Below are 576,716 nucleotides of genomic sequence, written 5' to 3'. Positions count from 1 at the left end.
CTTCTGTTTGTGGTAAGTCCAATGAAGATGTTGCTTGGTGCAAGCAACATCGAGCAATTACTTGGTGAAGCTGATAAAGCTGTTCCTTTTACATCCGTTGATGTAAATTCCACAATTAAAAGAACATCTGAAAATTACCCACAAGAAAGTCAAAGTGTCTTGGTAGAACAGAGTTTAGTGTTACGCTAACTAGTTTTACTGGAAAATAGACCTCTGAAAAGGATGTTCCAGAATTACCAAAATTTACCAAAATTACCAAAGTCTGTTTTACAGTCAAATGTTCAATTCACTAGCAAAAGCCAACCAATATCTTATTTTAAGAATTTCTTCCCTTGTGATCTAATAAAATAAATTTGTGCTCAAACGAATTTATATGCTGTAAAAATTACAGTAAAAATTACAAAAACGGTACATAAGAAGAAATAAGGGCATTACTGGGTGTTTTTATTTTAATAGGACTGCACCCTTTACCAGACAAAGATCTCCAAAGCTTTTACAGTAACCAGGTTCAAAAAATAATTAGGAAAAATCCATTTAAATGACAATTTACCAGCTGCAGAGTTTCATCTAACTTTGACATACTATATAACATAGGACCATTTATGGATAGACTAAATGAAATTTTCCAAGAACAAGCCAATCCTGCAAGTCAATTTTCTATTGATAAATGTATACTGAAATTCAAAGAAAGTAGTTTTATCGAACATTATAGGCCCAAGAAGAACATTAAGCGTGGTTATAAAATTTAGTTATAAAAATATAAAAAAATTTTGATGCTATTACTGGGTATCTGTACCAATTTATTATGTATATTGGAAAAACTGAAGGCATTGAAAATGATGGCTTGGGATACAAGGTTGTATCCCAACAATAAAGAATAGAAATATTTTTAAAAAAGTGATCGGCCAATGAAGACATTAAAATCTTCAATATGGTGGCACTTTACCTGTTTAAAGACCAAGTTAAAATACTTACGCTTTCAAAAGATGTAACAGCTTTTATACAAAATATTGTCGAGTAGCAAAAGTGCACGAGTAGTCCTAATGGGCGTTCTTCGAAACATGGATCTTTTGAACTTAATCTATACATTTTTCTGCTCGTGGCACAAACACTCCTGTGAATTTTAATGTATTTCTATGGATATATGAAGAAAAAAAAGGCTTTTTAAATTTGTTTGGTTGAAATAATTAGTTATATGTATCGCAAACGGTCCATTTACGTGTTAATGAGGTATTTTTCCAAGCATTGCATTATTAAACTGTTTACAGTATAGGATCGTTGTAGTCAAGCTAGAACCATTTGTATTACAAGCTGTACCTGCCTGTCCGTACCCCGACGAAGCGCTGTAGCGTTTTTTTCACAATCGACAAAGTACACGCAACATGGTCATCGTTAGATTATTTCTATTTACCGTCATGATTAATGGTTATTAACAAATACTAATTATTCGATTCTGAATCGCATTGCCACCATCTAGTTAACTCTCTCTCTTTGCGTCGAGACAAGTTTGTGGTGTTGATAATAAATCATGGAGATTTTTCCTTTAAATAATTATAACGCGAGCATGCTGTATAGAAAAGTAACCACGCATTTGATTAATTGTAACAGGTAAATGTGACGTGTGAACGCTAAGTATGCGTCTTGGTCTTTTCTGGAGGGGTTTCTTTATTTAGGATATTGTGCTTTTTTGATTATATGACGGGTTTAATCGTATACGGTGGGAACCATTACCTAGCTGAATGTATAATTATCAATTTGCTTTTAGTCAAGCTAATGATGTTCAAGACAGGACACCGTAAAGACCTAAAGAACCACCTAGTAGATATTGTACGTCATAAAACATGATCAAATAGTTCGTGTTTGTCAACTTTTGATTTACTTTATATACTTTAATTGTATCGGAGAACGTTAGGGCAGAAAAAGAGAGAAAAAGTATTTACAGAGAACTGTAATATGTGATATATACCAACAATTAATTATGGAATTGGCATTCTTGCCGGATTTTAAAAGATATACCATTTTCCTTGTTGTATATTTTCTAAGGAGTTAGGTATTAGGACACTTTTTTTATCTTGTCATTAGTTTTTTTAAAGTTTCGTTGACTAAATCCACTGAACACATTCTAAAAAGGCTAGATAATAATACACAAGCCTGTCTGACACCTCTTTAGTCTTCTGAAAACTCGTTTATTTTATAAAAAACAGCTTTCTGCTCTTAATAATATCTCATATGATTTTTTCCAGAAATTTTATAAGACAGTATCAAAATAAACGTCTAAAAATCATTTAAAATTGTAAAAATCTTGCACATAACAAAAAATAAATTTAATACGCTTTAAACCAAAAAGAAGGTTTTTTGATAACAACATTTCAAGTTTACTATGAAAATAAATCATTAAACAAACATTTAAATTGTATGTTTACCACAATAGTTATAAATCTCATCGGTCTATAAATTAAAATTAAATTTTAGTACCATATACACAAATGATATACACCGGTTGTAAAATTGAAACCGCTTACCTCAAATCTGAAACAACAGGTTGACAAACGACGTGCCGTGGGAGATCCAGAAACAAAACGGTTATTGTGTGGTGTCATCACAACTCCCGCCTTTTCATTTTTACCTTTAATTAACCATTCCGAAGAACTTTACTAAGAATGATATGTTATAGAGACCATAGAAATAAAATAGAATACAATATGAAGGGTACAGGAAAAAAACCAGATATGCCACTTTTAAATGAAAATCTCGGTAGACGCGCCATTACATTCTTCGAATGACGACCTACAGTCCCTGGCCCTTGATGTTTTATTCGAGTTTATATGCAGTTCTTTCACATACAAACATACATGAAATGGATTTTTATTCAGGAAATTTATTATATATTTCGTATTTGTCATAAATGGCAACACTGTCTTAATCAATTCTTGCCGGAACGTAAACAAGTCAAACCTGCTCCCATCGCGTTCGCAGGTGCTTCAGTTGCGAACGTGTCTCTGTGGCTTTATGTGCTGTGTTTATTTATTAAACAGTTTTATATTACGCAGTTATTTGTTTATTTCATGTGCAGAGTTTAAATAACCTGTTTGTACGCTTTCATCATGGGTAAAAAACGCGATCTTTCACCACGTAAAAAAGCTGAGATAAAGGCCCTAGTGAATACTAAAATATTTTTGCATAAAGAAAAAGGTTGAATTAGGTAAAGAATTGAGCTCAACACGAAAGAAAAAATGCGGCAGAAAGCCTATTTTTACTCCAAGGTCAGAAAGATCTTTAAAGAAAATTTGCCTGGAAAACAGATTTGCTACCACAAAATTAATAAAATCGCAACTCAAAGATGTCAGTGTGAATGCTTCTGAACGTACTGTGCGAAGAAAATTAAGAGATTTGGGTTTTATGGTCCTCCTCCTATGGTCACCTGCAATGAAAGCAAAGCATCTGAATTGGGCCAAACAGTTGCGTGATAAAGATGTGGACTTCTGGAGGTCGGTAGGTTCATAATTTCTTGCATAATATTTCATATTTCTTTCACAAATAATGCATTTAACAAACATAAAGACTAGCATATATTTTTTTTCTATTGTTGACAGGTCTGCTTCAGTGATGAAAGCACATTTGAAATTTTGCAAAACAAAGCTCAGTTTGTACGTCGTCGTCATGGAGAAAAGTTTCATCCTGACTGTGTTGTTTAGATTTTGAAGCACCCTACAAAAGTGATGATTTGGTCAGTCATTAGCGGCAAGGGTACTGGACGTCTGTACGTGGTAAAAGGAATGATGTGGCAAGACCAGTACAAAGATGTCTTACAAAGGCGGTTGATTTCGCAGCTCCAAGACTGGTTTCCAAATGGGGAACCATTCATTTTTATGCAAGATGGGACGTATGGTACGTAGGAGGATTTCCTGGTTGCGAAATTTAAGGGAGTGGTATGAGTGCAGTTCAATACAGCTGTTCAGAGCTGCAGCCAACAAAGTGAAGATTGCTGTGATGGTAGCCAACCTCCGATAGGAGACGGTACCGCAAGAAGAAGAAGCTCCCTGCCACGGTCTGTCAAAGCTGTTTTGGCGGAACAAAATATCTCTTTGTTGGATTGGCCGGGTAATAGCCCCGATGTGAACCCCATAAAAAACCTTTGGGAGTTGATGAAAAGAGAAGTGGCTAAAGACATGATTTCAAACAAAACGCAGCTCTTAGAAAGAATAATTTACGTGTGGAATCATCATCCTCCAAGAAAATAGTGACATCATCTAATCATAGCCGCCTTATCTCCTACTGTTCAACATACAATGTACCAGTAGTATCTGGCTTTAAAATATGGAGAATTTTTGCTGCATGTTAATGAGTCTTTTGTGGTTTTGCAGTCCAAAAGCAGTGACATTTTTCCAAAACCTAGCTCATATCTAACAGTAAATTTAAATTATTTATATGTTGATAAATAAGTAATTATTAAAAAAGTACATTAATTTTCTTTTTAGTTCAAAAATAAAAACAATTTTTGTCTGTTTTAGGTGACAGTGCTGCCTTTTGTTCCTGAAAAATCGTGAGTGATGTAGATTTTTTTGCTATAAAGCCGACTTTAGTTTTTGTAAACAAAAAAATACTTTATAAGCAGTGATAGTACTGTAGTTATAATACTTTATACCAATGTTAACTTCTGCTTTATGTAAACTACTGTTTATAATCCCTTTATTATAGAAATAAAAATAATTTGTTTTAAACATTAAAATTAAATTTACTCAGTTGTCAAAAGAAATGACATATCTGATTTTTCTCTGTGCTCTTCATATAATCTAAAGGTGAGATCCCAGAAAAATTGGATACATGCATGAAGTTTAAAATAATTAACGAAGAAGAATTAGTTTTAAAATTGGAACATTTTTCTCTTACTTATCACATTTCGCAAAAGTAATAATGCTGTCAGTTCCAATATTTTACTTCACTGTTGAAGACTTTGAAAAATTTAAAACAAATTTTACTTATATTTAAATGTACTTTTTAAAAACATTTTACCAAAAAATTTAAATTTTTTTTGTATTATTTTTATATTAAAGCAACTACAGATTAAATCAGAAGTCTTTAATAAAACACTGATCAAAGATCTTAGTCTTCTGAGATACAGATCACCTCACTTTTACATTGTCAGAGCATTTAAAAGTTGATTAATTTATTTAAGTATTTATGTTATTTATGTAAATTCTAAGCGCGCTTTTCTAAAATATTAACAGATGTTTTGCTAGTTTTGATGACCCCCGTATAGCTAGATAAGATTTACGCATATTTTTACCGATGTGTTTATGTACGCCAAAAAAGTAATTTATTTTCTTAATAATACAATACCGTTTAGTGTATGGGTGTCTGTAATATCTTGATTATGGCCCGTCCTCCTAAATATAGTATTTATCTTAAATTCGGGCGTATTAGTCCACCTATTACTTCTGTATATCCATCGTGGTTAATATTTCGCCTACCGTTACAATTGGCCTCGCTAAAGTAATTAGATATTAGAATAGAACCAAATTCCCATATGCGTGTTTTCGAAAAATCTACACTGACACATATTCCAAGAAAAAATTATGCTCATTAATTCAATTATTTGAGATTTAACGGCACTTCGTGAAGCACATGTTCCAAATAAGATGGAAGGAAGCAGTTCTCTTAAATTTTGATAAACTCGGATAATAGCTAAATTCTATTGTTCGACTTTAATTACGTACAATTCTCATATTAATTTTAGTGCCTGATTCCCACGAACGTATCGGGCGTATGTTTTGAGTATTTACACATTTGCACATATTATGGTTTTGTGCTTATCATATACATACAGGAGGGATATCAAGAAAATGTACTTGCTGTTATCAAAAATTTTCTCCTAAATAGAAATATCAAGGTAAATGTAAACGGTCTTCTATCTTATATGAGATATCAAAAAAAAAATGACGCACCTGGGTAATCAACTCAACGCTTTTCCTTAGACATATTAACGAAATAATATCAAATCAATGGACAAACTCTTCTTCTTCTTATTCTGCTTTTTATGTAGGCATGACTTTCTCTGTTTTTAAATGTTCCTCCAGTAAGTTGTCTTTCCATCGTTTTCGTAGTCTTTCTACTGATCGTATTTCTATTGGTAAACTCACTCTTGCCATCTTTACTACTCTGTTTGTTGTAATTCGGCTTATATCATCCATCCATTCTACTCTTATATTTCTAACAAAGTTCTTGATGTTCTCCACCCTGCATCTACGCCGTGTATCTGTGCTTCTAGCTTTGTCCCATAGTGTTTAACCATCAATTTTTTCTAAGTATTTCTATCTATGTTACTAACATCCTTTTTGTTCTCTCTCAGCTAGGTCGTGTTTCTGTCGAGTATATGATTAGTGGTCTGGTGACTGTTTAATTTCTTTCCTGATATTTTTATTTCTTCACATTTATTTAGGCAACTTGTGACTATGTTTGCTATATCCATTACTTGTTCTATTATCTGACCTTCTAGCTTTAATTTACATCTTAGTAAATGTGATGTTATAACCACGCATTTTGCCTGTTTTGCTTTGCATGCTTAAATAAACTCATCCAATCAAAATTGTACGCGGATGATCTTATAATTGTATTTTAAAGAGAAACAATATATAGAATATAGCCAAATCCAAGATTAACTTGATAAATTTATAGCATGGTCTAAAAGGAGCGGTTTTTAATTTGCTTTATCTAAAACTGGTTGCATCGTAGTCTCAAAGAGACCAAAGCAGATAAAGAAAATAGATACTTTAAAATTTGAATATATAAAAACAATTAAATTTATACGTTTAATATTTGCTCTAAATCTAACCTGGCAGGACCATATCAAATATATTTCAGAATATGTCAAAAAAGACTAAACCGTCTTTCTGGTACGAACTATGGAGCGGACGGTAGAACTTTACTCACATTATATAAGAATTTGATTCGCTCCAAGATCAATTATGGATGCTATGCTTACTTGTCTACTTCAACAACTCTAAAAGTTTTAGAGTTGTCCACACATAAACTTTCATCTCTTGATAAAACCAAAATGAACAGCTTCAATGCATACTACTGCGAGGAAGGAAGAAATTGGATTCGTGCAAATCAATACGCTCTTACACAATTTGATATAGCTAAATTGTTAGGCAAAATATTTTTAAAAGTCACAGTCGGGAAAAATTGCAGTAAATCGATTCAGGGTAACCAGAATCTATTTCTTTAATAAAATATGAAGCCAAACAAACGTTTAACATAAAACCGCTAAACGTCATTGTATCCGAACATGAAGCGGATTTGGAAAGCTTCAAAGCGAAAAGCAATCATCTTTCTGGAGGGAGCAGCTTCTAGTTTTCTGCAAGAGAAGCTGATGGAACCACAACCTACCTACTTTAAATTTATTAATAGAGTCCGTAGAACTATCGACATCATCCTCCAGAGAAACGTCTCCAAGATTTGTGTCATATTTTGCAATATTTTCTATACTAATTAAAAAAAACATACACTTGTGGACAAAAAGGTTTCTAATCACCAATAATAACCTTCCCTACCTACAAGGGGAGGCGGTCAGAATTGAAGAGAGAGAGAGAGATCATTTGTATTTGAATGTTCTTAAGAACCCCATTTTTTTGACGCATCGAGCAATTTTAAAATATTCATCATATTTAATATTTGTTTACTCTAAAGCTTTTTTAAATAAATAACCATTCAGTAATATTAATTAATGGCCAATCTAAGTATGTGACCAATTTCACATACTTATCTTGAAAGAAAAAAAGTATTTGGAAAAACAAAATGGAAGCCCATATTAGGACCTTCTCCTCCATACTTATTAACATTTATTTATTTAAGAAGCTTACAAGTTTATTTGCCGATAACACTTAATAAAAATTAGCATGATATTACAAGGTGTGTTGGTTTTTATTAAATCAAATAAGCGAAACGTTGTCTTGTGAGAAATATAAACGAAAGTTCAATGAAAGTCCACTTTCCGTTTAAAATTCCTCATGCATTACGTTCATATTTGAGTAGTATTTGCAAATTCATCATATTGAGTAAGCAAACACTGGTTGTGCTTTCGTTCAGTAGTTTTGTAGACAACAAGAAGACAGTGGTGTTTCGGTATGTCTACTTCATCACAGCATAAATATCAAGCTGTACAGGAAATGTATGTCAAAAAATCAGTATAAAGCAATATGTAACTTTTTTTAATAATACACTGAATTGAAATAAAAAATATAAACGTAAAAACATTTTTTTAAATGTTAAGAATTAACTACAATTTCCGTATTTCGTTATTCACAATATAAGAATGATTTTCGTCAATAAAACTAATATTTAATTTGTCGAAATATAAAGTTTTGGATGTTTCGAAATGTGTGATGAACTACAGTTTTAAAAATTGAATTTTTTTAAGTACTACTCTTAAGTATCTTCCTCATTTTATTTTTAAAATGTCATTTGCAAATCTAAAAATCATTTTCATGTCCATATTAATTTTATTAAGAAATATACTTTAAACCATCGATAAATCCGGATCGTTTGGCGCCACCAAGAGTAAGATTATCCAATAACTCGAACAGTCAATATCTTCTAGCAATATTAAGAGAACTGGATAACTTAAAAGCTATTAAGCTACATCTTGCTTTTCTACACAACCAACCTGCTTCAGTATCTTACGAAGGATTCACCAACACAAGCGTTAACCTCTTTTTGGCTTCCGAAGGACTTCTCACTAAGATAAAATTTACGAAAAATCCTTCTAGAATACAACGATGCCTATGGAATCGGTTCAACCAAGGTGAAAGCCGATCTTGCTGTTTTATGGTCCTTTTTCACTTCATTCACCTGCCAAAATTAAGAGAATGTCACCAAAATTACTATTCCATTCTCTCTCCAAAACGAAATTTTTAAATAATACGGCGTGTTCTGGGAGACTAGAAACCTCAAATTATTTTAGTGATGACAACTTTAGCGTGGTTGGCACTATTTGGTCTAAAAATTGTGAGATGCACGTTAATTCTCCTAAAAGAATTACTAAAACAACATCTACCATAGTTGATTATATTGTCTCAGATTTTTCACACCCTTGATGCACGTTCTACAATTATTAATGCAGGACTATCTCATCATGAAGCAGTATATACTAATCTCAATAAACCCTCCTCAAAAACGCAACGTTTAGGTAGGATTTTTTCCACTCAAAAGCTTTTATAATTTTTAAAATTTGTTTTGGTTTGTTGGTTGTGGACTAAAATTTTAGTGATTTTTTAGATAGATCCCTTCGAGTCTCATCTTCGATCTGGTCTTCCTTTTCGGAGTTCTGGTATAGCTGCCCAATCTGATGTTATTTTCGAATTACAAAAAATAGCAAAAGGATATCTGTTTGACCTCAGAAGAACAACACATGGTAGAAACTACTTCAAAAATCACGGAATTTTAATTCTTTTCTCTTTATAAATATATTTTAGAAACTGTTTTCTTCATTCGTAAACACCTACATATTTTTAGCAAGACCTAACAATGGCAACTCCACCAGAAATTCAACCTTTGATATACAACCATCTCCGTGACGACCTGTCTTACGGCTTAAATCTAGTTTGATATTTATCAATAAATTCCTCTAAATGTTCTCTAAATATTTTCTACGCTTAACTTCAAAGGTGACACTTAAAAAAAATCGATTAAAATAAAACCCGAAAAAATATGCACATAATCAAAAATGTTACTCTATATCAATAGTGTTTTGATATAACTGCCAGTAACTGTAATAAAATTCCAATTTGTTAATTTTTATTCGTTATTTAATATCTCAAGCAGATGACTTTCGTTCGTTGACTATTCATTCATCTACTTTTCCTTATGAGCCGTCACTGCGTGGAAGTGTATGTGAATGTGGACATAAGGCGGCGAACTTCAAGGCAATTAAAAACTTCCGTTAGATAAGCTAGGCAAAAGGCAAGCATCCAAGTCCGACTGCAATTCATCATTTCTAATCTAAATATCTCAATAATGCTTTGTCGGAAATCCCTGAAGACGCCTCAGTGCTAAATGTACTCGCGTATTCATGATTATATAAGCGACTATTGTTTTACTATGAGGTAAGTCAGTAAGTATGAGTACTAAAACAACTGAAGAGAATGAAAAGAAACTTAACCGCGGGTTTAAGAAAACTAAAAAAAAATATAATACGAATTAACCTGTTCTCGTAGATATGGTCCACTGGATTAACAATAGATAAACATTTATTTATTTATTTAATAAATATCGCCAAAGGACCGTTAGGTGTACGATTGGTTTAACTATATTTTATAACCTATTACAACACTTACAATATTTACAATACCTCTTTGTAGTTTACTAGATTCATTTTGTTTAATTTATTTATAATATTGTGTTAAATATACTAATATAAAGGGTCTCCCATTTAAAAAAAATTCAGATAATATTCAGTCCGAGTTTTGACCCACCCTGTATATCAAAATTAAATATCTCGCTATAATTTTAGACAAACGTAGACTTTATTAAACATCTTTTGAAGATGAACATATTTTTTGATATTAAATGTCTACAATTCTACAGGGTACTACAGGTTCTACAAAAATAATATAAAAAATGTAATTATCTTTTAAATTACCATGTATAGCACTGCCCAGCCTATATTGAAAAAACAAACACATCGAAAGGATTCTAAAAATGTAAAAATGTACAGGGTGTTTCATTAAAACCACAAGAACATTGTGGATTTGTCCCTGGAAGAGGCACACGAGAACAAATTCTCAATCTCAGACAAATTATAGAAAAATCTAGAGAATTTAATCTAGAAACATATTTGTGCTTCGTCGACTACTCAAAAGCGTTCAATAATGTAAGGTGGTATAAAATGTGGGAAATACTAAAAGAAATGGGTGCCCCCGAACATCTAATATACCTACTGAAACAACTGTAGGTATATCAACAACACAGCAAACGTAAGAGTCAAAAAATACTCCGATAATTTTAAACTAAAAGCCGGTGTTTTTCAAGGATGTATTATCTCTCCCACGTTATTCAATATATAAAGCGAACACATCATGGGCATTGTATTCGACGGATGGCAAGGAGTAATATCAGTCAAAGGCCGAAAAATCAGCAATCTTCGCTATGCTGACGACACTTCAGTACTAGCATCATCAACAAATGACCTTAAATACATCATGAAAAGACTAGCTACTACTAGTCGTGAATATGGACTTAAAATTAGTGTACAGAAGACCAAGGTAATGATAATCGATCGAATTAGAAATAACCAACCGGAAATAAGAAATGTAGCGGGGTTTGAGGTAATAAGCCGTTTCAATTACTTAGGTTTTGTTATCGCAAACAATGGTGGTTGCGAAGAAGATATACGTCGACGCCTTACAATGGCCAGATCAGTAACGGTAAAACTTACTAAAATCTGGAAAGATACGGACATAACCAGGAATACGAAACTGCGCCTAGTACGGACGCTTATCTTTCCTATCGTTACCTATGCGTCAGAAACTTGGACCATTAAAAAGTCCGACTTACGACGTATAATGTGCTTTCAAATGTAGGTATATCGTAGAATAATGCGCATACCCTGGACAGCAGATCGCACAAACGTCTCAATATTGACAGAAATCGACATCAATACTAGGTTTACAATCATCAACCAAAATATATTGAGGCACTTTGGACGCATTACCAGACGAATAAAAGGCATGGAAAGGTTGGTGGTTGAAGGCAAGGTAGATGGTAAAAGAACTCGAGGAAGATCGCCACTCCGATGGTCAGACCAAATTTTGTGCTCTACTGGTTACTCTCTGTCTGAGGCAGCACACCGCGCCCAGAAGATAGAATAATGGAGAGCAACCATCCGTCAAATACCATAACGTCACCACATCCTTACAATAAAGGATAGAGGAGGAGGATCAAGTAATGACATACGTGGTGTTTGGCCGTCTTTCATCTCATCAAAACACTTTTGTTTTCTGGTGCACCATCTATATTATCCAGCTTTGCTTCTACTAATAATTGTTTTATCTTCAAATCCACCATTATCTTTGTCAGCCGAATCTTCATCAGTCAAAACATCTGGATCAGGTGGACTTATATATATCCCGGTGTGATTCAGTCTCATATAAATTTTATGTTAATGGGTAAGGTTGCCTGAAATATTTTTTATGGTATAATCTACTTCCTTAGCTGTATCAATAATTATTTAGATTGGTCGAAAGTCTTAATAGTAAACTAATAAAACTACGTACTTAAATCTCGGTTCCATAATTTGCACATTCGTTAATACGCATGAATTCACAAAGCTGTACTATTTTTTCCTTTCGAACTGTTACATGTAATACAGTGACAAACTGAATACACTGACATCTTGTAACGAAAAGTTGAACTGCGGATAGATTTCTAGCATTAAGTTGAGCTACAATCAACATTAATTGATGGCGTGTTTGCGTAACCAAGTGGTCACACAAGGCGTTGATGGGTTAAGATAGTAGAATAATATACCTTAGAAAGATAGTAGAAATATATGCTCACAAAAACCATCACTATGTTTATATTAGGGAATAATAATTTGTCTTATTAAACAATAAAAACCAGGTATTTATTTAAGACGAAAAATTCTATTTCTTTGGTTAAGCATATTATATATATATCCACCGGATCTAACTGTAAACCTCAAGTTTGTTTTAAAAAGTGTTTGACTTTACCCCATGACGATAATACGTTTTAATAAGTTACATGCAAATCGTGATTTCTTCCCATATTCAATAAGTGCTCGTTCTTAAGATCATTGTCTAATATTTTACTCTGTCTCTCGGCTTTTTTGCCCCAAGTCTTATTGTTTGGAATCAAGACAACGTATCTAGTCGTATAAATTTGATATAATATCCGGAAGACACGGTCCATTGCCGCCATGGACTGCTTTACAAATAAATTAGTAATTATACGGTTATTAGTCGAGACTTTTTATCAATGCAACGAGGAATTGATAGTCACAATGTTGTGATGGTGTTTTGATAATCTTTGTTCTACACGAAGCGTTTCATTTAACAAATTAACATAAAAAAAAACTACTGGAACATCAAAATTAAGAAAAAAATCTTTATACATTTAAGATAAGTTTAATGTGCCAATTATAATTATTTTGTTTTGTTGCTAAATTTTAAAAACATTTTTTTGTGACATTTAGTTAACTATATCGCTAAGAAATGATTTTTAACTAATAAAATTTCACTACAACAAAATATTTTTGAAATGTGAAATAAAACAAATATTACTGTCATTAAAAAAAACTAAAAATAATGAGCTTAACAAACTAGGAAATGAGAAGCGGCAAATAAGGACCTTCATATGATCGAAAAATGTAAATAAAAGAAAAAAAAACTTACTTGAAATACATGTCAACCAAAACACAAGAGGCGTACCATAATTACAAGACAATTAGAAACGAAACACATGTACTTGTAAGAAAAATAAAAAATAATCACTGGGAGCGTTTTTTGCAAAAGCAACATGATTTTTACGATCCACAAAAGAAAATATGGCGCTTCATAAGAAGTTAATGAAGGCAGGTAAAAGAACTAATAGAACCAAAGCACATAGAAAAGGATACTTTAATTAATTACCTGAAAAAGTTCTATGCAGAGGAAGAATAAATAACATTAGAACCGGAAACACCAAAAATTGCCACAAAAAAGAACTCAATATAAATGTACAGGAAGTTTGAAAAATATTTGAAAACCTGAAGAACAAAGAAGTAGCAGGTAAAGAGATACTAAACGAATTACTAAAATATTGTTAAGCTGTCCTGCTTGTGAAGCAGCAATGACAAAACAATTAACAACATTAATTAATAAAATTATAAAACACAATAAAATACCGGAAGAATGGAGAACGAGCGAACTAATTCTACTATACAAAAAAGGAGATAAAAAGCAGCCAGAAAACTACAGAGGTATATATAAACTTGTTAAATAATACGCTAAAACGTACATCTAAAATTTTACAAGTGCTAATAAATCAGAAAATAAGTTTAACAGATAAACAATAGGTTTTACCTAGTGGAAGATCGTATACAGATGTAATATTCGTTATAATGCAAATAACTGAGAAACCACTAGAGTATATTGCATTTCTGTATCTAATTATTGACCTAAAGAAAGAGTTTCACAGAGTAAGATTCAAATATGTAATACATCTTCTGTGTAATAGAGAAGTTCGCCTAAATATTATAAAAACTATCGAAATTATCTACCAAAACAAATAGTAGTTTGACAGTAGGCTAACGTGGAAACAGCATATGAGTGTATTAAAGGGCAATGCAATGAAGAGACTCAATATATATAGAGCATTCACTTAAAGCTACTGAACTCTGTGCATAACACTTCTATTCGTCTTTGCTTAGGAGCTTTCAAATCTAGTCCCATAGATAGCCTTTACTGCGAGGCTAATGAACCACGTCTCTGGATTCGACGAAAGTATCTTCTTCAATCTTACTTTGCTTCCGTATCCACAAACCCATCCAATCCAGTCTACCATTTAATTACTTCAACAACATCACCTCCAGAGACCCCGCAAGGATTCAATCAATAATAGACATCCTAAAATTAACTCTAAGAAAAATCATCCACCTTACTAAAACACATCCCTTCTCAATCCCGGATACTCCGCCTTGGAATAGACGAATTTCACATTTAATCACTTCTCTATTAGAAATATGAAATCTCAAGCCTTCTTATAAGACAACACTTCAAAGAAATCATAAGCAAAAACCAATTCCAAAAAGTTCTGTATAAAGATGCCTCCAAAAGCGAAGCAGGCGTTGGATGTTCCGTTACCACATATGATGAAATAATAAAATCATCTTTTTTACCAAAATTATGCAGCGTATACACTGGAGAACTTTATGCGATACTAGATGCTTTTAAAATACTAATAACAGATGATAAAAACCAAGCAGTATGCACAGACTCCCTGTCGTCACTACAATCGATTAAAAGTCTATACTCTCAGCATCCCTTAGTTCAAGAAATCCATAGAACTTAGAGTGCACTCGCTTTTCAAGGTGAAAATGTCACGATCATCTAGCTACCATCCCATATCGGCATCCCCGGTAATGAAAAAGCAGACCAAACAGCCAAGCAAGCTTCTTGTGTAAACAGTCAACCCTCAAAAGCCCAACATATTCAAATCCATAATGACCTAAAGCAAATTTTTAAGCAACAACAGTATCATACCTGGCAAACCCACTGGAACGCAATCGAGAGTGCATTACATGAGATCCGGCAGACTGTTGAAAAATTTGAACTTCCTCTACTGAAAACTGAACTATCTCTAGAAACGAAAAAGCTGTCATCCGAAGATTAAGAATAGGATATACCCGAATCACACTTCTTCTTTTTCTGGTTGCGCCGTCTCCTTTCGAAGGTTGGCGATCTAAACGGCAATTGTAGTTTTGATGAATACTTAAAGAAGTCCGAGCCGAAGCCTAATTACCAAATCTGCTCAAGTGCATTAGCTGTGAAACACATCCTGATCGAGTGTCCCCGGTACGCAAAACACAGAGTGCAATATAAACTTAAGTCTAATCAAAGATGTTTAAACTCACGCGATCAAGTCTTTAACCTAATTGGTTTCTTGAAAGACATTCAGTTGTTCAACAGAATATGACCCCTTGTTTTCCATATACTTTACTTTTATTATATTATTTAGTCCTAGGTTCAAAGCTTATAGATTAACTGTAGCAATTAGTTACATGTGCTTATTGTAATTTTTGTACGCAATATTGTTTGTGTTAATGGTCATTGCAGCCAATACACATTAATTTAAATAAAAAAAAAATATATATATATATAATATATTGTAATTAGATTTTAGATTATTTATTTAATAATAAAACAAATACACCGCTTAAAAAATATGTACGAATATCTTTTATTCATTTAATTTTTTGTATTTTATTCCAAAAAGTTCTACTGATGCAACTAGGTTGGAGCCGCAATATATTTTCCCACGAAGTATTTATTCTTTATTTGTAAGTGTTTTACACTTCCAACTTTTAGAAGCTCCTATACCTATTAGTAGTAATTGACTCTCTCTAGCAAGTGTCAAAATTTAAAAATTGGACCATTTGGAATTTAGCAACCAATACATATACATTATTATACCATGCTCTGGAATAATTGTTACCACCCCTATTAACTTATTTACTTTTAGCACGTAAGCAAAATTTTCAGGCAGCTTGATTTTTAAAATAACCTTAGGATATTATAGCATCAATGTTTCGAACTTTACAAGATTCCTCTTCAGGTGACAGTCATAAATTTATTTTTTTTAATGGGAAAGTACATCATAAAAGCTTTTAAAATACTGATTTCAAATGTATATTACTTTGGTTCACAAATTTGCAGAATCTAAATTATGCAAGAAAGAGTTTCAATGTACCTACGTACCTCTAGATCTGTTTAAAAAAGTTACCTAATGATTTTCATTCGTTGCATAGGAACTAAATTCTTTTTGACAGCTTTTGTTGTTATTTTAAAAGCAATTTGTTTATTGTGAATTTTAAAAATGGTACAACTTCGTAATTTATAACAAAAATTTGAAATGGTCACAATTTATGATGAAGCTCGTCTGAGCGTTTTACTTACGTGCTAAAAATAGATTAATTAATCGGGGGGGGGGGGGTTAACATTTATCTCAGCGCATGGTATATATATATATATCGGAATTATTTAAAATATTGAATTATTCGGACTTTTTATTTATATTTAGAAAACTAAGTAAAAAAATAAATTGCAGGTATTTGGTAAGGATTAATTTTAAAAGAAAAAGTTAGTTGTAATGGTCAAAGTGCGGGTTGGTATAAGAATTGATTCCAAGAACGATTTCACAGAATAGTTGGACACTGAGTGTAAATAGTAGTTAGGATTTTCCGAAAATTAAATTTTATTTGTGGGCCTTTGTAAATATAACATAGTTAGGAAAAATTAAAAGTAATTTACATAAATTGTTTTAGAAGAATCTAGAAAGTTAGTTTTCGATTGTTGATATAGGGTAATTCCAAATTAGTCGGTATGACGTAGTAATTTTGTTGCTAAGCGGAGTCGGCTAACTTGGAATGGAACTTTTTGATTGGCGAAGGAGAGACTTTTGGAACTGGTGGAAATACGGCAGGTTTGTTAATGGAAGAAATGGAATAGAAGAAAGAAAAAATACGAAAGAGTAGATTACAAGAGTTTGAAATGAAATGTTATTTGAGTTTCTTGATAAAATTATTAACTAAAATTAAATATTCATTTTCTGCGGATTTTTTGATAAGCAGTGTGTAGTGTATGAAGCTGTGGAGTGAGCGATTTTGCAGCCGAGCAGTACAAAAGCAGAGAGCTTTTCAAACAATTATTAGTTTGTGTTTAATACTAGTTATCGGAGGTGAAGCTGGGAAAATCTTTTTGAGAGGCTACCAGATTTTGGAGCGATAGGAAGCAAAACGAGATTGGCAGAGTTTTTTTGGCAATAAAAATACTTCCTTTGGGCAAAGTTCTAACTAGAAGGAGAGGTCATTCAACCAGGAGAAACCAGATTTTAGAAGAATAAGAAGATCTAATTTGCAATTTCATCTTTGATCTTACATTTCTCAAAAAAAAACAATTATAGGGAGATGAGTTTGTTTTTTACTAATAGTTATCGACGTGAATAGAGAAACAACTTTTTTTTGTTCCTACAATTTGTCCAATATGCTAGTGATATGTGATTTGTATGTTTTGATTTTTCCATAATGTACATATATCATAATTTTGAAACTGTTGGAAAATTTTATCCATTTTTTGACAGATATATGAATTTTTGTTGCTGATGTTATATTAAGGAATTTTGCATATGACATTTTTTATTGGTTTTTTTTTTTATTTATACAATATATTGATAACATTTATTTTGGATATTGATGTGTTTTATTATTTCCTTTGCAAATGGTCCTTTTACCTGCAAATACAACAGCAGAGATACTGAACAACGAAAACAGAGCCTGAGTAAGATTAAATTAAGGTAAGCTATTTGAACGATTTTAGTACAATTCAAAAATCTATAAATTTGCTTGTCATAATAATATATACCTTGACAATAAAATCGATGGATTTAAGTGTTTTCCACGAAAATAATTAATTAGTTAATTACCAAAAATTTCTTTTTTGTTTTATAAATATTTATAAATATTAAGGCAGTGAAATGTATTACTAGATATTAAAGTTAATGTGAACTAAAAACCAAAATACAATGTCAATATATTGAGAAATTAGATATTTAAACAAAGAATAATGTCGATCAACTGTAGTGTTTAATGATACCCATTTTCTATTAAGGAAAGCAAATGAATAAATAGCTCATTGGTTTAAATGCCTATATTTTTATAAAACAAAATTCTTTATTATAATTTCTTATCCACCCAAGAAAAGAGTAAACCTTAAAAGGTTCCCTAAACTTGTTATAAAATGTATAAAAAACTGAAAAAATTATTGTATGGAGAAATACATACTTATGAAGGTAAATCAATTATGAGGTTATGATAATTCCAAAGCTAATGTGATCTTTTTTTCTTCTTTTTAAGTGCAATGAGTTTATTGCATTTACTATTAGTTTTTAAGTCAGTTTCGATTTGATGACCTTATACACTTGATGCAGATTCTTTCTTCTTCTAGTTTCATAACCGTTATAGTTTGTTAGATATCATGTTAGCTTTCATATTTGCTATAGAAACTTTATTAGCAGCAGGTCTAAATAGTAATGTACTCGATTTTCCGTACCATTGTCTTAGATTTTTCAGCCATGATGTTCTTCTCCAAGGACCATGTTTATCTTGGATATATCCCTGAATTATGAGATGTAAAAGTTTATATTTTTCAGGGTCTCTCATAATGTGATTGAAGTATTTTAGCTTGTGTCTATGTATTATATTAACCAGTTGTGTTGTTTGGTTTACGCGACTAAGGCCCTTCTTATTTCTAACTTGTCGATCCATCTCAAAGGGTTGCATCGCTTAGGTTTCACGCTTTTACTCCTTACAGTAGCACTGGAAAAATATAACAGTATGAGGATTCTTTGTTTCTACCTTAGGACATACCAATATCAATCCCCTTTACCGACATGAACTGTCGGTAGTGTGATTTACTTCCTCATTTCTCTCACAATCCTTACATACTCACCTGGAACTCCCTCTTCATTGACTAACCACGGCAAAATCTTTTATGTTCTATGCTTTACTAAGATCTACAAATACCACCTTGAATACCTTTTGTACTTCTTACTCATCTTCAAAATGTTGGGTAAGATGTAGTATTTATGATTTAAATAATCTTTTCGCTCTAAAGCCACTCATAAACCTTTGAAGACCGATTTTTATTAAATGTAAAAAAGGGATTTCTGTAAAATTTATTTATTTTAGTATATTCTTAAAGCAGGATATGGTATTCTCAAGATACCAACAGGAACATAGCATAGCAAAAAATTAAATGAGAAATAAAAACCAGGTAGCACTTCTTTCTTCCTCTTCTTTATATTGTTTTTTTATTTGCAATGTTGCAAAACAATTTTTGTCGTGTTTGAGACAAAGTCCGACATTGCAAGATGAATATTTTCACTGTGTTCTGCAAGCATTTGCTGTCGTGCTGCAGTTGACACATCTCAAAGAAGTAGTTCTTTGGGGCATGTGAGAAGACTTTGAATGGCGCAATTCCAAGTGAATATGCTTTTGAATTTAGTCACTGATTTTTCTGCTGATGGTCTTTCCCTTTTTAATTGTTTTGGAGCTCCAATAAGGCTTTTAATCACAGAAAGCCCGAATTCTTTTAAAGACATACTTTTGGATTGGCTTCTAAGTTGAAATATAATGAATGCGTTTACGACGCAAGCATCCACAAAATAAAAATTATTCTATACCGCCACTTGTGTAATTTATGATTCACCTCATAAACACTGTTTAGCATATCAAATTTGTCAACATATCCCATATGTGAATTGTAGAGAACTACAATTTGTGGACATGAAACTTCACTCAGAGTAGCGTCTTTTTGTCTTCTCTTTACAACTTCGTTTGTTGCTAGTTTTTGGTGATTTGCTAGAAGAATCACACTTCTGCGATCCATCCACTTTAACGCAGATAGTCCATCTGTTGAAACACGGTAATCTGAATCTCCTCGATTCATTTGCTTGTTAGTTTTAAACTCGTTTTTTGAACCGTTTCACTTGCGTAAATTCCGTCTTACAATAAAGATCTCTAAACACTAATACAGTTAAAACAGTTTTCAAAGAATACTCGGTGGTGTTTATTTACTAAGACCCTTGTTAGATCCTGAACGACTCGTTCTCCCAAGTTTTTTTGGTGGAGTTTCCCACTTTACCGGTATATATCTGGAACTCGCACATGAATCCGCTTCAATCTGCTCAAAACCATACTTTGTAGCCACGTTTTATAGGTATATTGGTCATGTACTGTCGGATACTGGTTTAACCTTTAATTCGTATTTATAGGCTTGCTTCGAAATTTGGAATGTTTAGGCCCATAGTTTGAATAAATTGACTTGTTTGTGTTATGCACCTTGCATTTTGAATCCAAAATATAGAGTTATCTTGCTTTGCTAGCCGTACTGCTAGCAGTACATCGTGTTCAATATCCGATTCCGATTCTTGATTATTTAGAGTATTGGTTGTTTCATCTTGATTGTTAATTTAATCTTTAGACACGATGTCCATATTTCGAATATCAAACATATACTCATTATTTGGTCGCCGAAATTCATCAACATCGAATTCATCTACCAAGACGCTTCCAATATCAGAAACGATTGACTCCTGGTCACTTGGAATTTCATCCTGGTCAATTTTGATTTTGCATATTGGCAGAATTCATGTAGAAAGTGCCCTGTGATTGTGCCAGAATACCACATAAAAGATGGTGATCTACAAAAAAAATTGAAATGCATTCATGCAAATAACAGTACTTAGTGTGAAACAGACTTTAAAAATATAACTTACCTGTAATTTTTATCTTCGATAGGTTATCTCCGTGACGAAGGTTGGCAATCATCATGGCTATTCTGACCTTCGAGGCAGCTGCTCTGAACAATTGCCTTGAGCTGCAACGAAACCACGATCTCAGGTTCTTCAACCAAGAAGAACCGCGTTTTCTTTCTACGCTTTTCCTACCCTCTACTTTTTCTTGAATTATGAGTCTCAAAATATTGTATTTTTCGCCTCTCATCACATTGTCCGAGATATTGCAATTTTCTTTCTATTATTGTATTTTATATTTCCCCCTCTCTTTCTATTCTCCGTAACACTTTCGTGGCATTCAATTAGCCTTATTCTGAGGGCCAATGTCAGATCTTTGCTGCTCAATTCTGACACTTATTTCTGCAGTATAATCGTTATTTTCTGTGATTAATTATCGTTCCCAAGTAAGTATATCTTTTTACTCTCTCAATCTGCTGGCCGCCTACCGTTAATATTTCGTTTGTATTGTTGTAACTTTTATATTTTATAATAATTTAATAAACAAAAAAACAATTAAAATATGTCACTCTGTCAACACCGAACGTCTGCTTCAAATGTGTGCTCGACTAATTATGTTATCCAGTCAATGTGATTTAATCAAATCGGTTATAAATTGGTTACACACTTGGAATATAATATAGGAAACTAATTTTACATACTGGTATGACTGTAAAACCGCTGGGAAGTTTAAAAGAAATGTTCGTAAAGGTGGTCATCTCAGCATACCGACAGTCGTCAAAGGGTTAAGTATCATACTTTCCAGTATTTTAAATAAATGATAGAGCAGAAGTATTGACCGATAGCTTTTGGAGTCGTTAGGATCTTTGTCAAATTTAAGCAAGGCGACGATTTTGCGTTGTCTTCAGACTTTGGCTCTCTGTATAGCATAATGACAGCTGTTCATCATCTGGAGGAGTCATTCTAGTATTTTTGTGCAAGCAACTACTTTATTGGCTCCATACGAAGATCATCGCAATGCCTGAAGCATTAATATTTTAATTATGTGTATGGCAAATCTAAGCTCAGCATAGTTTAAAGGTTTACTCAACTGATTGGTTTTATGCTTTCTGATTTTAAGTTTTTCTTTACTTCTTTTTCCAGGTACTCTGCTATGCTTAAGAACACTTTGTTTGCTGTGACGTTTGAAAAATTGGTTGCCCTTTTACTAGGATCTTGGCTAAGATTCTTTAGTGGTTTCCAAATAGGTCTACTATTAGATGATATTTTCATAATTTTCCTGATAATGCACCATTTGGATCTTCGTTCGTTTGAGTCGCAGTAAGTAATATTTCTCCAGCTCGATCAGTATCATCACTGGAAGGGTCTTTATCATATATGTTTTTATACCGATTAAACAATGAAACACAGTCTGGAGTTGTTTAAATATAGCGAGTCCAGCATCCTCGCGGAGTGTTTCTTCTAGAAACAGTTTTCACAATGTTAATAAATTTGTCATAGTTTTCGAAGTCGAATTTTGCATTTTTGTGGTCATACTAAAAATTTGTGGATTGTGCTGGTTGCGAGGAATTACATCTTCGATATTCTTTTAGTACGGAGCTGCTATTTGGCTGGATACAAAAATATTATCCGGATTGTTCTTTTTTTTTCGGAGGAGAATGGCTACAGTCTATAACGAAGTGAGAGGTGTAATAAGCGAAACCAGGGCTTAAATTGGGCTATAGAATCATAAGATGGATGGAATCTCTCTTCCATCATCCAGCACTGTTAAAAGAGGACGAAAGTTTGGCGTCATGTATCAATTTTAGTAGTCCATAATACGCTCATAACTCAAACCATCTACCATGTGTTACAGTAATTAAAATTTTCTTGGTAACATTATTCTTTATAAATTTTGTTGTGTGCTTTTTAAATATTTGTTATTTACTTCTAATCAATGGAATAGTAGAACTGTGTAATATTTTGTGATAAACTGATACAAAAAGTACTAAAACTACATAATAGTTTATTTTTAGGTGATCCGTTTTACTGGATGATAAATTGGGGAACAATTCTAGTCCGTAACCCTCTTCAGAGATATACATGCGGTGTGGTCTTTTGGACGCATAATATATGTCTTCTTTTTATGTCAATGTACATTTATTTAGAAAAGCCGCCTGCGATAGATCTCTTAAAATATCTAGGTGTAGGTGCAATGGTGGGGTTTGTTAGTATAGTTTTAATATATAATTATTGTTGAAAACAAAATATAACCTTTCCCTGTGATTAAGTCTATAAAAGACAATTTTTGTGTTGATTTCTAGGTGCTTATGAAACAGCCGTCCATTTTATAAACAGTTTGTGCAACATCGCAAATAACCAATTTTAATGTATGACAATTTACTTTTGTACCCGACAAATATATATACATATACATATATATATATATATATATATATATATATATATATATATATATATATATATATATATATATATAGGTAAATTTCATTTTTAGTTTATAATAATATATGGCTCACTGATGAGAAACTATGAGACATTTTCTGAAATATGTCAATCCATAAATTCGCTCAGCACTTTTTACGCAAGACCAGCTAGTCAGGATGTTACAAATAAAATGTTTAAATATTCTCGAAAATTCAGAAGAGTTGTCTGGTTGTACTTATTGGTGCTTTTATTATATTACTTCTTTGGTTGTTGGATCCTACGATATAATAACAACAATATCGCATTTTCCATTTTGAACCACTTACCACTAAACACATTTTTAAAGATGTTCTTATTTGGTTTTGTGGAACCTCACAGTGGCTGCTTTTCTCTAGGAATGATACTTATAATGAGCTACTGCCTGTTTCATTTTCTATTTAATTTAGAGAATTTAAATACAGTATTATTGGAATTGATAAGCAAGAAGGACTATCACAAAAATGAACCGGAGCAGATAAATTGTATTCATTGTCAAGAGGAGATTTTTGAACAGATGCTTTATTTGTTTCATCAGTTCCTTAGAATTAAAAAGTAAGTACCTTAGAAGTTGAACCTGTAATAGACAATGATTTTTTTTTCTTTACGTGCCATTATTACGATTTAGGTAAACATATTTTAGTTGCTACAATATTATACAAAATTTTTTAATTTTTTAAAATAGCACCAAGAAGAATTATTTTTTAAAAAGATGCAAGTCCAGTTTCATTAGCTACAGTTATGTATATAATTTAGGATCAAACAGGAAATTTTTATAAATGCCGAGCCATACCAGATTGCCGTGCACAAATAAATTTGTGCAGTGGCAATCGTCTTGCATATTTGTGTCATTTTATTGTACAACTTCTTTGCACTTATTTTATTTACAGATAATTACGCAACGGCCACGCGTTCCGCTGTCTCGTTTGTAATGATAATATTTTGCTTACCGTAGGGTAAGAAAATAGGGGTACTTACAAAATTGGGGGCAGAAACTACAGGGGGTAGAGAAGGGCAAGCAAAATAATCGAAACTGATGCTAACGGCACTCAGGTTTTGGTAGGAGAGCTGGGGTCGTGGATAAGTAAAAGACAAGAAGGTTTGGATTGGAGCAACTACAGAAAAATGAAATAAAGGGCCATAAATCTCTTGGGACAAACAGAATGAAAATAAACTGGAAACACCTCAAGAAGTTTAATATAGGGCGCCACTTGAGGTGCCTAATTATACCTATTACAACCAGCTAGTTGCAACTGGAGATATAATTACTAAACATAAAAAACATATCTTTTTCAAATAAAAAGATTAATAAAAAAAAATAAACAAATGTTAAGAAACAAAATTTAACATTTAGTTTTGTGTCGCCACAAACAGTTACAAAATATAGAGACAAGAATGCTCAAAAAAAATACAAAATATTACCACAATAGTCGCAAAATACAAAAAATCTACATGCGTTCTACTGATTTACAAATTCAGGAGATGCTACAAAAACTTACTAATGATACTGACGTATAAACTGTGGTAAATATAAAAATTTTTACAAATAAAAAAATTGTCCTTTTAAACAATGAAAGCAATTATTACTTTATCAAAAACATGTCTGCCTTTAAAATTTAAAACATTAAATGTTACCTTGATCTACATCTCTGGACTGAAACTGCAAGAACGAAACTCTGGAACAAAAGGAAACCATTTCCATAATCTGGAACGAAGATCTGACGTGGATGGAGTTGGATCAAACAGGAAAATGATAACAAAACTGGTGGGCAATCCTATATACTGGTTCAAAATTTCATCAGTGTACTGCACAAATCCCCCAACTATTAGGATACACTGACTACTTAAGGCTTTACTGCTACATACTTCTACACAAAGGGGCCAAAAACAGGAAAACACAAATTTGACGGTGAATTTGCGGATCCATACTTGTGATCCACACAGCGAATCAAGTAAGAATTTGATCTCCACTTGCACCTACAGTGACCAAAGCATGAATGTCGAATTTAAAAATTCGTTCATATAAGTTGAAAATAAACAAACACTTGACAGGAAATAAAACGCAGAAGATTCCATTTCTACGACGTACCAAGATTATAAGGCGACTTCGAATAAAACATTAAAAGAAAATGCTGAGATAGTACACATCTTTAAAATAATAAACAACTCTAAAACGATTTATATCACTTTTCGACGCCAAGAAAGAATTGCAAACATTTGGGTTCCAAAACGTACGATAGGAACAAAATTACATAAAAAAAAATTCTTAGATCTCTCAAACATATATGAGGGGACCTCAATATATCACATATACGAGGGGACTTCAATATAAAATGGTACACGTTTAAAGATGAAGTCTTAATTTTTATTTCTAACTGTTCACATACACAGCAAGGGTCTACCTGTGAACGTCTAAAAGATGGAGAAAAATGTTCCTGGCAAATATTTAAATAAAATTTATACTTTACTGAATTATTATTATTTAGAGGAGATTTGGCACAAAATAGGACATACATAATTTGCTCATTTAATTTTTTGTCTAAGTAATGCTTCCGATTCTCTGTGTAATGTGAAATCTTAGTGAAAAAACTCCCAATATGAGCCTTAATTTGTTCTATTAAATTTTCAGACTTAGCATTCCCTGAAATATTTTTTTCACCTTTATCTAGTTTATCTAGCAAAATTAATAATTTTGCCACCCGAGCCTGTCACGGAGTGACTAATGTTATATCTTTTATTATTTGGACTTTCATTTCGAGGTCGTCTCTTTTTTACTTCATACGTTTCCATAAGCCCTTTTAAGCATGAATCTTGTGCATTCTTGGTAAGCATGCTTTTTTTATCCAATTTTGTTCCAAAATAACTTTTTATTACTTTGAAATTATTCGAAATTATCAGTTTTCAAATATAAAAAAAATATTTCATCTACGAACAAAAGATTAAAAGTTATTCTAATAAGAGCCCTTTCACACGCACACACACACAGGTATACACAGGTTTGGATCTTCTTCATCTAAAGAAACATGGTTACCCATAGTGATATCAGTAACAATGTCGAGTAGGTGTTCATATTTTTAGTATTGATAGAAAAAAACTAATAGCTTTATTGGTTTTGTACAGACGTCGCTTGCGTCGTAGTAAAAAAATGTGTGGGAAAGTATATTCGTACGATGGAAATTAACAACTTAACTTATTCAGTTAAAAACTAAAAAAAAACAGCACACTTGAGAAAGGCACTTTGCAAAAAAATAGTTTTCAGTGTTTTACTTCTTGAAATATTTGTGAAATTTACCTAAAGTAGACATCCCTGAAGATTATCAACTGAAAAAGTGTCGGGAACTGGAATATGTTCAAGCTATGAGTTAATTTTTGTCACAAGACGATCTCATTTTTGACTCCTTATTTAAGCAGGACACATCTCGTGGCGAAAATTTACAATTCGTTGTAAAATTTTCTTTGAAATACTATCCTATTTTACTTAACTTAAAAAAGTTTAAATAATTAGCATCAAAATTTTCTTATTCCTGTTTAAACAAGTAGTTTAATCAGTAATTTTGATTTTAGTCATGAATACATTGATCATTTGATTTGGATAATAATATTAATGATATTAAATCTATATTAAAAATGAATGGGATAATCCCAGTAGTTGGCTGCATACCATCGTTTAAAAAACTTATACAGAAGTAAAACTCAGTTGGTCTGTGTCGTTTTAACTGACAAGAACCATGTGTTCAAGTCGAGTAAAGACCAATGTCATCGACCTTTACCGAGTCACATTAGAATTTAAATTTGAAAAAACCTAAAACCATATATTCATGTAACAATTACAATTTTCGTGTTAGCTTCAATTACAAAAGAAGGCACTGAGGATAATCTGATCTAGATTTTAAATCTATATTATAATAGAACAATACCAGTATGAGTACACATACTGTCTAATAAATTATTGATATAAGGTTGAATGCTGGAATAAATGTACTTTAAAAAATTAAAGGCAAATATCGCAGAATGTATGTTTAATTTCAAGTTTATTACACTCTGCGCTTGCTGGATAGCCCAAATTTGACGAAGTAAGTCTAAAACGTTAATCACAAAAAAATTTTATCATCCATTAACTTCGAGTTTTTTATCGAAGTTAATCAATTTTCTTCATTTAAAAAAACGTTTCTTGGCCTATTTCAGATGCACATGATGATGTTGTAGAAAGCGAAAGTACTTCGGCAAGATTTGATTATTAAAATAATTGTGCTCGATATTTGACTTTAATTTTTAACAATTTATTAATACATTTAAGTTAATAAATTATTTTTATCAATTTAAGGGTTTTGGCAGTTTACAACAACTTTATAAAATGGAGGACACTCGCACTAGTAGCTGCAGCAAGTGCAGTGACTGGATCGTCTCTTGTATTTATAGTGGTATGTACAAGTTAACCCTTACAGTTACATTATACTACATTCATTCCTAAGATAAGCATAAGATCAAACTCTCACAATATTTTACAGTTGAAAGGATTAAACTTAAAATAAAAATAATTTTCACCAAACACCTCCTCTCAATAGAGAATGAATTGCATGAACAAGAGTTATGAGCTGTATTTTACTCTAGCTTTTAACTGTTTAATTCTAGAATGGTTAAAACAAATTAAGCATTATGATAACCGCTTAAATTTTATTTTGTTTTAGGCAGTAAGAAACAAAGAATCATTACTGTATTATGCCTTTTTGTTTACCACACTATTAGGTTGCTATATAGTTGCAGAATCTGGACAAGAAATTAAATCAAAGGTACCAATAGTAGATTTATGTAGACAGTTTTAAAATGATCATAACTTATAATTTTTTTCCCACCTATACTAACTTTCCTAATACCAAGTCAGTTTTCAAACACCTAGTACCCGGTGAAGCGAATTATTGTCCAGTGTTTTTTTTTTGTATAGTGTTATACAAAATTATTGTTAAAGTTATATAAAGGCGATAGTATTTTAACCTTCGGCCGGGCGCGCCGCAGTAATTTGCTTAGTCAACTGAATGTTTCCTGGTAAAGTGTTAACGGGATATGCTATATACGTGATGTTTTTAAAATTCCCTTATCGGTTAATTCTGAGACAGTATCCATAACCAGACGTTCCTGGGATGCAACTCAGCAATATTTTTTTTATTAAAAAAGTTTACCGCATCCACCATAAGGTGATTAGCGGGAATACAGTTTAGGTGTACAATTCTAATAGTTTAAATTTTATAATATAATCCTATACATTTTAAATATTTTCCCAAATCAGCATAATGTAGGTCTATACCTAAGAGTTTATTGATATTGTTTGTAATCTTGAACCTGTTGCGTTCATTTACAAAAAGTGGACAGTCAAATAAAAAATGTTTAACACTGTTTGTTTCGTCACAAATGTCAAATTTAGGGGGATTATCTCTGGTAAAAAGGTACGAATGTCTATATCTTGTATGGTCTAAACGTAGACGAGTAATGATGGTTTGGAGTTTTCTGTTTTGAGTTCTAGGTAGCCATGGATAAACATTGTCTTTAATTTTCCGTAGTGTTTTCTGCGGATAATTCTATTCTTGAGTCCACTTACACGTAATTAAATTTTTTATAGATGTTATTATATCACCCGCGGGATTTCGACACTCCGTTACATCTGTTTCGACACTTTACTCGTGCACTGGCCTGCAGTTTCGTTTCTATCAATACCAATATGAGATGGGATCCATATGAAGGTAGTGCGTCCGGATACGGTTTGTAAAACACCAAGGTAATCACTTATACTCTTGGAATCAAGCATTTTGATATTTTATTATTGTTGATATGTTCAAGAGCTTTGAGTATTGCATAAAGTTCAGCAGAGAAGATGTTAAAATATTTGGGCAGTCTGAATTGAAATTGACTGTTAGACGTAACATATACAGCACCAACTCCTGTGTTACATTTGGATGCATCTGTAAATATCCTGCAGCAATTTTCTCCATGTTTGTTTATGATTTAATTGATGTTATTTTTAATAACAACCGGATTTGTAGAATGCTTATTAAATACAGTAAGATTATAATTTATTTCGGGGATATTGGTACACCAAGGTGGAGGATGGTTCAAATTTATTTGAAATATATCTGGAAAATCTAGGTTTAAATATCTTAGATAGAATCGAATTCTCTCATAAAAAGGTTTGTGTGAATTAGATCTATTTTGAAGTGTGTTTGTTATTGAATGTATTATCAAAAATAGGTCTATTTCGATTGGATGCTGTAGAAGTTGCATGTGTTAATGTTAAATAAATGCGACGGTGTAGTAAAGATGGTTCTCCAGTTTCACTATATAAACTTTCTACCGGTGTTGTTCTAAATGCTCCCAGAGCAATTCTGAATGCAGAATTGTGTATACTATCTAATGGTTTTAGTATTGTGTCGGATGCAGAAATATAAGCAATGGAGCCAAAATCTATTTTAGATCTAATTAATGCTTTACATAGACTAATTAGTGTATCGTAATCAGAGTCACAATCCCTGTTAGATAAAGTTCTTGATATATTTAATCTTTTATTGCACGGTACGACAAGTTGATCTATGTGTTTTTTCCAGGATAGTTTTTTTGTCCAACCACATTCCCATGAATTTTATGTCTGTTTTAAACATGAGCTTTGAATTAAAAAACTTTAATATTCGTTTACTGAAAGCGTGTTTATTAGTGAATACCATTCCCACTGTTTTAGATACAGAAAATTTAAATCCTCTGTTGCAGGACCATTCTTTCAGTTGTTTTAGAAAATTTTGTAAGTATTTCGACATAAATGAAGAATCTTTAAGTTAATTTTGTTTTCAAAAGAAAGACTTTCGTTGAATGTTTTTAATACTCAAAGATGACTATTACCCTTACAATTTCAAATAGTAACGTACGGGTCAATCGCCTTGAAAAGTTACAGAAATAGTTAGAGCTTGCCTGCAGTAAAATTAATAATTGCATGTTTAGTTTGTAATAAAATAATATGTAATTATGCAGCAATTAACTTATTTTTTTTTATTATTTAATTTAACGTGCTTCTGACAGCTTCGGCCATTAGCACGAGGTATCGTGCATACAATTATATATAAGATACAATTCATATTATATACCACTGATATATTATTTAGTAAGTTTTCTAGCTTCAGGAACTGGATCGCTGTGATGAGTTGGCTCTGGTTCGATAATATATCTGTGATGTTGCCCTTCATGCTCGGTTCTTGACGTCGTTTATTATAATGAGGGCAGTCCAGAAGGATGTGTAGAACACTTAGTGAAGATTGGCAATAGTAAAAGATTGGCTTAGATGTAGAATCCATTAGATGACTATGTGTAAACCTGGTGTGACCAATACGCAATCTTCTAACAACAACCATCTAGGTATACCAGGGATAACGAACCACTCAATCGTCTAATCTGTTTGGTGTAAAAGTGTAGTGGATTGGTTCCAATGATTCTACCAGTAATTTCGTAAGAGTTTCTTTATACCAGTTTTTAGGTCACTGGCGATTTGTATATTACATAACTATTGAGAATACTTATTGTAAGACTCATTGAGAATACTTTTAATTTTAGTTCAAAATTTGCATTTAATAAAAATATTGTTTCCCTTTTTTGTGGCGTTTCCATTCCTGTATAATAATTATCTTCGACAAGACAGAGTATCATATTCAGATCGTAAATCCTCCGGGGTGGAGATAATGTACCAAACATCGGCTGAAATCTCTGAAGGATTTTTTCAGCTAACTTTCCTGTCGTGACTGGCAGCTCAGGTCTCTGTGGTGTTCCCACTGACCCATACTTTCTAAAACCTCTCCTAAGAGGTGTTCCTTTGTTGACTTTTAACCCTAAAATAAGCTCTGCTTTTAAAATTGGCTACTCAAATACAATTGACCGAAGATGGGTTAAGCGGCTCTTCGTAGATTCCTCTTTCCCCTTCTTCCTACTCCCTTTCCAAGGTCCCAAGTCTTTGACGTAGGCCGCCACCTGTTTGTAATTACCACTACCGGACAGTGAAGTTTTACCATCACCGGTGATATAACTGATGTTACTGTACAGGGTCTTAAATATTGTGGTTCCAACTTGCTGGGAAAAGCTTCGCTAGCCGAGGATAGATGGTGTTTCTTTTTCATGACGCGATCTTCTAGTCCCTGGTCGGGCGTCAATTTGGGACTGGTAGCTCTATTAGACACTAGACTCAGTAATAAATAAATATTATGTAAATAAATATCAAATTAGATAAAATTTACTTCTCAGAGCATACGATATGTAAAGTAAAAAGACAATATCTCGTAAATGAAACCTATGAGCTGCGATCCGACGTTGATGCAGGGGAACAGAAAATAAATGTCAGAAGTTTTCGGATGGGTAGGATGATCGACGATCTTTAGTCAATACCCAAAATCTGTGCGAACAGCCAATCAATACTTGGCTAACGCGAGTTATCGTACGAATGCGATCGATCAATACTTAATCACAGGATCGGAAAAGGACAGTAAGCTCTGATCAGTACTCAGAGACTGGAGTAACAGTTATTGCCAGATGAAAACTCTGTATCAAACTTAGTTTTCTATCATTTTCGCTGATGTTATATCTCCAGCGCGAATAGATGGTAGTAGTGGGTTGGTGGTGGAAGTGCATGTACACAAAGAGCCTAGCTATTAACAAGCGAAGACGGCGTTATTGTAACAGTGGTAAAACATTTTTCAGAACTGTTTAGCAAGTATAAATCTTCGATAGTATGGGTGTAGAGTATGGGTGCAATTTTTATATTAAAAACTCTTGTGAAATTATTCGATAAAAGTTAAACTTGAAGATGTTATTTTTTCAATATATTTTTTTGTTTCAGTCTGAAATGATTTTTTCTAACGCTCAACGACTAAAATGGTACTACTGGAATAAGAAAAATCGCCAAATGCTTATGATGTTTCTGGTAGCAACCCAAAAACCTCTAGAATTGAATTGTCATGGCTTTCTTGTACAAAGCCGCGAGATGTTGTTTAAGGTTGTAAAAAGTTTCCATATGGATTCAATTTTTTTATTAAAATACTATATATTTATAAGAATATTTTTAAAATTACCGTTTAAAAATTTGTTTTTGCGATGCTGTGGTTGACAATTGGTGCATGCGTTGTTTAATTGATAACCAGTTCCTCACTCGCAAGGGTGCGATTTAATAATGCTCTTTAGGTTTTGATAAGCGTTTGTATATACTTTGTATTTGTATTTATACGAATATATATTGAATGGATGTGTCCACTTCCAAAGCTTCTTGTTATAAATTTTAGTCCTTTCATCCTTATAATATACTATTACTTTTCCTCCAACAGTTCGATGAATCATGACGATGACGTTATTTGGTGTGTGGTGGGCATTTCTGCTACAGGGAGCAATTGCTTACAGAACTGTGTCTGCTGCGGCTTTGTGGGTAATCATCGGCTGTGTCTACTTACATGTGTTAGTGAGAGAGGATGTTACAGAAAAGAAATATAACGGTACAAGAAAAGAACGTCAAAACCGAGAAGAGTTTTACATCTATTGAGCAAGGTGCTATTGATAAAAGAAAATAACGAGCGGGAACTATATGCCGTTCCAACAAGTACCGAAAAGGCAGAACTGATCCAGTGGGGGTAGAAAGAAGAAGAAGTTCATATTACAGCGATAAATGTGAGTACGATCAAAAGAGTACGGGAGTCACAAATGCCGACAGTCATAAGAGAGCCACAGTACCAGTAAATGAGGTGAATGTCGACTAAAGTGCAGACAAACGATGACAAAAAGTTTACCGGGGGCCCTGCTCCACATGAAAGACTAAAACAACGACAGTCGAAAGGTATGTATATATGCGTATAAATAAAAGCGAAGAAGAAAACGTTAGGCAGGGATGGCCTCTGATGTGTGATGGTGAGCGAATGAGAATCGGACTAAAAAAGAACAACGGATCGAAGTTAGGTTCTAATAAACGATTTTATCCCCAATGGTTTAGTATTAAGATTTAGCTGGTGCTGGCCACATCGGAGTTACGGAGGGTGAGGAGGACTGCTTAGGGTCAAGCTGGTCGACGTAAGCCTGAAGAGGTTTTTCTTTTAGTTTTGGAACATGGGATTTCCGTAAACATTTATCATTATCTGTTTCCAGATTCCCCACCTAGTAAAAAAGGAAAAGTGATGAGCTTAAGGTCTTTACAAGTTATATCTGGAACCTGTGCTTGGATTCTTTAAGGTACAGTTGGCGAGAGAAATTAGGAGCTTGTATAAATAGCGGTGCTAAATCAGTGAAAAGATCTAAACCCCAGAATGACAGATGTATGATACCTTCTATTAAATTATATCAATTTTTTGTTCTATTTTTTGACAATGCCCGAATATAAACCATTAATAAACAGTTTCTTAATTGGCCAATTTTTTACTTTTTGTGCGTTTTGTCCCATAGAAATTTTTTAAAACTTTAGTTTTTAACTTTAGATGTGACCCCTTTTTTTGCGACTCTACATGTTTTACCTATTTTTAATTAACTTAGTCTTTACTTTTTCTAGTGTTGTCTTGTAGCATTTCTCTAGTTTTATTGTTTTTAAAACATGTTTCTAGAGCAACATGTGGAGGTAAGGTTGACATGTAAGAAAAAGGGATCTTTAAGATGCTTTCTACTCCACTAAAAGAGTATTTAAAGATACATTTCCTCATGTTTGTTATTCATAGTTATATTTACTTTTTAGGTAGCCAAAATAATACATGGATTTATAACATACTATCAAACAGTAAGTGTTTCAAATTAAAAAGGTTTGGTTTGTATCTTTGATAGATTCAAAATGAAGTATAGGGAATAAGGAACTTGAATAATATAAACCATTTACATATATGTTTCATTAGGATTTAGCAAAATATTTAAGAAGGAAATTTTTTTGCAATAGTTGTTATTGCGTTATAATTAGTACCAAAAATTAAATACAAATAAACAGTGCTTTATATACACATATAGATAAATATATTTGATAAATAAATTTTGTGTTTCACTTTGTTCACTTTCTTTCGACGTTTCATATACCAAAGAAGACAATATTGAAGCAGAAATATATCATCCAGCAGACTACACACATCCAACCCACTAATGCATCATTTCCGAACAACGTAACGCTTAATCAAGATAAGAATAGTTTTAGCCCCTTCTTTTTCTGTAATTTACTATTTTTGTTGTAAATAATCCGCCATTATATATTATTTTAAAATTAAGTTTCCATTGTTTTATCACTGCTTAAGCTAATGGAAGCAGACAATCAGTGTAACCGGAATGAACAGTGCCGAAAACTTTTATAAAAACTGAAAGAATTCCTCATCGATGAGACAGAACGAGTTATTGGATACTTTATTAAAGTCCTCTCCAAAGCCGAAAGAAATTATTGTGTAACACGAATAGAATTAATTGCTATGGTAAAAATATTGGAACACTTCTATAAGTTTTGATATAGACGGAAGTTCTTTATTCGGACGGATCACGCCTCCCTTCAATCTCTAAACGGACCCTCTACTTTGAAAATCCCGAAGAAGGACAGGTTGCTCGATGGCTGAAAAATCTGCAGATATATACAGATAAATACTCAACATCATAATGCCGATACCCTGAGTAGACGACCTTGTTCAGAAGACTGCAATCACTATGGCAAAATTGAAGCAAAAGAACCCTTAGTTATAGCTAATTGTATAAGGACCCAGATTGAAACAGAAAACCATTGGAATCCCACAACCCTTTGTGTTAAACAAATGCAGATAGTGATATAGCACAAATCCTTACCATGATAGAAAAAGGTACAGGTCGACCAACCTGAAATGAGATTTCTGACAAGAGCGTGATCATGAAAAGTTATTGGGCACAATGGTATTCCTTGGAATTATTTGATGGTGTGTTAGACAGAAAATGAGAAAGTCACAACGAAAGTCAGTATAAATTTCAACCTGTCCTACCAAGTATCACAACGGTATATTCGTAGGCAATTTGGAAATAAAAAAGAGTCTAGCAAAAGTCCGAGATCCATTTTACTGAACGAAATATAATACAAAAAATATAACAAACATAGAATATATAAAATAAAAATTATTAAAATCGAAGGTTACAGCCTCGAAGCCAATCTCTTGCCTTGGGAGTGAGTTGGTGGATTTCTTGAAGACTGCCAACGAACTTGGTGGCTGGGCACTTTAAGACGATGTGATTAATTGTTTGTTCAACAGCGCTGCATTTGTCACATCCCGGACTGGCATTTATATCCCACTGGTTCAGAGACTTGTTACAAACTCCATGACCAACTCGTATTCTATTAGGTTACACCATTCACGACGAGGAAGAGAAAAGCCGTCTGGTTTAATTGTAGGGTTTTCTATGAGATTAGCATTTCTGATATCTGGATTCCATTCGCCCATCCACTGCTCCTCAGTAGTAAAATCAGCCAATCTTGTAGCAGTTCTAGTAGGTGGATGTCTGGATTTCAGTTTTAACTCTCTTTGGTCTAGCTCAGTGATGTCTGTATTTATCGATAGAGCTGGGTTTTATTGACATATTTGAATTAGGGTGTTGAGTTCGGCTAGTCGTCTTGTTGCTGGTGAAGCGATGTTGCTTAAAGCTGGAAGCCATTGAGTTGGTGTGGGCTTTATAGTTTCCGTTATGTGCCTCATTGTTTGGTTTAACTGGGTATCTATGACGTTTATCTGATGACTGTTTAGCCAGACAGGAGCGCAATATTCTGCAGTAGGATATACTAAATGCAGCGCGCTCGTTCTGAGAACGTGTTGAGAGGTGGTGCCATGAATGTACATAATATGCGGCTAGTAAAGGTACTGAAACCAGAAACCAGGACCAGATGAGGCAATACTTGGTTAAAACTCCTTTTAAAAGGGTCTTGTGGACATCGCTGGACCGTTTTCCCACACAGTATCTAGTAACCAGTACATTTTAATGGCCATGGATATAATTTAATAATATAGTTAATAATTCGTTCTATTGTTTTGGAGTTTCAAGGAAAATACACTCCGGCCAAGGTCGAAATTTTACATCGCATCTGTTTTAGAAAATGTGTCACATACTGGGAGTTGTGAAAACCAGAACCACACCTTTGCGACCTCAGCTGGATGTAATGTCGAAGAGATTCAACTAAACTTTACTAAAATATCTTTACTGATTCTTTATTTGGAACTCCTAAACTCCGTGAAGAATAAAGCGACAGCTAAACTCAAAACTTAGTTTAATTCAAGCGACAGATATTGACACTGTTAGTAGACAAAAACTTAAAAATAATTGGCATTTATATTACAGAGAACGTAAGACTGTCTTAAACTTCTATCATTGTAACCCTAGGATATCCTCAAGAAGATGGTTTTACACAGAATCTAATCGAGATATAAAGACAATGAATCGGCATCGAATTGGCTTATCAAATACTCCCAATTGTACTTGTGGCCAAATAGGCGATCTAACACATATTATATTAGAATGTGATTTACAAATTAATAATATAAACGAACTTTATAAGGAATTAACAAATTCTAAGTGTTGTTTTTCAATAAACTATAATCGTTTAATATTTTAAAATAATATGGATTTTAAATAGTGTTTAGGCATAATCTGTTAATATGGTTTAACAAAAGATAAACAAAAATGTATACCTACCACGAAAAAAAATAAGTAAGAATATAAAAATAGAAAAGAAAACAAAAAAAATCTATCTAATCACTAAAAATACAAAAAAAAACAAAAAAAGCAAAAAAACATAAAAAAAACCAAAAATTAAAAAAACAAAAGATATTAGGTATATGTAGGACTAACTAACATTCTGATAACAAGAAAATATTGACTATGAATCTGCAATCAAAAATAATTAAAATTCAGTCGACTTTAACAAAAAACACAAAAAAGTCTGGTCAATTGGCTCTGCCAAAGCCATTCTGCAAAGAAACGATGTTCACGTGAAGGTTATGGAATGGAGAGCGATAGGATGAGAACTCGATATGATAGACCAGCTAACTCTACCAGGTTCAAGCAAGGAGATTTGGAGCGGTTATATAATTAAGTACGTTATAAGGGGCGATGTCCAAAGCTACAGAAGTCATGGAAATGGCCATATTTCGTGGTAGCCCGAATTAATGATGTTGTCAACTGAATCAAATGAGTAATAACAAAAATCAGGACAGTTGTTGGAATTTAGAATCACCCTTAAATCAAAAGTGTCATAAGATTACATTTTTTTATAGAATGTACGCAAGGACAGCTGAGGGTCGAGATAGTTTACCAAGTTATTTTATAATTTATTAATTATTTAATAATTATTATTATTATTTAATTAATTTTTAAATTTCAGTTAGTTAGTTCAGTATTTTATGAATTTTTAATAAAGTTTGAGTTCGCTATCCACGTGTTTTAAGAAAACCACGGTATAATATAATATATATATATATATATATATATATATATATATATATATAAGTGAGTTCAAATTTATCACTTACTATAAAGGTTAAGTTTAATAAAAACAAAAATAAAATTTGAGTTAATTGGAAAATTAATAACGGATAATACTTCGGTCAAATTTACTGTCTAATCATCTTCATTTCGTTTTCTATTGGCTAAAGCAAATGACTAAATAGTTCATTAGTTTTAGTGTTTGATATTTTTTAGCAAAATTACCTGCTCGAATTCTTAAGCCATCACTTAATACAATATAGTAGAAATAGAACGTTTTTCTAGATTGGTTACAAAATGTCGAACAAATTGATAAAATTATTGTTTGGAGAAATACAGACCTACGAAGGTAAATCAGTTATATATGGTATAGACTTATATATGTAATCTTACAGGTAGATAATAATTCAAAGGTTAATGCAATCTTCTTTCTCCTTCTTTTTTGTGTGTGTATGTGGAGAGAGAGATGGCATTAGACGAATAATGTTTTTACACAAAAAATTGTTATAAGTATGTTTAAATCTTTATCTAGAATCGTTTGCAAACTTGATGTAGATCTTGATATAAAATATTATATATAGATTTTTCAGATTAAGGTCCTTCTTTATATCATGTTCACTTTGCTTGGATCTTTTTTAATTATATTCAACTAAGACTTTGTACTTGTTATTATGATACGTAAAACGTTAAGTATTTAATTCTTATATGAAAATTCTCGGCTCATACTCAGTCTACCCATGATATTTTAAGCATCTCACTAGTCAGTCTAACTTAAATCAATTTCATTCACGGCATTGACCATTCTTTGCTGGGTCGGGTATACCCTTTTTTTCTAGTTTATTGTTCGTTTGAGGATTATGAAGCGTTCCCTTGAAGATCCACTCCGACCAAGGGCGAAACTTCGAGTCAGCCCTTTTCCAATACGTTTGTAAATTGATTGGTGTCAATAAGACCAGGATGACACCCCAGCATCCTCAATCAGATGGAATGGTCGAGAGAATGAACCGAACGATTGGGTAAACACCTGTCCAAAGTTCTATCAGAACATCAAAGAGATTGGGACCAGCACATTCATTTATTTTTAATGGCCTACCGCTCGGCCGTTAATGAAACTACAGGCCAGACTCCAACTTGCCTTATGTTAGGTCGTGAAGTTTAATTGCGACCTACAGTTTGGCTGCAGACCTTCCAAAGAACATGTTGCAAGCGAAGAATATGTCGACCGCCTAAAGATAAGAATAAACAGCATTCATGAACTTCCCCGACAACACATCCAGTTAGCCAGTGACAGAATAAAAGATCAATATGATTCTCGATACAGAAATGAAAGCTTTGAAGTAAGTGATCTTGTTGGCTTTATAATCCACGACGTCGTCGAGGCTTGTCTCCTAAACTGCAAAGACAATGGGAAGGTCCGTCTAAAATTAAAAAGAGAATACCTGACGTATTATACCGAATTAAGAAGTTGCCGAAAGGTAAACCAAAAGTCGTTCACATAAATCGTCTTGCACCATATGCTGGCTCAAATAAAACAGAAGAAGCACAAACCCTTTAACATAAGATTAAAGATGACCGGCGACCAAGTTTTAATGAATTTATGTCAAATTACACAGAAAAAAAGAGTGCTAGATTCGGCGTGACCACATAAATTCAGCAGGATCTTTTTAGTGTTCCGCATAACGTCTCTCTAGCCAACTGTGTTTCCCAAGATCTTGAGATGACTAAAGGAATCTCATGCGTATTATACAATAAGTTCAGTCGTTTGGAGGAGTTAGAAAATCAGCGGCCTAAAGTTGAAAGAGTACTGAGAATAAAAGATGGTCCTCAATCTGTGCTGTATATGGTGAGCAGGAAGTCGTATACAGACAGGGCAAGCTACGAGGATATATGGTGTGCTCTAACTAATTTAAAGAAAATGGTGTGCAATTATGACATCAAGAATTTGGCCTTACCATAGATAGGCCATGCACTAGAGAATCTGGATTGGAAGATTGTCGGAAGCATGCTTGAAGTGATCTTTCGAGAAACCGGCGTACGAATTACTGTGTGTTACATTAATCCGAAGAGATCGTGACCTTCAATAGGACAATAGACTGTTATTTCTTTCTAAAGAGTTCATGCAGAGCTGGAGAGTCCTGTAGATTCCGCCATCCTGGGCCTACATATAGAGTTGCTGATCGGGACGCTCAGATCTAAGAGGAGAGCAGTGTTACGAACATGCATTCGACGTAGCCCATATAACCCATAAACGACGAGAAGCTTCCAGAGATGTATCGAGCGCGGGAGAGATCAACCCGTCAAACAAACGAATTAGAGGTGGACTACTCCAGACTATTCTAGTACATAATAACTTTTATATATAAGCAGCTCCGATATTAGCAAAGTTAAACATCCCTCTTTGGGGCTCTTTTTGCCTAACCGTTCGTAATACACGTAGAAGTAGTTTCAACGGTTTTAAGATCGTGTATGTTAAACACACTGACTATCAGTTGAATCAGGTAAAATTTATCTTGGATGGGTGTTACTGGTAAAAAAAGATTTTGGATACAGTCAATGCATATTTCCCCTACTGGTGGATCCACTTTGGTAAGGGCCTGTAACTGATTAATTTTAGCAAAAAACTTATTTGATCGACGTACATGCACCATTTTTTCGGCTATTGCTACCCTCTTGGCAGTACCATTCAAATATTGAGACTTTATTTTTTAGACCTAGTTCTTCGCTATAAAATCCATATTTAACTAAGACATTTAGAACTTTTTCAGAAAATAACGAATGCATTATGTTTATATTCACTTTTTTGTTCAAATATTTTAGTTTGCGTCTAGTGTAGTGTACTAGTTTGACAGAAAATGACTCAATATAGACTTTTATACTATTGACTATTTCTTTAGGTTTTGAGTTAGCTGGTTTTGGTTTTTTTCTCATGTCAACAGGTACTAGTCCTTTTTCTGAAATCTCTATCAACCGAACTACTCTGTGTTTTGTTATAATATGCAGACTTAAAAATGCAAATTTACTAACAGAATAAACTCCTGTACTTGGTGTCACTCTTTACAAAAATGAGTGCTCGTGTGGTTTTCTCTTGTTATCTTCAATGTTTGGTCTAGAACGTCGTCGAGCAACTGTCAATATTTCAATAAGGGGCTAAAGATAAGCGTCTTAAGCATTTTTGTTGCCTAATTTATAAAATTTTGTAAAAATGTCTTCTCTACGTTGACGAGATATCGCAAGAAAGCATTTCTTCTTACATCTGTAATGTAATGAGTCTAATAACAATTAAATATTTAACCAAATTTGAGTTTAATAAAACATACCTGCATGGTTCTTAGCTTTTTTACTTTTTAACTCGAGATTATTATCTTATACAAATTCCACAGTGATGAATATCAAATATATATATATATATATATATATATATATATATATATATATATATATATATATATATATATATATATATAAATATATATATATATATATATATATAGATATATATATATATATATATATATATATATATATATATATATATCCAGTTTCCCTAGAAAACTGCGCGTCTACTTACTTATAATGGATTTCTGCCAAAATGTCACCGGGCATTTCCGCTTTCTCTTCTCATCGTTTCAATTAGGGACGGCTTTGTTGAGCACCCTTTCGTCTGGAAATATAAAAATTCCTTGTTTAAAGACCAATAAATAAAGATCTGAAAACAGGAAGACCGACAAAGGATAAAGGAGAAATGAAACGAATTAGTCAAGATAGATAGATGTCAGTATTATTACCAACAATAAAGGAAATTTATTTTACTGTTAAGGCGAACGAGGAAATAATTTTGGTAACAGACGTGCAAAATATATTGTAATCATCAAACGACTCGTCAGTTCGTCTTATCTTAGAAGTAGATTTGAAAAATGATTTTGACTGGGACAAATATTTCAAGATATAAACTAATCATAATAATTATACATAAAAGAATGTATAAAATTGACATTTTAATATAAAATCAAAATCAAATCTAATCTAAGCCTTTTTTATTACTTTTAAAATATTTGTCTCTACATATTTCGGTATCTAATACGAGTATAAGACCTTTTAAATGTGGTAATTCAGCAACCTGCAATCGATAAAATTTTATGTTGCCATACGGTAACGCCAGCCTTAAATTGCTTAAACAAAATCGTTGAGTACACAGACGGTGCCGACTGTCATTGTTTCCAAGGGTTTGCTATGTTGTATGTTTAAAATATTAAAACTGTACCTGTTTTTTTTAGGTGATCCATTTTATTGGATGATAAATTGGGGCACAATTCTATTCCGTAATCCTGTTCAGAGATATACATGTGGTGTTATGTTTTGGGCGCAAAATACCATTCTTCTTTTTATGGCAATATACATTTATTTAGAAAAGCCACCTGCGATAGATCTTTTACAGCATTTAGGTTTAGCAGCATTAGTGTTTTTTGTTAGTATATAATTCTTAAATAATAATAATATATTTATAGTAAATAAATAATAAATTATATATATATATATATATATATATATATATATATGAAGTAACAAGAAGTCCAGAGACCTCTCTCTGACAGTAAATTAGGTGAACTGCAAATTCAAAGCCTCTTACTAGACACTTTTAACGACGCTAGAAATATCCTTTTACTTCAACATGCATCTACGATTCACTTTTGAAAATTACTATCTTTTTCGCTTTTTATGTAGAGAAAGACGTTTAAATGAAAGTAAAAAATTGCATTTCATTTCAATCGGAACTCCACCATTGCTATACACGTGTTTCGAGTTATTCAACTCATCATCAGGAGCACTTGTGGAAGTTCAACTGAAATGAAATGGAGTCTAGTATTTGGTTATTATAACCAAAATAACAGCCAGGTACGCTAGCAGCGACATCTATACGAAGTAACAAGAAGTCCAGAGACCTCTCTCTGATAGTAAATTAGGTGAACTGCAAATTCAAAGCCTCTTACTAGAAACTTTTAACGACGCTAGAAGTATCCTTTTACTTCAACATGCATCTACGATTCACCTTTGAAAATTACTATCTTTTTCGCTCTTTACGTAGAGAAAGACGTTTAAATGAAAGTAAAAGATCGCATTTTATTTCAATCGGAACTCCACCATTGCTCTACACGTGTTTCGAGTTATTCAACTCATCATCAGGAGCACTTGTGGAAGTTCAACTGAAATGAAATGCAGTCTAGTATTTGGTTATTATAACCAAACACGTGTATCGAAACACGTGTAGAGCAATGGTGGAGTTCCGATTGAAATGAAATGCAATCTTTTACTTTCATTTAAACGTCTTTCTCTACGTAAAGAGCGAAAAAGATAGTAATTTTCAAAGGTGAATCGTAGATGCATGTTGAAGTAAAAGGATACTTCTAGCGTCGTTAAAAGTTTCTAGTAAGAGGCTTTGAATTTGCAGTTCACCTAATTTACTATCAGAGAGAGGTCTCTGGACTTCTTGTTACTTCGTATAGATGTCGCTGCTAGCGTACCTGGCTGTTATTTTGGTTATAATAACCAAATACTATACTGCATTTCATTTCAGTTGAACTTCCACAAGTGCTCCTGATGATGAGTTGAATAACTCGAAACACGTGTAGAGCAATGGTGGAGTTTCGATTGAAATGAAATGCAATCTTTTACTTTCATATATATATATACAAACAACACGGTTCATTAGGGCTGCAGTCAGAAAGTTTGACTGGGATGTTACAGAAACACTCTTTTAACTTTTGGTCTAGCTTTCAGAATTGTTTTATTCCTTCTTCAAGACATAGTCGTCGAGATTATTTATATAAAGCTATGACACTCAACATTAATAACACACATATAAAATATAGCATATAAAATAATGAACAGAATACATTTTAAAATTTAGTTATTGATAGTAAAACTTATATGGTGTGTTATAACTGATCCATAGTGAACCAGTTTTCTCTATGGATCAGTTTTCTCTCTCTCTCTCTCTCTCTCTCTCTATATATATATATATATATATATATATATATATATATATATATATATATATATATATATAGGGAGAGAGAGAAAGAGAGAAAGAGAAAAGGAGTACGGCCGTTACTCCAATATGAATTAAGGATCACTTGAAAAGTGGTGGGTTTTTCGGTCAAAAGGTGGCTACTTCATCTATATAAGTTTTTTACATACTTTTTTTTAAATTACATGTATAATAACCACATGATTCTTCTGCTGTTCTAAGTTTGTGTTCAATTGTAAACTGTAGTTAGTTTCAGTTGATTGTTTATACAACCTAACTATTTAATGTCTAATATGTTAAGCTTTTTTACATTTTACATCATTGACTGCTACATGTCTTTTTGAGGTAACTTTTATATTATTCTTTTTAGATGAACCGATGATGCTTTCTGATCAGATAGCCAAACGTCTTCAAATAAATAGATGAAGTAGCCACCTTCTTTGTCTTTTTTTCTCCACCTTTTGACCGATAAACCCACCACTCTTACCCACACCTTAATATATATATATATATATATATATATATATATATATATATATATATATATATATATATATATACTAAATATGTAAATGTTATTTTTAGTTCGCATTGTCATATGGTTCACTGATGAGAAATTATGAAACAATCAGTGAAATAGTTCAAGCCATCAATTCGCTTAGCGTTGTATATGCCAGACCAGCTAGTCATGACGTTACAAATAAAATGTCTACAATAAGTAGAAAATTTAGAAGAGCTTTCTGTCTTTACATCACTATAACATGCATTTACTATACTCTAAATTGTTGGACTCTTTACAATAATAACAATATCGCAACTGCCATTTTGAATCACTTGCCATTAAAGTCATTTTTAAAGATGTTCGTATTTGGTGTCATCCAGCCACATAGTGGTTTCTTTACTTTTTTCATAATACTTATATTGTGTTACTATATGTTTCATTTCGTATTTAATTTAGAGAATTTAAATGAAGTGCTAACAGAATTAATTTACAAAAAGAACAATCACAAGAATAGATCGGAGCAGATAAATTGTGTTCATTGTCAACAGGAGATTTTTGAACAAATGGTTTATTTGTTTAACCAGTTTCTTCGAATTAAAGAGTAAGTGCCTTAAAAGCTTTCTATTGTAGTAGATAAGGCTGTTTTTTTCTTGGAAAACATTTGTTCTAATTTCAAGTCATAATTCAGGTAAAACTGATTTGGTTGATTCTACAACCATTACATTACTACGTTGCACAAACTACCTTATAATTCATTTTCAATAATTTAAGGACTCTGGAGATCTACAATAACTTTATAAAATGGAGGATATTCACATTAATTGTTGGAGCAAGTACAGTCACTGGATCATCGCTGGTATTTATAATGGTATGTATCACTTAAACATAAGATAAAAATAATTCCTAACAGACATCTCCAATAGCGAAGAAATTGCGTATTGAGTCAATAGTCAATTAATCTTATACCGTTATAAACTTTATTTTTTTTTTTTTAGGCAGACAGAACAAGAGAATCAGCACTTTATTGTGCCTTTTTAGTAATCGCATTATTAAGCTGTTATATAGTTGCAGAGACTGGAGAAGAGATTAAATCACAGGTAAAATAATAGATTTAAATTAACAGTTTTAAATAATCACCATTTTAATTCTTTTTTAACACACACTTAACTTACCCCAGAAATGAAGAACACCAAAAATGTTATACCGTCACCTACTGATATTGTAATATAATTTCTTGAGTTTGTTAGCAAAACCAGCTTAATGCCTAACTATAATACGTACGAATTATTAGAATGAACAATGTAAATTAATCATACACAAGGATCAGAGTTGATCATTAACAGAAAGGAATTTAAGGCAACCACAAATCAATGCAGCAGTCAAAATGACAACCTGTTAACAACAAGGAAAGATGTATTGAATAGATAAGTGGAACCCGGCACTTAATATATAGAAAGAAGAAGAAAACCTGTAAGACGAAAAAGTTAATTTAAGGGGGACAGACGAGAGTGTAGAGAAAGCACCAACGATTGAAAATATATTTAAAAAACTAGCCAAAGAAAAATCACCCGAAATAGATAATCTTCCACCTGAACTATATATAAAGAAGGTAGCCACGATACCATAATACCATAACAGCAGCTAAAAAAAGAAATATGAACACGGAAATCCTTCTCCAATGATTGAAATATTGGAATACTTTGCACCATACACAAAAAAGGAAATATGCCTTAAATGCTCTAATCACAGAGAAATTACGTTTCTAAATGCAGCGTATAAAATATTTTCTACAGTACTACATCCCCATATGGTACCATAAGCAGAACGGATAGTAGGACAATACCAAGCTGGTTTCAGAGGTGGTAAATCGACAATTCATCAGATTGCAAACCTGAGACAAAATTAAAAAAAAAAACACTGGCATATATGACAATATGGCATATGTACTCATCACTTATTTACAGACTACAAAACAGCCTACGACTCTGTGAATAGAAGAGAAATGTTCAAAGCAATGAATGAGATAGGAATACCAAAGCGATTGGTAAATTTAACAAAACTAACTCTTGAAACATTTGAATGTAGAGTACGAATTCAAGGGGAATTGTCTGAACTTTTTAAAACAAATAATGGGGTGTGCCAGACAGACCCTCGATTCTGTAAATTATTTAATTTGGCTCTGGAAACAGTAATACGTATGTCACAAACAACAATCATTGGTTCAATATATAATAAATCAGTGCAAATACTTTCCTACGCGGATATTATCAATATTGTTGGGTGAACGATAAACACTGTACGAGAGGCGTATGTAGCATTAAAAGAATCAGCTACAAAAATGAGTTTACCAATAAACAACTACAAAGCCAAAATGTGATGATAACAGTCGACGCTATCTCAATAGCAGTGTGACCAAAGATATAGTTATTATTCATGAAACATATTAAGTTACATGATTGTGAAAGGTGATTGAATGTATGTAATATAAAAAATATGAAAAGAAAAACGAAAATAAAAGGATCCATTAAAAATGGGGGAATTATAATCCCTGAAATTGTGTTCATAATATTGAACAGAAATGCCCATTTGAACTGACGTTCAGATATCTAAATATTAAAAAAAATTAAAAAGAATATAAATAAAAAATTCTTAAAAGAAAATTTAAACAAATTTATATATAAAATGGAAGCCCAATGTTTAATTTTTGAACTGTTTTATAATTGTTTACACAATAAATTCCTTTTAAACTATGTTCAAATTTGATTTTTAAACATCTGATTTAGTTTATATAGGAATAATAATTAAATTTTCTATTAAACTATATTTCTTCTATTTTATTATTAATTTAATAGTTAGTCTGACTTTGACGGGTCTGTCATAAGTAAACAACGTATGCTTTGTTCATACGTTAGCAGGTGGCGTTAGGAGCAAACGTGTCTACATTACCGCGAACTTTAACTTTATAGGTACCTTTTATTGTTTTAGTCTGAAATGATTTTTGTTAACGCTCAACGACTGAAATGGTACTACTGGAATAAGAAAAATCACCAAATGATTATGATGTTTCTGATTATAACGCAAAAACCTCTAGAATTGAACTGTCATGGGTTTTTTGTAGAAAGCCGCGAGATGTTGCTTAAGGTTGTAATAAGTTTCTACAAAGCTTTAACAATTATATTAAAATGTGATATATTACTTACACAATATATAGGCGTATTTTTAAAAGCACCTTTAAAAGATTTGATGTCTGTGACGCTGTAGTTAACAATGTTGTGCATGCGCTGATCAATTTATCACCGGTATCTTTATGTTTATGCTTTGCAATTTTTTATATATTTTTTCTATTTAAAATTTTAAAATTATTTTCTTCACAACAAGATATTGCATCTAATTAGATACAAAATCTTGAGACTTATAATTCAAGAAAAAGTAGAGGGTAGGAGTAGCGTAGGAAGAAGATGCGTTTCCTGGTTGAAGAACCTGAGGCAGTGGTTTGGTTGCAGCTCAGGACAATTGTTCAGAACAGCTGCCTCGAAGGTCAGAATAGCCATGATGATTGCCAATCTTCGTCGCGGAGATGGCACTTATAGAAAAAAAAATTATTTTCTATGGTACACATCTTTTTTACTTCTCCTTTGTTTAAAGTTAGCAACAATTTCGGCGTAATATGTCCCTCAACTATTTAGGGTTTAACGATCTATAACTGGTTTGTCTGCCATTGAAACATATACTTAAAGTAAATTTAAATCTAATGTTTTTATTTCTAATTCTAACATTTGAATCCCTTTAGATGGAAATGCTGCGTTTTTAATGTATTTTATTAACTAGACAATTATAAACATAGCCACTCCATGTTTACGTTAGAGATCTTTTGTGTCATTTTCTGAATAGAAATAGAAACTGTATCCATGGAATTTCTCTAGAAATAGTTGTATTCTTTACAACGTAATTATGTGTTTTGTTGCTGTGATACGTATTTAGTGTTTTTGTCTGCAAAATATTACTACAAAACAATGCTGAAAGCGTTTTTTGTTGAAACTAAGTAAAATCTCTAATAAAACCCATTTTTCCTTCATCACAATTTATGTAATAGGACATGGATGTCCCATGTTCAGGTCATTAATGTCTCATTAATTTTTTATATCGACTCTAAACAGTGAACACAGTTCTACTTTTTGCAGTCTCTAAAATTTGGCCAGACGTTTTTGGAAACAAAAAGAATTGAAAAACATCGCTGAAAATCCAAGTGACTTTTTAGAACTATATCTATCCAGTGACGGATGGTCTCATAAAGGTTCATATCTTCAAGAAATCTCGAAAGGATTGATTTTGAAGCAAAAGAAGATGAGAAAAAGTTAGATTCAGATGACTAATAGTCTGATCATGACATTCCAAATCGAATTTTTTAGTTCATTTGGTAGAGCAAAGTGAAGAAACCAAAACAATTTGTATCACCTGTGTCTGACGTGTTTTTTTCCACATCTTTGTAATTTCTTTCATGTGATTTTATATTTTTTTCAATAAAATTTCTCTCTTCTTAATGTGCCTATCCATTACAAATGTTGACGATCATCATGGCAATCTTTATCTTATTTGCAGCAGCGCGGAAAAGCTGCACAGATGTCGTATTGAACCAGATTCTGAGGTTCTTTAACCAAGATGTTCTTCTTCCTGGACCTCGTTTTTCAAATATTTTTCCTTCAGGATCGCTTAAAGGAGAGCATATCTGTATTTATTTCGCATAATATGTCCGAAGAACTGTAACTTTCGAGATGTGATGGTGGTCAGTATCTCTCGGTTTTTATTCATTCCTCTGAGGACCTCCTTATTTGTGACTCGGTCAGTCCACGGGATCTTAAGCATTCTCCTATATAGCCACATATCAAATCCTTTCAGTTTTCTGCATATATCTTCTTTTAAGGTCCACGATTCAACACCATAAAAAAGGACAGAGAAGACGTAGCATCGCAGCATTCTTACTTTTGTATCAAGAGAGAGGTTGTGACTCTTAAAGAAGGCCCCCATCCGATTGAGGGTGGATTTAGCTTTTCCGATGCGTGCTATAATCTCCTGGTTGTTGGTCCATTCTTCATTTGTTATGCTGCCGAAGTAGTTGTAGTGCGTCACTCTTTCTACAGGGGATTGGTTGACGTAGAGTTGACCTTCTGTTAATAAAATATACCTTCTGTCAATAAAATTACCTTCAAAATATATTCGCGTTTTACTAATGGAACACATTGGTCCCAATATAAAATACTACTGGAGCACAGTTGTCTCATGTCCTACCAAATGCTTTACAGATATTTAAAAATATCCTAATAGTTTAAAATACGCCTGGATCTGAAAATAATTATCCTGAGCAATTATCCAAATTAATTATATTGTTATCGCTGTCGGTTTCCTGTTACTTTTAATAACATGTCCATAACTTTTTTTAATTTTAGTTCTTATTGATTTAAAGATAGATTTTCTCATATTTGGTGTTTACAATAAAATTGATATTTATTTTTAGGTAGCGAAAATAATTCATGGTTTTGTAACATACTATCAAACAGCTAGTGCTTCAAACTAAAAAGAATCGGTAAACCTTTAATGGATTAAAAAATAAACGTGAAGAATTAGGAGCTTAAATGATATAAACCATTTACACAGAAACTCCATTGAGATTTTCACAAAACTTTTAAAGAGCTGATGAGCTATTCTTCTCACAATAGTTATTATTATTATTATTATTATTATATTAACAAAAATTAAATAATATGTAAAAAACCTTTATTTATGTTTTATTCATTCTTTATTTATTCTATTTTATTTTATTCAAACTGTTTCAAAGTTTCATATATCTATAGAGACAGTATTAAACCAGGAACATAGAGCGAACACCAGAACAGACCATATGCTGACGCAGAAATACCAAACAACGTTTGGTATTGCTGCGTCGGCGTATGGTCTGTTCTGGTCTGGTCAGCCAACCAACAGGTATTGTAAAGGGTGAAATGGCAAAAAAATACATATAAATTATAGCAATGTCGTCAAACATTATATCCAAGATGTACAAACTCAATTTGATTGTAGATTAGCAGCTAATACATGTGATTATTAATTTAGGTGACGACGAATCTTCATCCGAGAACACCCATAGTAATTAATTTATTAATTGGAAATATAGGTTACCTCTTTTTTTTGTAATAACGAAAGATCTATTCAGCCGTGAAAAGTTTAAATAGTTTGTGCTCCAATGCCATAATATACAGCTTTTATTTCATCAGAGCAATAGCCCGCATTTACTAAATGCTACTAATATTTGCATATTTCGATAGCCAAGAGAACAGAAAACAATTTATTTAATTGTTTAGTTCTTTGCTATCAAAGCTGGTGGCATCTCTGTGCCCAAACCACTCAAAATGAAAAGTTTTTTTTAGACTATTCGTTGGACATTTTGCTTTGAATCGAAATCAGCTCGAACACCTGACGAATTATAGATTGTAGCATAAATTCTTTGGTATATATTAAAATCCCCTTGTATATGTTCAAACACCGAAATATTCTTTCAATCCTTTTTGCGTCGACGAGTTGATAATAAACACCATTTTAAAGTTTGTTTATATATCACAGACACATATTCTTTGGTATTTTCTTTGATCGTTTTCCGCTTAATATTGAGTTTCAAATAAACATCCATTTAGATCGCTGAGAAAGTATTGCGGGAAAGAGAATTACATCACTCTCCGTAAAGCCGCCGTCAAGCGCAGTTGGTTTGGTTGTAGTCCGAATCTTTCTCCTGATTCGTAAATATCTTCTCGTTTTTCCTTTTGGAAAATATAGTATTAAGTGACAGTAGCATTTAAATGTGTAGTACTGAATAGTTAATAGTTACAGTTTAAGTGAGGTTTGGGGGAATGGTTGAACAGTCAAGACGCTGTGAGTGTCGGCGTCAAAAACCGGCAAATTTGTTGAAAAAAGTGAAATATACTTAATATAATATGTCCATTCTGAACGAGTAATCTCTGTTTTTTATTTTCCTTGCTGTCTCTCATGTGAGGTATTTGTAAAACGGCATTTACAACAACTTTGAAGGATAACCACATGTTTCCATTTTGCCCAGCAGCTTCCATCCTCGTTTGTTTGTCGTAATCAATTGTCGTGTAGTATCGTGTCAAATTGTAATAATTAAGATTGTAGATCTTAGGGTGTCGCTTAGCTGTCATTTTAATTATTCTTAATTTTAAAATTTGATATTGACATCTGACAGCTATCTTTAATTATTTTTGACATTTGGTAAATACCTTATAATAGAGATTTTGTTTTTATTTCTTCATTCGTAATAATTTATTCCTGCTACAAAATGTCATACAATTGTAGTACAATAAATTAAGTTTTGTAGTATCTCTAACTTCAAGAGTTTGTAAACTGATTTACTAGTATCGTTGTTGAAAGTAAACTAATTATTTATGAACTTCGTCTGCAGGTGAATGTTTTCCTAAGTTCTATCGTTCTAAAACTTGTTTAAAATAGCTTATTTCTTCAGTTAATACTCTTCCAGTTTAAATCATAATGTTTTTCTATTAATTTTCCAACATTAACTGCTTTTTCTTGTTTTACTTGTAAAACTGAAGAGCTTTTCCTGAATTTTATAACCACTTACAGGAATTCTTTTTTGAATTAGTTGCTCAATCCAAATTGCGATGGCTCTTTCTGTTCTTCCTAATAATACATCCCTTGAGTAAGCTAAAAATTTGGCGCCTAATTTTGTACCAGAAGTTATAGATTTTCTTATAGCAACTTAATTCTTCTTAATTGCTCTTACAGTTGATCGCCTAAATTAAAATATTTTTCCATTGCCGTAGATCCTTCTTCTTTTCCTAAGTGATCTAAAATTGCAATTTTTATTTTCAACGAAGTTGATCTTTGATGTTTTTTTCTCTCCATTGGGCTAAATAAAATCTTAAAGAAATAAAAAAAATTAGACTTACGATATTGAGATGACAAAAATCTCTTCTAATGAGAAATAAAACTTTACGACACTCACTTGAAATCTTTCAATCCGAAAACCGTGCTGCTTATTATACTGCACCTTGGAATCAGCAAAAATTTTAACAGCTTATTATAAAACGAAGCACTGCTAAGAGAAAAAATATTTTAAAGCAAGGTTATACCTTTCAATGCGAAACTCGCAATGATGTAACAGGGACATCATGTAACAAGGGAATCGCCGAATTGCAAAGGCTCGCTTTATTGACATCTAGATGTGAATAGTTAATATTTAATTATAATAGTTAATAATTTTTGGAATAAAATACAAACGGCACAACTTTAAAATCGTATAAAAATAGTCCGCATAAAAAGAGACCTCACTGTATACATAAATATAGGTATCATATATTTATTTATTTTGGCGTGTTGTACTTTTACAAGAACTTTATATCAAGAATGAAATTTTCAGTAGATTCCTGGATGTTTGTGATTATCATCATGTTTTAGAAATCCGGGAATATTAAATTATTAGCGACTTACACCAGTGCAGCAGTTTAATTCTGACGTATTTATAAGTTATAATATTACTCATACTAAATTTTTCTCTTCGGAGATAACACATGGTGCGTGCTTTTGATGGTTATGATTTCGCATCTACTTGGCAATGGCTGCTACGTTTGGGAAGCGAATTTATAGGCGTTGGTAGAAGAAAACCGCAAAAGTTATCAGATCTTTCTTTTGAGAGAAGTGTACTGCATGTCGTATTTCGTTCGTGTGCTCTACACGCGCTCTTTTTCTAGTTCCAGAGCTATTCGTTTCCGCCATATGGGCACATAGTGCAGTAAAATGTTGCAGTGTGTGGGTGTATGTTAAATTAAAACAAAACTTTGCAAAATTTGCTATTTCAAAAAGTTTACGGGTATCTCATTTTAACATATTTTTATATATGAGCATAGATATAGTAAGAAAATATTAATGCAAAAAATTAAAATAAAAAAAAGCGTCAAAACAAGGTTTTGCTAAAATAAGCTATTTCTGATGAAAATAAAATATGATGATTAAATGTATAATAACTGAAAATTACTGTACCAAAATTTTTATCTATTATTTTTACCAGCGAAAAGTAAAAAAAATGAAATTTTATAAAAAATTAATCCCTCAGGATTACTCTTCCTTTATATCTAACTTCTGTGGTGCATTTATAATCATAGAAGCCAATGAATGTGTAGAGTGAAACCCAAATTTAAAAAAAAAACACACACACTTAAGTGACTTTATAGTAATACTTTGTAAATGCAACAGAATATGTATTCCTAATAATTCCTAATAATTTTCTGATAAGATTTATAAACCAAATTAATGACCATATAATAATAAAATACGTTGTAACACGCGCATGGTCAAATCGACTTGAGGTCTTCCAATCCCACTAGATTATTTCCACTTCTTTACAATGACTGATGCCACATTTCCTGTTGTTTTTAGAACATTGGATCATTATGGGGTTTTAGATCATGCTGGATCTGCAATAATTTCTGCAGCTTTACAAGACATTGGTCTCATTACTTGATTACATAAGGAATACAATTCATCACAAGTTATAGACAGAATTAGTCTAAAGCTAGGGCTACATTGACAGATGAACCTACAATTTTTGATGCAGATCATTGGATTCTGAATCTTCTTCTTCAAGTGCCCCCTCCGCTACGGAGTTTGGCAATCATCATTGCTCTTCGTATCTTTGAAGCTGTTGCTCTAAATAATTGGTTAGATGTGCACTGGAACCAGTCTCTTAAATTGCGCAGCCAAGATATACGTCGTCTCATATATAATCAATATATATATATATATATATATATATATATATATATATATATATATATATATATATATATATGTCAGTAAATTAATAGTGGACATTATAATAACAATTTTGCGAAAAAAAATCTTGGTGAACTAGTTCACTCTAGATGGTTGACAATAGCGAATCGGATATTGATATTATAATGTTGAGTTAGGAAACCTAATTCTACTTAGCACGTTTATTGTAAAGGTCTATGCTTCTATGTGGTTCAGGATCAAGACTGGACCAATTTTTTTATTTTTGGTGCCAAACATTTATACGATACGATAAACCTGTAGCGCTATATGCCAAACCATGTGAAGAATATTATTGACCCAGTCATATACAGAATTGCATTCTTTGGATACTCAGAAAATTTACTACTAAAAATGTTAACGGACAATAGACAGTACGTCAGATAACTAGCACTCTGCAGAATATTGAAGATCGGAAAGACATCAGACATGGCAGCCTTACATATTTTCCGAATACCTACTTTAGATATGGAGGCTAATGAATATATCGATGTAATAGATTAAGTTCCAAGACTTATTATGAATATCAGTATTAAAATAATATCTCAAGCTATTATAGAGTGACATCTTGTGGAAAATGAAATACTGACAAATATTAGAAAAATTCCGTGTCACACACAACCAAAGGTGTGTGAAATTAGTTAAAGAAGCAAGTGCTGCTGACTGTGGGCCATAGAGGGGAGATCACGTTTTTTGGTGCCTAAATTTAATACTAAGAAAAACTGTCGTTCACGGTAATTTTTTATGTTATTCTTCAATTTGTAAGCATAATTTTTCATTTTATATTGACTATTTTCCCTTTTTCTCCAAATTATAATCCCAATATAAATTGTAAATATTATAAATATTTAAAAAGTTAAAACTGACAAAATCCTCAAAATTAAGAATTTCCCTTCATCTTTGAAAGACATTTAAATTTTCGGCGATAGGAAACTGGTCGAATTTTTACAATCGAGCTGATACAAAATTTATTTAAAAAGTTGATTTTGCACGCGTAACACATTTAATATCGCCGGTCGCTTCAAGCGTTGTTTCTAAAAGAACAGTTCATTCTACAGAAGAAGTGCTAATAAATATTTTTGTTTATCATTATCTCAGCTTTAGTTCTTGTAACCTAGAGTTACGATTAATACATTACATATTTAACTTAACAGTATTCTGGGTTGAACCGCTTCGATTATCATTTCGCTGAGCTTTCTACATACTCTTTGATGTCTTCTACAGGGCTTTCGAGGGTTCAGTCTCCCGATCCCCCAGATACTACGACACTGATCACTAACCAAATGCATTGGTTGATGATCAGTGCAGTATCAAGGAACACTTGCGGAAGACTGAAATAAAATGCAGTCTAGTATTTGGCCGGTATAATTAAAATAACAGCTTAGTACGCTAGCAGCGGCATTTATACGAAGTTACCAGAAGTCGCAGACTTCCCTTTGATAGAAAATTAGGTGCACCGCAAATACAAAGCCTCTTACTGGAAGCTTTTAAACGACGCTGGGGATAACCTTTTAATCCAACATGCATCCACAGTTCACCCTTTAAAAAACACTATCCTTTTCATTCTTTACGTAGAGGAAAGACGCCCAAATAAAATGCAATCTTTTACTTTTGAAGAAGTCGTTTGAAAGCACATGCAATAATATAAAATCTTTCTGCGGTTAAAATGACAATATCGCATAAGTTTGGCATAACAACTTTCGGTTCTCTTCGCTTTCTTGCATTCTGTTAGTGGTACTTTTGTAGGGTTTCCTACAAATTCGTTTGATTTTCCACACAGATGGTCTTGGGGTGTTTAGTCAGCTTCTTTTAGGTATCAAAACTTAACTATTTTTATTTGAATTTAATTTTTCATCAACTGCTGTAATAAAAACACTATAAGAAAATTAACAAAACCTATGCAGTATACCCAAAAAAATAATGAATTTTTTACAGGATTTAACGCTCTACATAAGTCAATCGGTAGTTTCATTTGTAGTCGAGTGAATTACATTAAGTCAAGTAACTCAAAAGTTAAAAAACTGACTTAATGTTTCTCTAGTAACTCGACGATATAAGCCGAATGACAACAAAAATATAGGAGTATAGACGGCGAGACACGGTTCTTCAATAGGAAGACGATCAATAAGATAACCACGAAGGCGATGGAACGACAACTTACTAAAGGTAGGTACATTGAAAAATAAACACAAGAAAAAGAAGAACAAATATGGGATAATATGGGAAAGCCTCATCTGAAGAAGTCGAATCGCGAGGATAACGATGGATAAAATGGAAACGTTAAATGATTCCTTAAAGTATACTAACATTTAAGAATATATTCAAGAAATTTAATAAAAAAATAATATTTTGTAGTATTTTCATCTAATAAGATTTATTTTGCTTTTAGTATAAAGAAGCTTGTAAAAAAAGTGTACATTTAACAAAATAAATGTTAAAAACTACAAAATCGCAAAACATTTTTGTGACAATCTATATTCTTGTACGCTTCATATAGCAGATAAATACTTTCATTTTTTCCTTAGTTTTTCATTAACCTAATTAGCTAGTTAATTAACGCCCTGCTATGTTTTTCGAGCAAAAAACGCTACATTCTGCTTTTCTTCAAACTACAAATTAAACTTAATAACAAGGCTCGTAAAAAAATGATATATGATTACTACTGACAGACAACTAATTTTCCAGATTAAATGAACTAGACTATGAATTCCTTCGCTTTTATTCATTTCTAATTCTTAATAAGACTTAGATCTCTCAAGCCATTGTATAGTTTCTGACTTAATATAATGTGTGTATTTTTAAATCGCTCGAAGCTTCCTCATATGGTGAATTAGTCATTAACTGATTCTATATGTAACAATTTATGCTTTAAGAGCACAGAAAGAGAATTAAAAAGGTGCATTACACCGTCGCAAGTTAAATATTACACAAAAGAATATTTCCTAGTCTCTGAGAAAAAAATAATTCTACATAAGATTACCCACGATACTTATCTATTTCATGCCTCTAAGTGATTTTAAATAATTTGCCTATATAAAGATAAGAATAATTTTCAGATTTTACGATTATGGTTTTATGAATTATGACAAGGTCAAATTTTAAAAATTTTTAAAGCAGTTTATAATAGGCTATTGGTAATGTTTACAGAAATAGGGCTAAAAGGAACTACAACGTTAAGGGGGTCTTATTCTCTCATTTACAGGTGTGCGTTTTTGAAAAAGATGTGAATTTTTTCATATTCGCTAGAATGCATTCCAGTGAATTCTATGCAGTTTTCGTACATAAACATCTACAAAAAAATTATTTAGAATTAATTTCGTCCTATCGAGATGTCACTATTTAAAGTCAAAAATAGTTTTTTCACAAAGATATATTCCAAAAACAAAGCAAAAAAAAAACAGGAAAAAACGCGATTATTTTTTGTTTTAGCCCATAACTTATTTCCAGTATGGAGAGGAATAAGTACAGTATGCAGAGACAAACAAATAGTAACATTAATACTACTAACGACGAGATCCGTACTGCGTTAATTAAAATGAAAAACGGGCGATCTCCAGGACCTGGCAATATAGCTGTAAAATTACTTAAGCAGGAGGTCCGCTCCAAACAACTTTTCTAATAAGTCAATGCTGCCAACAAATTAAAGTACCATCTGAATGGAAAACCGCTCACCAAGTGTCGATCTTTAAAAAGGGTAATCGGAAAGATCCTAACTGCTACAGAGGATTAAGTGTCCTACCTACTTTCGGAAGATTGTTTGAAAAGATAATAAAATACAAGATGATGTAGGACATCGAATTAGCGAAGACCAAAGTGGATTTACGATTGGTAGATCTTGGGTACAAAAGGGGTATGATACAATTCTAAGACTTAAATTATGGCAACCTTTACAACAACTCGGCATTAGTACACACCTTTTAGGAATACTGATAACACTACTTACCTAAAAATCGGAAAGAGACTATCAAAGCCAAAAAAAAGTAACTAAAGGACTAAAACAAGGATGCAGTATGTCACTCTTACTGTTTAATTTATATATTGAGGCAGCCCTCCAAAACTGGAAAAACCACTGCCAGGGAATGGGATCCCCATAGGAAATGACGTACTTTTCTCCCTGAACTTTGCGGATGACCAAGTCGTCCTAGCTCAAGATTCTTATGATCTAGAATTTATGATAAAGCATCTATACAGAGAATATGTAAAATGGGGGTTACAAGTCAGCATGAAGAAAACAGAATAGAAAGTTATCAATTCAGATGAAAGGTTTGACGATAGACGAGAACGTGGAAATCAAACAAGTGGAAAAATTTAAATATTTAGGTGCACTCATTGATAAGAACGGCTTGGGAGAAACCGAAATTAAACACCGAATTAATTAGGGACGTAAAATTATAGGAAGTCTGAACTTCTTATGGTGGGATCGCAACAATTCCAAAAGGAACAAAAAAAGAATAGGGCAAACCGTGGTTGAATCAGTTCCTTGTTATGGCTCTGAATTATGGATAATTAATGCAGACCTGAAGAGAAGATTGTTGTCAGTCAAAATGGATTATTTGAGAAATAGTGCTAGAACATCAAGGCTGGAAAAGAAGACCAACGAATCTATAAGAAATAAGATAAATGCTACAGAAACGGTCATTGACCGAATAGAAAGAAGAGGTTTAAAACGGTTTAGACACCTATTGAAAATACCTGACGAACGTTTACCCCAAAAACTTCACAGCTGGAAGCCCCCTGGAAGAAGAAAAAGAGGTTGACATTGCCAGGAATTAGAAGAGCGGTAAAATTAATATTTATTTCTCCTTTCATAAAATTTTCGAATATTTCTTTTAGTAATTTTATAGCCCTTCCCTATTTTCATTCCCTATACTATCACATTGTTTTATTTTCTTTCTTTATCCAACCTTTGAAGGTGTCCTTTTATATATTTTAGGTCGTTTTTAATATGTTCATTTAGCTTTCGAATTTCACTCTTTTTTATATTAATTCTGCCAGTTTCCTCATTTTCCTCAGTTTTTCTTTATATTGTTTTTATTTTTCTTCTGTTTTTCAGTTGTTAATTCTTGTAATTGTTTTGTTAAAGGAACTATACTGGGCATTCAATTTTTTACGTTACATTCGTATTGATCCCTATATTTGATGTGATTTAGACTTACTACGTACCTGATTCTCAGTGTAAGTGCTCTTAAAATTAATATTTTCAATTATTCATAAAAGACAATAATTGTTTTCTTAGTAAAAAGCGTAAAACATAATAACTTATAACAGTACACAACAAACTAAGTATAGTTACGTCGAAAGATAGATCTACACTATTACAGTTGGCCACTATTGCCCATACTATGGAACATATACTGTCAGCAATAAATTCAAAGTAACTAATTTTATGATACTTATATTTTATTAGATTCTGGCTCATAAATCATGGAGCGTTCCATAGAAAAAAAAAACTCGTAATGGCACAAATATAATTATCACTTTAATAACGAACGATAACTTATTGGAAATGATTTATTTATCAATAACTTCTATAGTAGCATCTCGATAGGATTGTTAAATTCCCGGCAGGAGACCTTGTAGTAAAGAATCCAAAATGTAATCACAGAAATATTCCGCTAGTAGTTCATTAATCTCTAATAAATATTGTCAAAGATTTAATTCTGTTTTGAATGAAAACGGAAGTGATCAAAAACAGTAATTATGACACAATATATATGAAGGAATGCTACAAATTAGATGAATTATACACAATTTACATAATGAATTGAAGAAAAAAACGAGTTTGAATTGAAGAAACATACACGCGGATAAAATCGATCATTATGTAGTCATTGGCGTGTTATTTTCTCGTATAATTGCAAACATACTCTATTTTATACTTTTTTGTATTAATGCCTAGTGTGTAGCCAAAAAATAAAACTACATGAAATAGTAAGTACTAAATTTTAATAAATGTATGTCATCAAATGTATACAACAAGTATCTATATAAAGTCTACTTGATGAACTTACTCACGTTTAAGATTAAGTAAATAAGCAACGATTCAACTGACCAACTATAAAACAAGATTTATGTTAATATTTTAAGGGAGTAGCATCAATATTGACAACTTAAAAATCTCATCAAATAGATATTTTTAAATTTAATAACCACGAAATTAATTCATAACACAAAACAATGTTAATTATCTTTAGATTTATATCAAAATCAAAGAATTATAAGCATATTTAAAGTTTAGGAATCGACTAAAATCACAATTAGTCAACAACTACGCCAGTATCACGTACAGGTAAAGGGGTTAAGGTTGAGTAATTTTATTAGTGAAATGAAATTTGTTATCATCCAGTTGAATGCATTGAAATTTTTAGAACCTTATATTGGTAATTTTGAGAAAATCTGTTCGGGCTATTTTACTGAAATGCTAAGACGTATTTTTGATGTAGTATTGTACTGTAATTTGTAACCTAAATAGGTATTTTATTATTAAAAGTCCTATAAAAACGACTGCACTATGCTATAAAAACTACCGAATTAAAATTAAGATTAAAAAAAAAAATGAGGACAATGAAGTGCTGGAAAAAGATCACATATCATCATACCATATATCAAAATAATGAAATAAAATTTATAAACAATTCGTTCCAAGTAAAATCTTATTTGACTGCATGTGTCCTTTTTTAAATATATCTTAACCATATTGTGTAGTATATAAAATATATTTTTATTTTTTTATGATGTGGCATGAAACAATACAACTATTAATTTTCACCCCCATGTTGATAATTTTTTTTAATAGCCATATTAGTAATTTAATCATTTTAACCCTGGTCGATAATTCATCAATTATCACTAGTTCAATTACTTCCGCCAGGCATCGACCAGTGTCACTTCTTACCCAGCAAAGAGCACGGAGTAAGGATGAGAACAAAACCGGTCGCATGTCTCTCTCACGCAATAAGCTTTCTCTCACTTCGAAAACGCTCCACAGTTTTCGGTAGTTATTACTGTTTATGCATCGAGCGTAGTAGTGACAATTACGATTATCATTTTACCTTTTCAGTATAGGTAATTTTCCAGTAAATTCATGAAATTACTAACATTTTCAAAGATCAACTTGAAATCCAGGATTTATACCTATTACACATGCATTGAACAGGCAAGTTTCAGAAATTAAATAAGCTATTATTAAGAATTACAAAATTTATTTATCACTTTAGTTATAGTACAGAATTTAAGAAGAGAACAGATATATTAAATTAAGAAACTAAGAAGAGGACCTTTAGGAACAGTAATAATATGTTAGACAGGAAAAATAGACCGAGAAGACATTCAAAGAATAGAAGTAGAAGATGACATAAAATAAAAAAAATCAAAATAGCCTAAAAGTCAATTCCCTAAGAAATATCTTTATTGTAATATTCTGTTCTGTTAATACTTTTATTCAAGCTATAAATAACATCACATCATAATCAATTGATTTTAAAGTCAACAATTAAAGCTATAAAAAATAAATTAGCCCTTTTCAAAAAGTAAGTACATTTAGTCATTTCCCAAGTTAATTTCCCCCTGTTTTAACTTGGCTGCACCGTACTGATAACGAAATAGTCAGAAATACGTTGATTACGGTTATATATAAGTTCCGAGAGGTTCCGGGGTTAGTACAATTAAACTACAATTAATACTAATCTTAGTCACATCAATAGGAACATCCACAGACATCAATCTTCCACTCAGACTCAACCCAAGCAGTCAGACCCTCATCATATGAAAGCTTTTCTTCCTTACATCAAAGGTGTCACTGACAAAATTGATAAACTTTTAAAATCAAGAGGAATACAGACAATATTTACCTCCCAACAAAAACTTTCATCTTTTGTCCACTCAATCAAAGACAACATTCCAAATGAACAACACAACAAACTATTAGCCATAATTGTACAAAATTTGAGGTACACCTATTTTGAGATACAAGGATTCCATATTTGACATTTGCTCTGTTACCAGATTTGCAGTTTCTCTTATATTGTTAAGTTTAGGTTTTTCAAATTGATCACCCTATATAGTCAGTTATTACTGGAATCTCCTATTCAATACGAGTTCAACAATATGTAACTTTTTTCAACCATATGTAACACAAATTTTTTAATACTAACTATTTTCAACTCCGTTAAAACATAACAATTGTTAGATTACAACATGTTTTAACATAATGATTACTTTATCAAGTATTCATAAATGTGCTCCATTTGTGAGTTGACAGTACCCTAATCGATGGTAGAATGCGTCTACCACATTTCTCCATAATTGTCTAGAAATTATTCGAGATTCATTGATAATTCGTTACCATAACATTTACACCAAAATAAGCTGAAGCTCCATCTTGCTTAAAGCATATCTAATTAAAATTCGCCCCAAACAAGTTTCTCAGTGTAGGTACAATTTCATTTCTAAGTATCATTTCGTAAGTATCTGACGTTAAATTTCCTTCGATAAAAACTGGCCAAGTTAACTGAGTACCTACTATACCTGACCATACATTAAATTTTTGTGGTCTTTGAGTATGGTTTCCACGTATCCAGTGTGGATTTACGTCACTCCAGTACCTTAAATTGTGTCAATTTACACATCCACACAGTGTAAATGTTGCTTTATCCGAAAAACATATTCTGTTAGCGAAATTTTCATCATTTTCAATTTTATCCATTATTACCTCTTTTTCTTCAGGTTCCCTCTCCTATCGGAGGTTGGAAATCATCATCGCTATTCTAATTTTATTGGCCGCGCTTCTGAATAATTCTAATGAGCTGCAACCGAACCCCTCTCTCAAATTTCTTAGCCAGGATATTTTACGTCGTCCTGGGTTTCTCTTCCCTTGAATCTTCCCTTGCATAATTAACCTAAGTAATACGTACTTCTCGCCCCTCATTATATGACCCAGATATTGAATCTTTCTAATTTTAACAGTTTTTATGACTTCACATTCCTTCTTTATTCTTTGTAACACCTCTATATTAGTTACTTTCTTAGTCCACGATATTCTGTGGATTTTCTTGTAGCACCACATCTCAAAGGAGTTTAATTTTTTGATTTCATACTGTTTTATTATCCACGTTTCCATGCCGTTACCTCAGTAACCTCTCAGTAACCCCTCAGTACCTCATCATTACCTGAGTAAACTCTAATCTACGATCGAAGTCATCTTCAATTAGTTCTTGCAATAAGTTAATTTTTTATGGTTTAAATTTATTATTACGTAATACACGTAAGACTGAAGAACGACCTACATCATGTACTTGAGCATATTCTGCGTGAGGATGTATGTGGATCTTCAACAAAACTTTGCATTATATCTAAAGTTTTGTTGTTATTCATAACTCTTTTTGGTCTACCTGATCGGTATATATCTTTTACTTCTCCAGATTTTTTAAATCGCTTTACAGTTTTTTGTACCGTCGCCTTATGAATGGGAGAACGGTTTGGAAAAGTATCATTGTTGACAAGTTGGCTACTTCACAATAATTTTTTTTCTGTCACCGTACCCTCTTATTATTAGAATTGTAATTCGTCCTTTTTCGTTAAGAGACATTTTAAAGAAGTAATTTACCTTGCAGAACTTTTTGAAACACAATTATTGTCAGATTTAGTTAATAATGTAAATGGTGAACAAATGACAAAATCACAGCAATCTACATTTAAATATTTAAATTTATTAAAATCTACATAGTTTGCACTGTTTTATGTATTTAAGACTTTATAGACTACATAAAATCGTAAGTGCTACATATGGTTAAACTCGAATTGACTAGGAATAATAACTGAATATACAGGGTGATGAATTTGAAAAACCAAAGTTATTAATAATATAAGAGAAACGTCAAATCTGGCAGCATTGCAAATATCAAATATATAATCTCCGTACCCCAAAATAGGTGTACCTCAAATTGTATACAATTATGACTCGCAATTTACGAGATATTTGGCCCTTTCCAGACTTTTGGGCCACACCGAATATGCATTATATACATGCCCCAAATTTATGATTTTTCAGGCCCGCCAACAGTTGACCAACATACTGACTGAAAAAACTATAATATTATATTTCATATAATCGACAACTTATTCAAAATGACCTGTCAAGAATTTTTACATAATTCGCTGCAGGATCCGCTACTGTTTTGATTAAAACAGGTTTAATAGCAATATTCCCCATCAAATTCATTCCTAATGCGCAGCTACTGCGGGAGTGTTCAATTTAATCAATCAGATCGACGCTATTATAAAAACAAATAGCGTAAACTTGTAAGAGTAAAAATCAGTATTCCTGCAATAAATAACAGATAACAGTTAGAGCAAGCATTTGTCTGATGTGCCATTATTGTAATTACTAAGTGTGTGATTAAAGCGTACACTTTTATTAATTAAAATAAATATTATTCAGAGATATGTTTGATTTATTTATTTTTATTTGATGTCTATCGAAAAACGATGTTACTCAGTTTACTAACCTTTGGCAATTTTTTTAATTTGGATAACGCATCACTTCAAATAGCTTGTGGGTAGTTGCTAAATCCTCTTTATATTTATTAGTTTATTATTACTCCTTTCTGGCCACAACTATTTTTGTCAAAATATCTCGATGATTTTCTCAAAAATATAATAAAATACCAGTAACGGCATTGAAAAATTACTAATAAAAATTTTTAGAAACTGGTTTTCGAAAAACATGTTGTGTAGTTAACGACACGTTCGCACATAGTGGTATCAATAAAAATAGTAATTTTTATGAAACTACATTTAATTTTTTTTTACAATAAAGCATAGTTTAATTATATTACTTAAGGCCTAAAATAGTTGATAAAATGGTAATCTTTGAGGCATTTATCGTGAAATGGAATTTCACATCTATTGCATACTTTTATAGTTTTATTTAAACATATACGACATCTCTGAGCATCAGTAATAATTAGATGCTGTGTTGATGTAAATGGAGCAAGAATTATTGGGATATTTTGAGGTACAGTAGGTTGGGTTACTTTCATAATTCTAAGTCAATTTTATATCCAAATTGTCGTGCTAGTGTCAAAGCAAAAGTTACACAAATATCCAGCATCTGTAGTAATATCGGAAACTACCATTTTTTCACGTATTTTTATTCTATATTTTGAAAAGTTATTGTTCGTCAAGTGTTAGCTCCGCCCATTTTGAATTATTTCGATTAAGGGTTACTTCCTGATTAAACAAATCCAAACATGCGGCTAAACATTCTGCACCGTTTTTCCGGAAAATCGAAAAAACTGTAGATTTTTTAATTTGATTTTTCCCCTTTTCCAGCAAACTGGGGTTAAGGGATCAGAAAAAAACACATGTTTGGAATTAGCTGGACCAAGTGCATGTACCAAAACATTAAACAAATTTTTTTTTTTTTTTTAAATTTGGAAAAAATTTCCCAAGGGGGTACCCTTGGATTTTTGTCAAATTTGGTTAATAGGCTATATTGGCGTCAATTTTCGTCAGAGATTCAAGCGAATAGACATGTCCTACATAAAATTGGCCGCTTGTTCTTCTGCCATACTCAGAATTTTCCTACATCTAACGGTTCGTGAGAAAAATTTCCACTTGGATGTCTGTATTTCTGAAAATTTCGTAAAAATTAAAAGTGAATATTTTGTTTAAAATTTGAATTACTTCGATTAAGGGTTACTTGCTGATTAAAAAAATCCAAACGCGTTGCCAGAAATTATGCACAGTTTTGCCGGAAAATCGAAAAAACTGTAGATCGTTGGATTTTTATCAAATTTTGTTAATCGGCTACATTGACGTCAATTTTCGTCCGAGAGTCAAGCGAATAGACATTTCCTACATAAAATTGGCCGCTTGTTCTTCTGCCATACTCAGAATTTTCCTATATCTAACGGTTCGTCAGAAAAATTTCCACTTGGATGTCTGTATATGCTGAAACTTTCGTGAAAATTAAAAGTAAATATTTTGTTTGAATTTTAAATTATTTCGATTAACGGTTACTTGCTTATAAAAAAAATCAAAATACGTTGCCAGAAATTATGCACCGTTTTGCCGGAAAATCGAAAAAACTTTATATTTTTTAATTCGATTTTTCTTTTTTCCGGCAAACTGGGGTTAAAGGATCAGAAAAAAACACATGTTTGGAATAAGCTGGACTAAGTGCATGTACCAAAACGATAAACGAAATTTTTTTTTTGGAATATTTGGATTTTTGTCAAATTTGGTTAATCGGCTATATTGGCGTCAATTTTCGTCCGAGATTCAAGCAATTAGACATTTCCTACATAAAATTGGCCGCTTGTTCTTCTGCCATACTCAGAATTTTCCTACATGTAACGGTTCGTGAGAAAAATTTCCACTTGGATGTCTGTATTTGCTGAAAATTTCGTAAAAATTAAAAGTGAATATTTTGTTTAAAATTTGAATTACTTCGATTAAAGGTTACTTGCTGATTAAAAAAATCCAAACACGTTGCCAGAAATTATGCACCGTTTTGCCGGAAAATCGAAAAAACTAGACCGTTGGATTTTTATCAAATTCCGTTAATAAGCTATATTGGCGTCAATTTTCGTCTGAGAGTCAAGCGAATAGACATTTCCTACATAAAATTGGCCGCTCGTTCTTCTGCCATACCCAGAATATTCCTTCATTTAACGGTTCGTGAGAAAAATTTCCACTTGGATGTCTGTATTTGCTGAAAATTTCGTGAAAATTAAAAGTGAATATTTTGTTTGAAATTTGAATTATTTCGATTAAGGGTTACATGCTAATTAAAAAATTTTTAACACGTTGCCAGAAATTATGCACCGTTTTGCCGGAAAATCGAAAAAACTGTAGATCGTTGGATTTTTATCAAATTTCGTTAATCGGTTATATTTTACGAAAATTTTGGACCGAGAGTCAAGTGAATAGACATTTCCTACATAAAATTGGCCGCTCATTCTTCTGCCATATTTAGAATTTTCCTATATCTAACGGTTCGTAAGAAAAATTTCCGCTTGGGTGTCTGTATTTGCTGAAAATTTCGTGAAAATTAAAAGTGAATATTTTGTTTAATTTTTAAATTATTTCGATTAACGGTTACTTGCTGATTAAAAAAATCCAAACACGTTGCAAGAAATTATGCACCATTTTGCCGGAAAATCGAAAAAACTGTGTATTTTTTAATTCGATTTTTCTTTTTTTCCGGCAAACTGGGGTTAAGGGATCAGAAAAAAACACATGTTTGGAATAAGCTGGACTAAGTGCATGTATCAAAACAATAAACGAAATTTTTTTTTTTGGAAAATTTGGAGAAAATTTCCCAAGGGGGTACCCTTGGATTTTTGTCAAATTTGGTTAATCGGCTATATTGGTGTCAATTTTCGTCCGAGATCCAAGCGAATAGACATTTCTTACATAAAATTGGCCGCTTGATCTTCTGCTATACTCAGAATTTTCCTACATCTAACGGTTCGTGAGAAAAATTTCCACTTGGATGTCTGTATTTGCTGAAAATTTGGTAAAAATTAAAAGTGAATATTTTGTTTTAAATTTGAATTACTTCTATTAAAGGTTACTTGCTGATTAAAAAAGTCCAAACACGTTGCCAGAAATTATGCACCGTTTTGCCGGAAAATCGAAAAAACTGTAGACCGTTGGATTTTTATCAAATTTCGTTAATCGTTTATAACATATTGGCCCAATTTTGGTCCAAAAGTCAAGCGAAAGGATATTTCTTACATAAAATTGGCTGCTCGTTCTTTTGTTATACTCAGAATTTTCCTACATCTAACTGTTCGTAAGAAAAATTTCCACTGGGATGTATGTATTCGCTGAAAAGTTCGTGAAAATTAAAGTGAATATTTTGTTTGAAATTTAAATTATTTCGGTTAACGGTTACTTGCTGATTAAAAAAATATAAACACGTTGCCAGAAATTATGCACCGTTTTGCCGGAAAATCGAAAAAACTGTATATTTTTTAATTCGATTTTTCTTCTTTTCCGGCAAACTGGGGTTAAGGGATCAGAAAAAAACACGTGTTTGGAATAAGCTGGACAAAGTGCATGTACCAAAACAATAAACGAAATTTTTTTTTTGGAAAATTTGGAAAAAATTTCTTAAGGGGGTACCCTTGGATTTTTGTCAAATTTGGTTAATCGGCTATATTGGTGTTAATTTTCGTCCGAGATTCAAACGAATAGACATTTCTTACATAAAATTGGCCGCTTGGTCTTCTGCTATACTCAGAATTTTCCTACATCTAACGGTTCGTGAGAAAAATTTCCACTTGAATGTCTGTATTTGCTGAAAATTTCGTAAAAATTAAAAGTGAATATTTTGTTTGAAATTTGAATTACTTCGATTAAGAGTTACTTGCTGATTAAAAAAGTCCAGACACGTTGCCAGAAATTATGCACCGTTTTGCCGGAAAATCGAAAAAACTGTAGACCGTTGGATTTTTATCAAATTTCGTTAATCGTTTATAATAATATTGGCCCAATTTTGATTCAAAAGTCAAGCGAAAGGATATTTCTTACATAAAATTGGCCGCTCGTTCTTCTGTTATACTCAGAATTTTCCTACATCTAACTGTTCGTAAGAAAAATTTCCATTGGGATGTATGTATTCGCTGAAAAGTTCGTGAAAATTAAAAGTGAATATTTTGTTTGAAATTTAAGTTATTTCGATTAACGGTTACTTGCTGAATAAAAAAATACAAACACGTTGCCAGAAATTATGCACCGTTTTGCCGGAAAATCGAAAAAACTGTATATTTTTTAATTCGATTTTTCCTCTTTTCCGGCAAACTGGGGTTAAGGGATCAGAAAAAACACATGTTTGGAATAAGCTGGACCAAGTGCATGTACCAAAACAATAAACAAAATTTTTTCTTTTGGAAAATTTGGAAAAAATTTCCCAAGGGGGTACCCTTGGATTTTTGTCAAATTTGGTTAATCGGCTATATTGGCGTCAATTTTTGTCCGAGTTTCAAGCGAATAGGCATTTCCTACATGAAATTGGCCGCTTGTTCTTCTGCCATACTCAGAATTTTCCTACATCTAACGGTTCGTAAGAAAAATTTCCACTTGAATGTCTGTATTTGCTGAAAATTTCGTAAAAATTAAAAGTGAATATTTTGTTTAAAATTTGATATACTTCGATTAAAGGTTACTTGCTGATTAAAAAAATACAAATACGTTGCCAGAAATTACGCACCGTTTTGCCGGAAAATCGAAAAAACTGTACATTTTTTAATTTGATTTTTCTTTTTTTCCGGCAAACTGGGGTTAAGGGATCAGAAAAAAACACATCTTTGGAATAAGCTGGATTAAGTTCATGTACCAAAACCTTAAACAAAATTTTTTTTTTTGGAAATTTGGAAAAAATTTCCCAAGGGGGTACCCTTGGATTTTTGTCAAATTTGGTTAATCGGCTATATTGGCGTCAACTTTCGTCCGAGATGTAAGCGAATAGGCATTTCTTACATAAAATTGGCCGCTTGTTCTTCTGCCATACTCAGAATTTTCCTATATCTAACGGTTCGTCCGAAAAATTTCCACTTGGATGTCTGTATTTGCTGAAAATTTCGTGAAAATTAAAAGTGAATATTTTGTTTGAATTTTAAATTATTTCGATTAACGGTTACTTGCTAATTAAAAAAATCTAAATACGTTGCCAGAAAATATGCACCGTTTTGCCGGAAAATCGAAAAAACTGTATATTTTTAATTCGATTTTTCTTTTTTTCCGGCAAACTGGGGTTAAGGGATCAGAAAAAAACACATGTTTGGAATAGGCTGGACTTAGTGCATGTACCAAAACGATAAACGAAATTTTTTTTTTGGAAAATTTGGAAAAAATTTCCCAAGGGGGTATCCTTGGATTTTTGTCAAATTTGGTTAATCGGCTATATTGGCGTCAATTTTCGTCCGAGATTCAAGCGAATAGACATTTCTTACATAAAATTGGCCGCTCGTTCTTTTGTTATACTCTGAATTTTCCTACATCTAACTGTTCGAAAGAAAAATTTCCACTGGGATGTATGTATTCGCTGAAAAGTTCGTGAAAATTAAAAGTGAATATTTTGTTTGAAATTTAAATTATTTCGATTAATGGTTACTTGCTAATTAAAAAAATACAAACACGTTGCAAGAAATTATGCACCGTTTTGCCGGAAAATCGAAAAAACTGTATATTTTTTAATTCGATTTTTCCTCTTTTCTGGCAAACTGGGGTTAAGGAATCAGAAAAAAACGCATGTTTGGAATAAGCTGGACTAAGTGCATGTACCAAAACAATAAACGAAATTTTTTTTTTTTGGAAAATTTGGAAAAAATTTCCCAAGGGGGTACCCTTGGATTTTTGTCAAATTTGGTTAATCGGCTATATTGGCGTCAATTTTCGTCCGAGATTCAAGCAAATAGACATTTCCTACATAAAATTGGCCGCTTGTTCTTCTGCCATACTCAGAATTTTCCTACATCTAACGGTTCGTAAGAAAAATTTAAACTTGGATGTCTGTATTTGCTGAAAAGTTCGTGAAAATTAAAAGTAAATATTTTGTTTAAAGTTTGAATTACTTCGATTAAGGGTTACTTGCTGATTAAAAAAATCTAAACACGTTGCCAGAAATTATGCACCGTTTTGCCGGAAAATCGAAAAAACAGTAGACCGTTGGATTTTTATCAAATTTCGTTAATAGGCTATATTGGCGTCAATTTTCGTCCGAGAGTCAAGCGAATAGACATTTCCTACATAAAATTGGCCGCTCGTTCTTTTGCCGTACTCAGAATTTTCCTATATCTAACGGTTCGTGAGAAAAATTTCCACTTGGGTGTCTGTATTTGCTGAAAATTTCGTGAAAATTAAAAGTGAATCTTCTGTTTAAATTTTAAATTATTTCGATTAAAGGTTACTTGCTGATTAAAAAAATCCAAACACGTTGCCAGAATTTATGCACCGTTTTGCCGGAAAATCGAAAAAACTGTATATTTTTTAATTCGATTTTTCTTTTTTTCCGGCAAACTGGGGTTAAGGGATCAGAAAAAAACACATGTTTGGAATAAGCTGGAATAAGTGCATGTACCAAAACAATAAACGAAATTTTTTTTTTTTGGAAAATTTGGAAAAAATTTCCCAAGGGGGTACCCTTGGATTTTTGTCAAATTTGGTTAATCGGCTATATTGGCGTCAATTTTCGTCCGAGAGTCAGGCGAATAGACATTTCCTACATAAAATTGGCCGCTCGTTCTTTTGCCGTACTCAGAATTTTCCTATATCTAACGGTTCGTGAGAAAAATTTCCACTTGGGTGTCTGTATTTGCTGAAAATTTCGTGAAAATTAAAAGTGAATCTTCTGTTTAAATTTTAAATTATTTCGATTAACGGTTACTTGCTGATTAAAAAAATCCAAACACGTTGCCAGAATTTATGCACCGTTTTGCCGGAAAATCGAAAAAACTGTATATTTTTTAATTCGATTTTTCTTTTTTTCCGGCAAACTGGGGTTAAGGGATCAGAAAAAAACACATGTTTGGAATAAGCTGGAATAAGTGCATGTACCAAAACAATAAACGAAATTTTTTTTTTTTTGAAAATTTGGAAAAAATTTCCCAAGGGGGTACCCTTGGATTTTTGTCAAATTTGGTTAATCGGCTATATTGGCGTCAATTTTCGTCCGAGAGTCAAGCGAATAGACATTTCCTACATAAAATTGGCCGCTCGTTCTTTTGCCGTACTCAGAATTTTCCTATATCTAACGGTTCGTGAGAAAAATTTCCACTTGGGTGTCTGTATTTGCTGAAAATTTCGTGAAAATTAAAAGTGAATCTTCTGTTTAAATTTTAAATTATTTCGATTAACGGTTACTTGCTGATTAAAAAAATCCAAACACGTTGCCAGAAATTATGCACCGTTTTGCCGGAAAATCGAAAAAACAGTAGACAGTTGGATTTTTATCAAATTTCGTTAATAGGCTATATTGGCGTCAATTTTCGTCCGAAAGTCAAGCGAATAGACATTTCCTACATAAAATTGGCCGCTCGTTCTTCTGCCATACTCAGAATTTTCCTATATCTAACGGTTCGTGAGAAAAATTTCCACTTGGGTGTCTGTATTTGCTGAAAATTTCGTGAAAATTAAAAGTGAATATTTTGTTTGAAATTTCAATTATTTCGATTAACGGTTACTTGCTGATTAAAAAAATCCAAACACGTTGCCAGAAATTATGCACCGTTTTGCCGGAAAATCGAAAAAACTGTATATTTTTTAATTCGATTTTTCTTTTTTTCCGGCAAACTGGGGTTAAGGGATCAGAAAAAAACACATGTTTGGAATAAGCTGGACTAAGTGCATGTACCAAAACAATAAACGAAATTTTTTTTTTTGGAAAATTTGGAAAAAATTTCCCAAGGGGGTACCCTTGGATTTTTGTCAAATTTGGTTAATCGGCTATATTGGCGTCAATTTTCGTCCGAGATTCAAGCAAATAGACATTTCTTACATAAAATTGGCCGCTTGTTCTTCTGTTATACTCAGAATTTTCCTACATCTAACAGTTCGTGAGAAAAATTTCCACTTGGATGTCTGTATTTGCTGAAAATGTCGTGAAAATTAAAAGTGAATATTTTGTTTGAAATTTAAATTATTTCGATTAACGGTTACCTGCTGATGAAAAAGATCTAAACGCGTTGCCAGAAATTATGCACCGTTTTGCCGGAAAATCGAAAAAACAGTAGACCGTTGGATTTTTATCAAATTTCGTTAATAGGCTATATTGGCGTCAATTTTCGTCCGAGAGTCAAGCGAATAGACATTTCCTACATAAAATTGGCCGCTCGTTCTTTTGCCATACTCAGAATTTTCCTATATCTAACGGTTCGTGAGAAAAATTTCCACTTGGATGTCTGTATTTGCTGAAAATGTCGTGAAAATTAAAAGTGAATATTTTGTTTGAAATTTAAATTATTTCGATTAACGGTTACCTGCTGATGAAAAAGATCTAAACGCGTTGCCAGAAATTATGCACCGTTTTGCCGGAAAATCGAAAAAACAGTAGACCGTTGGATTTTTATCAAATTTCGTTAATAGGCTATATTGGCGTCAATTTTCGTCCGAGAGTCAAGCGAATAGACATTTCCTACATAAAATTGGCCGCTCGTTCTTTTGCCATACTCAGAATTTTCCTATATCTAACGGTTCGTGAGAAAAATTTCCACTTGGATGTCTGTATTTGCTGAAAATGTCGTGAAAATTAAAAGTGAATATTTTGTTTGAAATTTAAATTATTTCGATTAAGGGTTACCTGCTGATTAAAAAAATCCAAACACGTTGCCAGAAATTATGCACCGTTTTGCCGGAAAATCGAAAAAACTGTATATCGTTGGATTTTTATCAAATTTCGTTAATCGTTAATAATATATTGGCCCAATTTTGGTCCAAAAGTCAAGCAAAAGGACATTTCTTACATAAAATTGGCCGCTCGTTCTTCTGTTATACTCAGAATTTTCCTACATCTAACTGTTCGTAAGCAAAAAATTTCCACTGGGATGTATGTATGCGCTGAAAATTTCGAGAAAATTAAAAGTGTATATTTTGTCTGAAATTTGAATTATTTCGATTAAGGGTGACTTGTTGATTAAAAAAATCTAAACACGTGGCCAGAAATTATTCACCGTTTTGCCGGAAAATCGAAAAAACTGTAGACCGTTGGATTTTTATCAAATTTTGTTAATGGGCTATATTGGCGTCAATTTTGGTCCGAGGGTCAAACTAATGGACATTTCCTACATAAAATAGGCGGCTTGTTCTTCTGCCATACTCAGAATTTTCCTACATCTGACTGTTCGTGAGAAAAATTTGCACTTGGATGTATGTATTCGCTGAAAAGTTCGTGAAAATTAAAAGTGTACATTTTGCTTGAAATTTGAATTATTTCGATTAAGGGTGACTTGTTGATTAAAAAAATCTAAACATGTGGCTAAAAATTATGCACCGTTTTCTCGGAAAATCGAAAAAACTGTATATTTTTTAATTCGATTTTTCCTCTTTTTCGGCAAACTGGGGTTAAACAGCTATAACGCACTGAGCTCTTTAGATTTTTGTGTCGTCGTTTATTTGTTTCTTTTACCCCAATTCTTTGTAATTCAAGTCCAAATTCTTTAATCTATTACACAACACAAACAATTCACCGTATATTATTTTTGTGTACGTCTAATCACCAGTATCACGAGAATTTCTCCGCTTATCAAAATTAAAAGACCGTTAGGAAAAAGCGGCAAAAAATGCAGATCTAGATATGAAACAAATCTAGGTTTAATAACAAAACTTTGTAATAACATTCCAATATTACGCTCATATATGACGAGGTGATCGACCGCATCGAATCCACATTAAAGGTATATTTTTCGTCGGTCCATTAGTCACGGGATTTGTCCTTAATTTAGATGCCGTTAATTTAAAAAAAAAAACACTTGCGAAACCCTAATAGTGTTCTGAGCAGGTGGTGAAATTTATTAATATAAACATAGTCTATCTTGTTGCTATAAACACTAACTATATCGTTAACTCGTTAGACTGTACTAGGTTTTGGCGCATTCACCAAATATTAGCTAATATTTTTATTACTATTTTTGTTCTGGACTACCTATATCAATTGTATGTTTCTTACAAAGAGATATTATATTTTGAAGTATACAATGACTCGATATATAGTTGCTGGATTAATCTAATTTGCCCCTGTTTTTTATTTCTAGTAGTGACTGTTACAGTTATTATATCAATTTCTGTTATTTTATAGTCTCACATAAATCAATCAATTCAGCTGTCCAGTAGGACAGGCGTTAGAAAGAATATCGAGGTGAGTTACTCTAATAAAAAAGTAAATGTTATAGTTCTTCGTTTTCTTTTGTTGCGATGCCATTTCATCAAATTGGCGAAGGTTGAATACAATCCTGAATAACTGTTCGTATTGTCTGGGATTTACCTGGCGAAAATTGTTCTGGTTATTTTTTCTATTTAACCTATTTTAGAAACTTTTTAAAACAAATAATATCAAACGCTATTCGAAAAACAAACTGTGTGAGGAAAACACGAAGATTTCTACATTAAAAACGGACCCAATTCCATTTATACAATGTTTCTTGATTGTTCACTCCAATATTTTTTGAAAAAAAGATTGAGAATAAGCTCTGTACAAGCTCAAACTTGATTGACTTATGGGGTTTCTCAAATAAATTGTTTAGCGTCACCTGAAACTAAACTTTATAAAGAATAAATGAAACTAATGAAACAAAATACATATAGTATTGTAATTTATATTAAAAAGTACAAAAATATTAATACAACAAAAAAAAACGAAAATTGTGACCATTCATCTTCTTCAGGTATATTGTTGGCCGTTGTGGGTCAGTTGAACAATTAATTACAATAAACCTGGATATTTTCTACATGCGATATATAACTGTATTTTGTATACCAACAATCTTCTTATAATTAATCGGAATCTTTCCACAGGGATGTGGAAAAGGGTGTGCTACAACCAAGTTTGAGTTCTCGTATGAGTAGTGAAAATGTATGAATTGGCTTATTTTTAGTTGAACCTTCTGATTCGTTGGAATATTTTTGTCGCTGGATTCCGCGAATAGCATGGTTTATTGTAGTACTCTAGCCACCATCTTTTGTAATCAATTACGTCTTCAGCATTGACCAATACCTTATTAAAGCGGTTATTTTTACATAAAGTTTTTATCAACTGTCCATATTCTTCCATGGTGTATATACGATCTACTTTTCCAATTTTCCTTTTAATCACCGCAAAATTCCTATCGCAGCGTAGGAAGGAATGACCCTTAATAGGAAAATAATGGTCAATGGTCTCAAATCTTTCGAGCAAAATCAAAGCTTGAAAAAACCTTAACACAGTATGGTTTTTATTTTGCGCTCCACAACCGTCAGAGAAAAAATGAAGATATTTTGCCAACGGCATGTTCTGTATAAAATACTTCATTAGAAATGAGCAACCCTCATTCGGCCCCTTCGTATCGTTACCCTCATGATTCAGAAAAAACGATGTTTTTCCTGTTTTATTATTGTTAATACAAAAACGTTTACTGTTACCTGGCGAAGATTCTGCAGTTGAACCAGTTAAAGGTTCTGCATAAAATGTATAGAAGTAACCCCAATTTTCTCGTTAAATTTAGATGAATCATTTTCTTGTCGGCTGTGACTCTCTTTGCCTTATCGTTCAAATGCGTACTATTTATTTTCATTGCAATCTCCTCTCACACACACAACATGTGTCTACCTAAAGTATTAAAAATTATAATTCAAAATCTTCTTTAAAAACTTTTCTGTAGTATCAATACTTAACAGTGGCATATTCCGGAAATTTTTCTGTAAACATTTTGTAGATACGAGTGATATCTGGTTTCTCATTTAAATAATATTCTTCCTTGCCAGTATACTGAGCTAAGTTTGTGGGATATGATTTATGTTCAAGAATAGCATCTGTTATAGTACCAGAAATTGCATTGCCTTAGGTACTTCTTTCACTTTTGTCGAATGGTGATTTTCCTGCACTTGAAAAAGAAATATACTCCATGAAGAAAACAGAGGGCCATTTTAAAAACGGTAGTTTTGCTATTAGAGGTTTATATGGAGTATACATAGCTACTACTTCTATTAAGTTTTGAAGACTCAACAAGTTCTTTTCTTTTACGTCGCTGCTTAACTACGTTTGCAAAAATTAGGCTTTGTAAGTAACAATCCTGTCCATTTTTTGTAGTGAAGTCCCTAAATCGTTGAAAAATTTGCATGTTTTCATCTTTACTCATCACCGAAAAGCATTTTTTCGGCAACTAAAAATTAAGTACATATTAACAAATTTAGATTTATCAATCAACAAAAAATTGTTTTCAATGAAATTTTTTTATTGGAAAATAACAAATTATCAATTTACTTGCAATCTTCGGAAAATAGAAAAGGAACTACAGGAACATTCTTCTCCTTTCAATTGATGTATTCGTTTTCTTTGACTCCAGCTCGTTTTATTGTTTTATTTTTATATATGTAGGGTTTGTTTATTCCTTTCTTTTTCTGATTAGGTAACTTAATATCATTATAATCATTGTCACTTTCACTCATTTTAAAATACTTTTGTTAAGATATAATATGCTGCATAGGAGAAACGCCTTTAGTCATGGACTTATGGTGTTGCTCTTATATATTGCCTAATCATGCTGCTGTAGATAGGTTACGAATGCACTGACTAAAGGCGTTTCTTTACAAAAATGTGTATTTACAGTTTAAAAGTCCATTTTAGTGAAAAAACGATTTTGGTAAAATTATGACTTATGGGGTTTATCAAATAAGTGATTGAATTATTTTTTATTTTTTTACCTATCCTGGAGAAGGTGTTACCTATTTTTAAAATAACCTGGCTAGAGCCGTATAAATTATTCAGCCTTTTCAGGCATTTGAAATGCCTCATATTTGTTGATAAAACTCAAAATTAAAATTTATTGTTATAGGTTTTACAGATTAGGCTCTAAAAATGAAAATTCCATAGTGGCTGGCAGTGGAAGCAATAAAATCTATTTTTATAAGAGTTAGAAAAAATGGCAAAAATCGCGCAACTTTTATTTACTTAACAGCTTTATAAAAACTAACTTTACTTACAGCAAACTACAAAAACCGTCTATAAAAGCTGTACTCTTTTTCTTTAAAATGCATTTGACTTTTGTTGATAGGACACTCCGAGCAAAAGATATCGAATTTTTCCTGTAATGTTGATACAAATTTTATTTAAAAAATTGATTTCACGAGCGTAACTGATATTCAAAATCGCGGGTCGCTTCAAGTATTGTTTCTGAGAAAACGGTTCATTCTACAAAAAAATGCCAATAAAGAGTTCAAATGATGGTGTTTTTCAGAGGTAAACTGTAAATATATTGTCGGAATTAAAGATTATTCCTAATCATCCCATAGCTCTTGGTAAATTTGTATTTTTATTTTACGTAATTCGTCATCGAAGCGAAATCTCCTGTCTACATGCACAATAGTCTTTTTTCATTAATTATTGCAGCAAATTTATTTACAACAAAAACAAACTGAAAAATTAAAATATCAATAACTTTAAATAAGTAAGCTTTACTTAATGAAGAAAACAAAAGAATTTATAGCGTATAGCACACAAGTTAATTTAAATACTAAGAGTTAGTTAAGTACTTTGCAAAAAACTTTTCTCATAAATAATAGTAAATCAGTAACTAACAGTAAGGTATATAATGATAAAATACTAGTCTCTGTTTATTTGTTTTTAAAATTGTTACCTGTAGGACAAATAGGAATAATGAAATCGTGCAAGAAGTAGAAAAATATATTAGCTGCTAGAAAAAAAGAGTACCTTGAGGAATAAAAGAGTGGTTGTTTTAAAATGTTGAATATATACAGGGATATTTTTTTATTGGCTTTAGGGTAAATACCAACACAGCCAGACACAAATTTTTAAAAACAGATGCAATACAAGGATTACACATGGATTACACTCTTTTCGTTCAGGGGCCGATCAGGGCATACGATAAAAGGTGGGCCTTGGACAGATAGGTATACGTACATTAAGGAAAGACATCAGGTATCAACAAAGGTGGTTATATTTGTATATTCGTTGTTCTGACGAAAGACAGCAAACAATCGTAAATTTCTTTTCTGTCTAAAGCAAGAAGATGCAGTATATTATATGGGCTTTCAATGTTTAATTTTAAAATTCTTTTGAAAAGCTCATTAGATTGAGCTCAAAAAAACTGGTCCAGGTCACCGATTTTATTACAGGCTTCAACAAAAATTACCCTCAAGTATTTTTATTTTAAATAAATATGCTGGATAACCAGCGTGACCAAACTTCATTCTGCTGATAGTAGGTATACTTTTTCGACTGTAATCGTTCTCATTGTAGCAAGGTTTTCTCCTGAATTTGGTTTCAAGTCTGGTGTAACGGTTGGATTTGTAAAACTGTACTCTTGCCATAAATAGGACCATTTCTTCATTATTCTCTGATTTGCTATGATTATTTGTTCATCTGTGGTTAATTCGTAATTTATTTGTTCCTCCATTAGTATGCTTTCTTTGGCAATTTGATCTGCAATTTCATTGTTTGTTATTCCTGCGTATGCTTTGATTCAGAAGAAATTTGTATATTTATTTTAATCTTGTAAATGTTTAAGTATTGTTTGGATACTAAAAATAATGTCATTAGTTGTGTTTGAGTTTGTTTTTAAAATTTTAAGAACGGAAAGTGAATCGGAAAAGATTATAGCATTCTGATCCTCTTCCCGATGAACATATTCTAGTGCTTTTAGAATTGCTATTGCCTCAGCTGTGAAAATAAATGTGTTTTGTTTAACTTATATTTTTTTGTATACGTTTAGGTATAACGAAAGCGCAACCTGTACCTTCGGTGTTTTTTGATACATCAGTGTATATAGTGACGTAGTTTAAATGTTCCTCTAAAATTTGGTTTATGGCTATAAAAATGATGCTAACTCCAAATAAAGGGGTATATTCACATGACAGAAAATAAAGTGATCAAAATAGTCAGTCGCTACCTTTTTTTGTGGTTTTAAGGTCACGTTTCTTAATCTATTATTAGATTAAGAAACGTGACAGGAGGAGAGTTTTTATGAATCCAAAAAGGCTTAGTTAGGTCGTATTCGCTTACAGGAATATTAGTATACAATTTTTGATAAATGTAGAGGAGAAATTGTGCCAGATTCGATTATGTTATGCCAATTTTTGGATAAGATGATTTATATACACTATACGAGGAAAAACAGAATGTTGCTGTCGTTTAAATTTAAAAGGTAATAGAGTCAGATTTTTTCAGATTCAAAAATGTTTTTTTGCTTTAAAATACAGTGATTGCTTAAAGTAATAGGTTTCCTAATAAAACAAACATTTATTCCCCCACTACCATTGGTCATCTGGGGGGCTGACCAGAATATAAAACAATGTTTTTTCTTCATTATACGTAGCTATAAAATTAACAATAATTAACAAAAAAAAATAAATCTAAAGTTATCAGTAATATAAACATCTCCTAAAGCGATTGTTTAAAACAAATAATTATAATATTCCATCTCTGGAATATGATTACTTTAGACACAAGAACATGTAATGATAAGAGTAATAAGTGTTAATCAATTTTTACTTAATATAAATATATGAAAACTACTTACATAATCATTAAATTCTGGTATCCTGAGTAATATCTTAATCCCACCTACATATAATATAATATTATAAATTTTTTATAAGTATCACTAGACTCTAAGTATCTCTTCCTGCTTCCTATACTAGGACACAACAACCTCCCACACCAACTTTTCAAACCCTTTTTTTGTACCTTGTTTTGTTTATAAATTGTTTAAATTGAAGCAATTTAATTTCGGTTTCTTTAGTGGCTTCTACATATTTCTAGTTGAGAAAATTGTTTTGGTCTAAACATATATCCGTTGAGCAGGAAAATCGAGGTAGTTAAAAAGAAAAAAAGAAAACATGGCTATATCAGATAGAAAACAATAGACCAATATATTACATGCAAATTATGATTTTTTTCGTATTGTTGTTCATCTGCAGTTGATGAGCTAATGTTTTCGTTTTTAGCTGTAGGTTTTAGGGTAGTATCTAGCAATATTATTCCACTTTAGTTTTCTAGTTAATTACGAATAATAAGATTAGCTTGCTTATTAATTAATGTTCTCAGGTAATCCGTTATTGCCGGTTGATTATTATTTAACAATTTATTTGGTATCCCATCTTTATCTGCCGCTTTGCCGTTATTTAGTTTTTCAAGTGTTTTGTGTACTTTCGGCTTGTTTATGTAATCTTCTTAGTTTATGGTAATTTCTGGTTTTCTGGTTTCAAAGTCATTTGTTGCTATTCTATCTACAATATCTTTAGATGGTCAATTCATGCATTCTTTCCAATGTATTTCTATTCAATTAGTTCCTTCATTTCCGCTATTTGATCTCTTATAAAGCGCCATGTGTCTTTTTGTAGACCATAAAAATTATGCTCGATTCTTTTAAGATGGGCTTCCAGTGTTTGTTTTTAATTCTTCTTATACTTTTATGTATTTTATTTTTTATTCTCTTATAATTATTGTCGATTATTTGTGCATTGTTTGACATGTACTTTAAGTAAGCTTTTTACTTTTCGTTGCATTTTTCCCTCTGTACAGAATTACGAAATTTTTCAGTTTGGGGTAGATTTGGTTTATTTTTCTTTTGTTTATAGCTTCTTTAGCTGAGTTTAAGATGTTTGTTTTAATTTTTGTAAAATTTTAAAGAATATAGTCTATGTCTTGTCTAAAAGAATCTTTGTCTCCTAGTATTTTCAAAGGCATATTTGTGTCGTTCTTCGTGAAGAAAGAAAGTATTATCAATACCTAATTCATATGTTCTTTAGAAGTCCGTCAAAAAATTTCCGTTTTTTAGTTTCTGACAACCTTAGTATTACTATGTTGTTACCCACACGAGCGGTAAAATCAAGCGTAATGAATTTATATTCACTTTGTGGTATTATGTTTACTGTGCTCTTGAGGTGTTACCGAACGCTTTTTCTTGTCTTTACATCTCTGTTATTCTCTGGTGCATAAATTATGCTTAAAGCAATGTAAATTTTTAAGCAATGTTGGAACTGCATAACCACGAGGTGTACCACATTACAGACATTCAATAATTGCAAAAAAAATAAGATTACCATTGTCGGCACGTCAACTCTGGATCCTCTTTATGATTTCTTAAGCACTTGTCAGGGCATGGTTATACTCTACATATTATTTGCTTGCTGTCTTCATTGGCTACGATCCTGTGCCAAATGGATCATGTCATAGCATCATGTCGAGAAGACATGATGATGAGCAGACCAAATGAAGTCTCTGGTTTCCACCACAGTCTTTTTTTGGTCTGCCCATCTTATTGGAGATCTTCCTTTTGAACTTATGTCTTCTATATTTGCTTCTACTACAAATAATTCCGTGGTCGCTGTTCTTCTAGCTATGTGGCCGAAGTAAATTAAGTGTGGTTGGTTTACTTCTTTTTAGCCTGTCTTTTATATGAGGTTCTTCCAGAATTAACAGATTGGTTTTCTGTTCTGTTCAGGATAACGTAAACTTTGTCAGAGTAATGGGCCATGAAGGTCACACAGAGTTAAATAGACAGCAGCTAACCCAAAAGGCACCAGTTTTGCTACGAACATCATGGCTTGAAATAGTATACCTCAGTAAAGCGGATTCCAATCGAGTTAAGAGATCTAGGGACGGTATCGAGTGAGCGAAATTTCAGAAACGCCTTGAGCAGACTCCGGTACAAATGACCACGATTACAAAAGAGAAATTGAAATCAGAGAGTATTTTTTACTTACCTACTACTTACTTTTCCTACCCTTAAGTTAAGCGTCTATAGACCTTTCAGACCATTTGCAAAAATGACAGTGTCATCAGCGTGTCTTATGTTGTTAAGTTGCTCTACATTTTCAGTATTTGCTTGTCTATATTAGTTAGCGGTAAGTTCAGAATATGCCTGAATATATATATATTAAATAATAATGGCGCAAGCATACATCTCTATCGTACACCTCGTTTTATATTTATGTCGTTTGTTAAATGACCTCCAACTCTAATAACTACAGTTTGTCACTTGCCTTTCTTAGTAAGTTTGCTTCCTTTCGTGTATTGGATATCAAGTGCGAAAAACAATTCCCTAAGACAACCTATATCTTTCCACTTAGATTCTAGATAGTTTATGCATTACAAGATGCATCAGAATGAGCTCAAGGGGTCCAGAGTCTATTAAAAAATATTACCACATTAGTGGTTTATATATTAAAATGTTAAAATAAGTTTTGAGTCCCTAATATTAGGCTTGGTTTATTTACTATAAACTTTTTTTTATTTATTGTACCGACCCTTCGTTACATTTTATTGCGTGTTTGTAAATTTTGCCAGATTCAAAAACCAAGATTGATATAATGGTTATTGTTGTACTTTATTCATTGTTTGACAATTATTTTATTGCCATAACTTTAGTTTGCTAAGATTTTAAACTATCTGCAAAAAACTTATCGTACCGTATTAAATGCTTTTAGAAAAAAAAGTGGAGCAAAACGATTCAAATTCAATGAGAGTGGTTATATACAATGCGATAAGTTGTTTAAATTTTTTAAAGACATAATGGCTTGTTGAGGCATTTATTTAACAAAACCATTAACAATTATCAATCCACTCTTCGGCCAAAACCATCAAAACTATTAGTTATTCATCTCAACTCTTAACAATTTAAATTTATTTATACACAATATAGTGTGAGAAATATTTGACATAGATACGTTTTCAGATACCTTAAAAAGTATAGATTTCCTTTAGCAATTAAAATATCATTTTAGTGATTATTACTAGAATCGAAAGGACTAAAATGTTTCTACTGCATTCCTCTACTTACCTTCGTTTTATTCATGAATATAAGCTGGTAAAATTTTCTGTGTGGTGAAGAATATTGCAGGAATTATAAATAATTTTAAATATTTGATTTTTTTCTTCTTTCTATTTGATGTATGTCTTTAGCTGGAGGTAAACAAAATGAAAGCAGATAAAACATAATATTTAAACACAAAGCAAAAAAACAATGTAATTGTTAAATAACTAACATACTGTGTAATGAACAACTGGAATGATTTGAACATACAGACTAAGTTTTAAGTACGAATTCACTCAATTATCGTGGAAAATGCGTATATAAATTTCTTATCTTCTGGTAATAGTTTTATTGTTGTCAGATTTTCCGTTTTTCTAAAAATGTAATAAAATTTAATGTTATTTTAAATAGATCCCACTGTTCACTTTTTTCTTGTTAAAATCTTTTAAAAGATATTAAATATTTTCTATAAAATATTTACTATAGCTAATCGACAAACTTTTATCACGATTGGTCTTTTATCTTTGCCAGTGTACTGCCATATCCAAATACCTTTGTAAAGAAAGAATGTAAACTTGTAGTGTGCATCAACGTGTATACTTATGATCTTTTTAATAAGCTGCCCAATAGCTGCCCCATCAAGAAAGTCAACCAGTAAATTTAAATACTAATTTAAACAGTTACTTTTTGAAAACTACATTAAGACCAATCATTTAGATTTATTTTTATGAACTGTTTATGTTAAATTAATAGAAAAAACTTTCGCTACTACTAACACATTTTAATCAAATTTTATAACCGAAATATCTTGCTTAAAGTTATGTGAAACTATTGTTTAAATGTAGTCTTATAAAATCAATAAAGCTGCAGCTATTGATTTGTAAAAATATAGAAGTAGTTAAACATAGTTAAATTAATAAACTGGAAATTCAAAAAAAATCCAAAATAAATAAAATTAAAGTTATATAAAAAAAGTTTTTTAGAGAAAGAAGCTTTTTCACATTCTTTATAAATATCGTTGACAATATTCAATTCTTAACGAGAGTCCGGATTTTCCTGCAGTATAAAATACAGAGATAAAAGTTGTAAATATTAATAAGGCGTACGGTTTGCTGAAATTGCCACAAACATGCCACAATTAGTTACACTAATATAGCCAACAGTACATAATGCGGAAGTTACACTATAATGCAATATATCGATATTATTTAATTGGAGTCTATAAGCGGTGCGATGATAATAATAATAATTATGATAAAAAATTCCGCAATCCGGAATATACCACTCGGAATTTAAAGCGTTCATACGGTTCCCCATCGTAACTGTATAAAAATTGGCTAAAATCCAGTCAGTCAAAGATAGTAGTTAAACATCTGTTCTGCTCCCGTTACTTTTGATAAACAAAGTGGTTATTTTTGATATAAAAACTAGAAAAATAAAACGACGACTGATCTCACCACAAACAAGTTAACGTTAAAATTGGTTTTGTAGTTTTTCTCTTTTTATTGTCGAACTATATCTCACGTTTTTACCGATTTTGAGATGATTTTAATTAAATTATTATGCTACTTCTTTTTTACTATTAGTAAAAAAGGGGCAGTTGAAAATTTGCCAAACAGACACTTTTTTTAAGTCTAAAATCATACTGACGTAACCAAGAATTCAGTACACCTACAATAGGACAAGAAACACACAATACGTTATTGTGATCAGTTATTATCATAAAGTTATGCAGTTTATGTATTCTCTGACCTTCAATGTATATATGAATCTCATTTAAAAAACAACAAAAAAAATTTTTAAGACTTTAATGTACACACAAAAAAGTTATTAAAAATTTTATTAAGGTAAACAGACCTAATAACGGCCCAGTTAAGGAATATTTAACTTAAGACGTAAGTATTAAGGAAACGAAATAATAGAGAAAATGGATTCAAAGTATATTTGATAGCTTTCGGTTTTCTTTATCAAAATAATAATTAAAAAGTGAAAAATTTGTTTTTAATTCCGGCCTATGTTGAAAAATTAGTGGTAGTTCCGGTCTAATGGTGATCTAATTCCGGCCTGCATATCAAAAAATTTAAATATTTTCACAGAAGGTATAAAAAATACAGAAGCATGAACACTCATTTTTATATAGAAGAGACATAGAAAAACTTAATAAAATAAAAATATGTACATGAAATACATTTTGAAGAAAAAAAAAACAACAAAAAATACTAAGCAATAGTCGTATTTTTCAATCATTGCATAAGAGCAAAGAGCTATGAAAGACTTAAAAGTTATTTATGTCAGGTATACAAAAAGGAGCCCTTTTATTGATGTACTTAGGTGGTGCAATTAAACAAACAATTTCGTCTGGATCACACCCAATAATATAATCTGTCTCTTTCCATCTTCAATGATATCTTCTTAAACTACAATGACGTTGTCACCTAGTTCAAAGTCGAACCCACCTCTTAATCCATAGAATTGTTAGCTTTAGGCTTTCTAGTTATTTCACTTCTTTTTCTGCGAGAACCAACATTTTTGTTTAAAATTTTATTTTCTTTTTTATTTTTCCTTCTTCTATCTATTTTCTTTATTGTATTCGATACCCAAACTTATTGGCATAGTTGGAACTAAATGTTTTGGTACCCTGGTATAGGGAAACAAAACAATTGGTGGTGGGATATCTTCATTAGCGGATATTGTTGCTAATAAAGTCAGACATTCTTCTTAATCGTTAGCAGTTTTATTATATACAGTTTTAGATCCTCTTTTAACTAACACTTATTTGTCCAGTGGAGCCATGAAAGAGACTGTCTCGTCACAGTTGAATATTCGGCTTAGATCTTTTAACACATCTGTGTTGCCACTTCGACTGAAATAATAATATACTTTCTTGAACCAATTTCTTATCCTTTTCTTTGTAATGAAGGAAAGGCTAGCTGTCAGATTTTGCGGTACACGAGGTCTTACTTCTGGATGCGGAGTTAGTAAATGTTGATACCATCTATTTCCAGAAATTCCATTCTTAAACAGATTGGCCCTCCTTAGATTTTTAATAACCACTGCTATATTGTTCATAAGCTGATAGCGTGTCACGGGAAAACCTGCGACAGCGGGTGTCACAGGAAAACCCGCGAAGGCCAAAAAAAAATATTCATATAACGATTAGTTTTTCCTTATCACTAGTTAAAACTGGTTGTCTCATTTTCGTGCACATACTTTGGCATTCACATCTTTCAATGTACTTTTTGGTATACAATACATCTTGGATGCTTTATAGGAAGACATGCCACTTTTCATGTCATTTAAGGGCCCGATCCAGTAGCGAATATTTTTTTCTTTGCATTGGCTTAGGATTTTAAGTTCTGAGCATGATTCTAAAAAAAATCAAATGTGAATAATTGACTCTTTTTTTGTAGATACCATATCAGAATAAATTTGGGTTATGTCGAACGTAGAGCAAATGAGAAATATAATAAAATCTAATACCATCCAGAATAAAATAAAATTATTTTAATGTTTTTTGTAATTAATAAATTGTCAGATATATATTTTAACTTAAGTTACAAAAAAAAATTTTTTTGGGAAAATTCGAGATTTTTTTCAATTTTCTACCATTAGAAATAACTACTTGACTTTTATAGTTGTTATGTCCTTTTCATTGATTTATGTATAGTTTTTCTATATATCGTCATCATATTGGATAATCCAGGGTCGTAACTCCGGTACATGTAATTAGGATACAACAGTATAAGATGCTTATATTATTAATGCAGCAAAATATCAAAGCCTGTGAAGAACTTGTTGGAATAAAAATGTTGGATGATGGAGATGCCCTTTTTCCGGTGTTTTTCTTTTATTATTCTCGTTTGTATGTAGGCAAATTTTTATAATTTTTGTACAAAACACGTTGATAGAATATTTGTATTATTAGTAATAAGAATTGATTTATGATTATACAGTACATAATTTCTTGATTACCAATTAGCGTAGTTTACATATCGAGCAGTGTATACTACTCTCGTAGTGGGTGCTAACGAGGTTCACCGACCTGTGCGATCTTCATACGGCCTTGACAATGAACTCCAAGGAAGCATTTTCCTTCGAATGCGAACACCGACTGATGTCGATGAATCGCGTACAAGAACGCGAGCTCTAGGAAGTGGTAGAGAATCATCTGGTGTTCATGCAGACCCTATCGTTGCCTCGTTCATCGAGCGAATGTGGCGAATAAGCGAATGATGGGTCGACTGTTGGTAAAGTGGTAAGAATTGAGTGGTAGGAGAATTTCTTTGCGCGAGAAGTGCAAATATACCGAAAAAAAAAATTGAAAGGAAAAAATTGTAATTTGCATTTAACAATAATAATGTTAATTCGGTACCAATTTGTTTTGTACAAAAATATGAAACAGTCAGGGCATTACAAGACACATTTTACCGAAAAATGAAATCAAAAACTTACAAAAAAAAAGAACTGCATTAATGAAAGGGTAGAACCATTTTACACAGATTTTAGACATTTCAAAGTGCTTTGGTAGTCTCATTCTCCTAATTTCCCAGATCATTCAATTATACACTCTTCACTTTTTGCTGCACTACTATGGCTTGAGATGGGGGGGTGATCCACTTATACCGTTGAGGTAGTTAACTGACGTGGAGTTTGATGGGGAGTTGAGCTGAAAGATTTCGCGGGAGCTGCTTTAGTAGCCAGGGCGGACGATGTTTTATTATGATGGCGGAATAGTATCCATGTTGAATGCAACCGAGCAATATTATCTCTTTTATAGAGAAGCTTTGCATTTGTTTTTATTTCTATGATTTCTCACATACGGATCAGAGGATTGGACCTCTATCGATTTTTAAAGAAAAGGTACCACGCAAAATATTTGCAGTGGTCAAAACGAAATATGGGGCGTAGATATACCTTTGACCTACAGAATGTGTACAAACCTAACTTTGGTGAAAAATATATTTCCACTATAATCAAACAAAACCGACTACAGTGGACAGGATATGTAGACCGGGCCCCGGAATCGAATATGATAAAAAATATAAAATAGTAGAAATAAGAAGACGGGGCAATTCAAAGCCAAAGTGAATAGAACGGGATAAAACAGGATGCTGGGATGATCGGTGTTGCAAACTATAAAATCCAAGCAAGGGACCGAGCAGAATGTACATAGCAACATAGGAAGTCTTTAATGGTTATAGCACTGTGACGATGATTATGGTGGCTTCTCGGTTTCGTTTATAAAAACGAAGGGGGGCTGGAGTTTTCAAAATCAATGTTGATCTAGGGCTGATACTGAATCGGAATTGCGTACGGAAATAGAATATTGGTAGATCCTGTTATGTTATGTATAATCGTGAGCAGTCTGTACAAGGAATTTCTTAATCTCTGTCTTGTTTATTTTGAATATTGTCTTTGACGAATCGGACAAGAGATAAAAGTTTTTGATTACGAAGAAGAAATTACCATATCCATTAAATCGTAAACACACTAAGGATATTGATTGTACAAGAAAGATGAAAAAGGTGTTTTAACAACTCAAGAGGAAACAGGTAGTCTGGGTCTGCGATTAAGAGAAGACGAAAGATAAAAGACTTGCTAGTAACCAAAAATCCAATACCAATAATCAGGCCGAACATCACTATTAATGACCGCAACCTCAAAGTTGTAAAAGAGAATAGTAAGTAATAGGAGACAGTTATCACAAATAACAACCACATAGAAAAAGAGGTCTCAGCAGGGATAACTGCGGGGAATATAGCATTATCCTCCCTATCTTCATTATTAAGATCTAAGCTGCTAAAAAGGAAAGTCAATCATTCGCCCAGTTGTTACAAATGAAAGTGAAACCTGGAGTCTACATCAGCGGGAAATAATAAGCTTCAGGTATTTAAAAAGAAGGTTATCAGAATGATATTTGGACCTCAAAGAGATGAATTGGTAGGAGATTGGAAAAGGCGGGAATATGCTAAATTGGCGATTATATATGGTATTAAAAATATCGTTAGACATATAAAAGCTAACCGAATAACATAGGCAGCTCATGTGTTAAAATCACAGAAAGAAAAAGTACTAAAGATAGTATTTTTTGGGAGACCAAACGGTAGTAGATCGTGCCAGAAAAAGATAGAAGGATGATGTTGAAGCCGATTTATCTATAATCTGAGTACAACAATGAGAAATGATAGCGCAAGATCGTAAAATATTTAGGGCTATAGAGCATACGGCGAAGACTTACATAGAGTTGTAAAGCTACTCAAGAAGAAGAACAATTTGTTTATCTACAAATTTGCAGACCTACAAAAGTTAGTCCTAAAATAATTTTAAAAAATCGTACGTATCCTTATGACGTATTGTATAAAGAACTGTAGGTACCTGATTTAAAACAGAAATATTTTCTTAAAATTACTAACCCAATATTGATGAAATTCCAACAAAATATTTAATCGATTTGAAGAACACTCAGCACGTAAAAAATAGGACAAAAGATCACGCATTGGGGTTATTTTTATTTTTATTTATAATAATATTTATATTATTTATACTCACAATTTGGTCAGTTGTGCAAATAAATATATTTTATTATTAATAATAATTATACCTTCTTCTGTTCTTCAGTTATAAAATCTTATTTATAGGTCAACTTTTCGTACTTTAAACGTAGACAATTATTAATGGAATTTGAAATATTGATATTAAAAATTAATTACAGTTAGCCGATACCGTTTACACCCGGTATACGCCGCAGATTCACTCTTTTTTAGCAATTGGCAGATAATAGCAATAATAAGCAATTACATGCTATAACACGCTTGATGTTAATCATGTTTCAGACGATAGTCAGGTGAAAGAATCCTGTAAATTGTTCTATTAGCAAAAGATAAAAGAACTGAGTTTTTACATAATACGTTCTGCTTCAATTTCTTACCAATGGTGCCGCGCCTTTCTGCTCAAAATACCGCAAGTTGTAAAGTGTTTTTTGTTTTAGTCATCTTCACTTTCTCCCCTCACAACTACGGACATTAAGACTCTTTTATTATGCCGTAATAAATGACCTGTTAAATTAACACGGTTTTTGTTGCATTAACCAAAGCCGTAAATATCTTAAGAATATTATATTGCAGAAATATGAGCATCAAAATTTCTGCTATAAAACTTTGAAATGGTTTATAAAATGTGACACTAAAATTTCCCGTATTATAAAGGACCTAAAACAATTTGGGCAATTATACAATAACATACATTGTGCTATATCAAATTGAGACAGAATATTGCATTATATCTATATTCTTCTTCTTTCAATTTTTAAAATTCAATAAAAAATTCCAATCTAATTAAAAATATAGAAAACTCTTTTAGTCATAAGGATGTAGAAGGCAAGAGAAAAGCACTAAATTAAACACTCAAAGAGTACTCCTAATTATACCATGATCTACTAGAAATTGCAATACATAATACTAACGATTGTGAAGGTTTGAGATCAAGATAAGAAAGAGGAAGAGCTTGACAAAAATTGTTTTTAGTTTTTTAATATTAATAGCATTTTTAATAAAGTATCTGCAAAGGGGATAAAAATACCCTAAATGATATCCATCGCTAATAGAAAGGAAACATAAAGAAGAAGAAATCTGTAGTAAGGTTTTAAACCTTAAACATTAACAGCAAAAAGGCTTACAGTAAAAGAATAATTTAACATACGAATAATTTATAGTTGCTCACTGATGCTGAGAGAGGTTCACTAGTCACTATGGTGTTTTATATGAGCGCAATTTGTGAATTTGTCCCACTAAAGCTAAGTTGTTAGATGGTGCTCCTCCCAGAACCATAGCAGCATGTCATCCATTAGGCTGCATTCAACAACATTTATTCACACAGTGAATTAAATATTTTATTTCGCATGTAAAACCAACTGAAGATGATCCCATAGTTCTTGTTTTGGATGGACACTACAGCAATATAATAAATCTTGAACCGATTGAAACAGCTAGGTCTAATCATTCGACGATTGTCTGCCTTCCTTCTCATAGTTCCCATAAGTTGCAGCTTTTAGATTAAGGATTCATGCCTTCTTTCAAAACATATTACTCTCAGGAAATACATTCATATGTAAGACATAATCCAAATCGCAATATAACATCTTTCCAAAAATGTCGACTTATGTGTGGAGCGTATCTAAAATGCGCATATGCTTCTAGTAGAAAGTAGGGGTTTTTAAATAATTACAAATCATTAACTAGTAAAAAAAATCAAATCTCGTGCAGTATTTATCAAAGTAACAAAAATTTTAGCTTTTTTTGTGGATTATACCCCTTTTTCACCAGAGTGCCCTTAAAAATTATGACAGGAATGTGGATTAGCCCTAGAGTACAATACAGTTAAACAATATCAATCTAAACTTTAATAAAACACAAAGGAACAAGCATACCAAATCTTCCTCGTGAACTTTTCTTTTGAATGTATAGCGGATCTTATTGTTCTAATGCTTGTGTAAAATCCATAATGTATTGGAGGTATAAATGAAAGAAATATCAAAAGATACTTTTTTGCTTCGGTTATTGGACATCCATCGAGATAAAGATGATCTAGCAGAACGTATTTTTTTAGTTGTCGTCTTTTTGATATCTAGTGAGTAAAATTGTTCTCTTTTCGTGGCTCATTCGTGTTGACATTTTTGTCATTTTTTTTATGCATGCACAATCAACCTGCTAGAACGATATATGCTGTAACATACGAAAATGTTAGTAAGTACGGTTTTGCTTTAATACTTTAGGTCGTTAGAACTAATTGCAATCTATAACTCAATTATCAACAATATGTTGCTTGGACCACTTTTGCTCCCAAAGCCACAATTATGGTTAAATGTAAAATGTAAAAAAAGTACTAAAGTATAAAAGAAAATGAAGAAATATGTATTTGCGGAGTACCTAAGACAATGACAGACGAGAAAAAGATAGAAGCACATTGAGGTGAAAAAATAAAGCAAAATATACATTACAGTTGTCAGGAATGTCAAGTAAAAGTACATAAAGGGGAATTAAGAAGTAATCATTAAAATAAACGTAAGAATCAATTAAAATCTTTGAAATAACGTAAATTGTAAATTATAAATTGTAAATGTCATCTAATAAAGTAACTTGTAAATTTTAAACGTCAGTTGAGATCTCTAAAGTAAATATTTAATCTAAGTTTAATTGTAAATGTAGCTAAAAACTGAGCAGTATATTTTAAAGGATAAATACTTATTATTTACATAATGTCACTGTCACTGCTTAATCTTTAAATTTGTCAGATAACTTCTGTTCAACCTCAAAAAATGGCTCCACATGCTAGCAAAGAATTAAAAGCAATAATTATAACGAAATTAGAAGATGGTTGGTCACTATCTGTCGTAACGAACCCTTTTACTGTAAACAGTTTATAATCAGTTTATAATATTAACAAAAGATGGAGAGAACGAAAAATTTTTAAAAGAAAGCAAGGTTCTGGAAGAACAAAAATATATACCGCTCATGAAAATCGTACGCTTTTGGAGAGATTAGAAGAAAATCTTTTTGAAGATACGAAAACTGCAAGAGATGTCACAGTTTCCGGGAAAAATGACAACAACTTAGCGCAGAATTAAAAGATCGCGTCATAGGTACCGAACTGCAGCAAAAAACAAGCTTTTACACCACAACAGAAGCAATCAAGACATATTTGCTTTAAATCATCAGCTACAAAATGAATTTTTCTGGGATAGGGTAATATTTACAGATGAAAAAATTTTTTTTCTTCTAAAAAGGGCAAAATTGGGGTGTATAGACCAGATAATAATGGATTAAATCATCTACATGGTAATAGATATTGAGCAGCTGGTCATTTTAACGTCAATGTATGGGGATGGATTTCATCTAGAGGAATGGGAATGGCATGGCGTATTGATGGCAGGTTTGTAAGGCAGACTTATCTGAATATTCTAGAAAACATCATGTTTTTTAGTGTAGAACAGCTGTATCCAGAAAATAATTTTATCCTCCAACAAGATCATTTTCCTTTTCACACTGCAAATATAATAAACCAGTGACTTCAGAATAACAGCATCGAAACGTTGGTCCAGCTACAGTCCAGATTTAAACCTAATCGAGAATGTGTGGGAGGTTATTATATAGCGATTATTTCGGCCGAATTTTATACCTCAAAATGTTGACGAGCTGTGGCATGGTATACAATAGGATTGGAAAGAGCTCTCTGAAGAAGACAATTTCATAGTTCCTTTCACGCAGATGGACCGAAGACTACAAGATGTTATCAATGCTGATAGAAATATTACAAAATATTAATGTTCTTTTTACATACCTAAATTTAGTATAGTTTTGGTCTGCCAGACCCTCGCTTTCTTTCGAGAGTTTCTTGTTACCCTCCATTTTTTATTAATAGAAAAACTGGTTCTGCTTATGTTAAAATGTTTTGCTGCCTCTGGTAGTGCCCAGTTACCTTTTATTTTGGTTACCGTTCTTGCTTTAATTTATTGTTGAGTAAAGACGTTTGTTTTATTCCTTAATAATAATAAAAATAATAACAACCCTATTTTTTTGGAAAAGCTATCATTTATATACTATTTATAAAATGAAGGAATTCAAAATAATTAATTATAAGATATAATTAAGACCTAAATATTTATTACAATTTATAAATTAACATATGTAGTCAATTGTTTGTTGTTTTTTTTTTGTTTATTTTGTTCGTATTAATATCAGACCAATCACATACACTGCTCAAGGTGATTAGATCTTACTGTTACGATAAATATCACGGCCTAAAATAACTGTAAATATGATGACTAATATTCTATTTTGTTGTAGAAATTTCGGCGGAGGATCTAGATTCAAATTATGGTGAATCATCCAACTAGATGTTCTCGAGTATTCTAGTATATCAGGATTTCGTATATAAATACAAAATTTTTATATGGAGAGTCAGTGAAGATCTGAAGATCGCGCCCGCGATTTTTAATTGTCACGTTCGCCTATATAAATTATGTATTGTTCGTTAAATAAATTAATATAAATTATTGTGCTGTTTAATAAATTAAAATAAGAACCTTTGAATAAAGACAGCAGTTAAATAAATATCATAACATTACTAAGAGTCGTATCAGTTTTTTAGGAACCAGCTGTACATATAAATAGAATATATTCGTACAAGTGAACCTATGTGTAGTAAAAGGCAGACCATAAAGAAAAAAAAACACACTGCATAGAGTTAAGATATTATTAATTTTTGTAAAGTTAGTTTTAGGAAAATATTTCTTTAATTTTTTCTGTAAAGAGGAAAGGGCGGTCCTTTAAATCCCGCAATTATAATTTTTATTTTTAAAAGAGGTAGATGTAGTAAGTTCTTAACCCTTAAACATTAAAAGCAAAAAGGCTTACAGTATAAAAATAAGTCAATATTTGAATTATTTATAATTGAAGCTACAATGAACCAGCGACATTCAAAAACATACAATTTTATTTATAATTACAAGTATAAAAACAAGGATGGTATAAGAATAGAAATCAATCAATAATAATTAGTCATTGTCTATTAATTAGTCGATGTATTGTTATTGTACAGGCTGATATTGTAAACCTATTTGTACAGAAATAAATATAGTATTAAAATACAAGTAGTAACAAATAGTTAACAAACCCCTTACACAAACTCCTATACAAAGCTTTATTTTGCAAGAAGAAGTGACCTAATTTTTATTATGACCTAATGGATAAATTTTCGTTCACAATTTTCATTCTGTCGAAAGCAGTGTATAAACTTCTGATGTTAAAATAAATTAAATACACAACTTGAAAGTTCATATTGAAATATTGTTTCTATCCCCATGGCTATCACGCCTGAACTTAATGATTGGATTGCTATTATCTTTGTTACAATCATCACCATAATTTTTTTCTGTCTCTTCTTTGAGTGAATAGAATGAAAAGCATATTGATTTTTTTTGCGTATAACTACTAAACAAAGAAAGATTTTTTGCTTGTCATTGACAACCAATAGTTGTCGTTTATTGAGGACCTTCAATGTATAATAATAGTTTAAAAAGACAGGTCATCAATAGTTATAAATAAATTTGGATTGATGAAAAAAATATAAAATAAAATTTTTATTGTATTGCCAGTTTTACTTAGTTACAATTAAAACAAAATTGTGGAAAATAATGACAGAGATATTTAAAATATATCTATTGAAATTAAAAGTACTTGAAAATTTATAATTTTCAATCTATTGCCAGAAAGGTATTGGGTAAATAATAATAAACAGTTTAAGGTTCCTAAAATATCTGAACAAGGTGAAAGCTTTTAAAATATTTTGTCTTGAAGGTTACTCAGAATTTCGTGGATAGACCACGTTGTAAAAAAGAGGTGACAAAAACTGCTAATAGTATCCAAATAGAACTACTACATCTCGTTTTACAATAGGAAAAGGTTTCTTACTTTAGTCATTCTAAAAAAATGGCAAATGTCAAGAAGCTGTTTAACCCAGATATTACTGAAACTTTTATTGTTAACATTTTGAATTAATTTCGAATTTTCATGGAAATTATAGCATATGGAACCAAAAAACACAATCATATATTTTTTTATGACGATACCTGTCAAGTTTTGACATGTTCTTTTAAAAGGACGGTAGTAATATACGGTACCAGATATCATATATATTTTATTAGTATCAATTTACAAAGAATGAAAGGATTTAAAACAAAATTTTGGATGTAAAGGTATTTTGCACTTTTCACACAAAAACTGGACTTTTTGTGACAATATCCACATCGCGATTGCTTTTCTTGATAAAGAACCAAGTGGTTAATACCGTCATATCTTGAATTGGCTACCGAATTCGAATTCCGCTTAGAAGGTCCGCGTTTTGTTTCTTTTTTAAAAGTTTCCAAAATATTATTTGCAATAGATCTTCTAAATTCAAGTTGATCCAGTTTACTGTCTTGAGTTTTGTGAATCTGCCACGCATTTTGAATAGCCATATCAACGCAATGAGCAAAAAGGGGAAAATACCATTTCTTTCCTCTTATGGACACTCGATATAAACTGATGTTATGGTCACTGCGATCAACGCCACCCATAAAGTTATTGTATATTCTAACAATATTTGGTTGAGGAACTTGAATATGTTTTTTCTCTGCTTGTGAAAATCTCTTTACAGAGAAGCAAGGCATTACTGGTACAAAATTGGAAGCAATAGAAACGATATTATTATCATGCCAGCGGCAAACCATTATTCCTGTATTTTTATCAGGACGATACTCGTATTTACCACGTTCAGTTTTTTTCATAATAGATGAACAGGGTAAAGGGCATTTCATGGTACGATTTTCCCTTACAGTGCCTGTACCAAATATGCCTCTTTGTTTTAGCTTATGCAGTAAATGGATAGAAGTAAAATAATTATCAAAAATAAGATGGAATTGCCTTTGAGGCCATACTTTATTTAATCTGTCTGCATAGGATAGAACTACTGATGCACCCAATCCAAGGACTTTATATTGTTCAGGTTTTGTAGTGGAATTACCTTGGTAAGGAGAAAACCAAACTATGTATCCCAGACGAAGGGCTCCTACCCACATTTTGTACCCCCAACGGATTGGTTTTCCCCTGATGAATTGTTTTGTGGGATGGCGACCAAAATACGGAACCATTGCCTCATCTATGCTGTGATGTTGTTCTAAAGGGGAAAATTGTATAAATTTTTTGTTTATTACGTCGAACAGGGGTCGCATCTTGGCAAATCTATCAAATTTATCTAATGACAAGGTATTGCAAACATGCAAAACTTTCATTATGTGGGAAAATCTATCCCTAGATATAGCAGCTACCACCATTGCGTTGTGCGAATCGTCACGATTTTCCCAGTACATGTACCTTTTCGGCACAACCACATAACCACTTAATACAAGAACGCCTATAAAACATCGAATCTCATTTTAAGTAATGTCGTTCAAAAGATTGATGACTTCATCATCAAAAAACAAATTGAAAATTTCCATCGGCGACTGAGTCATTTTCGGTCCAAATTGAGTTTTCCAGTAAGTACAATCAGGGTATTGATACAAGTCTCCTTGAATCCAGTGTGCAGATATTCTCTTCTCTAATTTATGGGGCAGCTTTTCCTTGGAAAGACACAAAGCTAATGTTATATTGTCATCATCCAAATCTTCTTCTGGTAGGCTGGAATTCACAGAATCTTTTGGTAATTCAGTCGCGTTGTCAAAAACAAGTTCTACATCGTTTCTCAACTGACTACCCGGTAAATTATTTATTGTAGTTAGTTCTTCATCGCCTGAGTCGCAATCGGTGACATCATCATTGGCATTTTCTGGGGGAAATATGATCAAACCATCTGGAGGGACTGGGATTTCATCAGAATCAAGCTTTTCTAATAGCTCATGCAATTTGAGAGGCCTCCTGAAACAATACGCACGTTGGTAGTACTAATTACTACCGTCCTTTTAAAATAACAAAATGAAATCCCAAGCGGCGAGCCTTTGAAACAACGTGACAACTATTCGAGCCAGGAATATACGTACATAAGTCCCTATTATACAATAATCCACATGCCAATGCCGTGAAATAACAGTTTTTTAATTCTAGACTTACCTCCAATTATAAGCATCCATTTTATAGTCCAAAACCTGGCAATTTACACAGATAACCTCACAATTACAACATGTGCGCGCACTAAAATCGTTAAAACTTGTCGAATGCTGGCTCTTGAAAACACTCCATCTAGAGCCATCTATCAGTTGGTAGCTGTACTAACCTAAATTACGCATAATTTACACTGCCTTTTAAAAGGACGGTAGTAATATCTGGGTTAAAATCATCTTAACCCTTCACTGCATCGTATTGTTTAAAAACAACATACTAAAAATAAACATTTATTTTGGTCACCAATATTGTGTCTTCCCAGTTAGGTAGTGTACAAGATTAGATAATACGTTCTTCAGATTTTTTTGTTAGTTTAAGTTTAAGTAAAATGCGTATTTTTTGCGGTATACAGTACTACGCATATTTTTCACAAATAACATCATGCATATCTAGTAAATTTCGTCTTTTAGATAAAACATCATGGAGTTGGAAAGATAAAATGTCGCTAACTGACAAGAAGGAATTTGCCGATATAATAGATATGCTTTTGGGATAGCGAAGATAGGTTTGATGAGTCTTCTAAATTATATCCTACAATTAAAAAGTTCTATGAATATTTAATTTATTCTTCACAGATAGCCTTTTAGACAAAGTTATGGAAGAGTCTAATATATATGTCAGAAATCTAACAAACCACTAAAATTTATTCTTCACAGATAGCCTTTTAGACAAAGTTATGGAAGAGTCTAATATATATGTCAGAAATCTAACAAACCACTAAATATTACACGAAGTGATATAAAGCAGTTTATTGGAATTACAATATACATGTTTCTTGTTCATTTGCCCAATACAAGGATATATTGGTCAGAAGAAATTGGCTTTGAAAAAATAAAAAAATGCTATGTCAGTTAACAGGTACGAAAAAATCAGACAATTATTACTTTTCGATAATAACGAGAACGCCTTATCCCGTGAAAATCCAAACTACGATACAATTTATAAAATTATACCAATAATAGACCACCTTAATAAAGCATTTTTGGACGAAATTCCTTTGGAACAATATCGGTAGGTCAATGAGCTTTATCAAAGCTAGGCACTACATGAAGCAGTACCTACCAACAAAGTTATTCACAGTTTAAAGGAAGAAATGGGATTTCAAATTGTAAGCTTTTGGATGAAAAGTTGCGTAAGTATTGGCGAAGCTGTTTAAATAAGTAGCTTAGTCTGGAAGGATAACAAATTAATCACGTTTGTATCGATTTTCGCTGGCGAAGTTCATAAAACTACTATCGAGAGATATGACAAGAAAGAAAAGAGAACAAAAGAAGTAAGTTGTCCATATCTTGTACCAGAATACAACCGTCATATGGGCGGTGTTGATTTGTTGCACAGCAATATGGAACGGAATAAAATTATTTTAAGGAGTAAAAAATGGTTTTTTAGAATACTTTACCATCTACTGGATCTAACAGTTGCTAATAGTTGGATTCTTTAGAAGAATTGAGCTGGACATAGAACTGGTGCGAAGTCTAAAGTCACATAGTCTCAGTTTAGAGCACAACTTGCAGGACAGGGGATCGATTCACGATTGCAAAGAGGGGAAGACCTTCAGCAAGTGAAACTGAGGATGCGCTACAATTAACGACGAGAAAGGGCCCATCAAAGGTGATGCCAGTAAAGGATGTTCGAATGTGTGGAATTCACCATTGGCCGTTATGGTCCGAAAGACAAATATTGTGCAAATTTTCACAGTGCAATGGCTATACACATGTGTTCTGCGAAAAGTGTGCTGTAGCAACCAGCTTCACTAAATCGAAGAACTGTTTCAAAAATTTTCATTGTTCCTAAATAATGTTTTGAGTATATTCTTATTTGCATAATGTTGTTTATAACAACACTTTATTTTTCCAAAATAAAAAAACTGTTGCTCAGAATTTTTTTCTAAAAACCAATCTGTATACTTTTTTGTGGCGAAAAATAAATCATGCAGTGAAAGGTTAATGCTCTAGTTTAGTGTTAGCACAAAAGTTAGCAAAACGAGAATTTTATAGTCACATAATCTTGAACCAATTATTGTTCCTTCATGTCTTCAACGTGGGCAATTTTTTTTATTTTTTTTTATTACATTGTTAGCTAAACTTTATCTCCTATTTTGCACAAATAATTGCGTAATAATTTTCATTTTGCACAAAAATGTTTTCCCGTAATTCCTAAAGTGTTTACGAGCTTGCCTGTATATTTCTTTATCTGCGGTATAATATTTATCATAGTTTATACTTCTTGTTTTGAAATGATTTAAAATAGGCAATAATTTTTTTCTGTTAAAATAATTTTCTGCATCGTGTAACGATAGCAAAAAGTTTATTCACCTTCAACGAAGTTGCAAAATGATTTTTTCCTCGTTTTGATATAATCAACATTAATTTTTTCATAATTGTGGCTCAGTCCTCATTAGAAACAACAGCTTCATCTGAAAGAATGCTTCGTTAGTATGAGATTTACGATACTTCGTGGCTAATGAGTTGGCTTAAGATGCTTATCAAAACGATGAAATGAAAATATCCATAACGACTGAAGGAAAAGGAATCTTATTTTACATCGTAACAATTGCTGCACCGTCATTCAAACATCCTTTCAATTTCTTTCTCGACTTTGTTTCTACGACTGTACGAAATTAGTAAACGAAAAGTAAAATTTTTATTCTTTAAAACCGCTAAAAAACGTTTAGTCATTAGAGAATTTAGTTTTCGTATATTATTTTTAACACTTTTGCAACAGCAGTTTATTCAAAGGTCAAAAAGTAATAAATTCAAAAAGTTATTAAAATTTGTTTAAAAAAGATGTGTACAGGGTGATTAAATTTGAAAATTGTTTACGTTTTATTGGCCGTTAATATCTTGTGAAATGCAGCCAAACGTGAACCATTTTACAGCGCTCAATTCTTGCCCTTTCGACAATGTATCATTAGATCTAAAAAACCCGTCCTATCAGTTTGCTTTCACACATATATAAACATTTCACAAAAATTATCAAAAAAAGACTTGACGCTAAATTGGACTTCTATCAGCCTAGAGAACAAGCTGGATTTAGATCGGGATACAGCACTAATGACCACTTACTAGTGATAAAGAACCTGATAAAGAAGTTTGCAGAATACAACAAATCATTGGCACTGATATTTGTCGACTAAGAGAAAGCATTTGATACCATAAGCCATCAGAGAATTTTAAAAACTTTGACAGAATGCCGAATAAATTATCTCTACACTAATATAATCAAATATATCTACCAAAATGCCACAGCTAGTCTAACACCTAGTGTTAGACTTTCAACAAACTGAAAAAAGTACTCTGCAGCAGAGACATTTCAATTTCTTTAAAGATAAGACTTCTGAGATGCTACGTGTTCTCCGTATTATATTATGGGTTAGAGGCTTGGACTTTACAGAAAGATGTTTTGGACAGATTGGAAGCCTTCGAGTTATGGGCCTACAGAAGTGTATTAAGAATAAGTTGGGTGGATAGAGTCATGAATGTCGAGGTGTTGAGAAGAATGGGAAAAGATAAAGAGGTTTTAAATACAATTAAAGTCAGAAAATTTCAATATCTGAGACATATCATGAGGGGCGAGCGTTATAACATGTTGCAAAGAAAACGCATCTCTTGGTTAAATAATTTGAGAGCTTGGTTTAACTGCACTTCTGCTGACCTCTTTAGAGCAGCGGCGTCGAAAGTGCGAATTGCCATGATGATTGCCAACATTCTTAGAGGAGATGGCGCGTGAAGAAGAAGTGTTAGACTATCTGAATAAGAAACAAATAAATTATGTATACAGCGAGAAGTACGGTAGTGAGACATCGTCTCTCCAAAGCTATTCACGACGCTTTTAGATCATACTTGTAAGAAAGCACATTCATAAGGAAGCTCAGTCATTTGAGATTTGCAGATTACATCGTCCTTATAGCCGATCATATGGATGATGCAATAATAATGTTTGAAAAATTATACCACGCTTCCCTGGAGATCGGACTAAAGATTTATATAAACAAGACGCAAATAATGACTAACCTGGTACTAAATCGAAATATTGCTGTTGATGGAAGGAATATTGTGCATACTGCATCGTATAAGTACTTAGGATATGGAATTTGGTTGGGCAGAGATAACCAGACATGGGAGCTCCCACATCGCATAGGATTAGCCTGGGCAGCGTTTGGTAAATTAAACTATATATTTAAATCGGACCTACCCATATGCCTCAAAAGGAAAATCTTTAACCAATGTGTGTTACCTGTACTCACTTTACATTACACAAAAAAACTCACATTAAGACTCACACTCACAAAAAAGGTAGTGAATAAGATTCGCCTGATTCAGAGGGCTATGAAGAGCCAGATATTGGATGTCCCTCTAAGAGACCCAATCCCAAAAGAAGAAATACAACAAAAATTATTGTAGAACAAAAACTACAGACGTCATAAAAAAAATCGCGTCGCTAAAATGAAATTGGGCAGGAGACGTCGCCAGATTACCAGACAACTGATGGACAAAACGTATTGTCGAGTGGAGACCAAGACAAGAATCACTACGGAGCAAAGGACACCCAACAACTATATATATGGACGATCTGAAGCGTGTTAGCAATAACTGAATGCAAGCCGCACAAGACAGAGACAGACGGAAAGAGCTGAGGGAGACCTATGTCCAGCAGTGGACGCATAGAAGTTAATGATGATGATCATTAGAATATCTTCGGTGTGCACAATCTATTATAGACAGAGACTTCTTCTTAACGACTTCTTCTTAACGTCTTTTCTCACTAGTGTTGAACACCATTTTTGTCTGGTAGTACAAACTTTTTATTGCCTTTGTAAGATGTAGAAGGTAGTCATTGTCATTTATTGTTTCGCAGATTATATTTCGGCACACTCGGTCAAAACAATTTTAATTAATGTAATCGGAAAACTGTAACAACATTGTTAGTAATTTGTACTAATTTATTCTTAAATAAATATTTTTTTCAATGTTTTTAATCAAAGTATCAATCCTTTTAAATAAGTAAAAACATATTTTAAATAATCATTAGCCGTTAATGACTAATGTGAGTTTAATGATGCACATCCTATGAAGGAAGCTTTCCAAATTGTTAAACTATTAAAATGGGATGAGAAATTTAGTCGCAGCGTTGAGTATTAATTTTTCGACTACATATTGCCAACACGCATGGCGTGACGTCATTAGAGCATCATCAAGAAACTCTAATGAAGTATAGTTTGACTCGAATTATACGTTGGTACTTTTTACACAAGAGTTATGTGTTACACCGCAGTAAAATAAAGGTTTTTATAGATAAAATATCCTACTCGTTAATGTTAAAATAATAAAAAAAAATCTGTAGTGTGCTAAATTAATAAAATGAGTAAAACAGGAACATAAGGGTAAAAAAGATTTATGTAAAGTAAACTAATAGTAATGTTTTATCGTCATTATCAGCATTCAATTTAGGAACCATGCTCTCCCTTTTGGTTTTCCAAGCATACTTTTCATAGGTGTGGTATACGGTCTGACAAACAATCCTTTGAATGTTTGTTTGTAATTATTTTTTTTTAGCAATGTAAGCAGCAGCTATAGAGACTTTTAGGGATCCTAAGGTATTCTCTAGGCTAGTGTGCGAGTACTGAGAATAACTTAAGAGAGGGGTGGATCTTAACTATTTCACAGTGGTATGGGTGTCAGATCCTAGTAGAATAGGCAGCCACAAAAGAACTAGCTTTTGTCGCTGCCTATTTCACTAGAATCTGACACTCATACCAGTTATGATCTACCCCGTTATTAAGTTATTAAAAAAAGTACTGCAAATAATAAACAGCAATCAGCAGAATTATAATATGCTTCCTTACTGGATATATTTCTGTCAACAAAGTTATTTGTAGAGGCAATGCATAAAATAAGGTAGGTATTCATAAAATAAGGTAGGTATTCAATAGAGACTTAAGTTATAGACTATGTGGCTAAAAGCATAAAACAAGAAATCATATTTTATATGACTGTGAGACAATATGTAAAAGACAGAGTACCTGAGACTATTTGTATCAAAATCGACGGACCTCATTTGATGCATGCATTTGATATTATAATAACTTATAGGAGAAAACGACGGAAAATAAAAAGTGTCCGAAGACCGCGACAACTCTCAGTTGTCGAAGATGAAAATAACGCAATCAATAGATACCAAAAAAATACTATTAATGAAAAGACAATTAAGATTTGATTTCACGTATAGTGCGTCTGTATATTCGTTTTTACGGATTTTATTCTACCAGGATTCATTAGAATCCTAACAGGATTCCTAAGAGAGCGGCGCCAAGACAAACAAAAATCACAGTCGAAGGACTAAATATGGAATCCACGAAATACTTATACAGAAAAAGAATATTAGAAAAGATTGTTGGGAGTGAAATATTAGAAGACGATAACATCGAGGAAAGCTGAAAAAATTTCAAAAATAACATAATTAACGCAGCAACAGAATCACTTGGAGAGAGGAAAGTAACGAACACTAACATACCGAAAAAGAAAACCGCAAGGTTTAGAGATCAAGTGAAGACAAAATGTGAAGAAAAGAAGAAAGCCTTTTTACAATACAGAACACAACAAACACAACAGGCATACAACCACTATAAACGAATTAAAAATGAAACGAATACTTTAGTTATACAAATAAAACGGGAACACTGGTAGAGCTTCTCAAAAGAGATGGAACACGACTTCTATGGAATACAGAAAAAAATGTAGAGAATGATCAGAGGACAATGAAAAGAGAACAACGAACTAATAAAAATAAAAAACATTCAGCAGGAAACATGAGCAGACTACTTTCCATTCCTATTTGCTAAAGGTGACGGTAATTAACCACCAACACCAGAACTGACGGCAAACGAAGACATAAATATTGAGGGTAAACGAAGCATTAAGGAAATTAAAAAACAAAGAAGTGAAACTCGTTAAACTGTTTGCTCGGGCTGTTAGGCCGTTGTCTTCTGACATTAGTTCTCGACGTTTCGCCAACACAAGGGGTTGGCAACTTCTGGAGATGTTACTGCTTCGCTTGTAACCTAAAACTGACGTCATGTTGTACTACGGAGGCAATATTTATATTTCCCACTCGCCTCCCCTCTACTGGTTTCGGCTTGAGGGGGCGTGTCGTCGTTCGTAGTAGCTTTTCTTTCTTCATGTTTGGCGGGAAGAGTGTTTGTGGATTTTAATATTGGTATCCATGTCTTGTTTTTTTAGTCCTTCTTCTAGTCGATTAAAGTTATTTGGGTGCTTATATATTTTCACCGCTTCCCGATACAATCGTGGGTAGTACTGTTTTGTCCAGCATCTGTGTTTCTTCAAATAGCATGCGATGTTCTCCGCTTCCCAAAGCGTGCTCGGCCACGGCAGATTTGTCGATATGTCCCAAACGACAATGGCTTTTATGTTCATTTATCCCTGTGTTTGTGTGTCTTTTCGTGGTTCCCACATATACCATTCCACATGTGCATGGTATTCGGTATACTCCAGCCGTCACTAATGGGTCGCGTTTGTCTTTCACCGATCTTAAGCAGTCTTTGATTTTCTTTGTAGGCTTGAAAATGGTCTTTACGTTGGCTTTCTTAGGTATTCGTCCAATTCTGTCCGTTACGTTAAGTCAGAACAGACGATGGAAAGGAACAACAACAGAATCTAGAATTGCATTTTACACCATATCCATTCATCTAAGCAAGAATTTTATGTGATCTGATGTCTTGTACTTATAAAGAGTAAAAAGAGATAAACAAAAGACAGTTAAGATTTGATTTTAGTATAGTGCCTCTGTATTTTCGCTTATACGTATTTCATCCTACCAAGATTTATTGGAGCGACTGATACTGATTTAAGAGCTTCTGTACGAGTCGCTCTGATGAATCCTGGTAGGATGAAATACAGAAATACAGAAGCACTAAATGTAAAATCAAAGCTTAGCTGTCTTTTCGGAATTGTCTAATTCAAAATATCCATTGGTTCTAAAACTATATAGAATAAATTTGCAGACAACAGATGTAAGATCCACTCATTATTATTGCTTAATGTTCTAGATTGCCGTAACGACTCTTTATCAAGACCTGCAGGAAATTGTGCAACTCTACATGGGACCTTTACACCTGTTTATCAGTATCTGTAAATCTGGCATAGACACTCTCCACTCTTGGTTTTCCCTATTTTTTTTCTAAATTTTTTCTTATTTTCTAAAGTACGGGCCATTACTTTGTTTAGATATTTATATACTAACCTGTGGAACGTTATTCTTGAAGATTTTTCATTAACATTGCTTCTGCTACTGCAACTACGTTGAGAACAAGAAACCATTATGCAATATCACAACATAATATTACAGTTTTTATAAAAGTATTATAAAACTAAAAATATTCGAAAAACAACAAACGTAAACAATCACACACGATCTGTCAAAACGATCATAACAATATGGCCGAAGTGAGGTCGATTTTAGTCACGTGATGCCCTCTTCATAGATTCTCGATGGTTTCCACCAATTCATATATTATACACTTAAAATGTATACCATATAATTACGTGCTTCAGCTTGTTTGTCACTTTGGGCAAGGCTATATACAACGCTTTAAATGAATGGATTTTGACATTTATTACTGACAGCGTTGGTGGTTTACATATAAATGTATGTACTTGTAAAGATGTTAAAAATATCTACAAAAATTACTTGTAAGCAAATCTTTACACACAGTATTTACATCTAGCTCTGTGTAATTATGTGATTTAAAGAACATTCTTTATATACGTCCAATCTGTCGATGTATGTAGTTATATATGTAATTTGCAAGTAAGTTGAGATTTTAAACAGAATTCTAAACATGTATCATTACTTTAATTTTTTGTACCATTGAATAGGTAATAAATATTTTTTATTATATATTATCCGTTAATTCGTTGTTAACAAATCGTCCCTCTTCTATTTTTGATTCTAAGACCATAATGAAGATTAGATAATTTAATATTGATACATTAAGTATTCTGTGTACCACTTATTGGATGCTTGATATTAATAGCCATTGCATTTGGGCTGTTCAAATTAAAAATTTGTAGATTAGTTCCGCTTCTGCTTTTCCCAAATGCAGTTTCCCAGTTGGATCGATCAATTTGTTACTACCATATTTAATTGTCTGAACCAACCCTCTACAAAAGTATATATAGATTTCGGGCAATAATGATACACTTGTCGTTCCATAACATTACTTTTTAATATGCTATTCACACTTGTCTTTTATATCTATAGGACATTTAGTATCAAACATAAGGATGATTCTTCGAAATTAAATTTAAGGTTGTCTTAGTATAATTTCGTGTGTGGACTGCTGAAAAACTTAATTCAAAGCACCTTTTGTACAAAAACTAATACCGGAACGAGTATAATCATTTAAGTTAATATTCAATTCAATTATAGTTTTGCTTGTATACCTGGGAGCGCTGTATAAGACTGAAAATAATACTATCGCAAAGATAAACCGCAGAATTTGCACGTCCAGCAGATGCCATTTTGGGCTCAATTTCCTACTGAAATCCACAATTATATCGAAAAATACAAAAATAAATCTTTACAAAACAATAATAGCCTTAACATAATACTGAACTCTAATAAAAAATAATGAAAACATGTTAGGATGTTTCGAAAGAAAAGTACTATAGAGTAGTGAATGACGAATTGAGTGTGGAAAGGACGATACAACTTCGAAATTTATAGAATCTACCAGAAACCAGACATCGTAAAACATATTAAGGTGGGACGTCTGAGGTGGATAGGGCATGTAATGCGAATGGAACAAAACGACAAGCTAGAAAAACGCTCCTTGATAGATCCATTTGTCAGAGAAGAGGAGGAAGACATGGGAGTACGTGCTTGGCGGAGGAAGACGATGGATAGGGATGACTAGAGAGAAATTCTTAAGGGGGCAAGGACTCACACAGTGTTGTAAAACCAGAATGATGATAATAGTTTTGAAACTATTTTCTTGTAACATATTTTTCATAAAATAGTTTATATTTAATTATTCAATTAGTTTTAGAAGGTACAAAATTTATTTTCCTGTGTGAATCTTGTACTGAACTATTTATATTTTCTTTAATTATAGCACAAAGGACAATATTTGTTTTACACGAAATGCTAATCCTGAAAAACTTCCGTAACCGACACCAATTACACCAACTGTATAGTAAATTATAGTTTTGTGATAGCAGCAAAATGAGTCAATTGTATTATTACCAAAACTTGTCTTTTAAATTATACCTAAATTATATATGACACTAAGTTGATAGACACTATGCCGTTATATAATAAAGTACTTAATGTAATTAACATTTCAGCTTTAATCACAAGCGTTGTCTTAAATTTGTTTCATTATTTTCTGTTTCACATTATTAAGAACCCAAAAGCAACATGAAAATTATTTTTATTACTGTAACACTAACTGTTGATTATATAAAATGAACTGTAATGTTTTACTATGTTCAAAATACGTTTTTTTATTTTTTATGATACAGGTACCTATTTAACAAGTCAGAGTATCGGTCAACTGGAGTAGAGAAGAAAAACAAGGATAATCCTACTTCATCATTTTAATGAAAAACGTTTCGTATATGAATCTATAGACATTATCATTTTCAATCAACAGTAAAAATTGTCAGATAGAGAGAATAAACGGTAAAAAATAAAAATAATTTGTATAAAAGGAAATTGGGTTATAACTACTATTAAAGTATTTAATCAGAAAATAAAAAAAAGTGCCTAGTGGTATATATTTTTTCAATTAGTTTCTGTTTACCACAACACCACTTGTAAACTCTTTGATAATTAAAATCTAATTGAAAATGCCCTAGGGATCGTAAGGATTAATTCTCCTACCTTACAATACATGAAATAAGTTGGGTTAAGAGAAAAATAATATTTTATCTGGCGATTTATGTGAATTTTATTATAAAATTTTTACTTTTGAAGGTCAAAACTATGGATAAATACAAGGGTGGAGATAGAATAGTCTAAAGACTGCTGAGAAAAGTGTAAAAATATCTGAGTTTTTTCGATTCACTCAAATAGTGGGGCATTATACCAAAATCTAATAATTAAATTACACGTTAGGTAAAATCTTGGAGAGAGCAAAGTAACGACCACTAATATATTAAGAAAGAAAACCCCATTGTTAAGAGAGTAAGTAAAGACAAAATGTAAAAAAAAGAAGAAATTCTTTTATAATATGGAACAATGGAACAGGTTTTCAAAACATAAGGAACACGAAGAAATAAACATTGAGGAGGGAGAAGTACTTTTCGGACTTTTGAGACGGCTGCTCTGAAAAGTTCATTTGATGTACATCCGTAACACTCTCTCAAGTTGCGTAGGCATGACATTCTACGCCTCCCTATGCTTCTCTTTACTTAGATCTTTTCCTGCATATTCAGTTGGAGCAAGGTGTATTTCTCTCCACGTGTAATATATCCGAGATATTCCAATTTTCTTGTTTAAATTGAATTTAAAATTTCTATTTCTTTATTCATCCTTCTCAGAACCTCTTTATTTGTGACGTGTTCTGTCCACGATATTTTCAGAATTCTTCCATATACCCACAGCTCGAATGATTCCAGTTTTTTCATTGATGTCGCAAAGAAGCATTAAGGAGGTTAAAAAATGGAAAATTAACAAAAGGGGACAGAATACCCAACGAATGCGTAAGGTCAAGCATCTCCTCCGTCATCCATCTGAATTGCAATTGCTTTATCAGCATTGGCTATTGCCATCTTAATTTTTTCATAGGTTTTCTCCATGTCATTTATTTACATATTTTTAAAGTTCTTGTTGATGTGGTTACTGTAGTTCTAAGCACTTTATCTCTCTCATTACTTCTCTTGTGTTTATGTATTTTTTGTTGAATGTTTTTTTAAGCTTTGTCAGTCGAAGCCTTACATTAAGAGATTTGGATGTTATAGACAGACGAAATATCCGACCAGGGTAAGCGGCCACTCTTTTTATACAGTTGCAGAATCTTGTGTTTATCAAGGTGTAAATAAATTGGATTTTGTTTCATATAACTTGGAAGGTCCCCTGGTACTCGAAATGTATAGAATATTCTTGGTGGGAACTGATACCACGTATTGGACATAACAAAATTAGGTTCTTCACAAAATTCAATTAGTAACTCTCCTTTGGCGTTAAAATCGCCCATTATGATATCCATATCGTTTTTGTTTAAGACTTTTAATGCTTCATTTATATCTTTGTAGAAATCTAAAACTTTAGTTTTGGGTTTATCGACTGTGTGTGTGTGCGTAAACTTGAATTAGATTAATATTAATAGATTGACTTGCTAACTACTAATATTACTCTGTTTTAAAAGAATATGTAATCATAACCGACATCGCAATTCTATTATCAAGCACTATTGCAACCCTATGCTTGTCGTAATTATCTGTGGCGTTGCTATCAGACTATTACACTGTAAGGTTGACATTATGAGAAATACCTAAGCCAGACCACCTCAGTTCACTTACACTAAATGTATGTAAGGTTATGGAAATTTTTTTGGGATGCACAAACTAGTGACGTTCCATGTCTGTTCTTTACAAATAACATCTACAAGTCAAACCCGGGGACTCTTAGCACCCACGGACCATCTGCATGCAAGGAACTGAGGGCATTTGCTTCATTTTTGTGCGACATAACAAATCCACGGATATTCATAGACATCTTTAATATAGTGGTTTCTCCCCTTACCTAAATCTTTATGCCTTTGACCAAGTTTTTGTTCATCCGCCTTCGGCGCCTATTTCTCAACCCCAGAACAAAAAAGTCCACTACCACTTACCAACTTATTTGCTCGAAGACGTTGGACAGCAAGTGGGGAATTGCTTATACCAAACAACACTCGGACGTAAGAGTCTCGTTAGTTGGGCAGGTAACGTTGGTGGGCAGGTGACGAGCAGTGGGCAGGTGACGAGCAGTGGGCAGGTGACGTTGGTATTTGGATAGGAGAGGCTATAGGTTGCGCATCACTATCCCTTACATCTCAATATTCGTACTGAAAACCTGCTAGTAGCAGCTTAGTCACTGGACCGGTTACATCCATAAATACAAAGAGAATAGCTATCATTAGAAACCACAGAGGATACCGGACCAACCATATTCCGGGAAGAAGTCATGTATGCCGTCAATAACATAAAAGAGGGCATAGGTACCGGACCAGATGATGTGCTCATCGAATCACTAAAATTCATAAATATATTAGACTGCCACAATCCCCAAACAATGGCTACAATCGACCTTTGTGGCAATACCCAAAAATTCAAGTGCAGTATCCTCTTTAGATCACAGAGCAATAGCTGTATTGAGTCACACACTTAAAACATTTTTGAAAATAATACTCAGTAGAATTGTTAAAACTCTTGAATATAAAGTTAGTGACATAAAGTTTGGCTATAGAAATGTTAGGGACACAAAAATTGTTTTGTTTGGCTTGAATATGCTAGCCCAGAGATGCATGGATATGAATCAGGACATGTACTTATGTCTTGTAGATTTTGAAAAGGCATTTGATAAGGTTTAACATAAAAAGCTTGTGGATGTATTAAAAAGCAAAAATATTGACAGTCGTGATATGAAAATTATATCTAATCTATATTGGAATCAAACTGCCAAGATAAAATTTGACAACCATACTCGAGATATCAAAATACAGAGAGCAGTTCACCAGGGTTGCGTGATGTCAACCATCAAAGAAGCAGCTTAGTCAACAGAGGCTTGGAAAACTGTAGCAAGCCTGAGAAGAAACCACATAAACAAAGCAGTCATTAATTTAATTGGTTTATCAAAATGAAGAAAAAACATTTTAAAGATCTACAAAGTCAGACCAGAGTAGATAACTGAAGATCCACTACTTAATAACAAATTAGCATATAGAAATATAGTTATTATAAACAATCTTCGTAATCTAGGATAGCATATAGTTAGGTCCCGAAGAGATACCCATCGAATTATTAAAGGCAGAAAGCCCTTGTCTTTGAAACAAAACAGAAATGTTAAAAAAAATATATTTCTATTCTATTCGTCTGCATTTATTGATTCACCTCTGTAAGTTGTTTAAAAAAAATTGAAATTTTAATCGTTTGTGTATTTTGCTACAATTTATAATTTTACAAAATTTTCAAAAATATGATAATTTATAATGGATGTTCAGATTTCTATATTACTTGGTATAATGTTATTGTTTATTTGCATGTAGCTGTACTACTGTCGGCCAAATATGCATAAAGTATTCTTTTTTGTGTATAAAATTGCTGCACTTTTATGACCATCTGTGCTATTCCATTCGAGAAAAAAGATAACCACTTTATTCATAAATTTCTACGAAACAGCAAATATCCTTTTTAAGTCATAAGTAACATATTTAAAATTTATTGATTTTATTAACCATAATTACTATAGTAGCGGAATTAGTACTCACCGTTTTTCATTGATTTTATTACCGAAAAATCGCCTAAACCGCAACGCTTTTATTACCAACCACAAATTTTTAAAGTAACGGTCCATCAGGGCGCTAGAAATATTAGCAAATCCATAAATTTCGACGTCGATCCACCTGCTCAAACTAGCGAGTCGGTGGTGGTACCCCCTCCAAGTCGAAGGTACTTCTTGCAGACGGTACTCGCGAAGAGGAAAAGAAGCAGTTCGTCGCTCCGTCGAGCATTTCTGTTGTGGTAGTGACCGTGAAAGGAAGGCCAAGGACATTCGGGCCCAGTGTCAGTGTCATCTCTTCGATTACTACTACGATCCGCAGGAAGAACACAAGTAGTTGCTGATCCTGCTGCTGTTTTAAGTAAATTACACGCTGTGTCAGCAATTATACGCGGGTGCAGGTAGTCGCCGCTATTACGAAACACGGGCGTTAAGGTAGGTCAGTTTTATGCATGTTCAACAGGTCTTATATTTACAAAAGCTCGATATAAATGATTGCTAGAAAGTTGAGCAACTTTAAATAATTATCTTCTAGGAATGATAAAAAGACATTACATAGGCCTGCGAAATTTCAACTTTTATCCTCTTGTTATGTTGCTAATTATGAATACAACTAAATTTATTGTTATATTTATGAAACGCCAGATTAAAGAAGTTAATGCTGTATAACCCCACATTAAACGTAAAATATTTCCACAGAACATAGCATCCTTGAAATGTTTTGATAAAACATCAGAGATACTTCAGTAGAATAATTTTGGTGTGGTTGCAATCTAAGTTTGATTATTTTCTCTCTGACTAATACATGTTACAGGCAACGGTGACCAACGGTAGCATTCACGAATTTCTGTAATTAAATGGTTGGCATAATTGGTTTTATTATTGGCAGAACTAGAACAGTAATTTATTTTTTACAAGTTCCACTTGTCTGACCTATATAATCTTTTGAGCATATACCGCAAGTGATCTTATATATCCAAGGATTTAATCTTCTGTTTATCTTTATTATTTTTGATGTATTTACCGAACAACTACAAAAAACAACAATTGTGTGAATATTGACATAAAAAAGTGAAGATTACCATAGTTTAGGAGTATATATGATTATTTTGGTATATGATCCTCATAAATATACATAGGCCAAACAGGGAAAAATTTCAAAACACGGATAATGGAGCATAAAGCTAGTTTTGTTACTGGAAAATAATATTTATTTACTAAAATCATCGATTTCACGATTTGTTGGCATTTTAAATAAACAAAATGGTAAAATATTACAGCTACTAAAAATTTTTAGAGATTAATCATTTTAAAGATACTAGTTTTATTTCAAACTGGCAAATAAATATTGAGGAGTCAGCGTTATTATTTATAATAGGTATTTACTTAAGTGAGCATTGATAAAAATTTTATAACCCACTTGTGTAGATAATACTCGTATACATATTGTAAATCCAGAAGAGGTGCTTCAAAACTGGCAATCTTCTGATACTCCAGGGAAGTAAATTTTTCTCAAGATTAAGGAATAATCCAAGTGTCTAGCAACTTTTTTGTTTGTTTCTGTTACATGTGTCCTGAAATTAATTAGGTTTGTTTTTTAGTTTTACTCACAATTAATATAGTAAATATTTTAAATAAAATTCAAAAAAATTTTCTTTTAAAATAAATTTTACAAATAAGTATTTTAATAGTTGTAAAATTAATGTTGTGGCTACTGCAAAATAAGGCAAAATTATTATTTATTTATAAATCTTGTTAAAATCGACCTTCACTGTTGATTCTGCCCTTAAAGTTTAGTTTTGATGTACAAATCCTTAAAGCGGTACAAACCCTTAAAAATTCAGATCGATTCATCAGTTAGGTAAAAACTTATTTAATTTATTTATCCCAGTGATACTTTGATGGTTATTGCAATACCATTAGTCCGTAATTATATTGGTGTTGTTCTGAAGCTATTTTCTTGTGGCATTTTAAATTAATTACTATTTAAATGGGAATAAGCCACAATTAAAGATTAAAATACGTTTATTGACGTTTCAATTTCCACTTCGGAAATCGTTCTCAAAATACGAATTTTGATAATGTTGAGAACGATTTCCGAAGTAGAAATTGAAACGTCAATAAACTTACTTTAATCTTTAATTGTGGCTTATTCCCATTTAAATAGTAATTAATTATATTGGTAGCGTATGGAAAGGAAATAATTTTTATATGTGGATTTAAAATTATTACCAATTTTAAACATTGCTAGCTAATTCCCCCACCACTTTCCAGATTGAAGATCCTTAATTTGACGTGAAAAATTAACGTTTTTAAATCTGCAATATTGATTGGTAAGTTGAAGGGTTCAATGATTTTTTAACAGAGTTTAAAGGGTTAATGTTAATAAATTTTAAAATCTACCAGAACAACAAAATTGGAAAATCGTTTTTTCTTGCGAATTCTTCTATTATCGGAAAACCTTATAAATAAATAAAACAATTTTCAGTTTGAATTATTCGTTGAAAAAAATTAACCCTTATAGAGACCTGACATATAAAGAGAACAACCGCATTATCTAAATTGCCAAAAACAAACTTTTTGAATGTAATGAATTTTAAAAAATATTCTTTCACCAAATTTTTAGGTACCGAAAGCCAATTTGTGAGGCAAAAGTTTTATTTTATAAAGTCGAATAAAGCTTATTTTAAAAAGCTTGGCGACCATGGTGCCAACATTTTTGAGGGATCTAAATTTTGGTAATTTTAATTAAACAGTTTGTTAGAAAAAATTGGAAAAATTAAATTTTTTGTTTTCATAGCTATATCTCGTCGTATACGCATTGTACAAAAATTTTCTAAAGCTATAAAAGTTTGCAATTAAATTTCGTACAAGACAGAATTGATTGCAAATTAAAAAATTTATTATTATTATTATTGCAAAATTATCAAAAATCAATAAAAAAATAAAAAATAAAAAAAACTGACGGGGCAGGGGTGGAAATAACATTTTCAGCCGTAAACAAAAATGAGATCGCTCGTTCAAAATAACGATCTGTAAAATTTTAATTATCTCAGCTTTTAGAGGGCCAATTGTATTTTTTTAAAGTAAAGTTATGTGAGTTAAAACTTTTAAAAGCATATAATTATTTTTTTTATCTTTTTAATTATAAATGAATATTCACTTGCAAATAATAATTTTCGTTCAATAATAATTTATACTTAATATAAATACACACACACACATATATATATATATATATATATATATATATATATATATATATATATATATATATATAATATTCATATAAACAAAAATAAGAAATTAATTAAATAATTATACAAGACAACTACAAAATCTATTTTAATCTAAGCCTTTTAATAATATGTATTATTTCATGAGATTTATCTTCCTCATCATTTTCTTCCAATTCAGCTAAATTAAAAATATATTTCTTTTTCTAGAGTTTCATCATCTTCATCAAAATATGTTTCAATATTAACATTGTTGGGAATCATAGCATTCCTACATGATTGCCTTCGACAGTGCTTTAATTCGAACATTTTATTTCATTTTCAATGGAACTACAAGTTGTAAGACTTAGTATATTTTCCGAAAGAGAAGTTTCCGAAACTAACTGTTCAGTTGTTTGGACCAATTCTAATCTTTTTTTGAACCTCCCAACCCCAATGCAATGGATTGAAATCATTGCCTATCCACTGCAGTACCTGGTAGTAAAAGCTATAGCAATATTATATGGCTACAGTTTGATTAGGTGGTAGCAATTACAAATGGAAATTTTTTTCGGCCCTTTTTTAAAACATATAATACCGTACTGTTTATTAGCTTGAAAATATAGTTGTTTAAAGTATAGTTGTTTAAAAAAATCAGTCGGCTGTCCTGTTCAACGAATTTTAATTATTCTAATTTTGTCTAAAAGCCTTGAGTGCTCTTATATATGTTAAAAAATTTCAAGTATTCAAAACTTTTTTTTGTTGGCTCTGCATAATTTTGAAAATTAATTAACATTTTTTCAAAAATTTAGATGGCAAAATTATTTTGCAAAAACTACTAGATCGATTGTAATAAAATTTTATGTAGCATTTTTTTATATTAAAAATATTTTCTGGGTAAATGTTAAAGGTTCTATGTTGCTTATAAATACCTAAAAAATATTGAATAAACATTGATTTTTGACCGCTTTTATTTTTTCACAAATTGTTTACCTAATAAAAAATTTAGCTTCCTTTTTTTAGGTGTCCGCGTAGTGAAATTATTTGTTTTAATAATATTTCGAAGCAACTGAAGTAAAAAAATTGGATAATACACGATTTGCCCAAATGAGGGTGGTTTAGGTCAAATGTTGCCTAGACTATTTCGAAAAGGTCCCAATTTGGAAAATTATAAAATAATAAAATGCGTTACGTGCATTAAAAACTTATTTAATAAAAATACTGATAAGTTTTTGTAAACACTTATGACAAATCAAAGAATGAAAAGAAAAATATTTTGGTGTGTATGTAAGTGTGTAAACAATTATTTCGTAGCTGAGCGGTTTCGGATTACAAAGCCATCCTTATTTTGGTGAAAAAATTCTCAATTTTGCTTTAAGCTATTTTTAATTTATTATATTTTTAAAAACAAAACATAAAAGACTGTACATTGGAATCCACCAAAAACATATTATAAAAGTTGGGTATAGTACGGGTGTCAGAACCCAACCATTTATTCAAGTTGAAGCGATAGATCTGTTGCTTCAACTTTTTTAATGTATTTTTTGGGGAATCCAGTGTACAGTCCTTTATATTTTTTTTAAGAAATATATTAACTTACAAATAACTTAAAGGAAAATTGTGGATTTTTTCTTTAAAATGGGATATCTCCTAAGTAATGGTACTTTTTAAAACTTAACCGTATCCCTGAAGATGGCTTTGTTAGCCGAATGTGCTCAGCTAGGAAATACATATTTACACATTTCAAAATACTTTCCTTTTTCATTCTTTGGAAAAAAATTTTGACTGAGCTTTAATATTTTATTTGATAGTATATAGTTAAAATATACTCCCTGCTGCAGTCTATATTGCAAGGTAAAGTCAAAGGTAAGCGAGGACCCGGTAGAAGGAGAATATCATGGCTGCGGAATTTAAGAACATGGTTTAAGAAAACCTCAACGGAGCTGTTTCGAGCCGCAGCGAGCAAGGTCATGATTGCCAATATGATTTCCAACATCCGAAACGGATAGGAACCAGAAGAAGAAGAAGAAGTTAAAATATATTTTTCACGTTAAAGTTTCATTTTAATTAAACTTAAAAGGCATAGATCTTTACAATATTAAATCTTTCATTTTTATCATTTTACTATTAAATCTGTTTCTTTCAGTACAATAATTGAATCTTTCGACAGTTTATTTTCCTATGAGCATTTACATAGAAAAACCTATTTTTAAATATATCTACGGGGGTCTTACAACCCATGCGACATCCCGCATTTTGATCTTTAGCTTTTTCGGTCGGTCCATTCTTTCACATTTATGATTGTATCTCCTATTATTTCTCTGATTCCTTCTCTCCATTCTAATGTTGGTCTGCCTTTTCTTGTTTTATTCCATGGACCATAGTTTAAGGCCAGTTTTGCTTATCGTTTGTTTTTCATGCGCATTACATGCCCGTACCATAAAGGTTGTTTGAATTATATTAGTATATCTACAGTATTCTAAATCATTCCTGTTCTTCTTCTTATTTCTTTATTTGAGATATGATCAAGTATGGATATCTGATACGCTTTTCTTAGAAAGTCCATTTCTGCCACTTCCATTTTTTATTCTATTTCATCGTCATCTGCCAACATTTAGATCCATACGTAACAATTGCTTCTACAACCGACTTGTAGGTTGTCAATTTTGTTCGTTAATTAATTTTAAGACACCAAAGTGATTTTGGTGTTAGTACCATAGATCGGCCTGTTGTATTTTCTGTCCTAGGTATTTAAACTGTTTAAACGCCTTTTTTTATATTTCCAATCGAGAGTTGAATGTCTCTTTATTTGACCTTTATTATAAGATATTCCATTTAGTTAATGTGGATAGTGAGTCCTCAGATTTCGTATTCTTCGGTTAAATTTAATACTATCTAGTAGTATTAGTAGTATTATAGCAGGAGTATAATGGTAAATATTGCTAGTGGTAGTATACAACCCTGTCGAACTGTCATAGTCTTAGTTGTGATTTTTTAGTTTTTTTCCGTTTGTTATAGTGCCACAGTATTCGTTAAAATCGAGCTCGTTTTGTTATCCTTAAGTTAGACAATTTAAACACAGAATCTGAATAAAATTGTCAGTTCAAAAAGTAGCTAAAAAAATATTAACGAGATATAAAAGAAGATAAAAGAAAAAGTTTGCTTCTACTATTATTTTAGGTTTTTTTTATACTTTTTCATTTTGGGTAGATTTATAAGCAGCTCCATCTTTCAGTTCCCCTACCGCTTTTCGTTTTTCCGTAACTAATTTTTCGTTTCTCTAGTTACTGAACGATAATTTTTAATTTCTGATCTATAATATTTTCCTTCGTATATTTTTTATATAAAATTATAGTACTTATTATTGTATTGTAACAGCAGGCCTAGGAAACATTTTTTAATACACTGAACCATAAAATTTCCTGGCGGTGGTCAGTCAGGGACGAAACTACTCATTTACAGATTTCTATCTTTTAAATATGGATGTAATGAAAGTCTGGCAAGTGTTTTAGCAGATTATTTAGCGACAGCACTATCTTTAAAAGTTATATAACTGATCCAGAACGGATGCTTACAGTAAATATATAGTTATATGTAATTATCTGTCTAGGAAGAAAAAACTTAGACAGAAAGCAGTAGGGTATTAGTAGTTTTATATAATTAAATAAACTAGATAATTAAAGGCAGCAAAAGTTTGTAAGACAATCACACCGAAAGATTTGGTTATGTTTTCTTCATTTTTTAGTTTATATTAAAAAAAGTAAGCATAAAAGTACTTCATAAAAATATTATCTTCTTGATCACAACATTACCAATGTACCAGAAAATTTTTTGGTTAAATTTGTGTACCGAGTGTGACAATAAAGTGAACGGTCGAATATTTAGCAAAACTTACATTGGATCGAAAAACATAAAAAATCGTTTTTATAATTTGTCAAAAACATATCGAATGACATCAAACATCAGCTTCTAAGTCTACTCCTTAAGGATTTTATCAAAAACAAATTTTCTGTTCGTGATAGATGGCGCTGTCATCATAGAAAAACAAATACAGAGTTAGAAGTCCGTCTCAACGCCAAAATTTCGGTTCTTAGTTCTTTGGTTAGAGAAGAAGGCTGGAAACCGCGCGAGCGACGACAGACATTGAGATTCAAGCAGGGAGAGATATGTTTATTTTCTGATTTTGTGTATTTAAAATTGTTATGTTTGGTCACTTAATAATTACCACCATGTATTGATTTTTTATCGATAATTTGGCTTGATTGACCAATTCTTTATGTTTAATATTAAATGGACTGTATTTTTTTGGATGCTGGTTGACTGAAAAAATCACTATTAAACTATATGATAACTATATTAAATGAAAAATTAATTTTAAATATACAAAATTGCAAAATAAACTTCAGTACCATGAAATTTTAATTCCTTTTGATTTTATAGAAGTAAAAGCTTTTATTCAAAACTTCCCAGGTATGGCTCCCGGAAACGATTTCATTGCGTACTTAATTACATACAATTTTCAATTTTACTAATGAACTGTATTTTTTGTATTTTCCTTTGGTCAAGTTTCCGTTGAGTATATCCACATCACACGTCGTAGCACGAGACCATTTACATGCGCGGATCATTCAAGTCGTAGAGGAACTCATTAATTTTGCAGTAATTACAAGCAGGAACAGAAAAAGTTTGTACTAATATATTTATATGTGTAATATATCTACAATTAGAACCGACAATCTCAAATCATTTCTTGGTTTTTCAATGGATATCCTGTTTGTGTTCCGTTGGCATTTGCAAATCGATTTTATTAGAACTTTACATCACATGATTGGTGTCATACGTGGGTAGGTATGTCGATAAGTTAGATCACCTACATAGAGACATTTCACGCATCTTTATATAGGATATCGGAAATTCTACTTTTTTGATTTGTAATACAGGAAATACGTCGTATTTTATAAAATTCAATTTACTAATAATAATTCCATGGTAATATTCTCCAAAATAGATTCATATATTTAAATTTTATATAAATGAAAGCAGATCTTATATGCAGATGCTTGAGTTATACTTTGCAGACGAAAAAACTAGACAACTATTTATAACAGTATCTAAAAAAGCCATAAATCATATTGCAGAATGGTCATTCACAAGTGAACCTTAGTTTAATACTCCCAAACCTAAACACTAACAAGGAAAGTACATTTAGAATATTTCAAAAAGGCATGTCAGCTAGAAATAAATTTGTTACGATCGCTTGCAAACAAAAAATAGAGTCTTAACTCTTCCATATTATTACATATCTAAAACGCCCTAGTACTTCCCAAACTTGACTACTACTTAATCGTTTACAACTTCTTCAAAAACACGTACTTACTTACCTAGTTGTCATACAAAATATATGTCTTCGAATTCCAAAGTTCCAAATTCCAGTATACTGGAGTTTGGAGAGATCCTACTTACGTTTACAAGACTAAGTCTTTCTTATGGTACTGCATTACCATCTAATCAAGATAATCTAGTTGTAATAAAGTATTTGCTGACTACTTTAAAAATTGTTTCTAAATTTTAAATCAAACTGATCACCATTTCTCTTACCGCCCACAAACTTACTTGTTAAAAATTGTTACTCATTTTACAAACATCAAGGATACTTCCTTAATTCAAACCCTTCCTTCTTGGACAATTCGCCTTACCTCAACCAACACCAGGCTATTGCTCCTAAACAAATCAGAAACGTCAGCCAGTCAAATTAATTAAGAATTTCTTGAACTACTAAGAAATTAGCACATATGGTAGCTGTTGCAAATTGTACATCAATGCCTCTAGAAATAAAGACAAAACTGAGACAGCATTCTACTTTTTGTAAAGCAAGCTTTTGTGTTTATAGACAAATGCTGTTGGCGATGAAAATCAATCGTTTCGGGTGACTTTTGGGATAGCCGTTATTGGAAAAAATTTGATTTAAAAAGTTCCTTTAGAAGGAGCTACCAAAGGAATAGAACGAAGGTCTAAAAATACCAAAGAGAACGGCGATGGTAGATGGTAAAATTAGCAAGCAAAAGCATTGCTAAGTGCCACATCCAAAATAATGTCCACGATCATATTGAACAGACCGATACCAGAGCTAAACAAGAAACCAAGAAGGAACAAAGCTTGTACGCTATTCGACCACATTGGTACTATAATAATTATCTTCGAAGAAGCTAGCGAATGGCAAAGAAATATAACTTTATTGTTTATTGTCTTCGAAAAGTCCTTCGATTTGTCAGAGAGCAAATGTGGAAAATTCTAAAACTACATGGACTACAGATGAAATACATTAACCTTATCAGACTATTCTACAAGGGAAAAAGGGCCAGACTATTACATGCGGGAAGAATGGTAAAAGATATAGCTATACAAAACGGAGTTAAACAAGGATGTTTACTATTACCAATACTATTCCTAATCATAGGGGAAACTTGGCACAACCAGTTGTAGGACTTGGAGTTCGCAGATGATATTTGTCTCCTAACCGAACATAACAATTATATGCAGAAAATGAAAAAGAGCTTGCAGAATTCTCCAATGAATTGTGTGTTACGATAAATATAGAAAAAATGAAACTCGCGAAACGCTTAAAAAATAACAGCCGAAAAGCTAAAATTAAAATAAATAGAAGACAAGTAGAGGAAGTAGATAACTTCACATATCTGGGATCGACTATGGAAAAAAGACGGTAGTAGACCAGATGTAGGTATAATCTGGAACACACGCGATATATCGCGTGTGTTCCAGAATTAACTAAAATCAAAATATTTAATAGCTGTCTTATGAGTATATTATTGGATGGCGAAGAATCTGGAAGATAGGAAAAAACAACTACTAAAATATTACTAACCCTTATAAATAAATCTTTTAGAAAAATCCTAAAAGTATACTGTAAGAATAAAATAACAAACTCCGAAAAACTATATAAACTCTATAAAGAAGAACAAACATGAGAAAATAACAATTATGATTACAAGAAGGAAACAGATATGGATTAGGTGCACTTAAGAGACACCAAAATAATATAACCAGCCTGGCACTCGAATACCAACCAAACGAAAGAAGAAAAAGAGGAAGGGGAAGATAATAGCTGGAGAACAACTGTTAGAATAAGTCATGAAATAAGTGGCCACTTGAGATGGAGAGAGATCAAACAGAAAGCGAGAAATATAGAGGAATGAAAAAGATTGTAGAGGAAATTTCAAAGAAATGCGAAGGAAACACAAGAGCGCTCCTCCATAAGAAGGAAAGGCAGTAGAGAGAGAGAGAGAGAGAAAGGAAGAAAGATAAAGAGAAATAAAGTGATATTCATATAGGTTTTTTTCTGTGAGTCCCTTTTCTCTCTTTTTATGTGAGTTTTCTATTTCTATGTTCTTCGTCATTCCAATGTTTATGCATTTTATGGTTTAAGACCTTCTGGGTGCCTTTGTTGTCCGATTCTGCTAGTATAATATCTAGCAGGTTATTGAGGCAATATTTCCATTCTTTCATTAGTTTTTTATCTTTAAATACCAAATCGTAATTTCCTTAGTATTGAAATAGAATTGATTCCATAATTTTCTTTCTTCGAAGGAAGTGCTTTATAGAATTATCTAAAAGCGAACTTGCATTGATTTACTATAGCCCTATAAAATTTGTAAAAACTAATTAATTAATAACTAGATTATTAAACAATTATTCACATAATTTTCATGAACATCTGCCATGTATTTCTAAATTGAATTTACCGTTGGACTACTAGAATTTCCTTCCATAATGTTTGTCTTTTTTGCGATCATTCCTAATAATTCCTTGAATATTTTTTTAGTAACATTTACAAACTACAACATAATATGTAGATAATATTAGTGACTTTAACTTACACTCAACCTTGTTTAATTTGCAAGTGCTAGGGGTAAGCCAATACGAAGTTTCGTATATAAAATAAAATATATCGTTTTTACAACGACGCAACACGAAGGCTGTACCTAATTGGACAGGGACAAACTCCTAACGTGTTCTAAATTGACTCCATTGCAGTTTTTGTAAGATCTTTGTGAAACAAAACTGGTTCAGCATTCTTGGAGGTTCTGAACAAACTAAAACTGGAAATGTAAGCAGGTGATGTGAGTATTATATTATTTTTAAAATATATTTTTATAATGAGAATATTTCATTGAATATAGAGTTGGCATCGGTATCAACGTTTATTTAGGAACGATCGGCAATAGGGAACGTATCAATTCGCATTTTACAAGAGACACGTTTTTGAAAATAATCTGATTAATAATCCAAAACTGTGAATGACTTTACCAAAACTATTTCGTTCATTTATTTTTTAAATAAAATACACTGCTCATGAGGTATTATGTATGTTTTTTAATTAAATTAAAGATAATATTTTTCTTAATATGAAGATATAAGTTTTCCTGAGCAAAAATGGTCAAAAATTAGAGTTGCCAGATGTTCAAAACGTTTGGTATCAAAGATACCAGAAAAATCGAATTCCACACAATGCGATGATTATCAAATATTAATATTAATGTCTCATGTCCTTAAAACTTTTCTCAGAATTATCCATACACGAATTTACAAGAAGTGCGAGGTCCAGATGAGTGACACTCAATTCGGATTTCGAAACGGATTGGGAATACGAGAGGCTCTTTTTGCTTCAAATATGTTAACGCAACGATGCAGAGACATGAATGTAGATGTATATGCATGTTTTATTGATTATCGGAAAGCATTTGACTGCGTTAACCATAAAAAGATGATCAAAATTCTGAGAACAACTGGAGTTGACGAACAAGACTTGCGAATTATCTCAGACCTATACTGGCACCAAACGGCAACAATTGAAATAGAGTCTACAACATCCGAAGATATACAAATCTGACGAGGAGTGAAACAGGGTTGCGTCTTATCACCGCTACTGTTTAATTGGTATTTGGAGTTTATATTCAGAGAAGCATTAGACGAGGTCCAAGGCGAAATTAAGATTATCGGAATCAGCATAGACAACATCAGATATGCTGATGATACCGTCTTAATAGCAAACAACGCACAAGAACTACAAAATATAATAAATGTCGTAGTTCACCTCAGCGAAATGTTCGGGTTACATTTAAACGTTTCCAAAACTAAAACTTTAGAATTTTCAGACACCAATAAACGTACAGGTGTGTGCCAAGGGTCAAATAATAGAACAGGTAAATTCCATAAAATATTTGGGAGCAAATATCAACAGTCAGTGTATTAAAAAAAACCTATCAAGAATCGAACAAGCAAGGAAAACATTCATGAGCATGCACATTTTTTACAAAATCAGACCTTAGTCTACAGCTTAGAATCCGAATGATCAGATGTTATTTCTGTCTTACTGTATGGCTGTGAAAGTTGGACAATTACCTATGAAATATAAAAGAGAATAGATGCCTTTGAGATGTATATATACAGACGAATGTTGAGAATTCCATGGGTACAAAGAGTTACTAATGTTGAGGTACTTCGTCGCATGTGTAAACAAAAAGAATTACTAAGAATAATCAAAGAGAGGAAAATGCAATACTTGGGTCCTGTGTTGAGAGGCGAAAGATATGAAATACTTCAGGTTATACTGGAAGAAAAAGTACAGGGCAAAAGATCAGTAGGAAGACGCCAGAATTGGTGACTGAAAGACCTGAGGAGATGGTTCGACCGCTCATCTGCAGAAATCTTTCGCGCAGCAGTTTCCAAAACTACAATTGTCATTTGGATCGCCAACTTTCAAAAGGAGACGGCGCCATGAGAAGAAGATCAAAAATAAAATAAAAGACAGCTAGCGAGCAACGCCATTGGTTTGAAGTGTCAACGTTACTGTTTGGTTTATGTGAATTTTTAAAGCGTGCGTCAATAGATATATAATAATATACATAATAGTATCACTTATAAAACCAGTGTTGCTGCGCCCTAACGGTATCTTACTTTATCTTTGACACTTCGCGTTCTTAAATAACAGCTGGCATTCCTCATTTTCGACCATTTTTTTTTTCAGGAAACCTTATAGTATCACATTCAGAAAAAATTAACTTTAATTTGATATAAAAAACATACATGGACGTCATGGGCATCGTATTTTGTTTAACCCCTTTATTACTGATTTTATTCTAGCTAAATAAAACTGTTTACAATGCATTTATTGATATTCGTTGATATCTAAAAACCTAACAAAGCGATTGATTTTTTTTACATTTTTGCGTGTCCTTGTATCCTTAGAAAGGACATGGGACATATATGCCCCATTAGTGTTTAATGGTGGGATAAATAAATCCTATCAGTAAAAAAACAAACTTATATTCAAAATAAAAAAAAGTACATTACACAAAAAAAAGCATTACTTCTTATGAATGATGTAGTAAAGAACAATTTTTGCATAGAGGCACATTGCACACTGTACAAATAGTTCAAGTTGCTGATTTATTTTTTGAACATTTAAAACACCTTCTCCTTGTAGATATTTGTTCTTACTAATGGTCTCCAACGTTAATTCTCTTTGTCTGTCCAGAAATTTCAAGAGTGAAAATTTTGTGTTATCTTGTTGTACACCCTTCTTTTATTCAAATGCTTGTAAATAATCCAAGAATCTACAGTAGCGTACGTAACTAATTTATAAAAAACTTTTGTTCACCATTTCGCAGATTTTCGGTGCTTATCATAATATGTGCTAACGTTTTGATCGGCGAGATTTACTCCTCCCATAAAGTTATTGTAAATAATTGCTTCTGAACAAGTGAACTCAGCTTTTTCTTTAGTTTTCAGCTTTCTGTTGATAATTCCAACAGTTTTCGTTTAGTCGCTAAAATTCCTTCGGATGAAACTAAAAGCTCCACATCACTCCTTAACATTTTGTTATTTTCAAATTTGCCTACCTTTACTCGATTGGCCATATAGGTTCCTAAACATGGAAAATTTAGGATATTTAGTAGGTTGGATTAAGTAAAAAATCTATCAAAGCATAGACACGCATCTGATGACCGTAAGGTGGTGAAGTTTCAAAACCTCGTTCTCCTAGAGTTCCAGTAGTTGGTGTGAATTCTTGTCCTGAGTAAATATTGAATTCGTATATATATCTTGTGAATGCATCATTTCTTTGCCACATTTTTTAGCTCTTTTTACTGGCTTCATAGGAAGATACTGCTTCAGAGTAGATCTAACTTTGAACTTAGTTATTGATTGGGATGGACTGATGGGAACTGATGGGAACTCTCAGTCCTCGCCTTTACAAAAGTTTGTTTCAAACAAGAAACCACTTCATTGATGTAGTATGTTTTTGATGTATTACCATTTCTTTTAGGATGATTATAATAGGACTTAGATAGCAGGAATAAACAGCGATATTTTGAAACAGGGAATTCCAAAGTGATTTGTTTTGTGACCAGTAGTGTGAGATAGATAGTACTTTATTGTAACACATAACCATTGTACAACCAATCACTGTCATCACTTCTGTACATATCTGTTTTTTTCGTGTTTAATTTTATATTTCTGTTTTTGGAAGTAAGGCTATTAATGTTTTTTCTAGAATCTACTTGCATAGAAATTTGACTTGATAAAATCTCTTCCCCAAAACTACAGCTTTTTGACCAGTTCAGTTTCTTTCTTTTCGTGTATTTATTGATTCAGTAAATACAGCGCAGTATTTTCGTACATCTCTATTTAAATGTAACGTATTTTATTAATTGATGTTCGTCTTGTAACCATGGGGTTCATTTCCACACGGGGTTTATTACAGATAAATCTTTTACACATTTTAAATATCAGTATTCACGTGAATTTTGTAGCCTACAGATTTCGATTGAGATATCAAGCTCATGTACCTGCTGGGATCTTCAAGTTAAAAGTGTTGATTTATTGGTTAGAATAGAGTTTATTTAAAAGTAATAAATTTATTCGACAAGAGTAATTGTTTTTGATAGGACTACTCACACATTTCTATATTACATCTTAAAATATTTTGATTAAGGTATATAATTTTGCCAAAAAACGCATATTGTATTTATTTTTTATTTACGGATAGACCATATCTATGAACATTTTTGTGATTATCTTTTTAGCTTAAAAAACTTCTTCTCTTAATTCTTTGTCATTGCAGGGTTAATGCACTGATTACCTGTTTCGGCATCAAGCTATGATCTATATTTTCAAAGGCCGCGTACTGTTCTTTCTTTCGGTTTGTAATCTAAGGTAAACGTAGAGTATATGACAATTCGGGCTTTGCTAAATCTCAAATGGTAATACGGACAAAGATAATGTTTTGTTCTTGTCTAGAAACTGAACAAATAAGTAGTCGTCGACCTTATCACTTTCTACATATTCGAGGAAATCTTTCCCATCGATTTCATCATCGGAGGATTTTTCATCCCACCCGCCCCCAATTCTTCTTTAAGTGAGATCTTTTTTTTTTGCTGGCTTTTGAAGCTTGAATGTCTTCTCCTACTTTGTAGTTTGATTGCTCGTTTGGTCTTCGTGGCTTCTAAATTTTTAGACGTTGTGAAAGTTGAGCTTGCTGTTTGTTTTTCGATACGGTAGGAGCATCACATGTTAGCATTTATGACAGAATTTGTAGGAATTTCCTAGAAGTCACTTCTGTGGATTTATAAAAATGGGGTTTAGTAGGCTTCTTTTTTGGAGTATTAATTAAGAGTAAACCAGATGTGCTAGTTTTGAAGATTCAATGCCGAGCTTTTACTGGCGTCGCCCTTGTTTATAGAGTTAGACTTCGGAGCTTCTTGCAGGTAGGCGTAATCAGGAATAGAAGAGTGCGCGAATGAGAATACCCCACAGGCCCGCCTTTTGAATTCGTAGATAATATTGATGCTTGCATCCAGTCTTTCTGTAAAAGTTTAGTTAGTAGAGGCTATCATATCGGCACTTCTACAAAGAAAGAACAAGAATACTTATTTTTTGTGCCCTACTTGCATAAACAAAAAAAAATACTTAAAAAATTAGGAATTTTACGAACTGCCAATGACTGTCATTTTATATGCCAATGACTATATTTGTATGCCCAATAACTGTGTGGTTTTACAAGTGTGTAAATTTTTGTTAATTTTTAGTAAACATTAATATTTTTGATTAAAATAACCTGTGTTTTTATAAAATTTGATGTTTCATCGCTAAAAACCCTTAAGAATATTTAACTCTAAATGACACCAATTTACAAATTTAATTCAATTCGTAATCCCTTAAGTGGCCATTGATTATACCCATTACCCTATATCGAGTGATTAAAATTAAAAATGTTGTTCGCCCATAAATATGATGTATTTATTTATTTATTGTCATTTAGTATATATGGTTTACTCAATGCTCTTTTATTTTATATTGGAAAAATTTCTGATGTCACCACTAATTCTATACAAAAGTTTTTCAGTTATTTTCAGTTTGACATATAAAACTTGACACAGTTTCTCTAGACAAATTAGGAAAGCACTCATTACTTATCTATCAAATCGTATTTGGAAAGTGCTGAAATTCCTTTTACCAAATTACTTTATAGTGCCATTAATTTATTTTTTAAAAAACGATGGTATACAAAATTACGACATCTAAAAATGGTATCAATTCACGATCTGGTCAAAAAACTATCCATTATTAAGATATAATTCGCTAAAACGTGAGACCTATTATATTATAACTGAAATAATATCTTTTTAAGTTTATAACGGACGTCTTTTTATGGATCCTTAAATTGTTTATAGCTAATATTTTATGCTATTCCATCATGATTTCATCAAAAGCATTTGATTCGGCCGGTAGACAAAAACAGTTTATTTTATGAAATTGATAATAATTTATTAAAAGTAGGTTTTAGCTTCTTGATATAGGCATTAGCTATTCTCTGTGCATTCTGTCGAATAATACATTATATTACTTGTAGTGGTTTTCTATTTTTCTTTTTGATTATTTGGTTTTATGTATATTTGCATTCGAAGTTGCCTTTTAGTTGTTCTTTAGTTGTCCAATATACACTGCGCGTCACGAAAAAGAGGCCACCTAGAATTTTGTAAGAATTTTTCAATAACTTTAAGTTTATACAATTTATTCTATTGTAACTAAATTCCCACAATGCAGAAACACTTTTAGCGTCTTTTAGGTAATGACAAACAGTGCCGACAAGTCAATTAAGGGTAATAAGTTTGCAGAATTGATATCAGCTATACGACTTCGGATAATGTGTTGTTTTTACCTTATTTTTCTTGGAATATCGCTATTCTGTTTTTCAAAAACTTTTCACTAGTTTACAGTTGATCGAAGAGTAAACTTGTGCAATTTTTAAATTTAAAACTATGGCTGAGAGATTTGTTAGATCTGTTTAAATTTTTACTTTGATTAATAATGGAATGAGTCAAAGAGAACGATTCATAGAGACTGGATTTCACGAACGACGACCAGGATCGGCCCAAAAAGAATTACGACGGCCAGAGAAGACCGTTCTTTACAACGCACTTCTTTGCAAAATCGGTTATTTACGGCTAGATCAATCCAAAACCGTTTTCAAAATGCTCACGAGTGGACTTTAAGCACTTCTACCGTGATAAGAAGGTTGAGGGAATTTGGTCTAAGGGCTCGCTATCCAGCAACAGGACCTCTGTTAACAGCAGCACATCGACAACGCCGACTACAGTTTGCTAGAGACCTCGAACATTGGACGATAGAAGATTGGAAAAATGTTTTGTTTAGTGATGAGTCCAGGATGGTTTTTTATGGCTCAGATGGTCGCATCAAAACATACAGAAGACGTGGCGAACGATATGCTACTTGTGTTCGACGAGTACGTGTTGCTTTATTTATTGATAGAGGAGCGTTGAATGTACACCGATACATTACCGAAATTCTAGACAAGCATATAATGCCTTTTCTTGGGTTTGTCGGCGAAAACTTTATTTTTATGCAAGACAACGCGCGGCCACATATAGCCAGGATGGTAACGCAATATCTGGAAACTGTCGGTGTGCCAAAAATGAACTGGCTGGCTCAAAGTCCAGCTTTCTTTAGGTCAATCAGACAGAGAAATACTGGTCTATTATACTCTAGTGATTTAGACGTAGTGATGAGTACACGATCTTCCACTAAGAAAATCCTGTTGTTCATCTGCTAAACTTATCCTCTGATTTATTAACAATTGTAAAAGTTTAGTTATAAGTTTTAGCATAGTATAAGTAACAAGTTATTACTTTAAGTTAAATGGTAGAAATTAGTCAAATATACATTTTAATCTCAAAATTCTGACGATTTTCTTTGTTAAAGTTTGTTTAAAAAGTTATGCTCTTCAAATTTAAAATGATTATAATAATTTGAATGAATAGTTTGTTTTTGAAATTATTTGTGTGGTGTTTGTTAAGAAAATTTCACAAAATATTAACATTTTCATTAAGACCAATCACTTTAATGTTGTTTTAGTTTAAAACATTAGTAGACACATATCAAATGATCATCATTATTTAAAACTTCTTACGATGTTTCTCATAGTAACAATTATTTTTGCTATTTCAGTTTCCTTAGATTTTAATTTTTACATAAAGCTTCCTGGGTTTTTAAATAATCCTCAGTTAATTGGAATTATCGCCAGGAAACAAAAACTTAATTCTACTGGTATTTTCTCATGAGCATACACGAAATAATAAGAGCTGTGGTTTCTGTAAAATGCTCTCACGAGATTGCTGTATTCCAAATTAACAGAGATAAGATTATCTTGCATCGGCGTAAAAAATGACCTTTTGTTAAATTTTTATAAAGTTAAGATAGCTTTGATACAATTAGTGTGTTGGGCAATTAAAATACGGGTTTGTATCACCTTATTATTATTTAGAAATCATTTTTTTTTCTGGCATTTTGGATATTTTGAATTTTCTTTAAATAAATATGAACACCACAATATATTCTATATTTTTGTTTATTGTACTATTAGTTATTTATTATCTATGACCACATATTCGAAGTTGTTCTCTCAACTGTTTTTGAATATAATTCTTTGTATTTTACTTTTTTGTTAGCAAAAGTTTTAGTTTAGCAAACTGCACGATGGCATGTGTGAATAACTGTAAGTATAGCTAACAACCCCACACGGGAATAAACAGAAATTACCATTAGATACGTCTAACACCAAAACTACAGTTATTTCGTCTACCATTCAACCGTCCTAACGAGGTTAAACAACTTTCAATTACCATCCGTCCATATGTTCGTATCGCAGAAAATTCATCGAAATAATGATAATGGTCGATTGTTACATCCTCCTCCCACGCAGTAGGCGTCGCAATTGCGTTAAAGCGGGAAAAATGCCGGAATGCCGACTATCCGCCAGCAATAAATCGATGGTTTATCGGAGGACGACACGACAACTCAGTGTGTAATTATTTAGTAAAAACCAACGGACCTATGTCGGCACTGTACGGTACTCATGCGAGTTGGTGCAGGTCCGTTTCCTGTGGGTATAACACCAGATAGATTGAGAAGATTACAATTTTTTCGAAGAAACCCCTCTAAGAAGAAGTTGGATTCTATTTCTTTGGAAACATGAGAGGAAAGATGATGAGTTTTAACCCAATTAATAAAGAAATTGCAATAAGAAGCCCAGAAATGCAATAATAACCTAAAGAAGAAGATGAAAATGAAGACTTTTACGAATTATTATAGGAAGTACGACATGTTAAAACAGATAACAGAAAAGATTAAATAGCAATTATATAGGCTTCAAATGGTTAACTGGTTAAACAAAAATACCACAAAAACTTAATAGCAAATATAAAATGCACTATAGAAAAACACTAATAATAAAGTTAACAAAACTGAAACATAAAACCCATAAAATAACTTGCATACCTAATCGCCATTTTTTTAACTCTTTTCTCTGTTAGGATTGCCGAATATAGGCCTCTTCCAATTCTCGACATTCATCTCTGGTGTTTGTAAGATGTTTAAACATTGGTCCTGCAGTTCTTTTAATATCGTCGCTCCAGCGCATTTGCGCTCTTCCTCGAGGTCTTTTGGCTTCATATGGCCGCCAATTCCCGATTTCTTTATTCCATCGGTTATCCTTAAAACGTTCGTTATGCCCAGCCCATTTCCATTTCAGTTTAGCTGCCTGGTCGAAATCATCTTTTACTTTTGTTCTATTACGAATGTCTTCATTGGTTTTATGGTCTTTGAGTGAGATATACAGCATCTGTCGTTCCATAGCTCATTGAGTTTTTCTGATCTTCTCCATGTTTATTTTAGTAAATGTCCAGGTTTGACCTCCGTATTTAAGTACAGGTAGGATATAGGAATTAAACACTTTGGTTCACAATCTTTGAGGTATATTTTAAGAATTTATTTCCAGAATATACTTTTTCTTTATATTATTTGAAGACCATACATTTATTTAATTTTGTTAACTTTATTTATAAGGATCTGTAATTTTTTAAATCATTGGCAAGCAGGACTGTGTCATCAACATATTGGATGGTATTGGTAGGATTTCCATTCACTTTTATTCGTGTTTAATGCAGGCTCTTGTGTTCGTCAGATCTTGCGTTTGGCTGACATACAGGTGTTGGTTGATTGTCTACTGAACCAATGAACTAAACATTATCTACCGTACTTTGACAGCCGAATACTCGAATAGTACCGAATAACTGACAGTCATTTTAACAGATAAATCTTCGACAATGTGATTGCTATCAACTGTCAAACTTCAGAGGCTCCTATCGTTTTAAAAAATTGAATAAATTAGGTTAGTTCCTAGTTTAAAATAAATACATCCCAAATATTTGAAATACGACCTTTATAACCACTACGAGTTTTGAAAGGCTTACTGTGGTGATCTTTAACAAAGTACCGGATATCTTTGTTTTTTAAAATCTAAATACATATTTGTTAATATTAATTTGTGGTTGAACACACCTATTTTTAATGTTTGTTATATCTGTTTTTGTTTTATATTTGCGTCCCATAGTTACCTTCACCCCGACATTCAGATATAATGATAGGTGAATATTTATTTCGTACATTTTGACTTTTGTTGCTCTTTAATGCCGATTTTCAAATTTTATCTTTTGACCATGACCTACGATACCAAATACAAAAAGAATACATACGGCCCTGACCAGGTACTTACTGTACGATCTACAGGGTGAAATGTAAAAACTTATTAAGAGGTGATCGTATCATAAATGTTTTGACGACCTTGAGACGTACTGTAATGAAAAGTTATTCTTCGGGCACTTGGTTGGTTTTATGTCTGAATGATGGACGCCTTGCTATTGAAGTGTTTCTGGCTCATTTGTCCCGTCAAAGTAATCTTATCGTATCGCACATCTGAGTGTGCATGTTCTAAAAACAATACTTAAGTAATTTTAGCTAATAGACCTTGAAAGGAAAGATTTTTTTTACGGGTAGGAGTTGAAATAAGTAATGAAAAAATGGGGGACTTCAGAGGAATGGTTTTAACTGTATACATAAATTATAAAAAAGGTTACAAAAAAAGAACAATAAATATAAAGGCTTGTGAAGAAATCTCTTTAGGATACAGTATGGAATGAAAAAATAAAAACTAAACCTCCAAGATGTTGTTAATCAGAATGAGGAGGTAAAAATTAAATAATTGTATTGTAGCATGAATTTACTATTTTTCCGGAATTTTTAAATAAATATGTGTGTTTCTTAGTTGAAGGTTAAAACTCAACTCCCATAAAAACTAACTAACAAATACTGCATCTATTTTATCTAACAAACCACTTCTTGGATCACATAAACATAGAGATTATGATTTGTTGCAGTCTCCCCCTGCCATCGAACTCATTAGAGGAGGGTCCAGCAGAAGATGCAGGTTTCTCTCTGGGGCGTCCTTGTCTTTGTCTTGGCATTACAGGCGTGGGAGCTTCAATATAATTGAGGTTAGCGTGTGTAAAAGCGGATACGTGGAATCCACCAAGAGCAGTAGAGGTGTACACTTCACCAATCTCATAACTCACAGGCGATACCACTCGCTTGATTCTATAGAGTCCATCTCCCTTCGGGTAGAATTTATTTCGGTTTAAACTTTTGACCTGTTACTGGAAGCAGTTGTTTTGGGACTGGGTTCCTTCAAAGGTCGATCAGAATGTTAATATTTCATTTTTTCGCTATTAAACACCCACTTTTTTCGATTTGAGCTACTAAGACTACGGCGAAAATGGTCCACGGGGCTAGTGAACTAGTTGGACGATATCCCAATCGTAAGTCTATGGTAGACATATAAAAGTTCACTTAGTGGCGTATAATAAATCCACCATATGCATTAATAGATAAAAGTCACTAGTAGACACAGTGTTTAAACGTTAATAATCTACATAAAGTCCCGTACCGCCATCTTTTTTCGGCAATAATATAACCGGCGCGGCCAATGCACTTTCACATTCTTCGATGATGCCTTCTTTCAGGAATTTATCTAACTCAGTTTTAAGTACTTCCTTCTTCGCAGATGATATTCAGTATGGTGGCAGTGCGATTGGTGCCCTAATTCCAGTATTAATGCGATGCTCTGCATAGACTGTAGGCTCTCTCCCCATTATAAAGGAATTCTTTCTACTTTTTAATATGTCATTGAGTCGAGTTCGTTCATATTCTGCTAGCATCGTTCCTTCATCCTGTCTTAAATTTTCGTAGCAATAAATTTTAATTCTGTATACTTAGCTTTAAAGAACAATTGCTGTCGTGTGCTTTCATTTGCAAATTATCATTCTTTGTTACGCAAATCTAAGACTTTTTCTGCATTGGTCAAAAATCAATACCAAAAAGAGTAATGCTTACAAAATATTATTAGTGGCAAGCAAAAAGATACCTACATAATCTATGCAGGTATAAACAATTATCATCAAGGACTAACTTAGTCTTTACCTCAGCATCAGTAGAATCATCAGTAATTAATTTAAGTTTCTGTGATAAAATTTTCACTGCTTGCTAATCTTGGGAAGTGCTGTCATTCACCTATGATGGCGATCATCACCTCATAAACATTTGCAATACTAATATCCTACCGAAATCACATTTGTTTTAAAATGGAAAATCGAGAAGGTTGATTGGATGCTTTTCAACATAATATTGATAATTTTTTAGAAAGCTGTAGAATAAACTACTACGTTATAACTTAATACTTAAAAAATACCAAAATACCAAATACTTAATACCAAAAAACAAAACATAAATTCACAATGATCATCCAGTATAATTATGAAATCAAACGCTTAAAATCTAGAGCCCAATTAATTTTAAAAAACGCCTTAAGACTAAAATACGTCTCTAAAATAAACAGTACTACTTCAATGAATGAAGTTAAGAAAAGAATAAATAAACTATTGCTAGAACTCTTGCTTCCACCTTTAAATAACATTCCTCTAGCAAAAACTACAACAAATTTAGGGACTAGGAGCTAGACAAAAAAGCAGCATCTGGACTCTAGAAAAATCTTGTAAAAACTCTCCATCTAAACCTCTTACTATTATAGAACTAAATAACTCTTTACACGATATGAAAAAGTTAAGCCCTGGATCCGATATTGTCTTGTTCGTAAAGCAACTATCAATCTAAACAAAACACTACCTACTGCAAATTTTGATAGAACAGCTAGAAAGCTAGCTTTCCAGAAAGCCAAGACTTGACCCAGAATCATAAAAGCCCATCTCTCTATGTGTCATGGCTAAATCGGATGTAGAAATGCTTTGGATCTTATCGACAGAGCACAGAAAAAATCAGTTAGTCCTCTAAGAGCATAACATTCAGACTCGACTATTCTCTATTTGTCTAGTAGACGTTTCAAAGTTTTTCGGACATATTGCAAGGAGAAGTAATGATAATATTAAGAGACTTTTAATTTCGGGAAACGTTAAGGGACGCGGAGGTAGAGGTTGCTCATCCACTCGATTATATGGCTAGATCAAGCCAGCCAGTGGCAAGAGTTCATAAGAGCAGTCCAGGATATAAACCGATGAAAAAAAGTTGATCATTCGGTAGAAAATCATCACAATCGGTAATGAGGTCACAACTATAGATATATATACGTTGAAAGATAACACAATGCTTAGAGGGTCAGCATAAGTAAAACAGTCTTGATTAACTTACAAATTTAGTTTTTTTGTTTCTATTAATATAAGATATTTTATGAAGAAACGATTGTCAGACTAAAAGTATTTGTCTTCGCTGTAACTTTATTGCCCTGTCACGTATTTGATATTTTTCTAACATAGCAATATAATGATGCTCACAATATGATGATTTATTTCTTTAATAAAATAGTTTCTGCAAGTCTGCAACAAGAACTCGAATGTAAGTTATGTATGGGTACATTGTCTACATGTTTTGCTACATGATTGTGCTTCTTGTTAAATGTTGATGATCACATTGTGTTGATAAATCTCCTGGGTGCGTAGATAAGCCACGTTTGTAAAAAATTTAAAGGTTTAATGCAATCAAAACGTCAAGCAAACATTGCGTTGTTTGTATAATTCAGATATGAGGGAATAATATTGACGTAAACTTGTACCTCTAACGTTTTATATCAAAAGATCTCCAGACAATTTCGCCGAAAGATAAAAATTGTCCACACCTGTAGCGTTATGTCAACATTCTAACCATATTTACATTAACAATTCTCGTCTTGTGAAGAGCGATACTTGCCATTGTAATCCTAGACGTTTTAAAAATGTTATCGAGTGTTTAAACTCTGTAGTAGCGGTGTTAATGATCTCGGGACTGTATTAGCCAAGTATTTGCAGTGACGCGTGACGGAATATTCGGTGAGCAAACAGAACTTATGATGGCACTAAAAAGAAAACGATAGTGGTTTTGCTCTTGGAATTAATACATTCGGAGTTGATTTTATACAAAGATTCGCTTTTTTTGTAGAGTTGGTTCTAGTCGAGTGGTTGATATAGTTGTCATGAGTTGACATATTTTATGCACCAACAATATTTGAATAAGATATAAGTTTACATACAAGTAATCGAAAAGTTTAATAGTATTTTTTAAAATCAACTTCTAGAAGAGCTCGATGTTCTTTGACTAATTGTTAATATAATAATAAATTGTAACATATATCACTGGATTACAATATCGTGGAGTGTGTCATTATGAAATCTACTCTAAGAACGGACAAGTACGCAAGCTGGGTTTTGATTGGACTTTGTATGACATAAAACATGCAGCACTTTCATTCAAAAAAGTTATAGGTATCAGTGGAACCAAAACAATAATCATAACTAGAGGCAAACAAACTGCTGGGGAAAGTAAAATCTTGTATAAAACAGAGGTATTGTATAGAAATGATGACACTTCTAAACAGTTTTAAGTTTGGTTAGATCTAATTTTGAAAGAGCAGTATCGTGAAAATACAATTGAAAAAGACCAGACCTGCGATCAATGTGAAGATGGAGAACAATGTTGCTGTCTTCTGGAGGACGACATACATGTCATATGATTTTTTTTTACTATATTGCCTTTCAAACACGCAGAAATGCATTTTTAGCTCATTTTTTTATTTTAATCATTTAGGGACAATCAAACTACATTTTGTCATTTAAAGAAAACCAAATGGCGTTTTGTACATCAATATTTTTATTTTTTTAAACCAATAAAGCTTGATGCAACTTATAAATAGAATAAACTGATAATAAAAAAATACATTTATTCATATTTTGTGTTTTTGTTAATTGTATTAATAATTGAGCAACAGTTTTTCTCACTTCCTGAAAAATGTTAAAAATGAACAAAGTGCGATATACAGACTACTCACTTACAGTTCGAGCATTAGCACTGCAATTATATCTTCTTCTTCCTATGCCGTCCCCATTAACGGAGGTTGGCGACCACATTTTTAAAAGCTTCTCTGTCTTTTGCAACGTGGAATAATTCCTCTACAGTCATATTTGTCCAGTCTCGAATATTTCGCAGCCATGACTTCCTCTTTCTACCTATTCCCTTTTTGCCATCGACTCTACCCTGCATGATGACCTGCAGAAGACTATATTTATTATTTCTTAGTATGTGTCCAAGGTATGCAGTCTTGCGTACTTTTATCGTTCTCAACAATTTTTTGTCTCGACCCATCCTTCTCAGCACTTCCTCATTGGTGACCCTGGCAGTCCATGGAATTCTCAACATTCTCCGGTATATCCAAAGTTCAAAGGCTTCAATCTTTTTAACTATTTGCAATCTTAACAATCTTTTAGTGTCCATGTTTCTACCCCGTACAATAGTTGCGACCAGACGTAACATTCAACAAACCTCAGTCTCAGCGCAGTATTCAGATTTTTGTCACAGAACAATTGTTTGAATTTTAAGAACGCTGCCCTTGCCATTTCTATTCGTACCCGGATCTCTTGGTCTGGATCTAATTCTGTGTTGATGTAAGCTCCCAGATATTTATATTTTGTCACTCTCTCTATTTGCTGTCCACCAAGAGTTAGTTGTTCATTATTTATTGGACTCCTTGATACTATCATAAATTTGGTCTTATCTGTGTTGATGTCAAGTCCCATTTGAATGCATTCACTATTTATTGCATCTAGTAAAGTTTGTAGTTCTTCTATACTCTCAGCCATAATTATCGTGTCATCTGCAAATCTCATGGTGTTTATGATTTCTCCACCAATTCTTATTCCCTCTTTTCTTTCCCATAAGGCTTTTCTGAATATGACCTGTGAGTACACGTTGAAAAGCGTCGGAGACAAGACGCATCCTTGCCTAACCCCTCTCGCAATCGGTATATTATTTGTTTCTATATCGTTCACCTTTACTACTGCTTTCTGGTTCCAGTATATAACCTTAATAAACTCAATGTCTTTTTTGTCTAAATTGATGTTTTTTAATTCATCTATTAACTTCATATGCTGCACTCGGTCAAAGGCCTGCAATTATATACAGCCGATAAATAAACCTATCAAAAGAAGGTACAGAACCGAAGAAACTCGAAAGTTTCCGATTGGCTTTAGAATTGACCGTCATTGACTCCCACTGATCTCCTAGACAAGCTGCATCTACCGAAAAGTTAAGAATAATTGACTTATTCTGGGAATCTAGTCTAAATATTTACATGGTCAGCAGGTACAATTTTTTAAGACAATTACTTATAAAAATCGAAATCAGAAATATACTTTCCATAAAGCTTAAAAACAGAAAAATATTATTTGGCTCTAGGATCAATAAACGTAATAAACGTAAAACCAAGATTATGTAGAGAAATACAAATAACATAATTAAAATGCAGCCAAAACATAAACTAAAACAAGATTATAGGAACTACCTAACAACTTTTTTTAATATAGTAACATTGATCACAAAATTTCACAGGTATCAGTATATATAGGAAACAGGCGACAGAATATTGACAAACAAAAAAAAAAAGATAATATGATTATAAATCCTTAAAATTTTTTCGAAACACAATTCAGATTTCTGCCTTAATCTGAGCCTTCTAAAAATTGCAAGGCAAAGCAGACGTTGATAAAGATGTCAATAGAGACATGAGGAATCTAAAAATTTTCATTTTATTCGGATCTACTCTGTATGAGTACAAGAAACCAATTCGCTAATGATTTCTGCTTAGTTGAGGAGACATGTCGTGGAATGCAAATTTTAGATTCCCCATGTCTCTATTAACATCTTTATCAACGTCTGCTTTGCCTTGCAATTTTCAGAAGGCTCAGATTAAGGCAGAAATCGGAATTGTGTTTCGAAACTATTTTACGGATTTATTATCAGATGTCGCTATTGCGTCCGCTTCGAAGCCATTTTAGTTTTGCTTCTTAAAGACAGGAAAGATTTATTTTTCACGTTGAGAACGCCTATGAATAGCTGTTCTGATGAGCCTTATTAAGGCGAAATACGTATAAACAGATACATAGACGCTTTGTACGTAAAATCAAATCTTGACTGTCTTTTTCATTTCATTATAATATTATGATTACTTATACCACTTATACCACGTATAAACATTTATAAGACAACGGCAATACCTACTCTTTTTTATAAATTTAGAAGCAGACAAATGGCCCAAAAAGATGTCTCTAGATTTCAAGCTAGCAGAAGGATATTGCCTAAAAGTGTGAGAGGCAGACTTAATGTCAGAAAGGAAGACAAAATTAATAAACACCGACTTACAAGACAATGAAAAAAAAAATCAATTTTTAAAAATTACTTTTATAATATTTATCTTCATAAGTACTTTATTTGCATGGTTAAAACGTTCACAGTTACGAGCTTTACTTCAATTTCCTGAGGCCATTTATTAATTTCGCTGCTGATTCTCGTTCAAACATAACTTACTACATGGAACTAAGTGTTCGAACTACCTATAATGAACATAACATACCCGTGTTGACTGAGTATCTGTTTCGCATAGGCATATGCTAATTTTAAAAATACAGTTTCGATGTCAACGACTGCTGAACTGAAGTTTGTTTATATTGTAGTTAAACTTTAACTGATTAGATTTAACAAGTTTCCCAAATTATGGAGGTAAATATTGTAGTGTTGCAAACAGCAAACGACTTACGGTACGAAAAATACAGGTTAGACTTTCAAAAAATATATATTCTACTAACTATATAGCCAGATTTTTTAATCTATGGTGCATATATGTGTGTAATAATAATGAATTAATTTGTGTGAATCCATGTCTAACCAGAAACGAATTTCAGCAACAATTACAATATTAGTAACGAAAGTCTTGGTGATACATGATATACTGTATTATTTCTACGATTTCTGGTATTCTTGCTTTTTTTGAACGTCCTTGACATGGGTCGTCTTCAAGGCTTGTATAACCACGTTTAATTGTAACAACCCATCTCCCTACTATACTTTTTGGTAAAGAGTCCTTATGCACTTTAAATATTTATTTATAAATTTCCTTTGCCTTTAAATACTTCAAAAATAAAAATTTAGTAACTGCACGATACTTGATTTTTTCCATTGTAAAAAGTACTTTAACCCTTTAAGCCGCAAGTTTATTATGATGAACTTTTTTCAAAGTTTGGAATACTACAGTTTCATTCATATAGAACACTTTCATTAAATTTAGTATAACTCTTTTCTAGAGTATGTTCTATTTCCTTAAGTATGTTCGTTAATCCGTTCAAGTTCTCTACCTTGAGATACCTTAAAATTGATGAAATAACCTGTTTCAGCACATACCATTGCCCAAATATTTATACCCCTCTTTATGGGTTTCATTGGCATGTACTGTTTCAAAGTCGTGCTTCCTTTTGAAGACAACCATACTTTCATCGATTGAAATATCTCTGCTCATAGAAAAAGATTCCATATAGGTTTTTTTTTAATTTTTGAATAAGAGGTCTCACTTTGTACAACTTGTTACATTCCCAAGTTCCTCTGGCTGGCATTTGTTGGTTATCATTCAAATAGATATATCTTAATATTTTTAAAAATCTCTTTAGAAGGAAAATATTACTAATCCTTTCATTATGAAAATTTGGATCTGGAAACCAATATTTTTTTATAGAAGGTAAACTATTAAATCCCATTAAAATTAAAATTCCTAAGAAAGCTTTTAGTTCCTCGAAGGACAAATTTAAATTTTTGTTGCTTGGACAGCATATAAATTTGACTGCTCTACAATGTATTGTAGTAGTGTCATTAAAAAAACATTTTGTGGGTCTTCAGAAGACGGTATCACTTTCAAACCCTTGAATTCTACATAATTATAATTTTTTAATCCAATAGGTATTCTTGGTCCTTTAGACCACCTCTTAAAATCATTGGTAACATCGAAAGCTGCTTTATCTTCACTTGATGATGAAGCATTCATATTTTTGTTTTGATAGGGTTTTTCGGACTGGTAATCTCTGTCTGCTACAGAATCATCTAAATCCTCGTGTTCTAAACTGTCGTAAATTGTAGAATTTAAAGGCTTGTAGTTAGTTGCTATGTCTATTTTGGCTGTACCACTTCCAGATGGAGTAGACGTCAGTATTGTAGACGAATTTCTGCTAAAAGATCTTTCTGATGGTGTGTCAGGTTCTACTACATCCTCAGAATCTGAGTCCCCTTGAATCTCGGAATGTTCAGCTTGATTATCCGTTATTTTATATAATATTTTGGCTAATTGTTGAACTGTAAGGCACCTCTTCCAATACTGTATATCAGAATAGTTTGCGGACATCTGAGAAAAACATGCACGTTGGGATATTTTGGAAAATATTTGCTGAGCGCAAATAGATTGGTTCATTTTTCTAAAATATCATATTCAAAATAATTTTCAATTTTCTTTACATTTGATATATATTTTGTATTCTGAAACTATTGTATAGTATCCTTATATTTGTAATAAAAACCCTTATCTTTTATAGCACTCCTCAATGGTCAAATTTTGAAAAAAAAAACAAAACAAATTCAGCCACGTACTAATTGTAAAAAAAACCACACTAGAATCCACTGGTACAAATATTGTACCACTACAATGTTTACAAGTTGAGCAAATGTTCCGATATCTTATTAAAATACAGGTATAGATGTAAATAGGTAGAAATCTGATTTGTACTACTCTTTTACTCTTGCAAAAATGTGTGGTACAAGGATAATACCAGAGATATCTAAAAAGTTACAAGTCGATACTAAATGGCTTGTAAACAAAGAATGAATTACATACGTTCAAATGAGTACACAACAAAAAATTACGCTAGTAGCAGCGCCCTCTCATATCGAACCGCAAATTTATTGAAAAGTCTAGTATTTAAAAAATGTGTAGACGTAGTCGATAAAGTATGAGCAAAATGCTTCCAAAAATTTTTTCCAAAAAGAGCTTTTGGAAAAAATATCATTAGAATTGGTGCTAGATTCACAAAAAGTTCTGGCAGCTGCGCAATTTACTCTAAAGTAAAAAACTGGTATTTTTTGTGCTTTTCAGAACATTGTTAAACTGTATGCCATGATTGCGTAGCTTTATGTTGTTTCTGGTAAAATAAATAATCTTCATCACATCAGGAATCATAGCCCGGGTGCGGCCGTTGATGGTACAAATAGGGTGCGACCGCTAGACTGTTATATATGTTTCTCTATCACTATATAAGGAAACTTACACAAAACAATATTTTAAATTCACGGTCAAGAAATAACCAAACCTAAAATAAACTTTTTTTATATACTATATGAAAACACTATTGGTTCTTCAACAGAGATTTTGCATCAATAAATTTCCGAATGTTCAATTCCAGTTTCGATTTCATTTATTTTAATCAATCAAAGTTTATTCATTTGTCTCTCTTGTCACTTTAATAAATAGAGTCAGGAGTCACAGATCAACCGCAACGGTTGGGTGGTCTGACGCCCGATAAGTGATGAGTCTTTTTTTGCATCGTAGATTTTTGTTGATACTTATATATTGTATATGAACTATTCAGTGTCAAGATGATTAGCGTGATAAACAGTTTTATAAAGTATTAGTCTTATTTAAATGCAATTAATATGAATGATTCGTGATATCTATTTAATGATTTGTATGTTAGAATATGTGTGGAATTTATTTGAACTCTAATAATAACAATTTATTATATTGAGAAATCTCTTCTTTTTTTGTAGAAGAGCTGTCACCGTATTTATTTAACTCTACCTTTTTTGTTTTAAACAGGCTCTATATTGTGCCTGTAAGAAAAGCAGTCATCTTTCTGCGTCATCCTTTACTTCATTTTTCTTATATTTTCAATTTATTATGAACCTGTCATTACAATACCTGGATATCACCATTTTCGTATGATTTTTTTTATCGTTTGAAATATTTGTTATCAATGAAAATTACTGTTTTTGTGCCACCATTCGCTAAAGTATGTTATCATTGGTTATCTTAATCAGATTCGACACCAATTGTACAACAGAAAATTAATATAGGGAAGTCACTCATTTCCAAGTCCTCTTCTGCGCCATCTCTTTTTGTTTCATGTTTATTTTATTTCTGCGACTTCGGACGAAATACCGCGATCCCTTTGATCCGGTGATGTTTCACCTCGGCATTGCCATAGTCACAATATAAATCTGACCGTTTAATCAGTCAGTTATGGTTCACTGCAATTAATGACAAATCTGTTCTGACATATGTCATGTTCTCAGAAAATTAGCCAATGTTTACTTAGTTTTATATTATTTGCACCTACTCTGTAGTGCTCTATATACACATAACCCTCCTTATCAACCATTGGGATATTCCGTATCGGTGATAAAAACTTCTCAATCCAGTCTGTCAAATGTAAAGTACTAAAGACTGGAGGCCCTTGGCTTCGATAGTCCTAACTAGTTTCTTTCATTTTTTCTGGTCCTTCACTTGTTTTCTCCACTATATTTCAGTCTGGAGGACATCAAACCACTTCCTTGGTGATCTCCCTCTTCTTTTCTTTTATTGTTCTCCGGCGTGCAGAGCTCTTAGGACATTTTTTCCTTCTGGTATTTGTAAAATATGTCTCTACCTTTAAATTTTTTTCACTAATGTTTTGTGTTATTTTGATTCTCGTTTTACATCTCCATTAACTCCTGGTTTGTTTTTCTACGCTATTTTGCGTTGGTCTCCTTTGTAAGCTTTGCCTCTTTAAACCTCGGCTGCATTGATCGCGTTTTTTTTGTCTTCAATAGTGTTTTTAATGATCATACTGCTTTGCTACATTTGTATCAACCGTTTATCTATTTCTCTCTCTTTGCCTCCTCAATTTGTAACTGTTACTCCTAGGTATTTAAATTCTCTTATCTCCTCAAACTTATACTCTTCTCTTAATCTTTGGAGTGATCCAATAATTCTGCATCTTCATCACTTTCTCCTCTCATTGCCAATATTTATTATTTACTTAGCAAGGATTTCTATATAAAAATTAATTTTTACAGGACGTCATGTAAAACTTAAAAAAACATTCATATTATTGGTTTACAAAACGAACCTACATAGCACAACAAATGGCTGCATAAATAATACTTTTCGTACTTTACGCGTTCACACAAGATAAGATTGGGTCTAACCCAATTTTACCGGTGCCTTGATTTGTCAGCTCAATCATTATTTAAATAATCTTTCTTGGGATATATGTGAAAGCGTCTAAATTATGAGATAATAAAAACTTAAAAAGACATTTAATAAAACTCGATTTTTTTGTCGATAAAGTTAATATAGTACAGGGGTGGATTTTGTTTGCCGACAAATAAATATATACAATGTCGAATTACTAAAAAAATATGTTTTGTCAATAAAGAAATATGTGAGAGCCGTATTAAGATATGTTACAAGACTGAAACACTTCTTTATTTAAACAACTTATTATTTCATTGGAAAGATAACGACTACGAAAGCAATGGAAACTAAACAATTATACAGAAACTAGTCGTGGGCTTCAAAATGATCTTATACCTTTGTAGAATTTGTACGAATCCTTTAACAGTTTTCTATTTACATCAGATTTACACCACCATTATAATTTAAAAAAATTTACCTGTATACCCTCTTTTAGCGAACGACCATGATTTCTAAGCAACACCATTAGAAAAAATTTGCAACTTACCGAAGGCAGAGTTAAGCCGTTTTAGCGATATTTTGTTCTTTAATTAGAGGAACATGTAGATACCTAGACGGCAAAGAAGCAGGTAATTACCAACGTAAGAAAGGCATTTGCATGACATACACATCAACCTTCAATAGACATTAAATTAAGAGAGCAAAAAGAGGATTCGAATGATTTATGTTTGGTGTTTTCTCGTCATCGTTTTCCTGCAAGACGAAAGAATCGACGTTAGTTATTTGCTTTTAAACAGTTTTAGTTGATAGTTCTAGTCATCTATAAGGACAACGTTGTAGTTTACTAAAACGAGTATTTATTTGTTGAAAATGGCGTGCCAGTAATAATTATTATGATCTTAAATCATACTGTTGTTTTAAAACTTCTGTGTATCATTATTTGTCTTTTATTATAAACACAGCTGCACATACAAATATACATAAAGAAGAAATTTAATAGTTTGTTTAACCATATATTTATAAGAATATTGACTTCTGAAATTTACTCACATTATATAAAAATCTGATCTGAACCAAGGTCGATTCACAGTTTTTTTTCATAAAAAAGTATTTTACTTTTAATAAGTGTCATATTTAACGGGATGTGCTAATCACAAATCTGTATTTCCTTTTCTTCCAGCACGTCAGGTTTTCAAGAAAAGTGTGTTTAAATTTTTTTCATAGAAACTGCCAAAAATACTAAGAAAATATTCATTGAAACTTTATTTAATACAAAATTACACTGCAAAATTGAGTTGTTCTTAAAAACAAAGAATTCAGTATAATCTACGTTAGACAACATTTGGTTTGTTTACTACTAGTCTTTCTCTGAGTGGTCACTTTTCTTAACGTAATGTAAATTGCTTGCTCGACTGTCCCACTCGCACAAAAAACATCGATACTTTGTGAATCCAGACTGCTGACCCAAAAGCATAGATATTATTTTAAGACCTTCACAGAGTTGCCAAAAATGTTCACTATACTTTATTTTATTTAGCAACAGCTCAAGATTCTCATATGTTTTTTTTTTTGAGATGCACGGAGTGCTCAACAGTCATTGAGGCATAAGTATTACCGTTGTGCAACAAGACACTCTTTAGACTTCCATGATGTGGAATCGTAATTGTCAGCTTCAAGTTTCATCACTACTTCAGGAATATTATGACAATACACCAGTGAACCCTCTTGAGAAAAATATTCCGCTCCTATACTCTTTTTCACCCTGCCTATACCACGAAAATCTAGTACCTGGAGCTAATAGATTTTTATCTTTCAGTCGTGATCCTAAGATTTGTGCAGAATCCTTCGATAGGCCCAAGTCTCTCACTAATTAATTTAGTTCAGCTTGGATAAACTTTTGAGATTAATCTATCTCAGGATTGAATTGGTCTTCATCGGATATTTCGTCTGATCTTTCATCTGATGCTTGCTGTTGTATGGTGTGAAGAAAAGGTGAAGGAATAGGTATTCCTGGTCGTTTATCAGAAGGTAAATCAGGATATTGAATTTTGTGTTTAGTTGTTGAATTGAAACCCTTGATATCGCAGGATTAAAAGTAGCAGTTGTCTCCATAGTTTTTTGTTTCCCTCCATACCATAGGAATGCCGAAGGGTAAAGAGTTACGTATACCTTTTGTCTATTTTGTCCGTATTTCGACACACTGAAAGCACACTTTGTGTGAAGCCCAAGGTTTGTCCTGATCACCAAGCTTTACACCGAAGTAAGCGTGATAAACTTTCTTTATAAAGTCTGTTATGTTTCGTTGATGCTTTCCTATTGCTAAATCACTCCACACGTAACAAAATATATTAGGACTGTATAATGTATATTTTCTTTCGAAATATAAGTATTTTAAAGAAATAATTTTAATGCAATTTACGAAATATCAATAAGGCATTTGTTTGCGCTAGTACATAATATCTCACAAACTTTTTTTAATTTTATGAAAAATTTTGACTAAGTATTTGCTAAGAACACATGTCAAACTTAAAACACTAAAAATTATGTCGGCCTGTGTATGGATACCATGCTTACTCGTCTGTTCAACAACTCTAAAAGTTTTAAATGGCATTCAAAATACCGCTCTTAGAATAATATGCGGTGCATTTAGAACAACTCCCACCCCAGACTCCCCAGACCAATCATGGATGAATTAAACCTTGAAGTCCTCGGTATTTATTTAAGCAAGATGCCAACTTGGCTAATAACTTCCCCTCATATAAATTTGGATCTATTGTCATGAAATAAAAAAGTAACCAATAATCATCTAATTAATTCCAAACATCAAACCTTAATTTCTCAATTTTCCTCCTCCACACGGCCATTTACCGATGGATTTAAGACTGAATATTTTGTATCATTTGCCTTTGTAACAAAGAATAAAATAAAAAATATTATACTATTTAAACAGGGGAATACTTTGCAATATAAAGCCATATGTTATGCTACAAAAAGTCTTAAAATTTACTTTCTAATAATTACAGAATATATGTTTGCCAATATAAACAAATCCAAATCCTTAAATTTTATTATTTTTTGTTTTACAAGATGTAAATACCATTTATATTCATTGAAAAGTCTTTTTTTAATTGGGGTCCAAAATCAATGTGAACAGCCGAGGTTCCCTTAAACCAATTTAGACCGAGGACCATTATTTTTCTAGAATTATTGTTATTATACTGACTATTGATTGGCTTGATTGATTGACTATATTTTTTATTTTAAGATAGCTGACTGCGAGCGAAACTGGGTTAATTATAATAACAATAATTATCAATTTACATTTATTCAATATTTATTTGCTAAAAACAAATTTAGTTTTTAAATTCAATGATTTCAATTTTTTTCTGATTATGTTTTATTATTTTTTTTAATATTTATGGTCAGTCTCTAAAATTCTATTTTTGTCAAGCATACAAATAATATAAAAATAAACTTTAAAAGAACGAGAAATTTGGTGAAATGTAACTACCTGCAGAGAAACTAACCACAATAAACAACTATTTTTACAATAGCAAATAACTGATCATTAAAAATGCTCCAAGCACCTTGTAATAGATCAATCTAAAGGTAAAATAGTTCCGACTTTTCTCATAGACTAGACTAATGTTCAAATATACCACCGCACATAACGTGAATGCAGTGATGCGTGCGTCAGAAAAAACGAAACGTTGTTAACTAACCGTACATTTTTCTACATTTCTTTTCGTGTAAAACTCTTCGTTCTTGCTTTATTTATACAAGCTGCTTGGTAGACTGTGTGCACTCAAGTAAATAGAGCAAGGCATAATTCTCTATGTAGTTGATTTCGGACAATATTACAGTATTTCGAAAAAAAAGTGTGGGATTCATGTTTTAATGTTTTTACTTTTTATTTATAATCATCTTCTTTTTTTCTTTATTTTTAGGGATATTTATAATAATAAAATTTTTATTTGGAATATAAAATTCTCCCTAGGTTTTCATTTTCGTTTTTTGGGGTCTCGTAAACTTCTTTTTTTCTCAGTTTATAATTTAGCATTTGGTTAGTTATACTCGATGCTTAGTATTGGTATCACATGGAATCACTTTTCTCTCATTTGATATAACTTTTGAGTGGAGGACTGCAAGCTCATAAACGTCCAGTCTTAAGCTCGTTGTACATGTCGACATTGGAGATGCGTGGTAGAGAATCCCGCCCACTGCGCAAGCGTTTCTTGCGCAGCGTAGTGTTTAAGGGTCTTAGTTGTCCTGGAAATGCAATACGGGTAGTGATACCGCCTTCCAATAACTGCCGCTATTGTCTTCGAGAAGTTATCGAGAAGATCACATCCGTTTCTCTCTTCTTCTTCTTCGTGCGTCTAGGATTAATCCTGTTTTTCTGCCTCTTATTCTGATTCAGTCGTTGTTGACTGTACATTATCTTTCCACTTTTTTGGCGGCCTTCCAACTGGTCTGCTATACGGCTTGTTGTTTTTACAGATGTTCGCTAATCTATCTGGTCCCATTCGGTTTACATGTTCGTTCCAGTTTTTTTTTTGTTTTTATCCACCTGTTAATATTTTGAATTTTGCATTGTTCGCATATACTTCTGTTGGTTTGTCTGTCTCTTAATGATATGCCCGCTATTGATCCTAATACTTTCATTTCGATATTGTTGATTTGTTGTTTCGTCTTTTTCGTATCGGTCCTTGTCTCCGCTGCATATGTTAGGATTGGTCTTACTGTTGTCTTGTATACTTTCATTTTGCTTTTCGTGACCAGACATTTGTTTCTCCATATGGTACTCGGAGGCAACCACCTACTCTTGCCGCTTTTGATGCTGGCTTTGTGGTCTCTGTTCTTATATCCCTGTTACTAGTGATCTGTACTCATAGGTAATTAAATTTCAGTACTTGTTCTAAAATTTTGCCGTCTATTTCTAGTTTGCATCTACGCGGCTCTTTACTGATCACTGATCAGCATCTTCGCCATAGCATAGTATCGTGATTTTATGCGATCCCATGTGGTATCCGTGTCGTTTTCTTACTTCGTGAATTATTTGATTTATCACCATATTGAATAACATTGGGCTGAGCGAGTCTCCTTGGTGGATTCCTCCTTTTAGTTCTATTTATTATGTTTCTCCTGTTGGCATTATAACTCTGGTCTTGTTGTTCTTGTTAATTTCATTAATTGTCCTTATTATCTGATGGTCTATTTGTTCAGCTTGTAATAAACATCCGTTTTCCAAAAACAGATATTTGTAATTCGCAGACCCCCTGTTGCTTGAAAGGGGCCCCTTACATTGACAAAATTGTATTTGAAGCAAAGAACTATATCAACATATTGAGAGCAAAATGTTGCGTTTGGTGGTGTGCAAATCCCAAAACCCTTATTATGATCTTTAATGCTTTAATTGGGTCTCATATGGATTACGGCTCCTTTCTATTTAGCCCAATTACTCAGAAATGTAGCAATAGACTAAATACAGTATTTGTTGAAGGACTCAGAAGCTGCCTGGGGTGCATGCATGATGTGAAAATAATTAATCATCCAGTAATAGTGACGCTTCTATATATACGTAGAAAAATCATAAATAAACCAATTTTTCTCAAGGCAAGCCTCATACCTCTTCTTGTTGTGGCTTTTAAACTGTTTTTCCTTACCAAAATAGAATACATAAACATCAAAATTTTGCTTGCTATGACTTAGATTTTAACACACTAATCAATCTAATACAGACCTCAATAGTTACCCAAAAATACAATAGGTATATTTCCCTTGTATATACTGATGCTTAAAAAAAGAACGAAAGAATAGGATTTGGAATCAATATTCCCAACATTAATTAAAAGTTTTTGTTTAGGCTTTCTGGTGAGATATCCGTAACAAAAGCTAAAAATGTGGCATTTTACCAAGCAATTAAAATTATACAAAATAGATACAAACTTGAACATTCCGTTAGCTATGTTACTAGACTCCCAAGACATTCTAATCACCATTAAGGAAAAAAATTATTGCTAAATTTAAATTGAATTGGGAAGCCATATTGCGGAAGAAAAACTACCAGTATAAGAGAATGCAAACGTTCTTTTTCTTTAATGCATGGTTTTCAACTTAAAATCAAAATAATAGACAGTACAAATTTATATTTAATTTTTGTTTCAATGAAATTCAAAACTCTAATCTCAATAGACACAATCTTATTATCCCCCAATGAAAGGTCAGTCAATGCAATCTTACAGTTTTTTGATTATAATAAAATAAATTTGTAATTTATGACGCTCAACTTTAATTTAATATTTTTCCCTTTCAGTTTTTTCTTTCTGGCGTCTTGTTTACTGTGTAACGCTTTCTTTATAATCTGTGATCCAACATATAACATCTTAACTCATCTGTGATTGAATATAACATCTTAACCTCAAATTTAAAAATTCAGAACAAGTACTACCACCTTACGCAAATGTCAACGGCCGTCATATGGTAAGAACGCTCGCTATGTAGCGAAGCCATAAAAAAACAGAAGAAGACCCTGTTGCAGTCGTAACTATGATTCTCTTAAACGATGTGATTTGAGAAAGACCAGATGGGAGAAGGTTTGTAAGATGACCTAGAAAAAAGTGAAAAGATGCAATCAGAGAGGATCTGGAGAAGATGCGAGTAAGACAATGGAAAATAATGGCAGAAGTCCGATGAACATAAAAGGCAATAGTTACCGCGGCAAAGACTTACGAATGATTGTAACACCATTGATGATGCTGATGATTATGATGAAGTTTCAAAAGCTTTTAATTCCTATAAGGGTTATACTCGGTAGTCTTTGAAATTTTATGCGTTAACCTGTATTGATATATTCAATCAAAGCACATTAGATTCTTTAAGAGGGTCTAAATTATACAGAGTAGCAGATTAAATGTGTTATGTGAGTGTGGGACTATTAGGTCATTTCTAACATATGGCGTATCAGTTTTAAAATTAAATAAAAGCTTTTTTCTTATGATAAACTAGTATTATCAATAATAACCATAAAACAGTATAATACAGTAACAATTAAAAAAAGTAGATTCTATAGAGTACGTTTAGTTAGGAATTATCTCAGACCAACGTAGAGTATATTCAATGTATATATCATTATTTAGTGTACATTTGTGGATTAGAATAAAAGATTTTGTAAAATTAAAAATTATGATTTTCAGAGAACCGTCCTGTAAAATCCTATAGGATAATAGTAGATTCTATTACGGTCAAAGGTTGCATCTATAGCAGACTGGTAGCCTCAGTGCTTGGAACACGACTCTCTACGGGGTGCATCAACTTTATTTATTGCCCTGTCGCATTACTAAATACTGCAATGGTCGCCGATCTTCGCAACTATCGATGTCTTATTTATGTTTGATGCATGTTGCCAATAGATATTTCCTTATTCTGATACTGAGTGTCCCAAAAATTCAAACCCAGTTAATTGCCCGTGTCTTTCGGAAGTTTATATTTTTACTCTACTACTGTACTACTCTTGGGAAAGCAAAGTCTGGTTTATATTATTTTGGTCCAATGATATCGTCGCCTTAGTGACTTATTTTAATGCCGAAATTACCAGATTAACAGATTAAAGGACAAAACCTAACTATGTACAATGTGAATCATGTCGAAATTAAAGAAAGCAAAAAATCGAAATGCCATTTAAATATATACTATACTATTTAGATATATAGCATAGAAACATTCGTAAATATATATAGTATATTCTGCAATAGCTCTATACAAGGGTTTATAAAATTGTTCTATTGAGCTTAGTTGTAATTTTGCAACTATAACTGATATGGTATTACTTATATGATACTTTCAGCTAATTTTTTATTAGTGGAAAACCTAGTACCCCTATGTCCAAAACATTTTCTCCGGCTTAGCATAATAGAAAATGGTACCAGACTTTAAAGTGTTAAAAATGAGAAGAAGTAGTTTAAAAGTTATCCTTTTCCCTAAACGATCTGACTATATCCAAATTAATCTTGTTCACTTCAGTTTTCACAATTTCTTTTGTGATTAGAAGATTCTTACATCAAAAGTTGCAATTTTGACTGAGTTTATACAATTCCTAAAATCTAGGGTTTTTACATACAATATTCTATTCTGGATAAATTTTTTTTGTTTTTTAATCCAAAATTATTTTGGGCTTTATAATAAATCACAATTTGCTTTTCTACATATTTATTTTGTTCACGCAAAAAACAAAAATATGCTAATACTCCCTAAATTAGGTCTTACAAACAAAAGTTATCAATGATAATAAAAAACTGAACCAAAGAGCCATATTCATTAAAAACTAATGTTTTCTAAAAATTGTAATTGTATGAAACAGGTCATAAAAAGTAAGCTTTAATATGCTTAAACCAAAAAATGACAAAGTTGGGCTAGCACTGCAATGTAGAACACCAAAAAACAATATTTTAAACATCTTTGCACATATGTATATTAAGTTAAAAGTGATATTCTACATCTGCATTACATCAACCCGTTTTTTTTTTAAACATACAAGCTGTTTCTGTTAAATTAAGGAATTCAGGATAGTGCACAATGGCAGTAATAGCACTCACTTCAACTGAAAGTTTATTATGTTCGACCAGTTTGATTGCATGCTTTTTCCTTCTTCCTTCTTTCTCCCAATACCTTTACTAACAGAAAAATTCCTTTTTTGATGGCATCCTTATTATAGACAAAATTTTCAACACCATCATTATTGTAGGACTCATCCAAGTTTGACGTTTCTCTTTCACTTGGTGGCTCTTCTTCACTGTCGCTTTCAGTTTCATCAGGTGCTGAGCTACAACACTTTTTCCTAGATCGACATTTAGTTTAATTCGTTTAATATTTCGCCTGAATGGTGCAGATAAATATCTTTCTTCCTTTAGATAATGTACCAAAATGTTGTCGATTTAGCCCTCTATTTCTTCACCTTCTCTAGGTAACTTATTTAAAACTTTCTTGGGGGAGAAAGAGTAAATTACCGTGGCTGTAAAGGAGAAAACAATCATTCTTTTTATAGCGCTGTTTTTGTTTTTTTTTTGTCCATATTCTAAAGGGTAGTGTTAAACAAGTTTGGAAAATCTTTGTTATCTTTTATATTAATGTTGGGTGACAGTTTTTTTCAATCACTAGGAGTTTTCCTTCAAGCCATCTGAAAGGGATGGAAAAAACCAAGTCATTGGGTCAAATGTGTTGAGTTTTTGACCAAACATATAAAACCAACATTGTTTTGTTCGCACAAAGATATCACCTCATCGGTTAAATGTAAGGAAAGGTTATCTTCTATGATGCTTTTTCTTCCTTCAAGACGTTTTGCCTGTGGTAAAAAGGTCAAAGTATACCAATCCGTAAATGTCTGTGAATTTATCCATTCAAGATGATCCTTTTGGACCATTTTCATTATATTTTAACCACATTTTTTCTGCTTTATAAATTATATATGATGGTAACAACTATCCTGAAGCCAAAGCACCAACACCATTATAGTCGTTGCTGCTTGAGTAAAATTAAAAAGCCGTCCGGGATATTTCGTGCTGCGTTGAAATATCATTTTCTTATTTTAGGGGTAATCTTTCTCGTCGTAAATAAGTATGTTATTAGGTGAAATATTTTCTAATTCTCTACACAAATTCTCGAAGTATGCAACTAAAGTTTCCTTTGAAATATTAGTTCTAAGTCTTTTAATATTGGCCGCCACTTTTTGGGTAATTTTTACTTTATGCCGTCCCAGTAATGAATTTACCCAGTCAGTTTCAGGTAAATTATTTTGATAAAAGGAGGCATTTGTCGACCCTGGGTATCCCAAACACTTTTGGCTAAATATTTTATATCTCGCCATTCAAGGAGAAATCCCCACTCGCCTCATATTGCAGCAGGCTGTATGGTGGTTTTTTTTTCATTCAGGGAAAATTCAATCTACCCACCATTTTTTCTTCCCTGTCGGCCATTATAATGGTTATTAAGTGCTCCATAGGGAATTGTATATTCTTCGGCAGTGCGGCATAAGGACCGTTCTTTCTCAAAAACCTTCTGGAGGGCATTTTCCAGCCTTACATAGTCCTTATATGGACGAGCACGAAGTTTCCTTCTTGGATAATTTCGAACCAGTTTTTCTGAAAAGAAAGCACTAATTTATGATTTCTACAGAAAAAGTGTTGTCGAAGTCGCCTCAGGTGGAGATCAATGTCCTCCACAGACCTTATCAAATTAGGCGTATTGTGAATTTTTAAATTTCCCGCGTAAATTATAATACCCTGAAAAATAGCATGTTTACATAATATGTTGACTCAGAGCATGTAACTATTAAGATAATTAGTTAAAATCGCACATTTTTTTGTAGTTTTTCTCAAGCAACGGAAAGTTAGGAAACTAAAGAAACTTCATCAAAAATATAGCCATATAATTAAAACAAACTTTTTGTCATAAAAAAATATACTTACTTCAATAAACAATCACAGGTTTCACGCTAAAGTTGACTAACTAAAGCGACGTTGTCAACCGTTTTTTAAGCTTCTTAGATTTCAGTGAAGTGTTGAGTGAAAATGGGTGAAGTTAATTATAAAAGGGAAAAATCAACTCAAATGCTTATAGTTATTGAGATATAATATTTATTAGTGCGTGTAATACCATAACCTCATATATGGTTGTTGTTTGTTTGGGTTTATATGACCGCAAACACTTAATTCATTCGCCAATTGTACAATTTTTACTCATGTACTTATTAGTCAATGTTTCGTACACAATCTTATCCTAAAAATATATAAAACACCAGCGGTCAGTGCCCCTTCTTGTATTAAACGAAAATGTATACTCATTCTAATGAAAATGTAAACACTTTTAACACAATTCATGTAAAAAAGCCATAATAATTAATAGAATTTAACCGTAAAATATGAAAACATAGCGTAGCACCGTAAAAAATATGGCAGTCTTTTGTCAAACAGCTCCACGCCGCCTTAACGTTTTTGCGTTGAATCTGTTATTCCTATAAAAATTGTCACTTGGCCTATTCCATTGTATAATATTTAATTTTACGCCAGATTAAAACACTATCATACTACGTGCTTAGACAATTCACATCTCGTTAAGAAAAATCAGGTTCAAGGCTAACAATCGGAATTCATTTCGAAAATCTGTTACGAACTCGATATTTTTGCCGTTTGATCATTTTATTAGAAATTCGCCTTTTAAGAGTTGGTAATTTATTGGTTAATTTTATAGACAATTTGTTTTGACCATATATGTTAAAGAATGAGTTTAGCTAACGGTTGCAATTGTTGATTGCATTGTAACCTAGATATCTATGTATATCTTTGTGTCTAATAACTTTAACGGACAGTGAATATTTTTGGTTCAAAATTAAAAGTTTCCTTTTGGTTTCCCATATTTTTTACAAACTCGCCGGGCATTCTGTTCTTATTAAACGCTCGAGGATCTTTATCATATACTTTCTTAAGATCAATAGATATTAATGGATACTATATTTTTCCATCAGCTACCTTATAATGAAAATCGGTTGTTGATCTGCCTTGCACAAATTCAAATTGATGTTCGCATATTTCTGTGTTTTCACGTAACCATCGGTCAATTACTTCGTCCTGTATTTTTCATAGTTTTTTTTTTCTGTTTATTGACTTTAAGATGCTGTTTACCTTTTGTGTATAGTCCTTACCACTACCAGTTTCTAAGTTTTAAATAGTAGATTTTAATACGAATTTCAACAACGATTTTTGCGACTTTTTTGTGTACTGAAAATTTCATATGAGATAAGCTAAATGAAATGCAAATTTAGAGTTAAACAGGGTTTCTTTTTCTTAAAATCGAATTTTCCATAAATTTTGGTAACTTTTCCAAAGTAAAATTTTTCGCTTTCTCGTCATGCCTTTGTGCGTTTTTTTGCAGGTTCCTTATCGTGAAAACTAACAAACTTTTCAAGTGCATAAAGGAGGAAATCACTAACACTGACCTATTACCATTACATGTTTAGGTCGTAATTAACACCCTTAGGACAACATACTTGTAAGCCTCATTGGACGATGACAGTAGCCCTGGGTCTCCAAGAAACACAATAGATTATATACTTCTAAGAGATCGCTTCCAAAATACCATTAAAAAAGTCACTAAAAAATACAGCAATAATTGAAAAAACAGTGCTGTCAAATACAACTGTAATTGAAACTCACGAATCAGGTAACAAAAGAAAAAGGGAGGTTGCAGAAATTTGACTGTTTGAAGATTCTGAAAATAGAAAAAAATCTATAAAAATAATCGATCGTAAATGGGAAGCCCATACTAAATGAATGGAAACAACAAAATTTGAAGCCAATTGATGTGTCAAAATTATTTTTTGATGACAAATTCATGGATTATCTTTGTAAAGAGACGTTTCACAAAAAGCATGCCCTTTTCTTTATCCTTTGATGATTTATATAAATACGTTGACATCCTCATTCTCTCTAGATACGACCTATTACCTTCTAGAAGAATGTATTGGGAATGTCGAGAAGACTCTCACTCACATCTAGTTAATAATACTATGAGTCCCAACAGATTTAAACAGATTCATAGATTTTTACACTTAAATAATAATATGTTGTACCAACAAACCAATAAAGCTTTTTATGTTCAACTCCTAATTGACCATCTAGATGAACGTTTTCATCATTACCTCCAGCCCGTGAACGGAAGTTTCTCAGTGGACGAAGCCATGGAGCCGTATTATGGGCATCATTCAATGAAGCAGTTTATTCGAGGAAAACCCATCCGTAACGGATACAAATTCTGGTGTGTTGCAAGAAATATAGATTAACTTGCAAAATTGTATTCCTATACTGAAAGTGGATATAAATTACAGGGTAACTCTTACAACTAATTGATAATTTTTTTGCATCTTTACCTTTACTGGCAAGGTTAAGAGATCAAAAGATACACTGTATCGGCACAATTAGAAAAGACAGGATTAAAAGAGTCCCACTCAAAGAAATAAAAATACAAATTCGTAGAACATCCTACGCTCTATATAGCGAAGAACATCAGCTCACTCTTGTTTGCTGGAATGACAATAATGAAGTTACTATGACAATTAATATTTTAACTAACTAAATAATAAAAATATTTACTATAGGAAACTGTAATAGGTTGTCCGGAAAAGACAGAATAATTATCGCTCAACCAAATATTGTGCAAATGTATAACAAGGGTATGGGTGGTGCAGACTTATTTGATAACCTAAGAGGTTTATATAGGATTCCATTTTGATATCAAAAATAGTATTGGGTGATATTTAGATTTTGCTTGAATGGCGCAATAGTCGACATGTGTCTTCTTTACCGCAACGTTAAGGTAATTTCTCTATTACTATTTTTCAGGTGAATTGTATAGACTCTACTGATAGCTCCAGATCAAAATTTTCAAAAGATGTTGCTGACGAAATTCATTTGGATAATGTGGGTCATTTGATGGATAAAATTGAAAAACAACGAAGGTGCGGCAAATGTGGAAAGTCTACCAAATATCGATGCATTAAATGTAATGTAGGACTTCATCCCAAACAATGTTTTGTCAAATATCACACGTTATGAAAATTTTAAAGTAAATATTGTTTTTATGAAATTTTATATCCTTCATTGCCCAGCGTATGATATAATATTCGTCAAAAAAAGACAGTTACTAAGAAAAAACGTAAATTTTGCACATTGCTATTAAAAACAACCTTTTTTGCTTATTTCATTCTGAAGATAGCGACTTAAAAACAAAATTTATTAAGCTTGTGTGTTAGAAGGCTATCAAAAAATTCGTTCCCTTCACTAAATAACAACATACCGCTTACAACGTACGTCCAACTAATGAAAGCATTGAATGATTGCTAAAAAGAAACAGTAAAAAATTTATCGTACATTTAAATACCTGTATTCTTTCATTGTCTTTGTGATATATTGGTCATCTAGCAACTTTAAGAGAAAACGAAATGAAAAGAGATGGATAATCAGAAAGGAAAATATTACCAGACCGCCGGATGGTATGACTGAAAGCCATAGACAACATAGTCGTGCATATTGAACTGCAATATTATTGTTCGGTAACAATAGTAATAAATGCAAATGTCGATAATGGAATTCCATGAAAACTACGGGATGTCCCAGCAAATAAAGTTTGATGTTTTGATAGTTATATCACTAGCAAGAATCTGTTTATAATCTACAAAAAAATATTTGTTATAATTGACGATATGATTTATTTACCTCTTACTTCTTGTTTGTTTTTGATTACTTTCACTTTCAATGTTTCTTTTTTCGTATGTATTGAACTTAATGTAAACAATTTAGCTCAAAAAAAAGTAAATTTCGTATTGATCTAATTATCAGAGAGACAGATTATTTATTAATAAAACTAAGAATGATTTAAATAAGAAATATTACCAAATAATGTATGAAACAATTTTTTTGTAATTGTTACAATTTTTATAATTTTTATTTGGAATTGATTTGTTTAATATTTGTGGCAGTTTTCTTCTTTGTCTTCATTCTCTTGCAAATTAAACTGTCAGTTCTTATAGACCCACATATCCACTTATAGTTAGACCCATAGTATGTTACATACAAGTGTGAGAGACGGGTGATGACAAAAAACATTAAAAGGTTATTGGAAGGTTTCGAAAAAAAAAGTCTAAGAAAGGTCTTTGAACCCATTACCAATAAATGTATATGGAAATCTAGATATAATTATAAACTTTACCAAAGAGTCACGTATCTCAAAATTCGCTAGGTCCCAGAGGTTTTGAAGAGTTGGTCATGTTATTTAAATAGTCGTAAAAGGCGTGTTAAAGTATTTAAAAGTAGCTGGATATAAAACGGTTTATGCGGAGTTTAGGTATGTCCATGAAGAAAGTTTTTTAATCTTTTCCATAAAATTGGATGTGAGTGCACAGACCAATGTCTTAACTTATCAACATTCACAGAAGCAGAATTCACGTTCTTACATAACACAGCAAAATAATTTATAAAATAAATTTCGAAATACCAAATACAAATCACTTTTCTACCTATTACAAACCCCAGAAAGATTATTCTTCTTTAGAATTTAAAATTAAATCAGGTAAAATTTCTACAACTTAAAAAAAAATATGTGAAAAAACTGTGTGATCAATCCAATGCCAAAATTACTCACATAAAATATTAAAAAACATAAATTTAGTTGAGAACAGGTAAAAATAGACTTTTTTTCCTTGGGTTTCACAATGTTGGACATCACTCTCCCCCGCGCAGCCACACTCTTCACTGCTTCAACGCTTGTCTTTTTTGTTAACCGTTCAGAATGATGGCTTCAGTCTTTTCTGTCGCTAATTCCAGTGTGTTATCTGTCATCCAGTGCTTCATGACGTTGCCCGTATGTTTTAACCGAAATCGGAGATCCAGCTCGTTCCGGGCTACTACCAGCACAGAGTCATCCTTCGAAAAGGCGAATGGGGTTATATACTCTCCATATTCGCAATTCATGGCCCCTTCATATGCCAGATACCATAGTGTCGGACCCAAGACCGATCCCTGTGGGACTTCAGCCATTATTTCAACGAGTGTGCTCTTCTTAATCCCTCCTGCTAATAAATCGTGTTGTCGATCCGCCCTTGCTAATAATAATTATAGGTTAAAATATACTAAAAAAAGTCAAAATTAAGTTATTTAAAAAGGTTCTAATGTTAGGTTTTTCTATGAATTTAAGCTATGCTGAACTAGAACACTCTACATGTATATTAAGTTTACATATTTGGAAATAGTTAAGTAAAATTTGACTTATCAGAGGAGAGAATAAATACATTTTTTCGAGGTTTTTGAGATGATGTTTTTTTGTCGGTTTCGGCATACTGTTAACTTGTGGAAATCTGATGAAAACCTCAAGAGACCGCAGTAGAGAAATTCTGAAAGACTCAAGAAATGTTAAAGTTAATGGATGAAAAAAAAAACAGTATAAGTACAAGCACAATAAGAAATATAATGACATATTCAAGCTGATAAAAACAAAATAATTAAAGCAAAAGAAAACTGAATAATAGATATGTGCGACGAACTGGCGTTTGTAAAAAAATATATGATGAGAGAATGACCCATAAAAAAATTTAAGAAAAAGTCGAAATAGAAAGCAAAAGAACTAACAATATACTAGGAAGTGTAGACTGTAAGCAACAAAACAAACTTATATACAGGACTAAGGGATAAGGGCCTATTAAGGGGAATACATAATATAAACTACCGTTTACATTAACAAAATGACTTTCCTATACCAAAATCAAGAAACAAGAAATATAAAAAATAGAAAAGCTCCAAGTCCAGTAATGTTTATACAGAGTTTGTACAAGATCAAAACTTTTTGATAAGGAAAATTTAGTGTTTTTTGATCAAGCTTTTACCGACACATATTTCTGAGGAATGGTTAACGTCAGTTTTTTTCCTCAATCAAACAAGAAATACGGAAAAATTCAGCAATTTCCACCTCATAACACTTATGTCACATGTTCTGAATTTATCTCTAAACATTATTTACAGGGGAATATATGTATAGAAAAGTGCGAAGATTCTACTTTAGAAATATTTTTGAGTCGAGAAACATTGTTTATTTTCTCCTACTAATGCAATAATATCGGGATCAGCAAAAGACATCGTTTTATGTATTGACTATAAGTTTTGATAAAGTTATACATGTCAAATTGATGAAATTTTTAAAAGAAAAAGTTTGAATCCAAGTCTTCTTCTCATTGCGCCGTCTCCTTTCGAAGGTTGGCGATCCAAATGGCAATTGTAGTTTTGGAAACTGCTGCGCGAAAGATCTCTGCGGATGAGCGGTCAAACCATCTCCTCACGTCTTTCAGCCACGAGTTCTGGCGTCTTCCTACTGATCTTTTGCCCTGTACTTTTCCTTCCAGTATAACTTGAAGTAATTCATATCTTTCGCCTCTCAGCACATGACCCAAGTATTGCATTTTTCTTTCTTTGATTATTCTTAGTAATTCTTTTTGTTTACACATGCGACGAAGTACCTCAACATTAGTAACTCTTTGTACCCATGGAATCCTCAACATTCGTCTGTATATATACATCCAAGTCACATCAGAATAATACAAAACCTGAGCTAAAATTAAGATAATTGAGCAGGATGGTAACACGACAAAAGTGCGTTATATACCCCTTTTATTATTTATTTCATATTTAGAGGCAATGAAAGGCCTTTAGAAGATCTAATTGCAGCTACTAAGTTAATACAAATAAGTGTTTTCTTCAAACAAATAAAAAATTCTAAAACAAAAGAAATAGTGAGATATACATGTATTTGTATTGATTAAGGGACATTTAAACCTATTTTTTCATATTAACATCTTCCATAATCGTTTAACCATCAAACCGTTTACTTCCGTCTATCTAAACCGACTCAATAACCTCTACGTTTCGGAGATAAATTATTACATGAAGGTATATCATTAGCAAGATTGGACAAAATGGTAAAGCAAGCTTTCATATTAAATTGCATTAACAATTGCCATTTAATAAGAAAAAATTACATGCATTCAGCGGCTCCTTAACGTACTATCAAAAATCTAATGCTCATTGTTCCTTTCTTACGTGAACGAGACATAACCGTACATTCAGCCTCACATATACTACGTATCTTCCGGATACAGTCCATGTATGTTCGACAATATTGAACGTTGCAAAATACGGACTTTGATCATCATAATACTGGGTTTATAAGTTCGTAGTATTGTTGGAAAACTTTTCGATTAAGGCATCTAAATTGTTTGTATTTATTGAGAAAAAGATTTGTAAAGAAATTTATATATAATATAAAATTCGCAGCAAAATGTCTAAAAGCTTCCTTTGTACAGCTAGCTTTACTGGTACAAACTGACACTTAGAACAACGCTAAAATTTATTAACAGTCTTTTTGATAAAATTTTAAATAAATATTTGTTTATATTTAGTCATTTTTATTTAACCTTTGGGTAGTGGCGGTATAGTAGCGTACCTTTAGTATAGTACATGGCGGTATAGTAGCTTAGCTTAAGTTTAGTTGCGCCTGTGTCATAGACCAGGTGGGTCTTAAAAATATAATAGAGCTTTTTACTTTTTTCATGTGTATCAATTTAGAATAGGTCAATTTATTAAGACGTTTTAGCAAAAAAAAAATAATTTAAACTTTATTAAACTAAACAGAAAAATGATTTGTATAATTATTGAAAAAAAAATTCATGTGTATTAATTTTTCTTTATAAAATAAAAATAAACAAACGTAACACAATAAACGCACTTAAAAAATGTTAAATGAACATAAATGCAACAAATAGCCACAAAAAAAACAAAACTATATACTTTTATTGTAGTTCTCTACAGTTGTGATATACACCTGTGATATGTTCTAAACACATAAATGCATTGCATTTTGTAGCAGAAAAAACGAGTTTTTCTATTGGTTCTTCAGCCGCAGTAGATACAGGTAATGACATTTCTTGATTTTTCGGTGCAACACTTCGAGTTACTTTCATAAGTCTTAACTTTAGCATCCTCGGAAGATTGCTAAGAGCTGCTCTCTTTTTCAAGTGTGAATGTAGAATATCACCATAGGTCCTCTTCTGCTTTTCCGGAAGCAGTTGTAACTAGCGTACAACTTATCTACAACGTCGACACCTTCTTGTGTATTATTATAAGTAGTGACTATTACTGGTTTGGATTTATCACCTCTGTTTATATCAATATCATCATAATGGTGCATGCTGGATATTAAAATCACATTTTTGCGTTGCTTTAAGATATAAAAAACGATTATGATATCCTCTGTAAAGCCAAATATGCTTGTATGGATTGGACGTTTAGTGGGGTTTGAAAACTCGTCTGACAGTGCTGTTTTATTTTTTCTTAGAGTTCCAATTGCAGTTATTTTGTAATTCCAAAGCAACTTTTCCACAAGTGGAACTGATGTACACCAGTTATCCATTGTCAAGTTAACGCGTGAACCAGAAATGTGTTTGCACAATTTTAAAAGCCCAGCAATAAGTTTTTAAACAATTTATGTAGGCCATTTGGTTGGGATCTCGTGTAGACTTCAATTTTTGATTTGTAAAACACTTTTGTGTCCGTATTTCAGGTTGGCTGCCACAATGGTACGTAAAAAAATGATCCCTCTGGCCGTTATGTTTTTTGTGCACAATTCGATATAAACATATAAATACTTTTAAGTTTTGATCATATTATTCAGTAAACCATACGTTTTTTTGCAAATTTTGAAGAGAAGCCACATGTGCTACTCGCGGCCCTAAAACAAAGATGTAGTTCTAATGGCCGCGTGAAGCCAATGCGGCTGCTTGGTACAAGGTCGAATATTCAGACATGTAAACGACACTAAATGGGAGGGATAACTGTATATTTCGATAGTTGCAATAAATTTGTCAGTCAGAGTCAGTAGTAATTATATGCTTATCAGTGCAATATCGTTTGTTTACTGTATCGAGTGAATATGAGCTACGAGAAGGAGCTAAACCGGTTAGAATCTTTATGGCAGGTAATAAATTCACTATATTTTATAAGTGGGAAAAGTATTCTAATATTGTTGTATTTTAGGAGGCCCTCTCTGATGAAGATGAGCAGGAAATAGTTGAGGATAATTGTTCTTCTGATGAATATATTCCTGATAGCAGTGGTGAATCATCAGACGAAGAAATTTCTACAAAAAAACGTCTAAAAGTTGCCACTTCAGAACCTATAAATTTGGACAGAAATGAATTAGAAATCGAAGACGAGAATGTGGGGGACACATTGATGGAAACAATTGAATATGTAATACAAAATAATACTACAGACAGCAACAATGATGACAGCGACCAAAATAAAAATAAGGAGCCTGATGGAGATCTGGTTTGGGATATTGTGACAGGTCGAAATTTGAAACAGTTTGTTTTTAGAGAGCCAACGTGCGGTATTGATATTCAGTTATATGGGGATTATTACAACAGAACCCCATACGATTTTTACACTTTATTCTTCTCGAATGAAATTATAAATTTAATGGTCATCGAAACTAATAGATATGCTTCCCAATGTAAAGAGAAGGAAAACGCACCAAAAGCAAGGATTCAAAATTGGTATAATACAGAAGCCAGTGAGATGAAAAAATTTATTGGTATTCTCTTCTGGATGGGTTTAGTTCAGTGTTCCACACTGGAGTGTTATTGGTCTCAAAACACATTATACCAAAATTCTATACGTTCAATAATTCCAAGAAACCGGTTTCAAATATTGTTGAGGATGTGGCATTTTCACAACAATAAAGAGATAACGGATGAAAGATTGCAAAAAATATCACCTCTCATGAATGAACTTCTGAAAAATTTTCAAAAATATTACACTCCAAAAGAGTCTTTGTGTATCGACGAAACTATAGTTCCTTTTAGAGGACGTTTAAATTTTAAGCAATTTATTAAAAATAAGAGACACAAGTTCGGCATCAAACTGTATAAACTATGTGTTGAAAAGGGTTATACCTACAACTTAACAGTTTATTGTGGACAAGATAAAGTAGAAGGTCAATCGTCTTCTGAAAATATAGTTCTTACACTGGCAAAAGATTTATTGAACAAAGGACGCACTATTTATACCGATAATTACTACACCAGTATTTCTTTAGCTCATTCATTATTAGAAAAAGAAACTCATCTGGTGGGAACACTGAGAGCTAATCGAAAATTTAATCCAAAAGATATTATACAAAAGCAACTCAAAAAAGGTGAGACAGTAGCTGCTGAAAGTAATACTGGAATAGTAATTCAAAAATGGAAGGACAAACGTGATGTTTTGACATTGAGCACAAAACATACTTCAGAGCTTCTACAAGTTTCCTCTGGGCGCAAGCAAACGGAAAAACCGTCCACTGTTGTTGATTACAATAATCATAAAGCTTTTATTGACCTCTCCGATCAGATGAAAGCGTATGCTACTTCTTTAAGACGAGGCGTGAAGTGGTACAGGAAATTAGCTGTCGAACTTCTTATTGGAACATCATTAGTCAATGCTTTTGTACTACATCAACAGGTTACGAACGACAAGATGACCATTACTAAATTTAAGGAACTTGTCACGATGGAATTACTTCAAATACAAAATACGGAGCATTATCGTCGTAATGAACCTCCATTGCCGCAGCATGTGTTAGAAGATGTTGGTCGAAATGGAAGACGCAGATGCGTTGAGTGCTATAAAAATCTGAGTGGAGCTGGTGGCCGAACACAAGCCCAAAAAAATTCGCCATTCACAAAATTTAGATGCAATGTTTGTCAAAAAAGTTATTGCTTATCTTGTTTCATTGCAGTTCATCAGAGTACTAAATAAATGTATTTTTTCGATTCAATTTATTGTATTTTTTAATATTAATATTCTTTTTTATCTTTGTAGTACAATTTCTTAATAAATAAATAATAAAATGTGTGTTTCTTTGCATAAGTTTTTATTTCTATAAATAATAATATTCTTAACAAAGCTGTTTTATTTTTGTATAGTTTTACAGCCATGTGAAGCCACATGTTATTCTCAATTATATAGGCCAAATTCATTTTCTTGTTCTTACAGCCATTGTACACATGTTCCATAAACATTTCACGGCGTTGAATAGCATATGCGGCTTCACACAGCTGTAACGTATCTGCCTGTCCGAGGTGCACGACTGGCTTCACACGGCCAGAAAGTCAAATTTGCTGTGATGCCGCAGTGGCATCTCATGGCAGCGAAGGTGTTATTAGGTTTTGGGGGAATGTACTGACGAAACGAACATTTCCTTCTAAAAGCAGGGAGCATTTCATTAATGGTCAGAAATGCTGAATGATTATATCGATTTTGACAATTGTTTACGATCTGGTCAAACACCATACGAATCGAAAGACGAAATCGGAATCTTTGTAGAGTCGTAGTAAGATAAAAAATTTCTGTAGCATAATCATCTCTCCTCCAAACATCTTCTGCGCTGGCACGATTACAGTGACCTAGCCCAGATAAATATAAGAATTCTATAAAAGCACGCATTTCCATTTTATAAGTGAGATTAGCATTTCGCTCTCGCGAATAGTTTCCTTGAATGAAGTCGTGATTTATAACCTCCTCAATGTCCTGTTCCTCTTTCTCTGATTCATCTTCGCATGCCACTGATTAAATATCACTATGAACTAAAAAGCAATCTTTTATATCTATCGAAATAAATATCTCGATTATCTCGAAACTTTTTAGTTGTTTCATTATTATATCGTCGGAAGGCGATATGTTCGGATTTCTGCCTTTTTTGGTAAAAATCTTTGTATATATCCGAGCTCTTTTGTCGCGATCAAAGATGCATTGGTTTCTACTCCTGTTTTCGTACAATCCAATTTCACTAAACCCTTTACATATGATGATTAATGAAGTAGTTTTATAATTATATGAACTAAGATTGTATTACAAAATACAGTTTATGCAACGTTCTCGGTTTTAGATTGAATAAATGACTGTGTAGTTCACAACAAAATTAACTGCGTCTCCTCCCACTATCAACTACCTAATAAATAAAGCGCCAAGGAAATAATTCATCGTCAAAAACTGCACGCAACGCACTCATCTACAGTCCGCATCTTCCAGAGGTACTAAAATAAATCATCCCATTAAAAATCGAAAGCGCTCTCAGACGTATTTTCACTTAAAATGTGAACTCGCTGAAGACGACAAACTTTAACTGCAAATTATAAACTAACGTAAGGAGATGGACATTTTTATATTTAACGTTACATAGTTTTTAGTTTTTTTAATATTTTTATGATTACAACATGCCACACAGAAGGTTGTGTCGACAAATAAAAAGTTTTGTAGTATTTTATGAAAAAATATGTTTGGAATCAAAAGGAAATCATTTTACATATTAATCTCTATTATTCGAATATTACTTTTTACTGATGATTGAGAGGTAATATGTTGACTTTAAACTAGGAGATATATGGTAGAGGAGACGTAGATTTTCTAAATTTTTAATTTTAGTTCCTGAATACGTCAAAAAGGACACAAAAATGATTTGTAAAATCGTTATTTGAAGTTACGTGAGAATGCACAAAAGTTGAATATATCAGAAAGTAGTGTATTCACCACAGTGGCCAGTAACCACTATCCAAACAATATTCATGTAAAACAAATATATAGTGTGATTGTCTCGATGACCTATCATTAATTGAAATACAAGAAATATGGTAAGAAAAGTTTGCGATTTTGTTCGACAAACTTTGACATATGGAATTTCTTTGGCCCCTAAGTTCTCCAGACCTAACCTATCTTGACTTTTTGCGGGGCTACTCAAAACAGAGACCAGTTCAAAATATTGATTATCTTTAGAGAGAAACAAAAGAATAATTTGAAGTTATTAGATCCTAAGGAACTAGGAATGTCATTAATGAATTTAGTCAAATTTAGTAAAAAATAATCACCTTTTAAGAAAAAAAAAACCTTGGATAAATTGGAGCTGAAGTTAAGTTGTAAATTGTCGTCATCGACATTTATTCTACATTGATCAGATGGCATTTAGTAATTTTATTATTATCTTAATACCTACATAATGTAATAATGCTGACGTATATATGAAATAATCCATATTTTTCATCTCGAAACGCACAAATTTAAACGCTAAATCGAAAAATAGCTCAGGAGGTCAAAAACCGGTAGGAGGTCAGTACTTACAAATATTTTTGTAATTTGGCCCATATAAACTCTGCTATATATGGCCCAAAGAATAAAAATGCTTAAGAACTAAATATAAAATTAATCATAAAATGAATTACAAAATGTATAAAACTCTAACGTATGTTGTCTAAACAAAATATTTACTCACTCACTTAAAAATCAGCCAGTGGTGAATTAAAGTCATTCATCTATTATTGGGGACATAATGTCGTAAAACCTACACGGCAGGTAGACCCCAAAAAGATGAAAATCCCTTGATATCTAGTCGGTAGAAATGAAACGGTAGAGCAAAATATGAGGAAATAATATCAATAACGGCTCGGTATGTAGCCTGGCCACGAAACCCTATTAAGATAAAAATCTTTCTATATTATCAATTCATTATTTAACAGTCGAATCCATCAATTATTTTTTATATTATGTTTTAATTAGAGTGACAAATAATTAGGAAAACAAATTAAATAATAAGAATGAGAGAAACCGGGTCGTTCGATTCTTTTAATAATCTTTTCCAGACTAGAATTTTGAGTTGCGATGTATAGACGTCTTTATTAGGTAATCGAGAGAAAGGGGGTACAGCTGTATTCACAGTAATTACACAGGAAAATACTAATATTTTATTCTAATCACACCCACATACATAAATAGCATGGAAACTTGGGAATCATATTGTGTAGTCAAAGTTTACGAAATTTTATTTGTACAGAACTGATCAAAATTTTAAATTCTGGAAAATTAAATCGCTACAATGCACACATAACAAGTTCAATGGATATTTTGTTCTTCGTTTGAATTTGAATATATTTTATTCTTTACTACGAATATGAAGGCAGCTTTTAAAAGATGCAATTTTTGATTAAACAATATTTGATGATATTTGAAGAATATAAGAGTGTTTTACTTTTTCATCGGCTGTCTTGAGAATACGTTTGAAGGATATTGGTACATTTGAATTAGAAAATAAAAAAAAATACACATAAAGAAGAGAAAAAGATATAAAGTACAAGAAATGCATTTTGGATTCCTTCTAAATCTATTATTTTCTTCGAATCTAATCACCAGCAATTGGAATAATCCAGGAACATTTGTGTTAAATGAGGACATATTGTGCAAACTAATACTTATTTTTAGGTCAAGTACTACAAATCAATGTATTGACTTGTCAGAGCATTGTTTAAATCACTTTATTATTCTTTAACAAAGACCATGTTGATAAGTTAATTTGAAATGCGAATCAAAGCAGTTTTCCAGTACACACGAACAAAAATCATAGTCACCTTTACCTACAAATTAAAAATAACTGTATCATTACATTTTGTAATTTCCTTTCATTGTTCTTGACTATATAAGTAATTAGTTATTAGAGAAAAACCATCTCAATGGCAATCTCAATTTCGTCGTTAATGTAATAATACGAGTATTATGCCTAAAGACCGGAACAATTCATTGACATCATTATTCTAATTCACAAACCGAAAAACCCGGTACAAAACAGAAACGTATTCCTATAAATTATAGTAATAGTTGGTGTTTGTTATTACACGGTTGTTGACGCGCAAATTGTAGACTAGTTTTTGCTTTGTTAAAAAGTCAATTAAGATAAACGTGTCATATAAAAGCGCATAATGAAGTATATAAAATTACATATTATGGTATCGCTAGTATGTTATATATCACAATGAACTATAATAAACTGTAATAATTGTTGATGTGCAATTCAGAAATCGTTTTAAAAAAATTCCTGAACTACAACTGTGAAAAATTTATATTATATTTACATATATTTATTATTTACATATATCATATTTTTTATTAAATCAAACGTTGAGAAAGCTGAAGCAACTTGTGCTCGCCTTAACATTTTACTGTAGAGAAAATAGTAATACGTCAATAGAGAAGTTTCGCTTCAAAAATCGAATAGTGAATGTAAAAATATAAAAAAAGTGGTGCAAAAATACGAAAATTAGAGTTTAATAAGCTTAAACACGTAAGAAAACACTAACAAAATTTGGTGAAATATGAATAAGAATACTAGATATATTGCAGTTCAAATCCTTTATGAATCTTGTTTAAAAATTTATTTTATTAAATAAGTGTTCAGTTAATGTCTTAAATATCTAAACACAAATTAGCAAGACTTTTAAAATTCCCACACATCATGCTTACGGCTATGATACTAACGGTTAAAACAGACGACACAAAGATAGCGAGTCTTTTCATTAGAGGAAAATTGTTCACACGAAGCTTGATCCGTATCTGCGCTCTATTGTTATTCAAAGATGAATGCCTCATTTTGCCAATACAGTACAATTGGATGATAATCAAATTAAGTCATGATAAGGTTGTTTTTTCTTTTGTAATGACATAGATGTATTGGTACAGGAATAACGAGATTAACAATGTAAAATAGCTTTTTTATTTCAAACACATTTATAATTGAACTTTGTATTTTATATTATTTTATTGTATTATTAACTTTAATTCACATCTTTATTGTATCCCTACAACGATCACAATGAATCTCTCATTGTTCTGAATAGTGCGTAAAGAGAAAAAAGTAGAATATTGCGAACTGCTAAATGAAGTAGTTTAAACAAAAACAATAACAAAGGGTTGGCACTGATTTAATAATACAAATGTTTTAAAAACGGAAATTCCAAAAATTGTGATTTATGTTCTTTGCTTTTCGGCACACTCAATAGAACTAAACTCTGATACAGTAAACGACTGTACAACTGACCATTTTTTATTACACAAAAGAAAAAGGTTAGGGATTTCCCAAAAGTTAAGCCTTCACGTCTTAATCAGGTAAAGATATTTCAAACACTCCTGACCATGGAGCTGCGCGAAGGCGGAGTCAAATTCACGTAAAGGCCAGAAAGGTTTTATTATAAATGGAATTATACAGTGCATAGTACAATGCGTTTCGCAAAACTAAATTTCGTTTACTGCTCCGTGGTCGGAGTACTTGCATTATCTCTACATTTTTCTAGAAATCTATTATAAAAAAACCAATGATATATTATTACTAAACCAAAGTTTTTTTATAGAAAGGTAAATTATAGAATTTTGTTATAGAAAGAGAAATAATATTATGGGTAGTCTCATAGAATTTTAAATAAAATGGTACAAATAGACGAAATTTACGAAAAAAGACAAAATCCTTTAACTTTGGGATATATTTTTTTAATGGCATCTCCATTACAAAGATTTGCAAGCAATATAGTCAAAGCAACTGCTCTTCAGTTTTTTGACCTACAACTATACCATTTTCTTACATTTTTCGGAGAAGATATTCGTCTTCTTTCGACACTCTAATGCTCTATATTTTACCTTGGATTATGAGACAGAACATACCGCATTTGTCTCCAAGCCTTATGTCCAAGATATTGCAGTTATCTTCTTTTATTCTACTATCAACTTTTATTACTTCATTTTTCTTATCACTTCTACATTCATCTTTTGATCCACCCAAGAGATCTTCAGAATTCACATTTCAGTAGAGTTTCGTTTTGTTCATTAGTATTGGTGGTTAATGTTGACTAATTTTTACTTCTCAATGATTCTTATTATTTTATTCATCTATTCATCAACAGTGTCTAAATTATAAGCTATTTTTACGGTATTTTCACCATACGTTCAATAAAACCCAAACCCTCAGTTAAATAAAAACCCATTTACTTTTATCCCTGATATTTCTTATTTAATAGCTTCCCCTATGATATCTTAAAATAAGCGATAAAAAATAGAGATTATATATAGCTTTGTAATTAAAAACGTCATTAACTGATGAAATTACAAATAAAGAAGTCCTGGAGAGGGTTGGTAAAGAACCAGAACTAATCATTACTATGCAAACAAGACAATTTTGGAATACCTACACTTAATGAAAGGACCAAAATATGAAATTTTTAAACTTATAATACAGGAAAAGTTTCAAGAAAAAAGATGCCGATGCCAAAATTCCTGGTTGAAGAATCTGGTGTTAAGATTGCATTGCACTGAAGTGATTGGTATCAATGTAGATCGATTTGTTTGGAGCAGCAAGTTAAAATAAGCCTCTAACAAGAAGATATCCTTGTTTTGATTTCTTCGGATGTTTTTTGTCAAATTTTTCCTATTGCTTTGTTAATTCTTATAAAGGTTTGATACAAATTTTATATTATGTTTATTCAATATTATGACCCAAGATAAAGTCTTATGAAATAAAAATAAATAGGGAAGGCGACTTGGCTTAGGTATGAGCAAAGAGCAAAAAGAATGAAAATTATAATACCTGTTATTTTTTTTTAAATATCTTACTAAGAAATCTATTATGTTTATTTGTTTCTTCAAGAATTTATAACAAAAGTGTTAAAACCACCACACTTTTGCAAAAATAAGTCAGCAGAGCAAATCAATTGTTGTATTTGAAGCGTTATCATCTGTAGGCTCGGTTGCGTCCCTTTTTAGTCTCGTATGTGGTCAGTTTACTTAACAAATGTAAATCTTGTTTAAAAAATTTTTTACTAAAATTTTCTTCCTAGGATTTTAGTATTTATAGTTATTTGTTACACTGACAAATTTGACTTTTAATCTAATTTCACACGCATATTTTATGTGCACTCATTTACATATTTCTGTATTAAATCTAGTGTTTTACTAGGTATATTATAAATTTGTACTGTAAACACAAATAATATTAAATAATTCAATAAATTTACTGTACTATAAGGTCATAAAAATATATAAAACTCACTAAACAAAAAATTAAACACGACGCAACTTCCTTAATGGCACCAAAGAAAAAATAAATTCAAAGATTCTTGATTTGTATCCGAAGATTATCGGAAATTATAATTTTGAGATTGTACTGCCGTTATAATTCTTGATTTATTGTGTAACTGGAATTTAAAAATATTTTTTAATACTAGATTAAGATGTTGCACAAAATACGGGATTATATTTCAATATTTTTCAATGGATATTTTTCAAAATATTTTTTATGGAATTAATCCACAATTGACTGTACTTACTAACAAATAGTTTAACAAAAAATTATAATCCATGTCACGACAGTGCCAACACCATAATTAACGATGCAGAAATACTCACAAATGGACATAAGAAGAAACCAAATTCACCATGGATAAGGAAAACAATAATTCACTTTCTGTTCTGAACGTGTTACTCAAAAAGGAGGATACAGGATATGAAACCAAAGGTTACAAAGTTTCAGGAAGAAAAAAACGACTAAAAGGTTTTAATTTATTACAATTGCACAGGACTTTCATAATTCAACTAGAAATCTTTAAAATATAATAAAACAGACCACCAAATTTCACTCAAATCGATTTAATAGATCTCTCATAATAATTTTATTTTTAAATTGAAATTTTTTAAAATCTTGCACAACAAAAACTAAACCATATCCACTAGCTCCCACTAGCACTCCGTACTAAACCAAGCACTCCACCTACATAGAGTCATCATCGTCATTCTGGCTTTACAATCCTAGCCTTCTCAAGAATTTCTCCCCACCAGTCGTCCCTGTCCATCGCCTTCTTCCACCAAGCACGTTATTCCCATATTTCTCATGTCTACATCGATGTTTCCAAGAAACCTTGTTCTGGGTCTTCATCTTTTTCTCTGACCATTGGGTCTATCAAGGAGCATTTTTCTAGCTAGGTCATTTTGTTCCATCCAAATTACACGCCCTATGCACCTCAGACGTCTTATCTTAATATATTTTACGATATCTGGTTCTAACATCCTAATATGTTTCATTACTTTTTGCGGTTTATCTCGGCGATAGTATTATTTTCAGTGTTAATGAGCATTCCCAGGTATACAAATTCGTTCACTGCTTCAATGACGTCGTTTTATATAACAAGAGGTCTTAAGATTTGTGGTTGCGAGCCTATTTTTGTATACTTCGTTTTGTTGGTATTTATAATTAAACCCATTTTAGCTGATTCTTTTAATGCGCCTCCCGTACGGCGTTTTCCGTTCTCCCAACAATATTGGTATCATCAGCATATGCAAGGATTTGCACTGATGTATTATATATTGAACCGATGGTTGCGACTTGTAACACACGTGTTACTATTTCCAGAGCCAAATTAAACAGTATACAGGAGAGGGGGTCTCCCTGGCGTAGCCCGTTATTTGTTTAAAAGGTTCAGACAGTTTCCCTCAATTCGTACTCTACATTAAAATTTTTCAAGTCTTTAAATTACTCTACATTTTTATGTTAAATTTACCAACTGAATTGGTATTTCCAGCTTTTTCATTGCTTTGAACATATTCTTTCTATTCACAGAGTCGTAAGCTGCTTTTTAGTCTATAAATATGTGCTGATGACCTATGTAGCATACTTTATATAATTAAAATTGCATTACTAGGACGGCCTCAGGAATATTTTAAACTGATAAAAAAGCTAAAATACGAGCAATTGTTCCTGAATTACAACCAATCAAAGTTGACGGTGAAGTTATAAACAATAGGATAATAGCCATTACATTTTTCTTTCGAAGCTCTTTCTTGACAAACTTTTCTATATATAACATATTCATAACAAAATAATAAAAACGGTCGGTATTGCAGGTGAAAAATATCAAAATAACTAGGTTAAAGAAAATTGAATTTCAAATTTTAAAATAGAGTGACAAACAGCTCTGAAATATTAATAGTAAAAACCGATAATTAACAAGTTAAAATTATTACTAAAGTAATTATAGTGATTGTTTAAGTGCAGGAAATCATACGTGAGTAAAGAAAACTTTGATTTTGTTTGATTGCATGATAATAAACTGAATAAATTATTGTCCTAAATAACCTAACAATTTGGTTAAAATAAAAAGAGCAATTATCAAAATCTGGTTGCTAGTCAACTTTCAAATAAAACAGATCCGTACTCAGCCGAATTGATGAAACCGAAAAATCGAAAACGACCAAAATGAATAGTAATAACGGCAATGTTATTATTGAGACTGAGAACTCACCAAACACTAAAAAATACTCCACAGCATTGATTCACTCACCAACAACTTTTCCTAGCAAAGATCAGGCAATTATCTTTTCTGCAATAGAGGGCCTCAAATTACAAGATTATTTATTAGAACTGGGACCACTTGTAGATCCAAAAAACATAATTTTTTCATCCAGAATTTCAAACAACCGTGTTTGTGTATACTTATCAAGTAAATCAGCTGTAGACAAATTTTTAAAAGAACATAATTCTATTAAGATTAATAACACAGTAATACCAGTACGAAAGCTAGTTACCCCGTCACAAAGACTTGTTCTATCCAACGTAAGTCCCACAATTCCACATAATTTATTGGAAACCGAGTTAAAAATCATTGGATTACAGCTAATGTCACCCCTTACATTCTTACGAATTGGAGCAACCGATCCAGCGTATAGTCACATACTTAGTTTTCGAAGACAGGTGTACATATCTCCTCCAGAAGATAGTTTCCAAATTCCCGATACACTAGAAATTAATCATGATGACTTAAAATATCGCATATTTCTCACAACAGATTCATTATGCTATAAGTGCAAGCAACCAGGACATTTTGCATCTCAATGTGCCGGCCTTCAACTCCAAACTTCAACTTCTTCATATACTAGATCACAACAAGAAAGTTCCTCTCTAAACCATTCCTTAGACAGCAATAATGTAGGTGAGTTTATATCAAATACTACTAACCCTGAAATGATATGTGAACCAACACCAATTACTCCTACATTTAATGAGCCCAATCCTGACATACCCGCTTCTAATGAATTTCAAACAACTCCGATAACTAAACCTAAGACCTCCAAACGAAATTTATCTGAAATTGCAACATCTAGCTCAGAAGATACACCAGATATTACTAATTCCTCAGAACCAAAATCTTACTTTCCAACACCTGTTCCAAAAGTTCCAAAGAAAAAGTTGAAGTCGAAAGATAAACCCTCATTAGAATTTCCAGAATTGCCCCAAAAGATAACCAATTTTATTGACAATCACAATCCCAAGTTCCCACTCGATAGTCAACAATTCACTAATCTGTTAGAGAACACTCACGGTAGTAATGATGCATTAAGCATTGCTAAAGACTATACCCTACATATTCCATCTCTTATAGAAATGATAAATGAAATACATACCCAGGCTGAAGATCGAAATATGAAAATTAAATGTACTAGACTAAGTAAAAAATTAACCAAACAACTGCTCGAACATGTTGGCTCATCTGACGACAGCGATATATCTCAAAACTAATTATTTAAATAAAAATAAATTCATGTATAATAATATTTTACAGTGGAACTTAAACAGTTTTTACACCCGCCTACCCTTATTTCTGGTCCTTATTAAGAAATGGCGGGTGTTGGGGAAAAGTGATATAAGTCAAAAAATGTAAAAAATGAGTTAAACATAGATACCACTTTCAAATGCATGTATCTTTGATAGGGTGAAGTGATATAAGTCAATTTAATAGGCAAGCAGGTGTTATTTGTTTGCGTTACATGATATAAGTATTTTTAATATCATTTAATATAGTGAAAAATGTTATAAATATTCTAGTACTATTTGTTTTGCCTCTATCTGCCAGACAGGAAAAAAAAAATTATAGAGAAAACTGAAATAAGTCTAGTTATAATAGTCTTCGCTATACAATTTTATGATTAATATTTGTGAATAGTGATACAAGCGCAAATATATCAAAAGTTATTGGTAAAATATGATTGTGAATAAAGGTATATGTAAAAATATATCACTATTCTCATTAAAAAATATAGGGAAAAACATTATATGTTGACATATCACAAATGTTTTAACTCCAAAATTGAAAACTGATGATATATGTTGAGATATACTAGTAGTTACGGCAATAGAAATTCAAAGAGAGAGAAATCTTAAAAAATAAACCTGGACGAAAATCGCTAAAAAATGAAACTAGGCTAATTCGTGAGGAACGAAAGCAGAACAGAAACCTTGGGTTATCGTACACCACGAAAAGTGGGAAGGTTATAAAAGCACGGACATTCAGGATCTATTAAGTTGCTGCTTAAAATGCAAAGACAGGATAACTGAAGAAAAACGACAGAAAATTTTCAAAGAATATTGGTCTTTATCCACAAAAACCACAAAATGTAAATTAGAAAACAAAAAACATAAAAATAGGCTTCCGTCACACAAATATTTTTTACCACTAAATGGTCAACTACTAGTTAACGTTTGTCAAACTTCTTTCCTAAAAACTTTTAAGGAAACAAAACTGTTTCTAACCGATGTGACAAAAAGCAAGATTTGTTCAGCTTCTGCAATGCCACATGATGATTTGCGAGGTCTTGCCTCACCATCTAACAAAAACTCCCGAACAAGATATTCAATTAGTAAGAGTTCACATTGGATCAATCCCAACGTATGAGAGTCACTATTGTCGTCGTGACTCATCAAAGATATATCTTCCTCATTACTATACCTTAACAAGAATGTATGAAGAATACAAAAAATGGCTACCTCACAAGAAAACCCCAGTATCGAAATTCAAATATCAAGAAGTATTCCATTCCTTGGAAATAAAAATCAAACAGCCTAAAAAGGATACCTGCGCTACATGCGATAAATATCATATGCTCCTGAAAACAACTAAAGATGCACAAAAAATGCAAGAAATTTAAAATCTTCTTGATAATCACCAACAAAAAGCATCAAACGCTTATGAGGCTAAGCGTATAGATAAAAATGTTGCGTTAGCAAATGAATCAAAAATCATTTATACGTTTGATTTGCAACAGTGTCTTCCCACACCTGATCTTCAGACTTCAATAGCATTCTATAAAAGGCAGTTGTGGACCTTTAATTTAACATTACATAGATTTAATGATAATCAAGCAATGTGTTTTATGTGGCATGAGGACGTAGCTGGACGGGGTGCAAATCAGATTGCGTTATGCTTATACAAGCAGATTTCACATATTTTACCTGAAATAAAAGAGATCACCTTATATTTTGATACGTGTGCAGGACAAAACAAGAACTTTTTTCTACCTGCAATGTTCATTATGGTTTTAAAAGAGAATCCCAATCTATCATACATTAACCACAAATTTCTTGTTCCTGGTCACACCCACATGGAGTGTGATTCAGATCACGCAATTATAGAGAAAAAAAAAAAAAAGAAAAGATATCCATGTTCGATAGAACACCCAAGAGACTGGATGAATTTGGTAAGACTATGTGGAAATAAGCGAACTTTTTTAGTTACTGAAATGTGCAGATCGGATTTTCTTGAGTTTTCTTCTTTGTATAAGAATATCCTTCAACAAAGAAAAATTAACAACTTAGGAGAAAAAGTCATGTGGAAACAAATGAAATGGTTGAGATTTTCACAGAATCCTGGTGTCCTTGAATACAAAAGTAGCTTGAATGTAGACAAACCATTTAAAAGCGTATGTTTTTTAAGAAAAGGTAATACGTGGCCTAAAAACATAAAAATTCCTCTGTCATATAAAGGTCCCAATCCAATAAACATCGATAAAAAAAAGAACTTGATAGAGCTATTGCCTTATATTTCAGAAATATTTCATGATTTTTATAGAATATTAACTACGAAGGAGGATATACGAAATACGTTACCCGAGGATGAAAATAGTAGTGACGAGGAGAGTGTACACACAGAAATTGAAATTTTTAAAAATGAAATAAACTTTTAAGTTGTATTTGATTATAAATGTATTCCCTTAAGTAAACATAAAACTTTTCAGTTTCACATTTTTTTATTTATAATTAATAATTAGATTTGTTCCTATATCTTCCGGAAGGGCTTTTGTTTTTTAATAAATAATTGTGAAAAGTGATATAAGTCATATATTTTTTAAAAAATTGTACAACTAGGTCCTTTTTACTAGTAGATCTATTTTAATCCAACAAATTCAAAGCCATTTCCAAAAATTGTTTAACGAAAATATCTTATTTGTATCCGTAACAACAATATTAAATTTAAAAAAACTATAATTGCGTTTTTCTCGAAACTTAAAATTTAGACTTATACCACTTTTCTCCAACACCCGCCAAATATTCACCTGATATTATATGTCTTCAAGAAACTAATTTTAAAGGCAACAATGCGTATAACTTGAGGTCATATAATGTTTACTACCAAAATAGACAAACAAATCACGCTAGTGGCGGTGTTGCGATATATGCTAAAACCGATTTACAAGTAAACAGAATAACAATTAAAACAAACTTAGAAGCAATAGCAGTAACAGTAACAATAGGTACTAATCAAAAAATGAACATATGTAACGTTTATATTCCCCCGAGCCAAAATATCCAAGGAAATGAACTTTCCGACTTAACTATGCAAATTCCATCACCAAAATTAATTCTCGGGGACTTTAACAGCCATAATCTTCTATGGGGTTCCGGAAAAACAACTAAAAATGGAAAGGTATTAGCAAACGTAATTAATAGCATGAATTTAACAATAATGAACGACGGAGCTAAAACTCGTTTCGACGCAGCTACTGGAAATTTTTCAGCTATTGACTTGTCTATTTCTGACCCATCGACGTTACTAAATCACACATGGCAAACCGTAGACGATTTATATGGAAGTGATCATTATCCAATAATAGTAACAAAAATTTCCAACCCCACAACAAAAACCAATCCTTTGCAAAAGTGGAAAATTAAGCAAGCCAACTGGAACATTTTTAAAACAAAAATTACTGAAGAAATACCGAATATCCCTATAATTGAAGAAGACATAAACTTAACTTTAAAATTGTTTAATAACTTAATCACTGAAGCGGCCACAATTGCAATGGGAAAAACAAAGTATATAACAAAAAACAAAGTTGTTCCCTGGTGGAATGAAGAGTGTAAATTGGCAATAAAACAAAGTAAAAAAGCTTTAAATACTTTCAAAAGACATAAAACCAATGAGAACTTAATAGAGCTAAAGAAAAAAAGGGCATATGCAAAATTAATTACTACCAGATCTAAAAAAGAGTCCTGAAAAAAATACGTTCAAAGTATTAACAGGAATACAAACATGTCATCAGCATGGAAAAAAGTTAAGAAGATTTCTGGCGTCAGTACACAAAATGGAATAAAATACCTAGAACGAAATGGAAACATAATTAATGAAAACAAGAAAATTGTAGAAGAATTAGCTGAAACATACAGACAAGAATCTACAAATGAAAATTACAGCAATACTTTTTTACGATATCGGGAAGAAGAAGAAGCAAATCCAATAGAAATTATAGCCAATAACGATGATATAAATACTCCAATTAATAAAACAGAACTATTAGAAACAATCCAAATGTTAAAAGACACATCACCAGGTCCAGATGACATACCCGCAATATTCTTAAAACAGTTACCTAACGAAGCTTTAGACTTTCTATTGAATCTTTTTAATACAATCTGGTGTAAACATAAATTTCCTGACTTATGGAGACAAGCTATTGTCATCCCTATACTAAAACCTAACAAACCGGCTACAGCGGCAGAATCATATAGGCCAATATCACTTACATGTTCTACTTGCAAACTGCTAGAGAAAATAATAAATAATAGACTTATGTGGCATTTGGAACATCACAATTTACTTATACCGGAACAAGCTGGATTTCGTCCTTTGAGATCTACTATAGATAATGTTTTATATTTAGAAAGTCAAATTAATGAAGCCTTCTGTAACAAACAGAAATGCATAGCTGTTTACTTTGACATCCACAAAGCATTTGACTTAGCATGGCGACACAGAATATTAACAAAGCTGCAGACTTGGGGAATTCAAGGAAACATGTTGGCATTTTTGAATAACTTTCTACATGAACGCAAATTTTCTGTACGTAGTAATGGAGAAATTTCTAGTATTAAGTCTCAAGACAATGGAACACCACAAGGATCTGTAATTAGCCCTACACTTTTTTTAATTGCAATGAATGATGTTATAAAAAATCTCAAGAGACCTGCACAGGCTAGATTATATGCTGATGATATGATAATGTTTATCAAAGGAAAAAATATTAACTCGATGGTCAAACTTTTACAAGAAGAACTAAATAAAATCGAAAGGTGGTCTAATAGGAGTGGATTCTATTTTTCAGCTGACAAGACACAATATATTATTTTTTCCAAAAAGCCTATTCACACTAACATACCTGCCTTAAAATTCGGCACAAAGTTTTTAAAACGAAGTACAAAGATAAAATATTTAGGCATAACATTCGACGAAACTTTAAGTTGGAAATCACATATTAAACAATTGGCGATATCATGTCAAAATGGTATAAATCTTCTTAAATGTTTAGCCAACACACAATGGGGTGCTAACGGAGATACATTATTACTGTTGTATAGAAGCCTAATTCGATCAAAATTGGATTACGGATGCATTGCATATTCTTCAGCGTCGAAGACAAATTTAAAAATCTTAGACATTATACACAACAATGCATTACGCATAATCTCTGGAGCTTATAGAACAACTCCTGTTGCAAGTCTCGAGTGGGAACTTGGAGAGCCATCATTACATGAACGACGTAAATTACTTAGTCTATTTTACGCTTCAAAACAATCATCACTACAACCTGACAACCATTTTCTTACTCAGCCATCGTTATCAAATATCAATATAAGAACACATTTACCATTTCAATTAAGGATCAAAAACATTTTAAACTCTATTGAAATTTTTAACTTTCCCTCAACACATTCAGCAAACGTAAACACGCCACCTCCTTGGTTAATACCTTTGCCTACTTTAAATTTAGAACTATCATCATATCATAAATCTGAAACTAATCCACAAATATTTATAAGCAATTATAATAGAATACTTTCTTCTTTCCCTGAATATACCCAAGTTTACACAGATGCATCTAAAACAACTTCTGGTGTAGGATCATCATTTGTTATAAGAGACATAATAAAAAGTTTCAAATTGCCCACAGAATCCACTGTGATAACTGGAGAATTGTATGCAATATACAGAGCTCTAATTCACATACAAACAGTCAAACCAGATAAATTCGTTATTATTACTGACTCAATCAATTCCCTTCATATACTGTCAAAAATGTACACTTGCAACCCGATAGCTAAATTAATTAAAAACAAGATGCAGCAGCTGGAAAACAAAACATTAGTCTTCGTGTGGGTACCATCACATATAGGCATTAAAGGAAACGAACTAGCTGATAAAAATGCTCGGGAAATAGCAAATTCCCCAAATATTAGACCGATAATAAAACCATTAGCAAAAGATCTCAATCCGTACTTTAAACAAAAGCTGATATGTAATTGGACTAAATGTTGGGAAGAAAAATCCTCAAAGTTAAAAGAAATTAAACCAAATTTTGGACGATGGACTAACAACGCCCCTAGCCGTTTCCTTCAGGTTGTATTAACCAGGCTCCGATTAGGACACAGCAAACTCACCCATGAATATCTCATGAAGAAGGAACCTCAACCAAAATGTACGAGTTGTGACGTGCCGTTAACAGTGAAACACGTATTAACGGAGTGTCCCAAATATAGTACTGAAAGACTAACTAATAAAATCCCATCAGTTATAAGGGACATTTTTAGTGAGTGTACCAGTGAAAATATTGTGAAATTTTTAAGAGACTGTAACATATTGAACCACATATAAGTATGTTATTTATTTGTTATTTGTAATCATTATTGTTTGTATTAAATTCATCCGCTAATAACCAATATGGTTGATGCGGCTGCCTTTAAATATAAATTTTAAAATCGGGTATACGTAAAAAAATTCTATTGTATGCATTTTCTCTGCTTCAAATGGAGCAATTTTCTTCTTTTTTTTTAATCCATTGTAACTTGAATAGAGAATTTTAATTTAGTTTTGTTATAAATTAATTAATTTATCTATAAAAAAGTAAAACTATATTGTTTCCTATGTTGTAGACGTTTTTCAGAAAAGCTTACCAAACAGATACCTGTTAACGCCCTAAATACAAATATTCTTATTTGAAAGCTGACGTAAACAATATTTGTTTGAACAAATTAAATTTTTTTCTAAAAACAAAATAAACAACAAAAGATATTAATTACTTATAAGTTATTCACAAATAATATTTAATACAGCACTTTAAAGACCGGGGGTTCCAGGCAAAAAATAGCTAATCTTTGGAAGAAAAAAGACAAATATTGCCTCACTGCCCCTCGACTAATTAAGAATATAATTTTTCCCTGTGGATGCCCAGTGTTCAATAAAAAACAATATATTTGAAGGATATATATGACTATTTCACTAGACTATTTTTAGCTGATAAAATGTCATAGCAACGCCACGTTTCTTACTGACTTTCCTGCCCGTGATATCTGCAGCTGGTTTCCAGTTATCACAAGAAGTTGATCGAAAATCTCAGAACAACAAATGAAGCTGGACCTTCGAGTTCCCAAATGCTAAAGGTCAATAATATACAAAATCATGCTTTGGTAGAGAAGAACGAGCATACTACTATAGCTTATAATAATTGTACATTTATTGTTAACAAATAAATAAAGATTATGTTTCGTGGATATGGTGCGTTAATTGTCTCGTGAAATAGTCTTATCCAATATCATTCGAGAGAAAATTATTTACCGGCAAAATTTCTTTCTGGTTTTATATAAGTTTGTTGCCTTTTGGCAATGTTCGCTTATGAAATTTTGACAAAATCACTAGACTGACGTAACCAAAAATTACATTTTAGAATAGCTTTTCTACAATAATTTATAAAGAAGCCTCTTTTTATTTTTTCCAATAAAAACTTATAATTGAGAATAAATTTATTGACTTACGAAAAAGAATAACATTGCCTTAAATTTCAGTATTAAAATCTTGATGATCAGTTCATTTCTTTAAGTCGCAATTTGAATCATTTATTTAGCAATAGCATATCCATATAATTTTGCTTTTTATATAGTACATTTCAAGCAATTAAATTAAACTGACTACCAGAAAACAATAAGAAAACTATAAGAAAATTTAACGGTTTTATTTTCATTGAGTTACAGTCAGCTGCTAATTTCAGTTTACGTATAAAGATAGGATCATAAAAGTTTTTGACATTAATAGAATCTTTCTTATATGGTGTTCTATGTGTGTGGTCATTAGCGCTACTACTGCCACTAAAGTCAGTTTTTGCAGTTTAACGCGCCGGTTTTATAATTTACATAAATTTAAAGAACATAAGGTAATTTAAAACATGTTTAATCCCCAGTAACAGGATATATATATATATATATATATATATATATATATATATATATATATATATATACACGAATATTATATACAGGATAAGTGGTTTATCCTAAACGTCATAAAATATATTATTTATCTATGTGTGGTCTTTGTAAAAGCTCTTCTAAATCTGAGACAATACTGTGAAATGAGTTAATCATAACAAATTAACTACTTAAAAATCGAGAACTCCAGTCATTGGTGAAGCAGTGACTACCTTGGAGAATAAATTTACTTAAATGACCTTTAGTAAGGCCTAGACAAATCCAATATTTAAGTTGTAACATTTACATATAAAAGCATCAATAAGAACAAACCAAACAAATCTATTACAAAATAAATAAGAATTAATGTAGACTATTGATTATATTTCTAATATCTATTGATGTTAATAGCAATAACGCTATAAAATTTCTTCTTCTTCAGGTACCATCTTCGCTGTGAAGGTTCACTATTATCATGGCTATTTTATCTTTAGAAACAGTTGGCCTGAAAAGTTCATCTGAACTGCATCCAAACCACTCTTTCTGACCCAGGATATACGTCTTCTTATGATATTTCTTTTGCCAAATATTTTTCATTTTCATTGCACGATATGATTCGAGGTACTCAAGATACTCAAGATCAAATGCAATGGAATTATTTACGGGAGTGCTATGTTCAGCAGTGAACTATAAACGGCTAATGATGATGATAATAATAGGTTATAGAATGGTGTATTGCAGCTTTGTCTTTACTTATTTTTTTCTTTTTCTATTATTTTCAGCTTCTCCACATTAGCAACTCTGTCGACTTTTAGAGTTTATTCTTGGTATTGATTCTACGTTGCACACATCCCAACTGCTGATAAACTAGACGAAATAAAAAAAAACAGTTGTTCGAAGACCTAGAGCAAACCTAAAGGAGATGTCTCAGGAATGACATTAGGATTGTATTAGGGGACATGAATGCAAAAATAGGACGAGAGCGAGTTTTCATGCCCACGATAGGAAGGCATAGCCTACACAACATCAGTAGCGATAATGGATTACGACTGATAAACTTAGCAGCAGCTCTTAATATGACAGTCGCTAGCACCTATTTTAAATACAAGAACATACACAAGGTAACCTGGACCTCTCCTGATGGAAGAACAATGAGTCAGATTGCTCACATCTTAACAGATTCAAGGCATGAAACAGACGTAATAAACTGCAGAAGTTATAGAGGCGCAAACATAGACTCAGATCATTGCCTAGTGATCTCAACATTGAGAGCTAGAGCTTTAAACACCAGTAAAGAAAATAAAATGGATACAACAAAATGGAATGTGCAAAACATCACCAACAGGCCAAGGAATCAAAATGTAAATGAAAAAGGCCAGACAAATATGGACTTCTACTGGACCAGAATAAAGGAAGATATTAAAGCAGCAGAGAAAGAAGAACAAAAATTTGTGCCCGTAAAAATCATTGGTTTGACGATGAATGCAAAAATGAAACGAAGAAAAAAAAATGAAGCCTACAGAAAGATGCTTACCCGACGAACTAGAACAACTGTAGAGAATTACCAGTCAAAGAGAAGAGAAGAAAAGAGGATATACAAAAGAAAAAACGAAACCACCTAAATACGAAACTTAAATATCTAGAAAACCTCAACACAGAGAAAGAATTCAGAGCATTCTATAAGAAATTTAACATCAACAGAAACAGAATTCAGAGCTGGGAATATTAAATCAGCTCCTTAACACTGAAAATAATACTACCGCAGAGAATAACCACAGAATTTGCAAGGCCAATAGATGCTATTTTGGGCTTAATCTCGTCCTTAAATCCACAATTACATATATCGAGAAATACAAAAATAAAACTCTACAAAACAATAATACGACCAGTCCTAACATTTGATTCACAGACCTGGACTCTAACAAAAAATAATGAAAACAGGATGTTTCGAAAAAAAGTACTAAGGCGAATCTATGGAGCAGTGAATGACAATGGAGTGTGAAGAAGACGATATAACCTCCAACTTTATAGAATATACCAGGAGCCTGATATCGTGAAACATATTCAGATATGACGTCTGAGGTGGATAGGGCATGTAATGCGGATGGAACAAAATAAACCAGCTAGAAAAACGCTCCTGGATATACCCATCATCTTCTTCTTCACAGAAGAGAAGAGATTGTGGAAAATTCAGACTAATATATCCACACCTAATTTATCCTATAACCAGAACAGTATAAAAAATGTATGCGGCTAATATTTTTCCAATTATTTAAAGTCTTCGAAGTGAATTGGTTTGAAAAGACATTATTTTACGTTCAGCAGCAACATTTCGATTATTCCTTAAACCCAATAATTTTAAGTACAAAACTGTAGACAAGTGCCAGAAATTAATAGAAAGTATTAGAATAGTTTGTTTAAAAAATAATTATATCAGACAGATAAATGAGTTTGATATTTATGACACCGTGAAAAAAAGTTAGACGAATAATAACAAAAAGTGTTCTAATAAAGGACATAATTATAATTTTACACTGTGATGGAGAAAATGGATCGATGTTGTCGTAAAAAAAATTAAAGACGCATCTCTAGATTATCATAAGAATATGAAAAGTTCAATTTTTAAATTATGGTTTGAAAAATCTCTTACCTAAATTACCTAAACATAGCGTGATCATAAACGTATCATATCATTCAAGAATAATAAGAAAAATTTCAAATATTACTTGGAGGTTAGTGATGGAGGTTTTAAAATTCAGAATTTATGTTATTAAAATAATCGATATCACTATCACGTCAGTCAATGTGCGGACCAAATTACCAACAAATGGTTGGTTAATTTTGGACCCCCTGTATATATTCTTATGATTTTAAACAACATCTTCAAGACCAGGGTACTGTACTTGTAATCCTTTAAACTAACAGGTGTCTTTTATGTCTTATCTGGACAGTTTGTAATCTCTATACATGAATTATGAACCTGGTTAATTATTCCTAATACCTTTGGCGTAATAAATAATCGACTATTGGTTACTCAGCTACCAATAAATCAACTTCGATGGGTAATTTTTTAAGAACGTCTACATAGATAATTAATATCGACAACTGGTTGTCTGAAAAATTAATTACATTGTCAAATTTGTTGTTTTTTTCTCTATTATATGCTCTGAACTAATTATATTTGATATGTTTATTATAGACTTACCTTAAACAACGTTTTGCTTTAATTAAGTCTGGTTTGTATACAGGATAATTTCTTACAGGGTTTTACCTTTAAACTCTTGTTCTTCTACAAGTAGTCACTATAATTGACTTTGCTGTAATAAAGAGTTATCTGCACTATTTTGTTAAAATGAGTTATGTGTGACTTCTTTTATTTAAAAAGTAGCTTTCTAATATTGACTGCAATGATAATGATTTTAACTGAAAATTAACTGGAAATTTAGATTGTCTTTGGCGCAACACAGATGCATCTTTGACAAATGTATTGTTCTTTCTTCAAACTGCAGAGAAATACTGATGGTACACCTAACCCAAAATATTTCTGTGACACTTGCAACGTATTTGTCTTCAAAATGAGTAAGTTAGGTGATACAGAAAGTGAACTAGAACCATGTGCTGTGATGTGTGTGTGACTGTGATGATAACTCTGAACCATTTTTATGAGAGAGTCAAAACAACGCCAAGAGCAGATAAAAAAAAATGTAAAATATTTAGTGATGAAAACTGAAAACGAAATATTAGAAAGCGGTTGATAATAGATCAAAAGAATACATTTATTCACGAAATACACTTTTTGTGAAAAATAAGATTTTTGAAAGAAAGACAGTAAAGATTTTGTACTTGTTTTCGTAGTGGAATATTATTATACTCTATTAAGAAATTACCGCTTTGAGAAAATTTTGCACAGGTTTTTCGTACCTGGATGCAGTTTTCTACCTTTCGATCGATGCTGTGGTAAAGATGAACAACATGTCCTTGAAGTGGAGAGAATTTATTGACCTTTATAATATATTAAGCACCATGCAAAGAGTAACCCAAAGCTCTTTAAGGTAACTCATAGTATGATTTTTATGTTTATCGATGTCTATGGACTGCTTTTCAAAAAAACTATTAACAGTAAAGAAAAAGACAAATTTACACTGTGGAATTATAAATTTTTGAAGCAAAGTCTTTATACTGGCGTTGTCCTACTTTTTTTCTCTACAGTAAAACACTAACGTGAGCGTTACGGAAATAGCGCCACAAGACGGCGCCGTCACTAGTAGCGTCATAGAATAGCCCTTCTTGACATCGATTAACTATTCTCGATTAATTTGTTTGTAGTCATGATATATTTACTCGAAGCAGGCTTAAATTAAAAACTGATCTCAAACTTGAAGATAGTGTCATGGTTGACAACGCTTCCTATCATTCCCGACAGCTAACTATGATCCCAAATACATCTTCAAAGAATGCTAACTCTCCCTCTCCAAAAACAAATATTTTTAAGAACAGCTAAAAGTATAAGTGCAAAGGATGGACATTAAAAGATAGCTATAGTAATTTTTCTACAAGACATTGTTGGATGCCAACTGAAATTGTGCTCAGATTAACAACGCGTAGAATGTCCTCAGTTAAAAAGATTAGCATCAAATCAGTAAAAATTTTCGACCTACTCAACTAACCAGACTGTGGCAAACAGAATACCGTTGGCCGTTTTACCTCTAAGAATTCCGTGGGGTGTGAAATACAAAAAGAAGAACAGCGTTCAAATCTCCGCGTGGTATCGCGTTTCAAAGGAAAGTCTTCGACGACAGCTGAGTAGTAATGATATTTCGACAAGTCCCACAGTAGGAAAATGTCAGTTTGGTAAAAATTGTAACAATTGTGTCAGTGATAAAACACGACTAGCACAATTAGAGGGGTTTTGATTAGAAGGCACAAAATTCCGAGAAAAGCGTGGTATCAGGTCTTGTATGTTTAATACGATTGGCAATTTATCGTAGAAAAATTAGCTTGAGCGAGCGTAATTGCCGAATTAGACAAAACATGAAAATTGACATTTTGACACGAGTGACTGTATCAACCAGTAACACGGCTGCCAAGTATGAAGATTTGGCGAGATCCTTTGCCAAAAGTGACATTTCGTTGATTTCGGTAATTCCGTTATACAAAATGTGGATAAGATCTTTGAATCTTTTGATCTATTTGTTCTTGCAAAATTTTAAATGTTAGTTTCAAGGTCATATAAAGTCCATTTCTTTGTAGTTTGCTTGTTGTTTTTTATAGCGTTTTTTAAATTGCAGAAACAGTTGATTCTTTCTCTATTCATTTACATATTGTAATTTTTAATTCATTTTTCCCTTCAATATTATTACAATTTCGTATTTTATTTGCTTCTGCTCATCAGGTTGATAAATTTATCTATTCATTGTGATGCACGTTGATATAATTAAATTTGACATCTACATTATAGAGCTATATTTAATGTTGTATGTAATTTAACCAAGAATGTTGCATGTGCCATGATAGCTTCTGATGCAATGCTGTTATTAAGATTATTATAACTTTTAAATAGGTTATTGCTACTTGTATACACTGTTATATATTACCTTCTTTAGTGTACAATGCAAATTGCGTAGAATGTGGATGTATTTTGCTATTTTTCTATTTTTTTTTCGTTTAAAATTAAATAGACATTAGACAGGAAAGACAGAAATTATTATTATAACGATAATATTTTAGTTGTTAATAAATAAAATAATTAATAAAAAACAATTAATATTTGTGTTTTTATTTTTTTATATTTAACCTTTGTACTTATAAATACTGCAAAAATTTATGGAAAAAAGAAAGAATATTATATACCAAATATTTTGTGTTTCTCAATTTTAACACCTAAAATTCAAATTCAAAACGTCGATTTTTATGAATACGATCTTCTCTTTTTAAAAGCTGAGGCTTATATACCGTTCTCATTCTTTAGCTTACACCTATAATCTTGCATATCACTACATACTACTCTGAATCAGTCATATTTCAGTATTATAGTCATCACGAAATCACAACTAAACTGTTCGAAATTTCCAATCTCTAGTCTGAACTAAATTTCTAGTCTCTTTGAAAAACTAAAGGAGATTTGCAAAAATTAATTTTATCTACATTATATTGTATAGATGTCCATTCTGCAACATCCAGTGTTTTAATTACAACTTCCTTTTTTTTGTCTTTATAGAGTCTGAAATCTTCAAAAAACATCTCAGTCCAGGGCACCACCTGACTGATTTTAGTGCAAGAATCGTTCTTCTTACTCCTGGCGATAGTTCTTGAGGTACTTTAAAACCCTCTCTCGTCTCCAAATCTACGCCGAACACCTACCTGCTAAATCAGACTCATCTTTGTCATCCAGTGATCCGGAACAGGTATGGCCGCTGTAAGGACGGCATTACTTCCGAAACACTACGTTCAGTCAGTAAGGAGGCTCCCTGTTCTTTTTTATCGGTCCCAAAAACGGTTTTTTTTAAGTGAAATCTCGTTACAGGTAGCGCGTGAAAGGCCTTCATCGCTCCTAATACCTACGGTGCCACTCCCAGACAAGCATTTCCTCCTTCTCCACAGTCTGAGTGATACAGTCTAACTCATACAGTCTGACTCACTTTCAATTGACCTTTACCTTTCCTGTCTTTTCTCGGCCATAGTGAGGTTTGGTCTCTTCTCTCATACAGCTCTCTTCTTTCCACCGCCAAAACATGCAACAGAACACATCCAGTAATTATTCACAAGGTGATTGCTGCTGCAGACACAGTCCTTTAAGCGCATGCATCTCGCAACAGTAGATTTGTTCTGTCTACTTGTACCATGAGCCTCTTGTAGGCCATTATCTCTAACGGCCTTCAATTACAACACACTAAAGCATTGCCGAAAGATTTAGGTTCAAACTGAAATTTTACCAACAATATAAAGTACTTAAAATACGTTAATAAGTGCTACAAAATTTAATTTAACCTACTAATTTGTCGCTAGTGACCATATGGTCGATGTAATTGCCTAATAAAAAAACAGTAATATCACTAGATAATGTAAAATTTTTTATGTTACATATTTACAAAAATGAAGATAAAATTAAAAAACAAGATTATTATATTAACTGATAATATTCTTATTTTATTTCAGATAATTAATCTTGCTCGCTTCTTCGGTAAGTATTATTATTATACAAGTTATACATAATATCTAAGAATATAAACAGAAAATTAACATTAATAGACACACAAGTTATAACTTTTGCTTAGAAACATCGGACAATATCCACTCTATTCGTAATTAAGCATTGGCGTCAGATTTCTTTTAATTTTTTATTAACCAGTCATCAACAAGATTAATAAAAAACTGAATTTATTAATGTTTATAGTGTCATTTGGTTATTTGCAGAAATTTCATTAAAACGCTATAAATTGAGTAAAAAACCAACAGATGGCCATTATAATAATACCGCTTGTCACATTAATCGGATTTTAATCACAACATCTTGTAAGATAGTTGTAAGATAAATGTCAATTTATTTAGTTTTTAAACAGTTTATTTAAATTTGCATAATAAACATGTGTGTAAACATTATACCAATGAACATTTTGTACTGTTTGTCCGATTGGTTTTGTATCGTCATTATTTCAGTTGTATTTATCGAACATTTTTATGCCTTATGTGTTTTAATTTTAATAATACTCTTTCTATATATTTATACGTACTACATTTAACACCGACAAATAAATTTCAACCATATTACCATCCACAAAAGTAAACAAAAAGATCCCTTGTAAAGACTGCAACAAATCATACATCGGACAGACCAATTGAGGAATACAGATAAGATGAAAAGGACATCTAACTGCCATCGAGAAAAAAAAGACGTTATTCCTATCAGAACATGTCTTAAGTATTGGACATAAAATAAACTTGAACCAAACAATGATGTTAGCTAACATTGAAGTAAAAACATTCAAAATATTTAAATACAAGGTATGACGCCCAAATACCTTAAACTGTATGGAAACTAACTCTACGATAAAAACGTAAAAATCAAACATGTGATGAATAAGACTCCGCACTCTTCATTTAAATACCTATCACAAGAAGTGAAACAAAGTATTTAAGAGAAGCCCACACTTTTTACCGCAACTAGCTAAATAGCTCACTTCGAGCTTTGCCACAGACAGGGAGGGATCGGTTTTCTGTGGTTTCCTGATCCCATTGCACAATTATACTTTTCATTAGGTAGGATACAGCTACATCTGCTCTTATCTCGATATTAAATTCATCTAACAATACATTCATTCATTAAATTCAGTCATTTATAACTCATAATTAATTAACAAGAAAAAAATCTAAAAAGAACCGGTTTAGCACCAAGCTATTTCGCCTCTGACCACCCTCTGAAAACGATCTTCTCCACAGGACAACAACACCCACCAAGCCAATGCTACCAGTAATACACAACGAACCCAGTGTCACGATCCATAAAACCAATCACATCCTAAAGAAATGATAAAAACTTAAAACAGGACACAAATACACATTCACCAAAAATAATCAACCAACCCAGACAACCACGCAATGACAATAAGACGGCCTAGATATCAGTTATCTTCGAACATTTAAAAGAAGCGAAACTAATCTGACTTGACAATGCATTCTTGTTTTCATTGCATCCCACGCATTTGTAACTTACCTAGCAACAATTTTTCTCTTTTGTATCAGTCTCTTGCCAGAAGATTTCTCTCCAAGAACGCTTTTTGAATGCATCTTAACCATATCTATTTTTATCTTCTTCGTTTCTTTCTTCCAACTGGTACCAACCTTAGTATTTGCTTAGACAATCATCTTTCGTCCATTCTTTGTACTCAATCATACTAAACCAGACTTTGCATTTTATTTCGTTTGCTCTAGTTGTTGTCGTTCTAATTATTGTAGTATTTGGTGTTTAGGTATTTTGTTAAAAAATAAATTAAATAAATTTCTGATGACAAAAACGACAATGAGCGACGTTCTAGTAATTTGTTTATCAGTCATGTTTCAAACCTATATAATGAGTTAAAGACAGTGTTAAATAGAAGAAGTTTTTTTATCGAGATATATCTTTAGACCACGGTATTGACACCCTATAAAAATGTTTTCTCTCATAATCCTTTCTTCTATTTCTTGTCCAGTATGGTCATTATAATTTATTGTGATGCCTTAATTTGTGTACTCGCTATAAATTTTGATTGTGTTGTTTTCATCTACGGTAACGTTTCCTGTTGGGATCTTCATATTCTCTCAACAACCATCAGGCATACATTTTAGTTTTTTATTTTCTTGGGATATAACCACTTGTTATAGGTTGGGCTGTAATCATCCTCGTTTAAATGTCCGATTCCAAAGCCACCGTCTTTACCACCGTCTCAAATTTTTATTGAGATATATTTTAAATAGTACTGGAGAAGTAAAGCATACTTATTGTAATCCTTTTATTACTAGGAATTATTATTGTACAATATTTCGTAGTTAAATTTCTGATATGACTTTATAGGAGAGTTTTCCAGAATTTGCCATATTTTTCACGGGCGCTGTGTCGTATGCCATTGTTAGTTCAACAAACAACAATGAATGTCTTAGTTTCGTAATAAATGTGTTTAATTTATTTGAACTATTTTAAAAATAATCTTCCAACTCCATATTATACTTCTTAACTAGTGCTGAAACCTATTAATCATACTCACCAACGAAAACTTTAAAGCATTCTAAATAACTTTAGTGCGGTATGTGAAAAACACATTTTTTCCTTGATTCGGGCTAACTCCGTCACTGTAAACGAAGGTTAAACGGCACAAGAAAACAAAAACGCATTGACAATGTATTGCGTTACTTGTGGGACTTGTCCAAGTGACCTGGAAATCCTCTTTCGGCAACGTCGTGAGCCGTAATGGTCGTAATGTCTTTAAAATGTATTTCGATCCAACCAACGGTACGACACCGTCAACTAAGATGTACCGGTGGTACCACTTCTGGTATTTCATAATGAAGTTATTACGAGGGTTTGTGTGGCAGATGGCGATTTTGTAACAATGAGATTGTTTATAACGGAAACATGGAGTACGGATCCGAGACATCTTTATTAACAGTTCGTAATCTTTAATATGTTTGCTCATAAATATATTGCTTGATTGTCTTTATATCGAATTTTAATCTAAATGAATTTGTTCTGCAATTAATCAGAGTACAAGATGCGGACATATGAAAAAGCAGATATGTTCTATGATGAAATATGAATACTAATAGTAAAACAATATAACAACTTTATGTTGAGTTGTATAATATCGCTACAACATTCTTCCATTAACTCTGCAGGAATGTTATTTATACGGAAAACAGTACTAAAAAGTAAAAAAAAGATAGTGGATAAAAGCATAGGGTAGAAGTGCTACAAGCGTAAAAACAGACAAATTAAGCAGAAACATAAAATTTAACAATCGCCTGAGCCCATTCAACTACATTATACAAAATATATCAAATGGAACAGGAAAAGTCTTCTTTGGTTATATTCCTACTTTTTTTCATCATCAAGACTATAACATACTGGGTATTATTTAGGCTATTCATCTATGTTCGTTTGTGATACAAACAAACTATCCTGTTAATCTTTCATCCATTACATTTTTCTGCAGCCCTGATTCCTTCGCCCTTCTATCTCTCCTCACATTATATTTTGCAGACTTCTGGAAATTTTAACGGTTATTGCCGCATGTCCATTTTAGTTTTTTTAAAAAGCACCTCAAAATATAGAAACAATTGAGCTTGTGCTGCTTGTACCAGGACATTCATTTATACCACCTGAGAGAGTTTTTGGAAATATAGAGAAAAAATCAGAAGTCGTGAAAATATTGTAAATCCAGCTCAGTATAAATAAATTGTAGACGAACATGGAACTATCATAAAACTTGGAAGCGATTGTGCGGTGTTCAATAGCACAACTTCGTTTTACAAAAGGTTTTATAAAGAAAAGTTCCATATCTAACAAGATACTAAAAAAGGGGAACCCGTTTATAGACATGATGAATAATATAGATGAATAAATATAAATCAGCTACAAAAAAGAATAGAAATATGAACCAGTTTGTCCTGGTATAATAACAAAATATAGTTTACAAAACCAGAAAAAGAAAACATCCACCTGCAGACGAAGTTTATAAATAATTAGTTTACTTTCAACAACAATACTAGTAAAATAAACAGGTTTCTCTGTTTTCTTGTTTATCGACACGATATTAATAAACATAAATATTTACAAAAAGGAATAGAAATATGTAAACGTTTTGTCCTGATATAATACCAAAGTATAGTTTACAAGTAAAACAAAGTGTAATTTTATGTTCCAAAAAGTTTCCGCGGTTAGTACAATCAAACCTAGAGCTAAGATTAATATTATTACAGGAATTATTATTAAACTCAATAGTCCTCAGGGTTGAACCGCGTCGATTATGATTGCGCCAAGCTTTCGACATCATCTTCGATATCTTCTTCAGGGCTTCCGAAGTCTCTGTCTGCCGAGCCCCCAGACACTACTATACTGATCACTAATCAATGCAACCAGCTCGTGCAATTAATGAAGAACGGGAACATCGCGAAACTGCCGTATGTAGTCTAGCAGAAACCAATTTGCCTTGTAACAGCACCCAAATTTCAAGAGAATCTGGTATTAGTGCTAGAACTGTACGAAATATTTTAAAAAGAAACAAGTTGTTTCATTTATCATAGCTCCAGAGTATTTGTAATTCTTTACTTTTTCGATAAGGATATTATTTATAGTTATCTATCTATCTTATCGTCTGCCAGTGTGGGTCACTTATTCTCAATACCCAGCAAAACCAGAACTAAATAATCATTATCAACAAACTATCAAACAAAAAAATATATTTGCTCGAATATCAATATGAAATGAAAAGCAAAAATTAACTATAAAACTAATTGACGGTATTGGTGATGATGGATATTATCCAACGATAATATCCATCTTTTTGTTTATGTACCTCATCTTTTAAGGACATTTGCGATAATCTAGGCTCATTTGACTCTGTCTGCAGCAGTCATGGAAGATTTTACTGTTGTTTCTTAGTTAACTTATTTAAATTTATCAACCAGGACGTGCATCGTCTCCCCTACCCTCTTTCACTTACCCTTGTTGAACCAATCGTATCAACTCATATTTTTCATTTTGTAGCATGTGATTAAAATAGCTTTCTTTTCTTAGTAGAATTATTTTTCTTTTTACATCTTTTTTATCGTTTCTGTGTCTGTTACGTGTTCTGTCCAGATATTTTCCACAATCTGCGATAACAAAACATCTCAAAGCTGTCAAGTCTTTTTTCAGTTGTGTTCTTAATTCTTTAGGCTTTAGCTCCATATAAAAGCGCAGAGAATACGTAGTATCTTAGTAATCTAGTTCTAATGTCTATTCCCAGTTTTCCATTGCATAATACTGCTTTTATCTTATTGAAAGCTCTTCTGGCCATCTCAATGCGTCGTTTTATTTCAAGGCTCCGACCCCATTGTTCAGTTAGTTCATATCCCAAGTAATTGTATCTGGGTACATTCTCTAAAACTTCTCCATAACCATAGACTGTTTTGTCTTCAACCTTTTTCTTACTGACAATCATGATCTTTATTTTTTTTTGTTCAGAGCCATTCCTTACCTCTCACAGTACCAGTATCCATCACAAACAATTAATCAATTAAATATTTTATAATTTCTTTTATACAGAGCCTACTACAATTTCAAAGAACAATCTGAGCCAACCATGTATCTTTTATATCTTTCAAAGTCGTTACAATCGAAGGTAGCCATATCGTTAGCTCGATAACTACTCCAAACGCCACGATCCACGATAGTACTGAGATTGACCCCGTGCGAACGGGCTTACAGTTACTACCGATCTAATAACATTCCATTTGTCGCATAATGGGACCTGCATTTGCATTGTGAGAATTGGTATGTGGCACAACGCTTTGATTTACAACACTTGTGACAACGATACCTGAATAACATCACAATTTAATTATGATATAGATAGCAAGTGTTGGTTTTAAATGGAAATAAACTTGTGTAACAATTTGTGTACAACGGTGCAGAATTTATATTTCATTCAACATCATTATAAAAAAATTGTTAGAATGCGTTCACACGAGGAATTTCGGATTCGTATTTAAAAGCAGTTTTTGGTCGAAACATTGTTAAAAATGTTTATTTTTTTATAAAAGCAATTGTTCAGTTTATTCAATAGGGTCTGATAAAAAATTATGTCCTTACTTCCAACATAATATTTAAGCAATGCCCAAACAAGCTCAATTAGATTAAAATCCGAGTCATCAGGTGGTACCCTAACTATTGTGACTATGTTGCTGGAGGATTTTATCAACTTTATATATCTTAAATATACATTTTTAAAATGTTCTACAACTCCACTTTTAACCTATCATCTAAAAAATAAATAAATAGTAGCCACTGTTTTATTTCAGTTTTTGTGCTTTTAGAATATTTCTGTTGCCGAACAAAGTAATGTTATAAGACAGTTTAATAACATTAGCCATGAAAATGAGAGGAGAAAAGTACTCTCTGTTTAGACTCATAATCCAAGGAAAAATCTCGGGAAAGAGAAATGTGGGACGTAGGAGGATTTCCTGGTTGCGAAATTTAAAGGAGTGGTATGGGTGCAGTTCAATACAGTTGTTCAGAGCTGCAGCCAACAAAGTAAAGATTGCTGTGATGGTAGCCAACCTCCGATAGGAGACGGTACTGCAAGAAGAAGCCGTGAAAATGGTAACGATGTCCAAAATAGTTACTTATCTGGACTTATCTCACTACGATCTGTTTTTCGACGATGGCCAAGGAGAAACGAAGAAAATGCTAGATTGAATTAAGCTCCTACAGCTAGAAAGTAAAAGTGATTAGGAATGGTAGTGCAGTAGCGGTACCAGTATGTTTTTTAAATTGAAATGAAAGCCTTACGATTACATACAATCAAAACATTTTTAAGAACAACTAACAAGGCGTCGATCGATGGAAGGGGAAAGCATACTAATAGTCCTCGTGAGATAAATCAACAAACTCGTGAACTCTTATTGTAGTTTTTTGGCTGATTAAAGGGACGTAAGGCAAACTTCAGTCTAAACGGCTCTTACTGAGTATACCAGACGGAAGATATGAATGTTAAAAAGCTTCTTAAATTATTTTTGACGAAACATCCACATATTGAGACGTGGTCTGAAACATGCAAGCAAATATTTCTATCGAAGTTTAACATCGAGTTCGGTTACCCACGAGTTGACACGTGCTTTTGGTGTGTTCTCCCTACTCCTAATATAACTTTTGCTGTGGTGCAAAGCTAGTTCGTGTCGGCAGTAAAATATTGTACATGAACCCTGGGTAATCTAAATGAACTTGCACAACAGGCGCCTGAAAAAATTACAGAATATGATCTACTTGGTGCTACCTACGATAGAGCCTAAGGTGTAGCAACCTATGTACACAAAAACATAAAAAACGCAGCATTAATTTCCACTTCTACCAAGAACAACATCCACGAGGTAACTGTGAAAATATCATAATAGCTAACATTAATTTACTTATATGTTACAAAACTGTGTAAAGCCATACGCTAAATAAATAAAATAAATCAATAACTTTTGCTGAAGTGTACTTCAAAAGACAGCTGTCATTCTATATTTGTAATGTTCATATTTTGTTAAAATCAGTGCTTTAATCATGTACAGCTAGTTCCTAAAAAAACTCATACGATTCTTATTAAGATTTGATCATTTTAAGCAGTGTATTTGATTGGTATGACATTATGTTATATTTATTATGACAGACAAATAATAAAATAAACAAACAAACAACAAACAATTGATTACATATGTTAATATGTCAGTATGTAGTGAGATTGAACAGAATAAGTTATCTGACAAATTTTAAGATTTGGCAGTGACACTGACAGTAATGAAAAAAATAAGTATTATTCTTCAAAATACACTGCTTAGTTTTCTACAAAATACGCTTTAAGTGTTGTATCAGTTTTTTTAGGAATCAGCTCTACACGTATGTATGTATGTATGTCAAAAAAGATGACGATGTCTCAATGCTCTATCATTTTTAAAGATATGCTCAGGATCCAGAACCTACCTGGATCCTGCCGTTTTCGCAAACTCTTTCAGAAGACAATCAAAAATGACACCATCGCATCGACATCATCCCGTTCTTTCACAACGTAATAGCTACACTAAAAAGATTTGACACTGTGACAATTATTTACCCAGTCCGTGTCGTTTATGGTTCAAAAAAAAAGATGAGATTAATCCCAAAAAGTGCAAAGGCTGAAAATCTAGATGGCCAAGGAGAAGTTATAGAATCCGCCCAAACCAAGCCGTATCATTATTGTGAACAAATTAAGTTTAAAGAGTGGGGCACACTCGACTCCAGTGTTGCCAATGTCCGTATAATTATCCGATTTTCGAATAATTTCGTGGACCATCGGATAATTTTCGGATTGAAAATTTTTTAATAATTTCGGATAACCCAAGAGTCTATCAACTTGATGCTATATTTTTTATTTGATGTATAATACATATATTTTATACTTATTTAAAATCAAATAAATATATTTTCTTTATTAAATACGTATTATGAATTCCTTGTGTAAAAGTAACTAATCATTAAAAAAAAGGCCTATTTAAAGGCCTTATTATAATATTTTTCTTTTCTTTCCATGATGAAAACCATGTATATAATATTTATTGTCATAATAAAAAGACATCTTCCAAATGATGGCAATAAGAATAATATTTGTAAGTTTTCAGTCCAAATAACCATAGAAGATACCATTAATTGAGTAAAAACATAAAACAAAGAAGGCAGATAATGGTAATATAGACCAGAAAAAGGTAAAATAGATATAAAATGGATAATCTGGATATGGGAAATACACAAAGAAACGTGGGGGAAGCAACATAACTCTAAAAATTTGACTTGATTTAATATGGGAAATAAACACAGATATTACCCAGTTTGAGGAAATCATTTCCTGATTTCAAAATATAAAAATACAAAAAATTTTTTATAAACCAGGTTAGAAAGAAAACAAATTTACAGAGAGAGTCAGCCCTTCGTATGAATCATATATATATATATATATATATATATATATATATATATATATATATATATATATATATATATATATATATATATATATATATATATATATATATATATATATATATATATATATATATGTATTTGTGTCCTCTTTTTCTCTACTTCGTATAACTTAAAAACAGAGCTTCTGAATCATGTAATGTGTTCACGCGGAACTCGACGATAAATTATTATCCCCTGAGTCGTGTTTGAGGTGTTTGTTGGACGTCACACGAGAACTTTTATTGGACAAGCTGCCATTAGGTACTACTGCAGTGTCATGTTGTCCCGAGAATGCCGCTTCTAGCCCTACGGGGGGTCTCACATTGTTAGCAGTGCGCCAGCTATAACAAAGGAAGCCGAGATGGATGATTAGAAATAGAATATCGCGGACGGACTTTTTTTAAATTCACCGCTCTAGTATTAACCAGAACCAGAAACGGAGAAGACGATCGCGGTAACTGAAGATTTATAATATATATTTTTGAAATGGGAAATATCACGGAATATCGTATCGATGCTGAACGTCTTTATTTATAACAATAACAATAGGCTAAAAAATTGTTATACTTCTATAAAACAGATTATTTATGTTTTAGAATATATTTTACAACGGACAGAATTTTTCTGTTTAAGTGAAAATCCCCATTTTCTTTAAGAATGTAAGTATCAGCATAGATCCAGCATAAACGTCTGGATAAAAGTAGTTGACGATTATCTACTTGGACCTATGGGATTGCCTGTTCGTTTAAATATTGCGGATTTGAATAGTGATATTTGGCAGAACTTATGGTTTCCACATGACGGCTGTCCGACCCACGAATGTACGACAATTTCATGATAATAACTACGAAGACCACTGGATTGAAAGAGACGGTTCAATTGCTTGGCCAGCAATGTCGCCGGGTTTGAATTTTTGCGATTATTGTGTTTGGGGATACATAAAAGCATTTGCTTATTCATCTTTTGTAACTATCTACCTTTGATACTTAAAACCTTTAAATACAATTTTGTTTCAATTTGATTCTTTGCCTCTTTTCCCATTTTCTTTACGAATTTTTCTGCTGCATTTATTAAAATAAAAGATAATTTATAAAATTAATTAAGGTACATATTAATTTAGTTTTCATGAAGAAAAAACGAAAAATTTTCAAATCGATTTTTCTTGAAAACGGTGTATACTACAGACTTAAAGTGAAGTACCTTTTAGTACTAGAATACCTAGAAATTTTATAATCTAGTAACATTAATGCTTAAACGGTAAATATAAAAAAGTTATGCGTTAAAATACGGAAATTAATGGAATCAATTTAGCTCTGGAGGATAAATAATCGTAACAGTTCTCGATTTTCTACATAAGCATTCTGAAGATATTTAAAAAAAACTAATTAAATGGCACCATTTTTAAAGAGTTCTAGTTCCCTTAGGAAGCATTTTCGCACTAGGTGAATTAAGTTAAATTGTCTTAAAATTATCTGAGGAATCTTCGGTCTTCGTTTGTCAGGAGAGCTTCTGAACACCCTGTATTTTTAGTAAGTAATATTTATTTGATTTGAAACTAAAACTAATTAAACAGCATTCAAATTTTAAAAATCTTTAGAAGCATTGCTTATAAAACTCGGTACTTCCTATATATTTGAATCAACTCACCAATGTAAAGACGTGTTATAATTCTAGACCTTAAAAGAAAAAATTAATTTTTATTTTCTATACACATATAATGAGCAAACTATCAAATAATAAAGATAAATTAGCATGATCATATTTTACCAGTCATGTTCACATATTCATAATCTCTTTCTTACCGTTCACATCGTTTATATTACTGAATTTATTATAACGGGTAATTACAACTTGATAATCTCATTACCATAAAGCGACAGTTTCTGGCTAAATCACATTAGGTAATCAATATTGGATGTTTACAAGCGAAAGATAGCGAAATTGTTGACTCCATCGAGCATTTAAAGTGATCGAGCATCGACTTTGTATGCATAAAACGCGAACATAAACGCTAGAATACCGACGTTTAGGTTTTTGTAATATTAGTATTCAGAGTAGTTGCGTGGGAATGTCAAAACGTTAACACAGATCGCATAATTATCACTGATACAGGTAACTGTAATGCCCATCGAGGATATATTTTGTGTTCGACAATCGTGGAAACGCGCGAAGCACATCACACTATTTATTATTCATCGATTCGAAAGAATTTGCAAACGCATAAGAGAAAAATTGTCACCCGAGAAAACAATCTAACGATTTAATGGTATTGAAGAAGATTAGAACAATTTTGAAATCTACACGTCCTTATTTAGAAGTCTAAGAAAGACGTCTAGACAGAGGGACAAGTTGGCTAACAAGTTTATTTAATAGAGTTATAGAAGTAGGACGAATCTCAGACGAATGTAGAAGCAGTGCATTAGTACAGGTCTACAAAAAAAATTTTTTTGCTATCAACACCACGTGTTTGTCATAATTTGTCTAAAGTATATATTAAAAAGAAGAGGGGTTAACATACATCCCTGTTATACACCGCGTTGAATTGATACAGAATCTAACAACTAGCCATATATTCTAATACTGGCTGTTTGATTATAGTATATCTTCTTCTTCTTCTCCTTTTTCCTCTTCTTAATGTTTTTGTGTATACATGACTCGTTTTTCATGTTTGTTTTTCAATGTGCCTCCAGTAAGTTGTCATTCCATCGTTTTCGTGGTCTTACTACTGATCGAATGACAAACCTGATATTATTAGGTCCATTAAAATAAACCGGCTGCGGTGGGTAGGTCACATAGAGAAAATGAATGAGATGGAGCCGTCAAAACATATTTATAACCAAAGAATAGATGGAGTGAGAAGGAGAGGCAGACCCAGAACACGATTTAAGGATCAGGTGGAGGAAGACTTTGAGAATATTGAGAGTACGAAACTGGAAAGCCAAGGCGAAGAATAGGAGAGAAAGGAGACTTATCCTTGAGCAGGCCAAGACCCACCATGGGTTGTGGAGCCAATGATGATGATGACTACTGATCGTCTTTCTATTAGGAAACTCTCTATTTGTTGTATTTTTGCTTATATCATCGATCCATTATACTCTTATGTTTCTTACTGGGTCCTTGTTGTCAACTTCTTGCAGTTCATCATTAGCTTATCCATTGTATACATTGATTGTATTTGTAGTTTAAAATGATATTTCTGACAATATATTTACTTTTAAAAATTGTCTTTCACAACTTGCATTGGAATGAGATAAAGTTAACATAGATAATGGAAAAAAACTTAAATTAACAAATAGATAGGTAATTACCTTCAAAATGTTCATTCTGGCTTTTTAGAATTCTGGCATCTTTGACGACCCTGCGTAGGTCTTAGCCTTCTCCGGAACCGGTGCCATACGGTGATATAGTACTGTGGAAAATATTTTATACGCTGCATTTAGAAACGTAATTCCTCTGTGGTTAGAGCATTCAAAAATATCTCCTTTTTTGTGTATGGTGCAAAGTATTCCAATATGTTTTATTTAATCCACTTTAAAATAGAAATCACTCCGATTTTTTAATTTTATTGAATTATCCTGGTATTGTTGACGTATCCTATAGACTTCATCTATCTTTTGCAATGTTTGTAGTTCTTGAGGGTTACAAATTCGGGTCAATTTTAACATTAGTGGTAACAAATATTTTGGCAATTATAAAAGCTACTTTGATTTTGATAAAGTATCTTGCCCATGACTACTAGATCTGCAAAATTATTTCGCCTGAATCTTTAATAAAAAGACTGTTTCAATTCATTGTCCAAATCATTATTATTATGAGTAGATAAAGTTGTTAAAGTAGACAAATTTTGTAATATCTTAAGGATCAATTGTTTCAACATTGGTTTTTCTCATATATTGTGGGTCCATGTAATTAAGCAATATATCTTTATATACTAAGATTTCGCTGTGCAAATTTGTGATAACTGCTTCATCGCTTTGGAAAAATTTATTTAATTGCCCAAATTTTGATCAAACTCATTCCAAAAATAGATAAAAAATTTATATTTTGCTTACATTGCGTTGATTTTAAAGTTAAGCGTTTGAGAAAAGTTTTTTTTTGTCATTGAAACATTGTATATGTTACACAAAATAAAAACACGTAAGAGCATGATCATAGCATCAACTGAAATTATGGTTACTATTATGGTATTATCATTGTACATTGCAGGTGTTAAAATTATCGTATAAAGCGATAAATGTTGTACAACTGGCAACGCAAGGCGGTGCCTTTTTTTACGATTAGTAGTAATCAGGATTAGTACTAATAATAATTAGATGCCTTAAGCATCACAATATCCTAATTAAGTTTATGACACTTATTCTTCTTATTGTTTCTTATTTTGATACAAAAATTTGCAAAAAATAAATTATTTTGCAGAAAGGCCATTTCCAAATTATCTGTAGATATAAAAAAATGTTTAAATAATATTTATCGGCAGAAATAAATAAAGCACGGAGAGGCAATCGAGTGATCTTAAAGATCATTGAATCTTACTTAACAACAATTTTTTGTTGGGTTTTCTAGAATTTAAAGTGTATGAAACACTATTAAAAAATTTACAGCAGCGAATAATAAAAGCATATACATCAATTACATTTAAAAACCGATATGCTATAAGAGAAAAATAATAAATTAAGTTTTAACTATTAACTGTGGAGCTGTATTTTGTTGTAAAGTAATTTTTTCAGAAAAATCTGGTTTCTAGGAGCATAAAATGCTTATGGTCAAAGAAGCTAACTTGCCTCCATCAACAACGTTTCTAATTTCGCATATAACCACTGGGTGATTGGTTATGTATACATGTGTTTGCATTCTATATTCTTTTTTTTTTAAACAGAAAAATCAGAATCAGAAAAATCATCTCTGCTTTGCATTAGAAAGGTCACCGAAGCCAGTTCTTACCTCTTCACATCTAAGTTTCCGCTACACATTTCGACATGCCAGCGCATCTTCCGTTTTGTACTTCATTAAAGTGTCCGTCAATTCAGCCGCAAAGAGAATCAGCTTCAAATCAAATTCATGATGCCAATTTGTATAAAATCTAAGCAGAAAAGTTAGCCTTATCAAATTTAGCAATCAACGTCTCGGATTGCGCATTCTTCGCTGAGAAATCTACAAGATTCACAGATTTTTGAATAAATTGGCGTACATTTAAGCCAATGCAATAAGATAATCAAAATAAGTGAAGAGTTGTTCTAGATGATGCAAATCTTAATCCTTAAGTAATTCGTTCTACATGTCTGTCAGTAGTGTGGTTTAAAATGGTATGAAATCTAATACGTATCATTTGTAAATAATATTTTTTGCTCATGTAGGACGAACAGTGACTTATTCGTTATTTCTTCTTTTATTTTTGTTCTATGACCGTATTTAAATTAAAAAGTAGTAACTTTATTTTTTTGGTTGGCATTTCATGCAAACAAAAATCGATGTTATCATGGACGATTTTATTTTGACCAATTTTATGGGCTTATAGAAAAATTTTGAACAAATTTCGCGGGCTGCCAATGACGAGCAAATACGTCCTAATTCGCCATATCCTTCTCAGTGACAATCGAAACTACACTGGTTTAACTCTAATAGCTTAACGTAATATTTCTTTGAGTGCGACGTAAATATCTGCCTAATCTAACCTAGTTTTATCCTGCGAAATAAAGTACCATGATAATTTTTGTGTCAACGATTAGAATTTTCTTCTAAAGCCATCGGAGAACCGTTCGGTAAAACTGTTTACATTCCATTGTTTTCATATTTATTGATGTTCTTAAATAGGTAGTTGGACATTTTCGTGACAAAAGACTGGAATGCTTGTGAAATGTGTATTTCAAATAAAAATACCTTTTTGAATTTAATTACGGAATGATATATATGTGCAAGTATATATTTTAATTATAATATATATTTTATTTAAGTTGGATGTGGTATATATTTTTAATACATATTAATACGTGGAATAGCCGAACATATAATACGATGTTATACTAATAAAAATTGATCTCAGAGTTTTTAAGGTTTATTTTATAATGAAAATTACGATGATTTCATAAACATAATAGGGCGTAGGAAATTTCGACACTAAGCAGGTAGCGACTAAAATTTAATGGCAATTTTCGACACCAGCCCCAATTCCCGTTTTTATCTTACAGGTATATTCGACACCAAATAAATATAGCTGCGACATAAATAAAATACCATAATTAATTTATTTATTTATTTTAATAAAAGTAATGTGCATTTTATTTCTCTATAACTGTAATAATATCTAAATACAATACAACTAGTACCTAATTTTTGTAAATTTTACCATTAATATACTTGTATACAATGATTTATTTGCTATTATAGGAATGATAAGATACAGCTTTTATAAAATCTAACCTACGTATTTGTTGGGATCGTAGTTTATCCATCATTTTCTCCAAAAATGCCAATTTAGCCTTAACAGTAGTATCTTTGATTTTTGCTGGTATATGTAAACTATTTATTTTGACATAAGTGTCTACTTGAAATTCTTTTAACTTTTCAATAAAAATAAAAATAGAAGGATGTGTTGAATAAAAAGAAGAATTAAATCTCGAATGAAAGGATTCACAAGCATTTGTGGTCCTCGCAATAGACGGATTCTGATTAGACCATATGTGTGGTGGAAATAGAGCGCTATCGAAAATGTAATTTTCCAGTAAATAATCTGCATATATATCAAGTGTTGCGTTTATAGGTTTATATGACATTAAATCATAAAGAAAGCATTCTTCAACTTCTGCTGGATTTAAATAAGTTAAACCAAACGTATGCCTTAACCATTTTCCAATTTCTGAATTTGTATCCTTATATTCTTGTACCAAACCCAAATATTGAATTTTTGTAAACCAGTTTTGGTGTAAGTGAAAACGGCATCCACTAATTTTTGCATTGGGCCACATATACAATAAAGCACAGTGAATTGCTTTTTCACAAATATTTCAGTTGGTTCTAATGATAATTGAAATGTTTCAAAAATCTTAGACCTTAATAAAGAAAATAAATTTTTGTATGTCATTGACAATTTGTCCTTTAACAAACAGTATGCTAAAGGAACATAATGTCCATTCTCCAAGCCATGTATAGTAAATAATTGAAGAAAATATTTGGTACTGTATGAAAATGTACCATCCATATACAAAGTTTTTAATTTACACAACAAACGAATATTTGTCTCGCATGAAAATACAATTACATTTAATTTAGGATGATTTAAAAACAAAAAACTTTTATTGCGACAGGTTTTACGAGAATAATTACTAACCGCGTTATGGACTTCTGATATGCTTCTTGGTAACGGACCTGGTAACAGTTTACGACGACAGTTGTAAATGTTCTTTTTATCTGGATACTCTAAACCGTCAGCAAATTGGCATCACACTCAGCAACAGCAGTTCTTGTAATTTTGGCAGTCTTTTCCGATATGTCCTCTTGGGCTTTTCTTTTACATGCATTGGTTACCATCTTTACTTTAAGCTTTTTTGGATCGGCTTCATGATTATGTACCAAATCACTTCTTGTGATGGTGAGGTCCTCACAGCCTATTGTAAACACTTTTGCGGAACACTTAGTGTTTCTTTGGATGCAGCGCCAAAATATCTTGCCGCTTTTTAACACTTTCTGTTTCGAGAACGAATGATGCTCCACCACTAATAAATCTCGACCACGGGAACTTTTTATCAAACTCATTTTTTAAATATCCGTATACGTGCACAAGTCAACGTCAAACAAGAAATAAATTACAACTGAAATAATTTAGTCACAAGTACACAAGTGCCACGCCCCCCGCCGTGAAAATAAATATTGGGAAAACCCGCTTATCCTGTTTGGGTGCAAATGTCCATCGCCGCTAATTACCGACCTAACTGCTTTACGCCGCGGTGTCGAAATTTCCTATAATAAAATTTGACCCTTCGATTACCCCAGGTACAAAGACAATTTTGTGTCGAAATTTCGCCCGCCGACATAATATAATCGTGTTTCTTTTACAAAAGCTACTTTAACTCACTAAATATAATTCGAATACTGTCTTTTTGTGTTCTATTACATCTATAAAAGTAAAAATGTATACAAAACGGTCAGACCACTCAGGTCACTGGTCCATCTTGGTCAGGACTCTCGAAATGACACATGTTGGGGTTTGAACATCATATGACGGCTCGCCCTAAAGATGCGCAGCGTCAGGGGTTGGTCTGTTACAATACAAATATATAAATGTAGTGACGTCTGATCCATGTCTAAGACCTAAAAAGAGATGGGAAGATGAAGTCGATGAGGATGCCAGGAACTGCCTGGGAACGCGTTCATGGAAAAGAACAGCGGTAAATAGAGATGGTTGGAGAAGCCTGTTGAAGGAGGCCAAGGCCCGATTTGGGCTGTAGCGCCATTGGATGGATGGATGGACGTCTGATCCATAAGATCTTACAACTGATTTTTATATATTTTAACTCGCTGAATTCGACTCTTCAACATGATAATCCGAATTTTTAGCTAGGAATTTTTTATTAATAAATTAATTGCTTAAATAACTAATCCCCTAATAAAGATATATCCTTTCTATAGTATCTATCGGTTCATTTGAAGCCGAAATGTTGCAAATATTTTATTAAGAAAATAAAATTGTCAACTATATCAGACATTTTTGCTAACAACTTTGCTTTTGTTTAACGTAAAAAAAATTAAAGCACCTACTTTTAAATCTATGATTATAAGCTTTAAAATGAATTTTAACAAATTAAATTTTATTCATTTTTGACGAAATTATATAAGTTTAAATTATACAATTTAGTTGTTAAAATATACGGATTTGTTTATAAGAATAGAATAGAATTATTTAAAGGGTCAAAGTCGGAAGATTTAGTTTTGCCTACAACACAAGATTGTAAATATTTAAGTAACTCTAGTTTTTAATGAACCGCCTTTACCTCTCATAGAGCTAATTCTCCCGATCATTTATCTACTTATGTAGTTTGTAGAAAACAAGTTACTTGGAACTCAATTCATTAAAAAATCATTGGCCACCTTAATTTATTAATTTTTCAAATTTCCATGCAAAAATAATAAATTAGTTTTGAAATTTTTTTAATTGTTTATTGCATTTCCAGTGCCATATAATGCAATATGGTATTATATTAATATAAAAATATAGTATAAGAAGCGATATAGAACATCCCTTTTATAATAAAAAAGAAGATTGTCTTTATCTTGACATAGACTCTTATAGGGTACGATTCTCTTAAAAATATGCCAAAAGAGAAAATCTCTGAACCTTTGCTCGTACTATTTCTTGAACAACAATCTTTTAAGAACTTATATACTGCTTTATACCTGTTTTCTTTTTACTGTTTTAGTAATAAAGATACACAACCAATATTTGCAAATACTTCTGTCTTCCAAATATTCATTACCTCCGCAAAAATCCCTAATTTCTGTCTTTATAACATTTCAGCAATGAATTGGAACTAAGTCACTATTTGGTTGCGCTTCAGTTGCTTTAGGAAGTGTATTTCATAAAAAAATTAGTGAGTTACACAACAATAATCGAAACTGTCAAGTTTGGTAGGTAATTAGCCTCGACCACTCTCATTAAAATTCTTCTAACCATCTAATCTAACGGTTTGGGAGCATTTTTCTTAGTGTACCAAAGTCGCTGCTATCACTAACTAGGTAAAATATGTCTGACACGATAAAGCAGGTATATCCTCTACTAAAATCAGTGTCAGCGATTCAGCAACGGTAGTTGCCGGCATCTTGCTGGAGTTTTATCTTAAACCTTGTGATGATATGCGCGATATCAATCGAGAAGTGATGTTTTATTCTTTACAATGTAAATGTTGTTGTGGACATGAGCGTACAAACAATTTTAAATACTAAAAATCACGATTTTTATAAAAATCGACAACGTTTGACTTTTGTTCAACGTAATTATTCTAAATAAAATTTGGACCCGCCTGTCATAAATAAAAATAAATAAATCAGCAAATCGTAATATTATTTCGCCATATATTTTATTAACATGCCTTAGTCAATTGACACTTTAACAGTGTAACGTAATATTTTGCCTACCACATAGGGTATAATTATGGGGGTTGAAAATTGGGGACAGAAACCATTGGTGGTAGAGATAGGGCAAGCAAAATAAACGAAACTGTGCGAACGGCACTCAGGGTTTGTTTGGAGATCTGGGTCGTGGATAAGTTGATGGCAAGGAGTCGGATTGGGGCAACTACAAAAAAAATGAAACAAATGAATACTTACATAAATCTCCTGGACAAAAGGGCAAATAAAAACAACAAGAAAGACCTCTAGCTACTTGAAAAAGGACGCCGCTTCGAAGAATCCTAATCTTGCTGGATAAAGGAAAAAAGGGTCTTCTTTCCTAAAATAAAGAACACAAACAGGGATTAGGAGACTTTTCTAAAATAAACAAAATGGTTTAGAGAGATAAATTAAACATTTATTACTGTCTCAACACAAACAGTTACAAATACAGATAATACATAAAGACTTTATTAATAGTCACAAAAGTAAATATAAAAATAACTAAGAAAAACTTCCATGTGTCCTATTCATTTACAAGTGGGAATTGCTACCTAACTTACAAATATTACTGGGCTATAAACTGTGGCAAATAAAAAATTATTACAAGTAAAGAATTATCTTTTCAAATAAAACTATTCATAAAGATCAACCTTTTCTAAAAACAAAACAAGCTAATGTCACAAAAATATTAATCTAGCTGTCATATGTCAACATTGAATTTAACAGAGAACAATTAAAATAACAGCATAGCCACACCCTAAGATTTACAATATTAATTATTAAAACCTTTTCTTTTATTATTTAAATTATGAAAGCAATTATTACATTAATGTTTATTTATTTTTTTTTAAGTTTAAAACAAAAAAGTTACCTTGCTTTCACAAAAAAAAACAATGCACTAGCACTTCAACTTGAATCATACTGGAATTATACTGGAATTTCTGCTCTGCATGAACATAAAGGACTGCTTCAAATGGTCTCGAACGGTGATCAGCCGGGGACAAACATAGGTGAGGTAGAAACAAATCAGCGGCACATTTTTACAAAACTGCAACCTTACTGCACAGTTAACTGCAAAGCTACTAATGTTACAAAAAAAATGAAGAGACACAAGAACAATACAAATTTGACGAACAATTTGGACCCACACTGTAGGCCACTGCCTCTGACAGCGACCCAAACGAGAGTGATCCAATAATCTTGCCGGCAAAAATTCTCAGCTATATCAATGAATGTTTATTTAAAACGCAGAATATTTAGCGGTTTCGATCAAAGGAAACGACCAAGGAAAAACGTATCTCTGTAAAATATAAACAAAGTATAAAAATGTGTTTATTCGGTGACGCTAAGAGGAATTTAAAAGATTTCGGTGTTTTAATACGTACGAAAGTAAAGAGAAATACACTAAGATTATTCTTTGATATTTTATCAAAATACGAGCAGATTTCAATACATATCCAAAGAATTTAGAAATGCTACAACAGATAGTCTTTTGAAATTTAGTTACACACGCATTATAATACTACATTAAACTCTTCTTTTACATTATGTTTGTTACTTCATCAACTCGAAACAAGTTAAATTAATTCTTTATTCACATGTTAAAACAGACGCCGCTCATGTTTTCTGGTACATCTAGTTACCCTCTCTTCAAAAGTCTCCATATTTAGCTGCTCCATCGATAGATGAAGTTGTCTCTTACGTACGATGGAACATTGCGACTGCTCTTTAGCATTTTGTTGTCTTAAGATATATTTCCATACGCGCTCATAAATCAGAAGTACCAAACAAATTTTTGTTGGGGATCAACTGTAGAGAATAACTAATCATTTAATGGTAAAGCAAAACCAATACTTAATGTCATTTCTGAATGTGTTAATTACAAAAAAGGATACCTATAATATATGTAACCAAATTCTGTAGAAAACCAAACCCCACCAACAGATATTTGAATGAAGAGTCAAACTACAAACTAAATATTAAAAGAGAAATTATCAATTCACTGTATGATCCCCAAACATATGCTCCAACAAAAATGCACTCCAGTAATAAAACATCTTGCTAAAAACGATTTTGTATAAATCTTTTAAAAAGTTTAAAAATAATAAAAAAATAAATGATAATGAGAACTGCGATATATTGTTTCCAAAGCCTAACCTAATACATGAGAGACCAGAGAACTAGATTAATTTATAAAATATTTTGCGAACATCTCTAAAGGAGCGGAAAAAAAACTCAACAGGATCGCAAGTTAAAACTAGTATATTTACTATAGTTTAGAAGTTTTTTCTTTTAAATATAATACAAGAAAAAGATTTTTTTAATCTTCATCCAATGAAACTGCACGTGAGCACGTATCATTTATTTTTTTTTTAATTATTTTCCAGTTTTCTTCAAATTTTGCCAACAATGGGTATTTAGTAGTGTAGTCTAAAGTAATTCGTGAATATATTACATTTATAGAAAAATTTAAAGATATTAGAAGAAAATCTTAATGTAAAGTTATACTGCCATGAAGTGGCATGGATAAGAGTTGAAATAGAACTATTAAATGAAATAAAAGAGGAGTTAAACAAGGTTATAATTTGTCACCTATCTTTAACTTGTATTCATAACTTAATAGAGACCTCAGATTGCACTGCAGTAAATAAGAAATAAGAAAGTTCTTAGACTGTTAAACCAAAAAATTCAACTAATCAATACAAAAAAAAACTTTTTGCATTTCCTAATACAATGAAAGATCAAAGGAAAAGTTGGCCCTGGCAAAAGAGGAGTATCGAGGTTTAAAAATGTAAGATGAGAAATCGACTACATCGTTACTTGAAGGTTCTGTCGATAAAGCCATAATAGCGAGTAGGGCATCAATGAACTCTATTAAATGTTATTAAGACGTAAACTAGAATGTCTTGGATATGTTATCTGAGGATCGAAGGAAAGAAATGGATAGGATGAATTTGTAACAATAAATAGATTCTACAGAAGACTAATTACTACACGTAGGCCAAGACCAAGATCAATATAAAATTTTAGAAGCATGGCAGTCGCCGACCTTTTATAAGGACATGCACTCTAAGAATTACATATAGTAAAACGAATTACCAGGTAGTAGATGAAGAAAACGAATACACTTTGGCTTACAAAGGCACCATTGCAATGCCGTTGTAGATGATGGACGGAGTCGTTTGAGGAGGTAAGTTAACATGAAAGATATAAACAAAAAAAAAACAATAAAGAAAAGAAAAATAACAATTATTCACACAAAAAATGGGTGCATCTGTTATTAAATATTTAAATACAAAAAGAAAACAGAAAATGAGATGCTCTTAATACAAAAAGGAAGACAAGACCGATAAAATGGTAAAAAGATCATTTTTTAAGACATTTTCTTCTCATCTTTCTTCTACTGTTATCTCATATTAAACTTATCAGAAGTTTTAGCAAATTATTAAAAATAAGTAAAATGCGGATAGGAAATCCCCTCTTGATTACAAACTCTTTATTTGATTACAGTGGTAAAAATAAGCTCCAAGTGATTTTTTGCGTAATTTATATAAAAATAAACTTCGTTAATCTAACCAATATTATGATTATGTACTAAATTGCAATAAGTAAGATAAAATCTTCTAAATTATTAGTTAAGAAGTTGTTTATTATGTGTAGTCCTTTTAAAAAGTGATTAAGTTTTTATAACAGTCCTTTACAAGATTGACCATTTTTTGTCCCGGTATATTGCTGATGCTAAATTACTGCAAAATTGTATTACAACATTGTAGCTAGCTTATAGTACAGTGATTTCGGATTTTATCCGGAATCACTGTCATTTTCTAGTTTTGCCTTGTTGCGAATTTACTTCTTTTTTTACTTTTCTTTGAATTACTTTAACTCGGCACTGTTTTGATATTTAGAGGCAAAAGTACAATTGTTTACAAACAATTCGTTTAAAGCTCTTCGCAATTTTAAATTAGTGTTTTTCTTCTGGTGCATCACCCTCAAATAATATGATTTTGAAATAGGTAGAAAGTCACTAAAACGTTTTATAAACTGTAAAATTGTCTTATTCCGTAGTAATTGCGTTAGAATATATTTAACTAGATAAAGGCATAATCACATACATCTCTAACTAGTAATTTAACTCTTCTTCGGCTAAAATTATATCAAAAACTTTAAAAGATAAAATATTTTAACAGACTATACTGGAGCTAACTGTCGCGGCGGTAAAGTCAGTTATTTATCGAGAATTTTACAACACAGAACTAGTTAATCCCGAGCTACAACTAATGATAACATTGCTAGTACGTAACTACAACTAGTTGATACAAGAATGTGAAATTTCTTCTCTTCTAGCTGTATATAATGCTATACGTTATGCGATTAGGTTTTCAACTGTTTATAGTAAAGTACATGTATAAAAGGAAAAAAAACTCGTCGTTCAGAAATAAGTAATCCATTTCGTAAAAAAATCTTTTTCGAAGATTAAATTTTTTTATAATATTTAAATTACAAGAATTAACTTATTATTAAGAATAACATCAATTACTACAAAGAAGTAAAGTTTATAATATTTGATGTACAAATTAAAATTGTAACGATTAAGGCAGCGAAACAAAAGCTTAAGATGAGTGGGATTAAAAATATTGTCCATTAAGAGACTCTTCTTCTTACGGTGCCTATCCGTTCCTGATGTTGGCGATCAGCATAGCTATCCTAACTTTACTTGCAGCTATTCAGAATAGTCCGATTGTAGACGTATTAAACCACTTCCTTGGGTTTTGAAGCCAAGATATTCTTCTTCTCCCTGGTCCTCTCTTTCCAAATTCCTTTTCCTGAAGAATTAGTTGCAATAAACCATATCTGTGTTCATTTCTCATAACATAGCCAAGATATTCTAATTTGCGCTCTTTGATTGTGTTAGTGATCTCGCATTCCTTGTCCATTTTACGTAGGACGTCAATATTAGTCACATGATCCACCCATGAAATTCGTAAGATGCACCTGTAACACCACATCTCGAAGGTCTCGAGCTTTCAGAAGGTTCAGAGAGTCCCCATGCCTCTACTCCGTTTAATAATGTAGAAAATACATAGAATCTGATGACAGAGATTATGGTACTAAGTGGTAAATCGTGACTTCTGAAAAGAACCTTCATCTTTACGAACGCTGATCTTGCTTTCCCCATGCGTTGTTTTATTTCAGCAAAGTAGTCCAATTGATCCACAGACAACATCTATAAAAAAGAAAATAATAATTGCTTTAATAAAGTTAGTAACCGCTTTGGTATCGACGAAGACTTTAATGGTAAATATACCCATTGAGGCACCTGACTCATTAGACCTAAGAGACGTGAGTTTTATAGAACTGCTACTATATATGGGTGCAAATTTGTATCTACTCGCAAACCAACATATTAGCCTACTGGCCTTAATAAAACTTCAAACTTTAAATTTATCATTGTTAAGAATAACCATTCTCTTTGTCAACCATTTTCCATCCACTCCTGAATGTAGGTCTCTCCCAATTGCTTCCATCTTTATCTGTCTTGCGCCAATCTAATCCACTGTTTGCCTACCACTGCTCTTATGTCATCTACCCATCTTTTTTGAGGTCTTTCCTCTTATCCAATCTATCTAATTATAAGTAACAAAATCATTATGAAATATTAAAACCCAACGCTAATTCATAAACATACGGGAAGGAATTAGTTTTATCAACTATAGGAGAATGAAACCAATCTATCAGTAGTTCACAAAAAAATAAAGCAATGGAATGAAGGTACGGTACAATGTGAAGGGGCGCTTAACCCACTAGACCAACTCTACTTGACCTAAGAGGTCTGACGTAGATAATTTGATTTTTCTTCTTATTGCGCCGTCTCCTTTCGAAGGTTGGCCATCCAAATGGCAATTGTAGCTTTGGAAACTGCTACACGAAAGATTTCTGCGATGAGCGGTCGAACCATCTTCCCAGGTCTTTCAGCCACGGATTTTGGCATCTTCCAACTGATCTTGTGCCCTGCACTTTACCTTCTAATATGATTTGGAGTATTGTATTTTTCTCTCTTTGATTATGCTGAGTAATTCTTTTTGTTTATTCATGCACCGAAGTACCTCACCATTGGTAACTTTTTGTAGCCATGAAATTCTCAGCATCCGTCTGTATATATACGTTTCATAGGCAACTATTCTTTTTTCTGTTTCAGAGTCCATTGTCCAACTTTCATAGCCATACAGCAAAACAGAGAAAACGTAGCATCTGATCATTCGAATTCTGAGCTCTAGACTAAGTGCTGATCTTGTAAAAAATGTTTTCATGCTCATGAGTGTTTTCCTTTCTTGTTCGATTCTTGATAGGATTTTTTTGGGTTACACTGGCTGTTGATATTTGTTACGTTTGTTGGTATCTTTGAAAATACTAGAACTTTAGCTTTTTTTTAGTTTTAGAAGTTTTTTTCAGAAGTTTAGTTTAGTTCGCTATAACGAACTACCTCATTTATTATATTTTGTAGTTCTTGTGCGTTGCTTGCTATTAGTACACTATCATCAGCGTACCTGATGTTGTCTATGCTGGTTCCGTTAATCTTGATTCTACCTTAAACCTCGTCTAACGATTATCTGAATATATACTCTGAATACAGATTAAATAATAGCTGTGATAAGACGAAACCTTGTCGCACTCCTCGTCGAATTCGTATATCTTCGGATATTGTGTGCTGTATTTCAATTGTTGCCGTTTGGTGCCAATATAGTTCTGAGATAATGTCTTGTTCATCAATTCCAGTTGTTCTCAGAATTTCCATTATCTTTTGATGGTTAATGCAGTCAAATGCTTTTCGATAATCAATAAAACATGCATATACATCTACATTCATAAATTAATTGACTAAATTAAAAAAATAAAACTGCATAAAATAGTACACTTGTTATTAGGTATATACTGAAGGGTCTGAACTACTATTGAGCAAAACTCTGCTCAATAGGACTACCAGACAAACTAATTAATGAAACTAAAACTAGAACAACATGTTGGACAGACGATCTTAAACGTTGCCATAGAAATTGGATGCAAGAGGCACAAAATCGAAACAAATGGAAAATTTTAAGGGAGATTTATGTCCAGCAGTGTACAAGCGAAGATGGAATAATGATGGAAATATAGACAATATTCGTGTGATGGAAAAGATGTATCCACTATAATCAAGCAAAACTGTCTGCAGTGAGCAGAACATGTAGTCCAGGCTTTGGAATCGAATATGAAAAAAAGATTTAAACAGCGCAGCCGAAGGAAATAAGACGGGGTAGACAAAAGCTGAGGTAGATAGATAGGGTAACATGGGATACTGAGAAGATCGGTATTGACAAATGGAAAATCTATGCAAGGGACAGAGTAGAATGACACAGAAAGCTTGAGGAGGTAAAGGCACTTTAAGGGTGCACGGTGACGATATTAATTAAACGTAATGGAACTGTAGATAAACTGGGTAAAAATTCACTATGCAATAAGATTAATCTTAAATAAGAAACCAAAAATTAAAAGAAAACACAAGTAATACTGACGCACCTTCACACTAGGCAAACTTAATCAAGATTTGCCCTAAATAATATAAAGCAGCGATATAAATGCAACATTCCCAATAACTTAGAGACTGTTCTAAAAGAAATCAAGGATACCCAAAACTTGTTTGTTTATCTTGGAAGTGTCATATGTTTTATAAATTCTAACTTTGCATATTAAATGTTGTTGTAAAAAAATACTTTCTAAATTTGTTAATATATAAAATATTAACTACCTAATTTAACAAGACGCTAATAATCCTGCATTGATTGGTTATTGGATTTGTTCCATAAAATATTTTTTCTTCTGTAATAATAATTTTAGATTCGAGCTCAAGACGAAATGTTCCTTTCACCAGCTAATCGCAGTCCGTCCATGCCAAACAAAAAATTGGCAGGTCTAAAATAGATCTTTATAGACCTGATAGTAGCATTAATGGGTATTCTTACAGCTGCTCGAGTGTTAAGCGTGTGTGGTCAGCTATCTATCACCGAGATAGCCATTATCTAAGTGTTTTCTATGATAGTTGAACACGCACCAAGGCCGAGTAATGTTTTTAAAGCGTTCGAAAATGCGATCTTAAGTGGTGATCTGCACTCATAATATACATTTAAAGCTACATGACTCATTATAATCAAGCGTACATCATTCAGGGTAGACTGCTGATTTTTACTGATCTTTTAAACTTCTTACCGGTGTAGTTGCCTGCCTAATGAATTTTATGTAATGGGCGGATAATTATTATATCCAACAGGTAATGGACATTTAGCAAATACTAAAAAGGCTTGTGGTACGGAAAACGTTGGAGTAGAGTCGTTCTAAAGTGTAACTTTCAAAATATTTTAAGCACGCTAAAATTTATAACAATTTATTTTTAAATGTAAAATTATTTTTGACGATTACGTCTAACCAGAAGCTATAAAATAATGGATATAGATGTATTATATTCAGTTTGATCTAATTTTTGCTGTTTCTTTTAAAAGTATATTTAACGTCTTTTCTAGCTCTTACATAAAGAACAAGATTTTCAGCTTGGTCTTTAGCAATTTTTAGCATTGTACCGCTCATTCCATTCAATAAGAATCAATTTATTTTGAAACAAAGACGTAGTGAAATAAAATAGCGACAATTAAAATTTCTCTAAGATATGGCTGGTTAATAATGGTTTAATTTATGAAAGAGGGGGAAACAAGTCCCCTTTTCTTATTCAATGTTTCAAGACCTTCATAATTCGTTTGAAAAATTATTACTATAACATAATAGAACAGAAACTTAATAAAATGGATTTAATAGGTTTCGCATTATTAAAAAAAACTTTAATTTGGTTGGAATGAGATTGAAGAGAATTGAATTTTAAATACCAAAATCGGTATCCGTAAAAAAATGTATTTTCTCGGCTTCCAGTAATCTTCCTTATTTTATGCCATAGGCTTTGAAGACTGGGTCTTAACAATAAAAATTTCACAGTGGTTAACGGAAAAATGACACATTTTAATTACCTCATGAGAATGACTTTAATTGCAGCAAAATACCAAAAATTGGCATAAGAAAGCAGCACTCTTTATGAGGGAGTGGGTTTAAGGGGAAGCCTTTAACATTATATTTGTTTATACAGAAAAAGATACAGATACAATATGAGATGACAAACTCATTTCAAAAAGCACATGGATTAAAACAGGGTGATGAGTTGCAACCAACTCTATTTAATTAAGCACTAAAATAAGTTGGAAAATACGGTTATATTATAAGATTATAATTTGTTTTAAGGTAATGTCTCAATCAATAACCAAAGAATATATCAATGAGCTTATTAAGAGGGTAATCACTTAGTTTTAACAGCATAGTAATGATTTCGATAAAAGAACATTCCGAAATCAATGATAATGTGGTAGTTGAGGGTAGGGGAAATAATTTGGTAACTTTAAATCAAATAGGAAACTAAGTAATCCCCGGCGATTACAAAAAATTGGCTTAAGTTTCTCCAACACTTCCTTTAATATTATGTTTATTTATTATTCTATGTATATATAAAGTAAATTATAAATTGTATGAAATTATTAAAAAGAATAGGCATGGAAAGTGATGAAATAACAGTCACTTTAAATATAGAGCCTTAACATAACTAACACCCGACTATTCTATGACAACTATACAACTGTTGCATAAAAAGAAGCATTGAATCTGATTACCACAGAGTACAGTACCAATTAAACAATAAAACACTTGGTAAGCTACTCGACTATCCTTTTAAAGTTTATGATATATACTCAGCTCAAGAAAAACCTGTTGCTCTTATGACGTGACGACGCGTTTGAATTGGGTTAACGGTCGGAACTATTTTTTACCCATTTTGTGGCACCTAGTGTGCAATCTTTTATGGCATCGACTCTTTATCTTTGACGGCATCTAGAGCATACATGAATTTTGATTAGTTCTAGCAGGTGACTATGAATGCCGGAGTGCTTTCGATGGTATCGGTGGACGCTGCTGGCCAAACAGCAGGAAGGATTGTTTGTTCTTGGGTGGGATGACATTCCTGTATATTAATTGTAATATCTTCATTGATGTATAGCTGTTAGTGAAGGAGATCGTATCGGGTATAGCTGTTAAATATTTATCACAGTTGATGGAACTACACAAGGAAGACTATATTTGGTTTTCGCCTATAGAGATGTTAATTTCTATCGTATATTAACAATTGAAGAATATACATACTTTTAATTAAAGAGATTTATTAATTACACTTCCTGGTATCTACTGCTGTCAGAAAATTGTAGCAATAATTCATTTTATGAATGGATTAGATATACACGTATACACATACAATTTATAAAAATATATACATAGCCATACACAAGGTGTTTCAAAAATAGATAAGACCGTCTTTACGGTAGTTAAAAAACTGAAAAATTATTAGGATTTGCCAACAGAAGGGTATATTAGCAAATATACTAACAGAAGGGTTAGGAAAAAAATTCGAAACCTAATTGAACAGGAAAAAGAGTAATTGGAATTTAACATGGTCAAACGGACTTACAACAAAAAAAAATAAACATTTTGATTTCCAATTACTTTTTTGTCTGTTCAATTGGGTTTCGAATTTCCTCTTTTCTTTTCTTTTTTAATTTATGGTATACAGCCAACTTCTGAGATTTTCCCTTTTTCTTTGTAATTCATTTACCTAATATTGCAGTTTTAGAGTTACAAAATATTTTTAAAAATTTTATAACAGGCTGTTTTTAAGGTTTTTTTAATATTTAACTAAAAATGTTTATATTTAAGTTTAAATAGGTCATAAACTTTTTAATGGAAAGCAAAAACGATAACGCAAAAATCTGTGCAGAAAAGATATGAGCTTTTCTATTATAAGTATATTATACTGTTGTGATGTCCTGAGAAAAACTTATATCCCTGGTCTATATGTATTATTAAGGAGTTAGCAATACTAACAAACTAAAACGATAAATTTGAGATAATTTTAGGAAACTGTCCAGCAGCAAAAGCTTGTGAACCAGTTCGACAACACCACTTATCTCTTGTTATGCCATACCAATATGTATATCGGTTCATTGAATCAGGAAGCCCCGTTTTTTCTTTAACGATATTAACATTCTTTTCACGAGGATATTATTCAATGATTGTAAATTAATGATCAAACCAGTTGGGTCTATTTTTAACCTGAGTTATTCATCTCCGAGATGTGATTGATGCAGGCATATATGAAGTGTCTTCGGAAATAAGATTAATGGGAATTTTTTCAAATGTGTATTAAAAAGCTGTTTGTGTTTACGAGGTTATTATGTTTAATAGGATTATTCTTTTGTTGCTGTGACAGGTGTTAAAACTGCTGTTTTTATAGTGTCAATATATACATTTGTGTTACTTAAAAGTGATGTGTTTTTCATAAATTAATCATGAAATAACGTGACTTTTTTTTTTCAGGTGCAGATCTTATTGCTGCTGTTGACAACGGTAAGTGATTTATTTATATTTGGTTTAAGTTAGACATTTATGAAAAACTCGTCTATGTATCGAGTCCCATACATATAAGAAATGGTCTATAGCGTAGATCAAGGGTGTTTATATTTAAAAAATTTGCAATCTACCACAAAATATTTAGAAGGCAATCGAGCAACTACCGACTACTGTAAATAGGCTGGAGACTAGATACTAAAACACACAGACACATACACATTTATATATATTTATGTGCGGAAAATATAAGAAAAAACACCAAAAAAAATGGAATTTTTTTAATTTATAGACTGTTCCGGAGAAAAAATAACCATTTAAACCGACAAAAAAATACACGAAATGTAATTAGAAAGGTTGCCAAAAATTACATACATGATCTAAAATTTTTTCGGTGTACATAAAACAAAAAGTCTAACGCAGCAGTTTAAAATTCTAAATGAATCTGAGGCTTAGACTAGAATATGCTGGTGTCTGATCGGCCTATGGTGGAGCAGTACGGCAAGAGATAAGGGCTTGCGGCTCAGTGATACTCCTCCATAGATCCCTACCGGAAAGGCGAGGCGACTAAAATACCGCGTATATATATCTAAATTTTTTTTTGAAAAATTGAAATATTTTTCCTGTACTCAATTTTGAACCAAAAATCTTAAAAAATTAGAGTATTTTTGAGAAAAAAATATGTATTTATAAATATAAATTTTTCCAAACAAAGGATCAATCGGTAATTTTTTTTTTTTCGAAAAAACATTTTTTTTGCCATAAGGACCCCTGGGGTTACTTGAGAAGCTAAAAATGTTGTTAAAGGTGTTTATAAATATGTACTTTTGAGTGACTACTTCTAAATAAGAATCACGCCGAGTGTAGATTTTACCATCTTATCCAGCAAAAATAGCTTTAACCCTTTAAGCCGCAAGTTTATTGTGATGAACTTTTTTTAAAGTTTTTTTAAATAATAGTTTGAAATGCTCTAGTTAGTACATAAGATACTAGATTTATTTTTGTTTTTTATATGAAAAAAATGCTGGTCAACCGTTGTACCAGACTTCAATCAATAAATAATTTTTATGCTAGTATCTGTGGTACATAGGGTGTACCAAATGATAAAAAGTGTATCAATAATAGGTATAGGACTTCAAATAATACAAAAATACTGCACAATATTGTTATAAACAAACAAAATATAATAATAGAAATAATAATTTAAGCACTTAAATGATATGGTTTAAATCAATCCAAGCACAAAGCCACAGGCAACGCATTCTATCTCATGGCGTTTCTGTAATTCCGTTTTTGAGCATTGCTGGCATCTTCTTCGCGTAGTTTTCTGCGGAAAATGACCAACATTTTGAAAATACTCCATATTCAATGGCCTCCCAATTTTTTTTCTTGTCGAAAAATCTTTTATGATTGATAGCCAATTTGGATCTCTATTCAAGGTAAGATATTGCTTTTTTTCTACTGTTACTTTGCCTAAGGGATTCTTTATAGAGTATGTAAGAATTTACTATGGATACGTCAAAAAGGTAATAAAATTAATTCATCCTCCATCGATGACTTTTTCAAGCTACTGAGTATGTCTGTATTCGTTGGTCAAACTGATCAACACCGGCCATATACATATTGTAGTCTACAATGACTTGAGGACAGTGGATGTTTTCTCGTTCTCCAGATTTTGATGTTCTTAAAACAAAACCAGTTTCTGCATGATTATGCGTATTGCTGCATACATTTACAGATTTTTAGCCACGATCCTTCCACATACTCATGATAATAGCATTGCAAACAACTCTACTAAATGTGCTTTTGGAAAATATTTTCGTGTTTGTCTTACTGTCCCATAACCAAAATGACCCAGTTCTGATAACTTGTTTATAAGAGGAAGTGTGCTAAAAATATTGTCAAAGTACAAGCAGTGTCCCCTATTTACTAACACTATAATTAAATTCAATATAACTATTTCCCATAGAGTATGTTCGTTAGTCCGTTCAAGTTCCCTACCTTGAAATACCTCAAAATTGATGAGGTAACCTGTTTCAGCACATGCCATTGCCCAAATATTTATACCGCTCTTTATGGGTTTATACTGTTTCAAAGTACTCATTCCTTTAAAGGCAACCATACTTTCATTAATTGAAATAATTCTGCTTAGAGAAAAAGATTCCATAAAGATTTTTTTTTAATTTTTGAATAAGATGTACTTTGTACAACTTGTCAAATTCCCGAGTTCCTCTGGCTGGCATTTGTTGGTTATCATTTAAATAGATATTATATCTTAATATTTTAAGAAATCTCTTTAGAGGGAAACTATTAGTAATGCTTTCATTCTGAAAATTAGGATCTGCAGATCAGTATTTTTTGATAGAAGGTAAACTATTAAATCCCATTAGAATTAAAACTTCTTGGAAATGTTTTAATCCTTTAAAGGACAAGCCTGAATTTTTGTTTGCTTAGACAGTATATAAATTTGACTGTTCTACAATATATTGTAGTAAGGTGTCATTGAAAAAAACAATAATGAAACTCACTTGGTATTCAGAAGATGGTATCACTGCGGAACCCTTGAATTCTGCATAATTACAATAATTTTTAAATTTAATAGGTATTCTTGGTCTTTAGACTACCCCTTAAAATCACTGGTAACATCGAAAGTTGCTTCATCTTCATTTAATGATGAAGCATTCATATTTTTGTTTTGAGAGGGTTTCTCGGGTTAGTAATCTCTGTCTGCTACGTAGTAGTTAGTTACTATGTATATTTTGGCTGTACCACTTCTAGATGGAGTAGACTGGAGTATTGTAGACAAACTTATGCTAGAAGATTTTGCTAATGGTGTGTCAAGTTCTACTACATCCTCAGCATCTGAGTCCCCTTCAATCTTGGAATGTTCAGTTTGATCATCCGTTATTTCATATAATATTTTGGCCAACTGTTCAGTTGTAAGGCCCCTCTTCCAATACTGAGGTACAATACAAGAGCAGTACCAGAGGTAATTAAAGGATTAAAGTCGATTTTTTGAAAATTGTTAATATCTTTTTAAAAAAAAAGACAAAAAAACTTTAATATTGTTCTGAAGCTATTTTCTTGTGGAATGTTAAAGTAATTACTATTTAAATTGGAATAAGCCACAATTAAAGGTTAAAGTACGTTTATTGACTTTTTAAATTTCACTTCGGAAATCGTTCTCTAAGAACGATTTCCGAAGTGGAATTTGAAACGTCAATAAACGTTATTTAACCTTTAATTGTGGCTTATTCCCATTTAAACAGTAATTAAAAAAACTTTAATTTTGAGACATAATAGGGACAATATCACTTGTATTCAGCTATTAAACTTTCAAGAAGTTTAACTTAACAGTCCATTGTCCATTGACAATTTTCTATGTATTCTTGGCACTAAAATAATGTCACATATGTCATAGGGTTTGGTTGGTCTTCTGCTTCTAGATTCTATTGTGCTTCTGCGACTATTTTATAGTTAATAGATTGACTGGGTGTTTAGTTTGAGCCTTCGTCCAATTGGTTGTGCCATTATATTATGGACTCTTTTATTGGCGTGGTCAATCGGTAAATCAGATAATTTGATAAAATACGCCTTTTTGTTGTCAAAAGAATTGTTTTAGAGAAGAAAATCATATAAAGGCTTTGAAGCTAAAACTCGGTATGATCTTTTCTTTAATACCTATTGATTGCCAAAGCATTTTTTGCAAATTAAATAGTTTAAAATTTCTGATTGGTAATTTGCAAACAATTCTTAATCATAAGTGTATACTATAAAATTTTTATAACGCAACCACAATCATTATTAAAATACTATCAAAAACATATAACTAGCAAACGTAATTTACAATGATAAACACCTTAAGGCTAGCTCATGGACTTGATAACATCTTCATAATCACATTCTATAGAGGGTCAATTGCATTAATAATTTCCCTCTGGGTAAAATTTTTGCATGCATGTATTGAAGTGTTAGTAGGTAAACTAATGTCGGTATTTGTAGGTATTATATAAAGAAAAACACTGTTATTTCTGCTGTGTGAAGTTGTGTGTGACACACATTGAACAAAAAGTAATTGTAAGTGTTTTGCTGCAATAATTATTGTTCGTTATGATGTTGTATTACTAAAGAAAAACAAAACTGTGTTAATCAAAGCAACTAAAAGATAATTGTAGAAAATAATGTTGATTAAAAATAGCTTTACGAATAAAATAAAAAGAAATACAATAATTTAAATAACGGTAAAATGAGTTTATATTAAACAAAATAAATCTTAAAAATAAAGTTGTTCTTGTTCTTTTTCCTCTATATAAGTTAAGTAAATTATATTCCCTCCTTTATCTTATATTGTGAGTAGAGATAGCTTGTTCAGAAACACGATAAGGATGTTGTTCATAGTAACTAAAGTTCAAATGTACCCACAGGAACAAATCGCTGGCTTAGTTAGGGTTTTGCGTACCGCAACTCATATTTTCAATGTATGCAAAGATGAAACGTAACATGCATCCATCTTTATCATACAGATACATAGAAATCTTGTGCTTTTACAACTTTCTGAAGAATTGTTTAAGGGTCTCTTTTAACTTCAAAGTTTGGATCTCCAAAAGATAGACAAAAATTATAAACGCATTTAAGTAATTGTAGCATCTTTGTTTTTTTTTTACTACTAGCTTATATAGATTGCTTTTTATTTTAGACCTAACAACATAAAATTAGGTAATGGAGTTAATAATATTGCTTTCAAAATGTGGTGCTTCATCGGCGTTTAGAGTAAAGCTCAAGATTGACCAGCGCTTTGACCTTCGTCCATTATTTTATGTACCAAGACAATCTAATATTATTTTTATCTTTGTTTGGGGTATGTTAAATGTAAGAAAGCATATTTTTAAATTTAACGAGTTTCTTTAAGTTAAGGAACTTTATCGATGACTTTTATTAGGGCTTCCATGAATCTTATTTCATTATCTCATATACAAAAAATTTTGTGCCAGGATTTCCATTAGGGCAATTTTATATCCTCCATAATATAATCTTTTAGATACAATAAATTCCTCTTAAATAACTTGCGATATTCTGATAATACAGCTAATATAGCAGACAACATAGCAGTAGAATATGGTCTCAACATTAATATGACAAAAACTAAATTATTGCTACTCAGCAGACAATTCCATATGCAAGCACAGTTGAAAATAAACAATCAACTTATAGACAGAGTCGAAAAATTTAAATATCTGTGATAATGGAAAGTGCGTAAATTAAGTAGGTACTTAGTACAACTCTAACACATTTTACTTTTATTGGAAATTTTTTTATTATGTGCAATTTTACAGACAGCAATATAGAAAACAATCACAATATTAAAATAAGTATAAAGAGAAGTATGTCAAATGGCTGTTATTAATACTTCGAAAAACAAACGAGGAAGTTTTAGGTTGTCGGAAATAGTCCACGTGTTGATTTAATAATGATACCTTCAGGTTAGCTTCATGAATGTTTGTCAAACACTTCGACCTCCCATAGCGCTTTTTCAATTGTAGTTGATTATAGCATTAAAGTCTCTAAAACGGTACTCGTGTCATGAATGCTTCAGACAGTATTCACAATTTTGTTAAAAACCATATTCACAACCATTGTTTTATTGTGCAGGTTATAAAATTTATGAGCTAATACAAAATCTTACGTGATAATATTATGGAAGTACTACGGTATTGATTATACAGTAATTTTAACACAGTGACAATGATAGGTGTAGCTTATGAACTACAGTAAACTGATAAAAAGTAATTACACTTGTTATAATATTTTTAATTCGTCAGATCACATCAATATTAACACCATTACGTTATTATAAGATTCAGACAAAATTATTGATTGTAATGAAAATGGTTTTAAACATAGACAATTTTTATTAAATTTTCCTTCTTTATTCCAGGCTTTAGACAGTTTCACTATATTCATTTCTTTTATTACTTTATTTTTCTTCCATATATATCATTTTCTATATTGGCGTCAATACATTTATAATACGTTGCAATATATAGTACAAAATTGTCTTAAAGATGAAACGAAAATCTAGTCCGTTTAGGTACTATAGTGGAATAACAGAGGAGAGAGGTTGCAGCCCTGTCTCACACCCTTACCTGGTCTATATCTAGACTAATGGACAGCCTTAATTCTGCCTTTTAATTCTAGTGCAGCTGTTGAAACGAACGTTTGTTAATATAAGACTTTAGGATAAGGTACATATCACTAGACACTAAAGATTTTCATTTTTATAGCAAACCGTTGTGCCAGACTTTATCAAAAGCCTGCTGAATATCGAGAAATACTGAGGCACACATAGTCTTTTCTTCCAAACTTTTCCTAATTTTATTTACTATTCTTTGACGGAAGTCAAATGATGTTCGAGTATTATGTTTTCGAATGGCACAGTTTCTCTTATTCTATTTAGCAGGAGTCTTTCAAATATCTTGGACATCAAGGGTAACAAGCTTATCAGACGATAGGAAGAAGATTTTGTAGGCAATTTACCTGGCTTTCCATTCATTATAATATGAGCATATTTCCACTGGATTGGAAATTGGCTTAACTGCAGGGTTCTATTATAGATAAAAGTAAGCATGAGAACTGATACATTTTTTATTTAAAATATTTTGTTCTAAGTCGCACAGATTCATTATTTTTATTTTTTTTTTCCATACGAATCATCCGACTTTATCGTCGTCTTCCTTTTTGATCTGGTTGTTAAAATATCCAATTAGTAAAATAACCTTTTTTTCCTTTTCGTTGTCCAATACATCTTTTAGTACGTGAAAAGAATCTCTCTTTTCGCTTATGATTCATTATCACTTATTGCATATACTCGAACAAAATTATTATTGGTTGTCCAAATATTTTCCACCTAATACCCACCATTCCACCTATTCCACCTACCCTTAGCATCCGTTGGTGATTTAATTCCTACCCGTGATTGAGGTATATTATCTATTGTCATGAATAGGCAAAACTGCCTATTTCGTTTCGTCTATTCATGTAGTCAAATTCCTAACGATCCTTTAACAACTGAAAATAATTGTAATTCTGCCGAAAAGTGTTTAATTAGTTTATTGAAATAAGAAGCCAAACAGCCAAGAAGCGTCAAATATCTTTAAAGGACGCATATTTCTCAACAATGCTAACTGTTAAGCAAAAAAAGTAAAATGTTTATAGTACGGACTTTATTCGTCACTCTTAATAAAAGAGTTTTTATACTCTTTTTCTACTTTAGCCGACTATAAGAATGTACCGTATTATATTTTAATGTATATATAAAACATTTATTACTTAAGAACTTTGCTCGGGTCACTGTCTATAAAAACGAATCGATTGTTTTACTTTTTGCTCAAAAAGTTCTCTTATTTGTCGGCATTTTAATAAGACATTCACATTCTAGATAGCGCTAGGATGGAACATTAATATCTTAAATAATTATATTCCTCACATTAGTTTTATAATCGTTGAAATATGAGCAATTTTAAGAATATAACTTACCAACTAATTAAAAATACTAGAAAAAACTAAAGTACTTTAACAACAACTGTTCTAGGTCATTAATCAAAAGGCCTTTCCAGGAAGCCCGAAGACATAATAATCTCTCTTTAATTTGTAGCGTGAAGAGCATATTGGACCAGCGATTATAGTATGATGATTATTTAAAAAAGCAAGTATTCTAAATAACAGTATCTGACAAATAGAAGAACATTTGTTTTCACAAAAAAGCTATTAGAAATATAATTGTTGTGTTTAATGGATCTTTCCGATGTTGTTAAAGATTATACTAATTGTATTATAAACTAAGCTATTAGGCAAAATGTGTTATAGTGCTTTAAGTCGACTATAATTTGTTTCCATCATGTATGCCAAGATTTTTATTTGTATTTCTTTTTTTTATATTCCTGTATTCACTAAACGTATGTCATCGTATTGGCTATGATCTCTTTATTAACTATTTATGTCCTCTCTTGAACACATCTGTTTGTTTCATACTGGTCGCACTATAGCCATTTGGTTTATTGTACGATGAACTACACACAACGCAAAAGTCGAAGGATATTTTAATAATTTGACAATACCAATGACAGAAATTTCATGACCATATAAATTTGCTTGTACTATAATTGGTGATACGTGTTTTAGAATGTTTTTTATAAGGGATAAAAAAATCGACATTTTTATGTTTTGTTTATTTTTAATTTTAGTCACTTTATACCATTCTTGCTTAATAGGTGAGTTAAAGATATTGTCTTTTTACCATGCAACGACAACATCTAACGTTGGACGAGATAAATAGAGCTGTGGGCCTCCTTCAAGCTGGTATGCGACAAACTTAAGTTGCTGACCAGATGGGTGTCTCCCAAACCGTCGTAAGTCGTTTGTGGCGTCGGTTTAGAGACATTGGAAGTCCAGCCGAGCAACATCCACGTGGGCCACGTGGACGTGGTCGCTCTAAAACCGTCGCTCAAGACCGATATTTATTTTAAATGCCAGAAGGCAGCAAACAATCACAGCACCTGAGCTTTGGAACAAGTGATACAAGTGCAGCTTCCTGTTGAAACCCAAAAATAGATAAAGCTTCTATTCAATTTTTATTGGGTAAAAAATTTTTTGGGATCTTTTTTTATTTTTTTTATTGTTCCAATTATGCAAGTCTTTTTCTTTCAACAGCTTTATTGCTAACTTATAACTGGTATACCAGTTATCACAAGTTAGATATAGTTTTTTCCGTTTCATTTTTCAACCAATCGTTGTGTAATATCCTCTGGCTTATTAAATTTTTTGTAAGGTCCATCTGGTTGTTGCCCATAGTATAACTAGATACCGCTTACATAAAATGTTTGTGATATATTGTAAAAAGCTGCATCTCCCTCGAAAAGGAATAGGTATTTCGTCAATTGTCAGATGTTCACCTAATGAGTATTGCCGGAATGCGGTCCAGCATAAATCGTGTAGGGGCAGCTTTGTCAGTAGCTTTTTTTTGAGCTCGTGTATCTTAATTGTCGAATGTGTTTGATCTTGTTTTTTAAGCCCAGTTAAAGACAAAAGTCCTATCGTTGCCATAATTTCAGATTAGGTTGTATTTCTGGCGTCCCTTTCGCGATTGTAATTCGGGCGCATCTTTTCTATTTGCATATTGGCACATACCACTATATGTTCAATAATGTCATCAGTAAACAGTTTAGCGAAAGCACTTGCCTCATTTGTTATAAATTGTAATCAATGTATCATTAGCGTACCTTTTGGGTTCAGCAAGTACTTTTACAATATTCGTTTTGTTATTTTTACTAAACCTACTTTTCAAAGAATACTTATACCATTTTGTTCCATCCTTGCCTTCATACTGAATAGTAGTTCATTTTCATTTTAGCTAGAAGTTTCACTTGAATATCCATTCAAATCAGAACTGGGTTTTTCGTTAAAAATAACTTCTTCGTCCGAAGTATCAGGATTTCCCCCAATTACTTCTTCTTCTTCTTCTTCTAGAAATAATGCATCAGCGAATGCTTGGAGTTCTTTATCAGTAAGTCGATTGGGATTTCTAACTGGAATCTGATCCCTGAAAGATAAAATTACTAATAAAAATTTTTATCTACATGAGAAAAAGTATTGTTTATAAAGAAAAATATATTTCGTGCCATAATGACTAAAAAACAATTGAAAGATATACTTACATTATTACACGCGAGGCATATTTGGACACTACCGGGAACCACAAATAAACAGCTAATTACGATCTTCTCAAAATGCCGATTCTAACGAAACTAAAACCAGTAGTTGTAAACACGTTTCAGTGATAGGTTAGATAGATAAACAGGGTGAGTCTTTAAATTTTAAAATATATTTACAGTAGAGTTATTATATCTGGCGTACAAAATTTTTAAATGATTTTTTTGTTCCGCTTTCTGTGCGCTTCCTTATCCTTGTTAAGCAAAGTACATTATTTTGGTCCACAGAATTGTTTTGGTCACTACTTTACAGTCACTCTTTCGTATCTATGTTCATTAATGGTGATTTATTGATCCTGTAATTACATGTGGTTCCTTGATATTGTTTTTCTCTAAAAACTTTGAGCCCTACCTGTTTAAAATGGAAACTAGAGCTGTATAGGATTATCCAATTATTGTAACGATCTTTCAAGTTTTCTTATATCATTTATATAAGCTAGGTTTTGGAATAATGAACACGGTTAATCCAGCACTACCCTTGGGTCTTCTGGCCTGGTATCCTATTCGGCTGAAAGATGCCAGATTGTCTTGCTCCATTCTTCTTCTTCAAGTGCCGTCTCCATCAATGGAGGTTAGCGGTTATGGTGGCAAACGTTTGTCTATCTTCAGCTGTTCTTAAGAGTAATAACGTTATATATCTAAAAAAAAATGTCCTTCATCGCTGCCTGCCAGAATTCAATAAATACCTTCTTAGGCTCTTACTGGAATTTGACAATACTGAAATTAAAAAAAAAGTTTTGGATGATTCTCTTAAACAGAGTTCCACTTGGGTTCATTTTCTTATGATTTTTTAAGAGTCTTTGATAACCTTCTTATAATTCTAACAATTGACATGCCAAAACTTTATTATGAACATTATCTGAAATTATCTTTTTATTTGGTTACTTATGTGTCTTAATATTCTAGTTATACTGTATCCAGAAATTTAGTGTCTCATTATAAAAGTTATTTTAATAACAGCTGTAAAACTGAATAATCCCTTGTAAATACTCTATTGTTGTATAATTATCACTACCAAAGCTGCCAGGACCGGCATAATAGCCAAGCATAGCACGACTGTATATAGGTATATATAATCAGATCAAATATTATCATTCAAGCATAATGTCAAAAAACTCTTTTTATAAACATACAAATTTCCCATAATTATTGTTATTAATCATTATTTTAAGTCTCAACGAAGAAAATGTTTTGTGTGTGTTTTGTGTTTTATTGGCACTAGTTTTCACACTGGCCAGTCAATTTCATAATGATTTTTTTGGACTATAACTTATCACTAACTCAGGGGAGTACTGTGTAGTGTCTGTGTTAAGTAAATGTCTTGTTACTTTAGTAAAGTCGACTTCATTGACTTTACAAAGAGACGCTAATTGTATCTGAACGTCTGAGGTCCCTTCGGTGAGTACCGATTTACTCGTTTTAAAAGGTTCATATTTATTTATGTTGACTTGTTATGTTTAAGTTTTCCGTTTCGTGTCTGAAAAAGTTGGCAAAAAATGGGAAATATTTCCCTTCGCAGTTTTATTTCGTTTTGATACGGAACTTTCCAGTTTTATCGATTTAATAGGTATCTGAATTTTTGCCTTAGAACGACACATATTTTGTCTTTTGGGCATTTGTTTAAGTCAAATTTTTAATGTAGATGCTCTTGATAACCGAAATACTTTAGTCAGAGTCTCTATGGACCTAAAGATAATGTTATTGCTTATCCAATCACTTGTACAGATTTATTAAAGTTAGTACAATTTTTGTTAAATTGACAATCTCGAATTACTTTTTCAGGACAAGGTTTAGTAGAAGACACGACAGTTTGTTTTTCTATCTTGATCCATTTTTACAATGAAAGGTCCTTACAATTTTATTCTGGACATTGACTCTGCTATCTCTGCAGCATTGTAATCCACAAATATGTGGTGGGTATCGACATTAGGTTTTTCTAAAGAATTGGCTATCATTGTAAAGATTTGATCAGTTGTTGATTTTTTAGACATACTAGAGAGTCCTATTCAATTATAATAATATATTGAGTACGTCTAAATTGATATTGTTATTGAAGTAGATCAAGTTAAATTATTGGAGGAATTTTGTTCCCAAGTTGAATTTAAAAAACGGATTCCGACTTAGTGGCTAAAATGTTAAAGAAGTAGCTCCAATTTCACAATTGTTGAATGAATCTAACTATAAATAAATATCTACGTTGGAATTTGTAGCGAACATAATATACGTCTTCAATAAACGCACATTAATATGTATTGGAATTATGATTTATAGCAACAATTTATTCTATCGGCAGTATATATGTTAATGTAATAACGCGTGAAAGACGGTATCGGGCACTAGTTTCCCATTTAAATCATTATCAACTGCGATTTATTTATTATGAAAATGAGTCTGTCGGTTAGTAGAACAACTCCACGGGTAGTACTAAGTGAATATACCGTAATATTGTATTTATTATAATAGATAGCAAATCTCAGTGTAACGTAATTAAATTTGTTATAAACGACAAAAAAAATCGGAAATTTATGATAAAAGTATTCGTTATTGTCATTAGCGTTTGAAAGTTTGCTTGCACGATAAAGTTGAAATTCCAGAGATGAGGAAGATGTATAGCATACAAATAATTGGGACAATTAACAGAATACATTTGTTTTTGTAAAAATAGAACAGCAACATGAATATATAGGTAACTAGAGTAAACGAGACCATGTACCCAGTTAACACTCCTTTAGCTCTTGTGCAGAAGCACTACAAAAATACCCCCATAATGGTAAGATATAATAAATCCTTAAACATAAACAACACAATATAAATCAGCTAGTTACATAAGAACTTTCTTGTTTCTTTTAGAAATTTTTTCTATATAAGAGCAAGTCTTTGAATTTCTTTCTAGTTAGGTGCCCTTTCATTATTATTTTATTCTACTGCTACTTTTATCTGGTACATGCATTTTTTGACTTTTTTATGTTTTAATCTTTCTTCAATATAGCTCAATATCTGGTCGAAAAAACAACCTTTTTCCTTCTACATATCTTCTTCGCTTCCTGTCTTCTATGCACGACTTTTATTTTCAAAACGTTCTTTACTTTTACATTCACATTTAATGTATTTGTAATAAAGTTAGGAGCACCTCTTATTACTTTGTTATCCTTAAAATCGTGCCCTTTGCGTATATTATTTGGTTTTCTCATTTATTTATCCATCTTTTCGAGTCTGTTTAACAGAAAAACTACTTTTTTGGTTTTTCCAGATTGCTTTAACTTCGTTTATGAGTTTTTCTATCACTTTTTTTAATTCTTGATTATTACAATGTTTCGTAATAAAAAATATGGTCTTAATTGATATTGTATTTTACATTTATATATAGAAATAGATAAGAGAAATATACAATTATTAGTGCAAAAATAGTAGAGCATTACAAATTCATTTGTTTCTAAATTGTAAGGATAAGTGATAACTGAATAATGATTGCTGATTAAATAAAAACATATTATGTACCTACAATGTTATCAAAAATTAGACACATACTCATACTAAGTGTCGTCGGTATCTTCATTTAGATTATAAATGATGACTAAGTCAATCGCATCGATGAGATTTTTACACCTCCAAAATTCTTCTATTTAATTTTCACGTCATTCCCGCACACGTCTTTTCCAAATTGCAGAAGTAGCTGTATTAAGTGCTTATTGCCATGTTTCCAAAACTGTTGCGTCACTGTAACAACCGTTACGTCCAATATAGTTGAAGCGTGCATTTCCATAACGTTGCTCATTTGGTTGCCAATTAGTGCCAATATGCCTCATTCGTTTCTTTTACGTTAAACAAGTTGTAAGTGGCATGTACCGCTACTTTACTCCACAAAAATGATTAATTGTTTTTCATTTTAACTCTAAATCTTCGCTGGCCCAGGTATAACTGCAATGTTTCAACGAGTTGCATAGGAAATATTTTCTTTACGTTTATTCATAGGCCTTCATGCCATACTCTATGAAATGCTTCTGCGATATCCAGGAATGCTGCTGAACAAATTTTGTCATCTTTCAATGCTTTCTCCATTTCAGTTATTATGCCATGGATCTGGTTAACTGTGGAGTGTTTATCACGAAATCCAAATTGGTATGTGGGAATAATATTTTTTTGTTCAATTATATGTTTTATTCTTCGTAGTAGCAATTTTTTAAACACCTTTGAGATTATGGATAGTAAGAAGATTGGCCTGTATGATGTTAATTCATGGTTATCTTGTCCTACTTTGGACATTATTATGACCTCTGCAGTTTTCCAAAGGATGGAAACATATTTAAGTCTAAAAGATGTAGTTATTAGGGTAGTAAGCTTTGCTATGGCTTTTCTAGGTAATTTTTTTAGTATCTCACCATTTATCAGGTCCAACACAGGCGCTTTTTTGTATTGATGTTCTTGGTTAATTTTTGAACTTCTTTTGAAGTAGTCAATTGTATATTAATAGAATCAGTATCCACTCGTTCATCGTCTACAACATGGCTTTACGTAATACCAGTTTTTTTAAGATTTACTGGGTGATGAGATGAAATATGAGTGATTTTTATGATTTAAACTTGTATTAACTTTCGCAAAAAGGCCTCTTCAGAATGTAAGTCAAACGTATGCATCTTGTTCTTCTTATTTATAAATTTACATCGATTAACACCGTTACAATTAAAAATTGTGTTAAATATTGTAAAATTAGAATTTGTTGACAAGAAAGTTGAAATAAATAATATTGTTGTTGACATAGTTCCACTCTGCCTAATATCCGTCGTGCCAAAGAATTTTTAATTCTCTTAAAACTAAAAGTACTTCGTGTACATTCACACACACACAATAAAAACAGTCGAATAAAAGAATGTAAATAAAATGGTATAAAAAGCCATAATTTGTTTACACGAAACAACTTTATATAAACCATGTAAAACATTTTCCAGTTATAAAAATAAAACTGTCGGTCAGTAGAACATTTCCAGCGGTACCGTAACATTCTTAACAATTAATTTTGGTCTAGCAGGCGATGCAACATTCCCATCACACAGTACATCAACTTTACATACGTACTCATTTTGTACAATAATTCTAATTAAAACTAAAGCCAGACATTACTTTTAGTAATGTAATTTCTAGTGAATAGGTACAATATTGAGGTCAGCGTTGATTTTTCTTAACGACTGTTTAGAACCGATTAGCTGGAACAAATTGAGATAGTTTTGTAAAGTCGAAAAGCTGTTTATTACTCATAAAATTAGCGGTAACACAAAACAATATTGGGAGCTGTCATTGTTTTAAGTGGCTTAATTGTTTTTAGTTTTAACGAGAATAAAAGATTAAGTGGGCCACCATTTTAAAAAGTTAAGTCAAAGTTCATGGATAAAGTTATAGAGCCATCCATTCAGTGGATTTTATAAACTTGTTAATTAAAAAGATTTGTTATTTTTATTACTACTGCCATCAACGGCATAACTCATTTTGCAATATTTCAAAATTTAAATAATATACAAGAGTACACAGCAAACATAGGCCACAAGAGCAAAAAATCTTGATAATTTTAAAAAAACATTTCAAAAATGTCGTTAATATGAGTTTCTGGTGTTTCTCTCCTAGTGCATGACATGAGCACTATCCTAAATTTTTTGAATGGAAAATACATGAAAGTATCTACAGACGAGTGATAGTTTAGATAATTTTGAACTTCAAGTGTCAATAGGTATCAAATAGATGAGTAAAAATAATGCCTCCGGAAACACCCCTGAGAAAAATTGTATACGAAAGAATGCAAGATAAAAGGAGGAGAGCTGCACGAAGAAAGCGATGTCTACAGGAGTTAAAAAAGGATTTAAGAAAGATGCATTACTCAAAGATTAGTTGGTGAAGAAGAGTCCCAAAGAAAAGGGAAGATTAGAAGTGAGCTACACAAGAGGCCAAAAACTGATTGTAATGCCTAGTATTATAATGATTTAATCTTTTGCAAGACTAAGTATTCGTATTCCCATTCATTCATATATTTTTTACATAGTATTGGAAATATGCAATGAGCCTGTAGGAAACTCTTGGTTGTATTAAATTTTTCTTTGTGGCCTCTTGGCATCTTTCTATATAGTAAATTTTAATTTTTTCGTATTTTTTTACAATTGTGATTTAAGTAATCGTAAACTGTTCTGGTTGCATTGCTTAGGTTTATAAATACTATACGAATACGTTTTTAATGCCTTTTCTTCTTATTCTTTATTAGCACCCTCTTCTAGTCTAATCCTTTGGTTTGGGACCAGTTTTTTTTGCCTTCTCTGTAATATCGTGGAATAATATTTTTTGTGGTTATCCTATGCCTCGTTTATGTGCTCTTAATTGAAATTTTGTCCACTTCTCTTCGCTCTATCTTGTCATATGTGCTGGTCATTTCTACTTAGATTTTGCGATAGTTTCAGTAATATCTTCTACTTTAAATTTTCTTCTAAGATCTTTGTTTTTCACTTAATATCTTTTCGACCATAATTGTCTTAAACAGTTAAAGGGAGATTATTTAGTAGGTGACATAGTTTTAATACAATCAGTCGTAACAGTAAGAATATATATGTTAAAAACCTTTTACTTTTTTATTGGATTTTTGGATCTTTTATTGTTAAGCTTAGTTTACCAACTACTACTCAGGTCATTCTCATTCTTCTTGTAATTTCTGCAATTTTCTTTTTTTTCCTTGCTTAATTTTATGTCTTAAGTACACATATTCGTCTACAATCTTAACCTTTCTATCACAAGGAATGATATCCACTTCTTCAGTTAACATTACCTGAGTTTTCTAAATATTCATTTTTACTTCTACTTAATCTACTTTGTTCGCATTCTAGTTTTTTTTTAATATCCTCTAAGGTAAGTGTAAGTATAAGATTGAGCTTTATTAGTAAGTTTTCACTTATTTTAACATTAAATGTTGCTTTCTTGTAAATTTTTTGTAAGAGTCTACGCAGACATTATCCAATGCAGGACACATTGCGTATGAAATAGAAAGCTCTATTATAATCAACAACTGCCTACTGAACTAAAATTTTCTTCCACAAAGAAAATTAATTCCTGTAGTTGGCTGTAAACCATGAATTCCTTTTAAAAAAAAAAACCTTTTATAAAAGGTATATTAATATAAAAAAATCGGTTGCCTGTAAAGTCGGTTTTACGGGCGAAGATTTTATGTGACAACGTCTTTTTCTCGGTAGAATAATATTGATTTAAACTAATAATTTACTTAACACTATCAACATTTGTCAATAGTATGACATAACCTATAAACTCAGTTTCTCAACTTTTGTGTCAATCTAACAATTAATCAATCAATCATAGTTTACGATAATGAAATATTAGTGTACAATTATTACAGACACAGCTGACGATACTTTAACCACACGTGTGAACTTATTGTGTGTGTGTGTGTATTATGACGCTTTCTCGGTTTTCCAACGCCAAGAACGCTCGAGAAAGACAGAGACACAAGCACGCACCGATTCAACGCGCCTAATTCTCTAGTGCTGCGCGCGCAGCGGACCGATCATGTTTGAGTGGGAGAGAGACGCAAGGCATTCGCCGGTCCGGCGGGCCTCTCTCTCGTTCGGTGACTCATCGTAACAGACGTGAGCGGGCGTTACACTTTTTCATGAGTGACTCCGAGCCAAAACCTAATTTAAGACGTTGTCACGTCAAAACCCTATCGGGCTACATCATGCCTCTTAAGTGGTTTGTTTTAATTTATTAATATTTTATTTTATTTTGGCTCAGGTTTCTTTGATTTTTTTTTTATTTTTGAGGTTATTTTTTGCTCAAGTTTATTTAATTCCAGTTACATTGGATTCTCTTGTTTAACACTAACAAGTATTTTTGTGGGGTCTCCCATTAGACTAATTTACATATAATTTTCACCAACCGATTATCGCAATTTAACCGTTGGTGGCAGGATATACCATTCCTATCAACAAATTAACTGACCATAAGGCAAAAAATATTAAAGACTTCCTAATATTCAATAAAAATGTCTTTTTCATTCTGTCATGATTTTCAGATCTGAATTTTCGAACAAAATTTTATTTGGTCCATTACAGAAAATTTTATGTTTTTATATCAATTCCTTTGGGAATTATTATTATACAATGGCAATAAAAATAAAAACAGTATTGTTATATAATATATTTCATTAACAGAAGAAAAAACACGTTGAGATAAATCTAGTCTAGAACAGCTTCAAGCCTCAGAACGTTCCAGCATTCCACTAATGATTTATTTCTCGTAAGAACCAACTGGTCCATATCAGCTTACCTGCTACTGGTAATGGCACTACTTTACCGAACCTTGTAGACGTTATCAAGTGAGTTTAACGTTACTTGCCTCGAATCAGTGTCTCCTTAATTGAACGTTTAGATATTCGAAACGAATGGATAATGTATGTCTATGGCACTGAAAATACCGTGTACCGACAAATCACTAATTATATAAAGAATATGGAATTATTGGGTCATTGTAGAAACAGTTACCGTCTGGGAGAAGATTGAAATTTTAGGAATTCTTTTTATTAGTAGCAATTGGAGCATCGGAAATCGCTAAACAGGTTTTAATTTCTTGCTTATTGGAAAAATCATTATTATACAACACATTTACCGAAAGGAAATTTAATTATAATTGGGAACTAATTAAAAACTTACTAAACCGTAGTTTAAATATTACATAGTGCTCGTAAATTTATACGACACGAGATAATAACCAAAGAAAGTTTACAAAATATATACTTGTTTATGTCTGAACATTATATACAGGATAGTGACAATTTGAAAAGTTCTAGATACTCCATGTTCAATTTTAGTTATTTTATTTTTATAAAAATACCTTAGTTAACCAAAAATAATCAAAACAAAATACTTACTTAGTTTCTATCTTAATAATTGTTTAAAATGTTGTCAATTTTACTATAAGCAATAATAAATTTTTTTCCGAACTTCTCGTCTCTTTTTTGGAACAATTTAGACGTAATTGAATGGAACGCTACTGAAATTCATCTTTAAGTTCATCATCATCGACGGTTTGTGTTTTATAAACAACAGATTTAAGATATCTACTGGAAAACCAACAAAATTTTCCAAATTTGTATTACTTTAAATTAAATTACCGCTACCCTTGTAAATTGCAAGATGTTTGAGTACCTTATTTTGTCAAAGGCCACACCTGCTTAGCATTTAGACAACTTTTGGTTCCTCAAAAAAATCACTTTTGTTTCGTCACCCGAACAGTCTCAATAAAACTCAACAAAACACGTCGCTCTCAGCACACTTTGTCTTGCACACTAAAAGTTTTAGTAGTTATCTCTCTCTCTCTCTCTTTCTCTCTCTCTCTCTCTCTCTCTCTTTCTCTCCAGGTTCCATAGTGTAGTGTTTGTATTCTTAATAAATCGGTAAAGAAAAGTCTTCTTCTCATTTTTATGTAGACATGACTCTGTCTGTTTTTCGATGTTTCTCCAGTAAGTTGTCGTTCCATCGTTTTCGTGGTCTTCCTACCGATCGTCTTCCTATTGGGGAACCGTCCCTTGTCGTCTTTACTACTCTATTTGTTGTCGTTTGGCTTATATGATCGTTCCATTCTATACTTCTATTTCTTACCCAGTTCTTATTCAATACGTGTTTTCATCTTCGATGTTTCTAACATCCTTTTTGTCCTCTCTGTGTCAGGTCGTGTTTCTGCCGCGTATGTCATTATTGGTCTGATGACTGTTTTGTATATTCTGCTTTCATTTCTGTCTCGATATTTTTATTTCTCCATATTGTATCATTTAGGTAAACTGCGTCTCTGTTTGCTCTATTCACTTGATCTTCCACTTCAGTTTCAAGCTTTCCGTAGCTAGATAAAGTGATGTCTAGCCATTTAAACTCCATTACTTGTTCTATTCTCTGACCTTTCAGCTCCAATTTACATCTTAGTAAATTTGCTATTGTCACCATGCATTTTGTTTTTTTTTTATAATCTTCACTTTGAGACTATTGCTACATCTGCATAGCAGAATATTTTAAGATGTTTATCTCCTATTTGGCATCCTTGTTTAGTTCTTACTTTTTATATTATTTTGTCCATCGTCAGGTTAAACAATAGAGGACTCAGAGAATCTACCAGTCTTATCTCATTGCCAGCTTTAATAGGATATTTTAGTTCATAATAAGTGGATAACATCCTTTAATTTGACCCGGTCAAATGCCTTCTTAAGGTCCACGAAACTCAGATATGCCGGTTTGCTATATTGTAATGGTTTCTTTTGCACTTGCCTCATTATAAATATAGCGTCGGTGCATGATCTTTCCGGCCTAAAACCTCGTTGTATTTGTGCTGTTGTTAAAATTTCATTCAGTTTATTTGTTATCACTTTGATTGTTAATGTTAGTGTTGTGTTTAATAAATTAATTCCTCTATAATTTTCTAAGGAATTATGTTTTGATGTATTATTTTTTGGATTAGTTTTAGTATTTGTTTGGTCAGATCTGGTCCTACGTATATTAGGAATTCGTTCGTCGTTCGCTATTCTGTTCTCTCCTGGTGATTTTCTATTTTTAATTTCCTTAATGCTTTGTAACGAAAAGTACAGTGTATAATTTCATCACCACAAGAGAAAACAATAGAAACAGCAAGTTACAGCCAAAATCCTGTCGGTAAATCAATTTTGATAGATCGTCACAAGGGTTTTATGCCCAAAAGAAAATTTGTGGGCGATCACCTGCTTTCATTTATTATCCCTAACAAAATAAGTTTCACAGTTTTAACTTATGTGATTTCAAAGGCCATTCAATGGCTCCGCTTAGCTTACCCACCCATATGAAGATCTCTTGTTTAGTCACTGTCAGACGGGACCCCCGTAAGAACAAATTACCGTCAACCGATTAAGTTTTTATCTTGACTTATCTTTGAGAATGTTGTATAATATGTCGTTGTGCAAATTTTTTTTACTCTTTTTGTTTATTTACATTACTATTTAAACAAATCTTTACATACATTGATATGTAAATATTTATCGTTGAAACAATTATGGTCAGACTCTTACGGATCACGCTGAATGGGACTGCCTGGTGCACTAAATAGCTCAGATTTATAGTATTAGACCGGCACGAAAAGTCATTCATATTTAGATATTGATTTCTTATACAAACTTATCAATTTATCATTCTAGTGCAACAACAATTATACTCTTGTACTCATCAGCATCCGTTTTTCATTCATTCTTCTTTTGAAGAAGAATTAATGAAAAACCTTTATTTTTTACATACCTAACAATGCATTTACTTGTTACATCTAGAACAACCCTCGTACAGATTTTGTATGATCCTTTCGTATATGTTTACACTAATTAATGTAAATCTAAATTTTAACAAGAATACACAATTAGCTAAGACAATGCTCATCACGAAAAGTCTCACATTAATACCACCAAACAATAACAACCGTAATATGCAAATTTGCATACGTAAAAACCTTTAAAATATCCGAAGAAATTATCAAAGAGACCATCAGCAAACAAACACCTTTTGGAGCGAGTTTCTTGACTTTTATTTCGGTTTTTATTATGGCAAATGTACATTACTTAATTCGAGTTGTTTATCTTTTATATCATCGACTCCTTCGCTTGAAAAAGAGAGCACCTCTCGACATTTTTAACTGCTCATTATGTGGGTGGGACCGTTATAAATACAGAGGCGAACGCTCCGGCAGAATGACAAATTAAAAAAAATGTTTGCGAATGTTTTTAGCACAGCTAAGAACATTGATATATCGTGTTGGTGTCAAAGTTATAAATTATCAACTGTGTGAAAGAGCAATAAATTTATTAGATTATCAGACGAATAAACCTAAAAAAACACAAATTGGGACTAAAATTACTTTTTTACTTATGTAGTAAACTTTGTTTTAAATTCAACAGTTAATAGAAATAAGTAATTAAGGCAAAAAAAGTTACAGTACTGCATTATGAACGAGAGCTGTAATTGTGTGATACAATCTTCAATATGAACGGACCATAAACGATGGAAGCAGTGTAGTGTCTATAAATGGCAGTTTTTAAATTAATGTAATAAAAAATTCTTCTTCTGTGTTTCGTCTATAGCAAGTCGCTACCAGTCTCTATAGCTTTCTTTCTTTATGTTAAATTCTACTTTATTTGGATGTTTTATAATTGCCAATAAAACAACCCAAAAGCTCTTCAAAAATTTCTAAAGCTAATTTGAAATTGGAAATCAGAACAATACTCGGCTGATATCTATCACTATCACAGAACTAATTCAATTAAACTTGGATATTTTGAATCTTCTAACTTAATTGATTTTTTCGAGAGCTAGATAACAAGGTCTGTATAAAGTTCACTGTTATCATTAAGCTACATCCATTATTTGCCAATATTCTACTTTGAAAATCTTAAGCCTCGACTTCAAGAAGACAAAGTGGATGCTGATAAGCAAAAAGCAACAACCTGTTCGACAATTATAAATAGGTAACAGACTAATTGACCATGTAGAATCTTATGTGTACCTTGGCACCAACGTAAATGCAAAATGGGAACAGGCCACAGAAATTAAGGCGAGAATAGAACGAACTAGAGCAGCATTTAACAATGTGAAAAAGCTCATCCTAAGCAAAGATTTGTCTCTTACCCTAAAACTACGTCTAGTTAAATGCTACATTTTTCCGATCTCACTATATGGTATGAAGGTCTGGATGCTGACAAAGACGCTCACGAGAAATCTAGAAGCATTCGAAATGTGGGTGTACCGACACATTCTTCGTATATACTGGACCGAACACTTCACCAACATAGAGGTACTTCAAAGAATCGGAAAGGAGAAAGAAATCGTGAGCACAATCAAACAAAGAAAGCTTGAATATCTAGGCCACATATTGAGACACGATAAGTACCGTCCACTGCAATTGATTGTCCAGGGGAAAATAGACAGTAAGCGAGGGCCAGGCAGGAGAAGACACTCGTGGCTCCAAAATCTGCGGAAGTGGTCCGGGCTCACATCGGTCGAACTATTCAGAAGCGCCGCAAACAAGATCAGAATTGCCATGTTGATAGCCAACGTTCGCAACGGACAGGGCACTTGAAGAAGAAGAAGTTTTACTTTTCTGTCAGAGGGACACAGCTGACTACCATACTTTCAAGTGGGCTTTAATATATCAGAAGAGAAACACTTTGTTATATATAGATAAATTCAAATTTTCTTTAAGAGTTCGTTTAGTTCCTAGATACTTGCAATTTTTATTTTCTTTATAAACATCAGATGTCTACTGAAGGAAAATGTTTAGTCCAGGGGGGAAATGAAGATAGAGGAAATGAAATTGTTAGATGGAGGTCAATATTTTTTAGTAATGTAGTAATTAATTGAGTTGTCGGTTATTAGATAAAATTTTGGACATTGTTAGTGGAAGAAGAGATTATTGTGGTAATTATGCAATGAATGAGATTGAAAGGACTTTCGAATGTTGATGCAGCATATGAAAGTAGAAGAGATTGTCGTCTTAACGTGAGAAGTTTCATTGGATTCAAAATCTTCCAAAATAAGCAAAAACCTATACATAGACAGAGATCGCTATTGTGAAAAGACTTTATTAAATCTATATTAGATCTAGAGGTAAGAAAACAAAAAAGCTATTGTAGTTAAACTTAGATAGGCTAGGAGCTCTTTAATTTTCCGTTACTCGCCCACGGTGTGACAGACCGGCCCTGTAAATAGTTTCCAGTAACTCTGATTGTAGTGGGGATTTGGAATTGCTGCTCCATATACCTCTTCATCTTCAGTCTTTGCTCAACTGTGGGTGAAGTATATGTACAGTGTAAAAAAGAGCATTGTAATTTTATTATTAGACAACACGGTCCGGTACGGAGTATTTTGCACACATTTTTGCGCTTTGGATCAGACATCGAAAGTTTTACTCTGTAAGGTGATTCAAGTTCTTTTTATTATATTTAATGTTTATATTATTATATTTGTATATTTATAGGTATACAGATATAGATTATGAGAAGGAGAAACAAAGAATATTAAAATTATTTGAGGAAGTATCGACGGGCGAGGAAATGCATGAAGATAGTGATGAACAAAATGAAATTGACCATGTAGAAGAACGATCTGAATGTGGTGATACTGAAGAAGAATTTAAAGACGATCAAACAGAGGAAGAAAATTTTAGTTTCAGGAGGAAACCGTACTTTATAGGTAAAGATAAATTAACAAAGTGGAAAAATGTTTTCCGCCGAAGAATGTAATAACACGCAGTACCAAGCTGTACAATTGCCAGCTATAAAAGAATTTGTTAAAACTCAATCAACACCTATTGACATCTGGAATTGCATTTTTGACAAAGAAATGCTAAATCTAGGTTTTGACTGTATATATATAAATATTTAAAGTGTTATAAATGATTACAATAGACAAAGAGATGCGAAAACTACCGACATTGCCGAAATCAAACACCTAATTGGTCTTCTTTGTTCTGCTGGTATTAGAAAAGCAAATCACATGAATTTAGGTGATCTCTGGAGAACAGATGGCACTGGAATTGAAACTTTTCTTGTAATAGCTTGTAATGAGTAAGCCTAGATTTTAATTTTTTGGCAGTGTCTGCAATTTAATAACATTCACACAAGAAATGAAAGGGTACAAGTAGATAAGCTAGCTCCAATACGAACATAGCTAGAAACATTTAACAGCAACATTAAAAAATACTATTCTTATTCGGCTTATGTTACCATTGACGCGAAACTAGAAGCTTTTCGAGGAAAATGTAGTTTTGGGCAGTACATTCCTAGCAAGCCGAATAAATATCGCATAAAAATTTGTCCTATTTCCGATGTTAAGCAGTTCCATACCAGCCACTTAGAAGTATATATACTTCACTTTAAAGAAATTGACGTGTGGTGTAATCGGATTTACTATGGCAGTAAATGATTAGATCACCAGCCTATTGCTTAGGTTAATTAAAACATATTTTATGAGAGCAGGAAAGGACTGGTTGATTTCAAGAATAAATAGAGTTGAACTTAATACAGATCTTTAAAGAACACCCTGATTTTAAGGAAGAGATTAAGAAAGTTTACCATTGACAAGTACTTTTAATGTTCTTCTAGTTAGAAAGTTTTTTACAAATAAATTACGGTAGGAAAGTTTGATTTCATTAATGTCAAATATAGTTGCTACGACATAGTAACTGGTTCTTATATATTTCAAGTTCAGTTTAAAGAACTTTTGTCTACACAGATATCTACACTTTATGATTCAAATTTGTAAAGTCCAACTCTGGCCCTTAAATTCATTCAAGAGTCTACACGAAAGTGACGATGAAGGTAAATTTGCATGTATTTAAAGGAGTATTCTTTTAATCGAGTATACTGACCTATAATTTGTCTGACCTACAGTGTTTATGTATGCTTGTCTGAGAGATGGGCCTGGCGGTCCGTTATGTAAGACCAAAACCAGTTCCGCTGACGAATTCTCAATAGTCACCAGTTGATAATTTATGATTCGCGAATTCTCATGGGTTTGGTGGGCGAGTTTCGTGGGTATTTTACAGATGGGATTATCGATTAGAATTTAAGTGATCGTAGGAAAAAATGTTCCAGTGACATTACATTTAGAATATTAGAAACAATCTAAGAAGTCCCGTTGTAACAGCCAGCGGTTTATTTTTGGTAATTAAAAACTTTTAAGAGAACATATTTCACGGCTTTTTTCATTACCTTGAAATTGCAATGTATTTGTATACATCTACGTGTAGAAAACTTAACATGGACATTATGTAACGGATGATCAATGAATGAGAATTTTATTGCAAGGCAGACCTATGAAAAACAAAACACCTTAATGAAGTGCTGAATGAGCGATCTTAAAGGTCATCAGATGATTTAACGCAACTTCCAGAATAATGAACCTTCTCTTAATGAACATGTTTATGGAATGGAGTAAATGTATGCCGCTTATTTTATTCATTAATAACTAGATTAAACGACAGTTTAGTTTGTGCATTAATCTTTAAAATATCTTTATAAATTAAGTGTCTGTTTTTTCTTCAATGATAATTTGTATCTACTATTTAACCTACTTTATTGTCACCACTGTTTTTTTCTTGATGGAAATCAAATCGTTATCAGGATTTTGATCCACGAAACACCCACCGAATTTCTCTATTTAGTCACGAACAAGTCACTGATCATAAATAATTTTCTATTTATACCTAATAGTATATTGAATTAATTTAGCGAGAATAAGGAATTAAATGTTATACTACAATGATACTTTTTCTTTACTATGTTTAAAAATTATTTGTGTAAAGAAAAATTGTGGAAATTCATGTGAAAAACCATTATAATGGAATGTGTTATGCCGGTTTAAATCCGTGCTTATTTAAATTAAACGATTTATTGTATTTGAAGTTTGTTGGGGTGAAACAAAACTGAGGTAATAAGGTCTTGATATTTAGGATAATTTTTCTGCTTTGAATAATGAAAAATCGTTGTAATCTGCTGTCATCAAAACTGTGCTGTAATGTATTTCCAAATAAAGTATAGAAAGTTCCCACGAAAGGCACTTTTCCTAGTATTTTTAAGCCTTTTTCTTTCATACTAAACTTCTCTCTCTTGTATTTTAACTCTTGTTTTTATCTCTTATATTCTCTTTAAATTTCGTATAAAGGCGCCTTCGAATTATAGAGAACGGTTTGAGCACATAATTCGTTAAACTGATTAAGGAGCGAATTTTTATGTGATTCCTATGAATTACAACAAAAGTCGACTTGAATGCGAATTTCCTACAATAATAAAAAATAAAAACAAGCACAATGTATGTACAAAGGGAAAATCCCAATGGTTGGCTGTATACCATATTTAAAAAAAAACTTACAATGACATTAAAATTTCTGATGTATAATGGTATATATTTATCAAAATTTTAAGTTATTTAAAATTACTAAAAGGATTAAATTTTTTTCACAACTTTTTCACTCCTAAAAGATGTTTTTACTGATGAGGGTATAATAGGATTAAAAATGTAGTGCAAAAATGTTTGTTATAAAGACTTGATGATCTTTTAAACTAGTTCATCGTGGATTCTTTGGCGCCATTCAATGATGCAAATTTTCGTTTTGGTAAGCCTGTAAAATACCAACTCCCACTAGATAAACTAACTGTAATATTTTTATTTATTGGTGAGATTATTTGGTCGAATCAATTTAAACATTTATTCAATACCATATGCTCGAAATAAACGGTCTAGGAATACAAATTTTACGACTAATCGCCAACGCTATTTATTACGTGTTTTCCATCTTTCATTTAAATTCGGCTAATACTGCTGTAAAATTTTGTTATTTTAACTGTTTTTACATATAGAGAGATTTGCACATACTTAAATATGTGGCAGGTTGTTGGCCTAATGTAACACTTATTTTGGTTTAAAATAAATTTGAAAAGATTTGACAAAAGATGCAAAGGCCATCACACAAAGTGGATAAAAATCAACGGGAATCAAAGCAAGCTATGAAAAAAATAAGACAAGCCTTAGAACTAAATAACAGTAATATAGAGCAGCATCTGGAAAATTATGAACAGGAAATTAAAAGACGTGTAGAGGGGTTAAAGAGAGAAATGGTACACAATTAAATAATGTAAAACAGGAGACAGTAATTAAAGAAATTTAAAATACTATGGAGGAGATAAAGAATTGCCCGAAAAAGAAACTAAAGAATCAGAAAATTGTGTTGAAAAACGTTATTCAAGAAGACATGGAAGAAGTGGAAAAAGAAATTAAACAAATAGAAAAACAAGTCACAGAAATGTGTGGAAGCATGTAAGCAAAATATCAGAAATCATCTCTAGTTGGATAACTTTGAAAAAAATTTTTTTTAATTGTTTCTGGGGCAAATACAACAACTAGAAATCAACAAAGAACTGTAGAAGGGAAGATACAATGAAATAATGGAAATTCTAGAAAAAACATATGCATTACAGGTCTACAACAACGCCAAACAATTGGAATATAATTATTTATCGGAACAATTTCGGCAGAATTTTTTGCCAGACATTTTGAGGAAACATTAGAAGACTACATCACTTTGAAAGATTACAAAGACATCGATAGTTTAGGCGTTCTGTTTAAAGGAAAATGCTTTAATTTTTAAATTTTTCTGTAAGAAAATCTAGACTACCGAGTATCAAGCAAGTTTTAATGTTTCATATCCATGAGATTATATAAATAAGGTTTTTAGACAGACTGTCTGATTATGACGACACGAGAGTTCGTTGGATTGATTAGTTCTTGGATTCTTGACAAGTTAGAATTCTCAGATACCATTATTAGTTTAAATATTCTGAATGACAGTTTGCTTAATATTAGCAATCCCTAGAAAAGTCTTAACGTGTTGACTCTCAATCGATTATAGATCTAAAACAAAATTTAATGAATCCTTAAAGGTCAAAATTCTGATTAAGCACGAGTTTTTATATCTAAAACTACTTAGTTTCCATAATATATCATCCTTTATTTTGAAAGTCAGCTGTGCTATTTTTTTTTGAGTCACTGAAGTTGAAAATAAGGTAAAAACTCCCAATGTTTTCGTATAGCAATAATTTTCCTGGAAATTAGTATAACTGCTAAACTGTCCAACTACTTATACAAATTATATTGCATCGATATATAATAATTAATGATCAAATATATTAGAAGGTAAAGTTTCTTTCAAGTTTTTTAATATATTTATGAAATTTAGTTACTTTACGACCTTTAAAATCATTGAAAACCACCCAGAACTGATTATCGACATATAAAGTATTTAATATAATATATGGATTTTTAGACCTAAAAAAGACCACTTTTATGTGCCAATATCTCAAACAGTATTTATTATACAAAAAATTAGTATTATCAACATTTTTTTACCAAGATCTTGTGTCTCTATCGAATGTTGAGTTTACTTTTTGTAAAAAATTGTCAAATCAGAAGAAGTGTCATCCACCACTAGAATAAAATAACATATCAGTAATATATAAATTTTGTTTCTTAGACTACTGTCGAACTAAAGTTCAAATTTCGCGCCCATCCATTGGCGTAAAAAATTGGTAGCTAAATGTTTGTACTGTACTACCAGAGTTAAATTAAATAATAAATAAAAATTAATATTTTGTTCCCGATTTTGTAACGTTTTGCCAGTATTATACACACATTACAAATGATAAATGCAAAATAGTGATAAATAAAGTGGAAAACAGAAGAAGAACATAAAATTTGAAAAGCGTTTGTTTCCTAGTGGCTAGTAAAGAGACATAATTGCCCGTCGGGCATTTCTTATACATTCATAACGTCCACTGTTGTGATTCTGACCGTTCCGTTACACAGACTTGAATTTATCTACGCACCAAAGTACATTCGTTGTTGAATCGGAGAATATTCTTTGAAATGCTAGAACCAATTATTCCCTAATTCGTTGCCAACTATGGAAAACGGTAACTAGAAGAGTTGTTGAAGAGACTAAATTGAAGAAAATTGCTAGTGCTTCTGGGTTGAGAAATTATGGGGTCTAGTTTTGAGTTCTCATACAATTTACGAAAAAAAATTGAAAGTGGATGCGGTTTTTACCGGTAGAAACTGTTGTTCTTGGAACCTGTACCTACGACCGGGTAAAAATGCTGCTGACAGGCGGCTTGAAGCGACTTTGACGCTAGTGAATCTGGTAGCCTACATTTTTGCATCGAATTAGATTAGTAGTTTATAAAACCAGAATAAATTAACATAAAAGCTGTTGGTACAGTACTATACAATTAAGTATTAACAAATTGAAGACATTGAAAATAAAATAATTATCTTGACAGCACCGTCGGTGGGATCATTTACAAAATAATACGGAATTAGAAAAAATAATATATATAATATAATAAACCTAAATAATAAATAACAATATAAAACAGTATATTATTTATATTAATTCGAGATAACAACACCGCCCTACGCTGGTTAGAGCAGCTAATTCGGATTCATCATTAAATCTAGGAAACCGTTTTTAAGGTTTCTGTGGTGAGCCAGCATTGAATTTTGAAACATAAAGTTTAAATTCTCTTGTTTTTGCAAAGGGTGAAAGTTAGCTTTTATTTAAAAATTTGTCAGTCTTTAATTAAGAACTAAAAGTATACATTAACAATAAAAACTTCCCTCTGAAAATGTGGAAAATATTTATGTAAAGAAACTGATGATTGCTCCTTAATGAAAGGATCTCTTTAATCACTAAGCTAACCAACAGAATATTAGGCGTTTTGAAAACCTTCGTTACGAAGAGTAGATATGAGAATCAGTATAAAAATAAAGTTATTTATTAACTAATAGAGCTATTATATGACTTAAAAGACTCTTTAAATGAGAAATAGGACATCTTGGACGTGAAATATTGAACTTAGAATAATTGCCTTGTAAAAGACGTTTGTCGTTTAGAGTTCCCTTGGTCTGTGGCTTATCTCACACAGATATTTTTACATACTCACGTTAATTTCTATTTTTTATATGTGTTCAATTTTAATTTAGTTCAATAAGAAAACGTGATATTAGGAGTAATATTGATGAAACATGAGACTAGAGTTGTTATAAAAATATAGTAAGCATTTCCATATACGTGACCTTGTGTAAACAATATGAATTATATATTTAAAGCCACCTGTAAATAGAAAATAAGAATGAATTGGTTAGTCAATGCTGACGTTGAGTAGATATAGAACTTTGCTCAACCCGACCTGGGTTAAATTTGTAATTGTCAAGTTATTCAATAAAAGTACCATCTGTAGTTATTTGGAAAGTGCAACATGGAGAATCAGTTGGGTTAACGTAGAGGGAGTCGCAACACCACAAGTTAGTCATTTTCTATTATTTTATTGATCCACTCGTTCATTGGGAGAATAAAAAGAGTGGAATGAATAAACTGAATGAATGAATGGATAAATTAGTTGCCATCGAGAACCCATTCAGACTTCATCTGAGGGTTAACAGCAACCCCTAGTGGGAGTTTTACGTTGCCAAGCAGGTTATCTGAGAAATATTTTAACATCACAACATAATTTTAAATAAAATGTAAGACATATTAAATTTTGTACTATCTAAAGTGTTTTTATCCAGGTATTTAGTGACTTAACTCATGTGCACCGAGTAACAAAACACTGATGATGGGCTTTTTAGTTCGAAAACGTTCTGTGATGTCACCCGAAATGGATTTTAAATTATATATCTTTTATAAAAGATTTTAAATAAACTTTTGGTTCTACAACCGACTTGCATACTGTCTTTTTTGTTCGTAACCTAATTTTAAGAGATCAAAGTAGTGAGTTTATGTTTGTTGCTCTTTGCTAAATGTCCCGATTTAATGTTCCTTCTTTCGCCATTACTGTCATTTTCTTCGTCCTTTATTCTGAGACGGTAAATCCTCAATTTTCGTGTTCTTCGTTTAACTTTCGAATTGTGTTTCATGTCTTCTTCATCGTTTCCCTATAAAATATTTGTTATGTACTTGTTTTACAGTTGTACTCGCATCCCTGAGTATTTTCTACTTCCATTGTTAAATGATTCCTGAATATAGGAAATTTATTTATATAACCTGTGGCAATAATATTAAAAATGTAATAAATTACAACGTTTTCTCTTTAGATGAATCCAACTCAGTTTTGTTATGATTACGGTAGGAGTGCAGGCGGCTTTGAAAAACCAAATCACAATTAATAATTACTTTTAGATGCATTTTATAAATTTTAAAGCCTCCTAGTAATTTGTGTGGTTTAAAAATCGGCAGAGGAAAGATTACTGATGAAAAAATTGGATCAAATATTGTTAGATTTTTTAATTTCGGAAAATCAAACTGGAAACTTGCAGATTTATTACAATTATCACGATATAGTGTAAGAAATATAGTTAGAAGATAATAAAACTACAGGTTAACTCGCCACAAAACCTCGCAATGTGGAACAGCAAAATTGATGGCACCAATTCAAGAGCATTAAGTATTCTGTAAACTGATGCTGTTGAAAGCAAGCAAGCAATTTGATAAAACCCAGTCAAAGAGACTTGCACAACTCTTAGAATGACGTTTGGATGATACAATTCATTTTATTGGAGCGAGGTGTATTGATTCATGTAATCAGGAACCACTTCACCGCGCTCCATTGCTCCAGATTATCCCTTTCTCCTTATAGCACTCTGATACGTAATAGAGGCTCTTTATCAACCAAATACTTGTCGTGTGATATTCCTTGTTACAAGAACTCCAACACAATATCCTAACCCGATCAAAGCAGGCTAGCATGAGACCCTCTTTTTCTGCTTTCTTTCGTGACGTATCATCGATCTGAAATTGCTTGCTCGGGCATCGAGTTTCTGCTCCGAGCTACGCCTCGTTCGGTGACTTGGTGCCCGAGGATGTGGGCCCTTCGCTTTTATATTTAAGGATTTTGTTAATTTTTTTGGAAGGCCCTCACCTTTTTGTTAGTATTTTTAAATTTTTTTGGTGGCCCAAGCCGTTTCTATTTTGAAGGTTGTCCTGAAATTAAAATTGCCAGTGCTGCGTGCTGGGGCTTCTTCTGTGTGTAGAGCTACGAATTATCTAGACTTAATGCGTTTGCCAGGATTTGCTGGTTTAGTTTGGCAAACTTATAGATCAAGATGTTACAGAGAGGTTCATAAGTTAGGATCTAATACATACAAAATAGGCTATTTTTTTTAATGAATAAAAACCATATTGAGAATTTGCCAATTTGTTGTAGGCTAAAAAAAATCTACGTTTGATATCACTACAAAAAAAATTGGTCAAAATGGGTAAAATAGAATAAGAACTGAACTTTTCAGCAATGGAATACGATACAATGTAAGAAATAGTTGACGTAAGGTTTATGTTATATAAATCTATATAAAATGCTGATGAATTGAAAAGAAGATCTAATACCTAAGTACCTAGGATTGCGTTGTTTTAGTATTGTTCTTTTTAAAAAGTAGTTATAAATCAATACGACAAAAACTCAAACCTCGTTATTAAACCTGACACTTTTTGTTATGGTGCTTAAAACTTTATATTTAAATATTATAGTACTTAAAACTAAGGACTATTAAAAAATAATAAGATCAAGGATGACAAAATGATAATTTATATGTGAAACATGTAAAATTAATGTTAACAGCAAATTGTATTAGCTAAGCTTCTGCAGCCAAAGGGTATACAGACTATTAAACAGCTATACCCTCTTTAATTTACTCGTACCTTAAATTGAGCATAATTCCGATGGTATCCTAAGGCCCAAAAATTACAGTTAGGAACTGAATATGTCATTAATATTACAAATACATGCTTTATTTATGTGCCTTTAGTTAAGAAAAATTTATATATAAAACAACTTTTTACAATAAAAGAAACATCAAAGATGATAAGTGGATGGCTATAGGATTTTGGCACATAGATAATTGATAATCTACGAAAACCATCTAAAGATCGCCGGCAAATACCTGAACCATATGCAAAATAATAAACTGTTCCATGTCGACCAACCAAATCTTATAAAACTATCGGAAACACACATTGCTAATTTAAAAAGAACGAGAACCACGGATCTGGGGATGGGAACCGTTAACCGAACTATCATTTCGCAAGAAATCTCGAGCAACGACTCTTTCAGTACGTGAGCGCGTACCATACACATCCTCGACATCGACTTCGACTACGCTTACCTGACTGAAGAGGACCAACAATAAGGCTTTTAGTTTGTGTTGTGATTGGACTTGGACGCTGAATCGTGCGGTTGTGTTATAAATTAATCTGATGTTCGAGACATAGAAAACAAGACAAATTTTGATCAAAGAGAGTAAGTTTTATTCAGAGAAAACCATATTATTTTAGCCTTTTGTATATAATTTGTTAATATCATTTTTTAACTGTTTTTCTTTCTATAAATATATATTAAGAAGATTTCAATTGCAATAGAACTACTCCATTCATGCAGAAAGAAGTAATCTATTTTTTTCTATTATCTATTCTCTGGGATTTATTTCTGCTGACGTTTTCAGTATTTCTATAAGAGTTTCTTGCTTTCGCTACTTCAAAAGTAAATGTTTGCCTCTGCAACTCATATAGTTGTAAAATACTTAGACACTATCCGCGGAACGGTACTAATCCATCGCAATATTTTCATTTCAGCTACCTCCATCTTTTTTTCCTGAATTCCTTTTACAGGCCACATTTCACCAGCGTACACTAACGCAGACCTCTCCACACTTTTTTAGATCTTTCCTTTCAGCCCCCTTCCCCAATTTTTTAATTACAGAGTACTCCGCTTATTAGCTTACAGCTAATTCACCTAATCTGTATCTTATGGGCAATTTTTAAATAGGCAAGTTATATAAATTTTCCTATATGTCCTAGTTTTTTTTCCAAGCAATTCAATTTCCTTAATCATTCCTGCTCCCACCTCCATATATACTCCGTTTTCGATTTGCTAACCTTAAGTCCCTCTTCAATACCTCCTTTTCCATATCCTCCTTTTCACCTTTCCAACTTCTGCTTCAATATTTCTTTACTGTCCTGCAATAACACGATATCATCTGCAAAGAGCGTCGACCCAGGAACTCGCTTCCTTACCGTATCTGTCGTTATATCCATAAAAATATTAAATAGTTAAGGACTTCAGTTCTTAATTAAGTTAAAAGTCTTGATGCAAACCAACCACCACTGCAAAACTTTTGGTTAATCGGACACAAACTTTTACTTTGGTGTATATTCCCCATACATATCCTTCATGACTCTTACGTATTTCTCAGGAACCCATCTATCTATCATACATCTGGATAGCTCGTGTCTAGGAATTGTGTCGTACGCTTTCTTAAGATCTAAAAAAAAACAAATGCAGTTCTCTTTTCTTCATGCCGCATTTTTTTATCAACTATCTCAAAGTAAACAAGGCATCTGTTGTCCTCCTTCCTGGCATAAACTCAAACCGTTTTTTCCCTATCGATGTATTCTCCATAACCTTCTCTCTACAGTTCTCTCCCTAATTTTTATTGTGTGCGACATTACCTTTATCCATGTATAGTTCTTAAAGTCCTAAATATCTCTGCATTGGGAATCTTTTTTTTTCTCATATATCTTACACGTCATTTGCCACAAATTATCAACCCCTTCCTCTTCTAGAGCCTTTCAATATATAGGATCCTTTTATAGGATCCTACTGCCTTACCGTTCGTTATCTTATATAACGCCCCAACAACCTTATCTCTTGCTATCTTTGGTCTTATATTCTCATTTGGGATCCTTCATCCTCGTCTCTCTTCTGCTGTTCGTTATTTAGCAACTTTCTAAAGAACTTTTACCATCTTTGCTTTATGTTACCATCGATTTTTAACACTATTTTGCTCGCACTCTTAATTTGCCGTACGTAAGTCAAGTCATTTGATGACTGGTTTCTTGCTTTAGCAATGCTTTATAACCTTTTTAATCCATTACGTGTTTCCAGCTCTTCCTACAACCGTGCAGATGATCTTTCTTGGTAGCTTTGTTTTTCTTTGTAGACGTACAGCGCGCTTTACTTTCGTCTTTGCTTCCTTGTATATCTTATATCTTTCTCTTTTTCAGACCTGTCATACCTCTTTCTAGCCTCTTTTTTCTTCCTAACTTTCTGTTGTACTTCATCGTTCCACCATTAAGTTTCTTTGTCCGTAGAAGGTCCTTTACCAAATGTTTTTCCCAGCACTTCCTCTACCAATAGCACCTCAACCTTGTTGTTGCCTTTCCGCCAGACATTTACCATATATTCATAAATATACCATAAATGTTCAAACCGAGTATATGCTACTTGTAATTTAATAAAAAAGTTATATATTTTATTTAAGGAAATTATGTTTTGAATAGTTTCACCGTAAAATTCGTCCAAATGTTTAAAATAGTTCCTACAACACATTGAAACAACATAAATAACATTGGCTTTCAGATAAGCCAATGGACATACGAGTTATTTTTAAGATTTAATAAACTTTTTTCTCTTAAACTCAAAGTTTTTCAGTCCTTCCTTAGATATTTATTTTCAAGGGAATCTAATTAGTTACCGATTTTAATTTTTTTTCCGCAAGAAAGTCCTTATGTAGCTTAGAATAAGAGTCTTCTTCTTATTGCGCCGTCTCCTTTCGAAGGTTGGAGATGCAAATGGTAATTATAGCTTAGGAAAGTGCTGCACGAAAGATTCCTGTGGATTAGCGGTCAAATCATCTCTCAGGTTTTTCAGCCACGAGTTTTGGCGTCTTCCCACTGATCTTTCCTTCCAATGACTGACCTTCCAATATGATTTGGAGTAATTCATATCTTTCACCTCTCAACACATGACCCAAGTATTGCATTTTTTCGCTTTGAATATCCTGAATAATTCTTTTTGTTTACCCATGTGCCGAAATACCTCAGCATTGGTAACTTTTTGTATCCGTGGGATTCTTTCTAGTCGCTTGTGTTGTGTATATAAGTAACTTTTTTGTTGTCTTTCTTATCTCTACTAGTAAGTAATTCCCTCACATATTATAAAAGTAATCTGTTAAAAATGAAAATTCTAAAATGGTTTACCCACTTCAAGCTATCTGCTAATACTGTTACAAATTATATATCACTGTTTTAAAATTGTATTTAAGAATAAAGCTATAAGAAAACTTTTTTTTTGAAATATAAAATATTCTCAAATAGTTACATGATCAATATATATTCATTATTTAGTTCTGCAAAAAAAAAACTAACTTCCATCACGTCAACATTCTGGTCCTGATCTTATTAACGTTTATAAGAATCTACACATGTTTATCGTGGTAGTGTCATTATGCAATTAAGTCTTTATATTAATAGCTAGTAATACTAGTTGTTATACACAAAAGTCAGGAAATATTTATTTCTGTTCTTTTTAAGTTGATTATACTGCGGCATACTAATTGATATTATATTTAGATTAGAAGTATTTTATCTAATTATATAAACATAATAATAAACGTATTCACTTGTTTATCTACGACAAATATAAATAAAGTTCAGGCTCTTTAAATTCCTTGGAAGCTAATGACTATCTTTCACGACAAAATACACACCACAAATAAAATTGTCTACATTTTCAGCCAAGCTGCTTTAAATGCATTGCTTTAAATGCTCTAAAGTCTTTGACCTTTGAGTCAAAGCCATGATGTTACAAAGTATAGTATTATATAAGGAATAAGTTAAATCAAGGTAATGACTAGTACAAAAATAAGGATGCGATTCATCTTCCTTAAGAACACTTTAAAAAATATGCACAGGCATCAGGTTTATTTGGTAACAATTAATGGATGCTTTACATTAAAACAAGGATAAGGCTAGACGGCGAAAATATTTAGTCTTTATTATGTATCAAGGAAATAACATATCGTAATTTAACACTTCGACTACTTGTCAAATTTTTTATTCATTTTCATATAAACTAAGCAGCATTTTCTATCTTTTCTTCACAATCTGTCCGTACCATAATAGGTAAACAATAAGTATTTACTGACAAACATATAGGTATGGGCGCAGAATATGCTCTGATTCTATTTGGTGTTTACATTATATGAACCCAACGACATAAAGTTTAAATGTTTATATCGGTCGGTTCAGTTTGTGATTAAATTCTTCTTCTAAATGTGCCTATCTTCTAGAGATGTTGGCGACCACATTGACCGACATCTTATTCTATTGAATCCCAATTGAACTTCAATCAGGTGTTATTCTAATTTGATGTATATGCGCGAGTGAATGATAGTAAGATGTACTTTAAGTACATGGCTTATTAAACTAATTAATCTATGTACTTTACATTTTCTAGCGTTGGCTTTTTTAGGAAGTGTAATGATTATTGATAGTAGCCAGTCTTTTGGTAAATAACGAGTCTAGTAGATATTGTTGTATAGCTTTGTAAAAGCTGTGACTTGGTGTGTCTCTAATAGCTTTAAAATTTTACCATGTACCTCATCAGGTCCTGGGGATTTCCCATCTTTAATCCGCTTAATGGTCATAGTTATTTCTTCGTTTGTTATTTCTGGGCCGTAGGGATTTTTTATTTCAGTCGTACTTCGTGCTGCATCTTCAAATAATTCTTGCATATATTTTTTCCATCCTCGTAATTTATCTTCAATGGTAGTCAAAATATGGCTTTCAATATCTACAACTATGCCTGTATTTCGTTGTTTTCTGGTGTTTTATACCTCTTTAATTTTTTTGTGCATATGGAAAAATCGTCATGTTTGCGTTGTACTGTTTTAATTTCCTTACATTTCTTCGTCAGCCATGCTTCGTTTGCTTCTTTTATCTCCTTTCATATAGTCTTATGCAACTTTTATATTCGTTGTCATTTCTACCTTTTAGTTTTCTTCGCTCTTCCATCATCTGCAATATTCTATCTGTCATCCATTCTTGCTTCTCCTCATGATATTCATGCGAAATTGTGGTAATAGATGTCTTCATTTCGTTCCATTGTTCTTCTATGTCTCTAGTGTGTCTTCAAATATTTTCGCAAAATTTATTGTTGTTCCAAATGTTTTTACTTTTTTCTGGATGTCATTTTCTTTTAGTAGTCTTATATCCATTTTGGGCCTCATTTTCTTATGAAATATTTTAAGTCGTATGTTGATATTTGTAACCAATAGGTTATGATCTGAGAAGACATCTGCACCTGGATATGTTTTTGTTGAGGTGATAAAATTTCTAAACCTTTTGTTTATGTTAGATTCTGCTAGATTATTCTTGCGGAAGAGATTAGCATTTCGTCAATAGATGGACGCAATTTCGGTACTTTTATAAAAATGTTCGTATGACCATTTTATTCACTGGGAATAATATATTGAATAGTATTGCACTTGTATTTGATTTCATCCATACTCGGCTCTATAGACCAATTTAAGTCCTGGCCTCTCTCAGCAAACCTCTCCATTCGTTACTGTCTATAGCCATTCTCCTCCACGATCGACTGCCAAAGAAATTTCTTGCATGCTCATCCATATCCTCTCATCGTTTTCTCACCGACAAAGAGGTTATTGAAAGGGAAATCAAGGGAAGACAAGAGAAGCATCGACCACCTACACTGGGTGTATTATAAATTATTATTATGTTATTATTATAAATTTATATTATATTATATATAATCATTTATAATAATATATTATATTATATTATTATAAATTTTTAATTCGACATAAATTACCCACTGATATTCTTTTTCAACTTCATAGTTAAATAAAATGTGACGTTTTATAATTTTCTGTAGCAAATAAAATTCTGTTTGGTACCGTTAAACAGATACATACAATAGAAAAAATAATATAATTGTTATAATACGTAGTAAAAATCTATATAAGGTTATTAGGTTATATTTAAAATAATAAATGTACTGAACCATACTATTTTGTTGATTACAGATAAACGATCCAGCTCCCAGTATACCGGTAAGTACCTAAACTAGCCGCGTTTTTGCGTAGTAAGCGACTCCTTATGTAAAAGAATATGAGAGACCTTATGTTGGAGATACTACACGTAATACAATAGACCATTCTTCTTCTTAGACCATTATCTCTAGAAAATTGTTATTTGTTCTAGGCGATGCGCTGGTTCATGGTTCTTTACAGAACAAGTTAGTTACTTGCGGTAATTATAAGAGCAAATAAAACGAACGAGTATATGTATGAGGAATGTTTGCTTTAAATAAATAGGGGCCTAGAGATATATAGCTAACTAGATAGGGATTTACTGTCAGTTTCTTCTTCGAAAGCAGATTTGCTTGAACGTTAAATATTGAAGAAGAAAGTGTACCCACTTTCGGTATTAGAAACTACAAATATTATTTTTGCGTGACAAATGTAAAGGTGAAGAATACTTTATGAATTTGCGACTGTTTTGGATTAAGAATGAAAGCTTTGACTTGATGGTGCTGGGAAAGCCAATAGTAAATTCTTCCAATATTTGAAGCACTGTCAAAGACAAGCAAAATACGGTTTAACTTATAATGTATAGTACATTCATTTGGAGAAATATACAATTATTATTGCAAAACCAGAAAAGAATAACAAAATCTATTGTTTCTAAATTGTAGTGGTAAGTATTTATATATAAAATAATAACAATATTTTTCTTAATAAGAAAATAAAAACATATTACCTTAGAGTGTAATTAAGAATTAGATTCATAGTCATAATCACTGTCTTCGGTATTGTCATTTAGATTTTAAATGACCACTGGGATAATTGCGTCTTTATAAACTCTTTATTAACTCTTTACATTTAAGCACACTTTTTTCCCAAATTGCAAGAACAGCAGTATTCAATACCTCTTGTGATATTTACAAAATTTCATCCTCATTGTAACTGTTACATCCACTATAGTTATCGTAGGTAAGTTTTGCATATTTTCCAGTACAATTTTTACCTGTCGGGAGGTCCAATCAATTGTCATCTACAGTCACCTGTTAAATTTTTAAAATAGTAAACCTCTTGCATCTAAACCAAGTTAAATATAAAGTATGATCTGGTACTCTTCTGACTCTTCTGATAAGTTTTTTACTATATCCTGCATATATATATATATATATATATATATATATATATATATATATATATATATATATATTAAAACAAAAAGAAAAGGTTAATGCGAGTGAATAATAAAAGTAAAATGTAATGGCATGTCTCGCAAAACAGGAAAACAAGAACCAAAATATGTATATCGATGGAAGGCAACCGTATATACGTATTTCTGACTATTGGTCGTCGTCAGTACGGTGTAGCCAAATTACATGTTTAGATCCTTTCTTAAGTTAACATGCTCTTATTCTAACTTGGCTGCATCGTACTGAATACGACCAATAGTCAGAAATACATGTATACGGTTGCCTTCCATCGATATACTTATTTTGCATTTAAATCTTTCCCTGATCTCTGATAAAGCAGGAAATATTCATAAATATCGTAATTAGATCCTCATGATACCGATTCATACACAGAATGTTTGACGAATTATACTGCTACGTCATATATGGCCTTTCAATTCATCGTAGCGATAGAAAAGCTTTTGCTGAAGTGTAAACTTTACATTTTTTGGATAGGTCAAAAGGATAAAAACCGATTTTTTTAAATCGAGTTTCGTTCATCCTCACCACAATAGGTGGCACCTCTTGTACCTTTCACAACTTATGCGAAACAACGAAGCGAAGTACAGATATACGACGTAGATGCAAGGTGTAGAATTTCAAGAACTGGGTAAGAAATAGAAGAGTAGAATGAAACAATCATTTTAGCCGAATGACAACAAATAGAGTAGTAAAGACGGCAAGAGACGGTTCTCTAATAGGAAGACTATCAGTAGGAAGACCACAAAAACGATGGAACGACAACTTACTGGAGGCACATTTAAAAACAGATAGAGTCATGTCTATATAAAAAGAAGAAGAAAAAGAAGAAGAGGAATCTTAGCTGTTGATCGCGCAAAGGGTTGAATTTTTCTATTCAAGCAGATAAATTTTAACTACAGTACTTGGTTACGCCTTTAATAAGTCAATTCAATATGATACAAGTCTCTATTACCAAAACATAGATACGTATAGTGGCGTATCGGTTAAGTTGAGAGAAATAAAAAAAATAAAAAAGTAAACTTAAAAAAATATCACAATACATTTGCAATTTAAGGTAATAAAATCTTAAAATATTAAATTATTATCTAAATTTTTTTGTTCCCTTATGGTTATACTTAAAGATTTATCAAATTTTTAATACAAACTCAGTCCCGAACTGTCGTAGGGCAACTTTTTTTAAATGCTCGTAAAAATATCAGCTTTTGGAATAACACAAAATTGAAACTTTATGTACCAATACAAAAAGATATTTAATTTATTTATTAGCCTGATAGAATTTCTCCAAAAAAAACCAGTAAATTTGTAACATAAATTAACAGTAGCGCGAAACTGAACAAAAACATAAAACGTGTGAATGATAAATTGCGTTAAAGAAAGTAATCGTATACCTATAAGCTCGTAGATACAATTTCCACTTTGTTTAACTCTTTCTACCTACAAGAAACCAGTCCATTCGCCTATGAATTATCAACGAAGGGAAGAGAGAAATTCTAATCTAAATCATAAATATATAATATCGTGGGTAACTTCCTTGTCAGATACGGTCTTGTCTTCGATGCATATTAAATAGCGTTTTATATAATTCTACCATAGTATCGATAATACCCGTATAAGTAGTACGTAAGTGCCGGAAAATGATCAAGTGTGTACATTTTAATCGAACTATCTTCATTTTAACGCGTATGTGTACAAAATGTACTCATTATGATATTGACGGTAATACTATGGAACTAATATCGTCTCATTAGGGCGTTTAGGTGTGCTTTAAAAAAGTTAATTGTACGAAGATTGTCCGACAAACCAAACAACAAAAAATTGAACTGGACAATTTATACTGTTAACGGATCGTCAATTTTGTATTATCTGTTTTTACTGTAAGATGCTGAAACTTATTAATTATTGACTAATGATGCTGATGTTAACAAGTTGTTAAATAAATCTATAAAAATGTTATTAGTTTTTTTTTTATTTTTGAATACATGAAGGGTGACAGTTTAAAAACTACTTCATTAATTGCAATTTTTTTTTACATTACATACATTTTTTCCAAATAACTTTTTTGGATTTTGGATTTTGTACAATAATATTCGCGTTTCCAAGCGACTATGGCAGCACTTGTTTTGAAAGATGTCGGACGAAATAGGGATATCGTTTTTTGACAGTGTAAATTTGATAAGGAATTTTAAAAGACCCATAGTTAAAGGGCAAGCAAGCTCATTATTTTTAAAATTTGATGAAACTGATACCAGTTTTAAACTCTAATTTATTTAAATTTTGCAATATTTGCAGTTGGCAGCACAATCCTTTAAGAAAGCGAATAATGGAGATTACGTTTTATAATTGTTGTGTGACGTTTAGATTGCCACTCCGGAAATCTTTTTCAAAAAATATTATTTTAAGAATATGAGCTGTTATTAAATAAAAGTTGTTTGCAACAAATCAATAATCACCGTTACATTAGATGTAAACTAAACTAATTATAACTAATGATATAGTATCAGTAGAACTATTTACTAATAATATTTTACAGTGATGCCTTACAAATCGAACAAATATTGCCACGGGATACTATGCATGTACATGATCATACTAAGTGGTATTTAAGATAAGCGACTCTGATTTTGTACAGGGCTGACCAGCATCGAGTTAAGTACACATAAGAATCTTTATTTACACAATGATTTAAAATATTATTATATTAGTAGGTAAAAATTTAACAGCTTTGCTTTACTTAGTATGAGTTTTTGACCTTCAAACAATTATCATCTCCTTTTAGTATTCCTTCTTGTCCGACCTAAAGATTGTTTGTTAATAACTTCTAAATGAGCTTAAAAGTAAACATGTAAACAAATAGACAAATGTGAAATGAATTTGGTGTTACGTTAAAAAATACTTTAGCCGTAATTGTTAGTAATCAAAGCTCTACTCAAACTCAATAATACTCTGAACTTCTGAGTTCGTTAGGGGTTTTAGAAAAAACGTACTATGACATGTAGTTTCATTTGCCAGAGATTTCATTTGCCAAAAAAACAAAATACCTTGGGCTGTATTTTAATCATAGGCTTACATGAGAGACTCACATTCTGTAAACCACACAGAAGGCTACTATATCCCTAGCCAGATGTAGAAGAATGTGCGCTAAGAATTAGGTACTTAACCCCAAAATGACTTTATGGTTATACACAAGGGTTATTAGACCAATGATAACCTATGACTCGGTGACGTCGTGGACAAAGACGCAGCAAGTGGGAGCAATAAGGCTAGGTAATACATAAAGGCTAGCGTGCCTGTGTATTAAGAAGGCCATAAAAACAACTCCTACTCCAGCGTTGGAAGTCCTGCTGAATCTACCACCACTTTATATCTTTATACAGGGCGAAGCCAGAGCAGTGATGCACAGATTAATCCATAGTCGGCGACATATATAAGCCAGATGCATGTTGCCGAAAACAGAAAGTTAATCGAAGCGTTAAAGCCGATATTATGATGGGGTAACCTATCGATGCAACAGCTACGAGCTATTACTTTAACAATACGTTCACAATTAAGATACCAGGCTGAGAAGACTGGAATAAAGGTGTACCCATACAAGCTGCTGCTACCTGGTACACGGATGACTCAAAAACGGCGGAGGCTGTGAGAGCCGGCATAGTAGGGACAAATCAAGGGATACATTTCCCAGTAAGTCTATCTAAGAATGTGACAGTTTTTCAGGTGGAAATAACGGCAATCCATCACTACGTGAAAGAAATAGAAAGGCAGGAAAGAACGTTCCGTTCAGTTGCCATCTTCACAGATAGTCAGGCAGCGCTTAAGGCACTCAATTCTATAGAAGTCAATTCTAAGCTAGTATGGGATGGTATATGTGCCCTAAATAAACTAGGAAACCGTAGCAAGGTTACGGTAGCTTGGGTACCGGGGAACAAGGGTCATAAGGACAAGAAAAAATAGATAAAATGGCCAAACAAGGCTCATTAATGCCATTCATTGGACCGGAACCCTTCTGCGGCTTTGCAAAGACAGTAACAAGAACAACTACAAGGAAGTGGGTAGCTCACAAATCTCTGGAATGGTAGAGGAATTCAAGAGGACAAAGACAGGCGAAACAGTTCATTACAGAACATACAAAATTTACGGCAGACCTAATAAGCAAAGACAAGATAACAGTCAAAGCCAAAGTAGGTCTTCTAACAGAGCACTGTAAGCCGAATAGGCACTTGAAGCTGATAAGATTATCAGATGATGGCCTGTGCAGATTCTGTCACCTCGAAGAAGAAACAGCAGAGCACATTCTATGTCAGTGTGACAGTCTGGCAAATGTGCGGTTCTTTGCAATAGGAGAAGAAAATCCACCGACAAATAGCTACATGGAAGGTACAGTCTCGAAGCTATTAGATTTATTTAAAAAGGGTCAAGCTAGAGAATGTTATTTCGGACTAGAGGACTACAATAGATCTGAAAAGATCGCAGAGAAATAGGCCAAAAGGCCACCTCTCTAAATCTATCTTTGACATGTAGTTTTTGGAGGATCAAGAGAAGAGGAAATTTTAATATTTTTAGCAAGCGTACACCCTACATTAGAAAAATATTCATTAAAAATATTGATAATATTCTGACTATCTGTAATCACCTCATTATTTTGATTTAAGATTAATTAATTTCACTTTTTGTGCTATTATTATCCAATTTTTAATAGTATTCCACAGACCGTTAGAACCGTTTTTATATTTTGTAATTTCCTTGTGAAAATAATCTTTTTTACTTCAGTAATTAGCTTATTTAATTTATTTTTGTAAATTGTAATCAATACACAAAGATAAAATTTAAACCAAATATTCACCCTGTACAAATAATAAAGAAGGTATGCAAAAAAATTGCAATATAAGTGTAGATGATTATACGATTCATTTGTATTGAATTATACCGAAGAATATTGATAACTAGTTTCTTACGAGATATACTTTCCTGCTTTTATTTCCTGCTTTTATTAGCTTCTAAAGAATGTATATGTTAGCCATTATGTCTATGCGGGTTAAATCAGTTTCCTGTTGTGCTACGAGTATCAAAGATTTGTTTTAGTATTGCATTAAATAAAATGAAGGCGGAGTGAATTGGAATTGATGATGACGGAAACAAATTTAGTCGATGAAAAATGTTTCGAGATTGAATGAAAATGCAGGACGAATTATCCATAGAGTAAAACATATATTAATACTTTTCAATATATTAATACGGATTAACATATCATATGAACATATAATCGATGTTATACTAATAATAATTAGGCTCAGAGATTTTAGGGTTTATTTTAGAGTGAAAATTACGATGACTTGATAGAGCTGTACAATCGTGTTTCTTTTACAAAAAGCTAAATGTTAAAACTGACTAAATATAATTCGAATACTTTTGTGTTTGATTTATATATGAAAAACTAAAATATATCAAAAATGGTCATACCAAACACACTCAGGTCACTGGTCCATCTAACAAGACTCTCGAAAAGCTATACGTTGGGGTTTGAAAATCATAATATTACGACTCACGCTCCAGAGGTGCAGCATCAGGGGTTGGTTTATTAAAACCTTAAATATGGCAGATAAAAAAGAAGACATTCAATTTTTTTAGTCTACTCCATTTTTATTTAGAACTCGTGAGAGTATTTGACCTTAAGCTAGTTTTGTTTGATATTATTGATTGTCAAAGCGTAATCTGCATCAACAGCAACAATGCTCGATCTTACGTTTCTAGTAGACTTAAATTTATTACAAGAAATACTACTTCTCATATAGCCTTTACAGTCAAAATCATGGTTTGAATCAGTTAAGTTTAAAATTATGTTTTGGCTTCTTCGCAGCCTAATAATCATTCCAACTTTGAGCTACAGATGATGCAATATTAGTTAAAAGAAACTTAAACTCTGTACAAACTCTGTAAAGTACTTTGTTTGTTTTAATAGTTCTGAGCTGCCTTTTATACTTCAACAGACTCTAATTGAGTCCTTTATCTTTAACGACTGTTTAAAGCTATAGATTTAAGTTATTCCGAAAATCATTTTTTTATGTCCTAAAAAACTTTGTAATACGTAGCAAGTACGCAAAGGCCATCCTGCGTTGTATTAAATTTTTGTAACTTATCACTGTGTCATGTGAACCACGATTAAAAGAAGTTGTAAAACATATCCCGCTAGTTTTATTACAAATTATTATATTAACACTAAAACGAGACGAATACTAGAAACAACAGAGATTAAAATACTTCGACGAATATCTGGGAAAAGTCTGTTGGATAGCGAGAAAAGCGAAAACATAAGAAGAGCATGCAATATAGAAGACAGAAATGGATTGGTGACAAAACGGAAATAGGAGTGGAACGAACACATTAGTAGAATGACAGAGGATATGATAGTACGAATAGCACGAGATAAGTCACTAAATGGACGAAGAAGTATTGGCAAACCAAGAAAAACATGGTGCAATAATTTAAACAAATTGGGAGGCTAATATTAAAGAAAAAACAGGCTTTAAAGCCTACATACAAAAACGAAGAGGAAGAAGGAAGAAAAAGACATACAGTTACATTTATTTATCTCGTATTAATATAAAAGAGGAACATATTAAGTGGACAAATACCCTTCAAGTAGTCATCTTGATTCGATATACCTTTTTGTAACTAATCTACAACGCTTTATACTTGCACCGTATAAAATTAGTTCTTAGCAACCAAAACAAAAACGTGGCATTTTAAATTAATAATCCAAAAATAATAACTACTTCCCAACGTAATATAATAGCCAACTAATTTGTGGCAAATTAACGTTTTTAAGCCTTTACGACGCTACTATTATCTTATCTCCACAGTTCCAGCTTAATGACAAAATTTGCCACAATCAAACATGAGTTAAATTAAACTCTGTTTCTAATGTCCATACCGAGTCAGCTTTTTTCCCTCGCGTCGTATATTAAATTATTAAATTTAGCGATTTATTTCTGCCAAGAGTTGCGTGCCAAGTACAACTATAAGACCAGGCGTGTATGTTGTATGTATGAGATTCAGTAGTTTTTAGTTGAACGGAGCTAACGGTACCAACTCATCGGAAAACAAAACCTGTGTTTAAGTACTAGTACGCATGAAAGTTTTTTCGCTTCCTACAAGAAATACTTTCAAGTACAAGACGGTATACGGGGAGACTGCAGAGTGTATGCAGAAAAAAATGCGTATGTAATTGAATGTTTACCCACCGATGACTAATGATTAACTTAATGGGTTCTAAGCAGACGGGACGCTGGATTTCAGGAAGTTTCAATCAATGTTTACACGGGTAATTAAAAAATTTGAAGGTGAATATTAAAGGATGTAGATTATGCATAAAATATTATCATAATCCGGTTTTAAAGAGATTCATCTTGATGGATCTTTTTACTGATGTACACTAATGTATCATACACTATTTAAATAATTATATAAAGCCATAAAACATGGTATCTACGGTTCGTATCCTACCCAACTAAACATAAAAATACGTGTTGTAGGTGCTTCTTTTGTATTAATTTTGTTGGCTACCTTCTTTATTTTATAATAAAATTGATCAGTTTATTCTGGTTGTATAACATTACCATCATCATCAAAGCCTTAAAATATCATGGAAGTATGTCTAATGCTGGGGTGCCTTGAAAATCATATTCTAAGGTGAGGTGTATTTTTTATCATTTATAATAAGTGCAAATTTATAGGCAACAAAAATGGAAGAAATAGGCGCTTGTATAGACAAAGATTTTAATTAAAATAGGCTGTATATATAGGCAATATAGACAAATAACTTATTATTTATTTAAAAATTCTTTCATAAACGGTATAATATTAAAAAAACCCTTTCAGATAGAGCTGCTTTCGGGCTACATACAGGGCTAGAGGGTTTTTTAATATTATACCTTTTATGAAGGAATTTTTTAATAATTATTTTGTGATACAGAGTATAAATCCAGCTACAGAAATTTAGTTTCCTTCACAATGCGTAGGGGTATCCAATCAATTGCATCTCCAATGACTTCACTTAATTTTTTCTGTCTTCTTCTGCTGTACAAGTTTCATAATAAATAAGTCACTTTTAGAGGGTCACTGAACATTTTGCGTAAAACCGTCTTATGAAATCGAGCTACGTGTAAAACCAGCGTAATTCTAGTTTGGCAATTTCTTTGTTGGAAAAGCTCGAGTTCAGTATTATATTTTTTACCGATCACCAAATTCGCAGCCAATTTTTTAGGATCAACAAAAATTTCAAAAGGATTAAAAATTAAATTTTAAAAATAATAAACTTCTTGCATGAAAGGGTCGGTCTTTTTACCTCCATATAAATACGGTCCTATCTGACAGATAATTATCTGAAGGATAGACATTTATTTATAAAATTAAATGTACCCGTTCTTTCACGTCAAATTATGTTGAATTCCTTGAACTCCTTGAATTCCAATGCACAAGTATACATTTTGCATTGTTATTTTTACCAATTTAACTAAGTTAAGTAACATCTTATAATTTACAATCAACCAATTCCACTTTTCCTCTTCCTATTCTCCTTAAATAGAGCTGTTTTTGACGTGCTATCTGAAAGAGTGATTGCCAACACTTACATAGCGTGTTGGTTTTTTTCAAAAAATCTCATAAAAGACCGTATATGCATATGGTGTATGTATATACTGTCGTTAACGTGAACATTTGAGGTTTTGCGGAATGATAAATATTTTATAGGAAGTTCTTCAACACCACGAACATTATTTAGCATCTGTCGTTTTTAAAGAAACGGCAGTTTTGATCATTTTTCTAATAAGTTGCAGTACTATAAAAAGATATACAACATTCCATCATCTAAACATAAAATTATTTATTACTAACACATTAATTTTTTTTCGATATAACATTATCTTTTAGTACCATTTGGTAAAAAACGATGTTTATAGTCCGGTCGGGAGTTGTCTAAGAAGTTTATTGTAGTGACTTGGATCTTAGATCTTTGTAGAAGAACCACCAAAAGGTTATTACTTGCTTAAAGGTTAATATCTTGCAAAATAATATATTTACGACAAAAGTTATTTTTCTTTTAAAAGTTGCTCGTAAAAATTTGGACAAAAAAACTGATAAAATATCGTTTTGAGAGACTGGACATAATAGCTTATGTATATTGTTTTAGAGTCCTTTAAACCTTTAGTTTCAATGATCAGCAGGTAAAAAAAAATAAATTTGTTCTAAACTCCGACAAAAAAATTCAAATAAACCAACACGCCAGAATTGCGGGCACTCAAAATAGGAAAAAAAATTACAAAGTTGCAGGGCGGGAAAGACCCAAAATCGGTATTACAATATTTGGCACTGACGTCAAAACAATTAAATAAACAGGGTGTATTAATGAAGATTTTTATCGAGCTCTGATAGCCTTTAATATACCGCTCTAAAAACTATAACAATAAATTTCGCTCATTTCTTCAGAGATATTGTAAATTAGATATTCCGAGCTATAGGACTTTGCTCCAGTCGTCAGAGACGAAAATGTCACTGAACCTCTAAAAATTATAAAAATAAGAACCTCTGAAAGCTGCACCCTTGATTTTATTTTTGTCGATATGACACTCTGGTCAGAAGATCAGAGTTGATACAAATATTCACTTCAACCGTTGTTTTTGAGAACGGTTTAATCTAAGAACAAAGTTTTAATAAACATATTTGTTTAAATTATCTCAGCTACATTTTTTATTTGTAACATTTTTCCCCCATGCGAGGAAGGTTTTAGGGGGAATCCGGGGGTAGGAAAGGTAAGCTTTATTGCATAAATCTTCTGATCGCACAGTTGACATTCTTAGCAATATTCAGCTTGTTTTTATGATTTTTTAAGGTCAAATCAAACTTAGATCCAAAATAGGAAACAATTATTTAAACATTTGCGTAAAATTCAGTAGGCCGACACATAGTTTATTTACTGATTCAGCAGCTTACCAATGAATAATTATCAAAATACCACTAAATAGCTTTAAGATAAGTCGATAAAACAAATCCTTTAACAATTGCACGTGTATTTCAAAAAGAATTGTCTAACTTTTACCTTTCAATCACTGTTCTTCGGGAATAACTCGCACTTTTTTCTGAACTTGCAAAATGATTTATTTGGCATGTTTAGCCCATGGTATACATAGGGTTGATGAAGAAATTAGAACAAACTTTACTTTTGTCAATGCTCTAATTTTGAGTATAAAAATATTTGTTAAGGCGCCATTAAGTGTTTAACTTATAAAGGCAGACTTTTCTCCACAACTGGTGGTAACAAGATGGGAACCTGATTAGAGTCTGTATTTTTTTTTTGTCGATCATTTGAAAGGCACTAAAAGTTTTATTTTTGAACTTTCTGATGACAATAATCTGGCAATTTATTTTCTCAATTAAGAGCCAGCAATAAAATCGTTAAACAATATATGCATTTTCTAAAAATAAATAATGCTTTTTTAGTTTGATACACTCAATAAATTACAAAAACAACAAATCTAAAAGTAAGGGTTGCTTTGGTGGAAACATTTATTTCTTCTTGTGAAAATGTTATTGGAGCATAAATTTTATAAAAATTAAACAATATCATTAATAAAAATATAGGATTTGTCACGGTTCTTTAAGTAGAAAATATTTTCGGGAGAAAATTTTTGGAAGAAACTAATTTGAACCATCTAAGCCAACCAAATATGATCCTATTATAGGAAACAAGATTTTTTATAGAAACTTTTGGGAAATTGTCAACTGTTTTTATAAGAGATCTTTAGTATAAAATTTTAGAATTTCCTTGGAATAGCGTCAAAATATATTGACACATTTTAATGATTTGGGAAAAAAAACGATCAGGGTACCTATTTAATGAGCTTTATTTCGCCATCCTACCCAAAAAGACGTCTATCAATCCATAATATTCGTATAGATGTAAATGAACAGCATGTATGCCTTATTGTCTTTTGTAATATACATGGTGTTACAAAAGGTCGCATTAGCAGGCGTTAAGATCTCATTTCTTGTAATATTTTAACTCCTAAAGACAAGAGAGGCAGCCACAAGACAAACCGTGACAAACAAGAAAACACCAGAGGAAGTTTGGAAGGTAATCCGCTGTCATATTTAGTCTTATTACAAGACAATTACATTATTCTTTAAAAAAAACCTCAACTGTAGATATTCATATGATTTTTCAGTATATAAAATGTATAAGTCGCTACATAAAATGTATATTCTCCCCAGCTGTGGATGTTTGTAATTGGGATTCATGATATTGGGAAAAATAATGTCGGTTTAAACAGTTATTTAGAAACAAAGGGCAAGAAAGGCCAAAATGATGTTACAACATTATTACTTAGATATTTAGTTTCCAATAAAGTATATTCCAGAAATTTAGTATTGATAAGTGACGAATGCTCAGGAAAAAACAAAAAAATGTTATGGTTTTTTTTTCTGTACTGCTTGGTACATTCTATCGGTCTGTTTGACTACAATAAATGCCTGTTGCCTTAAGGGGTCATACATATTTACCCAATGACTAATATTTTAGTCCAATTGTTACCAAGAAAAGAAAGTGTTCTGCAGAGATTCCAGAAGATTCTAACAATATAATGAAAAATGTTCGGGTATACCCATCTCCATACAAAGTTGACACAATTGACACAATTACACATGATGTCTTTGTAAATATAAAGAAAGCCGTTGAGAAGTAAAACGAGTAAAGAAAAGTAAAATGAGTAAAGAATATACATACGTATTAGTTAGATATACATTTGCAGGTTCATGGTATAGGATCAACATACGAAATAAATGGAAGTTGCCCTAAGAGTTGGAACTGAAACAACTATATCAGTCCTCATTGGCACTAAATCCTTCTTAAGGTAAGGATTTGCAGAAGTTAAAGAAGTATGTATCAAACCCAGTTAGCCCAGTTAGAAATTGTACGATCCTTTGAATTCAAATTCAGCTGCCCAAGAAATAATATCTGTTATTGATATCGATAGCGAGGACAACAGTAATTAGAGCACAGAAGATTAAACATTAATAATTTACTTTACTTACTTTAATTCACTGTACATTTCATGAATGAATATATTTAAAATATATTTATAACGTTTTGTTTGAGATTTATCACAAAAACTACATAATGTAACAAAATTTTACAAAAACTACATAAATGTCAATGTTAGATTTCTGTTTATTTCTCTTTAATATTATAAATACTATTAAAATTTTCAATTCTTTGAAAGAAATTAGGTTTTTTCTATTTTATGTAAAACGATAAAATACAGATATGTTGTTTTTGTAAATAAGTCTTTATTTGATGTTTTAATGAACCATTTGTAAAATGTTTATACTTAAAGAAGCTTTACTAACAATAATAAAGCCCCTTGTCCGGCGGTACTGAGAACCTGTCTAACAGAATTACATAACATTTTTCCCAAGAAGAATATGCTGAGAACAAGCCATAGCGTGTTGTTTAGTGGTATATGTATCATTGGGTCAAATCAGTAATTACGAATGCTATTGCATGACGTCCTGGGTTTTTGCTAGAAGAATATAACTGTAGACCTCTTACGGAACGTCAAAAACTTTAAGCGTTTCTTACTTGTTTAAAAACTATAATTTAATTTGCCGTTTAGTGTGTCAAATTGATTTAGATGATGGATATTTAATGGGAGGAATTATCGATAAATTTAGTCATTTAGCGAAATGTTGTACAGGAAGTTGACCTGGCATTTTTACATAAGTAATTAAAAATTCTATGGGTTTTTTATGACTATTTCATGCAGGTAATTTCGTTTAATATAATGGGGAATTTAAATAATTTTACCGCTTTAAAAATAACTCTTCAGTAATGTAAATTATAGCAAAACTCGTAGTTTAGAATATTACAAATTTTGTCTTAAGTGTAATAATAATTTGTGTAACATGAAATAAGCAAGTATTCTAGCAATACTAATAATTTAGAGTACACCATTTTCAAGCCAATGTTGAGTAGTTTTATTGGGAGCAGAGTCTTATTGGGAAATCCATGGTCTATTTTGAAACATACTTGGTTTGAGGATGCGCTACAATAGTTAAAATGTACCGCTGAAAATTTCTCTCTGCTATTTTAAAGTCATTTTCATAAAAATGTAAAGAAGTGACACCTTTATAGAGCACTTCCCAACAAACCATCATTGAGGCAAAAAAATGGCTCTAAAAATCATACGAACAAGCTGAATTTTGCCGAAAATATTAATTTTGGGACTAAAAAAAAATTCAAACAAGTTTACCACCTTTTCCCCTTAGGCTTCCCACTAAACCCCCTCGTAGGGGGGTAAAAATACAAAAAAATTGATTTAACAAAAAGCTGTACGTCAAACGTTCACTAAAATTTGTATCAGTTCGGCAGTAAAAATTCGATATCTTTTGATCCAATTATCCTATCGACAAAAATCAAAGTGCGTTTTAAAGTAAAAGAGTGCACAATTAACTACAATTCTTGGTAAATCGTTGTTTTTGCGTTTTTACCCCCTACGAGGATGGTTTAAGTGGTAAGCCCGGGGGTAAAAGTGATAAACTTTTTTGCACCTTTTTTGAGGTGCCAAAATTAATATTCCCGACAAAATTCAGCTTGTTCTTATGATATTTAGGGATCAACTCTTTGACGACTGGATTATATTATTAAATAAATACCTGTATTTACTGTATATAAGAACTCTTATTAACACCCCAAGTTTACTAGTTATTGAAACCTATAGTAAATTGCATGAGTTTAAAAATAAACTATGCACATTAAATGAATATCACTCACATTTCAAATATGTCTTAATAACAATTCTATTGGAGCATGTTTCAATAAAACGAGCGTTTCGAATTTATATAAATATATTTATTTATAAGTTTACAGTTCGGTAATATCTTAACAACTAAAACTCACTCATAACATCGTTACATATATATACCAAAAAGTATTATTCTCTAATCTTCTGGGGTAGTCCCACCTCTAATTCGTTCTTTGACAAATGGATTTCTACAGCGCTCGATACATCGCGAAAGTTCTCGATGCCATTTCGAGATGCAACCGTTACATAGGCCATTTCCTAAAGCATGTTCGTAACACTATGATACAGCTAAATTAGCTGAGATATTATTTAGTATTCTGAGTGAATTTAAGGAACTTAATCGAGATATATAAAAAGTATGTTCACAGCAGTGTCAGAATTATACAGACGCCTCAAAATTGTTTCCAAGTATTAATAGCAATATTGAGAGCAATTTAGTGTGTAGCAAACCAAAATAATAATAGAGCAATTTAATATCTTAAGATTGGAAAAACGCTCTAAGTAGTGATTTTGTTTGAACCAAAATCCAAATGTTAAGAAACTTCATTATCTTAGATAAAAACTCATTTTAATATAAAACATCAGGATAAACTGGCAAAAAAATTTTACAGAATTATATATAATTTGTAAATATAAACTAATTTTAACATAAAATGATTCTGATGAAAATAAGAAATTAAAAAAAAATAGTATACTAGTTTCAAAAAGAGACTATTTTTTAAATATTTTTAACGAGAAAATTCATCTAAATAATTATTTATGGAATGTTAAGCCAAAATGGTCAATATATATAATACAGGGTCTTATTATAGAGACTTCTGAATTTTAACAATGGGTACCAGTCATGCTGTTGAAGATACATATATGTCGAATTGGCTGTCTTTATATAGCGTAAAAAAACGTGCAAATGAGGAAGTCGTTTAATCAAATTAAATGTTTAATTCAGGTAACTTTCGGACGCTTCGCACATTTCCTAGGCTCTATAATCGTCCTTCCACGAAGACTCTTCGCAATGTGGTAAATAAATTTGAGTCCACTTGTCCACTAAACAATAAACCATGATCTGTACATCGACAAAATCTTCCAATGCCCGTGACAATTTAAAAAATTTACTTAATTTGTTTGAATATTTCCTCCATAATAATATGAATAAATCCACAAAGTTTCACACAGTTACTTCCTGTTTATGAGAACTCAATCTGTCTCTATTCGTGTAATACACCAACCGTTTAATAGCAGAAATAACCCAAATATATTCCAAATCTAATACGTGAGAACGAAGTTTTGATTAGAAAATCACGAGACCGTAGAGTGAGACGTAAGAAGCATGTCGTCTAATAGTTCACACTCAGAATCATAGTTGTCGTCATTAGTACTAGTTACTGTCAAGAGATATTGTTAAATACGGTATTTTTACGGAGCACGACTCACTAAATACCGAGAAGAGAGTACAGACATAGGCGGAACTGAGAACCTTTAATTATTTCGATGATGATGTTTATTTGCAGATATTTCAGCCAGCCAAAATAATTTATAAATATTGGCTAATATATCAACTCATGTATAAAATTACATTAAAAATTAATGGGAAAATCCAGTAGTTGGTTGTATACCATAGTTAATAAACTCTACAGAAGTCAAACACTTTACATTTGTATGTAGGTATAAAACATCTAATTTAAAACCATTTTAAAAAGTGTCGTCCAAAACTTACAGGTGCATTACGTAACGTCTTCGATCTAGTTCAGATCATCCTCAGTGCCTTCTTTTTATACTTGAAGCTAACACTAAAATAGTAGCGGTGACATCAATATACGGTTTTACATGTTTAAAAATTTATATTCTAATGCGGCCCTAGCTCGATGACAATGAATAAAGATTTTGATACTTAAAGTGCAACATGTTTCTTTTCTCAACTTAAACACGTGGTTCTTGTCAGTTAAAACGACACAGACCAACTCTGAGCAGAATATCGCGAAAACTGCAAACCCTTGTTTAAAAAGTATGGCATTTCTCCTTTACCTTCAATATATACATTTGAAAGTTTGTTAACTGTTGATATTATTATACAAGATATAAAATCACATGCTGATCAACATCAGTGCAATAAAAGAAACAAAAGTCATACCATTATACCATATTCCAGATTGTGTGTTACAAAACTTAATAAAATAGATTATAATCTGTATAATTGTTTTTTAAACCTGAACAAAAATATGGATATTAGGGCAATGAATTCTAAACAATTTTATAAATTAGCAAAACACTTCTTGCTGGCACACTGTTTCTATAGTATACATGAATTTGTTTGTTTGAGCTCCTAGTTGGTCGTTTCTATGAGAACTATTTTACACCTAACTGAATTGTTTTTTTTTTAATTTATTTAAAATCCTTTATAAAAGGTATATAATTAAAATACCCAATCGGGCTATATCACAAATCGTTTTCGGAATCTGTTGCTATCAACAAGTCCTCGTAGACACTTTGTCTCAGGACCAGCAACTCACAGCAGAGTCGTACGTTGCCATGTTATCAATTCCACTGATAACTTTAACATCTTAACATATAAGATCGAATAATGTAATCTAAATTTAAACTAATAACGTTTTTACCCAAATATTTAGTGGCTCAAAACATGTAAACCTAGAAACACTGATGATGGAATACAGATTCCGAAAACGTTTTGTGATATAGTCCGATTGGGTATTTTAATTATATACCTTTTATAAAAGATTTTAAATAATTTTTTTTGATACATGGTATTAAGCTAGCTAGAGGAACTTAGTTTCCTTGTGGATTTTTTTTTATATTTTTATATTTTTATTTTTCACTGTATATGTTATATTGTGTGTCCTTGTATTATTTCTAATTTATTTCCTATGTATACATAAGTGATGTATTTCTATTGTGAGATGACATGTAGTGTATAGTATGTAAAAATTGTAAATAAACGTTTCTATCTATCTATCTTAAGGACTTAAGGAAAAGAACAGGTATCAGTGATGTCGTCGAACGTATAGCCCAGAAATGGCAACAAGAAGCACAGAACCGTGAAAAGTGGCGAAAAATGGGAGAGACCTATGTCCAGCAGTGGACACAAGAGGTTGAATGATGATGATGATGATCTATCTATCATGAAATAAGTCAAATATAATGGCGTTGGAGCAGAACTTTTCACGTCTGAATCGGAATCAATAGAACGATATAAAAAAGTTCAACTATTATCTCTCCAAAACCTTTCCACTTTCAGATGTTCACGCACAGAGGTGCCATCTACGTTGACGGCAAGGTACGAAAACGATTTAGAAAAATAATTCTCCGTTTTTATGGGGCATCGAAATTTTGGAGACATTAGTTGTTAAACTTTTCGGTTTGAATCTGTATTATTTCTAACGACTGGCGAAAAAGAGATACTGAAATAACAGTTATATCGATCTATCGATTCGTTACAAAGAAATCCCCCTTAGAGATAAAAAAAAATCTGAGTGAGACATTGAATAAGCAAAACGATAGAGTTTATGCACGTTTATGCAAGTAAGTCCGCGAACTGGTGTCAAGGATCGAAAGAGACCATTTTCCTGTCTTAGTGACGGTTTGGTGCGGAGTGTGCTATAAGGGTGTCACTTCTTCACATTTTTGTGAAAAGGGCATTAAAATAGCAGAGAGCAATTATCAGCGGTACATTTTAACAAGTATAGGTGAGTCACTAAACCTCATATATGTTCCCACATCGACCAAGGATATCCCTATAAGACTCTGCACCTGTGTATAAGGCCAAAACTACTCAACATTGACTTAAAAATCATGTACCAGAATTTATTAGAAGTGAACATCAGCCGCCAGCTTAGACCTTGATCCACCTGACTATAAAATGGTGGTAATTTTTACAGATCATGGTCCATACAACACTTCATCATATTCAAGAGTCATTGAAGCAGGCTTAAGTAGAATTTTTGCACAATGTGCATGTATGTCGTCTGTACAACGATCTATCAATGACCTAACAGACTTTAGTCATGTTAGGATAGAGTTTCAAGTGCAACCATCCAGGAAAGGCTCCAGTACACACGACTTAGGGAGATAGCTGAGAACAGAACAAGATACTTCTTTCACCAAGCCACAAGAAGACTCCTAAAAACAAGAGACATTAAGGCTTTGGTGCTGTATTTAGGCAAATGGCGCCCATTTTGAATAATTTTTATTTCAGTAATAAATTATATACAAATTTTTTAAATTAAATCAGTATTTTAAATTTTTTTGTTATTTGAGTAAAGAGTTTCATTCAGAAAAAGAAGTGGGACTTATTTAAAAGACAACTGAAGATCTTTTATTATATTGTATCTTATAATTTGAATTCATTTTAGAACGTCAAAGATATTTTTAAATAACTATCAGTCGACAATTTTAATCTTTAAATGTAAGAGAAATTAATATTGTGTGATTTACTTGATCATGAAATAGAAAATTTTATTTACTTAGCTTTTGTATTAGTTACGTTTTAATAAACGATGGTCATTTAGAGAATATAGTACATAAGTTATGTTATAAATCAATCATATAATATTCTATGTTGAGAATTATTTAGTATCAATAATATTACAACATATCCATTATATGTTTAATAATTTTAAAGTCCATTAATATCTTTTGAGTAAAGGAATATGCCAAGTAACCTTTCGCCTATTACCAGAAACGATTGGCCATAATTCACGTGCGTTCAAAGACAAGTAATCCAGAATATGGGTCAGCAATGCCTTGGTCGTGTGTTCCTGAGCCATGATAGATCGTGTAATATAATATTTTCAGAAGAGGTCACTGTGTATAGTGCACACTCGGCACGCGGTAAATCCTAGTATCTTCTTAGTCGTCTTCATGTTCGTTATTTGACCTTTTGTAATAAATATTAATGAATCCATTGGAACACAACATTTTGACGCCCTCAGTGGTCACGATCATGTTTTTCTTCAACTTATTTAATTACAGTAATGTCAGACTTCTCCTGCTTTTTGATGTGACATCGTGCGGGCAGATTTTGAATATTTACCACCGTGATAAGACTATATTTTACACGAAAAGAATCTAGGTGTCAGAAAATATCGTTTGGGTCTATATTTCAAATTATACTTTGGCAAATTTTTGCGCATTTTTTAAATTTTAATATTGTTTTTCTTGGTCTTCTTTTAGTTCTAAACTAATAAAGATGTTAATTTTTCTTTCAGTGTGTCCACCGGATTAAAATTTTCAGCTGGTAAAGGTTGTTGTTTAATTATCATTATCCATCAATTCTGTCTTAACTGTGGAAAATGCCAGTTATTATTCAATATTTACGGAACCAGTGCCGTTTCTACCCGGGAGGCAAAGTGTACAAGGCACCCGGGCGGGAAGTCAAAGGGGCGGTGCAAGCTACCGTAAAAATAGGGAAAAACTAGTTATAAAAAGTATAAAAACATAAATATATGATTAATGTCGTACTATAGTTTGTAAAAGAAAGATTGAATTTAAAAAAACAAATTCTAATTGTATATTTAAGTTTTAATTTTCATATAGGTATGGTATAACTTGATGATAGCAGAATTTACAAACAGTCATCAGACCAATAAAGATATACGAGTTAGAAACACAACCTGACACAGAGAGAACAAAAAGGATGTTAGAAACAGCAGAGATGAAAACACTCAGAAAAATTTATGGCAAGACACTGTGGGACAGAGCTAGAAGTACAGATGCAAGGTGGAGACCATCAAAAACTGGGTAAGAAATAAAAGAGTAGAATGGAACGATCCTGATTGCAACAAAGTTTGGTTCAAGAGACGGTTCTCCAAAAGAAAAACGATCAGTAGAAAGACCAAGAAAACCATGGAACGACAAATTACTGGAGGCATATTCAAAAACAGACAGTCATGTCTACATAAAAAGAAGAAGAAGTATGTAACTTTATGTCGTAAAGTGCAAAATATAAGATTATATTTTGGTGCGGTAATACGATTTAACCTGTTTTTTGTGCTGTGTTGAAGATTTTTTACGAAAATCCTCGTCTGTGGTCAAAGAATATAAATGCATGCTACGGAATAATTTGTGCCATTTTAATATTGTATTTAACATGTAGGTATATATAACAGCGTAATCGTAGCAAACTTGAAAAAATGTTGTTATATATAGTATTGTGTTTACAGATCAGAAGAAATTATGTAGATAAAAAGGTAACTACATACATTCATTTAATTATTTGCTTTTTTTGAGCGAATATAAAATTTATTTAATATTTTCTAACTTTCTACACTGTGATGGTGAATTCATAAGTACCTAATTACTAAAGTTTTTATTGAAAGTTGTTAAGTATTTAACAAAGTATTTGACAAATAAATAATAGAATAGTCAACACATTTATAAAAACTTCTTTGCAAAAATTGACCTTTTTCGGCAAAAATATTGCTTTATACTTCTTTAAATATTTAAATACAGCAATTCTTGGACGCATCATAAATTTAGTTTTTTTTTTTGGTAGATGTCTGATAATCTAAAAAAAACTTTCTAGAGTCGAACATAGAAAAAAGAAGCGAAAGAAAGAAAAACTAGTTAAATTAAAAAGGCTAGAGGTTTACTAGAAACGTTTTTAATCTCAAAAAGATTACATAAAGAAGCTTTAACTCCCTGAACCCATGATGCAAATGTGACAGATATGAAATTGACAGTGGTCAATAGAGATAAACAAAAAAAGGATTTGTCAAATACGAGAACTTTGAATACAAGTTTGAATAGAAATAACTATATACTATATGAACAATATTGAATATTTTATATATAATCATTCCCTTTCTGATGTCTTTATAAATATGGTTTATAAAGGTCATCGTATTTGCAAACAGAGTAGTTTTGATGTCCGATGTGGACAATTGTTGATAAATCTTTTTACGTTTTTTTGAGTACAGTTCAGTAGTAAAAACTCGGGTTTGCGGTAAGTTATATTAATTTTGCCCCCATAAATTCGGAGCCCATGTTAAAACGAAATTAATTTGTAGGTTGTAATATTCAACAAAATGCTAGAAAATCAAATAAGAAAATATTAAATTGACCTCTATTCAAATATTAAGTAAGCTGTTGTTATTTGGTAAATTATGCAAATACCATGGTACAATACCTGTAGATCTCACCTTAATCTTAAACCCATTATTCATGTTTCTAATTAAATTTTCGCCTATACGGTTATAGATTATCATAAAAGTTGTCGAAACCATTATACTATCGAGACAACAAGAACCGTTTTTCGCTCGAAGTCCTTTTCGAATTATGTGGGATCAACTTTATTAATTACGAGTTTAGCTGCCTAAGATTTATTGCTGACGTATAAATTACAGGATTACATGCTAATGTACTTACACTAAAAAACATGTTTCGGAATAAACGAGGATATTAAATTAGCTGTTGCACTTCATTTGCTGTCTGTCAAACGGTTGCTATTGATGTGCTTTAATGAATTAGAAACTGTTCTTGATAGAAATTGTCGGTGTTAAAAAAGAACCATTTTAACAGCGTTAAAAAAATTATTTATACCTTATTCCGTAATTGATGCTTGCAGCTTTTTTATTTTGTGTGGTATATTCTAATATGTTGGAAACCGAATGAACGAAAGACTATTATATGGAAAATTATAGGCAACTTCTAAAACTGCTAAAGGTATATAATGTTACATTGTCAACAGTATTGTCAGTTGTGTATATGGCTAATTATCAGAGGCACTATTATTTGCATATTCTTGCTTGTGAGTGTCTTCTGCCTGAGTAATCTGATCACCACCACTATCGTTATTGTCTATTTGAGACTGTGTTTATCACTTCTGCATCGATGTCATCTAAATTACTGTCGTCTAAATCTTGTACTTCTAAGTTGTCGCTAGTCAAAATCCACACCAAACAGTGACTTTTTTGTGATGTATTGGGCTTTCTTGGGTCTTATCTGGATTAATATTCTGTTTATTGACTTACTCATTCATCCAGAAATGGGCCTTATATATGAAGATCATTTCTCGTTGAACAATAGGGTTAGTTTTTAACTGTTCTATAGTCCATTCAAGAGACACACGTCATTATCTATGGTTATTTACCTGCTGCTTCAGGATTAGTTGAATTTTGTAGGCGTCTGTGAAAGGCTAAGTTCTTGAGAGAGACGTGAAATTGGCTGCTTCGGTTTCTCCTGCATACTCTCATAGATAGGAGCGATGTTTTTAGCAGATCTTGCGTTTCGCCAAAGTCAACTTGTTGGTTGATTGTTTACTGAACCAGTATACTCAACTTTATTCACTACACTGTGACTTATTATGTAGAAAGGACGATTAAGGCGACCGTAAAATATGCAAAGTACGTGGAATTGAACACCCATCCATGGAAAAATAGACTAACGAAATTACATTCAATTTGACACATGTAGGTTTAACAATGTGACTACAATCAACTGTCAACCTTCAAAGTTCCTATTGAAAGACTTCTAAATATTACGACACAAAGTCTTAAAAACCAATCAAATATAAGAAATTGGCTCAACTAACATCACGAACGTCGACTGTACCACTAACTACAAAGCTATTGGGCGTGAAATGTTCTACAGATCTCCGAAGCTTAACGAACATCGGATTCAGATACATACATCTTGCTATATATGTAGGTTTTCTACTTATATTTATGAATAATTAATTTGTCTATTTAATTTACAAAATTAAAAATAAGAAGACGGCTAATATAATCTTTGCCATTCGGCTTGTTTTATTGTTTTTAATGCCTTGTAAGAAATTACTTTAGCAGATTTATTCACACTACTTTTTCATTAGTAGTGAGCACCGTAAATACAAAATTCTTCTTTTTATTTACTTATTCAGGTCGCCGTTTGACCGAAAGCCATTGTAGAATACCAAACGGAGCAGCAGCTACCTTGTCGGCATATAAAGTTACAACCTATTATTTCGGTTCACAGAATTGGTCGTTGGTGCTTCGCGCAAAAGGAGATACTACTCGTAATTGTATAGACGGCCTTTGGTACAATAAATGTCAAGATAAAGTATCAATCTTTTTTTCTACTTTATCTCACTTCTTTCCGAGTAGCATTAGCGTTAAAATTATAGAAAATTCACTTTGGCAGTTTGAGCATAGCGCACGAGGTTTATCGTCCTGTTTTTCGCCGTTAAGGCTTTTGTCAATACTAATAAAAATAATGTTTTATTACTTAATTACGTATTTTCTATATATATAGAAAGAATCGTGGCCGTATATAGAAAGATTATTTCCCTAACAGCTTTTTTTAACTATCATTTTCTTATTTTAGCAGAAACAAAGACAAGAACATAAGAAAGCAGAAAAATATAATCAAGGAAAAAAATGAAAACATAAAGTTTTGGTCTGCTATTGCAGCATAAAGTGTCGCTCCATTTTGACAAGGTTGAGCAGTGGAGTAGATAGAGCTCGAAGTAATAGAGTCGCCAGGAAAAAAAGAAAAGGACTGGTTGGTGGAAATAATGACATTAAGAACATAGGACATAAAATACCATCGATAATATAGTATGCAATAAATAATACGATATTGTCAAAAAGCCACCTCTATATTCAAGCGACACTTGGATTATCAATAAAAGACGCGAAATGAGCAAAAATGCAGTAGAATTTAAGCAATTGAGATAAAAAGCTAGGAAGACGAAGCTGAATATGTACAAAAAACAACTTATCACTATCAATATCAATAGAGAAAAATATAGAAAAAAGAAAGCAGAACTCGTATGGATATATAACTAGAATGGTCGACAAAGACAAAAAAGAAAAGGAAAGGGTAAGTCCAGAAAGCAAAAAAAGGATAAAAGAAATCCAGAATATTAAGAGTACAAGGGTGTTAATATTCTAGTAGATGCAGAACATGACAAGAAACTCAAAGAGGATGTATGCCAGCATCATGCGGGTCTCTTATAGATAAAAAAGTTTTTAGTTGCTTAAATTTTTCACATGCGAAAAAAAAAATATTATATTGTTCGCTGTCTCATTCCTATAAATACAAATATTAATTTCGGAAGAATCATCACTTAATCTAACTTTTAGTAATAATTCCTACTCCAACTCTAAGGCCACCTTCAAGCAGAAAGCAAGAAAAGTATAAAAGAAATCCAGGATATTAAGAGTACAAAAGATCCAATATTACATAGGGAGCCATTCCTATAATTACCAATATTAATTTCAGAAGCATTGCTTAATCTAACCCGTACTAATAATTCCCACTCCAACTCTTAGCCCACCTTCGAGTAACAAAGACATTATTGGATAAGGCAAAAGAAAAATCGCTCTATCTCTCTTGATTTTTGTTTCCGTAGCGAACGGACGTGTTTTTGTTCCTCTGATTGCAATTTCTAATACCTCTCCTAGATATTTTAAACTATACCCATGATACAATTCCAAAACACTCATGATAACATATTATATAAATAATTTCGCATATGTACATGTCTTACAATGTTTTAAAACTACTTCCTTGTGGTATGGTTAAGTTAAATATTTTTTTTTGGGATAAATATTTTATGTAACGTAACTGAACAAAAAAATTAATTTATTTACGTGTGGATTGTGTGTTCCATAAAATATGTGTTGTGTATTAGATTGTAGACGATGTGATGGGGCTCTTATTACTCGGCTATTATTGGTATATTCTTGTTGTTGACTTCTTCGTTTAGTATTGGCAACCAAAGCCATATACATTCTGCTTGGGTTTGCTACCCATTTTTCTTCGTTGGGTAGGATGAGGGCTGCTTCTTGGATTTTTCTCTGATTTATGTCTGTCTTTTATAATTATTGAAATTATTAGTGCATCTTTCCATTATGGTCTCTGCTCGTTGTCCATCCCGTAGGCATATTTGCATATCTGGGATTTCCCTAATGATGTTTTTGTTTTTGATGTATATTTCATCCTCGTTTATTCTGACATCGAGTGGTCTTGCTGTTTCTCCCACTTAAAAATTGTTTCATTCATAGGGTATTTTATAGATGCATTTGTTTTATCTTTCTTATGTGTTGTTGGGTTTGGCTTTGGAGAGGATGTATTGGTTGTTTAGAATGTTTTTGTGAATGTTTTGTGTTTTGAGTGATTTAAATTAAGTACATGTCTTAATCGTACAGATACAGTTTTATCTGTACCACAGTATATACGAAAATTATAGACGTAGTATATATTCTGTATATATTGAAAAGAAACTTGGATATTTTATATTTTATGTAAGGCTTTAATTTGACACGTCCTCAAATAGCTATTAAAGTTTCAGCAGTACATACTTTTGGGTTTGGGAGCAGTACAAGTTTGGAAGTCATAGTAACATAAATTCGTTCTAATCATATTGGTATACTGGTTTATTAAATTTCTCAATGCTCTTAAATTAATAAATTTTAATATAAAATAGTATCTGTTCACAAGAATCTTTACATATTAACGTTGTATTTTGTTGTTTTTCCTAATACATAATTTGGAGTCAAAACCAGTCTGTGGTTAAACTAATACAAGTCTATGTTTTAAATTATTGTTCAGAAATAATTATTAGTAATTATTATTACCTAAAATACCTAACCTAATATTTTATTCTCTTTTTACAGATAAATTTCCTGCTCATCGCTAACTGTAAGTATTTATACAAATTGTTAGTTGGTAAATTCTAATTTTATTACTATTCTATGAAGTATAGCAGGTAAGTATATATGTAATTTTGTTTGACAATATACACTGAGAAACAAGAATAATATATTTAATGGTAAATTGGCGACAATGTGATAAATACAAGTTAAATTGTCAAATACTTATGATCAGAAGCGTGTTTATTATACCTGCATAACTTTATAAGCAAGAGGAGAGACGAATCGGACCCAGAAAATTACAGAGGAATTAATTTATTAAACACAACACTAAAATTAACAACCAAAGTAAAAAAAATAAAATGAATAAAATTATAACAATAACAGAAGAACATCAAGGTTCTAGGTCGAAAAGATCATGCACCGACGTTATATTTATAATGACGCAAGTTACATTAGAATACAACAAATCGGCAAATCTATGTATCGTGGACCTTAAGAAGGCATTTGTACGCACTTTGGACGGTTATCCACTTGTACGCAAAAATCAAAACGAAAGTCGATCCTGTACACCGCTGACATACTCGGGGAATGTTTCTTTGTCCGCCTCCCCGTCTGGTAGTTTGCCATGTAGAGCTTTATCTCTCGATAAGTCTAATTACTAAAGTGTAACCAGCTTTTCCCAGTCTCTTTGGTTTTCATGGACAAACAGAAACAGTTAGTTGTTAATGGTCTGGTTGTATCTTTCGAAGGAACCTGGTCGAAAAGGAGTAGAAGTGGAACCCCATGTCAAAAACGACATTCTCAAAATTCCCAAGCAGGGCGTCACCAACTATGATTGCTTTTTGGTTTGGTAGTGCAACTACTTCTGGCCATTTGAAAAATAGTCTATAGCGACCATCAAATACTTATTTCCTAATATTGCTAAACACTTAGACACAGAAACAGCAGTCTAGACTTGCTACCACTAGAAACACTTAGACTGCACTTAAAGTTTTCAAATGCACTTTCACTATAAAGTTTCCCTAATATTGGTTTGTATCCCTATAATTACAAAACTAATAATTGTTCGGATTGTATCTAAGAGTCTAAACAAAAAGAAATATTAACCGTAACTGAAATTAATTGTTGTCTAAATAATAAAATTGTCAGTGTCTATTCTTTATCTGAACAGATTATGTAGTACGCACATTATTGGTTTATTAAACTTACTGCAACCTTTAAGACAAGACTATTTTAAACAATTTTCAAAGTCTTAATTACTAGTTCATGATAATAAAGTGGGGATTTTTGGCTGCGCTATCAATACTATTTTAAGCTACCGACGTGTAGTTGTCTATAAAATATCCAACTGATTTTTTATTTCCTGTATTCTAGCGTCGTTTTCATAAATAATCGTATAAGTATATCTGCATAATCTTCATAATTTGTTTCACTTTTTACTTACTGCACCCATAAATTTAAGCGTGAAAAATTTTGATATTTTCCGGTTGTGCTTCTAAGATCAAAACCCGCTTGTGAATTATTTATACTTTCAGATTATTAATTATCTCTCGGTAGTCCGTAATTATCAGTTATTAAAAAATCTATCTGTAATTTACCGCTAACTCTGCCATAAATCAGAAATCTTAGCTAAGAGGTATTAGTATTTTAAACGACATAGATCCAAGAAATTATTGCTAAATCCGCCACGAATTTTAATACAGTATGTTGCGTTTAAGTAACTATAATATTGGTCCCTATATAGTGACCCCTAAAAATAATACGAACAAGCTGACAACAATATTAATTTTGGGACCCCAATAAAAATGCAAAAAGTTTGCCATTTTTACCCACGGGCTTCCCCCCTAAAACCCACCTCGTAGGGGGATAAAAACGTAAAAAAGTCGATTTACCAAGAGTTTGTAAGGAAATGGCATTCTACTTAAGAGATTGATCAAATATTTTTATCGAATTCTATAAGCAAATATGTTTAATTGATGCATTTAGTAAATTTAATGCTTTTAATGTTACATAAAATAGCGACATCGCTAAGATTCTTTTACATTAAGCGAGATACATATCAGAACAAGATTTAATGAGATAGACGATTACAAATATTTCCCACACGTCTTAAAACAATTTCTCAATGGAAAATAATAATAATGGCTAAATGATTTGCATCTCTATAGGTATAGAGTACGACATTAATAACCAGAAGCTGATATAATTAGGCCTGGATACATATAATTAAAAGTGATGTATAACTGTGCAGTGCTTGCTGGATGGTGAACTAGTTCTCGCTTATAATGGACTCTTTTTAAGCGTCTGTTACTGACACTAAGTAGTTAAATTCTTTAGGCATGCAAATGGAATATTAAATGATGGTTTATACTAATTTATTATTAGCTATTTTATCGCATTACATTACGAATGTACTCCTTTTTTGTTTTAAGTAACGGGGAACGGTCCACACATGAACTATTTATGACTAACCACAATATATATATATATATATATATATATATATATATATATATATATATATATATATATATACAAAATATATATATACATATATACAGAATATATATATATATATAAATATATACAGGGTGAGATTTTAGTGGGACATCAGTAGATAGTTCCATTATGGTATGGAATATTTGAAAAACTTATTTAAAAAAAATGTATGCAATGATGTTCTTTATCATTGAAAAATATGTGGAATTCTACAGGGTTATTAATAATTACGTGGTATAGCAAACACACAATTTTTTAAATAGGACACCCTATATATTTTTTAAATTTGTATTATTGTCATAATTCGTGATCTTATAGTATTGTGTTCTGCGTTTCTATGAAGAGTATTTAACAAGTTATGACCAGTTTTATTTCAAAATCCCTATGAAATCAAAACTTTGAGTATAAAGAAGTAATATATAAACAATTATTTATTTTATATTGTGAATTAAGCAATATATTAAAGTTTTTATACTATAAATCATTGACAAAAATTTGCATACAGGGTGAACTCCAAAACGAAATTAGGATTTTCCCAATTTTTTTAAGGGATCACCCTATATTTTATTTCTTTTTAAATATTGAATTTATGACACTCTTTTATTTTTATATAGAATTCCCTATACCTAAACTCATTACTTTCATTACAATTCATTTAATTCTTGTAAGTAGAAATAAGTATTGAGTATTGAGTGATAATACAACAAAGTTATTTTTATTCAATAAATAACTAAAAAATATATAAACCACAACAATATGCAGTAAATGGATCAATAAATGTGATATGGAAATATGAAAAATTCCTTAATGAAATACAAGATTTCTAAAATTCCTACAAGATAATATGTTTTGTATAATAATATAACAAGATTATTTTTATTCAATAAATACCTCACACAAAACAGAAAGAAAAACAATATACAATTGATGTAACAATTTTTAAATTGTTATATCAACAGTATTCTAAACCAGAAATTTTTAATAAAACATTCCTAACTGCATTCTGACGCGCAGTTATTAATAAGTAAAATGCCATTTGTGTTAGTTACAAAGATAAAATAGTAAGTTTTAAAAAAATAACAGTTTTCATATTATTAAATCGTAAACGGTAGTCTTCATTGTTAAAAATGAATTTTTCTGTAGAAGATTTAACAGATATGATCTGGATATTAGGAGAAAGTTCGAGAAATTGTTTATTTGCGTCCAGAATATATCACGAGCGATATCCTGAACGGAGGAAGCCAAACGCAAAAACTTAAAAAAAATCAATGGATCGTTTTGTTCACATTGGGTCAGTTGTACCTATATGAAAAAATTGAAAGAACCAAAACTGTTCTAAATGAAGAAATGGAATATGATGTACTGATAGCTACTACTGAAAATCCCCACATCAGCACTCGTGAAATTTCACGTCAACATAACATTAGTCAAACTTCGGCGGCAAAAATCCTTCGTAAACATAAACTGCATCTTTATTGCATACAGGTACATCAAGAATTGACAGGGATCCATTTTAAAAAAATTGAGAAAATAGTAATTTCGTTTTGTAGTTCACCCTGTATACAAATTTTAGTCAATAATTTCAATTAAACTTAATTTAAGAACTACAATACATTGTTTACCTTATTATATAAAATAAATTTTTTATGTATTACCTGTTTATATACATGGTGTTGATTTTATGGGGAGTTCGAAAAAAAAATGGTCATAACTTGTTAAATACTCTATATAGTAATGCAAAGCTAAATAATATAAGAACAAGAATTATGAGAGGAATACAAATATGAAAAAAAATATCGAGTGTCCCATTTAAAAAATTATATGTTTACTTGGTTATTAATCACCCTGTAGAATTTCACCTGTTTTCCAAATATGGAGAAGAGCATTGCCTACATTTTTTCTAAATAAATTTTTTGGATATCTTGTACCACAATAAAATTGTCCGTTGAGTTCACCACTCAAAAGAGGGAAAACCCACCCTGATATTTGGAAACATTTATAGGATTTTGTGAAAATGCTAAAACAGGTCGATTTTTATTCTAAAGGAGTCATAATTTTAACAATACAGATATCTATAATTTGTCACCCCCCTCCCTTCGATACCATAAATCCTTAATTTTAAATATATTATACCATGTGTGGAACATCTAGGCATGTATTTTTACCCCATAGTAAAAAGTCTAGGGAACATGCAACGCGAGATATTTTTGTCAACTTTTAATAGAATGAAAAATTTTTTCTGTAACTGTAGTATCCATATAACGCTTTGTATAAGAATGCTTAGATGGTATATTTTCTCCACCCTTTTGTATGGGGTTGAGGCCTGGACTATGAACTATGAAGGAATATAATGCAGGGCAAAATCAAAGGCAATAAAATGATTATTGTCAGAATGTTTTCCAATCTCCGATAGGAGCGGAACTTAATTAATCTGAGATTAAGTGTCGTAACTTAATTTAACAAGAATAATAATAATTTTATTGTGGTTGTACAACTGTTTTTACAACATTAGCTTCTCTGGTATGCTCGTGTTTTAAATTTTTTATACAGATGCTGTCGACATAATGGCACAAAGTTATTTCAACGACTAAACTATCAGAGTTATTGCTAATCTCGTTAAAACGAATAACTGTTAGGTAACCATAAATGTTTCCTTGTTTGAAATATATTTTGAAGTAATGACAAGAAAAAGTCAATTAATTAAAATAGTTGGCAATAAGTTTAAAACTACCTACACCATTCCAACCACAACTCGGAAGAGGAAAAATTAATATACGCCAATACTGAATTAAACGGTGCAATATTTCAGTCTCTCCATATTTGACTAAAGAGGCAATTATAACCTTTCCCCCGCTAAAATAGATACCATCTTCTCGATATATACGAGCAATTAAATTACTGTCACTTCGTAATGGTTCCGTGACAATATGGAATACAAATATTTCATCGATGGAGATGAGATAATTTCATTAGAATTAAAAGATAGGTAATTTCTTCGTGATAGTATAGTCATTGGGCCGAATACATTTCCTGAAATATGATATGAGAACGACCCATTTTGTGGGTGAATGTCTGGGGTCAAGAAATATTATTTGATACACGATATACCATCGGTAACTGTTCTCGCTGAGAAATTTTATGACTGTATTTTGTCTTTATTGCTAGTGTTTAATACACGCTAACCTAAATTCGATATAATATTATTGTTTATTAACTACGCAAGTCAAAAAAAGATACACCTTACTTATTAATATTCCAGTTACAGTGAAACTTCTCCATAACGGACAACAAAAGGGGAAAATAGTCGGAACTCTCCTCTCCACTCTCCTTGTCGGAAACATTGGACACCCGTTTATTTTCTTTAAAATCACTAACACAACTCGCCAAGTTTACTTCAGGATTTTCCGTCGATAGGGCTTTATCAATCTCTAGGTAGTTTAAAAAATTGTTAACCTCATGAATTTCGCAAAAGGTTGACAATGGCAAATCATCTTACGGTCTTATAGATCCAGATTTTCCACAATTTCTTCTCAATTATTATCGTTTCTTAAAAAATCGCACCTAATAAAAAACTTTTCAGTTGTATTGGTTAAAACGTCTCTCTATGCTGCCACAAGCGTAATTAATCATTAGCAATTGTTATGGTCTTCTCTTGTCCTACCGTTGATAAAAAACATTCTATAGATGATAAAATTCTTCTCATCAAAAACTTTCTATACAGGAATTTAAAGTTTTTAATTATTCCCTGGTCTATGGGTTGACAATGTGCTGTAGTATTAGGTGGCAAGAATATTATCGATATATTGGATAACTGAATATCCGAATGGGATGTTGCGTTGTCTAAGAATAAAAAAACTTCTGTCAAATTTGTGCAGCTAATGTCTCACGATATATCTGGTCATTAAGGCCTTCTTGTTGTACTGCCAGTCAAATAATACCTAACCTAACCTAACCTAACCTAACCTAATCTAACCTAACCTAACCTAACCTAACCTAACCTAACCTAACCTAACCTAACCTAACCTAACCTAACCTAAAGGTCAGCCTTTCCTTAGCAGATTTATCCCCAGTGCACTTTTCATTTTGTAATGTAAAAGTTTTACTTGGTAAAGCTCGATAATACAGACCAGTCTCGTTAGCGTTATAAATGTCTTCAGGTAAATAGCTAATTAATAAATTTGGCAGTTTTCTTTGCCACTCTAAGACGTCGTCAAGGTTAACATTTGCAGCTTCTTCAGAAATTGCTCTAAATTTATTATTATGTATAAAATTACAATAATTTCTTTAAAAAATTGAAGGCAAATTTTGTCCAGAGTCGTTGTAAAGACAGCTGGTTGTCCGGAGGTGTCCTCCTATTTACTTAAATGTGAAATGTTTGATGTTAAGTTGGAAAGCATCAAAATTGGTCTTAAAATTAATAAAGGTAATTCGACAATAATAGTGATCAATAGATTCAACACTATTAAACTGAGTAACCATTTGGAGAAATACCAAATAGTAGACGGCTTCAACTATCTCGAATCGAATCTAGTATAATTAACGATACAAAATAATATAAAGCAGAAGTTCGAAGACGCATTGGTACGGCAAAATTGCCAAAAGTCACCTAACTAAACTTTGGAAAGATTTATCTCTTAAAAAATTAAAATGTGATTGATGAGTGCACTTGTAGGTATAACCATACCAATTTTTTGCAATTGGATGGATCTCATTGAAACTTTTTGCATTTTGTACCAGGACGGTACAAATATCCTGGAGTCCTTGGGAAATTCCATACAAAATCAGTTAAAATTCGATAACCATGGCTTTATGGGTCACTGGACACAAGTATCATGGTGTAAGGTTACGCAGTAAGTAGAATTTATTTATTAAATACTAAAATAAAAGACATAAACTTACAACTTCAGTAATTTTGAAAATTAGTGTAAGAAGACTGTTGGTAATGGAACTTCCTTTATTATCTAAATCATCAAAAAATTTTAATATTATAAAACTGAATCGTCTTCTAACATGTAAACAATAAATAAAATTGTTTCATAAAACTAAATAAAAAACGTACTCAAATTTATACATTACTACTATTGATTTATTTATAATAAATATTAAAAATATTTAGCGAACAGAACGAAAAAAAACGTGTTTTACAACGTGAAAAGTCACATGGTAGCGACTAAAATTTAAAAGGCGGAAGCAGCACGACTGTTGGATAGATAGTAGTACTTTCACAATACTACCAACTGCATTGAAAGCATAAAATTTTAAAAATAATGTTCAGAATAATTTTTTTTATATTTGTTTAAATTTTTTTTAGGCATACAAAATAATTCAAAATATTTCATTAACTTCGATTTTCTTAAAAGGATACTTTTTAAAAAGAAAAAAATAAGTTTTTCCCATGCTTTTCGGCCGCTAGTGTAAACTGTGAGCTCTTAGTGACAAGAAGTAACTCAAAGCGGTAGAACATCGTTTTCAGTCGTTAGATTAGTGCACTGTGAAAAGCAATACTTTTTTTCACATTTTTTTTTCAATACACACAATACTTTATGTAGAACATCGTCTCACTCGTTAGAGGTAACGCCTCAAACAGTGCTCTATTAGAAGCAACTTTGTTGTCGGACTTTTCTGTCAATTAATATAATACTTGTAGAAAGTATATCGTTTCAGTTGATGCAAGCAACACATCAAATAGTGCTCTGTGAGAAGCGAAGTTAACCACTTGGTTAACTGATTTGTTAGAAATATTCTATAAAGCTTATGAAAATAATGTGGGTACTTCGAGAATGATTAACAATAAAATATTATTACGATTACCAATGAATTAGTGTTCAAGACACCCAATTATGAGTTTGGACTGACTTTGTATCTAATTTCCATAAAACTTCAAGAGACGAGGCCCGTCCTGCACACCAGGTGGCTCGAAGACCATAGCGGTTATAATATTCGTATTAAGCTACCCCAAAAATTTCCGAGTTGTAATCTTAAAATCACTTCCTTTAATCATTTTCGAATTACAAATTTATCATTTTTTATCATTTAGAAGCGCAATTTTTAAAATGCATTTTTCTTGTTCAATAATGCAATTTTCATTTCGACATCATCATTTTAGTTCCCACTATTACAAATCGCATGCAACAAGTTTAACTGAGATCCATTCAGCTGCAAAAAATGTTTACTACTTTATTGCCTTGCCTAAAGCCTTTATTATCTGCTGTTAGATAATACAGCAAATATCTGCTTGGATTTAGGAACCGTGGGTGCGGCAAGGTTAAAACTCTGAGTGGGCCAATGTTCTGTCTTTCGATTAAGCTAGCCGTTTTTGTTTTTATTTATGTAGTACAAGGCATTAAATAAATCATTCTTGAATTTAAAAGTCTGATGATGGTATTTAAAACTTATTTTAAAAAGTAAGACACTTATGCATTTTTTATTAATTATGCTTGGAAATAATACAAAATGTATAAGTTGTTTCTAAAATAATTAACAAAAATGTGTGTAACATTCATGAGCGGTTCTAACCTTCGTTAAAATAATGCATACTACCATGGGAATCCACTCCGGATCTGTTACCAACATCATTAATAAACAGAGATCAATAATTAATACCGCGTAACCAGTAGCCGTGTCATCTGTCTGATTGTTACAAATGTAATACCTAGTTCGATTAATGAATGTAATGGTGTCAAATAGATAATTTAAGTGTAACTGTTGCGGAGCAGATAGTACAGAAATACTTATCACAAATCTTACAAAGAAAATTACGGCTGGTATACTTCCTCGTGATATGCCGCTGACACAGTAAGAAAACAATTATTATGCTGGTTTTGTTTTTAGTTTCTACCCTAGTTACATTTGAAATAATAACACTCTTTGATATTAATGGTATCCTTGTTGGTAGTTTTATAGAACTATACGAAGATTATGATGCGAAAATGTGTCTCATAACATAGCTATTTACGATCTACAATTCATTATCAATAATTAGTTATGAATTTTTGAACATAGCAATGCATTAATGCAGCGATAGAAGAATAATGAATTAAATGTGCAAACCACAAGCTTTTAAACCAAAATGATTATGCAATACCAACCTAATATCATTGAAGCAAAAAGTTAAAATCTCAAGATTTCTACTTTTTCGAAACAAAAATTCAAATTTGTTCGTTCATTAGATTGGTCATCAGGAACTGATTTAGGATCTTCACTAGTTGCCTCTTCTTCTCGATTTATTTGTAAATCTATTTAAGTAATAGAAATATCCAGCTCATGATCACACTTTTCTTGAAAACCTGACGTGCTGGAAAAACTTATGTACAGATTCGTAATTAGCACATCCGATTTACTATAGTACACCTATTAAACTTAAAACACTTTTTCATAGAAAAAAAATTTAGGCCTGTGAAATTAATTCGTTTTTCAGTATCAATTATCGTGTCAAAACTACATGTTATTTATGATATTAATAACAATATAAGAAAATATTTTAATGAAATTATGCCTTTGCCTATAATTATTAAGAATTAAAAGCTGGGGTACCAGTTTTATAACCTAGGGACAGAAAAATCCTAGTTGACGATGACATTACCATATTGTGAGGCGTTGCTGGCAAAATTACTCGAATCGATTAGGTCGGCGTTAATGCATTAATAAATAACAGCGATTACTTGGTCATAAAATCATGTCGAAAAGTGATATCCACCTTTTAAGTGACACCGTGCATACTAATATGAGCCTGGAATAAAACACTACCTAAGTGGCGTGGGATTCTACACGCGATTGATTAGTTTTAGGAGAATTGTGTGGGTGTGTGCAGTATGCTAAAAGTAAATTACATGATGCTCATTACACAAATAAGTTACTGCTCTAACGGAACTATGAAACATTTGATAACAGTAAAAACAACAAAATAACTAAAATATGGTCAAGTTGACATATTTACAGAAATTTTAGATTAGCTTGTTCCGCTATTCAGCTATATCACAATTACTAATTACATTAAACACTTTAACATTATCACTTCAATAGAAATGGTTTGTGGAATATTTCGGCGACGAAGGGAGAATTCTGGATAAATTCGCTTAAGCACAGAGCCGCAATCAGGGGTATTTGACACAATAATAATTTTTATCATTGTATAAATAATTGTTTAACTGAGTGGCATTATCCTCTAGTATATAGGAATAACTTAAAATAATTTGTATAAACCAGAAAAATATCCGATATGGTCTACTGTCTGTATCTGGCATATATTTATTATATACCAGGCAAAAAGGTAAGAACATTTTAAAAAGTAACCGATTAGACAATAGTACAAGAATAAAAACCTGACTTAAATTATACAAAATACTAACAGACAATTAGGAAATTAACATGATGTGGAAACAATAACTTAAAAGGATATATCTCGATAATTAAATAACAAATCTAGCAATCCAACAGTTCAGCACTTGTTTAAGGCCAACTGTAATGATATAGGAAGTAAGAAATGACTTTAAAAATTTAATAAAGCCACAACCATACTGGCTATTTAACAAAATACATGATTGAATGCTCTAACCACAGAAGAGTTACGCTTCTAAATGCAGCGTATAAAATATTTTCCACCGTATGGTACCATAAGCAGAACGGATAGTAGAAAAATATCAGGCTGGTTTCAGAGGTGATGAATCGACAATTCATGAGATTGCAACCCTGAAACAAATTTTAGAAAAAACAATGGAATATGGCATTGATACTCATCACATATTTATAGACTACAAAGCAGCCTACGACTCTGTAAATAAAAGAGAAATGTTCAAAGCAAAGAAAGAGCTAGAAATACCAAATCAGTCAGTAAATTTAACAAAACTTACTCTTGAAAAAGTTGAAGGTAGAGTACAAATTCAGTGGGACTTGTCTAAACCTTTTAAAACAAATAACGAGCTTCACCAAGGAGACCCTCTCTCCTGTATACTGTTCAATCTGGCTCTGAAAAAAGTAATACGTAAGTCACATATCACAACTATTGGTTTAATATATATTTTTCCAGTTTACTCAAAATCTATATTGAAGTCAATCGACAAATCTATGGATCAACAACTTAAGAAATATAAATCACAAGATATTTAATACTCCAAGCTTGTGTTTTATCTCCTACATTATTCAATATCTGTATATAGGAGATATAGATAGTGATTTAAAACCAACTATCAGTGTAACTTACAAATACCATACGTTATGTCGACGTTACTTTCATCCTCGAGAATAAGTTGGAGAATTTACAATAACTTCTGACCGATCATCTGCTTCTTCTTAAGTGTCTTATACGTAACCTCCTGTAGATCAACGTCTCGACGGCTTCAATCTTCTTTTCTGTGGCTTGCGTCAGTGTCCAGGCTTCAACTCCATATAGTAACACTGGAATAATGTAGCACCTCACTATCCGCACCTTAGTTCCCAAACTGAGATCATTGCAGCACAGCAAGGATCTCAACTTGATAAATGTAGACCGTGCCATTTCAATTCTGGATCTAATCTCTTGAGCGTAGTCCTATTGTTAGTTGAGATTAATTCCAAGATAAGTAAATCTGTCGACTCTCTGGATCTCTTCGCTACCTGCCATTAGTGCCCCGTGATCTAAATTTGCACAGCTGACAACCATAAATTTAGTTTTCTTAGTATTAACGTCTAGTCCGTATGTTACGCTCACAATTCCTACTCGGTCTAGTAAGGCATATAGATCATTTAGGCTGGTTGCTAGTAACACAGTGTCATCGGCGTAGCGGATATTATTGATTTATTCACCGTTCCTCGGATTCGCATCTCTAGGTGTGTGAGGGCTTCAGTAAAAATTTCCTCAGAGTATATATTGAAAAGAGTCGGCGAGAGTTCACAGCCTTGCCTTACTCCTCGCATGATCTTCACTTGGTCGGTCAGCTTGTCTTCGACCCTGACTTGTGCACGCTGGTTCCAGTATAAATTCATGATGATCCGAATGTCCTTCTTATTAAATCCTACTCTTTGTAGGACGTCGACTATCTTCTGAAGCTGACAACGGTTAAATGTCTTGGCGTAGTCAATAAAACAAATATAAACATCACAACTGACATCGCGGCATCGCTGAAGTAGGACTTGTAAGGTGAAAAGTGCTTCACGTGTACCCATGGAATTGCGGAATCCAAATTGCATTTTCTTCGCATTTCTTGTAAATCCTGACATTACGATTTTAAGAAAAATCTTTAGTGCATGACTCATAAGGTTGATAGTTCGGAAATCTTCGCACATTTTCGCAGGTTCTGACTTATACCAGATAATAATCAATAATAATAACATAAAGTTTATGCTGAAAACAAACACATTGGAAGCATATAAATGACCTAAATAAATGATTATCTACATAGTGATGTAAAAATAAAAATAGGAATATCAATTGTAAGATCAGCAATGGTTAAAGTCCAAAAATACTTATGCCTGAAGGAGATTTCTCTAAGAATGGCAGACAGCGATGACAAACGAGGAAGTGTTATAGAGAGCTAGAACCGAACCGAACGTGAACTTTCACAAATATTGAAACAATGAATAGTTTTCTATTTGGGACATATAATGAGATAGAATTTAAAAAAGCCCAAGAAGAAAGCGATATTTATAGCTGCGAAATATAATAGCTTGGTGCGAAATTCAAGATGCAGTAAAAATTTTTAAACTTACTGGAGAGGTAAAATATCGAATAAATGACAAATTATTGTCCAAATTCTAAAATCGTTTGATACCTAAAAAAAAGAGGAGTTTATTAACACGTAAAGCTCTTATAGGACTATATTAGACTAGATATCCAATGAGTTATTTTCAATAAAATATCCCGTCGATAGTTTTATATTATCTGATTAAAAGAAAGAACAGTGAAGATTTGATTTCGCGTTTAGTGCCTCTGTATCTTCGCTTATACGTATTTCATCCTAGCGGGTATCATCAGAGCGACTAGTACAGAAGCTCTTAACGTGAAAACAAATGTTTTCCATCAAAAAAAGCAACAAAAATTGGCTTCAATTTGGACGCTATAGCGACATCTGATAATAATAAATCACGAAACGAAATCCGAAGATTTCTATTGACGGAACCAAAATTCAGATGTTTTATTTAATCTGTGCCTTTTATAAATTTGCATGGCAAAACAGACGATACTAAAGATGTAAGAGAGATATGGAGGATCCAAAACTTGCATCCCACGTTAGATAGGACGTAATTATTGGTAGATTTTCATTTATTTATTATTTCCTTGCCAATTCCGTAAAATAGGAAATTCTTTTATAAGCAATCTTACCAATTTTACATGTCGCTTTTGAGGTTGCCCCAATATATACTTTCAAAGTTTGATAATTATGTATCACTTCCAAATGATGTGTATTATTTATAAATCGTATAAAATTCTTACCTATATAAAGAGAGTGATTATTTCATATGATACTCAATATTATATCATATCAAAAACGAAAAGAAATTATCTGAAGTACTCCATAAGCGACATTTCTAATGTTTCTTAAATACCTTCCGTAGTTGAATATATTTACATCTGTTAAAACGAATTACCTATTACAAAACTGACACAGGTTGTGACTATTAACCGTAAGAGGTTAATGTTCACTCTCACTTTTTATTATTGCTCTTGATGGAGATGCAAATAATTCTAGGTCATTGCCAAGTTCACTTTCACGCACAAGTGCTAGCTAGCTTATATCATACTCTTCCTTTGTGTCTATTTATATAACAGTTTAGCTGTAAGAGACTGTATATAATAAGATATTACAACTGGATAAAGAAGTCAAATATTGTTATAAAATAAAGATATACAGGAAAAATTAATTTGTACAAAAATATCTAAAATATGGAAAAATCAGTTTAAGTTTATGCAAGGCAGATTTATAATAGATCCAATTTTCATAAATAATAAAGCTTATGTGCTATTCATTGATCTTGAGGAAGCCTGTGATAAGAGTTCTTCCAGAGTATCTATGGCGGGCGCTTGATAATGAAGAAGTTTTCGGTGAATATATAAACATTGTGAGAAACATATATGAGAAAGTAACAATTAGTGTTAGCACAGGTTAAGAAATACCTAAATTAAGAGTGTCCCAGGGCTCGGTGTTTCATAGCAATGGCAATCTATACTTTGCACATGGCTGCTTTGAAAAGAGTTGTGGCTGCTGTGTTGAACTACGTACGTAGATTTTTCAGTCAGGAAATCCTTTGCCTTTCTGGTTCATTCTTCCTCTACTCTTTCCTATAAAATTAGTCCTAGCAATCCATATATTTTCTTGTTCTTCATGAATAAGGTATTCAATTTTAGCTGTTTATTGTAGTTAGCTTGGTTTTCGGCCCTTATTCATCCTCATTAAAGTTTCATCCACAATTATAAAGCAATTATTTATATTTGGAAACTATAAATACAGTGGCGGTGAAGACAACCTCTTGATGTAAGTTTAAAACTTTGTAGGACTAAAACAGAGTGTTAGACTGTGCTACCGAGTGTGCTGATACAGTAAAGTTAGGCCAAGAAAAATTTAATGAAGTAAGGCGACCATAAGACCAGCTGTGATTTATAAAACTGACTGTTAGGTAGCTAAAATAACAGAGAAACGACGAATGGATCTAGCAGAAATAAGAGTGCTGGCGTAATAAACCCATTCGAACATATAAAACTATTAAAAAATATTTCTATAAGTTTAAGTTTACTTAAACAGAATATGACTCTGTAAACAGGAATACACTGTGGAAGGTAATGGTGGAATTGAAATACCCAGAAAGTTGGTAGGATAAGCCAAGATTTCCGTGCAGAATTCATATGCAGATATCAGAATTCGCAGCAGTACATGAGTTGCAAATCGAAACAGGTCTACGACAATATGATCCACGTTCCCCTCTATTAGGCAACTTTGCTTTACAACACGTAGTTAGAAAAGCCCAACTAGAAATAAGAAATATTTTCGCTGTCCATATACTGTTCGTTTTACTGACGATGTAGACACAATTGCACGATCCACCAGAGATACAAAAGAAATTTTTACCGTTTTTAAAAGCGGGGCCAGGAAATATAAGGATAAAGTCAACAAAGATACAACGAAGATTAAGAATTAGACAAAATATTTTGATATATGACTACAATTTTGAAGTTGTCAAAGAATTAAAATACTTGGAAGCAATGATAGCAGCCAGAAACAGTTATGAAAAAGATGTAGTAGCTAGACTCATGTCAGAAAATAGAGAGTAATATTCCGTAGCGAGGCTACTTAAAACAAAATTACTCTCAAAAATAGCTAGAACAAAGGTGTATATAAATATATAAATTGCTCTATAATAACGTATAAAAGTGAGATTTGGACACGAGCCAGCGTAAAGCAACAAAATTAATAATCTTATAACTAAAGATTCATAATATTTTTGGGCCTTCTAGAGACAAGATAGCAGGAGAATAGAGGAGACATAACCAGGAACTCTAAGTACTTTATTGAGACAAAAACACAGTCAGTTGGTAGCTCAAGAAAAAAATGCAAGAATGCAGTAACGATTCAGTGATAATCGTAAGATGGAGGTGTAATAAAGAAGATTACTGTAGAAAAGCAACAGTGAAGGAAAATCGTTAACGCGGCCAAGACTCACTTAGAGTTTTAAAGCGAAGAAACAAGAAGGATAACATCGCAAAACGTCTAAATATGTAAATAACAATAATTTTAATGTCTGAAGTGCATAACAGCTATATATAATACAAAAACAGAACCCTCAAAAACCAGGTAGAGTTGCTTAAGTAGCAGAGCGAGTCAGTTTTGACGCCTTTATAATTCATCAAAAAATTACTTTACTTACCTATATAGCACTCTCCAAATCCGTCAAAAATGTAGCCCGCTTGTAGCATAAGAAAAATTGTAAATAAATAATAAACCACATTTTTGATGTGGATGGCGCAGGGTTTCCCAATGAAAACAAATCTCCTATTAGACCACCAAGGCGCAAAAATAAATCGAAGATGTCTTTTTCATCTGAAGCTTAAACAGAAGAAACAACATCTAACAACAAAATAAACTTTGACCCAAATTCTTTTACTTGTGCAATACAAAACATCTTAAATTTCTCCATAACCGAGAATAATTTTTTAGACGTAGAATCGGAAATGACGTTCCGATTCGGAAATGAGTGAATATGAAGAAGATAACTATGTCAAAGATCAAAATTATAAAAATGCAACAGATAAAAATAAGCTGCAAAATATATGGAAGAAATTGTCCGCGAATTGGGAGGAACGACTATTGAGAAGAAGAACGGAGATAATTGCGAAGATATAGAAAATTTCAAACCGGTTGATATTAACGTTAATGTCTAAAAATACAGTTTAGAGAGTTACAAAAGTCAGTTGGGGAATGCGGGACCATCTAGTAATATGCTGGGACCTATGAGGTTCCATTTTGATCCCAAGGATAACATTACCATGAATTAAAAAAAGAAGTTATAATTCGATTTGGAGAAAAAGACCGTATAATTTTATACCCTTAAATTTTTACAAACAATTGTAAGTTTATAGTACCTAAAACATCCTTGTCTACACCAGCAGTAAAGAAGTTTTGGTTATCACATATTTGTTTGGAACCCTTGAACATCCGGAATTAACACATCTTCATTATCTGGTTGTTTATCACAGTTTTTTATATTGGTATATTCTTTCTCATTAAATAAATTATCATACATTCGGAAAGCCTTTTAAATCGTAAGTGTCTAAGATATTTTTAAATTACAGGAAAGAATTCTCATATTTGTATCCAGCACTCTATGGTTGTATATTCTTTGATGAGACATTCTTCATGTTTATTCTATTGTGTAAGTACTAGTATTATTTACATGTTTCACAGATAAATATTGACGCATAGATAGGTGATTTGTTCCATATGAACTGATTAAGTAAGAGCAAGTACACAAATTTTTATAAGATAAAAACCAATATCTACCAAAGAAATACCAGGGACAATATCAACAAAGTCATATATTTCAATTGATGTTTACTTAAAAGTCAATTCGTGCTGGAAGTGTTATTTTATTTGTTACCTTAATAAGAAGTAGACAGAATTTTACACATTCTCGCCAAAAGATTTCTTTCATGATGTTTTGAATTTCCGTAAATTAAATTACCTTAAAATTGGTAGTAGTATGCCTGATCTAAAGATAGAACACAACTTTTAACTTCTGTTTTTTATATATTCCATTTGGTTGAGCCTAATATTTTGACCGTAACTTTCGGGAGCCGTCTCGGCTACTTAGTGCTGCATCATGCATAAACAACGACGAATCATTGTTCACTTCACCATTCTTCGGTTGTGTATAAGGTGGTTTCAAGCTCTGCAAGTCATTATTTTATATCACGCGTATCGAATGTTACTATTTTGTTTTGTAGAATAAACTTTTACACAGGCAGGAAGTGGCTTTTTTAGACATTAGAAAATAACGCTAATCCTTGGTTCTTGTATGAAAAGTAAAGTGCAGTTGATTGGCGAAGTATGAAAGAATTTTAATTTATATAATTGGATATAAGACTATTCCGTGCTACAACCAGTGTTATCGACGTATTCCACTAAGTAAAAATATATCAGATTATTACGTAGAAAATATTTTCAATATAATTCTTAGATACAATAGCTTTAGTACAGGAAGTTTATATTTTCACAAGTTGTATCCACCGCGCCGTTTTAAGACTATGAGCTTAAGATCTATGCTTTACTTAGGACGGACTGGGTGACAAAGTTCTAATTCCTGTGACGATGCGTCCCAATGGCTAATAGGAAATCTTTTATCGGTAGATTCGTTAGTTGAACATCACTCACAACCTACACCATGCTCGAACAATCGGAAAATGATCAGACAGTTGCACCAAAACTGGCGCATCGTACAGTGAGGTTTGTTCTACTGACTACTTGGCTCACCATTTCTAATGTATATCACCATCATACTCATCTTTTATTTTCAAAATTGTAAAATTTAAATTAATTGTAAAATTTGTATAAGGATTGCCTAAAAACTTAAAAGGTTAGGAAGAAAGTACTATTGCAAGTTTTGTTGCTACAAAACTCATGTACCATAAAGAACCCTACAAAAACAACAGAGACAACTGTTGTGGTTAAGGATAAAATATCTTTTTATGTGAGTGACCAGTACGCAGGGATTTGGTTCTGTTAAGATTTTGTGAGACCAAAGGCCCTAAGAGATACAAGAGCATAAGAAGATTTTCAAATACTAGAACATCTTTGAGTGAAAGCAAACAACGCTACAGGATAATGTGCCCCTCCATCGAACTTTCTATGTAAAACTATGGACTTGCTTATAATTAAGAAACATTTATGACAAAAATATCTTCTGTAAAGGATTTTCAATAATTACTATATAATATATTATATATTAATAAAGTTATAGTTGAGTTATTAATAGCCCAAATAGCTCAAAAGCAAATATTTACAAGACTATTATCCACCAACTGAGACTACGATTCAATCCTGAAGATGTTGTTTGATCAGTTCTTATCATGCCGTAACAAGTGACTTATGTGAAACCGAACTAAGACCGTTTCACTTCTGTATCGTTTACTGTTTGGAACCACATTCTCTTTGGGTGAATCTAATCACATCTAAATGTTGCTGGAATTCTGGATATATATGTTCCTACCAATACTATTGTCGGAACCGTACTTTTTTCCCTATTTGGTTCTCTTCGACAAACACCTAACTATACCCTGATTGGATAGTCAACTAGTCTGAGGTTTTCATTGTATTGTCTGCACTTTTTCTTGGATATTGGATATAACATCATCGCTCTAACGTAGGGCTTGTAAAACTGGCTTTTCTTAGCCTTTTATAAAGAGCTGGTCCTGAAGATATAGGGTTGGATTAATCTCTTCGCCAATGATGCTTTTTTTATTATATTTCTATTTTTTCTATTTTTTTATATTTCTTTTCTGGGTACTGGCGTTTTTTGTGTTAAGATGATGAACGGGGTCTTCTCCGGTTTGATTTTACATTTATTGTTGTATTCTGCTAAGCTCTGCAGATGGTTTTCTAGTCTCTCGATTATTCTTTAATTTTTCTTAGCTACTGTGTAGATTTCTCTGTTGTCTGCGTAGATAGAGCGATGACTTGAAAACCCTCATATTTACACACTGAATGTCTGAATTGTTAGTAGATATTGAAGGCTTTTCAAGTCAATCGGCCAATGGGAGGGTGTCGTCATTAATTGGTCAGCGACTAAGGGCGTGTAATGAAAGCATATAGATTTTTATTAGAATTCAAAGAATTTGAATATTTATATATTTGTTTGTTTTATGAGCTAAATATACTTGTTTTATGCGTTGCAGTACAGATAGCAAATCGGTGATTAGCAAAAGATTGTAATTTTGTATATTTGTGGCAAAATTTTGGTCCATTTTCGGTTCTTGATGTGGCCTTAAAAATCCTAATATGAACAAGATATCTCGATAGCATATTTGATTTATATGAGCCTTCCTTGGCAGTTGACTGTCGAATGCCAACACTAGGAAGTCAGTTAAATCGACTAGTTTTATGTTACTAGTAAAATAATACGGTCTAATAAAGTAGATCTTTTCGGTTAAAAAAAACCCACTTTGTTGGGAACATTTTTTCAGTTGACAAAAAAAACATTTTATTGCGACATTTAAAAGCAGTATCAACAAATCGACGATGGAACAATCTAATAAAATCACCCGGAAGATCCTCACTAGAGGACAAGGCCGTGAGAACTTTCACTGGTACAGTTACAGTAACGTCTTCGTCATTATCCATTCCCGTAGTGAATGGATAAATGTGCAACGTTTATGAATCCTTCCATTGTTTCATAATTATTGCTAAAAGTGCTGTTTATTTGCAGGTACAAAAGGCAGTTCCGTATATTTGAGATCGGATTTCGTGCTTTTGGATTAACACGAATAGTAAAGAATGACTGAAATAATTATTAAGAGCGGTTGATAATAAAAAATGTTAATTGTCAGAGACTTTGTGTAGACTTATACGTAATTTTGTACTAAACGAAAGACTATAAAAAATGTTTAGTTATGTTGGCATATTTTTGTATATTTTTTGTCCTTCTAAAAGATTTCTAAAAGCAATATATTGTCTAGTCTTAATATAAGTAGTTATTGCTATACACAGTAGTTTTTAAACGTTTATCGTGACACAATTGACAACAATGAAGTGTGTTTTTGATGACTTTCTGACAATTATGGAGAGTGACTTATATGAAGGAGTAAGTCAGTGTTTAAATATCCCTCACAATCATAGTAAATTTTTTATTTTATTTCTGGTCTCTCTTATGGGACAAATATCTCTCAAACATTACATCTTTTCTTAGATTTACATAATTATCAAAAGCTTTAACTATAATTCTTTGTATTTTTTTCCTTCTACAAAGAGGCTCAACTCCGGTCTCATCGATCTTCAGCTGTGTCAGCTTTGTTCAAGCAAGGTGTTTCTGAACAAGAGGTAATTAAATTAACGGGTCACTCAAACGCAAGCTCTCTAAAACCATATCTGCAGCTGGATTCCAGTCACCACCAGAAGTTGATCGAAAATCTCAGAACAATAAATGAGGCTGGACCTTCGAGTTCCCAAATGATACAGGTCAATAATACACAAAATCATGCTTTGGTAGAAAAAAAAGGGCAAACTACTATAGCTTATAATAATTGTACACTTGATATTTTTAACAAATAAATAAAGATTATGTTTCGTTGATATGGTGCATTAATTGTCTCGTAAAATAGTCTTGTCAAATATCATTCGAGAGAAAATTATTTACCGACAAAATTTTCTTCTGGTTTTATGCAGATTTGTTGCCTTTTGACAATTTTCGCTTATAAAATTTTGACAAATACACTAGACTGTCGTCTCGTGATTTAACTGTCAAAATAAAATTCCCAGGCAACAAACTTTCATACCAGTCGAAAATATTGCCGGCAAAATGTCTCTCTTAAGATATTATATACGAAAATGAACGAAAGATGACGATTTTCAAGGCTTAAAAACATATTTAAAAAATGTGTAAAGATGTATTTTGGACTTTGGACTTTTTAGTTGTAAATGCAACCCGATCGCCATTTGCTATAAAAATCCTTCCTCATTAATAAATAAAAAAATATATTTTAGAACAAAACATGGCAAAAAGTTTTATCAAAACCGGATAGACGAAGGTTTATTGAATTTATGTATAAAAATATTATTTTTTACTTGTTTTTTTTTTTAAAAATATTCAGTATTCGTTTTTTTTTAGTAAATTAATTACAGTCACGACAAAATTATATCGGGCACCTCTTCTTTTTTATAATTTTTAACATACTAAATTACATATCAAATAATTTTTATGCTTTAAACAGATCAATGCAGGTCGACCTTATATTGGATCCTCCACTATAAGAATACATTTTAAAAACGCACATTTTGATATTTTAGTTGGAAAAAGTATAATAATTACATGTATTAAAAATGTCTGTTACGAAGTCTGCGGATGAAAATGGGCAGCTATTACCACTAAGTCCTCCTAGAAAAAGAGCTAAAAAGTATCACATAAGGAAATATTGGTTAATACATATAAATTTAAATTACAAGATAATCCTACTTTAGCGTTAACGGACATTTAACAGAAGGTTGCAGATACAGTTGGAGTTTGTTCGAAAAGTATTTTTAATGTCTTTAAAAAGTATAAAAGTACCCACAAATGATATGCACCTAAAACAAGTCTAAATCATTCAAAATCAATAGATTCTGTAGATGATTTTGATAAGTAAGCTATAAGAAGAAAGGTTCATCAATATGTCTTCCGTAATGAAGTTTTTTCATTTGACAAAGTCCTAAGAGATGTTAATAATGATAATGACTTACCAGATTTTAAGAGAACCATGTTTCACATACTCTTACGAAAATTAAATTTTAAATTTCAAAAACGTGGAAGAAACAGTTTGCTGTTCGACAAAAGTGAAATTGTGCTATGGCGAAGAGATTATTCGCAAAAAGAGCAATTTGCAAGACAATATAGAGCTGAAAATAGAACAATTAAATACTTGGACTAAACATGGATAAATGCTGGCAGTGCAAAATCAAAAGTTTTTGTGGATGATTCTGTGATTTTTGCAAGACGTGCATTTTTGGATTTGCTGTAGATTAAAAAAGTCTTAAAAAATCCCTCAGGTAATACAAATTAAAATAAACTTTGAATATTTTTATTATTATCTTTAACATCACTTTTAGGAGAACATAAAAGGTTGATAATCTGTCACGTCAGAAGTGAAAATGGTTTTGTTCCACTTTGTTGACATTAAAAATTTATTTCATGAAGTTATATCTGCTGTAACTATGGAAAATTAATAAAGTTGTTTAAGATATGTAGAAGAAGAAGTATAGCTAAAAATGTTGTAGTTGGACAATTTAATTTAAGTCCAGATTAAACCTCTTATTATTAACATTAACTATGACAGCAGTACATCAGATTCTGAAAGTTGTTAACGCAAAGACGGTAATATTATAAACTTTCTTTTTTCTGCATATATACTTTATTTTGTCTTTAATAGCTCTAGATCTTGTAAATCATTTTTATATTAAAAATAATTGTTGTACTATCTGTCAATGTTTGTCTGTTTTATACTGTACCTTTAATTTACTAGTCCGGCCCTGAACAAACGCGTGTTTTCAGCGTGAATGTATTTGCATCGTCCGTAGATTGAATTTACTTTAGGAGCTTACTTTCTTGCGATTGATATTTATTAATGAATACAGGCAGATATTCATATTGCAATATTTGCTTTTATAATATAAAAGGTATGATGTTTATTAAAAAAAATGAGTTCTTTTATTTGGACAGATTTTCCTTAGCAATTTCTGTTGGCTTGACTATTTTCATGAACTACATGGCTATACTACGTTTAATTTTTTTTCTCTCGCAAGCTTTTAAAACTACTCTTTTTATTTTGATTTATTGTCTAAACTAAAACAGGCAAATTCTGATAACCTACATAAACCAACACACAGAACAACAAGTACCTAGGTCAAACGTGGTAACAATCAAAATACTTGCGATGCCATCACAAACGGGTACGTACGGTTAATTTAACTCGTGGTGCTGCCCAACTCATTACCACTAATTACTGTAAAATGCAATTAAGCGTGATGTCAAAAACAATTGAAACATAAAACGGATAAATTTATGAGGCAGGTACCTCTGAAACTAAAAATAAGCACTTCTGACCCAGTTTTTATAGCCATAAAAAGCTGTAGCAATCCATAAATTAAAGGTGTATCTTGGTCTTGGAATGTAGCACTCCGGCAATTCGTTACGGAAGTTACTGTTACATTGGGTAATATTGTTTTTACCAATATAGTATACTCGATGTTTATATAAGGAGAGCACTAAAAAAAGGATAAAAATCAATGTTAACAATGGGAAAAACCTAACGTAAATGCAATCCAATCGTTAAAACATGTATTTCGTTTAACAAACGCTAAATAGCATAAACAATCTATAATTCAAGAGCCATGACCTCCTTGAACATCCAACTAACTTCTTAGGCTTAATTATATTACGAAATAAGTGGCATAAAATTCGTTTCATGTCATTAATTTCTAAAACCATTAATTTATTTTAGCTAGGTATGCCCGTTTCGTTTCAATCACTGTATTTTTTACTTGTTATTTGTACTTTTTATTTATGTTGTTCTTGACTGGAGTTTTATAAGCAATTTTTTTTATACATGCGCTTAAATTCTCTCATTTATTATCCTAATAGTACCAATAATCATTGCTCTAAACGAAGTAATTCCAAACTGAGCCAACTGAGTAGTATCATCCGTAGGACCGTAACGACCTTTTTTCGAGCAATGATCTGAATGTTTCCTTAAAGTGAAATTCTCTAACATCGACCTCGTGTTACATTTTTGAAATTTGGTACTTTTTATATGTAATCTAAGGATTATTAGACCTTGCTATGTGACTAGTTTTAATTACTATTCAGATGTTTCCACTGATCATGGTCTGATAAAACCAAAAACGATCTGTAATCCTTTTGAATAATTTATACTATATAATAAATATATAGCATTATACATCAAAAGTTTTTACCTCATTTTTAGTTATTTATTTTTATATCTATTCTATTTTTAATAAAACTAATTATTCCTATACTAAAATTTTATTATTTTTTTCAGACAGTTTTCCTGGCCATCAACAACTGTAAGTATTAATAGAAATTGTTGGCAAATTACCATTTAATTGTTGGTTTAGTACCGTTTCGTAATAAAATGTATGCTATCCCGTAACCGGTGAGGTGTAATTTTAATTACATTGAGCGTGATGTGGAGTCCCACGAACTCCTTTTTAAAAAATAAAAAAAGAAAATTTAGTTATTTGAAAAAGTTTTACTAAAATAAGTTACAACTGGATGAAGTTTATTCGCTCTTAAGTATATAGGTATTATATAAAAAAAGTTATTAAAATACCTTTATATTACACTAGTACTGAAATGTCTCCTTTTCAATCCTAATCAATAATTTTTATGTAAAAAATAAACAAATTTATTTGTTAAAAAAATTCTGACAACAGGTGAACTACACTAATTTTAAACAACATTTATTTTTGTTACGATTATTTTGAAGCACATTTTTTGCATATTTTCTTACTACATGATAAACATATAGGCCATAGGCTTTTTACAATCAAAGCATAAGTAAAATCTCTTTCAATGAAGTTTAGATGGACACAGTACTTCCGAATCTCTAATTTTGCTTCGGGTGGAAATTTTACTGTTTCTTCTAGTGCAAGTATTCCTCTTATCCAGTTTCTTATATCTAAGCTAATTCTAGGATTTTCAAGTCGTTTCCTCATAAAACTTTCTGTCAGGCCTTTCGCTAGCGCCTTCATGAATTTGATTACAGATGTTATAACTTTTGAAACAATTAGACATGACAAATGCATTGAAACCATTAAAAAAGCAGCCATTGGCTAACGTCGAGTTCTCCTTGATGAGCTGTGAGTGGTGCATTTCTCATATAGTGCAACAACGCCTCCTTTTGTTGAATTATAGAATAATATTATTTCAGGTTTGTTACTCTTAACATTCGTAGCACGACAGTGATGCATAGAGAAAATGAGAAATACTTAATTATGTTTTGAAAATTCATACAATGCAGAACCAACTGTTTTTGTTTTTTGTCTTAAATTCTGGAGGTATTTCTCTTTTTCATTTTCTCATGGTTCCTACATAGGTAAGGCCTCTTTATTGTAGTTCTTTCATTAGCTGAAAAGAAAAAAACCAATTATTTGCAGTAATGTTCCTATTACTACGAAATAGAGGTTTTGATAGACAAATTCCGGATTGTGTGGGTTTGATTAATTTTTTTTTTTAATTAGAAAGACCAATTCCATCCAAACCTTTTCCGGTATATGTATATATAGCCATTAAAGGCAAATTGAGTCTTAGCATCAGTTGTTAACATCAGTTTTATGACACATACATCTTGACAATTTTCAAAAAACATTTCAAAAATGTCGATTATATGAGCCGTTGGTGTTTCTTTAATTTATTCTTTACTAGGTATGGCATCATCAAACCAAATCGTTCTCTGCTCATAACAGTCCTAAAAATCTTTCTTCCGGTTCCATCTGCAGTAAACATAACGTCAATATCTTTATCATGAGACGTGTAGATCGCGGTATATATTAATAGGCTCATCAAAGCTCATATTTCAGTACTATCTGTATCTTTCAAATCTGTTCGTGTCTCTACAGCAATCCTTGTTCGAATTTCTGCAATATTTATATTTGTATACTGTACAAGTAGATGCCTTTATAATTTTCTTACAGATCGTTTTGTCATTTTTTTTATGAATTAACCATATAAGTAAACACTTTCGTTATTCTTAAGTTTATTATTTTTTACCTTATCTGTGGGTATCAAAAGCTTTCGCGAATTAATTCGTTGAAGAATTCCTTATATTTTCTTTAAATAAGTGCATCCTGCTATCGCTGCTTGAAATTCCAATTTATTCCTGGTAACTAAAGACTATATTTACCCAGCTTACCATAAAAAAGAAAAAAAGTCCGCTAAAAATCGAACTTACCACTTAGTAGCAAGTGAAGATGACACCGAGGTATAACGCGCTCGCTAATCACGGCTTACTCGACACTTTTGAGCTTAATTGAAAGTCGCAACCACCTGCGATCTTGACTTGACTCTACAATTAAATTGAATTAAATTTGTGAGAGTGCGTTTTATTAGCTGATGGAAGATATATGCTGAAGGCTCGTTGCGAGGAAATTAAAAAAGGAAAGATACTTCCACACCAAGAGGTGTTGAAAAAGCAATGTTGTACTTAGTTTAATCGTTAGATGGAAGATAAGAGCAGAAATGTACAATATCCTGTTTCCGATAACACAAAAAATTAAATAAATGAAGCAAAGAAAAATGTTGGTATTAGTGAATGAACACATTTTTTCATTCTATCTTCTAAAATCGTTTTTAGAAAACAAACATTAATTGTATTAATTAATGCTATTAATGTTTAAATACCTTCTATATTTTCCAAAATTTTCAGAAAATACTCTGAAAAGTACCCTAAAGATGACGCTGTTTATATTCGAGTAAAATACAGAGGTAAATTACTTCAGTCAACATTGAAATTACATAAGTATGCTTTGACCTCTATACCCATCCACCATGAAATGTTTCACTTTCTGTAATAATTTTTCTACGTTGCATTTCCAACGAGCAAACATCTCTAGAACAAGAATGTCTGTCCACGTGAAACGAGGTATAAAAGAGATGATTTGTTCACGGCTCTTACTTCATGCCGATGAATTATGACGGCAGGAAATCATCTTGATCTCAATGACCTGAGCATCTTTTAAAACAACTCTTTAGTGTTGTGTTAAATAACGAGTGCAAGGGAATCTACGATGGCTTTTAAGTTAAGTGTAAAAAGGTTGTAAAATTGCAGATAAATATGAATATTGACACTGTATTAATTTACGCAACAAGAGCATAAAGTGGTACTTTCTTCACGAACGGATAAAGTACCACGAAGAAAGTGAAAAGAGATAGTTAACACATGTGTTGTCCGCGATATTTGTTCTACAACCTTATGCAACAAAAAAAATTGTAATTAAAAACAGTTTATGAAGAAAATGCTTCTCTTTCCACCTCCTTTTATGTTTTCAGGTGTATCTATTTACCCATTTCTTTCATTATTTTCCAGTTTATGGCATTAATGACATTCCTTTTACAAGTACACAAGTAAACTGGGACAGAGAATAACAAAGAAATATACCGAGGATGTCGGCGAGGGTTTATTAGCCAAATTGAAAATAATAATTTATATCAAGGAAAAACTTTTACTTACAAAATCATGCAACATAGGAATATGCCATAAAAAGATACCTCTCACCATAAATGGATGCAACACTAGGAGAATTTAGTGTTATGATGATAATAGTTTTATAGAAGGGGACTGACTTTAAGAATTTAATTTATATTATTTATATTCTTCTTCTTATAGTGTCGTGCGCCTATAGTGAATTGGCGAATTATCTTAAGGCCAGACGTCTGTCTTTTGCGGCATGCAAAAGATCGCCAGTGTTATTTATGCCTATCCGGTTCTTTATGTTCCGTAGCCACGACATTTGTTTGCGACCTACTCCTCTCTTGCCTTTAATCTTTTCCTGGGTGATTAGTTGAAAAATTGCATATGTTTTCCTCTCAGAATATGGCCGAGGTATCCAATTTTTCATACCTTGATCAAATTGAGTAGTTCTCTCTCAGTATTTGCCTTTCTTAAGAATTCCTCGTTTCTCACCCTATCTGTCCATGGTATGCGGAACATTCTTCGCAACGTCCACATTTCGAAGGCCTCAAACTTATTAATGGAAGGTACTCTTAACGTCCATGTTTTCATGCCGTATAACAATATGTACCATACATAGCATTTAACTATACTGTAGCGGAGATTGAAGGAAAGATTGCGGTTACATAGTAGCGGTTTAAATTTGATAAAAGCTTGTCTTGCTTGTTCGGTACGGCATTTTATTTCTTGTTGAGGATCCTATTGGTCATTCCCAAGTATTTAAAAGTTTTCACTTCTTGATCGATTGGAGCATTATCTACTTGCAGTTGTATTCTTAAAAATGCGTTTTTTCTTATTGCCATGCATTTAGTTTTTCCAGCATTTATCTTCAAGCCATATATTTTTTCTACGGTGATTATTTTATTTAACATCAATTGCATATTGTAATTATGACGTATCGGAGATGGGCTATTTCGTTACAATATCATGTTCGTTGTCTGTTATTATCGCGGTGTCGTCGGCGTAACGAATGTTATTTATCGGGAACCCGTTTACCTTTATTCCACACTCAGAGCCTTTCAGTGTCTCTGCAAAAATGTTCTCCACATAGAGATTAAAAAGCATATGAGACAAAATACACCCCTGTCGCACCCCTCTTAAAATTTCAAATTCTTTTGTGTTGGTTGATTTATTCAGTCTCACACTTTTTGATTCCAATAGAGATTCTGGATAACTCTTATATCTTTCTCGTCAATGTTAGCGTTGTGTAGCATTTTTATCATTGCGTCATGTTTTACGGTCTCAAACGCTTTTTCATAATCGAGGAATGTTATGACTATATCCTTTCGTTGATCCATTCCGTTTTGTACAAGCGTATTCAAGCAGAAAGCTGCTTCACTTGTACCCAGTCCGCTCTTAAAAAAATTGTGTCTCACAGCTTAGATCTTCCAGCTTTCTAAACACTCTTGTGTGAAGAATGCGAAGAAACACCTTAAGCCAAAATTTATATGGAGATGATCATATACCAATGCAAGACCTTATGAAGACTTTTATACCAAATAATACAAAATCAACCAGAACAGACCAGATAAACGTGAAATTTTAAGATAAGTAGGTCTCAGGCTATACTTAAGAATGCTGCAATTGAGAAATCAATGGATCAACAACATGGTTTTTTAAAAGACAGATATCTATTTACGACAATATTTTGAGTAAAAGGCGTACCTAAATTATAAAACGACAGAAGAAATTTACGGCGCCTTATGAAGAGCTGGGGCGAGGGCCGATGCCAAAATAGGCAATAAATGTCTTAATTCCTGGAAGTTTTACACAACTAACGTTAGTATTGTTTTAAAAAAGAAAGGAAGCTTTTATCACAAATGTAATTAAAGGTGAGAAATTATGCCTTAAGTAGTAGAAGATTTAATTTCATATGTACTCATCATTAAAGAACCGAATAAATACTGCTAAATGAATAGGAAAAATAAAAGAATAATACAGGAAGCAAAGGAGAGATGGCTAAAAAAAATGCAGTTAAATAGAAAGCTTAAAGAAAAATATGACATGCATAACGCACTGCTGCAGACAAAATAAAGATTCTCATGATGATCGTCAATATTTTCACTCAAGAACCAGAATTTTCTAGTTCTTGTCAGTGTTTCTCTGTATGTAATAGGTATTAACCGAAATGTGATTTTTAAGTCTATAAAGTGAAAAAATAGTTCCCCTTCCTTCTGAATTTTCCTGTCACGCAATTTTGTCTATCACTCATATGTTCATTTATTTTCATTTTTGTATACAACGGGTTTTTATTTCGGAAATTTAAATAATTTCATTTAGTTTATTATTCCCACAACTCGGATTTTTTGTTCATTTGTAGATTTTTCAACGTTTCATATACTGCGCTTGAATAAACTTCGATTTCAAAAGATTACAGGCTTTAGTTTTGTAATAATAGTATGACGCAAATTACTATTGACAGTGAAATTTATTTAATGCTTCTATTTTGAGAAGTAATATTTGGTAAATAAGAAAAGTCCTAGGAAAAAAAATAAACGTAAAACGAAATTACGAATCTAGTGATCGTGACTTAATCAAGGTTGAGGAGCAGATGCTAAGCCATCATCATATTCAATGCTCTCGAAGTTGTGTAAACGAAAAACGAAGAAACACCCTTTAATGATGTAATGAACGGTCCTTAAAGAAATTGCGAAAAGATTACCTGCTCCTTTGATTGCGCTACATACCGAAGCAGAATACGCCGATGCAAGGGATCGATCTATTTATACCAGTCACAAATAGCAAGAACAAGAAATAGGTAACATTACGGAAATGATCACGGACGCGAACGTTACTGATTTCGAATGGAAATCAAAATAGAATGATGATTATAGGCTGAATCGGTAGGGAGCTGGTGCAGAAAAAGTCAATGGCCCTTGACGAAAAATTATTCTTCTCGGGAATGGTACAGATTGTTAGCATCATGCTGGGTTCTTATATCTGATATAAAAAGCAATTTTAATACGAATGGTAGCACAAACACGATTTGTTTAATTAGATTTGAATGTATACAGAATAAAGAATTTCGATTTGTTTGTTTAATAATAAAGTTTTGTAAAATATTTTTAAAATACGGTATTCGCCAAAATAGTATCAAAATTAAGACGGCTGTCAAACTGCTCATGCAATACTTATTTATTTGATTGGGCTTATGTGTAATTAACTGTCATATTAATAATACTCTATAATTAAAACTGTCGTGAATATGGATTTCAGAACTAAAGAAAAAATGTTTATAGTAGAGAATTATTTCCGCTCATACGGAAATGGACGAAATCTTGGTTCAAGTTTAAATCAAATGTCTGAATAACTTCGACAAGACGCCCGTCAGTAGAAGTGTATTGTTAGCAATCGTTGAAAAATTTCGTATCACTTTATAATGTTTTTATCAGAGTCTAACTCTTCTGGTCGCCTAACAACAGATTTTACCAAAAATAATCAGAGACACGTTAGGGGTGTTATATACAAGGACAATACCACTTTTTATAAATATGTTGAATAATTTGTAAAATGTTATAAAGCAGGTTAACGCCGCAATGTAGCACATTTTGAACCTTTGCCGCAGACTTTTGGATTATCACGGGTTGTGTTCCTCTGCATGTGTTAGCAGTAGAAAGGAGACATCTCTATGAGAGAAGAGAAAAGTGGAAGCAACACGGAAGATGTTGCCTAGTGGACGAAGATGCTAATCCCGAGCTTAAGGGACTTGGTAGATTATCTGTTTAGGGCGCATCTTCAAAGGTTCAGAAAGACAGATACACATAAATACACAATGCTGGAGTGTAATAGATGTACAATGAAAAGAAACAGAATGTATAAAGTAATAGGTATGAACCCTGTGACTGTAAGAGAGATGATCGTGAAGATAACGGGAAGTAAGGAGAAATGGAATAGTGTTCACAATTACACCCAAACAGTAATTAAAAACAAAAAAGAAGAGAAAAACTAACCTGACTGACGACAGAGATAAGATCTAGATAAGAGAAGGGAGTGTTTAAAAAATGTCTTCAGCCTTACAGCTGCCATCCCACTTTCGGAGTACGATACGTGCGAAAGTCAGTTGCGCACAAATTAGAGAGGGTGGTTTTAGTTGGTAGGCAGGATAACAGATACCTGAGTCTCTGACACTGCTGTCTTTAGTACTTTAAATTAAACTAAAACCCAAATTTTAAGCACTTAAACGCGAGGTAGCATAAAAAAAATTTCGGTGCCCAACCAAACCCCTCCAGGCAAATTCTAGGCGCGCCACTGTGGAGTTTACTCAAGTATCTCCTACGTGGCTTTGTAATGTTCCGTTTACTATTATGTGATTCTATTATCGATCTCCATCCTCAACCAAAACCATGTGAAATTAAGGATATCTTTATGTTTAAAGAACGTATTCGTGGGTCGCAGATCTCAATTCACATCCATTGTCATTTAAGTGCCATGTTGCGTTTATTTCCACTACTTATACAATACATATGCTTCCAATTCTAGCAATAAAGTCACCTCCTATAATTATATGCTCTGTTTTACAGGACTTACTAAATATTATTTGAAGTGGATTATATAAATCTATTGGTGCTTCTTTTTTAACTTTCCCTGGAGGATAAACGTCCATACTTGTTATATATTTTATTGATATAGCTACACCGCAGTGAGCTTTATTATTTTGATCTACTTTTGTGAAATCCTTGTGAAATCTACATTAAAAAAAAACATTTTTATGTGTGAACTAATGAACGAATAAAAACTCTTCACTTTTTCAAACTCGACTGATTCTCCACGGTGTTGCCTCAAACTTCACTCAAGAGGAATGCGTACAGCCACCAGCAAATTCCTTCAGTTTCCTTCAGATCGTACGAGCTATCGGCAACGCCGCTTCGCCGAGGACATTTGTCCATCGGGACGTAATCTGCCAACAACAATCGACGAACGGGCGGGCGGCCGGTCAGCCATTGCCGGCATTTAAGCGATCAGCCACTGGCACTGTTGGCACTGCCCATTGTTATTCCTTGTAGACTTCCGATTTTCTGTTCTGGTAAAACCGTTAATGCTGCTCTGCGATCGGTATTTAGCCGCATAAAACGAATCAAATTCTTGGCGATGATAAAAATGTTCTGGTTAAGAAAATTGTTGTTAACCACATTCTTGCTGCATGTGAAATGATTAATACTTATCTGTTAATTAAAATAGGCCTAATTTGGCACATGATGAGGTCTAACAAATGGTTGTAGTTGATAATTGCTACATATCCGGTCTTGATACATTACCAAGAACAAAAAACTATGTGAATAAAATTGAAACTAAAATAAAACGTATTTTGCGTATACAGCATCCTAAAGCTGTTTGTACAGGTGTACAAAATCTATCTATAATTACAAAAACTTGTATTTAAATATACTTCTTCTTCTTGTATTGTCTATCCATTTTAGATGTTGGCGACCATCATGGCAATCTGTATTTTGCAAATTGCCGCTCTGAAAAGATTTGTGGTTGTTGTGTTGAACCGCGTACGTAGATTTTTCAGCCAGAAAATTCTTTGCCTTCCTGGTCTGCTTGTTCTTTCCACTTTTCCTTAAAGAATTAGTTACAGGAACCCATATATTTCGCTGTTTCTCATGATGTGACGATGACGTCCTAAAGAGAGCCGGCGTGGAAAGAGAACTCTTTAAATTAATTAAAAAACGCAAGATTGGTTTCCTTGGGCACATATTAAGAGGAGCAAAATATGAAATACCACAGTTAATCCTACAAGGCAAGATCGAAGGTAGGAGAGGAGCAGGCCGCAAACAATTATCCTGGTTAAGGAATATTAAAGAATGGACAGGAATACACAATACAGACGAGCTGTGTCACGCCGCCAAGAACAGAATTCTAGTAATGAGATAGTCGCCTATGCACTTTGGTGTATGGCATGTTAAGAAGAACATGATGTGACTGAATTAATCGATTTTGGTTGTTTTTTATTGTGGTTAACAACTCTTTTCCTTTTTGAATTCTTAATAAAACGTCCTGGTTAGTAACGTGGTCGGTATATTACATCTTCAGGATTCGACGATAAAGCAACATTTCGAAAGCCTCAATTTTCTCTTGCAGCGTCTGTGATAGTCCACGACTCAACTTCGTACAACAGTGTAGGAAAGATAGAACATTGCAGTATCCTGATTTGTATGGGTACTAATAAATCGTGGCATTTGAATAGCTTAGCCATTTTATAAAATTTAGATCTTGCTCTCTCTATCCTATTGATTGATTCATTCAAGCTGATTCTTTCAATTTACTTTTTCTTCTTAGGGATTCGATTCACATTTTGTTTTCTTAATGTTCAGTGAAAGTTCATATCTCTGACTCACTTCTATTCATTAATTCCTGGAGCGCTTCATAACTGTCAGCGAATACCACCGTGTCATCCGCCTATCTGATGTTATTGATACATTTTTCGGTAATGCGAATTCCGGTTTCAACATCCTCTACTGCTTCTTGAAAGATTTCCTCAGAGTATAATATGTTAAACAGCAAGGGTGATAGTATACATTCCTATCGGACCCCAGGTTTGATTTTTACATCACCAGATTCTCCTGTCACTGTGCGGATAGACGATGTTTGATTTTAGTAAAGATTGCTATTAATTCTTAGATCTCAGATGTTTATTCCAATATTTGTTAATATCTCGATCAGCATGTCGTGTATAACTGTATCTAACGCTTTATGGTAATCAATGAATCATGCATAAATATCGCAATTAACAGCTCTGTATCGTTGAAATAGCACTTGTATGCTAAAGAGAGTCTCTCTCGTGCCCACTGTGTTTCGAAAACTAAACTGGATACGTCTGATTTTGTTTTCACATATTCTATATATCCTTTGATGTATAATTTTTGGTAATCTTTAAAATGTGACTCATTAAGCTGAAGCTCCGGAAATCATTGCAGGATACATATTTTGTTTTCTTTGGTAGAGCAATAAACGTGGACTTTAGCCATGATCTTGATAATTCTCGGTTTAAATATATGTCATTGGATATTTTTGTAAGTCGTTTAGTAATGTCGGTATTAAATAGCTTTATAAGTTTAGCATATGCATTGTTAGGTCCAGGAGCTTTGCCATCTTTTAGTTATGATATTGCTTTTTCCACTTCATCTGATGTGATTGCTAAGTGGTTATTACATATGTAGGACGAAAGTTGTATGCTGTACCTTTTATCATCAAAGGGTTCTTGTATGAATTTGGTTCATAAGCATATTTCTTGATTTTTATCTGTAATGATTTCCACTTTTGGTCTTGCAGTTTGCTAGGTATGTTGGATTTTTGAAGACCAGCTGTTTTTTTTACCTTTTTATGCATATTAAATATATTTAAATATATCCAAATCATGGATGATATTTACATTTAAATAGAAGAGCTAGATGACCAGCTTAATATTTTTAATAAAGCATAACAGACCAACTATTTTTACTGTATTTGTTTGAATCGTCCCTTTCAAGCGTTTCTTATGATTCTTACAACATAATTCGTTCATACATATTTCTTTACAAAAATTTAAATCTTATTTCTATCGATGTCCTGGTAAAATATTTAATTCGAAAGTATCCTCAATAATAAATAATATTTAAAAAATATTGAATATGAGTAAAAAAAATTGGTATTAACTTTGGTGATATCATGATGTGCATTATGCAAAAGAGCTATGCATGAGTTAAAAGAAATGGCCAGAGATACACATCTTTGGAGCCTTACAATATAACCATATCACAATGACCACTGCACTCCATACTTCATTCAAATATACTACATTCAAAAACACTGGAACTTTGCACTGGCAGTGGTGATTTTTTGCACCTATAACCAACAGGAAATATTTAGTTTTGTAATTAAATCTGCTGCGGTAGTATAAAAAAAAGAATAAAGGCTTAAAGTGAATTATTCTTTTACCACAATTAAAAGTGAACCACACTGAACTAACCTAATCTTTATTTCTTGTTTCAACTTTTCTTGCTTATGTTACTACATTCTGTAATATACTGCACACTATTAACAGTGCCGCCACATATTTCTGGTTTCCACTCTCTATAACATGTCGCTTTTACAAACCGCCTAACTCCAGACCGCCAAATTCAGAATTCGACTTAATTCCTTCACGACGGATATGGAAATATCTTTCTTATTTTTTCTCGCGACAATCCAAACTGTCTCAATCTTCGACTCTCTCTCTCTCTCTTTAGGTTGTCATTAACTCACGTTTTAGAGGCATTTGCCACAGGCATATAGCAGCGACATATCCCAAACAAAAATTTGTGATTCTACTAGCGGTATTTTTGAATGTAAATAAATAATTTGATTTTGTTTTTACTACCCGGAAAGACACTAAAGTGTCATATTTTAAGATATAATTCTTTAGTGTTTTTTTTTTTCGAATATTTGTAAGATGCAAATTAAAACCTTTTGCGAAGTAGAAGAAAAAAATTAAACATTATTTTATATTCTGGTCTTCTATTTGATACCAGGTTTTGGTTAGTTTGTTCTTGATTAGTGGTTTTTTAATTGAAATTGCCCCAGTTCTAGTTTGTAATTTGACTCAATATTTGGCGATATTAAAGCTTTTAATGTTATGTAGCCTGTTAACTATTGACCTTATTTGTTCTACAAACTGTCGTTATGTTACGGTTCATCATAGAAAACTTATTTTTATTCTTAAATAAAATCTGTATTCTATTTATCCATTATGATTTATTGTGTCTTTGTTAAATCGTTCTTATATATTGTCTATGCTATTATTTCTTACTTTTATGTAATTATAAGTCATTATTTAATTTTAATTCTAACGGAATTGCGATACTTATTTTCGACCAACAATAATGGCCCAAATGAACAATAAATACCTTCCTCTCGCAAATGGGCAAGAACAAAAGAGAAGAGTCACTGCGAATTTCCTTCTTTGTGGGCGGGAAATAGCCTCAGCCTCAAGTATATATCAATTAGAAGCCTTCAACATGTTATTAGTTATTACGGAATGAATACTCAGCGTGTATAGTTTAGTCTGGGGACCAAGGGGTGCCTTCGGGGTTCAGCTCCCCGTCGAGTAGTAACAGTATTTTTTCATATATACCGGTCGTGGTTAATACGTTTTATTATTAGATTACCGTACTGTTATTAATAATGCTGGTAGTGATTAAAGTAGTAACACCATGAGTGTTAATAGAAAAATGGATGGATACTTCTAAAGGTATACAGGGTGTTTAAATGTAGTATTTCTATTCCAATTCGGTTGTTTTGCAAAGTAAATGTAGCATATTGTGTACAGTTTTTTTTATTTGCCTTAGATGTTATTTAACCTAATGCCAAATACGAGTACACTAAAATAAAATATTGAAAATATTTATTTTTTTTTTTATTAACGTAGACGAAGTTTTTTGTTTTTTCTATGTCACAGAGTGATTAAGTAGATGTGATGCCAAATCATGGTTATTGATTACCAACAACAGTTTCCTAAAACCAGAACTATTGCTGGATGCGAGATAGTCTCCTATGTGATATATCTTGGAGCTCTAGTTATTAACACAGGTAGTTGTAAAATAATGACTGAACTAAACGGGGTCTACCACACTACGGGGTCAGATACTAGTCTGCTTAAAATACAGAAACTTATGGACGACATTGTAGAATGAAGCGAGTGGTATGGCCTATATATAAAAAGAACCAAAACGAAACTTAAACATGTGTCATCGATCAGATACCTGGGTACACAAATATACAATAGTTGCGATTAGACGAAAGAGGTTTAATCAAGAATCAAAAAGGCTAGGAAGACATTTATCAGAATAGAAAACAGCTGCATCAGGCGGAATCTAGACATAAGACTCTCTCTCTCTCTCTCTCTCTCTCTCTCTCTCTCTCTCTCTCTCTCTCTCTCTCTCTCTCTCTCTCTCTCATTCTTCATTGGTCTTTATCTTAAGCTACTCTGAGAGCTTCGCACAATGAGTTTAAAGCTGAATTCTTAATTTGGTCCGACCACCTAGATGGTGATCGTTCTCTTGATCTTCTCCCTGGAACGATTAAAGAAACAATTAATCTCCTCAAAATATCTTCACCTCTGCGAACCACGTTACTAAAAAATTTCATTTCAATATACGTTGCTGACATATTGTGGACAGCCTTTTTTTTTTAATCTCGAGTTGGTTTAGAATGGAAACGTTTGTCCTATGAGCTGTCCAAGGTATGTGCAGCATTCTTCTCCAGTACCACATCTCAAAGGCATCAATTTTTTGGTGCTCGCGTCCGTGAAGAGTCCAAGTCTTTGCCCCGTATAAAAATGTTGAGAATACAAGGGCATTCACCAGTCTTATCTTAATATTTAAGAGATAGATATGTCTTTCCAAATTTTAGTTAGGCGACTCATCCCATTTTTTGCCATACAAATACGTTTCCAAAATTCTGCTTCACAGTTAGCATCGTTGGTTATACTAAACCCGAGATAAAAAAAAATTGTCCACTATCTGGTATTCCTGTAATATGTTAGTCAGTTTAAGTAGCCAGAAGGTTACAGAAACTTAAGTTTACTAGTTGAATAGTGTGGAATCTGTCAACCACCATTATTTTTGTCTTAGCTTTATTAATTTTCAGATCAACTTTATTGCTTTCGTACTCAACTCTTCGCAGTAGATTAAATATGTTTTGCTCATTTTCTGCTAGCATCCGAATGCTTCGCTGTTATGTATGCCTAATTCTTTTTACGGTTGTAATAGTGTGGACTCTTTAGAAAGTCCTCATTAGAAAAATCCATCGAAGCTTTTAAAATATACCTTTGTAGGAGACTACTACGTATTTCCTGGACGAAAACAATAACAAATACCGATAAGGTACCGGAAATACCGATAGTTAAGTAGAGTAAGAGAGTAGTAGTTAAGTAGATAATGCATAAAAATCAGAAAATGCTTCCAACAATTAAAGAGCATTTACTCACCTACATTGGGCATGTAACAACGCAATGGCAGATAAAAAATACTTTGGTTTATCATTGAAAGAAAAATTCAGGGAAAAAGATAAAAAAAAAAGGAAAAAAATTCTTGGCTTAAGGACATGCGACGTTTGCTCAGAAAAACATGGATCGAGATCTTCAAAACTGCTGCTTCATAATCTTCAAAACTAGATGGCGCACTAAGAAAAAGATAAGTTGACATTCGATATACATATATATACATATTAATCATATATGTTAAGTTAAAAATGCCCTGTACACAGTACCCAGAGGCACACCGATTTGAATGAAGTTTTGTGCAGACTTCGCGTATCAGGTAACACTTTTCTGTAAGAAATTTGTATTGAGTGTATGGGAAATTCTTTTTTAACTTAACTTATGCCAAACCATAAAAGCTAAAGTGCAGTATTCCTTGTTTTCATTAATCTATGTACTTGTTTTATTGTATCGTGTTGATTGGAAATTAAAAGTGTCAGTATTAGCCTTAGGTTATTGTATTAGTACTTATATAAAGAATTTTTTTCTTAAAATCTAAAATTTGAATTAGAATAATTTGGCAGTATGACACTTCTTAAAGCTTTAGAGTTAAAGAATACAGTAATTAGTTTACAATGATCGTGATTTAGTTCTCTAACGACAATATACGGTCATTAGACTATTATCTGCTTTTATTTGGTATTAATTAATTGTTATATTTCGGTCATTTTGATTTAGGTAATTGAAAGATTCATTTGGTGTAGTGCTTTAAAAATTAATCAGATTCTCCTTTTCTATAGGAAATACTTTAATAAAAATTTTAAATAGAGATGAGATCAATTCTTCAACTTGACCATTTATTTTCAAGAGTTTTTATAGAAAATATTAAATATTACTTTTTGTAGACCTGTTCTATATAGTTCGGATTCAAAAAAATCTGGAAAAAATTAAATCAAATATGTTAGATTTGTCTAAGGAAGTTCTTGGCGAGATTATGATAAATAAAAAGGAATATTTGTCAAGGTAGAACACTTTATGATTCTGCACAGAAATGAAGGAAAACCGTAAACAAAGGAAAAACGTTTAAAAGATAAAAGGAAAGAGATATTCTTGCGTTAACGTTTTTCAAATCAAATAGAGCCTATTTTTATGGTCTATTCAAGGAAATGTGGCGCTTTATAAGAGATAAAAAGACAGAGGTGAAGATTTAATAGATATTAATTATATAGAAAAGGATAAATAATTGATTGATTATCTTAAGAAGCTCTTTGCAGAGGGACAAAAAATTGACGGTAAAACCAGAAAGTTTAGAAAAAAACTACAAACAAAGGCAGATATTAATTGTAGAAAAAACAAAACAGGAATCAAATTAAATCTAATAGTTTTTAGTACTTATGTTAAATTTTCAATTATCTACAGACACTAAAGTTTAAATAGTTTCTGTAAGTTTCTTATTAAAACGGCGTATTGTTTAAGGGCCCTAAAGTCTGAATAAAAGGCTGTGATAAAATTAACTGCCTTGAATAATTTAAGCAGTCTAAATGGTAATGTTAGTAAGGTCTTGTCAATACGCTCGTTAAATTGATTGATAGGGAAAGCAGTAAAGGTGAGTTATGTAGTATTGTAATTTTTTTGTCAGTCGACAGTCTATAAATACGGGAAAATAAAATAGGTAAGATATAGCAAAAGTAACGGCTTGATTTTGCAGGGTAATTCATAGCGAATAGATTTTATTTGAGCAAGAACGTTTTAAAGATGTTTAAGAATTGCTAATGGCACAAGAAAACTGCAAATTTTGTCATTTATTTTACTTCTATATGATCATTTTTTAAAAAGTGTTTTTAAAAAAGCTATAACTTTTTAATAAATGTCGCCATTTGCATCAAATGGTTTGTGAGCTGTTTCTTGACGTGTTAACTAAAGCAGTAATTTGGATTTTAACGTGCTAACCCAAGCGTTTTCTTTAATGACCAAAAATATTTCTTTTATAAAATAAAATAAAAACTTAATTTTTTTAATTATTGTTCTTTATTATACTAGTTATAGGACTTGTTGCTATTAAAAAGTTTTCACAGACACTTCGTGTGAGGACTAGCAACCCCAGTGAAGTCCTTTGTTAGCATATGACCAGTTCATTTTATAACTTAAACATCACAGTTTTTTAAGATCAAAGATGTAATTCAAAGTTAACCAAACTATATTTAAGGGGTTTTTACCCATATATTAAGTTTTCTTTAAACCCAGATAATACTGACCATGGAATAGTTATTCCGAAAACATTCTATGATGTGGCCCGGTAGGGTTTTTATGTTTTTATGTGAATATACATTTTATAAAGGATTTTATTTTAAATTTATATTATGTTGTTTTCAATATTCTTCATAGGCACTTTTATATTTATACCTTATCAATTTAGTCTTTCACATTATCAGATGTGTTGTCGAGCTTCAGCATCTCGGATAATTTGATTATTGATATTTCTCCAATGGTGGCCTCCAATTTCTCTTAAATGTTACATATACTGTCCTAGTATACTGTTTTCTGAAAAGCTTTTACTGTGGAGATCTGTCTTGACTTTAAGGCCTTCCTTGAAGCTAGCTTCTGGCTATCTCATTGACAAAGCTACACCTAAAATCTAAATCTTCTAAATCTACCGCATTTTTATCGTAAAATGATCGACATTTGTTAAGGTCAGATAAATAAATTTACCGCAATTATTTAGTCTTAACTCACTCCAAAGCTGATACCATATAGGTGTTCTCCCACCTTTGGAAAGGATACCATCCTTTCTAAGGTTGGGGATCCAATTGTTGGCTAGAGCTACGCATAAAACAGTACCTCTGATAATACCGTTTGATATTTTGCCGAGCCAACGTTATAGGCTCGGCAAAAAAATTTTGTCTTGAATTCCATTTGATCTTTTCTGTATTTTACGCTCTTTGACCATTTTTATATAAATTGCTTGTTTTAATGCAGTCTCTTAAGAATGTCAGTCCAGAGAATACATAGTGTTTACCCAAAGGTAAAGCTCTAAAGTTTTTTCTTTATCTTCCTTAGGTTCGATATCGCTAACCCAAACAGTTCAATTGTTGTATGTCCAAAAAACTGTCGCAAATTCTTAAGCTAGAATGTTCTTTTTCTGTCTTTTTTTGAACGCCTCGGCTACGTTTGCCTTTTATTTTTCCCTGTAATATACTCTTCAGAATTACGTTCTTAAGTTTTCTTATGACGCGTCTAAAGTACTCAAAGCTTTTTTGATTTATTTTCTGTAAGTGCTGATTATTTCTTCGTTTTTTTTTTCATTCTCTGAAGAAGCTCATTCCTAACTTTATCCGTCCATGATAATTTTAATATGCGGTAGTAACACGACCTTTCAAAGGCCAAAAAGTATCAAAGCCTCTAATCCTTAAAGGAGAGTTAAAAAAAAAACGAAGCATATCTGCATTCTCATTCAGAGTCTTGAGGCAGTTCTGTTTTGCTTGTCGTTTTGCCAAGAGATTGTCTTGTCCTACTATCACTGTGGTATTTTGATATCGTCCCTTGCTTAATAAATTTTGAACTCGTCTTGACAGTGACAGACGCTGAAGGTTCTCATTTATATTCTGTTGAGCTTCTTGTCGAATATCCAGATTTTTTATTTTTAGTTTCCAATATCTCACATGTGTTTTTTATGTGGCATTTTAGGTTTTTTTAGGAATAATTTGGTACTAGACAGCATCGTATTATGTTCAGTGGTGTTATCAGCTACTGTGTATGTATATCTGCCACTAATTAAAATAAAATCTATTTGGTTTTGAACTACGTTATTCTTATTATCTACTTCGAGATTCACTCTCACATCCAAAGCCTACGTTTTGGTAGTCTACAAGAAGTGTGTGTGATAATAACTGCATAAGACCACTGAAACTTACATATAGTGAATGACCAAAGACTTACATCAGTCAAACTGATAGAACCTTTAACAAAAGTGTAGCAGAACATAAAGAGCTTTAACTAATAGAAAAACAGATTCGTACGTACGTACTCCATCTTTTAGATCAGGAACATTTTTTTAATGACTATTCTACATATTTAAAATAAACGCATCACGCTATATTTATTAGAATCTACAGAAATTAATAAATTAAAAACTACAGATACAATTCTGAATGACCAGCTCGAGACAAAGTGCTCTCCCCTCCTCATTTTATTCAGTTAAAAACTATAAATTGTAGATGAATAGTAAAAATACATTACTTGAGAAAGGTACTGTGCCGTAAAAGCTGTAGTGATAATCAAGTATCATAAATTGTGTGGATGTGTTAAAAACAAAATTTTTCAATACTTAATAGTTAGATAAAATGAACTTTCATCAAGTATTCAAGAATCTTTTTACTTTGACAAAATTCTACCAGCTTGTCACCTCGTTCGTTTCTCAATGCCAAACCGAATTTTCCAGCACATCCTAATACTTCACCTTCAACAAATTTTGCGTTGAAATCATCCATAACGATGCTAATTTTCTGGCGTTTTAAAGTTCTTATTCTGGTGTCTAATTATTCGTTATAAAAATTCTTAATTTTTCAAAAAAAAAGGAATGTTCTGTAAGAGTTTCTTTAGAGGAATTGATTTATTCGACTATACTATACGACTCCCATATAATTTTTTCGTAATGTAATTTCTTCTGGTATGTTTTTTTTTCTTCTAGTCTGTTTAAAAATATTGAAAACATTATGTATTGGGTACTTTTTTCATTGTAATCTTTGTACTCGATAGTATACTCTCAGTTACCAAATTATTAAACGAAAAAGAATCAATTATTTGGGTTAAATTATAACTAAAGTTTTTTAAAGAAAAATTGCTATAAACATTTCTGTATACTCAAAAAGTTCAAATTCTTCATGAATCAACGTTCAATAAAACCAATCTTTAATTTCACGCCATAATTGGGTAGACTTAGGCGGAACGAATTCACTTAGAACACCATTTCTCCATAAAAAAAATCACAATGGTCACGCGTCAGAAATATATTCACCAAATGACCTATAACAAAAGCATGTAGGTAATTACTATAGTGCTCGATTTTTGATAAAGTTTTTATGGGTGCTTAAAGTGATGATTATATAGAGTTTGAACGTCTCATTAAGAGATTACGAAACGAATTTCTCAGCACGCCGAGAAGGTGTTTCGTAAGTTTTTTATGGCGATGTAAGAACTTACAAAAAATAAATTGAGTTGTAAAAAGTGTATAATTTCTCGTTAGATTCTGCCATTGTAAAGTGGTCGTGATTATATTAGCGATGCTGCTGTTAGAGTTTTTTTATTTTTCGTTTTGTTTCAAGGCATTTTGTATTTATTTATTTATCATACTACAAAATCCCTATAGGTAAACATAGTTATGTGTACATAGGATTTGGTTTAGCAATTAAAAGCTTACTACGAACTTAAAAATAACTAAAATTATATTCCTTTGCATTGTTCTTAAGCTTCCATTCGTACTAAGCTTGTTATTTTTTCTATGTATATTTTTTCTTTCCCTTTTTTTGGATCATTCGTTCAGTATTATTTTTATCGGCATTTTAAGATTTATTATTTTGTAGCTTTTGTCTTGTATACCTTTTAGTTTATTATTTGAATGTCAGTAACAAATGCTCATATTATATAGTCACCAACCCCTCCTTGGATTAATATTATTCCAAAAATTTTGTTTAATATTTATCATAAAATGAAACCAACATCCAAATTCTAAGGTAATCTTTCATAGGGCTGGTCAATACAAACTCATATGACGAGATTCTCTACATAAATGCATCTAAAAGTACAGCAAGAGTCGGATATTCTGTATCAACTGCAAATAGGATTATTCAGAAGTTCTGCCTTCCACTATATACCTTTATCCATACAGGGGAGCAATACCCCTCCCTACAAGCCATAAAATGCTTACATAATCAAGCCAAAGCCAACAATTTGATTTTTTAATATAAATTCTGAACATCAATTAGTGCATGCTATTCATGAAGCAACAAACCGTCTTACTTCTTCTGAAACAAACATAACATTAATCTAGATTTCTTTACACGTTGACATTTTAGGTAATGAGATTGTTGATACTGCTGTAAAGAAAGCAATTATAACCAAATCAGACACGAAATCCTTTCATCTAGCATCAGATCCAAAACCACTTCTCGGGTTCCAAATAAAAAAAAAGCATTGGAAGAGATCAATTTCGAAATCATACAAAATACTACTATCGAAGCCTGTCAACTACGGCTAAGAATTGATCACATACGGCTGATACATGGACACCTCATGGTTTCAGAAAATCACCTGTCTGTGAAAACTGTAGTGAATCATAAACCGTAAAGTATATTCTTCGAGTCTATCGATTACGAGCAAGAACAACGAAAAATACTCTTTATAAGATCTAACGAATGTGATCTTCAGTCAATTAGAACTTTTTCAGAATGTACTAGATTTTTTTCGAGAAACGAATTTGTGTTACAAAACTTAACGTTTTTTTCCAAAAAAAAAGCTGTGAAATATTCATAGAAATATGTTTTATAACAGTATGATTTTTATTTACAATTTTTATTGATCGGTTGTGTTAACTTTGTAAAAATGATAACCTGCTATAATATTCTCTATACAATATGTAATGCGTTTTCTAATAAAACTAACTATGGTTTATGTGGTTTATGTATTGAATAAAAATACGAAATTTTGTTTTATTTATAAGTATTGTATTTAAAAATAAATAAAAAAAATTCCACATGAAAGTATAGTACTTTGAGAGGATTCTCACCAAAGTTAAAATAAATTCGGGCAATATTACCGGAGTTATAAAGATTTAAATACCGCTTGATCAGTTTGAAAAATTAAAAGCGTTTTTCTCGAGACTTTGTTTTTCCATACGATAGGCACGATTTCTCGTGAACGAATTAACCGACTTAGCTGAAACTTTGCACAGTTTATATTTATAATATTGTTGCATGATTAGACAAAGGGATTTTTATTCGGTGAACTTGTTCTTTGTTTTATAGGAAAAAAAATATTTTAAAAACGATGAGAATCGAAAAAATGTTAAAAAATGTGAAACGAAGAATCAATTAAACGTTTTTCAAAAGTTTAAATTTACTTTTTTTCTTAAGTTCTTCGTTCAATCATGAGCCAAGGGCATAAACTGGAAGACAATTTTCAAATATTTGAGCTCAAATGAACCTGCACCGAAATATTCTGCCTACTGCTAAAAAGACTGGACGAGAAAAATTGTAGGAAATAATCGACGGTTTTCAATCTTTTTAGCTGAAAATTTTTTGACAACTTTCTCAAATGCTAAACTTTGTGTGTGTGTAAATTTAAAATAAAACAAACTTTTGTTTTTTAACATACAATTATTTGAATTAGTTACATTTTTTAAGACCCATGTAACTCCTTAAATTTTTTTAAAAGAGAGTTTTTGGTTATATCTGGAATATCTTCTTCCACAGTTGTTTTGTCAACTTCTCGTTATTGATAATGTCTTCAATTTCTTGTGGAAAAATTTGTCGAGCCCTTCTAGATTTATTTTCATTATTATTCTCTTTGCCTTTTTCTCCATGCGAGGTCGGCTTCCGCAATTACATTTCTCTCTTGGTTTTATTTTTTTTTATTTTTCTCGTGAGTTTTCCTTCTTAGTAAGTTTCTATTTTTGTTCATAAGAACATCAATATCTTTTATTAACATATTCTGCTTTAAGTTCCCCAGATACTCTTTGGTTTTTGCCCCCTACTTGGTCAGAGATTGGACCTCCAAAAATTATACGAACAAGCTGAATTTTGTCGAGAATATCAATTTTGAAAATCCATAAAATATGCAAAAAAGTTTACTCTTCTACCTCTCGACTTCCTCGCAGAACTCCAGCTGCCACGTAGAGCGAGAAAACGAAAACAATCGATTTATTAAGAATATGTACTTCATAGAGAAAAATACTTCAAATAAAAAATGTAGCTGAGATAATTTTCAACAAAAACGTTTATTAGCACTTTTTGTATAGAGTGAACAACGATCGAAGCGATCGGCGATGTTTGTCAGTTACACGCGCGAAATCAATTTTTTAAATAAAATTTGTATCAACTCGACGGTAAAAATTCTGTACCTCTTAATCAGAGTATCCTTTTGACAAAAATGCTAAAGTGCATGTCTAAAGTGAAAGTTCAAATTCAGTGATTTTTAAGCCTATTTAAAATCCTCATATTTGTTGCCAAAACTCGAAACCGAAATTTCATTCTATGACTTTTGAAGATTAGGCTCTAACAATAGAAATTGCATAGTGACCAGTCAATAAAAATGATAAATTTGATTGACTTCATGAGAATAATAAAAAATGGATTTTGCTGATATTGTCCTATTCACTCTATTTTTGCAGTGAGCCCAACCTATCTAAATTTATATTTAGGTTAGGGAATAAATTAGACTTCTACCATTAATCAATATCTGTCTATATTCTTAGGCATGATCTTTTTTCGTCCATAGTTTTCTTTGTCGTTTTGAATTTAAAGAAAAAAAAAAAACAAAAATAAATCAAATATTTGTAACATTTATCCACAACCGAATTGACTACTACTTGAATAAATTCTTTTTTAGTATAAACATTTATGAAAAACTTGGAGATTTTGAACCAATTACTGTAAACTATGTAATAAATCAAGGAATGACATCCTAAATTGATTTCAAAAAGGTGTTTGAACTGAACTCACGAACGGTTATAAAATTTTATGATTTGTTATTATTAAATTCTTCAAGTAGTTGTTGTTGATGGTAATTTTTAAACAATTTCAGCAGTAAAAATGACACGTAATGATTTTAAAGATGATTAAGTAACTTTTTTATGTTTAAAATATTATGGTCCATTAGACTGACAGGTAATACATTATTTCTACGGAATATTGCCAAATTAATTTAATTTTTAGTAATTTTATTTTTAATTTTAGCAAAAAATGTTAGCCAATTAGTCTAATACAGTGTTCCCCAAACTTCCTTAGATTCGAAGCCCCTTTGATAAATATATTTTTGTTGGCCATCCTTTTGTCTTGTCATACACAGTTCATTCGCCATTTAATAACATTGTAAAATCTAGGGACCTAGATCTAGATCTAATATACCGTCTAAGATTTGGTGCAGGTGTTTTATAGTGAAAAATGGTTTTTCTTGTGCCACCTAGTGAACCAGTTACACAGTTTCTTCTTACGTTTTTTAGAGTTTTGCACAAACAGGAGACGCTACATTATTGCCTACATTTTTCTTGAATCTTTATATAAACAGAAAAACGTGATTAAACAACAAATATTGCATTATCCTGCTGTAGTAAATTGATGTAGTTATTAAGTTTTTTAAAAAGATCGTTAGAACTGACTACGTATAGAAATAAAAATAAATGAACAAACAGATTGTACAGCAGTAAGTTCTGGGGTTATAACCCCCTCAACAACTTTGGCGCTTATACTCTTTTCACATAATACTTTAATAATCTTTTTTGAAATGATTTTCGAAGTGGTAGTCGAAACGTATAATGTTATTTAAAAATGTAATTTTAATTACAATCAACTGTAACTTATCCTCATATAAAGACAATATTTAATTTAAACGTGCCACAAGAAAAGAGTTGCAGAACCTTAAACAAGAAATAAATTATTTCATAAAATGAAAAATCAAGATATACCGGCAAAGCTAATCAGATTATCAAAATAACTATAGATGGATCCCGAGCTAAAGTAACAACAGAATAAGATATTACAAACACAATTGCAATAGAAACAGGAGTGTCACAAGGCAATATTGTGTCAACTACACTATTTAACATAGCAGCAGAAGGAACCGCCAAGGCCAGCGGAATTAAAGAAACTGTAGTCCATTCTACAATATAACATCATATGCACAAGCATATGCAGATGACATAGTTCTTATGGGAAGATATAGTAAAAGATTAAAAGAACGATTAACAATCCTGGCAAAGGAAGCATGTAAAAGAAGACAGACGAGAAGATAACAATACGAAAGAAATCAAGATAACTACATGTTTAAAAGAGTTCAACGAATGCTACCATGCAATAAAACATACTGGAGATACCATAGACTAAAGAAAGACAAAAACTTATCCAGAAATACAAAAATAAATATATACACAGTTGTAATCAGACCAGTAGTTACATTCGCAGCTGACAAAATGTGGCTCACAGATACACATAAAAAAACACTAAAAATATAAGATTAAGATTAATCCATGAAACAAGATAAATAATAAAGGGGGAAGATATAGCTAAATTTATTAAAACGTAGAGACTAAAATGGTTGGGACACGTAAGGAAAAACAATTTACTAATTAAGAAGGTCAAAAGATGGAAGCCAGAAACTAAAAAACCAAGGAGAAGACCTAAAGAGAGATGAGAGGACCAGACCAAGAGATATAAAAATCCTGAAAGTAAGAAATCTTCGGATTTCTACTATGATTGTTATTAGATAGCCTTGTAACGTCCTATATATAATTATTTTTAAAATTATTCTCTTTATGACAAAAGAAATTTATTTTCAGTCCAGAGCTTCTACATAAGCCGCTCTGAGGAGACCTAATAAGGGCGAAACGTATAAGCGAATGGTAAAAGCCCTGCATTGAAATTAAATCTCGAACGTATTTCTACTTTATTTATTTACTGACCTTCGTAAGTACTAGAAACTAATTCGCAAAGGATATCTGCCGTGATGAATGGAAAGGTTGTTAAATGTAAATTGTACTTTGTTAGTTAAGGTTAACCCCTTGTCGGTTAATTTATCAGTATGTCTGCTTTATATATTGTAGAAAGCTCAGTAGACAAATATCTGAATTTTAGTTTCGGTAATTACAAAATCGTAGGAGCTACTATAATTCATACAATAAACTTTGACAATGCACAAGAATAATGTGGAAGGACTCACCACAATGAGAGAATCAACTTCCATCAGGAAAGAAACGTCTTGATGCTGATGAGTTTAGAAAAGAAGTTAAATTTAAAATTGTATCTACTCTAATAATTTTTGACGTGGTGCATGTTCAAAATGTTTAGTATTTTTAATTAAAATTGTTATTTTTTGTAAATATTGTAAATTTTTTAGTTAATATAAATATTTCAGGTAGGACAGAGGCAAAATTCTTTGATTGAGACCATTTTTTATTCAAGTCTTTGTGTTTTCGTAAACCTATATTTGTAGATATTTCAATTGCAACAAAGTTATTTAAAGGTAATTTTTAAGAACGAATCCAAGCGAAGTACCGTTTATAAAACGGCTTTTAAAAACGACAATTTTGCGAACAACATAAGGTAGTTAACGAGATTACTTCATTCAATATCAGTGGCTGTAAACACGTTATATAAATACTAACCACTTCATCATCTGCTGAACTGTTATGTGCAATAATTATCGACCTATCATCAAAATAATTACGATTTTTAAAGTAACTGCAGTTATTCATCGATGCAGTAACTAATTCTATTAATTGGACAAGTAAACAGATTCGGAATTCCGTTGAGGTAGCGATAATTTGTTGCATGCGAACAGAAATAAATCCATATTTTTTTATACATAGGAATTTGTTATTTGTTTGAATAAAACTCTGAGTTAAACACTGAGTTACTTAAATTTCAAATTATTATTGACAACTACTTGTAAATTTTACGTGGAAACTTTCACAGTGTCGATGGAAACATAATCATAGATTTATACTTGACTTAATGTAAAAAAAGCAAAGTTGAGGAAAGCATAATAAAAAGTACGCAGGCTCAAGGCATAAAATCAATCGACAATCCGCTTATTGACAAAAAAAGATAAACTAAAAAATAATTCACTGTTATCAAAATCGTATCTAAAAATAGCTAGCGATTTCATTACTGCTTCTATTAGCAATATCTTCTGTCAATTAATAAAATATGACTTATACCCTGAGTGTTTGGCACAGTGGATACCAACGTTGTAAAACCACATCTGCCTTAAATAAAAGGCTTTAAATGTAGATAACTTTGGCAATGGCATAGTTTGTTGTAGACCCATAACATATAATGTTTTTCTATTAATAGAGGATATTTCTTTATCTATTATCCACTGAGAATAAAAAGTAAACTTCCAGTTTTGTATATGCATGTATTACTTTTCCAATTACCAAACGACAAATTGAACTTTGTTTTGAAAATATGTCTATAGAAGGATACCTTAACTATGTCTTTGTCATCCAGTTTTTTTTTCTTTACATTGCTCTATATAAAGTCGGTAAGGTATATTCACATTAAGTAATTGAGACATATATATTTTTAATATGATTTTTGTTTCTTGAGTAGTGCCATGTTTCTGCAAAAATTTGATTAATTCGGCTCAAAATGCAGTCAATAACTAAAGTCTAAAATGTCTTCTTTCGTTATCAAATATATCGCTACACTTTTTCCGACAATTATTGTTGCAGACACCACAAGGGGAAACGAATTAATTCATCAAGCCCAAAACAGAGAGAAATTTGCTATATTCATCGCCAACCTCAACAAAGAAGGCACTAAGGAGGAGGAGGATTATTGCAGATAATTCTAGTCTTTATTACTTTCTGTTTGTAACTTTTCTCGTTTGTGATTTGTCCTTGGTTTCTTAATATTGCAGCTTTCTTACGTTTTCACGAATCTGGAGTTTATTATTATTATTATTATTATTATATTACAAATAAGGGCAGTGGAGCGAGCTCCTATTATGCCCAAAAATCAAAAATAAAAAAAAACATCCTTATAAAACTAATACCAATTATAAAGTAAAGTAAACATAAACAATTAAGTATATCATACAAAAGTTGAATGGTGAGACAATAAATAAATAATGCTGTCAAAGAAAAAAAATCCTATAAATAAAATAAACCACTATCAAGTTTATTTTTAAAGATGTTAATACTAGTTGCCGATATGGTGTCTTGATCCAAATTGTTCCCGATATTAAAGATTCTATTTGGCAAGAAGTTCACCCTGGACCTTGCAGTAGTTTGTTCTTTTTTCAATTTGTATCGATGGCCTCTTAATCTTTCGTCTTGATTCAAAGTGAATATGGTGCTTAGGTTCCCAAAGTTATGTTTTAAAATACGGAAGGACATAATTAGATCACCTCGAAGACGTCATCCGTCATCTGCTGAACTATTCAGATCTGCCGCAAACAAAGTCAGAATAGCCATGTTGATTGCCAACGTTCGGAACGGACAAGGCACATGAAGAAGAAGACGAAGACGTCGCTGCTTGAATGTCGTAAGATGAGCCATGGATAATCTATCTTCATAGTTAGGTCTTACACGACCGTATGCCAGTCTTGTAGCTTTACGCTGAACATTTTCAAGTAAGATCTTATCGCGAATGAGATCTGGATTTCCACACTGGTCCGGCAAACTCAAGAATAGGTCTAACGTATATTGAGTAAAGTTTACTAACAGAAGTTAGAGATATACGTGTAAAACATTTACGGATCAAAAACAGTTTCGAGTTTGCACGTTTACACACCGACACTATGTGATCAGACCAATTTAAGTCACTATTAATTATCACTCCGAGATCATTGTGGGAGGTTACCGAGTTTAAGGGATGTCCATTAATAAAGTACGGTAGTGATGGGTTATTTTTGCCGATATGTAAAACAACGCATTTTTCAATGTTAAGCGGAAGTAACCATTCTGAGGACCATTTGAATATTGCGTCAAGATCTTGTTGAAGAACATGTTGGTTAATAGTTGGATTCACATATAATTTCGTGTCATCAGCGTAAATGGAAACCTTACTGGATACGATGAGCGGAAGATCACTAGTGTAGACACAAAATAGTAGCGGTCCAAGTACTGATCCTTGTGGGACTCCACTCTTGACTGGCTTATCTAGTGAGTGGTCTTCCCCAACACGAACCCTGAAGTATCTATCGGATAGAAAATCTTCAATCCAAATGTTCAACTTTCCGCGGATACCATAGTGATCCAATTTAGCTAGTAATCGACGTTTTGGAACACGGTCAAAAGCTTTGGAGAAGTCTAAGTAGACTACATCGACAGGATTTCGATTGTTTAAAGATAATGACCAATCATTTACACAATGAAGTAAGTTTGTGATCGTTGAACGACCTTTGATAAAGCCATGCTGTTGGTGAGGGATGATATTTTCTTGAAGAAGAAACTCAGACATAGCTTCTGAAATAATCGATTCCATGACCTTGCCGACAATAGGAACCAGGCTGATTGGACGATAGTTATTGCAATCAAGTTTATTTCCTTCCTTGAATATAGGAGTAACCGAAGCCAATTTCCAGGACGAGGGGAGAGAACCTTGATTAAAAGAAGCATTCATTATAAGAGATATAGGGATGGCTACAGATTCTGCACATTGTTTGAGGAAAAAAGAGGTGAGTCCGTCTAATCCAGGTGATGAATTATTTCGTAGTTTCCTTAAATGATATTTAATTTCATCCAGTGTGAAAGATATATTGTCAAGAGTTTTAGACAAACGTGGGCACATTATTTGAGGAATGGTATCGTTAGGTTCATTTGTGAAAACCTGAGAAAAGAATAACGATAAACATTCCGAAGATTCGTTATTCGAAGAACATAAAGACCCGTCAGCTTTTTGAAGTAACGGTATGGAGACTTTAGAAGATAAAGATGTACGAATGTACCGATAAACTTTTTTACTATTACCACTAGCAATGATAGATTCTTCAAATTCTGTTCTTAACTTTAGCAAAGATTGTTTGACTCGGTTAGAAAAATTACGGTGGGCGAGAAAATCATCAAGGGATCCAGTAAGTTTATATCTTCGCCAAAGCTTTCGCTTATGTCGAATTAAATGGGTAGCTGAGAAGTTAATCCAAGGTTTTAGTCGGTTTCTGTATAGCTGCCGTTCGGTTGTATAATCAGAAATTGTTGTAATAGCAGTATGAAGAAAAGAGTCCCACATTGACGATGGATCAGAGTGATTAAGAAAAATAGATTGCCAGTTTAACTGCGATAAAACTGAATTTACATTAAAGAAATCAGTAGTGGCATACGTTACGAAATTATTTTTGCAAGGCGGTGTTAAACTAAATTGAATGTGAGCAGTAATAAGTGAGTGGTCAGAAAGACCCACAGGAGAGGACACTTGAAGTGTAGAAATTAGTTGATCATCATTTGTGAAAAAAAAAGTCTAAAATTGAAGGATTATTGTTCGCTCTAAACCTTGTAGGTTGACATTATTAAATATTTTGTGTTTTTTGAGGTAATAATATTTTGGCCTTTAGCAATTACATGTCTTTTTGTGTCAATAGTTTTATTTTCTTCTTCAGTACCTTAAAATTCGTGCCTCTTCCTAAATATATTTCCTAATATTCTCAAAAAACAGTATACGCGTCACCTTCTGAATACCTTGGTTGTGAGCGAATTGCTGGTAAGTACGTGACAAAGTAATGTCATTATCCTTAGAAGGAAAATATTTAAAACCAGTTGTCGTATCTTCATCACTGCTACTCTATTGTTTAAAAACAAAATGGTTTCAGTCAGACATTTACAAAAGTCAATCAAAATCTTACGGGCAAATAACTTAAAATATGAAACAAAAAGGGGCGTGCCCTTATTGTTCTTGTTATTTAAAAACTTTCACATATTATGTTGTGGTCGCTTGAGAAAAACTTAGGTGCTAAAAAACAATGTCAAACACTTACATATTTTCTTTCCTATCGCTTTTGTAGCTCATTGGCACTCGAGGGTTGGGTAATATCTCCAATAACATTATTTGTATGAGTTTCACTGTCTTGGTTGGATATTAGGTTTAAAACAACTTCTGAAAACAATAACCCTTTAGTTAGTATTCACCCAAACTTTTACAGCAAAAAATAACTTACATGATTGGAAGAACAGAAATTCTAGTCTTTTTCTTTTAACACTAGTTGTAAAATTCGTTTACTTCTACATTTAAGTTATTGCCCCCAGGATTTCTTTGTATCTATTTTCTCTTTTTCTTGCCACACCCGCATTCAACGCAGCTGTGTCTTCTTGCTTTTCTATCCATAGCAGGTGGGCTCTGAAAGAGCCGTGTCCCTTAAAAAACTGTGTGAAAAAATAGTTGGTAGTAGGTTAGTATAACAATATAGCCGTGTTCTACTCAGTCTCTCATGTCCGGTATAAATGTTCTTGTCCATTTAGCCCTATGTTTATTGTCCCACTCTTCTTGCCATTTCGCGTTGGTCACCCTTCTCTCGTCTGCTTTGTTGTTTTCACTCATGCCGTACGTGATTGCTCTTTCTCTCACTAGTAGGTGAATTGGTGGCACTCCGGCTATTACTTGTAAGGCAACTGTCGAAGTCTCCTTATATGAGTAGAACCTGTCACCGGATCTCCTATGTTTGGCATGTTCTTTGTTAGCGCTCTACATAGTGTTAGTATGATTTGTTACTATATTATTTATCTTAAAACCCTCTTTTATATGGAATAACTATATTAACTACTACACAAAAATAAAAATTTTAAGTGCAGTAAAAAATAACCTTAAAACGTGACATCCTTGCGTCAACACAACTATGTGACTTATAATGGTGTCATGTATCAAAAATGTAACATAGGTAAGACATTCATCTATGAAAAATATACACTTGGCTGCTTTATCGTCAAAAATATTCTTTAAAACAAGATAAATTTAGGATTCATTATTATTGGGAGGTTAGTTCTGTATCAGGAATATTTAAAAATTGTAAAAAGTAAGTTTTTATTGGTATTTGATTATTTAAAGTACGCCGTAGCCTGTTTAAATTCAACTATCAAAAACGCGCGTCTTTTAAAGTTACAATTACAACATCAACAGTTTAAAAAAATATTTATCTGACCTGACAGGACTACATTACTTGTAACGCCAAATAAATAAAATATGAATAAAATATTACTAACAAATATTTCAAAAGTTTTATTCAAATATTAGAAAATCTTAATCGTTAAAATGAATGTGAAAAGTATAGTCTAACTGTAGTCCAGACTAAAATGGAGATGGGCAGGACACATAGCCAGAATGACAGATGGGCGATGGACAAAGAGGTTATTGGAATGGAGGCCAAGGGAAGACAAGAGAAGCGTCAGTCGACCACCTACAAGATGGACTGACGATTTAAGAAGACTCAATAAAAACTGGATAAGAGCGGCGCAAGATAGACGGGGTTGGAAACATGAGGAAAAGGCCTATGTTTAGCAGTGGACTCTTGAGGCTGGATGATGATACCTTCGATTTTTAAATCAGAGGAAATTCTGTTTAAATTATTACTACCGACATCCTCGGAAGCCAATGGGGTTATACTTCCATTAATGGCACTCCCAATATTGTTTGAAACATTCTTCTTATTCTTTGTTTAAGTAATATACCACCAGTAATAACAATTAATCTGATGTGACAGATTACAAATTAATTTTTGTTTTTCTCATTTCCATAATAACGAAAGGTATACTAATGTACATCACAAATTCAACCATTTTACATTATTAGCTCTTATTTCAATCTTTTGTAGTAATAATACATGATTTCAAAGTTAACCAATAAAAAAATAGCGTAAAGTATTCGTGGATAACTGGTCTTTAAAACACTTACTCTATTTCGAGCACTCCGGCTGCGCCGTCGTGCTCGTAAAATCGCGCTTGTTTTAAAGACCTCAATATCCACTTATACTTTAATATACTATTACCAAAAACTGTGATTTGCCACCTTTATCCAGTTCATGTCTTCAATTAACTACTAGGCCTAGAAATAAGAATAAGAACGAATACAAAAAAAAATAATTAATAAGAGCTATCAAAATAGCCAAAGAAAGTTGGCTAAGCAGCAATTGTATAGAAATAGACACACTACAAGACAAACATAATTAATTTTTAAAGGTCATACACAAAAGAATATACACAAGATAAGAAAAATAACTAACAAGAATTAACACAGCTGCTGTTGGTTCCCTTTAACTCAATAGTCTTTCTGCCTGATATATACCGTAAAATCTCTAAAATTGCCTGTTCACTGGTGTTAAGGTCTGTTTTTTTTGCCCAACCTTTTATTTTTTCAAATACGTCTTTTTAGTTTAGAAGAGAAGCATTCTCTTTAATTGCTGTCTACAGGATGTTCAATTAAAAGCTACTTATAAATCACGGACGTTTTACGTAAACCCATAAAAAATAATTAGCACAAGTACTACGCATGAAAATCACTTCAGTCTTCGTCCGGTTAGAGATCAAATAAGTAAGATTTAATTGATTTTTTTTTTAACAAATTCTATCATGAATGTGGAGACTTGATTAGAGACAGGATATCGTTATATACATACGCAAATAATATTAGCGATTTTATAAAATTCTCTTAGTCAACGGTTTTTACAGATAAATTCTTACTTTCCTTCGATATCGTATAATATAAGTGCTATATTAATACTGTTTTATCTAACATCTCCCGAGATGTCTCGTAAGATATGGAACTTCAAAAAATGTATATAAGAGAAAAGTGACTGTTTAATTGGTTGGAAGAATTAAGTTTCTAAATAGTTTTCTTATTTTGTTAGAGTTTTTAACAACTATTGTAAAATTGTTGCTGTTGTCAATTAAAGTAATTCGAAAGAAATGCAGTGATATGTAAAATTCAAAATTTTTTAAAGTAAACTACTTATAGAGACTAATTATTAAGTATTAAAGAGCATAGTTCAACCCACAACTAATCACGAAATCTTTGTATCATTTTAAAATTTACATAAAAATGTGAGTGCATTTGTCTACAAAATAACTTATAGTATTAATCTATAGATAATAACTATCTTATCATCATAGAATTCAAATTTTTCAATAATACATCTAACCTATTCCACGATATTAAATTATAAGTATTTTATTCTCACAGATGACATATTCTTACGTCAACCGATATTTTTGTCATTTTTACAAACACAATATATATAATTTGTTATGTCGAATAATCAAAAAAAAGTTAAACTTACACCAAATTTATCAAATGTGAATTATGAAGCGTCCTGTTCAGGTTCCCGTCCTAACAAAGTTCCCGAAAGTTCGAAGAGGCAAGCCCAAAAACGAAATAACTCAGATACTACAAACGACAGCTGTACTGCAAAACGAAAATGTCATAGATTAATACCTCCTCCTGTAATTACTAGAAATTTGGCACAAAATAGACTAAACAAACTTAAATATTCGTTACAAATGGATTTATTGATGAGAGATAAAATTACTTTACCAGAAGAAAGTGAGATTCATGTAGGTAAAGATAAACCAAAAGTTCTAAATCAAAAGGATGACGAAAAGGCAAATAGTGGTGGCAAACGAAAATCAAACGACTCATGTGAGAAAGTATCAACGAAGAAGTTTATACTAGACCCAGGCTTCAAAACTGATTTAACCAATGTAGGAACTGAAGAAACTACAAAGAAACAAGAGGATAATAAAGGGTTTAAAGAGCCGTACGTATGCATCGTAGTAGACACCAATGTATTTATCTCAGATCTTTCAATAATTAGGAATATCATCGAATTAACAACAGCAGGATGGATTAAACCACTAGTTTACATCCCATGGATGGTTATAACTGAGCTCGATGAAATGAAAGACAGACCAGGTGAAAATTCATTAAAATATCAAGCTCTCAAGGCGATCAAATGCATTAATGAATTCATCAGCAAAAAGGATCCCAGAGTTAAAGGACAATCTGTTAGTGATATGAGTGATCAAAAATACGTGGGAATAAGCCAAGACGATAAAATTATTGGAACGTGTTTGCAAGCACTGGAAAAATACGAAGTGGTAATATTGCTGTCAAATGATATTAATCTAAGAAATAAAGCTATGATCAATGACATTCTAGCTGTGTCTTCCAAAGAAATCATTGTAAAAATTACATCAATTATTTCAAAAACTACAAAGTGTGCAAAAATTATGGAAACACTAAGTACTTTGTGTTCTGCAGTTATTTGTGAGTGTGCTAAAGATGCTTATGGTGACGTCTGGTTAAAAATGGATATGCTATCCGGACCTCCTTGGTCTCTTTTTGAATGTCTGAGACGGTTTCAGAAGTATTGGACTGCAGTTTTTCAAGAAAAGCTCATGAAACAGTTTAAGTGCACAGTGGACAAATTGTTTCAGTTGCTCAATTCTGGCGAAGATCTTTCTAATGATTCAGATCCTTATAAAAAGTTTGTAAAACTTTGTCTTGATCTTTGCATTTTTCTGCAAGACTTGGAAAATTTCAGACTGTCGTCCAGTAGTGCTATAAATGAAATAACGAAATGGAATTCAAAAATAATAAATAATTAGTGTAACTGGGAAGTTCTTTTATTTTAAGAAACAATTTTTTTATAGTTCAGAATATTGAATACAGTTTATATAGAAAAGATTTTTTATAATTTTGAAAATTTGTACTCGACCTATTTTTTACTACTGTTCATAGAATTTTCTGTTCACCTTTATTTTTTGAACTTCTTTTGACCATCAGCAGCACTCTTTATACTAAAACTTCTTTCCTAAATGTTTTCAAATCATTTTAAGAGCAGTATCTTTAATAATACTGGCCATCTTCCTCCAAATTTTATTTCTTTGTATCCAAAGGACATCCTTTTATGTTCTATTACATTGTTTCTACTATTTTTGCCCTGAATAAACCTTCATTCTCTTTTTTCAACATTCATTATGCGATATTTTGTATTTACACTTTATGCGAAGTTTATTAGAAATAAACAGAATTATATTAATTTAAATCTTTCGTAAGTTCATCGAGAATATTTTGGAACTTACGATAGAAAACCATTAGCTATTGTATCTTCCTTTTCCGTAATAACCTCTGCGTTGTTATTTTCATAAACCATCAGTTTGCAGCAAATGAGACTAGGCATGCATAATTCGAAAACATTATTAGCATATCGTCATTAGCTAAGCTCGAAGAAGGCGGTGAACATCAAAGGCCGAAATCGCTACAGGAATTGAGCAACGAAAAATCATTTCGTTGCTTTCGGCTAAACTATGATTACATATATCACAATTCTTGATTGAAATCTTATACTTGAGATCGCTGTCATACAGTGATGGATCTGTGGCGGCGTTCGGTGCTGAAAATTGAATATTGCTGAAGCAGAAGAAACAACATAAAACAAACTAAATTCAAACGCTCTAAATACATAAATTATTATAAAAATCCAAGATTGTTGGTTTAATTAAAAATTTTTATTTAACATGCTACTACTATGCGCTGCCTTTATTTGAATAAAAGACTTTACCTATTACTGTATAATATTTCCTGTGTTTTCGTAATCAGAACTTGGAATTTTAGCTATAGGAATCAGATTATTGCCGGTATGATACTGGTACAATTTGATTGAGAACACTAAAGTGTTATATGTGGTCTCTATTACTATATGGCTGTGAGACCTGGACATAAAAACAGTATGAAGTCAACAAATTAAATTCATTTGAAATTTGGATGTATCGCCGAATGCTAAGAATGGTCAATACTATCAAAATTAGAAAAACGTCATATCTAGGACACATAATGTGCCATAGGGAATTTGAGCAGCTCCAAGTAATATTAGAAGGCAAGATTCAAGGTAAAAGGAGCATAGGACGAAAGAAAAAATCTCGGCTACGAAACATCAGAGATTGGATTCACACAAAAGGAAATGAATTAATTTATCAAGCCCAGAATAGAGAGAAATTTGCCATATTGATCGCCAACCTCAACAGAGAAGGCACTTAGGAGGAGGACTGATACAAACTTAATACATTTTTCTAAATCAAAGTTAACACCTGTGATTGTTAATTTTCCCAAATTATTCATATATTTATATATAATTTTACCGTATACGTTTACAAATTATGTAGTTGCAGTTATTCATCTTACCCTAACCTCTTTTACCCATTTTTCCTTATCATATGGTTCGAATTTGCCTACTAACACTCCTTTTTCGCCTATAGTAAAAACATTTGGTTTTACATAGTTATCATTTCTGTTGAGCATAACTTTCTGTGTTTTAAAAAGTCAATTCTGGTTCTATTCCGCTAAAAAATTTAACATGTTAATTTCCAAAAAAAAAAGACAAAATGCATGGTTACAACAGCAAATTTACTGAGATGTAAATTGGAGCTGGAAGGTTAGATAATAGAACAAGTGATGGAGTTTAAATATTATCGATCTACGAAAAGCTTGAAACAGAAGTGGAAGATCAGGTAAAGAGAGCAAGCGGAGCCACAGGTTGCCTGAATAAAACAATATGGAAGGCAGAAAGGCAGAATTTACAAAATAGTCATCAGATCAATAATCACAAACGCGGTAGAAACACGACCTCACACATAAAACACTGTGAAACAGTGCTAGAAATACAGATATACGACGTAGATGCAAGGTGGAAAACATTAATGATTGGGTAAAAAATAGAAGAGTAGAATGGAACGATCGTATAAGCCGAATGACATCAAATAAACTAGTATAGACGCCAAGAGACGGTTCCTCAATAGGAAGACGATCAGTAGGAAGACCACGTAAGCGATGGAACGACAATTTACTGGATTCACATTAAAAAACAGAGATAGTCATGTCTACATAAAAAGAAGAAGAAGAATTCTGGTTCTTAGTTAAACTTTGAAAACAATTTCCTTTGGACTTAACCCAGTACTAAGACTTGGTTTATTTCTATAATCAAATAGAAAATTTACCACTTGCTGCTCAGATATACTGAGCCCAGATTTTTGAAGGAAAATTCTCCAATCCAGTTTTGACTGTTCGAACATATCGCTCTACACACCCATTTGACTGAAGGTAGTATGGTGGACTTTTTAGAATGGTTATTTCACTGTTTTGACAAAATCTTGTAAATTTAATAGCATTAAAAGGTGGACCATTGTCACACAATAGCATAAATGGCAAACCCATCAAAGCGAAAGTTACTTTCAACTTGTCTGAGGGTGTAATATTGAAGTACCCTTTTTTATAATATTTATATTAACCCACTTTGAATTAGAGTCAATAATAAAAAATGTGCAATGGTATTTAAAAAAAATCAACCAGTATTCATTCAAATACATTTTTAGTTTCAGGCCAAGCTATTAAAGCTTTTTCAGAATTATTTTGCGTTAACTGGCATACCTAATACCTATTGATCATTGCCTTAATATCCTGTTGTAACTTAGGCTACCAAACTACTGCTCTGGTCAACATTTTAGACCAAACGATACCTATATGCCCCTCATGATATAATTTCAAAATACTTTCACGTAATTCAATGGGGATTACCACTCTTATACTTATCATCAAACATTGGTTTCAATAGAAAGCTCGTTTCTTTTTAAGAAATATGGTATAAGATCAACAATTCTGCATTTATTTTGCCAACCTGTTTTTACAAAGTTTATCACCCTTAACAAAATACCATCTTGGAAGGAACAGGTTGGTATTGCAACGATCAGTCTATCTTGTATTATATGTCTATGGCGTCAACTAAGGCCTCATTTTCATTAGATCATGTTTATATACAGTCATTGATTTCTATACCCTTTAAATCATATTTTAAAAATAAGTTGTATACAAACGCTGAAATGGCATATTGATTTGAAATTTTATAAATATGGTTAATGAATTATAAATTTGATATTTGTGTCGCTCGGCAAATTTTCCAATTCCCAAGTAAAGTCCAACAACATGGTATCCTACATGATGTCAAATCCCTTTCTAATTTATTCATGTAATGCCGCTGAAAGATATTTCAGCAATAGGATCTAACCTGTCCCGATGTTAGATCTTAATCAAATTTTGTTTATCGTGATTTAATTATGTAAATAAGTTTATTACACGACAAAAACAGTCATGCCGGTCTTCAATCATTTTTTCTACATAGGAAGAGAAAACCGAAAATTAAATTATAGCTTTCTGATGGCCGCACAGTACGAACATCGAGTCATGTAATGAATTTTTTACCACTTGAATGGGTTTCGGAATAACTGTATCATGAACCCTGCTATTAGTGGTAAACAATTTTTTCATGCATGTTTATGTCTGTGGCTTTTTGTAAAGTGATATATACTACAAATTTTATATACTGCAGGATGTAAGGACTGAATAAAATATTAGCACATTGCAAAAACACAAATTATATTTTAGTATTGTGGTTTTTTATTTTTATTTATTAGCAAAAGTCAGCAAATAGCTATCCAGCAAAGTCCATCTCCAACAATTAAAATACTTTGGACTAGTTATGAGAGCAGACACAAAAAACATAAAAAGACTTATCTTACAAGGAAAGGTAAAAGGCCAAAGATCACGAGGAAGATCTCCAACAAGATGGATCGGCCAAATTACTGGAATATGCAAAAGACATGTGCATGGGTTAAAAGAAAGGTCCAGAGCTCTTTGAAGAAGGACGATACACGACATTACCATGATCACTGTCCTCCCTATGGGGGATCAGGATTGAAGAGGACGAGAGAGAGAGAGAGAAAGAGAGAGTTTTGTTAATTTTTTTCAGCATGGATGGATTTTAGATTGCCAATTAAATTTACGAGCACACAGTTGAGTTGACGAACTAATTAAAAATACATTGTTATCACCGATTAGTATTTTTGTTTGTAACTTTTTTCTCTAGCAATGTTAATTTTAGAATATCCATATTTATACAACCACAATATATACAAACACAAATTGTAGTTTTTCTTTCGTTGCATTCCTTACATTTTATCTATAATTGTATCAAGAAGATTGGTATATGAGTTATTATGCTTCTAACATTTTTTTTTGTTTTCAGAATCTTCTAGTCAACAATGTCTTGGCTTCTACAACTTAGTTTATTCTTATCGCTTTACGGCTGTTTTTGCCAAACAGTCGACTCAGAAACGGAAATAATAAATACTCCGGAAAAAGCAGCACCACCTCCACCGTCACCGCTCGACGACTGTGATCCGGAGATGATCGGATTTGAGCTCATCACCGGAAACGTATTCTCGGCGCCCGGAAATGTGTTAGACTCGATTCCTGGAACGCTGATGCTTACGGATTGTTTAGAAACATGTCAAGGAAATGAAAGCTGTCAGAGTGTCAATTACGAGACTGGGTTGTGTGTGCTCTTTAGCTCTAATGCGGATTCTTTACCTGGTAAGTGTATTATCGTTTAGAGTTTATTATCATTATTATTTATTAGCAAATAAATAAAATACACTAGCAGTAATATACTATATATGTGATTAATAGAGGATGTGCAAATGTGAGCTCCATAGAATTTACTTTGACCTTTTATTTAGTGACATACTCCTTCCTTGAAAAAAATTGGAGAAGAGGTTAATCTTTCGATATGATTTTTTCATGATACACGTTCGTCGAATATCATCATCGTCATTATCTTTGGCTCCATAATTCTCTATGTATCCTGGCCCTGCTTTAAGATTAGTTGCGATTCTGTTCGTTTTCTGGCAACGTGTTGTTACTTTCTGAGATCTAGTATACCTAAGTCGATCTCAACTCCATCTAACCACCTAATTCACGGCCAGCCTCTGCTTCTTCTTTCTATAGGTATTTCTTTCGTTGGATTTTTTGCAATCATGTTGTCAGGCATTCGTATTATGTATCCGGTGTGTCTAAGTCACTGTGTTTTAATAAACGTTATGAAATCTGGTTCATTAAAAAGTTGGTATAATTCAAAATTAAATCATTTGCAGGGTATCTTACGCTCGAATATTCCCAGAAGTCTTTCATCCTTCTGCGTTAGAGTCCATGTTTCCGCCCCACATGTAAGGACTGGCCTGAACAGAGTTTTGTATATAATAATTTTAGTTTTTCTTTAAATATTCTTGAGCGGAATTGTTTTTGGAGTCCATATTATTCGCTATTTGTAATACGTCTATTACAAATAGCGTCTATTTGTTTAGGTTTATTCGTCTTTTAATTTCTTCGTTTGTTTTATTGGTAGTAGTCTCTAGCGAGTCAAGGTAATGTGAGGCTGACAACACGTTTAAAGATATGAATCCAAGTGCTGTGTCCCGTTTCTCATTTGCTATAGAATTCTTAGTAACCAACATGTACTTTGTTTTTTCTTCGTTGATGACTAGACCGACCTGTTTTGTCGCCGTTTATAATTCAAGGAAATATTGCTCAATATCTCGCTTGCTTTGCTCTATTATGTCAATTTTATCAGCATATGCTAATATTTGTATCGATCTATTGTTAATAATAGCACCATATCTAATTCGTGTGTCTCGGACCCTTTTCCAAGGCAATGTTAAATAGGAGGGTATCCCCTTGTCTGAGTCAATCCTAAAGGATCGAGAATTTTGTCCCTGTGTCCTAACGCTGGCTTTTAAGTTATACGTTGTCATTCTCGTTAATCGGATAAGTATTTCTGGTATACCAATCTCACGCATTGGTTGGTATAGTACTGCCCTCTTGACACTCTCGTATGCGGCCTTGAAGTCCACTAATAGGTGATGGGTTTCAATGGTAATTCTAATGTTTTCTTCAGGATCTGATTTGTTTTCTGGAGTAAATCCGACCTGGTATTTTCCAACTATTATAACTGTGTAAACTTGTAGTCTTTCGTAAAGAATGTTTCCAGGCAAATGAAGGACTTCACCTTCTTCTTCTTTGTTGTGGTATTTAATTTAAAGCTTTCTTTGGCCATCTATCTTTATTCGTCCGCTTCACGTGACCATACCACACTAGTTGTCTCGTTTCAATTCTGTCTACATTGGAATATACAGTATTTGTCCTTCTTCTAATATCTTTATTCCTGATATGATCTTTTTTGGATACATTACATGCTCTCCTTAGAACATCCATTTCTACTACTTCTATTCTTTTTCTATCTTTTTTCGTGATCTGCCAAACTTCTGCCCCATAAGTTATCAAGGTTCGATATATTGTCAATTTCGTTTCTTCTCTAATATCTTTAAATTATAGTAGAGAGTTTAGAATGTTTACTGCTTTTTTTCCCTGCTGCATGCAGTTGTCGAAGTCTCGTTTGGTATTGCCTTCTTTATATATTATAGATCCGAGATATTTATATTCATTGCATAATTTTAAGGCGAATTTTTTTGTATTCTTTTTTTAGTTTTCTAAACATTTAGTCCATGTCTTCCTTATCATTCGCTACGACTACCTAATCATCTGCGAAAAATAAAGTTGTTAGACATTTACCACCGCCTATGTCTATTCCCATTCCGGATACTTGTTACCTCTACTTCTCTAACGATGATTGAATATATATTTTAAATAAGGTCGGAGATAGACAACATCCTCTTTTAACTCCTTTATTATTGGAATTTTTTCAGATATAAAGTTTTTCTTCTTTAACAACACTTCTTGCATTTTTGTATACATTTGCGATAGCATTTATATACTCTCTACTGAGACCTACTTTCATCAATGTTTGAAACAGTTTTTTCAAAGGTACCGTTACGTATGCCTTCTCTAAATCTACAAACAATAGGTAGGTAGATAGATTCCTTGCCTTCCGTTTTTCGATTACCTGCTGCAGAACGAATATACCATCAGTGTACGATATTCCTGCACGAAATCCATTTTGTTCTTCTATGTCTTCATATTCTGATTTTATTATTAGACCGTACAACCTCTTCACTGAGCTGATAACAGTTATTTCCCTATCATTAGAGCATTTGCGTTTATCCCCTTTCTTGAATATTGAGCTGATGTATCCAACATTTCAATCATCAGGGATATTTTGTCCTTTTAAGCATTTGTTAAATAGTTGGACCAACATTTCATATAATATTTTTGGTCCATACTTTACCAACTCAATTGGGATGTCTCCAGGTCCTGCTGCTTTACCGTTTTTCGATCTTTTGAGGGCATCGTTAACTTTCATTAGATTCTAATTATTTAGTCCAATTATCCAGTCGCTTCTTTTACGATTTTATTAATGACAAATCTTTAATGCACGATATAGAAAATTATACGAATTATTTAAAACCGAATTATTTATTATTATAACCTTTAGTCAATCTACATTATATAGAATATTATTTGGATTAAGTAGTGGTCTTAAAACTCTTGTTCAAATGTCATTATAAACGTTAAAGTTCTTTCAGGGATCTCTGTATACCTGGGAGCGATCCTTAACACTGAAAATAATACTACCACAGATATAAACCGCAGAAATTGCACGATTAACAGATGCTATTTTGGGCTCAATCTCCTCCTTAAATCCACAATTATATCGAGAAATACAAAAATAAAACTTTACAAAACAATAATACACCCAGTCCCAAAACAAAATAAAACAGCTAGAAAAAAGCTCCTTGATAGACCCATTGGTCAGGGAAGAAGTGGAAGACCCAGAACAAGGTTCCTTGATTACATCGAGGAAGACATGAGAAATATGGGAATACGTGTTTGGCGGAGACAGGCGATGGATAGGGACGACTGGAGAAAAATTCTTGAGGAGGCTAGGATCCACGCAGGGTTTTAAAGCCAGAAGGTTGATAATGTTCTTTCAGGGATATGTATTGCACTTTTTATGCTATTATTTAAATTGTCTCTATTTTAAATTATGCTCAGTTCACTAAGAAAGTTTGTGTTTAATATTTTTTTAACTGTATCAGTATCTTTTGATCTTCCTTAGATTAGTCCCAGTCCAATTTTTCAAAGAATGTTAGTTTTCTTAAAAATTTGTGACTGGGAAGATGTTATGGGATTGTCAATCTTGGCAAAATGGTTTTGTGTGCCGTGGTTTGTTCTTAACTCGTAGTGTCTAATTACTACACAATTATTTGACCATCTTCATTCAGTACGGTTTTTGAAGATAAAAAAATCTTTTAATTTATTTTCATCATTCTGTTTCTTGCCAAGAACAAAGGAGTGGGGAGTATAGCAAAAGGACCCTTAAATATAAATAGGGTAACAACGAGTTCACTTATAAAAATCTTAACTTAAAACGAAGTGATATAAAAAGATAATAACTCAATAATTAAGGCGATAAAGCGGTTAAATAAAATAATACGCCCTTCTTTTGCATAAAATATACCACAACTTACAAAAGCATCAATATTTAGTGTGTGTTCGTGTCGAGCTTGTCCTTAGAATTCTACCGAAAAGTTGTGTGTGTTTTCATTCGTAACATTTTCGTCGTGTCCGATAAATCGCGTTCAGGTTGGCTGGATCCCAAACGAGGCTTTAAACTGAACTTACACTTGCGTGGAAATAAATATTTGTCCGTTTTATTAAGTAGTATGACCTTTTTCCTACCATTGAACTGTCGGCTTGAAGTGTATACTTATGATATTGATACCGAGCCGTCAAATAAAAATTATAATTAGAACAAGACGAAATGTAATTCTCCTAGCTCCATGGAACTCCTTATCTGTATACTGTCTATTTACATTTAATATATTAACTCGGTTGTTTATTACCAGATTTTCATTATTTAATTTTTCTCATAGTGTCATATCCTGATTGGGCGTAAAGAGTATTCTGATTCAGATAAGTTTTGTATACAGCAGAAAAAAACAATTCTAATGGCTTTTTGACATTCCACTATCTCATATTTTTTATCCCCGAGGTTCATTTACTATTCTGCTTTTATATTCCTCTCAATTTCCTAGACTTACAACATAAGGAATGTGGTAGTTGAATTTCCTATCGCACGACATTTTTTTATATTCCACTCTAAATCATACACAGTTAAACGATCATTTTATAATCTAACTAATATTTTCTTGATGTCGTCTTGATACATCTAAACCCCTTAAAATCATTTGCTGTGTATACTCTGGGTTTAACTATTTTACCCATTTTCATTAGAGACCGATAATATATATAAAATGGTAAAACTTGAGTGAAAAAAAGAATAAGACTCTTTTCTTAGAAAGAATGAGATTTGTTGAAGACAATTTGGAAATAACAAGAAATTACACCCACATTGATAATATCGGTGGTTTTGCCACATAGAAAAAAAACTTGGATGAAGTGGGTACTGTAGACAAAATACAAATACTTTGACAGCTATAAAAAAAAAGGAATAGAAAACAAAATAGTTTTCAGAAAAGGATTAGGATTTAGCACAAAATTACTTATTCTATTGCAAGAAATGTTAATTGTTTTCACTAAAAAATTGTTAAGAATTGTTTTCTTTGGAGGCATCTGCAATATGATAAATTACATAAAATAACTTAACCAGAATATAACGGAAAGAAAAAACGTTGAAAGAAATTGGTAGACGGAATAAACGAAATGAAGAGAAGATTGGAAGAAACTTGTCATTGGAGTTGTAGCCGATATAATCAAGCAAGGGGATAGACGAGGATTAAAATATTATACTATCTACATGTATTAACCAATTAAGGACATCTTACTTTGGACATAGACTTCGTCTCGGTTTAGCATATTTTCTATATCATCTGATCATTTAAATGGTTTTGTGGTTTATTCTATCTTTGAGCTTTCTGTCTCTTATTATCTTGTCGTTTAATATTCTGTAAATGTTTCTTCATATACATACGTATTTATGGAAACTTGTGTAACATCACAGTTGAATAAAATTATGCACGTGTTATTACTGTGCTCAACTATGCTCGCTTCTGTACAGCTACCGTTTACAAATCCATAAAATACATCCAAATTACGTTCCAAATTCTTTTAAAATAATGAAATATGGCCCCTACTTTAGAAGTCAATCTAGACTTAGTTAATGGATCCACTCGTTTGTGGAAAGGCGCCTTTCCTAACAAAAAGAAAAGTATTGGCATATGTTTCACATGTGTATGACCTCTTACGATTACTGTCACCCATTACGTTATACTGTAGACGTTTCTTATAATGTCTCTGATCATTATCCTTAGATTAGGACAGTGAAATACTGGATGATCTAATAATCTCTGATTGAAAATCAATGTTGTATACATTCCAATAAATATCGACAATAACATTTCCCAGATGCCTGACAATTCCACTGCCTATATCCGATATTGTTTCACTTAAGCTTTTAAGCCCATTCTCACAGATATAATATACAAGTAGCATTACTTGTATATGTGAGTCTTGTACAATTACAACACCGTCACGTCCCGCCTCATAGAATTAAAAACTTGAATAACACCAATAAAAAATAAATTAACCATTTCTTGGTGAGAATAATCGTTTGGTATCTTATTAGGTGTTTCTCTTACTGAAAGAGTACTTGAGGTCCCTTAGAAAAATGTCACAATATCAAGTTTACATATTTTCATGGATTTCAATAAGTAAATTTACATGGAATCCATTTGTACTTCATTCTGTCAATCAAATCAAAGAGTTAAGTAAATCATTTATTTTATTATATATTTGCCCTATTTCTTTTAAACAGAAACATCCCCTGTTACTATCATCTAATCACACAGTTATTAAATGAATGATATATGGTACCCGCAATCAGCATTTTGAGTTAAACTAACCATTTAAAAGAACTTCTCTGAAGGAACCACTAATTTCTGCTCTGAAATATCTATTTGCTTTAAGTTTGAACTGCCTCGAAACTCTTTTTAATTTGAATTTCATGAGGTAGGAATTAAAAGTACCATCTTTATTTATTTTTATATCTTTATTATCTTTAAGTTTGAACTGCCTCGAAACTCTTTTTAATTTGGATTTCATAAGGTAGGAATTAAAAGTACCATCTTTTTAGTCTTGTAGGAAAGATTCTTTTGACCGTAAAGTTTTTTATATAATAATTTGTCAAATCGAAGCCATTTTGGCAACATGTCGACTCAAAATGGCTTCGATTGACTTTTAAATGGCTCTTAAATGATTATAATAATCTCTCTGTGCTAAGGCTTTAAAACTTCCTTATAGATACAAATCTCACAAGGTCACCAGAACTAGATCTTTCATAAATACTCAAAAAATTTCCAAAACCCATCAAACTTTCTGGAAAAGGCTGTCAATAGGTTATTTAAATATGACCCAAAGTAGAAGTAAGTGGAACATCGCTACTGACTCCTTGAATATTGATGATGTGGTACTAATAAAAGGTAACCTCCGCGCTTTTCTTGCTTCTGGCAAAGGTCATCTAATTGCTCCCAGGCAAAGATTATCTTGTTTAAATTATTAGGATATTATAATTCGATCCACGCCTATTATATAGAAAAGAAGACACATTGTTGGAGATGCCACTTAAAGATTGGGCATAAATTTTGGGACGAACATTAAATGTAAATAACAAATACATTTTTTAAGAAAAAATTATTTATTTTTAAAAACTAAGCTTTTAAAAGCTTTTTTCGAAAATTGAAGGAATGAAAAGTAGATTTGTTGTTAAAAAACAGTTGTAACGGACTACTAATGTTACTTAAAACAACTAGCATACGTCTCTGCATCGTGGTAATTAAATTTTGATTATGAAGTTGGTCCAATTCATCTCATATTGTCTGAACAGTTGCACTAAGCTCAGGCAAGTTGTATGGGCGAGGTAGTCGAACTTGAATTCATCTTCACAGTGTGTCCGGTAGATGTTCGATTGGATTGAGGTCGGGTCTGGAAGCTGGCCAATTTATACGAACAATCCTGACGCTTTCTAAGTATTAATATCACTTCGAGTGTCGAGTAACAATGAGTAGGCAGATTGAAACCTTAGTGATGTTTGAAGGTTCTTGTATTTCTGAGGAACAAGATATTGGTACGTCACAAGTGAAGGAAGTAGGTAGATTGAGACCCTGAACTCTAACTGAACCATATTCCTCTTGATATTAGCTCCAAAATGTTGAGTTTTAAATTCTTAACGAGGTTCTTCCCGATAACTTAGTAATTAAATCTAGTGCTAAGATTAATACTATTACCAGTATTAATATTAAACTCAACAGTCTTCCGATTTGAACCGCGTCGATTATCATTGCTGATTATCTTTCGGAACAATATCGTATAGGCTAGTCAATTCTCGTGCATATCCCTCAACGTGAACAAATCTTAGAAAAATTTTCAATGGTCACGATATATGACAAAATTGATGAGGTATTTTTAAAATCTGTTCAATTATAAAATCACTATTCTTTGATATAAAATTCAAATACAGATTATTCTATATTATAGTATTGGTTATCATTTTATAAATCTTTTAAATCAACAACTTAATTGAAACTGCACAAAAATCAAAAGAAAAACAGCAAATCCCATCGATTGAGATTCACCGGATCTCTCATGTTTGAGAGTGATGCTTGAACGACTACACTACTGGCTGTTTTTATAGATATCGAATACAGAAATTATGAAGTAGTGAATAAAACCACTAGGTACTTTTTTGCTTTAATCCAGTTACGTCGATCGTTAACTGCGGTTGGTTGATCAAGCTCATGAATAAATTAGACGAACATTTAAAATACAATAAAGTCGTTATGCATTTAAAACAATTACAGGGAATGTAACTTATAAATAACTAACAAATATATTATGATGTTTTGTAATTAAAAATAAATGAACAGTGTACGTTACTAAAATGCATGAAGTATGTAAATATTTCTAATTTATTTTTATAAGTAAGAGCCAATCAACCAAGTTATTAAGACATTCTTCAAAAATTTAATCCCTAAAGGAAAATATGAGCTCTCAAAGTTTATAAAAAAAAAACGGAACGAAATCTTGCAGCCGAAACGAAAAAAATTTCCAGGGAGTGTTTTTCTTTTTATTACACCGTCTCCTTTCGAAGGTTGGCGTTTCAACTAGCAACTCTAGCTTACAAAATTGCTGCTTAAAACAATTCTGTAGATGAGCGGATAAACCATCTCCTCAGGTCTTTTAGGCATGAGTTCTTTGTGATTCAAAGTAATTCATATCTTTTTTGCATTACATAATTTTAAGTATTGTACATCTTAATACTGGGCCTGCGTAGCGCAAGCGGTAGGATGCTTGACTCGCAAGCCGGTGGTCCGGAGTTCGAATCCCACCGCCGGCAAGAACATCTAGACATTTTAAAAATGTCTATAGGCCCCAGGTCGACTCAGCCTGAATAAAAATGATTACCTTGGGTAAAACCAGGGGTAATAATAGACGGTTGAAGCCGCGACAGCGAAAGCCGCGAAAGCCGCGACAGCGGTATAAAACGGGAGACTATTATATTATACATCTTAATAATTTTTTTCTGTCAGCTTCTCTTTACGTCCTGTAAAAGGTATCTGAACTAATTGTAGTTATTATTTTATTTATTACTTACATTTTTGCATGTCCATTATTGTTTCATTTCTTCTACAAATTTTTTTCTTGGTCTTTCCTTGTTCCTTAATTTTATTCCTATTTCCTTATAAATTCTTTCGACCAATCCATACTTTTTTCTGTCGGTAATTTATATTGACAACTTCACCTATATTTATGTTTTTATCACAATCATTTTACATTCTTTATTGCTTTCTTCTAAGTTTCAAATTTGTTTATAATTCTTCATTGGTTTCTACTTTCCAGTGGTTCTAATTTTCCTCTTTCTTTATGATTTCCAGTTATTGAAACTCATGAAGATCCTAATGAATAAAATACTAAACGCAAGAAACATTTGCAGTATCACGAATACAACAATAATCATATTATTGTTAAAAAGTGGAAATAAAAAAGCAGTAAAAAAATTGCTTCTTCAGGTATGTTTTTCGCTTAATCAACTACTTAAAAGAGCTGCTTTAAACTAAATCCCTACAGAACTAGACAAAAGGATGCTAAATCTTAGACCACATACTATGTATTCAAGCATTTTCAGTTTTGTTTTTGTTTTTTCTTTCATCATTTGTACTTATTTTATATATACTCTGAATGGATATTGGCTGACTATACATTTTTTTTTTCAATTGTCTTGGTCTTCCATTTATTTTGTAGTCAAATAATATATTGATTCTTATAGATCTGTTTGTAGATATTTATAAATGAGGTTTTTTATATAGAATAAATTTTAATTTAATTTAATTCAACTTGTTGTCTGTGTGTCTTTTGTAATCTCATAAATATATCGAAATGCCATGAGCTAAATAATAACATGATGCTAACTTTTCATTTTTCGTTCTAACTTGTGTGTCTTCAGTAAAAAGGCACCAAGAAAAATTAAAAGAATTAACGTATTTCATTTCCATAACGAACTTACTTTAATTAAGATTTACATTGTAGTTAAACGTATGAGTCACTGTTTTATACAAAGTTAACATTATTTTAGTACACCTTGTTTCTTAAAATTAAACGCTATAAACCTAGCGGGACACTGTAATAAATTGCAACTTCTGTCACCCTTTAAGAACACAAATTAAAATATATGCTCAATTAACAACTCATTTACATCTTATAAAAATATTTTATGTCAAATATAATTAATTCATAGCTAAGATTTATGGGATTGGTCAGCAACAGAGAAAAGGATGATGGTTTCTAGAATTTATTTACTAGAATCTGGTACAAAATGTACTGGCAGATAATATATTTTTGCAAAATATAAAAAAGCACGTGTTTCATTTCTGATTGTCTCGTAATTGTCATAAGTTTATTGTGTCTTAATTGGTATATATTTTAGGTAAGCTTTTTCTGTTCTTCACATTTTTGCTTCATTTCTGTGCAGAACTATGTTTCTCTCTGAAAATAATTTATTTTTATGTATCTCTCTTTCGCCAAGAACTTCCTCACTAAGTCTAATATATTTTATTTCATTTTTGTTCAGCTTACCTCAACTGCATCACTTTTTATAATATATGTTCCTGATCCTTTCTGTTATGCTTTTTAGGAATAGATACCTTTGGAATAGTATAAAAGGTGCATTGAAACGGTTCATCTGTTAGAATTATAAAACAAGAGCAAACATATGCCTCATGTGTAATTAATAAATTTTTGGTGAGTTGGGAAGTAACTTTAGTTAATTTTTAACAGCTTCAGTGTTATTTATAGTTTGAATTTTATCAATTATCGATCGATTCGTTAAAAAAAAGTTTCGTCCCGACGAAACTGATTTTTCAAGTTTCTTGTTCTGTTTGTGTTTTTTGTAATTTGCAAACAAGCATCAGCAAAGGCAAGTATGCAAGTAGTGAACATTTGTTCCCACGACGATCTGACTATACGCAGAAGGGAAAGGGTAAGAGTAAGAAGAGTATATATGCGTAATCAGAAAGAAGATGACTATCTAGTAACTACGAAGCGGCTTCCGATCTTGAGTAAGTGAATGCAGGACTCGTAAAATAACCCTTCTTGATTTGACGACAGGCAGAAGAGACTGCAACTGTGTACTAAAGACGAATCAGGAGCGTATTTAGATATATACGTAGTTTTCAACTAATTTACATAAATTCCTAAATTATTTTAGTTGAGTTAGGATTATCTGAAATCATGAAAATTTGTTTGATAGAATAACTTAGAAAAACAGAAGCTAAAAATAGCTCTAATATTTTTAAGTACCTAGCGTATTTTTAATATGCATTTAATTTAGCTAAATAAATTAATAATAAATGACTCTGGTGCTGAATAATATTGATCGCTGTTGTGTCTTGTACCGTTGTATTCGTATAAGTTACCGATGAAGCATAGAACAACCACAAAAATTTATTTATGATTAAAAAGGGGTGTATCTTCTTCAATAATAATTGTTATACAATATTATTATCATATACTCTAATAAATTCTTTTATTATATTATATATTAAAAAAACATATGTGAGTTTCTGAATGTTCTTTGGAATTGGACGATTGCGAGTACGTATATCAAGCAAATTAACATAGATACACCACTAAATCGGTCAACCTTTGGAATGAAAACAGGTGGATATTATTTATATGGACAAAACAACTATTCATACAAAACAACTTTATACTTTAGATAACTTCATACATTTATACAAAGTCTCCGTTGACAAATGTCATAGTTTTTTTGCCTTACTATCATCATTTACTTTTAACTTTATTACATCTTTTTAACAGTCATCTTACATTTTTTCCTTTTGGTTTGCAATTTAGTATTTGTTTTGCCAGACGATTGTCACTTTTTTATTTATGTATTGTTTAAATTTTGTGGCTAACAAAGAGGCGTGGTTGCAATAGCTTAATACAAAACGTAGGTCAGAGTTGCACTCCCTGTTCCACGAGACTGATTTAAAAGTGCCTTTGTCATTATCGAAAATGAGATATAAATGAGCATATTTAGCCAATTGTACTAAATCATCCAAATTTATGTCATTTTGCTTATATTTTAACTATTCTTGATTACTATTAAAGACACTTACATACATCGCTGGATAAGTTTCTAGATCGTGAGTTGGTTATTGCTTACCTGAAAGTTTATAGACGTTAGTGATAGTGATAATGCCGATTTTTGTAAAAACGGTTTGTGCCGATATGGTTTGTATGCCGTTAAAGGAGGTGGTAACAATCGATGCGTTTTCGTCATTTATTTTTATGTGTGGCTGTGCCGTATGTTTAAAGATAGGTATTACCCATTAGTTCGTAGCCTGGTAAGTTTCCACCTTTTTAGCATCATGTGATAGAATATGAGCAAGATATTAGTTGTGTGTACAAATTTAACAAAAAATTACAGAAGTAATGTATTTCTCCTACTACCACTATTTTTAGTATTAACTAGCGGACCAACTCGACATCGAGTTTTTTAAATGAAATTTTTATTTTGCGAGAAAAATATACAATATATACAATGACCGGAAGTAAAAATATTTTTATCAATAACTCAAAAACTATAAATGATAATTTCGTGAACTTACATTTTTGAACTCTACGTTGAATTCTCTATTGATTTGACTAATAAAAATGAAACCGGAAGTCGACTTCAAAACTGGAATGCAATTTTTAGTTCATCAAATGTCGACATGGATATCATTTAGCAGTTAATTTTGCATGCTAATCACGAATCCGGTGTCAGATTTGCTCTATCTTGACGTTTTATGCGCGTTTCGGGTCACTTCCGGTGTCGGATCGCAACCGGAAGTACATATTTAAATTCGTCTCGACGAGACCTTTCGATCCATATATACATTGTGGGGTCTAAAACTTAAAGTAAATTTTAACTTCCGGTCATCTCAAAACCGGAAGTGAATTTTTGTACCAAAAGTATATCTTGACAATCTCATACGTAATACTAATAATATTCCGAAAAATATTTTAATTATCTAATATGGTTTTTGAGTAAAGTGGTGGACAAGAAAAGGGCTTAGCATTTTAGTATATAAGATTTCTTTTAACTACTGCTTTAGTTAAGTCGTTTGTTGGACTTAAGAGCGTAGGCGCAAAATTTCGGGCCAATGCTTTTTAAATGCATTAATTTTTTTCGAATCCTAAAAAAACTAATAAGTATTTTTAAAAAATTTAAACGCAGAATAAAAGAATACATAATTACTGAGGGCCGAAAGTCCCTGAAAACTTCCATAATGTTTATTTTAATAAGTTACAGGGGTGAAAAAAAAAGAGAAAATTTAGTGTGATTTTTAATTTCAAATATCTTATTCAAAAAAACTTTTTGTTTATTCTAAGGGACTTTCGGCCCTCGGTAATAATGTAATCTTTCATTCTGCGTTTAAATTTTTTAAAAATATTTGTTAGTTTTCTCAGGATTCGAAAAAAATGATTGCATTTAAAAAGCATTGGCCCGAAATTTTGCGCCTACGCTCTTAAATATTTGGCAAGATGTTCTAAGTTCTAAGCTATATTTAACTATCTTTTCCATAACAATTCATAAACTTAGAAATGCAAAATCACGACATCAAAGCTTAGAAGAGCAACCTCAACAGACCAAATTACCATTAAACTTTTATACAAAAAGATAAAAAGTGAAGAAGTAATTATTACATTACAAACTGAAAAGAAGAAATGTAAGATGCCCATTAAAAAGATGGCGCGTTGAGCGATGAAGCATGACGTGGAATCAGGCTCAAAACAAAAATACCTTATTTTTGGAATGAAGAAGAATTAAATCTGGGCAGATATTACAAACCTATTTAGTAATAAAAAACATGACCGAGTAAAATATTTACGTTAATTTTCTCAAACAGCCAATGTAGTCCAAAAAAAACTATAACATAGTTCTAAATTCTTAAATAAATGAACAATAATTTTATTGTTCGACTGTAAAACATACAATAGGCAATAAAAACACGCACTTTATTATGTATTGCACGCATTGGTTAACAAATTCTTCAAACAAATTCCAACACGTGCATAGGTTCTTTAACGACTTTTTTACGTACGCATCTACAGTAATTTTGTACATTTTAGTGAGATTATTTTTAATGATTTATAGCCCAATGGTAATAATTTTTGATTGGAGAAATATTTTACATGGTTTAAACTAAACTATCATATTCTTTTAATCTTCTAAAGGTTGTAGTTGAGTTTTTCTTTACCTGCTTATATGTTATGGTTTATATGTTACTGTGGAACTTTACTGAAGATTAATATTCTCTTGAAATTGTGATAAGGATACAGTTACTCGATTCTACGAATAACTAGTACTTTTTATTTTTGATATAATCTATAGGTCAACAAATAAAATATAATTTTGCAAATGCTGTATTTCTTACAAAAATATGGACTACAAAAAAGGCTTTGGATCTAGAAGAACAATCTTAAAGTGGGAAATGTAACGAACTTCTATTAAACAATCTTCTTCTTTCAGTGCCTATTCGTTCCAAATATTGGCAATCATTCTGGCTATAATTATTTTATTGACTGATGCTTTAAATAGATTCGTTGTTGTTGTGGAGAACCATTTCCTCAGGTTCTTCAACCATGATATTCTCCTTCTCCCAATTCCTCGCTTTCCGAATACTTTACCCTGTAGGATTACCTTCAGTAATCTGTATTTAGTGCTGTTTCTCATTATATGTCCGAGATATTCCAACTTTCTCCTTTTAATGGTATACATCACCTCTCTTTCTTTGCCCACTCTTCGTAATACGGTCTCGTTGGTTATCTTGTCTGTCCATGATATCCTTAGAATTCGCCTGTATAGCCACATCTCGAAGGCTTCAAGTTTTTTCTCCATTGCTTCAGTTAGTGTCCAGGATTCAACTCCGTAATACAATATTGAGAAGATATAACATCGTAGGAGCCTTACTTTTATCTCCAGATTAAGATTGTGGCTTTTAAAGAGTTTGGCCATGTTATTGAATGCACTCCTAGCCTTCTCTATTCTACATTTTATTTCCTGTGAGTGATCCCATTGTTCATTTACTGTTGTTCCAAGATAGTTATACTGTTTTACTCGGTCCACTGGACCGAGTAAAACAGTATACTTTATTAAATATATACATGTAAGTATACAGTATACTTTATTAAACAATAAGAACGACAAAAAAAGTTTTCAAAGAGGGAAAGAAATAATAAAAGTCATATTGAAAATAACATAATATATCACAAGTTATATATTTGTCACAAAATATGTTTTTGATTATCTTTATGTCAAAAACATAGAGATAATTAGAAAGATTGTTAAAAGACTAGGAAGAACAGGAGCAAAGGGAAAATTTTATCATATAGAATATTTTATCGATATAGAAATTCCAGCTGTTTAGGTTCACGACAAGCAGCAGTGCAAAAGTGGTTATAATATTTTTAAATCCATATATGAATAAGTTGACACAAGGTACGGTCATAAGGATGATTTTCAACCGCCAAGTATAAAAAAATAGAAAATCACCAGAAAAGTAAAAAATCCCGACTGAAGTGTAAAAAGCATAAATTTTTATACCGGTAGACAAAATGTTATTTATATTTTTATATTAAAATACAATTTAATACGCAATTAAATGCAATAGATAGTTAAAGTGAAGAAAAATGGTCAGAAAAGTGAAGTATTGCAATAATATGTCCACTTTACAAGACAAAAATGATCAGTAGATTATATTTCCCTATAATTTTTTATCGTGGGTTATACCAATATTAATCGCTTTCACAGATAATGTCCTGCCCAAACATTGTCCACTACTTTTTTTTTCTTTTAATCATTTTAGGATCTTAAAACTTTGTTAAAAATGCCCTTACCTATCTTTGAATCCACTGTTTTAACTCTTACACTTTTACTAATAGATTCATTTTTATTTTCCTTTTTTTACTTAACTTATCCATCTACGCATTTTTATTTCTACACATGTGTTTACTGTTTTTCTTTTATAAATGCTTAATATTCAGCGGCATACACAATTTATTAGAGTTTTTCTTTCAGTTCATTGAAATCTTTCTGTCAAACAATACACAATTCACCTTCTTCTATTTTGTCCTTCCTCCTTCTAAGTCCACTGCATATATTTCCATGTTTTTTCATTACTCTGTAACATACTTTGTATAGTATACTTTTGTGTACTTTTATTATCCAAGGTTATGATATTGTTTGTAGTAATAACTTTATCCGTAGATAAACATTCTAAATACAATCTAACATTTGTGTTCTACTAAGTTTTAGACCTTTTTCTTCAAAAATTTATCTCCACTATTCCAGTCATTACTTTTATACCCTTTAAGTATTTTCTATTAACACCGCTTAAGATGCCACAACAAAAAGCCTTTAGAACAATATAAAGAAACCGTTTCTACCACTTTCAGTTTTTTCTTCTCTTTTATTGTCATTTGCCAACATTCATATTCATTTAGATTGGCATTAGTCGTTAGTGCAAAAAGACTTATTTTTGTTCGTAAACTAATTTTAGGAGACCAATGGAATAAGTTCAGTATGTGTATCACATTTCGGCTCTTGTATATTTTGTCCTCTAGTGCTCTAGTGTCCCTAGGACCTAGTCATCGGCGTTTCTCTTCGGCCACGCTGCTCCGGGCTCCTATATCTGCCATAATCAGCAGGGGCTCCAAATCTGAGTTCTTTCTGCAGTTCCAAACGTCTAACCTTTTCTTCACAGAAAGCCAGAAGTCTCTTAAAGGGTAACTTCCTCATTTGGCTTGGTTGCATAAAAACCAAAGCACAGGATCTGTCACCTCTGAGAGGCCCGTTCTGGGCACTTCTAGAGGACACGTGAGAAGATTTCCTCCTCATTACAAAGACGTCACTGTGGGCCATCCGATAAATCCAAGTAGATGAAGTTTTCTGAGTCTACAGTGGCCTGTAAGCATAATGACCACCAGAGAGCATCTTCTACGGTCTAAGAGAAGTTAAGCTATAAGATCCTCCACAACTGGCCCAGGAGTGCTGAAACTTTCGCTGGAACCTGAAAGAAGCTTTTTGAGTATGCTACCCCGAATATTACTGAAGGACATTCTAATCACAAGTTTGGATCACACAGGCAGAGTGGATAAAGCATATCTTGTTTTGTTCCCTTCCAAGCTCCTGTCTATCCCCGTACCCATACTAACTTAACCCTGTTGGTCAGCACAATATTATCAAGTGTTGTGCTCAAGAACCAGCTTAGAGGTGACTTTGGGCGTTTCTAAAGACCTTCTAGCTGCTTGACTGCCAGAACAGATAGAGATGATCCTGCCTGAGCAAGCCCTATTTATTATCTTCTGAGTACATAAGGTTTGTGTTATCTCGTCTACACTGATTGGTTCTACTTCGTCTCCGTCTATTGAATCTATTGTGAAGTCTCTGTATTTTATTCCGCAATGTGGTCTTTATTTCGTCAAGAAGGATTTGTAGTATTCTACTGTAATAAACTTATAGGGTTTAATCTTCCTGTTCCTTTCTAATATTTTCTGAGGTTTTCTATAAATTTTGATGCTTCAGATACTTAAGTTCAACCCATATATCTATTTATTTCTTCACATTTTTTGTCCCACGTTTCGTTTTTTCTTCTGGTTACAGTTTTCTTAACTTATCTATTCCAGTTAGTGTATGTTCTCAAAACTTCTGAATTTTGTGTTTGTAGCCAGATTCAAAAGGTTTTCTTTTTGATATCTAACAACCCTCTTATTTCTTGTGACCACCACTGCGGATCTTGTGACAATCTGATTTTGTACAAAAATTGGGTGGATTCATTGTTTAGACTTATATTTGAATTATATTTGTTTACACTAATATTTCCGGGCATTGTTTGTTCATATTTATGGTTGCTGTTCTCGATACACACTTACTTCGATATTATAATTTTATTATTTCTGTCCCGGATATTTGGATATCTTATTTTTTTCGGCTACATTTAAGAAAGCTGTATAACTGCCCGTTCGCACTTTTGTATAACACGGTCAGGAATTTTCACCTCTTCAATACATCCCTTATTCTTAGCTACTTTTACACTTTTTACGCTGGGCTGCTTTACCAATGTTCCGCTGGGCATTTCTGGCTTTTTCTTTTGTGTTATAGAGTGAATGATATACCTTTGTTAATCATCCTTTTTCATCAGTTCAACTGGTTTTCCATCAAGTTCTTTGTCTTATAAACTTTTAAGTATTTTTTCCATCACTTCTATTTTTTCCAGGATCTAGTTTTATGTTTGGCTATTTATTATATTCCTTGTTTTTTTTCTGATATCACATACATCTTACAGATTATTATAAATTTCTGCTTTAGCTCTTACTATTATTATTCTAGTTATAGGATCCATTTACTCAAATATCAGTCCTTATTCTTTGGATCTTTACTTATTCTCCTTACTTTCATAATTTTTTGTTAAGATTTTATTTAAATAACTCAATTGCCAGATCTATAACAATGCGGAGCGGACGGAACAAAATGACCCAGCTAGAAAAACGGTCCTTGATAGACACATTGGTCAGAAAAGAAGAGGAAGACACAGAACAAGGTTCCTTGATAACATTGATGAAGACATGAGAAATATGGAAATACGTGCTTGGCGATGGATAGGAACGACTTGAGGGAAATTCTTGATAAGGCTAGGACTCACGCAGGGTTGTAAAGCCAGAATGAAGATCTATAACAATACTTCCCATAGTTCTCAAACTTTGTTCGTGTTTCAGCCTTTCTTCGGGCTTCTTTCTCAACTTTGAACATTTCACCATTTGATCACCATTCAACCTTTAGTGGTCCTGTCTGATACATTAGATTGCCCTGCTTTTTCCTGAACTGTCCTTATGTTTTTGTCTTACAGAATCACTAATGTGTATTAATTCCATATATTATTTTCAATAATGAATTAAAACCCGCTTGGAACATATCGCCACTGGACTAAATTACCGTCGGAAATTTATTTAATGAATGACAGCTTCATGCCATGTAATTGAAGACATTATTTTTTTCTAATTGAAGCACTTCTCTTTTATTTTAGGTCATTAACGACCGGTAATAATAGGTCAGTGTGTTTATACATCGTATTTTCCAGTAATGACTTTTCACAATTTCAACTCCGTCTCTCATTATTGCATCTATCGATAGTGACGTGACTCTGGACGTCTTATTATTAGATTGTACAGATGAGGCAGAAACTCTTTCGCAACTAGATACAAGGTGGATGCAAATAACTGATGTAAAAATTAAATAGAATATATCAATGTAGAATTAAGTTATAATAAAAAAAATAAAAAAAACAAAATACACACAAAAATTATAAAAAACATATAAATTAAAACAAAATTCTCGCACACTTTGTGTTTTTTAAGTTTTGCAAAAGTAACGGCCAAAAAAAACTTTGTTCCAAAGTGCCAGGAAAACCTTTTTTTAATTCGCGCAAAAATACCAGCTTGTTGTGCAAAAACAAAATTGAAACTCAATGACGCATTTTCACATTTCTACATTTTCAGGTATTTTCACGATTTTATTTGATAGGACAACCCTTTTTACTTTCATTTAACAACTTTATACAAACGTTGTAATTTTATTATTTTCTATATTATAGCTTTAAATTTCGAATAAACAAATTGAATTGTTTAAAGATTATTCAGTGAAACGTTTTGAATTTTTTATCCTATATTGTCCACTACAAAAGCCTTGTTTTAACGCCAAATTATTTTTTTTTGCAAAAACTGTTAACAATTTAGTCCATTTTAAAATGTTTGCCCCTTTCTAACGTAAATGCACCATAAAACTCTTAGTACATCTTCTTTTAAACTATAAGTAAAATATAAACCACGGAACATTATGGTACGACTATTGCTAAGCACCAGTCGTAATCCACGATACCTGCTTAATGCATTCTTCGGGCTGAGTTGATTTTCTCAAAGAATAATTGCGTTTTTATTTTCTTTTAAAAAAAACCAGCCTCTGGTATTGCCGCAAAACAATGAGCAAATCAGATTCGAACGTGATCTTGAGGTCTGCTGTTAATATTTTCAACGATTGCAAATAACTTAAAGTGTACTTTGAGATCCAGCGGCATAGATTTTACCTTTCCTGCAAGGGTTATCGCTATTATTAAAAACAAAATAAAAACATTATTCTTATTATTTTACTAATTTACTAAAAAATATGCTTATTTTGAATTTATATATCATAATATTCAGAAAATCTGAGAAATATAAAAAAAATTTAGAACAAAATTATTATCTACCCGAATTTTACAATCCTCTTATTGGAAAAAGAAACACTTCGATTAAAAATCCTTCTGTCAACAGTCCTCGGATCAATAATCTATAGGACAACAATATTCTCATAGTATTTTCAAAAAAAAACTCAAAAGATTTATCTAGATATAACATAAATGTTAAACACAAATCATCACAAATCTTCAATAAGTATGTTTTAATTTGTAAACTTCTATAATAAAGACAGTGAAACATACGTATTTTATAAAGTAAGTTGAAAAACTTTATCATATATTGGACATACTCGTGAGTATTTACGTATACGAATTATTGCCCATAAAAACAAAATAAGAAGTAATAAACCAAACACTACAGTCTTAGCTAAATGTTATTTGGAAATGACCATACTTTTGATACAGTTTTTTACTCTGTAACTGTTTTGCATTAATATCTAATAAAAATTTTTCTACTTCAAGTTGTAACTTATCAGTAGAATGCAGCAAGGTATGGTTAACGATACTAGAAATAATAAGAAAGTATCAATATTAATGAAGCTGGTACTTTCTTACTCTTGTTCTAGAGTCATACATCTATAGTTTTTGCAGTCGTTATGATTATCTTTTTTAATAAATGATCTAACTTGATGTAGTATAGTATTCTTGATGTCTGTTTGTGTATCAATGTGCCTCTATGCCATTAAAGAGATCTTTTAAGAAAAATGTAGAAGAATTTTAAGTCAAAGGCTGCCAAAGTTACAAATAAATCCTGATAAAGATGACGTAGTGTCTTGAAATTTTGGTTAGAAGTTAGACGTTGAGCAAAGGCTCTTAGTTTTAATATAAGTAGATAATGAACTATTAACGAAAATGGAGTATAAGGATCCAGGTGCAACTATGAACTCTACCAACTGTTCAAAAATTCAACGATCTCAGAGTTCGTTTAACTTCAAAAATTTTGAAGGACCGGTGATGTAGTCAGAATGAAGACCGGAAGATTGACAAAAATAGCCCTTCCCAAAATTTGCTAGACGTGAGAAACTGAAGAAGATCGGCGAAGGACCAGCAAGGTTGGAGGCATAGTTTGGAAGAGTCCAGGGCTTGATTTGAGCTATAGCGCCGTTGGAGAGAGAGATAAAGGGCTATAGATAAATAAGAAATTGGTAAAAACTGATTTTTTTCTTGATATATAAAGAAATATTTTGATTCTTGGAATTTTGGTTTAACCACCTCGACACCGGTGTATACAATGGGGTATAATAATTTGGAATTTAAACAAATAAGATTTTTATCTTCCTTAATTTTATTTTAAATAATTTTGAATTGAGTGGTGTCTTCTAACCCAGATGTGTGTGTGTAGTTTCGAGTAGGGGTTAAAGTGTTTTCAGAAAGTTAATCTTTAAACATCGGCAATATGTCGTTTTGACTTTTTTAATTTAAGTTTAAAACTTAAAATCATTTATCTGGATTTATAACTGTCTAATTCATCAGCATAGTCTAACCAGGCTACAATGCAAATTAAAATGTTATTACATGCAAATTAAAATGTTATTCAAAAATGTATAAAAAAGTATGAGTACAGTTGTACGCGATCGTGTAAAACTCTCCTCATAATAGTACATAAATAGACAGAAAAATTTGGTGAAGAAACTAAGAAACTGAAAATTTTTTCACAGATCAGAATATTATTCACACATGATCAGAATATTATTCACAGTCAACAATATGAATTAATTTAACATTTGACACATTTAGTAAGTTGAATTTTATAATATATCATTTGACTACATACAGTGGTAAAAAAAGATTGTACTTTGCAAATTATACAATGACCACGAGCATTTTCAGTACAAATGTAATGTTTTATTTTGATTTATAAAGAAGGGACAATGGTCCCGATCTTTCAACCACAATAGCTTCTTTATTTCTGTTATTTATTATAGATTGGTTTGCTGTTGGACATTAATAAATTTTTTAACAAAAAGTTTTTACAAATAAAGTTTTTATCATCTTGAATATATATTTTTACGATTTATCAAGTTACTGTTGAATTCCTCTTATTGCGCCATCTCCTTTCGAAGGTTGGCGATCCAAATGGCAATTGTAGCTTTGGAAACTGCTGAACGAAAGATTTCTGCGGATGAACGATCTCCTCAGGTCTTTCAACCACGAGTTCTGGCGTCTTTTAACCAATCTTTTGCCCTGCACTTTACATTCCAATATGATTTGGAGTCATTCATATCTTTCACCTCTCAACACATGACCCAAGTATTGTATTTTTTTTCCTTTGATTATGGTGAGAGTTTCTTTTTGTTTACTCATGCGCTGAAGTACCTCACCATTGGTAACTTTTTGTATCCATGGAATTCTCAGCATCCATCTGTATATATACATTTCAAAGGCATTTATTTCTTCTTCTGTTTCAGTGAAAACAGACAAAATATAGAAAAAGTAACATCTGATCATTCGAATTATGAGCTCTAGATTAAGGTCTAATTTTGTAAAAAATGTTTTCATGTTCATGAGTGTTTTTCTTGCTTGTTAGATTCTTGACAAGATTTCTTTTTTTGGGTCACTGGCCGTTGATATTTGCTCCCAAATATTTAATGGAAGTTACCTGTTCTATTATTTCTCCCTTATCATACCAAATATTTAATGGAAGTTACCTGTTCTATTATTTCTCCCTTATCATACCAATGTAAGTTTGTTGGTATTTTTGAAAATACTAGAATTTTAGTTTTGGAAACATTTAGATGTAAACCGAATATTAAGCTATGACGAACTACGCATTTATTATATTTTCTGGTTCTTATGAATTGCTTGCTATTAGGACAGTATCATTAGCGTACCTAACGTTGTCTATGCATCTTTTATGAATATTATCTACAATGATGTCTTTGCATCATTGTGTTAACACATTTAAGGCAAAAAGAGCTTCTCGTGGTCCCAGTCCATTTCGAAATCCGAAGTGAGTGTCACTTATCTGGAACTCACACTTCTTGTAAATTCGTGTATAAATGATTCTGAGAAAAGTTGTTGGACTGTTGAATATGAAGAACAAAATGTTTATATTTGGGGTGGAAATCTCATTTTATCCATTATCATCAAAAAATCATAGTAGTAATTGGGAATGCCAATGCAAAAATATTGAAAGAGGATACCTACAGAAATATTACAGCAACTCAAAGTAAACATTAATAACATGACAAATCCCAGGAAGACAGAAAACTAACTAGACAGATCATGCATTGATACAAGCCAGATAAGCAAAGCTAATTACAGAAGTGAAAAGTTATAGAGAAGAATATAATGATTCTGATTATTTTCTAGTAGTATCTGTTGTGAAATGAAGATTACTCGAAATATAAAAAGATATAGTAGTCAAAAATCACACTCAGGAATTTTAAAAAGAAGAGGTGAGGAAAACTACAATGCATATCAACGCCAACTATAGAAAGAGAGAAAAACAAGAAGTCAAGGTAATATTAGAAGAAATTTCTGCAGTTGTAACAGAAATAACCCAAAAGAATATACCCACATAAAAAGGAAAATGCAAATATGATTGGGTTGACCACTAATGTAAAACAGAAAAATACTCAGTAGGTACACATACTAACTGAAATTGAAAAAGGTAAAAACAAATACTAAAAGCAAAGGTAAAAAAAAGATAAAACAAAAAAAATCACATATAGTAAACAAGAGGAACATAAAAGAATACGATTAACAGAAATGGAAGAAAAGTAAGAAACGAAGAGTGATCTCAAAACGAAGCAATTTTTAAGCTTTTATAAAAGCAAAAATTGATATCTAATAGGTAGTCAAGATGACCCAATTGATAGGTGGAAAGACCATTCCGAAGAATTACTGAATGGAGGTGTGTTTGATATAAGAAACAATAAGAGCCCAGAAGAAATTCAAATACCGACAGAGAATATTATATACTACGAAGTAAAAATATTTTATTTATTCAAAGAAAAGTTTACTGTAAAGAACTTATTAATAGAATTAAAGAAATGAATAGCACGAGATTGGAAGAAAATAAGATATATTTTAACAACTGTAGATAAATTTCTGTAGTCTATAAAGCGCTGGCTCCTGGTTGTTGAGGATAGAATAGGAGAAAAATGTTGTTGAGTAAAGGGCCCAGAACATATGTAGATGGTTCATATACGTGTATAATATTTTTCAGTGGTAAAAGAGTTTTTTTAATAAAAATTCAATAAACCACTTTCTGGTATATCTTATAGGAGATAATATGGCATTATATTACTTCCATATTCTCTTTATTCTCTTTATAGACATTATATAATAATGTACACCTTCAACATCGTAAATCCGTACTAATTATTACACAAAATGTTCTCCTTTGTTTTCAACGGGGTACTTACATCCAGCATATCTCCGCCCTTGGCTACTTCGTGCCTTACCAATGCAATTTCTGCCACGCATTATTGCATAGAAATTTGCTAGCGTTCTCTTACACCGACTGACATGCCATACCCGTACCAGAAAAGTCGGGGTTAAACACCATTGAAAATTGTAGTTGGTCGCTTCCTGTATGCCCACACTGTGTACATTAAATTGACCGGATTGACTTGCCCCTATAAGAAAATGTAACCTAGAAGTTTATAGAGTTCATCCATGGTTGATGGAAATCCAATATTCAAGTATTTTAGGAAAACTATTAATGTCTATGGTCATATTTCCATTATTACGTTTTATGGCATAATATACAGGGTTTCCTTTGTCTGGTTTTCTTCGATTATGGCTAACCTATGGATTATATAAAAAAAACTGCTGTATACAATATGTAACAAAGATGTCTACAATTTTCACAAATATTTTCGATTATACAGGGTCAGTCAGAACAAGGAAATAAACCAAAGTTGTGTTTTTTTAATGGAATACCATTTATATTAAAGCATATCAAACTGTTGCAATGCAACTGAGTTCAGTTGCGATCTTGAACCCATTCAGCCATGGTCTGAGGGTCAGCAGCAACTCCTAGTGGAAGTCTTACGTTTCCATGCAGGTTATCTGAGTAGTACTCAAACATCTCAACATATTTTTAAATAAAATGTAAGATATCTAAAGGGTTTTTACCCAAGTATTTAGTGGTTGGACTCATGTGCACCTAGTAACAAAACACTGATGATGGGCTTCTTAGCCCGAAAACATTCTGTTATATAGCCCGAAAGGAATTTGAAAGTATATACCTTTTATAAAGGATTGTAAATAAACTTTTTTTAAAGAATTAATTTTAAAAACAGTTAAGTCTATTAAATGTGAATTAAATACAGTTCAAATAATTTTAAAATTAAAAAAGTTAAACCATACAAACCCCAATTGACCAATATTTTAGAAGAAAGTTATGCTGTGATATTACAAAATTCTTCCTTTGTAATTAATAATTTAAATGAGGGATGAATACTTTTTAATTTCCATTTTCACATGGTTATTTTATAATTTATCTATTTTACCCAAAGAGAAGTATAAATGCGGGTAATTTTTACTATGGCGTAATATTCGACAATTTATTTTCTTAACATTGTCAGCAACAAACTTTCTGACGAATATTTTTCCAAAGAACAAGAAAAATGTATATAGTTTCCAAATCTTATTGCACAATCATCCCTGTCCTAGGTAGGGTGATAGTCATAGCTACCCTCCAGGTAGCTTTTGTTAGAATCACAGCCAAAACAAACCGTTCCACTAAATTCGGATTAATATACCGCATACAGTTCCAAATAACCCAACTAGACTTCACCAAAACAATCCTTAAGTAATCCAAACAACTACCAAACTAGGCTAGTGTGAATGCAAATCCCATTCCAACTAAATTTCAACTAAATGTTTAAGAACTTACTAGCCTCATTTCAAAACCCTTTTCCTCTATCGGGCTTAATATCATCTGTAAATAATAATATTATTTTCGTATACTTTTGGCAGCTTAGAAGTTAGGGTGAAAATCAAAGATAATAGAATAAAGCTATTTGATCTATCCTTAAAAAATACTTAGTAAAAATATACCAATAAGTTATACCTATTCTTCTTCTTCTTCTTGTAGTGCATATCCGTTTCGGATGTTCGCTACCATCACGGCAATTTGTATTTTGCAAACGGCGGCTCTGAAAAGATTTGTGGTTGTTGTCTTAAACCACGTACGTAGATTTTTTAGCCAGATAATCATTGGCCTTCCTGGTCCTCTACTTTTCCTTAGCTATTCACTTACAACTAATATTTGCGATAGGTTTTACACCTTGTCCTTGATTCGCACCCCACACACTTTGGCACGTTCATTGGTTCTGCTCGATACATAAATCTAATAGAGTATTTCACATTCGTAAAAAGCAAATAGAGACAAGACTTATGTCGCGTAGAGGTAAAACTGTAAAGACTGTGCTATTTTGACATAAAACTGTCCTATTATGCATTTACTATCAAGTAAAAACGATCACATTTATTATTCTACACGAGGATCGCCATGCATCCAAAGCTTCTGTACCAGCTCTTATATTCGTCTTTTCACATAAACAATGAATATTCGCTCAAGCACAGACATGCTTTAGCCGTAATAGTCACCGTCAATTACGATGTACACAAAAGCCACAAAACAACCAAAAACGACCATCTTCACTAACACTAATTACCCGAATAAGGTGTGCGCTATCGAAAGGTCAATTTATTTAAAGAAAATTACATAATATAAAGGAAGTGATCTCACGAAGAAGTAATTCTGTAGGGGCAATTTGAGTGCGACCTTCATTCTTCTTGGACCCCCGTGAAATGAAAAACTTATTAGAGCACACGTTGTCCGGAGTTTAAGATTGCACTCTTCTGGCCGGTAATTATGGTTATTTGTCTTAAGATTGTAGCTATTTTTGCCAGAGACGAATGCCAATATACAATATATAGAGAGATAACACAGGATAGGCTCGATAAAGTTATTAAAGCGATAATGATGTTTGAATTGTTTGAGTTTTGTGAATTAGATCGATACACAGCAAACTAGATTATTCTGAAAAATATATATCATATTATACGAGTATATTATGTCTACAAATAATATATATATATATATATATATATATATATATATATATATATATATATATATATATATATATTGTTATGCTATTTAAATTGTATTATATTGCTTACTTAGGAAAAATCCTGTCTATATTTATTAAATGAACTACTCTTCAATTAATCACAATAAATCAGCATTAATTAATTACAATCTCAGGCTATTTAAATTGTACGATTTACCTTTGATCGTGGATTCAAAATATTTTCCAATTGGCGTCCTAATCGGGATAGGTAATATGACCTGAATAAAATACATAGAATTTCAACTGAACTATATGTGAGATGTCCTTTATTTTAATGAAATTTTATATAACAATCAATCCTGTAATATTTGCATTATACTAACTTTAAATATATGAGAAGTTGTTTTCTATCATGGACCCAAATGTTATTTTACATTGATTTTTAATATGTGTTATAACTAAGCTCTTTTTATAATTCCTTTTTTTTTAAGTGATCGCAAAATTAACTGTCTCTATTATTTATTCAATTTATTTAATTAATAAATGAAAATCACACTCCGGCTCTAATGAAATTTGACTGACCTTTCCTTCTCTGCCGTTGCAATTCTATGGCCACGCCACAACAAAAAAATCCTTTCTCTTCTTCTGCTCCTATTGTGGTCCAGATGACGTACACCTTTCTCCTATCTGTCCTTGTATCTCCAAATGTTTCCGGCTTCGTCTGCTATTAATATTCTTATGCCCTTTGGTTTTCTATCTCTCTGTACCCCGTTCCTCACACTGGTCAGCTTTTACACCGCAAATAAACACACCCGGTAAATTACGTCTTCGGGACTTCAAACAAACACAAATCACAAAGCTCCTTCCTTCTTGGACGACGAAAACTGACTACCAACCTTTTTTTTCTCTCTCCTATCTCATAGCCAAAATCAACCTCCTTGCATTCAAAATTTGACCAATAAAAATCATCCACCTCTTGTGACGTATATCGTTACCACCCAACTCTCTCTATAAAACGTCATTCGGGTAATTCCAGAAAACAAACTTCTTTAATTATTCTAACTAAATCTATCTGCTTTACAAATATTTCTTACTAATAGCTACAAACGATACCTGTTTCTCAATTCAATGTCTTTTGTTAATAAACTTTTACCGATATAATCTTTCGGGGAGAAAACCACCGCAAATCCCGGTCTATTGTTCAACACTTTCTATATACACTTTTATTCCGGGTAAAACCATTCCACAATCACCGACTTATTTAAATTTCTTATCGATAATATTTGAAAGTCTTGTCTCTGAGGCCTAATGAACAATTCTTCGAACAACTTAAAATACATATTTTGTCTTATACAGGATGTTTGAAAATTCATATGCCCGTGTCTTTATGAAATATCAATAATTTTAATTTTTATTTAAGTAATAAAATTTGTATATCGGTTTTTTATTGCTTATGGACATTCAAAAGTACAACAATATATATATATATATATATATATATATATATATATATATATATATATATATATATATATATATATATATTGTTATGATTGTTTATTTTGACTTTAATCTTAGTTTATTGAGCCAATAAAAAATATAACTTATTTGTTATCAAAAGTAAAATAAACTCCTTATATTACCTGTGTTCGATCGATTCAAAGATTTTCTAGTTATCTTTTATCGGGATATAGAAGAAGAATATGAATAAAAATATATTATATTACAAAAAATTTACGTTTCTTTATTTTATATGAACGAATAAAACAATTATCAAAGTCTGTCGTTATCTTATCAATCAGCATACAAGAAAATAAATCAAATTTTTATAATAATAAGATTTTAAATCTACATACATTTATATTACGTGAAAACCAATTTTACTTTAATTTTTCTTTACTTGAAACAAGAAACAACAAAACTTTAAACTTTTGATTAGCCTACCAAAACCTTAGTTCTTAAATTTGAATGCTAATGACCATGATGTCCAACCGATCCTTCACAGATATAAAATTCAATTGTACAAAACACTTACAGCTTATTTTCTTATTGAGTTGTATGTTGGAACATACCCAGAAAAGTCCAGTCTCCTCAACGATGTGATCTCTTCTCTTTGGCACCTCGGCTCCTTCCTAACGTCTCTGCAAACCTCCTGCAGACTACACAAAAAAACAACTGATTTACTTCTCCAAACTCAGCTACTTATTTATGACACAAGGGCCTCCTTTTGTCAACTTGATGCCGTTAAACTACTTTCACATATACTTCACAAAATGCCCACGGTAGATACAAGGACCTCTTTTAATCTACTTGTTATCTCCTTCTGCAAAACTATTCACTTCTTTTCACAATGCCGGTATCCAAACTCACGAACCACACTCTATCTTGAGACCCTCGACTGTTTCCTTCGATGACCAAATTATAACTGCCTCTCCCTCTTCATGATCGGCTCACAAATTTCCATTTAAAAACGACCGTCCAATCAAAAGCTCAAATTGTGTTTACCATGATTTTGGAAAAGCCTAATTTCGGTTTCAGAGAAAAAACTAAATAGCTTACTTTAAAATTGGTTTTGTCAATACACAATTTATACATATTTCAAAAGATTAGAATATGGTCATTTAATACTCGATTATACAAACAATGAAAAGATTAACTTACAGGTAAAATGTCTTCTAATTCTAAACAAAGGTTTTTTGATAATTTTGTTTGAAACGGAAAAAGGCCAAACAAATTTCTGTTCTTGTCTAGACTAAATCTTATCTTAAATTACTATATACAATTTGTTTATATTGATATCTTAAAATTTTATTTCGATGGATTTTTTTATTTATTTTTTTTTTTCTTTGGTTGGGAAAGAAGAAGTATGACAATATATATATATATATATATTATTGTGATATTTCAAGTCTTGGTGCGCCAAGCAATAATTAGCTAATTAATTTTTTTTGATTAATTAAAATTATTTAAATGATATGATTATTACTCTATCACAATTTTAATTCTTTTATCTCAGGGTTAAATTCGTGCTTCAATATCTATGCTATTACATGTGTAAGGTAAGGTCCAGAGAATACCGGAATAATAAAAAACACATATGATCTAACACTATATATTGAAATAAAAATAATGAAATAATTCACACTCAAAAGTTTTCAATAAACAAATCTCATATAAGGATTCTCAAAATTTTGTTCTCCGTACGTGAACAATCAAAACTAATGGTACAAACAATATTAATTGAAATCTCAAAATCCCAAACTATTCTAACTCTCCTAATCAAAATATTTATATCCTTTCCAAATTACGTGTAAAAATTTTGTTATCAATAAAAGAAAAAAAAACTGCAGAAACAAAATATCTCTCTCTGATGATGAGTGGTCCAAATCCCTGTTCCTTGTAGACTATATTATCGACTCTCAACCGCTCCCTATGTAATCAGCAATCGTACAACAGATTGTTGCAAGTATATCGTCCTTAATGATCTCCTTCAAAAGCACAAATCATTCAAATTATGATAGCCTTTCTCCTCTCGATAAACTGAATCTCTCGTTGGCCCGAGTGAAAAATGACTCTTGGAATATCTTCTCTTTACGATAAACTGAATCTCTCGTTGGCCTGAACAGTGACTCTTGGAATATAAGTAGGAAAATATGACTTACAATATTTTGCTGCTCCAGCTTCTGTCAGATACACTAACTCCACAAAAACTCACTAACATTCAACACTACTGCTTGCTACTTCTCAGGAACCGCCAGAGAACAATCCTTGTTCCTCTTACAGATCTGGAAAACCAACTGACTCTATCTTTTCTCTCTCCTCAATCTCGCTAAACTTTCTCCCACACACTTATTCCACCTTTTTCAATCTCCGCCAATCACAACTCGTCACAATTCCCCCATTTCTTCATTCCGATAACAAACAAATTTTTACCTATAATTATAAATTTCCTAAAACTTATTTACAAATAATATTTTTCTATAAATCTTAAAAACTAACAAAAACCTCTTTCTATAATCCCTTCTATTGTCTTTAATCACTGCATTAATGGATTTTGAAAAACCCCGTTCAATTCTTTGGCTTTCACTTAAACTTATGCGGGTCACTCACGTATAACAAAGAAATGATTGATGTAAAGCTTACATTTTGTTTGGTACAGGTAATTCAAGGATTTAATAACTTTCCTTCTCCGAAATGTTTGTTGGATATTATCCTACTTATCTGAATTATTTTAATGTTTTTGAACTTTGAAATATTTTTAAACAAACCAATATTTTTCTCGATTTTACATATCATAACAAATCCCCGCCATTTGATCTGCCGAAAACTCTTTGTTAAATTTTAAAAATGACAAAAGTTTTCTAGGATCAAATTATTTCACTATGTTATTAAAATCTATTCATGATATTGATAGATGTCGTGAATGTTAAAAATACCCCGTATGTTTCCTGTCTCTATGTGCGCTAATTCATAACTATTTACCCCATTTTCCGTATTGACCCTATATGGACCTTCAAATATCGGCATCAATTTAGCACAAATACCATTTTGTAAATTCGACACCCTCAGTGCCTTCACTAAGACTTTATCTCCTTTCTGGAATTTGATCGGCCTTCTTCTTCGGGTTCTCTCTTGTCTTTGGAGATATTTCTCTCCACTTCGTCTCAATCTTCTTTGAACCAATTCGATCACTTCTTCGTATTGTTTGGGGGCGGTGTCTTCCCACGGTCTTGTAGGCATTGTTCCTTTCATTATATATAAAGGCGTCTCTTTGGTAACCGTATTTGGAGCACAATTCAAATAGGTCTCGATCTCAAACACTTTTCTGTCCCAATGTCGATGATGTTCTTCCGCGGCAATTCGTAGAAATTTTGTGACTTCTTGTATAAAACGCTCCGATGGGTTGCTCTGTGGATGACGGATGCTTATAAATTTTGTATCGATGCCTCTCTCTCTTAATTCCCTTTTAAAACGTTCGTTCCTAAAATATGTCGCATTGTCCAATAAAATATTGTCTGGTCTTCCCACCGTTTCTATAAAATTGTCTATCTTCCTAAGTATTTCAATTCCTTTTGTGGTTCTGCATGCGTACAATTTAACATATTTTGAGAAAAGATCCACCATAACTAATATGTGTTTATTCCTTTGAGTTGTTGGTATCAAATCGCTCAACATATCAATAGCAACAATATCCAGTTTCTTCCGAGCTACGACGTTTTTTGTGACGTTTTCATTTTTAAAGTTCCTACTTTTACACTTTTGGCATGTCACACAATTTCGAGTCACCTCCTTGGCTATTGTATAGTCCTGTCGACAAATGTAGTTCTCCCTGAACATAAGCCACACCTTTCTACTTCCAATATGTCCGTTGTCACAGTGTAACTTTAAAAAAACTTCTTTTGCCATTTGCTCCGTGATTACATAGAGTTCTTTACCATCGACCCTCTTAAAATATAGGTTATTTTCTTGTTCAGCCCTTTGCTTTTCTCTTTCATTCAATTCTTCCTGATTTTCCCTGATTTTGGCCAACGAAAATAAGCCTGCTTCTTCTCTCATTATGTTCATGCCTACGTGGAGAGTTTTGTGGTCCTCTTTGCGGAATTGTTCATCTCTCGTCAACGCATCAGCCAAAATATTGTCCGTTCCTTTGATATATTTAAATTCAAAATCATATTCTTGGAGTAAAAGAATGCCCCTATGAATTCTATTATTTACCAACCTATTTTTCATTATGTGTATCAACGCTGCGTGGTCCGTTTCAATGGTGAATCTTGCCCCAAGTAGGTAAAAACGTAATTTGTTTACACAAAATAACACACTGGCAAACTCTAATTCAGTAACGCTGTATTTTCTCTCATACGTTTTGGTTACACGGGAAACAAAACATATTGGCACCTCTATATCGTCTTGTATCTGTGATAACACCCCTGCAAATTTTTTTATGGAAGCATCGGTCCTGAGAATGAAAGGTTGCTCATATCTTGGGTGGTGCACTCTTACAGCTGTGGAAAACGCTCCTTTTAAATTTTTGAAAGCGATTTCTTGTTCCGTTCCCCATTTCCATCTGACATTTTTCTTAAGTAATGCTATTAGCGGTATTTCTTTTGTACTGAGGTCTGGTATCAGCTTTTTGAAATAGTTTACCATTCCTAAAAATCCCCGCAAAGTTTTTAAATTGGTTGGCCTAGGGTAGTTGTTTATGACTTCGATTCTATCTTCTGCAAGACTAATCCCTTTTGTGTCTAATTTGAATCCTAAATACAATACCTCTTTTTGGAAAAACTGACACTTTTGAATATTTAATTTTAATCCGGCTTGATCAAGTTCTTCGAGAACAGTATGAATATGTCGTAGATGGCTTGTTATATCCGGTGAGAAAATTAATAAATCATCTATGTAATGTACAACAAATTCTCCATGCCTATTTAAAATTGTGTGTAATGCGCGAACCAAAGCAGCGCATGCACTTTGTAGTCCAAATGGTACTACCCTAAATCGGTACACCACTCCGTCGATAGAAAAAGCGGTATAATTTCGACACTTTTCTGCCAAAGGTATTAACCAAAAACTGTGTTTCAAATCGATTTTGGAGAAAATGTGTGATCCTGTGATTCGTCCAAAAATGGCTTCTATGTTCAAAGGCGCTTCGTATTGCGCGATTGTGTGCGAATTAATGTTTCTTGCATCTAAACATAATCGCAAATCACCATTTGATTTTTTTACGCATACTATCGGGTTGATATATGGAGAGTCACATCTTTCGATCACCTTGTCTTTGATCATATTTTCAATTTCCTGTCCGACGCTTTGCCTGTATTTATACGGGATTGGATATGTTTTCGATTTAAAATTTTCTAAGTTTTTAACTTTAAAAGAATGTTCATAATTTTTAGCCACTCGGCTTTCTTCATTAATGAGATCTCCATAATTTTCTAAAATCTTCTCTATTTCCTTCTCCATGTTTTCTCCACATATTATTTTTCTTTCATCCTCAGTTTGTTCACATGTGTTCACTGTCCGTATTACTTCTTCACAAAATTCTGGATTCTCGTCCATAATTGCCATTTCTTCTCTGTCCTCTTCCGTTATTTCTTCTTCTATTTTTTCTTTATCTTTAATTTCTATCTGGTATTCCGAGCACCATGTTTCTATTCCTTTCATTTCTCTGCTTATAGCTTCTTTTTTTTCCTGCTTTCTTTTCGAACTCTTCTTCTTTTTTTTTATTCTCTTTTCCTCTTCGGATTGATTTTTTTCTTGAGCTTTCGATTTATCCTCTACCGTCATATTGATTTCTTTATGTTTTTCTTGTCCATTTATCCTTTCAGAAAATTTTCTCCTATCTGTTTCCTTTTCTTCTTCTATGTTGTCTGGTTCTGCTCTGATTTCCAGTTGATTTTCCGAAAAATTGATGGTGATATGTTTTTCACTCAATTCATCAATTCCCGCTATCATATCATGATTTAGATCTTCGATCACCACACATTGCATAATATAGAATTGGTCTCCCACTCTGATCCGTACTCCTAAACCTTCGTTTACTGTCGTCAATTTTTTATTATTTGCACCCACTAAAGCAACCCTCGGAATCTTATACACAAATCTGTCCATATTTAATTCTTTTACTAGTTTTTTATTGATTAACGAAATTTCCGATCCAGAATCAATCAGAATTTTAATCGCTTTATGTTTTATAAATGCATCTAAAAAAATTAGACTGGAATTAGAATTTTGTTTTTCGTTTCCCGCCAACTGTATAAACTCTCTCGGGTGACAAAATATACCGGAGAGTTTTTTACTTTTGTTTAGTGGATGCCTTATTGAAAATCCTGTCTGGATTCATTGAATACTTCTTCTTCCTCCTTTTCTATTGCCACATGATTCATCTCTCTTCTGTTTTGTCGTTGGAATCTCTGATTATTTCTATCGTCCCTTTGTTCGTTCGTATTCCTATTCGGAGGATTTTGTGCATCTCTATTCCTGTTGTGATTTTCATTTGTTCTATTTTGTGTATCATTCCGGTTATCGTAATTTTGTTGTCTATTGTAATTATTGTAATTTCTCGGCCTATATTCGTTTGTTGATCTGGGATGTCGGTTTCTCTGGTCATAATTTGATGAATACCTTCTTTCCGCTCCATTATATTGGTCATGTTGTCTTCTATTTCTCATTTCTTTTCTTTTCGCTTCTTTTAATTGAAGGAATTGGCACAAACTATCAATATCTTGATAGTTTCTCAAAATCACGTGATCTTCCAACGTTTCCTCAAAATGTCTGCTGATCATTTCTACCAGCTGTTCGGTAGAATATTTGTATTCTAGATATTTTGAATTGTTATATATCTGCAAAGCATATCTTTCTTCAGATATTCCCATTTTTTCGTGATATTTTCCATTCTGTAGCTCTTGGTTGATTTCTCTCTGTTTATTTTTCCCCCAGAAATAGTTGAGAAATTTATTTTCAAAATCTGTCCAGTTTTCAAACTCATCTTCCTTGCTTTCATACCATAACGCTGCTCCTTCTTTCAAATGGTTTCTAATTGTTTCTTTGCAATCGTCAAAATATCTAATATGTTGTAATTTGGTTTTCAAATTTTTAACAAACGGTACTGGGTGTGTTTTCCGAATATCCCCGCCAAATTGTATTTTCGCCTCGCTTGTTCCATGGATAATAACTTCTTTTCTCTCTACCCCTCTTAGTTCAATTTCTGCCATTTGTTTTTCATTTTGCTTTAATCTTCTTTCTACTTCCTTCCTGTCTTCTTGTAGCGCCATTTCAAATTTTTCTTCTAACTGTTCTAATTCCTTTTTCTGGACCGTCTTACTATCTTTCATTACATTTTCAAGTTTGCTTTCTAATTCCTCCAAATTATCTTTAATTCTCATTTCTTGTTCTTTCATATCATTTTTAATTTCATTAATCTCTTCTATTTGTTGTATCAGTTCTTTCTTTATCCCCTCAACACATCCTCTAATTTCCTGTTCATAGTTTTCCAGACGCTGCTCTATATTGTTCATTGTTTGTTTTGTTTCCCGTTGGTTTTCTTCCATTTTTAGTGATGTTTCTTTTTGGTTTTTCTCTATTGTTTGTTTTGTTTCTGCCATTGTTTGTGTCTGTATTTGCATTAGTTGTAATATTTTCTCTATTCCTGATAATTCTTTTTTCTCCTCAACTATTGTAACATTTCCTTCATTATCCGATCCTTCTTCAACAATTGTTTCCTCTTCTCTGTTATCCTCCTTCCTTTCCTGCATTTTACTTTGTCTCCTTGTGACAGACATGTTGTTACTTTTTGTTATTGTTTTTGTCCCCGCCAAATGTGAACTTTTACAACACTCTATATGTTTCAGAACACGACAATATTTCTCCCCAAATGTATTAAATTTTCACGACAAATATCAAATATGCAATCAGTAAAATTCAAATAATTCAAAATAAATATCAAATGTACGATTGGTAAAGAAAATAAAATCAAATAATTCAATAGCAGTAAATATCCACTAACTACGATCAATCAATAAATCAAATTTATATTCCCTGGAAAAATTGTCAAAATACTTTCAAATTCAAATTCCCTCAATGTTATATGTTTTTATCTCTGGATCACCTGTACTTATTCCAGATCTCTTTCCCTTCCTTCAAATGTAAAGCTGCGATATTTTCAAGCCCCACGTTTTGGAAGCCAGTTATTGTGATATTTCAAGTCTTGGTGCGCCAAGCAATAATTAGCTAATTAATTTTTTTTGATTAATTAAAATTATTTAAATGATATGATTATTACTCTATCACAATTTTAATTCTTTTATCTCAGGGTTAAATTCGTGCTTCAATATCTATGCTATTACATGTGTAAGGTAAGGTCCAGAGAATACCGGAATAATAAAAAACACATATGATCTAACACTATATATTGAAATAAAAATAATGAAATAATTCACACTCAAAAGTTTTCAATAAACAAATCTCATATAAGGATTCTCAAAATTTTGTTCTCCGTACGTGAACAATCAAAACTAATGGTACAAACAATATTAATTGAAATCTCAAAATCCCAAACTATTCTAACTCTCCTAATCAAAATATTTATATCCTTTCCAAATTACGTGTAAAAATTTTGTTATCAATAAAAGAAAAAAAAACTGCAGAAACAAAATATCTCTCTCTGATGATGAGTGGTCCAAATCCCTGTTCCTTGTAGACTATATTATCGACTCTCAACCGCTCCCTATGTAATCAGCAATCGTACAACAGATTGTTGCAAGTATATCGTCCTTAATGATCTCCTTCAAAAGCACAAATCATTCAAATTATGATAGCCTTTCTCCTCTCGATAAACTGAATCTCTCGTTGGCCCGAGTGAAAAATGACTCTTGGAATATCTTCTCTTTACGATAAACTGAATCTCTCGTTGGCCTGAACAGTGACTCTTGGAATATAAGTAGGAAAATATGACTTACAATATTTTGCTGCTCCAGCTTCTGTCAGATACACTAACTCCACAAAAACTCACTAACATTCAACACTACTGCTTGCTACTTCTCAGGAACCGCCAGAGAACAATCCTTGTTCCTCTTACAGATCTGGAAAACCAACTGACTCTATCTTTTCTCTCTCCTCAATCTCGCTAAACTTTCTCCCACACACTTATTCCACCTTTTTCAATCTCCGCCAATCACAACTCGTCACAATTCCCCCATTTCTTCATTCCGATAACAAACAAATTTTTACCTATAATTATAAATTTCCTAAAACTTATTTACAAATAATATTTTTCTATAAATCTTAAAAACTAACAAAAACCTCTTTCTATAATCCCTTCTATTGTCTTTAATCACTGCATTAATGGATTTTGAAAAACCCCGTTCAATTCTTTGGCTTTCACTTAAACTTATGCGGGTCACTCACGTATAACAAAGAAATGATTGATGTAAAGCTTACATTTTGTTTGGTACAGGTAATTCAAGGATTTAATAACTTTCCTTCTCCGAAATGTTTGTTGGATATTATCCTACTTATCTGAATTATTTTAATGTTTTTGAACTTTGAAATATTTTTAAACAAACCAATATTTTTCTCGATTTTACATATCATAACAATATATATATATATATATATATATATATATATGAATTCAGACGCCTAATATATAAGCGATGGTTTTTGCTTTTTCAAAAACCAATTTTGTGTCCTGTCTGAATATGATGATTGGCTGGGGCTGAAGTAGTAGCGAAGTGTTTTACAGATATAGGATGTTCCTAAATACGGTTGTTAATTCGTCGGTTTGTCTGTCCTATGTATATTCGTTGGCAACTGGAATTCATTGGGGATTTAGTCTTTTACGGATCTGACGAGATTGTATAACTTGGAGTGAACAGTAAAGATGGTTTTGATGTTTAGAGGTTTGAGTTCTACTGATCTTGTCAGTGACACCTTTGATAAGAAATAGAAAGATTTTTGGTTAATCAGGCCGCTAGGATTCTTTTTTGGATGGAATGGGGTTTAGATGTTTTTGAATGGTCCTATTAATTTGGGTTTTGCGGTAGCCATTTTGTAAGAGTGGTTGCCTCATTGAATTGATTTCGGATGATCTGTGATTGTCGCCGCTAAGTCTTATGGCAGGAGAAACAAGAAGACTGAATTGAGTTGAGTGGGGTGATAATGTAATTTGACGTAACTGGGCATTGAGATAACGGTTTGTATGGGTAGGTTTCTGATAAAAGGAATAGGAAAAATTGTGTGGTGTGTGTTTCTGAATAAGGACATCGAGGAATGTTAAAGATGCTTAAGACTCAACTTACATCGTAAATTAAATACTTAGTTTTTCAATAACTGTTGGTATGTTTTAGCCTATCCTAGGGTAGAGTTAGAATACCGGCCATAAAAAAAAGAATAAAGAAAAACTAACGTATTAGTTTAAAATTCTAAATGAATCTGCTCTTTAGTCTAGAATACGGCTGGTGCCTGATCGACCTACGATAGAGCAATATGGCAAGAAATAAGGGCTTGCGACTTGTTAATACTCCTCGTTAACTGCTTTTGCTGCTGTAGTCTTAATATTTTATATACTGATCATAAAATGATTACCTTTTTTAATTAATAGGACCCAAGCCGGTCCTGTATAAGTTCTCGCCTTACAACACTGTGGTTGCCCGATACCTGCGTTTCATTTTTCAATTGTAACCAAATAAAGAGTAAAAAGCATAATAATAGTGAATTAAATCTGCCTTTTCTCGGCAGAAAAAAGTTATAGTAACAAGAAACTTTTTCAGAAGCGGTTTAATCTGAAATCACGTATGAAATACTGTTTGTGGCATTCCTCGGATTCTGTTCGGTTATTGAACAATTTAATAGATTTTAGCGGTTTTGTTTGCTATATTGGGGACATAGGAAGTGACGAATAAGTACCTTTAAGATCTTTGTTAAGTTTGTAGATGATGATTTGTAAGCTGTGTTTTGTGTAACAATTTATTATGCTTTGTACAATTTTGTTTTAATAACAACTATGTTTTGTAAGGTTCTCAATATTAATCAACTTATTTTATGACCCTTTATCTTCTTCTAGTATCTTCTTTATAAATAATTATTTTCTAAAAAGTTCACGAACTTTGAAAAATGATATTTTTCTTTAGTTTATACTTGATATAATCTTTTGTATCGATTATTTACCTTATAGCAAATTCTATCATCTTTTAAATTGCTATCCACACAAATCCACCCAAACCGTAATTACTTCCAAACAAACTCACCTAAAACATGAAGTCATTTATTCACTGTACGTCCATGGTAGTTTTAAAAGTGAAGCCTTTGTTTGTAATGAGATTTCACATAATATATAATAGTCCTCGTCATATCCATACCCTAAGCGCCCAGCTTCTAGAGATAACCCATTCGCCAACGACCATCTACAATCCCAAAACATACATTACCCTGGATGGAGAGGTTGAAAAGTGAGCGATGTTAATACATTGATTCTCAATAGACAAAGATCAGGGGGAGATTGAATTTCTGTGATTTCCCAATCTCATTGCACAACGATATCTGTATTAGGTGAAGATCTAGCAACAGCCGACCTTTGTTTTGTAGTATACAATTTTTGTGTTGCTATCGACCGATCACCAACCCACCGAGAGCACACTACCAGAAGTTGACGAATAACCTCTTGCCAAAGTCAAATAGTTAATCTTCCGTTAAACATGTCAAAGACAAAGATCATAACAGTGGATAGACTACGTAAAAATCAACCACACATAACCACGGTTTGAGGTTCTGAGCTTAATTAGGAATTAATTACCTTGTGCTCGTGGGAAAAACTCTAAGAAAAGAAAGAGCTTTGGGAAGATGCAAGATATTTAAAAGAAAATAAAGTTACAGTCTCATGTAACTGGCAAAGCTTGTAAATGTGCTAAGAAATGTTTTGATGCAATCTCTGAACATGAAAGACACTGTATTATAAAAATATAAACTCATCTAAAAATAATGATGCAATAAACTTATATTTAGCGGCCTTGGTTCCCTTGGTTCCTGTACAACTAAAAAGGGCTAGAAAATACCAGAATGAGGATGGTTTCCGAGAACGCACAGTCTGTTATCATGTGAAAATTAAACGGAAAGCCAGAATGGAAGATGTTCTTTTGTGCAATTTCATGGTAAAACACGAGGTAAAGTTGATATTCTTGTAAATAAATTTAAAAAATCAAGCAAACCTACTAGGGACCTACGGGGTTTTTAAAGAAGGGTAACAACCTCACTGTGGGCAAAAAATTGATCATTTTCCCATGTAAATATCTATCTATCAGAAAATCTATGGTCCAAATATTAAAAATTGGTCGCAAAGTCGTACGGCTCGGAAACGCTCGGAAACGGCTAGACGAATCATGAGGTATGAGGTATCGATGGAAAAAGTGCGAGGAGACAATTATTAAAACAAATATGGCGTCGTGTCAAAGAGGCACTGTGACGTATTTTTATTGGATCGTGTCCGTGTCGTATGAGGTATCAAACGATTTGATTTTATGTATACAATAAAACTATATCAGGGTATCGTCAAAGTATGTAACGTCCACTAATAGGTATGGGTCTGACGAAACATATATACAGGGTATAGTCAAAAGTATGTGACTACAAGAAGACTACAGGTTATTGTCAATAAATGAAAAACTGGAATTGGATTATTAAATGTTTTTATGAATGTTTCATTTAATACTCTTGGCATTAAAAATATATTTGCTCTATTTCCATGTTAAAAGAGTTTATGTGGATGAATAAAAAACAATTAATACCCAGTAACATACGATATAAATAAAAAAAAAAACTAAAACGTAAACTAAAAACCCATATAGCAAATTTTTTACTTTTTACTACTGATTAATTGTAAGACGTAGGTACTTTAATATATTCTTAGAGTTTTACAACAAAACCAAAAATGTGACTTATCAAGTTATTTTCCTGTGGTCTTCAATTGGCCTCTAGGAATATATGACGAATCTATGCACAAATAACCCTGGGAGATTTATTCTTATATAAAATTAATTTTTTTTAATTATTTATAATATTGACACATTTGATAGTAAAGGGTTATACAACTAAAAACGTTTATTTACATTTATACTTATATTTAACCGTAAACGCTTGTTTATTGGCTTCAACTCTAAACGTTATATAAACATATTTTCCATTGCCGTAGGTGCCCTAACTCGTTCCCAGTTCCCGGTGTTCACCATCTATGCGCAGAAAAGTTGTCTCGGGGTGAAACCTTGTGAAAGAGCTTGGTGTATAGACCGAGTGCAAAATCACCGACTGACAGGATATGTAAGCAGCCGGCAAGTCGTTGGATCTCGTCAAGAGTGCCTTGAATTATGCCTTGGGGAGAGCGAATTCTCGTGCAGGTATGTAAAAAACAATTGTAATAGTGTAGAGATGGGGATGTTAATTAATAATAGACAACTAGCTACATGTAGACTCATTGGCATATTTTGCCAGGGAAAAACAAATTTGGATTAAATATAAATACATTTTTTATCAAAAAATAATCCAGGATTTTGATCCAGGATTTTTGTCTTGTAGAGCAACATGAGAAACACTTAGCAGTTTAATAATCTAAAGTTTAGTTCGGTATTTATACACTCCACATAAATAATTGCCTTGATTCATAATTAAACAATAAACAATATTATGTTGAATTTGTTTCTTTATTAAACTAAAAATGATTTTGACCAAAAAAAATTATTTTTTGCTGTTAAATGTAAAGCTTTTAATAATGAAACCTATTTAAATAGATCAACTGAAATTTTCTTTCCAAACTTTTAATATTAAGACCTTTAGTAATTAACAAATAGTTTTAGGTTTAAAAATGTGGTATGGTTTCTCATGAGATATTCTTCAAGTTTCCTCAATATACTTCACCTCTTTATTAAATATACTGATTTACAAATCTGTAAATATTCTCATCTCGCAATAATTTTCAAATGGAGTATAACGATATTAGTGCACTATCTTGTCGATTTTTGTCTTCCTGATCTAGTACACGATTTAGTAATGGTAGATTTCACGCCAATCTGGCACAAATAACAGTTATTACCCCAAACAGTCCCATCTCTTTAATTTATACGAACCAGGCGTTGTATTTACTGCACAATGAAAGTACTAAATCTACTGTAAAATACGTAATATGTGAAATGATAATGACAGGGCAATCCGGCCCGGAGCGCGATAATAGTAAAAGGATGTTAGGTTGGAATTGTGTGAATGCTAGTGCATGAGCATTATTTTTCATTTTGTGCTGAGTTTCAAAGAGTGTTGATTGCCATAGTCCAAGAAATATAAGTACATTTTCAAACAACTGTAAATTTTATTTTCTATTTCAAGTATTCCACGGACATAAAAGTTAAAAGCCTGCAGGATGATTTAACAAAGTGTCTATTAAAGAAAAAGATGAAGGAGAAAATACAAGTATTTTAAGAACGCTGGACAAAAATTAAAGCAAAATCTTAGGCTTAGTTAAGGAAGTTTTTGGTAAAAGTCAAGAAAAAATGTAGGAAAAAGAAAAAAACTGACCTGAAATTTATCTCAACTAAGTCACAACAATAAGTCAATAAAAAAGAATCAAAAATTATCAGAGGAAACCATTTTTTTAAGAAATAAGGGATGAATTTTATTGTTTTGTAGAGGGTTACTTATCGCTCTTTATAATAGGAAAATGATGCAAATCGAAAAACTAATAGGCTCCAAACACAGAGAGGAGCATAAAATAGGTGCATAGTATACCAAATGTATGAGGATTGGAGATATCAGAAGAAACTGTAACCTGCATATAAACAAACGGCTACTAAACAAAAATATAAAAAGAAATCAACAGCCTGCGCAAAAGATGCATTGAAAAAGTACCATATGAATATGAGTCTACCAATGAACTACCAGAATTCCTTGACAGGAAGAAAAAATAGTATACTCTTCTAATTGATACTAAATGGCATTTATTCGGCCAAAACAAAATGAAATAAACACAAATATCGTGGATTCTTGGACAAAAAACATCATAGAACATTAATAACCCATAGTTCTTGTCACTTTTTGTAAGTTTTTATTCACATAATGTACCAAGATGGTAATGATTACCAAAATTTAGACTTTTTGTGTAGACTGACCTTTTTATGCAACTTTATGAAGCGTTTAAATTGCTAGATTTCTTTATTCCTTATGTGTCTGTATATAGAGATATAAAAACGTCACAATTGTCTGAATAAAAGAGATGATGGCATCAGGTTGCCTTCAACATAGAAATCTTTCTTCAATCCCAATAAAACAATTTCTACTTCGTCTACCAATAGTCCATCCCAAAAAATAGTTGTGCAGTGTGCAGTATACAAGTAAAGTGATCTGTCGTCATTATTTCATAGCAATGAACTGATTACAAAAATTAACAATAATACATTTTTGACTAATAATTTTGTCCTGTGGGATATATAGGTACCTTTAATATTTGGAATTTCATATATTCTTCTAACACAGTCGTTACTGAAAATTCTTTCCTTTTAATATAAAATTCCACACGGAAAGGGTTCTTTGAAATTGATCTGTGCATTTAAATTTTTTATTTAGATCTATGTCGATTATTTAATATCATTACCAGAAAGAGCTGAAAAACTTATCAAAACCAGGCAAGCTGAAGAATCTCAAAGAAATATCTACACCATTCGACTTAGCTAGCTACAGACTGGTAATCTGTACCAGATATGTCAGTTAAAATTCTATTTATATTTGTTAGAAAAATGTCTTCCATCAGTTTTTATTTACAAATGATAGCTACTTAGCCAAAAGCTTTAAAGAGACGAAATAAAGCTCCCTTTAGTTTCAACTGGTCACTTTTGTTAATATTTGGACCAAACTATTAAGCCTTATGAGTTTTTGTGTCGGTAATTGTGCTGTTTTCAGATCATTAAATTAAAAAAAAATTAATTAAATTAATAACAAATATTTATAAATGATTGTCTGGGGAAACCAAATACAATTTAAAGAGGCAAGAAGCATTACAAGGGGCATTTAAAAATCTTTTTGAATAGACACTCCCTCTTTTGTATTGTTAGTCTTGAAACAGAATCAAAATACAAGCTAATGTTTGTATTTTGAGAACGATTTCCGAAGTGGAAATTGAAACGTCAATAAACGTATTTTAACCTTTAATTGTGGCTTATTCCCATTTAAATAGTAATTAATTTAAAATGCCACAAAAAAATAGCTTCAGAACAATATTAATTCTAATATGTCGAAATACTCATCAGGAAGTTCGTTTCCAGTGTTATGAAGAAGTTTAGCTGGAGGGAATGAAACTTATCTTTTAGGAACCCTGGTGAGTATTTACCCTCGGCGATTGCAAGGAGTTTTAAGTATTTGTTTGGCTCGGTTGTTTGAGCCTGCTATACTGGAAAGGACATACCTCCTGCTAAGCGTCAAGATTCTGTCCTTAATTGATGTTATGCTGGCTACTTGGTGTATGAGTATTGACGGGTAGTCCCTGCGCTTCCCCGTGCAGAGTATACCAGTAACAGTATAACGACTATACTTCATATTTATATGCCGCTTACTAAAAGTCAAAGCGTTAACATTATCTTAGTTTTTGGTTTTAATAACATTTATTTTAAATAAGTGAAGAACCTGGAAATAACAATAAACGTACTTTAAACATGAGATAGAATTAAGTTGTTTAAGATTCGCAATTGACCGTACTATTATCAATATTAAAATGATAACACATGAGAGTGAAGTTATTCTTCCATCACGGAAATCGCACTCTTCGTCTTTGGCTTGACTTTCGTTGTTTATAGCCTGAGCATGATTATCGGTCAATGTACATACACTTTATGTGAGGGAAAAGTGAGTTCGTTTGCCTGTTCGATATAGTTTTTTCCTATTGGAAGAGTTCGCTTCTTTTAACTTCCGCTAGAATGATTCTTTTCCGATAAAAGACTCTATTACACGTTATGTTGTGGATTAATAATTTTTTAAAATAAATATTTACATGGAAAATCAATAAAATAAAAGATTTTCCAAGAAGCTATAATTACCAAACGTTAAAAATTTTAAAATGGAATGACTGGAAGTGCTTGTCTTCCTTTCAAACTGAACTTAAATACGATTAATAGTTTTATAACAGTATCTTTATAAAAATATACAAATTGTGGGAAACAAATATCCAATCGAATCGAAAAAAAGTAGAGTTTAGTAATTCAGTACGTTTCCCCGTCAACGATAATATTGTTAGCACCAACATATATTAAAGAACGAGCAAAGGCCGAGTATATCCGACAATGGTTCCCAGACCTCCGCGGAGCTATTTTGCAGAGCAGTCAACAAAATCATGATAGCCTTGATGATCTTCATCATCCCGACCGGATAAGGCACTGAAGAAGAAGAAGAAAATGCCGAAACAGCAATTATGTCTATAATATGAAGAAATACACAATATACACCATAGGTAATAATAACAATTACAGGAAATACGCTGAGAGATCGAAAGAGAAGTGAAGACATTAAAAGAAAATGTAACGTACAGTGTATAAACGAATGAATAGAAAAAAAAATAAAATAACCATATAAGCAGAATGGGAGAGATCCCTGTCGTCAAAATAGCAAGAGAGAAGTCACCAATCGGCAGAAGACGTATCGGACGATCGCGCAAAAGATGGAGTGACAACCTTCCATAGAGATATTAATCCGCCAATGATGAACAAACAGAATTGCATATAAAGTGGAAGAAGTAGAAGAAGAATTAATAAGAAAATTTAGTTTAATAAATAACGAAACGCTAAAAACGAAAAGAGAAACAAATTACCAAAAAATATTGTAAGTGGAAGTCTTTTATAAATTTGAACAATTGTTTGTTATTGTTTATATCAAATTTCCCTAGTTTCTGAGTATAATTAGTATTATAACCGGAGAAGCATATTTAGTATTATTAAATTCCGACTAACATTTGGCTACGGAGACAATTCGTCTCTATAAAGTGTTTATTAGGACGTCCAATCACTTCACTAGTATACTGTTTTCTGCACTACAGTAGCATGACAGTAGGCTACTCAGTTCTTCTTACCTTTAAGGTAATCCTATTTGTAGTTCCATAATATTGGCAGATTTTGTATTATAAATAGTGTTGTTAAGTGACCCCCTAGGCCCTAGAGAATAGTCTTAATAATTCATATTGGTGTAACCCAACAAACGATGGACAGTGTTTAAAACACACAAGATAAACGTGACTGCGTTCACTGTTGAAACGAAATACTGTAGTAGTCAAGCTGAGCCCGTTTACTTTTGTGGCATCATTGAAACACTTTTCTGGATATGATGTGTAACACCTCGGTTTTAAGGAACTCCGTTTGTCCACTGTGGAGGTTAGGCTCACAGTTCCAGACTGGAATAGTACTCTCGACTTTTAAGTCTTGTGATTAAGAGAAACAAACTCATTTAAATGAAAACGTAATTTTTTTAAACTATTTTACCCTGGTTACATTCCATAGCTTAGTTTTCATTAAAAATAATTATATCTGATCAAATAAAGTCTTTTTGACATTACTTTTAATAATACAATAGTGTTTTCTGAATGTTTATAATTTTATAGTAATATAATAATATTGATTATATTGTATAACTATTTATTTAAAAATAAAACAGTTTTACAATCGACTTCAGGTACAGTCATCGTTGAACAACCAACTTTTATTGCCCTGTCAACTCCAATATGTTGGCTCGGCAGTTTTATCACTTGAAATTGCGAAACGGCGGCCTGGTCGGCAATTTACTCGGCCCGTAATTGATATCGTTATGCTCATTTAAACAGGGGATTAATTTGTTTTATCTAATTTGTCAGAGGTATTCCAAACTGTCGGTTTATAAACGGACAAACAAGCCCCAGCGCTAATTTGGAGCCTTCGAGAATCATCAATCTCGGGAGAAAAACTGGAGGCGGTAAAAATAAGTCGTCGCTGAGATTGCCCAGAAAGGTATTTAATTAATGATACGTGTGCCCATAATTAGATGTTCAAAATCACAACGAAATCATTACTCACTTTAAGATAGTTCTTTTTATTATTTTTTATATTTTTTATCCTTAACACAGGAGCTGATATTTGTTTCGATCACAATCTATTGGTACATTTTAAATTTAATTAAGAATTTGAAACGTAACTAGAGTTATACATGGGCGTCCAACATCCTGAGCCTTTTATAAATGATGTTTCGCCTTTGTCCAATATTTCTTTTATTATACTAACAAGCTAAGGGTACTTTGTACTGCAATCTGTTCAAGAAGATCAATTAGCAGTTTTATTCTAACCTAAATTGTTACAGTTGTCATTTTAAGAACTATATTTTCGCTCAGGAATGTTTTCGTCGATACTAACTTACACTTATATATACAGATATATACACATTTACATTTATACAGACGTATATATCTAGCAAATAGAGAATATTAGGGAACATAGACAGTTTTAACATCAAACACAGACACAAAAAGAACGAAAATATTGATATACAGTTATCTGTTATCAAGTCCGTCCTCATTTACACGTCAGAAACGTGGATGGTGACAAAAAGCGATGGAAAACGTTTAGGCTGTTGTGAAGGTAAAATCATCAGTAATATTTATAAAGGAGTACAGGAAAATTCATTATCGCGTGTAGGCGCAAATTTTAAGCTTTACCGCATTATTAGATCGATCAAAATAAATAAGCTGCGATGGGTAGGCCATTTAGAAAGAATGAACGAGATGAGGCCTTTAAAACACATTTATAACCAAATACGGATAATATATATAAAGAATAATCTTTTGCCGTGCCTAGATTTCTATAAATATTTGATCAAGCCGGAATCAACATAAGATATGATTTATTTATTTGTTCAACAGTTATTCAAAATATCGGTAAATATACTTTGGCTTACTTACGTACACAACTTGTTAAAATATTTAAATTTTCGTGATACCAAATCACCTACTTTAAAATCCACAGGTATCAATCTGACTTAATTTGAGATAAGATTACCGAATAGTGCTTACTCGATACCACATTTTAGTTGTCATGTTAAAATAGCTTTATTTACGAACCTAACATGAGAGCTATTTTTATTAGAAAAAAACATTTTTTCTCATTCGTGGCCGTTGTGCTTGTGGTTTGGTTATTTGGATTCATTTACCTTCTAGGAGATAGCGATCTGTTTTCGTATTTCAGCAATGCAGAATCAAATCAGAGGCAAATGGAGAGATTTAACAAAATATTTCGAGACAACAAAGAAAAATTTGCCGGCCCTGTAGCACCTGACATAGAAGTGCAGAAGCCGTCCGTACAAAAAATAGACATACAGGAAGAACCAGCAAAACCGAAAGTTAAATATGGCGATATGGGTAAAGGTGTAATTCTTCCAGATTATGTGCCACCAGAACTACAAACTAAAATAGAGGAAGGCTGGAAGAATCATAGTTTTAACCAATATGTTAGTGACTTGATTGGTGTTCGAAGATCGTTGCCTGACTACAGAGATGAATGGTGCACCATCCCTTATAGGTACGAAATTAAACTTCCTAAAACTTCTATTATAATTTGTTTTTTTAACGAAGCCTGGTCAACGTTAATTCGTTCTGTAAATTCAGTGTTAGATAGGACTCCTCCAAATTTGTTGGAAGAGGTTATTCTTGTAGATGACTATTCCGATATGGATCATTTGAAGAGTCCACTAGACGAATACTGGGAAAGTGAACCAAAAGTTAAAATTGTCAGAAACACTCAAAGAGAAGGTCTTATAAGATCGCGGTTGATAGGAATGTCGCACGCTAAAGCTGAGATACTAACATTCTTGGACTCGCATATTGAGGCTACTCCCGGATGGCTAGAACCGTTGCTAGAACAAATCCGTGTTAATTACACTACAGTAGTGTCGCCAGTGATAGATATTATTAACTATACAACTTTTGAATACGTACCGCACAAACAAGACATTTTTGTCGGAGGATTTGATTGGAATTTAGTATTTACGTGGCATAAAGTACCGCAAAGAGAAGATGAACGAAGGACTGATTCAGCAGAACCAGTGTACAGTCCTACAATGGCTGGAGGTCTCTTTAGTATCAGCAAAAAGTTTTTTGAAGAATTGGGAACATACGATCCAGATCTAGAGATATGGGGCGGAGAAAATTTGGAGCTGTCGTTTAAAATTTGGACTTGTGGTGGTTCACTACAGATTGTTCCGTGCTCTCACGTAGGACATGTCTTCAGAGTAAGCTTCCCGTATAGTATTAGCAATGGTGAATCTACAAAAAGTGTTATGGACAAGAATCTTAAGCGTGTGGCTGAAGTCTGGATGGATGATTACAAAGAGTACTATTATAAAAGGAAAGGAACTTATTATAAAAGTGTTCAGTATGGTGATGTGTCTAGCAGGAAAAAACTTAGAAAGGATTTGCACTGTCAGTCATTTGATTGGTATATAAACAATGTGTATCCGGAATTGTTTATACCAGATAAAATCTACGGTTACGGTGTTATTGGTACTACCGACTGGAAGTTTTGTCTAGATAGTTGGGGAAGACATGGCAATGCTTTTGTTCCTCTTCCGATTAAAACATGCTACGCAGATAGTCTTGGCGGTAGCCAGTTTTGGTATTATACACATGATAAAGAAATAAGAAAAGAAGAGCATTGTATGGATTTGAATGAATCGAACGAGGATCTTGTTGGTTTATACCCATGCGACAAAAAATCTAGCAGTCAAAAGTGGCTTTTTGATCCAGTTTCTAAGTTTTTTATTAACCAAGCGAATAAAAAGTGTTTAGATGTAAAAAATAAACAACTAACAGTGACTGATTGTGATAATAATAGTCCACATCAAAAATGGTTTGTGCAACATTTCAATGGTACTCAAAATTCGCCGTACTCGTTTAATATTCAAAAACTAACCAACTAAGTGTAAGAGCAGAAATATGTGAATAGATACAACAGACGTGAATCTCAATTGAACCAAGTTGTTAAATCGTTGATTTGTATAAATGTATCGCTATATGCAACAAAATAGTTTAACATAATCAGAATGTATATTTTTTAAAACGTCTAAAACTCTGCGAATAAACTTAGCAATGATTTTGTTATCAGTTGTATTTTCTGTTGATTATTAATAAAAACTTTACAAATACTTATAAATATATTATAAAAATATCTTGCTTGCCCAGTGGTGTTCCTCAGATTTAATTTAAGGATCTTTTTTTATTTATGGTCACAAAGTACTAAGATTTTATTTTTTATGTAAGTTCTTAGTTATCAAAATAATAAATATCTAGTAAATTATGAGATGATAGAGTGTTATAAATTAACGAAGACAATTTTTTGTTAAACTATAAGGTATGTAATGTTTAAGTAATTGTGTTCAATAAATCTTCTCTATTCCTATATATTTCGTTTTGCTTTTCCCATTTTTTATTTTTAAAATTGCTATATGTTATTCTTATTGTATTCGTTTAATTTTTATGAATTTTACACAATCCATTATAATTTATATAATTCGCAATGCCATTTTTTTCGCCAGATGCCATTTTCTTGTATGCCTTTTTATGTTATGTCTTAAGATTTTTATTTCAAAGTTTCAAATGTGGGTATGAGTCTTCTTAATGTTTTGTATATATGACATTTCGTGAATCTTGCCTTATCTTTGTTGCTTAATTAATACATGGTAGCTATTATTGGAGAAGAATATTCATCTCCTTACCAGATATCTTAAATATGTAACGTTTTCTACACTTGTCAATGTTATACTCTTTCTATTGTTAAGTGTTTCAATTGCTTGTTTGACTCTCATGATTTGTAAATTACCTTATTGTGCTGACCACTTCATCTGCTTAAATGCCTCTATCATTACCCTTTTCGATCTTTTAATTATGTCGAAATCATTTGCACATCTTTTCTTGTCGTTCTCTGGAAAATAGTTGTCGAGTGTTTTATTATTTTCTCAAATGTGATGTTGAATAGTGACATATGTCAGTATTTCATTCATCTGATAGCTGCTTATCCACCCATATATTTATTGTATCTCATGCGTTTTATTCAGTAAGAAGTTTCCTCCTTCCTTAATCAGCTTAGATGTTATTTGGACTAATCTCGGTGCTTTATTATTCTTTAATTTGTGTACAGCTGGTATTTCTAGACATCGTTGTTTTCGGTTTAAGTTCTTTTCTGGTTTTCTTTAGTTTCTGCTATAATTTTATTGTCTTTGATATTCTAGTTCTGTGTTCATATTTTTTGGTGAATTTTCTTTCGTTCTTAATTGTATTTTCCTTTTGCTTTTCTAGTTCCGTGCCTCTGCTGCATTGGGGCATGTATAGTTTTTTTTTGTTTTCGTTATTATGTGACATTCTTGATCAAAGTAATCATTTTTTGTTTCTTTTTTGTTTTTCTTGAATTTCTAGTACTTCTTCAGCCACAACATTTATGATGCTTTTGCAGACTTATATTCTTTATTTATGTTTTTGAATTTTTTTATTTTTTGTAGTCCATTGTTTAATTTTTTTATATTCCTTATTTTTATTGTCATCTTTAAGCACCTCTATTGGTATAGTTTGCTCTATTTCTTTTTTGATATTTAATTGATTGGCCATTATTCTACTTTTAATCATGTAATGATTGGAATCCGCAATTTTAACATCTTCTGGTATGTAGGTTAGTGTCTGGTGCTGAATTGATGTCTTAAGGCAACAGTGATACTACGACTTTTCTATTTACAGTAAGTCTGTCTGGTGTTTTTCAAGTGCCATTGTATATTTTTTTTTTTTTCGTTCAAAGTATGTACTAGCTATAATCATGCAAAGTGATCCTGCTAGGTTTATTACCCTGTTGCCGATATAATTTGATAGCTCATACATTCTGTTGTTACCTATTGTGGATTGAAATTGATTTTTCTTTCCAACTTTTGTGGTTAGGTCTCCGTAGATTTTTTTATATCATTGTTTGGCATGATTGATATGCAGATTTCAATTTATCACAGAAATTTTCTTCAACTTGATAACATCAATTTGATCTGTAGCGCCATTAAAAGGAACGAAACTACATAAAAATTGTTGTATTATTTATATAAATACAGTCATTAGTTTTAATAAGTACTATTAATAATTTATATAAATCCACTTATTATTCAAAAAATATATTTTAACATTTATTTAGGTGTTTTTCGTACAAGTTTAGCATCAATTACAATAATATAATTATGTATTTCTAACATCTATAAATATCCACCTTCAAATGATAAAAATTTGATAAATATATGATACATATATTTAAAATTACCATATGTTGAATACTAAAGCAAATCATGAGCGCTGCTATAGGTGAGAATAAAATATCGTATTTTTGTCGAATTATTGGTTTTTGTGTACTACAAAGAGAGGCAAAAATACATCCGATGTGTCAGAAAAAATATGGAAATTAAAATAGGAGCAGCTTGTGTTATTTATTAATTATTATTTGAATTCATCGGGTTTAATAAAACGAAGAAACTTATAAATCAGGTGAAAACAAACTAGTTGCAATGCTTAAAGATCATACACAACATTACAACTCCAACAACTTTGGAACGAAACAATTATTAGCTCTTCCTAAAACTCTTTGTCTCTATAATGAATGTTAAAAAAAATTTGGATAAAGCTTTAGGAACAAAGAACTATAAGATAGTTGCTTGATGCAATTTATCTAGATGTTCAGATGGACTATAAAAATTTACAATAGCATCAGCCTGATATTCTAGAATTATAGATTCCTGTAGATTCTTTAAGTTTTTGTAAAGATTAGTCATATATTTGCTCTAACGTTGTTTATTCACATTGTTCACTTATTGATTTACTTATGCTTGTTTAATATCGTTCCCTCTATCTGCATCTTCTTTGTAGATTAATTTTTTTGTCGTTTACCCTCTCCCCTCCCAACCTAGAAAATGAAAGCAAAAGTATAACAAAAAAAAACTGTTTCAACGTATTTTAACATATTTCAGATCTAGATAGTTATATTTGAACTCATTACGACCAAGAAGGTAGGAAAAAAACTTAAATCAACAAAAATTCGGATATATTATCTTACAAAAAACAATCCTACAAAAGCAACTGAGGTAATCAAATTGCCACATCTCCAGTTGAAATTGTTAACGCAATAATTAACAACTACAGACAAATGTCTTCGAAAGAAAATTTTAACCCTGTATTTTTGTAAAACAAACTAAAGACCGGAAGGTCTTACCTTTCTCTTGAAAACTACAACATTCCATTTATTGCTCGTCTTACGTTACAAAAACTAAACAACTCACTAAAAATCTAAAAGAAACAAGTCCTGGGATGGACAATATTCCAACTGTTTCTGAAAACGCCTACATACTTCTGCTAAAAATTACATGTTTTAATTATTTAACTTCATGAGGTAACGACACCAGTGCCCAACTGTTTGGTCCAAATGTATTATTCTCCCATTTCTCAAAAGCCAAAAATCTCGTATTAACCCTGATTCCTATAGATCGACTAGCCTAATTTGTGCAATAGACAAGCTACTAGAAAGAAATATCAATTCAAGGCTGAATTGGTATCTAGAAAGTCCAAATTTACTTATAAACGAACAAAATGCTTTTCGAAAAAAATGACCTGGGATAGACAACATATTAGAACTGAAAAGTGATATTCACGAATCGCTGTCAAAAACACAACATTGTATTGCAGTATTTTTTGACTTAAAAAAGCATTTAATACATGTTGGTGATACAACTACTTAAAAAAGTTACAGTCATAAAATATTCGTGGAAATTGCCTTTATTTCATTAAGAACTTTCTAGAAAGTAGATTGTTTCGTGTAAGAGTTAAGAACTACTATTCCCAAAAACAGGAGAAAGAAAATGTGACACATCAAGGCTCAATAATTAGCTCTACACGATTCTTAATCGCCATTAATGACAAACTTAATCAAAAACCTCATCTTCTTCATCTTTTGGTGCTGAATTCAGCGGGTAGGCGTTCAGGCTAGTTGGGTTATGCGTAAGGATTCTTGCTCTTCTCTTCTTATTATTGTATTGATATCAGGTATGTCGCACCAGTTTTTTATGTCTCTGAACCATGATTTTTAAAAGATTATCTTTGGCGCCTCTTGAAATAAGGATTAGAAGGCCCTGGGACTTTTGACTGTTTAACAATCTTTAAACCTCATAAAACCTTTTAAAGCACATTAGATAAAAGACATAAGAATACGACTTACTCACAATCAATTTATTCTACCATCATTTCGCATACTGTAATTTGCTATGCATCTTCAGATCAACGGTACATGGTAAACTAAATGCTGAAGATCTACTAACTCGTATTAGATTGTAAAAATTAAAAATTAAATAATTTTACTTACATGCCTATACAAGAATTATTATTAAATGTTTGAGAAAACATAGTTTATAAATCCAATATAATAATCTGGTGACTTTTAAACCATCCATATTTACAGATGCATCCTAGTGTTTTCTTTTAGTTTGCAGTTCATTATACTCGTATCTTTTACCTGTTTTCCTCACTTTCTATTCCATATCGTTATCAAAAGAGAAAATTAAGGCAAACATATAGCAAAAAACTATTTCAACGTATTTTAAATCTAGCTATATAATATATGATCCAATTACGACCAAGTAGGTAGGCAAAAACATTTAAATCAACTAAAATGTCGATATATTATCGTACAAAATACAATCCTACTAAAGTAACTGAGTCTCTCCCTGTCTGATGATTCAATCAAAAAACAATACAGCTTATCTCGTACAGAATTCATCGAAGAAATGAAAAACGAGCCTCTAAGAACTAATAAGATAATTTTGATTATTATTGTTGTGCCGTATTTGGACTAAGGCAACCGAGATGCACAATATCGGCTCATATTTTTTAACAAGTAGACGTAATAACTAGCTACGGGTTATATCTTTTGTTCGGAGAGTATACTTCACCAGTATCAATGGAGTGTTTGTGATAAGATCTGTTTGAGATAATGGTTACAGAAAATGGATGTGCGGACAATCTGATTATATTTATATCTTTATTTATCAATGATCTTGAGTAAATGTAAGTAAATACAAGTAAATAAGTGTATTTAGTTGAGTGTAATTATTTTTATAAATACTTCGTTTTATTTATAAAAGGACTACGAGATCAAGAACATAGGAGATAAAAAGTCAGTCCTTTTTCAAAAGATTTTTTTAATTACAACTTTGATAAAATGTTGAAATTAATTTTTTTAAAATATATATCTTCAAATTGAAGCCCCAAAAAATCGATTGTGATCTGTTAATTATATACCTCTTTAAATAAATGCTCATCGAGATAAAAAATCATTCTCATTTCATTCTAAAAACGAAGCAAAATCAGCTGTAAATCTTCAAAAATTTATCACCAACCATCCCTCATATACCTAAAAATCCGCATTAGATTTTTTAAGTTTTGTCAGATGAAAATTTAAATATTAAGTCGATTGAATATTAAGTCGATTAGTAGTTGGCATTTGAAGCCGCAAGACGGAAAGCAGACAAAAATGTAGAAATAAAAAAAAAGCCTATAAAAATGGACAAATAGAAAAAATGGAAGAAAATTTTAAAAACAACTAAATTAGAGGGGCTTACGAATACCTAAAAAACAATAAAAGTGGGTATAAACCTCAAACAATTCTATGTTAAGATTAAAGTGGGCAAATAATCAGTGAACAACAGAAAGTCACAGAAACATGGAAGCAATATTTTACGACACTACTTGGTACACAAGTTGATATGGAAGATGAAATTAGTACGAACTACGCAGAAGAGAATGAAGTAGAGAATGAAGTAGAAGCTCCAATCATAGAGGAAGTTCTCGAAGCTATTAAGGTCCAGAAAAACAATAAAGCCCCGGAAGTTGGCGAAATACCAGCAGAATTATATAAGGTAGGTGGCGATCACCTAGCAAGTCACATCCACGCGCTCATTAAAAGACATGACAAGAAGAGAAAATACCCGACGACTGGAAGAAAAGAAGTATTGTATGCCTAATCTATACAAAGGAGACAATGTCCAGTGCAAAAACTACCGTGGAATTTCTATACTATGTACAGCATATAAAGTCCTCACTTATATTATAAACCAGCGGCTCCAACCACTATTAGAAAATATTATTGGAGGGTATCAGACAGGCTTTCGTCAGGAAAGATCGACACTGGATCAAATATTTACAGTCAAACAGATCTTGAGTAAATCATGGGAACATGACATTGATGTTCACAACGTGTTTGTAGACTTCAAACAGGCATACGATTAAATCAAAAGGAACAAACTCTACAATATATTGGCTGAATTAGCAATACCACACAAGCTAATTAGACTCATTAAAGACACAATGGATGAAATTCAGGCACGTGTACCAATACAAATTCACCGGACACACTTTTCAAAATTTCGCAGGGATTAAACCAGGGAGATAGGCTGGCCGCAACATTGTTTAACCTGGCATTGGAGTATGCGGTTAGGCAAATGCAAACGAGAGAATGGACGAGAAAATCTACTGAGCAACCGAACAGTTTAACTGGCCGCTTATACCGATGATATTAATATTATTAGTAGATCTTTAACAGGAGCACAGGAAACATACGCAGACTTAAAAACGCAAACAAAAATGCTAGCTCTGGAAATTATCACAGAAAAAAACAAAAATAATGATATGACGAGATGATGATAGACGAGAAGAAATATAGTCCCACAAAACATTATACACGAAGATGGCATTGAAATGGTTAAAAAGTTAACATACCTGTGAGTAGAAATATATCCCGACGGATCACAAGATGCAGAAATGGGAAAGAGAATAACGCAGGCAAACAGAGCTGATTTTGCCTTCCCCCATATATTTTGTACTCAAAATGTCCACCGAAATAGAAAGATGAGAATTTATAAAACCTTAATTCGATCAATAGCATACTATGGCAGTGAAGAATGGGTCCTGAAAGAAGCATCCAAAAGCAAACTCGACACATTGGGAAAGAAAGTACTGAGGAGAATACTATGACCTGTGAGGGAAAACGGAATCTTCAGAAGTCGATACAACAACGAGCTTAATCAACTTTATAAGGAAGCACCACTGTCAGACTTTATTAGAATACAAAGATTGCAATGGGCCGGACATGTGATAAGAATGGAAGAGGATAGGCTACCAAATAGAGCACTGAATGCTACAATGCTGGGAAAGAGACCGGTTGAAAAGCCAAGAAAGCCCTGGGAAGACACAGTAAACAGCGACGCACAAGCCCTTTTAGGAGTCCGTGTATGGAGAAGATCAGCCACAGACAAGCAAGGGTGAAGGCAAAAATAAAGGGGACCAAGGCTTAATTTGGGCTGCAGTGTCGTAGAGAAGAGGGCGAATACCTTCAGATTTAAATGTAAATGTCGCAATTTGTATGTTAATTCGAGAATTAATTTGGATTAAAAATAGCAAATTACTAGCGGCGCAAAATATATTCTACTATCAATATTTTCTTGCGACATACCTTTATTTAAGTCCAAATTATTTTAATGGGATTGATTTCACAATAATTAGGTGGTAATTGCAATATCGCAACCCTACGTTCTTTTGCTACATAATTTACAACGTAATTCTTAGATTTTGATGAATTTAATTTATATACAAAACGAGAATACTTCTTAGAAGGCTCAAAATCATAACAAAATTTGATAAAAAGAGAAACAAAGTCGCAAGACAAATACTAAATATCTCCCCAATCATTTAAAAAATAAAAGAACATAGAACAGCATCTAAAAATATTAAATGGCAATTTTCTCCAAACAATTTTTACTGTTTAAATAGTTAAGCATAAACAATTGATATTGCAAGAAATATTAAGAAGAAAGTATCAAAATTTGAATAATAAAACAAACATACATCTTTTATTACATATGTTACGACACTTGTATAACAATCAATATGGATGAAAATCCACTTCTCCTTTCTAATCGATTTCCTTCAAGCCTCTCTTGAGGCGCAACAAAAACTAGTTTTGCAGTGATGAACGGCACCATAAATTTTTGGAATGATGATGTTATTCGATAAATGTTTAAATTAACAATAAAAGAAAAACGTTCTTTATAGATTCTTGTTACGATTTAAGTACTCATAAATTTAAGCTCGTTTAAGAGAAAAAAAATCTACGAAACAAAGTTGCTCAATTTCAAAGAGTGTTGTATGTATGTATATTGCGAATAAATGTCAGAACGCGGTTTAATGATCAAACAATTACATTGTGCGATAAGATCGAAGCTTCTGGTATTTGCAAGATGAGGACGATTAACTAATATCTTGTTAATGGCAAATTATCTATCAAACATCTTCTTTCGCGTAAAACATGCACATATAACTTGAGTTAGGAGTAACTTTTTTAAATTCATTAGTTGTGCGTTGTTAGGTACCATCATATTATTTGACAGATGTCCCGATTTCTCTGACAAACTTTGTTTCATCTGCCATAAATCATGTCTTACACTTTTACTTTTTCTGTCGTACTTCGTTACTTTAAGAGATAACACTTAAAACAAATCTATTATCAATCGTCTAAAAATAGTAATTTATGACTGTTGGATCGATTATTTCTACGGGTAGATAGATAAATAAATAAATACTTGATTTTCTTTTAGATAAATATAAAAATAAACAAACACACTAAACAAGTAACAACAAAATAAGTATCATTTAAAATTGTAGAAATTCTTCAAATGAATTAATAGTTTGTGCAATCAAAAATTCACCTGGCGCTGTCACCCTTAGCTCATTCTCCATCCTGCCATTTCTAGGAAGGTGGACAAGTCAACAGGAGACATCTCTCTTATGTGGGCAGGTGTGGGTCAGAACTCGCCGAACGCGTACTCTCGTATTAACGATAACTCCGGGTATTCACTTAGGACATACTCTACAGTTTCGTCTTCTCGTTTACACTTACTACATAGAGGTGTGTCTGCTAGCCCCAGTGTGTGAAGGAGTTTGGTTAGTTGACAACGACCAGTTAAAAAACCAACTGTCAAACGTAGGTTTCTCCTGGTCATTACCAAGTACTTCTTTGATGCTGACTCTTCAAGGTTACTTATGTAGTGTTACCCTGGCAAGTTTACATCCTTGTCTTTCTTCCCATCTTTTTACGGTTTGCGTATGGGAGTGACATTTGACAATTTTCGCGATTGTTGTAGTTGACCAATCAAAAAGATCCCCAAGTCCTAAGAGTCTTATGCCTGCCGCCTTCCTAGATAATTGGTCAGCAATGCGGTTGCCTTTATTCCTATTGTGTCCTTTAACCCACCTTAGGATGATGGTATTACCATCTGAAGCTTGAGTTAGTGACTCGTAATACTCCATTACTAACCCTGATGTGACACGTGGTCTATTCAAGGTTAGTAGCTCTTGTCTGCTATCTGTGCAGATCATTATAGTTAGTTCTATCTGAATTACGCTGGCATTTTTGCCCATACCCTACTTTATTCTTAGGTTCAGTGATCTTGAGCATCCTGAGCCTTCTTTCATTTTGGAGCCATCGGTGTATATGCAATGGGCATTTGCCACGTTTTTCTCCCTATACTGTCTTTTTTCGATTTTGTAGGGTTTTTTAAAGACAAACTTTGGTTCAATTGAGTCGCACCCTGCCTGTAGCAGTGGTAGCGCATCCAGCTCTCCCCACCAGAAACGAGTCCTCAATTGCCCCATTCTTACATCAAGGTTTGCACCAGATGAGCGCAGTCGCATCATTGTCACTAGTGCTCGCTAAGGTTGGCAATGTTGCAAAAGTGTTGTTTTGTTTGTTGCAGGAAAATGTATATTTGTAAGAGGAAATGTGTATATAGACTTGGACGAATAATTTATAAAATAATAACAGTTTTTGTAGTATTATGATATATTTGTAAAAATTATGGTAGTCATAACAATTTAGCATTATCTCAGCTTATGCTAAATCTTAGATTTGATAATGCTAAAAGTACTACTTTATGCAGTTGTTGAACAAATAACTATTAAAATTGACGAATAATTACGTGAAGGTCTTAAAAGAATCCTAAACGATGTATTCTTAACTTTAACTCTCACACTAGCATATATATATTTTAGAAAAACGAATCAACCCATGTTGTATTTAAATAAAAATTTTATTATTCTAGCGATAAAGGCAAATATAAATAAAGAATACCAGTTGTACGATTACGGCTTGAACAAACTTCCTAAAACATATTTAATGAAAATTTCTTAGTAAAACAATTACACAAATACTTCTATACTACTATTATCACCTACCAACATTTGTTTTGTTCTTACGCTAAACCCGTTACTTCTTGGTTAACAGATTTCCTAATGTTTTATTTAATGTTTTAATGGATTTCATGACTGCTTGAAATTTTTCCAAAGTACACCGGCATCGAATAATGTGAAAGTGCTTTTTCTGAGAATAAGTATTAGAGTTAGTACATGTTAGAATCGTAGTTATTAAACAAATGATTATGAGTTAGTACATAAAGGCAGTGATTTTCGTATTTAAGGACTTGTGTGTTAACAAATGGTGGTTCAACAAACCAATTTTAATAATTGAATCGTTTAAGTTTGCTTAATATCATCAATAACAATACCACGTTAAATTATTATTATTAAGTGTAAAGTAATAAATCGTGTTTAACTTAAATATGCAATGTTGTTTAAAATGAGCAAAAGATGCAATATATGCATCTATATAGTTCTGTTCTGTTATGTTATGTGTACATATTGTAACCTGAATAGTACATTTATAAGGTTTATGAGTTTTACGATGGCCTTCCTTGGTAATTGTTGTAGTATTTCACAAATCCCGGAGCTATATGTCCGAAAAGGGATTGGGCCAAAAAGGGATTAAAAATAGATGGAGTATATCTTAACCATTTGCATTTCGCAGACGACATAGTACTAATAAGCACAGATATTTATGTACTAAAATCAATGCTACAAGATTTAAATCACAAATCGAATCAAATAGGATTAAAAATAAATCTCGATAAAACAAAGATATTTAGCAACAGCCTAGACATGACGATAGATAATATCAATATAGAAACGGTAGAACAATATGAAAATCAAACCCTAGAAATTAAAAGAAGGACACAATTGTCATGCTACTTTTGGTAAGTTGAGCTTCATTTTAAAAGACAGAAAAATCCCAATACACTTAAAATAAAAAACCTATGACACTTGTATACTACCAATTGCAACTTATGAATTGGAAACTATGGCAATAACAACAAAATTGGCAGAACAATTAAGAGTAACTCAACGGGCCATGGAGAGGGCCATGTTAAATATAAGCCTCAGAGAAAAAATTCCTAACACCAAAATTCGTTGAAGAACTAAAGTAACTGACATCATGGAAAAAATGGCGACATTGAGATGGCAATGGGTAGCACATGTAGCAAGACAAGACACCAACAGATGGTCTCATAAAGTGACATTCTGGAGACCTCGAGAAACAAAAAAAAGCGTGGAAAGGCCCAAAAAGAGATGAATAGACGATATAACAGCTGTAGCTGGAAAGCAGTGGATGAGAATTGCAATAGATAGAAAAGCGTGGAAGCAATTGGAGGAGGCCTATGTCCAACAATGGATAAATGAAGGCTGAATAAGAAGAAGAATTATAAATGTACACGTTATATTCTGTACATATAACAACATAACTTTAGATAATCAACTGAACGAAATTTCAAAAGTATGATTAACATATACTTCAGTAAAAATAAAAGAGATACAATGAATAATGTTAGTTTAACGAAAGATCGAACATATAAATATACTTACTATAAAAGGAAGAAAGCTATAAGAAAAAAGTGTATGTCTTCTTTACGTAAGAGGCTTAAATCAATATCTACTAACAGCAATCTACAAAAATATCGTATGAGAAAAAGAGATTTTTGAAGTCATGAGAAATATGGGAATACGTGCGATTGATAGGGACGACTGGAAAGAAATTAGAAAAAGGTATGATGATGATGATGATGAAAAACAGCTTATAAGTCGCTAAGTAAAAATAGGAAAATGGAAAACAGGATTACATAAATATAATTAACAAATAACAATGCAATAATTGAAATGAAGTAAATATATCTCAATTACTTGTAAAATAAGATAAAGAAAAATAAAGAAATATACAGCTAAATAAAAAATATACTAAAAATAAAATAAAGAGGATTTCAATGAATATGTCTAATCATTTATTTAATACATCCTTAACTACTACTACTACTTTAAGTATTCGGATCAGATACATCAGTGAGTTATCTGCCTCTGGAAACAAACATTCTACAAAGACTAATTTTTAATAATACTTCTCGTACCGAACAGCTCAACTCCATTAAAATTACTTCACTTTCTGCGATTTTCAAACACAAGGATTACTACTGATTGCATGCGCACAACAAATTGTACTATTATCTCCAAACAAGGAATGCAAATCAGCACGTATCAGGCATACCAACCTGGCGAAAATGACTTCGGCATATTAAAGAAAATTACACCATTTAGGAAAATAACTGTTTTTTAATAGATCTAGAATGCATAACAATAATCTTTACTATTAGTAACTTGGTGAGAAGACAAACAAGGTAGTTATTTTCATATCAACAAATATTTATTATCATTGTTACCGTAACGCATATCAGGATCAGCAATTATGATTATTTTAAGTATACTTTACGTTTTATTGTAAATTAAAAAAAACCAATATTTAAATAATTCATCTAAATATGACGACTAACACATAAAGAACTTGATGTTTCACGTATTAAATATGTTTATAAAAAGTTGTATATACAAGAAGTGCAAGCAGCAAGTAAAAGACACCCTTTAAAAACTCTTCATGTGGTATCATAATATCAACTACAATGTTATACAGGCTATAAAGGTGATAAAAATTATTTTATCGCATTGTTCTAGAAATAAACTGTATTAATACATGAGTAAATATACTGTAAACATTAAAACACATTAGCAAAAAATTAATTACGCAATAAAACTTTGATTATCATTTCATTTTAGCGATTTTTAGCAAAAAATTATCTTTTGTTTGGTGTATGACAAAAATTGTTTACACTGCTTTCGCAGGAAGTTATCATCTGCCCCACAATCCTTATGAGCCCATCGGCAACATCTTCTGCATTGTCTCCACTGCTCCCCTCCTTTATTAGAAGAATACAAACATGTCGTTGCTACTGTCGTGAAAAGAAATTTTATAATCTTCACTAATATAATATTTTTCTTTGGTTTGGTTTGATTTAGGTTTAACTTCGGGTTGTTTCTCTTTTCCTGTTGAAACTGCTTTACCCAAACTTCTAACTGAAACGTATGGAGAGCTGGACCCTTACAGAGATATTAATCAAAAAATTGGAGGCCTTTGAGATGTGGATTTATCGACGAGTATTGCAAATAAGTTGGGTTGATCGAATAAGAAATGAAATAGTTTTACATGGAATGAAAAAGAGCACAGAAGTAACAAAAACGATAAAAATTCGAAAGTTACAATATTTCGGTCATGTAATGAGACATCCAGAAAGGTATAACCTTTTACACCTTATGATACAGGGTTTGATGGCCGAAAGGATAGGCCCAGGCCGAAGAAGAATATCCCGACAACCGCTAATTTATTTAGAGCCGCAGTAAACAAAGTTACTATTGCCAATATGATCGCCAACATTCGATATTCGGAGAGGGTACTGAAAGAAGAAGATTTGCTAAAGGTTCTTCGGATCTGAATTTTGAAATTTGACATTAGGTTTATCAGGGTCTTTTTTTTTATTTCTGAACGTACTCAGAATTATCTAGTAGACGTAGAAAAACAGACTACGTTTTGCGAATAAAAAACACTAAAAAATATTTTTTCATGTATATATGTCGTTAACACAAACAGCGTGGTGCACCATCTGGTGTAATGTCATTGGTGTATAATAAATCTTCAAATGATTCAATAAATAATTGTTTAAAGTGGTAAGTCACTTGTATCGACTGCTGACGGACTTATAAGAATCGCATAAACAATTACTATAGGTACTTTTATCCTACCAGGTAATTTCTGATTCGTACTTATACTTTCCTACGGAATTCTCAAGTAAATGGCTTATGTTTAGTCTGATTCAGATCAGATCCGTACTGACATGTTTATCTTATTAATAAAAGTAACAAATTTTATTAATGGTTTTTGTTTTAACTAAATAATAATTTATTTATACACATATCGTCTTTGTAATTTTTTTTTAGAAATGTATTTCAAAAATTAAACAATTTTTTGGTCTCTCTATGTTAATTATTTTTGTTTTCATATCTTGTGTATAAACAACATAATCTATTATAATTTCTTGCTTCTACCACATTATAGATCATTGTTTAAACTTAGGAAGTGTTTTCTACTAATCCATCCCTCCGACTGCTGAACAGATCCTAATGCAATCTTTTTTAGCTAGTTATGAGTCGCATTTTATAAATGTTGATAGACTTAAAATTTCTTTTTAAAGAAAATCTTTAAAAGAAAAAAAATGTGCAATCACCAAAAAGAAATCAATTTTCATACGAGAAGCTAAAGAACAAAAGCGGAATTATCAACAATTTGTAACCTCGGAAACCTTTTTTTGGAAGGTGCTAGAAAGGTCACCAATGGAGACACTGCGGACGGCAGCCAGATGGTTGGTGGAGAGCGAGTCGTGGGTTCGAAACTAGCTTTTGGAACCGAGAATGGGTCCAACGGACGAAATAAGTAAAGGTAGAACAGTAAGAGATATAAGAAAAGATATAGAAATAAAAAAAAGATAGACGGGTAAAATTACCAAAAATAAGATAAGATAGAAACAGGGCGCCACTTAACTTTTTGGGTTCAAGGAGAAAATTAAGAAACCTTAGAAAAGAAAAGAGGTAAGGAAAGATATTTAGGTTCTTAGACCAAATCCAAGGAAAGATATCGACAGTCAATTATTAAATAAATTCGGTCAACACGCTATATAAACAAATAATAAATATATTAGGCGGACTGCGTCCACCTACTTACCTACAAAACTTAATCAGCCTGATCTTTCTTCTGGTCGAAGGTATAATAATTATTTAATATAATAAACAAACATTCACAGGTATTGTTATATCAGGAAACTTATTAGGAGTCGAGAAATCAAATTCCTTGATAAAACAAAACAATATAATTAACCCCACTATGATATAGACAGCTGAATTGTACACACATGTAATAAAAATGCACCATCAATTATTAAATGGTGGTATACATATAACAATAAACAGTATTATTATTAGAAAATACCTTTACAAATACAATATTATAATAAAATCATACACAGTTTAAATTATCAGCGAAGAGAGCCTGATAGTATTTAATAGTATTCAACTAAAGCTGATATAAATCTCTCTTTGCTGTTTATGGGCTTATCTCGAGATAACGGGTTAAAAATGTATAACAATTATAGCAAATAACAAAATGATTATATTTAAATTCTAAAGAATACAAAAAGGTTTCAAGAAGTCTGTATTAAAAAAATAAACCACCACACTTGGTTTCAGATAATTATCTATATCGCACTGTTGTTTAATGATTAACTAAGAATTAAAATTCAACGTTCGTAATTTAGAACTTCTTAATGGCCGATTAAAAGTTCGTATGAAAATATTAAATGTTCCTTGATTTAATGTTAACTCAGTAGTTAACCTTAACTACAGGAGAAGAAATAGTCGACGGAGATTAGCCCAGATAGTTGAAGATAAAATGATTATGATAACTTAGGATAAGTCTTGATGACTGCTGCACTCTTCACTGAAGCTAAATACTTTACTTGTATTAAACACTGAAGTTGATTAAATTTAAGGTAGTTTATACCAATTTTTAATCTAATATGGTACTAAATTAAGAACTGAAACATTTAAGTGTAGACACGCTTAAAAAAAAATTCACAGAGACGATAAGATAACACATAGACGGTAATATCAGCAAGCGTCTTTACGCAAAGATCGGGCAGAAGTAATATTCTTCCTCTCAAAATTTTACAAGCTTCCCCAAAAATAAAGGTGAGATAACCCCCAGTTAAAAATGACAGCTTATCCTGTATCTATTTCTAAGAAGGTGGAAGGTTCGAGGTAAAGAACGGTACTAGCAATTGGAAACGTGAGGAACATAAAACTTTCTGAATTACGTTCTCTCAGAAAATTACTATAATGTGCCTTCGACGATGTTTACCAAATTTATCAAAAAGAAATCGCCTGAAACCGGAAAGAATTAACCGAGGAGTCAAAAGCAAATTTGCCCAATAAAAATAATCCTGAAAATAATCTTTTGTGTGACACGATGCATTTATTTGTCAACTTCCTTTTTAAGAAATGAAATGTGAAAACGAATTTAACTTACGATTTTGGAACACGTCTTACAAAATACTTTATCTTTACTTGGTTCTTACTCAGAAAAACACTTTACCCAAGTACTTTTTTAAATGGTAGACGTATTTTAATTAAATATATACCAAACACTTTAAAAATACTAAACACCATTTAACGTTTACTTTAAACAAATGTTTATCATTAACCAAATGCTGAAAACTGACAAAATAATTAGATCCTTAGAGGTAGGTAGGTATCTACGACTTGCTACACTAATAAAATTATATTTATCTTAAAAAATCCATGATTATTAAATTCGGAACTAAATGTTAAATTGCAGATAGATAATGAGCTTGTCCATATCCAAGTTATAGAATTCCAACTAAGAGAGAAAAATTTCAAACTTTTATACAGTTTATATTTAAAAAATGCAAAATAAATTCTATTTAGCATAGATATGCAATGTTGTTTGAAATTAGTAGTAAAAATATGCAATATATATGTCTATGTACATTTTGCATATTTTAGTTAGTATTTCACTCTCTAATACTAACCCATAAAAACTACGTAGAGGCATACTATCAAAGTGAATATAAAAATCTAGAAATTAAGTGTAAAAAGAGCAGTAATGTGAAAAATATTTAATACTCCATAAAGATGGCACAACTAATGTAATATTTTTCTATATTTATGATACCATTTATGACTAGATGGCTTCTTTGTATAATTCAGTAAGAAATACAATGAAAAATATATCAGATTTTATTTTTATTTCCGCGAATACCATAAACTATAGATATAAAAACCAATAACAACAAATCACTAAGTCCTATCCTGTGAGTCTAAACGCATTCCGTCTAGTTTTTTCTGCTACCATATAAGTCAACTTAAATTTCGCAGAATTAACAAGGTAATAATTGGCCTTAAGTGACTATACGTGAGAGACAAAACAGCCATTTGGAAGATCTTGTTCGTACGATAGGTTTTCGATAGCATAAAAAACCTCTAAATCTGAGGTAATTATAAGTAATTATCTCATTAGATGTAGTGGAATTAATTAAAATATTAGGAAAGTGAATGTCTTCTTCTGGTGTCTTTGTACGGTAGATCTAGATAGGTCGAAAACAAATGAATTGACTATATAAGTATTTAGCTGAAATCGTAAATGTCTTTTACAGGAATTTTATTAAGTAATACGTAAAAAATTATATTTTATTCTTTATATAAAAAATATTTAAAAATAAAAACAATTGTATATATATATATATATGGATATATATATATATATATATGGATATATATATATATATATATATATATATATATATATATACAGAGATATATAACAGATAAATAACATTATATCAGACAGTCAGTTAGATACAAACTCGTACAAACTCCACTTCTCCAGTGTAAGCTGCAAAAGCGCCACCTATTTTGGTAGCCTTAAACGAAAACGACTGTCGTTTTTTTATCTTTTTGAGCTTAACAAAATGTGTAAAAGATTTACAAATTTCAGCAATAACTTTGCTAGCGTTTTGATGAATTAAGACGCCGAATATCTAAAAAATCGGCGAAAGGAGCACATTCGTCACATTAGCCGACCCGATCCACTTGCATATTTCAATTTAAAATTGCAGATATTTTTGTATGTTATTCTGCTAGGTAATTTTTTTTATTTAACTGGACTACACGTTACTTAAAACAACATTTCATGAAACTACTGGAATCAAAGTTATCTTTTAGTTGAGGAATGAAATGACAGTTAGGTGGAGATAAATCTGGAAAATAAGAAGGATCTTCGTGTAATTAGAGTGATTTTGTATGAGAATATACAATTCGTATGCTAGAGCATCGTCTAACAAAAAAAAATATCTTTTGGAAAACTTTTTGCATCTTTTTCCATCTTTTTTCTCGTAGAGTGATCAGTCAACTTGCAATCAGAGATAAAACAAACAATCAGATGAATTACACACATAAGAACCCATAAAAAACGTTAAAGAAAGAAGCAATTAGGCTAATATGGTCATGTATGCAGGAAGGAGAAATGTAAATTGATCAAAAGAGTTTATGAGACAAGAAACATAGAAACAAAGGAAAAGAAAAGACTGTCGGAAACTTGGACACAGCAGGTAGACGAGATCGAAAAGAAAAGAGAGAAATCGGTAAATAAAATGGTATATTTACCAAAAGAAAGGGAAAAATGGAAGGAATGGATTAAATAATATAGACAAACAGCTACCACGTCTTTTATAGGGCATAAGGAGAAGTTGAAAGAAAAAAACTTTTCTAGAAAATTTTTGAAAACGAAGTTTCTTAGACTTTATAGATGTGTTTTCATTATTCCACCGATTGTTAATGTGTTTTTGTGTGTTGATTTACCCAAAAGTACAAATTAATTGCAATGCATCTACACTTGCACGCTTCTTGGAAAAATAGCTTTTCTTCTCCTTCTTTTTTTAATATTAGACGTTAAGATTGTTTTTGTCCGATCTTAAGGTTGTAGTCGTATTTGTGCAAAGTTATGCCAGCTATATTGTTAGTTTTAAAAGTGTTTTCTTAGTGGTCTCATGTCTATTGGTCTTAGATCTATTGCTATTCGAATTCAAGCAAGTCGCTCACTATTCATTTATATTTTATGTTCCATTCCATTCCAGTCTTCTTCGTCTTCCCCATCGTACAGTATTCCATATTTTACAGAGGTCTTTTATTTTCTTATTAGATATTCTGTCTCTTGATTTTATTTGCCTGATTGATCTCAAGGCTCTTATTTCTGACGTACGCGTTTTAAATATTCTTTTTTTTTCTGCTGTATAAAAAAGAGCACTTTAAGTAAAATAATTATTGTAAAAAACAACAAACTACTTTATACTGTAAGAAAATTAAATATTTGTACCAGATATTTTGTTGATACGGTACTGCATACTATTGAATGCAACAGATAAATCAAAATCGCAGTCCCAATTATTAACTTCTCGGTCGTCCTTATGCAAATAAGTGCAGAAAAGCAGCAAGGGACGAGCGATTTACAGTTATTTCTAAAGGAAGATCACGGTGTCGATTTCACAATTTGAGTCATCCGATCAGTGGGCAGTTATAACGGACACGTCGATGATTGCATGGAATAATTCCAACAAATTGGGAGATTATTATATCGACAGCGTGATGCTGGATTTTTAAAGACGTATTTAAATATCATGTCAGTGCTTTTAGATATACACGTACAACTGATAAATAGATTAGATTCAAAAAAAATTGTTGGTAAACGTGACATGAAACTCAATATTTAAAGAATTTTATATAACTTTCAATATTTATATATAAAAAATTCATTTATAAAGAAATTTTGTTTGGTATTAATTAAACTTTTAAAATAACTTATTAATTAAATTGATTATTATAATAATTAATTTGGGGTTAAATGCCCAAACGGATTTTTAGCATTAAATAGAGAAATGGGATTGCGAAAAAAAATTTGTCTAAAAATTTTGTATATTTTGGGTGGTATCAACAGTTGGATTTCGGAACGATCCGAAGATTTTTTCTTAGTTTTAGTATTTTAAAATCCTTTAACTTAGTTTAATTTAGACTTGGTTTATTATATTTACTTTTGTCCGACCCTATATAAAGTTGAGATTTCCTGGGACTTGCAACTATTTATTCAAAGGAATAATTTTTGTAAGCATCTTAAAGTTTTGCTTATGAGAGCACTTTAGTTCTCAGGCAATGGAATAAACAAAGTTAGAAGATTTATTTTGTTTGGTCCAAATAGAGATATTATTTAGGTCGCTACAAACAATTATCGTTTTTCAAACTACGTTTTAGTAAATATATTTTGATTGGATGGGAGAGGTCACATGACAAAAACCTGACATAATTCTTTCGGCAAAAAGCCGACTTGGAAAATTCACACTCGATACTAGACATTTTTGTAAAGTGTCTTTTCATCTCAGTTCACCATGTTAGTTTTTGTTAATTTTTTTATAAGGCTTTCTTTTTTTGTAACAATTTCTATTGTAAAAAAACACTAACGCTCTTTTATTTTTGATAGTCAGAAAGTTTTTTGTTCTGCACAAATTTAAGGCCAAAATAACGCAAAAATTGTCCAAGTATTAATAAACATTTTAATACTTTTTCGAAACGGAAATTGAAACGTCATAATAAACATATTTTCAAATGAAATCCTAATACACTGAAAAGAAAACTATAACATTAAGCACTATAAGTATTTTGGAAAACTTCTAGCCGAATTGAGAAAATTTTTAAAGACATTTACTACATCTATAAGCATCGTTGGGTGTTCATATATTTTCAATTGAAAATATAGCGTCTTAGAAAAAATTTAAGAATGAAGCAGTAATATTTTTTGTATATAACTAATTATACCAAAAAACCACAAATTTGCTAATATAACCTTAGCTTATAAATGACAGTTTTTAAATTAATTAAAACTTTATTGCAACTTAAGAAGTAATTGATTTTATTCATACCAGTTAAAATGCTTATAAAGTTTTATTGTTATTTCATGATATAAAATTGTCGTTTAACCAATACAGAAATCCATTTTACGATCTGGTTTGTTAATAAAATATTATTTTTACTTATATTAAAAATTATATCGTACAATAAATATATTTTTAATATTTAATTAAGTCAATAACGAAGTTGTTTAAAACTAATTAATATATACAGCTTTTCTAATTGCCACTTCTCTAGATTCACATTTTACTTTATAATACGTTTCATCCACTATAAATGGTATGAACTTCTGTATGATTATTCTCAGTTATGACTACGTTCTACAATTTTTAATGCTATCTAAAGCTGCGTCCACACTTGAGCACTCGCTCCGAATGAGCATGTGATCCAAATTTAGGGAGAAGCTTTTTCACGCAGTTTTTCCTACATTTATATACAGAAAACCATAAAAAAATCAAAACTTTAGTCGAATTTTAAGAGTGGATTTTGACTTCTAATAGAAAAAATGAAGAAAAAAAACTGTTTTCAGAAAAGCCATATCTATAAAAAAACGCCTAGCTCTGACGCTTAGAGCATCCAAACCTAAGTCTCCATCCAAGTATCCAAACCATGGTAAACTATTAGAAAGATTATGTGAGCTCTGTCTCCGGCATGAATCTTTGAGGCTTTCCGCTTTTTTCGGTAATCCTCTTTTGTCATTTTCATTAGGGCGGAAATTTTTTCTTCTTTTTTAAGTCGTGTTTTGGATTCCAAAGCTCTTTAAATCTTTGGAAATTATTGATAAATCTGAATCGATTATCTTAAGACATTTATTTTTTGGTTTTTTATTAGGCAATAAATATATTTAAATTGTAAAATATTGTTAATTCGCCTAAGCATTCCAATTCCCTACCAATTTTTAAAACTGTTCAACTATTTGGGGCATCTTAAGATTTCCCCCGTGCACACCGAGCGCGAACCGAATGTTTGCTTACTCCTAAGTACTGACAACTCACGAGTCGGGCTGAGCGGTGAGGATCTGTTCGGCTCGCTCCTTACTCATCTGGGCAAAACAGGGCGAATGAATGCTCACTCTGGACGAATGCTCAAGTGAGTACTCGGTTTAATCTATGTTTTTCGTTTGAAATTGTACTTTAAAATATTTTCATAGCTGGATTCAATTCGCGAATAACATTTTTTTAGAACTTGTTATATCGATATCGATCTATGAAAAAATAATTTATGCTTTTTAGTCCGTTTTAAAAACGAGATTTTTATTATAACTTTTGTTTAAGTAATAATTGATGATTCGAAAGTTATTAAAACGTCAAATAACAGTTGTAAAATGTATTATAAATCATTTCACTGCCGTTTATTGTAACACTCAAGTTGTGATACTACTTTTTTGTCAAATAGTTTCTTAAAGACTACTTTAAATAGCTTTAATCTCCATCTGTTAATTCTCTCAATAATATGTCTTCTACCATTTTATCACTATCTTGGACACCATTCAGCGTATGATTCAGAATACTACTCCCATATAAACAAAAATGAAAAAAACTCACAGTTTACTATGATAAAAACTACTTAACTATTACAACTACTAAAAACATTAAGCGTAATATTTAGAAAAACCATTAAGCAATTTAATTTATATAGAAAACTTTTAACAGAAGCATAATCAAGGAGTCCAGAAAATCTTTGACTTTATTTTTAGTAGAACGTTTCAATTTGCTAAACAAAGATCCTTTGTGTATACACTATATCTATGTACTATTATCTCAAATCATATAGTATTTGTAAAAATATTTACTTTGCAATTTCACAGAATCTGCAATTTGCTTTATTTATTTTGCTCATTTTGCAGAGACGATATTAGTACTTGACATCATATTCGATAAATTATGATATTAGTTTTTAACTTTTTAAAATTGACTTTGTCTTTTAACGAATTTAGGATTCAGCCTTTGCTAGGAGTTGTTTTGGCCCTACAAAATGCTCTCATTTGCTATTTACATTGGTACTAAGTTATATAGCTCTAGATTTCTTAAATTTGCTGATTGGTAACCAATAGCTAAGATTTTGGTAACGTGTATTTACTGACGATAATATATTTCGTTATGCAAAGATCTAGACCATGTGGTTAACTTACTTCTGTTATGTGAATCAATAATGTTTGTATTTCTTTCATACATTATCTTCAAACACAAATATATCGTCAGCATATCCAATTTTGTTGAGCATTTCTTCGTTTAATAGAATTTCCGTATTTACTTCTTTCACGCAGGTTTAAAAATTTGTTCGAAATAAATAAGGAGAATGGGAAATAATAAGCATCTCTGTCGTACTCTGCGTTATATTGATGCAAGATTTATTAACTAAATATATATTTTTATGTTCACAGTTTGATTGTAGTATATTCTTTATCATCTGTACCAACTTTTTTTCATTATCCACATCAGTGTGTCATGTTCTAGTAATCTTAATAAATATAGAAACTATAAAATCCTCTGTTTTTTAATACTAATGTCTAAACATTATTTAATAATTCGCAAGAGAAAGAAATAATAATTGCAATAGTATAAACAAATGTTAAAAAATCGATATATATCTACTTAAAATTAACTTTAATTTTGATTTAAAGATTATCAATGTAAAAGTAAAAAATATATTAGATTTTTATCCACCATATCTTTGATATTAGTGTTTATAACGATCTTTCGGATCTTGATTTAAATGATTTACATGATAACAATATTCCATAAGGAAATTAAAAATCGATAATAATATACAAGAGTATATGCGAGTCCACTGACACCTATAGACCATGTCTTAATAAAAAACTCAATTATCTTTCTTGTAATTAATTGTCGAGATGCTCCCATGCTTACATCTGATAAGAAAAGACAAACGTCTGACTGCTTCATTAAATATTTGAGTCCGTGTGTTACATCATAAGAACCAGGCGTTTTTATCTGCCGTACCATTGCTTCAACTTTATTGTCTTAACCTGCTGCGGTGATGACTGATGGATGAAAATAATTACATCAGTAACTTTATACTTTTGCAGATGCGATTTCTGTGGAGAAGCCACGAGGGATGTGCCGTTGTGTGTGTAATTAAAAATGGCAACTTAATGAATCACTTTTACCAATAAGCAAATAAATCTTCTACATTTTATTTTTATTGACGGTGACTTAAATCTACAATATTAAGATTATTATACCTTTTTATAGAGTTATCTTTGCTTCATTATGTGACTTTCACATCTATTTAACAAAGTACGTCTAATAAGTAACGTTGCCTCATAAAGTTTTATCATTATAACGTGGTACTTTTTACACAGAAAATACGCCCCTGCTTTTCTGCTATTACCAGTAAATTCATCATTGTAAACATCTCCTAAGATAGAGAAATTGCTGTTCTTGTCGTACTTTGTAAACCCTCGACAATTCTAATAATGCTGAATTCTTTTTTGTTGTATCTCGAATGTGCAATACACTAATGAGTTTGGTTTTCAATAGGTATGTTTTATAATTAATGGCATTTGGTAATAACCTCTAAATCAGATTTTATGGAATGTTAAATATGTATAGGTATTTTATTAACTTAACTCTTATGCAAAGGTATGTTCTCCATAATGGTGATTAATAACGAAAGTAAAGAAACGTTGATTGTTTTCTTATTTAGTATTAGCAGCAATGTTTTGCCTCAAACCTAAGTTATTTTAATAGAGAAATACGTTAAAAATGATAATTACTATAATAAAACAAAGTCCAGGATTTACTCATTTGTTGCTTGCGAATTAAACTTCTACGCCATTTTTGAAAGGGCGACCTGTTACATTAAAATGAATCTTAATAATTTTAGTTTACATTTGCATTAGTTTTTAGCTTAAACATATTTTAACTGTTTCTGGAAGATAAAAAATTACTTAGTTACTATTTAAATGGGAATAAACCACAATTAAAAGTTATAGTAAGTTTATTGACGTTTCAATTTCCATTTCGGAAATCGTTCTCAAAATACAAACCTTTGTATTTTATAGAACCTACGTTCTATTTGAACGTTCTCTTTGTTTCTTATATGAAAAAATAATTTAATAAAAATCAGAATTTGATATCACATTGAAAAGCAAATCTTCAATATTTACAATATCTTGTTCAGCAAAAAATAAATTAGATATATAAAATTGCAACCTTTCGCAGATCATGGACAAACTGGCTCTATGTAGGATGTTTTCCAACCTTCTGCTTGAATATGCTGGACGTAACTTTAAGACCTTTGGTATTAAGTTATTTTTTGAGATTTGCTTTTAATGTGATATCAAATTCTGATTTTGATCAAATTATTTTTAGTTTACATATAGTATATGAAAATTCATATAAGTGAAACGTCAATAAACTTATTCCCGTTTAAATAGTAATTACTTTAAAATGCCACAAGAAAATAGCGTTAGAACAATATTAAAAATTACTTATTTCGTAGCAAAACTGTTTTTGTCAAAGAGATCAACGACGGATAACCTAGTCGATCTTAAATACGAAGTTCACGAAGCACTCATTAACAAACAATACTGTTTAGCTATTTTCTGCGATATAACAAAAACCTACGATTGCACATCGAGATATGGTATAATAAAAAAGCTTCACTGCTGGGGTATTAATGGACAATTCCCAAAATTTATTCAAAATGTTCTTCAACTTAGAACATTTAAGGTACAAGCAAATGGAAGACTATCGTCAACTCGAATCCAGGAAAACGGAGCCCCCAAGGATCGGTGATAAGTGTAACTTAATTTCTTGTTGCAATTCAACAATCAATTAAAGGAACGATAAGATCGTACGCAGACGATCTGGTTCTACTACTAAGAGAAACAAATCTATAAGAATCCACCTAAAGAATCCTTCAAAGCACATTAAATAATCTCCAGAAATGGTCTGACAAAACAGGACTCAGCTTCTCTAAAGAAAAAACAAAATGCTTCTCGTTTCAAGTATTTTGAATTTATATAGATAATAATAACTATAACTTTATTATGACAATATTCTTGTCTTTGGTGAAATTGTATAGACTCTTGTAACCTCATACGGTTCTTTGTCCATTTCACGTTTTCTGTATCACTGTAACCATTTGGAAGGTGAGAAATCGAGTCCGACTCTGAATAATCTGATTCAAAACCATGAATAATATTCGGTTCATCGACTATCGCTAATTTATTATAGTATAAATGTCATGAAACAACATGGATATTTACAGTGATAACATCGTTAGCGTCAATTACGTGTACAGTCTTCATTTGTTACTACATTATGGGATTACGAAGCGGTTCATTTGGCGCGTTCGCCAGAATATAGAATCGCGAAAAATATTTTGTTTAAATATTATAAATATTATATTATATATGTATATATATGTATATGTATATATATATATATATATATATATATATATATATATATATATATATATCCATACGGAGCAACGACTGTCAAACTCAATAAGCAGTGACAAAACAATGGAAAGGGTTGGAAACCTTTCACACTTTTTGAAGGTCTCAGATAAGCTAAGAAAACAAACAAAGCTTGATGTTACTATTTCATATATTAGCAGAAACGTTTCGTTCTGTAATTACAAAACAGCATAAGTCCAAATTTGCAAGAGTAATATTCTCCTTCTGAAGGAGTATTACTCTTGGAGATTTCAACTGATGCTGTTGATGGCTTCTGTCTTAATCTGACTTTCATAGATCCAAATTAATTTACAAATATTTTAGTTTCTCCACCTATCCGTCACCAATTACTCTTTTCCATGTTTCCATCGTGTAATTAAGTAGTTGTATTTCCCTGTAGTTTCTAGATAAGAATAGTTCTGAATTGAGTAGGGGCTTTTTAAAACTCCGCGAAGGACGGAAGGAGCGGGAATATTGTCAACCCGTATTATGCGCGATCCAGTGGCTAATGGGGTTGATAAGATATAAGCAAAAAAGCACCCGTGGATTAACCGAGAGCCAACCATTTCTAAATGTGGGCTACAGCGGAATAATTTCTGCTGCCGGCTTGATCAACACTCTCGGGCGGATATCACATACAATTCAACCCGCCATAACACTGTGATCAGGCAGGAAAAGGGATACCACCTGATTATCTTCTCGAGAGTACACTTTAGTGTTACCACGCCCTGGGAAGTGATTAAGTAATGTGGAGGGAGAATTTATTGATTGATAAATATTTACTTTAGTGTTTCTTTTTCTTTCGGTACCATTACAGAAGGTTTGTGATCACTACATAAAAATGTTCTTTATTCTGCGCCACTCTTAGTAATTGTTACACGTTCATGCCCGTTCAAGTTCTGATATTGCGAAGCCATGACATGGCACTTCTGCCTACTCCTCTTCGGCTCTCTATCTTCCTTTCAATTATTAATAGTAGCAGGTTTTATTTGTCATTTCTCGTTATATTGCCTAGATACGAGTTCTATTATTTCTTAATCGTTGTTATAAGTTCTAGCTCTCTATTTATGGTATTTATTATTGGTTTATTCTTAATGTGCTGTGGTCACGATATTTTAAGCATTCTCCGATTTAGCCACAATTTAAAGGCGTCTAATTGTCTCATTGTATTTTATTTTGATGTTCATATCAAGAATATTATTTAGCAAATATCTGGTTTTTGCATTAAGCAATCCCCATGATGTTGGAATAAGGCTAAAAACCATTTTATTCTTGTCTTCTAGAGTCTTCATGGTTAGTTTTGGTTTCGGTTGTTTTATTGGCTCAGTACTAGTTTAAAATATGTCGCTATATTTGTTGATGTTAAAACTCTTACGTCGAGAATTTGTGTTGTTATTATTGTGCCTGTTTTTTTTTATACATTTTACATTTACATTTTATATTCATTTGAATTAAAAAACTAAAAAAATTATATTAATTCGATAAAATTTTCTATATATTACGGCAAATAGATTCACTAGATATTTCTTTCCTTTAAAACAACCTTTTAATGCACACCGGCAAATAATTATAATGAAACCATCTTTAAATTGGTATCCTGAATGAAAGAGAGAGAAAGAATAAGATGAAGACTCGTGCCAAAGTAATTACGCGCATTAGATTTTTGTTCATCGGAGTGTTATGGTACGGCACGGCGCAGCGGTAACTATAAATTACTGTGATTAAAAGCACAATTATTGGAATAAGCGTTTTAAATTATGAATACATTAACCCGTGAAGCATGAAGGACATGAACGCTGCGAAGAGGCTGGAACGGTACGGAGGCTTCCAAATTAACAATAGACTCTTTTGAAAAAATATTACTCGGCATAATGTGAGATAAGTTGTTGGATCTTTATGCGTACCTTCAATGTAATAAAGTGATTACGATTTATTCGCAATCAAATTGAAACAGATTTTTTTTGTTAGACAAATAAACCGGTATCAATAGCTAGGGGTTATTTTTAAATATGTAGACAGCAACATTAAGATTAACGAACACGTTACCCAGGCATTTAAAAAACTCAAGTACAAGTACAATAGTTGAACAGATATAAACAAGTTGTTGAATAGGATTATGGAAGTGGGTCAATGTCAGACAAATGGAAAAGCAGTACTTTAATACCTGGTTATAATAGAAAGAATATCTGGTATCAAATACCTGGTTTAAGCTACTTATCTGGCGAGTCTATACATAAAAATCACCTCAAGACAATAATCATAAGATTATAAGGAATCAAATTGATTTTGCTTTAATCAATCATAGATTAAAAAAAAGTATACATAATGATCAAACTACCCAGGTATGGACGTAGGATCAGACCACATTCTAATCGTTATCAATCTCAGACAAAAATTAAAAACAATACGTCGAAACAAACCAAAAAAGTGCAATATTAAAATATTTCGAAATGGACCTAATAATGAAAAGGTAGTAACCAAATTTAATAAAGACCTAAAAAAACAATTATAACAAAAGGCAAAGATATAGAAAATGTATGGCAAACCATACAAAATACCATAGTTGGAGTACAAAGAGTTAAATTTAAGAATACAAGAAGTAAGAAACGGAAAAACTAAATGACGAAAGATATTTTGGAGCTCATGAAAGAGAGAAGAAAATACAAAAACAATCAACATCTATATAAAGAAATCCTAAGAACCATAGATTTAAAAATTAAAGAAGCAAAGAAAAGATAATAAATGAAATGTCTGACGAGATAGAAAACCTAGACAACAAACATGATACATTCAACCTCTACAAAAAAAATAAAGCCTATCTTAAAATACCTATCTTCTATTGATGTTGAATACCACATTGACCCATCTTATGCTATTCACAGCAGCTCGCAATAGATCAGCTAACGTTAGACCAGTCAATTTTCTAATATTGGCTAACCAGGATATACATCTGGGTCCAGGACCTCTCTTGTCCTGTATATATTAAATAATGCTGGTAACAGTATGCAATCCTATCGAACTCATTTTCCGAATCTAAAGATTGTCATCCGAGGGCCTTAGGGACCTTAGCCTTATCCGTGGACTAATACGCCCCCGATGCGCATCGCCCCCCCCCCTCTTAAAATATCTTTCGATTTTTCTATTGGCCGAGGGATCTGAAAATGCTATATAGAAACATATAAATATGCGACATTTTCGTCTCTCGGGGAGTCTGGTTTCGGCTTCCAAATGGGCTCACCTGTACCCTGGGAGTCCGCTGTCCGGGCTCTGCTCCGGTTCTTCGAACATTTAGACTCTGTGACTGGATCTAGTCCACATTCTAAACTGCGTTTCATTTATTTACCGTGTAAAAAATGTTGATTGTCCACCAAAGATGGAAAATACGCAGAGAGTACTTCGAATAGGCTGGTCGAAGTCCCTCTGTAAGGCACCGTGGGAGTAGATAAGTGGCCATACTTTGCCAGGCCCTTACATCCCATATGGTAATAAGATATCGGTCAGTTTAAATCGCACTGTTGCTTTTGTTACTTTATCAAATGCCTTCTCGAAATAAATGAAACCAAACTCATTCCAAGTCCTGCTCTGAAACCAAATTGAACACCTAAGTGAACGTTCCATTAATTGAACGAACTTATGGTTTGGTGTATATCTTCTTCTTGTAGAACCTATCCGTTTCGGATGTTGGCGACCAGAGGCAACCAAACAAAATTTAGTGATTGCAGTAAGACTTTTAAGGTTTAAAACGTTTTCCTAAGGCTTCCGATATCCAATCGCCATTTTTCTCGGTGTGTCCATTGGTTTTCCGCAATTTCTGTATTTATGCTCTTATTTCTCGAGTTATGCCTTTTCTCCAACTACGGCTTTCTCTTTTTCTTCTAACATGAGGTTGCAATGTTAGGATTTGGTTTGGAAGTCGATATTCGGACATTCTTTGAATATGTCTATATCGTCTCAGTTATTGGATACTAATAACTTATACTATTGTATGATTAACTTACTTCATTCTTACTGTTAGTTACCCTCTCCAATCTTGATTTCTCTGCCCAACGTCTACGTATACCAAGAGCAAATAAAAAATCTTTCGGCTGTTGAGGGGTAGCTTATATATAACAAACTTGTATAATAGTTTATGGAAAATGTAAAATAAGTCAATTGGTACGACCGGTGGAGAAAAGAAAATTTTAAAAGATGAAACGACAAAATTATATAGTACATTATATAGGAGAAAATAACGTAAATTAACACCAATGGAAATATTTTTTTATATTATACATCAGGAAACATTTTAAGCGTGCAATAAAGCAGAAGGAATGAGGAATACCCGTAGCCGAACACACAGTGTCGCACTCATTTCATATCGCACAATCAGTCCAATTTAAAATGGCATTTGAATAGTAAGATCTTCGGTTAAATTGCGCGCTTTTGCAGCTGCGATGCATACACAATGTAGTCCATTCTAAAGGCGAGACTCTGACAGCCTCTGCGCGATTTACGCACCAGATTAGGACGCGGCAACAACCGACCAGCCTTCACGCAACCGGTGCGAAGACGTAGGTACCTGATTGCCGTTGCTGCAGGCATTCCGTTCGCTTCCGGTTTATAATCAACTTATGCGTGAATCGCTACAGGTTTTGTAAAGTGTATTGTGTAATTGCCGGTACGAAAAACTTGATTTCAATACATTTTCATAATAATATCTAACGGGACGACGACCACAATTTTTAAAAATTGCAAAGCAGTTACCTTCGATATCCCTTATCTTAAATTTTGCGGACGATCATATACGAGTATAATATTAACAAGAATCTTTAATATTCTTGAATATTGAATAAATACTGTCATAGATGCGCTAAGATAATGAAGTGAACAGACATCTTCTTGTTATATAAACTATTAAAATGTAGTAAAATATGAAACAAAGATAGTATTCAATTACTATGAACTGTTTATAGCTAGGTAATGTTTTCAGAAAATTTATTCTGTAGGTAAAGGAAGTTACATCAATAATATTTGATACTAACACTAGGTCCTGTTCCAGGACGGGATGAGTAGATAAAATTGAGCATTTATAAAACAAATCATTAAGCAATTTTTTGTGCGTTCTTTGAACTGGTTTCCTTAACAGGGTGTATTTACAACTTTTACGCGAAGAATATATTTACTGTTTGTCAGAAGTCTTACTTATTGTCATAACAAAAGCTTACTTGAGAGGAAACTGACTGTGGCGAGGCTTAAATGTAATTTCTGTTTCTGATCCTAACAAATTTATTGAGAAGGAACTGCCCAGTCAAAATCAAGTCTTCAACTACATTATGTTCACATACATGAGTGATAACCGTCAATTGCGTCCCATAACACAGTCCTTCTCTCGTATTTAAGTTTCTCTGCATTATAAAATTATTTCCAAACTTGATCTGGAGGTAATGTGATGGCATTTCAACTGTTTACACACTCCTTTTTCAATTCAGGTATGCTTATGCGGTAATATCTATACTACTACAGAAATTAATACTAAATGAAACAGTTGTCCGGGTTGAACTATGTCGATTAGAGTTGCGCCGAGCTTTCGATATCTTCTTCGGGGCTTGCGAGGTCTCAGTCTCACAAGCTCTAGCTCTCTTATCTCTAGTCAACACCATACAGGTCACAAAATTGATCTTGAAAACTTCAGAACCATAGGTCCCATCAGCTTCTATAAACCAAGAATTATCCGAAACGCCATAGAAATTTAAAAAAAGGCCGAATTGTCTCAATAAAAGAGATAACGGCATACGGTTACCTTCGACTTGGAGACCTCTCATAAAGAAAATCTGTTCCACCCGTCAAAATCCTATTATGGTCGGTCGGTTGTGAAAAAGATAAAATAAGGTAAATCAAACGTCTACGCAATTAAAGCGTGCTACAGTATATGTTACCGCTAGTATGTTTATGTAAAAATATTAAGTCATGGAAAAATACTAGGGATATATAAAAGGGCGTTTAGAAATGTTGGTAATAAATATAATATATCCTTTATATATATATATATATATATATATATATATATATATATATATATATATATAATATATCATTTTTATACTCTTCTTTAGATATAATTATACAATATAATATATAACAACATGGGCGTTGTCCAAAGTTATTAAAATAAATCACTGGGACATTTTTATTGTAGCATCTATATCAACAGCGCCATCTTCCTTCCCATTACCCCAGAATTCATGACATACAATCGAGCAATCGTAGAACGAGTCGAACAATAGTTAGTCAGATATTGTTTTATCTTAAAACGTGACCGGCAGTTAGTTGCACTCTGTGTGGCACGTCATCGCACCATACCATGACAGTAAAATGAGTAGTACACTCTTCGCATTTCGAACAATGCAACGGCACTACCCTTTCTCGTCGCGGGGGCTGGATCTACAACGATATTATGTCGTTTTCACATTGACCTTTGGGAAAATGATTAATTCAGAAGTTATATTGATATATCCTAATATTTTTAACTATAAAAGTCTAAATTGTGAAAATGGTCATTTTCTCGTCAGTACGATATACGTTATTGTGAAAATATATGTTAAAAATATATTGATTATTAAAAAATAAGAATTGAAAAGTATTTAAAGAAGTTTCGCATATTAAAATGGGTCAACAAATAGTAAACATATTAAAAAAATACATTTGAAACTTGAAATAATAAGGGTATTTCTTGCATATGTTGTATCTGCTTTGATAAAAGACTGAATTATGTAAAATAAAGAAAACTCAAAGATCCAAGAAAAAAAAATGTTGAAATATTATTGCAAGGCACAAAAGAAGAATAAATGACTAAGCAAAATAACTGACTATCTTCAACACACTTATGGATATGGGATGAACATACAAAAAGATTTGACAATTTGACACAATGCGAAAATGTCAAGAGCAAATGAAATGGACCCAGAATTGAAAGAAAATTGCTGGTCTAATACGATAAAGACAAACAAAGGTCGGGGATAACTGAAGACGCTTGAAAGCAATGGGGAGACAATTAGTATGTAGAGGAATCTAGTGAGATCTCTTGTTGTTACCCTCGAATTAAGAATCGTAATTTCTCCTAATACAGTTAACTCAATGCTCAATTGATGTGTATCTTTTGCTGCTCAAGTGTTTCACAAAATGAATGAGCAGTCGAATGTGGATTTGGTCAGTCCACCAAGTCGGTGACCGTTCCTTCCTCTTATTCGTTTAACATTTTCGAAATTCCTATAGACGCGTTAAAGATATTATTGAAGATTCTTATATTAAGTTCGTTTAAAAAAATTTTTGTAAGATCACTGGTCTAGCGTTTTCTTCTTTAAATTACACTCCAAGTTATGTCAGTGAGTCATGGTTTACACTTTATGGTGATCTATCTATACTACAATCCTTTGCAATTTTGTTTATTCTATCTATTAAATATACCCAAGTTTGCTTAGGATCACTGTTCAATTGATTTTGGAAGAATTTATCTTCCTTATCTCTTTGAAGTTGTTTTATCTTTCAAAGTTCTTCGATACTAACTCATTGTGAGTATTTATCATGTAGGACTTCATATCGAAGCCTGATTCAGCACTCGACTAAGTTATCGGTCATACTTGTACTGTTATAGTGCAATACTTTTTTAATAGTTTTCCAAAACAGTTTTCTTTTTTGAATATATTGCATTTGAAATATTATACACATTAATCTGATTATCTCGTTTTATTAATTTTAATATGTTTCAAAATATTCAATGTTTTGCAAGTATACAATAATTTGCTAAAAAACTGAAATAAAGAATGTCTTATCAGAATGAAAATTTCCCGACACCGAGCAGATATTTTCTGCAACAGTTATTAAAATCGATGCGAACGACTAGATAAGAATTTTTTACGGTTACTTCTCAGCCAGCAAATTATAATGGAATCGCAATATAATAGAACAGTTGGTACCTTAGTTAACACAAATTACACATCATCTTTTATGAACCAACAATTCTTCCTAACTACATTGTTCGCGAATAGGAAGACCGGAGGATATATTAATAAGTAAATTGCGGGTTTATTGCGATAATGTACTGGCTCGCTAGCATTACATATCTGTTAGGAAAGTGACGAAGAAAAAAATGTTTAAATTGATTAAAAAATTTGCTTTATGGTAAATCTGAATTATTTTAAGTAGATGTGAAACGTTGGCACGCAGTGTACCGCAGCATATTTCACTAAGGATATAAGAAAATTTGTGTTGGTATTTAGTTTTTTAAAATTATTTGTTACTAGTTTATGACAATACGTTGAGGATTATCAACTGTGTCATAAAAACTGTATTATCAACAATTTTCAAACAAACAGTAGCTGTTTCTAAAATCATTGAAGCGCTCCAGACATTTGTCTCATATTCTAGAATAAAAATGTCATTTTTTAGATTTAGATTAGGGCAAGATCCAGTAAGTTTTGGTTTTTTAAATGTTTTTAACCCCTTCATGGGCATGAACAAAATATATTTACTAAAATAAATATTCTTACCAAAACCTAATGTGAAAGGTACATTTTAAGAACTGAATATTTAAATTTTTATGTAAGTCCATTATTTTAAAATTTGGGGGGGGGGGGGAATATTTTTCCATTATTTTCAGAGTTGGGAGTGCAATCCATAAATTATGTTTCTGTTCAATTTTATTATCAAAGTCCTGATCGGAAATGATTTCGTTGTTGGGTAGTATGTACAAGTAGTTTCTAGCATCCTCCACATTTTAAGAATTTAACAAATTTGACATAGTTGCAATTCCTTATACTAATAATCACAGTGAAAAATATATTTCCTGCTAAAAATTACATTTATTCATTTAATTAATATTTATTAATATATTTACTAAATGAATAATTTGGGCAGTGGGAAATATGATTCCCACTAGTACATCTTCATTAGAAAACTTCTCAAGATATCTAAATTAATTTTGTAAACAAGCAATTATGATAAATAACCATTATATTACATAATGTATACAAAATAAACCGTATTACTTACCTAATTCTTAATCTCCGAATATAAATTAAACAAATCTGCACAAAATATACAGCAAATTGATGAAAAAATCCTAACTGTCACTTAAATGTTAATTTTAATTAGTACAGAATTCCTGTCTACCCATGTAGTATAATGTAGGACACTTTAACAATATTTGGTAAGATGGCAGCACTGATAAGATTTGAAAATTCTATTTCCCATCGCCCATAAAACAAACATTTAATAGAGCGAATTTATTTTCCCACCTCCTATGAATGGGTTAAAATTTAAATATTACAGACTTTATCTTTAGTAAAATCCTTTATTCATCCATTACTAAAACAACAACTATCACCAGATCTACTGGCTTTTAGGTAAATGAGGTGACCAAAGAAGAAATTTTGTACGCAATCAACATCACATTTTTATTATTATTATAGCTTTATGCGACTCAAATGATACAAGTAACGAAAGCTTTTCTTGAACATATAACGTACGAGTTGATTATAATTATAAAATTCCCACTTTTATCAAATTATGCTACTTTAGACATAAAAAAAGTTATAAAAAAAAAACAGAATCCTAAAATACAAAATTAAACAATACAGAATATGAATCAAAAAAACGGAAACTGGATATAACAGTTTATAAAAATTTTGAATATATTTGAGGACAATTCGGAACAAAACAAAATATGAACATATAGTAAATCAACGTTTATTAAAGCATCGTATTATCCGTTTTTAGAGCAAATAAAAAATTGATAAATAAGAGAAAATACTGATTGACAAAACACATCTTAAAATTAGTAAATATTCATCAAAACAATACTAAAATTTGCCAAAAGAAATCCATCGAACTAAACAAAAACATTCAACGTAAATAAAAGCTAGTGATGTCAAAAAGGACCAATTTAGAGAAATATGCAAAGAAAGAGCACAGTTTAATAAAAATAATAAATTAAAACAAAAAACAAACAAAAGTGGAAATCAAAATTAAGAAGCACGTCCAAATCACTTTGTTTAACAAGAAAAATTGCCTGGACGTGACAATATTACAATGAGACGTTATAAAATTGATCGGCAACACAAACATAAATATTTTGAAAGACTTTTTAACAGCCCTTATAAAACTAATACAATATCAGTTTAAAATCAAATATTATAATATTTAACTTAGACATACCACAAGAAAACAGTTTCAGGAGCAGTTTAAATCAGTTTAAAAAGCATTATAGCTTGTCTCTACTGTTTTGCTCTTTAATCTACATCCCTTTTAGTACTATTAACAAAAGCTGACCAGCATACTGATGAGAATCGGAAGTTATCTGGTACAATACTTCTTCTTCTTATTGCGAAGTTTCCTTTCGAAGGTTAGCGATCCAAATGGAAATTGTAGCTTTGGAAACTGCTGCTCGAAAGATTTCTGTAGATAAGCGGTCAAATTATCTCCTCAGGTCTTTCAGCTACGAGTTCTGGCGTCTTTTAACTGATTTTTGGCCCTGCACTTTACTTTCCAATATGATTTGAAGTAAATCATATCTTTAACCTTTCAACACATAACCGAAGTATTGAATTTTTCTCTCTTTGATTATGCCGAGTAATTCTTTTTATTTACTCATGCGCTCAAGAGCCTTACCATTGGTAACTTTTTGTTACTAATGTATCATCAATGTTTTAGTGCCTATCCGGTTCGGATGTTGACGACCATCATGGCAATCTGTATTTTACAATTTTTTTGCAAAGTAAGTGCAATCCTACTTTCACATTTAAATTATCAGTCTCTCCCACACCTGTCGTAATAGGTTGCTAGTCCTTCATAAATATATTATCTTATTAAGCTCCTATCACAGAACCTCTAAATGAGCTCTATTATATGCTTACTTAAGCATATGATCAGCAATACGTCAATACATTTTTTAAAAATCGTTTCAAATGCACGGATCATTTCGCTGTTAGTTTTTAATGGCTAGTTAAAGACAAAGTCATTAAATCATTTTGGTAAAAAAATGATTCTAGAAATAAACGTGGCGTGAAACTGTTTCAATTACGCGTTTTACTCGGACCGCGATAATGACACGGTGGGAAAGTGATTAAGTTTGCCAAAAATTTAACAAACGCTTCATTATGTGGTTAAAAACTTCCATATAATTAACCAAAACCGAGGTAACTGACCTCTCGGTTACCGTCTTTAATTGGGAAAACCATTAAAAAGATTTGTAATTAAAACCAAGAAGTCTCTTTGTCAAAAAGCGTAATTTGTTTTAATTGCGGATATCCAGTTTTCACCGAATTATACACTTTTTCGAATTAGTCACGCAAGAATAATTCACGTTAACGCCATTAAAAATAATAAAAATCTTTGGCACCAGTGTAGGTATTATAATGTGATAAAACGTGTTGGCAAAAAAACTAATATCTTTTTAGAACAAGGCAGACTAACAGCAAAAAGAACTAATGTTTATTCAGTCATTTTTCCTGTTAATTTACATCGTTCTTAAAAGACATTAGTTTTTTCCCCAACTCGTTTTATCATAGGCTCCTTTTCTCTATTTTTTTTTTTTCTCGATCGAGGCTGAAAATTTAATACGCAGTTGACTATATACTAGTGTGACAAAATAATTTATTGATAGTTCAAAGCAGCACACTTCAACAAAATTTCATATGGCGATGGCCAAGTTTTTAACCAAGGTACAAATATTAACAGACTACGCATCAAATACTTGTCAAGAAATAGGGAAGAAAACAAAGTATAAAATTACTGCATGGACCAATGTGTGGTATTAACAGGTTGACTGCGTTGCCGGTCCCCTGGAACGGACCGAAACTTATCCGATATTTTGAATTTTCATTTTAGTGATGACTTATTTAACTTGATTATTACTCAAAATATTTAAAATAGATAAATCAGAATTTCAAAAAAAAAACAGTTGTTAAGTAAGCAGAAAACCACAGAAAAAATATGAAATGAATGTGAAAGATATAGATAAATTTGCATTAGTTATATACATTTACGATAGTGGGAGAATTCTAGCGGACTTACAACACGCAAATGGCAATTATTAAACAACGATCAAATGATAATACACCTTCGATATGCCCTGGTAAACGTAAAGAAACATATGATGTCCATTATTCTCGGAGCAATTCTCAATTAATTCAGAAGTAGCTAGGGCTAAGCCTCGAGGGACAAATTACGGCGTGATTATTTTTAAACGCGAGATAGGACGGCGGTAATTAAAAGAAGCGGCCATTTCTAACCATAATAATTTCTAACTGGACGTTAATAGCATTAGAAGAAGAACATTACGACTCATTTCTTGATTCTGATTTTACTATACACAGTTGGTTATTGTCTATCAGCCTGGAGGCCAGATTCTTTAGCTGGTAACAGTATCTCTAAAATGAAAAGTTTCGAGTTTCATCCTACATAAATTTAGATCGTATTTCTTCTATTTACATAATTAGCCAATATGTTTCCATTTATTACTGAAAAATCGACCGTTTATTACTTAAATCAACATATTTTGTACTTCATTTTAAAATATCTGATCAATAATTCTTAGTTGACTGTGTTGTGGAACCTTTCTCTTGTAGAGATTAATTAATATTAAACTCAACTCAACAGTCTTCCCGGTTGAATTGGATCGATTATCATTGCGCCGAGCTTTCGACATTCTCTTGATGTCTTTTTCAGTACTTCCGAGGTTTCAGTCTCCCGAGCCCCCAGGCTGTACTACACTGATCACTAATTAACTGATTACTGGTACTGGGAACAGAAGACGGTTCGTTTACTCTATCGTGCATTGTGCTCTATCTTGAGCACTTTTTATACAATTTCTTAACATTTTCTTGAGATCGCCAGTCCAACGAGTAGGGGGTTTTCCTCTACTTTTTTTGTCTAGCCTCGGTCCCCACTCAAGTAATCTCTTTTTTTTTTTTTTTTTTGTGGCATTGACTTTCGTCATTCAGCCAGTCTCGAAAGGTTATAATATATTCCTTAAAAAAGTATAGACAGATAAGTATAGATTATTTCTCTCAGACAAATGCACAGCGATATCCCTAAAACGAAATAGACGAATAATTAATAGAAGAACACGTCGAAGGAAAATACAAGGACACTCGCTTCTCGTCTAGGGGTCCGTCAAGACATTTATTTTAACAGACAAACAACAAGTAATCTCTTCATCCACCTTTCATTAATGATTCGGGCGACGTGTTCGGTCCAGTTCCATTTCAGTGTGGCAATTCGGGAAATTACATCGGTAACTCCTGTTCTTCGTCTTAAGTCTACATTTCTAACTCAGGCACAAAGCGATATACTTAGCATCGACCTTGTCATTTTCCTCTGAGCTATTTTTCCTTTTTTTTCTCTATATTTTATCATTCTATAAATTGTATTTTTATTTAACTATACACTAATGGAAATCAGAAATCACATATTAGAGTAGTTTATAAGTAATAGGTTCATTCCTCGACTAGCAATGAATTTTTAAAGGTCCAATTACAACACCATACTTCCTACTTCTTCGCGATAGCTCTGCGGTTTAGATTGACTGATATGCACAAATTTAAGGTGATCCTGTTGTGATTGTAACGTATACGGCTGATATTCATTTAAAATTTGCTACATTGCTGATAAAGATCGAAAAAAATGAAGATTGGAAGGATTTGTGAATGTTAGCGTGGAACATTTTAAATCAAATAAATTGTTTTTATCTTTAGAAGAAAATTTGAAAGTGTCGATCATCCTAAACCAAATTTATTAATTGCAAATGTAACAACGATCATTAAAAATGTAGATTTATGAAAAAACTGACTTCTTGTGTGAATGTGCTACTAGCAATACTCTTTACTGCTTTTCGTGTATACTTTTTATTATTATTCCGTGTTCAATTTTCATGAATTGGTTATTGAAGAATTTATCATAAAAACAGTTGGGCGACTTGAATTTCTATAGAAAACTTGCTTGTAACAGTCAAAAACTAACTTTTAATTTTAAGTTAACATACATTATTTATTCTAATTTTTAATAAGGTCCCTTTCATTTTAACAATTTAACGACACTCAAAAAAAGTTCGTCTACGAGAATAGGACTCAAGCGGAGGCCTACGGTAATATCTATTTTTATATCTTATATATAATAAAACTTTCATAAAATAAAGACAGATATCGAGCAGTTTTATTAATTAAATCTTGCCCAAGTACTTTCGCTCATTTCAGGGGCATTTCGTCAATTTTGGGCTATCCAACAATTGCAGGATGCCATAAACATAAAATTAAACATAAAGTTGAACATAACACTATACTAAACAAGGACAAACAGTTTAAAATTATTTAAAAAAGTTGAAGCTACATTCTAGCCGGCACAGGAGAGGGAAATGTAGCTTCGACTTTTTTAAATAATTTTAAACTGTTTGTCCTTGTGCAGTGTAGTGTTATGTTCAACTTTAAGTTTAATTGTATGTTTATGACATTCTGCAATTGTTGGATAGCCCAAAATTAACGAAATGCCCCTGAAGATGCTGTAGTGAGCGAAAGTACTTGGGCAAGATTTAATTAATAAAACTGTACTCGATATATGTCTTTATTTTATCAAAGTTCATTTATTCGAGCATTCAACCTTACATCAATTAATATAATGTGCACCCCTAATACTTTACACGAGACGCTGCGACTAGTGATGGGCTAAACTGTGAGTCTATAATCGCAGCTATAACTGTGATCGTGATTTTAAATTTATTGTGATTTTTACCTGTGATTTTGATTTAACAGATTTAACAGAGCAAATGGTCATATGTGTATGTTTAACTTTTCTTTTTTTTTTATTTGGCACTAGCGGCATTTTTAAAATAAAAATTATTGAATATCGATACACAAACTCACTAAACTGAAATTACCATTTTCATTTTCTTCAAATATTTGTTTACGTACTAATATTACACTAATAACGATATAATATTATCTTTGCCTTTGAATTTCTCATTAGAAACGGACTTAACAATACCACCGATGCGCCTACTACCTCTATCTTGTTCCTTGTTATCCTGTTACACGTCTCTTATTTCACAACTTTGCGACTGTGACAAGACTGTGATATATCACGTGTTAGCGATCAAAAAATACAGACAAAGAATAAGACCAAAATCACAGTCACAGTATATTTTGTTGTTATTCACAGGTCGTGATTTTTCTTTTCTAATCACATCTGTTAAATCACAGGGTAGTGATATTTAGCCCACCTCTGGTCACCAATGATTGTAATAACTAGAAAAAACTGTTAAGAATGGTCAAAGATCTACAAAAAAATGCGTGATAAGAAGAAAATATAAAAGAAAAATATCCATTTTTTCAACGGTTGCATTTGTGCTTCTCTGGCGATTAATGAGTTAATTTAGAATTGTGTTTAATAAACCAGAGACGTGATCGTATTAAGTGTGTAGCGTAATAATTACCGTACAAACATAATTAGTAATTTTATGGTAGTCAGCATATTTTGCTTGATTAAGGGCCAGTCTAAAACATTAAAGACGTCGGAAAGACATAAATTTCTATTATTTATTAAAGGACTGCTTCATTAGATAGTCTTTTTACTGCTTTTATAAATAAGACCTTCTTTACAATTCTAATTGCATGTTCCTTTTAATCCCTAGGTAATTACTTCCCCATCTGATCTTTCTGATCTAGAAGAAAATGTTATCAAAAGAAGTTTATTACCTATAACTACCTTCATTAATGTTTCTCTTAAGCATCCTTTTAATGTTTACTTTAAGCATGTCAGGAGTCACTAGCAATAATGATATCTTAAAATTTATCTTAATATATATGTCTAATTGGACTATAAAATGTTAAATTATCATGCGTTAATATTTTTTTCCTAATCGCCTTTGAAGCATCCATATTATCGGTGGTAATAAAATTATAGTTGATAATGGATTATAATATTATGTCCTTGACTTTCGCTTAAAATGTTTTAGATAGAAAACTTACCAATTGAGAAAAGCGAAATAAAGTTTTACACCATATGTAAATATTTTTTATTACACAAAAACAAAACTTGGTAGTCATCGAAAACCAACACCAGTTTTAATACTGTCCTATAAGTCGAAAAATAAACTAAAAACACATTTAAAATGGCTAAAAATAAATTTTCAGTAGAAATCGGTAAATTTCTATACCTAAAAAGACTTCTTCTTCTTCTTCTTCTTTTTATGTAGACGTGACTCTGTTTGTTAATGTGCCTTCAGTAAGTTGTCATTTTATTGTTTGCGTGGTCTTTCTACTGATCGTCTCGCTATTGAAAAACCGTCTCTTGCCATCTTTACTACTCTATTTGTTGTCATTCGGCTTATGTATATAATCATTCCATTCTTCTCTTCTAGTTCTTACCCAGTCCCTATGTTCTCCACCTTGAATCTACATAGTATATCTGTACTTTTAGCTCTGTCCCATAGTATTTAGGCATCAATTTTTTACCTCTGCTGTTTGTAACATTATTTTTGTCCTCTCTGTATCAGGTGGTGTTTCTTCTGCGTATTTCATTATTGGTCTAATAACTGTTTTGTAAATTCTGCCTTTCATTTCTTTCCCGATATTTTTATTTCTCCATATTATTTCATTCAGGCAGCCTGCGCCTCTGTTTGCTCTATTCACTTGATCTTCCACTTCAGTTTAGAGGTTTTCGTAGCGAGATAATGTGATGCCTAGATATTTAAACTCCATCACTTGTTCTATTATCTGACCTTCCTGCTCGAATTTACAACTTAGTAAATTTGTTGTTCTAACCATGCATTTTGTCTTTTTTTTTTTGGAAATTAACATGTTTAATTTTATGGCGGTTATATTAACCCCTAACCGATGTGGTGCAATTTCAGTTACATTGAGCGTGATATGGAGTCCCACGGACTCCTTTTTAAAAATAAAAAAAAAGATTTAGTTACCTATTTGAAAAAAATTTTGTGAAATAAGTTACAGCTGGATGAACTTTATTCGCTGAGAAGTATGTATGTATTATATAAAAAGACTTTTTTAAAAGTATTTTACAATAGTACTAAAATTTCTACTTATTATAACAAGCCTTCACAATTTCATCAATATATATAATTTACAGGAATCTTCTTCTTAATGTGCTCTCTCCATTACTGAAGGTTGGCTATAACTACAGCAAATTGCTCTCTATCTTGAGCTGTTCTTAGTATCGAATGTGTGTCCATGTCTGTCTAGTTTCTTACATTTTTCAGCTAGGAGCATTTTCTTCTTCCTGGACCTCTTCTTCCTTCCACTTTTCCTTCCATTATCAGTTGTAGGAAGTTCTATTTTTCTCCTCTGTAAATGTGTCCTATATAACTCGTTTTTCTGGTTTTTACATTTTGGAGTTCTCTCTTAGTCTCTATTCTTCTCAGAACCTCGTTGTTGGTCACGTTCTCTGTTCAAGAGATCTTCAGCATCCTTCGAAAAACACACATCTCAAAGGCTTCTACATGTCTCATACTTGTGATTCCGAGAGTCCATGTTTCCACTCCGTATAACAATAAGGAATAAATGAATGTTTTTACAAATTGATATCGGATATCCAAGGATAAGGTAAAGTTTATTAGGAATTTTTTCATTCTTTAAAAAGCGGCATACTCTATACGAGCACGTATTTCAACTTCGTAGTCAAGATCGTTTGTTATCCAGCAACCAAGATAGTGGAATTTTTGTACGGGTTCTATCTGTTTGTTGTAGATACGAATATTAATGTCGGCATTTGGTGCACGTGTAACGGCCATTACTTTTGTTTTATTTGTGTTTATATTCAGTCCCCAGCTATCTCCCTCTCTGATTATGGCATTCAAAAGTCGTTGCAAACCCCTTAGCACTGTCCGCAATAATGACGATCTCGTCTGCGTATCTTAAGTTGTTTACATATTATCCGTTGATTTTTATTCCTTCTTCAATATTTTCGAGGGCATTTTGGAAGATCTTTTAGGAATATATATTAAACAATAATAGAGAAAGTACAAAGCTCTGGCGAACTCCTCTTTTTACTGACATTTCTGCTGTCATAAGATTGTCTATTTTAACCGACGCCATTAATTTGATCCTAATATAGGTTTTTAATAAGGGCCACCGTGTTATGGTCTATACCATGTTGTTAGGATTTCTATGAGTTCTGTGTGTTTTACTTGATCAAACTTTTTCGTAGTCGATAAAACAGAGAATCACGTCTTTTCGTTGATATTGGCATTTTTGTAGTAATATCTGAAGGCCAAATAATGCCTCCCCCGTACCAAGCCCCATACGAAATCCAAATTGATTGTCGCTCAGATTTCTTTCGCATTCTATGTATATACGTAGATGTACAATTTTGATTAAAATTTTTAAAAAATGGTTCATTAGGCTAATTAATCTGAACTGTGAGCATCTATTTGCTTTATTTTTCTTGGGTATAAGTATAAATGTCGATCTAAGCCAGTCTTCTGGGAAGATTCCAGTGGTATATATTTTGTTAAATAGTAGTGTTAAGTGCTGAAGATTTTCTTCACTGATAAGTTTTATTATCTTTTCATATATCTCGTCTGGACCTGAGGACTTTCGTAGCTTTGCCGTATTGATTAGTTTTGTAACTTTCAATGTTAATATATCAAGTATTGTGTCTTGTACTATATTCATTTGTGGTTTTGTTCTCTCGTCATCAAACAGATCTTCGATGTATTTTTCTTACATATTTCCTATATTTCCGTCTAGATACTATTTGGTTGTTATCATCTACTTGAGTTGTTGTAGTGAATTTTTTCTTCATATTTGTGACTTCATATTTGTGATCTTTTTATATGCATTGAAGTAGTCGTGTTTTTTATCTCAGTTCCTTACATCTAGCAATACTAATAATTAATTTTTATGCAAAAAATAAACAAATTTATTCAGTAAAAAAATTCTGACAGCAGGTGAAATACACTAATTTTAAACAACTTCTTTTTCAAGTGCCGTCTCCATCAATGGAGGTTAGCGGTTATGGTGGCAAACGTTTGTCTATCTTCAGCTGTTCTTAAGAGTTCCTCAAATCCAAGTCCTGTCCAGTTTCTGATATTACGTAACCAGGACAATTTTTTTCTTCCAATTCCTCGCTTTCCTTCTATTTTGCCTTTTATTATCAACTGAGGGATGTAGTATTTCTCGTTGCGCAACAAACGCCCTAAATAACTGGTTTTTCTTCTTTTGACTGTTCTCAATAGTTCTTTTTCTAAATTGAGTCTCGCTAGTACTTCTTCATTTGTTTTTCGTGCTGTCCAAGGAATTTTTAAAATTCTACGGTACACCCACATTTCAAATGCCTCGATTCTATTCAGGCTCTTTATTTTTAAAGTCCATGTTTCGACTCCGTAGAGAAGAACAGACCAGATAAAACATTTTACAAGTTTTAATCTCAATTTAATATTTATATGTGTATCGCAGAATAGAACGCGCATCTTAAAGAAACTATCCCTAGCTTGAGCAATTCTCGCTTTAATTTCTTGTTCTGGGTCCAGCTTGCAATTAATCCAACAGCCAAGGTATTTGTATTGGTTTACCTGTTCTAAAATATTCCCATTTATTTTTATAGGTAAGGGGATATTCTGTTTTCTTTGGATCACCATTACTTTTGTTTTTTTTTTCGTTGATCTTCATTCCAAACTCTCGACAAGCATCCTTAAGGTGGTCTATAACCCTCTGTAAGTTTGTGTCTGTATCAGCCAGTAGGACAGTGTCATCTGCATATCTTATGCTAGATATTGGTTCTCCATTAATTTTTATTCCTGTGGAAAGGTTTTCCAAGGCTTGCTTGAATAGTAGTTCCGAGTAAAGATTGAACAGCATAGGGGATAGTATGTATCCTTGCCTTACTCCTTTATTTATACTAATATTTCTAGATGTATGATCGTCGATCCTAATCTTGGCACTCTGCCTCCAATATAAGTTCTTAATTAATCGGAGATCTTTGCTATCCAAGTTGATGCTCTGCAAGGAATTTAACATTTTATTATGGTTTACGCGATCAAATGCCTTTTCAAAGTCTACAAAACATAGAAAGACATCCTTTTGTTGGTCGTAACACTTCTGCAGCAGTACTTGTAATGAAAACAAGGCCTCTCTGGTCTTGCTTTATTTAATTTATTTAATTTTAAACAACATTGATTTTCATTTGGCCATTGGCCAACGTCGAGTTCTCCTTGATGCTGTAAATGGTGCATTTCTCATCTAGCGCATCAACGCTTCCTTTTTGTTAAATTATAGGATGATATTATCAGGTTTGTTACTCTTAACATCCTCAGAACGACAGTGATGCACAGAGGAAATACAGCCTTATTTCTCATAGGAATATATAAAACTAGCGTTTTATGTTCTGTATCTGTATGTATCTGAGGAAATAAAAAGGCGAATAATAATTGCAAACAGGTGTTATCATGCTCTATCAAAGTACTTAGCTAACAAAAGTCTGTCTCAAAAAACTCGTATAAGGCTGTATAGAACACTGATAGTCCCCGTTCTCACATATGGATCGGAGGCATGGACGTTAACTAAAACAGATAAATCCGCTCTATCGATTTTTGAAAGAAAGGTGCTACGCAAGATATTCGGAGCGGTCTGTGAGAACGGAATATGGAGGCGTAGATATAACTTTGAACTGTAGAGTATCTACAAGCATACGTTTGGTGGTAAAAATATAACCACTATAATTAAGCGAAACCGCCTGCAGTGGATAGGACATGTAGCCCGGGCCGTTGAGTCGAACATGATATAAAAAATTCTAACAGCGCAACCCGTGGGAATGAGAAGACGGGGTAGACCAAAGCTGAGGTGGATGGACGGAGTAACACAAGATGCCGAAAAGATCGGAGTCGGCAACTGGAAAATGCAAGCAAGGGACAGAACAGAATGGCGTAGAAAGCTTGAGATGGTCGAGGTCCTCTAAGGGTCGTAGCGCCAAGATGATGATGATGATGTTACGTTTAACATCCGTAGCACGACAATGATGCACAGAGGAAATGAGGATTACAGCCTTATTTCTCAGAGGTATATATGAAACTAGCGTTTTATGTTTTAAAAATCCGTATAATGCAGAACCAACTTGTTTTTTGTTTTTTTGCCTTAAATTCTAAAGTTATTTCCCTTTTTGATTTTCTTATGGTTGTGACATAGGTAAGGCCTCTGGACAGTAATCTGGCGATTATAGGCAAATTGAGTCTTAGCTTCAGTAATCAATATTAGTTTTATGCCATATTTTCGTGGCTTATTTGGTATGTACATCAGAAACTTGCCCCTAAATTCGATTAACATCTCATCAATGCATGCATTTTTCCCAGTGGTAAATACATCTTGACAATTTATAAAAAACATTTCAAAAATGTCATTAATATGAGCCGCTGGTGTTTCTTTCAGTCTTTCTTTCGTAGATGTGGCATTATCAAACCTCAAGCAATTTATCAAAACACTAAATCGTTTTCCGCTCTAAAAATCTCTCTTTCAGTTGCATCTGCAGTAAATAAGGCGTCAATATCTTTATCAATCTTAGATCTATATATCGCGGTATATATTAGTAGGCCCATCAAAGCTCGTATTGTAGTACTCTCCGTATCTTTCAAATCTGGTTGTGTCTCCACAGCAAACTTTATTATAGAATGTATAGAAAGTGTTTCTTTTATTTGACAAAATATTCACATAACAAATGTGATAAAGGATAATTATTGTAAGCTTAAAAATTATAAAGTTCCTAAACCACAAAATGCCACACGGTCAAATGAATTATTTGCTACAATTTTAAACAAAAGATTTCTTCAGAAGAAGCGACCATAAAAATGTAATCAAATATATAACTGATAATATCTTTACTCGATAAAAATTTAGATCGAATAAAATAATTATAATTTTTATAAACCTTTCACTATATTGACTGATATATCACAATGTAAAAGTACAGTTTGAAGGTCTAAAGAATCAGGATTTTTTGTATGTATTTATTTTATATAGATATATATCGCATTATATATAATACAACATCTTAAATTAAAGTTTTTACTCCGTATAGTTCAAGAAGTCCAAACTGGAATGCAATTACGCCATTTTAATTTCGAAAAACTCTCTATAGTCCCGTAAATCCCATTTCCCTCAGTATATTTCAAGTTAGATCCGGACAGTGGCATGCGGAGTATGCTGGTGTCAGAGTTATGTAGCAAATAAATAGCAAAGAAGGTATATTTGAGTATTTAAAAACATTATACACTATACACTTGTCCTTGCTGTACGACCGAAGAAGGAAAGGCCAGCGGGTATAAGTTGGCTGCTGGCTTAGATGGAACGAGCCCCGGACCGAAAGGCAACCGCACGGACAATGAGACATAGATGAGTTCGATATTTATTTTCACTTGGTACTCGTAACACTGCTAGATTTACAGGTTTGGTCTTGTTACACACTGATTAACATTGGTATTTCTACTATGTAGAAGAAGTGACGAAGGACTTAATTCTGTAAAGATTTTATCACAAAAAGCGAGCTACTTGTACATGCTCGGTATCTTGTTCAATTAAAAGATGTTTAATATGACTTTGGTCTATAACTATGAATGTAAATTTTGCTGAATAATAAATATGTTAATGCTACTTCTTCAGTTTACTTACAATTACAAATATGAGATCTTTTAATTTTTCACTGCATTAATTTGCATTCTACAATTTTAAGTTAATATTTTTTTAAAAGGTTAAAGAAATAATAAATTAGACTTACTGACAATCAATTTAATTTAACTAATTAGACCACCGGTTTCGCTTTCTACAATATGCAAAGCATCTTCAGGTCACGATACAAAGTTTAATTAAATGCTGAAAATAAACCCATATTAGGGTGTTGTCTAATAAAGATAAAATAAAGATAGATGATATAAATTATATAAATTACAGTAATTATGCCAATATTACATGTCTGTGGTTTTTCAAAATGAATAAGATGTTTAAGCAGACAAGGTAAGACCCACAAATTGGTAAAATAGTCTATTAAACTGTAATGAATTAATAAATAAACAAATAAATAAAACATTACTTACATGCCGGTACTCTATTAATTGATGGTTGAAAGAACATGGTTCAAACTATCTTGTATTGTTGATTGGAGAACTCAAGTCAACTATTGTAGTTGTTTAACAGTAAACGGGGAAGTTCTTGAGGAGACAGATTTTATCCAATGAAGTAGAGATAGGTGAAATGTAATTGTTTGTTTGATGAAAGTAATGTTCTATACCATTAAGTTCTTTAAAGTTATTTATATTTATTCTGGAGATATATTTATGAAATGTGTGTTATTTATTGAGATTTTTATTTTTGTTTTGAAAATAATATTTTTTTATTTTAAAAACCCACGATAAGCATACGATTTTTCGTAAATATTATCTATCATAGTTCGTCGTATGTTATTATTTTACTTGTGACAAGACCAGTAACAAGAGAATAATAACAAACCAGAAGATTATGATGTTTTCTAATCTAAGAATCTAATAAAATACTGGAGTTAACATTTATTGCTAAGGAATCAATAAAACGTGAACGGTTTTATATATATAGGATTTTTTATTTTACTTTATTTATGATAAAAAAACCAAAATAACATCTCAATTGTAAGATCGTGGATCGACGAAACCTGAAGGCAAGACCTCCAAAACATCCAATCCATTTCTTTCGAAGAGTTAGAGATTTTTTGTTAAGAATTTGTTTTATTTCTCAAAAATGATGGTAAAGAAGCATTATTTCACGTTTTTATTGCAAATAAAAACTTTTATTAAAAAACAGTTTTTTTTTAATGTCCCAACAATAGGTACCAAATGTAGAGCTGCATCCTTCTTACAGCAAACTCCTTAATTAGTCGTCCATACTTGTCTCAATATTTATTTATATATTTTAGTTTATTATTTGTAGATAATGCGAAATTTTCCTGTAATTTTAAATACATTTTCTGATATAGGATACGTTATTCTGCCTTCTTCTAGTTTTATTACTGAGACAAAGAAAAAACCTGCTCCGCATTTACTAAGAAGAACCTATAACTAAATGAAACACCCTATCTTTCTTTATTGGTTCATAGTGTAATCGAATAATATCCAAGTGCTTCTCTCACAATCTCAAAAAAAGAATCAATTCGGCAGGTGTTTGCTAGCAGTGTGACTAATAAAACATAGTCCTGCCCAAAACTATTATTATACCAATAAAAATGCAAACACTAAAATCTAGTTTTATTTTTAAGACAAATAAAAAACCTGCTCTGCATTTAAAAAGTATAACTAAGTGACACACCCTTTCTTTCTTTATTGGTTTACAGTTTTATCGAATAATATTCAAGCGTTACTCATACAGTTTCAAAGAAACAATAAATACAACAGTGATTCGTTAGTGGTATGACCAGTAACAAATAGTCCTACCCAAAATTATCGATTAACCAATCAAAAAGAAACGTAAAATTAGTTTTGCGACAAGACGAGTAAAGTACATGTTCGGTATTTATTTTATAATCAGTAAGTTTTTGCTTGGATGCTTTTTATGGATTGTTTTGAAATATTGTAATTAATTTTTATTTAAAATCGTCTTAGCTTAATCTTCTCCATAAGATTTCTTTTTTTTTGTTTTGTTTTCGTGTTATAAGTTTTTTTGCTTAGAGCCAGGTTAAAAATGTATTTAAAATTTATGAAGATGCAAACGTCGTGACTTTATGCTTAGGGAGTGTGTATTCCTTTTGAAGCAAAAATGTTATCTTTGACGGATCTATTACTGCTAAGACTTGCTTGATATTCTCTCACTTCTTCATTTTTTTGGCTGAATATTAAGTATTTTTGTATGCAATCAACTAAATAGTATTTTATAGCATACTTTTAATAATTTTATGTGCATATAATTCTGCAGTACCTTACTTTTCAGGTAGTTAATTTCTCGTTTTGTCATATTTCTTAACATAGACATCAGAGTTTTTTTTTAGAAATCTAGTATAAAAAACAATGTGTAAAAGACACTAATTACATATATCATACATACTATATATTCTTTAAAACAATCTCCTCCTTTTCCATTATTTCTTTCATTGCAGAACTTTCGTTAGTTTTGAATATTTTAATATATTTTCTATTATTTATGATCTTACTTTTTCTTTTACTTGTATATGTTCTCTTTTACCGTGTGTTTCTTTCCAATTTTTTTATCTGCAAATAGTAACTATGCAAAAAACTTTACCAGATTTCCATTGTCCTTTTTGGTCTATTAGAAAAATACCTACAAGAAACTCTAAGTCGTTTATGTTTCTCTCTTATATCTTCCAGTTTATTCCTTTTAGATGTTGTTTTGGTACTGCACGCCTATGAAACAAAACAAGACCAAAAGTAAAAGTGACGGTTAGAAAATACCTGCCTTAATCCGGATATATTGTGGCCACCAAGTACATTAGCAATTTACCACAGCATCCTTCGGGGTTTTGTTACAGATAAATGCTCTATTAGTATCTCGACCCCAGGCTTCTAGCTTAGATCGTTAATTATACAGTTTTTTTTTTTTTTCGTTTCCCGACTTTTCAATAATCCCACGTCCGATATCCACCAGCTATTAATATATCTCAATTCTAAATACGAGGACAAACGATAATCTGCTTACAGCCGGATACAATTTTTAAAAAATACGATTGTAGGATGTTATTATATCTTGTGTACTAGAGGATAACAAAGATCATTTGTCAACTTGACCAGTTAATACAGATAGTCAACATTAATGTTTATATACAGATTATATATCGGATGGAAAAAGTAGACTGCAGAATGGACACGGTCTATTAAGCGCGCGACATAATATAATAGCAGGTGCTATATTGTACTCTCGTATAGCGACATAGAAAAATGGACCTTCCAGTGTCGTGCACGTTTTATTTTCAGGCCTCCATACGGAGAGGTTGGTATTTTTAAATATGTTCAATAGTAAGTCCCTTAATGTTAATTAGACAATTATTGTCTTATTTGGGTGCTGTCTTTAGACTTTAGATTTTTTTTTTCATTTGCTTTTTCAGTTTTATCACTTTTTCATGTGTCGGAGAACATGTTCACGTTTAAAAAACCACTTTAGATATTAAAAAATTTTAAATACACAATTTGTTTTTTAAAGGCACGAATAAAACAGGTAATTTGGTACCAAGTCAGGACTATACGGTGGTTGAATAACGAAATATTCATTTTTGAAATATTTTGAGTGCTGTGAAAGCTTAAGTTTTCTAAAAAAAAACATTTTTAATTAAAAATATTTTATTTACAGAAAAATTTAACGGATTTGTAATAGTTCTGATTTTATATCCATACATTTACGGTATTGTGCGACTTAATGGAATCATTGTAACATTGTTCAATATTCACAGTTGGCAACACTGTCCACACATTTACAACTGACCAAGCACTGAAAACATAACCTTACTTTTTTCTGCCTTTCATTTGAGGGTGTTTTAGGACATTTCTTACTAAATTTCTGTTGTTTTATACTATTTTGTGTGGTGTCGGTAATTAGTGAGTTTGTTTCCTTTAAATATATCATTAATATTACACCTAGGAAGCGTGAAAAGATTTTCACGTTAAGTTAACACACTTCTATGTCACAAAGAGAAATATCAAGAACGTGTGGAGTGAGTCAGAGGGTAGTAAGCAATATTTTGAAGAGTAATCGTGACACAGGACCAATAAATGTGAAAAGGCTAAGAACATGCGGAAGAAAGACAAAAACGTAACCAGCAGATGAAAAGTTTTTATTTCGAAAGAGCAAATTGGACCCAAGAAAAACAAGCCAAGAGCTTTTCAACAAAATCCTAGCAGCATCAGGTGTAGCTATTCATGACGTAACTGTTCGGAAAAGACTTTTGGAGAATGCTAGAAGGGCAATACGTCCACAGAAAAAACGTTTCTAACTGAACGAATAGAGAAACAAAGGCTATTGTGGGCCAAAAAATATTATAATTGGACTTTAGAAGACTGAAGAAACGTCCTATTTACAGATGAAACTTAGTTTATAGTACAGCGACAGCGGTCGAAATTCTTTAGGAAGTCTGAGAATAAAAACATTACACCATCTCATATTGACCAAACCGTAAAACATTCAGCCAAAAAATGGGTTGGTTGAATCTTTAGTACCAATCGAAGGCATGATGAACATCTAAAAATACAAATCCATGTTGGAACAGCGTTTGAAAACAGAACTCTTAAAATGTCAGCCCCAAGGAGGAAGGAAGAAGTAAAGGTAATGTTTTAGATTGGTCCGTTTATTCGCCAGACCTCCACCTCATTGAAAATTTATGGGCCATTTGCAAAGCTAGACTGCGCAAAATCGACTGTACTATGATCAAAATGATTGAAGCGGTCATTCAGGTTTGGTTTCGAGATAAAAGAATATCTAGAAACTATCAGAAGCTCGTAAAATGTATGCCAAAACGGGTAAAAGCAGTAACTGATAATAAATACCCACAACAACTTAACACGAATTGTGAGTATTCTCAAAAGGAAGGAAGACTTTCTTTCCTTACATCCATAAATAAAAGCCGTTGAAAGACTTTTAAATATCTGGGTAATCACCGTTTGCACTGTTTACTGGAGATTTACATAAAAATATATCTACTTGTATTGGTCCATTGAATTGTTTGTTTATTTTTTAATTTATACAACTTTTAATAATCAACATACAATTGATTTTCTAATCCAGTCCGTGATCTTTGCTTCCAACATACATGAATCAACTTCTTATAGTCTACAATCTACAAATAAATAATTGAATATAAACTCTAATTTTTCTGAGATCTTGTACGCTACAACTATCTTTGTCTTGGTTGTTCTTTTCTTCTTTTCCTGATTTGCCCCATTTTAGTACCATCTTTGGCATCCTTTCATTATCCATTCTCATCACATACCCCATCCATCCAATTATTAGCTTATTCAGCGTCGAATGCTATAGTTCATTTAGCGATTTATTTGTACCCAAATTTTCTACCGTATTTTTGACTTCACGTATAGCTATGATCATTTTTCTTTCCCCCCTTTCCAATATTTCCACATCTGATGTTTTTATTATCCCCACGTCACTGTGTCTTATTACCGTCTTATAATTTCTTATTTTGGTTTTTCTCAATACAAATTTGAAAATGATCAGTTCCATTTTGTTTCCAATAGTTGACAAAATTTCTGGATCTTTTCCTATCCTTTGCATTACTTCAAAGTTTATGACTCTTTCAACCCCACTTATCTTCAGCATTCGACGGTAGCACCACATCTCGAAACTTTCAATATTTTTTATGTTGTTCTGTTTGAGAGTTCAGGCCTCTATACCGTATAATGGCGTGTTATATACGTAGCCCCTTAGCATTCTTAATCGTAGAGGGATGTTTATATCTCTGTTGCAGAAGAATTTCCTCATCTTTATGAAGGTGGCCCTGGCAATTTCGATACGTATTTTTATTTCATTGTTTCGGTCTCCAGTTTCGTTTATTGAAGTCCCCTTCATACTTTTTCAATTTAAATGCCGTTTATACTAACATGCTGGTTGTGTCACGTTCTTACTGAAGACCATATATTTGGTTTTTTTGATATTGATACTTATGCCATAACTGTTGCAGGCAATATCTATATTTGTAAGTAATCGTTGTAATTCTTTTACTGTTCTTGCAACTAGTACAGTGTCGTCTGCGTTTCGAATATTATTTACAAACTTTCCATTGATTACGATTCCTTCGTTTGCTTGCAAAAGGGTTTCCTGGCAGATGCTTTCACTATAAACATTAAATAGCAGCAGTGAGAAAATACATCCCTGTCGTACTCCTCTACGTATTTCTTTTGCTTGTGATATCTCATTTTCTATTTTGATGTTAGCTTTCTGATTCCAATATTTTATTCGCAGAATATTCGCAGAGAATTATTCGCAGATCTTTATTATATATGTCCTTTCTTTCAAGAATGTCTCTTAGCTTAACGTACTCTGTCAAAAGCTTTTTCAAAATCGATAAAACATGCATGTACTTCCTGCCTAAACAGGCATTTTAATATAAAGAAAACAACTTCCTTATTATTTCTATTGTAATATTCTATCACTTTGGCAATATTTAGTAAATTTTAACCCTTGGGCAGCAATTAAATACATGGTTTTATTAATGTTTTGTTGACATTCCGTCACTTGCTCCAATTCTAACCCGCCAATGCTCTTCTGGTGCAGTCCGTGTCGTGATGTAGTGGATAGATTACTCGGCATGTTACCTAGACGTTGAGAAATTACTTCTACGGTCAATATAAAAATAATTGTTATTTTATGCAATTGTCTTGTGCGGAGCATCCAAGTCTTCGTATGTGCGGAGCTGCCAACTGTAACAATGAGACAGCCGATTGTGAGATCCAAACGTGAAGCCATCAAATAGAGTGGCAGTGGCAGCCCAACGCTGTCCGTCTGATATCGTTTGTGCTAAGCAGATTTTATTCGAAGAGACAGATCCGGCGCTAAATGGAAACCGCGTGAAGTGGACCGTGAGATTGAGGCCTGTCAAACTGCTGTCAGGCGTAAATTAGAATAGCGTGGCTAGCAAATATATGTATTATAGTCATAATTTACTTGTTTTGCTTTTATTTTGTTGTAATTGGATCAACAAAAGTAAATAATGTACAAAAATGTAAAAAATATCAAGTAAATTTTTATGAAATTGATTTTGATCCTTGACTTAGGTACCACAGGTGGTTCCATCTATTGTTTATTTATTTGTTCTGTAAACTGTATCTAAATAAATTTTTAGGTTCATTATAGAAATCGCTTTACTTTTTGGAATCAGTTTTCACTTTTCTTGGTATTTATTTCTTTTAAAATGTTCGTTTTTTTATCTGTTCATACTGTAAGTAACTCACTTATATCTGTTTTCGACGTCGCTACTAAAAGTTTATCATCTGCATACAGAAGATTTCCTATTATGGCCAGTGTAAGTCTTGTATACTCTACATTATCTGTGCTTGACTGTTACCGTTTCTTGTGTTTTGACTGTTCTATCCATTAAAATAATGAAGAGTGCCGGACTCGTGTGTTTAACTCCTCCTTTCATTCTATACTGCTTTGACCGTAGGTCTTATAAAGGTAATAGAGTTATTCTAGACATTATAGATTATAGAGTTTGGAGGAATTTTTCTTCTTTCAAGTAATAATTTTTGACTGAATAAAAGGTTAAATAATTAAATTATCTCACACATGCATTACTAAATCAGGAAAATTAGACACAAACAACAAACGTTTTACATATTATTAATTTATATTTGATCATCACCATCATTGGTGCTATAGCCCTATAAAAGAGCTTCGGACTTCCCAAGTCTATTACGCCAGTCAGCTCTATCCATTGCCAACTGTTGTCAGTTTGCTGCGCCTATTTGTCTACCATCCTCATCTACACCATCCCTCCATCTGAGTTTTGGTCTACCCCTACTTCTACTTCCCACAGGTTGTGACATAAGGATTCTTCTAGGAGGGTTGTTCTGCTGTGATCCTGCCAGATGTCCTGCCCATCTAAGTCTTCCTATTTTTATAAAGGATACTACGTCTTTACCACCAAATAGATGTCTATATCTGTGATATATCTCGTAGTTGTACCTCCTTCTCCAAACACCATTTTCACAGATGCCACCAAATATTCTTCTCAGGATCCTTCGTTCAAATATAAGCAGGAGATTTTCATCTACCTTGGAAATGGTCCATGTCTCCGACCCATATGTCAACACTGGTTGTATAAGGGTTAATTTATATTTGATACAATGTATTAAAAACTTACTATTTTATATACACTTTTATATAGATTCTAGCCAAGACAAGACGTTCCTGCTATGGTTGACTTCTCGATATTTATTTGCAAATAGAAATTATTAGAAATGAACTTAATATTAATAGAAAGTTATTTTTCTAGTAAATGTTTTATTTGTTATCGGTTACATTCTTTTTTTTTTATTAAAACTACTCACGTTGTACTTTTTTTTTAACTGTAACATTGGCAAAGCTACACAGAGTATTACACCAGTTAGGTATTACAACAAACAATATTTAACAAATTTGTTAATAATAATTATAATAATCTAAGATCCCACTGCTAAACTACTTCGTTCATAACTAGCGAATCAAACTCACATTTTTACATACATTTAAGAATAGGAGAATACATTGATAACAAGTCTATTAAAAAAAGGCCGCCAATAATTTTAATTAAATTAATGGTAATTCATGTTGATTCAAAATTTCGTTGATTATATACCTTTTTTTTAATATGATGATTTAAGATTGGCTAGGAAAAAAATTGTCCCAAATTAAGGTTGCCAACTGGTAAAAACGTGAGGTAACAAAGATAAAGTAAAAGAGAGCTAATGCGCAACTCTACTGGTTTGGCATGGCGACTCTCAGTTGTGTGAGTTATTGAAGCCAATGCGCATGCATCGTTAAAGTTTGTTAATAATATGCATATTATATTCACATGATTACTTTTTTATTTATGCACACTTTACTTTAATCAACGTAATAACAGTATAACGAGCTCTAAAAGCAGAATAATGTTATGTTTTATCAATATGTCACTTTTTATTCGGGCATATTATTAAAAACAATTTGGTTAACTAAGATTGGTGTAGTAAATTTTGAGAAAAACATCTCCCAGTTTTGGAAAATTGTGATTTTGATAAAAAAGTATTTTTACTGTATTTTTATAGAATAAAATAGCCCTATTCATTTTTTTCACCTCCAATCAGCGACTGCTGGTGCATATTGGGTGCCTTCACAAAAAAAGCTGTAAATGGTCGGACAAGTTTTTTTTCATAACTCTAATCTCTTTTATGCTAGGCTATATAAAACGGACAATATAGCCACAAGTTACTGAAATATGTTAGCTGTTTCAAACTACCTGACTATTTTATTAAAAAAAAAACGGTAGAAAATGTTTTAATAAATCAAATAAAATAAGTGTCGACCAGAACAAACAGAATGTTTGTTATGCATTCTGTATTCCTCTCAGAAAGAAATGCATAACAAACAATTCTACCAAATAAAAGTAAAACTCAACATCACCTATGAAGCGAGAAAATAAAGAGCACAAACATACCTGGAGAGTTAATAAGATCACAATTCGTTGTCAACAATGAAACTGATCTCTCTAATTATCATGATTCGGCAACAGTAACAAACTTTAAAAATCAAGTATAACCACGTATATAGCCATGAAAGGTATATACGTCTAATTTGGAAACGGTACTCAAAGAAGAAGAAGAAAACCACATGTGAAGAATGTAAAAAACAGTCATTTGAAAATTACACTAGATGAGATACCAGTTGGAGAATGTATGCAAGGCAAGCTGTTGAAGAGATCGTTAATGAAAAATCGTAAAAGAAATATCACTACAATGAATCGATAATAAAAAATCGAACTGCCTAATAAGAATAACACGAATAAAAGAGCCTAGGTAATCATAAACAAAGGTGCTTTATAAAATATTATTGCATGTCAAAGAGACAAACTAATAAATAGAATAGAACGAAAGAAAATAATTCAGCAATTTAGAAGTTTCGTAAAAAAGCTTATTGTATCATGGTATTTAAAAATTGAACACCTAAGCCCGGCCCTGTTCTGATTTAAAACTGTTGCCACTCGATGATGCTTGTATCGAAAGCGAAAATTTCCTTTTTAGTATCGCCGTCATTGGCATTTCAACTTCAGTGGGAAAGGTAATAATTGCAAATTGAATGGAATCCACTTAGAACTTAATAACAATGTTTTAAGTTTGTTGTAATCGTCGATGAAATAATTTGTCTTTCGACAGATGGTATATGGACAAAATTAAAAAACTAAAATTGAATTAAAGCTCATTGTGAATAACATCATTGAAGGCAATTATTATGTGGAATCCGAAGTTCATTAGTTGTATTCTTTCTTAATTATGTTGTTTAAAGATCATAGTAATAACAACTACCTAACCTATACAAATTAAAAACTTAATCCATAATATGTATATGTGTGTCTTCTAATTAAGAATATTTTGTTTTAGGTCTGCCAATTATCATAACGCATCAGGTAACTGCGAACTCTCCAAAATGGACCGCATAACCGTAGCGGGTAGTACGGCGTTCCAACCCGCTGATGGCGTCGAGTACATGGAAAATAACTGCATCGAGGAGCCAACCAAACTTTGCGAATTCAAGAAACTTAGTGGCAGAATCTTAAAAACGGTCGACTCTGTTTACCAGGACGTCGGATCTGTAGATGAATGTAGAGAACTCTGCTTGAACAGCCCCTACAGATGCCATTCCTACGACTACGGTGACACCGGTGAGATGGTCTGCAGATTGAGCCACCACTCCAGAGCTACTTTGTCAGATATTCAGGTAAGGTATCCAAATATCATAGTACAATGTTAGGCTTGTCAATTCCGTCAGTTGATTAATTATTAATTACTGAATGAATAACGAGCTTTCGATCGTTTCAATGGTCAGAATAGTTTAGTAATTCTAGACAAACGTTCGTTATTTTACAGAGTTTACCATAAAGGACGTTGATGTATGATGAGCAGTACTAAATGGTTGGTCACAAAGAAGAAAAAATCAACAATGTTATTTAAAGTTGTTTTACAATGGATTTGCCTTTAAGTTTAAAACATAGCAAAGTAGATTAAAAAAAGGACTATATTTTATCCTAGCAGGAATCATCACAACGACTGGTACAGAAGCCCTTACATCTTTAGCATGGTCTTATTTGTCTTGCAAATTTATAGCAGGCACAGATTAAATCAAAAATCTGAATTTTTGGTTTCGTCAATAGAAATCTTCGGATTTTTACTTTCGAGATTCAAAATAGATTAATTTGTATTGAGCTCTGATTTAAATGTTCCCTTTTTCCATAATACTTAGCTTCTAATAAGAGTCATACATTAACACGAAAATATTATTTATTTTATTTACAAAAAAATCATGTTTTTACATATTTTCGGTGGAAAAGCTTTGTATCAATTACAAAAAAAAAAACGATGTTTCTACCTATCGTTTTATGTTTCGCAGGATCCTTACCTAGAAGTACCAGAAGCCGCCACTTACGAACTGAGCTCTTGCTACAACGTAAGCATCGACTGCAGATCGGGAGACATGATCGCCAGAATCCAAACCAGCAGGTTGTTCGACGGTAAAATATATGCCAAGGGAAGTCCAAACTCGTGCGTCAGAGACGTTAACAATAGCTTGGAATTCGAACTCAATATGCCATACGATAACCTGGAATGCAATGTGAGGAAAAACGGTTTAGGAAGGTACATCAACGACGTAGTTATCCAACACCACGACAAGATTGTAACCAGCAGCGATTTGGGATTAGCTGTGACTTGCCAGTACGACTTGACCAATAAGAGTGTGACCAATGAAGTTGATTTGGGTGTTCATGGTGATATTACTCCAGGTAAGTTAATACGTATTTCGTAAAATCTACAAATTTATTCTTTTTCTATTTGATTAGGTTGCAGTTTAATCTGTATGAAATTTTTTACTGCCTCAGGCATTTTATCTTTATGCAGCTTTCACCTAGTATTTAAATTATTAGTCTACTCCTTTTCCCAATTTTATTTTAAAAGAAAAATATTTGAATGATACAGCAATCTGTAATTTATGAACCTACTTTCCTTTAGTTTCACAATCACCTCATTTCGTTTTGCATATAGAACATGTCATGTGTGATAAATCATTGGAAAGATACATAAATGAAGCATTTAGCCATATAACACTTTTCTTTCCATATATTTTGAACGGAATTCTTTCCACGGAACGCCTATATTTATCCAATGTGTTATGTTTTCATTCACCACATTTTGCATTCATAATCACTCCAAAAACTATATTAAAGCAAATTTTGCAAAAGGTTTAAGCAGTTTTTTTTTGGATCATTTAGTATAACTAGTGAGTAAACTCGTAAGGTATTATATATTAAATTAATTGATTTTGTTTTATTTATGCTACATCCATTCAAATACAGAAAAAAACTGGCACATTAGAGAAACATAGGCGTAGGACTTAATTTTTATCAGTAAGGTCTCGTTTTATCTGTTGGATACGTTCCACAGAGGGTAGCATATAAAAAAATCGCATAAAAAAAGACATTACTTGCCTTGAAAAAGTAGGGATACGTTCCATAGTGTTCTAACATTACATAAAACCAAGACAAAAACAAAAAACTTGGGAACTGAAAGTTGGTGGCTCTGACTGTTTCATTCTCATTAAACTGAAGAGCTTTTTCCTATATTAAATAACCACTTACAGAAATTCTTTCTAATAATACATTTCTTGAGTAAGATGAAAATTTGGTGCTTAATTTTGTAGCAGAAATTATAGTTTTTCTTATAGCATCTTCATTATTTTTTTTTTTTTTGCTCGTACAGTTGATTCGCCTAAATTAAAATATTTTTCAATTGCCGTAGACGCTTCTCCTTTTCCAACGAAATTGATTGTCTTTGATGGTTTTTCTCCATTGGGCCAAATAAAATCTTAAAAAATAATTAAAAAAATTAGACTTACGATACTGAGATGGCAAAAACCTCTTCGAATGAAAAATAAGACATTACGACACTCACTTAAAGAGTTTCAATCCCAAAATCGTGCTGCTTATTATACTACAACTGGGAATCAGCAAAATTTTAAACAACTTATTATAAAACGAGGCATTGCTAAGAGAATAATGATTTTAAAACAATAACAGGTTATACCTTTCAATGCGAAGTTCGTAATAATGTAATAGGGACATCATATAACAAGGGAATCCCAGAATTGCAAACGCTCGCTTTACTGACATCTGGATGTGAATAGTTAATATTTAATTATAATAGTTAATAATAGAAATTATTGGATAAACTTTTGAAACCGCACAACTTTAAAATCGCATAAAAAGAGACCTTACTCTATTTTAATTTGTCATCTATTTTAAAACGTTATAAAGTTTTTTATAATTTAATCTTGTGGTCATTTGTCGTATATTAAAGTTATTAGACCATATCGCTACATGCCCACATTCCTAATTCGCTAAACGTCCATAGCTCATTTGAATGCAAAAAGATTAACAACATTCTAGAGATAAATCTCTCAGACCACCCCATAAAGTAACTAAGCACGCTGCATCGGAAATAAAGAATTTCTATATAACATACCAAACCGGTAACTACATAACATATTACATATTAAATAATAACAACAACGAGAGTTATTGTACACATAAGACTACGTTTAATAGATTCTGGCGTTTCCGCGTCCATATATCAACCGTTACTGTCGACAACATTCTTGTTTTCCATTCAGAAATTTCGTTCTCGATCCCTTACACGCGTTCAGCTTTACGGATCTGTCAGAACGTACTAAACCATTTTGATTTAGTGATTATATGAGCACTACCCACCCGTTGTGATGTCACAACACACGCCCAGGTACCTTGGAGGACGTCCTTTTCGACGCGCTCTCTTTAATCCGAATGGAATTGACATCTACCACGCAGGTATTCGATATGAGTTGATTAGAGACGGTAATAATGTAATGATAGTATTCAGTAGATGATATGGAACGAATTCGAGTCTAGGTCTATAATTCATGACAGTGGTGATAGGCGTATATGGCGTTGAATGCTTTAGTTAATGGTCATTGATTACTAGACAAAATATACAGCAAATACAACATTGGGTAACTGTGTACTTGTCTCCAAGAAAATATGCATAAAAAAAAGATATATACCGGTGTGTTGAAGTTTAATTGCAAACAAGAAGAAGAAATGAAACAGACGAAATAACTGAAATTCTGAGTAGAAATATATGAAATAATTTTTAACCTTTGAAGACCTTTACATATAGGTGGATAGTAGAGTATTATCTATGTTTTAGATAATAGTTTGACATGAAAAGGCCTAGATGACTTTATGGTATTAGAATATTGATTTTTTGGGTTGAAATAATTAATTACGTACAGCGGCTTAACAGAAAATATCGCAAAATATAACATTAATTAATCCAATATTGTAATATTAAATTTATGTAAAAAATTACACTCTAAGACCAACAATATCCAATTAATTTGTTCTCTTTTTTTTTTGTTAAGTTATTATTTGAAATAAAATTTTAAGTTTCATAAACATCTAAACATTGTATCTAAACTTTTGTTGTTCGGACTTGCAGCTCTATCAGAAGAAGTCACGGTAGACTCTCCCAACGTGGCCATGAAGATCACAGACCGCAATGGAGAAGACATCATGCAATCCGCCGAAGTTGGAGATCCGTTGGCTCTTAAATTCGAAATCATGGACAAAAACAGCCCCTACGAAATCTTCGTCAGAGAATTGGTAGCTATGGACGGCGTAGATTCAAGCGAGATCATTTTGATCGACTCCGATGGTTGTCCCACCGACCACTTCATCATGGGACCTATCTACAAATCTGCTCTTACTGGAAAAGTAAGTTTGCTTTTATAATACGGTATAACGTTATAAACATGTTATCTATTCAAATAATTATTGTATTCGTAATTCTCTTCGTTTATTTGTTAACCTTTTTTTGACTAATTTTCTTCTAAAAATAGTTGGTGCCAAAATTTTGTTACAATTAAAAATCCTGTTTTTGGTTTTCAATTTAATTCTTCCTTCACTTGTCATACAACCCTTGTATTCGTCGTGTTCCACGTTGGCTGCCAGTTGTGTAATGCTGGGCTAAATTTTTTGACAGCTTTGACTAGAAAGTAAGAGAAAAACATTTACCAAAAAGAAACAAGTGACTTTCTGTAAGATAATATTTTGTAAGATAAATTTCACACTTGGGGCAAGACTTGTCACAAGTGTGAAATATATTACCTGTAAAAATTATAATCGAACACACAATATTTTAATGAACACAGTCCAATTAAATATTACCGAATTAAAACCTAGTTTTTTAGAAAACTGGAGGACTGGCCTCGCTGACAAGTGTCAAAAATTCTACCCACGTTAAAATGAGACTACGTATACGGGTTACACGGAAAGTACTCATAACAAATATAAAACAATCACCCAAAGCTAAGATTTGATGTATATACTTGCAAAATTCAAAAAATACTTGGTTTTAAATGTAAGGAACTTATACATAAAAAACATATTATTTATATTATACTCAAAATTACATAAAAATAATTATTATGAATCATAAATATTTGTAAAATGATACGGAAAACTTACCTCAAAAAGTTGTTTGAAATTAGTACAGAAAATAAAATACTTAATCAAGAAAACCCTATTTTATAATAACTTAAATGTCAACCTTTACCAATCAAACAAAAACACCATAGCAAAACTTTTTTGAATCCTTCTTTATTTGTATTAACCTAATAAACTTGGTACTAGTTTAGTAATATCTAAACCTCACGATTATCGAGTTTTACCACACTTTTCTCTTCTATTTCTTTCGACAGAAAATTGTTTATTTTTTGATATACCTTAAAACTTCTTGAAAATTTGTATTGTGAATTAACTGTTGTGGTTTATTAATTTTAGATCCTACTTTCTCATTTCGACGCGTTCAAATTCCCCTCATCTGAGGTAGTACAATTCAGAGCATTGGTAACTCCATGCATGCCCACTTGCGAACCAGTTCAATGCGACGAAGAAGAACCCAACGGTGAACTGCGCTCAGTAGTTTCATACGGAAAGCGTAGGAGGCGTCGTTCTACCAACTCCGCCCACGAGGATATGCTGCTTGTCCAGTCCATCCAGATCACAGACAAATTCGGCTTCGAGAAGGGTATGAACAAGTCCAACAGTATCGGAAACGAAGCTATTTACATTCCCAACGAAGCGGGATTCTGCATCAACGTCGCCGGTCTCATCGTAGCAGCTACCATCTTTTTATCAGCACAGCTGGCCGTTATCGCTGCGTGGACGTTCATCTGGCAAAGAAGGAAGTTCATGAATAAGCTCGACAATATGTCCGTCAGCGTCAGTATACCATCACAGCTAGGAAGCAGTCGTACCGATAGTCTTTGCAAGTTATACGAAAACAACGGATATACTCACTCCCGTAGGTTCTAGATTAACGCAATAGTAGTTATGTTTCATTTATTTGTGTCTCTACGGAAGAAAATACTTTTTCCTGGACACTTTAAACTGACAATGTACCCAATTTAAGCAAGTGGTTCGATAACTATAAGTAAATCATGCTTTTTTGCTCTATAGTATATAAAACGTTTGCTCTAAACCTTATTGCTCAAGACGTAGTTATTTTCGATTAGCAGTTTTGTATAAAATATCGCAGTTTTGCTATATTTTTCAATACAACCTAAAAAACTGCCTTTTTACCCTTTTATATACTGTAGGGCAGTGAATACGCCTGCTTGTACTGGAGCTACTTCAAGCAGTTTGAAATAACTTGACTTTACCCATATACTCAACAGATTCAGCATTATATTTTTCAAAAAGGTCACACTAAGACTGCTAAGCAAACACCATACCCCTAAACTTAGTATTTTATTGTGTTATGGAACGAACAGTATGTGTAGTTGTCACATTTACTTCAATATTTTCCAAAAACTCTTACTTTAAAAATGTTCTTATGTTTTATTTCAATTTTAAAAGTCAATAAGTGTAATGTATGAGTATGACCTTTTTGAATGTAGGTTTTATGACATTTTCATAGCAACGACAAATCGTATAACGATATTATTAAGCCTTATATTTTTATAAGAAACATAGCAATATATTACTAATTTCTATAAACTCAAGCTCGTATACACGCCAATATTACAAATTTAGTTTTAGTGACGTTATTTGCTTTAAGTTTATTGTATTATATTTTTGCAAAATCCGCTTTTAGTCTTTTGGTTTAGGTTTTGTTTCTAAAAATAACGTTACTAACTCGTTGGATAGTCCAAGAGCTGTAGGCAATGACATTTCAAACAATAATTTTTTATTATTACTAGATTATTATTTAATAAACCCTAGAAGTTTAAAATACAAAGGAATAAAAGAGACTTAACTGTTGAAAGATACTCTATGCAGAGTTAAAGACTGCTTTTACCGGTTTACATAACGTTTTGACATAATCCATAAAACGTGATGTTTGGAGATAATACGTGAGGTAAAACGTGATATTTCATGATTCTCACGTAACGTTTTGACATTTTAAATTGCTTATTGACATACTATGTAATGTTTTGACATGAAACATAAGGTTTTAATAATAACAGTTGACTTTCGAAGTGAAACCTATTATAAAACGACAAAAGTAACGATTTACTTACGTAATAATTATATAAAAACATCACAAACAAAGGAGTAAATCACTTCAAGGAAACGATGTTAAAAATATTGTAATAAATGAATATATCAAGGCAATGAATCAAGGTAGATGTTTCGTAATATTTAGTGATCATAATGGCGCTTAAATGTCAGAATGTTTTAAAATTACAGAATAAATAGATCAATAACAATATAGCAGAGACCTCACAACGGGTATAAATAAAGACTGCTACTGCTACTTGAACGTAAAAGAAAGGCCAACAGATTGGAAGCTAAGAAGATTAAGTCATAAATGACAAAGTGTTGGGAAAAACAGACGAGAAAGTTTTAATAAATTTATAATCAGAAAAATTACAATATGTGACACCATTAGAAGACGTTGTTAATTCCTTAGAGTAATAATTCAAGCAAAAATACTGTAGAGAAATCAAAGGCAAAAAAGTGTTTCCTAATTATTGAAGTTCTGCACAGTGTTCTACATATTATTGTTGATAAAATTTTATCTTTTTTACTTAGACTATTAAGTTTCAAGAATGTGAAAAGTGTAGCAGATAATAAAGCTTAAAAACGAAGACTCTGCAGATATGATAATAATCAAAAATTAGCAGGCTACCACACAATTAATAATTGTAAATGAATTCCACATTCGGCTTAATTCCTCATGCGAAACGGTAAGGTCTATTTTGGTCACGTGTTTTAAATTTTTTAACGTCACTATAAATGGCTCTAATTTGTAACCTTCTAGGTTGACGTTTTCTACATATTATTTGACGTTTTAGATGATCTTTTAGTAGAACAGAGGACCTTTTGTCAGAAAACGCAACGTTTCGACGTAATATGTGACGAAAAACGTTACTTTCAACATCAAACCTAATAAAACCTTTAAATGTTACGTATGATGACAAAACGTCACGTATTATGTCAAATGATTACGTATTAAGCCATACCTTACGTTGAATGTCAGAACTTCACGTAAAACGTAACACCTGACGTCAATTGTCAGATGAAATTTTATGTCAAAACTTCACAGAAAAGTCACCTATTATGTTAAAGCGGCACGTTATGGTTAACGATGTCAAAAAGTGACATAAAATGTCACAACTTAAATCAAATGTCACGTTTTATGGCAAGACGTCACGTGTTATGTGCAAACGTCACATACAATATCACGTAAGGTGTTGTATGAAAATACCAAAACAAATATTAGACAACGATAATAAAAAATAGAAAAATAGGAACTTAATAGAAAAAAAAAATATTAGACTTGAATAATAATTATGGTAAAGTTGAGATGTTAGTTTTATGACATACTCATATGCGACATGGGCAAATATATGTTACAAAAATAAACCTTGTGGCAAGTATTTTGCTTAATTATTAATAAAAAATACTCCTTACAATGGAGTTAAAAAAAACTTTTAAGAAATTTCCTGTAACTCAACAAAAATTGAAAGATTTTTTCAAATTTATACTTAATTTTTTTAAATTACAGCTTTTGGACTATAAGAAACTAATCATAAACATGTTGAACACATCATACTCCCTAAATTACTATTGTCGTATTTTTATATTGTTTTATATATGAAATAACGCATTAACAATAATTTTTACAAGCTGTAATTCGGTTTCTTCATTTTACTTAAGTTGAAAGCTTTGATTTATGTTAGAACCTACTCACTACTCATACTCATTATTACCTACGCCACTAATTTTGAAGAGCGTTTTTATTTTTAAAACTCTCTTTTTACAAAGTCACAAGAGAAATCCGTTCTTTGATCTTTTCTTTATAATTTATACTATCATATTTTCCTTAGGCTTTCTGGTTACTTCAAAATTCGTTGCTAATGTTAGTATATAAATCGTTTCCATTTGTTTACTTTTGTACTCAATGTATGATGTTTTTATTGGACAAAAGTCAGTAAATAGCAACGTCAGAATAACTTAAATCTTACTTATTTATATCGTTAAGTTTTATCTGATTGTTAATTGTAGACATTGTCCTTTTATAGTGAATAATTTCCCATGTTATATCCTATATTTTTATTTCTCAGGCATCTCTTTATATACATTTGCATTAACAGAACTCTACAGAGCATAGACTATTAAAAAATAATATGAAAAAAGTTATAACAAAAAATCTATAAAATAATATTCAAATCATCCCTAAGTCTAGTAAAAAAACAGCGACAAAAAGGATCAAAACAAAACAGAAATATAGGAACGCAAACCATTTGTAAGAATTAATGGTAAAATAAAAAAAAGATAATTAAAGGAAACGAGTCACTAATAAATTAGTGTTCAATTAAAAACTTATATATACTTAATACGAATAAAGATGACATTAACTCCAATCGAATATCATTAAAAATAATGGAGGAAAGAAGAAGAAGTGTTTGGTTTGACTATTATAGAAATCGAGCCGTTTGGGCTTTTTCCATAAACATTTAATACTGTCATTTAATTCAACATTTTAAAGCACTACGAGAGAACTCGTACAAAAGTCTAGTAACATAACGAATGACATTAAAGATATTACTTGCTATATGATTCAATTTAAAATCACTTTACAAAATAAAAACCAATGTATAAGTGTCTGTTTATTTAAATTGTTGAACAGTTATCATATAAATGTTCTTTGTAGTTCAGTAAACTAATCACAATAATTAAAGATTACCTAAGGAAGCGTGAGTAGGATCTAATTGAGTTTTTCTACTAATTTTAAGTCGATGCGAGACATCGTAAGGACTTAAGGACGATCTAGCGAATATGTATCAATAATAATAAAAAATCGCGAATGAATGTTGTATGAGTGTGTATTTAAACGCTTGTCCTGGAGTCCTGGTGTCAGTTGGCAACTCTGCTGTAAAATACGCCCTTGTGGTTCCATTAAAAGTAGCTATTTGTCCTTGTATTAAATCTAGGACCGCTTTTTTGAAATATTTTTGTAAACTTTTAGTGGAACGTGCAGGTCGGTAAGCCAAACTGTGCGGCGTTGCTGACATTTTAGCATCTAAGCGTATCTTAAAAGTACCAATTAATTAGACAATTTAGTATGATATTACATTATTTTTTAAGTTATTAATGCTAAATGCTATTGAAAATATAAGTAAGTTTATATGGCCAGAAATTTGTGTTTTATTTTTTTATCCTTAAAGGAAATCACAGATGAAGGATTTGGTATAATTGGTCGAGTATTATATTGGAAGCTTAACATAAATTCAGTTTATTTAAGGTAATAGACTCATTTTATCATCATAGAGTCAAATTGTCATTTCCATACAGCGTTGTCATTTTATTGAAAGTTGTACTGAACCACCTAACACATTCTCATCAAAGAAAAGAGAATGCAAGTAGACTAATAAAGAACACTCTGTATGCTATTTACAATTAATTGATATAAGGTTAAATGCTCAAATAAATGAACTTTGATTAAATAAAAAGCAGATATGGAGCACAGTTTAATAATTAAATATGGGCAAGATTTAATTATTAGACTGTGCTCGATATCTGCCTTTTATTTAATCAAAGTTTATTTACAATTAGTTAAGTAAAAACGCGGTCGAACAGTCACGGTTGCTCTATAAATATCTAGATATATATAGAGATCTTGGTTTGGTTCTTTAGTATCACGAACGTAGAATCACAAGGCTTACAAAAATTTTAAGAGAGAAATAATAAACTATAAGCAGAGAATTAATAACAATCAGAAAGCCCACTCTCAAATGCCGCCTTTGAAGTTTGTCAGCACGCGAATGCCATATTTTAAACGGAAACATAGACTCGAATTGAGAAATTTGTGACAAGCTACGACAGAACTGTAATTTAAATTATTAGAGATTAATAATTTAGTACATTTGAAATAATTTAATCTATTCTTCAACTAAAAGTACGAATAAAATAGTCTTTAGTTGCCGTGAATAAATTAAACAGGGTTAATTTTTCTATGCACACCAGATAAAATCTCACTGAACAGCACTGGTTCCGTTTAAAACATGGCTGATTCCGTCTGCGCGAGCGAGATGCGCGTACTTATCTTGACAAGCAGAGTGGGCATTCTGATTGTTTATTCATCGTAAGAAAGCTGTTTTGTTGAAAAACTCAAAGTCTGAGTTTATTTGAGGTTTAGAATTTGCTGCAAATTATTGTTCTGCATTAATTTGTGCTGGTTGTGATGCTTCTATGGGTGCATTAAGATCATAATATTTGCAGGTAATAGTAGTAAAATCGGAAAAAAGAGTAAATGTACTTGTGAGGTCTGTCTGGGGAAGATCATCAATATAGATTAAAAATAAAAAGGGTCTCAATATTAACCCTTGAGGTAATCCGATATTTATAGCTCTTTCAGCCGACCTTATTCCACTTACCTGCATACTTTGCTTTCTGTTGGAGAGAGAACTTGAGATCATTGCAAGGTAGTACCCTTAAACCCATATTTCTCCAATTTTCTGAGAAGCAGTTCATGTAAAACACAATCAAATGGTAACTTAAATCACAGAATGTAGCAGACATTGTGCTCTGCTCAAAATTCTCTTGAATCTGCATTATTAGACCCATGATGGACATTGTTATATTTAGACCCCTTCTAAAACCAAACTTACTATTTGTAAACAAATTTTTGGAGTCAAAATACTTAACTATTATTGCTGCCATACATTTCCCAAATAGCTTTGATACTCGCATTATAGGAAGAAGTGAGATTCGATTTTTTGAGAAGATAAGCAAAGATGTTTTCTTTAAAATAGTGATTTAGTTTTGTTAGAAGACTGGTAATAAGATGTTTCATTCCTTTTATTATATCAACTGATAATCCGAAGTAGTCCCTACTGTTATTATACCATATTAGTTAAAGTATCTCTGATTTTAATGAGATAAACAGCTTGAAAGGAAAATACTTCTCTGAACTGAGTGACATCAAAATCTAAGATATTGAAGAAGAAGGATTGAGTCTGTGTCTGCAAGTTACAAACTACATTAGTTAAAAAATAATAAAATTTTATCATATTATTCCTTTATTAAGTACATCTCATGGACATCCATCTCATGGACTTCAAATTATCATTGAGCCAATTTATCTTTACGCTTTTTATAGGATTTTTCAGGAAAATAGTGTAAGAAAGCCTTACTTCATATATTATGAAAACAGTCAAGCTAGAGTCTTTTAGAAACTCCTATTTTAAACTTTTTCACATATGAAAAAAGGAGCATTTACCCCTTTTTATAATTGGTCTAAAAATATATTGCTGCACATAGCAACAACTTATGTGGCAACAACATTCACATTAGTCATGATGATCCAAACTCAGAAATATATTGTCCAGACAATTCTTTTCCCTTGTGGGTTTAAAGGTCAACTGGACTATTCCAGAAGAGGAAAACAAACTATATACTTCAATACATTCCCAAATCACAGAAAGAAAATTTACATTGAAGTCCCCTACAACCAAGAGATTACCCTTACCATGAATAATAGTCAAGGCTCCTCCATTACTTCCAGGAAAATATCCAAAGAAGCAGATGTTGGCCTGTTAACTAAAATTATATATAATTTAAATGTGTTTAAGAGATTTCTACTCATTTCACAACAGTCATGGCATTCACTTCATGTACTAATTTAAAAGCATACATGGACTCACAAATGGTCCGTTACACAAACAATGTTACACATTTTGTCAGCTAAGAACAGTGCAGGCAGATGTGCATACATGCTACATAAATGGGGAAAGAACGCGTCTCCTCAATGTGACAGTGGGGAGAACCAAACCATCCACCACATTATTGAAGAGTGTCCCTCAAGATACTACAATGGTAGCCCTGAAGACTTCCTGTTTGCAACTTAAGAGTCAATTGATTATATCAATACACTTGATGTTTGTTTGTAACTATTTAAAGTTTGCCAAATACCTATATTACTAGTGTTTGTGTATTTGTTCTAAGTGTGTTGTAATTGCCATAGGATAAATAAATAGAACAGTTCAAATTTATTAGCTTTATTAATTATTGAATGTATATTTATGTGAAATAGCTTTAATTTGTTCTTTTGCATCTTTTATAAATCGGGGACCATCTACAGCATTTGGATTTATGTAGCAAAGCATAATAAAAAATTTATAATAAACGACATTGGCGAACTCATGAAGCACTCTTTGATAGCAATAAACATTATTTCTAAATGGCCCTATAAATACAGAACCCTAAAGGAGATTGTTCGGTTTTGGTCTTTTTTATTTGTTTCATCCTTTATAATTTTCTTCTTGGATAGTGTGACAATGCTTAACAGCAATTATCTTAGATTCCAGCATTCATAATCCTAACATTTAGCATACAAGATCCAATTGTTAAGCTTTCAAGCTTCCTACTGATCCAGTCCTGAAACGTGATGCTAGGACACTTATTCCTAGTACCAATTTATTATAAAGGTTGTAATTAGGCAAGAAAAAGATGTACCAAGTAGTAGTCGTATATTTATTTCTTTATTAAAGTGGCTTTACCAGCACAGAAATTTACAGCTCTTTGAAAACTTATACAGAGCATCCATAAATAAAGCATCAGCAAATAAATCAACACAAAAACACCCTGTATTTACATAAAAAAGATATATAAATTAAAAAAAAATACAAATTTCAAGCACACTTTGTAAATTTAGTTTACATGAAACCATTTTAGTATCCAGTAAATAAATTGTGGATTAGTCGACTAATGTAAATTTTGAGTTAGTGGGGCAGGCTAAAATGTTAATAAAGGTCATAAATATTGGTTAATTTGGCGTTATGTTTTTGATGTTATACAACTAAAATAGTTTAGTTTTTTAAAAGTAGATTCGAGCACTATTTTAAACAGTTTTGGTAAGATGTTATCAGCTTGCAGTAATCCGCGTTGCATTTTAAACGATGATGTATTTGTATGAAGTTTCACACTTGCTGTTGCGCTTGTATATATATTTTTAATTAATGCTGCATACCTGTGGTCTACTCTACAATCAGCTAGTGTATCAATATTTTGTTTTGTTCTACTTAGTCAAGGTTTTCTGGTCGTCATGAAAGTCTGATCGGAGGTAAGCTTTTAAGATCTGCGCCGCGGCCCTTCTTATGCTTGATTATCATGATGACATTGTTTCATAACACTGGGAGTTTTTATTTCTTGTACCATCATTTTAATTTTAAATTATATGATTTCCTTCTGTGTAGTAAGATCGAAATCATTCACCATTTGAATTATTTTTTCTTTTTCTGATAATAATATAGCCTTTAGACAACGGCGTTTATAAATATTTTTTTACTTTTGCTGGATTTTCTTTTCTTTTTATTCCTCTTCTTCTTTCTTTGTAGACATGACTGTCTGTTGTTCGATGTGCCTCCAGTAAGTTGTCGTTTCATCGTTTTTGTGGTCTTCTTACTGATAGTCTTCCTGTTGAAAAAGTTTCTTCATCTCTGCTGTTTCTAACATCCTTTTTGTCCTTTCTGTGTCAGGTCGTGTTTCTGCCGCGTATGTCATTATTGGTCTGATGACTTTTTTGTAAATTCTGCCTCTCATTTTTTTCACGATATTTTTATTTCTCATTATGTTTCATTCAGGCAACCTGCAGCTCATTTTGCTTTATTCACTTAATCTTCCACCTCTGTTTCAAGCTTTGCATAGCTAGATAATATAATGAACAAATATTTAAACTCCATCATCATCACTTTGAGAGAGTAGTATTGCGTCTTCTGCATAGCAGATTATTTTAAGTTGTTTTTCTTCCAATTGGTATCCTTTTCTAGTTCTTACTTTTTTAATATTTGACCCATAATTATTCTTCTACTTTTTATTGCGTTGTATTGGTAGATATATTCGATCGTTTTGATTATTCCTAAGGGTATCTCTCTTGTATACTTAGTGAATAATGCCCTTTAATTTGACCAGGTCAAATGCCTTCTTAAGGTCCACCAAACATAGATATGCCGGTTTTTTGTATTCTAATGATTTCTCTTGCACTTGACTCTTTATAAATATAACGTCGGTGCATGATCTTTCCGACCTAATTTTTTTTTCTTTTTCTAGTGTTATAATTTCATTCAGTCTATTTGTTATCAATTTGATTGTTAATTTTAGTGTTGTGTTTAATAAATTAACAAATGTTACACATAAGACTAATGGATAAAAAGAGAAACGAGTTGATAAGAGAGAAAACAAAAGTGAGGGATGTTAGACAAGAAGTTGCAAAATTGAAATGGAGATTTGCCGGACACAATATAAGACAAAAAGAAAACCGATGGAACAAAATTCTTATAAGTTAAAGACCGTGGGAGTATAAACAAAGCAGAGGGAGGCCCCAAATGAGACGGGCAGATGATATCAAGAAGCACATGGGCTCTAGGTGGATAAATGTAGCGACAGACAAAGAAGAATGGAAAAGGATTGGGGAGGCCTATGTCCAAAGATGGACCGAAGAAGACTAATTAGATAGAGATTAGTTCCTCTTTAATTTTCCGGATCCAATTTGTCTCTCTTTTTGAAGAGAGGCATTAGGATGCTTGATTTCCATTCTTGAGAAATTCTGTTTTGTTCTATTATTTTTTGGATTAGTCTTAGTTGTAGTTTGATCAGATCTTTAGGAGTTCGTTCGGTATTCTGTCTTCTCCTGGCGATTTTCTATTTTTTATTTCCTTAATGCTTCCTTTACTTCTTCCTACTCAATATTCATTTCTTCATTTGCCGTCACCTCTGTTGTTGGTGGATCATTATCGTGAAGCGATCTAGTAAAACAAACAATTTTGATTATCAACTATTTGTCATTGGTTTTGGAACGTGTCGGGTTACATTAGCATTAACCTGGCTATCAACACATGCGATTCAAATAAATTATCTTGTCATTTTTAAAAAAATGAAATAAATTGAAATCTTGATTAAAAAATGAATAAAAGACTATTTTTTAAATGTTTTTGAAGAATCAGCAAAAAATTAGTTCCCAACTCCCATACTAGAGGTTATTCATCGACTTAATAGGTTAAATTTTCTTTCCGTCTTTCGTTCGCCCCAATTCCATCCATGAAACCTCTAGACTAATCACGTTAAAGTGAACGAGGTAGTCACTACTGAATAGTTTAGAATTTTTTCATGAATTATTCTTTGTTTACTTTGTATTTTTAATAAAAATTTTAACTCAATTCAAATCCAAAATTATTAAATTTGCATAAATTTCGGCTATTTTAGTAGTATAACATCAAAAGAAAAGTAAACATTTCGTTTATATGCAGTAGATCTATTCCATACAGGTTTTAAGCAGTGTATTTCTTGTGTCAAACGTGGAAAAACCTAGTAAATAGTCTAACTAATGGCAAAAATGTTTTCTACTTCTAAATATTTAAACACATTTGACTAGCTTGAATAGAATTTACCACTCAACAAAATACAAGAAATATACCTAAAAATTTCTAATGCGCACTTGACATTTCGACCTTTATCTTTAAAAATACCTGCCAAATTTTTACTTTTTTTCGTTCAATTATTCTGTATTTTTTTCTGAGGATATTTGTTTTCCTACTTCTTAAACATGCTGTAATCTATGCTACCTGGTCTTGGATCGTTCCTGTATTCACCGATTTTACTAAAATCACAAGAAGCTTAAAATACAGTTTATCTTAAAAAATATATCTCACAATAGAACCCTGCTCAGATTCTTCTTTCTAACATCTCTACCAAAAAATTATAAAGAAGATATTGTTGCTAGAAGATGAGAGAAGTTTTATACAACGGCTTTGTTTTGTTCGTTTTTGTTGATATGTGTTTTTAATTGATTTAGATCAACATTAAACTAATACATTTTCAATTTACGTATACCAGTAAGTAGACAATTTTTTATTATAAGTATACAGTAAAAAGAAGAAAAGAAGAGGGACCAAGACATGCATCATTGGAAAATATTACATTATGGATTTGGCCATTGAGTAACATACTTTTTTAGCTGCAATTTTTCTAAGAGTATTTAATAATAATGAATGCTTTAATGATCAATGGACTTTTTCATTGAAACCTCTCTAATTAAGATAAAATATGTAATTTACAAGGTAATGGCGCATGTTTACAGAATCAAATCTATAATTTCTTGTACTTGTCCACCCAGAAACTAGTTTCGCAAAAGCAATTGTTTTATCATCATCGTCCTATTTTTCTCAACAACACTGCTAAACAAATCTTCAAATTTTGCTTCAGCTTATTGCTGCATTTGCTAACCATCTTTCGGATCTTCTTCTGAGTGTTTCAATTGTGCTTCAGAAAAAAGTAAGCCTTGATGTGTTACATTTTTGGTTTAACCATTTTCGGTCAAGCGACATGGATCAAATTTCTGACAAACGTCATCCTTTCATGACAGTGGTAGTTGTCACTTCAGTCTTGCACATTTCCGTGACCTCGCTTTTGGTAGTCTGCACTATACTGCAATATTAGGCCTCCAACATTTCTAAATCGTACAGAAAGTTTTAGAGATGTTTCTATGAAGAGCTGGTTAAGTTATGGTTCTATCCAGCTTTCCTTGTCATTTTCGTTAAATGGTTTAAAGACCTTTTTAGAATACTTTGCGATCCTTAACTTATGGAAATCTTATTAAATGTTTTAAGATAATTGACGAAAATTTGAAAAGTTTGAAAGAAAATTAACTTTAAACTCATTTATGCCGTTGTATAAAATTTTTGTTTAGAAATTTATTAGGATTAAAAATTAATTTAAAAAAATTGCTAATAACAAGTTAAAACGACATTATATACAGAATATTTCCAGAACGTAACTTCAAGGATGATATAGTCCAATGATGAGAAAAATTGCTTGTTTTGGTAAAAAATTATTATCGCCAGAGGCGACAGTTATTCTTATAAATACCATTTTTGTTATTTCTTTACTCTCGTTCTTGGACTATCTTATTAAACCCTCGGTTAGGAAAGTCGCTATAAACTTTATTCCCAACCTTTAAAATACCGTTTTAATGACCTCTCAAATGATGTAGGCTCTACCTCTAATGTATACCTCTATAAATTGTGTAAAATCATTAAAAAATCTAATGTTAAACTAGATCACATCCTTTATAATTTAGTTATCTTATGGCTTGTAATTATAAAAATACAATTTTAGTAGACATATACAAAACGGAAAATATTAGATTCATGCTAGAATTAATAATCGTTCGATTTTGGAGTTACTGAACTGTTTCAAGAGCAACTTTAACTAAATCGTGGATTGCACCTATCGTAATTAGTGCCCTGACATATTCCACATAAGTTAAATCTGACTACGCATCTTCCGTGACCAGAGTAGACATTTTTCAAGATGTCAGACTCAACTGACGTCAATAGAGAGCGTTGCTATATCGCCGTAATATCATTGGTGGCTGTTATCTTGAGAAATGATTCAACAGTCAACTAGTACTACTATTAATTTGTTTTGTCCCATATCTAAGTAATCTTTTGCTTCTGCATCATGTCATAAAAGTATATAAATCAAAGTCATATTTTTTTATTATTTATCAGTTAGCTACATTATTAATTTATATAAAAATGATAGATGGATCAGCTACCTACTGTGTGCTATTCAATTTTTTCGGTATCGTTCTATCACAACCCAATTTAACGTCAAGAGAAAAACTCAGTAGATATTACTGAACAGGTAAAATAAATTTTTGACAAGATCTTTGGTATGTGGTAAACTTTATAAAGTTTAGATTATAAATTTTACATCTCCACCACTGACATATGTATGGTCATACATTTCATACTCTCTTCTCTGCAAGTCCTGTATAATGTAACCAACAGGTTTAAATACGTATAGCATACGTATGGCAAAAATCTTGCTGTGCTCAAAAAAAAACGTTAGTTATAATTAAATAAAATCTTTGCTCGAAATAACAAATAAAAAACTTTCCTTATCATCAAACTAATATCTCACACAAAATTTCTTTTAACTTGACAGACAACTTGGAAATATTCCACATATCGAACAATATTTTCTACTGCCTTGTAACGTTTTTCTCAGTAAACAAATCTCAATATAAACTATTTTATTTACATTCATAGCAATCACTTTCAGTGACTTGACTGTATTACACTTAATCTTACTTTAATTTTAATGTACATTAAGGAGTGTTTACACTTAAAACAAGTATTATGCCTAATCTACACGGGCATGTAAGAAAAAATAGTCAGTTTATTTTTTCGTGTTCCGTCTTTACTATAAATATATTGGTTTATAATGAATCGATGCTTTTATATGATTCTGAGAACGTATATATAGATAATGACTTTTCAGATTTCACAAGGGGACGTCCACTCGAATGTTTATGTTTTTTTAGGTTTGTACACGTGTCCACAAAAATCTGTTGACATTATCAGCAATTTTCAATTTTCAATTTGTTTTTGACAGATATAAAAGTTAAGAGGTGTTTTTATATGCTTGGAAATTTTGTGCTTTAAAAAAAATGGACTTTCAGCAAGGCAACAACTGATGAAAATTTTGCAGAACTGAAGACAATTGTTGTTGGCCGTTTTAGACATGAAACATGTGGCAGCAAAATTTATTTTGAAATGGCCAAATTTTAATTAAAGGATCGTCACTCAGCAATTTTTTAATGATGTCATCATACCTCAGACACCGTAGTTACCAGCTTTAATCACTTGTTACTTCTCTTTTCTCTCAAAACTTAAAAATCGTAAAAGGGTAAAGACACCCATCCTATAGACTTTTTTAAGCTGGAAAAATACTCCAAGTTACCTGTCACATTGTTTTTTGTCTCTTCAAAACATATATTTCTCTTAATGTACTATTTTCTCAAAAAGTTTCGATATCTCATGCAAATACCTTTTTGTATTACCTAATTTTCAATAAAGCCGAAATACTTTGGCCATTTATTGAGACATCTATAGAAATATAACCATCTATACCTTCTATTTCACAGCACAATTGCGGGAAAAAAAGCGATCTAAGCCGAAGAAGAATATTCAAGCTTCGAAATTTTATCCAAAGGCATTATTGTCAATTTGGTTGACAACTTTTCATGGTCGTACATAGTACAGAGATAGGAAGAAAATTTAAAAGATATATCGAACAAAATCGGATGTAATACAGTGCATTAACTGAAATCTCGTTCAATAATAAACATATTCAAAGATTTTTTTCCTTTCTTAACTAAAATTGTTCATTTGAAAATGTCGATTTTGATATTTCTACTATCTTAGAATAGTAAGAAACACCTTAAACAATATAGTTAAGTCTTCATTGCATACGTATTTTTTTTTAATTTTGTAAATAACTTGTAAACTTTATCTTTTAGCTCTGAACTTAATCAGTGTCTAAACTATTTTTGACCAAAATCGCAAGAGCGTTTTCATGTATGCTCTTTAAGAGAAACCATTTCTCTTGAATTTCGTCCATAATTCTTGTATGTAAAAGATCAAACAGCATAACTATATTTATAATTACGAAACGGAACACCAAAAAAATAAACAAATGAACATAACCACGGATCAAAAAATGTGTGAAGGCGGCCGGGCATTTGTCTAAATGGCCTTTGGAAAGTCGATGCGTCTATAAACACTGTTTGCCAATAAATTCAAATCAACTCATTGGCGCTACATTTAAACAAACTTATCAATTCCTATTTCGTTGATGATTACTGATTCTCCAATTCGCGACTTAATTCAACATTTATATTGGCTTACTTTTGAGATGTTTGTGATTTAAACATCACTGTAATTAACTTCCAATTAATATTGCCTTACTTAAACCGTCGCCGCCCTTTATGGTAACAAAACGCTGCTGATCGTACCCTTTCGTGAACTTTTAATAAAAAATGTTATGAATACAGAGCTCATCACTTTTAGTTTTCAATATTTTGAACATACAACGTGACATTTAACGTAAGGCATGAAGCAGAAAGTAACATGGAACGTCAAATGTCATTATTCATGTCATAAGGTTACATAACTATGTCAAGTAACACTTTCTATATCAAATTTCATGTTTTATGTTGCAACGTCACGTTAAATGTTAGATTTAACGCCAAATGTTACCTATATATCACATCGAACATCTGGATTCAGCGATTCTTAAAATCCTGCTAAGACATGACCTTAAAGGGGGAAATGACCATAATGGGCCTTATCGTTTTCTCATGTAATTTGAATACCTCGAAAAACTCTATGTCAAGCTTAATAGATAAAATAATATAAACCATAAGCTCTGGGCAATTTAAAGATTTTTCCGTTATTTTAAACTTCAGTGTTTTTAAAGTTTCCCCATTTTCCAACTTCTAGTTATACACTTATATTCCTTTATAGCATGTTTTTATCATTTCATGGTATTGATATTACTTTCCGTGCTTTTTTTGGTCAACGATCTTTTAAAATCTGGATTCTGCAAAGATTCTACAAGTTTCTTATTCCTTTTATAAAAATTTCTTTTATCTTCCACATGACTCCTGGTGGTGTTTGAACTAGTCTTTCTATTTGCTTCTTCTCTTGAGTTTTTTTCTAATTTGAGTTTCTATGTGCCAAACTCATACTGTAACTTATTCACAATTCAATCTTTGTACTTTTTTGAATATTTTTTATCTAATCCGTATATTATCTATAATGTAATGATTATTTCTTGAGCGATGTATCCACTTCGCTGCATCTTCAATTATTCTTAGTCCTCTATAGGGGTAAGTTGTAGAAATAATCTATATAATTATAATTTTTTTTAATTGAATAAGTGTTGAATCAAGTTTAGAATCAGATAACCAAGATATGTGATCTAAGGTATGTGTTCTAAAAAAATTGAAAGCGTACTCGAGGCTAAGTTGATGGATACACAGATGTGAAGTTGATTTGAATTTCTTAAGTTATGAGTTAACAGTTAAAGGTATATTTTTAATGGAAATCTGATGTAGAATTTTATTCTCTGAGTTTGTGCCATTCAGCTATTTGCCTACGCGGTGAATTGCAGACTTCGTTCCAATGGTGTAGAGCGGAGCCTGTGCATTTTGAACCCCCCAAGTCCAACCTTCCTATAACCTGTAAATAATAAAATAACCATAAGTTTTATAACCAGTGGTAAAATTTTAAACGACATGTAATTTATAGCAGTATCTAATTTATTATAAAAACATCTATTGATTATAATATGATTATAATGGTCGATTCACACGCACCCGTGACCGTACCGTCAACGTAAACGGGACGTGATTCCACCGGCGAGGTAAAAATGTTCTTTCGGGAAAATTATTGGCAAAATTCGCACACGATCGGGATCGGCACATGCTTACCGCAGTGCTGACAATGCTGTCAACATGACCGTACCATATAGAAAGATATGGTTTATGTGTATTTTTAGTTAGATATACTTCTAGTGGCTCTGACATATTCGTCAATGGACTGGCTCATCAGCAGATGGATTGTTTCATGCAGCAAAAGATCATGAAGCTTATCGTCAGAAGCCAATGACACATAAATGTACGCACAGTACTGAAAAAAAAGACGAAGCGTCAATAAAGACCAATAAACTAAAATAGAATCTACGAATTGGTAATGATGATTTGTACGAGTGTGAAAAACAACAAAATATGAAATATTTTGTGCCCTTGGTGTCTCTGAACCTCTACCTTTAACGATTTATTGTTGGTCAGTGATACAGCAATTGACAGTCAAGACTTAAAAAAGTAAAAATAAAGTATGTCTTGTCACAGTTAATTGAACATTTCTTTTTCTTTGTGAGCCAGAGTTTGGATATTTTTAACATTGATTTTTTCGAATTCTCCACAATTGTTTTTCATTTCCTTGAAAATATTGTCTATGTTAGCTGTATGTAATAAATAATAAAACATAAGAAATAAAAAAGTACTTTACCTCATTTTTGGTTACTCGGTCCCAATCTAAAAGTAAGAACTCTAGACTAACTCCCTCCAAACCTTCTCCAGCTTGTGGAATATCGAATACGAAACTTTCATTGAAAACCGGACTAAGAGTTCTTTTCTTGACGTGTGTCTTCTTTTTGGCAATTCGTTGGCCTTGAAAAATAAAAAAGTATGTGTCATATTAAGCAATTAACAAAGTATAAATTAATATACACGGTGACAAATCTTTCCGTAGATAATACGAAAAATCAGAAAAAGCAAGTTAATTTTGTTTACAAGGAGGAAATTTTCAAAAAATATTTTTAGACCTCAAGTAAAGGTAAATATTTCACTAAAAATTTTAAATGGGAAGAAGATATAGGCGAGCGGATTACCCCTAAAAAGACGCTTAAAAACGGAATATACCGAATAATTTGTTTCGAATTTCTACCGCAAGAAACCTTTTTTTTTTTCAATTTTATATATTTTGTCAAGTTCAAGTATAATTTATATTTTTAATTTTTTCAAGTGGGTCGGAAATTGTTATTAGCAAATAGCTTATAACAAAAAAATAATTTCCTGAATCGCTTCTAATAAACTTTTTTAGGCGTATCTCATCGAAATAAATACTTTTTCTATCTTTGTAATTTTTCGAAAGCTGCTGCCTTTTTGATTTATGTTCAATTTTTTTGTTGAAAAATGGTTTAATTAGTGATTTTTGGGATTTTTTTTCTAAAAAACTACTATATGAATTGCAATTCTACAAAAAGCTTTATATTCTTAAGTAATCAAAACTTGCCTGTACCAAAATTAATAATTTTGTATGTTAATATATAAATTGGAGACGTGGAAGGAGCCTCCACGTAGATTATGGTCATTAATGGAAACAATAGGACGTCCCCTGGAAACGAATAATGTCAGCTAATTCTTTAAACACCGGTTCATTAACACAGATCCGAACTCTATTAAAACGGTCTTTGTTATTACCAATTTTATTGACTGTTTCAAGCTGAGACCACGGTACCAATGTCCTGCTGGTCCTGCCGCAAAACAACGGTTGTGAATATGAAGTTTATAATGGAATAATCACATAATTGGTATTGTTGCGCAGTAGCTTCTACATCTTTATCAAACCGAAATGACATTAATATTCTCATATTGAAGATAAAGTTCTCTTTATGTATCGTCCATCTACAAATAGTCGAGGGCTGATTATTCCTTCGAGGAAGTGGATAACTTTCACTCACAGCCAATAAAATTCATACTGGTCGACAGTATCACGTGAGGATATAACGAAACGGACTTCAGTGGTAAATAACTAAAACTATAAATAGGTGTAAAGAATAAACCTAAAGGTTATTCCTGATCCAAGAATTCTATAAATAGTGGAAGGTGGCACATAGGTTACAACCCAGATAGATAACATTTTTTAATTGTAGATTGTGTCACTAAACAACAAAACATAGACCAATATCTTGCTTTTGAACGCGGCAATCAGATCTTAAAATGTTTCTTTAATGAGAAGATTCAACTTCAAAAAAAGCAAAATTGGCAAATTTGGCTGAAGTCTTAGATCGAAATAGTATATCTCTAGAGATAAACTTCATATACTTTAATAAAGAATTTAAACCCCTGCTTACACGATACTATAAGAAGAAGCAACAATACAGGCTGGGAAATGCGTGCTACAGGCTGGAGAAGAACGGACAGAAGATGACAGCTAGTGACGGGTATCGCCATACAACAAACCATCATACGTGATTGAAAGCTGAGTGACAGGAGTTACGTACTTATGGACAGTATTTTGAGATCGAGGAGCGACAACTTGATAGTTCAACAAAATATCGACCACGAAAGGGATGTTCTAGATATTTCTTTTGGTATGGAAAAAATAGGCGGTACAATCCACCAAATGAAGGATAATAAAGTGACAGGCTGAGTGAGTTTGGAGTAAGCCTTAAACAATACACAATGAGATCAAACTTTGACGAGTTCTAAGTGATGGAGTAGAAACAAGTACATAGGCGCCATCTATCATACATGGTACAAAATTTATATTTGCTTAAAATGTAAAATAGTAATTGCAAGTACTTGAGAAGTACTTAATGATTTTTTGGTGACGTCACGTAAATTCAAGTTTTTCAAAACGAACTCACTTGAATATTTCTATCTAAAATAACCTTGACTTGATATTTTTTTTCTACAATAGCATATTTTTATTTTATTAAAAATCCTAATGTGTTAATTTGCGAAATACTAAGATCCAACTTACCATTGTATAAAAGATATATTTTTACATAGGGATCTGCAAGGCCTGTCACATCCATCTTGGGAAGATTCCGAGCTTTTAACACCACGACTGTCAGTCTGTTCGCAGCAGGTTGCCAACATAACGATACCAAAATATCGCCTCGCCCTTGAGAACGAATCTAAAAAGGAGATTCAATGTCTACTTTAGTTGACTACACCAGTTAATATTTTTAAATTATATATAGTTCTATGGGTATTTTCTTTCTTCTAATAACGACGAAAATGGGAATACGACTACGAAAGTGTTAGGAAAGAAGGGCAAAAAAAAGCGAAAGTAGGATGAGAAAGGATTATTTAAGAATAAAGTAAAAAATAAATATTTTTTGTAAATCAAATGTTCTATCAATTTTAGTTTAATAGTTAATCCCAAAGTGAGCTAAAATTCAGGTATTTCAAATATTTTTAGGGAATTATTATAATAAAATAAAATTTAGTTTTCTGAATATAGTTTTGCTGAGACAAAAGACTATTAAATATACATTTCAAATAAAAATTTTGGTTTAAGCTTAAGTTCGTTCAAAAAATTTTCTATTCCCATTCCTTGGGTGCAAAAGACTGTCAAACCGAAATTTGTGTTCCGAAACATTTAAGAAACTTGTAAAACTAGAAATAATTTTAGAATGAAGACAGGAATTAAAAAAAACTTTAACAATGTCTGAGCAAATAAGGCTTTTCTGCTATGAATATCATATTAAATATGGCAATTACCTTAAGACTCCTTGGCTGAATTTCCCTGCATACTGCCATCTGTTGGGTTTCAATCTGTGCAATATCCACTGTATTCAGTGCACAAAATACTTCTCCGATAATATCATCTCGGCTATATCTGTCAAAACTAAGTATCACAAAGTGAAGTGTTATATTCTGTAGCTGGTTAAACGCTGAAAGTAAAAAAAATATTGAACACTATTTTTTATAGAAGAATTTTATATACTACTATTGTACTCTTATTTTTTTTTCTATTGGTGCATCGACCAGCTCGATAATTTTTTAATAAATTTTACAGGATATTGTCTTGGAATCTTGTATGTCTTATAGGTAAAAATATGGAGTGGGTAGATGTGTTTCATGAGCATTAAAATATTTTTTACAAGATCAGACCTTAGTCTACAGCTTAGAATCCGAATGATCAGATTTTACGTTTTTTCTGTCTTACTGTATGGCTGTGAAAGTTGGACAATGGACTCTGAAATAGAAAAAAGAATAGATGCCTTTGAGATGTATATATACAGACGAATGTTGAGGATTCCATGGGTACAAAGAGTTACTAATGTTGAGGTACTTCGTCGCATGTGTAAACAAAAAGAATTACTAAGAATAATCAAAGAGAGGAAAATGCAATACTTGGGTCATATACTGAGAGGCGAAAGATATGAATTACTTCAAGTTATACTGGAAGGAAAAGTACAGGGCAAAAGATCAGTAGGAAGACGCCAGAACTCGTGGCTGAAAGACCTGAGGAGATGGTTCGACCGCTCATCCGCAGAGATCTTTCGCGCAGCAGTTTCCAACACTACAATTGCCATTTGGATCGCCAACCTTCGAAAGGAGATGGCGCAATGAGAAGAAGAAGAAGATGTGTTTCAAAGAAAAATGGTACAAATTTCCAGTATTCAAAAATTTAAGTAGAAAGGACAAAAGGTGAAAGAATTACCTGAAGAGTTCAAATTGTGGTATGCATTAGAAGTTATAAGAGCAAGTAATGACATAATATTAGTAAAATTTGTACTTGACAAAGAAGTGTTGAATAATTTGTTTATCCGTAAGTTTTGATTACCAGTTAAAGATTTGAACTTGAGATAAACGCAAGACGAATGGAGAACCCGTATGTTATTAGCTGTTTACAAAAACTAAAAAGATATTCCAATACCAAGAGCATTGCATAAACAACAGGAATATAAAAATACTTAGTAACACCATGAGAATATAAGAGAAAATAATCAATAGGCGAAAGCATTTTTTTTATAAGGCAACTAATGGAAATTTACAGAAATGAAGAAATATACACTTATATGGTATCCAATAATTTTGAGAAAGCTTATGATAAAGTCCTCGATAGGTTCTGTGGTGACGCTCAATTAAAGAGGAGTTTCTGACGAGTATGTGAAAATATTGAAAGATATGTATAAGGGAGTAATAATAAGTGTTCAAATAGACAGACTTATAAAGTCCTTATGCTGACTGTTATAGGGTCCTTATATTAATGTGATTAGTATTAGATAATAGGAAATCTGAATTAAAACATTCCCTAGATGCTTAATTGATGCTAATGTTGTAATTTTAGTATGAAACCCTGAAAATAATTTAGATCAACTACTGTAATAATGTAAACAAGCTGTATTTGACCATTTAATAAGTATTTAAAGACAAATCTCAGTGTTTGACGCTTTTTAAACGTAATCCGAAGGAGCTTCTACATTGTTTCATAACCAGTGACGAAACGTAAATTCATTGGTATACACCAGGGACCAAGAAGCAGTCGAAACAGTGGCGGAACCCGGCGAACGCGCTCCGAAGAAGGCGAAGACTGTCGTATCGGCCGGAAAGATAATTGCCGCCATTTTCTGAAATTTACATAAAGTGATCGACATCAACAACCTGAGGAATGGCAAGACGGTCACAGAGCTCTACTACGCCGAATTATTGGGCCGATTCAACGTTAAATTGCAGAAAAAACCGACCCCATTTAACGAAGAAAAGTGCTCTTTCACTTTAGTTTAGTTTTCTCCGGTAAGTATATTTAGGTAATAGAACAGAATGAAAATCGACAAACTAAACAAATAATTAGGTATAAAACTAAACGAAAGAAGTGAACGACGCAAATTTAATGCCGAAACAGACAACAAATTCTTAATACCTTGCCATTCTCAGAAGAAGAAGAAGAAGAAGAAGAAGAAGAAGAAGAAGAAGAAGAAGAAAAAGGAGAAGTAGAAGAAGAAGACCAAGAACATAATTTGTCTTTAATTCTAACTTTTATTTAGAACTTTTAATTTTTATTTTGGTGTTTGGTCTGGACTAGAAGATTTATTAGTATTCATCAATTTTATTGAATAAATAACGTCTGCTTTAGCTATCTTAGATATTATGTCGTCATTTAGATTGTTCATAGATGAATATTATTGTGTCTGCCTCTTCACGTTTGTCGTCAATGGTCTCAGTTGATTGTTCAAGCATATATACGCTTCTGCTTTAGGTTTTGCTACTGCTACTTTTGCTTTCTTTATAACACGCTTGTAGTTTTGAAGACTTGTGTATGGCCTATTTTCTGATCACTCTTTATATAGTTTTCTCATCTCTTGAACTTTGTTTCTTTTTATGTTGCAACTATTTTTTATCTAAATAAATCCCCTTTCTCAACTTTTAATATCCAATATTTAATTTTTTGTGATCTCCGACATCTTGGTTTCATTTCAGTTCTTAGTTTATAGTCTAGAACTAACAACAATATCTGTTAGATCACAGTCTCATAAAATACTGTCTTTTAATCCTTACATTTACCTATATATTTTCTTCTTGAAAGAGTCTATTTAAGAATGAAATCGTCCACTTATATAAGTATTAAGTTAACTTTATGTCTTTCGAAAGAATATGCTGGCAGTCGCTATGTATAATCCTACTCCTAATTCCAGCATATCATTTTCAGCTTCATTTATAGTTGCCAAGCCTACGTCTCCATGTATTGCTTCATATTCTGTTTTGGATTAACCCACTCGTCTACTTTGTTCTTTCATTCATGTGCATCTACAACTCAATATTCTTCCCGTAAATATTTCTAGATTTACAGGAATACTTTCTAGATTTTATTTGTATCTAGTTACCAAGAAATTGCGAGTATTCGTTAATGAGAATTTCATGCAATTAATGTTTGATATTTGAGAAGGATACGAGTTACAGAATCAGTTAGACTAGAGAAACTTGAGCTTGACCTAACGTAATTTTACCCACAGGTCATTAAATCTAACATCCTTTGTCGTATGTAAGACTTGGATAATAAATCTAAAGGACATTTTACCTAATGGACATTGGACTTTAAGGCGTTAAAACAGCAAGATAATATGTCGCCTAATAACTAATCAGATTTCGAATAAAATAAAAGCTTGGAAAAACACAGTCAGCATAGGATCCAAAGATGACTCATGCATGGTCTTAATGTTTAATCTGTATATTTCCATAACAAAAAATTATATTAATTCCCTCTCAAGTCACATTTTTGAAAATATTTTGAATATAAAAAAAATCTATTGCCCTTATACTGAAAGTATCTTTTGGAAAGAAACTACCTTGATGTTAGGTTAAATGACGTTTTGTCAAATGTCTTGGATAACCTAACCTAACCTAACCCTCTTTTATAGGTCCTTTATTTTCTAGATGATTTGTCTTCAAGTCCAGTGTAATTCATACGACACTAAAAAAACATATAACAAGCTAGCTTTAAAAAGTATAAAACAAAATGTTTTGTATTGACTAAAATTCATATGTTACTCACAATTTACTTTATCAAATCATTAATTTATTTCAAAAAAAGTCGTTTATGGACTGTACTAAGAAATTCTGATATAACCATTGTATTTTTGAGTTACCCACACTAATGCCCACGTAATCATTCCCAGACAAATGCGTTTTAATATATTGTTACGATAAATATACTGGCCTAACTTTTATGACTAATTATTCTGTTTTATTGTAGAAATTTCGGTGGAAGTCTAGAACCAAAATTATGGTGAATGAGCCGGCCAAGCTTCTCGATCTTTCGATGCTGTTCTAGTATATCAGGATTTCGTATATAAATACAACATTTTTATATGGAGGGAAGTTAATTCTCAAGACCCCGCGCTCGCGAATTTGTTACGTTCGCCTATAATAAATTATGTAGTAATTAGTGGTTAATAAACTTATATAAATTATCGTGCCTTTTAATAAATTAAAGACTTAACAATTAATAAATTCACAACAAATGGTGTCAGAGTGAGATCGAACATAAATTAGACTTATAATAATAATACAAGTAAATATAAAATAAATTGTGAAAATGGCTACGATTTATGAGCTGACAGTGACTAATTTAAGAAGACATCTTGAAGACAGAGAATTATCTTCCACCGGAAAAAAGGCTGAGTTAGTCCAACGACTAAAGAACGCTTTGCTAGAAGAAGGACTAGACCCAGAGACTTATATATTTGAAGACAAACATGATGCTGTCATCTCGTCGATTTCGAAATTGGAGAACAAAGTATCCGGCGACATCGCTTCTTTAGAAAGCAAAGTTTCTAACGAGATTTCTTCTCTGGAAAGCAAAGTTTCTGCTAACATCTCTTCAGAAATCTCTAAAGTCACTTCTGAGATGTCTGCCCTGGACGATAGAATATCTTCGTTGAAAAACCAAGTTGCTGCCGATAAGTTGGCCTTCGAAGAAAAGATTAAAGAGATGGAAAGGAAGATGGAAGAAACAGGGACAGCAGAGAGAGGTAACAATCCGATTACAGTGGAGATAAAAGAAGACGAGACGAAATTTAAGTTGGAGACACGGCCGAAATTTGAAGGAAGTGGAGGTTCTATTCATGTTAAAGTCCCAACTTTCGACGGAAAATCATCATGGAACAACTACATGAAACAGTTCGAATCAGCCGCAAGAGCAAATGGATGGTCTGAAAAAGAAAAGGCTGTAAACCTGACTATCGCTCTTCGAGGAGATGCCTTAGATGTGCTTCAGACCATAGCCGTAGAGGAGACCGATGATTTCGAACAACTGAAGAAGAGGTTAAATATGCGATATGGCCACGAACATTTGGAGCATGTATATCAGTCACAGCTTAAAAATCGTAGACAGAAGAAAGATGAGGCTCTTCAAGAATATGAGGTAGATATTGCCAGATTAGTACGATATGCTTATCCAACAGCTCCCGAAGACATGATGGAAAAATTGGCCGTTCAAACGTTTATTGATGGTCTTCGTGATCATGAAATGCAGAGAACACTGCGATTAGCACGTCACAAGACGCTGGTTGATGTCCTATCCGCCGCCCTCGAATATGAGTCAGCTACGCAGGCCTCTGGCGGTTACAGTAAAGTTAGGACTGTAAAAGAGGAAGGAGATGAAGATAAACTTGACCAGCTCTTTAATTTGATGAAAAGCATGACATGCAAGAAAAAGAAGACCATAAAATCAAGAAACTCACCATCAGGAAAACCAGAACGAGTCAACCTTAGGGGGGCAGCTTCGACCCGGAACTCTTCCAAAGACCCTCTTATACTAATAGCTTCTTTGAAATGTCGTGAAGATAGTGTATATGTAGATGGAGACATAAATGGTAAAAAGCATACGTTGTTGGTGGATACCGGAGCGACCAGAACCATTATACGCCCGACAGTTATAAACAGCCGAAAGAAACTGTTACCAACGAGGTTGCGACTTCGGACCGCTACAGGTGAAAATGCCAACATTCATGGAGAAATCCAGGTACAATTGGGGATTGGAGCAGAAAAGTTTGTCCATACTGTTATAGTTGCTGACATCGAAGAGGATGTTATATTAGGAATGGACGTAATGAATATGCATGGATTCCAATTGGATTTTAAGAATAAGGTAATCAAAGTTGGCAACGAGGAAGTATTTCTCCATCCACATAATGACAACACTGTGCAAGCAGCCATTACAGAAGATACAGTCGTGCCTGCGAGAAGCGAAACGATCATAGTAGCGCGACTACAGGGAATTGTAGACGAAGGGAGACCTGTTATGATGGAGCCTTGGAACCACGACGATGAGGTTGGCCGTGGAATCATAATTGGAAAGGAATTGGTGACTTCGGCTAAAGAAATTCCTGTGAGACTTATCAATGTCAACGACTACCCAGTGACCATAAAGAAAGAGACAAAAGTAGGAACTTGTGTACCTGTGACATCCATAATTCGTCAGGCGACAACATCTGATAATTCCAACGACAAATTCGACCAAATGGTTGCAGTTGCAGGACAGTCTCTAAACCAGATGGAGAAAAGGAAATTAAGGGAATTTCTTCGGCAGTATCGTGATATTTTCGTACCGAAAGGAGGAAAGACGGGAAGAACTACCGTTGTTAAGCATAAAATTGATACTGGTAATGCTAAGCCAATTCGTCAAACAGCTCGACGATTACCACAGGCGAAAAGAGAGGAAGCTGAAACGATTGTTCAGGAAATGAAGAAAGACGGGGTGATAGAACCTTCTACGAGCCCATGGGTCTCTCCGGTGGTCCTGGTTAAGAAGAAAGACGGAACGACGAGGTTCTGTGTGGATTACCGTTTGCTGAACAACGTTACCAAGAAAGATAGTTATCCTCTGCCTCGGATCGATGACACATTGGACACATTGGCTGGAAGTAAATTGTTTTCCACTTTAGATTTGAAGTCTGGATACTGGCAGGTAGAAATGGACCCAGTAGATAAAGAAAAGACAGCCTTCACCACAGGATCTGGATTGTGGCAATTCAACGTTATGCCATTTGGACTTTGTAATGCTCCTGCGACATTTGAGAGGCTTATGGAAAATGTGTTGAGAGGGTTATCTTGGAAAACATGCCTGGTTTATTTAGATGACATAATCGTCTTGGGGGAGACATTCGAAGATCATTTGAGGAATTTAGAAAACGTTTTTAATCGACTTAAAGCTGCCCAATTGATGCTAAACCCCAAGAAGTGCCAGCTATTTCAAGGTAAAGTCAATTATCTGGGTCATATAGTCAGTAAAGAAGGAGTGGCCGTGGATAAGGGAAAAATCGATTCCATTAAGGAATGGCCAAAACCAACTGACAAACATCAAGTGAGAAGTTTTCTTGGATCATGTACTTACTACCGGAGGTTTATTAAGAAGTTTGCAGATATCGCTAAGCCATTAACGCGACTTACAGAGGAAGCGAGAGAATACCGCTGGGATATAGACTGCCAAAATGCCTTTGAGACCTTGAAAAAGCATTTAATAACAGCACCAATTTTAGGGTATCCACTGCCAGAAGGAGAGTTCATCTTAGATACAGATGCAAGTAATGTGGGAATTGGAGGAGTGCTGTCTCAGATTCAAGGAGGACAGGAACGAGTCCTCGGATATTTTAGTAAAGTTCTTTCAAAACCTGAGCGGAATTATTGCGTCACGAGAAGAGAACTTCTGGCAGTAGTGAAATCAGTAGAGCACTTCTATCAATACCTCTATGGAAGAAAGTTTCTAATCCGAACCGACCATGCCGCCCTTAAGTGGTTGATGCAGTTTAAGAATCCAGAGGGTCAGATAGCCAGGTGGATCGAACGACTCCAAGAATACGATTTTAAGATTGAGCACCGGGCCGGAGTTAGCCACAGAAACGCTGATTCTCTTTCCAGAAGGCCATGCTCAGCAGAGTGTTCCCACTGCAACAAAACGGAATCCAAGGAAGCAGCAGTGCTAAGAACGACGATTGTCAACGACGACTGGACGCCTACTAAGATCAGGGAAGAACAAGAGAGAGATCCAGTTATACAGAAAATCCGAAAATGGAAAGAGGAAAACCGTCGACCACCTTGGCAGGAAATATCAAACCTATGCTCAGTAGTTAAGACGTATTGGGCCCAGTGGGACTCATTTATCATCGAAGATGGCTTGCTTAAACGAGTCCTGGAAAATGATGACGGTTCAGAGAAGAGAAGACAGTTGGTGATCCCAAAGAGCAGAATAGCCGAAGTACTTCGTCAGTTACACGACAGTCCATCGGGAGGGCATTTTGGTGTAAGGAAAACCCTTCAGCGAATTCGGGAACGGTTTTATTGGATGAACAGTTCCGACGATGTAAAAGACTGGTGTAAGAAATGTACTATTTGTGCCACGAGTAACGGGCCTTACCGAAAAAGGAGAGCTCCTATGAGACAATATAATGTTGGAAGCCCGTTTGAAAGAATAGCTTTGGACATCGCTGGGCCATTTCCAGAAAGTGAAAATGGAGGCAAGTACATGCTGGTAGTAATGGATTACTTCAGTAAGTGGGTCGAGATTTACGCACTTCCAGACCAGAAGGCCGCCACCGTTGCAGATAAGTTGATCCAAGAATATATCAGCCGATTTGGAGTGCCTTTGGAGATCCATAGTGACCAAGGCAGGAACTTCGAAAGCGATCTATTCCAAGGAATATGTGATAGACTAGGCATGAAGAAAACAAGAACTACAGCATATCATCCGCAATCTGATGGTATGGTAGAACGGATGAATAGGACAGTTGGCAAATATTTGACAAAGATGGTGTCCGATCATCAGCGAGACTGGGACCAATACCTTCCGTTCTTCACAATGGCCTACAGATCTGCTGTTAACGAATCAACAGGCCAGACACCAGCGAAAGTCCTATTCGGACGCGAAATGCGACTACCTTGTGATCTAGAGTTTGGGTGTCGACCTGGAGAAGATGTAGCAGGTGAAGATTATGTGATCGAATTACGAAGAAGAATGGACGATGTACATGAGTTGGTCCGTTCCCACCTTCAGATCGCTAGCGACCGAATGAAGAAACGGTACGATACACAAGCCGAAAAGGGTTGCTTTAAGAAGAACGACAAAGTATGGCTGTATAATCCCAAGAAGCGAAAAGGTTGTTCTCCCAAATTGCAGCAGTTTTGGGAAGGTCCATACCTCATCATGGAGAAGATCAACGATGTCATCTACCGAATAAGCAAGATTCCGAGGGGAAAGCCGATGATAGTACACCATAACCGGTTGGCATCTTTCGAAGGTGACCACGACGTAGATGAAGAAGTGGAAGTAAACCAAGTCCAAGATGTGTCTGACCTCACGTTTGAGGAATTCATGGGTGCCTATGGAGGTACCGGTAAAGCGAGACATGGTGTTACCACTGAAGAAAAGCAAGATCTACTCGCGCTCCCCGATGACTACTCGCTGGCCCTTACCATCCCGGCCAGTATCAAAGACGCACCAGGGTTGGCATCCGTCTTTCGAAGGAAGTTTGGTCGAGTTGCAGAACTTCAATGCCAAGTGCCAGCGTCCGGTAAAACCTTGAAACTCCAAGATGCATCACGTTACCTTTTCTACCTGGTAACAAAAGACACTGCCCGTGACCAACCTACCTACCGAGATGTATGGGAAGCCTTACTTCAATTGAGAGGGCACGTACTAGAGTCCGACGTGCAAAAGTTAGCCATGCCAAAGTTGGAGTGCCGCCAATTAGATTGGAGGGTTATCCGAAATATGGTGGAGGAGATCTTTAAAGACACCGAAGTCCAGGTGTTAGTCTGTTGCAATCCGCATAGTTACTGGTGCGGAGAGAAAACCGTCCCTTGTCATTTTTATACAACTGGAAGTTGTAAAAGAGGGTCCAGTTGCCGATACCAGCATACAGTTCCGGTTCCAGTCCCGACAAGGTTCCAGGAGGAACCATCTTTTAAGAGGGGGGCAATGTTACGATAAATATACTGGCCTAACTTTTATGACTAATTATTCTGTTTTATTGTAGAAATTTCGGTGGAAGTCTAGAACCAAAATTATGGTGAATGAGCCGGCCAAGCTTCTCGATCTTTCGATGCTGTTCTAGTATATCAGGATTTCGTATATAAATACAACATTTTTATATGGAGGGAAGTTAATTCTCAAGACCCCGCGCTCGCGAATTTGTTACGTTCGCCTATAATAAATTATGTAGTAATTAGTGGTTAATAAACTTATATAAATTATCGTGCCTTTTAATAAATTAAAGACTTAACAATTAATAAATTCACAACAATATTCTTTACCTGAACCGAAAGAAAGTTGAAAGTAACTTGAGAAATAATTTCCAATTACGTTGTCAAGACGCGAAACAAACTTTAAAAGCGCTAGTTTTTCATTCCGCATTTTCGTTCTTAAATATTCATTTAAGTCCCTTTAGACCGCAAAAACCAAAATCACAAATTTTCCACATTCCCACATAATTTTCCCCCAGGGACTCGAAAGAAAGGGGCGTACAACGAACAGAAATAAAGAATACACGTACCTATGCCATAAAAAGTGAAATCTTCGTCATAAACGGGGTTTCTTGTGTTCCTTAGCACGCGGGTTTTCACTTTATGCTGCTTATCGGGAAGAAGCTGGAGCTTGACGTAGGGATCGCTCGAACCCAAACTGCTATCCTTAGCCGGCAAATCGCGACAGCGAACAACCGAGACTATTAGGGCGTTTTTGTCGGTTTTATATCTGAAAAAAAACATGAACATGAAAATACAAGACATATTGTTATAGACCAAAAAAACATTTTTAAGCTTTACCGAAAAACATAATTTTATTTCATTATTTCTTATTTTTGAAAGAAAATTTTAACCATCATAATCCTTAACGATGTAGATTAGTTGTGTTTAATTAGTTCAATTTTTAAACTAAATACAATTAACACCCATTCATCAAGAAGCAGATGATCCATGAGTCTGTAAAGCCAATTTTATTGTCATATTGTCAAAGTGGTCAATAAAGAAATATGTTCTCTTACGCGCCGCAAATAATCACATTTACCGTTTCTGAGGATCCATGATTGATACTATTCCTTTATAGTCCTTGATTCTAGCTACCTTTGGAAAGTTAGAACGCAACACTTTAAATGACTAATTTTATTATTTGTTTGTCTGCGACGTGATGAAGCAAAGTCCTTGTCTATGACTATCAGGCAGTACTGCAAGGGGGTTGTTAACGTACTTGTGTTGTGACTCTGCCTTAGGTCGCACGAAAAAAGACTGGAAGAACGGTATATCTGGTAACGTACTAAATTTTAAATTTCCATATTGCAAAATAGGTGTATCTCTGTTTTTATAATTTGGACCATCCATTTTAAAAGATAATTAGGCATTTTCATTGATTCATTTTGTCTATATACATTTAAAAAGGTACATAATAAAACAAAATTTTCTTGAAAAATACTCTCAGTAACCGATGAATAAGAATGGATCAGAATTAGGGACAACCACAAGAGGGCTTTGCTTTGCGTAAGACTGAAAGCGGCCAAGCAGCATCGAAACTAAAAACCTCTCAAATTTGCTTAAAAACTTTCTTTCCTAGCAGGCACCATACCTAAACGATGAGAAAGAATGACGATCAACCCTATCGCATACAAGTGTCATCAATAACGACGAAACACAGCTTAAAGCACTCTGATCTGAAGCATCTGATTGAAGTCATCTAGACAATACAAGCGATGTGCCATGTCCACAGTTCATAGAAGTCGCCGCATCAATACCACCGAACTGTCGGTAGAAAATCGAGCTACGCAGCTTCACAATGTTTTACAACAATACTTAACAAGAATCTAACAAAACAGAAACCAGGGTGATCCTCTACTTGATTTTATTATCAATATGGCCAAAACAGTAAAGAATTTTCCTTTAAAAGACCAAATTTACATTAAGTTTCAATTATATCAAACGGTCAACAGCGTGGAGATGAGACTTGCGACAACTCCAATAAATCCTGATTTTCACTCTATGGCATCTGGTTCAAGTCAGAGATAGAGTTTTAAATGAAATGCTTCCAGTACCTACTTATTTAAATACAACGATGTTTACTTTGCCTGCTGTGAATAAAATCACAACCATAAACAAGATGATGTCTTCGACATCTTCTAGGAGTAAACCTCTACATAGGGTGCCTACAATAATTCATCAATCATCCTCACCAGCCATGTACGAAAATCCACACAATCTGTCTCCAGTAACTTGTTTTCCAATGTTTTCTCGTTCATCTACACCTAAAAAATGCAGTCTTTACCCATGGATGAAACGATGTCTCTATATCTCCATAGCGGAACACTGCGTATGCTCTTCTCCCAGGAAAATGTGTACAACAATATGGAACGTTTACATGCAGTGGATAGAAATACGCAGAATATGGGTCACTATTGACATTTTAAATAAGAACTAAGTATGTATATAATGTTTAATTTCAATAAATACCTTAAACACACAGCAAGCCTTTCTCCTGGCCCTATAGCCTCCCTGTATGTAGTATTCTGTCGCAGTGAATATTATTTCATGATATCATCAAGAAAAGTGAATTTAGCTTGAGACATACGAAAATATTGGAAGAACTTGATGTCATCTTTTAACAAATTAGGAAATAGAATGTGGTATTCTCCATGTTCCGATCTCTTCTTGAATATGTTGTGTATCCAAAAATTATGCTTCCTTTTTCTAGATTTTTTTTCTTCTTCTTTCTCTTCTGCTAACAAACAAAGCAATAATGACTTGTTCTTCATCGCTTTCCTCCATTCTCACAAACACTTTCCGCAGGTACTTACATTCACTACAAAAATCCAAATGAAGTGGCATCGGCAATCCCATTGCCGATACTCGCGTCGGCAAATCCAATCGCTGCCGATACAGTGGACGCAGTATGAAAAATTAATCCGATGCCTACAATGCGGACCTATGGACGCTTAGCTTAACACAATTTTCTCCCCTTCAAACATGTAAACTGTCCATAAGTCATCGAAATATCTGTTAACTCTCTTGTATCGATGAGAAGTTGGATAATATGTTCATATTTTATGCAAATCTTTTAAAAATCTCTATCGTGTAAATCTCCATACTACAATGTATAGCGTTTTATTTAACATTTTTTTTTTGAATATACACTCACATAAACCCACACTGATCTTTTTATAAAAATCGCTTCGACGTATTCTCAATTGTGTTGACACTGTATTTCTGTTTTATGTTTGTATGTTGAATTAGGAAACTGTAAAAAACTGTAGATTAAAGTTTGTCCAAATAAAAATCTCGCGAAATAAACAAAAAACGCCTTGAATTTCAGAATAGTAAATAGATATATATAAATCTTTATTTAAGACGCTTAATATCTGAAATAACTTACAAAACTAGATATAAATGGTGAAGGGGCGGGAAGAATTTGGGATCATGTATTGAAAAAGCAGATTATGTGACCGTAGACAAAAAAGAAGAAATAACAGGCAAGAAAGGATTACAACGTAATTTACAACTAATAATAGAGTTATTGGGGCAAAATGATTTACCTGGAAGACAAACTCTTACTTACAAAATGATAAAATAAATCAATAGAATAAAAAAGGAGTCATTAACTACTTAAAAGTCAATAATAAACAAATCATTGTAACTGTTATAGTTTTCAATAAAATAGAATGCAGGTAACGTGTTCCAAAACAACAACATCCTATTCCCACTGGTCTAACCCGCTACATGTTTCATATAAAAATCCCCATTGAATTAAGAATTAGTAGATCAAATGTCACTTTGCTACAAATAACTTTAAATACTTATAAAGTACGTATAGACCTGTGACTGCAAAACCTACATGTTCCGTTGAAACTACATAACATTTATTTAACAAATATTTGAGTTACACAAAGAAATTTTAAATATTTATAAGAAAATTCAATGTTCGATTTTCTATAAAAACATAATCAGTAACGTGGATCTATAGACATATAAAACATTCATAGAAAAAACAATTACAAGAAGCAAATGAAAATGAAGAGGCTGCATGCTCAAAGACCGTAGAATATTATTACAAAATAAGTTCTAAATTTTAATATGCCATGGAAAAGAAGAGAAACCAAGACAGAATACACAATATAGAAGGAGTAGAAATGTATGTAAAAAAACAGTATAGTAGAAAAATTAGCCTAAAATGTCACTTTGCTGCATTACTGAACAACGGAGCTCTCAGTATCACTACAACTGCTGTAATGAAAACACAAAAATATCCTTATGATCCACAAATAGTGTTTTAATATAAAGTACATTTAAGTTTGATTATTATCAAATCCTTTAAATGTATTAAGTAAGCTTTGTATTCAACAGGTATACTAGCCACTCCTGGATATCTCCACTTCATGGTTTTGTTCCAGTTTCACTTTTAATATTAAGTAAGCGTTAACTCTTACCTCAATTTGAAAATCAGCTGTCCCAAATACGCTGCATTCTGCTGCAGGTTCTTCTCGTTTACTTCGATCTCTTCTTTTGTTGGTTGCTGCACTTTCTCGTTCTCGGTGTAGACAGTAGCTGCGTCATTCTTCACTATTGGTTCGTGCACCGGCTTAGAGTCCATTTGGTGGGGATTGTTGATTACACCGCTCTCCAAAGGGCCTACTACACTTCCAGTAGGACTTGGAGTATGCGGTGTTGACATCTGTAAATAAAAGAAATTTGGTGTTAGTCGAAGACGGTACTATTAGTTTTGAGAGTTAAGGTACACAAAATTGAACTTTTGTCTACTAGTGAACGTGGTTGATATTACAAGGGTGAAAATAGAGAAAATGGATTATAATGTAGAGACCACAATCTGAAGACTTACTAAATTAGACCAATAATTAAGAATAAAGGAAAATCATTACATAATAGGCACATGTAGGATAAAAGAAAGAAGTGAGCAGCTATGTAAACAAATTCATTTACTTATTACGAAGATTTGGAAAGGTAAAAATATCAAAAAGGGAATAAATAACTACGCCAAAGAATATAAAGACACTGCGATACTAGAATCGTAAAAATATAAGGTACTGGCTTAATGCTTACAAGCTAGACCAAGTAAAGTTATTAAAATCATAGTGGAAGAATACCAAGAAGACTTCAAACGTAACCGATCAGTAACAAACCAATTTTTTGGGCTAACTGAAATACAAGAAAATTGCTGTATAAGTCAAGTAGGCTTATAGAGTCTTTAAAAATACATGTATGTCGAAAGAACTGACAATAATAATAAACTTTTTTTTTGCATGACAAGCACATTAGCTCTTAGCTTTATTAAAAAGATATGGAATAATACAAAAAATAAAATAGTCTGGAAAGATGAAACATGGAAAAACTTTGAAGTAAAATAGAAATGAATTAAGTCCAAGTTGGTGTATTGCCAAGTCCACTTTTCTTGCAGGCTTGTTTTAAAATAAGTTTTTATAGCACATAACCTGTATTGCAGAAGAAATTCTAGAAGAGTATGATCTATTATATTTCTATCACCATATCCTGAGGTTCAAATACAAAAGTCTAAATCGTTCTGCTTGTGGCCTATTTTGGCGTTTAGATTTTCCATAGAGTATAGTTGGTGGTTATCTATTGTATCGCAGTGTTAACATCATCGTAGAACGTACATCGTAGAATGACCTTTATTTGAATGTTTTCGTTTACTTTGTAGATAAGATATATGATTCTATTACTGATGCTTTTAGTTGTGAGTATATTCCTTTTGAACTTTTTACTTACTATAAATCCAACGCCAACATAAGAATACTCTTCTCTATAACGCAATAAGTTTCCCGGCAAAAGTACCATTTGTTCTTCACCTTTTTGCCCGCCAGACTTTGGATAATCCAAGTATATCCCATTTTATATGTTTTATTTCGTTCTTCTTCTTCTTATGGTGCCGTGCACCTATAGTGCGTTGGCGAATTATCTTAAGGTCAGACGTCTGTCTTTTGCGGCATGCAAAAGTTCGCCAGTGACGCTTGTCCAGTTCTTTATATTTCGCAGCCACGACATTTGTTTGCGACCTACTCGTCTCTTGCCCTAAATCTTTCCTTGGATAATTAGTTGAGGGATTGCGTATTTTTCCCCTCTCAGGATGTGGCCCAGGTGTCCAATCTTTCGTGCCTTGATCAAGCTGAGCAATTCTCTCTCAGTATTTGCTCTTCTTATGACTTCCTCGTTTCTCACCCTATCTGTCCATGGTATGCGGAACATTCTTCGCAAAGTCCACATTTCGAAGGCTTCCAACTTGTTAATGGAAGATATTTTCAACGTCCATGTCTCCATGCCGTATAACAATATGGACCATACATAGCACTTAACCATTCTGTAACGGAGATTGAAGGAAAGATTGCGGTTACAAAGTAGCGGTTTAAATTTAAGAATTTCGTTCTTAAATTTTACAAATTTCTCGTCCTCCATCAATGTTTTGGTGTTATATGTTACCACAAACCGTTTTCTCTGCCGTTGTCGTTTGTGAAGGTAGCCTGGTCGACTCCGGGAATTCTTAGCACCTCCGATATGTCCTTCTACATTTGAGACTACTACCATAGCCTGGGTACAAGGGACTACCGGAGACTGAGAGACTTGCATTTTCGTTGTTTCTCATTTTAAGGGGATTTCTGGCCGTTTTTGTGCTACGCTGGCTTGTGTTGGTAAAAGGATATTAGGACGGGTTGGGAAATTCGGCATTAACAACAAGGATGGTAGGTTGGGAAGTTTTACCCTCTCGGTTAAAGGGAGTGAGCGACCCTGAAGTAAACCTAACTTTACCGAGATAGTAAAGTGTATCTGCCTCTTTCTTGGAATTAAGAAAAAATCAAGAAAAAACTTAACAAATAGCATAAATGCGGTAAGAATAAGCATATAATTTCAAAGGAGTCAAAGCATTTACATATCTAGGTGTTAGAATGGCAAAAACAGCCACGAAAAAGAGGAAATAGAACAAAACAATTACAAAAAGTAATTAAAAAGTACGCAATGCTGAGATTGCTAATAAAATCGAAATTTGTGTCAAGAAAAACAAAAAAATTACAGAATGATAATAAAAGTAACAGCAATATATGTATAGGAAACGTCGAAAAGAAAAAAGGGTGAAGAAGAAGAATTAGAGGAAAATGGGAGAGAAAAACACTATGATTGATAAATGTACTAATAAATACTGAAGTATGTTGGGGAAGAAAAAAAAATAAGGATTAGAAGAGCTAAACAAACAATGAAAAATAAAAGCAGTTATAAAAGCACAATGAATAAAATAACTAGGATAAATTAGAACAAAAATATGATGACTAAACTGGACTGAATGTAAGATCCATACATACAAAGAAAAAAGGCGACCAAGTAGACGATGGGAGAAAATAACCCGTTCCGTATAATTCCTGCCCTAGGATATAATTTTAATTTGTTATTTATTTATTTCGAATATATTTTCATTTAAATTAAAGCTATGTTGTACTGAGTCTGCTGTTTAAATGAATATCCGTCACAACGGCCAAGAAATGACTAGTTTCTTAAATGGATAAGAAAAAGGAATAAAATTCCTATTATAATCTTTCTCTATAGATCTACTAATTAGTTTTATAATGACAAACAAACTAAACTTTTTTCGAAAAAAAATTTTTTCAATGTGCTTTCATTCTCACCACATACTTCATAAATCCACGAAAATGTTATTTTGCATGTGCCACACTGGCTTCTACCCAAAATAAAATACATCTCAACTGATTTCATATTCTACGATAGCATTAGTATGCTTGGCAGCGGTACAAAAAGCAGGGATTTTAGAATAGCCATTAAGGGTGGAATATCTGGAGGAAAAGGAAACCGATGATGAATTGTTTCGAGATGACAATATGATAGATTGTTGGCTTTATTAAAGGTTGTTGATTCTATTGAAAGCCAAAACAATTAATTCATTATGTAGGACGACTGTTCCGGTTTATTGGTGTTGGAATAAGTGTCTTCAATGAATGAAAATTTACTCTTTATTACTGAATAAGTGTATTTATTGATCTAATTATGCCGAGAACATAACACTTAGAGAGACTACATTTTTCATTAATCGTACAAAAACTTAACAGCTTCTATATTTTCAAAAGTTAAATTAAAAATCCAAAGGGATTACAATAGTTGGTTTTTTGTTCAGAGCGAATCTTTTCTGACTTATTAGTCCATCTTCATTGAACTTAAAGTACTTGTGCTAATAACCGTTGAACCAAACAGTGGTTGCGTTTATATTGCCGACTACATACTTAAAAGTATTAAATTAAACGGCACCATGCTGATGAATATAGATATAACTATCTAAGGACATTATGTCCCTACTCTAAATTGCACTCGCATAGCCTGCAATTTAAACTCAACCACGTTTACTTTTGTGGTTATGAGCGAAAGTACTTTAAGTTCACTAAAGATGGATTGATAAATCCGAAAAGTTTTGAACAAAACCTTCAAAACCTTCAACTATTGTAATTCATTTGGATTTTGAATTAAATTTTTTAGTTAAATATTATATCAATTACAATAAAAGTTTTTACTTCGTTGTTACAGTTTTGTAACTAATATGGTAAAACTCCCCGGAACTATCCCATTTTAAGCTTCTATATTACATATTATTTTAAATAAAAATCAATATTTCTGTGAGAGAAATTATGTCCAGGTAATTAGAATTATTTTATAGAGTCCCTTAACTACGATACTAAAAAAACACAAAGACTTTTTCACAATCGATTAGTAAACTATGGATTTTTCTCTTGAAAACAGTCACTTATCGACTTACTACAACTTCCCTCACTAGTCAAAAAAATCGGTTGCCTGTAAAGTCGGTTTTACGGGCGAAGATTTTACGTGACAACGTCTTTTTCTCGGTAGAATATTTATTGATATGAATATTATTAAATTGCACAATAGGAACAAGGAATTGAATGAAAATAAGAATTGCACAAATTTTAACTATAGAAATATCTTTTGTTTACTAAAACATTGTACATGTAAACTTAAACTTAACTAATTTCTATTTGAGTGATTTTGTTGAGGATAGGACGATGATAGGAGAAATAGCATCGCACCAGCGGACCGATCATGTTTGAGTGGGAGAGAGACGCAAGGCATTCGCCGGTCCGGCGGGCCTCTCTCTCGTTCGGTGACTCATCGTAACAGACGTGAGCGGGCGTTACACTTTTTCATGAGTGACTCCGAGCCACAACCTAATTTAAGACGTTGTCACGTCAAAAAATTAATTATTATATTAACAGCGCTACAGGCTTTGTAGGTTCCTGGCTTCTAAAAACTTGGTTATTTCCCTCCATTTTTTTCGGTGCCTCACTTTATCTCTCCAATTTCTCAAGCCTATTTCTGATAAGTATTGCTGTACTGCTTCCAAGCATTTCTTTTTGGACGTCCTCTTCTTTTTTCTCGCATTTCTCCCTTCCTTCAGTATTGTTTTAACCTTTCGATTTTCTGGCATTCGTTTAATGTGACCAGGCTATCTAGCTCTTTGGGCTCGTCTTTTGCCGTAATTGCTGTTTTTCCATATATCCGTATTATTTCTTTATTTGTTTGTCTTTTTCAAATATTCTCTACCGTTTTTATTCCTCCGAAGATTTTTCTGAGCACCTTTCTTTCCCAGATCGCTACTTTCTTTTCTTCCTGCTGATTCATAATCCACGTTTCACTGGCATACATCACTGTGGGTCTGATTACCGTCCCGTAGACTTACAGTTTAGCTGTTCTTGACACATTTTGTGCTTTCAGTAATGAATTTAGTGACCCTATTGCTCTACTACCCTGCAATAAGTTTTGTCTATCTCTTTTTCTTCTTTTCCCGTGTTCGTTATGGTTAATTTTAAGTATTCAAATTCTGACACTTTTTCAAAACTATAGACAGTATCTGCTTCTTTTATTTTAATATATTTGTTAATATTTGTTATGTCTCCCCCCATTTCCATATATTGTGTTCTTGTTTGGTTTATTATTAATCCGTATATTTTCGCTTCTTCTTAAAATTTCTGTAAAACTTTTTCTAATGGTTTTTTTGTTCTAGCTAGTATCACCATATCATCCGCTTAGGCTATGCACTATTCTCTGCTATTGAAAATAGTCCTGTTTGTGCTTATATTTGATCTTCTTACAATTTGTTCTAATACTAAGTTGAATAAATTCGAATTGAATGAATTCGTTGATATTGGATTCCATTGTTTCAAACCTCTATTCACTTTGAACTGTCTTGAGAAGCTTCCTTCCATTGTTACCCTATTTATCGTGTTCCTAAACGGTATTCTCACTAGCCTTATAAGCTTTTCTGGTATTTATAATATTCTCATGACCTCATATAGCATCGTTCGATTTAAGGAGTCATATGCTTGTTTAAAATCGATAAATAGCATATGTAATCCGAAGTTTTGTTCGTAGCTATTGTTTTATATTAATTTTAACATTTTTATTTGATCAGTAGTTATTTATCCTGGTCTAAAACCTCCCTGATGTTCTCCATTTTGTTGTCATATTTTAATAATCTTTACCTTATAGTTTTGTCAAGTATTTTATAGACTACTTCTAATAGTGCTACATAGTTTTCGATCGCATTTTGGGTATTTTCTATATATCTTTGAAGTTTTGTCCTGTTTCTTCTTGCCAGGGCATTTCTACATTCTTCATCGAACCAGTCTTGCCGTCTTTTTACATGTTCTCTTCCTATACACTTTTTCGCTGCTTTCGACAAGGCTATCTGTTTGGTCTGCCACTATTCTTCTATATCCTGTGTAACTGGATACTCTAGTTTTTTATTTATTTCTTTCTCTAGTCTGTTTATAATCTGCTTCTCTTGAAGGCGCTCTAACTGGTAATTTAATCTATCTCTAAGAGGTTTTGGTATTATTGGTAGTTCTTGTTTTAGTTTTGTTATTATTAGTGTATGGTCACTGTTGGTATCTGCTCCTCTGTAACTCTTACAATCAATTAGTGCCTTATCATGTTTGCTTGCAATTAGGACATGATCTTTCAATTTTTTTATTTTTCCACCGGGAGAAATCCATGTTACCTTATGAATGTCTTTGTAATCAAACCTTGTGCTAGCTATCTTCATTTTGTTCTCTGTAGAAAATTCTATTAACTTTTTTCTGTTTTCCCGTGTTTTTTAAACTTCGTCCTCCTGTTATTCTTTTATATATTTATTAATTATATTTTTTAAAAAATTAATTATTAATTAAACTAAAATATGTATCGAGAATTCAATGTCCAACATCAGAAATATATTACAATCCTAACAATATGCTAGCCAGTTTTGATATTACCAGCCTTTATCATCATCATCCAGCCTCAAAAGTCCACTGCTGAACATAGACCTCTTCCACATGTTTCCAACCCCGTCTATCTTGCGCCGCTCTCATCTAGTTTTTATTAAATCTTCTTAAATCGTCAGTCCATCTTGTAGGTGGTCGACCGACGCTTCTCTTGTCTTCTCTTGGCCTCCATTCCAATAACCTCTTTGTCCATCGCCCATCTGTCATTCTGGCTATGTGTCCTGCCCATCTCCATTTTAGTCTGGCTATCTTCTCGATGATGTCAGTCACTCCGGTTCTTCTCCTGATGTCTTCGTTGGTTATTCTGTCTCGCAGAGTTATTCCTAACATGGACCGCTCCTAAACCAGCCTTTATACGAACATGCAAAACTTTAAAAATAATAAAAACCAAACTAGAGAGGGGACTGATATATTAACAAAAAAACAAACTGAATGTATCAGCTACAATGAAGCTATTAACACTATGCGCAGACAACTGTTTTCAACTAGATCCATTATTGTCAGATATTTTTCTGGAGAAATTTAACAGTAGAATTTGCAGAAATCTGACCAAAGACTGTATGGTGAAAATATTGTGTAGATAATATGTTCTCCATTTGGCCCCATTGACCAGAAGCACTGAATAAAATAAAATTATTAATGAATATTAAAAGCAATAATAATCAATCAAATTCACCATATAAACATAGAACTACAATTCACTACCTCTTCTGAAAGTGTTAATTTCAAAAAAGGGTACAAAATATACAGCCAAAGTTTAAAGATTTCGACAGATAATAAATTTGCAAACATGCCTAAGACAATAAACATAGGGTGCAACTGACTCATTGTCCAAGTGAATAAAGTGTTAATAGAAACTGGCTAACTCTAGTCAAGGGACCGTAGTCTTAGCACGGTAACCGTCACTATCCTACCTGACAGTATTTTGTTCTACCTCATCATAACAAAAATGAACAACGAGATAAGAGAGAAAAGACATGACTCAGAAGAGGGCTCAGAAATAACTGTCTTTGTATTTTGAATAAATGTAAATTATAGATTTACTTGGATATTTATAATTATGCTAGCATAGTTTACCAAGTAATTTGGCAGTTATAAAAAAGCTTTAGCAAATTGTTGGAAAAACAATGAACGTTTGGAATATTTTTCTACAGTAATAAATATAGCAAGACAAAAAGTTTTTTGTATGATGAAATGTTAAATTTATCAACCACACTAATGTAGAATATACAATCAAATAAACTTACTCCAGGTGGTGTCTTCGATGGTCCAGTTGGACTGGGACTCTTCTTCAAATAGTGCGTTCCACCAGCAGATCCAGCTGGACTTTTAACAGCCGTAGGTCTTCTGTGGGTATGGAAAGCTAAGGGCTGATCTGGTCCGTGTCGCTTACCCGAATTCTGCACTCTTCGTTTGTAGCAGTACCAAGTAACAGCCAGCATCATTAGTCCGAAAACGAGACCTCCAAGGCATAGTCCGATGATGGTTGTGTAGGCAACTGTAACACAATTACAATTTTTTACAATCAGGAAACTATTTTTTTATTAAAAGAAAACCTTATGATAGGATGAAACAAGATTTTTATTTAACCTAATCTAATACATTTCTACCCTAGTTATTCCCATAGACATATAATTCAAGATAGATTGATCGTTGCAATACCAGCCCGTTCCCCTAGTGCAACAGAGGAAACTGACGCAAAGCAGTCTCTGCATCTCTTTCTAATTTGCCACGTTAATCGGCCACGTGACCTAAATGACTAATGAGTATGTCACGTGGTCGATAAATCCGGCACATTAAAAAGAGTTTGCTTTGCTACTCAACCATATTCCCATGGTTAAGTATCTTCTTTTTCTCCTTTTGTTATATAAACAATTTTTCTTGTTCATTAGCAAGTTGTTGTCTATAAAATATTATCACTAACTAACTCTCTATGAAAGAAAAAACCAACTTTTGACGTATGAGTCTGCGGTCTACGTCTTCATTATCTAGCATTTCTATCACCGTTTATTTGGTTATGTTGTCATTATTTCTCATCCTTGACAATTTTCTTTGTTCCTTTTTTAATTGTGTCCATGTAGAGTTCCCGATGTAGATCTTTGTTTTGTATATACCACAGAGCGTTGACTACATTTATATTTTGGAGAATAATAGACTTCTATAGCGGGTAGACTTCCTTCATCATGTTCTCTATTCTCATCATCGTTGTTTTCGGCTTGATTGTTATTTTCCATGTCGTGATATAGGAATATATTCTTTAAGAATAAAGCTTTAAAAACAATTAGGTCAATTTAAGACACTAAAGATTGCGACCAGCAAGCACTAAATAGAAGTTTAAAAGTTATAGAAGCTTGTACATTAAATTTAATAGAAAGAGATCCTAGACCCACATGAAGGCTTAATCATGACTCCAACGAAAGAGTCGAAAACTTGCGTAGCCAAATACAACGCTAATCAGTCTTCTTCTTCCTCTTTATAAGCAATTCTGCTTGTTCATTAGTGGATTAATAGCTCTATGGAAGGTTGTCACTTCATCTGTTGCGCGGTCGCCAGATACTTCTTTTGCCGATTGCCGACTTATCTCTTGCTATTTTGACGACATGGGTATTCTCCATTCTGCTTATGTCGTTATCTCATTCTCGTTCTATATATGGTGCCCATTCATTTATACACTGTACATTACATTTTCTTCTAATGTCTTCGCTTCTCTTTCGATTTCTCAGCGTATTTCCTGTAATTCTTCTCAGTACTCTCATCTTTGCCGTTTCCAGTAGCCTTTGTGTTGTGACTATGTCGAGTTTTGTTTCTGAGGTATATGCCATTATTGGTCTTACATTGGCTTTATACATTCTTAACTTCATCTCAGTTGTAATGTGGTCTTTGAAGAGGAACAGTCTTTAATGATTGCAAGTAATTATTCTCTTATTTTGATTTCTTTTACACAAGACTTAAGATGAATCTCCAATACTAATAGTAATATATTTTTCCAACTTAGAAATGTCCTCTATATTTTATTTAAAAAAATCTGTACAAAAATTTTTATATCTCCGACAATATAAGTGCTTTGTATTGTACCTTCAGCATACGATAAAAACTACATACAATTTTAAATAGCTTGGGCTATTGACCCGAGCCTCATGAATAGAATGGACTACGCTTTATAAAAATCAATAGTTTAAAATTTTACTTTACGTTTTTTAAAATGAACTAAAAGTATAATTTTCATAATATCACATGAGTTTTATGGGTTTTATATGAACAAAAATATCCTTTTGCTTTTTCAAAATTGTCGCGTTGGTTAATAATACATATAATATTTTATTCAAATTAAATTAGAATAGAAAACAAGCGTGATGATATTGATATTTGAAAAAGGCGATTAAAAAAATAGCAAAAGAAAAAAAAATAAAATGACACACCTCAAAACCATTGTACCAATACTTAATTAACTATAGCTAATATTCTATAGCTAATATAGCTATAAAAGCAGAAAATTGCAGAAGTATTTCAAAGAAATATATCAAGAAACGAATAGAGAAGAAGGAAAAGAAACAATAATGAACACAGAACAAGATGAAGAACAAGAATCGACCTATGCAGAAATGAAAGAGAAAATATCCAAACCTAAAAACGGGAAAACAGCAGAAGAAGACGGAATATGTGTAGAACTTATCGGAATATGTGCTCCGAATAAAATACGGTGATGAGCACTATATAGACAGATTTATGAGCTAATACGAAATATATGGAGCAAAGAAATAATGCCCGAAGAAGGGAAGAAAGGAATTATAGTGACAATCCTAAAACAAGGAGTCCATAGAATATGCAAAAACTACCGAGCAATTAATTTTCTAAATGTAACATTATAAAGTAATGACTGGTATAATAATTAGAGACAGATTAAAAATATATATACAGAACAAAGCATAGGAGGGTACCAGTACGGTTTTAGAAAAGGAAGATCCACGATAGACGCTATGCATACGCTTAAACAAGTAATAGAGAAAACACGCGAGTATGACAGAGAAACACATATACTTTTCCTAGACTTTAAACAGGCGTTTGATAAACTAAACAGAAGAAAAGTTATCCAAGACTTACAAGAGAGTAATATACCAAATAAAAATTTTAGATTCCCCACCAGAAGAGAAAGAACAGAAATAATGAAAATAATAAATGGAGTAAGACAAGGAGATGTGCTGTTAACGGTTCTATTTATTCTATCACTAGACAAGATAATACAAAAAGCTGTCAAAAGCAGGAACTATAAACAAGAATGCAGTAAAAATAATATAATATGCGGACGACATAACCATAGTAGCAACAGATAAAAAGGCATTAAACCTTCCAAGAAATAGAAAACAAAGCCAAACTGAGATGACTGGAAATAATAAAAATAAAACAAAATACATGAACGTAAGTAAGAAAAAGATGACATAACATAACTAACAATAGATGCACACATTCAAATATTTGGGAGTACTAATCAACAGAAGAAATGAAAGTTTAGATATAAAAAAAACAATTCAAGCGGGAAATTCAGCGTTTTATAGAAATAAAAAAATGTTTAGAGATAAGAAGATAAGCCAAATCTCAAAAACAAAAATCTACAAAACGACCATAAGACCAATACTATCATATGCCGCAGAAATATTTACATTAACACCAAGAAAAGAACAGCAATTGAAAATTTTTGAGAGAAAGATTATCAAAAAAATACTGAGTACAAAGAGGGAAAACGAAAAGGATGCAAGACAATGGATGAATCACGAAATACAAGAATGGATGGGTCAAGAGAACATATTAAAAGCAATAAATGCACAATGATTTCGATGGTATGGACACATAATGAGAAAAGAGAAGAGCAATCCGTTAAGAGTTATAATAGAATGGATACCACCAGGTAAAAGAACCAGAGGCAGACCTAAAGATGGAGATAACAAGTGGAAGAAGACTTTAGGGGTATAGAAAGGAAAATCAAAGATAGAGACGAATAGAGAAAAGTAGTGAAAACAGCGAAGTCACACCAGAAACTGTAAAACCAAACCCACAATGGGATAATGCCCCACACAAAAAGGATCTTCAATTGAAAACAGCTTCAGCTTCTTCTGGAGCGTATAACTTAAATATATACTATAAGATATAGATGTTGGCCAATGTTGTTGAGTAGGACACTCTTTATAATAAAGAACATCGGAAGATATCAGTTATATTTAAAACAAAACGAAAGAGGAAGATTCATAAAAGGTAGTGTTGATAGTAGAAGGTTGAACAATAATAAAAAATCATATTAAATAATAGACATATTATAATTTGATGAATCTTTGATAACCAAGAACGAAAATACGTAATTCAAACTTCCAATAAACCTGACAGAAAAATTCCAATTCTAATCTTATATATAGCGCTAGCGCTCTGCAACGTCGACTTTAAGCTTTCTGTCTCAAAAAATTATTGTTAAAACGGAAATCCCCGTATTTTACCGTGCCTTGTATAGGGCCAGTGTCAGGTCACGTTAACCGCTGCGGAATAAGGAAAGCGGGAACTCTGGCGCCAGAAAATTTAATTTATCATAGATCGAAGAGCTTCACCTGTAACTGAATCTAACGGGACGAGTTTTATGAAGGATATAGTGCTCTTCTAAAACTGATCTTTTATAGCAGGGCTGTAATAAAATACAATTTGGAAACTATCAATATCAGCAAGGAAATATATACAGGGAGTCAATATAAGTATAGCCGGATTAACCAATACGGAATATATGGATCTCTAGACTCTAGAAGTTCCAATAAACTGATTTCTTGAAGAAATGAAATAATTCAACTCATCATCATCATCGTGGCTCTCCAATCTCTTCATATTATGTCTATTAACAACACCGTGATTGATGTGGACGTCCGTCTCTGGTCTAGTAGCTATGTCTTGTTTGCTAATAGGCACTGTTTGTATTTTTGTGGCCAATTTACATAGTGTATTTGGCCAATATACTATGTAACACAACAAACAATAAATACAAAACAATAAATAAACAAATAAACAATAAATAGTGTTTGTGGTACACAACAGAAACGAAGCTGCGTTACTCGGAATCGGAAGGGATGTGGATGTGGTTCTTCTGGCATTGTTATTAGCACATAAAAAATGAGAAGGAGGAAAATTAGGAGGTAATAGAAAAAAACTCAACAACATAAATAATTTGCCAAAAAGGCGCCACTTTGTCTTTTCTTCGAGAGACAAAGAAGAGTCTGTCAATCTCTATACATAAATATATAAATATTTAACAAAAAAACATCACACCTACCTTGTACGTTCGTTCAGCAAACCGATTATCATTTCTTTATATGGAGCAGAATGAAAAAAGTAGAAGATTGTCAGAAATCAAAAATACTATATTGTTACATACAAGCTATAATTTATGTTTTCTTAGGCGAAGCATATATTTAACTGGGCATATTAATTTAGATCTTACAAACAGAAATGCCCAATATAATTTGCTTCGTTTTCATATTTTTATATAATCCTAAATGTTAATTAATATTATTTTGTAGCTATTTTCTTGTTGCATTTTAAAGTAATTACTATTTAAATAGGAATAAGCCACAATTAAAGGTTAAAGTAGGTCTATTGGCGTTTCAATTTCCATTTTGGAAATCGTTTTCAAAATACAATGTTTGTATGTGACATGTGGCAGTTAGGTTACACCCTAATTATTATAGACAGGTTTAAGTGTGAGATCTTACAATCTAGTTAAAATATTCTATATGTCATATTTTGTCAGTTGATTTCCTATAGTAGTGTCAGTTGGACCTTTGGTCAATGCTTAGTTACATAGAATTTTGAAATATGCAGATCATATCTACATGATTGTGACTGCCAATCCAAGCTGTCATATGTCACATGTCACCTTAACATTTCCGTTAATACCGGGAGCCATTCTCTCTCCTGTTGACGACCAGAATGTAGCTTGGACTTTTTTAAATAATTTTAAACTGTTTGTCCTTGTTTAGTATAGTGTTATGTTCAACTTTATGTTTACCTTTATGTTTATGACATTCTGCAATTAATGGATAGCCCAAAATTCACGAAGTAAATCTAAAACGTTAATCACAAAAAACTTTTATCGTCCATTAACTTCGAGTTTTTATCGAGGTTAATCAATTTCTTCATTTAAAAAAAACGTTTATTGGCTTATTTAAGATGCCGCTGAAGATGCTCTAGGGAGCGAAAGTTCTTGGGCAAGATTTAATTAATAAAACTGTGCTCGATATCTGCCTTTATTTTATCAAAGTTTATTTATTCGAGCATTCAACCTTATATCAATTCATTAACTAATAATTCTTGTACCGACATCATTTAATTTACTTTGTACCGTTTGACCTGAAGATGCTTTGCAAAGTGCAGACAGGGAAACCGGTCGTTTTGGTAGTAAAATTAAATTGATTGTGAGTAAGTCTTATTTTATTTCTTTTACCTATTTGAAATGGACTCGCACAAGTAACACATTCATGATTTAAAAGCCACAGATTTTTGTGGTTCGCCAGAGCCTTAACAGGAGATTTGAAATGGTGAATCAGTACTACTCTATTCGTGGTCATTCGTTCATGGCTTATGAACGTAACTTTGCTATAGCAAAGAGTACAATAATAAAAGCTGATAGGATCTACACAATGAAAGAGTATGTAAAACTCATTATAACTGCTAGTACTAAAATAAATTTCACTGTCCATCTGATCAAGGAAGACAACAGTATTATCAAAGATTATAAGTCCTGGTGGAGTAGATATTACAAAAGAAATGTTTTATCACAAGGATCACTAGGTAGGCATATTCCCAAAGAACAAAACGTTTCTTTTTCTATCAGCAAGTTCATGCACTTTTCTTGTTACTCGTGGGCAAAAGGTCAAATTGTTGCTCACGAATTTATTGATGTAGAGTCACCGCCTATCAACTTGGTCTATCCTCAAGTCAGAGTTCCAATTAAGAAAAAGAAATTAGAACATCTATTGAAATTTGCACTGTACTTGGACATTCCTGAATCCAAGATATTTTATGATTCCGTATTTACATGGCCAATCCAAAGAACTTTAATTTATTCCTTTTTATTTTGTTATTTTGTATTGTGTAAAAACCAGGTATATCCAATAAAAAAATATTTATTTCGTGTCCTCTTATAATTGCCTTTACTAAATGTTGTATCAATATTTATCATTACAGGATAGCTCTATACAGTGCACAATTAAAAATTGTGATAAATACCGGATAGTTTTCAATAAAGGAAGTGTTTTCTTATTTACCGCTAACTTGATTTTTGTGACATGTCCGCTTTCTCTTCTCACTGATTCAAATGTTTTGGAAATAAATTCAAAGTTTCAATAATAACCTATTTCAATTAACAAAACCGAGACAGACATTATCAGACAATTGTCCAAAACAGCTCAAACTTCCAAATGCTTCAAAAACCCTCACGAATCTGTTGCTAAGAAAACAACCAATATTCTTGAGAAAGGTCACCGATAACTGTCATTTAGTTGTCCAGCGAAAGATAGATCGAGACATAAAATTTTAATTGAAGTTTCTTTTTAGCCAATTTAAAAAAAAATTGAATTTGTTCGAAATGTCTTCTTTAATATAATCAATACTTATATGATACTTGATGTTAGTATTGGAAAAAGTTATAGTAATTGTAGTTTTATAATACACAAGTATAAAATTAAGTATTTGTAACAACTGCGTCATATTTTTCCATTAAACAATTATCTGAGATCAAAATTATGTACATTTGTATATGTATCTTCCAACTTAATACATTTAATTTCGTAATTCATAGTGAAACGCATACGGTGTATTAAAAACAGCATTATTAAAAGAGTATGTAAATACGCCGTTGGTGAATATTGTTATTGATACTTCTATTAAAAGAATATTGACTACTTTTCAAGGAAAATATGGTAAATGTACTCACCACCCTGCACGGGTTTGATTTGTGGGCCCTCTTCGGCCATGGTAGAATTTTTACCACTGCCCGCCCGAATTATGTTATAACAACACACGAGAACGAACCGAATATCGCGGTTTTTGACGATTTTCCGCCGAGGGAAATCTCTAGCTAAAATTTCCTCTTAGTCATAGACGTAAGGGATGATCAATACGGCAGGGAACGCTTGCGCTGTGGTAAATGTCAGACAGAACAGGGTTGTGTACGGTCAGAAGGTGGCGGGGTTGTCTGATCACGACAGAAATTGGAAAATTGGATAACTTCCAATCATTGCTAATCATATAAACGTCGTTTTGAATTTTATTGAAAAAGTTTTGGTTTGCGGTCCACTATTTTGATTATTTATTTGCCATCATTTACTGTTTATAACAACAATTTAATACAACTTATAATGTAGCCTTATATTCTTGGCATCTGCGTTTTATTATAGAAGATAAGATGTACTGAGAAATACTACAAACCGTCTTTGACAAATCGATCCCAACGTGATATAATATCTCATATAGATGAGATATTATATCACGATCTTTTTTGTTTGTCTCTAGCTTTCCTGATTGTCACAGCAAAAGCTACCTTAGCAATCTTTACTGCAATCAAACATCGTCTATCCGTAGAGGCAGGAGAATCCGATGATATCAAAATTAAACGTAGGGTCTGACAGTGATGTATACTATGTCCTTGCTGTTTCGCATATATTCTGAGGAAATCTTTCAAGAAGCAGTAGATGATGTTTAAGCCGGAATTCGAATTAACGAAGAGTGTATCAATAACATCAGATACGCGGATGACACGGTGGTATTCGCTGGTTAGAGACATGAATTTTCCCTAAACATTAAGAACACAAAATGTTTGATGATCTCTAAGAAGAAACAGCAAATTGCAAGAATCAGTATGAATGGTCAACCAATAGAAAGAGTAAAAATATACACCTACCTTGGTAAGAACGTCAATGAAAATTGGGACCATTCCCTAGAAATAAAATGTAGGATAAAGCAAGCAAGATCTACATTTCAAAAAATGGCTAAGCTATTCAAATGTCATGATTTATCAGTACCCATAAAAATCAGGTTACTAAGATGTTTTATCTTTCCTATACTGTTGTACGGAGTTAAGTCGTAGACTCTCACAGACGCTACCTTCAATAAAATTGAGAATTTTAAAATGTGGCTGTCGAATCCTAAAGATATCCTATACCGACCACGTTACTAACCAAGACATTTTATTAAGAATGTAGAAAAGAAAAAAATGCTAACCACGGTAAAAGCAGTCAAAATCGAATACCTCGGTAACATCATAAGGAACAGCAAAAGATGTGGGTTGCTGCAATTAATTCTACAAGGAAAAGTAGAAGGTAAACGGGGACCAGAAGGGCGAAGGATTTCATGGCTGAAAAATCTACGTACGTGATTTGACACAACAAACACAAATCTTTTCAGAGCAGCAGTTTACAAAAAACTGATTTCCATGATGGTCGCCAACATCCGAAACGGATAGACACTAAAAGAATAAGAAAAAGGCTGGAAAAACCTGTAAGAGATATCGAGTAATTTTTAAAGTTAGGTAAAACTGGTCTGCTATCATAAGAGATAGATTTGATGATTATGATATCTATCATAACGAATTTTTCCTCCCAAATAAAGTCATTGTGCTGACTTCATATTATTGTCTAAGGTCCTTTAGCCAGGTAGTACGTATACCAGCTGGAGTTCTCCTGTCTTCAGTCATTCCTTCTATTATTAATTTTAGGAGTTGGTATTTGTTATTTTTAAAATGTAGTCAAACCATTCAAGATTTCTCTTTTGTAATAAATAAAACTTTGTGTTTATTATCCAATCTTAGAAATACTCTTTCGTTAAGCACTTTATCCATTCATAATATTCTGGGCTTAGCACCACATTTCAAAGGCTACCAGCATTTGACACATAACGCTAGTAAGAGTCCAAGCTCGCACACCATAATACAAAATTTTCAATACACAACATCACAGCTCGTGAGTTCGTCGCCTCGTGATAAGATTGCGACTACACGAAACTGGTTTTATTTTGATAAGTGATGTCCTGGCCTGTTAGCTTCTTGCACAAACCTCTTACATATTATCCCAGTTTTCATTAAACTGGCAACCTAAGTATTTGTAAGATTGATTTCATTCTAATTATTTGCTGTAGGTAGGTAGGTACCGGTAGGTAACATACTGATGTTTTTTTGTTTTTAAAACCACCAACTACCTTGTATTTTATGCATTCAGGTTAAGCTCGAAATGAGAATTTTAGATGCAACTTGATCGAGCAACTCTTCTGAATCCTCCCCAGAGTGTCTACAATAACAAAGGTATCACCGTCATACCTGTCAAGTTGTTTATTTTTTATCATTTATATCCAGTCCTTCTTCGCAGTTATAGAGTACATTCATTATCATTTTGTTGCTGTAAATGTTAAATAACAGCTAAAATGGTATGCAACCTTGACGAACACCTCTCCTAATTGTGACCTCTTCATATTAATGTGATTCTATAAATTAAATTGTCTGGAAAAAATCCTGGTTACTATTTTTATCCATTTTAGTAAACATTGTTTACTTTGACTTTCGGCAACACTGTAAAAGTCCTGTTCTCACGTTTCGTGTCAATTAGTGCATAAAGTATGTATGAATTAAATTGCTGTAATTTTCCTCTCGGATTCTACTATACAATTTTTGAACATATCCATAGTGTTTTGACATAATGTCTCGTTAAGACGTAATAAAAAGCCACGGGCAACATCAACAAATTAAAGGTCACATAACAACTGTTTTGTGCATAAACATTTGGAAAGCAAACGTTTCCAAGAAATTCTTACAATAAACCTATGGGAATTCGGAAAAATCGAGCAACAATGTTTCAAATGAACTACTGAAAAGGTGTGACGCCCTCTGGCGGGATGTTTTCGAAATGTTGAATGACGTCATTCCGTTAAAGTTTGTGGGCGAATAAAGATAATAATGGGGAGGATTTGTGCAGATTATGCAAAATTTTTGATGCAGCTTAATATGTTCATACATTTTCTATTTTAAGTATGGTTAAATAGGTTTATTTATTGATACACAAATAAATTCAAGTGATAAATCACGTAATGTTAAGATTCGCAATGTTTCTTAAATTATGAAGAGTTATTTCTTCTTCTTCTTTGCGTGAATGCCCGTGCCATTCAGCGTTGTACCTATCGTTTATTTTAATGTTTGTTATTTTTATTTCTTCGAGTTTTTTGGTCTGCTTTTATTGGTCTCGTATTCTTTGATCGTATTTTTGTCCAATTAAGTTTATTCTTTTTATCCTTTTTTTAGCAACAAAAGTAATGGCTGGTACACGTGCACCAAATGTCGACATTAATATTTGTATCTATAACAAACATATAGAACTAGTACAAAGATTCCAGTATCTTGGTTGCTGGATAACAAACGATCTTGACCACGAGGTCGAAATACGTGCTCGTATAGAATATGCTAGAATGTATTCCATATGGGTATACGAAGTGGAAACATGGACTCTCGGAATTACAAGTATGAGGCGTATAGAAGCCTTTGAGATGTGGGTTTTTCGAAGGATGCTGAAGATCTCTTGGACAGAGCACGTGACCACCAACGAGGTGCTAAGAAGAATGGATACTGAGAGAGAACTCCTAAATATTGTAAAAAACAGAAGTTAAGTAAAAAACGAGTTATCTAGGACATATTTACAGAGGAGAAAAATACGACTTATAATGGAAGGGAAAGTGGAAGGAAGAAAAAGTCCAGGAAGAAGAAAATGCTACTGGTTGAAGAATGTAAGAGACTGGACAGGCATGGACACACATTTGATTCTAAGAACAGCTCAAGATAGAGAGCAACTTGCTGTAGTTATAGCCAACCTTCAGTAATGGAGAAGCTTAAGAAGATCCTTTTTTTCTTGATCACTCAATAGCTTGCAAAATCTAAGGATATAATTTCACCAGCTATTCTGTTCCATCTTCTTTAGCCACTTTATCATTTTGAGATCAATTCCACTAGCACCATGTTTTAATTTTCAGGTAAAATGGCATTATATCTATTTGTATTGTGTGTTATGTGTTTTTTTAATCTTTTTCTTCTAATACATTTTTAATTTAATTCCGCCTTTATTGTTTTTCGTATCTTTTGGTACCTTTTTCCTCTGGCTTTTTTCTAATTTTTCCTTAAATTTTCATCTCCTCTTTAATTATTTGTTGATATGGTCTTTCTTCCTTCTTCGGTGGATTTTCTTTTCTTCTTTATGTAGTTCTTTATATGTCTTCTTTGCGTGTCGGGTTCTGTGCCTCTATTCTAATTAGGGGGAAGCCTTTAAAAAAACTTGTTTCTAATAAAAAAAGTTTTCCGTGCAAAAAAGACTAATATTTTCATATACAGTTATTGCAAAAATTATGACATACCAACCAACAGTTATATTTTTAGAGAAATAAATGGAAAGACCCGAACAGGCCTGAATTAGTTGATGTTGGTCAGCTAGGGATATTATTCAACACTTTTACATTTAGTGTAGAATGACATGAAACAAGTTGCAATCAATCCAGTATAAATTTGAAGATTAATGCTCCCATAAATCAAATATTATTTATGAGCGGTTTAACTTCAATAGCCTTGACCAAACAGAGGGACAAAATGTTGATAGTTTTGTGACTGAGTTAAAGAAAGGAGTGATAATGACTGAGTATAAAGATCAGGACGACATGGTTAGAAACAGAATTGTTATTGGAATAAAAGATAAACAAACACAAGCAAGTCTTCCAAGAAAATCCAAACCGACATTTTAAAATGCCATTAAAACACAAACATTATGGAGCAGAGAAAGGTAATAAGCAAGAAGGTAGTACATGGAGTAAAATCTAAAGAAGTGGCAGTAAAAATGATGGTAGTGAGCTATATATCAGTTGTGTCAAAACTGTTGGTTTATTGAAATCTGAAAGCTCCCGGATTATCTGGAAACAGAAAAGTCAGGTAAAAAACTGTGTAGTAGAATTTATGTTAAATACTGGAGAAGGAGTAAATGTTCTGAATTCTCAGTATATACAAAATCTTGGTATAAAAAAATTAAATATATCCAATGTGACAACAATGTCTTATGAAAGTGGTGATTTTAAAATAAATCCCGTGGAAGGAATTATAATGCATTGCAAGGTAGAAAATACATCTTCAGATATTAAATTTATTGTTGTTAATGTTCAGAACCAAATACCTTAGGTTTGGGTGGTTCTATTAGTCTCAATCTCGTTAATCGAGTTGGAATTATAGATGATGTAGAAGCATTTCCCACAGTTTTTGAATGACTTGGTCAGTTTTCTAGTGATTATCACATTTCATTGAAAGACAATGCAGTTCCTTATGTTCAAACCAGTTTTTAGGATTCCTCAAGCTTTACATAAAAAATTAAAACAACTAGAAAATTAATGTATTATTAGAGAAATAGAAAAACCTACAGAGTGGTTAAACCCACTTGTAGTTGAAAAGAAAAACAAGGATTTAAAATTGTGACTAGACCCGAAATATGAACAAAGCTATTAAAAGAGAATACTTTTTGATACCTACAGCAGATACAATTGCTTCGAAATTGTGTTACAAATAGTATTTTTCAGTTTTGGATATGAAAGATGGGTACTTTCAAATTAAAATTGATGATCAAAGTACAGATTATTGTACATTTGACACTCCCTTTGGTAGATATCAATTTGCCGTTTACCGTGAGGAATATTCTCAACCCTAGAAGTCTTCAAAAAAAGTACCTTATTAAGTTGAAGCGGGTTTTTTTTTTAATAAAAAAAAAGTTGCAATGATTTTTTGAAAAACATCTTTTTACAATATTAGTTTTCTCATGGTACAGATAAAAAGAAGAAAACATTTACAATAATCTAAAATAGAGAGCAGATGAATAAATATATTACTGACTGACACAAACGATATATTGGTTGCCGACTTCTGGAAAAGCCGAGACTAAAACATTTCTGTTTTAAAAATTATTTATTCAATAGTTTAATTTCCTTTGTTCATTTTTGTATTTATATTTTATTATTTATATTTTATTTCATTTTAGCAGCAAAATATAAAAAACAAAAATTAATTTGTTATTATTTTGAATGTATGCACATCTACCATTTCTGGCGCCATCTGTTAATTTGTGCAATTACTTTTCGAATGCATAGCTAATACTACAAAATTACTTAAATCGACATCAAAATAATAGTAAAAACATACTACAAAAAACTAGAAACATACAAGTAATCGTTGTAAAAACAATTGAGCATCAATAAGATTCGGAAATCACTTCGGGCACCGAGTGACCGAGCTAGCCGCCATTTGTGCCCTCTTTGCTGCGATAAAGTAGGTTTTATTACAGATCTCGTTTCGCGCATTGTGCCGGGCAATTTGGTAGTTTATTTTAAATTTGAAAAATAACCGGTTTCTTTTGGCACTGTAGTGTAAACTGAAAAGACAATAATATTGCGATTGTTTCTTAATTGTGCAAAATACGGGAATTAATAAGTAAAATTAGTTGTTGTAGGGATCGAAAAGAACAATACCTACATGTAGTGAAATGGCGTTAATAATGGAAGCTTTCCATATTCATATCTACACTTTGATTTTCTAAAAGGTAAGTGATTGAAATATTTGATTCCATGTACATAATTCTACATTTTAACATTAACTTTTGTCATATTAATAAATTTCTGCATATTAATACTATTTATTGTTAAAAACGTTGGTGAATATCTACATGAATTAGCTTTACAAAATAATCATTTTTCGTTCTTAGTGAATTTTTATTGAAATATATTTTATTAAATTTCATTGCGTACATAATTAATAAATCTGTAATATATAAATATTACAGTTTTTATAACATATTAGGTAGCAGTCTAGCAAGCGTCCGATTCTAGGAACTGCGTTTGCATCGATTATAAATGCATCCTAAAAACATACTCTCTCAATTTGTTGTATGCTTTATATATTATAATATTGGACAATAAAATAATTTTAATGTAAGTACAAGTTTCAGAGTGATTTTAAATTTATTATCTAATTGATTTTAATATTTAACATTAACTATATAATAATTTTATGTACCGGATGTTTATTTTATTGATACTTTTCTTGTGTAATAACTTCGTATGCGTTTTTCTTGTACCTATAACTAATCTAATTTTTCTTATTAGTAGGTATTATTATATTTCATTATAGTTGTTTTATATTTGCTGCCTATTTCGGAGCTAAAATTAACTTAATATTTTTAAGGAACGTCTTATAGACTCCTTTTTTCTTTCAGTTTGCAATTTAGTGTTTGTTTAGTGAGTCGATTTCCATCAATTCTGTTTATATGTTGTTTCTGGTTGTGTATTCTGGAATGGAGAACTGCATTTTTCTATTTGAGCAAATTTTGTACTGCTTTTCACTCTTCTAAAAACTATCACTGCTCGATCTTAGATTCTAGTGTATAGGAGCTTTTAAAACTCTTACCCATCACATATAATTTTTAAATGGCTTTTTATAGCTCATTTTAGTCTGTCCTTTGCAGCTCTAAATAGTTCTATTGTTTATTTTTTTTTTTCACTCTACTCTTTTTCCATTCACTTTTTCTTGTATAACCAATCGCATCAACTCATATTTTTCATTTCATATTTGATCTTTTTATTATAACAGCTTTTCAGATCTGGCAATGTATGACTTTTATTTTTCCTATAAACTCAGATCAGTTTTTACTCCCACAAACAATTTTTTTCGCTCCCACCTAACGCCTGCCTCCCCAACAAATGCTTTTTGCATGACAACTTACAGACATTCCATAACCATGTGCTCATTTTTAGGCTTTTATTTTTTGACATGACATCTACTCTTAAATTCCGATTTAAGTTAATATTTATAGCGTATTTTATAGAGGTAAACAAGCCGGGATAACATTTATCATAGCTTCTGTACACATTGAGCTTCTGTTAATCCCAGCTTGCATTATATTGTTCAGTAGCGTAATGTGGGTTGCCTGTCACTAGCAATAGATAAATCGGCTTCAACATCATCCTTCCATCTTTTTCTGGTCTTCTGGCCTGCTGATCTTCTACCGTCGGGACTTCTATAGTCCTTTAGTTTCCTTTTTTAGTTCTTACTTTTTTTATTATTTCATCCCTAATCAGGCCGAACAATAGAAGACTCAGGGAATCTCCTTGTCTTATTCCATTGTTAGCTTCAATAGGGTCGGTTAGTTCTTCTACTTTTATTGTGTTGTTTTAGTAAATATTTTTTATCCTTTTTATTATTTCTAGAGGTATATCTCTTGGCTACAATAAATGGATAACATCCTTTTGAGATGTATTAGGACGCTTGATCTTCATTCTTGAGGAATTCTGTTTTGTTCTATTATTTTTTGGATTAGTTTTGGATCTGGTTCCTGTTGGTTTTAAATCATCTGCTATTCTGGTTAGTTTTACACCATTCAGTTCTATAACATGCTAGTTTAACTCTCACCTTTTAAATTGGTATTTTCTGCGTTTCTACCTATTAATGTCATGATTGTCATTTCTATGGTTCTAGTATTCTATTCGAAATGATAGAATGCAAAATAAGGTTCAAATTTTGCATTGGGTATCACGGATGGACCATATCTTTCAAAATTCATAAGGTATATGCCCAGTGAGCACCTAAGGAGAAGAGTTTGCTACAAAAAAGATTTACTTTTTATCACTGTTAAAGTTTTCTTTTATTTCCATCATGCCTGTTTTTTCTCCTCTATCTTTTTTTATATCCATTTAGCAATGCTACGATTTTTTTCTATATTTCCTATATTTTCTTGCTTTACTAACTCATTTTCCTTCTCAATTTTTAATATGAACACTTTATATTCGGTATGTTTTTTGTATTTTTTCTTTTACTTCTTGTAGAAAATTTATACCTTTCTTTTGAATAGATCATCTTTTCTTTGAATTTTTTTAGTTGTTAATATTTTTTTTATTTTCCCCTCTATTTCAGGAAACATATTTCCTAATGTCTTAATTTTAAGCAATAGTTCGGTGCTATATTATCGATGCGATCCTTACCATGATCCTTACCAGGGATACCTTACCAATAGATCAACTTTTCTTTGAATTTTTAGTTTATTTTTTGTATTTTCTCCTTTATTTCGGGAAACATTTCCTAACGTTTTAATTTTAAGCAATAGTTCGGTTCTTGTCGATGGGATCCTTACCATGCAGTGGTTTTTTTTTATCCAAAAGTGAGATGTAAAGTAGATGTCTCACATTGGTTTTGAAAATAAGATCTTAAATAAGCAACTTGTTTTACCATTTACTTGCCTGATCTCCCTACTCGAAATGATCTGGGTTTTTATTAAGTAATGATCACTCTTCTTCTTTTAAAATGATGGTTCCCTTTGTTTTTTTTTAATTTTTTTACATATTTTCAACTCAGAATAAGTTTTGCCAACTAATGCAAAATACCTGTATGAACTAACAAATATTCTCTTTGTTGCAGCATCCAGTACCGTTACGTCCGTACCGTCCACACCGTAATGCCGGGTCGTTACTATCGGTAAAGGTAAGAGTATATTTGTGGTGGAGATGTGAGATAATATAAAATGAAATACAAAATTACTGATATAATAATATAAGATCAAATATTGAAATATTTATTAGATATAGGGACTCCACAGTGAACAAGTCAGAGTGTGATTTTGATAACTGTTAAATGGGATCATAGACAGCTTCTGGGTCAATAAGGGCGACTAATCTGTGAGTCTTTACAGACTCTTGGGTAAGTTGTTCGAGGCTGATCCAGGTAATTCCAAAAAGTTGTCTAAAAGAGGAATTTTGATATGAAGAAGGAAGAGGAAATGAAGAAGTCGGATAAAAAACGATGAACGAACAGGAGGCGAAAAATGTAATCGCTCAAATGCAAGACAATTAGGTATATAATAGCAGCAGCGCAAGTATGTATTAGGAATCATCAAAATTCTTTCTTTAGACAACTTAATGGATAACTAAAAGGAACTGTTTTGTGATGGAGTGTATATATGTCAGAATGAGTTGGTCGCCGCCGGGATCAGAAGATGTCCGGATTGATTCACGCGAACGGGGATTGAAAGGATGCACTGAAGCACCAGTTTACAGGGAATGGATGCTAATACAGACCGGCAGAATAGTCTACTGGTGAGGATATAGTTCTACATAGATTTTCCTAAAGGTAAGTCTTATTAGCCTTTTTTATTGCTGTTAAAATAAATGTTTTCGTTATCTCAATTAACTACTGCATGTAGTTTCCGATATCTTCAATATTTATAGCACTAGTTTTAAGTGTGTGATAATTAACAAAAAATAATTAAGTTATTCTTCTTCAGATACATTTCTTGCTTTTGAAATTCCTTGCATCCATGTTGTTGGTGTTCGTCCTCGTTTTCTTTTCTCTGGTGGTATCCATTCTATTTTTTTTTGTAGTCTACCCCCATACGTCTAACATGTCCGTACCATATTAATTGTTGTTTTTCGATGTCTTCTATAATTGATCTTTGTACATTTATTTGATTCCGTATGTCCTCATTTCTCAAATGTTCTAATCTGGACTTTCCCGCTGCTCTCCTCCAAAAATCCATTTCAACTGCCAATAGGTTACCTTTAAGTTTTTGTGATAACTATCATACTTCTGAGCCATAGACGATTAATGGTTTCAATATGGTATTATATATTCTTTTTTAATAATGCCATAATACTGAATTCAATGCCCCTATAACTCGTTTCCCTTTGGTTATTCTGTCTTTTATGGCTTCATCAGTTCTTCCTGTCTTTGTTAGTTTTACCCCCAAATATAAACATTTATCGCATTTCTTAATTTTCCCGTCTTCTAAGTCGAGGTCATCTGCAGTATTTTCTCCTCCTATGCAAAGATATTGCGTTTTTTGTAAATTTACTTCGAGGCCCAATTTTTTGTTCTCTTCCATTAGTTTTCTAGCCATATACTCCAGGTCTTCCTTGTCTTGGGCAATAACTACCTGGTCATCTGCATAGTGCAACGTGTATAACGTTTCATCCCCAATAGACAGCCCCATCCCTTTACACTCTTTATTTTCCAGTGCCTGAGTGCTTCGTCGATATATAATATATTGAATAGTATGGAAGATAAACAACAACCTTGCTTCAGTTCTTTTGTTATCTGAAAACCATTAGAAACCTTATTTCCTATTTTAACTTTTGATATTGTTATATAGATCTTTAATAGCGACGATTAGTGGAACGCTGATACTGGTTTTCTCCAATACTTCCCACAATTTCGCAACAGGCACGGTGTCATATGCTTTTGTTAAATCTACTAAAAGTAAATGCACTTCTCGAGATCTCAGTTTTATTTTCTCGAGTATTTGGGATAAGCAGAAAATACTATCTATTGTGGATCATGCTGCTCTGAATCCGTTTTGTTCTTCTGATTCAAAAGGACGGTATTCTTCCCATATGCGTTCTTTTATTTCTCCCATATAATCTGTTAGCGTGCTCGTAACAGTTATACCCCGATAGTTATTGCAATCTTCCTTATTTCTTTTTTTATGGACAGATGTAATCCATCCTTCTTTCCTACTTTGTGGCACTGGTTCTCCGTGCAAGTGCCTATTGAAAACTTCTGTTAGTATCTCGAATAGTTTGTTGGTTCCATTTTTATTAACTCTGCATATAGCCCCTCTGGACCCGGAGCACGTCTATTTTTCAACAATGATACAGCTTTTTCAGTTTCTTCGATGTTAATTGTTGGTGGCTCTCCTTGAATCAGAACTTCATGTTGTTCTATGTTTTTGTATTCCGGTCTTTCTTCTACTAACAGTGTTTTATAGTGTTTTTCCCATTTTTCGGGCTCTATGTGGTGTATGGCTATTTGTTCTGTTTTGTTGGATCTGATGTTTTTTTCAGATTTTAAACTCACAATCTTTATTCACAGGCTTCTTCAAAAAATTAGGAAGAAGTGCTGCATCCCAGTCATATATTATAGAGGAGTCATGTTTGAGCCAAAAAGAAGAAGGAGCTTGTCTACACTGTAGGATTTTTTGTAGGTAGACTTTGGGTTCCTCAACATCTTGAACTCTTTAAGGCCTGTCTTATAACCCCAAAATTTCTATTGCACTGACCAAAGTCCACGAACAGGATAAATGTGTGTCACCTCGACTCTGTATAGCTTTGATATCCACGAACAAAACCGTAACAAAGTCTGATTTCTTTTTTGGCCTTCAGCTGAATCTGCTAGAAGAACAATATGCTTGGTATTAGGATAATCTGCTAATTTATTGTGAATACAGTCAAAGATTAATGAAGCACCACTAATTGCTCCATTTTTACATTGAGATTCTATGAAGGAATATACATATGTTGATCCATCATTATGCACGTGTATATTGAATACGTACAACCATAGAAGTCTTTTATAGGACTGTTTTGTTATGCTGAGCTTTGGTAACAGATTTTGTGCGTAATCAAATTCCAGGACAAGAATGCCGCTATTATTTGTTGCCTTTCTCACGTAATAATTTTTAGCTTGGAATATGCCTCGAGTCTCTTTTTCTGGACATTGTAATCAGCACGGCATTCATCATTCCGGTTCTTTTCCAATTTTATTGTACATTCACAACAATAATCACACGTGTCAGTCTTTGGATTTTTGAATGTAAAATTAGTTTCTCTGAAAAACTTGAAATGCGTCTTGTATTTCATGGTAAGATTATTCCCAGTAGTGTCTTTAAACAACTTTTGAAACTGCTCAAAAATGTTCTTAATCGTTAGGTCTGGGTTGTCGAGGTACAATCTGTTTGTTTTTCCAGGTGTGTAATGACTGGGTTTATGTGGAATAGATTTTAAATGTTCTAAAGCTATAGAATAAACATCGTCTGAAATTTTCTTTGGTTTCCGTCTTTTCCACGTTTTTCATCAAGTGGAGTTTCCTGAACATATTTTTTTTGTAATATTCTTACACGCTTCACTCCTATTTGACATAAGTCAACAAAAAAGGAACGGCACACGGGCACATCACAACCAGAAGTTTTAAGCTTGTATTTCCAGTGATACCGTCTTCTAATAATTTTGGGATTTTATACCTCTCTATACCTTTCTGGAGGCTCCCCTAATGCCATACAACCTGCTAGAAGAGTGTCTTGTTCTTTTTTTGAACCATTATCAAGCTTCTGATCTTGAGATAAAGTACCTTACTCTGTACAGTTTTCTCTGTAACTTTTGACACATACTCCTGTCCACTCTGTCTAGATTTTGCTACGTTTTCTTTCCAATGGTCTTTCTGAACACTTTTCTTTTTGGCACCTTTTGACACCTTGTTATCTAAAATAGCTTGAAAACTATCCATTGCTTTAAAATACACTTAAACCTACAGTTTAAAATATAACATAACCTCAATCACATTGTCAGAAATTCACCAAAACAGAGTTGATTTAAAAGCACAAAACACTTAAAAAAGTGTTGTACCAACGTAAAAAACTGTAATGTCGTATAAAAAATAGAGTTCAATTCTGTGTTCTCCGGAAGAAGGGCCCATAAGCCTATATGCCCTTATTCTAGCCACTGCCTCAATTGTGGAAAGAATACATACAAGACAAAATACGTACAGAGAATAAAAGAAAAAAAATAGTCAAAAATGAGCATAAGAAAAGCTGGGACAAGAACAAAGAGAAAAAAATGAGAGCAAACAGTAAAGAAAATGTAAAATTGTTACAAAAACTTACAGAGCAACAAAGAAATAAAGCTAGACAAATAATGACCAAAAACGGAACAATATTGTTAACGGAACTGTTGAAAGACGAGCAAGGAAAAGCTAACGAAAATGAACAACATAATTGGCGGATTAAAACAAAACACTGCGGAAACAGAAGCTATACAGGAAGAACAATTAGAGGAGGCAATAGAAAAGATAAAGACTGGGAAAGGAGTCACAAAACTTACAAAATTTTACTCAGTTCCCGGGCTTGATCAAACTGAACGTCAAAATATTCAAGGTTTCGATTTTCACGTAGTCATCTTCAGAATTTGTAATTGATCTGGAGTTTTGGATTATTTTAAGTTTATTAATACAGTTTATTCGTTAGCCCATCCTCTTTCATTTACTGCTTCATACATAGTAATGGAACCAATAACAACGAAGATACGATATGGTACCGTTTTGGAAATGTTGCCATGTTTGATTTTATTGTTGTCATATTCGATATCCCATCCTCTTTCATTTGACGTCTCATACGTCAAAATCGGACCAATAACAACGGGGATGCAATATAGTGCTGTTTTGACAATGTCTTTCCGTCTGTTTTTGTGTCTACGTATTTGTTGGCCCCTCCCTTTTCGTTTGATGCCTTGTACGTAGCAATCAGTCCAATAACATATATGATATAGTGCCGTTTTGGCAATTTCTTTGCGTTTTTTTTTGTCTTAACATATTCGTTACCACCTTCCCTTTCCATCGATACCTTATACGTTGAGCCGTTTGGCAGTTACGACCGGGGGTTGCGATCTATGCCATCATTGGTCGATATACGTCATGGCGTGGGACCATGAGGATACGTATTGGTCGGAGCATGGGGATATGAGGATATGTAAGCTTGATAGACTAAAGAAGAAGAATTAACGCCATATTCACGTTTGAACGATGACAGACGAAAGAAGAATTGACGCCATATTCACGTTTGAGGGATGACAGATGAAAAGAAGAACAATTGACGTCATTTTCACGTTTGAGAGATGACAAACGAAAAGAAGAATTAACGCAATATTCACGTTTGAACGATAACAGTTGACAGCTGTCAGTCGCCATCTTGTGACGTCTGGCCCAACCGTTCCATACTTTGCTGGGGTGACGACCCAAATATTAATAAAAGTCCATTCAGTTTCTGGATAGGGCAACGGAGCATTTATCTTTGTCGATCTGTGGGATTTTCTTTGCTATTTTAGAGGCAATGTCGCCACTAGATGGACGACTGCAGAGAGAAAATTTTTTTATAATCACCTGTGCTGTAAAGTTCATTTTAGTACCCACTGCGGACCTACATTATTAATCTAAACAGGATTTCAATATAATAAACAACATTTGGAAAAATAATGGTGTTTATTGTAAATGTATTCAGGAAAAATCTATGAAAAATCAATCGATTGTAAAATAAAATATAAAAAACAATAATTATTTACAATTGTATAACGGTGCAAAAGGTGTCGACGGACTTTAAACAAGTCCTTTCTTAACGTGTAGAAAACAGACACCGTTGGCTTCCTTCTGTCCGGCAAACAATACAATCACCAAACTCGGCGAGACGCTCTGTTCGTGTATCTCCTTAATCCATTTATCCACATTTTTAAATATCTTACAATTATTCCCCTCCAATTGATTATCGGCTATTCGTAAATGAGCAATATTCAACGAATATTTCTTGATTGAATCACAGAACAGCTGGACTACGTCTTTATTCGACTTCCCCGATACGCAATTAATATTATTCACTTCCACATTTTCTCCTTTGTCCACGTAAAATTTATATTTCGAACCGAGCTCGTCTACGCCTACTACGTTTGCAGTTTTGCCAACTTTCACCGACTGTCGCAGCATGCTCGTAGCATACTGAGCGGTACCCATTTCCGGGTACGTCCTGACGTCGTTCTTCACACCACCCATGACGGCATCTCCGAAAAATAAGTGTTTCCTCAACCGCAACTGGACCAATTTCATACAGGCTAAACTATCTTCGGACGAACAATGACCTTTGCGACTAACTTGAATGTCTTCCTTTAGATATTGACGGGCCAATGTTTGAAGTTTCGTTTTTCTTGTTCTGTCTCCCACCAGGTTGTAAATTACACTAAAACACAAAAAGATTTTTATAAAATGCATATTAAGTGTAAATTAAAAAGCGCAACAAGTAGATAGGACGTGGGAAGTGTGTGTGCTAAAGTTTATTCTGGTTAATTTTTTGTTATTTTAATTTTTTCTTAACAGCTCGAAACGTTTTAAGACATATCTCATGGCAAATGTCAAGTATTATGTGAAAACATAAGCAAAGAATATAGACGCATATAGAAGGATATTTTTTATAGGCGCATATAGAAGGACAGTGTCATTTTTTAGCGTCGTCAAAGGTTATACACATGAATCAGAGGTTGATCAAGATTTTTGAAATTTGCTCTAACCTTTTCTACTCTGATGTTGATCTCCTGAATGTAATCATTTGTTGAGTTAATCATTGTTTCCAGATATGCATATTTGTCCACTTGTTCGACGTTGGTTCCGTTTATTAGAAGATTGTCGTTATTTCTTTGAGTTTTCGATATGTATTACTATGATAGTAGTTGTTATTTTAAAACAAGATTAAATAGTACCCATACAGAGTAAAAACTTTCATATAGACTATTCATTAGTTACTGTTAAATATTTCAAAAATATTTCAGGAATGTTTTTTGTTGTTATTAAAAGATTATGGATGAAATGGAAAATTTCAAAATTTAGTAAAAAGTTTTATTTCAATACTTTTTTGAACAGGACAGTTGTTCAATGAAATAATTTTGAAAATAGTCTAAAAAGTTTATTGAAATTTTTGGTTGAATATATTTTAAAATTTTTTTAAAATGCTTCGTAAATTTTTGGGCAGGAAAACAGTATAATAAAAAGTTACGTGGCGGTTTTTCGTAGCGTTGGAACATACCTATTTATAATTCAAAATTATAAAATTTTATTTACATGTAATAAAAAAAAAATAAATACTTTGAATATTGTAAATTTCATACCTTTTTAAGTTTTAAAATTAAACATTTAACAATTTAATATATTAAAAATAAAGGTTTTATTGTGAAAAACACAAAGAAAAATAGTTTGCAAATCAATGGCATCGAAATTTGATTAAGCGTGGATGCATAGTTAAATAAATTGCTCCGTTCGTATTCCTTTCTCACTTCCCCTAACTACATCTTTCATGATGGTTTTAAGCCGACGGCCACGATTTGAGCCACGGATATATATATATATATATATATATATATATATATATATATATATATATATATATATATATATATATATATATATATATATATATATATATATATATATATATATATATATATATATATATATATATATATATACAAAGAAAGCAGTTTATTAGGGATGCAGTCAGTAGGTTTGGCCAGGATGTTATAGAAACACTCTTTTGACTTTTGGTCGAGCTTTCGGAATTACTTTATTCCTTCTTCAAGACACTGTAATTAGAAGAAAGTGTAAATATTTACAACATATCTCAAATTATCATTACAACTTACTAGTCGTTGAGATTATCTGTGTAAAGCTACGACACTCAACATTGAGAACACACATATAAAATATAACATTTAAAATAATAGACAAAATACATTTTAAAATTTTGTTGAATAGTTAAAATTTTGTTTGTGACATCTTTTAATGGTGTGTTTTGACTGATCCATAGAGAACAGAAAAAAACAAAACAAAAATAGTGTGGTTTAAAAGGTAATTAGGAGATCTTGCTATTATATTATAATATACAAACAAAATTTTAACTATTCAACAAAATTTTAAAATGTATTTTGTCTATTATTTTAAATGTTATATTTTATATGTGTGTTCTCAATGTTGAGTGTCGTAGCTTTACACAGATAATCTCAACGACTAGTAAGTTGTAATGATAATTTGAGATATGTTGTAAATATTTACACTTTCTTCTAATTACAGTGTCTTGAAGAAGGAATAAAGTAATTCCGAAAGCTCGACCAAAAGTCAAAAGAGTGTTTCTATAACATCCTGGCCAAACCTACTGACTGCATCCCTAATAAACTGCTTTCTTTGTTTATATCGACAGTCAATAATATCCAGTATTTCTTGTATATATATATATATATATATATATATATATATATATATATATATTTATTTATATGCGTCTATATTCTTAGAATAAGTATTATGTGACATTTGACATGTCATGTTCGACGTTAAACGTGACATTCACGTAAGAGGCAACATAAAACGTGCCATTTGACATGATATGTGACGTTTTTACGTGAGACGTGACATTGGACGTTAAGTTTTGATATAATACTTAAATTTTGACATAATAGTTGACATAAAAGGTGACATTTGACACATTCTGTGTCTTTTTCTTCTTCTTCTTCCTTTATTGGGTAATATCCCAGGGGATAATTTGCCCGGCTAATTCAGGGGGGATATTCTCAACTTGCTCTAGACAATCGAATATCCCCATTTAAAACTAAATTGAAATTATTTTATATTGAATGAACACTATGTTGAAACTTCTTCTTCTTGGGCTTTTTTAACGTTGCCTCTGAAAGGCTCGAAGGATCATAACGTTTCACGACATATCTCATTTCAAACGTCAAATATAATGTCAAAACGTCATTTCTTATGTCAAACGTGACATTTACTTAAGAGGCAACATAAAACGTGTCATTTGATATAATCTATGACGTTTTTACGTGAGATGTGACGTGAAGCTGAAACGCATCGCAACGTTTAATGTTGTAGTTATTTATACAAACAATTGATTTCTTACCTTGTGTCTATAATATAGGGATGCATCATTTTAAGAGCGTGCAAATCATTGGCCAACGACTGTCCTATTAGAATTGCATCCTGCGGTAACGCTTTTTGTAGATCTTCTTGAACGTCTTTTAGTTTTTTAGATACGTTTTTCATCATACTCTTATTTATACCGGACCATTTCGTTAAGTAATCGACTATTTCGTTGTCGGGCTTGACCAAAGTGTCATAAAAGACTTCTAGCTTTTCGTTCACACAAGAAATCCTAGTCAACTCTAAGTCACCTAAAATCAGTGCAAACTATGTTAAGCTATTCTATACATTCATTGTAAATAAGCGCATACTATATGCTGTCATTTATTTTGATGTCACCAATTCGGTATAGAATGGCGAACAAAACATAAATGGGCTCAACGTGGGGATCTATACTTGACATTCTAGTTAAAGTTTCTATTGCGCAGATAGCTTTGTCATATTAAAATGTCCGTGGATGATGTTATGTGCATGCACAATTGAAATTTTTAGTGTCTCTACCTCATAAACTTTAATTCTACGGTCTATAATGATAGTGTGATGTATTTTTTGATGATTTCTGGAGTATTGGCGGTTTTTACGTCATATGGACGTTCGTTATCTAAAGCAAGTGTAAGAACAAGTTTTTAATAACAAATATTTTGCTGGAATATAGAGATCCTAGTGTTGGTCACAGTTAAAAAGTTAAATGTTAAAATAGAAACTATTACATTTATTGGGAATTAATTATAATTTTCAAAGTAGAAATCAAAACATCAATATAAAAGCATTTTTAATTCATTTTATTTAATTAAGAAATATTCACATTAAATATAGTAGTTATTATATTAATATCACACGAAAATAACTGTAGAACCATTTAAGAGAAACGAAGAGAAATTCCTTAGAAATTATTTTTATAAGCGACATGCAGTTGAAACTAATAACAAAGCTAATAACAAAGTAAGAGGAAAATATGATTAAAGGGTAAAAAATATTGTATTTTACAAACACAGGTCAATCAATAACTATAAAAACCACAAAAAAAACAAAATGGAATGTTTATTCGGCCAAGAATCAGAATTATGAACTAATCGTTAATAAAGTACTCAAAATTTCGTTAGAATTAACAATTAGTCCTCCAGAAATAGGTCATGGTAACGCAATTGTACCCAACGTACCCAGAAGTGAAACTCGAATCCGATAAAACCACGCCATACCGGCTAAGTAGTAGATAATTCGGGTTTTTGGACCATTTTCGCCAACCTTCGAAATTGGTAGCGATGGTAGTTGCTGTTACTCATGCAGAGATGTGTTCCAGATGTGAAATTAAAAGTAGTCCTTCTCTGTTTATATTCTCGGGTTACTTTCACATTTCAATCGCTTCACAATTTGTTTCTGAAGTAAAAAAGCATTTTTTCAAAGAATGTATGGTTTTAAAAATGCAGGATGTGAAAAAAGACGAAAATTATATAAAATTCACTCATTCTTTCCAAAATACCTAATTTTACGGCAAAAAAAGCGATTGAAATGTAAAAGCATCCTGAGAATATAAATAGAAAAAGAGACTATTCGCTATTTCCCATATGAAACCCATCTCTGCATCACCTGAGAAGGAGACAAACATATAATCATCACATTACATCTACTATAATAATGCTTAACACACCCACCTGTGGAGGTCCGACACATTTCACAATCAACGGCAAACATAGGGCTGAACGGCGTGACATCTTTGTACTTTTCTTTGGTTAAAACGTATCCCTGATACTTTCGTTCCATTAATCCTTTAATCGGAAGAGGGAAATTCTCTTCGACCATTTGCCAACCTGACAGCAACAATTCCGTTCGGGAAAATTTGTCGGTTTTCGGAAGTTTCCTCTTCGCGGATGTGTCAACTACGCCACTCGGCTCGGAGTCCATTATGGGGAAGAAGTTTTTAACCGTGTCGAAGACTTCGTCGCTTTTTATAACTGCTTTTTCGAGGCTACCGAAACTGTTCGTAAATTTCTTCATTTGTGTACCTAAAAATAACATATCTCTCTGAGCATACTGTATAGCTCCCGAATTAAAATACAAAATCGAAAACTTTAAGTATAAAAAGAAATCCTAGTTAATTTTAAGTCATCTAAACTCAGCAGAAAGGATGTAATTTAAAGTACTACTTGCAGATTAGAAGATTGAAAAAAATGCATATTTTCAAAAAAATAAAAAATAAAATTTCTCAGTTCCTTTGTTAGATACGAACATGAATTTTTTTTAAATATTATCTGATCTTTAAGTTGAACAAAAAAAATTCTTGTTTTTAGTTCCCACAAATAGCCCGTTTTCGAGTGGGCGCCTAAATTAACATCTCAAAAAAGGTGTCTTATGGCGGACAATAATTCTCAGAAATGGCACGTCTGAAACAAAAAATTTTAACGGGATTACTAAAAGGAAGTGATCCTGCAAGAAATTCAACCATTTTTAATCGAAAATTAAAATAAAAAATACAATGGCGGAATTTTGAAGTCAAAAGTTTTTTACCAATTTTTGCATGTCAAAATTAAATTTTTTACTTTTTTTTTAAGTGGTTAATTGTCTTGTAAGGGCCTTTCTTTAAGTAATCACGTTGAACTTTTTTGATTCAGATGTGTCAATCCTGAGAATTAGTATCCGACATCGGACACCTTTCTTGAGACGTTACCTGAGGCTCCCTCTAGAAAACCACTAGCGCCCTTCTTTTAGTTTACTCCAAAGATAAAATATTTCATGCTCGTAATTAATAAAGGCACTGATAATTTTTTTTTTTTTTGCCAATATTCATTTTTTTAGCTTTCTAATCTGTACTTGTAGTTTAACAAAACAATCCGTTCTCTGTGCATTCTTGTGCTTCAAATATATAACTACGTTGCAATTTATTAACATGCAGCGTTACAAAATAGCAACCAAATCGTTACAAATTGGTGCCCGCCGTGGGACGATATATATGTTATCGTTACGGCTTCAATTTGCGCGGATAAATTTGTCATATTAAAATATTTCTAGATGATCTTATATGTATGTGCTTAATTAACATGTTTATAGCCTCTGCTGTCTCACAAATTTTAATTTTATGATCCATTGTAATCATATTATGTACTTTTTTGACCATCTTTGTTGCATCTGGAAGCTGTGTTATGTAAAATCAAAAAATTGAATTTGTTTCTAAATTCTGTCATTATTTTCTGTTTCCTTAAAACGCTTATTTACAGTAAAAAAATATAAAATCATTGGGAAATCTATCCAAAACCAGTGTTTCTCTCGAATTAAATGGAAAAGTGTAACTGTGGAAACTGAGTTTGAAAAAATTCGGATGGAATGAAAAAAAATTAAGAAATTTAATGCGAACAACAACCTTATACTTCTTATATAGACTTTATGGTACAATCTGTCAATGAAAAATGTATATACAAATGATTTATTTTTCTACTTATCACAGACATTCCACTGCTTAATGCCATAATTTCTATGCGAAAACCTAAGAGAGAATTAATACCATCCATCCTCTAATTTGAATATCTTAATTTATTATTATAATCAACACATCACACATTTTGACTATAATACAGTAATTTATGTTCTACGTAAAAAAAAACTTACCAGTAAGGGGAACCATCGATAAATCCTTAACAATATCACTATTATATGAACCAGGAGTGATCATTTCAAGTTTATGTTCAAAGGTCGAACTCAGAAAAGAAAACATAGACTCGTAAGCCATATAATGGTAAAGTGACGCATTTTCTATTATTATTAAATTGGTATTTTCGAGCTTGCTGTACTTTTCCAGAGCACACCATCTACCCGGCGAATAAGGGGAGTGGACGCCTATCTGGGAATACATAATAAGGTGTTGGAGATCTGACAAGAACAGCGGTATTCTATCGTCCAGTTCCACCTTCAAACTGGCGTTTTCTCCTAGTTCTCGAAGCCTAACTATGGGGAGGTTCCTTAGTTTTTGTGTCTTTTCCCGTAGCATTCTTTTTAATTCTAGAAAGGCTTCACCTTCGAGTTTTACTTTTCGGTCGTCCCCTATAAGGGGAGGTGGCTCAGATGTTAGTGTCGGTTGGTTTCTAAAAAACAAGTAAATATTTGGTGAGAATTACTACTACTAAAAATGACTACTAAACAAATATAAACTCGATCCGAAAATTATCCGAAGATTTGCTTCTTTATTATGCGGAGTTATTCTAGTAAATAAATATGTAATTAAAAATATTTATTCTTTACTTAGGTATATACGGTTAAAGCAGGGCATATCGTATATGCTACAATTATTTTGACTATTTTTTATTTATATTTCATCTTATAGGGACTCTCCCTCTTACCGCATGCATGGCATTGATAACTGATGTAGATTAGCTTTTATTATTATAGCTTTATCTTGATTATGATGAACTGTATGTACTAGTTGTAGAAATAATTGTATTTTTAATATATTGTTTAACAAGCTGACTTCACGTTTCAAAATAATTAATTCGCCAATCGAAATACATGCATACGATAGAAGAGACCAATTTGTTCAAATTTTAATTTATTTCTGTCCTTTTTTTCGATGTTTCGAGTGATAGCCCAATCTCAACATCAAACTTTATTTAAAAGTAAACGATCAAAAATTACATTTAGCCATTTAACTTAAATGTTTCCCATTTTAATACTCTTTGTTTAATATATAGGTATCATGAAAATTGTCATTTGGATCCAGTTTCCATTATTTAAATATCCTGTTCTACATATCAAAGAAAACGCAATGGTCTCTCTTTCTTTTTGTAAATGACGTTATACTGTTAAATGTATTGCCGCTTTATATGATAATTTCTACTCTAAATACTGATGAAACGCCCGCTAGCCCTTACTGCGTAGTGTATGGTCCACATTGACCTTACCCTATTAATTAAATTGAGTAAATAAGGGTAATTTTATTTAGCAAAGGAAACCCTCTTTGTAAAGAAATTCCCGGCAATTTAATAGATATTTCCGAACGTATGTCTCAAAGCAGGTCGTGGATAAGTGCTTTTATTGAATACCACATTTTAAAAGCACTTTAAGTTTTTGTTTAACTATGAACATAGTATTTCTCTAGAGTTGGGAAAAAAGGGCATAAGTCGAAATGTTTTGTTTGCCAGGTATTCTTGTCGTATAAATCCATTTTTAAATTAAACTTACATTTATAGTAATATTATAATACGATATATTAACCAAACCTATAGACAATAATAAAATAGGTTATATCTTTTCAAATTCATGATTTTTGATTGACTTAAGTCTTGTGGATCTGACTTTGATTGCGATTGTTGACTTAAGCCTATATGAACTAACATACTAGCCACTATATTAATAATGACAAGACTGATTTTATGGATGAATAATGATAAGTATGGTAATAGTTTATTATTTAAATAACATCTACAAACACAGGTAAATACAGAAACATAAAATAATGGATTAAGTTTTATTCGCTGAAAAAAAAAAACAATACAAGTAAAATACATCACTACAAATATTCATTACGTATGTACCTGTTTTAAGTCTGGATTTTCGGCGTCTGGATCTAGGTCTTCAGTAGATCATCTTTCTTGGCCTTGGAGATTGCAAGTGGCTCTGTATATTTTTTTGATAAAAAGTGCAACCGGGCGGCCACGGCGATTTAAATTCAAAATGGAGAAGTCTTCTGTTTCTATAGAGATTCTTTATAATAAATCATATAAATTTTCGTTTTTTACTATCTTGTTTTCTTTTTACAAAGATACTTTTCAACAAGGGTGTAAAGACATAAAAATCATCTTGTGACATTTCAGGCACTTGGAAAGGTTTCTTTTTATTTACCCATCGTATTAATGTCGCCCAATCATGTACATGTGATATTTGCATACCACTTGTTTTTTTTTGTTTTTCGATTACGAAATGATCCGCATTACATGTCATATATGAGGTGGTCTGACACAAGACATTTGTGATCGATTTCCTCTGACGATTTTTTCTTTTGAAGAACAGTTAAGAACATACTTAGAAAATATGTAGAAATTCTTATTTTGTCCACCACAAGTATCCGAGTACAAAATCACTTTTACCATCGACTCGTGCCGTAAATACCATGAAGCAAAACTATTTCCACAATTGTTTCTTTTGTAAAATAAAACCGATGTTTCTTAACACGGTGTCAGTGCTCCTTAAGTATCTTCATAATTCTTTACATCTTTCTGACCTTTTTACGTTTCCAAAAACACAAGTAAATACAAATTTTTATCACTGATAAGCAATACGTGTTTATTATTGTAACGAGTCATAAGGAATTAAGTCAGCCTATCCTTGGCAAGTGTAAATATTATACTGTTGTAAGATTATATACTGTAAACAAGACTTTAGTCAACATAAGTCCGTTTGTCCAAATAGAACCAGTTTTATAGACTTGCGTCTATTAGATCAATAGAAGATAAAGCTGTTAGAAATACAACAGACTTATGTCCTATTAACAGACTTAAGTGTACTTAAGTCAATATAGTCAACATTTGACTTATGCCCTTTTTCCCCAACATTAGAAATTTATAGTTGCGTATTTTAAGAGATTATTTGGTATGCCGTCGGGACAGAGAATTTTGTTTGTTTTTTAAGTTACATAGACTATCCCTGATGTCTTATTTTGTAATTTCTTCTTCTTCCGTTGCTGTTTCTGTAGATTTAATACTAACTCCGACTTTTCCTTGTCCTTAAACTTTTCTTTGCTTTCCATATAAGTCGTTTTCACGCTTACGCTTCGGCTAACTTCCGAGGGTTGCAAAAATTGGGATCGTTCACTATTAGAACCAATTAATCTGTGAACTTTTCGAGTAATACTAAATAAATTCGATATTAAACTTCGATCTACAATGCTGCAAGACCGTTTGGGACATTTAATGGTGCCTTTTAGTGGTAAACTGTTTTTCATAATATATGAAAATACCATTGTTGGAATTTAAAAAAATATATGGGAGGGGGGGTAGACACACGATTTGCAGCATTGGCACCCATACTAAAAAAAACTGGCCACGCCTATATGTTTTATAGCATAATAGGCTATAAACGCCACATCAATGAAAAATATAAAGCACTTGTAAACTTAATCAGGATATTTCTTGATAGAGGAAATCCTAGAAGTAATGCAAACAGATTGGCAAATATATATTTTGTTTGATATTTTTAGATTAGTTATCTATAATTATTAGTTCGTTAAGTTACGAGTAAACATATTAAACGTATAATAAAATTGTAAATTAGTCTCTGACATGACATAAAAGCAGAATTTACAGACCAATTATCTTGCGAGAACGGAAGATATTAAGCGGTATTAAGTTACTATTGGGTTAAAAGAGTTACAAACTTTGAAGTAAAGCGCACTCGAATATTTGAGTCACCTGATGAGAGGACATAAATACGCATTACTTGAAAATATATTGCAAGAAAAAAATTGAAGGAAAACGGAATCCAGGCCGTAGAAGAATGTCATGGTTGCGTAATTTGAGAGAGTGGTTTGGCTGTACCACTAATGAACTCTTTAAGTCAGCTGTAAACAAGGTCAGGATAGCCTTGATGATTTCCAATCTCCAATAGGAGTGGTACAAAAAGAAGAAGAAGTTACTATTAACCGTTCACAGCTGGTGCGCAGACAAAATCTCCGCTTCAATCTAAACTCCTCAATTTTTCAAAAACTACTTACCGTTTTGTTCTAGCCCGCTCATGTGTCTCCCACAAATGTTAATTGATTTCTTCACACGAAGTGTCACTCGCATCCTGTTCTTTGACATAAAGGTATTGGTGATTGCGCACCAGCCGTGTTGTTTAGTCACTTTGAGACAAAATATAGCAAATATACCACATATCATGTCAGCGAGAATAAAGGAGATCCTGTAGGTAGTAGAGGCAGATGGTGGCTTTTGCGACAGAATAAAAAACAGACCAATCAGTCGCAAACGCATGTGGAAAATTTATGTGTGGTGAACACACTGTCTATGCTTGTCCAGATTGTTTTAAGGATAATTTTTTGAATATATTTAAAACATACATACTTATGTAGTTTCTTAATAACCATTAAAATTTTATATTCTAATCAGTTGTTTAGATTTTTAATAAATTTGTTCCCGAATGTATTTCCTATACTACATATTTTGAGATTTTATAACATTTTATTCAGAATAAATGCTCTAGCTGTAGTTTATCATAATCAAATAGTTGATTAACCTCTACTTAAATCATTTCCGAAGTTAGTACAATAAATTTAAGCCAGTAGGTTTAACAAAAATATATGCGGGCAAATAGGTATCCTGCCAGCGGTGGGAGGTTACTATAAAAATAATACCACACAAACCGAGAACGAAAATAGCTCCCAATCCGAATCTAAAGCAATAAAATATGATATTCATAGCTTATGAGATAAATATACATAATTCCTTTACAAGGTAAGCCTTACTTAGTACAAAGCTAGGAACTACAGCAAGCAACAAGTGAGGCTTTGGTATATTTGGACAAAAGCAAAAAAGAAAATCCCAAATATATCACAGATAAGATAAAAGAAACAGCAAACCGAAAGAAAAGGGCTTATATTACTTGATTAAGAACAAAAGACCCAGAAGACAGAGAAAGCTATGTATCACAGAGAATCTAAAAGAGTATATTTGTTCTGAATTCTTTACTTTTTTTCCAATCGAATTTTCATTAAAAACAAAATTGACAATCTACACAGCAAATTGTAGTCGATATTGCCATACATTGAAAAAGCAAAGAAAAAAGTTGACGCCGTAGAAACGGATTATCTCTGAAGAGCGTGTCAAATATCTAAACTATAATAGAGCACATACCGAATAATGAAATTAGGCGACGCGCGAATCGAATACACAGAACAATTGAAAGAATAGGGACAAGAGAATTTATGTGGTTTGGGCACATGAGGCGCATGGAAGAGCACAGATTGCCAAGAAAAGTTTCGACTACACTCCATCAATTAAGAGAAAACGAAGAAAACTACCAACTAAATAGTTATGGCTACAAATATTCTATATATAATATATATTTTATATATTCATTCATTCTATATATTTTTTCATGGTGCAAAGATTTATCCCTTGTATAAACCGTAAATATATCTATTTTATAGTTTTAAATATTATTATAAGTAAATATAAATATTTTACCTCTGAACTTCCATGATATTAGAATCTTAGATATTAACACTTTCTTAGAAAATACTGAATCTGAGAAAAGAACACCATAAACCAAATAACATTAGTGAATGCCAACACTTAAGCCAATATTATTTAAATAATGAAATAGACAGTAAAACGTTTATAAACAAAAAAGGTACTTCTGTGATTCACTCATTACTGCAACTACTAAACTGTTTGGCTGGCAAAACATTCTCCTTTTCAAGTTATTAATAACCATTCAAAGCAACATATTATATATCACAGATTACTTGCATTTTGAAGTACTTATAACTTATATGTATTATATTATAGTTGAAGTTAAAAATTATGCATATTTTTAATTTATGTTTTATGTCTATCATTTTGTTGTGAATTTTTGTAATGTTTACATCTACTATTAATATAAATGGTTTATCAGATATGGTGTGGTTGAATCAAGCATTACAAAATAAATAAAAGATAATAATATGATTAAATAATTAAATGATAAATATCAATGGCGGGGCTGCAAAATTTTCAGAATAATTTCAAAAATACATAAACAAAATTTTATTTTTTTATTCTATTTTATTTTATTTATTTACGGGATGTCCCCATTTTACAAAATTTAACAAAAAATAAAATATGCTAACCATAATACAAGTACATACTAAAACTAAGTATTAAATAATGATTAAAGAATTATTGTTAAACAAATGATTAAATTAAGTAAATTAAATTAAATTTCCTGAAGATCTTATAATGAATAAAATGAAATGATCTTAATAAAACGAAATGAAATGAATACTTCAAGTTAAATGTCACCCATCTTTGATTCCTAACATACTCAGTCAAACAGTGCTTAAATCTTACAGATTTTATGTCCACCAGATCCCAGATCATCGGATTGGCTAAAGTCATTTCCCAGGATCTGAATCCTGTTAATAGGAGAGAATTTGCCATAGTTAGTGTGATAGTGTTTTATAGAAAACAAAGTCATGTCTCTAAGAATTCTAGTGTTACATCTAAAGTTGACAAGACTTAATGGTTGAGTTTACCGAAAGTACAAGCTGATTATAGCCGCAAATGTCAAACATGGAACAAAAAATTTTGGTATAGCAGTGTTGGCTTCTTTTTATAATGTAGATACTATATGCTTCAAATATAAAAAGATAAAGCTTTAGAAAAGTATATTTTGTTTATATTATGTTATGAATTCTGCAATTTTTTATTTATATAAAACAACAATGAGTAAATATTTGTTTCTTTGTAGATTGATTGCAATTAATTAATAGAATTTTTTTTAGCAATTACCTTTTGATAGATTAGGGGATAGATTTGGCAATCGTCAAATCAGCAGTTGCCAGATTACAACAGATGTTTACAATTAATTTTGAAAGAGACAAATATTTACTCGTTATTGCTTTATATAAATTAAAAATTACAGAATTCATAAAATATTACAATCAAAATGTACTTTTTAAAAACGTTATCTCTTTATATTTGAAGCATACAACATATGCATTATAAAAACATGCCAACACTGCCAAACTGAAATACTTTTGACATTTGCGGGTATATTCAGCTTGTACTTTCGGTAAACTCAACCGACTTAATAAATCAGAACAGTCAGTGGTATGGTCAACTAGTTTATGAAAAAAAAACTAGATCACATTTAGTTCTGTAGTTTTCTAAGGAACTGATATTTAGCCTTGACCTTAGTTCTACCGAAGACATGTTCCTTAAGTTTACCTAATCTATAAGCACAGATGCGGAGAAACTTATTTTAAAATAAAGAAATCCAATTTAAGAGTTGAAATAGTTAGAGAGGCCATCCACATCACATAGCTTATTCTGAAAGTTTTATAAAACTGACTAAACCAGAGATGTAAACCACTTTTACCATTAAATGAATCAATATGTCAGTAGCTACTATGTCATAAAGTGGCTAATACGCACACCGTTTCCTCCAGAGCTATTTCTCACTTCCTCTACTACTCTTTGTAAACAGTCGCAATGGCAGAAGTTTATAGCGTCTTCAGCTAAGCATCTTCTATCAACTATCAGATACAGAGGCCGCCGTCAGATTCTCTTTACTAACGAACGACTGGTCTTCAGCAAACTAAGCTGAATTGAGACAAAGGTAAAAAAGTGTCCTGTCTTCTAAATAGAGCAATTATTAGCTGAACTATTTGTTCTATCCCCGTTCATCATATCCACCTAATATACCCCGATTATTACCAGTTAATCCAGCTCACTTAAGCCATAAATGCTTATTAATGAGGAAAAGGTCCCTTCTCAACCAGCTCCACCCAATCTATGTAAGTATAGAATTGAGCACATTTCCTCAAACATTTGATAACGACACAAATTTTGTCAAATCATCAAAGCCAACAATCACCTATTAACAACCCATAAATCTCTTAAAGTCTTAAATTGATAAAGTAAATTTAAACATCTATTGTCCCTCAGCAGCGAATTTGCTAAGCCCATCCTTAAAAACCTACAACCTAATCTTCATCTAGTCATCACCTTAAAGATCTCCTTAAAAATAATATCGAGGCTATAAAAGCCCGACCTAGTAATATCTTTACAAATTTCATACGAACCTTCACATACTTTGAAACCAAATATGCAAGATACTCCCTAGTGGTATTATAAGAAACAAAGTGATCCCTAAATCAAACGATGTGCTACCAATTCATCCAGAAAACTGCTAGAGATGCTGTCAAAGCGGACATCTCAACATATAGATGCTGTCAAAGTAGACATGTCAACGCTGACTATCTGCAAAATGTCACAATCTGCTCCAACTATGAAGAGAACCTTCCACATGCTCCGCCGGAAATTTTTCTAGATGTCCTAACTGCTAAGGAAATCATTATATCTTTTCTTTTAAATATTTTATTATATTTTTTCTTCCTGTAAATGGGCTTATCACTATGAAATAATAATAAATAATAATTTCAACCAAAAGAAGTCTCAATAAAATAATTTTTATTTACATAATGACTTCTTAGTAGTACAGAGTCAATTTTTATTTGCATACATTTTTGAGAAAAAATTGAGAAAATAATGTCACATTATTAATCAAAGGTTAAAAAAATATACATTAACATAACAGATAAAAATATATTAACATTACAAATTAAATACGCTGATCAGGGAGAAGAATAGGCCAGGCACTCCTCCATAGTATAGGGCCCAATGTTGTTAACTAGGTATTGAAAAACCTTTCTTTTAGAAGCTCTATAGTGTGTTTGCAGTTGAATGTCAGATGGTAGACTATTGTAAACTTTAACACACACATACAAAGGACTTCTCTCTATTAGACACAATCTGTGTGGAAAATTCAAATGAAGACTTCTTGTATTATATTCATGATTTGAAAGCAGGTGATAAAACAAAGTAAAAGTTTTAAAGACAAACATAATACATTCAAATATATAGGCGGCTGAAAAAGTGAGTAATTGAGTGATTTGAATCAGTCTCTACGGGATTCTCCTGCCCTTAATCCTAAGATCACTGGACTGGCGGACTCTAAAGACAGTTATACACTGCAGCACCCCAGACTACTCCATATTGCATAACAGAATAAAAGTTTGCATAATATACTGATAGTAAAAGCCCATGGTCTAGATAGCTCTTCAACACTCTTAATGAGTAGCATGCTCTATTCAGTTTTTTGTCATATTTTGTATTTGTTCCCTCCAATATATGAAGACCAAGAAATTTAAATAATCTAATTGTGATAAAAAATTGACTGTACCTGGAAACTGTTCTCTTGATTGGCTGGTTCTAAAGTAAACAAAAAATACCTTATCAGTATTAAGGATGACTTTGCAGGCAAGTTTTTAACACTTATGTAACATAACCAATGACCACAATTTTTTGGCAACTGCTAGGCTAAAAATATTAAATTAGGCTACCATAAGAGAGAAAATTAAACACCCTTTCAAATGACCTGTCTGTTGATCTAACATCCTATTTAAAAAGGTAAGGGTAACATTTACTCTTGCCAATGGATTGAACATTTAGGTTTAAAATATGCTCTTCAACTCTTCTTTCAAAATTTACATGTGGTTTCGATTGTTCATATTATTTAAGGTTTTAAAAAGTATTATTCAAATATCGCTTTTTAATTCTTGTTTTGTTTTAATCAGTTTTGTTGTTTGACTGAAATTGAATGGTGATATTTGTATTTCTGTACATTATTTTAGTTGCTCCAATTAGGTGTATTGAGTGTCTATCCTCTTTTTCCATAATTTCAAATAATTTATATTCTTAAACTGGGTTAAAAGATTTTTCAACAGACTAGATAGTAATGGTGTTTTACAGTGGTTTTAAAAAAATTCAACAACTGAGTTAAAATGGGCTTATCTAAGTCTAATTTGGATTATTATTCAACCAGAGGATTTACTAAATACGGTTTCAAAACTTATAACAAAAATATATCTTTATCCAATTTTAACCAATACAAAACAACCTCTTTCCTTATTTTTTATGTCCCTCTTTTATAGAAGATTAGGCATCAAGGTGATTCCCACCTTATTTATAGCAGTTTTAAACAATTCATTTGTTGGTGACGTAGCAAATGTGAACCTTGCAATTTTAATATGTCTCAGATTTCAACATTTTGATCACTTGCTTCATGTGTACAGCTTGCATAGCTCCAAGATATTTGTAATTATTCACTTTTTCGATGAAAATGTTATTCATTTTAAGGTTTCTATGATTAATTGTATTCTTACAAAACACTTTATAAACTGTCAATGTGTACATAGTCATTCCGTATTGTGTTTTTATGTTTTTATAGATACGATATCTATAAAAAGGAGAAGATCGAAGGTAGGAGAGGAGCTGGCCGCAAACAATTATCCTGGTTAAGAAATATTAAAGAATGGACAGGAATACACAATACAGGCGAGCTGTGTCAAGCCGCCAAGAACAGAATTCTAGTAATGAAATAGTCACCTACGCACTTTGGTGTATGGCATGTTAAGAAGAAGAAGAAGATATGATATGTTAAGAGCTTTGTCTTCTTATTTTCAATTTGCACGAATATTGTCAACAAAACAAGAGAATTGAAAGTATACTAAAAAATATGGACAGCATTAGAAAAGAAGAAACAATTTAGATAACATATTTGGTTATTAGAATTATCTTGTTTCTCATTCCTAGATATATTGAGCCTGTTTTTCAAAGAACCTTCAATATATTATCTTTCCCATGTTTTTGTGGTGACTCTACTGATAGAATTATTACCATAGTGCGAAATGCTCGATAAGGGGAAGTATTAAGTGCCTGCTCACAAAACATAGACAGTCTGTTATTGTTCAATAACCGACCAACTACAGAGCACTAAAAGTATGGAAATACACACTATGGAAATATGGGATAGAGTATAATAGAATAGAATAAGTGATAGATAATTGACATACTACCGAAATACTGACATAAAAATGTCAATTTCATATTAAATAAAACCAGAAAATACAGGAACAATTATTTAGTTGTTACAACAGCAATCTTTGAACTGTTCCACATTGTTCTCATGCAACACTGAAAGAGAAAGGAATATACTATCCCTGTGTGCAAAGGGTGGCTACTATATGTATTTAACATCAGATCATGTTAAATAGATATAGGATTCCTGTAATAGGAATCTTATATGATTCCACTATAAAATTTTATATAAAATACTGGTTTTACTGTTATTGTTGTATAACATAACTCCAGATGATGTACCAAATTTTCTAAAACTTTGTCAACCAAAGACAAAGGATGAGTATACCCTGGCCGCTGAAAACATGGAATCCAAGGTCGCATGATCACTCAATGCAAGCATCGACAGGCGCTCGAAACTAGACCTTATGGGAAACTGTTTACACCGTCATTATTTGTGTTATGATACTATAACTTAAATGTTTTATGTATCATGATTTGTGTTTCACTTTTGCCGGCTGGTGAATTTTGTGAAAATGTTTAAAATTAATGTAAATCAATAACCTCTAAAAAACGGTATAAATATATTATAGCAACATTGTTAGTTCGTTTTTGTTGAGCGGTGTAAACGTGGGAAAAGTGATAACATAGGAAGAGTAATATTTAAGAGTGCGTGCCATTCACATGATCATTCCATCTTTTCAGCGGCTCAACTATAGTAAAAATGATACTACTTTATTTGACGTTTAGGCCTACTGGTTGGAAACTAGAGGCTTTGAATAATTCCTTCAGTAATTCAAGTTAATTTATTAATCTAAAACAGTAACTTACTTATCACTGTCTTCAGTTTTCAATCGCTTGGGGCTGGGCTCCCTAACTGGAGGCACACTAAGATTTTCATCAACATTTAGATGTTTCTTTTTCTGGTTTCGATCATATTCATTTAATTTAACAATATCTATTAACGCAGCCATTTTTTTCTTTTTATTTTCCAAACGAAATTTTCTTTTTGAAGAGCCTGTCATACTTTTGCCATACCAGTAACTGAAAAAACAAAATTGTCAGAATGAGTGAAACAATTTCTAAATGGTGACATTAGGTATTACCTTACTGTAATGAAAATTAAATATTTGATTAAAATTGCAATCGATACGTTTAATATAATTTTTAAAAAATTTCCTAGCATACTCTTGTTTTGAAGAATAATTTGTAGTGACAGAAACTAAATAGGTTATAAAAAAAAACGAGATGAAAGCAAAATAAATGTCTTTACCTGATTCATGGCAATTCTGACATCTATTTAACAACAAATAATTATTAATTTTTTGCAAATGCAGTAGTATTATTATCGTAATATTTCAAAACTTTGGAAGCATAAATGTGAATATATAAAATTTAATTCACGTTTTTATATTACACATGGGAACTATATACACAGACACAGAGATAAATTAAGAAAAAACAGACATTTCAGTGTTGTCCTTACAGTGTTGCCAATGAAATGTCAATTGCAATTTTAAAGGAAGCATAACAATAATGTCGAATTTTATTAAGTTTAGAATATTTATTAAGAGATATAAAGTAATGTAATAATGTAAGTATTTAATGTAAGGTAATTACTTAACATACTTATGCAAAAAAATAAGTCTTATGACGGAGGGCTGAACATGGCTGAATGCTTTGTAATCATACATTTATTTTGACATAATCAATGACGGACACGACGGACATAGTAGATTGTGAAGTTAGCTAAATTTATATTGAGAATAAAAATATTATGTTAGGTTAAACATTTGAGATATAAAATGTCTGAAAATAAACAATTTACATTAAAATCTGCAAATGCCGATTTTGCTTTACGACAGAAAAATGTATTCGATCAACTGTTGGTGTTAGAACCTAATCGTAGACCAACCAATTCTGATGACACAGAAATGGATGTTGATGAGGATGATGTTCATTCAAAAGTATCAAGTCCAAAAGAACAGAGAGCTATTACAAGAAAGTTACGAGGAAAAGAGAGTATATTTAAAAAACCTCAAAACCCTGTATCCAAAAATTACATGAAGAAAATTCCTGACTTTAAGAAAAATCCACATAAATGGACAAGATATTCTTTGGAAGATGTGAATGATGAAGACATGTCAGATAGAAGCAACACAAAAACAGCTCTATCATTTTTAGAAGAACTAAAGGAGAGGAAAATCTCTGAGGTGCCTTTAGATGATTCAGAAAAAGATGTACCCCAAAAAATTGTTTTCAAAAAGCAAAGAAGACATGAATCTAGTCCAGAGATTAAAGAGGATCCAGAAAGTTTGAAAGCCACCTTTAGGAGTTCAAAAGTCGTTATGCCTGAGTATGTAGTGGGACAAAAACTTAAAAAGGATAAAAAGAAAAAACGTGTAGAAAAGGGAAGGGAATTAAAGCTGGATCATCTTCTTGAGGATGAATAGTTTATGGTTACAGAAGAAACCTATGTTACTAAGGAAATAATTCTATATAGTTTAAACCTTAAGACTTAAATGGCATTGTCATATAAAGTTAATTATCATGATGCCTCTGTTCTAATTTTGTACATAATGTTAATTTTTAATGATAGTAATAATATGTATGTATCAGTTAGTTGTTTAAAATGTTTCCTTTTCCACATTTTTATAGTCTTTAGAAAAATTCGATACTTGTTATAGAGAGAATTGAGAAAGGAACTAAGATTTAAGTAATGACACATGCTCAGTTTTTCTGGAAATGTTAATTGGTATAGAATACATTAATTGTAGTACAGACAAAAATAATGAAAGATTCCTATTAACAAAAATTGTGTAGACATGAAAATATAGAAAACCAAATATATCACAGATTAGCTTAATATGATATATATAAAAAGACAATGGGTTCAGAATGTACAGGGGTGCGAACACAGATATGGACCACTATGTGATGATGGTAATAATGACGAAAGAAAAATATGACAAGAGCAATATCATACAAGTTAGGAAGTTAGATATTGAAAAAATGAAGGAAGGCTCAAATAATCCAAAAAACAAGATTAAACAAATTACACAATATCAAGAAATACAGGTCTCTTTTTACACAGTAAAGATGATGCCAGCATTAAATAAACTGCAGATACTAAAGAAACTACGAAAACGAACAACAATAACATGAGAAGAAACAAATGCAAGGAGTTTTAAAAGGAAACAACAAAGAAGTTTAACAAAGATCAATGAGTAAAGCAATTTTTATAAAGCTCATACATATAATTGCATATGCAGACAATTTAGTCTTAGGAAAAACTCATTGTGATCAATAAAATTAATAAACTGGAGGTTGAAGCCAAAAGAATTTCAAATAATCAAAAGGAAGATAAAATATTTGGGTATTTATTCTATCTTTACTTACATCTACGAATCTGAAAATTGTACTCATATAATATATTGATTCTGTGTTGCTTATTTATCAACTTACAATGATCTCCACTTCGGAAATCATTCCCAAAAAATTCATAGTCATTCTCTTAAAAAGAAGTTTCTTTATCGTAGTTTATGAAAAATGATAGTCCAGTTAATTTTGAAAGTGTATTTTGGTGATTACATTGATCATAGTTCAATATAGGTAGGTGCATGTGACGATACGGCGATAAATAACATTCTCTCCATTTTTAAAGTTTTCAATCATTGCAATACTCTCTACATAATCTAAGAAACATCTATGATCTCTAATTTCTAATTAGCGGTCGAAGTGTATTTTGGTGTTGGTTGGAGTTTCTTCATTTTTCATTCAATGTAGTTAGAACGGCATAATACGAAAACGAATTTCTGAGAAGCTACAAAAGATTAAGGAAGTTAATTTTTATAGTCACATAATAATACATAATTTGTGCAGAAAATGATTTAGGTAAGTTAAAGAAAAAATTAGAGATGGTACAATTTTAAACTTACTTAAACTGGACAACTTAGTTTTTATTTTAATTTTAATCATCCAAGTTTACCACATCCCAATAGCCATTTTTTTAACACATAAGTACATCTTCTTGAGTTCTCTTTTTTCGATTGCTGTTTGTATTTGTCTTTTCCACTTTAATATAGTTACACATCTTCTTTTATTTCCTCTATCTGATTTGTATTTACGAGTTCTCAGTGGTATCCCTGTCTCGCCCATTCTTCGCATATGTCCATACCAGAGTAATTTAGTATAGTAAGTGAATGGTGACCAACACAGAGATATAACTATAATAGGATATTGACAATTTACAGAATTTTTGGAACAAGATTGTCTGACCGGTTTTATTTTCTTTGCGAAAAGACTGGAATAGGCTCTGGTACTCTTTTGTAAAGTTTTTTATTTGGTATATTGTACGCAATTACATTTCAGAGTATTATTCTTTAATTTAAAAATATTTTACTTTATATTTACCTGTAAATATTGTTCCATCGAGAGAGAAAAAAGGGGAGTTTTAATTTTTAGGGAATGCTGAGTTTTACCGATGAACAATTTTAGATTTGTTTGGGTGGGTTTTGAAGCATCGAGTCTGTAACTGTCGTAGGCTGCAACTGGTAATAGTTCACTCTAAAAAATAATAATATATATATATATATATATATATATATATATATATATATATATATATATATATATATATATATATATATATATATATATAATCGTCTTATATCGATATTGAAGTACTTGCTTCTCATCAGACATGACTGTTAACCTACATACGGCACATTATACATAAAATATAACTTTAACCTTTGCTATCAATACTGTAGCAAACCAGCAAAACATGTACATTTGAAGGAGCAAAGAGCATTGGTAGCAAATATCTTTGAAGAACTCAACACTCATCGGTTCCACCTAAAACAAATAAATTTCACTTAATGATGCCAATGGATTCGAAACCGTGTTTTGCTAATGTGAAATTACTTACAACAGATATTTTAAACATGTTGGTACAGCACGAAATTAAGGTGCAAAAATATTGTTCCAGAATAACCATCGAGAACAAATTTTCAATATTTCGAGTAAATCTAAAACGACATAAAACAATCTAAGATATAACAATTTATTTATATGTATATTATATAAATATAACTATAATAAGCCTTGGAAAAGTAGGAAATTAATATCTTGGTGAACGATTTCTTTCCATAGATTTTTTTCTTCCTTTTTCTTTCTTTTTTTTCTTCCAGTTGACAGCTTCCAGTATCTTTTTTATACCTTCTTTTACTTTATTTCTCCATCGAACGCTTCGTCTACCCAGTGGCGTAACTATGGGGAGGCGGTCCGTCTCGAGGCCTCTGGTATGTGGTTATGCCTCCAAATTGGCATAAAAATTATAAAATAAAAATTAAGAAAAAACGAAAAAAAAAAAAAAATTAAACATAAAATTACACTAAAAATTTTGAAACATTTTGATAAATTAGTTCAAGTTAAAGAAAAATTGTGTGACGTCAAGGAAAATATTATAACACGGGGCTCTTCCGAAATTTTACTCTGGAATGTTTGGGATTTATGGATTCCTTTATTTATGGAGTTACATTTTGCAAGAAATAGACAGTCCAGAGAGGTATTTACAGACAGAGTGTATAAGCCTTGAAAACATTGTAATAAAACTCTGAAGTTTGAAAGTCTTTTTGGAAGACAATCGGTATGAGTTGGTCACGAAGGCTCTCCAATTTGCTTCGGAAAAATGTGATCAAACTCCCTTGAAAAAAAAAAAGTAGAAGACATTTAAAAAAGATAATGCCTGGAGAAACAGCCGAAAATGGCGGACTGCTCTCGATGATAAAACTAAAAGATGTATGCTTGAATGTGTAGACAAGCTACACCAAGAGCTTCAAATTAGAATGAAAAGAATGGAGACTGTATTCTAAAAATCGTTCAGGACGAGTATTTACTTAATGATTGTGACACAGAATTCGATAAGAAGGAAATTGTTAACGAAATCAAAAGACTTCGCTAAAGAATAAAGAATAAATGAGGACGGCAGAAATTCGACTACATTGAAGATAGCACAGTTTATTCTTGATATGGACCTGATGGAATCTGTCCCAAATGTCTTTAAATCAGTATATATCTCTATTGCTTCTATTCCACTGGTCTACCTCTTTAGCTTTTTCTCAAATTTTGCTTGTTAAATCCATTTCTGCATTCTTTAGTAATACTGATGCGTTAATTGTTGAACTGAACTTGAAATGTCAAAGTTTAGTTAGTTCATCATGGAAAACCCTATTATGTAGGTATATTAGTTTATAAAATGTTAAAAACAGTGCTTTAATGCTAAAAGTGCACATTAGAGCTCAATAAAAAAGTTTGTAAAAATATGAGAAACTAATTTCCTTACTCTATTTATTTTTTTTAATATTAAGCGTCAAATACAACTTACAAATACAAATACAACGTCAAATACAAATTGTAACTTACTTGCGTAACTCTTCATGATGCTTTATACATTTTACCAATCTGTTTCCGTACTCAATATGGGTCATTTGCTGCTTTAGATTCCGTAAATTATCGTGCAATAAATCACATTCTGCTACACAAAATGCCAATAATCCTGCTATGAATGTATCAAAGAGGAAGCTATGAAATATGAGATAAAATAAAAGAAAGGATTGGTAAATATACATTATTTCGTATACTGGTGAAGCATATATGTAAAATGGATAGCAATCCACCAATGGCAAATACTTGGCGCCAGTTCTTAGCCTATCGAGAGTAGGAGTAATCAAAACGCACAGTCCGAAAGATATCTGCATAAATGATATGAGCCAAAACATTTTCTTCCACATATTCATTACCTTAAAAATAAATAAAATATTCCATATTAATATACTTCAAGGTCTTTTTATAGGTTATATATAATTTAAAGTAATTGAGTCCCTAAATTTGTTCGAAGCTACTTTACCTATTAATATAGCCCAAAATAAAAAAATATCTTACTGTATTACTGCTTTTTTGCTGTTTGAAATTCAGAGGCTGAAAAATGTCAAAATCCATACTTTCAATCAGCTTCCTCACTTGCTTTCTGTATACTATCATCGTATAGTCTTTAAATATCACCATCAGTGAGGACATCGACACATAAAATTCATCAGCAAAGTCCATAACGTTATTCCTCGCCTTGTACATGTAAATAACGTGGCAAAATTGAGGAGCGATAATAAAAAACGATAAAGCCAGTATACTGTACACGACTGTAAATAATAAGGATCCTACAATGAGTTTCTCATCTGTCCATAATCCAAAAATGTTAAACAATTTCTTATGGACCGTAAAGTAATTACGCAACGTTGTGCGTACTTTGCATACCTCTTTTGTTCTGAAACAAATAATAAAGATATTATTATCTGCCTATTTCTAAATATTATTAATCAATCATTTTTGAGCATCTTTCTTTTTTTTCACTCTTTTTTGTCCAGTACAATTATCGAAATTACCTTTTAACAGCTCGTTTTTTAAAGTCGTTCTTCTTGTTTTTGTGCCCTGGTTAATTATCACGCGTTGACTTTCAAATTGGCTATACTAATTTTGTTGACTGCAGCCAAAAAAGGAGATGAAGAGGATCTCTTAAACAACCTCGTTATGAACTCTATCTCCCAAGTTATTCGCAGAATTGTTTGATACACCCAGATTCCAAAGGCTTCAAAATTTCATAAAAGTGTATCTGTTAAAGTTTAACCTGTTATACCGTATAAAGGAATAGAGAATACGTAACATCTTCTTCCTCTAAATGTGCTTATCTTCGAGAGATGTTGGCGGCCACATTAACCCATCTTATTCTATTCACAGCAGCTCGAAATAGATCAGTTGACGTTAGACCAGTCCACTTCTTAAGATTAGCCAATCAGGATATACGCCTAAGTCCAGGGTCTCTCTTATCCTCAATCTTGCCTTGTAGAATCAACTGTAAAAGTCGTACGCATGATGTGGCCGAAGTAAGCCAATTTTCTGTTCTTTACGATGTTGATAATTTCTTTGTTTTTTCTTAGCCTCTGGAGAATAGTCATATTACTTGGGTGGTATATATATGAGACCCATAACATAAGTCGGTAGAACCACATTTCAAATGCCTCAAACGTTTTATGGCATCTTCTGTAAGGCTCCAGGTTTCTACTTCATAGAGGAGGACGTTAAAGTTTTTCGTAATTATTTGCAACTAAAACCGTATCATCCGCGTACCTCAAATTATCAATATTGATGCCATTAATTTTGATTCCACATTGAACACTATTCAATGCTTTATTAAAAGCGAACTCCAAATAAATGTTAAATATTAATGGGGAACTAAATACAGCCCTCTCTTACTCCTTTTTGCATTTGAATTTGTTCAGAATTATCCTGGTCAATCCTGATCTGTGCACGTTGATTATAGAAGGGATTTTTAATGAGACGTAGGTCTTTATCATCAATACCTACCTGCTGAAGAATTTATATTATTCAGTATTCTTCAAGAAACAATTATCTTTTTATGGAAAGGTTTAAAAGTGTGCAAGAAGGATTGAACTCATTTTTAATGAAAGATATCTAAATCGTGATCCACTGGTAAGTTATTGATTTGGTACTATTTCTTTTATCGTCGATTAGATTTTTTATCCAATTTCGTTTGTTCTGTCTATTAGTTTTTTCTTTGGTTAGCTTTTTATTTTCTTTGCTTTTAGTGGTTTCATTAACCTATTCTAGAAATTTAGATATAACTTTCCCCTCGTTTCTCGTTTTTCTTCTATAATGTTTTCAATTATGTGCATATTACCATTAATTTATTTTGCCTCCCTAAAATCAGCTTGTTTATCCTCTATTTTATTTTCTATCATCTGCCGCAGTCTTTGTTCTCTTATGCTTATGTAGAATTTGAATATACCGCAGATGAACATAAATGAGTCAATATAATGATCACATTGACATTGGTCGTTCTTTTTGGGTATGAGGATAATCAGGTTGTGTTTCCTTTCCACCGAAATATGTCTGATTTGTCATGTCTGGCGATATAATTTCATCAACCGTTTTTTTTTGCTTTCTCCCATCTCAGATAATTTACCATTCCTGGTTTATTATCTTATTTTACTGTTTTTTTGCATCGGTTGTGAAATAAATATATGACATCTGTATCAAATAAATAAATGATATGTTAAATAATAAATTTTTACTAGAGAAAGTTAAAATACAAGTTTTATAAAACTGTGCTGGCTAGGCAATATAATGTTGTACCTCGATAAATGTTGAAAGTAGAAAATAAGGATAATAAAGCATGTAGCAGAAATCAGAATGGTTTCTGCAATGGATGGCTTAGTAATAGAAAAGGATAAAAAGAAGAAGGAGAATTAACACACCATGGGAAGTTTATGTATGATAATTATTAATAAAAATTGGGAAAACATTATTGCTGAACATTAGGACACCTTTAACAGAGCAATCAGAATAACCTAGTGTGAATAGATGACTAGTGTTAAGTATAAGAAGTGATAAAAGAGAAAGACCAAGAGAGATATGGTGGTTGATACATATATTTTTTTAGTCAGTTTTCATAGAAAAATAGATATTTTAGGCTGAGATTGCAAATTAAATTAAGAATATTCTGAAAATCTAAACAGATTTTTATATTAGATCCTTCCTAACAGATTACAGGTATTTTTGTAAAGTTATATATTTACCTTCTCTTTTTCTGCATTCTGAATAATGTCAAAGCAACTATAACTATAAGAATAAGACTTATTCCTAAAATTCTTAACGTTTAGTTGGAAAATGCTTATACCTACCTAGTTCCTCAGTATATAAATCCGATAGATATTTTATTCATGTATCTTAAGATTTCAATTTGTTTTGTCGTTTAATTTTAAAATCATTATCACATGCGCGTAGACAAAAAGGGGTTTTGTTAAAAATAGTTTATATTATGGGGTAAAATCTGTGTTGGCTTGAGATTAGAAAATGTATAATAAAAGTTTCCTCAAGAAAAACCTAGTTCCAAAGTTAAAGATCTACTTAGAATTAAATAATAAAAATTAAACTAATGAAATTACACAAAGTTTTTTAAATTAATATACTAGAAATCCTGGTATTCTTCGAAAATTTGTATGGTTCCTCTTATCCGTTTCTATAAACAAAGAATTATGCGAGAAGCCATAGAGCTCGAAAAACGGCCTAATTGTCTAGATAAAAGAGATGATGGCGTCCGATTGCGTTCAGTATATAAACCTCTCCTCAATTATAATAAAATATCGTCCGTTCCATCTAAAAATCTTGCTCCCGTCGTAAAAATAATCTCCGCGCTAACTCTAGACCAATGCATACAGTGGAAAATAGCAGTGAATCCTGAGAAAATACAATGATGTTTAAGGAAAGACAAGTCAAACCAGAAGAACAACTCGAGATGTCAGATACTCCCATCGGATGTTCAGATGAAGCAAAGTATCTAGAAGTTACCATGGACAAGAGATTTACATTTATATCTTAAGTTACGAAGACAGTACAGAACGTGAATATGGTCCAAGCTAAAATCAGGAGTTTAACTGGTTGGACAAGGTTGACAATAGATAACAGCATAATCCTAGTCATCATGACGTATGGATTTCTCGCATGGGGATACACATTCAAGACTACCAGCAAGATCCAAGCTGCACACAAGAGAAGATTACGCAAAGCAGTAAATGTCCCTTGAAACGTGGCATGAAGATTAGTGTGTAGAAATATTCAGTAGATCAGAGTACTGGACCAAATGGACGAAAAAGTAAGGATAAAATTTGCCAAACTGACAGACCACCCGAACCACAGTCTACGAGACATCATAAGGAACGACGACGTCTACCACCGATGGAAATATAGAAAATCCAAACTCAACTACTTGGTAACGATTTAATAAGATACCAATGTAAGTAGCTCTGCAGCGGTCGATCCACGCCCACTTCGCCAACCCACAAAATTCCTTAAACAAAAATATAAAAATCAATAATACCGACTTTGGCCTCCCAAAACAACCACAAAACCACTATTAGAAAAAGAGCAACAGAGTCCATTTCTATCGAAGTGTTAAGCCTCTGGAGTCTGGATATCCGAAATGCTTTGCAGCGAAATCCCCCATAGATTACCAGAACATTTTCATTTTACCTTAAAGTTGGTATAAACACGTCTAATAGCTGTTTTGTTCATATCTTTGGTTTGTTTCTCTTGGTTTTATTTCATTTGACGGCACTTAGCATCGCGATATCGACCCAGTTAAATGATTTCTCTATATCTATGAACGCAATATGCTCAACAATTTGTTAATAAAAATATTATCATAAGTAGATCTGAGTTTTTTCAAAACTGTGTTGTTCTTTCCTTATAATATATTCCTTCATTTCGATCTTTATTTTGGTGAATTGTCTAAAGCATAATCAGATTCCTAGGTTCTGTAAATTCTACTACATTTTGTCTTGTTCTTATCCCTTAATACATGAAATTTATTATATCTCGCCGCCTTTGACAATGCTCTTAATTCATATATAGTTGTCCTAAATATATATACGTCGACACTTCTAAATAATACATTTATATCTAATTGGACTTTATTAGTTCTATACATAATGCATCAAAAGATAAAGCTCTGTGGACATATATCCTGTTATTACAATTATTGTTAATAATCTTTAATCATGTTTCGTTTATTGTGTTCGACCCACATATGTTTTAGTTTTAAATCAATTTTGTATTGGTACATTTTGTATACATACAAGGTAAAATTATCTTGACTATAAACAAGTCAAGTGGATATATTATACCAATTATCAACTAACTTTTTTTTAGTTTATTGATGAGTGATGACAATTATTATGACAGTATTATTGATATTAGGTATGTTTAAACGTGAAACTTTATAAAAACTGGAGAAAAAAAAAATATCATTATCATAGCATTGTACCTGAATTAAAAATCTACACTTTCTTAAAACTAAATTTTGGTTTTCAGGAATAAAACTCGCAACAAAAGAGAGAACTATGCATAAAATGCGTCATGTTGCAACATACTTAATGCCGTGCTTCTTTCCGTGCACTTAAAACACTTATATAATATTTTCCAAGTTATTAAAGTAGTTTAAAAATAAATTTGCCAGCTTTTCCATCCAATATTTATTAAATTCTTGTTGATTCATTATTTTGTATTATTGCTGTATTCTAAGAATCCGTCAAAACCAGCAGTTCAATAATTTCGATGTGCTATGACCCTATTGACCGTGTCCTAATTCTCCACTTCTGTCTATATTTACGTCCGAGGCCCTCACAAAAGATTGGAGAACAAAGGTGTAAAACATGAATTAGATAATGGCGATACGGTGGGCCAGATGGCCTCTACGAATGCAGGATTCTCGCTTGGCGTAGTCGTATATCATTAAGACAAATAGCCACTAAATCCTTGTACACGTCACAGCGTAACAGAACCCTTCCGTGGAGAAGTCCAGAGTTTTCCATTTGTTGGATATTTTGAATTTTTCTGGCGGTGTGGCACATTAGGTCGATAGATTATCTGCATTATTTCGTTGTGAGAGATTAGGGAAATTTTTATACTGAAGTTTTGTAGTGAATTAAAAACTAAATGAAACTATAACAGAATCGGTAAAAATAAAAAAATTGAAGTTGTGCTATTTTACTAAAATTTTTTAATTGAATCATTGATGATTATACAAAAAGCGGATAATAGGACAGAAAAACAAGAGCAGCAATCAAATTTATTTATTAAACTAAAATTTGTTTACGTTTTCAGAGAATAAATTATTTTAATTAGGTTTAATCTTCACCTTTTTATTACTATTATGCAAGATATGTGTGTTGAGATATACATTCATACAATTAAAAACAAAAGATATTGTTAAACAAACTAAGCAAAATCAATATGGTAACCAAATTAATAAAATTAGTTTACTTCTAAATGATAATGTAAATATAAAGGGAAAAAATAAAAAAACATTTAAAAAATTAACCTTGAAAGTTTAATTTAGGATCTAGAGTACTCTTTGCAAAGTTAAAATGAAAAATATTTAATAAAGAGGGAGATATTAAATTGTCTTTAAGCATATTTATTAATAATTGCGTTACCAAATGTGAAAAAAGCCTTAATATCCTTAAGATTGGGGAGCAGACCCGAAAATATTATTTTACAGAGCATATATCAGATGAATTTTGGACTATGGAAGCTTTTTCTATGGATCAGCGACAAAATCTTGTTTGATTAAATTGGATCGAATACAATACAAAGCTTTAAGGTTAGTCCTAGGAGCTCCCAAATCTACTTCCACACCAGCCCTTTTGGCAGAATGTAACAAGTCACCTTTACATTTAAAACGTCTATTTTTGGCAGAAAATGATTTGGTATTGGTAAATACCAAATCATTTTCCAAATTTGATTTGGTATTGGTAAATACTGCTTCAAATGTTGCTTCGTATAGATTTTTAGATATAGTTTTACACCTTTTTCTGACCGAAAATATTAAAGTATCAGATCTTTGTTCCTTAATTTAATGAGGGATATAATAAGGACACATGTATTTTTGGCAGCATCTTGGTACTTTTCCAGTCGGCTCTGACTTTGCCTTAGGGTTAGTTTTCTGAATAGCGTTATTGGATGTCAGACCGATGAACCATGTGGTGTTTTCACATATATCGGCTCGTAACAGTTTGAGATGAATTGTTAAGTTTTCATGGTGAAATAAATAGAAACATCTTTTTTCGTTGTCACTAATTCAGAGTTATTTTTTCGCCTCGTTTCACTAGGAATTACAGTTATTCAATGAAATAGTATTAGAAGTGATTAAATTCGTTTTTACTCGTAGAAAAGAATTTTTTTTCGCCGGAATTTTTTTAGTTCAATAACAATTTTCGTTGACACGCCAAAAAAAATCATTAATTTTACTAATATTCGTCAAAGGGTAATTCTTTTCACTGGCGCTTTATTAAGGGTTATAGTTTTCTGTGTCATACAATTACAAGTACTGTTATTGACAACATTTTATTGACAATTTTAAACTGTTTGTCGCGTTTTTAGAGTTCTACTATTCATAGTCACCTCACCAGCGAAATATGACAAACTGATGGAAATATAATATTGTTATATTATGTGTAATAAATTTTTACCTTACCTCGGTACATTCTTAAAGCACTAACCTATATCTGTCTCTTCGAAAATTATATTCGTTATTCTCGCTTACGTCGTTCATGCATCAAGTGAACATTTGATCCTCTTGGTGACGTCAAAAAGCACACGTGATGAAGCGTCTTCGAAAATTTTCAGATCAAGATTTATGTGAAGTTCGTCTAAGCGGTGACAGTCCCTCGATCTCTTCTCTCTCCGACCATTCGGTAATTCTTATAGCACATTCTGATGCGGTTCATAGACGTTCATAAGTTATAAGGTCGCAGATGGCTAACAAATATTCGACTAAAAGGTTTGAAAGGGCAGTAGGACAAATTTATCGATTAGACTTTAATTTTTATGATGTTTTTCATTTCATGGATTAGACATTAGTTGCCTGTTTCGGCCTATATCAAACTTCGATCCGAATTCTGATCTTTTTAAGAGGCGCCCTATACTTATTCTCCCTTTCGGTTTTTTGTATTTGTATCTGTTTATTTAAGTGATTTTGTTTGTATTTTTTTATTTTCTTATTGGTCGAGCAGATATACAGTTCTTGTTTCTTTCTGTTCTAGGTGTCCAATTATTGATACTACACCTCTGCATATCATTGTGCAATTGTTCAAATTTTTATTCTAAACATAGCAATTATTTTGTATCAAGTTATTAAAAATACAAATGTATTGTGTCCGTAATACAAATACACACTTTGAATTTTATTATTCAAATAACTTAAACAGAGATGACCTTTCTGCGATAAGTGAATATATAGTTTTTTCACGTATCTCTTCACCTTTAATGTTCTAATTCTTCGAGACGTACTTTTTCTTTCGTTCTCTTTATATGAGCAAGCCATCTTAATTGTCCTATCTATTTCTAGAGTCCTCATCCACATCATCCCCCATCGTTTTCTCGCTGTCAGGTAGGGTCGTGTTACTATCTTCGATCGGCATTATACTAGGATTTTAGTCATTTTTGTGTGGATTGACTGACCTATTTGTTTAAAATGTGATTTAAGTTTCATATATGCCTTCTCGTCTGTTGCTATTGTTCTGCTTATATACGTATTCCAATCTTCTTCAGGTGAAATCTCCGCTACGGAGGTTAGCAATCATCATAGCTATTTTAATTTTTGAGGCAGTAGCTCTAAATAGTTGTTTTGAGCTGCATCCAAACCATTCTGTCAGGTTCTTGAGCCATGAAATTCGTCTTCTTCCGATGCTTCTTCTGCCATCTATCTTTGCTTGCATTATGAGTTGCAGGATGCCATACTTCTCGCCCCGCATCACATGTCCAAGATACTGTAGCTTTCTTTCTTTAATTGTAAGTTCAACTTCCTTCTCTTTACCTATTCTTCTCAGTACTTCATTGTTCGTAACTCTATCTACCCACGAAACCCTCATAATTCTTCTATAGGTACACATTTCAAAGGCGTTAAGTCGTCTCATTGTGTCTAGATTTAACGTCAATGATTCCACTCCATAGTATAGTACACTGTATACGTAACATTTTGTTAGGCGTACTTTAAGAGCTAATGTTAAATCTTTGCCACATGGAACCTTTTTCATTTTCATAAAATTAGAACGGGCTTTTTCGATTCTGACTTTGATTTCTGGAGTGTAGTCATTATATTCTGTTATAAGTGTTCCTAGGTAAGTGTACTTTTGTACTCTTTCGATCTGCTGGCCTTCTACTGTCAAGATTTCGTTAGTATTATGGTTGTTTTTACAAATTTTCATAAACTTCGTCTTTTTGATATTGAGCGAGAGTCCGTACTCCCTACTACACATTACCATTTTACTTATGAGTCTTTCCAGGTCTTGTACACTATCGGCTATTATTACTGTATCATCTGCATATCTGATGTTGTTAACTAAGACTCCATTTACTTTTATGCCGACTGTTTCATCTTCCAGAGTTTCTCGAATTACCTCTTCAGAATAAGCGTTAAATAATAGAGGTGATAGTATGCAGCCTTGCCTGACTCCTCTCTTTATTTCCATTTCTTTAGATGTCTCTTTTTTAATTCGTACTATTCGTACGTATTCAAATGCTAAATGCTAAATTAAACAGTATTAGTACCAGCACATCGTCTAGATTTAATCCTTGTGTTATTTTAAATGGATCTGTTATCACACGTTTGATCTGTACCTGAGTCACTGTGTCTGCCATCGTCATTTGGATAAGCCCAACTAGTTTGGAAGGTGTTTCGAATTCACTTAAAATTTTGTATAAATGTATGTCATGTTCTCAAGCTTTGCTTGAAACTTGATTACTCGTAAATAGTTGATCGATGGTTGATCTTCCTTTAGTGATATTCTCCGATGATCTTCTCTGCGTCTATAGGTCTTAGGTATACTAATAAATATTTTATATCCACAATACAGCAAAAAGATTCTTCTATGGTTTTGACAGAGGAGTTTGACGCTGTTTTTATTGGATTGGGCCCATGATACCCTTACTCCACCATTTTGGCATCTCTTATCTTCATATTCTGTGTACGATCTCATAATATTATTTCCTTTATTTCCCTTTCTTCCGACTTGAATAACTCTGCGAGTATTCCACCACATCCAGGGGCCTTGGTATTTTTCTGCAGTTTGGTTGCCTTTTCTCTCTTTTACCGTTTTTCTTCTTATTGCGCCGTCGGCTTTCGAAGGTTTATGGAATTCTCAGCATTTGTCTGTATGTATACATTTCAACAACATCTATATTTTTTTCTGTTTCAGAATCCATTGTGCAACTTTCACAGCTATACAACAAAACAGAGAAAACGTAGGTCTGATCTTGAAAATATGTTTTCATGCTCGTGAGTGTTTTCCTCGCTTGTTCAATTCTTGTTAGGATTTCTTTTTTGGGTTACACTGGCTGTTGATATTTGCTTCCAAATATTTTATGGGAGTTACCTGTTCTATTATTTGTCCCTTTTCATACAAATCTACGTTTGTTGGTATCTTTGAAAATACTAGAATTTTAGTTTTGGAAACATTTAGATCTAAACCGAACATTTCGCTGTGACTAACTACAGCATTTATTATATTTTGTAGTTCTTGTGCTTTGCTCGCTATTAGAACGGTATTATCAGCGTACCTGATGTTGTATATGCTGGTTTAGTTAATCTTGATTCCACCTTGATCCTCGTCTATCGTTGGCGGTTTTGTTTCTAAAATCTATTTTCAAGAAACAAATCTTCTATCAAAGCTAAAACCAGATGTAAATAAAATAGCCTCCTTCTGCTTTAAAACTGCAATTTTTACAGTAGATGACAGCTTACTTGATAATGACAATTATAAGCTCTCCTGAGACCGTATTGTGCTCACAGACCAATCATTTACACATAACAAACCTAATTTTACGGTAGTCAATAGATTAACCAAACAAATATAGACTAAATAAAATTAAACTTAATAAAAATAAGGAGACAATATCTAATGGAAGTAACCAGGTAGTACCTTAGTTTTAAGCAAATTAAACAGATTAGTTTTAGTAAAAATATCTATTAGATCCTGTAAAAAGTGATACTTCTCACGACGTCTAGAGGCTTACAAACATTATTGAAAAATACTCCAGCATACCAGCATATCTACGGTTCAATAACACGGACAAAGTGACCACAGAGCTCAATTCTGTTGATAGCGAAGATATATCTAGGATGAGTGGATCGCCCTTTAGAGGGAGTAAGCTTACAATTTGGATACAATCTTATTTCTGAAAGCCAATGGCTTGGTAAACTTTTTTTCTTCATCCCTTTTTATTTGTCATCTTATATTTATAATGTCTAATTTTTGATTTTTTCACATCTTTTCTCCATTTATTTATTCTTCCATTCCTTCCCTATTCATGTGCTGTTTAAACTTCCTCGATATTAGACCTCATATTAGAACATATTAGAACAAATTATCAATTTCTTCGTTTGATTTTCTCAGTTAAACGCCTTTCGAACGTCTCCACCACATAATATTGTTGCAACCTAACTTTATGTTAATCAATTAGAGTTAAAAACATTTGGTCGATTTATAAAAGACTAAAATCGCCGTCACTGGTTGCGCTAGCTTCGACGACGAGTAAAAGACAAATGTTGCCGGTACTTCCAAACGACATTTTCATTCTTTTCTGCCGATTAAGAGACCATCAAAATACGTATTCGAGTGGTGGCGTATCCCGATAAAATCAGTGAATAACTAGTGATTGACAAAGACACGTTGTTTGAATAGCATATGAGTGTTTTAATTGAGCAGGACTTTGTTTTTTTTAAGTTTATTATTAGTCAATGTTAAAAATACGATATAAAGCTACTTATAAGGTATAGAAAAACATAAGGAATGTTATCAAAATTTTAGCAATTAAAAGTAAATACTTTAATCAGAAATATTTTTAAGAAAACCCCTTTAAGAATATTTTTCTTACTATAAACTAATCAGAGAGATCAGTCTTCTTCATCTTAAAATTTCTCCTTCTATCAGAGGTTGGAAAACATTATGACGATTCTAACTTTATTCACAGCTGTCCTGAATAATTTAGTGGACTTCACTAAACCACTCTATTAAACTTGTACGCCAAGAAATTCTTCTACTTCCAATATTGCGCTTGCCCACTATCTTCTAATATTGGTCGCAGCAGTGCATATCTGGTTCCTCTCTTGTATGACCAAAGTACTATAATTTTCTCTTTTTCACAGTTTGCATTATTTCCTGTTCTTTGTTCATTCGTCGTAATAGTTCTTTATTTACTATTTATATAAACTCCTTACTTACATTACACACTTCAGGCTAGATCATAATTTTCGTTGACGATACAGCCATTTTTTATAGCAATAATTATTGGAAAAAGTTAAAGGAAAATGTCGAAATGGACTTTGTAAAACTACAAAAATAGTTTCAACATAACCAGTTAACATTAAATATTGAAACAACTAAACTTACCATTTTCGGCATACACCACTGGGTTACCAAACTTCAACCAACTTGAAATTGACAACGATACAACACTTCCAGAAGCAGAAAACATTAAGTATCTTGATATTATAATAGAGAGACACGTAAAATGGGATCATCATATCAAATATGTAGTCCAAAAAATAAGAGGTTTACTCCCAAAATTCAAATATCTTCGCAACACACCTTAAAAATCTAAATGTTATACAAAATTGGATAATTAGAATGATATACAGAAGGATAATAAGATCTTCAGTGGACCAATTAGTTATTTACAGACAGTCATTTCATGGCTTTAAACCAGTTATACTCCTACAAATCGTTATTATATTTACAAAGTGAGAAATCATTTCTGAATTGTACCCATCATCTTGGTCTTCTCTCCGGACAATTCAAGTTTGTGGAAAAATAGTGTAGCATTTAACGCGTTAACAGGTAATATCATTTTTACTCAACAATGTTATTTTTCGTTTTAATTAAATGTCATAATTGTGAAAATAAAATGCCTGTTGCCGTATTTGTTCCATGAGATATTCTGGTACTCTCGCCCATATAAAATATCATTCTAGTCTATCCCAGTTAAAAAATATAATTCAGTCCCCGTATTAAATTTTATAAGTTCCCTTCTGCAACTTCCAACGATCAATATATTTGTTATATTGTTCTAGTAAGTCTATTATACTGTAGGTATTTTCTTGTATATGTCCAAATACGTTTTATGTCACATTTATTTTCCAGAGGACGGCTAGCTAACACTTCTATTATAGTAGATTTTCTTATCAAACCTTCAGGCAACCTTACACGGTATTATACTAGGTTTACAGGATATATGCCAGTAATATTTCGTCACATTTCATTCATATAAAAGCACACGAACCAAAATATCATTTAATTCACCCGTAAAACTCCTTTAACAGCGGCAATAAAAGCCGAGAGATGTGCCTCACCCTCGGAGGACATGGGTTCAATCTGCAGGTCGGGACACGGTTTGCCCCTCGAGGTATAGCCCTCGGGAACCACTTTTTGTTCCCCTTCCGCCTCGAATCATTGGCGTATCCCGGCTTTTTACACATTGCTGAGAAATTGCCTTTTGAATACTTTATCTAAAATAGACCAGGCTTTGAAAAACAAATATATATATATATATATATATATATATATATATATATATATATATATATATATATATATATATTATGTATATATATTAAACCTAGATGTTAATGTTTAATAACATTGTAAAAACTATTTAGTTGCGAGGAGTTCCAAGTTTTTTATGTTTTGTCATATTCATCATTGTTGCTATGTTTTTTGCTGCTATTTCCTTATATTTCAATTTTTATTTTTTTAAAATTCCTCTTTTCATGTTTTTTTTTTCGTTAAATACTAAAGACGATATTGTCTTGTGTCAACATTTGACTTTCTATCCTCCTATCTATAACAAAGTGCGTAAAGAGATAACCATACAGTTCAATAATACATACAGTTGAGTCCATGGTTCTTTACCATCAATTAGCCTATATTTGTCCACTGCTGAACGTAGGGCTCCCGTAAAATTTTCCACCTATTTCTATCTTGAGCTTCTTGCATCCAGTTTGTGGTGATGCGCTTGATATCATCCGTCCATCTAGTCGGTGGTCGTCTTCTGCTTCAATATGCCTCTTGCCTCGGTCGCCATTCTAGAATCTTTCTGGTCCATCTATCATCCGTTAATCTGGCAACATGTCCGGCCCAAGCCCATTTAGCCATGGCTATTTTTTTAACTGCATCTGTGACTCCCGTTCTTCTTCTTATTTCTAGGTTTCTAGGTACTTTATCTCTGATGGTTATACCTAATATTGATCTTTCCATAGCGCGTTGTGTAACTCTTATTTTTCTTTCTTTACTAGTGCGTCATGAATACCTTTCGAGATGTAACACATATTTTTGATCTAGCATCATTGTCTTTCACGCATGAAACTAAAAACACAACCCGCTACCGCCTGTTGTTAAATAAATACACATGTTATTTTTTTGAACGCTCGAGACTCAGTACATCGAAAAGAGATAGGTACAAAAAAGACGCTTGGGAACGTTTTCAGATTTTATGTACAATTTATGACGTTTCCAGTTTGTTTACTTTTGGCTGTCAATTTATTATAAGCTAGAAAATGTCGTGACAGGAGAACAACAGCAGAATTGTGCGTAAACCAGGTCGTTATGTTGGAAAAATCTATTGTGGTTCGTGCCGGTTCAGCAAAAGGTTTTATTTCAGACGCCAGGTGTTATTTTGTTTGAAATCTTTGACTGCAGATTATCACAGCAAAATTGATAGTACAACATTTACTAAATGGATAAGTACACAACTATTTCCTAATTTAGAACACCCAAATTTAATTGTCAAGACAACACACCTATCATAGTGAAATTATAAATAACCAAGGTTCCGCTAACTGATTAAAAGCAGACATTATAGATTGGTTGAAGAAATACAATGTTAATTTTGATGAACATCAGTTAAAACCAGAATTATTACAATTGGCCGAGATGAATCGACAAGTAATTTAGCGTATGTCACAAATCACAACCAGTGGTTCATAATAAATTGGTGCAAATCCTCGCCTATACTGATAATATTAATATTGTTGGGAGAACGGAAAACATTGTACGAGACGCGTATGTAACATTAAAAGAATCAACTACCAAAATGGGTTTAATAATAAACACCAACAAAACGAAGTATATAAGTACGCAACGCACGAAAATAAGTACGCAACCACTAATCCTACAACCACTAGTTATAGAAAACGACGGACGTCATCGAAGCAGTGAACGAATTTGTATACCTGGGAGCGCTCCTTAAAACTGAAAAGAATACTACCGCAGAGACAAACCGTAGAATTTGCACGGCCAACAGATGCTATTTTGGGCTCAATCTCCTCCTTAAATTTACAATTATATCGAGAAATACAAAAATAAAACTCTACAAAACAATAATACGTCCAATCCTTACATATGGTTCAGAGACCTGACTCTAACAAAAAGTAATGAAAACATGTTATGATGTTTCTAAAGAAAAGTACTAACGCGAATCTATGGAGCAGTGAATGACAATGGAGTGTGAAGAAGACGATACGACTTCAAACTTTATAGAATGTACCAGGAACATGATATCGTAAAACGTATTAAGATATGTTCAAAGAACGTTAGAGAAGAAGAGGAAGACCCAGAACAAGGTTCCTTGATAACATCGATGAAGACATGAGAAATATTAGAATACGTACTTGGCGGAGAAAGGTGATGGATAGTGACGACTGGAGAGAAATTCTTGAGGAGGCTAGGACTCAGGCAGGGTTGTAAAGCCAGAATGATGGTGATGAATCGACAAATAAATAGATATATTGTAGATGAATTGATACGTAAACATGGATACGAAGTGCTTAGATTGCCACCGTATCATCCAGATTTTAATGCTATCGAATTAGTACAAGGCTTACTATGGCCTGTAAGGTTAGATAATACATTATAATGGCTATGGATTGTTTTTTAACCAGGAGGAGTAAACTAAAAAGACAGATTGACACCAAGACAGTTACTAGAAAAGTCACCAAATACATCTTTTTTGGATGATTATCTCCGCCTTGCGGTAATCCAATAATCAGTATCGGACAATCTCACTCGTCGATTCTAACCTAACTTTGTTTGTTTATGATTGAATAATAATTTTTTCCAATTCACTTCCAATATATATTTTTTTGTTTTTCTAATTAAAATAAAACAGTGTTGGATTGTTATGAAGAAGTTGAAGAATTTTTAGAGTTTATTTATCAGAATATATTTAAATATCGGGTGATCCACTTTTATAGATCTCCTGAGTGTATGGTGTTTAATTATAATTTAGAGAATATTTTGATCGGGAGATTCAATAATGTAAGAGATCTAAGTATGGTTTTTCACAGAAATTTGTCTTTTGATTTGCAAAAGCTATGAAAGGACTTGGTTTCATTCAAAGACATAACAGAGATTTTTGTAGGATCGCATCTCTAAAAACTTACAATTTTATCTGCTCTCAAGTTGAAAATTTAACTTTATTTTGCTTTTCATTTACTCAAGCATGAATAAAAAAGGTAGAGAGAGTTCAGGTTTCTGAAATACTGTTCTTTTATACTGCGTAGACCATATTCTTATTCTGGTATGATTAATTTCTTGAATCTAGATATTTTTCTTACCAGAAAAATCTCCTAAAATGCTTTAGCCAATTTGTTTGGACTCTTTCCCTCCGTATTTGTGCAATACATAGGAACATAACGCAGCATTCAAGATGGAGGAAAATACACACAGAATAGATATTAGTTGCTTCTTAAGCAGATATCTATGAAAAATTGTTATTAAGTTAAAAATATTAAGTATGAA

General features: G+C 32.2%; 9 protein-coding genes and 1 pseudogene across 14 annotated transcripts; 5 read left to right on the top strand and 5 right to left on the bottom strand.

Moving 5' to 3' along the window:
• The first annotated feature begins 113,181 nt into the window (after nt 1–113,181).
• Nucleotides 113,182–472,441, top strand: LOC140439031 (uncharacterized). Of its 4 annotated transcripts, XM_072528665.1 has the most exons (12): nt 113,182–113,421; nt 193,363–193,387; nt 224,009–224,038; nt 263,271–263,297; nt 289,935–289,959; nt 314,620–314,644; nt 353,513–353,859; nt 395,784–395,985; nt 463,973–464,309; nt 464,979–465,369; nt 468,116–468,390; nt 469,459–472,441. In XM_072528665.1, exons 7-12 carry the CDS (start codon nt 353,529–353,531, stop codon nt 469,990–469,992), a joined length of 2,070 nt encoding a protein of 689 aa, XP_072384766.1. In that variant the 5' UTR covers nt 113,182–113,421; nt 193,363–193,387; nt 224,009–224,038; nt 263,271–263,297; nt 289,935–289,959; nt 314,620–314,644; nt 353,513–353,528; the 3' UTR covers nt 469,993–472,441. The 4 variants fall into 4 exon arrangements, with proteins under 4 accessions (XP_072384766.1, XP_072384769.1, XP_072384768.1 ...); XM_072528668.1 differs by lacking the exon at nt 263,271–263,297; XM_072528667.1 differs by lacking the exon at nt 289,935–289,959.
• LOC140438046 (uncharacterized) lies at nt 164,818–165,216 on the bottom strand. The gene has a single exon (XM_072527759.1). It carries the CDS (start codon nt 165,214–165,216, stop codon nt 164,818–164,820), a length of 399 nt encoding a protein of 132 aa, XP_072383860.1.
• On the top strand, nt 178,682–180,659 carry LOC140438045 (uncharacterized; annotated as a pseudogene).
• LOC140439032 (transcriptional protein SWT1-like) lies at nt 347,611–349,459 on the top strand. Its single transcript, XM_072528669.1, has one exon. It carries the CDS (start codon nt 347,685–347,687, stop codon nt 349,041–349,043), a length of 1,359 nt encoding a protein of 452 aa, XP_072384770.1. The 5' UTR covers nt 347,611–347,684; the 3' UTR covers nt 349,044–349,459.
• On the top strand, nt 402,625–404,729 carry LOC140439030 (putative polypeptide N-acetylgalactosaminyltransferase 9). The gene has a single exon (XM_072528664.1). The coding sequence runs from the start codon at nt 402,701–402,703 to the stop codon at nt 404,546–404,548; it is 1,848 nt and encodes a 615-aa protein (XP_072384765.1). The 5' UTR covers nt 402,625–402,700; the 3' UTR covers nt 404,549–404,729.
• Nucleotides 472,442–485,305: 12,864 nt separating the features above from the next.
• Nucleotides 485,306–520,260, bottom strand: Syt4 (Synaptotagmin 4). Its single transcript, XM_072528663.1, has 8 exons — nt 520,073–520,260; nt 512,358–512,608; nt 504,235–504,479; nt 500,323–500,522; nt 490,049–490,221; nt 489,303–489,459; nt 487,044–487,204; nt 485,306–486,212 (listed from the first exon to the last, which is right to left on the bottom strand). The coding sequence occupies exons 1-8, from the start codon at nt 520,110–520,112 to the stop codon at nt 486,093–486,095; spliced, it is 1,347 nt and encodes a 448-aa protein (XP_072384764.1). The 5' UTR covers nt 520,113–520,260; the 3' UTR covers nt 485,306–486,092.
• Nucleotides 520,261–530,816: 10,556 nt separating this feature from the next.
• Nucleotides 530,817–531,170, bottom strand: LOC140438044 (uncharacterized). Its single transcript, XM_072527758.1, has one exon. The coding sequence runs from the start codon at nt 531,168–531,170 to the stop codon at nt 530,817–530,819; it is 354 nt and encodes a 117-aa protein (XP_072383859.1).
• Nucleotides 531,171–535,185: 4,015 nt separating this feature from the next.
• Nucleotides 535,186–554,741, bottom strand: Rexo5 (RNA exonuclease 5). 3 transcript variants are annotated; one of them, XM_072528661.1, is made up of 6 exons: nt 554,561–554,741; nt 554,119–554,331; nt 542,288–542,760; nt 540,340–540,690; nt 538,668–538,938; nt 535,186–535,949 (listed from the first exon to the last, which is right to left on the bottom strand). In XM_072528661.1, exons 2-6 carry the CDS (start codon nt 554,310–554,312, stop codon nt 535,319–535,321), a joined length of 1,920 nt encoding a protein of 639 aa, XP_072384762.1. In that variant the 5' UTR covers nt 554,313–554,331; nt 554,561–554,741; the 3' UTR covers nt 535,186–535,318. The 3 variants fall into 3 exon arrangements, with proteins under 3 accessions (XP_072384762.1, XP_072384760.1, XP_072384763.1); XM_072528659.1 differs by lacking the exon at nt 554,561–554,741 and adding an exon at nt 554,394–554,537; XM_072528662.1 differs by lacking the exons at nt 554,119–554,331; nt 554,561–554,741 and adding an exon at nt 547,852–548,115.
• A 281-nt stretch (nt 554,742–555,022) lies between these two features.
• Nucleotides 555,023–555,905, top strand: LOC140438062 (U5 small nuclear ribonucleoprotein TSSC4). The gene has a single exon (XM_072527774.1). It carries the CDS (start codon nt 555,093–555,095, stop codon nt 555,738–555,740), a length of 648 nt encoding a protein of 215 aa, XP_072383875.1. The 5' UTR covers nt 555,023–555,092; the 3' UTR covers nt 555,741–555,905.
• Nucleotides 555,906–556,998: 1,093 nt separating this feature from the next.
• LOC140438061 (odorant receptor 46a-like) lies at nt 556,999–560,488 on the bottom strand. The gene is made up of 6 exons (XM_072527772.1): nt 560,233–560,488; nt 559,714–560,090; nt 558,218–558,317; nt 558,040–558,144; nt 557,701–557,853; nt 556,999–557,110 (listed from the first exon to the last, which is right to left on the bottom strand). Exons 1-6 carry the CDS (start codon nt 560,419–560,421, stop codon nt 557,054–557,056), a joined length of 981 nt encoding a protein of 326 aa, XP_072383873.1. The 5' UTR covers nt 560,422–560,488; the 3' UTR covers nt 556,999–557,053.
• Nucleotides 560,489–576,716: the final 16,228 nt, after the last annotated feature.

The sequence above is a fragment of the Diabrotica undecimpunctata genome, chromosome 4 (assembly GCF_040954645.1).
Source record: "Diabrotica undecimpunctata isolate CICGRU chromosome 4, icDiaUnde3, whole genome shotgun sequence".
NCBI lineage: Eukaryota > Metazoa > Arthropoda > Insecta > Coleoptera > Chrysomelidae > Diabrotica > Diabrotica undecimpunctata.
Note: the sequence above shows the minus strand (reverse complement) of the source record. Positions and strands in the feature narration are given on the sequence as shown.

Coding starts and splice junctions, on each gene's coding strand:
- LOC140438046 (XM_072527759.1), bottom strand. CDS start 165,216: ATGGATAACTGGTGTACATCAGTTCCACTTGTGGAAAAGTTGCTTTGG.
- LOC140439032 (XM_072528669.1), top strand. CDS start 347,685: ATGTCGAATAATCAAAAAAAAGTTAAACTTACACCAAATTTATCAAAT.
- LOC140439031 (XM_072528668.1), top strand. CDS start 353,529: ATGTCTTGGCTTCTACAACTTAGTTTATTCTTATCGCTTTACGGCTGT. Junction 353,860..395,783: donor TAATGCGGATTCTTTACCTG/GTAAGTGTATTA, acceptor CCATTGCCGTAG/GTGCCCTAACTCGTTCCCAG. Junction 464,310..464,978: donor CTACTTTGTCAGATATTCAG/GTAAGGTATCCA, acceptor TATGTTTCGCAG/GATCCTTACCTAGAAGTACC.
- LOC140439030 (XM_072528664.1), top strand. CDS start 402,701: ATGAGAGCTATTTTTATTAGAAAAAAACATTTTTTCTCATTCGTGGCC.
- Syt4 (XM_072528663.1), bottom strand. CDS start 520,112: ATGGCCGAAGAGGGCCCACAAATCAAACCCGTGCAGGGTG. Junction 489,460..490,048: donor TTCAGCCAAGGAGTCTTAAG/GTAATTGCCATA, acceptor TCTCCTTTTTAG/ATTCGTTCTCAAGGGCGAGG. Junction 486,213..487,043: donor ACCGAGTAACCAAAAATGAG/GTAAAGTACTTT, acceptor TATTATTTACAG/GTTATAGGAAGGTTGGACTT.
- LOC140438044 (XM_072527758.1), bottom strand. CDS start 531,170: ATGGGGCTGTCTATTGGGGATGAAACGTTATACACGTTGCACTATGCA.
- Rexo5 (XM_072528659.1), bottom strand. CDS start 554,473: ATGCTAGGAAATTTTTTAAAAATTATATTAAACGTATCGATTGCAATT. Junction 554,332..554,393: donor TTAATTTTCATTACAGTAAG/GTAATACCTAAT, acceptor TTGTTTTTTCAG/TTACTGGTATGGCAAAAGTA. Junction 542,761..554,118: donor AAAACTGAAGACAGTGATAA/GTAAGTTACTGT, acceptor CTTGTTTTTTAG/AAACCAACCGACACTAACAT.
- LOC140438062 (XM_072527774.1), top strand. CDS start 555,093: ATGTCTGAAAATAAACAATTTACATTAAAATCTGCAAATGCCGATTTT.
- LOC140438061 (XM_072527772.1), bottom strand. CDS start 560,421: ATGTACAAGGCGAGGAATAACGTTATGGACTTTGCTGATGAATTTTAT. Junction 558,145..558,217: donor ACATGTTTAAAATATCTGTT/GTAAGTAATTTC, acceptor TATTTGTTTTAG/GTGGAACCGATGAGTGTTGA. Junction 557,854..558,039: donor CTACAGTATTGATAGCAAAG/GTTAAAGTTATA, acceptor ATTATTTTTTAG/AGTGAACTATTACCAGTTGC.